At 38.0% G+C, this 576,716-nt stretch overlaps 4 protein-coding genes and 1 pseudogene across 19 annotated transcripts in view; 4 read left to right on the plus strand and 1 right to left on the minus strand.

Moving 5' to 3' along the window:
• Positions 1–794: 794 nt before the first annotated feature.
• Positions 795–273,930, minus strand: BANP (BTG3 associated nuclear protein). Of its 13 annotated transcripts, none has more exons than XM_074201473.1 (13): positions 273,825–273,928; positions 236,352–236,505; positions 230,159–230,253; positions 226,824–227,023; positions 202,860–202,982; positions 200,744–200,919; positions 172,788–173,027; positions 139,663–139,830; positions 121,312–121,442; positions 118,900–118,962; positions 116,644–116,682; positions 23,761–23,904; positions 795–1,654 (listed from the first exon to the last, which is right to left on the minus strand). In XM_074201473.1, the coding sequence occupies exons 2-13, from the start codon at positions 236,419–236,421 to the stop codon at positions 1,583–1,585; spliced, it is 1,521 nt and encodes a 506-aa protein (XP_074057574.1). In that variant the 5' UTR covers positions 236,422–236,505; positions 273,825–273,928; the 3' UTR covers positions 795–1,582. The 13 variants fall into 13 exon arrangements, with proteins under 13 accessions (XP_074057574.1, XP_074057551.1, XP_074057570.1 ...); XM_074201450.1 differs by having other exon boundaries at positions 116,641–116,682; positions 118,900–118,971; XM_074201469.1 differs by having other exon boundaries at positions 236,343–236,505.
• On the plus strand, positions 186,488–187,396 carry LOC141498390 (RNA-binding protein 38 pseudogene; annotated as a pseudogene).
• Positions 273,931–308,649: 34,719 nt separating the features above from the next.
• On the plus strand, positions 308,650–371,535 carry CA5A (carbonic anhydrase 5A). Of its 2 annotated transcripts, none has more exons than XM_074201538.1 (7): positions 308,650–308,884; positions 318,232–318,429; positions 338,376–338,494; positions 342,835–342,930; positions 343,128–343,190; positions 354,903–355,058; positions 357,928–371,535. In XM_074201538.1, exons 1-7 carry the CDS (start codon positions 308,728–308,730, stop codon positions 358,048–358,050), a joined length of 912 nt encoding a protein of 303 aa, XP_074057639.1. In that variant the 5' UTR covers positions 308,650–308,727; the 3' UTR covers positions 358,051–371,535. The 2 variants fall into 2 exon arrangements, with proteins under 2 accessions (XP_074057639.1, XP_074057644.1); XM_074201543.1 differs by lacking the exon at positions 357,928–371,535 and adding an exon at positions 355,981–357,917.
• Positions 371,536–391,773: 20,238 nt separating this feature from the next.
• On the plus strand, positions 391,774–435,294 carry SLC7A5 (solute carrier family 7 member 5). Its single transcript, XM_074201559.1, has 10 exons — positions 391,774–392,326; positions 408,607–408,732; positions 420,674–420,779; positions 422,263–422,307; positions 425,390–425,513; positions 426,223–426,326; positions 426,601–426,697; positions 427,325–427,474; positions 430,105–430,282; positions 430,602–435,294. The coding sequence occupies exons 1-10, from the start codon at positions 391,774–391,776 to the stop codon at positions 430,655–430,657; spliced, it is 1,539 nt and encodes a 512-aa protein (XP_074057660.1). The 3' UTR covers positions 430,658–435,294.
• A 128,561-nt stretch (positions 435,295–563,855) lies between these two features.
• Positions 563,856–576,716, plus strand: part of KLHDC4 (kelch domain containing 4) — a 79,641-nt gene continuing 66,780 nt past the window's right edge. The window contains exons 1-3 of one of the 3 annotated variants that reach the window (XM_074201569.1): positions 563,856–564,124; positions 568,906–568,997; positions 573,529–573,607. In XM_074201569.1, the coding sequence (XP_074057670.1) occupies positions 564,026–564,124; positions 568,906–568,997; positions 573,529–573,607 (270 nt within the window). In that variant the 5' untranslated portion in view covers positions 563,856–564,025. Of the gene's footprint in view, positions 564,125–568,905; positions 568,998–573,528; positions 573,608–576,716 lie in introns of those variants that run through there. The other 2 variants (XM_074201578.1, XM_074201585.1) reach the window with 2 other exon arrangements.

The following is a 576,716-nucleotide window of genomic DNA, read 5'->3' on the forward strand; positions in this document are numbered from 1 at the left end:
GATAGATGGATGGGAAGACCCCATGTATACTTTGGGCCACTCTCTACCCTACAACTCCACTGAGACCTGTCATTTCCAGAATTCACTTTTCAGAAAAAAATAGTTTATATTTTAAGAGAAGTTTTTTTTCCTCCAGCCCAAATACAGATGATTTCCTTGAGATGACTCGGCAGAGTAGAGGGTGAGATCTAGGAGACCCACTCCCGGGGCTGACTCCAAGGATGCTGCACTCTGATCCTGAAAGCTCCATGACAATCTCTTTTCTGCTCAGAGCCATAAACAGTTAAGAGTATAGCAGATAAACAAAATTAACCAAAAGAAAGTAAAGAAAACATCGCTACCCTCTTCACAGCCCAAGTTATGTCCACTTGGGAGATAACTATATCCCCAGAATGGAATATAAGGGCTCTGGTACAGTCTACCTGTACCTGAGGAATTCTCAGTCAAGAACACAAGTGACAAGCTCAAGTGCCCTGTGTTGTTGGGTCACACAAATCTGTGCTTCCCTAAGCAAACAGACTACTGAAAGACTCAGCTTTGTAGGACAAGTTCCTGAGAGATGCAACTACAGAGTTACATCCATTTCTAAAACCAATATATGGGAAACGATCTGAAACAGCCACATCAATTCCTTTAAGATAAAGGTACTGTGAGTACCACAAAAGACACCAGAATGACCTATTTTTAAGCAATGATTGGGACTTTGCCAAACCCCATGCCTCAAGCCAGGGGTGATGTCAAGTGATACTGAAATTGAACTCCCCTGATGTTCAATAGCATTAAAGCTACTGTGCTCATAAATACACATTTATTTCATTAGAAATGCATAATTACAATTCAATAGCATTTTCTCCTAGAAAAGTAGTTTAAGCAACAATTCCATCAAAATTGTTAGTAGTCTTTTTTCAAATACCTATTTTCGTTACACTGAACAGAAAACACTTAGCCAAAGGCCTTGGATACTTACACTCATTTTTTTTTCCAGTTTTTTTCTTTTTGTTATAAACACCATAGCAAATTAAAAAAAAGCCATTTAAACAATGAAAAATATTTTAGTTCTTGATTTTTCTATATATAGTAAAGTATCTGCTCCATGCTTGCATCCATCTTTCTCTAGACTCCCAACAGTATATGACTCAGAAGAAATGGGAAGTGCTGCTGGTGGGGGATGTTAATTTATTTTTGAACTTTTGATTTTGCAGGAGAATTTTTTTGTCCTTGGAGGAGGATTTTGCTGTCTCTAAGTGCACTCTAACAGAATATATATATATATATATATATATATATATATATACACACACACATATATACTATATATATATATATATAATATATGTGTGTGTGTATGTATATATATATATATATATATATATATATATATACATATATATATATATATATTGACCTCCCATGCATTAAACCATGAGGACAACATGGTTTCAGAACAATGATCACATACAGGGGATCATCAATCAGTAAGGCTGGTGATCATTCCCCGCCTTAGGTCTCTGGATGGAAGCCACGACCAATCGGCATAGCCAAGGTAACTGGATTCTGCAGCACCTGAGTTCCCATTTCTGCCTCACTGGATCTGGATGGCACCATGCTCAATTTGCATTTCTGGCTGGATAGTGGACTGAAGGGCATCCGTGCTCTAGAACAAATTTTTAGAAAGGAAATCTATCAGGATATAATGAAAGAAATTGAACAAATAGAACAAAACCACCTTCAGGCTCCCTCTCCCCAAACATCAAAAGGGTAATAACTCAAAGAGTTTGCATATGGCAGCTAGGACAATGGCTCTCATTTGATGGGGTCTCCCAACATTCTGTTTAGTTCTCTCTCCTTCTGCACTATTTTCTCAAGCAAAAATAACAGCAAGACATTAACAGAATACCTTACATGTTATTTCATTTTGATACTCATTCTGATATAAGTGGAAATGTTAACTCCAGTTTTTTAGATGGGAGAAATGAGAATTAGATAACTGAGGTGATTTGACTAAGGTCATACATGAGAATCAGCAAGACTTGAGATTGCTCTGGTCTTTCTACTCTACTGTACAGCTAGGTGGTGCAGTAGATGGCACCCAGTCCCAGAGCCAGGAAGACTAGTGTTCAAATCCTGCCCCAGATTTTAGCTGTGTCTTCTGTATCCATTTCCTCAACTATTTAAAAAAAAGGAAGATTAATAATACCTACCTCTCAGAGTTGTTATGAAATTCAAATGAGACAATATTAGCAAAATACCTGTCACAGAATAGGAACTAAATAAATGCTTATTCCCTTTCCTACCCCCACACTGTTTCACTTGGATGACATAATTCATTTGGTCAATTCTTCCTCTTAAAAATAGCTCTTATGTCCATCCCCACTCAATATTTTTACTCACCTGACAAATACATTTATACTTTTTAACCTACGTATTATGTCTTTAATAACACAAATAGGGCATTATTATAAAAAAATTTTAACCTGTGGAATACCTTGACAAGGGATGCCAAGGATAAACAGAGGTTCTTACACATGGTTACTTTCAAGAAATGAGACAAATTTTCTTAAATAAAAATAAAAGCAATAGTATCTGGGGGGTTTGTGAAGCGCTCTTACATATATTATCTCATCTGAAGAACAGAGGATTATACATTCACTGCTAGTAGAGACCCTGTCCAACTCCCTCAATTTATAGGTGAGAAGGGAGAAGGGAAGAAAGGGGAAGGAGATAGAAAGAAAAAAAAGAGAACTGAAGAGGGAGAGGGAGACACGAAGGAGAGAGGAAGGGAATAAAGAAGGATATTAGTGAATTGTTGTTCATGGTTAGCCAATTAGTAAATAAATCCTTGGGTACTTTTTGTTCAAAATTCAAAAGCCTCACCATCATGCTGGTGAAAATCAATCTCCTTACTTAAGAGGCACATGGAAGAGGCCAATTAAAGAATCACTGGGACAACCTAATGAACCTCTTTGGAAAAAAATCTACAGAAGGTGAAAAGGAAAAGGCAGTGAATCTGAATGGTTGCTGTACTAAGGTTATTTCCTAAAGATGGCAACCTGATCAATTGCCTGGGTTATCCACAGTTATCTGGTAACACCAAAAAGGATATGATAAGCGATATTCTAGTCCTGAACAGAAGCAGGGCATAAGACTCTGCCCTTTTTTGGCTTCCACACCTGAAGAGAATTCTAACATATTTGGATTGGGGAAGGAAGCCAGATGAGAGTTTAATCCTAAAGAGCTTGTATCATAAGGTAAAAATGTCCTAGCAGATCCTAGAACTAAAGGTTTTCACGGAAGGTTAAAAGGTAAGTGGAACAAATAAAAGATGGGTGGTGACAAATACCTTCAAAAAGACTTAAGGAAAGGACCTGGAAAGAGTCATTAGGAGAAATTAGAATGTTTTATGGGTATCATTGGTGAGTGCACATATTCCATGATGCTCCCTTCCCTTTCAGGGATAAAACACTGCTTTGAATGAACCATAGGGCTAATACAGTGAAGTTATTCTCCCATCTTTGCAATCTCTGTATCAGATTAAGGACAAGGTAAGGACCTAAAACAATGAGAGAACCGTTTCTCAAGCTAGTAACTAAGTCATAAGGCAAAAGAGAGTATGCAGGAATGAGAAGATAAATTTCAAATGGAAGAAACAGGAGCTACCATTTATGAAAGGTAGTAAAAAGCACAAGGAAAATGACAAAGGAATGTGGGGGGAGAAGAGAGGAAAAACCTGAATCTTAAGAAAAGAAAAAACAAGTTGGCATTAGAAAGACATTTTGCATACACACAAACACCCACACCCACACCCACACTCACACTGACACACACTCTTAGCCCACTGAGACAAGATGGAAGGAACAGGTGTAATGGAAGAAAATACAGATATGCCAGGACTGGACATTTTATTATATCTATCTTAGCATTCCACGGTATTTTATGAGACATATACTGCAGCCACAAAAAGAACATTGGTGTAGGATTGGAAGATGGGATTTTGAGTCAGACACTGGCTGTGTGAAGTTGAACACATTGATAAAACAGAGGGGGAGGGAACAATTCACCCAGCCTCTTTGTTGACTTGTCTTTTTCATCTGTAGAATGTTCTACCTGAATCACAAGATGGTTGTGAGAAAAGGAGCATTATTATGATCGATATAAAGGATATTAAATCTATCAATAAGGATTTATTAAATGTCCAGCCTGTGTCAGACATTTTGCTAGGCTCTGGGGATGAAAAAGACAAAAAATGAAACAGTTTATATTCTTTGGCTCAACTGCAGTGAGAAAAGTCAAAACACTGGCCTGCTTCCCTAATGCCACCAAAGGGGATGCTGAACATGATGCTCTTTAAGGAGAGGTGGAGAGCAGAGGGTAACCCTGCTAAAGAACCCTGGATCTGTGGGCAGACAGGGAGGGGGAGGGGAGGACTCTTGCTAAGGAGGCAGATACTATGGGAAAAGTCAGAAAGAGACTGGAGCCAAGGACCTCTAGTTACAACCAAGACCATAAAAAGTAGTATTACCACTGCTATTGTTCAAAGCTACATGTTGCATCAAGTTCCAATTAGCTGATATTTGCATAGCATTTGAAGGTTTGTGAAAGATATAACAAATGCTATCTTGTCATCCTTAAGAAGAAAAAGGTGCTAGTTATTATACCCAATTTTCAGATAAGAAAACTGACATAAATTGTCCAGAGGTCACACAGCTTAGGAGTGCCTGAATCAGAATTGGAACTCAGGTCTTCCTGACTGGATTCATCAGTCTATATAATATAATGTGCCTCCTACCTCCTTTCTAGGCTTGAGGACTAAAAGAAACCCCAGAATTTGTTTTTAGAATAAGAACTCCTGAGGCCCAGACAGATGAAGTGATTTGTTCATGGTTACTCATTCACACAGCATAGGAACAACCAGGATCTGAAATGAGTCTCTGATGCCAAAGCCCTTTTCACAGATTTATGAGCAATCAAGGACAGATCAATAAGCTGTCTTGGAGGGAATATTTCCCCTGCTTGTAGATGAGATAGGAGAGAGGATTGGTCAAATTTAAAAAGCAAGATAACTAGATGAGGAAAGAGGAGGGAAGGGGGTAGAAAAATGTGGAATGCAAAAGCTTGCATAATGATGAATGTCAAAAATTATCTTTGCATGTGATTGGAAAAATAAAAGCTTTGTTTAAAAAAAGAAGAAAATTAACTAGGGACTTTTCTAGGCACTCACAGCATGAGAATTGTACTTTTTTTTTTAATAAAATAAAACTTCAGAATGACATTGGCTTCTTCTAACATGTAAAAAAATCCTCAAAAGAAAATCTGGAATAATAAACATTTAAAGAAGTTAAGTAAAACAATTTCAACATCTGTTTTGAAGGATGTCTGTGCTCTTCCTTGAGTGTGAGAAAAATATGCCCCCAATATCTAGGAAGGGCCAATGGAATTAAAGATGGCTGGCCTCCCAATGACTTCACAACTCTCAGTTTCATTTCATTTTTGTAAACAAAATAACCAAGTCACTTTGCAGATTTTGAATGCAGCTATACTATTAAGAGTACAAACTATCAAAGTAAATGCCATTTGAATGCAGGGCATACTATGTACATTCATTTATCAGTGGGGTGTGGCCAACCTATAGTGAAGAAAACAAAAAGAATTCTTTTCCTTCTGAAATTACAAACTTCAGCTTTCCTATCTACAGGGTAAGTTGCCCTGAACTGACAGACTATGCAAACCAGCTGGACAAGCCAGGTACATCCTACCAAGCCCAGCTTCTTCTAACTTATATCTAACAGTACTTTATGATGTCTCAAGGCCCCTAGGTGGTATCATAGATACAATGTGGAGTCTGGAGTCAAGAAGACCTGAGTTCAAATTCAATCCCATACACTTAATAGCTTAACGATTTCTGGGGATTGTTGAGGATTAAATGAGGTAATGTTTGTAAAGTACTTTATAAGCTTTAAAACACCCTTTAGGGGCAGCTAGGTAGCACAGTGGATAAAGCACTGGACCTGGAGTCAGGTTCAAATTAGCTGTGTGACCTTGAGCAAGCCACTTAACCCCACTGCCTTGCAAAAAGCCTGTAAAGGCTATCATCTTCATACTGGATTTTAGCTGTCTTAATTTCCAAAGAAAATTGAAAAATTTCTAATATAATTGCATAATCTCTTCCTGCTTGTTTTGTGCACTACTACAACCTCTCTTCAACTATACAATGGGGTTAATGACAGCACCTACATTGTAGAATTATTCTGAGAATCACCTGAGATTTTTACAAAGTGCTTACTTAGTTCACTGCCATAAAATAAATATTTATTCATTTCTGCTCCTTCCCCTTCCCCTGATATCCCTCCTAAACCATACTATTATGGACTCTAAACATCTGTTGCTTAGTTGGATGAGAAAAATGTTTTATATGGTACCCAAAAGCTCTGTTTTCTAATAGGAAAAAAAAAGAGCATTTAATTCACTATCTGAATGAATTAAACAAAGGGCAATGAGGTAACGCAATGGATAATGTGCTAGATCAAGAGTCAGAAAGATTGTTTTCCTGAGTTCAAATCTGGCCCCAGACACTTCCTAGCTCTATGATTCTGGGTGAGCCACTTTACCCTGTATGCCTCAGTTTCCTCATCTCTAGAATGAGCTTAAGAAGGAAATGGCAAATCACTCCTGTATCTTTGCCAAGAAAACCAACTCCAAATGGGGTCACAAGTCAGACATAACTGAAAAATAACTGAAAAGGCAAATGAATTAAGATAAAGTGATAAATGCAATTGCCTCTGGAATAAAGGGATCTGGGTACTACTGACACTTCTCTATGTAACCTTGAGCAAATCATTTCCTTTCTTTGCTCAGTTTCTTCCATCTCTAAATGAAGGAGTTGGTCTAGTAGGTTCCTTACAGCTCTAAAGTCTATGAAGTTTTATGAACAATTGTATTCAGACTTCCATGGCCAAACACATGAATTTCACATTAAATCTTAATAAGCAGTGATTAAGTTGACAGTAACATAAGATTTAACAGTTGAGAGGAAATTATTTTTTTAATTTAGGAAAAAAGAGTTGAGAAGGACTTCTGAGTTTTTCTAGCTCATCTTCCTAAGTGAAAAGAATATGAGTGATAAACTCTTATCTAAATCTAATAGAAGATTTATAGGAAAAAAACGTGCTCAGTAAATTGGCAAAGTCAAAAGATGGGGTCATGGGAAGGTACACTAGTGCATTATCAGTGGAGATGTGAATCATTACAACTTTTTTGGAAAGCAATTTGGAATTATGCAAAGACAGGGACTAAAAGTTCCATAAGTAGGTATATATAACCCCCCCCCCAGGAAGTCACAATAAATTGAAACTTCCTATCTATGCCAAAATATGTAAAGTAGCCACTTTACATAATAGCAAAGACCTGGAAACAAAGTAGATGCCCATCCCTTGGGGAATGACTAAATGGAATGCAATGGAATCTAACTGTACTGTAAAAAAATGATGAATTCAGAGAAAATGGTAGGACCTCATACAAAGTGAAATAAGCACAACCAAGAAATGATAACAATAATGTAAATGGAAAGAAAAACTATGAAACAATAAAAAGTGAATGTTATAAAAGAAGACACTCTCACCCTCTCTCTTTGACAGAGGTGAGAGGTGTATATGGATGCAGAACACTACACAGGTTTTCAGACATTTTCTTTTCCCTCTATTTCTTTTAAAAAATAGCTTTCTGGGAAGGGAAGAAACTGGTGAAATAAAAAAAAAAAAATATCCATACAAAAATGTGTGTGTGATTTACATATAGACTTAGATAATAGATCCAGAAGAACTGAAAAGTGTCATAAAGATTGGCTGATTCAAGTTCTTTAATTTATAGCTGCAGAAATAAAGACCTAGAAAGACAAGGCAGCTTACTTGGTGTCCCACTGAGTTTTGAACTCAGATCTCCTTCCTCTCAGTCTGTGAACCTTCCAATAACATCAATCTGCCTCTTCTACTGGGGGAAGGGGTGGAGAGGGGTGGAGGAGAGATATTTTATATCTCTTCATATATAATTCCTATACTTAACTTTATATCAAAGAATGAGTTACAAGGAAACTGTTTTTAGCTACATGATGGATTGTTTTTCCCTTTTTCACCATTTAGTTTATTCCTCCATCATGTTTCACATTCCTTTCCAGTTTATCTTGAGTGTGTTATAAATCTTTGTGGTTAACCACACTATTAAAACCTAACACAATGTAAAGTGTCACAAGTGTCGTTAGCTATTGTTGCCAATCATGTGGGAAACAGATGCATGTGCTTAGCAATGGAGCAAAAAAAAAAAAAAACCAATAAACTACCCACTCTGTGGCACATGAGATAAGTAAAGATTAAAAGCAAACAATCCATCTTTGTAATATCCAAAGGTTCTGTCAAATTCACCATGAATTTGGTGGTGTTTTTCAGAGTTTCAAAGCAAAATGAGAGCTGGCTCTGAAATGAATTCATCACTAAGACCAGGACCGTGTTTTGTTGAATACACATGAAGTTACCAAACAATAGTATTATCTAAAACTCTATAAAATATTCATGAACTTGATAGAACTTGAAAAATAAAATTCTTAGTTTCAAACACCACAAAAATTATAAGTGAATATACTATTAAAGTGGTCCAGAATAGATGTCAAGAAATGTTATTTTGGGAAGAGTGGAGCCAAGATGGCAGCATGAAGGCAGCATTTCCCAGGAACTCCTTCAGGGAACTCCAAAAGTCGTAAAATTATGACTCTAGTCAAAATTTAGAGGGGCAGAACCCACAGAAAGACTGAGTGATACATTTCCCCAGTCCAAGATAACTTAGAAGTTCCACGGGAAAGGTGTGTGCTTCACCAGGAATGGGAGTTGGAAAAAGCCCAGGTCATAGAACAGCTTGGGAGTAGCTTGAAGGGGTGGGGAAAGAATTTGGCTAGACCAAAACAAGTATGGAGTGAGGGAGCAATGGCCACAGAACCTGCATCTAGACTCAGGAGAAACCACCCTGCACCTCCAGAGCACAGCCCACATAAGGTAAGGGGGCCGGGGGAGAAAGCAGAAATATCTCTGCCCTCCCTGGGGGGCAGGACTCTGCTGTTTGTCCACACTCAGATCCAAGATGCAGTTTGGGTTTCCATACTGAGATAGCCAAGCAGGGCCCCTCGTTACAGCTCCAGGGCAGAGGGTAGGGCTGTGGTTATCTACATATCAAAGCACAGGCAAGAGAGCATAAGCCCTTGGAGGAATAAAGGTCCCAGTGGGGTGTCCCCCCAAAAAACTCCAAATTCTTGGAAGTGCTGTAAATTAATCTTGGGCTGAGGAAATGAGTAAACAACAGAAAAAGAAGAATCTGACCATAGAGAATTACTTTAGTCCCATGGAAGATCAAAACACATACTCAGATGATAACAAAATCGAAGCTTCTGTATCCAAAACCTCCAAGAGAAATAGAAAATGGGCTCAGACTATGGATGAGCTCAAAAAATACTTTGAAAAGCAATTAAGGGAGGTGGAGGAAAAATTGGGAGGAGAAATGAGAGCAATGCAGAAAAATCATGAAAATCAAATCAACAGCTTGGTGAAAGAAATACAAAAAGAAAATACTGAAGGAAATAATATGTTAAAAACCAGTTTAGGGCAAATGGAAAAAAAAAAAGCAAACAAAAGGCAAATGAGGAGAAGAATGCCTTAAAAAGTAGAACTGGCCAGCTGGAAAAGGAGATAAAAAAACTCTCTGAAGAAAATAACTCCTTTGAATGCAGAATGGAACTAAAGAAAGCTGATAACTTTGCAAGAAATCAGGAAGAAATAAAACTCATCCCAAAAAAGCCCAAAATTAGAAGAAAATGTGAACTATCTCATTGGAAAAACAACCAGAAAACAGATCCAGAAGAAATAATTTGAAAATAATTGGGCTACCTGAAAGTCACGACCAGGAAAAGAGCCTAGATGTCATTTTGCAAGAAATAATACAACAAAATTGCCCTGAGATCCTAGAAACAAAGAGTAAAATAGAAATTGAGGGAATTCACTAGGCACCTACTGAAAGAGATCCCAAAAGAAAAACTTCCAGGAATATTATAGCCAAAGTCCAAAATTCCCAAATCAAAGAGAAAATTCTAAAAGCTTCCAGAAACAAATAATTCAACTCCTGAGGCTCCATAGTCAAGATTACACAGCATCTACATTAAGGGCTCATAGGGAATGGAATATGATATTCTAGAAGGCAAAAGATCTTGGTTTATAACTGGGAATCAACTACCCAGCAAAAATGAACATCTTCTTTCAGGGGAAAAGATGGCCTTTCAATGAAACAAGGGACTTTCCTATTGAAACAACCAGAGTTGAACAGAAAGTTTGATCTCCAAGTACAGGACTGGTGAACCATAGAGGGGGTGGATGAGAAGGACTAACTATGAAAAACTTAATGATATTGAACTATATGTATTCCTGCATGGGAGGAAGATATTGCTAAATTATATGAACTTTCTCATTCATAAGAGCTGTTAGAAGGAGCATATATGGACACGACACAGGAAGGAGTAGAATATAATGATATGATATAGTAAAAAGATGGAGTCAATGGGAAAGGAGATGAAGAAGAAGCTAATAAATTTCACATAAGAGTCAAGAAAAAGCTTTTTCAATGGAGTGTAATGGGGGAAGGCAAGGGGAATGAGTGAGCCTTCATTCTCATTAGAAATGGCTTAGAGAGGAAATAACATACACACTTAATAATGTACAGAAATCTCTTACCCTAGAAAAAAATGAGAAGAAAGGGATGAGATAAGGGGGAATGGGGGGAGGGAAGGGGGGAATAGGAGATAGAAGAAAGGGAAGATTGTGGGAGAGGATACTCAGGTACTCAGATACAACACACTCTTGGACAGGGCCAGGATGAAAGGAGAGAGGGAATAGAATAAATGAGAGTGGGGAGGAATAGAGTGCAGGGAAATACAGCTAGTAATAGCAACTGTGGGAAAAAATATTGAATCAACTTCTCTGATGGACTTATGATAAAGAAGGCAACTCACCCCAGAGACAGATCTTTTGGAATCTGAACACAGATTAAAGTACATTTTTTTTTTCCTCTCTCTCACTATTCTTAAGGTTACTCATCTTCTTGGGGGGGGGGGGTTATGTTTACTCATAACAAAATTATTGTAATAATATGAATCATAAAAAAATTTAATTAGGGGGTCAAAATGAACTACTTGCCATGGTTTTAGTATTATCAGTTAATTCCAAAACTAGGTTTCTTAAGTTTTGAAGATTTTAGAATAAAACTAGAAAGCCAAAAAAAAAAGAAAAAAAAAAGAAAATGTTATTTTTGACTCCTCAGAATCTTTGCACTCAAGTGATCCACTAACCTCAGCTTCCCTACTTACTCACCAATAGTTGGGATTACAGATGGGAACCACAATGCCAAACCTTTAGCATGTTTTTGAATGAAAAATAGATACTTGCATGGCCTAGGAGAAGCAATTGGAAGCAGATAAGTGGGTGTTTAGTTGGAACAAAAAACCTGGATGGGTTATTTCACATGTTTGAAGAAGGAAATATATAAGTAGCTTGAGCTAGGTATATGATAGTGCAGGGGTAGGTGTCCAATCTTTTAGCTTTTCTGGACTGCAACACCCAAAAAAAGAACCCCTCAAGGGCTGCATAAAGAATTCAGTAATTATTCATAAATACAGCTCAACCCACACCTCAAAACTGAGCTCAACAAAGAATTCTATTCAAACCACTGGAATGGCTCTAGTTCCCACCCATACCCCTATCCCAGCCTCTGCAGGCAGCAGATTGGACATACCTGGTCTAGTGGTTCACATGCCCCCCCCCCCCCAAGATGAGGGGGGAAATGGTAAACCCTTTGAAATGAAGAGAAGATACCGGCATCTAAGTCAGCCAGAACAATGAAAACACAATCCTGGAAACAGTTCTGAGTTTGTCATCAGAAGACCTAGAAGCCTTTACCTTTATCTCTGAGTCTCAATTTCCTAATCTTTGAAATGAAAGAGTTGGACTAGAAGATTTTTATGATCCATTCCAGCTCCAAAAATTCTATGATTGTATCATTTGTCAAACTATGAAGTATTGCCATTAATGCCAGCAAATAGGATGGTGGGCAGAAGTGAAGGCAAGAAAGGAGAGGAATCAAAGACAGATGGAGTGATGGAGAATGGGAAGAAAAAGGAGAAGTAGAAGGAAATAGGTGCTGAGTATATGACAGGAGGAAAGAACATGCTTAAAAGTTAGTTTGGAGTAGAGGGTCAACATTAGATTAAAGTTAGCAGAGAACCTGGTCGTCCAAAAAGCACATGGAAATTCAAGATTAGCCTAAAACAGTAAAAGATAGGAAGAGGGGGTGGGGTGGTGGTGGTGGTAAATAAAAGACACAGCGTACATAAGAACTGGGGTCTGGATTAGCAATGAATCATACCAGAAAGGAAGAGGAAAACAAAGTACACAGTAAAATAGATGAGTAAACAGGTCAGGTAGAAAAAGTAATTCAACTGGAACAGATTTGAGAATCCAGCACCAAGGACAAGTCCTGGAAAACTTTTTATTTAAGCCAGGAAGTTTAATAAACTCCTTTATTGGGAGGTGGGGAGGAAGAGACTGAATCTCCTTATCTCACCTTGGCCACTAGGGCTCAATCCTATGACTGAATGCCACTAAAGTTTTGACCAGCTCCATTTCTGTTCTGTTGGACCCACTTCCAGGGGATTGCCATGTTGTGGGATTGAATGAGAATGGGCTCTATGTCTGCTGCAGCTCGGTGGATACTAGCCTAATCTTCCCTCCCTATAGCCGGGAAAAAAAAGTGTGGTAACAGAATTAACAAAATACCACTAGATTTTGATGGGAATATGGGACACTTTCACAATCAAAATTGTAGAATGTAGTCTCTGTATGTTAAGTGACTGTTATCAAAGTATAATAATTTCTCAAAACCATAATTCTGGTAAAAAGATTTCTTTCTTTAGAGAGTCTTCACATATCAGTAAGAAATTAAGACTACTAGGGTATCTTGCCCTATGTTAATTAAAAACTCAGGAAGACAATGATCAGGAGGTTGGGAGACTTGTTCTGCCAGGAAGAAATGAGATAGTATTACACAAGAAAGATAGTCTTTGAGGAGCAGTTTTCGGCAGAAATATTGTGCAACTTTCAGGGTTAGGCCAAAAAGGAGTTTAAAATTCCTATTCTGTTTCTGTAAAAAAACTCAACTAGTCCAGGTGTGGTCATTTTTTCTGAAATGGCTCCCACCTTAAGGTTAGAGGAAAAATCTTAGGAAATAAAACTTAAAAATGTCTAACCTGTATTTTCTGCCATTTAATTTTAATCTTATGTTTTCTTGTTAAAAATTTTATTTATTTTGAGTTTTACAAATTTTCCCCCAATCTTATTTCCCTCCCCCCCACCCCACCCCCACAGAAATCAATTTGTCAGTCTTTACTTTATTTCCATGTTGTGTATTGATCCAAATTGAGTGTGATGAGAGAGAAATCATATCCTTAAGGAAAAAACAAAAAGTATAAATTAATCCTATATTTTTAAGGTTTTTACAGTTATTTCTGTTTAACAGTTTTTTGTAGCCTGACTCAGATGGATGGGAATTTTTTAAGGAGGGACAGGTCCTCAGGCTATACTCAGATGTGCTCCTTGGAAAGAAAGAGATCTGTAAATTTTCAAATACCATTAACTATTCCTAACTAGTGTTTTAAGTTGAAATTTGTGGGTTTAGAAAATTTTGACTATCGTTTAACAGTATTGGAAATGGTGTCCCTAAAAAAAAGGTAAGACAGATTTTGAACCTCATCAAAACTGATCATGACAAATGGTAAAGCTTCCAATTTTCAACTCAATTGCTTTATTGTGAAATTAAATATTCTCTAGATTTTTACCTCTGATTATAGGGATTATCACTTTTGGTGATAAGTGCCTAGTATTTTTTTTTAAATATATGGGTGTTGAGGACTTATCCCTAGACCTAAGTGTGACACTTTTGTTTTAGAAAGTGGTCTAGTAAATTAGGTCTTTGGCACCTTGCTTGGAGTGTCTAGGTAAGGGATTATTTTGTCTGGCACCCTGTTGTCTGCCTGTGTTGTGTTTTGGGGACCCTCTAGTGTGAGAGCAAAGGGAGTTTTCTCTGGAGTTTCTGGTACCTCTCTCATATGAGAATTTCTTTAAAGATTCTCTGACTCAGTTTACATGTTTTGTACAGTTTATTATTTTTTTTAATTGTGTGTTCTACTCAATTCTACACAACGGTACAAGCAGAATCACTTTCTCTGCCTGGTCAGACTTGTGTTCATAATTTCTGTGTCCTGATTGGTCAATCTCCTTCCCCTGCTGGGCAGCATCTCCCTGCCCTCCTCTCACTTTTCTCTGTTTCACAGAAAGGAAATAGGGGAAATTGGATCTAGTTTTTTTCCAAAAACTCATGACTAGGTGCCATAGGTCAGGTTTTTCTTGAAAATTGTGTTGCTTTTGAGGGAGAAAAAGGTTTCTGTTTTTTTTTTCCTTCCTAACTTTCATTAAGCTCTGATCTAACAGTCTTGTGACTGGCACTGGGAAAATTTCATACCTGCCTCTTTCTCATTCTGTGTCTTGGTGGCTACTTCCAGTAGCCTTTTATATTTCTGCAGTTCTATTTAACTAGCAGGGATCTCTCCCTCTCCCTCTTTCTCTCTGGCTCTCTCTCCCTCCCCTCCTTATCCCTCTCCCAAGCCTCTTCAAGCAGCAAGCTAAAGGTAAATGCTGTTGTCTGGACTAGCTGGTTGTGGCTTTTCCTGTACATGAGTCTGAAATCCCCTACCCTTTCTAGCTGGGAGAAGTGAGTCTTTAAGGAGTGGAGTTGGGAAAGTGAGTTTCCCAGCCAAGAGATTGCTCTCTCTAACCAGTTTTTTGCTCTTTATGTTTTTTTTTTCAGCTGTAAAATGGGTGGAAAATTAAAATCTCTCAGAATAAGAGTTTTGTTTTTTTCTTTTCCTAGCTTAGGTAAAAATGGTCCATACACTTCTCCTTTGATAACCTGGCTGTGCAGTTCTCCCCTTCTAACTCCCTCTACTTATCTCCCTCTTTTTTATCTTATCCCATTTCACATTGGAGGCTTTTCTCCTGGATCCTTCATCTCTGCCTGTCTGTAAATCTAAAAATCACAGGCATGCAGCTATTCTGAACTCGCCACACAGCTAGGTAATTATTAAGTGTCTGAGACCAGATTTGAACCCAGGTACTCCTGATTCCACTGCACCACCTAGCCGCTCCTGAACTCAGTTTTTATTAAGAAATAATAGAGATGTTTAGGTTTAACTGAGTATTTTAAAGTATTTTAAAGATTATAAATTAGTATTATTTTATGTGAACTGTTGATTTGAAAGGTAATTGTAGATGAAAATTACCTATGAAACAAATACATTTTTAAAATCAGCATTTTAAATTTTAAAAGAAATATCTTATTCCTCTTCATAAATTGATAAAGTAACTTGAAAGGGTTTTGCTGCTAGGTTATGAATAGTTTTGAGGATTAAAAACATTTAAGAAAATTTTGTTGATATTATTATCTTTTAAAGGAAATGTAAGCTATAACAGAAAAAAATTAGTGATATGAATATAAAAATTTAATTGCCACTTGGTTGTAAGAATAAGAACTGTTAATACCTTATTGCAAAAAAAGGCATGTTCATTAGAAAGAACACTCTGAAATATGGTTAAACAGATAGTATATTAAAAATAATAAGATGGTCTTAAGCATGTGAAGGTATGAGTAAACATTAAAAATGATATGTGTGTGAGTGTATATGTATTAGAATTATAAATCAAAAGAGAAGTTATGAAATTTTTCTGGGAGTGTAGAATTCAGATTTGAAATTCTTTAGGATGTGCTCATGTTTGAGGTAGACTGAATTCTACCATCATGAAAGAGTGATGGTTTAGTGAATTCTCATGAAATAATCAAGTGCTTGGTTTCAGAATAAAGGATGGAAGTTGAAAATCCTATTCTGATATCAACTGTTCAAGTTAGAAACTGCAGAAAGTAAAGGACTTTTTGCTTGTTTGTTCATTTAGAGGTCAATCTATGATCAGTTTAAAAGAAAAAAAAAAAGAGTGCTGTGTGTGTGTGTGTGTGTGTGTGTGTGTGTGTGTGTGTGTGGGGGGGGGGCTGATTTCCTATATAAGGTAATTTTAAAACACTAACTTAAGAAGTTTTAAACTGTTTAAAAATGATATTGTGATATTTCTAAATGTTCTAACACTAATACTTTCTCATTCTGTGTCTTGATTGGCTACTTCCAGTTGCCTTTTATATTTCTGCAGTTCTGTTTGACTAGCAGGGATCTCTCCCTCTCCCTCTTTCTCTCTGGCTCTCTCTCCCTCTTCTCCTTATCCCTCTCCCAAGCCTCTTCAAGCAGCAAGCTAAAGGCAAATGCTGTTGTCTGGACTAGCTGGTTGTGGCCTTTCCTATAGGTGAGTCTGAAATCCCCTACCCTTTCTAGCTGGGAGAAGTGAGTCTCCTAAAGGAGTGGAGTTATTATTTAAGGAAAAAATCTCTTATGTGTTATGCTTATTGTATTATGTATTGTGCTTATTTTAAATGACATATGTTATTTTGAAGATTTAATGTGGAATTATTTCTAGTGATAAAGTTAAGATATAGAGGAAGGTATTTAGTGAACTTTGTCATTGAGTATCTTCTCTCTCTCTCTTAAGCAAAGAGACCTTTCCTTTTGTAAAAGTTCTTTTAGCTTAAGGAAAATGGTATTAAGGTTTGATAAACTCCAACTTTAAAGATTTATTTTTACTTTAAAATTGAATGAGATATCTAATATTTTCTTTCTTCCTTAAGGACATTTTTTTTCTCTTCATACATTTAATTTTGATATATGCATACATGGAAACAAATGTAAAGACTATCATACTGCCTTCTGTTGGGGGGAGGGGAGGAAAATTGTAAAATTCAAAACCTGCCAGAAAATAATTGATAGAAACTACTACTGAAAATAATTGGAGGGGCAGTTAGGTGGCGCAGTGGATAGAGTACCAGGCTTGGAGTCAGGAGGACCTGAGTTCAAATCCAGCTTCAGACACTTAATAATTACCTAGCTGTGTGGCCTTGGGAAAGCCACTTAACCCCATTGCCTTACAAAAAAACCTAAAAAAAAAATTAATTTGGAAACAAAATGTTTTTATTAAAAAAATTGAATAAGAAAGATATCCATCACTTTTACAATTTCACAATTAATGTACTTCATGAAGGTTCTGATTGTCCTTTTAAAATAAGGAAAACTTATTGTGCTTTTTAACTCAGTGGGGCGGCTAGGTGGCATAGTGGATAAAACACCGGCCCTGGAGTCAGGAGTACCTGGGTTCTAATCCAGTCTCAGACACTTAATAATTACCTAGCTGTGTGGTCTTGGGCAAGCCACTTAACCCCGTTTGCCTTGCAAAAACCTAAAAAAAAAAATAATAATAACTCAGAAAAAGACTTTGGTAAAAGTTTTTCTTTTAATGTATAAATTCTACTAACTTTTCAAATCTATAAACTAATTTATTGCAACAATGTGATGATATAGCTTATAATTTTCACAGAAAATTGGAAGTTGCCATTGGGTTGATATTAAAAGCATTTACAATTACTACAGTCATTGCAAGTGGAAAAGTTCTTCTAGTTTTGATTAAATTTGTTGTGATTCCATAGTATAAATATGTGTTATATGATATGAGTATATTTGGGTAGAAGTGAATAAACTTAAACAAAATGTAAAAGCCATTAAGATAAGCTTTAAGAAAACTTCTTTGTGGCTTTGTTCTAAAAAAATAAGTTTTCTGTATGGAAAGATTATGTTTAATGGAAGGTAATAAATTCATATGTCATCTTATTTGGAATCTAATGTGTTTTATGTTATATGTTACACTTGGAATTTAAAACACCTGTAGAACTATATGCAAATTATTTGAAAGTCACCTGAAGATGTTTTAATTGCTTTTGAAAAGGATTCCGCAAGTAATGGTTTTTTGCTCATGTTTATAAGAACATGGATAAAATAATTTGTGATGCTCTTTTGTGGTGCCAATATGAGATTATAATTAGTTTGATCCTTGTGAGCTGAACTCACCTGATGGTCTGAATGTTTGGAATTTGATATTTAAGATCTTATGGGATTGCTGAATTAACTTTTATTGTGTCTGACTCCAGGTATGATCAGCAAAGGAAACGAGGTTGAACCAATGTTCTGTTGATGCCAGTAACCCCATGGGTTTTGGACACTGCAGGTGACAGGTTGAGGGTAAGAGAGGCTGTTTGGCACATTCTGAGATTGAACTCTTTTGACTTGATGTCCCAAATATGACATTTGGAAATGTATCATCTGACAGACTTAAAAGTCTGGCTTAAGGCCTTTGCTTATCCACATGACCTCTGCCTGGAAATGGACATTTAAATAAATGAAGGGATTTTTCCTTTTCTTATGTTTCTGATCCTTATGGTAAATTCCTATAAACATGTCAGGTGATCCTTATGGTAAATTCCTATAATCATGTCAGGTAATTAACATTAAAATCAAGTATAAAAATTTATACCATGTTCTAATACTCATGTTTTAAGCTAGTGTCTACCACTGGTGTCATCTGGTGTCAGTCAAATGCTATGGTAGTCTGTTTCTAAAAATATTTAAAGAGAAAATGAATTATTCAGTTAGGGATTTTTGATTCATTTTAAATATTTGCAAAAGGTTAAAATTGTTTTATTTGTAGCATTACTTATTGGACACTCTTTGTTCTAAAAGTGATTATCAAATGAATCTGCTACAAACCCAAAAGTAATTTAGTGCATCTTTAAATAACTCATTTTTGCAGTGGAATCCTCATTTTTATGAGTTTATTTTGTTAACTGGACTTACATTTTCCAAATAGGGGAAATGAATGATTTTCTTTGTTTTTGCAAAGCAATGGGGTTAAGTGACTTGTCCAAGGTCACACAGTAATCACATGTCTGAGGCTGACTTTGAACTCAGGTCCTCCTGACTCCAGGGCCAGTACTCTATCCACTGTGCCACCTATCAGTCCTGAGAATGAATGACTGAAAGGAAGGAAGATGTCAAAACAAAACTAGGTTAATTTCTATTTGTACCTGAATTTTCTGTGTATATCAACATGATGGTGGGCAAGTCAAAATGTAAATTGCCATAATCTAAGAAGTTCCAGAGTTTTATTTCCTAGTGATGAAAATATGAGTATTGATTTGTTTAAAAGTTGGATTAAGAAGTTCTTCTACTAGAAAGATCTCTACAAGTAACCTGAACAGAAGAGGACCTCTAGAACAACATCTGAAGCCACAGAACTGCATCAAAAGGACTCCAGAAGAAAGAAGAAATAGACTGGAAGTTTACATTATTGTTTACTTTCTCCCTCTTGTGTTTATTTGTATGGGTTATTTGATCAAAGGGGGCTCCCCTCTTTTGATGGTCATAACTTTCCCCTTGATTCTATAAATGTGTCATTCATCCCTATACCCCCCCATAGAAATGTTTGTTACCTGCCCATTCTTCCAGTGACCCTAGATCTCCAAGAGATGCTATCCCTCCCACCGACATGCCCCTTATTTTTTTCCTATACCTCTTTAGTTGATCTATATAGTTGACACAATGATTTCATCTATGATCAAAATGAGGGATAATGTCAAAGCATAATAATGTCTCAATCCTGGTAAAAAGATTGATTTCTTTACAGAGTACTGAGTCTTCACATATCAGTGAAGACTCCTGGGTATCTCTCCCTATGTTAATTACAAACTCAGGAGGACAGTGATCAGGATGCTGGGAGACTTGTCCAGCCAGGAAGAGACAGCAGGATCAGATAGTATCATATAAGAATGATAGTCTTTAAGGAGCAGTTTTGGGTAAAGATACTGTGCAACTTTCATGGTTATGCCACAAAGAAGGTTAATAACTTCCCAGTCTCTGTTTTCTGTATACATTCAACTCTTTCCCAGTCCAAGTGTGATCATATTTTTGAAATGGCCTCTACCTTAAGATTTAGAGGGAAAAATCTTAGAGCATAAAACTTTAAAATGTCTAACCTATTATTTTTTGTCATTTTATTTTAAACCTATATTTTTAAGGTTTTTACAGTTTTATGTGTAATACTCATATCAACATAATATTATGTTATGAATCATAAAGCAAAAACTGATTAATGTTCAAAATGTCCATGTACAAATAGACCAAACCAATGATCCAAAGGTGCTGATGGTTGTGAAGACGAATAAAATCCTTCAATTTTCTAAAAATGGCAAGAAATAAATCAGGAAAGTTCAAGACTGCTGAGCGAGCTTGCCAGTGATCCTCAGAAAAATCCTAGGTCAGAATGGGCAAATGGGGATTAAAGTGATAAATGACTTCTGAGATACCTTCTGACTCTTAGCTCAATGAGACTATGATTAAATGGATAATTTGTGAGTGCTGTGAGAAGCAGTGATTACTAGGAGTCATACCAGGTGAACCTCATTTCCTTTTCTTTGCAAGCTTTCCAGGTGACTATATTAGGGAAATGGTACTAAGACCTACATCTGGAATCAGTGAGGTATCTAAGGGAGACCTCTCACAATGTCCTCAGTGAGCAATGTAGACAAGTGCAAGCTTAGGGTGCAGATAGGTGGAGCAGACTCACAATTGGTCAAACCAAGATAATGAGTGAATGAAAAAAATATATTTATTAAGCACTTCCTATGTGACAGGCCCTGCCAAAGACAAAAGGCCCCGGGCCCTACTCTCAAGGAGCTTACACTCTAACGGGAGAGCGCTAATCAGGGAGGTCACAGGGAGAGGTGAGGGAGTCACCAAGCATTCACAGGAGAGTCTGGTTTGGGCTAGAAATTGTGAGGACTCATCATTCTGAAGCCCAGACACCCCAGGCAGGAGTTTGTTCGCTGATATGGAGGTGAAGGCAGGAACAGGGTGTGAAGATGGCTGAGATGGCAGTGAGAGGGTCTGAGTCAGGCTGGAGATGGGAAGGTCTCACCAAACAGAAGCCTCCAGCCCCCAGGCCAGAGGCACAGGTTGAAGCACAGGAGCATGACATGTCAAGGAACAGCAGCAGGGGCCTGACTCAGGCTAAACAGGGTGAAGAGTCACCAACCAGAAACCCAAGGCCCCAAGACAGGAGATGAAGCATTGGACTGAAGGTGGAGGCTGGAGCATAACTGATCCTCAGAAAAATTCTAGAATGAATTATTAAATGGATAATTGGTGAGCAGCGGGGAAGCAGGGACCACAAGGAGTTAGCCAGAGCTCACTAAGGCATGCCAGACCAACCCCCCAGCTTCCGTTCCCAAAGTTCTAGGTCAGCTATGAAGGTGTGTGTGGGTCTGGACGTCCTATGGCCACCTCTGTAGGCAAGATGGAGATATGTGAAAAACACGGTGAGCTGACCCAATCCATATGGGACACATTCAATAAAACTGTGGGAATGCCATCTACAGTCGGCACTCAATATAGGTTTTTTTCTTCTTCAGTTGTCTAGGCTGGTGTGGATGGGTTGTAGAGTGGGAATTGGTGAGGGGGTGAAGAACTTTTCTGGTTGATCCTGGAAGTGACAGGAGAGTGAGAAGAATCCCTTTGACAATTGAATGAGGAAGAACTATGGCAGGGAGAGACAGGAGGCAAGTACAAATCAATTCTGGCTGGAGTCCAGGGGAGCAGCAATGTGGGACTAGACTAGAAAGAGCTTAGTGAGTAGGAAAAAAGTGAATAAATGACAGAGGTAAGGCAAAATTCAGAGTGTCATGATTCAGCAATATCACAGGGGGAGAGGGGGAGATTGAGGAGCTGAGGTTGGAGACTCCTTGAGGGTGCATTGGAAAGGGACAGGAAAGAAAAAAGAACAAAAGCAGAGACTGAAAGGTTTGGGGGGTAGGGGAAGGCAAAAGTATGCAGAGAATTATATCAGTTTTGAACATGTTGAGTTTGATGATCTATAGGATACCAGTCTGAGATGCCCAAATAAAGAGCTATCATTGGCCCTGTTCTGTTCAACATTTTTTATCAATGACTTGGAGTAAAGATACAGATAAACTACTTATCAAATTTGTGAATCACATGAAAGTGAAAAGGAAAGCTGACATCTTGGATGACATTTCATCTCCTTGTTCCAGCCTACTAACTGGATCAAATTAAATGGTAATCATTCAATGTCAAGTCCCACAGTCATATTTAAAAACATCAACTACTTTACCAACACAGAATGGAGGAAATGGAATTACATGGTAGCTCATAAGGAAACGAACTGGCCTTAAAATTTCATCATTCCAAATTGACATGACAGATGACAAAAAAGCCAAGCTGATCTCTGGTCACATTAGCAAGAAGCAAAATGTCCAGAATAAGGGAAGTGATCATTCCATGCCAGTCAAATCAACAACAACTTCTTCCACATTGTACTAGACTCTGTCCTGGTGAGATCATCTTGGAACATCGTGTTCCTTCGGGGAACCATATCTTATTTTTTTTAGGGATTTTTGTTGTTGTTGTTGTTTGCAAGGCAAATGGGGTTAAGTGGCTTGCCCAAGGCCACACAGCTAGGTAATTATTAAGTGCCTGAGGCCGGATTTGAACTCAGGTACTACTGATTCCAGGGCTGGTGTGCCACCTAGCCGCCCCTGGGAACCATATTTTAAACCAACTAGAACACTTGTGGGAGAAGGTTGTATGGGATGATCCTGATGAGCAAACTCAAAACTATGTCAGAACTAGGAATGTTTAAGCTGAAGAAGAGACTACTTGGTGGATGTGATAATAATTAAGTGTCTTCAAATATTGGAAGGGCTGTCATGGAAAGGAGAGGGTTAGGCTTATTCTGGCTTAAGTGAGCAGAACTTGAGCTGGTGATAGAAGTTAAAATCAGAGAAATTCCTGTCAAGATAAGGAAAAATTCAATAACAGTTAAGAGTCTGCCCCAAATGAAATGAATATACTCATGAAATGGTAAGTTCACTATCACTAGCTATCCAAGGTGAAGTTGGTTGAATACTTGTTGGATAAGTCATAGAGAAGATTCATGCACAGGATAATGAATTGGATTGGATTAGTTCTCAAATCACCTCCAAGTTTAAAATTTCATTTATTTGGATCATAAGGGCAACAAGAAAGTGAGGCTCCAACACAAATCAATACTGTTCAACTGTTAGAACAAAGAACATACAATGGAAGGGACAATGGCAATAGGGGAATCCTCACCTGGATGAAGAGATAAATCACATGGCCCCAATTATGTCAAGAATAACATGGAGGTCAGTGACTAAGGCCTTAGGTTGAGTTAGAAGATAGAATAAAATTCTCATCAAAGGTAGACTAAAGGGAGAAAGAGTCTGAAGATAGAAGATCTGAAATGAGGACAAGGAGATGGAATATCAGATCAACAGAGTTGGAACTGGGAAGGACTAGGTAAGAAGATAAAAAAAAAAGGAGAGAGGAAGATAACCATGTAGCATATAAACTGTAGGCTGGTTAGAACTTGCTGGGAAACAGGCTCCTTGAAAGCCAGCAGGACTTGATAATATTAAGACTCAAATGGAAACAAAAGCCTTTATGTAATAGATTCAATGAGATTTGCCTTTTGATTTTTTGTGAAATAAGAATCTGGCTAAAAACAGAGGAATTAAGGACTTCTTTATGAAGTCTCTAGAAATCCATCTTCCCCACCATGAAATATGCCCTTTATAAAGTAGCTATTTTCAATGGGGGAGATAACATACTTGATTCGTGGCTGAGTGGTCAGTCACTGGAGCCAGTTGAACATACTGGACCTGGATATCACTTCCCTGGAGAGATGAGCCATCGACTCCTGCAGTGGCCGGATCAGCAGAAGCTAGTGCTATCAACTGAGCACCCTGTAACACCTGCAAAAACAGACCCAGAGAACAACTGTAAATAACCACCACTACTAAGGTTAATCACCACCTGCAAGTAGAAATGAGATATAAAAGGGAAGACTATTAATGATATTAAATAATTTAAGCAAAATTATTTCATTTTAATTCCAAATAAATAATTAGACTATAGCCATATTTTATTCAATGGTAGTTCAAAAGTATCAGACACCCTTCAATCACTGGTGTTCAACAAAACCTTTAAAGAAATGTCCTGTCCTAGCCATTATTCCTCTCCTACCTGGTAGCATGCCAACCCTGGTCCTCTTCTTGTCTTTGTTTCTTATTTTTATTTTTCTGAATGAAATCTTAAGTCATCTGAATTATCACTCAAAGAGTTAATATTCAGCACACCTGGAACCATTTATTTTTCTTATTGTCCCATTACATAACAGAACACAGTATTCCAAAAACAGCACTACTAAGCAATGGAATCAAATGATCCCAAGGGAAGATGCTAAATACTTTTGGGCTCAACTGCATTTCTTAAATCATTTTAAAACAATATTTGGTTGTTTTATATATATATATATATATATATATATATATATATATATATATATACACACACACACACACACACACATTTTTTAAATAAGACTCACACACACACACACACACACACACACACACACACACACACCCTAAAACATTCTGCTATACAACCTACCTCCTATCCCAGACACTTTCATTATCTTCAAAGGTATTAAATCTACATACTGTACAGGGAAAGAATAAACTCCATTTAAAACTTTTTAGAAAAAACACAAGGCCAGGACTTCCAAAAAAGACAAGCAGTAAGTCAAAAAATATCTGAGGAAAACTCACAGGCAGATGATGTAATCCTTATGTGCACTGTAACATAAAAGGGCAAGCTGGTTTTGGTTCTGAAAAGCCTCTAAACTCCACTGTCAATGATGCATGAAACATACATGTGGAGAATTCATAACATGAAGAAAAGAATTTGCTTATATTATTCTCTTTTGAAAGTTTTTACAAGGGGAAAGGTCATATTTTAAATCTATGAGAAAGGTGTGGGGGAATAAGTTTAGGTGATTATAAGAGACTTCATTAAGAGGGAGTCATCAGGGCTATTAGTGGCTCTCTGCTAGGGAAATCTGCAGCATCTTGGCACTTACAGTCTACCATTCTGTTTAGAGGGTAAAGAAGAAGAGGAGTTAAGAGAAAAGCATTGGATTTCTTTTTTGTTTGCTTCTTTGTTTGGGGGAAGGGTTGTGAGGCAATGGGGTTGAATGACTTGCCCAAGGTCACATAACTAGATAATTATTAAGTGTTTAAAGTCAAATTTGAACTCAGGCCCTCCTGACTCCAGGGCCGGTGCTCTATCCACTGCACCACCTAGCTACCTCAGTGGGTTAGATTTCAAGGAGTTCACTTAAGACCTTAAGACACAGAAAGGTGAAATAATAATGGGGAGAGACAAAGGGACTGGAAGACTAAGGAGCATTAGTGAAAATTATCCTAGAAATATCACAGATAAGTCATATAGTCAATGGATGCTGTGAATTCAAAGGAGGGAGGAGGCACTCTGTGGCCTAGAACTCTTTAGAAAACTTTAGTGGGGGGGGGGGGGGGCGCATCTATAATAAAAGATCAGAAATCTGGAACAAAACATTACCAGCTCAGTGACTAGTAGGCCATTTCAGAAATGTGTCCTTGAATGCATATACTTTGTGCTGCTGTCCTTGTTGAAGGAAACATTCTAGTCTGAATTAGTACAAATTTCATTGCTTTGAGAACTTGATGGAAAAATAGACAAATGTCTGCCCAGCAGAGATTCCATCTTGTAATACAAAATAGTGTATGTGGAAAATTGTTCTTGCTCCAAAAAGAGCTGAATGTGCCTGAATCTACAAGGGTTTTCCTTTGCTCTTGTTCTATGGCTAGTTCTTAAAAACTCTCATGAAAACAAACAAACAAAAAACAAAAACAAAATCAAACAAAAAAAATCAATTCTCTGGTTCTGTTGGGGAATCTCTTTCTAGGAGTTATGCAATGCTGTAGGAAGGTCCCTGAGGTACCAGCAAAATATGACAGAAACACAAAGTAGAGTTCTGAGATGACTACAGATGTGCACAAGTGTAATAATACAAGGCAAAGGAAGAAGACAAAATATACCACAAACAAGGATAAATGTGAGGTGGGGTGTGTCTGAGTAAATTAGGGGAAGAAAGAACTGGGGTTGTTATTTGTTCTTCCTTCTCAAAATCAGGAACATGACACCATGACTTGCAAGTGAATTGGATTTAAGGCTGGGTGGGATGTGTAGTCAACAGTCTCACTTTCTCCTCCAGAGTCATCTGGGCCCAATGGAAGAAAGGAAAGAGGAAGGGAGGGAGGAAAGGAGAGAGGAAGGGAGGGAGTGAAGGAAGGAGAAGGAACCTCATTAATCTGATTTATCATTTATCTAGCCAAAGGAAGAGTTCAAATTTCAAGGGGATGGAGGTGGTAACAGAGAAAGAAGAAAATATGAGGAGTGTTGGAAGGGCTGCTGTCAATGCATCTTATCTTTAAATGACATATATAATCATTTCCAAATTGGCACTAGTTTAAAACCTTTTCTTCCTCTGAGTTTGGCATGTTTGCAGGGTTGTTTGTCTTGTTTATTTCTTTGACTATTCAGAAGTATTAAACTGACAGTTAATTTCACTAAACTTGCTTGGAAAAAGGATGAAGGGGGGATAAGGAGGCTCATACTTAAATTATTGAATTCCTGTTTTGAAGCATATGCCCCACCCACATGTCCTTTAAAACAGGAATTCAATTCATGTTGACTCAGACTCACACATTCTGATGGGGGTATACGAGGTCACAAATATACACCTTATGTTGGCTTGTACAATTCCAGAGAATAGAGGGAAAAACTGTTTTCAGTTTCAGCTTTTTTTTTTTATATTCCAGTGTCAGGTATGTGAATACCCTGTAAATGGCCTGGAAATGACAGATTTCATCCTGCAGTCAGTCACTGCATGGCCACTCACAGCCCTTGCACTAACTTAGGGACTTCAGTTACAAAGTCAGTAATAGTGAAATATCTATAGCACCTCTGGGAAGGAGGAAAGATGCCTATCCCTGCCCTGGACTTGTTTACCATTAAAAACATATTTGAAAATGTATCTAAAAGGGAGACGAAATCCAGTGCAAACTAACAAAGACATAAATCTCTCTACAGTTGCTGAAATGGGTTTAGTAGCATAATCTAAGGTGAAGTCATTGCAACCAATCTGAAAGCCCAGGACCTTAGCCAGAGAGAAGGGCTAAAAAGCCAGCCAGGATGACAACATTTTTGTCTAACCCAGAATTGAATATAGCCACTAGGGAAGACCAGAAAGGTCCATATAACACCAGGGCCTAAGAACCTCATTTCCTGAAGCCAAAAGGAAGAAGCAACAATCAGATTGGGGCGGGGGGGGGGGGGGGGGGAAGAGGAGAGGGGAGGGAGGGAGGGAGGGAGGGAGGGAGGGAGAGAGAGAGAGAGAGAGAGAGAGAGAGAGAGAGAGAGAGGCAGGCAGCAGGAAGGGAGAGAGGAAGAAGGGAAGAAAGGAGTCTTTCAACCTCTCCTCACTCTCAAATCTCTATTGCACTAGAATGCCCACAATGTTTCAAAACAGACCATACTTTATTTGAAGACTCTCTTCTAAAAATCATTTCTACATATATTTATACACTGCCATTAAAAAGAAAATGGACACACAATTTACTTAGATGAACAAGCAGACAAACGCTGTCAGGTACTTAAACGAGTGTCTTATTAAAAACCAAATCCCTGTTTGTTTTAAAAATGTCTTTCCTTTCTTTTTTTGGCTCCACGAACTCCAGCCAGTTATCTCACTTCATAATGAGGAAGGGAGGCATCCTATGTGTCATTAGACAATTGGTGAGCTTTGCAGAGTCTAACAGCAGTAGTCTAAAGAGATGGAGTCAGAAGACCAGGGTCTAATCTTGGCTCAAATCCAAACTCTTGAATGGAGAGATATAACATAATGTCTCCGGGCTTCAGATTCTTCGTATATCAAATGGTAATAATAACCTCTGCCCTATGCAACACTCATCTCTTTGATGAGATCAATCCATCAATAAGCATTTATTTACTGTATATTATATGCTAGACAACATAGAGAGATAGAAAAGACAAACAAGACAATTCCTTTTTTGAAGGACCTAAAATGCTCTAAAGGCAGAGAAGATGCACATTTATAAGTATATGCAGAAAAATTATAGAGAATAGAGAAAAAAGTTAACTGGGAAAACCATAAAACACTGTGCAAAGGAAAAACTGCTATATAAATATAAGGAGTTATTAAGATATTCCATTCCCAGCAATTTCTTCAATAAACTAGGATATTTGTTGTGTCCTTTGTAATTATAAAAGGCAGAAAGACAGAAATCTCACATAGAAATAAAAAAAAAATGGTTTCCAAATTTAAAATCTATGGAGATTTGACTGAGGCATAATCATAATTAATAACAATAAATTTCTATATAATGTGCATCTCTAGTGATGATGTGTTCCATTGGTATCATCTTGTCTTGGAACACCTGCCCTGCTAACACTATGTTTTGAAACTAGCTAATACCAGAGTGCTGAAAACTACTCTTCAACAAGGAAGATGTGGCTCAGTTTCACCTCTTTGTAGACAAATGTATATTTTTCAATGCCCTATGATAAACCTGTATAGAAATCCAGAAGTAAAGGCTAGTCCCTTTAAAAAACGGCCAATACTTTAGATTTTTTAAAAAGAAATCACCAATAATAGTGGCCTTCTTCATTACCAAGTAATTTTTCAGAACTAAAAATGACCCAAGTGAATGGCCTGAACTTGTTTTTTGTTAATTTTGGATAAATAGGTCTGTTTAAGAACCATGCTGTTCAAGATACTTGCAATACAAAATGTTGCAGACATTGAGAAACAGTAATTTCATCCAAGAAAGTCAATGTCCATACAATACACACAAAATCCTCAGAGGAGTCCTTATGGAGTGGATTATCCTCATTAATAATAATCTTCATTCTTGAAGTTGGGATGGCAACCACCCACTTACAAGGCAAAGTGAAAGAGAGGAAAGCAACATAAACTCTCTACTTGGGATGAATTTGCCTTTGTAGGGAATTTATTCTAAGAGTGGCAGATCAGGGGCAGCTAAGTAGCTCCATGGTTAGAGTACAGGCCCTGGAGTCAGGAAGACATGAGATCAAATCTACCTCAGATACTTAATGATTGCCTAACTTTGTGACCTTTGTGCAAGTCACAACACCACTGTATTGCAAAAACTAAAACAAAACAAAAAGAGTAACAGAGTAGACAGTTTGGGGAGAAAATGCACTCAAAATAATGGGTCTTTTCCTTGGACATGCTTCTCACTGACCTCAACTAGATTTTCCTTTGAGAACACATGTATGTTGTTGGGAAATCTTACCTGAAGGATTCACACTATTTAAAATCATTGCTCAGTACCCTGCCATTAAAAAGAAAATGAGCACAGATGTTCTTAAAATGAATAACCATCAGGGCAGCTAGGTGGTGCAGTGAATAGAGCACTGGTCCTGGAGTCAGGAGTACCTGAGTTAAAATCTGGCCTCAGACACTTAATAATTACCTAGTTGTGTGGCCTTGGGCAAGCCACTTAACCCCATTGCCTCGCAAAAACTAAAAAAGAATAACCATCAAACACTGTCAGGCAAACATACAAATGAGTCTTATTAAAAATCCAAATAAACATTGCTTTTTTATATGTCCATGGGATGGTGTGGGTTGGCTGTTACACAAAGGTAAAATTAACATGATATTCACTAGAATTTAGAAAAATCACAGTGAATCCTAATCATCATGCTATGTCTTCTGTTCCTATCATTTCATCAGCAGATGAACTTAGAAGCTGTGGTAAGACTCAAATCAGTTTAATACTTGCTATCAACATTCATCCAGATTCTGGAGTAGAAAATGGCTTAACCACAGATTGCATTTATTCCAAGAATCTTCACTCAATAGTCTAAATCGATCATCTATGGACAGAGGTCTATTTCTAACAGACTCCACAGGACTATAAAAATCTTTAGTGTTTGTGCCAACCACCAACAACTTTTCATGTTTTCTAAAAGACCCAAGGAAAGGAGAGAGACTGAACCTGCTACTTTACTGGCATTGGGAAGTACCGATAAGGAAACTCCTTCTAACAATGCAGACCTCCACTTAATCTATACCTTGAGAAGTTGTTGAGGACTTGGGAACTGACTTACTCAATGTCACAAAGCCAGCCAGGATGTACACATCAGAGGCAGAAGTCAAACCCAGGTCCTCCTGATTCTCTGAAATCAGTTCTCTAACTAAAAACTCAAGCAGGAAAACTAAAGACAGTCTCAAAGAGAATATTCCTTTTTATGTGTTCCCTTCTGTATCTTCTACCAGTGCCACTATTCCCACAAGGTCCTTTTCCCAATGCACAACAACACCTCTACCTTTCTATGCAAAAAAGGATGTTGGGGGTCATATAGTCCAAACACATCTTTTTTCTAGAAAAGGGGAAAAGAGTCCCAGAATGATGATTACTCAAGGCATTAGTGAAAAAGGCACCATTAGAACTCAGGTTTCTTGACTCCTAATTCCAATCCAATTAAACAAATACTGATAAAATACCTACTGTGTGCAAAGCACTAAATCACACTTCCTCTCTAACTCAAGGTAACAGGCATTAGGCAAATACTCTAAGTGTTGGGGACCCACAGACCACCCCCCAAAAATCCTTGTCTTCAAGAAGTTCACATTTTAAAGAAGGGGAGACAACAGAGAAATATGTATGTACGAAATATAAGCAAGACAAATTAGATTGGATCACAAAGCATAAGGAGGAGAAGGAGGGCATTTAGCTAAGCCTTGAAAGAAGCCAGGGAAGTCAGAAGATAAAATGAGAAGGGAGAGAGTCCCAGACCTAGTACAGGAGTGGGACAGAGGGTGATAGGCAGATAGAGAGGATGCCTTGGGTAAGCCACAACAGGAAGACCACATCCTATTTCTATCCAACCTCTTTCAAAACTAGTATGTGAAAACTTTTTGTCCTTTATTACATATGAAGGTTGGCTATACTCAGATCATTTTCATGGTCCTTCATGCCACTGTTTTCCAGCTCTTCTATGTTCTTCCTGAGATGCAAGTAACCCAAAATGTCCAATTAACAATTAAATGGCAAACAATTAAATGGTATCTATGAGATACCATAGAATAAATGCACAATGCTTGTGAATAAATTTCTTCTCATGCCTACTGTTTCATTTTGGAATAGTTACATAAAGAAACATATTAAAAAGCTTTATTATATTTTATGACATACAATGTTACCATCAACTCTTAGTTATACACAAACACGGAAGGGACAGAGCATGAACAGTCCAAACATTACAATGGTGATAGTTTTTTGCTATCTTACTGGAAGGACTGAGAATTAGGGTTCTAAATCTTTGAGTTGACTAGTTAATGTTTTAGGTGATTTCTCTCATTCTTCTCTTATGCTTTCTCTTGAAGATCTACAGAAAATAGGAAATTAAAGGATGTTATCTAACAAAAACTCCATGAGGAAGAAATCTAACTGATCCCTCTTTTTGTCCCACTCCACCCCCCAAAAGCCCCACAGTAAGAATAATAAACTGAATAATAAAGAAGAAAAATAAACCAACTGAAGCTCCATTTCTATAGTTATTCATTTGTTAGAAGGTTGAATAACAGAGATCAGCTTACTTATTAACTTTTCTTGCAGTTCCTCAGTACAAGTCAGCAAAAAGACAGCAGTGCCAAGTTGTAGAGATGGCAGGATTAGAGCTTTGATGCAGGTAAAGCTAACATCTTGCTGGAGAAGGGAAGTACTCTCATTCCCTGAGTTCTGGTTGGTATGGTATACCCAATGTGGTTTGGCTGAATATTCCTCTCTGCTTTCTCCAACAGAAGAATCACTCCTATGCACTGGTTCCTCTAAGGAAATCTTGGGGGGGGGGGGTGTCAAGCTTTTATAAGATCAAATGAATGGATATAAATATGCCTGAAAATACAGTGAGCAAATTCTACTGCAATACAATATGGTGGTCAATTAGATTTGGCTCCATTTTTAATAATTTACCTCAAAGAGAAAGCAATGCCCTTTTTTCATTCTAACATGCTGAGTAAAGCAAAGAGAACGATTTAAGAAACTGAAATATTTTTAAACAAATTGTGGATTGATAGAAATATCAGTGAATCAATGAGCACTTCTAACTAGCCAACTCTGAGCTGAGCCCAGCACCAGCCACTGATATTCTTCTGGTAGAATGCATGTTTATAGAGAAGTAAATATAGAATAGATAACAAATAATCAGAAAAGTGAGACTGGTAAGGGGATGGTGACAGACCATATATGATTAAGAATTAAGTATTGGAGATGGTCACTTAACTGAACACAGAAAGGAATTCCATGGGGAGCATCCAGACAGAGACTGGGGACCACCTATCTAACTGGCGGAATTTGGAGTGTATAAAAGAGCAATATGCAATGGACCTTGAAAGGCAGACTAAAGAGCCAGATAAGGAAAGACTTTGATGTCAACATCTACATTTTATCCCAGATACAATGGTGAGCTTCTTAAGCAAGGAAGGGACATGATTAGACATGAATTTTAGGAATATCAGTTTGGTAACTGGGCAATGATCAATCTGGAAAAAGAAGAGATTGAGTTCAGAAGTACTAATTAGGAGGCTATTGATGAGAGGTGACAGGGTAATTATAAAAGAAGAAAAAAAAAACAAAGAAAAAGAAAAATTATTTTCCAAAAGAAAATTAAAGACTATTGTATATACTCTTTAAGACATCTGATTTATCTCTGTATCTCCCTCAGAATTCAATATAATGCAGAGAAAAGGCAATTAAAGTTGCTTTATTATTAATTGTATAACTTTTTTTCACTTATAAACAATACATTCTAAAATACATTTAAAATAGTACTAGAATACTTATAATTTGTTGCTCATAATGTAAAATAAGATATCCACACTCACAGATGAAAATAGAAAATTCTAAGATTTTATATCTTTATAGCAATTTTATTCAAGGTAATTTTAACTTTTGCCTTTATTTGACTACTCCTAGGATTTCTGGAGCAGAGGGAGAGGGGAGAAGAGGAAATCTAAGGCTAGATAATGCCAATAGAATGAATATTCTGTTACATAGCACCTGATGGGAAAGACCTCAAGAACCAGTTTAGCTGCATTGAGAACTATCAAGCGGGGCATAGGGTAATGACTTTTTTTTTTTATCAGAATCATTTTAAAAAACTTTTTAAAAAGAATTTCCATAAGGGACATAGTAGAATAGTAAACGATGATTACATATGAAATTACAAATCTATTATGTACAATTTGGAGAGTGGGATGGGAAAGGAGGGTGGAAGGAAATTATGTAACTTAAAAATATGTATATAAATTGATCATGTAATGTTTTTCTTTTCTTTCCTCCCTCCCCCTACCCTAGAGATTATTACCATTCCTGAATTCCACTCAACTTGCAGAAGGAGAATACCCAAACTGATGAAATCAGAAATCTTTGAAGTGGGTGTATGGCTTACTAAATATCTGTTAAGAGTAAGAGTTTCTTCTCTTTTTTGAAGTGGCAAAAAAATCAGGAATTGAGGGGTTGCCCATCATCTGGGGAATGGCTGAACAAATTATAGTATATGAATGTTATGGAATACTGCTGTTCAATTAGAAACCATAAATGGTCAGATTCTAGAGAAGCATGGAATGAATTACAGGGTCTGATGCTGAGTGAAGGGAGCAGAATCAAGAGAACAATGTACATGTTGTACAATGTGAGCTGATTAACCTTGATAGATGCAGTTCCCCTAGAAGTTCAGAGAGCTAGGCTATCCCTATTAGACTAGCTATGGACAATGCTATACCTAACCAGAGAAAAACAAAACAAAACCAAAAAACCTTCAGAATCTGAATGAACACTACATTTACTTTTTTAAAAAAAATTTCTCTTGTGTATTTATTTTCTATCTCATCTATCCTTCTTTTCCCTTAATCCTAAAAATGACTAATCTGTAAACTTGTTTAACACAAATGTGTATGTACAATATTCACCTGACTGTTTGCCATTGAGAAGAGTGAGGTAGGAAAGGAGGGTGGAAGGAAATTATGTAACTTAAAAATATGCATATGCTTATGGATGAATGTTGAAAAACTTTCACACCATGTAACTGGAAAAATAAAATAAAATAGCAGTTGAAAAAAAAAAAGAGTATGAACTTCTTGCATTTCTGGTCTTCTCAAATAAGACATTTAGCCCAGAGTCTCAAATACAGTAGATACTTAATAAAAGTTTAATCTCTTCCCTTCCTCCAGTCTCTTCCACTGCTGCCAAGTGTCTGAACTACAGAATATAACTTCTCTTGCAATGGACTAAATTAATTCAGACAACAAACATATTTGAGAGAAGAATCATGAAAATATTCTTCTTTTTCTTGAGAAATAAATATCATTTTTAGAGTGGTTAGACTAAACCAAACCATACTTACTGTTTGTTCAATTATAGGTCTCAGAGAAGACACATGACATGTTGATTTTCAAAATTGCTGATAGATACATAAGATCATCATAAAAGAATCTAAAGAAGGTCTTTCATATAGTCACATGCTTAGTTTGGTTTTTTGATACCAATTTGGGGTTATGCATCATAAAACTGAACTGAAAGACAATATCCCAATTCTCAAGCCATGGACTAAAATAATTATAATAATATTAATAATGATATGGTACTCTCTAAGGTTAGACAGCATCTTTTCTCAGAACTGTCTGAGGTATCCTTACAAATTCATGTTCACAACATCTTGGTAAATCAGAAAAGGAAATATGGAGATTTGGAAGGAGAAATGGAAACAGAGAGAAGTTATGAGACCAACCCATGTCACATGGTGGATTAGTGGAACCTATACCAATTCTATTAACTCTCTGCTTACTTGTCCCAAGCAAAAGAAAAATGCAGTTAAGACTGCTTTAAAAATAAAGCAAGTATTCTAAAGTGATCACTGTAAATTGCACTGGAAAGTAAACACAAGTACCATAAAGAATATAACTTTTCAACAGAGAGTATCAGTTAAAGCAATGGGTTCCCATTAAATGGGCTCTAATTCCTTGTACCCTCTCCTCAACCTTTTCTGATTCTTCATAGACTTACTCACTTAAGCATTTATTGAATGTCTGGTATATTCTGTGGATTCTGTCACTTCAGTTGTGTCCAACCCTTCATGATCCTATTTGGGATTTTCTTGGGGTTGTTTGCCATTGCCTGATGCAATGAATCCCTTTTGTCAGGTTATATGCCAGGCACCTTGATAAGTTCTGAGAATACAAATTAAAAAATTAAAGTTCCTGAACTCAAGGAGTTTACACTCTTGGGAGATAGGGGATGGGAAGTGCTTAGGAAACATGCAGCATAGTCACAATTGAATAAATAACACATAAAGTAACAAAAATTGGATTTCCCAGAATTTTCATTAGAAGAATTATTAAAATGTTATCCTTTCAAATGAAGGACTAATACATAACAAAATATAGCCAAGATTTTCCTAATGTCTTCCTCTTCTACATGTTATTGGTGAAGGGAAGGGAAGGGCTGCACGGTTTTAGAAATAACAAACAAACAAACAAACAAATAACAAACTACTAGCTGAATTTTCTTATCTTCTTATCTTCCAGAATCAAAATCTCCAGTCTTTAATCCTCACTTTGACCCCAACCCCTACAGCAGGAGAGGAAGGGGCAGGAAGCTTTAATAACTTTTTCTCTTGTATCTTCCAAAACCACTTGCATGTATATTTCCAAATTCTATACAACTCACATCATGTTCTCACTTAATTTTTTCTGAACACAGGAATGGAATTTTCTAGATAACATACTCAAAAAAACCCAACACAAATTCTATATGTTCACTACAAAAATTCTCCATGAAAAAAGTTGCTTTTTATTTGCTTTTTGTTATAGTGATTTTGAAAAGCAATGGTTAAAACAGTACTGAGTTCATTCTATCATATCTTACTTACATATGTGGTTTAGTTGATTCTGTCTTCTGATTCCATCAATGTGAATGGAAGACATCTCATCCTTTTGGAATTTAGTCTCAGAGATTTTTTTTTAATCTCTCTTTTGTGTCTTTGAAACATATTATGAGTCTATTATATCTTTAAAAAAGTGTGGAAATGGTGGCTTTGGGTCATTTTTGGCACTTAAGAGCATCCAGTCAGGGATCTCCAACAGATCAGGATGGAATACAAGATGGTGGTGCAATTAACTGCCAGTCATTGGACTCCCTTAATCCTAAACCTCTCTACTGAAGGCATAAACTGATAGAAAGTTTCCATCCTTCTGTTTATACAAAAGATAAACTCAAATGCAGAAGCACCTAGGAAATTACTAAGATTTCTGTCTCTGACTTTGGGTCTCTCTCTTCTCTTTCTGTCTCTGTCTCTCTCCTTCCGTCTCTTTCTCTCCACATGCCTCCTCCCCCCACTTCCAAAATAATATTAACAAATCTCACAACAGTCTTTGCAAAGTGACACCAGTTACTACTTAGGAATCATAAGTTGGGAAGGAGAGGAGGGAAGAATGTTTCCAATGCTAGTAAAAGGAAAAATTTCTTATTTTAAAACTTTTTTTTAAAGAGGCAATTTATGTCTGAAGACAAGAGAACAACTATCAGTTCCAATGACTCAGAATGCTGTGCTCAATCACGAGACAGATGTTTTAAAACCATCTGTCCATCATTACGAAAGAAATATGATTTTTTTTTGCAATGGAGGAAAAGTTATAAACGCACTCAAAATAACATGCTTAGTTTCTTTGAAACTAAGTAAATGAACCAAGAAACCTACTCACTGGAACAAGAGACTAAGATTTATTTTCCCAAATGAATGCATTACTTCCAGTCTATTTAAAGATCAATATCCAGAGAAGGAGAGAAGGTTAAATAAAGGAAGGAAGTTTTTTGTTTTATAGTTCAGGGGAACAACATGATTATTAGGATGGCTAAATGACTAACAAAGGAACTGAGGCTCAGAAAGACTTTGCCTATCTTCCTTAAGGGCAGGTTTGTCCATGCCACCTCCCTATTCAATAATCTCTGGTATGAAATATAAAATCCTGCTTCACCTTAAAGTGCTTTCTTCATCACCTTTCCAGTCTTTTTATACCTTGGTCCTCTCCACACACTCCATGATCCAGTGACTTAAACCACACAAAAGTTAATTAAAAAAAAAACAAAACCAAACCTCTGTCGCTGACAGAGCATATTCATATTCCTCTCTTCCTTCAAGCCCCAGGTAAAATGTCACCTTTCCTGGTGCCCCCTCTATACTATTGTTCCTCTCTCTCTTCAAGGATCCCCAAATGATCCTGTAGATGCCTTCTCTGTACACATTTAGGCACTCACCACAAGAAAGTGAGCTCCCAGAGGCAGGGAATAGTTTGACTTGTCTTTGCACATGCCTGCAATGAGTGGGGCACCTGGGACATAGTAAGTTGATGTTAGTAAGATGGCAATGAGCAAGGAGAACAAGGGATCCAAGATTGATTCAAGCTTAAGGCCTGAGGATGAACAAAGACTGTGATGCTGAAATAATAGTGATGAAATCTACTGACACCACTTCATGTTTTAAAGTTTACAAAATGCTTTCCTTTCATTATAACATTTGATATGAGTCTATAAGGCCAAGGGACCGAGCATGAACATATAATGGTGGTTCAAGATACAGCAATCTCAGGGTTGGAGGACAACATGTGCGTGCCAGGAAAAGAAGTGCATATGAGAAAGCAGTGAGGAGAGGGATTGACTGCCCCTCCCAAGTGGAGTCCCTTGGAACTGGGATGACCCCACAACGGCAGCCAAGCAGCTATTGTGGCTTGCAGGGTTGAGATATATTCTGTAAGCTGACAAGTAAGTCCTGGCTCTCCTCTGTTTATTTCAGAGCTCTCTGGCTCAGTCTATGTTTGAGGGGGTAAATGGGGATGCCAAGGCCCTCTGATACACTTCAGTGAGGTCAAGACAATCAGTCTGACCTTTACCCTCAAGAAAAGGACTATGATATTTGGGATTTGTAGTAGTATATATCTATGCTGTTACTATAACTTGAACAAACTCTGGGCTACAATATGTCTAAATGATAGATATTTTTCCTATGTAGCTACCAACTCCATCGTTTTAACAAACCTTACATAGGAAGGTTAAGGTATCTTTGCTGATATCTTTTATGAGGAAACAATAGACAAAAAAAATCAAAACTCTGTAAAGATGAATGAGTAGAGAATAAAATTGTCAGTAAACAGAATTTTAAGTACAAGTGGAGTAAAACATAAAATCATTTTGACAACATTTTAGCCATTTTGAAAACCAGAAATGGGTTTAAAGTTAGCTTACTGATTAACATTCAATGTCCATAGCATAATGGGATATGATGATACTGATGATGTTAAGACACAGGAACAACCTAGAGTTGCTTTTTTTTTTTGAATTATGAAAAACCTGAATGTGTTTGGTAGTTTTGTTCACTCATAGAAAAATATCATTATTACCTAGAATATATGTTCAATTTCGATTTTTTTTCTGTCCTCAAGAAGCTTCTAATTAAATTGGAAAGGAAGACCAAAAGAAAGACAAATCAGAATAAATTAGGTTATGTACCTAATATGAATCTGAAGGAATTCAAATTGCATCATATTCCCAGAACAAACTACAGTCTCTGGTACTTCTGAAACTCCTTCTTAGAAGTCTGACACAATTCTAGTTGTTTCAAGTGGTTCAGACAGCTGTGAATCCTAGAAGTTGTGTTACCTTTCAGTTCATATTTCTCTACTTTGTCTTCAAGGATATCACAAGATGTTCTGTCTGATGCAGGCAGAAATAAAAATGGACTATATCTGATAAGTCTCTTGATTTAACAAAAGATAGTCTCTACCAGACAGGCACAATCGTGCTTGGCAAACACTAGGAGAAGGCAGGAGGAAGGAAGGGGAGAAGGCACTTCCAAGAGGTGAAGCAGAATCCTTAAGGTAGAGGATGCACCTGGGACATTCTCCCTAAACAACACCTGAGGAGAGACCAGGATGGGGTGACAAATCTCAAAGTTAAACCAGTTTAGAATGTAACAGGCAGGATGGAGGCAGGGCAACCAGAAGGAAGGTAAAGCTAGGATGCAGCTACACCAGAAAAGAGTGACATTGCAGAGGACTGTTAGGATAGAGGACAAACTAGGCAAAATCAGCCAGACAGGTGCCAATGGTAGAGAACACTCTTGGTGGGGTCCACAGAAGACAGGGACATGCTGGGATGGGGTCTAGGGTAAGCATCTTCCCAAGACTAGTGAGAAAGTTAGCTCAACCCTAGGCATGACTGGGCTAAAAAAGTTCTAAGGGTCACAGAGCTAGGTACTAGTAGAACCCAGGCCTCCTGATGTTCACTGCTCCTTCTCCTGCAACATCAATGAAAGAATTGTCATCTAAGTATTTATTAAGCATTCACAGGCCTAGCCCTCTAATTGGCATTGGAGATATTTATACAATGAATAAACTTATACTGATTCCCAAGATTACTTTCTTAACATGTCAACAACCATACCCCAAGATGGGTGATCTTATTTTATTTGCCTTCACCAAATATACTGTCCAATTTGAGACACAATTTGTTGAGGAAATACTATTGCAAGATTACATGTAAGCCCACTTTGGAATTTAATTCTCTGTGCTGGGGAAGTACAGACAAAAATGATGATGAAACTAAGGAGGCACATTAAGGTTACTTGGGAGAACCACATAGATGAGCCTCAATCCACATACAGACCTCTAAAATGCTAGACCAAAATGCTTTGGAATATTCAAACCAAACCCATTTCTCCTACAATAAAAATAAAAATGAGAAGAATGTTTTCAGAAGGTATTATAATTGCCTGAATTATTTATTTGTAGAAATAAAAGTCATGCCTATTAAATGTTTTTGCTTCCAGCATACATTTAATCTAGGCATAGTCCATGATATCTATTTTCAGGTACCTTCAATGTTCCCAGGCTAACACGTTAAGAAACTTAGGAAATATAAACCACAGATATGTATTTAATGAGAGAAATCTAATGAAAAATGTCAACTTGGGGCTATTATGGTTGGCATGGGTAAGATAAACCATAGGCTGTTATTGTATTTAAACCATATGCCCCTTCAAAAGAATGGCAACATGGCAGAAAACTCCTGAAAGGGACTAGCCTGGCCTACTTCAATGTGCTACTGATTATACCCATCTTTCGATATACTTCAAATGCTTTATAAGTTGTTTCTCCATAACCAACATCTGTCCTATCACTGGAGTATCAAGGCATGCCTGGTTTATCAGCTGTACCACATTTAAAAGAAATTAAAGTTAACAAAGATCTAGACTGGTGACCAAAATGAAACCCAAGCTGCTAAGTGAAAAATTCATGATGTAACCATAAGAACACAACAGCAGGAATGTGACAACAATGATCACATATCTATGATATGTGCATAGAATCTCACATTTACAAATGGGGAAATGAGAAAGTCTGGTGTTTTCAGGGATGGTACAACTTTAATTACCTAGAAATCATTTGCCCCTTCAAAAGAAGAGCAGTTTGTTGAAAAATTCCTGAAAAGGATTTCCACCACCCCCAGCCCCCAACTTCCATTTCTTCCCCAAAACTACTGTTCCTGGCTTGCTATATCAGGTAGCAAGAAGTAGAAAGATGTTCTACTACATAATTGAGAGTGCTGATGTAAACTGATCATATCCAAGAGAATTGAGAGTTAGCTGTGAATACACTTAACACAAATGAAACATAAAACTGCCAAGTCTTATTTTCATAGCAAAAAATTATGAAGTAATCTTTAGAAAATCATACATCTGTTCCTTTCACATCTGTCATCAGAGTACTGGATATCATTTGTGTTTATCATTGTATCATTACATTTAGAGACAGAAGGAACATCAGAGGTGTACAATTAGCACCACACCTCATTTCCTATAGTAGACAAGAAAAGTCAAGGGACTTATCCTGGGGGTTCTAGTCAAAACTCCAAATCCAGAGCTCCTATGAATTAATCCATTTTTTGAAAGTAATAAATTTTATTTGTTTTATATTATTACAATAATCGTGTTGTGAGAGCAATCATAACCGCCCCCCCAAAAAAAGAATGAGAAACCTCAAGAATAGTGAGAGAGGGAAAAAAATGAACTTCAGTCTGTGTTCAGATTCCAACTGCTCTGTCTCTGGGGTAAGTTGCCTTCTTTATCATATGTCCACCAAAGAAGTTGCTTCAATATTTTCCCCACAGTTGCTATTACTAGCTGTACCTCCACCCTATTCCTCCCCACTCTCATTTATTCTATTCTCTCCCTCTCCTTTCACCCTGTCCCTGTTCAGAAGGGTGTTGTATCTGAGTACCCTCTCCCATGATCTTCCCTCTCTTCTATCACCTACCCCCCCCTTCCTCCCCTTGTTCCCATTATCCCATCCCTTTCTTCTCATTTTTCTCTAGGGTAGATTTCTATACCCTATTAAGTATGCATGTTATTTCCTCTCAGCCATTTCTGATGAGAATGAAGGTTCACTTATTCCCCCTCACCTTCCCCCCATTCTACTCCACTAAAAAAGCTTCCTCTTGATTCCTATGTGAAATATCAGTCCCTTCTTCTTCTCCCCTTTCCTTTCCACCTAGTGCTTTCCTTTATTGCCCGACTGACTCCATTTACTATATTATACAATCATATTCAGCTCCTTCCTGCACTGTGTCCTTCTAACTGCTCTTATGAATGAGAAAGTTCATATGAGTTCTTAGGATCTTCTTCCCCATGCAGGAATACAAGTTCAACATCATTAAGTTCCTCATAGTTAGTCCTTCTTGTCCACCCCCCTTATTGGTTCACTTGACTCCTGAACTTGGAGAACCAACTTTCTGTTCAGCTCTGCTTGTTTCAATAGGAAAGTCTGAAAAGTCCTCTGTTTCATTAAAAGTTCATCTTTTCCCCTGAAAGAGGATGTTCAGTTTTGCTGAGTGACTGATTCTTGCTTGTAAACCAAAATCTTTTGCTTTCCAGAATATCATATTCCAAGCCTTATGAGTCCTTAATGTAGATGCTGGCAGATCCTGTGTAATCCTGACTAGAGAGCTGCAGTAGTTGAACTATTTGTTTCTGGCAGTTTTTAGTATTTTCTCTTTGACTTGGGAGTTAACCAAAGGGCTGCTCTGAGGCCAGAGCTCCACTCTGCACTCACTCTGGTACAGTAGAGTTCTCTCTCTACCCCTTCTGGCTGTTCCCAACCATTAAACTGCCCCCTCTGCCACGGACCCAGGTGTTCAGCCCCTGTACTGCACTACAACTGTGGCTGTGCTGCGGCTTTTTCCAATCCCCAGTCCCAGTGGAACAGACCTGTCCTGGAGATCTTCTAAGTTGTCATGGACTGGGAAATTGTATCACTCAGTCTTTCCCATGGGTTCTGCCCCTCTAGATTTTGGCTGGAGTCATTATTTGATGGCTTTTGGAGTTTTGGGGGGAACAAGTTTCCCGAAATTCCTGCCTTCACACTGACATCTTGGCTCTGCCCCCTTATTAAGATATCTTATCAAAACGGCACACTTCTCTAATGGTGGGAGAGAGTTACCAAATTAATCTATTTTAAGAAAGTCTTAATTTATCCCTCACTCCTTCCAGAAAGCCATTCCTATAATAAAGAATTTTTATTCAACTACTTTTAAGTGGAACTATAAAACAAAAAATCTTTCATCTAGGAATTATTCAACTTTGTACATGAGAAAAGTGAACTAGCAGAGTTGAAATATAGAAGTCTCAACCACCTGACGACCTTTTATTTACTGCTGCAGGTAAGACCTCATATAGTAATGGGGTAAGGGTAGAAGAGGGAGGGAGGAAAACATAACCATTTTCAATACCAAATTAATCTTGATAAGAGTAGCTAGATTACCTAGTGGATAGAGCACCTGGCCTGTAATCAGGAACTCATTTTCCTGAGTTTAAATCTGACCTTGAACACTTTATTAGCCATATGACCCTGGGCAAGTCATGTCATCCTGTTTACCTCAGTTCCTCATCTGTAAAACTGGCTGGAGAAGAAAATGGCAAATATCCAGTATCTTTGTAAAGAAAATCCCAAATGAAGTTCCGAGTCAGATATGGTTGAAATAACTGAACAACAAACAACAAAGGTAAACTTGATGCCTATTAAAATAGCTCAAGTCAGCACTGACTATCTAGAATGTGAGATCTTTTAACCCTAATACTGGAAAATTCCCAGGAAAAAATGGGGGGAAAAAAGAACTCATTTCCTCTAGAACCAAGGCCAGAGTAAGATTCATGGCTGTTGCTCCTATAAATATTTCTCCAGACATTTTACTAAAATAGTAAGTAGGACTTAGTTGAGAAAATCCTGCATACAATTCTCAAATGACAGAACAGCAGGAACAGCAGAGTTTATTCTCAAGAAGCCATAGACTAAGTCCCTTAGGGTGGCACTTCAGAGGGCTTGATAAAAGCAACAGAAATAGAAGGAATAGCTAAAAATTAGAAGATCCCCTCCTCTCAATTCTTTGCAGAGTTGAATGTGCATTCTACACAGAGGTGTAGAATATTGCCTACAATTTTCTGATTTTTTCAATGAGTTGCTCAGTCTTGCTAGTTTTTTTTCTTAAAATAATTACTCTGTCATATAGGATGATTCCTTTGTATGGGGGACGAGGGAAGGAAAAGGGGAAATTTCTACATTATAAAAATAAGGTATTCTTAAAGGTATGAAGAATGGTCAAGTTGGCTTTATTTGCAAATATTATTGCAACATAATAATTTCCTTGATTTCCCACCAATTGGGGGAAGTTATTGTCCTCTACAAGACCAACTAATGAATGAGGTGGGAATATAATAATATGATTACAACCTGTGACATTTTATTTTCCTATGCTGGTCTTTGGGTCCAGGTAATATTTACTTAGTGGGGATCACCCAAACACCCATCCAAACAGAACATGTTGTAAATAAGGAACAGTGTATATAAGGATCACTTAGTGCCTTTGATTCTGATATAGTATAATGAAGTTGCAAATTTGGGAGCACTGGTAGTGACCAGCCCTGATCTCAGCTCTATTTTTTTGTCACCATAACTTCCTTTTAGATGAGTCACTGATATTCCCCATTCCAGTTTAAGCAAATTAGATTCTTACTCTGTCAGGATGGGAATGGACATTGAGCATGTTTCTCTTACAAGAAGAAAGTTCTAACCTTTTAAAAATTTAATCTAGGAATCACAAAAAATCTAAACATCTTTGTCACCTTGTTAACTGTCAACAACATTCAACCACTCAAAATATGAATTTTTTTCAAACTGATAGCTCCTATGCTACTGTCATTTTATTACAAGGTTAGTTAATTTATCCTGATAATTATGGTCTGAAATTAATTATTGTGATTATTTAGAGATCAAGGAATTCTGATTCCATTATTTTTTAAAAGTTCTTTAACCTTCCAAAAAAAATGATCCCTCTCTACCACACTTTTTTATTATGTTTTAAAGTATCAATGGAAATAAAGAGATTCTGCAATGTCCACCCAAATAGTGTAGAAATCAACTCAAAGAAATATTTGTAACTTTATTCATGACTGGGCAATGTAATTATAGAAGGACCCACCCAAATGAATACAAGAACAAAAACAATAGATTGAAGAAGTTAATGATAAATGTACTTTTTAAAACTGGGTACTACCTATTCATGACACTTGTATATCCATCTACTAAGTTAACTTGCATTATATTTTTCATAATATGTTGAATCTCTCTTTGCTTTCAGCACCTCTGGTCTTTAATGAGGAATTTAATGTATCTGGATCATGCAAAATGTCTCCTGAGGCATTTCCAGAGCTGAAAAAAGCCTGTTGAGCAAACCTGATCTAAGGTAGTGTACTCTAAAGTGAAATATTGCTTGGCCAGAACTGCATACCTCACCATAGCATGGTGAGATTCATAATGTATATGCTAAAAATCAGCAGCAGAAATGCACACAGCTACTTGTGTATTCACACTATCATTTAAGCTTCAGAGTTATCAATATTATGAGATCTCTAAAGGAACTGTTTCCCACAATAGTAGCCTGCCATCATTGTATCTCTGGCTAATAGCTGATGTTGCCCTCCTTGTTTAAAAAAGATGGTGCAATTATAATTCACCTTTGTAAGGTGAATTACAGCATCAAACAAAGGCAAGTTATAATGATCCCATGCCATCATCAATCAATTCTGCTTTTTTAATGTTATCTCTTTTATTACTGTTTGATATCTCAATGGGGGCTTATTCTCAGTTAGTTTGTAAATCATTTGGGAATAGACAAATTATACCTAGTGCTTCCTTGTATAATATTTTCAGGGGAAAAAACTTTCACTAAGTATTTTGTTGATTTAGTTTGATGAACGAAGGGTATGAGAGTGTGTTCTGGTCCTGGGTGATCATCTCTGATGTAGGGCTATGAAGGATGGTCTCTAGGGCACACAAGCTGAGCCTTCAGCTTTCTTTGGAGGGAGCTAACAGCACTGAGCCAATTACATTCCTGGGGACAATGTTTAGCTACTGCTTACTCTAGAAAAACATGGAGAAGGAAACACTTATTAAAAAAGATCAGGGAAAGAAAATTCTCCCTACCAGGAAGACACCCACTAGTTCAACCACTAGTTCAAGACAAGAATAATTGACTAAGATCACACTGTGCTGAAACCAAGTGATTCAAAGAAAGGTAAAAATGTGGCCTCAAGATGAAGCCTTGAAGGAAGCCAGAGGCAGAGGTGAAGAAAGAGAGTAAGGAGAGGGAAGAAGGTCAAGTAGAGGAAGCCTGAAAAGGTAGGAAGGGGCCAGGTTGTCATTGATTTGCCAGTCTGATCAAATGATACATCTGAATAGTCTATTCTGCAATTGCTTAGAATGAGGGATGCAAAGAGCTGACAGTTCTGTTCATCTAATTTTTTTTTTCTCTGTAGGGGAAGTAGGATGGGAGCTCTTTATTATAATTCCTTTAACTAGAGTCTAATGACTAATCCTGGACTGAACTCAAGAATCTTTTAGTGCTCTGAAATCTCAAAACAATATAAGAACTATACTGCAATTATATATTTTCAGCCTTTTTCTATTTTAAAAGACAATTTAATAAGGGAATTTAAGGTCAAATCTTGCAACTCTTTTTAAAATGAAACTTATGAAATAATGGAATTTATTCTGAGAAAGTTCTGCTTGTACTCTGTTGTTTTGGCCAAAATCCATCACCCCATACAAATGGACAACTTCTAAACCTAAGATTGCTCATTTTTTCCCTCCTCACATTGGCAATGAAATGATTTTCACATGATCTGTGTCACTGATTAAATCTTATGAATTACATTGTAAGAAGCATCAGAATCTGATTTTGTAGAATTATAATAGTGAATAAGTTACTAACCAGACTGATAAAAGAAAATGAAAATATAAAACCTTTTTCAATTAGAAGCTTAGTTTAAAAGTAATGACTTTTTAATTTTTCCACAGTGACTAAGCTTAGATAAATGTTTCAGAAATAAATTAAGCATGTAAGGTTTATGAGAAGAAGCAAAATTCTTTTAGAAAAATAATCATTATTCCTATCTATTCTCATATCATCAGACTTAACATAAAGAAACCTTTCATATAAATCAGAAAGCAAGGATTTGTAAAATATGATCCACTTAGGAAAAGAGGGGTTGCTCAGTGAGAAGTCAGTCAATTGCAGACTCAAGATTCAGTTGAGTTTTTCAGACTCCAAACTCAATATACCTTCTATCATAGAACATGTTATGTAAGGATTACTGTTCAATAAAGAGGGTTAAGATTTGAGCTTTAGTAGGTGCATAATCTATTTCTTCAGAGGCTTTTACTGAGAGGACAAGTTTCCATATCATCTTTAATAGTTCAAGTGTGGTCCTGTCTTCAGCTGGGATGATAGCCCTCCCAAGGGCCCCATACCCACTGAGTCACATCTCAGAACTGGAAGGGGTTCACCACATAGAGGTCAGCTAGTAAAACACTCTTAAAAAAAAAAAAAAACAGATTGTTGCCGCTCAGAACCACAGAGTTTAAATGGCAGGACAATGACCACACAATCTGCTTCCTGAACCCAAGGTTTAGAACTTAGGTTTCCTATTTATTAGCTATGTGAACTAGGAAAAGACTTCATTTCCTCAACTTAAAAGGGAGTAGACCAAAGGAGCATTATCTCCAATTGCTTTTTGAACTCTAAATCTGGGCTCTTTTCTGTCTACTATGGCATTTCTCCATATTGAGAAGTTAGTAAGTGGAAGAGCAGAGAAAAATTGCTGAGTTTAGATTTGGTATCATAATATGGAGGAGCTAGGTGGCACAGTGGTTGGAATGGATCTTCTAGCCTCAGATACTTACAAGCTGTGTGATCATAGTTAAGTCACTTCACTCTGCCTCATTTTCCTCAACTACAAAATGAACTAGAGAAGGAAATAAGCAATGTACTCTAGGATCTTTGCCAAGAAAACCTGAAATGGGGGTCTCAAAGTCAAATACAACTGAAACAACTGAACAGCAACAAAAAGATCAGAAGATCTGGGCTCAAATCTTGTTTCTAATCCTTTCTACCTGTGTCACTTTAGTTAGTCCACTCTCTGAGCTCAGTTTTCTCCTGTATAACCTGGAAGATGGAGGCAGTATGGATAAAAAGCTGCCCCCCAACTCATGCTGGCAAGCTGACACAAGGCATGTCACCTAAACTTTCAGTGTTCTAGACCAAACTCTGGCTCGGCCAGAAGCAGATTAAACCCTAACTGGGAAATAGTGAACAAAATGAATAAAAATACAACAAAATACAGACTACATCAAGGATGTTTATGCATAGATCAGTAGCCTCGATTTATAGAGTTTGACAACTGCTCTGGAAAATTCTCTAAGACCCTAAGCACAGTCCTGATACAGTTCAATTAAGACTGTTGGATGGGGTTTCCTTCTCAGGAGTTCCTCAGATCACTAATCACAGTTCCAATCAAAAAGGGAAGGGGTAGAACACCGTAACAATATAAGTTCCTTCTACTGTTAAATTCAGGTTTTTTTTTTTAAAGACCAAATGAAGTACTTCAAAATTTACCTCAACCAATGGGGTTAAAAATGCAAACACAGAACAAAGGGGGGGGGGGGGAGTTTCTACATTTTAGGAAATAGTAGATAAGGCTTGTTTGGAAACATCTTTTTTGAAGCTAAACAACTACAAAAGCTTGAGCACATATGTGCCTTGGCTCAAACTTTAATGTTACTTATATGTTCTGAAGAAATCATGGTTAAGTTAGCCTAAACTGAATTAAATTGTTTGAAAAAGAATTATCACCACCTGTAATATATTTTTCACAAAAACTTGGTAAAGAATACTTTCATTGAATTTTGTGTTTGCAGAATTGAGTCCTCATTTCCACTACAATGTACATAACCTGGAATCCTCAGCAACACTTTTATTTGACCACAGTTCATTTATAAATCACAGACTTAAGCAGCCGGACAAGGGAGTGACCCAGACTCCTTGTACTGCTCTCTGGCTGAAAGAGGTTACTCCCTGAATCATAAACGGTGAGTCACTGGCAAACTTGGCTCTGCTGGGGCATACTGTGACTATTAAAAACACGATCACTAATACTCTCAAATTGGTTTGATTTCTTTCCATTTTTATATTTTAATTTGATGATTTCTTGCCAACCTCATAAAGAAAAATACAGAGAACTGTCTGGTTCACAGGTCTCAATCTACAGTCAAATCACTTCCTACTGTGGACACTAGAAGTTCTGGACTGAGTCCAGGCATTTAATTTTTTCCCTTATTTTGAGAAACCACTGAAGACCGAATTGGGTATGTAGTTTTTAGGATTATGCTCTGATCTAGGATACAAAACCACCTAAAAGAAAGCCTGAACTCACATGCATGTTAACATCCCATGGCAGAAGTCCTTCACTTTAAAGGAAACATGAATACTAGCTATTTAATAAGTAAGGCTCATCAACAGCATTCAGTATTCTTCTTATTACAAGGAAAAATCTATGATTCTACAATACTCAACTGAATAAACAATCATTAAGCCCATGCTATATTCAAACATTGGATGGACTGTATGACTTAATGTCTTATTATCTCTTTACCATTACTCACTCTTCTCTCCTTTTTAAGTATTTCCCCTATCTCATCCTTCTTTCTGTTCTATTCCTCAAATCAATGCACTAAAGAAGTCAGATTCTAAGAAGGGCAGGAAATACAGAGTGACAGTAAATTTGGATTCTATGACATCCTTGATTATGTGGCAGTATCAGGATATGGTGAAAACAGTGATTACCAACTATTACAACCTGGGTCAGAATTCTCTCTCCTCTCCTCCTATTACCTTAGATTGCATGTGCATGTATGTACATGTCATATTATCATACTATAAAGGTTCTTAATCTGGAGCCCATAACTTGGAATTTTTAATATTTTAATAACTGCATTTCAATACAATTGGTTTCCTTCAAAATTCCTATATATTTTTAGGCATTTAAAATCCTTATTTTAAGAAGGCTTCATCAGATTGATGAATGGGTCCAGGACCCAAAAATCAATTGATCAATCAATAAGCATTTAGTAAGCACTAGTTGTGCTGAGCACAACAAAAAAAAGAGCAAAAGATGGGATATAATTAAAAGAAAGAAAGCCCTGGAATTTAGCAGTCTTCTATAGAAGGCAGGATTTTAATTGGGACATAGAGCCAGAAAGGTCAGTAATGGAAGCAGAGTAGAAAGAGTATTCCAGGCAGGAATAGAGGCTAAGAACCCATACTTTCTGAAGGCAGAGACTGTTTAATTTTTGACCTATATCTCTAATGATGTATATAGTAGATGCTTATTAAATTAGTAGGTATGCATTGAACTGAATCAATCATTATACTAGGTTTCTTTTTTTTTTATATTTCCAAAACATGAATATTGCTTTCATCTTAAACACTAGAACAGGAAACCAAACCTAATAAAATAAAGCAAAACTTATGAAGCAAGTTTGGGGGCAGAAAAATTCTCACAAGGGATAAATAAATAAATATATATATATATATATATACACACACACACATACATACATATATATATAGACACACACACACATTATGTGTGTATATCACGTATGTATATGTTTTCAAAGGAAAACAAAAGTAACCAGCAGCTTTCAAAATCAGAATCTTATTTGAAGACAGGAAAAATAATGGGATGCTTAAAAAAAGATATTTATGTTAAAAATCCCTAGTGCTATATTTCTTAACAAGCATCCCATCCAGAAGCTGGTTTATTTTTTTCTTCCTCATAATATTTATCTCAGGTGTATAAGTGGAAATAAATGTGGAAGGGAAAAGTTTGGGGATAATTTCAAGGGCAATAATATGACCTCTTTTCTACATGCTACATAATTTTATTTATATCAACCACTACATATAAATATTATGTTAGTCTAAATGCTTAAAGATTATAGTAAGAGATAAGTTGGTATTTGTGACACAGCAGACCAGTCAGCCCTCAATCTGTTATTCACTTTCTTTACGGTCCTAAGTATGAATCTTCTTCATCTCTCTAGCCCTCCAATGTCTTCTTTAAAGTGAGAGGGTTGGAAATGATCATTCTGGTCTTTTCTAGTACTGGGAACCTTGGAGTGGGTCTGGTTTGGGTGGAGCCAGAAGACCCTTATTTCTCCCCCTTTCCCTCAGACTGTAATACATGAGAGGCTCAGCATTCTGAGCAGCAATGGTCCCAAAGTGGAAAACCAGGCTGGGCTTCTTCCAAAAAGCATTTACCTGATTTTTTTTAACCCAACACCCCAGCTCAAATAGGACACTTAGGACATATAACTGCACTTCTCAAAATCTCCAGGTATTTCCCTCTATCCCCATTGGCTCAATAATTTTCGATTCTGATTACTCTGTGGAATTCCCTTCTGCTACGTCTTCAGGCAAAAGCACAGACAATAGCCCTCATCACCAACTTTGAAAATAAAATACAAACAATCTGGGATCCATTTCCAGCATCTACTTCTACCCACAGACTAGTGGGTATTATGAGATCTAGGCCATCTCCAGAACACAAAAAGCAACATGATATTCTGATGTGGTACCCAGAACACCAGCTTCTAACGATGGACACTCAGTCAGACTCCAAGGGAACAATAAGACAATGGCCTTTCCCTGAAAAACTGACCAAATACAAACTATCAGGTGCCATCTCATGCCTCTATAAACAACTTCTTAGGGAATGTTGGATCAATCAAGAAGCATTGATTAAGCACCTAATAATAAAAAAATTAGTGATATTATATACATTTTATGGTATGCAGAGCATTTTTACAGAGGACTTCTCACATGATTTCTTATATCAACCATGGTAGGTAAGTGCTACCATTCTCCCACTTTTATAGATGAGATTATTGAGGCTAAGAGAGTTTTAGTAACTTTCTCAAGGTCACTCATATGATGAGTAAGGGTCTGAGAGAGCATATGCTCCCCTCCTCCCCCTCATTTGGATTCTAGTCCAGGTCTATTAATTCATTATGTTACCAATGTTATTTTATTTTCTTCATCTGTAAAATAAAGAATTTGGAAGGTCCCTTCTCACTCTAAACATAAATAATATGCAGTTACCATTTTCCTCACAAAAAAACTACAATGAAAAAACAAACACTAAAAGATGACCAATTCTAATGCACTCTACATATTATATCATAGAACTAGGGGAAAAAAAGTTTCTACTTTGCTCTGAATATCTCTATACTTGAACTTGGATTTTCATCCTATTATATGGTGCCAGCTGCTAAGAATACAGAAAAACATCAAATAGTCCCTTGCTCCCCTCAAGAAGATTACAGTCTACTTTGGGAGACAACATATGTCTATCTAAGTAGAATTAAACAAATCCAAGGTAATTTGGGAAGCCACTAGAGGTTAGGGAGGGTGCGAAGTCAGGAAAATCACATGTAGAATAGGAAACCTTTTAGTTATAAAAACATCACTTCTACAAAAATATTCATAGCAGCCCTGTTTATGGTAGCAAAGATTGGAAATTGAGTGAATGTCCATCAATTGGGGAATGCCTAAATAAATTGTGGTATAGCTATGTTATGGAACACTATTATTCTATTAGAAACCAGAAGAGATGGGATTTCAGAGAAGCCTGGGAAGACTTTCCATGAACTGATGTTGAGCGAGATAAGCAGAACCAGAAGAACATTATACACCCTAACAGCAACATGGCAGGGTTATGATAAACCTTAATGGACTTGCTCATTGCAATGATATGGGACAATTTTAAGAGTACCTGCAATTGAAAATACCACCTCTATTCAGAGAAAAAACTGTGAAGTTTAAGCAAAGATCAAAGTCTATTACCTTCAATTTAAAAAAAAAAACTGTCTTATATACAACATAACTTTGCTATCTCTAATATTTTATTTTCTTCTCAAGGATATGATTTCTCTCTCAATACATTCAATTTTGACTAATGTATAGCATGTAAACAATGTAAAGATTATCAGACTGCCTTTTGTGGGGGGATAGGGGGATGGGGGAAGGAAGGGAGGGTGGGAAAAAATTGTAAAATTCAAAACCTTACAAAAATGATAAGTAGAAACTACCATAATCACCGCCAAGAACCACTCACAGATGAGAATGGTGACTCTCATGTATCTGGTGGTTCACACATTGCTGGATCACACACTGAAACGAGTCTTGCTGCTGCCAAGCCAGGGGCTGGAAGCAGCTAGATTGCTATATTGGGGATAAAATGAGAAAGTATATTATAAACAAGATCATGTGTTCTTCACTCCTAATTTTCTCTTTTCCGTAAGTGGTTATCACCTAACTACTTTGAAGGAGACATGACTATGAATTCTGTGACTAGTGAGCTTTTTGCCGATTTATTTTTAAATCTCATTTAACTTTATGTTATTCATTGATGATAACTCTCTATAGTGCCCAGGTTTAGAAAAAAATATTTGAAAAGTCAAACTTATCTGAAAGCAGCTTCAATTGTGCTCTTTTCATCAATAAACTTTTTTCATCAAAAATACTCAAGTGAGTTGGTATTTATTTTACCCAAAGCATAAGTCCATCCCAACTTTTCTACTATTTTTCATTTCTTCAATATCTTGCAGTCAGATCACTCAGCTAGAGGCAGACAGCAAATCATCCAAGAGAGCAGGGGAGAAGGCAATAGGGAGGTTTGAATGTGTTCTGCTCTAATGGAGGCCAGGTCCACTACACTATGTGAACTTGGACAAGTTCTTGGAACTTTCTGAGTCTCAGATTCCTCTTCTGTTAAATGAGGGAGATAAACAAGAGTGACCTCCCTTCTCATTTTATTTCTATCTCCTTCTATATGACTGAAATTCACTCAGAATTGGTACTTTATTCACATCAAGCTTCAATAAGATGAACAAAAGTATCCTAATTTAAATGATGGAAGGAATAAGAGAGCTGAAAGATAACCCAATGTAATGCATTGTTGTTTGTTGTTCAGTCTTGATCAACTCTTGTGAACCCTGTGGCCACCAGACTATCCATTGGGTTTCATGGCAAAGATCCAGGAATGGTTTGCCAGATGCTTCTTCAGTAATTGGAAAGGATAGCCTGAATTAAACCTAAGAACTATAGAAAAAAGAAATGTAACTACTTGTGAAAATGAAGGTGTCTTTTTTCTCTAAGTACTTCCTCTTTTATAAACCTCTGATGCTCCAATGATAGGATATGATTATATAAATACCCTATAGAAATTTGACATAATTTTCATAATATACACTTTCAGAACACTTTCACAATTTTCAAAACCCCTCCAGCTCCCAACCATCTCATAAGGTAAGAAATAAAAATATTCAGCCTCCCCATTTTCAAGATCAGGAAACTAAAGTCACCTCACTGGGAGATATAAAACCAAGAGTTGAACCAATGCTTCCACATCTGATGTTTCCTTCACTCTGTTCTGCAGCTTCTCCTTTAGCACAAATATAGCTCAAGAACACAAGGCATTTTGTAAAAAAGTAAATATTTTTTAAAACGTTAAAATGCTTTAAAACAAGAAAAAAAATTTTTGAAGACTAAACAGGCCTATATCTGGAACATCTTCCAGAAGCAGAGGAGGAAGGAGGGAAGAGCTACTGTACCAATAACATGAGCTTCTTTCACTTAGGTTATTTGTGATTTATCATTTTCACTTTCTGGGATCAGGTAAAATTCTCAGATTTCTCTTTCTCTCAGAGGGAAAGTTCTCAGGAAACAAGTTGAAACCTATACTAAGGCAAGTGTTTAACAGACTTATAAAAATGATTATGCTTTTAAAACTATGCTAAAGGTATATTTATACAAATAAACCTATCTATATATAAAAATATATGCACATGTGTGTATGTTTTTGTTCAAATCCCAGAGGTTCATGCATGCTATGCTGTTCTTGAAACACCCTAAGCACAGCAGAGTAGAGATCCAATGAAATCTTTGCATTTTGATGTTAAACCCAGGATATTACTGATAAGAGAAATCCATTTGTTTGAAGTCATAAGCTAAGAGCAGCAAAAGTGAGCTGAAACATGAACCTTTTGGACAGCCCTACTGCAATTCCAGAAGAAAAGCAATCAAAAAGAAACCTCAGGCTGCTTTTCCTGCAGATGGAAAAATGAACATCACTCAGTCCAAGACCCTTAGAGTGCATTCTTTGTTATAGAAAGAATGGGCCAGTTCTCCCCAATGTTTTGGTGTGGGTTATCAAAAGGTATGGGGATGTTCTGAATAATCATTTCCTCATTTCCTGCTTTGTTATAATAGCAACAGAAGCCAAATCTCTAGATATTCTCTAAAATGCCTTTTAATTTCTGAAATCTGTCACACCAGCCCAGTCAGCCTCTTGCTCCCTTCCTGGTGGCCAAGAGCATCCCTCTGGGCTTTCAGTTACAATCAGCCTGAGATTAAACTTGAACAAGGATTTCCCAAGTGGCCCCATATGGAGCTACTAGGCTGAAGGAATGCACCATTCAAAGTTCTCTTCCTTCTAAAGTGATATCCAGAAAATTTTTCTAGGTCTCTTAAAATTTTCCAACCATCATTTGGTCTTTTTAAAAAATGCACTTCTGAACAAGATTCAGTTTCTTTCAGGGGAAGGACGAATGACATAGGGTATGATTTGCAGCAGCCTTCCATGAGAATCCTGGACCTGCAAGCACGATATTTCAACTGTACACATCTGGTTTTCCCCAATATACTGCCAATTCTGAATTTCAGTTTAAAATTCAGCTTGGGTAATGTAAAACTTGTGAAGAACCTAAAATAAATGTATGAAGTATATAAGCTCAGTAGAGTGGAGAAAGCACCAGAACAAGGGTCAGGAAACCTAGTCTAATACTGCCTCAGCATTTATAAGTGGCATGATCATGGGGCAAGCATCTTGATGTAAATGAAGGACGTGGACCCCTAACCTTGTTTTCTCCTCCAATAGCTCCTAATATATAGAAGCTAATAGCGATTAAAAAGCACTTTCACCATTGAAAAGAGTTACTCATGTTATCTCATTTGATTCATACAACAACCTGGTGAAATAGATGTTATTAGTATTCTCATTTTACAAATGAAAAAAATTGAAACTGCAGAAAATCGAATGACTTGGCTAGGGTCATAAACAAGTTACTTGTGTGAAGTAGGATCTGGATTCAGATCAATCTGATTCCCAGTCAAGCACTTTATCATTGCTTCTCCTTAGCAAATGGGGTAGCTCAGTGGTGCAGTGGATAGAGCACCAACCTTGGAGTCAGAAGTACCTGAGTTCAAATCTGGCCTCTGATAAAATGTTACTTACCTAGCTGTGTGACCTTGAGCAAGTCACTTAACACCACTGGCTTAAATTAAAAATAAATAAAATAATAAAAGAAAGATGTACAAGTACTTAAAGGAATACAAGCAAGGGGGCAGCTAGGTGGCACAGTGGATAGAGCACCAGCCCGGGAGTCAGGAGTACCTGAGTTCAAATCCAGTCTCAGACACTTAATAATTACCTAGCTGTGTGGCCTTGGGCAAGCCACTTAACCCCATTGCCTTGCAAAAAAACTAAAACAACAACAACAACAACAACAACAACAACAACAACAACAAACATTGCATCATCCATGAAGAAGAAGAGACTTGAGTTGTCTTCTCATATATTTAGGGTCTCTTCTCAAGCTTGGACACACAAGGCAGACACAGAAGTTAGGCACGGAACCTGGGAAGGCAAATTTAGATTCACTGTAAGAAACACTATTTTGGGTGGTAGTGAGTTCCCTTTCCTGGAAGGTCTCAGGCAGAAACCATCTGACTCTTTATCAGGGACTGAAGAAGACATCTCTTCAGACATGGTTGGACTTCATGGTATCCCTTCTGGAGCTGAGATTCTGTGTTCACAAATTCAGAAAACATTCATGAAACTAACTCAAAACAAAAAATATGGATACAGAGGAATGATCTAAGAGAAGCCACTAAGAACAACCTTGAACCAATCTCAACTTGAAAAGCTAAACTGATTATATCATCAAATCATGAGATTTTTAAATCAGGGACAAAACTTAAAAAAATTTTTTTAATAAAAAGTTTATCAAAGATTATAAGCCTTGCCTATTTTAGTTTTATTCAGCAAGATAGAAGGAAACCTCCAATGTGCTAACTTAAAACCATTTTTACAAAACAGTTTTTGAAGGTCAAGAAACAAATTTTAATTCTTAGGCATTCAAGGAGATGAAGTTTATGAAAAATAAAGCAAGGGACTCTCCCTGAATTCCCAAAAAACGGTAGCTGTTAGATCCCTTTTAAAAACAAAGGGACTAGGGGTACCTAGGTGGCACAGTGGATAGAGTACCGGCCCTGGAGTCAGGAGTATCTGAGTTCAAGTCCGACCTCAGACACTTAATAATTACCTAGCTGTGTGACCTTGGGCACTTAACCCCATAGCCTTGCAAATAAAGGGAAAAAAAAACTATAAAATAAGAAGGGATTCCTCCTGTTGTAAATAAGTCCAACATTTACCAAAAAAAACTGCAAAAATCCTAGATCAGCCTCTTGTGAACAAATATTTTCCTAGAAGAATGCAAACTCTTTCAGGGTCTGTTTCAGTCTGTTTTTGTGTCTCCACTGCCTGCTGCAATGCCTGAGGCCTATTAGATGATTAAGAAATGTGGGTTGACTGGTTGACATTTTTACACAGTTAGAGACCATTCACAGTAACTAAGACTCCCAGGAATACAAAGTCAAGAGAGGAACTTATTCCTTGTTTATAAAATAAGTATAGCCTGTTGCAAGCTTTTAGAATTGGAAACTTGACAGTTTTTAAAGTTGAGGCAAGCATCCCTGGAGCCAGCAAAGACCTGAGCTTCTCTCCAACTACAGTATTAATGAACCAGATTCACTGCTCAAAGATGATGGCTAGGATGGTCCCAAGGAAAACAAAGTGTCAATGTGCTATTAATATAAGAATTTCATATAGCAAGCAGGAATAAAAAATTCATTTGCATGTACTGTGGCTGATTCTAGCCTCTGGGTTTTGGAGTTCAAAGGTGATCTTTGGAAAAAAAATTAGAACGAAAAAAATTTTTGGTCAAATGTGCATAGCACAAATCTGGAGATACTTGGGACTCTTCTCATTCCAAACAGGATAGCATTCCAAGCAACAAATCTTCTCCATGTGTCCTAAAGCCTTCCCAATGAAAATTCTTTGTTTATGTCTTGCTGTAAATCATGGTCAGAATCAAATATAAGGTCTCTGCAATCTGTGCTATATATTTTATGATAACCTTGGCTTCTTCCTTTTACTATGGGGCAGGGAAGAAAAAAGGTGTGAGATAATATGAAAAATATTTTTGTTCTTCACTTAAATAAAACAAATGCTCATTAGATTTATAGAAATTGCTGAAGTATTCAAGATTTCTCTAAAACTTCAAAGATCCACAATTTTGTAGATAACGTCTTCCACACAAACCCCTCATTCAACAAGCATATGTTAAATATCTACTTTGTACAAGTTCCAATGCTAAGTATTTGTAAAACAGATAAAAATGTAACTATCCCTGTCTCAAGAAAATTACTTTGCATGAACTTGGTAGAAAACCTTCAGGAGCTTTGTAGCCAAAAATATACCATCCTGTGATACATTTGGCCTATTGTTAAATGTCAAATATTATCAGTTCTTGATTGAAAGACAAAGTCCCTCATTAGGTTCAAATACAATATTTTTTTTAAATATGACTTGGAAAATAGGGTCAACACTCTTGGATTTTGGAATTCAGTTATTATATGTCGTTACTAGTAATAATCAGCATTAAACAATGAAACCCATCTCTCTACAACCCTTGTCCCCATGATAAGCATGTAATGAAATTGAGTAAATTATAAGTCAGTTTAGAGAATAAAGAAGTTAACATGGATTCTCCTCAGCTCCATCTGACACTGACAGGGCAAACTGAATGTCCCCAAAGCTTGGATTTTTCAAACTGGGCAATCTCTTTGCAAAAGTTCTTGGTTAAAAGCATTACAGTCTATATAGAATAGAGAAAAAAACTGAAATGATCAAATTCAAGACTAAAAGACTACATAAAAAGCTTTTGTTCAAATAAGAGGCAAGGAATGAAGAGCAAACAATGGGATACAAATTTGTTTTAAGGATAAAACCCATGTCATTCTTTGAAATTTTCTACCAGAGTGGCAGAGTTGAAGGAAACACACAAGAGCTAAATAGTCAATGAAGATAGCACATAGATGACCTCACAACCCAGCTGAAGACCTGCCTTCCACCTTTCCTGAAAGCAAGGAATAGAGGATTTTAAGACAGCAATTTTATTGTTTAGTTCTTTTTCAATTGAGGAGGACCCATTTGGGTTTTCTTGGCAGAGATACAGTAGTTGATCATTTCCTTCTCTAGTTCATTTATGGATGAAGACACCAAGACAAATGGGATGAGTGACTTGCCCAGGGTCATACAACTATAAGGATCTATGACCAATTTGAACTCAGGAAGATGAGTCTTTCTAACTCCAGGAGCAGCACTGTATCCTCAATTACCAAGACAGTAATAACTAATCAAAAAGAATAACAACATTCAGTTGTCAACAATTATTACCTCAGTTTATCCTCATAACTCTGGGAAGTCACTGCCATTATTATTATTATTATTATTATTATTATTATTATTATTATTATTATTATTTTACAGATGAGAAAAACAGGGCAAACAGAGGTTAAGTGACTTGCCCAAGGCCATCCAGTCAGTACATGTCTGTGGTTGGATTTGAACTCAGATCTTCCTGACTACAGATCCAGTGCTCTATCCATTAAGGGTTATACTTAAGAAACAAGGAAACTTAGTAATTAACATAGTTCATGCAAGAAAATGGTAGAAAATGGGCCCTACTTCATTATAGGCTCTGCAAATTTGGTACCTTACAGGATGCCTAGAGAAACCTGACCAGAAGGTTTACACTATACATCAAAAGTTAGTGAGTATCTTCTTTCATGGACTGAGGGTGTGCCATTTCCATACTACAAATATACACTTCAAGATCTCTAGGAGAACTTAACCAATACAGTACAACCACATCATTATCACAGACCAGTGGACTGCCCATAATCATTTGAATGTAACATTGACCCATCAAAAATCACTTAAGAGCAAGGTATGAATAGCTGTTATCATACCACATAGATTGAAAAGCTCTCAAATCAAAGACTTAGCACAGACTGGATATTTTTTCCCTATTTTCTGAATGTTCCTCAAGTTGTACCAAGAATGCTTTGAGAGAGTCTACAGAGATACTAATACTTATAACCAAGAACCTGTAAAACATTAATTTTTTTTTTTGTTTTAGCAGGGCAATGGGGTTAAGTGACTTGCCCACAGTCACACAGCTAGGTAATTATTAAGTATCTGAGGTTCAATTTGAACTCGGGTCCTCCTGACTCCAGGACAAGTGCTCTATCCACTGTGCAACCTAGCTGCTCAAAAACATTAACTATAAAACTAGGCCAATAATGATCCAAAACCTATTTCTCTCTGAATTCCATTGTAAAAGATGAGAAAAATGAGATGTAATCATTTAAAAACGTTGATATCTCATATGTGCTTCTATGTATATAATTATCTGTAATTTTCATGTCCATGTATACCACTATGTAAAAGAGTAGACCCATACAAAGTATAAAGATAAACAAAAAAATATATGTCACAGATAAATAGTTCCCCCATTAGACTGTAAGCACATTGAGGATGCAGTCCTTTTGTAGTCTCAGCACTTAGCAGAGGACTTTGCATGGAAGAAGTCTTTAACTCATTCCTGTTAAATTTTTATAAAGTTTTCTAAATCAACTACAATAAAGAATGTACAAGTTCCCATGTTTGAAGAGAATGAGGCAAAAGTCACTACAAGTTGCTTCCAAGGTAGATGAAACAATCTCACAAGCAAAGAGTATGATGGAAATAGCTGACTTTTGAGAACTGAGGAAGCAGCAGTATGATCATAGGGTGTGAGTCTGCAAGGTAAATGGAATAATGACTTCATATATGAAAGTATATAGGGCAAATGCACTTTGGAAGGCTCTTCAATGATATCTGCTGTGTTCTCACTGACATTATTTATAATGACAGTTATTTAGGGATAATTTTCTCCCTTCTACTACTAGTACTAGATGCATCTCAGAAGTCTATGCTATGCCACAGTTTCTCCAGTCTGGGCTTCAAGTTACAGTAAATTTCACGCTATAGTGAGGGGCCCTGCTCCTCTTTTTTTTTTAATTTTATGGGCAACCTAAAGTCTTACTAATAAAGTTGGACCCAAACCTTATGACATAATTGGGAGATCACAATGTTAAACGTACATTTCAAAATTGGAAGAAAAAGTAGAAAGACAAAGACATTTTAATCATATTAATGTAGATTTGTATCTTTTTTGCAACTTAGGCCTTTGACAAAATTATCTAGAGGACAATGGAGATTGCTCTAGACCCACTTTCCCTGACTCAAAAAGGTAAAGAATGGAAAGATAAAATTAGGGAAGGGTAGGCACGACAGTCTGGTTTATGAAATAAAAACTGAAAGGTGGGATGGCACTGGACTATGAAAGGTTTTAAATGGCCAGTGGGGTGGGTTATATTTTATCCTGGAGGAAATAAGACAGAATATGTCATAGGAAGGATTTGAATCCAGGAGGCTCTGGTTCCAAGGTCAGCTTTCTGTCTACTATGCTGAAAATTCTCTAATTTTCAAAAACTAAAATTTAAGATTTTTTTAAAAATGTCAACATACCTGTGCAAAAAAAAATTAAAATTGAATATTGACAAGGTCAAAGGGAAATAGATACACTCATATCTTACTGGGGGTAGTGAGGGAGGGAGGAACTGGTACAAACATATGGTTTAGAATAGAGAATTTTATGAAATAAAAATTAGGTGGTATGGAGCTAGACCATGAAGGATTTTAAATGACCAGTGGTGTAGTTTATGCTTTATCCTAGAGGAAATAAAGAGTGGCTGAAGATTCTTGAGGGGAGAAATGATATCATCAGAATTGATATTTTGCTAGCCGTGTGAGTGTGTTTGTGTTTGTGTGTGTGTGTGTGTGTGTGTGTGTGTGTGTGTGTGTGTGTGTGTGTGTGTGTCTGGGTTGGGGGGGGTGAACTGAAGAGAAGGGAAACACTATAAGCTAATACTAAAAACTAGGAGGTGATGACGCTCTGAAGTACATACAGCAGTGGCCACTTGATGCAAGAAAGGAAATGGACTCAAAATATATCAATTATAATATACTGTTATATATTATTTACTGTATTACATAGTATATGTTATTATTCTATATGAAATACATTAGATATTAACTAGTTTTAATTAATGCTAATGAGAAACAGCTTCTAATTTGAACTCTTGGAGAAAGGATATGGAGGAGAAAGACTTTATTTGACCTCTTGATGAATACTTGATATTTCAAACCTGGGTTCAAAGTTAACAGTATTAATTTTCTATGATGTAAAGTTAACTTTCATGTTATTCATATAAACTGGAGTAACTGTCTAATGACATTTACTGGATTATTTTCAATGGCTCTAGAAAACCTAGGACATGCCCATTACAAATTTTTTACAAAGAAATCCTTTGACTGTACCCCAGACTTTGCATTGAGTAAAATGTTTCTCTAAAGCCATTACAAATCTGGGGGAGTTTATTAAGGCACCATGGAGGACAATGCTTGACATGGTTCCTTGACATTAAAAGACTGGGATCGTTAACCTCTTGAGTAAGCGAAAGAGCAAAGGGGGCAGGGAGTGGGGGGGGGGGGGGTTGGGTGCAGGGAGAACATAAAGGATCTGCTCAGTGATGCAACTCCTGAAGGATGCTGATGACTCAAATGAGCGAACAAAAGAAAAAAGAAGTGCTGACTCCTTTTTCACCTTTACTCCACATGCTACATTTTCATGTGTTCTGCCTCCAGATATAAAATGCTGTCCTTGTGTATATTATTAAAACATGAGAGCTATTTTGAAACATTTATAACATTGTCTATTAAATGATCATCGTTTGTCTTCAGTGAGTTGCTTTGTTTTTAATTTATTTAAGGCAAAGAGGTTAAGTGACTTGCCCAAGATCACACAACTAGGCAATTATTAAGTGTCTGAGACCAGATTGAACAAAGGTCCTCCTGACTCAAGGGCATGTGCACTATCCACTGTGCCACTAACTGCACTGTGTTTAACATTTTTAAAAAGGGCCTTTTCTACTCTAGGCAAAGAGTAAGAAAAGTGAGGAAATTTTTTCCTTTTTTTTTACTTACAGAGAAAATGAAGATGATCAAACTTTCTAATAAACCCAAAGTTACTCAAAACAGTTACTTAAGATAAAGATATCTAGCTATTAAAACAACTTTGAAAGTTATAACCTAGCATATCTTGACCAACTTGAATGTTCTGCACAAAACAAGGAATCAAATGCTGCTGCTGATATATTTCAGAATAAAATGTGCTATTCTCTCTATATAAAGACACACCTGTATCACCTTACCAGACAGAGATCACCTATTCTTTTCCACAGGGGCATTCATTAGAATGGTGGAACAATCCTTGGTCAGGAAGTCAGAACATAGAGACTACAGTGAGGTCTGACATTTAATAAATGTGTGACCCTGAACAGTTAACTTAAAATAATCCTTAACTTCCATATTTTCTCTCTTTTTTTTAATTTTTTATTTATTTAAGGCAATAGAGTTAAGTGACTTGCCCGAGGTCACAAAGCTAGACAACTATTAAGTATCTGAGGCCAGAACTGAACTCAAGTCCTCCTGACTCCAGGGCCAGTGCTCTGTCCTCTGCGCCATCTAGCCGCACCCATATTTTCTTTAATGATGATAAAAATAAATAATATTAATAATAATAATGATACATTACCTTTCTCAGCAAATTATTGTAAGAAAAATGCTTATAACAATCAAGTACTATAAAAATGTAACTATGTTTTCTTGAATTTGATTATCCAAAGAAAAGTTAAGTCCAAAATAAATAAACATTTATGTAGCTCCTGCTACTACATTTCAAGTATGGTCCCAGGACTTGGGATACACATACAAAGGATGAAACAATCCTCACTTTTGGGACAAGGTTGAAAATGCAGTCTTTGCTGGTATGCTGAAAGGGGATTTTGAGGATAGGGTGAACCAGAAACTGAGATCTCTTCTCTAAGAGATCCCTTAAGTCAGGGATGGGGAATGTCCTGCCGCCAATTGTATAAGACCCACAGAATCATTTATTCTGGTACTGCCACATCAATCCTAGGCAGGACTTAAAATTCAATAAATCTAGATGAATTAATTAAATGTTTGCTAAAATACAGCAGGCTGCCGGCCAAGATGGCAGAGAGAAGACAGGCACCGTTCTAGAGTCTCCTGATCTCTTCCCCATCTATCACATGAAACAAATCTCTTAGAGGAAGTCGCATTACACTAAGAAGTACAAAAAACCCATGGTAATAGTGGGGAAGAAGGAAGCAGAGGAGAAACACCTGAATCTTCTTCTCATCAGACTTGGCTTAAAGTCAACCTACACATACTCAGTTAACTTATACAACATCTAACCTTTCAAGTATTAAAAGGGGAAAAGGGGAGCGGGGCACGGAGAAAGGGAAGGGGAGTGGGGGAAATAAGGGGAAATAATAATAGGAAAGGAAGGGAAAAGGGAAAAAGGGAAAGGGGAAAGAAAGGGGAGGGTGTGATATAAAAGGGCAAACACACTGAAGGGGTGGTTTTCAGAAACAAAAGACTGGGGAATATGGATAAAAGGGGGGGAAAGGGGGGAAAATACAAACAGAGGGAAGATAGCATGGAGGGCAATAAAGAATTAGTAATCATAACTTTAAATGTGAATGGGATGAACTCTCCCTTAAAACGTAAGCAAAAAGCAGAGTGGATTAAAAATCAGAATCCTACAATAATGCTGCTTACAAGAAACTCATTTGAAACAGAGAGATACATATAGAGTAAAGGTAAAAGGTTGGAGCAAAATATATTTTGCTTCAGCTGAAGTAAAAAAAGCAGGGGTAGCAAGCCTTATCTCAGACAAAGCAGCAGCAAAAATAGATAGCATTAAAAGAGATAAGGAAGGAAACTTTATCCTCCTAAAAGGTACCATAGACAATAAAGTCATTTCAATATTGAATATATATGCACCCAGTGGGACAGCATCCAAATTCTTAGAGGAGAAACTGAAAGAATTACAGGAAGACATAGACAGCAAAACTCTACTAGTGGGAGACCTCAACCTCCCACTCTCAGATCTAGATAAATCAAATCATAAAACAAACAAGAAAGAAATTAGGGAGGAAAATAGATTGTTAGAAAAATTAGATATGGTAGATTTATGGAGGAAACTGAATGGGGATAGAAAGTAATATACCTTTTTCTTTGCAGTACATGGAACTTATACAAAAATTGACCATGTACTAGGACATAAAAACATAATGATCAACTGCAGAAAGGCAGAAATAATGAATACATCTTTCTCAGATCACAATGCAATAAAAGTCATATGCAATACTGGGCCAAGGAGATACAGACCCAGAACAAATTGGAAACTGAATAACCTCATTTTAAAAAATGAGTGGACCAAAAAACAAATTATAGAAAGAATTAACCATTTTATCCTAGATAATGATAATAATGAAACAACATACCAAAACCTATGGGATTCATTCAAAGCAACTCTCAGGGGATATATTATAGCTCTAAATGCTTACATGAATAAATTGGAGAAAAAGGAAATCAATGAACTAAACATGCAACTAAAAAAATTAGAGAAAGAACAAATCAAAAATCCCCAGTTAAGTACCAAATTAGAAATTCTAAAAATTAAAGGACAAATTAATAAAATTGAAAGCAAAAAACTATTGAATTAATAAATAAAACCAAAAGTTGGTATTATGAAAAAACCAATAAAATTGATAAAGCTCTGGTCAATTTGATTTTAAAAAAGAAAGAAGAAAACCAAATAGCTAGTAACATAAATGAAAAAGGTGAACTCACCACCAATGAGGAGGAAATTAAAGTAATAATTTGAAATTATTTTGCCCAACTCTAGGCCAATAAATATGATAATCTAAGTGAAATGGATGAATATTTACAAAAATATAAATTGCCCAGATTAAATGAAGAAGAGATTAAATACCTAAACAACCCTATCTAAGAAAAAGAAATTCAACAAGCCATTACTGAACTCCCTAAAAAAAAATCTCTAGGGCCTGATGGATTCACAAGTGAATTCTACCAAACATTTAAGGAACAACTGGTTCCAATCCTATATAAACTTTTTGGAAAAATAGGGAAAGATGGAACTCTGCCTAACTCTTTCTATGAAACCAATATGGTACTGTTACCTAAACCAGGAAGAGTTAAAACAGAGAGAGAAAATTATAGACCTATGTCCCTGATGAATATAGATGCAAAAATCCTAAATAAAATCTTAGCAAAATGATTACAACAAGTCATCACTAGGATAATACATTATGATCAAGTAGGATTTATTCCAGGAATGCAGGGTTGGTTCAATATTAGGAAAACTGTTAGTATACTCAACTATATCAACAACAAACCTATCAGAAATCATATGATTACATCAATAGATGCTGAAAAAGCTTTTGACAAAATACAGCATCCATTCCTATTAAAAACACTAGAGAGTGTAGGAATAAATCGACTGTTCCTTAAAACAATTAGCAGTATCTATCTGAAACCATCAACAAGCATTATACTCAATGGGGAGAGGCTAGAGGCATTCCCAATAAGATCAGAGGTGAAACAAGGGTGCCCATTATCACCACTACTATTCAATATTGTATTAGAAATGTTAGCATCAGCAATTAGAGAAGAAAAAGAAATTAAAGGAATTATAATTGGGAAGGAAGAGACAAAACTCTCACTCTATGCAGATGACATGATGCTCTACCTAGAAAATCCCAAGAAATCATCTAAAAAACTACTGGAAACAATTAGCAATTTTAGCAGTTGCAGGTTATAAAATAAACCCTCATAAATCCTCAACTTTTCTATATATGTCTAGCAAGAAACAGCCGGAAGAGTTAGAAAGAGAAATCCCATTCAAAGTAACCTCAGACAATATAAAATATTTGGGAGTCTATTTGCCAAGACAGACTCAGAATCTTTTTTGAAAACAATTATAAAACACTTCTCACACAAATTAAATCAGATTTAAATAACTGGGCAAATATCAACTGCTCATGGATAGGTAGAGCTAATATAATAAAAATGACAATTCTACCAAAACTAAACTATCTGTCTAGTGCCCTACCAATCAAAATTCCAAAAAATTACTTTAATGAGTTAGAAAAAATTGTAAGTAAATTCATATGGAGAAATAAAAAGTCAAGAATTACCAGGAGCTTAATGAAAAAAAGTGCAAAAGAAGGTGGCTTAGCCCTACCCAATCTAAAATTATATTATAAAGCATCAGTCATGAAAACTGTTTGGTATTGGCTAAGAAATAGAGTGGTGGACCAGTGGAATAGACTAGGTGCAAAAGCAGGAGATGATTATAGTAATCTGCTGTTTGATAAACCCAAAGAGTCTGGCCATTGGGATAAAAACTCCCTCTTTGATAAAAATTGCTGGGAAAATTGGAAGTTAGTATGGAAGAAACTTAGATTAGACCAACTCCTCACACCCTGTACCAAGATAAGATCCAAATGGTTACAGGACATAGACATAAAAAAAAATACTATAAGCAAATTAGAAGATCAAGGACTAGTCTACCTGTCAGATCTATGGAAAGGGGAACAGTTTATGACGAAGGAAGAGTTGGAGAATATCACCAAAAACCAATTAGATGATTTTGATTACATTAAATTAAAAAGCTTTTGCACAGATAAAACCAATGTAACCAAGATCAAAAGAAATGTAGTAAATTGGGAAACAATCTTTACAACTAATGATTCTGACAAAGGACTCATTTCTAAAATATACAGAGAACTGAGTCATATTTTTAAAACAAAAAGCCATTCCCCAATTGACAAATGGTCAAAGGATATGCAAAGGCAATTTACAGATGAGGAGATCAAAGCAATCCATAGCCATATGAAAAAATGCTCTAAATCATTAATTATTAGAGAAATGCAAATTAAAGCTTCTCTGAGGTACCACCTCACACCTCTCAGAATGGCCAGTATGACCAGGAAGGATAATGATCATTGTTGGAAGGGATGTGGGAAATCTGGGACACTATTACACTGTTGGTGGAGCTGTGAGCTCATCCAACCCTTCTGGAGAGCTATTTGGAACTATGTCCAAAGGTCAACAAAAATGTGCATACCCAGCAATACCACTATTGGGTCTATACCCTGAAGAGATGAGGGAAAAGGGTAAAAACATTACTTGTACAAAAATATTTATAGCAGCCCTGTTTGTGGTGGCAAAGAATTGGAAATCCAATAAATGTCCTTCAATTGGGGAATGGCTTAGCAAACTGTGGTATATGTACGTCATGGAACACTATTGTTCTATTAGAAACCAGGAGGGACGGGATTTCAGGGAAACCTGGAGGGATGTGCATGAACTGATGCTGAGTGAGATGAGCAGAACCAGAAAAACACTGTACACCCTAACAGCAACATGGGAGTGATGTTCAACCTTGAAGGACTTGCTCATTCCATCAGTGCAACAATCGGGAACAATTTCGGGCTGTCTGCAAAGGAGAGTACCATCTGTATCCAGATAAGGAGCTGTGGAGTTTGAACAAAGTGCAAGGACTATTCCCTTTAATTTAGGAAAAAAAAAAACAACAGATAGCTTGTTGTCTGATCTTGTTACCTCTTAGACTTCTCTTCTCTTTAAGGATATAATTTCTCTCTCATCACACCCAATTTGGAACAAGATACAACATGGAAACAAAGTAAAGACTGACTGAGTGCTTTTTTTGGGGGGGGGAAGCAAGATTGGGGGGAAAATGTAAAACTCAAATAATATCTTTAATTAAAAATAAATTAAAAAATAAAAAACTACAAGCTTGCAAAGACATGGAGAAAAAATAGGACAGAGTTATCCTTATCAGGTGAATAAATAAACAATTTTTTGCTTTGGTAATAAGATAAAATAAAATAAAATAAAATAAAATAAAATAAAATAAAATAAAATAAAATAAAATAAAATAAAATAAAATAAAATAAAATAAAATGCTAATTTTTAAGCTGATAAGTTTGTAAGGCCCAAGAATGATGTTATAAATATCAAAATGGCCCTTGACAGAAAACAGGTTCCCCACCCTTGCATTAGATGGTCACTGAGACCCTAACTCTAAACTTCTGTGTGTTATGATTACTATTCCACAAGAAATGATGAATGTGATGATTTCAAAGAAATCTTTTAGTAATACAGAATAAAGAAAGCAGAATCCAAATAATATTTAGCTAAAACTATGAAATTAAAGGTAATAGTAAAAGCAATAACCAGAAATGGTTACAAGAATCAGAACCATGAACTAGATTAAAAGATCCAGTATAGGGAGCTGGGCTGAATAATCAAGCTAAGACCATATTTATAAGTTTATGACCATGTACAGCAATTAATAGTCTTTTTTGGTTTTAAAGTTCTTTCTTTTATTCTTGCTTTTATTGCAATACTTATAGTTAAAAACAATTTAATTTTTTAAATTATTGTTTTAATTTTTTAATTATTAATTTAAAAATAGCAAATTAGCATTCTTCTATAGTATGCCTGTCTTGTTCAAATCCGAAGCAACCCCATGGTCCACTTCACATAACTGTGCAGATCTTCTTACTCTGATTAGTAACAAGGGATTTACCTCTCACCTGAATTTGGATCAGATTAAGAGTTGGAAGAGATGTTGGATATCATTTAAACTAAGACCCTCATTTGACATTTGTAGAAACAAAGAAATCTAGAGAAGTTAGATGTCTCACCAAAGGTGACATATTAAATAGCAGTATCAGAATTCAAACCCAGAACTTCTGAACCTGAATTCAAATTCTGCTTCTTTTCACCACAGTAATGCTGCTAATTATAAACAATAATTCCAACACATAAAGAAACTTTTCCTTCTTACTTCAATTTCACATTCTACCTTGTGTTATTCTAGGTAGATGATTTATCTCTTTCACCTAACACACTAAGTTCCACGAAGATGGCAACTATTTAGTCTCTGATGTAATGGATATGGCTATTGCATAGTGGAAGGTCCAGACTGTGACACATGGGATCTGGATGAGTTAATTCACCTTAGGTTCTTCCTCTATAAAATGGGGACCATAAGACTCACAATCATCTACACAATAGGCTGCAATGTTAAAAGGGCCTACTTAATCTCTGTGCTCTATATTAAAGAATTCTTTTTCCAGTTTCCTTCCAAGCGTTCTAGAGTACTTCATGCATACTAGTCCTTTAAAATATTATATGTGTGTGTGTTGAAAGTTATTTTATCAGTCATAGAGAAAAATTTTATTTCCAACTTTCCTTCCAATACCAGTAAAACTCATTAATTCAAAACTAAATTTCAGCTTCTCATTTAGATGCATCATTTTAATTGTAATTATATCTTAATATCCCTTTGCCCCAGGTCACTGGGCACCATGCTGGTTAGGAATACACAATGACAAAGTTTTGTCTTAAAATCATTTGGGCTGATACTCTTAACTCCCATCTTTTCATGAGGATGTTATAGAACACCAGCTTTTAAAATGTGGTGTGGTGACCTGATGGGGTCAGAACAAATTTCATTACTTGGACATTTTAATTTCTGACATGGCAAATACAGATAGGGAAAAAAAAAACCATCATAAATAAATCCTGGGAAGGGGAGGGGGGGAAGGGAAGGGAGATGTTCTTCAAAATTTCTAAGACTGTAAATTGAACTGTATCCAAAGAAGCCTGAGAGCTGTTATTGTTGAATAACAAGCCAGAGGGGCAACTCTGATTGACCCAAACATAGCAGACAGGGAAGCTGCCACCCAGAAAAGTGATTTCTTATATTTGGCTAGACTCCTTGTCCTCTCTGAAGAAACAATGGAGATGATGAGTACAATTTACAGAGATGAAAACTGGTTTCTCTGAGAAGCAATGCTTTTCAAAAGCACAACACCCACCAGTTTCTTGCACTGGCTAAAATGAAGCAAAATGAAATTTACTCCTCCTACACATGATGAAATTTACTGGAAAAGAAATGGGACCACTCTGGCTTCCAATTCCTCTGATTAAAACCCTTGCCCAGACCACCAAAGTGCTGAGAGCAAGATCGAAAGTGGACCCCCCCCCCACTTTCTGAGATTCATGTGAACTGAGATGATTATTTCCTAGTTAAATTTTAATAAACAGTAATTGAAACATTTTAATAAAAATTTTTAAACATTTAAACTTACTAAAAGGCTACTGTACTTAAGGCAACAAAAGACATATCTTGCCTTACATGTACTTCAAGTCTCTGTGCATAGCAGCAACCCACCCCTCTCACTTGTTCTGGGTGAAGTGGGAGAAGAGACTACAATAAGGGGAGAATTGCTTTGACCTCTACTTAAGGACAGCATATGACAACCCAAAATCTCCCACAAAAGGATGGAAGGGAAGACAAGTGAGAGGGGAGGGAGAAACCAGGGTTGTGAGTATTACAGGAGAGGTCTAGCAATCCCTAAGTATCCCAAAACTGGGAGCAGATTGTCTTGCCTTTCCGTAATACCTAATAGAAGTTACAACCAGTGTATATAGTCTCATTTAGCTGTTCTCAACAGTGGAAGAAAAAAGAGTTGTAAAACTTGGACCAATATTATTGACAGGGGAGTGTACAACTCATATTTTTTTGGAGCACAAAGAATCTGCCTGGATGTCTCCTTTAAACTAATCATACTTTTCTCTACATTAGTTTTCTTTATATTAGCTATGCAATGCTCCCTTGTAGAATGTAAACTCTTTGAGAAGACTTAAACAAAAACATAGTTTTCATCTTTATACTCTTCACAACTAGCAAACAAGGTCATGCACAAACAATTAAACAACATTTGCTGAGCTGAACTAATTCTTTGGAAAATGCATAAGCAAACCAGAATTGGTTAAATTATCTTATGAGGCTGACCACTGGTCATGGATTTAGAAGTGTACAAAACCTCAGAAGTCACTAAGTTCCAAGCTCTCACCATTCAGATGAAAAAAAAGTAAGGTACAAAATGGTAAAATTACTTGCCCTGAGTCATCAAGATAGTAAGTATCTGAGGGAGGATTAAAACTCATGTCTTCCTGACTCCAAGTCTAGTGTTCTCCAATGTTCATCACTTAATTTAGAAGCCACTGAAATGGTTCACTAAGAGTCTGCAACAATGGTTGCCACTTTTGTTGTTCAATCGTTTTCAGTTGTGGTCAACTGATTATTTGAGACTCCAACTGGGGTTTTCTTGCAATACTGGCTTGGTTTGCCATTTCCTTCTCCTTTTCATTTTACAGATGAGGAAATTGGGGCAGACAGGATGAAGTGTCTAATATGAGGTAATAAGTGTCTGAGACCACATCTAAACACAGGAAGATGATTCCTCCTGACCACTGTTTCACCTAGCTATCCTTTAAATTCAATTACCATGTTTCAAAATACAAAGTCTTCCATTGAAATCATCTATTTAGCTGAATTCCAATGATCAGTGAAACAGGGGGAGGGGAAGGAATCTTGTAATATTTCTGGGCATTAAATGGCAAGTTTTAAACTAAGTGTGACATAGGTTTCCTGCAGAAGACATTCTTTTCTTTTCAGGAATATAAATGGTCTAAGGAAAAAAAAATTCATTTTAGAAGGAACAATTAGACTGATTTGAATTTTCAGAGCTCAGAAAAATTTCTGGTAGAAACTAAGAAGTAATGTGTTATGTATTTCCGAGAGAGAGAGAGAGAGAGAGAGAGAGAGAGAGAGAGAGAGAGATGATTGGCTAGGGTTGCTGGCAATACCTTCTTAAGATCCTACAGCCTGAACAGAACCCCTGACCTAATCTTTTTCAAAACAAGAATGAAAACAAAACATACCAGTGACTAATTCAGACAATTAAAATTTTACCACCAATATTATAGAACATTGTCCAAGGACAAAGGTACATTAGAAACTTTCTATCTAAAGGAGGGGAAGAATCAAGTTGGGTTGTTTTTGTTGCTGCTATTGTTGACTAATGTCTGGGATATATTTTATTAGTTTAGAAAAAAGTTTTCCCCTTCTCTTTGTCATTAAAGTTTTAAATAGAAATATTTGATTCTCTTATTTTAAAAGGCAGTGTGGAAAAAGCATTCAGATTCTAGGAATCAGAAAACACTGCCACTTATTGACTAGAAACCTTGGAGAAAGATGATGAATCACTTCTCTTCTCTAAACCACAGTTCTTTATACCAGTAAATGGAGATAGTAATTAAGCTAGCATTATAATATAATGTTTTAAGATCTGCATATGTCATCACACTTGGTCCACACAACAACCCTGGAGTTTCAGTGCTATTATTACCTTTATTTTACAGATGGGACAGCTAAGTCAGAGAGAGATTAAATGACTTAGCCTGGATGACACAGATAGCAAAATGATAGGCAGTTTGTGAAATCAGATCTTCCTGACTTCAAGTCCCAGACTCAGTCAAGTTACTAGTGTGGCACCTTAGTTACTTCAATGCCAACTTCATATGGTTGGGACAAGTGTTCTGAAAGACCTTGAATTTCTAAATAAGTATAAAATGTCATTATGAGTTCCTTCCCGCCCCCCCCCAAAAGACAAGAGGCCACATGCAACAGTTACAATGTGTAAATGGAATAATCAATAAGACAATAATCGAAGTTAAATGTGGGATTTTGATCTCAAAAACAAGAGATGAGATTTAATTTTTTTTAAGAGATCAGGGGCTGTGAGTGTGTAAAACTACATATAACTCCCAGAGAACTTGATTTCACATGTGTGGTACTCCACAGTCCTGCCAGATGGTGGATGCCCCATTATCCCCTACATCTATTCCTTACTTCAGTGGCACCTAATTTCATTTCCAGTCACTGCCTCCTTAGCTATGTGGGTTTCAGTATTCTCTCACACTTATTCCAAACCTGGAAACTGAAGCAAATTTATATTTGTCATTGCTCCTGGAAAGTGTAGTCAACCTATTTCCCTGGAGCTTCACTCATCATCTCTTGTCACTTTTCAAACCAAAATGTTCCCCAAGGATCATCACTCCTCTAGCTATTCTATCCACATGTTAATAAAGAAAGATCAGGGACTGATCTCACTTTTGTCCATGCCTCCCCAGCATTGTAGCATCCATCCATCCATCCATCCATCCATCCATCCATCCATTCATTCATTCACATTATTAGATTTTTGTAATGTGTTGTCTGGTTCTTCTGGGAGGGGCACAGGAAATGATAGAGTAGGAAAATATAAGTGATATAAAGTAAGATAATACCAAAAATACTTTTTTAAGGTATGAGAGGCAGCCTGGTGAAGGGGAAAGAGTATTAGATTTGGAGTTAGTGAACCTTGGCTTAAATCCTAACTATGCTGTGAACAGTAAAGGAGTTTATATGATGAAATCAGAAAGACTCAAGTTCAAATCTTACAAGTTAGTGATATAACATTGGGGAAGTCATTGAATTTCTGTTGGTCTCAGTTTCCTCATTTGTAAAAGGAGAATCATAATTTCATTTACTCAGAGTTGTTGAGAGTATTAAGTATAATAATATTCATAAAGGGTTTAAATACAGTGCCTACTTGCACAAAGAAGGTCCTTAATAGAGACTTTTTTCCCTCCTTTCATCTTGTTATAAGGATAAATTTAAGAAAACCACTTGAAGTTTGAGAAGTCAGTTACTGTTGTTGTTGAAGAACAACTACTACTACTACTTGTCTGACCCTTAATAAATTATTTTTATTCTTTTTATGGCCACTGGTTTCAAGCAGGACAAGATAACCTCCCAGACTGCTAACTAGGAATGATTCAACAAGAGGGAGGGTAAATAGGAAGAGGTTTTTGTCATCAAATAAATAAAAGTAACTATGCCCATAAAGCTTTCTAAAACAACATGAACACTCTTTAGGGAAGGAGCTGATCCCTCCCTCCCCCAAACTTTGACCCTTTAGAGCAGGGGCACAGCATATAATAATATATTTATAATATTTATTCTAGAAAGAAACTGAATATCAGTACTTTTTGTGAGAATAAACTGAAAATAAAAACAATTTTTTAATTACTTCATTTATTCTGTTATATTGTTGTTTGGTTATTTTAGTTGCGTCTGACTCTCTATGTCTACATTTGGGGTTTTCCTGACAAAGACACTAGAGTGGTTTGTAATTTTCCTTTTCCAGCTCATTTTCCAGATGAAGAATTGAGGGAGCAAACAGGGTAAAAGGAACTTTCTTATTATTTGTCTGAGCCTGGACTTGAACTCATGAAAATGAGTTTTCCTGATTCTAAAACCAGTGTGCTATCCTCTAAACCACCTGGCTGCTACTCTGACTGCTCTGAAAATAAAAGATTAAACAATATTTCTCGGTTCAAATTTCTTGATGAGCTAATCAAATTATTCTTGAAATAAGAAAATATAAAATAGATAAATATATTTTTTAAGTGTAAGCATTCAAATGAATATTCTAAGAGACGCTACAATCCAAAGACTTTACAGCTAATACCTTGGAAGGCAAGCTGGGCTGCATTAAACTTTCAAATGTGAAAATGAATTCTACTGAAGAGATGTGTTACACAACAATGGTATATGTACACAATACCAGAGAATCTCCACCAGATCCACCTTTCTATCTGGCAACAGAGTATTAAAACTCTGGATGGAAGGAAATGGATTTTGTTTTAAAAAATTTCAGATTATGAGATTCTCTTTTTTTAAAATTTAATATTCTTCCCAAATTAGACATTAAGGGGCAGCGAGGTAGCACAGTGGGTAGAGCACTGGCCCTGGAGTCAGGAGTTCAAATTATATAGTAAAACAATTTTTTTAAATTTTTAAAAAAGTTTTGAGTTCCAAATTCTATTCCCTCCCTCTCCCCTCCCTTAGACAGATAAACAAACAATCAGATATAGATTACTTATATGCAATCAAGATTGGATTCTTTAAGTTACTAATGTGCTCAGTTAGAGAATAAAATATACTTAAAAATCATAACTTCTTAGAGTAGGAAAGGATGTTGAAGGCCACACAGTAGATTTAACCTTGTCATTATCCAGGTGAGAAAATGGAGAGCAAAAAAAGATGAAGTAACTGAATCAATGTCACAAGTTAGCAGAAAAAAAGTAGAGCCAGAAGGCATTCACTTGACTCTTAGACTGCAGTTCATTCTATTACATGCAAATAAAACCTTCTCTATACTTCTATGTTTTTATCAACATGGGAAAGAATGCTGGTACAGGGGATAACATACCCATGCCTTTTCTCCTGGGTGATTCTTGTCCCTATGTTTCACTACATCCTCTAGAGAGGATACAGAAAATGTCCTCCCATCAAGTCATCTAATAAGATGTGGCATGGTTTGAATGTCTAGTGGAACATGTCTTGGGAAAAGTACTGATTTGACTCCACAGATCACAAAACAAATATAAAGTCTTTGCACAAAACCAGGAAAATTTTAAGATGATGCCTTGAAAAACACAACTAAAAAGGCAAGTTAAGACAGTGTGGCAGACACTATGTTAAGGGTTAAAAATACTAAGAGAGGCAAAAGATGATCCCTAGTCTCAAGAGGTTCACAGTCTAATGGGAGAAAACAAGCAAAAAACTGTGTAGAAACAAACCATAGACAGAACAGATTGAGGACAATGTCAGAGGGAAGGTACCAAGTTTAAGGAACACAGTGAAGTGAAGAATGTGAGCCTTTCCTTGGGTCTTAAAGGAAACTAGAGAAGCCAAGAAGCAAAGATGAGGAGGGAGAGTAGTGAAGGCAGGTGGGCGAACTAGGGAAGATGCAGAGAGATGTGAGTGAGTGTATCTGTTTATCTGTTGGTGTGACTATTGGTAAAAAGAGGCCATTGTCACAGGGCAGCAGACTACATGAAGTAAAGTATGTGAAGCCTACAAAGGTAGGAGGGGATCAAATCACAAAGGGCTTTGAAAACCAGACAGACTTTTATAATCTGATAAGCAAATGGATAGTCATCAAAGATATTTTATAGAGAGAAAAGGGAAGAGAAGAAAGAGAAAGAAGGGGAGGAAGAAGGAAGTGAGGAGGAGAAGTGGAGATGAATTACATTTGGTAAACTGGACAATATTTCTGATGATACCATTTCACTCCATGGTGCAAAGATCTAACTTTCAAAACAACTGTTAAATAAAAATCCAGTTAATCAGATAAATCTAAAATATTCAGAAATTCTCTACATAAGCCTTAATTAGCTAGATGAAAACCCTTTGGGTAAATCAATGGTGCAAGAGAACAAAGAAATAAATGAATGACAGGGATGAATAATGTTAACCAGGTGTTAGTTTAACATGTATTAATGATGTTATTGTAAATCAATACTGATTATTCTGGTGAAGTGCTTTAAAAATCTGATCAGGACTCATTTGCATTCAACAACAAATGGATGAAGCTATAGAAAGCATGTATCAAATCTGCATATGGACACAAATGGACTAGGTAAAGTAAGGATTCAAAAACTATTTTAATAGTTTAAAATGATGAGTTGAAATGGATAAAATTATATTAAATAGAAATAATGTAAAAAGTCCTAGATTAGAAAAATCAATTTTTTAAGTAAAAGAAGGCAACAGAAATAGTCCCTATGAACCTTGATATGGATTATTTTTTTTAAGTGAAATGCAAGCTCAAGAGCAATCCAGACAATTAATGTGTTCTTAAATCTAATTCAATGTCCAGAAAGTGGGAGGTTATAATGTCCCTAGGGATTGGATCACATCAAGTATGCTGTGTCATCTCATGGTCACCTCATTTCACAAAGGACATAAGCAAACTAGAGAGTGACTAGTTTGTAGGGGAAGCAGGATGGTAAAGGGGCTCTACACCATGTCATATAAGAATTAATTGTAGGAAGTACAGGAGTTTTGTCTGGAAAAGATTAGACTAAAAAGTGGGACATGATGGAAGTCTTTAAGCATGTGAAGGGTCGACATGTGGAAGAGGGATTAGATTTGTTCTGATTGGCACCAGAATTGCAGAGGAGCAGATTTTAGTTCCTACCATCAATTTTTTCTTTAGGAACACCAAAAAAAGTCTTTCCTAAGGCAAGAACCAAGTAACAAAAATTAACAACAAATGGATACATTTGTTCAAGCATTAAAACATTTCCTAGGTTCCCCTGACCAAGTCCTCATGAGGTTAGTACACTAATGCAGCCAATTATGCAAATTAATTCAATGTGCCTTAAATGTTCTTTTAAGGAAAATAAACCTGCTATTTTAAGATATAAAAGATTTGCCCAATATGAATTTCTCTCCTCTTCATCCACACCACCTAGTCACACACAAAAAAAATCCTCTTGATAAAATCCCACTGGGGCACAAAGGAATGAGGCATGAGAACAGCTAAAAAAAGGGCAATAATGGAAAATAGTAGAAGGAGGAAATACAAAATACACATTTGCATATATGTACGCATATAAGCATGTGTATACACACAAGGGGGAGGGAAGATTTACTGATCCAACAAGATGGAACAGCAAATTTTCTATTTCTGAGAAACATAAAAAGACAAACTCCACCATAGCATGTCTTCATCTGGAAGGACCTAAGAACGAATGGGTAGCATGGTAGTATGGCTGGAGAGTTGAATTCCTAGGCAATGATTCTAAGCATAAAAGTAATATAATAGCCAAAATTTTGAAAGCACTCTAAGGGTTTTAAGTTCTTTATAGTTGCCATCTCATTGCATCCTCAAAACATCTTTCAGAGGTTAGCGCTATTCTATTTTTTCATACTAGGAAACAGACTGAGAGAGGCAAAGTGATTCACCCAGAGTCACACAGCAATTAAGTGTTGGGTGCAGGATTAGAACTCAGGTCTTGCAGCAATCTAACCACTGTGTCACCTACTTGCTAACAAAATAGCAGTTCTTCATATCCCATACAACAACCAGTTTCATGATTTTATTCTTTGGGTCCCTTATCACAGTTTATCAAGTACATCAAAAGAAAAAAGTGAGTCATATGCATGTATGCATATATATAAATGTTCACATATATATGCAAATATATAAAATATACATATAAATATATTAATGCAAATACATCTATAAATACATATTTACATATACAAGCATGCATGTATACATATACACCCACTCCACCACACACACACACACACACACACACACACACACACACACAGACTCTTATGCTCAGGAAAGGAATTGAGGGGAAAATCTAGGTGTTATAAAAATAAAACATAACAATAAAATGCATTAATTTTTAAAAAATCAACAGTTCTACATTTTGGCTCCCACTTGTGATAATATGCTTAAAGTGCTTAATACAATGTCTATCATATAGCAAGCTAGCTGCTACCATCATTGTTATCATCATCATCATCATCATCATCATCATCATCATCATCATCATCATCATCATCTTTCCAAACTCTCTCCTAAAAGAAAACTTGGCAGTAAGCCCATATCTAATTATTGTCCGTTTCAATACATATGGTGATAACTAAAGTTTTTAAGGTCTTTAGTTACTGGTCCTGTTCCCCAGTAAAAAAGATACAACAAAGACCTAAAGAAAGAAATGATAGCTATTCTAGTCAGTTCACTCCAAAAGTTACCAAAGAATTTTTTCCTTCTGCAGTAAATTTTGATTCTTGACAGATCAGCAAGGTTAAATGTGATTCAAATTAGGTTTATTCATCCACACAAAGTATCTCTGTTTGCTTCAATGTTAATCTTGGTTTAATTTCAATCTGAGAGGCTTCCCTGATGACTCAGCAGTCAAAACTCTCCATTCCATTGTCTGCAGCTAAGTCAAAGCCCTACCCTTCTTCCCCCTGTTCAGACCCCCACGTCACTCACTCTCAGTGCCACTCAATTCTTTAAGACTACCCTGAGTTGGTATAACTTTAGTTAGTGTGGAATCTTTTAGTCCCCTCAGTGAGTTTTCTACATTCTTCTGAAGTCAGTTATTTTGCACAGAAAAGCAATTTCTCATATAGAACATAAGAACTAGAGTTCAAGACTATTCCAATAGGTAAACTAAGAAAAGAGTATTCTGGGGGCAGCTAGGTGGCACAGTGGATAGAGCACCGGCCTTGGAGTCAGGAGGACATGAGTTCAAATCTGGCCTCAGACACTTAATAGTGACCTAGCTGTGTGGCCTTGGGCAAGCCACTTAACCCCATTGCCTTACAAAAACAAAATAAAAGAAAAAAAAGAAAAAAAGAAAAGAGTATTCCAAATCTTATTAAATTTAGACTAGTCAGAGCTCCTGAGGGTTTTACATCATGGTAAATGGACACCAGTCAAAGGAGGAATTAAATGTTCTAATATGTATTTTCCATGTCTAACGTCTACTACTGTGAACAAGTAAAGCAACTGGACTTAACTGTTTTTTTTTAAGATCAACCCATGTTTCCAGAAATAAAACGACACTTGAATAATGGTGGTATTTTTTTCATTTCCAACTGGTGCTCATTGCTTTCCTAAAGATAAAAGTTCTTTCTCAGGGCTGAAAAAAAAATCCTTCCTAGAATCACCATATTACCCATGACACCAAGGTACTAAACTAACCAGAGTGATTAATTGTCACACTAAATAAAATAATATTACTGAAGAACTAATAGCTAGGAGGCATGGTTATGTCACTTTCATATTCAGTAAAATCTTATTTCTGAAATTCAAATCTCAAATTGGAAATAAACTGATAAATTTGTTATGATGAGGTCATTAAAAAAGGGTGAAAATTTCTTCTCTTTACAAATTTCAAGATCATGGTCTGGACTAGGATATCCCTGAAATCCATTCTATGAAAATCTTTCATTCTATGTCCTACATCAGGAACATGTTGAAGCTAAGGATCCTCAACTTCAGGGTAAGGTCAATTACTTACTAAATTCTTAAGACTTTACTATTTGTGTCCTATCTTAGTTTCTTTGTCCATTAAGTTATTATCCAACAAACAACTGAGAGGATACTATATGTGGGAGACTGCAGGAGATGTGAAGTTACAGAAGTATTATTTAGATTTATAACTTTTAAATGTTTTCTTTTAACTTATGAGTGTGTTTTTATACCTTAGCTCGTTATACTCAATATAATTTAAAATAATTCAATAAATTAGATTGCCTTCACATTCCTATTATTCAAAGTGATGCTTTTATCTGTTCTATTCCATCTTTTCTATCTATTCAGGATCTATGCATTAAATATCATTCAGTTATAAGAATTAGATATCCTGTGTACCTATGCATTTACACTAGAGGTTACTTTTGGGTTTAGCACTGGTTTTTGTTTTCTGAATAGCAACCAAATTATATCCTAATATGAAGAATGTGAACTTAAATGCAGCAGGTGTTTTCTGTATATTCTTAAAAACCATTTCTAAAAATTTTAGTTTCCTTTGAAGAAGTCCCCTTCAAAGCACACTTAGAAGCATTAAGACAAACCAGTTTCCCCCTTTTTGGTTGAGAAATAGTACATCTTTTCCAATTGTGAAAAGATTTTTCAATACTTTTTTCCCCCCTAAACCTTTTCCTTCCTTAGAATATGAACTCTCAGAGTTCAAGAACCTAAAAGGCAATAACCCAACCTATATCTGAAAAGGAACCCCTGCTAAAATGTAGCCAACAAGTAGTCATCCAATCTTTACTTGCAAATCCTTAGGGGCTGGGAGGAGTGGGGGGAATGGACTGACAGGCACACATTTACTTCAAGGCATCAAAAAATTCAAAACAGACAAGAAAGATGCCTCAGAGGCAGTTAGGTGATAGAGCAGATAAGAGTGCTGGACATAAAGCAAGGGAGATCTGAATTCAAATCCAGTTCATATATACTGCTATGTAATTCACTTAGCTTCTGCCTGCCTCAGTTGCCTCATCTGTAAAATGGTAATAATAAGAGCTCCTACCTTCTGGAGTTGTTCTGAGATAATATTTGTATACTGCTTCATAAGCTTTTAAACACTATAGAAATACTAGCTATATAACTTTAAAATAACAGGCTTTGGGTTTTAATTTCTTGACTGTACCAATTTCCTGAAAACTGAAGGCCATCCTTTCTCTGGCAAATAAAATGAAGGGAAAAGAAGGAAGTTATAGTATGGTTTAGAATAGACTCCTGAGGAGTTCTGGGCTCATTCTGCTAATCCTTAACTGATTTATTGTATGACAAATCTTCATTAGAATTAAAAAAAAAAAGGAAGTGTAATGAAAGTCTGGAGCACCCATGGTAGAGAAATGTTTGTGTCTTATTAAGCACAACCTCCGGCAGACAACATATTAAAAGAACCTGCAGAGACTCTGTCTAGGGTGGATATTTCAACATCTAAGTCACTTGGTCCTGGGCCTCTTTTGGCTCCCGTTTCTTTTGCCAGACACCAAGAGATGTTCAGTTGTTTTGGAGACTATACCAGGATGCTTTGTAGAGCTAGTCAACACCAAACTCACTCCACTTCTGACCTTTTACTACTTAAATTATATTTTCCACTAATTCTGGTAGAAAAGGGTTTTCCATGAGGGATTAATTCCCTGAGCTGCCCGACTTCTCCAAGATTTCTGTTTTTGCATTGGCATACAAAGCAGGAACATTTTTATTAGAAGTGAAGTGACACAGTGTGCTGTCTGTGGAGTTAAGATTATTCTCCCTTATGCGACAAACCATTCAAAGCTGGTCTAAGACCTCTTGGGAATAATTTGATCAGACTGTTTTTCTCCTATAGATAAAACTCTGACATCCCCTTCCCCAAGGACTTACACATGTAATGCTATTGGAAATTGCTCACCCCTCTTAATATTTTCCCCATCTGGATTTAGAAGGATTCATTTCATGGAAAAGATTCAAAATATACTGGAGCTTACTTTACAAAAAAGCCTAAGAAAGAATAAAAGGTTAAAATTTAATGATGTCACAGACATTTGTGAGGTGAGCTATCTCAAGTAGAAATAATAAATCTCTCTAGATACCATCCTGGATTAGTGACTTAAGAAACTCCACTCAAAAATTTATATTCATTTATAATCAAGGCAGATGATATCAGAAAAAGGAATCCAAGGTCTAGAAATCAAATAACTTTTAACTTAAATCTTGAACTATTAATACATAATTATATCAATCTTTGTGTGTATACTCAAGAAAGATAACAATATAAACAAATCCATATTAAATCCTACCATCATCATAATATGAATTGAAGTGAATTGATTTAGTGATATTCAGTAATGAAGTTCAAGTTATCCTTTCAACAAGCCACTTTGTGCCACTCCCAATGACCCTTGGGTCTTAGATGTTATATATGCTATCAGGAAACAAACAAGCTCAGTTAAAAATGTGGGCCAAACAGCAGTTTGTGTGCTTTTATTCTGAGGCTGGGTCCCACTTAAGTATGGAGGCTCTCATCCCCAGAAGGTCAGGTGTCATTTCCTCCAGAAAGACAAAGGAATTTGAGTTGGTAAAAGAATCACAGGATCATCTATTTAGAGGTAGAAGGGAATGGAAAGGGCTTGGAAAACCCTGTCAACTCTATATCAAAAGGGCTGCTTTCACTAGAGTGCTATCCATTACTCCTACTTTCAACCCCATCTCTTTTCTGTACTCTTCAAATTCTTATCCCCAAAACATGCCGCCAACTTGTCTGTCTGCCTTCCAAACATTCCCAACTCTTACCCTAGAATGGTTTTTACTTCTCTTGACTTTTAACAATGAAGGTCTGATTTTTAGATCCCAATTCATCAAGGAACTCACACTGCTCCCAGCCTCTGGGTTCATAAAGGACTCATTGTCTCTGCTGAGCTCTAGGTTCTGAATGTAGAGGTAGGTGATGCCTGCTAACTTGAACTGTGACATGTTCTGTGCCCATAACCAATATTCATCTCCAACTTTCAACACTCTGAATAAGTCCTCTAAAACTGGCAAACTATCTCTCAACACTTCCATCTTTTCAAGGGTCTATCTAGATCCTTTAAGGAAGAGTTCAATGTCATCTACAAGAGATTTTCCCTGATTCTCTCAAGATTCTGTGTTGATTGATTTACCTCTCTATTTATATGTAGTTTCTCTAAGTAGAAAATAAGCTTCTGTGGTCTATAATTGTAATCAAGCCTTCTTTCCTTTATAACACATGAAATCAAAGTGCTAGAATAATAACTGCCATAATGAAAGGACATAAAAGTTCACATTTATAAAAGACTGACAAGTGCTTGATATACTAGATTCTTACAATAAACCTTTAAGGTAGGAGCTACTTTACAAATGAGAAAACAGAGTCTGAGAGAAGTTAAGTGATTCTTATTTAAGATCACATAGTCAGGTAAGTGTATATGAGAATCTGAACTTTTCAGAGAATTCACATCAAGGTTATTAGAATCAATCTCCCCCCCCACACACACACACACAGATGATGTCCATTTTGTTGATGGAATGGAGAGATAGTGCTATTTCAAAGAATAACTCTAAGCAATGCCTAAGTAAAGGATAGAATCTGGGTCTCAACCCTATTTAGCACAATGTTCATTCTACCAAAGCATGTTAAATCTTGAGCATACCAAAATCCTCCTTTCTTTCCTCTAAAAAAATGAAAATAAGAAATTCTAGAAACTTATTTAAGAGAATTTCCTTGGTATAATTAAGAAAACTTAATAGTAAAAGATCTAAGTCCAGTTCTGGCATTCACTCAGTCTTTCTAAGTAAAGTCATTTAACTTCACTCAGTTTCAGTTTCCCTACAAGTAAACTAAGGTATAATAACACGGGCCCCAGCTAACCTACAAAGTTATTATGAAAATCAAATGAGACAGTGGCTATGAACATGCTTTAAAATGACCAGTAGAAGAAAGGTTTTCTGGAAAGGAAATATATAAGGAACTATTAAGGATAGGGTGAATTTCTGTCACATTCTGAAACAATTTTTGTCCCCCAAAATAAGAGAAATATACAACATTACTTCAACATTGTAAATAAGAATGTGTTAAATGATTGAGACACCTAAACACTGAATGAGTCAAAAATTACCAGGAGGAATGAGAAGTAGGAGAGAATCATATACAGAGGTCTACAGAGGCCCAGCATCATTGAGGAAGACTCAGGTGCAAGTCCCATATTTGACACACACTAGCTATGTGACCCTTGGCATGTGACTCTCCCAATGCCCAGAGAGTCACCCTCCAAGATGGCAGAGTGGCAAAAAAGAGGCTATAATCTACCTTGGGAAAAGGAGCTCCTCATTTCAGTTCCCTCTAGCAGTGAAATCAAATCTAAGAGTACAAATTATTATTTTCTGTCCTTCCTTTTACAGAGAACTAGGGATATCATGGATGATGTCCTGACTCACATGTGAATTTTCAAGTCCGGCATAGTTGCACAATGGCAGGACAAAAGTCAGATGACTAGTGATGGCTCAGGATGTAGCAGATAACCTTGGCATCTTTGATATCACTTAAGTGCTCCAGAGCACATTGCCTTCATGACCATTGGAATAAATTGTTACTGTCCACTTATTCTGAAAATTTTGCATGCCTCTGTGGACTTCCCCTAACTCACCAATGGGCTTGAGGTCTGTCTCAGCCCTCAAATTGGTTTAGCCCTTCTAACAAGATGGTAACAAGATGGTAAGAATAATTAAGTGAAATAAAAAAGGAATAAATACAAAAGAAAATGATGAAGGTTTTCTGGGAAAATTCATGGTAGTTTCAACCTTAGGGCAGTTAGAAGAATCTGGGGGATGAAAAGTTGCTTCATGAAGACGGCACTCTCCAGTCTGAGAAGTCAAGGGCTAAGAGAAGACAACTAAAATATGTACACTCGTGAAGGTTAAGGATAGGGTCGGTGTGGATTTACTCACCCAAACCCAGTCTATGAGAACTAAGGGGCATCTACACTATACAAAGTAGAAAAAGGATAAATTCTAAGAATTTATTATGAAAAATAAGATGGTTTGTTGGTTGATGCCAACTGTCAAACATTCTAATTCAAACCAAGCATCTAGAAGTCTTCTGCTATCCAACAGATTGACCATTCCTGTAGATGCAGTTTAGATAACAAAATCAGACTCCTTGTTGTCTCCTCCTCTTAATCTCAGTGCCTACCACAGCTCAGATGTGATATGCTCAGATGTTCTCTGTTTTTCTTATTCCAACAACTATCCTTAAGTCAATGAGCACCTTCTCAGGAGCCGGACCTAATCAGGGGAGACAGAAGAAGCAGAGCCTCCCCTAATATCATGAAAAGTAAATAAGAAGAATAATGACAAAATAAAATATTAATATTTGCTCACTTCTCTGTGTTATATATATATATATATATATATATATATATATATATATATATATATATATAATTTCTGTATGATTCCAATCATTTTCATAGACAAAAACAGCTGAGTTTGCATGTTTTAACCCTAAATATGGGGAAATTTGCTGGGTGAGGCAGCAGCAAGCTGGGCCTCACCTCAGATTGTGCCATCCCTCACAGACTGAGCAGGGACACTAAGTGTGTGCCTGCTGCTGCTGAGGGATAGGCGACTAACAAGTGCACTCAAAGTTACAAGGATACACCACAACGTGACCACATGACTGTGATGACAAGTCCAAGGGAGGCAGGAATGGACAAGAGGGGAGGGAAGGAAACAGCTGCCTCCAAAACAGCCTGGAGGGAGGGGGAGGGGGCCTGGGGAAGGGGCAGAGTACTTTGGAGAAATGGACCTTTGGGTAGCTAACAATCACACCATAAGAATGTATGAATGTCCCTGTCCCTGGAACTAGATTATGGTTGTGGGTAGAGACTGGACTATAAGTACTCCATTCTGGTCCCATGAGTACAAAACTTTGCTCTGGCTCATACACTAACAATGTACCACTTTTCCTATAACTGTTCCAATATATAGATAGCAGTAACCATATGCTACAAAATCTTCCCAGTGGAAAATATATCAAACGCAATCTCTTTGCAAACTAAATGCCAAAATTTTCATTTATGAAGTTAAGTTTAAAAAAAGTTGAACATCAGTGTACTAAGGAACACAGACAGGCAGACAGACAGACACACACACACACACACAAATGTAAAGTAATTAATAAATGACAAAATAAACAATACAATTAAATAGTATAAAAGTTAAAATTGATTTTAGCTCGAGCCAAGAAGAATTTTGTGGAAAAATAAAATATTGACATTCTTATATTAGTTTCAGATTTGTTTGTATTGGCACAATGGGGAAAGAGCTCCAGGCTTGGAGACAGGAAGATCCAGTTCAAATCTGACCTCAGGCATGTACTAGCTGTGTGACCTTGAGTAAGTCATTTAACGTTATTTGCCTCAATTCCTCATCTGCAAAATGATCTGGAGAAGAAAATAGCAAACCACTCTAATGTCTTTGCCAAGAAACACCCCAAATGGTTCAAAAAGAGTCAGACATGACTGAACAATTTATATAATTTTGTTTTAAAGAAAAACTACAAAATACAAATATATTACCCATTGTAGTCTAGAAGGGTATGGTATCATCTGTGGTTTTCTTTCAAGTCTGTTTTCTTTTTTAGTTGAAAATAACTCATACTTATATAGACTTTTTTATGTTTGTGCTTATTTTACAACAACTCTATGAGGTAGTTCATTTGAAACTTAAAACCACTATTTTACAGATAAGCAAATGAAGACTCAAAGTGAAGAAGGGGCTCATCTATGGTTACAAAGATAAAAAATGCCTAGGGTGAGATTTAAATAGATATCTCCTGACTTGAAAACAAGCACTCTTTTCACTTCACTTCTAATTTTTACTGCCTCTTAGATGAGTGTCTAAAATGAAAATGAATGAATCAAAGCAGACAAAAGGTCTAAAAATTAACAAAATATCATTAAAAAAATTAGAAAAAAATCAGGTCAGGTTGTCATTGCTTTAGTTAGAAAGACAGTTCTTAAACAACAAGGAGAAGCAATTGCAATAGATAAAATAGATTAATTCAATTAAACTGAAAAGATTTTTCAGAAAAAAAATCAATGAAATAAGGATAAGAGATGTTATCTGTTGAGAGGAAAAAAAAAACTTTGCATAAGGGTTTGATATCTAAAACATACCTAGAGAACTAACATATTTTCCAATGGTAAAGTAGTCAAAGAATATGAACAAACAGTTCTCAAAGAATAAATTGCAAATTATTAACAATCCTTGAAAGAATACTCCAGAGCACTAATAATGAAAATCTAAGTACCGGAGGTTTTCCTTCACACCTTGAATATAACTCAAAAAAAAAATAATAAAGTAAAATTGGCAAATGACAGAAGTTATGTCAGAGGGATTATAAAAAGAAACACGCTCCAATATACTCTCTGTGAAGTTATGTGCTGGTCCAATTATCCTGGAAATCAATTTGGAATTATACCCAAAAAGTGAAATGTTCATGTTCTCTGATAAAAAGATCCTGATGCTATTGTACCCAAAGAATGTCAAAGGCATAAAAAGAGCTCCCACATGCACCAAAATATTTATAGCAGCACTTTTTTGTGGTAGCAATGAACTGAAAACAAAGATGCCCAATGACTAGGGAATGACTAAACAAATTGCAATACATGAATGTAATGGAATATTACAGAGATTTGTGGGGAAAAAATGAATTTGATGAATACAGAAAGCTTATAGGAATCCTAGGACACCCAGCAAATTCAATGCAAAGATCAACTCAAAAACAGTTGACTGCTGCGTAATTAAAATGACCCCAAAAGATGAGAAAATGTAGGTCCTTCCCTTCTTTGCAGAGGCCTGAGTGAGTATAGAACCAGTAAGACTATGATGTGCTGACTAGTTTTTACTGAATTTTTTTTTCCTTTTCTTTATTATTTTTTGTTTTATAAGAGATAGTCTCTGATGAGAAAAAGACAGAATATGTTGAGAAATAAAATTGACACAGAAACAAAAGAAATAGAAATAGATATATAGATATAAATATAAATACAGTTTTTATCATCAGTTTTCCTCTTTTTCCCCAACAATTCACCTTAAACTTAAGGATTTCAATAAATATGTTGATGCCTCATGTCATTGTCTTCCACAGGCACAATAACCTACATCTTCAGTATATTCCAGTCACATTCAGGTCTCAGTACATCACTTAATTTCATTGTAATCACAAAGTTTTTACTTCCAAAAATATCCATTGCCAGAGAAAGACCTCTTAGCTTTCCATATCTCCCTCTACCTTTGTTCTCAGTCTCTAGTCACTCTACCCCCTGTTCACTCAAAACATCATCTCTACTCTGGTTTTCCTTTCCTCTAGTTTCAGTAAACCCCAAAGTTAGTTTGCCTGGCTATAACTGTCCACTGAATCTCTTGTTTTCTTCCCAAAAATCTTGTGAAATCTCATTCCTTGGCTACCCTAACCATGTACCTATTCCATTCTCAACCACAACTGGAAGAAGTCATCCAACCAGACTAAATGAGTCCACTATAAATTTACATTATCTAATCTCCAAAAGATCTCCACTCCTGCTTGACACCCTTTCCTTCTTTCTTAAGACTTTACCATATTCATTATAGCAGCTATTCCAAATTATCTCTCCTCAAGTTTTCCATATCAAACCTTCCCTCTCACTCTCAGAAATGCTTTCCACAGAAAATAGAGGTTAAGCAAATTAATAAAATGGAGCATTATATACAATAAGAAATAATGACCATGAAGAATTGAGAGAAACTTGGAGAAATTAGTATGAAATGATACAAAATAAAAGCATCAAAATCAGAAGAATATACGCAATACTTGTTCCTGTGCAATCGTTTCAATCATGTCAACTCTTTGTGATCCCATTTTCATTTTGACTTTACCTTTATGACCATTCTTCCCAAATTACCTTCTATTTACCTTACCTATGTATATTTGTTGTTCAGTCATTTTTCAAATATGTCCAATTCTTTTCAACTCCATTTGGAGTTTTCTTGAAGAAATATTGGAGTGGTTTGCCATTTCCTTCTCTAGCTCATTTTACAGATGAGGAAACCCTGTGAAGTGACTTGCCCAGGGTCACACAGATCATAATACCTGTTGCCCCCTACCACTGAAAAGAGAGAAAGAAAGTACTTTTTTTTCAACTTTTCTCCTAAACTTGTTTATTATCATTCCAATGCTCACTTTCTGAAAAGGCCCATTAGGCAAGACTTTTCTACTTGCTTGATTTCTGAAAATTAAGTACCATCTTCCCTTTGAAGCACAATTATTTTCAGTCTGAGAGGAAAGGTTACAGGAAAATCAAGTTAGGGGGCATTTTTTATTAAGCATCTGTGTCAGACACTGCTCTAAGTGCTAAGGATTCAGAAGAAAGTTGCTGGTCATAGGAGTTCACAATCCAATGGGGGAGAAAATATGCAAACAACTTGAACAAAGAAGTCCTGGTCTTGGGGAAAGATACTAAGATTAATGAGAGCTGAGAATGGCACCTTGCCAGGGAAACTCAGAGGCAGAAGCACCTTCCCCAAGGAGGGTCTTCATGCATCATGGAAACAGAAAATAGCAGTCACCTTCGTGTGGCTCCTGAAGGTAGATAGGTCTATTTCAGAAAGGTACTGCATAAAAAAGAACCTTCCCTTCTGTTCAATGTTTAATCTGAGTCTCGGGTTGCTATGGAGCTGAAGAATACAAAGTTATGAGCTCAATTATCAGTTTGGAGGATTAAAGAAGTACCTGTCAAAGATTCTTTAATTAACTAACACACACACACACACATATAAACATGTTATCTCATGTGAAGAACAAAAATCCCAACTCTCCAGGACAAATGACAATGTCTTCCCAATGATTCTGATGAAACCTGCTAAAACCCCTAAACACTTGCATATTCCCATTCAAATCCTTTATAAACAATCTTAGGAATCTTGAGAATGATACTGAAACTTTAAATAATAATGGTCAATACAATCTTCGGGGTATGGAAAATACTTAAAGAACGTTTCTTAACTGCCTATTGAAAAAATACAGACCATAAGGTATGGGGCAAATAAACAACAAAAGAAAGGTCTCTTGCCACATGGTCATAGTACCATGATTATGATTTCTGAGTTAATCACTGTCCACCAGACAGAACAATGTTTTTCCAGTTGTGTTATTTCAAGAGAGAATTGATTCCTATGCCAAGTTTTAATGTTGAGGCAAACTGACAATGTGCCTACCTTCCATATCAATTTTGCCTTTTCAAATTAGTCTGCAAGAAAAATTGAAATGCACATAAGAAAGAAAACCTGAATGCAATGCTTCTCACATTAACTCCAAGAACATATCTGATCCTCAAGGCCACAAACTTGTCTTTGTTTATCCTCTTGCAAAATACCATTATGTTCTGATCAGGTTTGTGGTTAGACTGAGCTTAATGAATAAAACCTGTTGGGCAAATAATTTGTTGAAAAGGATTCCTGTGGCATGGGGCAATAAGCTTCAGAAACCATGCCCTGTAAACATATCATCAGGGTACATACTATCATAGAGTGGTTGAGGACAAAAACTTTTTAAACATCCCTAATAATCATCTGAGCTTGTTAACATTTCAGTTGTGTTAATAAAATGGGCTAGTGCAAAAAACTTTCCTGGAAATAGAAATGAAGAGAAGAAATATACTTACAGGAAGGCATCTCTGATTTTTTCCCCTATTTATTCATCTTTCATTGACTAATAGATTGATTTCTAAGGAGATATTAACCTAAAGGGGGAAAACAGTAGGGGAAAAGGTCCTTAGCTAATTTTGCAACCATTGGCAAAATGACTGTAAAGTACTGGCTAGATCTGATTTAGCCACCATTGTCAACAAGGGGATATTTTATTTGTTTTGTTTTAAATAAAGTACTCACAAAATGACTGAGACACAATGTGTCTGGCCGACACAAAGATAAAGTCATTTAAAGATTTTCATTCACTTGCCTCTTCTGAATAAACAAATTAAAAGCCAGACATCCCAGTTTTTTGAAGTTCTGGAAATTGAAGAAGCAGAAGGCATTTTCAGAAGTGAACTTGCTAGTCATTGTTATCCCCAGGGCAACAAGTCTCCTCAGCCTGGAGAGTGATTATAAAGCTTCAATGGTGGTCACAAATAACACTGTTCTTTGTGTGGAGTGGGACTACTGGAACCAGGTGATTTAGGAAGGTGTCCAAAATGTCACGTGACCAAATGGAGGGAGATTTAGAAAAGAATTCTCTTGGTTGGCCATGGTCAATATATACTTCCTCAATGTGTTACTCAACTATTCTTTCCTTGTTGTTTCTCTTCCTTGTTTAATCAAGTTTGATTTATTACCTAGCAGTTCTAGCTTTAAATGGTAGGACTTAGTCCTAGTTGTCTGAATCCAATAGACATGAGAAAGGAATAGCAATAAAAAGCTTTGGAGAGGAAGGGTTCTAAAACTGAAGGAACCACTTACTTTTGAGCTCATTGCAACAATTCTAGTTTTCTAAAAATGTTTATAGTTTCTCTCTTTAAGAGTGAGATTAAAATCTAATCTTTAGATACAGAATTTTGGTCACTCTTCATTTCTTCTTAACTACAACAGTTATAACAGCTTGCATTTAAATAGTTTTAAAGATTGCAAACATATGTATGTGAGTATAGATATATATGCAATTATACCCATCTTTGACAGATGTGTTCTCACTCACACAGACATACACAGAGACAGACAGATAGACAGACAGAAAGACACACATACACACATACACACACACACACACACACACACACACACACACACACACACCTTCCTCTTCTAGGACTCAGGGTCACACATCTAGTGCAGATCAGGAACAGTTCCGATTCAAGTTTTTCTTACTCCAAATTCAGAGTAAATCAATACTTGATGCTGCCTCTCATTCCTGTTCAATTCCAAGAATTGAAAATATAACTAGTTTATGTAACAGGCCTCTTTCTATACATTACACAGTTGTGTGATTACACTTTCCAAGAGGCAATAGGAACAAAATTCATAAAATACCAGTCATTAAACATTAGTTTGCAAAACAAATTATAATCATTATCCAAACTGTTATTATTGAGATGCATATCATTGGAAAAAATACTATTTGATCATGTGTGACAAATTTTGAAAGGTTCATGAACTCTAGTTTTTTAAGTCATAAGAAATGGCAAGTGTGAAGCTGAGTTGAAGTTTGTATTCAAAGGGTGAAACTGCATTCAAAGAAAGGATAAAAATTGAGCTTTCATCTGTTAAAATGATGCCCTTTGGAAGTAAATAGTTCATAGAAAAAATTGGAAATGCTAGGAAAGGGGATCAGGCAACTAAATTACAGGAAAAAATGTCAAAAATAAAATCAAAAGTAAAAGCTATAATTACAATTCTTTATTTAAAAAATTCAGCTGTTTACATAGGCAACTTGACTTATTCCTGAAACTTTTCAAGTGCCAAGCAGATCAAGAGCAGCTACTGTCAAGGGAAGGAGCTAATCCCCTTTCTGGAGATGCCTACAGCAGGGAGGTCACAAGTCTTGGTCCCTCTCATTTACCACCACCAGTTCTATGATCCTTTAACATGAGACAAAGTCTTTAGAGTCAGAAGCATACGGCAGTACCTCCTCTCAAGCTGGGGCACTCTTCCAAAGCATGCCCTCCACAAGATGGGACAGAGTCAGAACTCATTGCAAAATGGTAGAACTAAGATGTATTTTCAACCCAAGTCATCACACTCTAAGAATCAGGAGCAACAATTAAGATTTCTCTGCTTATTTCAAGAGTTAAAATTATTGCTTAGTCATTCTAACTGATATATGTATTATATTTGAAGGTTTACAGAGCTCTCCTTAAAAGTAACCCTATGGAAGAGCCTTTTTTTCCCTTATTACAGATAAAGAAACAAAGACTCAGAGAGATTACATTATTTCTACAAGTTTACAATTCAAGCACTATTCAAAGCTAGATTTCTCCCCATTATACCAAAATCAAAGTTCTTTCCATTATACATTTCATCATACATTATATAGCAAGTGTCTGAATGACTAAAAAAATGGACATATCTGGAAAGAAATGTAATTTTTAGTGAACAGGAAAATCCTTCTACCTTCACTTTCCATTCTCCTCAGCTTATATTAGGATGACTTACCAAGCACTTTATTCCTCACTCCTAGGCTATCCCCTGGAAACCAAAATAAATGTGCATACAGCAATAAAAGAAGTCATTTCTTTATGTGAGAGAACTTAACTTGATCTCTTAAGGCCTAACTAATGTGAGAACAATTGGGGGAGATATTAAGAACAGCAATCAATGAGGTTAAATTACTTGAAGCCTAGCTGAGGATTAAAACAATGTCTAGGGAAAGTGAAGCCATATGTACTCTGCTCTTCTTTTCAAATTCTAAGGTTTCTTAATAACAAAAACAGCAGTACTTGAAATTTCCATAGCTCTATCTTCAAGGCACTGAATAAACATTAATGGTTGCCAAGAGAATGTCTGTATGAATTGTCTCCATGGGCTCCAATCCTATTTTGAAACCTTTTGACATTTTCTATCCACGCCAAATATCAATCAAAGAACCTAAAAATCTTTAAAAAGAGGCATCAAAACATTTTATTGACAACCAATAAGCTTAATGAAAGCAATTTGGAAAAGAAATGCAAAAGCTTTGTTTAACAGCTACAAAATGTTAGCACCTATAAAATGCTTGCCTTAACACCAAATTAAAATCAAAATCATGTTCTTAAAAAAATTAGTCACCATCACCCACTCAAAAAAAAAAAATCAATAAAATGAACTAGAAACAACTAGTTATGGATCTCAATAAACAAAACTTCATTGAAAACATGTTTAAATAGGATGAAAATCAAATTCATTTATTAAAGTCTTTTATATTGCACATCACTTTTATTGTTCTCAAGCATTTCCAAAGCCTGGTTTTCTCATGTTTCTGCAATTATTAAAAATGAATAAAATATCTTTATTTGAACTGAAGAAAACTTCAAAATGCATTTATTCCTCGGAGAGGAAAATTATTTGGGAAGCTAATGCTTTCAAAAATTAAACTATAACCATATTCTTTAAGAAATGAAACCTCTTGTGAGATCATCTAACTACTCTTCTGGCAAAACAATTTAAAAAAATTCTAAATCTCTGGAATAAAATATTTGTATTCCACCAAAGTTTGAAGGATATAGAAGAAGGTGCACTGCACTGAGAATAAAAAGACTATGCTGTCAAACAAAATAAACAAGTGTAGGTTTGGGGGAGTTCTCTCTCACTAGTTCCTCAATAAAGATCTAATCAAGTTGAATTTTTCTCTCTGAATTTGTAACTTAATGATAGCTTGCAAAGTAATCTAGTAGACAGACTGGCAGTATTTTATTGTATGTGAGAGGAAATAACCAGAAGTAGTTATGGAAGCAAAAAAACACTTGGGGAAAAATATTTCACTATCAAAATACTCACAAATTCCAACTAGCTGCATTTTTGTTGGTACAGTGCTTAAGTGTGCTAAAGTAGAATATTTTCCAAAATACCTGCCTTTCATAAATGTTTTTACACAGTAGTACTATGATTTTTAAAGTTATTAACTGACCATAATTTAATTCTATTCTATTTGAAATAGACCTAAAAGAAACAATCAAAATAATAAGTTACTTATTTTGTCTATTCCCACAACAAAGCAGACTAATTACAACTGCTGAACCAAAGGGCTTGGTATCCACCCTAACTCTGCACCTTAAGATTATGGGGCCTTTCCATGCATCCTATGGTAAATTTTTTTTTTAATGTGTTGCCTAGATTTTAAAGGGGCAACTAGTTGGTGCAATGGATAGAGCTGTGGGCTTAGTCAGGAAAACTCATCATCCTGAGTTCAAATTTGGCCTCAAATACTAAGTGACCCTGGGCAGTCTCTAAACTCTGTTTACCTCAGTTTCCTCATCTGTCACCTAGAAAGGTAAATGTCAAACCACATCTGCCAAGAAAACCCCAAATGGGTCATGATGTATAGAATATTACTAAAAAATAACTGAAAAAAATTTCAATGTAAGTTCCTAAGGGCAGGGTCTAACCCACTTTCTCTCTTTCTATTCCAAAAACATAGCAAAGTGCTTAGTAGCACTTAATAAGCACTTTAAAAATTGCCATTTCATTGATTTATTCATTAGGACCAGGAAACTGACAAGAAAACAGTTGCCATCTGACTTTGGCAAGCAATATTAACTTTAAAATAATGCCTCAAATGATTTCTGGTATGATCAAACCAACAAAACCTTGGCATGAAATGTTTTCATGCCCTTACGCAACTGAGGAGACTAGAAGACAACTGTGACCCCATAGGGAAAGACCTTGGAGAGAGCAATGAAATCAGCACTAGCAGCTTCATGGCTCTCAATAAGGAGATCAGAAAAGAGATTACAAGAAAGCACTGGGCAAGCACTGGACAAGGAAACATGGACCCTGAGGAGCAATATTATGAGGTCTCAAAGAATCGGGGCCCTTCCTAAGTCAGTAGTGAATAGCAGACCAGGAAGAAAGTGATCACACTTTTCCCCTGATCTCAATACCCTAAAAACTTCCAAACCCCTAGTACTAGCTCTGAAAAATAGGAGTAAAAAAAGTCTAGAGCCTGATACAGAGCTCCCCCAAACCCACCATAAAAAAGAGTTTAAATTTAAAGTCAAGAAAAACAATGAAAATAAGAAGCAAGCAAACAAACAAACAAAACAAATATTCTGACCACTAAAAGTTATGATGGTGACAGGGAAGATCAACAGACAACAGACAATCTCAGAAGACAATGATTACAAAAGAGCCAAAAACAAAGTCTCAAAGGAAAAATGTGAACTGTACACAATAGAATAGGAATTCATAGAAGAGCTTATAGGTGATGTTAAAAGTGAGAATGATAGAAGAAAAAGTGAGAAAAGCAATAAGTGTGAAGCAAAAAAATGTGAAAAAATAAAATAAGTTTGGAAAAAGAGGCAAAAAGAGATACCAAAGAAAAGAACTTAAAAAAAAAGAATTAGCGAAATGGTAAAAGTGATACAAAATAAAAACTGATAACAACTCCTTAAAAAGGAGCTTTGGACAAATGGAAAAGAAGTTACAAAAGTTCATTAAAGAAAATTCCTCAAAAATTGGAACTAGCCAGAGAGGTTAAAAAAATAATTGAAAGAATGCACCAGGGGCAACTAGGTGGCACAATAGATAGAGCACCAGTCATGATTCAGGAGAAGACAAGTTCAAATCCGGTCTCAGGTAATTAATAATAACCTAGCTGTGTGACCTTGGGTAAGTCACTTAACCCTAAGGCCTTGCAAAAAAAAGAAAGAACTGGGGGATGGCAAGGGGGAATGTGTGAGCCTTCATTCTCATCAGAAATGGCTTAGAGAGAAATAAAATGCACACTTAATAGGGGATAGAAATTTATCTTACCCTGGAGAAAAGTGAGTAGAAAGGGATGGGATAAGAGGGAATAGGAGATAGAAGAGAGGGAAGATTGTGGGAGAGGATACTCAGGTACTCAGATACAACACACTCTTGGACAGGGCCAGGATGAAAGGAGAGAGAGAGAATAGAATAAATGAGAGTGGGGAGGAATAGAGTGGAGGGAAATACAGCTAGTAATAGCAACTGTGGGAAAAAATATTGAATCAACTTCTCTGATGGACTTATGATAAAGAAGGCAACTCACCCCAGAGACAGATCTTTTGGAATCTGAACACAGACTGAAGTACATTTTTTTTCTCTCTCTCTCACTATTCTTGAGGTTCCTCATCTTCTTGGGGGGAGGGGGGTTTATGCTTACTCTTATAACAAAATTACTGTAATTATTTAAAATAAATAAACCAAAATCATACTTTAAAAAAGTCATATGCCACAAAAAAATGCACTGGGAGACAGGGGAAGAGAGTGGAAGAATGGGGGAAATTATCCCACATAAAAGAGGTGCATAAGGAAAAGCTTTTATAGGAGAAGAAAACAGCAGAGTGGGTTTGTTTGAACCTCACTCTCATCAGAACTGACGCAAAGAGGGAAGTACACACACACACAGACACACACTTTTAATTGAATATAAAAATCATTATTAACCGTCAATGAAGTAGGAGAGGAAAAGATAAACAAAAGGGAACTGAAAAAAAAAACCAAGGCAGATTAAGAAAGGCAATGTTCAAAAGCAAAACAAACTTTTGAAGTGGAATAAGGTAAAAAGACAGAAAGAAAACAGAATGAAAGGAAAGGAAATGAACATAAGGTAATCATAAATATGAATATAAATGTGATTAATTCACCCATAAAACAGAAGTAAATAAAAGAGTGTATTAGAAACCAGAATCCTTCAACATGTTGTTTAGAAGAAACACAATTGACACTGAAACACATTTAAAATAAGGGGTGAGAGCAAAAAAACTTCTTAAAATTAATTTAGAAAAAAAGTTCCAGCTTAATTTTTTGAAAAAGCAAAAGTAGCAAAAGGACAAAGCAAAAAGAAAAGTAGACCCAATTAAAACAGATAAGTAAATAAATCTATCTTTCTTAAAGGTACCAAGACAATAAAATATTATTAATACTAAATATAAATGTACCAAATGGCTTAGCACCCAAATTCTTAAATAAAAGTAAGTAAGCTACAGAAACAGTAAAACTACTGGGGAATCTCAACTATCCCTTCTCTGAACCGTAAAATAAAGTTAACGAGATTAATAGAATTTTAAGAAAGTTAGACATGATAGATCTCTGGAAAAAAACTGAATGATAATAAAGGAGTACATGTTTTTCTCATTTGTACATTGCACTTTCACAAAAACTGACCATGTATTTGTTAAGAGCATAAAAATTTCACAAATGCTAGAAAAATAAAATTAAACATACTTTATTATGACATAATATAATAAAATTATGTTCAATATAGAACTTTGGAAGCAAAGATTAAAAATTAATTGGAAATTAAATAATCTAATTCTAAAGAATGAGTGGATCAAAGAACAAATCATATAAAGAATTAATAATTTCATCCAAGAGAATGATCACAATGAGACAACATTCCAAAATTTGTGGAATGCAATTAAAACAGTACTTAGGGGAAATTTTATATCTCTAAATACTTATATCATTAAATCAGAAAAAGAACAAATCAATGAAATGACATGCAAGTAAAGAAAACCTAGAAAGGAAAAAAATTGTTAATTAATAATTAAATATCTAAATAGAAATTCTGAAAAATCATAGGAGAGATTAATAAAATTGGAAAGTTAAAAAAAACTTTTTAAATTAATAAATAAAACTGGGAGTTGGTTTTATGAAATAGAATAAAATTAATAAACTGTTGACAAATTGATTTAAAAAAAGTAACCAAATTACCAGAATCAAAAATGATAGAGGTGAATATATCCACAATGAAAAGTAAGTCTAAGTAATTATTAGACATTATTTTGTTCAACTATATGCCAATAAAACTGAGAATCTAAGGTAAATTTTGTAGTTCAATTATTTCTGTTTTGTCCAACTCTTCAAAAACTAATTTGAGGCACTCTTGAGAAAGATACTGAAATGGTTTACCATTTTCTTTCCCAGCTCATTTTACAGATGAAGAACTGAGGCAAACTGGATTAAGTGACTTGCCCAGGGTCACATAGTTAATAAGTATCAAATGAAGGAAAATGAGTTTTTCTGACACTAGGTCCATCCATTATATATCACTTAGCTACCAGGGTGCATATTTTAAAAATATAAACTGCAAAGTTTAAAAGAAGAAGAAATGGAATACTTAAATAACCCTAGTTTAGAAAAAGAAATTGAACAAGTCACAAATGAGCTCCTTAAAGGAAAAATATCTAGGATCAGAAGGATGGACAAGTGAATTCCACAAAACATTTAATCCCAAAACAAAATAAACAATTTGAAAAATAGGTAAAGAAGGAATCCTACCACATTCCTTCTAGGACATAAATATGGTGGGAGAAAAATTCAGAAAAAGAAAATTATTGGCCAATTTCCCTAATGAAAAATGATGCAAATTTAAATAAAATATGTGTGACAGAATTTCAGGAATATATCACAAAGATCATATACTATGACCAAGTGGGATTCATACTAGGAATGCAGGGATGTTACAATATTAGAAAAACTATAAGCATGACTGGCCATATATAAAAAAAAACAAAAATGAAAAATATCATGATTCTCTCAATTAATATAGAAAAGGCTTTTGGCAAATACAACACTAATTCATATTTAGAAAAAAACAGAAAACATAGGAATCATTGTAGTCTTTCTTAAATTGTTAAGTTCTTGTTCAGGAGTACACGACCTCTTGGCAAAGCTACTGGAGAGGTTTGGCATTTCCTTCTCCAGTGTGCCATCTACAGATGAAGTGAGACAAATGATGATTAAGACACAGCTAGTAATTATCCGAGTCGGGATTTGAACTTAGATCTTTCTGACTTCAAGCCTAGTGCACCTAGATCTCTAAAGCCAAGAACAAATATTACCTCTAATGGAGAAAAATTCAAAGCCTTCCTAATCAGGGGTCCATTATCACCACTATTACTCAAAATTGTAAAAGAAACACTAGTTATAGCTATAAGACAGGAAAAAGAAATTGAAGAAATAAAAATAGTCAATCTTCTGATGATACGATGGCATACTAAGAAAATCCCAGAGAATACTTCCTAATCAGGGGTTCATTATCACCACTATTACTCAAAATTGTAAAAGAAATACTAGTTATAGCTATAAGACAGGAAAAAGAAATTGAAGAAATAAAAATAGTCAATCTTCTGATGATATGATGGCATACTAAGAAAATCCCAGAGAATAAAATTAAAGAATAGGGTGAAACAATTAACAACTTTAGCAAAGTGCATGGAAAAATTTATCTTTCAGATCTATGGATAAGGGAAGAATTCATGTCCATATAAGAGATGGAAAAGAGTAAAATTTATTTCCATTACTTATGGGAAATAAAAAAATGTTATCACATGAATTTAAAAAAGAAAAATTAAAGTAAAGTAAAATTAAAATTAAAAATTAAAATTAAATTAAATTAAAAGGAAAAACATTTACAGCAACTTACAGCATTTACATTTTTAATTTACAGTTATAACAAGTTTCTCTGATAGACTTCATTTATTTAATATATAGAGAATTGACAAATTTATATAAAATGAGAGCCATTCCCCAATTGATAAATGTTCAAAGGATATAAGCAAGATGTTTTAAGAATAAATCCAAGCTTTCAGTAGTCAACATGAAGAAAATACTCTAAACCATCACTGATAAGAGAAATGAAAACTTATATAATTCTGAGGTATTATCTCATAATTACCAGATTTACTAATATGGAAAGAAAAGGGAAATGATAAATGCTGGAGGGTATGTGGAAAAATAAGTACACAACACTTAGTAGAGTTATGAACTCTTTGGAGCAATTTGGAACTATGCCCAAAGGGCTAGAAAATTGTATATCTTTTGATCCAATAATACCACTATTACATTTGTATCTGAAAGAGATCAAATAAGAGTAAAAAAGAATCTATTTGTACAAAAACATTTATAGCAGCTTTTTTCTGGTGGGAAATGAAAACAGAGAGAATAACCACCAACTGGGGAATGACTAAATAAGCTGTGATATATGACTTTGATGAAATACTATTGTGTTGTAAGAAATGACAGGTGAGGAGGTTTCAGAAAAACATAGGAAAACTTATGAGACCTGAGGCAAAGTGAACTGAGCAGATCTAAGACAGCATTGTACATAGTAATGTACAATGTAATAGAATATATTATAACCATAATCAACTCAGTAAGACTCAGTTACTTTGATCCAAGCAATGATCCAAGATAATACTAAAGGACCATGGTTTTTTCCAGAGAGAAAACTGAAGAATTCTGAGTGCAAATTGAAGCATATTTTTTCCCCATCTTTATTTTTCTTGCTTTTTTTGGTTGTTTTTGCAACATGGCTAGTAAGAAAAAATGTTTTGTATGTCTTCACATTTCCATTCTGGATGTAGAGATGTTCATTAACTAGCTAAGTTTGCAGCTGTCTTATTTTTTAGTGCTTTTTCTTTGAGGAGATATTGTGGATAATAAAGATTTGAAGGGGAGGACACAGAATTGTGAAGATTCCCTTACATCTGTGCAGTTTAACATTAATTGAATTGGTCTTTGTAACTACACTGTTAGGTCAACCAACAAATGATGTGCTGAACTGTCTAGATGTTCAAAGGGAGCATTCAGCACATTTTCAGACTGAAACTCATCTTCCTTGTTTCTCATTTGGCCTCATTGTTTCAAGCTTGGAAAGATCAAGGCTACATTCTCAATAATATCACAACTATTGAGTCTTCAATGTGCTTTCAACCACAGAAACCCCAACCATGAAACTCAGATGCCAGGAGGCAAGAATCAAAGTGGTTTTTATATACCATTTAAAAAACGGGGGGGGGGGGGGGGGGAGAGTTTAAAGTAACCATGTCACCCTCCAAAAATCAAAAAACATCAAGAAAACATCAGAATCTACCTGTAATAACAGTTAAGGTGAAGGCAACTAGGTGGCCCTAAAGTCAGGAGGACCTGAGTTCAAATTTGACTTCAGTCACTTAATAATTACCTAGTTATGTGGCCTTGGGCAAGTAACTTAAACCCAATGCCTTGCCAAACAATTAAAAAAGGTAAGGTGATAATCTCTTACAAACCTTGACTTTTTCCAACAGTAGATTCAATTAAAATGACTTCTGTATTTTGTTCCATAACTACACTAGATAGAGCATAATGCTACACATTCTAAGGATTTAAATATTCTAAAACAAAATAAAACACAGTCCCAATACTCAAGGATTTATTCAGAGTTGTCCCTAAAGACTATATACCCACAGGCATATTTTTTATGAATTTTCTCTTTTTTCTTTTTTTCCACACAAAGTGACTTCACCAAATTTCACTTGATCTTTTACTGCTCCCTTCAAATTTTAAATTCCTATCTACTCTTGTTTACTACAGTCTTAAACCTAAAGAGGTCCTTTATTATGCCTAATTAGTAAATATCATAAAGTCAGGTTCACAATAAATTCATCAAACCTATTTTAAATTTTTACAAATGATTTTTTCCCTGTGATTAAGAATTTTCCACCTATAATTTCAAATATTAAATACCAATTAAGTGTAGAACAAAACCAAAACTGAATAAAACTTCAAAAAAGTTCAAAGGACTTTTATTTAAGAGAGAGGGAGAGAGAGAGAGAGAGACAGAGACAGAGAGAGAGAGACAGAGACAGAACAAAGTAGAATGATGTGAATAAAAGATTTATAGGGTTAAGATTTCAGAGGAAGAAGAGATTTCTTTTGGTTACAGGATTTCAACTGGAAGGAACAAAGAAAAAGAGAGAGGGAAGGAAATGGAGGAGGGGGAAGAGAAATATTCAGATGAAGAGGCAGAGGAAGCAGAGACAGAGATAGAGGCAGCCAGATCAAGAAGATACAAGATTAAATTCTAGATGTTTAAAAGAACAGAAGCAGAGGCATGGGGATGGGAACATGAGGGACAGATTTGGGGATAAGAATGAACTTTATTTAGCTGAAAGCTAAGGCATGAAAAATGGGTATAATTCAAGAGAATTCACTAGGAGCAGCTGGATTTAATAGAGTCAAAAGGAAATCTTAACTAACACTTCTCCTACCCGTACCAACAGCAGAAAACTTAGAACCTCCAAAATAAAGGAAACTTTTAAAAAATAATTTATTTCCACAACTACTTTATATAGTACTGTGACCTCACTAGCTAACAAATCCACAATATTCATTCACTCATTCATTGAACAAAAACTGTTAAGCACCAGAGATGGAACATCACATACAAACTAGGAAGCCACTCAGAAGGGACTAGAATGTGAAGGGTTTAAGACAGGCATGGAAAGAGAATAGAGTCAGACTGAGCAAAGGTTCTCCTGTCAAAGAGTGGAGTTTCCATCTTACCCTTGGAGCAAGAGAAAGCCCCTGGAGAGTCTTCAATGAGAGAGTGGCATGGACTGATCTATGCTTTAGAGGATGGACTGGAGAGGGGAGAAAACCAAGGTGGGGAGACCAAGAAGGTGGTGATGACAACAGTCCCAAGAGGGAGTCTGAACAAAGGTGGTCATGGCATTAGTGGAAATAAGGGGATGAACACACAAGATTTTGGAGGCTAGAAGCAGCAAGATTTGACATAAGGAGGAGGGTAAGAGAGAGGAGGACATCAAGGCTTCAAAACTGGGTGACTAGAAGGATGGTTCAAAGGCTTTAATCCTGGGTAAAAAGGAAGGATCGATTATTGGTGATCTTTTCAGATGGAGTGAAATTAGGAAAAGGGAAAGATTTGGGGAAAATATCATAAGCTCCCATAGGCAATGGAACATCCAATTGGAAACCTAAGAAACAGCTTTGAAAGCCTTTGCTACCATGGATTATGATATACTAAAATGTATGAAAGAAAACTAGACAATATTTTCTGTCTTCTCAAATAACACAAAACATAAATATACACAAATGAAATAAGAATGTAATATAAATATACCATGTAAATTATGTACAATATAAACATTAATAATGTAATCCAAGGTGATATAAACAATCAGTACAATTGTTCTTTAGTTTCCCAATGGATTTTCATGACTTGAGTCTCTACAATCCTCTAATCCATTCACTGCTTTGCTGCCAAAGTCACATTCCTAAAGCACAAGTCTCATCAAACTATTACCTTGCTGAATAAGCTACTAAAGCTAGAATAAGGTAAAAAAAAAAAAATCACGGCCTAGCATTCAGGGTCATTCATAAACTAGCTCCAGTCCAGTATTCCCATTTTGACACAAATTCCTCCCATTCATATATTCCAGATAGAGTCCAGTCCAACTGACGTTCTTTCCAATTCTCACACACAACTTGGTATTTCCCATCTCCATGTCTTTAACTCGAAATTCCTGCTGCCTAGAAGGCACTTCTTCCCTATCAGGATTTCAAGATTCCTTCAAAATTTAGTTCAAGAATCAACTCCTAGATATTATGCCCTTAAACAATGTCTTCCCAATTCTATGGAACTTACCTTGCAGTTTACTTTACATGCACTTGGAAGGATATGTATATGGTTTACCCCAATAGAGTAAATTACTTGAGGGTAGATACTGTGTCATTTTTGGCTCTGCTTTATCAAAAGACTAGCAGAGAGGATCAATGTAAATGCTTCTGGACTGGTTGAATGAACAACATTCAACAAGAGACTTGAGTTTCTTGAATTTTGTCTGAAATGTGATGATTACAATGTATTGGAATCAGGTGGACAGATGAATAAAACAATGTGAATCAAATAAAATGTTAAGTGACTAAAATAACCATTTTGGGAAAAAATACCAAAAACAGAGCACAGGCAAGCCAATTCTTTTCTAAAAACAAGTATGTTCTTAATTTGTGAAAATATTACACTACTTTAATTAACACACACACACACACACACAAATATCCTGAACTATACATATATAACATAAATTTCAAGAAAATCATTATCTTTAGGGGAAAAAATATACAAAAAAGAACATTTTTTATCTTTTTTATACACTAAAATTAATTACAGAAGATATCTGGTTTTGATATGAAGTCATCTGGCTGAAAGCTTAATGTCACAAATTCTCAATAATCATATGACTTATGCAACCAATTCTTTATACTGTGGTACACCAGGGATGGACCACCATATCATTTATGTGAGGCTGTGAGACATTATTAAAGTTCTAAAACAACCCCTCCCCCCAAAATTAGTGACATATTTAACTCTTAATAAGAAAAATCATATGGTATACTTCCACTGCATAAATTTTCTTTATTTTCTTTTCTATTTTAATATCTCTTCTATTTTAATATCCCCTTTATGTTAAAGGTAATCACCTTATATAATGTCTGATATTTCTAGTTCCAATCCAGAATTATGATGAAATCTTCTAAAAGAAATCTATCTCATCTGCACTGTTCCCTTGATTGGTTCAAAATATGCCCAGTTACCTACAGCTGATCTGGTTTTTAGTGACACAATTCCAAACCTAAAATTTGAATCTACCTGGGCCAAATCTTAATCCATATGTAGAGAATGCCCTTCTTATGCCCATGTTTTTGAGTCTGTATCTTAATAGGTGAGAATTTAATTTCTAAGTATGCTTAATATTGTCACTGAAGTAGGAAGTATATTTCTTTTGGCATTAGCACATTTCTCTTCTTTTGAAGGGGCACCAAAAAACACTTTTGAATTTCCTATTAACACTTCTCTCTAGGGTTGATTGTTTAGGTCACTGGACAAATCCATCCTCATTTTTTTTTTAATATCTCTCATTCCTAAAAGTCTTTGCTTAACTTTCCTGGCAAGTTAAAGGCCAGTGGGAACAATGATCAAGTAAAAACATTTCCTTTATTTTCTTTCATTAGGCTTATGGAACAATGTCACTTTTATCATCTAATTAAAAAGTCCAATATACAAAGTTCTATTCTGAGCAGCGAATTCTCCCCTGTTCTTTTTCCCTGACATTTTAAAAAATATAGTCTTTGCTATAATACCATAAGTTTCCTAATTGTGGTATAGCATCAGTTAGGAAATTATAGCCTCACTGCTTCATTTCTTCACAAAGAACTGCTTGTTTACTTAGAAAAAACTTTGACAGTTAATAGACAGATAAATCATAAATATTTGATATTGTTTCAAAGTTAGAAAAGCTTCTAAGGCTTTATTTGATTAGAACCTATAGAAACTTGATGAAAACTGCAGTCCATATTAAATAGAAAAATATGGGTGACTCCAGAAATACATGCCAGAATACAGGGCTCAGGTTAGAAATTCTGAGCTGCTTGTACTAAATTTACTTAACCATGTGGTTTTTAAAAGACATATTATCCTTTCCCAGAAACTACCTTGAAGATTCTTGTTCACTACTCTCTGCTACCTCAGGATCCAAAGAACATCTCCAGATTCATAAGCCTTTCCATTTCCTAAGTTATTTGTAAATGAGGGACTGGAGAGAGCTAATGAAACAAGTGTGGAAAAATAAACACAACTCCCATGCTTTGGGAAGCATACATTCCCCCTCCTCAAAACCAAAGGCATCTCCCTATTCCCCACACAAAACAACGGGTTTCAAAATAGGAAAGCAAGAATACTTTTTTAAAAATTATTATAGCTCATTAACAAAATTGGCATGCTATTACAAATGAAAAGGATCCTGAATAGTAAGTATAAGTAGTTATATGACATAATGTCTAAAATTTATGGGTTAGGTTAGAAGTATATTTGAGTTAAAATACAGATGCCATACCTTGGAAGGGCAGCCAACTATCCCCTGGAATTTATGGTTTGCTCCCAAAACAAATCTTTACCTGCGTCATTCTTAAATGAAGCATGAAAATAGAGCCAAATTCTAATCCTGTATTATTAATTTGAAACTATTTCTTAAACAAGACTGGCCAAGATTTTTTTTAAATGGCAAAGTAACTCCAAAAATATTTTCTAGGTATAAAGGAACTGTGTGAGGAACACATAATTTGCCCAACTTGAACTTCATGCTTTTGACTTTCAAACCAAATACAAATGTTTTGAGGTATGAGTTCTATTTATGCTTGGCAAAACTCAACTTCCTGGTTCAAAGGGGAGAAAAAGGCTCATTAAAATGTATCAAAAAGCTCTGTGAGCCAGTAACTTTCATTCAAAACTGAATGTTGATGAACAAAGTGTAAACAAATTTGAAATAGCCTAATTGAATTTTCCTGAAAATTAAATTTGAAAATTGAAAACTAAAGTATTTAGCAAAATGAGATTTGAACTTGACTAAACTAAAATATCTCTTTTAAAATATTTTTAAATGTCTGTCAAGTCCCAAATACTGTCAAAATACTACTTATCTGAAGCACATATCTCTAAGTATATCTCAACATTCTTAATTTTAAATGTCATTTGTAAAAATATTTTAATTAAAAATTGTTTTATATGAATGATAAACATAATTTAGCATTTGCTATTTTAACATGCAAAGGAATGTTAATATATTTAGACCATAAACTTTAATATTTTAATCTTAATATCACATGCTATTTGTTCAAAGCAACCAAATTACAGATGCACAGAGGGAAAAAAAATTACCTGCTAAAAATACGAATTTTAGACTTGACAGGGCCCTTTAAGATCACCAAATATAAACTCCTTATCAAATTGTAATAATTATCCATATTATGAAGTACTCTGGCCAGGAGTTGAAGGCTTCATCCCTTTCACTGATGACAAAATTGAGGATCACAGTGTTAAGAAGTATGGGAGATGAAATTTAAATGTCAGTTTTTGCATTTTTTCCATTTTATTGTGCAATAGAGACTTAATCACTGACTCTATAAAATATACTTCTATTCTTTAGAATTCTAGAGAAAGCCATCTCTATGCAATCAAACCCTTTTAGAGCCTTATTTCTCAATGTGTGAATCTTCATGTAACTACAAGGATTGTCCTTGCAAACAAACCTCAAGAAAACACATAAAGCAATAAGCATCCCTTCCACAGATGAAATAAATTATGCCTGAACCATATATGAAATGGTCCAGAAGTTGTTGTGATTAATCAAATACAAATTCACCTCAATCATTACTGAATTCTCCATCAGTGAACATGAATAGTACAACTGTTATCAGATGGGGTCCACAGCATTTTTTGTTTTTGTTAAAAGGACTCTTCACACTCAGAAAGATTGAGAACATCATTTTAGATAATGTGCTATGCTATCAAACAATTAGGCATAAACATGACCAGTGCTACAGCAGGAGAGTGCTGGTCCTTCACTTCACAGAGCCCCACTCCTGCCACAGAAACACCCTGTAGCCCTATCCAGTGCTGGGCAGCCTGTGATACATAATAAACTAAGGGGACAAAATGCTATAAAGCGCCTGCCCATAAGAAGCTCTAAATGTCTATGTGAAGCTGTTGTGATTATTATCAAGTGGTCATCAGAAGGTGAAAATAACAAATGTCTAACACAATTAATGGTCATATCAATGCCTAACCATCCCAAAGCAATGTTTACATTTAATGCCACAACTTGTCTAGATAGACCTTTTTAACTTCAATGATATATGCTTATTTTGCTGGGATTCAAATAATTCAAAAAGAATACTTTCTAGTTCAAACAATCACATTTCAGTCATTGTAAGTAAATCTTTTCTTTTATGAAGATTTAATAACTGAGTTTCTTAAAGTTTTTTAAAATGCTATTATTCCCTGTTCAATATTATCTTTATTATAAACTAAAGTAATTCTATAACAGAAAAATAAATATTCAAAAAATACTATTTTTAAAAGCATCAAAGGTATTTTTTGAAGTATAAAAGCTTTCCATTTGGAGTCAGACAATTTCTAGTTGTTCTTTTTTCCTATCTCTCAGCCCTCCTTTGAAGGGGGTAGCATTCCCAAGCCTGAAATATTTTCTTTCATCCCCTCTACCTATGGCTTTCCTGGTTTCCTTCGACTTTGCCTTTCTGAATGTCACCTACCTATTCCTTTGCCTTCCCTCTGAGATTACCTTCCATCCACTCTGTGTTTTAGTGTTTTTCTATCTAGTTTATACTATTTAGAAAAACAATCCTTAGAATTATAAAAACTAATTATAAGAACTATAAGAACTTCATGTCAAAATGGGAGGAACAAACTCTATAGCCACTGTCATACACAAAATGAGCCTGTGCAATAAGAACCTGTATGCAGCAAGAAAAAGGATTGTATCCTTCCTCTTTCAGGATAAGCTTCTCCACAACTGTAAAATCAAAATGTGGCAGAAGAAATACTATGATGAATTTAACAGCATTGCCCTCTACTGTTAACAGGGACACAGTAAATGAAAAGAAACAGATCAGTAACAATGAATCTGAATCAGGCATGTAAAAATGCTTGCCTGCCCAGGTAGGATTCAAGAAAGTATCTGGGTCTCCCACATGAAAAAATATATCTTGAAAAAGAAACATTTCATCCAGAATTCCCTTAGCAACAAGTTGATGGGTTTATATAACTTTCATCTAAAAGACATAGGAAGTATTTTAACATAGCGAATTCTCCAACCCTCCATAAGATATCCAGGAAGACTTTTACTTCTGTCCCTTTATATCGGAGATATAAACATTTCACAATAACTATGGCATTTTTTAAAATGTCTTATATTGCCTCTTTAAGAAACAAGTACAATTTCACACAATTGCCACCTTATACTAAGACCTTTATTTTAGTATCAGAAATAGCAGCTAATGGAGAGAAAAACAATTCTAGTCATAAAAATATATATATCTAAGGTAATCAGAAATCAGTTTTCCCTAAAGAAATCTAGAAAAATAGGAATGAAAATAATTTAACAACAAGAAACTATGCTAGCTTCAGTCAGTGGGTACTGCCTTCAATTAATGTAAAGTAAAAAGGAAAAGAGGAAGGGACCGTGACTATGGAGTCAGAGGACCTCCTTCAGATCCTGACCATTACCTGGCCTATGTAACCTAAGATAAATGACTTAACGTCCCTGGGGTTCAGTTTCTTCAGCTATAAAATGAGGGGGCTGGGCTAGATCATCTCTGAAGTTCCTTCCGCTTTTAATCTTCAATACATGCCACCATGATGGTATTCACGAGACAGGATAACCATGAAATTCCTGTTTGGCAACAAAAATTATACCTAATGTTGATAACAATTGAAAATATAGCAAATAGCACTACTTCAGAATGAAGTCAATTAAGGATGCTCCTTTCCTATTGGCTGGGAAGACTGAGAGGCAAGAACTATTAAAGACTCTTAGATATACAAGCAGAGATGATCCTCACATTTGTGAAAAGTCTCTCACTCTAAATACTCAATCAGTTGTCAAATCTTGCCATATCTGCTTCTACACCATCTCTCAAATCTGCCTCTTCTCTACTCGCACAGCCACTATCTTGGTTTAACCTTTCAAAACTGCTCTGCTTGATTATTTCAGTGGATTATTTCTAACTGGCCAACCTGCTTCAAGTGTCTTCCCAGTCCAGTTCACCCTCCAAAACAGTGACAAAATAATTTCCTTGTACACAGATCAATAAACTTTTAAGTCACCATACTGCCTCTCCACACGCTTGCTACAACCCATCTTCCTTCCACCTTCTCACATAATGCAATCCAGCTAGACTGGTCTTCTCTCTGTTCCTTACAAAGGACCCAGCATTTCTGCTCTGCAGACTTCTTCTGTTACCATCCCTCATAACTAGAATATATTCTCTCCTGAAAAATGTCTAGAGTATCTCCTTCACCTTCAAAACAAAACTTTCCCTGATGCTCTAAACTGCTATTGCTATTTTTTGGTATATTCTTATTTAGAGACTTGTGTGGGTAGGTTGACTCATTCATCTTCTTTGTGTCTCCAGAGTCTTATATAATATCTCCCCCCGTAGCAGTCAGTTAATAAATACTTGATGATGGACTGCCTGATTGACACTGAAGACAGATGATGATGAGTTACAATAAAAAAAAATGTCATAAAATAAAGAAGTGGGGAGATATTGGATTGCAATTGGGAAACTGTACAACTCTCAAGTCTTCAGAGCAGTTTGTTGCTGCTTATTCTTTAAGAGAAAGACTTTCTCTTGAAAATCAGTATTCTCCCAGTGATGCTTTAAGGCTGTGAATCATAGAACATAAGAATCAAAAATGTAGATGACCCAAAGGGCAAGGGAAGATGTATGAGGAGAATAAATAGGCTGTTGTTAGACTCTTCAAAAAGTCTGAAATACTGCAGAGGCACAGGAATGTGGGAGAGTGATGAAGAGAGAAAAATTTAGGAGAAAAAAAACTATCAAATCAGGTGGGGGTAAAAAAATCTTACTGGTTAAAAAGCACTTAAAACACAAGTACAGAAGCCTAATTATTTCTGCAATTTGGTGTTTTTATTAAATGTGCCCTGCAACACAAAACTCCAGGGTAACAGAATCCACATTTGGGAGAAAGAAATCTTTTGGCAAGATTCACTTTGTTCCATGGCCCACCATGCCAGAAAACAAGATCTAAATTAAACCCAACAGTGCTACTAGGATCAAAAAGTCAAAAGTAAAATAAAAAACTGGCAAGCTAAGATTACCAGCCCATGCAAGGCTCAATATGACTATCAGTTTGAAAAGACTTCAAATGAACTTCCTAAAGAAAATGTATATGCTGAATAAAACCATTTTCAGTTCTAGTCCACAGAGAATCACCATAGTTCTATACTGAAAGATACAATGATTTTATTTGCTGGAAGAATAAATTTGGAATGTGGGTCTCACTATGTGATAATAACCTTGTCCTAATCTCTATCAAGATGCAATAATGATGATAATAGCAATAATAAAACTAATTTTTTTTAAATATAGAACATATTCCTCTGGCTAGACAGATCACAGAAAGAAAAGAATTCACAACAGAGAGGAGGAATTAAGGTTCTGGGCATGATGGAAATGAGAGTAACTGGCAAAGAGGGGTCAGAAAATCATCTCGAGACCATTTTATATTTTTTAAAGAAAGGGATAGAAACTCGTCCTTGATGGGAAGGCAAGGACAATCTTTCCAAGAGGGCAGGAGGGTAAACAGCTCATGAAGTTCCTCGTGTTGACTTCATGAAGTTCCTTCTAGTCCAATGAGTCTTACTTTGAATAACAACCAAAAACTGAGTCAAAGATGGAAATGCAAACAAGATTCATAATTTGAATGTCCTCATGTAAACTGTCAGTTCTCCAGGAGTTTCCTCAATGATCTAAAGCATTTATAATTATTGGAAAATTAAAAGATAAAAGTAACTAAATCATATAAGATAAATTTTTAAATCTCTTGCTTTTACAAAGAATTATCTCTTTTGAGTTTGGTTTAAAGCAGTCATTTAAATCAGCATAGTACCTTGTCAATAAAAAGATTCCATTGCACACAAATAATTAAAAATACTGTAATTCATATAAATTGTATTAAAAATAAAAACTGTCCAGCCGGAATATTCATGTCAATCATACAAGCTCCCACCAAAGGTAATTTGGAGATCAGTGACAAAGACAAGACTGTCAATTCACCTACTTCATTCAAAGAGAACAAACAAAATGATGCCTATTTCCTGCAAGAATTTACGTTCTCTAAATTTGCTTTTTCCCTGACGTTTCTCAAAAACTGCTTTTTTTTTTTGGTACAGATCTGTACAGAAGGCAAAAGGGTTAAAAAGTAGTTATATTACCTATCCAAGTACTTTGTATTTTTAAGAGTAGGAGACAAATTAATAAAAAAGCAACTATTTAAAGTTCACAGGATGAAACTTTAAGACATATATTACACATCACAAATGCCAAAACACCACTTGAATCTATGTATGCATGAACATGCATACACACAAACATTTATATACACATAAATACACATATATACACTGATTTAGGTACATAAACATATCTCTATTCATATGATGTTTTGGAATGTATGTTGTATATACTATATATTGTATCTGTTATGTGTGTGTGTTTATGTATGTGACCTTTCAGATGTAGCTCTTAAAAAAAAAGAAGATGTAAGATGAAATAGTAAGGATGAAGCAGGTCCTGGATTCAAATCTATGTCTGCCACTTATCACCTGTGTGACCTAGAAAGGAAGCAGGCCATACATGGATGGATGAGATAGCTTTAAATTAACATCAAAAAAGAAGCCAGTATTTAAGGGAGTAAATCAGATGCCACATTATCTAAACTCTCTGCATCTGAAGTTTTCTAATATACAAAATGAAGCTGAATTAAAATGTCTTCTAGAACTTCTCCATAGAAATCTATGATTTAATGTATCCCAATGTAGAAAATGTTGAAACAATAGTTTTACTTGGGGCTGAAAATGGTGATACAAATACAAAAGAAGATATTCTGTGAGGCTGCTTGAAATTAAACCAGGATTTATTCTAAATAAATTATAACTACTAAATCTGTGATTTTATTAAGGCAAATTCCCACTTGATTGGGGAAACTGAGTAGTATGAATTACTATTACAATTAATTGCAAATACAAAATATCAATCATCAAAGTATTTAAATATAATTAAATATAACTGATATAAAGTTACACAGAATACAATGTAATTTGGTCTGCAGGATTCAAAAGATGTCTCAGAATCCTAGAATGACTAATGGTCATTCCTGTGAATATTATGGGTCACTGTATAGTACTGCCGATGAAAGTGAGCAAGAGAAGAGCCTTCCAGATTCAAGCACAAATAGACATTTATAAATGACTGCCTAAAGTGGCGCACTCTGCCAGGTGCCAGTGACACACAGATGAACAGTCCTGGAACTCATGAGAACCATGGTCTGCTAGCCTGGGGAGCCCCTTAAGGGCAGGTTAAGTATCCTTATTTGCATTACTGCACCAAATACCTGACACAGTACCATGAATATGTTTAATAAATAAATTCAGTCACTTGAACAGAATTCATGTTACAATGTCTGTTGCAAAACCACTATAGTGGTTAACTTTGGAGTTTTTCTTTGTTTTAAGATAAAGATCATGGTATGTGGTTAGTTGAGTTTTCTAGTTCCAACAAAAAAAAAAAAAAGATTTTACTGTTTCTTGACCCCTAAAAAGACTGCTATAAGAATCAATATACTAGTATCCGAAAATGAATTGAAATCTTTTTTTTAACCCTTATCACATACTTGATTTGCCTTTTAACAATAAACTGGAGCTTCAACTTTTATATAATCTGTGGGAGAGTTTTCCACAGTATTTTATAACTCATCCTCATAATGAATAGAATTAAAATTAGTATTGAAAATTGAACTGTTAAAAAAAAGGAGTACTGATGACACAGTAAATAGAAAATTGTACACTGCTCTAAGTTGGAAAATAGAAGAATTTCTAAGTAAAACAATTCATTTTTTATGAGTGGGTTAAAGGAGTTCCAGTTATTGTACTATTCGGAACTATCTTTACTGGTAAGAAAAGGAAGCAAAACAATTTATAAAAGACAACCTACTCAGGGGCAGCTAGGTGGCACAGTGAATAGAGTACCAGCCCTGGAGTCAGGAGGTCCTGAGTTCAAGTAAGTATCCCCCAGATACTTACTAAGACCTAGCTGTGTGACCTTGGGCAAGTCACTTAAAACCACTGCCTTACCAAAAAAAAAAAAAGATAACCTACTCGAATACCAATTTTATACCTGGTACTCCACCCACCCAAAATGAAACAATTCTCAACTGAGTACACATAAGAACTATTCAAGAGAAATTGTTATCAAAATTTATTGTGCTTAGATCTGATAATTTGCCTTTGCTCTTAATTTAAGCCCCCCAATTTTTATATGTGATTATTGAATTTTACATTTATTTTGTTATTTAGCTCTTTAAATAGACAACTGCATGTCAAATGCTAATAGAAATTGCCTCTACTAAGTAACTCACATTAATTCCATTATTCAAAACACATGGCCTAAAGCAGCTTCTGAGACCTGCATGAACAAATACAAGTGGCTTGTTCCTTTTTGGTATGCCTGGAATTCTTCCTTCTGAAGCACCACAGACTTCTGATAGCAATAGCCCCATTTTCAAGAAAACCTGTTCCAAGATTGGCAGTTATAGCTGTGTTTTTTTTTAATATCTGATAAATGAAGCCTTTGATCTAGGTTCCAAAAGACCAAAAGGGGTATTAACCCAATATTGGATTTATTAAATCCTTTTGATCAAGACTGAACTAAATATGTAATATGCTTAACATAAGCACATGTATGAAACACATGATTGAAAATTTTAGTGTAACACATTCCAAATATGGTGTGTGTATATATGTTCACATATATGCACAGACAGATATCTGTGTACATACAAAATATAAGCTGGCATAATAATATTCTCATTTACCTAAGGAAACTGACACACAAGTATAATGATCACATGTGTCTATGTGTAATAACATATAATGTCTCTATAAATTCATGATATAAGGTGTACATGTGACTAGACATGTGCCAATGATTTTTTCTTGAAGGTTATACGTTTATGTGTGTGTGACAGACAGACGTTAAAGGTATAAGGCATTTACCTAACAGAAGAGTGGTTTAAAATATTTAGCTATGCAAATGAAAGGAAGATATTTCAAATGAAGGAATACTAGTATTTGTTATAGTACTTGCATTAATAAATACTGGTTAATACATGTAATAAACAAGTTTATACATTATATATGTAAAATTATAAATGTATACACACATATACATGCAAAATTTACTGATGGGTATATCTGTTTCAATAAAATAGCTAATTCTGAAAGATGAGTAGCTTCTAAATAAATAAATAAATAAATAATCTTTGAGTCTATTCACAGGATGTGATCGTCCTCATAAAGATTGAAGACCCCATGCAGATTGGCTTGGCCTTGTCAGGCAAAACCAATTGTGATTATTTTATGTTTTCATTTTGTACAGCTGATTCTCATCATGAGGCTTCTACTCAAGGGTGTTGTTTTACACAGATGAGAAAGAATTTAAGTTGTCTCAGATTTATAAGCCACCTACAATAATAAAGCTATCTTACTAAAATTTACTGAATTCTCAGGGGACTAGTGATCTTGAACAATATTTTTATAATTCTTACAGATGTTCTTAAATCAGCATAATTCTGGGTCTGGCAAACTAGGTTATCATGACACAGGTAGAGAAACACTACATAAAATTGAAAAAACTTACTCTTCATCCCCAGTGAAGAAGAAGAAGAAATAAAGGTCACTGAACTGCTTTTATTTCCATCAATAAATCAAGGGAAAATTCTGTTTCAATATTAAATTACTTTATGATACAAAGAATAAATGTTTCAACCCCAATATTATCCACAAGGGTAAACTCCCATGAAGACTTTACAGATTGAGAATATGCAAAATCAGCAAAATAAAGTCAGATTTTCAAGCAGTCTTAATGCAATTCACCTACATGTGACAAGCAATCAGAATAGATAGTTATTACCTGCCCATCTTGTCCAACGTGATGAATCTGTAGATTGCCCTATAAAAGAAAATACAAAAAGAAAAGAATCAGACAAGAGAATACTGATTCCAAGAGACATTCACAGTGTTTATTTTTTTAATACTTCACTTGTTTACTTAAGTAAACACATAAATTTCGGGAATTGCTCCTAGGGTCCAACCTTCTTGGCCAATAAAAACAATGAAAAGTATACTTCACTTAAAATATTTAACCACAGGGACCAAAGCTTTACGAATTAAAAAAGAAATTTACTAAAACATAATTAAATTTAGAGTCTAATCATGTAAGCTTTCATGATGCACATTTTGGAGTATCTTGTTCTTTTTCAATTCTTCCATTTTTACCAAACACACATAGATCCAATGTGAAATGCCTATTACAAGGTTCAAAATAGAAAGTTGCAGTTTGGGCCCTCTTATGAGTGAAAACATATTAATAAAAAACATTTATCAATACACACTGAGTATATGTATATCAGGTATATGAGATAGAAGTATATCAAAAGTTCTTTATTTCATATATTAAACATATAAAAATATAATTTTCGAGTACAACCATGAAAAGTAGCAGAGGAAGAAGAATTTTTATTTGTTTAATAGTCATTCTGCTATGAATTTTTTTTTCTAAAATTCTTTCTAATTGCATCAATATTCCTTACATTGAAACAATTCAATGAAAATGCCTTTTCCTTATGACACTAACAGCCATTACTTGCTATCTCCTGAATTCTCAATTCAGGCTTCAGTTTCTACTACACCCATATGAGAGAGCATTCGGAGGTAATTTTCCTACTATATAAATATAAAAACTATGTTAAAAAAAAACCCACTTAACAAAAAAGAAATTCACCATAAACTCATCGACAGAATGCTCTTTTTAAAGTTTTTTACTGACTTCCACAATATATTTCTCTTAACTTCAAAATGATTCTGAGTAATGTAAGAAATATTTTAAAGCGCTCCAGCAAACAGCCATTAGGCACCTAATTAATTTGGTCAAGTCCAAGAACTTTCCTTGTGATCCCACATCTTTCCTGGGGCCTGTTAAATGCATTCAGCATCCAAGGAAATCTAAAATATTTTTAACATGTGCATGCAGAATAAGGACAAAGCTAGTCAGATCTTCACTGCCTAAAAACAATTTAACACTTCATTCCTTGAAAAATATTAAATCTTATCAATTATAAATCATGTTTGGCTAACATGGCATACATACAATTGCTTGGAATTTCAAGAAAAAGTAGACTACATTTTCTGACTCAAGAGAATAACTATATCCAGTCAATTATTTTTCAACATAAGCCTTTAACTAATCTGAAAAAATAGTTCACTTAAATTTTAATTTTCAAATCTATTGAGGTTTGGCTCTAATCTCACCTCATCTGTGAGTCCTTCCTTCCTTCAAAGACCTCACCATTCTCTAAATTCTGAAAGTGAATAAAATCTAAACTCTATGTACTAAAACTGAGTAACTCCTAACAAGGTCCATTCTGTCAGTCTAGGATCATATGTTCTCTTCCATGGCATTGTTTACTATTCATTTAAAGGTTCTGACTGCATATTTCCAATCAAACTGGAAAATTCTGAGAAGAGTTCTCTCTCTCTCTCTCTCTCTCTCTCTCTCTCTCTCTCTCTCTCTCTCTCTCTCTCTCTCTCGTCTTCTGTCTGTCTTTGATTTCCCACTTATTAAAACTAGGGGACAAAAGATGCTTCAGAAACACCCAAAAATCTGTCATGAAAAAGAAATCTGTCCTTGGTTCCAGAATTTCCTATTTTAACTGTATTTCCCCTAATCCTTCACAAAAATCACTCCTGGGATGCCTCATCATGTTCTGGGTTCTCAAAGGATATTCCAGAGAAGTACAAGCTCTGACTGAACCTCAGAAGACTAGGCATTGAAATCCAATGGTAGGCACACAGGTTTATCACCAGAGGACCAGTTATAGAACCAGTTCAGAGGAATAATAACGGAACAACCCAGAACAGACAGATTTTTCTACAGTCTTTAAGGATCATCTACTAAGTTACAGGACTCTTAGATATATCAATGCAAGGAAGATCCACACTGAAAAAATGACAGGTCTTTGAAGTATTGACAGAGAAAGTGTTTTCCTAACACGTGTTTTATTTTCAGCTATTAAGTGTAATGAAGAAGATTCTTTCCAAAACTGAAGGAAGGAAAACAGGGTGGAATTGGAGGAATGGTTCTGGGATTTAGGGAACCATGGTCACTCACCTCACTGTCTTGTGTTATCTGGACTTGATCCCCTTGGGGCACTTGAGCTATGTGGAGATGTCCCTGTGGAATCCACAGCAAAATAAAACATCAAGAAGCATCAGAAGAAAATCAATACCAAGGGAAAAAAAGTATCTTTGGAACTTCTAATTATATGATTATGATTCAATAAGTGAGCCTCCCCCAAATAGCAAACCCAGAATGGATATTTAAGTCCTGAATAGTAATACTACAGTATACTTGATAAATAGTGTGATTCCTTTTAATTTCTTATTATCAAATAATAACAATTCCAACCTAATACAGTAAAGATGGCAAACGGCTTATATATGACACTTTGACATTGGAAAGTCATCCATATAAAAATTTTAATGAACCAATGAATCACAAATATGAGATGTCTCATTTTGCACGAAAGAAACTTATCCTTTGTTTTGGGTAAAGAGTTAGTAGAAAGAGTAGAGAAATATTTCCTTATCAAAAGTTTTCTAGATGATTGAAATAAAAGTATTTAAAATCATTTAAAATTCAAGCTAATCAAGCTAATTAAGTTTTTAAGGGAAAATTTCCACTTTTCTATGAAGGAATTCCAAATGTCTGGCTCTCAGTGGAGTCTTAGATCTTATTCTAAGACATTCCTATAAATCTCTCCAAATCACACAGCTAAAATCAGAAAAATGGGACAAAGACTTGCTATAGATTTACAGGGCTTTATTTTGAGCCATGTGGACAATGTTATATATAAACTTCAATGTTACAAATTGGCCACTGTGATATATTTTAATCAAAATAGCATGCTAAGAAAAAAGAGTAAATAGATTTGCAACTACTATAAATATGACAAATGCTGCAATAAAAAAATCCCAAACTAAGAGAATTATAATAAGTTTATTAAGGAACAAAAAAAATCAAGCTTTAGTCAAAATAATCAATATGACCTTTCAAACTTATTTTGGAAGGAAAAACTATTGCATGACAATTGACCGAAAAGAACTTAAACATTATAATTAAAATATATTTTTCATATAAATTTTTTCAGGAAAAAACCAGATTCCTAATTAGGTAACCAGTTTTAAATTTTATGTAATTTTACTTATATAAAACAAGGAATAAAAATATCTATTTTGAATTCTATGACAGGATTAAAGAAAATGTTCAATTTCAAATTATTTCTTTTCCTTCAGAGTAGGAAAAAATTAATGAAAATATTCAACTGATAGTGAGACATTGTAATACAACAGAAGAGATATCAACTATCATTTAAATCAAGACTATTCTTCCTTCTTAATATGTATGGGTTCCAAGGTTCCAAGACCCTGTAAATTAAGTAAGCATGAAAATGATGATCTTCATATTCCATGCATATGATGCTAAATACATCTCAAAATGCATACCAGTAAACGTATACCAATGGAATACATTTAAATTCTCAGCTCCTTAACAAAATTTTAAGGGGTCTCATTCTTTATAAAGGAGTACATAAAAGGAGAAAAGGCCTCCTTCATTTTATACCAAAGATATATTAAATATTGATAAAGCATTTTCACATCTGTCTTGATCTTATAGTTCTCTCTACATTCTGCTAAGTTGGGTTATTAATCTTTTTTAAGGAAGAGACAGTAACAATTTTTCATTAGTAAGAGCACTAGGAAAGATTTTGTTTTCCATCACTACTGCAGATAAATAGTTCAATGATCCTATTTTTTAAAAAAAACATTAACTAACTTGAACTTCTTGGTCTGTGAATTCTTGGGCATGAAAATTTTAGAGAAATTGTCAAATAAGGTGGTATTCAATTCAACAAACTACCTTTTCCTAAATTGCTGAATTACTCATGTAAACAAATTCCCTTCTTCTCTCTAAGTAAAACGAGGGTCAACATTATTGAAATCTGAGGTCATTTCTCCAGGATCAAAGACATTGCAAAATGTATGACAAAAACTCTAACCTGGACTTGTTTAGATTTACCAAGAGCTCCCTGTGTCCAAATACAAACCATTTTCACAGGACAAAAGGGATGGTTGACAATCGAAAAGGGACATTTAGATCAATCAATGAGAGGTATTGAACATCATCTCAGAGATGATGCCAGAAGAAGGCTTGCTGATAAAACAACCTAGCTATGTGATCTACACAACACTTCATGTTTGTGGGCATCTGTTGCTATATCCAAAAAACTCTCAGCCTGACAAGTCCAACAACCACCACCCAAATTTTGTTCCCTTTTAGGTAATACACTTTTCTTTATCACCCAAAGATGTCAATGCATTTTTATGAACATTGCTTATTAAGTATCACATGGTTTAGGTCAATATTAAATCAATTCCTCAAAGTGAAGATCATTCCACCCCAAACCTGAGCTGCTTTGATATCTGTACCTCTTAGAAAGGGCTACTAATAAAGAGTACATACTACTTGTACTTGCCCATCTTCGCCAATTTGGTGGATCTGGACCTGCTGGGCATTGGCAAGTGTGTAATGCAATGCCTGGGGCTGGGGCTGCTGAATCTCATTTGAAGCAGATGCTGTACTCTGAACACTCTCTGAAAAAAAAAAGATAAAAGTTGACCATCACTCCATTGGACCAGTGATGCTTTTTTGATAGTAAATCACCTTGCCATGCCAACAGGAGGGTAGCGACTTTCCTCTGGATTTTTATCTATCTCCTAATACAAGTTTCTATAGATTGGGGGTGGGGTGGGGAGGGGGCACAAGAGAAAGAATTACACACACACATCTATGGGGATAGGGTGTGTAGAAGGCTAGAAAGATAGAAAGGTAGAGGGAAAGAGAATTAGTCTACAAATAATGAATACTATGTATCTGAAGAGATACTTAAATGAAGACTGTAGTGAAATATTTGATAATGACAACGTGAATAAAAACCATCTACTGAAAACCGCCAAATATTTTACCTTAAGCATGCTTTACACTGTGTTACAGTATAAGAGAAAAGAATGATATAGTTTCTATATATTATTAGGGTTCTGATAAATGTTCAAAGACAGTAACAACATTAAAGATATGAAAATCTTTTCATTGACAGCTACAATAGATGAATTTGAAACATTTTATTGGTGCCTCTTATTTTCATATCATAGTTAGTGCAGGATAATTCCCTCAACTCCAACCCCTCACCAACAAGGAAATGAATCCTCCCTTATAACAAAGAAAAACAGTTAAGCAAAAACAATCAATGTAGTGATTATATCTGAAAATGTATTCAATTTTGTCCCTAGTCTCTGCAGTGAGAAGTACAGGATTTTTTTTGCTGCTATTATATATATATATATATATATATATATATATATATATATATATATATAATGTATAACAGCTTACTACAACATTTATTAAAATTACTCATAGTATTATTTGTATGGAAATATATACACACATACATATAAATATGCTTTTAGTGTTTGCTTCATTTATATTTTGTAATCCTTTTGCATATTATTCCCATTTCTACTTATTTCATTTTTCATTAGTACAAATAGAGCTTCTGAATTTCTCATGTTTTTCCAGTCCTTAATGCAAATATATTCATCTACCTTTGCATTCATATATTACATTTATTCATCCAACCTTCAGTTAATGGGCATCTACCTTGTTTCACTTCTATCCATTGCTACCACAAAAGGTGGTGTCATGAATTTTGTGAACATATTGGACCTTTATCTCCAACTCTGATTTCTTTAGAGTACATGCCCCCAGCGTGGAATTGCTGGGTCATAAGTATATGACTAGTTTAATCACTCTTCTCTAATTCTAAACTGTGTGCTAGGACAAATGGACCAAATGAAAACCACTTCGCCTGTTGACTTTTGTGCCTGCCTTGCCATGAAATCCCCCATATTCTGATATTTTTAAACATCTTTGTCAGTGTCATGCATATGAAGTGAAACCTCCAAGTTATTTTAATCAGCATATCTACTAACAGTGATTGGCAGTGTGTTTTCATATGATCCTTGATAATTACAATAATTTCTTTTAATTGTACATGAACTTAAGACTACTAACACACCAGGAAATGCTTGAGGTTACAAATTTGTGATAATTTCTATATCTTTAATATCAGATTTTTTGTCAGTAATATTTGCTATAAAGATCTTTATTCCCTACTGACAATTTCTTTTTTTATTTCATCAGCATTAGTTTGTTTGTACAAAAGCTTATGTTTATTTACTGAAATTATCTAATTTATCTTCTGTAATTATTTACATCCCTTGTTTAGAGTATATTGTATTATATGGGATAGAGTGAGAGACCAAAACTAATTTATTGCCAGACAACTTTCTTGTTTGACAAGCAATTCTTGTCAAATAAGAACTCTTGCAATGATTTAAGTGTTTGGTTTTATCAAATACCAAAACAACAGTTAAGTATGGAGATTTTTTTTTTATTGTTAATGGTTTTCTCTAATCTATTTCACTAATCTACTTTTCTCATTTTTTAACCAGAACTTAAGAGTTTTGATGATCGTTGTGTCATGAAAGAGTTTGAGAGAGGATCATTCCTGGCTCTACTCTCTTTATTATTTCTTTTATATCATTATTATTATTATTTTCTCTTCTCTGGGTTCTAGGTTTCCTCATCACATTGATTTTGTTAGGTTTTATTTGAGTTCTACTGAATATCTCTTTTTCATTCCTATGACTCAAATAATGAAACTGAACACCAATTTCCAGTCTAAAAATCAACAAGATCCATAACATGACTAGTAAAAATGTACAGGAGAAACTTTTTGATATGTGTACAAATTAACATGTCATTATTATCAATAAATAAAATCTATAACTGAACAACTGGTACACAAAACAAGTTAGGACTTGTTCTTTCAGTTTCTATCCCTAATTGTAGACTTATTTTCTTTCAGGTTCTATCCCTACTAGTGGATTTAGAGGTGGCAAGTCATACAATGAAATTGGCAGGCAGAAAAGAGCTGGCTTCCAAGCCATCCTCAGGCACTAACTAGTTCTGTGACCATCAGAATATTATTCAACCTCTAAAGACTCAATTTCCCCACTTAAAAAAAAACAACCTAACTGTTGTGAGTAAAGCATTTAGGAAAACTGAACTAAAATCTTAACTTCTACAGGAAGCCTCTCCTAATCTTAATTTTAGTGTCTCCTCTTTGTTAATTATTTCCAATTTATTGTATTTATAGTGTATTAGAGCACAATTGTTCAAATGTTGTCTCTCCCATTAAATTGTGAGATCCTTGAGAAAAAGGATTGTCTTTTGCCTTTCTTTGTATCTCCAGTACTTAGCATGGGGTCTCCTTAATAGACATTTTAGTAAACACTTAATAAACACTTTTCATTCATTCATATATTTAAATTTCCTAAAAGTATAACTTGGAACCTCCATATAGAATTCTGAAATATAAAATAGCCAAAAATAAGTTAAAAGTTCCATTAATTAATACCCATGATTTTAAAAGGTTATCTGTTCCTGTGATTCTATTAGCAGTTTTATATCTATTATTGAGAAACATCACAGCAAAGCTATATTTTCCAGCTCTGGTAGAAATTTTGATTGCACAAAAATATTTACTGGAAAGAAGCCAAAGTAGTCTTTTCAAACAGAATAAGATTAAAAATAGGTGCAATAGGAATAAAACCCTGGTGTCATTTTATGAGATATTCACAATTCCTTAATTCCCTTCTGATATCAACATAAAAACCAAATAACAAAGATCAAGTTACACTTTTGGTGATAAATAATACTTAAGAGGATACTGCTCTTGGAGGATTCACTGCTGTAAAAGACATCCAGAGTGAATCTAAGACAACATTTTAAAAGGTCCTGAAAATCTATGCCAAGATCTGACAACCAGAAACTCAAAATCACTTAATTAAATGAAAGAATCATTGATTTGGTTTTGGTACAAATAGATACAAATAGACAAATATCTATATTGGGAACAACTATATAAGTCTCTTCTTAATTCAATCACTCATTCAAATTTAATTTAAACATAATCCATTAAAGCAAATAAAAATGTTAACCAAACCTGATTTGGCAGTACAAACAAATAAGTCAATGTTTGATCCTTACTTTAAATTCTGATCCATTAAAATGTAATGTTTCTACCCTCTCTCAAAAGATCAAAGGGAAAAAAGCACGATCTCAGTTTATTAGAATTAGCACAGAACAAGAAATAAAAACTCATTTTTATTTCTTCCCAGACAAACACAACTAAATTGCCAAAGGAATATAATTAGGCTAAACTCACAAAAACAAAAAAACAAAAATAAAAACCTTTCATTCCTTGAATCTTTTCCAGGCATGGCTTTCACTCATTCTTTCTCCAAATTTTTGGGTCATAGGAAATTCAGATCAAGTGTTCAACTGAAATTTTCATTTGGTATGACAATGTTCATCTTTGGATAAATGGAAAACAGCTGATTAAACAGAGCAATATTAAACATTTTTCCTCCCTACTTAGAGAGGGAGTTTTACTGAAAAAAATAAAATAAAAACAACTGACTAATTGTATAAAGAAAGGTATATCTGACACTATTTTTCTGTCAATTATCTTTATTGTTTAAGTAGCTGACAACAAATCTAAAACATAATTGATGAATATATGAACATCACATATTTATAACATTAAAAACTTTATTTCATAATAAAATTTAGCCTAAAAGAACATGTATGCTTTATTACAATTCTAACCAAAACTACCAAATATGTTCATGATAAGGATATTTCCTGTTCCTAAATATCTAATATAAAAACACCTATGATTTAGTAAAACCTGAAACACCTTTAAAAATTTCAGAGACTAAGTACTAACATTTCTTCTGAAAGCTTTTTAAATGTTTTATTTATTTATTTATTTTTCCAGCTGAAAGTTTAAGAAAAATACATCTTCAATTTTATCAAGAGACAGAATGACATAAAGGAAAGAGTCTTAGATATGCAGTCAAAAAAGAGGGGTTTAAGTCCAAGTTATGCCAAGTAGCTCTATTAAAAAAAATTATTAAAAAAAATTAAGAAATATTTAACCTATTTGTTTAGGCATATAATCATCATAGAAACAAAAAATAGATAACTACTAATAAAAATAACTGCTAAAGGTAAAAATTTTATTTAGTGATAATTATCTTCATCATTAAACCCATGAAGGGTCTAAAATTAAACCATCTTTCTAGTATATTTGGTTTCCTCTAAGCTCCCCCCTTCCCAATTATCTGACTATGAAAAGTAACATTTTCCAATATCCATCTTAAAAATAAGAGACTCACTACCTGTGATTTTAAACAATTCTCTTCTCTCTGGGTCTCAATTTTTCTCTTCTATTAAATTAATTTTCAGATTATATTTAGGGTCCCTTTCCACTCTAAATCTTATGATTTTAATAGATCAAGTTATTAATTACTATAACAATAAACTTTTTAGATTTATAATTTTGACACTATAATGAATGCCTGGTTGACTATAGTTCTGAGCAAATGAACAATTGCACTGGTATGGTTGAAATATAGACTATTATTTACATTATTTGAAAAGTAAACTTACATTGGGAAAATTGCAATAATCTACTGTTACTACTCTATTCGGTAGCACATTCAAACATCACTACTACTATCATGACCACCACCACCACCACCACCATCATCATCATCATCATCATCATCATCATCATCATCATCATCATCATTTTACTATTATCATCAACATCATCATCATCATCATCCTTCAAGTTAATAAAAGTAGTATTCCCTTTAGACATTACTACACTAAATCAATGATACTTTTATGAAATTAGTATAACAAATGTTGTTGGCTGAATTCATAGGGCTGTCACAGATGGAAAGCCATTTGATTTCTTTCTTGGATCTTAACCATTGAGATCAGTCTCAATCTAGAGATAAACTACTTTCAGTTACAAATTAATTGATGAAGTGATATCTGCTACTTGTTTTTTAGAAATATATTTCTATAGGTCTCTTATTTATCATAATGGTATAAGAATGTCAAAGAGCAATCCTTTGGATGTGTACTCCCTCCCCTGCTTTATGAACTCTGCTTGGCCTTCATGAATTATTATTGCCAAAAAAATTTTGTCACTCTGCAGCCATATGAGTGATAAACCTTCTGAACAAAATGAGGTGGATTCTCTTCTGTAGAGTAGCACATCACTGGCCCATGCTTCAGGAGTTTCCAGTGGGGTAGGACCTACCGCATTATCATGATCCATTGACAGAACCCTCAAGAGTAACAAGAATAACAAAATGAAATCTCAAATTGAACATGAGTGGAGTTAAGTGATGCTATCTTTATAAAAAGGTACTTGAAAACAGCTAAAGCACCAGGCACAATGCTCATCTGTTATTTCAAACAAAAGGTTTAAGTGACAACTATCTCATGTGACTACTTTTTCTGATAAACCATCTTACCTCCTAGAAAGGGAAATTTCTTAAAACAGAAATAAAAATGGACACAGGACTGTTACCTAATACTAATTCACTCAATCCTGTTTGGCTCGAGTTAATCAAATTAGGAATGCAGATCTGGCTGTAAAGTCAATTTTGAGAAGATTTTATTGTGATATATACTGTCTGATTAGTAGCAATTAAATCTAATACTTATTGAGAATACTAAAGTTCTGGGCTCCTAGATTAAATGCTTGCAAATAATAAAAGCTAAAAGTAAACTTCAAAAATATCTGGGGGAAAAGATTACCCTAAGCCAACCAAGAAAATGACATAGTGATATTGCCTCTCTCCCCTCCAAAAAAGAGGGAAAAAACTACATAAGTAATTCAGATACCCTGCATGTAGTCTAAAGGGAGGAGAATGATTTTGAGATGAAAAGTGTCAAAAAATGTATAGACTATCGATATTCCTGAGAATCTAGATGGCAGAATAGGTAGAGAATTGGCCTCCAAGTCTTGACTTTACACTTAAAGAATGAGTGACCAAACCCTGGCTTAAGATCTCAGTGTCATGAGCAAATTTCAAAGACTCTTAATTCCCAAAGCAAGTACCAAGCTACACTGGTTAAAGAGTTTCCCAATCAAAAGCTCCATGTACTATACCAATGAAATCACACATTAAGACAAAAACAAAACCTTACTGAAAACATGTGAGTGTTCTGGATAGGAAGAGCATCATTAAAATATTAAGCTGAACTTCATGATCCTACTTATAAATTTGTTACTTCAATATGTTCTTAACGCATTACCATGCTAAATCAAGGTTCCCCAACCCCCCCTTAGGACTTTAGCATAATACCAATGAGATTGCTGAACATGGGGTAAGAAGTTGGTGCCATTTGTAAATTTGACTCAGCCTACTAATACTGGCCAGTGGAAATCATGGCCATGGGAGGTGTTTGGGTAAAACTATGGTGAGAAAAAAGTGTTTTAAACAAGATATTTCTCTTACTTTTTTTCCCTGTTATTAACCCTTCCAATCATCATTGTGTTCTTCTATGATTGGTATACATTAAAAACAGAAGTCAAAGGCAAATTTCTGGTAAAAGAGAACAAGTTTCTTTTCTGCAAATAAATATACAGAGTAGAGTATATTCAACTGAAGATAGTCTTTGTGTTTTATTTCCCTGCATCTCTTCCACAAGCTTTCTGATCATTATCTTTGCTTCACCCTATAAAAGTCATAAAAACTAGCTATCTTTCTATGAAAGTCCATCCTATCCCTTCAGAGAGATCACAGCTACAACTCAGTGGTGACAAGAAAGAATCATGGACTGCAAACTACTGTTCCCCAGGTGAGCTGAGAACTTCCTTAGTCATCCAGTTTCTGCACCCCCAATTCCACTTGAACTGCCTCTCCCTTCTCTGAGAAACAGCTAGACATCAAAAAGGCCAGGGACACTTCCAGCCAGAGCCATGATTAGGCTATTCTCATTACAGAGTCCCTGAGAGCCAGGGGATTCTAATGGAGAAAGTCTCCGGTTCCACCCCAGGAAGCACTTCCTACCACAATGCAGCTCAACAACAGAATTCAAGCTGCTTCTTGTGTGGCCCAGGATATTATTTCCCTATCTATAACAATCTTTGGCAACAGTTAATACTAAGCATCTGATAACTACCAAAACAACTGGGTATGAAAAACTGAAGAAAGAAACAACACTGGGACCATCCAAGTTTTATCACATACCACTTGTAATGCTACACACACACACACACACACACACACACACACTCTTTCACCAGTAGTGTTCCAAGTTAAAATGGATGCAAATTTTTAAAAATTCTTCCTGTCTCTACAATTACAAAAGCAAAATTTCCAAAGGTTTGGAACAAAGCATGCAAAGTGAAACCTACATTATGTGGTTAAATTTACCTAAAAGAGAGTCATTCACAACTTTCTTCATCTGATACTGAATGCTACAATGCATCATTGATTGCTCTGAATGAAATCATTTTAGAAGAGTGCTGCTCTCAGGAGTAGCAGATGCACTTCCCTCCTCTCTCTTCAGAACATGGGACCAGGGGCACCTAGATCTACAGTTAGCACTAGAAACTAGCACTCTGAGGTTACCAAAGCCAGTGCCAACATTTCTCACAGATGAGGAAACTTGGGGCCAAGGAAGTTAAGGGATTCTTTCTTTAGTATCTTCCTATGCTAGAGTCCTTGCCCTAGCTCTTACGATAAAATGACTAGGCTAAGTTGATTTTCCTCTGAGATATAGATGAAGACCATTTCTTCTACTGAATCTACTGAGAGAACACACTGTTGGTAATCTCTAGGTAACTATGTTAACTATCTATCTCCTGGCTTGTCTTAGTCTCTGGATATCTCCACCTTCTCATCATCAACCTTCCCAGCCACTCTCAGGATTGGTAAGGATCTCAGACAGTTATTTCATGAGGGATCCCTAGTCTTGCCAATTTACTGTCAGTTCAAGTCATCTCTATATTTCTCTGCTTTCTCACAGCACTTTTGGCTTCCATGTTGGCCCTCTCCCCCATCTAGCCTTATATATCTTGCTTTTATGTGGTATATTTCCCACCAGAAGCTCAGGAGAGTAAGGATTGACTTCTTTTAGTTGTATATCTATATATCACCAGGGTTTAGAGCATAGTGCCTAGATACAGTAAGAGTTTAATAAATCATTATCATTCTATCTATGTCTTTCCCTTCAAAGACTAAAAAAGAAGAGAAGTTGAGTGAGGGGGAAAGTAATCATAATGTGGCATTTTATTTTATCTCTGACTCTGTGATATTTCAGAAAAGGCATGGCATTTGGAGTAAACAAGAGTCATATTACCATATGTCTCTGGATCTCAGTTTCCTCAACAACAAAATGAGGGATCTGACTAGGTGATCTCAAAGGTTCCTTTTGCTGTAAATCCTATCAGATAGTTATTATACTCTCTAGAGGAAAAATCCCTTATAAAATCTCAAAAGGACTAATCACCAGTTTAAGTGTCAAAGAGTCAGAGGGGAAGCTATGCATGAGACAGTATTATGTTCTAAATTTGGCCAGGAAGAGAGAACCATTTGTTGCGAGAGTTGCTGAAGAAGAGAAACAGGCATTAAGATGAGGAAGCCAAGAGAAGAAGAATTCAAAAGGATGACTTCATAACTCTCTTGTAACTCAAGGGTCAATGATTCTGGGATGTCTATAAGGAAAGAAGTAGTAAAATGTAGTGAAGGAAGATGGAAAACTAATCCACAAAGTGAGAGAAAGCATTTGTTGCAAATAAATATAAAATATTCCCAACTAATGGAAATTTCTTTTACAGGATCATAAACATCAGGCTGGAAGGGATTGAGTCCAACTACCTCACATCATAAATGAGGAAACTGAGGTCACAAGAAGTTAAAGGTTTGCTACCAAGTACATCAAGTAAGAAGTACAAAAGAGCCAAGGTCCAAACTTGGGTCCTCTGACAGCAAGTCAAGCCCTAACCTCCACTTTAGGATGCTCAAAAAAAAAAAGGGAGACAAAACTGTCTTTTTTAAAAATTTATTTAAGGGGCAATGGAGTTAAGTGACTTGCCCAAGATCACACAGCTAGGCAATTATTAAGTGTCTGAGGCCAAATTTGAACTCAGATCCTCATGACTCAAAGGCCAGTGCTCTATCTACTGCACCACCTAGCTGCCCCAAAAACTTGTCTTTTTTTTAAATGAACCAGTAAGTAATAAGCAACATATACCTTATTTTTGCTAAAGATCCTATCAAATTTTTAAAACTGTGATTTTAAATAAACTAGTTATTTCTTATACTGTAAATTAATTTTAGTAAATTCATATCATTTCCCCCAATCAGACTGTGAGTTTCTTAACTATGGGGACTGCTTCCTATATATCTGTGTAACCTTTCCAGAGAACATTTTTCCATCTATTAGGCTAATTACCAAGTTAAAGACTAGCTGAAATATTAAAAAACTAATAAAAACAGCTATCTCAGGCACCATGCCAGAAGCCTGAGACTTCAGACAAAGGAAAGGCACCATACAAGCCCAGCCTCTGACACCAAATCTAAAACTAGAAAGATTAAGACCCAAAGCAAAACCAAGTTATTTCCTTTCAAAATGGGGCTTTGGCAAGTCAAGAAAAAATAGAGTCCTTCAAAATATTCCTGATGAGAAGACCAGAGTTGCTGGACGCTGAAGTTCAAACACAAGAGTCAAGAGAAACTTAAAAAGGTAAACATGATGAACAATTAGGAATGAAACAAGTGTAAACTACAGGGAGACAACAAGTCACCTCTAAACTCTATAAAGTCAAAGAGGAAATCTAATTAGGAGACCTAGGAGTGCGGTTCTTTTACATTATGATGATCTTTAAAGAGGAATAGAAAGGAGAAAAAGAGGAATATACTAGGGGGGAAAGAAAAGTTATGGTCTTATCTGATATCAGAATGTGTAAGCAAAAGTGGATAAAGTCAAGGAGAAAGACAGAGGAGTGGATGACACTAGGCTCTCACTCTCATCTGAAATGAACAAAGGAGATAAAAATACACATTCATAGGCACACAAGGACGAAATACATTTCATTCAACAGGGAACAGGAGGAAGGGGAAGGTGAAAAGGGAGAAAGAGATGTTAGATTAAAGGGTGAGATTATTACTAAGCAATGGAAATTTTAATTAAAGACATAAAAATATGGTCAAAATGACTCAACAACAATATTCATCCTTTTCACTTAGATTGTCAGTTTTATTGGCATGAAGTTAGGAAAAATGCCTCCAAATAATTACTTATATTTCCTCTTTATTGGTTATGATGAATAGTTGGTTTTTTAAAGGGATTTCATTTATTTAGACCAAGAATATAGCTTAATGGGACTCATTATATCAACTTGAATGGGATATTTATATTTCAGAAGGCTGAACATACAACTCCCAACAAATTAAACACCAAAGTAGGAATCAAAAATTACCTCCCAATAACTTATAATTTGGCCTTAGACATTTCCTTCTTTTTGAAATGGAAATGCTGAGCTCTTACATTTTCATTTCTTAAGCTACTCTTGAAATGGATATCCCAAAATTAACTCAAACTTGACATATTCAAAACATAATTAATCTTTTCCCTTCCCAATTTCCTTGTTACTTTCTTTTTTTTTTTTTTTTGCAAGGCAAATGGGGTTAAGTGGCTTGCTCAAGGCCACACAGCTAGGTAATTATGTGTCTGAGACCGGATTTGAACCCAGGTACTCCTGACTCCAGGGTCGGTGCTTTATCCACTATGCCACCTAGCCACCGCTCCTTGTTATTTTCAATAGCATCACCATCCTACCAGTCACCTAACCTCAGTGTCACTCTCACCTCCTCAGTTATACCATTTCACATGTCCAATTTGTTGTTAAATCTCATCCTATCTTCACACCATCTTTCCTACAAATCCCATTCCTTCTACTCAGTTAGCACCCTCAGTAGAGGTATAATATCCTTCTAATTAGTCTGCCTGCTTCAAGTCTCTCCCCTATCCAATTCAGCCCCCAAATGATTACCAAAATGATTTTCCCAAAGCCTAGGTTTGGGAAGGATACAGCACTTAGATCTCATACATTCAATAAACTGAAGGGGTCCTGAATATCTAAAGGGTTGAATAAAAAAAAAAATCATCTCCTGGGCTTTTAAAACCTTTCACAATCTGATCCCTTTTCATCTCTCCCCTCTCTGAATACTTGTCTCCCCTCTACAATCCAGCTACACTTGTTTATTTGCCATTCCTATTAGAGGAATTATCTCTCCAGACTCTAAGCATTTTAGTTGGCTATACTCCATGCTTGGAATACTTTCCCTTCTCATCTCTGACTTCTTGCAAAACACAGTTCAATTTAAAAAGAACAGAAGTACAATAAGAATTACAGATAGATAGGACAGCTTTGATGTTTGTAATTGATTATAGATTTGGAAAGAAAAGGCAAGCTGTACATAATAGAGATTTGTAGTTTTATATAAAACTCTTTTTTTCTTTAGCACTATACAGAAGCTTCAGTTTTATTTTGTTTGTTCATTCAAAATAAAAATATATTAATATTTTTAAAAGCTCATCTTAAATAATACTTTCTTGTCCCCTCCTTGGGTCTTCCTTCTGAAATTAACTTATATTATCATTTCTTTTGGTGCATAGTTATTTGTGTGTTATTTCCCTTAGGAGAATGAGCAACTTGATGGCATGGTAGGAATTGTGCTTGGTTTTTCTTTACAACCCTAGCCCTAAGCACAGAGCTGACACACAGTGGGCTCCTAATAAATCTGTGTTTACTAACTGACAATAAAATAGGAGGCAACATAGAAGGGAAGGCACATAATGATCAATTATCAGAGGAATTTGCCTGACCTGATTTATGAAAGTCATTTAATCCTTTTATGAGCAAGAAGTTTCAGGAAAAAGTGATCAATAAGACTAATCAAACTTGAAAGTATACTGCTAAGAAAGTCAATGGATATAGGAGTTCTGAAACTACACACTAGAACTATCTCTTTTGTAAAGTCTGGGCATTACCCTAATCTCATGAAACTATTAAGATATCCCATTCTTGTTCACTTTCCTAATCCAAATCTTGTCATATCTGCCACAAAGTTATGCTTCAATTTGAATATTAAATTATGAAGAATGCACAAATAAAAATATTGTAAATTTATATAAAAATACTGGACCACTAAAAGCCTAAAATTATTCAAATGAAAATTCAAGCAATAAAAACTCATGTTTATAATTAAAGTAACTAGTTTGCGTTGTGTTGATTTAAGATTTTGGAAAATTAAATGCAATTTGAGAATTGATTTTCCAATGTAAAAGTGCATTTCTTGGCATTGCCTAAGACAATGCTTAGTGTTAACACGCAACTCAAAGTTTCAGATCTTGGCTCATATCTAAAGGTCTGAGTTCAATAGGTAACATTCAAATACCCCATGATGGTACCTGTAAAGAGCCAAAATATTATTTCTGAACATTTCCTAGAGCTCCCTACATTATTACTATCATTATTACTATCTAATTTTTAAAACTATATTGAAACAATCATTTGTCTACTGGATATATCATAAAGGTCAGGAAGACTATAGTTTTTTTTAATTTAGCTCAGGGGTTCTTATCCTTTTTGTATCTGATGGGCTCCAGTGCCAGAATGATGATGCCTACTGACCCACTGTCAGAATGTTTTTAAATGTGAAAAATATAGGATTGAAAAAGAAATTACATTGTAATGCAGTTACCCAAGTAAAGAACTCTGACTAGTTTATTCCCATAATGGGATAAGCACTGGTAGTGAAAGAACCCAGTATGTGACATCAGAGAACTTGGGTTGCAAGATCCTATGAAATCATTGTTTCAGGGAAGATTACATTCCATTAGACTTGGGTCATGGGTCACTACAGAGTACAGATAGAATTTAATCTTCATGTAAAGTTTCAACATGATAGGGCTCTTGATTAGACACACTGTTAATAACTACAACCCCTCATAACCTTATGAGTTCCTCTCACAGGTTTAATTATCATTTTTACACATATAATTTACAGATCCATACTTCCAGCCCCATTCTATATCCTGACCTTCAGTCTTACATCATCAACAGTCTCCCTAACATTTCTAACTGAATTTTCTGGAGACATCTTAACCTTATCAAGATTAAAATAGAATCTGTCATCTTTTGTCCCAAATTCACCCTTTTTCCACATCTCACTCTCTTTGCCACTTTGTCTTTCACACCCCATCTCTTGTCTTTACTTCTCTGGTCTCCAGGCCTCCAGGCCTCTCCCTTGGCATCCTCCAGACTTGGAACATGCTCCTTTCTCATCTTTGTCTCCCAGAATCCTTATTCAAGCACTTTGACTCCAACAATTAGTAACCTCCCTCCCTAACTGCCTTCTAGTGATTTTTATTGAGATGGTGTAATACATATAAGCTGTCCATGCTTTTTCCCACTTCAGCATGAATGTATGTCCCTGGAGAATTAGGGGTTATTGAATTCTTTGTGCCTGTGACTCCAGCAACCAGTACAGCACCTGTCCAGGGAGCAGGCACCTAATTGTTACTTTTTGATTGATTATGTCTTCTTCCACATTCAAACAAGACAGGGAGGATGGAATCAGGAGAGGGAGTGATGTAGGGCTGCTGGAAAATAGAATTGGCTCCTGAATGCAAAAAAATAAACAAAATTGATGGGATCATGTCCCCACATAAAGGTCAGTACAGAGTCAGAAACCTCAGAGCTGATCATTAGCATACTGGCCCTGTCTTTTGTTTTGTTGTTGTTGTTTTTAATGTTTTTGCAAGGCAAACGGGGTTAAGTGGCTTGCCCAAGGCCACACAGCTCAGTAATTATTAAGTGTCTGAGGCCAGATTTGAACCCAGGTACTCCTGACTCCAGGGCCGGTGCTTTATCCACTGAGCCACCTAGCCACCCCTTGGCCCTGTCTTATTGGATGCCCATTCTAACCTAAAATTATATGCAGCAGAGGAGGGCTAAGATCATGAGGAAAAAATGAAGAAAAAGTGTTCTGTGTCAGAGAGATTCAATAAAGCAATTAAATGTCTATGGAATGCCTATTGTTAGACATGTTAAGAGACATAAAATGAATGCATATGTTCTTACCTTCAAGCAGTTTACAGTTTAGTTAGTGTTCAGAAGATAGGATACCTGCCTAGAAGGGACAGGGCATGGTCAGAGAAACTACTGATTGTGTGGCTGTAAAGAGGTGATTCCACCCTCAGCCTCTTTCCAAATGAGGTAGCTGGATGGCCTCTCAAGTCCTTTCTAGCTCCCAATCTGTGAGTTGCTTCTAACGTGACCTAACATAAATAGAATTTATCTTCACCTTCCCTGTATCTTAAAAAGACATGCATCTAAAATTAGATGTTAAAGGTATTTTTAAGATGACCTAGATGAAAGATAAATTTATGACTAGAGTGTAATTAGTTTTTAAACGCCTGCCTTAAAGCTTGTGAGCACATTGTCTTGGCTAATGATCATGTCTAAATAGATTTCTCATTTTGCTGAGAACAGGATCACCAGATGGAGAAGCACCAAAGAAGGGCTCACCACTCACTGTAGGAAACTCCAGGCCTTCTCCAAACAAAGCCTGCCAACCATATGCCTGGGAAGTGAACAACAGAAAGGAAAATGCCTGGAGAGTAGCAGTTCCATTGACTCCACATCCTAAGCTGCCCCAGGACTTGCCTGACTTGATGGGTTCAGAATCCAACTCCCTGAGCCTAGGATGGTCACAGTCAAGAACCTCAGCACCCTTGGGGCGGCTAGGTGGCACAGTGGATAAAGCACCGGCCCTTGAGTCAGGAGTACCTGGGTTCAAATCCGGCCTCAGACACTTAATAATTACCTAGCTGTGTGGCCTTGGGCAAGCCACTTAACCCCATTTGCCTTGCAAAAACCTTTAAAAAAAAAAAAAGAACCTCAGCACCCAAGTGGCCATCAGACTTATTGTGTGAGCTATAGGAGCTAACTGAAGCAGTTTCAGTGTCATGGACTCAATGGAACCTGCAGGGCACCCACTCTTTCCACTCTCACCCCTCCTCCTCCCCTCCCCATCAAGATTCAAACTCAGAATTATGAAAGACTGAAGCCTTATATGAAGAACTTTGAAGACCCTGTCAATAAAGCAGACCTCATTCAAACAAAACTCAAAGCCAGGGGCTTGAGCAACTGACTTAAACTCAAAATCTGAGCTCACACATCAAATTTTTCCATAAAAATGATCCCTATCCTTTTTAATTACAAAATAAATTCAATTCTAGTGGAGAGAATGTCTTTATCCAGGGCATTCCCCTGCAATACAATGACTAATCTGATCAGCATTTATACCTGTGAGTTCAGCCAAAGACCAGAACAATGTGGAGTCAATAATTGCCCCATTCTGTGAGGTTTTCTAATTGTTACATACACCATTGATCATTCCTGATTTTTAAAACCTACTTTGACACTTTCAGTCTGGGGTATGGATACACACCACTAAATGGAAATATGCATGAATGGAAACTACATAACATCTATATGGCTGGCTTTTTTCTCAAGACTCACTCTTTTTACACTTTTTTCTTTTGCTGTTCCTTTACATTTTAGATTCAGTCTCAGAGGAACATACCATCCATTCCAACAAATTTCGCCCATTAGTCAACATATCCTTTACATAATGCTTTATATTTTACAAAGCACTTCCCAAATATTAAGTTTGAGTCTCAACAACTCTACAAAATAGGTCCTATTATTATTACCTTCTTTTTACAGATAAGAAAACTGAGGCTATTAAAAACTCAATGATTTGTCCAGGTTGAATCAGTTAAAAAAAACAGCTAAGGAAGGATCTTAATTTATGTCTTTTTTGATTCCACATCTAGGACTCTATATCCCCTACTTGCCATTACCTGAACTCAATCTGTGTTTATAGTTTCACTTGTATACCACTACAGATAAAAATACTAAGAATTTGCTTTCTTAAAAAGAGCATAACAAGAAATATTGCCTATGAAAATATTTTCATTAGGGAAAACTCAAGTCTTATGTGAAGAACTTGGAAAACCCAAAGTAGACCTGATTCAAATAAAACTCAAGGTGGGGTGTGGGAGTTCTTTGCTTGGATGTTATTTATCATATTGCTCTCTACTCATATTCCATTATTCCTAATCTGATTGAATATCATTGTTTCATCTCTTCTGCCCATTTCAACACTGAGCCAAATAAGGAGAAACCTTAGTAGTGTGAATACTAAAATTTTAACTGATTTGTACAAAGAAATTATCAAATGTCTACTGGGAAATCTCAATTTCTGGTTGGATAGAAACGGCTTTTAGGGATGAGTTGCATAATCAGTGGCTGTGCAAATTTACAAGAACGTTGTGTTTGACACACATTCATCTTTAAAGTAAAAATAAAATTCTGTACCAATATTATACATTCCTGTACGAGTTAAAGAGGAATGAGGGAGAAGTCCTTTGAAAAACATTTAGTTCTACCTTTTTGTATAATTATAACAAAGACATACCTGGGTTTAGAGACCAAAACATGGAAATTTTTCAATCTCATTCCAAACATCATGGAAACATTTACTTTGAACTCTAAACACATGGTGCTCCATGAAAAGGAAAGGGCTATTATTTCCTTTATCCCCCAAAACATTTAATTAATTGAAATAAAATTACATTTTATGTATATGACAGTTACAGAAATTTTCTTGGAGCCATGAAGTGCATGGCCCATTTAGAATCTGCTCTTGCTTTTAAAGACCTTTAATTCCTTTGATTATGTAAACAGAAAAGGATCTTCTTTAGCAAAATACAGTTTTTATAAAATTAAAAGGAAAGAAATAGTTTAGGAAAAATTTTTCAATGACTGCATATATCATGCAAAAAATTGAGGATACCCAGAAAAGAACTAACAACTAACTACTGCTCAACAAGCAATAGTGAGCATGAACCTGCTGTCAGCACATTAAAATATTTTCAAATTCCCTAATAATCATAGGACCATAGGTTTAGAGTTTATCTAGTATAGCCCCTTCCTTGATAGACAAAGAAACTGAGGAACAGAAAGGTAAGTGACTTGTATAAGATCTCAGGAAAGAGATTCCAAATCCTCCCTGGAGGAAAGCAAAGAAAGGGAATCATAAAAGGCCACTCTCACCCACTAGAATGGCTTCAATAATCTAAAAGATGGTAGAGTTCTATATTGTGCAGCTCTTTCTATTGGCAAATAAAATTTCCAATGTACTATTTGTAAGATTACACATCAATGCAAACATTTTGGAGATCAATAAACCATTATGGCGATCATACCCTTTAGTACATCCACTCTGAAGACTCTAGACTGAAAATGTCATAAAAAAGGATTCTCTTTACAAATAGATCTGTGAATAACTGTGATTTTATTCAATCATATACACAACTGCTCTATCCCTAATTTGTCAACGGGAAAAAAAGAACCTAGAAACTTCCTATGCATCTAACAACGGGAGAACAGTTGAATAATTGAGGTATTCATTTCTACTTTATTAAGGAGCAAGTAAAATTCTGCAATTGCATTTTGCAATTTGTTTTGTACTAACATTTCATTGATGGTTTGAAAAATGTTAAAAAAAAAATAAAATGAGGAAGAATCTGAGATCTGAAAAGAGAATATCTAGGCTTTACCATTTGTCAGTTGTGTGAAAGTAGACAAGTTACTTAACCATAGGACCTCAGATCTATCAACTGGAAAATGAGGATAATAAAAGTTAATTTATCAACAAATTCAAGTAATCTGTAAACTATAAAGCATCCCATATAAATATGAATTAACAAAAGATTCAATTTCTGACAAGTTACCTGAGCCACTATAAGATGATGAAGAAGGTGTCCGTCTGGAAAAACTTTTGACTGCAAGACTCTGTCCTCTTTGTTTTCGCCGCCAAGCTGTCCTACACTTGGAGTCAATACTCTGCTTGATTCGATACCAGTCAGATTCTGTGATTCCAAATTTATAAAAAAGGTGACCTGAAAAATACATCCCAAGAAAGTCCTGAGTGAGACAAATGTTTTATGGGCACGCTTAGAAGAGCAATGCTAATGTGATGAGTGAAGTCAGAATGTGCTTCTTTGGCAGCTGAGCTCATGATCTGAAAAAAATCATTCTATAAGAGAATGCTGAGCAACAAACAGTCAACAGATCACCCCTTAAAACAAGATCAAAATATTAACAAAAATGAAAAATTTTAACTTCTAAATATATATTTAAGACAACTTAAGAGCAACTCCAACTGTGCTGATCCCAATTAAAGAAATTTTATCATAGAACCAGAAATTATAGGTTCAAATAAAAGTCTTCTTCCCATGAGACTTGGTACAAGTCATTTTATAATTCAGAGCTTACTTTCTTGATCTATAAAATAATAAGTACTAAGTGAATTTTACAGTCCCTTCCATAAAAGATCTAATATCACTCTAAAATCATAGGATCACAAATTTTAAACTTGAAAGGCCCTCAAAGCCTTTCAGAGGTCAAATGATTCATACAAAGTGATGATAGAGGTTTAAGAAGAGCTGATATTCAAACTAAAGTCTTCTGAATATAGTGTCTGGCCTCTTTCCATTTTACCTCACTTGGAATCCTAAGAGATCCTAAGTGGACAGTGTTCAAAACATGGAATAACAGTTATCATAAGTTTCAGGAATTCAGGTCAGTTATTCCTTGATTATACAATGAATAGTCATTCAAGTGAAGAAAATTGACAATAATCTTCTCAATGATCTTTTCTTGAGAATCAAAGTTCAAAATAGGGCAATATTTAAGAACACAGACTGCTACCTTCCTCCCCTCCCCCCAAAAAGTTCAAGAAGTTAATATTCAGATTCATAAATTCTAAGGCAGTGACAACTTGTAAAAAGCAACAAATAGTCAAACAACAAAAAACACCTAAATATCAAAACTTCCTCATCACATCAATAGCATCACCATTCTCTCAATTCCCTGGCTCCAAGCTCTGAAGTTTTCAACTTCCATACCTTTAATGTCCCTCACAGTCTTTAAGTCAATCAGATTTGTGGCTACTTTATTCTTATAGCTCTGAAATGGAATTCTCCTAGATTTCCAATGTCTCTACAAAGAGAAATCCTGCTCCAGTTTATTTTACCATGGTACGTCTCAAAAATTATTTTCTTCAAGTCATTCCACTATTCAAAAAGCCTCCGTGATTCTCTGATGTTTTTAAATCAAAAACCACCACCTGAATTTGATGTTAAATACCCTCAATCACAAGAACTTCCTAAAGTCTACCAATACAATTTCTCATGATCATCTTTCATCCTATATTAGAACTGAAAAAGTATTCAAAACCGATGTCATCTGAACAGTAAACCCTTCTAGGATTTCTCTAACAAATAGTCAACTAGACTCAATTTGAAGACTCCCAAGGATGGGACATGTTCTCGTGCCCGAGGTAGACTATTCCAATCAGGGAGAGATTTAACTGCTAGGAAGTTTCTCTTTACATTAAACTGAAAAGTTGATTCATTGCTCCTAATGCTGCTCCTTGGAGTTGAGCATGGAAAGTCTTATCCCTCTTCCAAATGAGAGCCCATCAATAATTAAAAACAACATTCATTCCCCCCAACAAAAAAACTGACTATACTACCAGAATGACTATCAGTGTATACCAACTTATTTTCCACCTATTCCTTTTAAATGAAGAGAGATTTCATAAAAGAATGCTCTCATAGTGAGTCTTATCAATAATGGCTTCCAGATAGTAGTAGTAGCAGTAGTAATAAAAGGAGGAGTAGTAGTAGTAGTAGTAGTAGTAGTAGTAGTAGTAGTACTTGGTGGCAGTAATAGCATTCATCATCATCATCATTGTGATAGTAATAGTAATATTAATAGTTAATAACTTTCATATAGTGTATACAATGTGCCACTCACTCTGATAAATTTTATCTAATTTATTCCTTTTAATAACCCTGGAAGATAAGAACTATTACTAGCTCCATACACAGATAAAGAAACTGAAGCAAGCCACAGTCAAGTGACTTGCCCAAGATCACACATAAGTATATGATGCTGGAACTGAAGTCTTCCTGACTCCAGGCCCAGAGTTCTATCCACTCTAAAATCTAACTAAATCTAAATCTAAAAATCTGTCTCTTGTAAGACAAATGTCTTCTACCAAAAATCACAATCAGCCTAATAGCAGCAATGCTACCTGTTCAAATGATCTCAAATCTGTCTATATCATTCATTTGGCAATTAACAACATTTGCCTTGTCTTGCTATTTGACTTTTAATGTCTTATCTGTTTTTTGGGAATTTCTCAATTAACTGCAAATTGAGAGTAGAGACCTTGCTCTATTTTTTAAATTAAAAAAAAATCTTCATAGTCATTATTTCTTACTGTTTAAACATTTTCAATTATATTTATAAAGCAATTTTTTTCATCCACTCCATAACTGCTTTGTTCCCACTTCTTTTCTAACACAAAGGATGCAATTGTGAATATTTTCAAAGCAGATAGTCAGGTGGCCCAAAAGATATAGGGTGCTGGCCTCGGAGTCAAGAAGACTGAGCATAAATCAAACCTGAAGGATGTCTTAGTCATGAAGCCCTGATCAAGTCATGAAACCACTTAGTCTTAGCTTCTTTATCTGTTAAATGAAAAAATAACAGCATCCAATTTCAACTCGTTGTGAAATCAAAATGAGAAAACACATGGAAAACATTTTGCAAAATTAAAAGAACTATAAGATGTTATTTGTTTTTCATTATCATATTTTCATATATTAGCTACTTCTTTCTTTGACTTCCTTTGGGTAGATTCACTGGGTCAAATGGTGTGTATATAGTAACTTTCCTGGATACTGAAATCCAGAATACCAGGACCAATTTACACCTGTAACCCATAAATTGTTGCATTATTATCACTATAATTTATATAACAATTTATCATTCCTATGATTTGTTTGTTGACTCACCTATTTAAGATGCCATAACTAAGCCCTATACTTAATACTAGAGTGACCCTTTCCCAGACTTCATTTGCTTTATTTGTAGAAAGAAGAGCTGAATTAGTGAAATCCTTCCTACTTTCTGGTTTCTTTTTTTTTAGGTTTTAGCAAGGCAAATGGGGCTAAGTGGTTTGCCGAAGGCCACACAGCTAGGTAATTATTAAGTGTCTGAGGGTGGATTTGAACCCAGGTACTCCTGATTCCAGGGCCGGTGCTTTATCCACTGCACCACCTAGCCGCCCCTTCCCTTCTACTTTCTAATAAATATCGTGATTTTATGACTTTAGTCTTCATTTAGGTCTGTATGATTTTTGTATGCCCTTTATTACTATTTTTATTGAATCATAGTCTTTACAGATAAATTTGTAATTGCTGTCTTCCTTCTTAAACTTGCTCATGACCCTTTTGAGGAGTAGCAAATTGCCAATTTTTGTAAAAAATACTTTAGGATCTTGAGATACATTCTTTGTTGTTCCTACTCAAGACCTCACAGGGCAGTAAAAATTATTTCCCACAATCTACTTGGCTCTGTAGTTTACTTCTCACAGCTCTTCCTATTTTACCATTTCAGAGGTGAGAGATCATCTCTCTCTTGCTACTATTATACTAATATTAATATCTTTTCAAAATTCACCAAGTTTTTCGTTTAAGAACTTCAATCCTATTTCATTTGGTGCATTTATACTTGTGGGTTGTTTGTTTTTTTCATTTTCACTGGTCATTAACATTAATCTAGTTAATATACATAGTTAATAGTAAATATAGTTAATAGAATTAACTATATAGAATTAAAAGCTGTTAATTCTATTTTAATGCAGCAGGTCATCCTGTAACCCTAGTCTTGGGGAGGAGTCCCCTATTTATTACTTCTTCCCCTCCTAAATTCTCCCTTTGAATTTGAACCTAGGATGCCCTATTCAACTCTACCCCTCCTCCTCTCTCTCTCTCTCTCTCTCTCTCTCTCTCTCTCTCTCTCTCTCTCTCTCTCACACACACACACACACACACACACACACACACACAAACTTCCATCACAAAAAGGAATTCTTCTCCTGAAGTGCCCAAACATCCATGTATCTGTACCCTGTCCAAGCCAGGAGACCGCTATAACTCCTCTGTTTCATATGATTCCCCTTTATCCAAGTTCTCTGGGATTGCTCCAAAATACTGCCTGAATGTTCCTTTGTTCAGGGAGTTTACTATTTTAGAAAATGCCTGCCTTTGATTCTAAATTGTCTAATCATGTTAAACTTATTTCTTCTTAAAAAGCTCTCATTTCTGCTTGGGGGGGGGGGTGATATATTTCTATACTTTAATTTTCACTCAATTCTGATTGCTCTTTAGAACAATTCTTGTTCCCATTGTATTTGTTGTTTGAGTTGAATCTTTTTTATTCACTATCCCCCACACTGCATCAGTGTCTACCTGTCTTTATCATTCACTTTGTTAATTTTTCTATGGTTTTCTTGCCCTTTCTATAGTTTAGCTTTACTGTGGCCTTATTTAAGCTACATCCTGCCTTTCTCTATTTTCTACAGCTCTCAAGGGATAAGTAAGATTGTCCAGTGGGACACTGCTAAAGGGAAACTCTTGGAAACTAATGTCATTAGATCTATTCTTTACCTTTTCTAGTCCTATTCTTCTGGATTTTACCAAGCCATCAGTCATTGGTCTTCACCAAGAGGCTAATGATAAAGATTCCTATGGACCCAGGCAGGTATAACTATTTGCAATTGTTTCTCTCATTCTCTTATCTGCTTTCTCCTGTTTCATATTAAACCATTAGAACTACCTCTGTATTTCTGGCCTCCTGACTCCTTCATGTTCTTCTCACCAGGGCTTTAAACCTTCTACAACCTCCCTTGTCTTCTTCTAGAGATTCAAGACTGATTTGATTCAGAGATCAACTCACCCTGGCAAAACGGTCCTTTCCTTGGAACACTACCAAGAACTTAACTCCTAGAGCTGACTTCTAAAATTTCAACAAATAAAATGTTCAATGGCTAGCCAAATCTTAGACTATAGATCAGGGGTTACCAGTACAGTGGGAGGTCCAGGACAACAGGCTAGTCAGTTGGCATTTGTACTTTTCTAAAGAATTGATTAAAAAAAACCCATTAGGTTCTTTCAATTTTCCTATACTTATCTCTACACCATTTGCAGGCATTTTTCATATACATTTGATGGGGGTGGGGTGGGGAGAGGGTTATATGCTTGCCTACCACTCACTCCATCATTTTTCAAGATCCTTATTTTTTTTTAATATTTTTACAAAGACCTCCCATTGTGCTTTGAATACAGGAAGATTTAATAAATACTCAACTGGTTTTTCTTCTAATTTCAATTATAAGTTAAATTTGGGCTTATGTCCAATTCTATGTAATTCCCTTAACACTTACTAAAGGAATAATTATGAATGTGGGAATAAGTGCTCAAGAAAACATTCTCAACCTTCTTATTGACTTTAAAGTTCAAATCACAAGAAATATGTGTCTCAGAACACTGTGACCTTATCTAGAGGACCCATGAAACTTCCCTGATTAACATAGAAAAATATGGTTGAAGTTCAGCTATTTATTAGTAAGTTTAAGCTGGAAAACTTAATGTTTTGACTACTAAAGGCAATGAAGCTGGACTGTTTACTGAGAGTTAAAATGTATTTTCACAGTATCTTCCTAGCAGGACCAAAATACTTATAATAATCAAAACAAAGGAAATGTTTGGGTTTGTTTTGATTTTTTTAAAGCACTAGATTTAAGATCAAGAGTTTCCTTTGTTTTAAGATATTACTTAGTGAAGACAGTTCTAACAGCACACCCTTGAGTCTTCCAACTGAATAAAAAAAAGAACTTCAGGGTCAGATCTTGGCAAATGAAGGGGGTAAGGAAGATCATTTATAGCATGGGACACAATTGTAATTTTATAAAAGCTAAAAAGGATACTTCAAAATCCTTCAAAACAAAGGGAAATCTTAAATAATGAATTGACTGTTGCCTTGTCCCTGATATTGAAATCTAAAGCAAAATCTATGAGCAAAATACAATTAATAAATTAATTAATAAAGATGTTGGGTAAGGTATAAAAATAACCCAACCAAAGGAGTACTTCTGGACTATATTGACAAATCTAGTCCAAAGGACATTAAACTAAAAAGAATGAGAGCAGGAGCAAAAACATTTTCAAGTTAGACAAAATTCAAGAAAGAAACAATAACCTCAAAGGCTTATAAAAAAATGTCCAAAGTTTAGACAACTCATAAATGAAGAATTAGAAATCTTAATAAGTAGGTACATTTAAGTCCACAGGCATCACTAAAATTTGATGGAATGAAACCCACATCTATTTGGGAAAAAAAAAAGAAATGACCAAAAACAACTAACATTTATATAGTATTTGAAGATTTGCAAACAGTATACCATAAAATGTTAAAAAACAAAAAGCACTTAGGCTATTCCAGCTGATTCCAACAATACCACAGGGAGATAAGTTCTTCTAATTAGAAGGAAATTTTGAACCACCTGGATCAATTCACTATATACAGTTAAGTCAACTGAGACCCAGAAAGTCAAGTCACTTGCCCAAGGTGACACATAAAGGAAATGGAAAAGATAGGTCTTCTGTTCCCAAATTTGATGCTCTGATCTATACCATGAATAGTCTTTCAGGAAAAAACTGCCCCACCCCCCCCACCCCCACCCCTGACCCAGAGACACTATTGTTAAACATATACACAAAAGAGACTAAAGATAAAGAGAAAAATTTCCTAAGTAGAGCAAAGTATTCATAACTGGACTTTTTTGCTGTAGCAAGAACACTGATGAAACAGATGCCCATTAAGGAGAGAATGGCTGATCAAACAATGGTACATGAATATAAAGAGACATTATTGTGCCATTTAAAAAAAGAGATAAACACAAAGAATTCAGAGAAGCAGGAACATTAACCTTAACATGATGTTAAAGACTGATTATTGACATAGGATGCATTTCTAAATCATCTGTCAAAACAGAGGTAGAACATGACATACAAGAACAAAGATAGAAATCAACACCAAATGAGAATAAGAGTGAGAAGTTACAGTACAATCAAAATGTCTCTAACCTGTCCTGTCTAAACAAGGTATCAATGCAAAAGACCTAGATTCAAAAGTTGGATTTGCCAAAAACTACTTGGGTGATTGTGGGATAATTAAATAAGCTCCTTAAATCTCAATAATATTGTAAGTAATAGATCAGAGTTGGGGGCAGCTAGGTGGCCCAGTGGATACAGCACCAGCCCTGGAGTCAGGAGTTACCTGGGTTCAAATCTGGCCTCAGACACTTAATAATTACCTAGCTGTGAGGCCTTGGGCAAGCCACTTAACCCCATTGCCTTGCAAAAATCTTAAAAAAAAAAAAAAGATCAGAGACTCTGAGGTCCCTAACATCCTTACCAGGTAGATAGAAATGTCAGCCAAGGCCAATATAATCTTAGAATTTATTTGAAAAATCTTGAGGAGGAAGAAAGTTTCCCATACAATAGAGAGAAAACTACTATAAGAAAAATCAGGTTCAGAGAAAACTTAGGAAAAGGTTCAATTAATCCAAATGATCCTAAGAACACTGAGGAATGAAATTAGAAGGACACAAACAGAAAAGGTTGTTGTCAAAACTTCTACAACTTTTTTTTTTCCATGACTGACAATAGTCATAACTGACCACTAATATTGAAATACCTGTTCAATGGAAATGAATAAAAAATAAAATGAGTGAAGCAGTCCAATTATACTAAAAATTTTACTCTTTTCTGTTTTCATTAATTTTTCTTGGAAATGTGATAGGACAACACCCCCCACCCACCCACCCACCCACCCAAACAAACTTCCAGCTCCATAGACAGGCAACTGAATATACACAAACAACAAATATAAAAGCATGCTTCTGAATTTTTAATCAAGCAGGACAAGAAAAGGAAGTCCATTAAAATAAATTCTTAAATCATCAACCCTTTTTCATAAAAAAATTATTTTAATGTGTATGTGTTAATCTGATAGCTCAGAATCTAGATTCTAGCAAATGAAAAAAGTGACATCTCTTTAAAGGAAAAAAAAGTAATGATATTTATAAATGACAAAAATTTCTAAGACATGTTATATAAGCCTTTTCAACAGCAACACAGAATTCCATCTGGATGGCAAATGCCATCACAAAGCCTGCCAAGAAAAACTAGCTTATGAATCCACAATGAAAATTTCTACCCTTCTGAAGGAGCTTGTGGGTTTAGAAATGATGGGTGTGACAGAAACCCAACTAGTGCACAAATGTATTTACATCTTACCAACAGCAGCACCATCATCAGCCCTCAGTTCTGAGTGAACACTTAACTCTTAATAACAAAAACTATATCTCAAAGTATGGATCAGACCCCATGTGGGCATTAAAGAAACGATCTTTCTAGAACTAAATTTGCACTGAATAAAATCACAATTTTTCCTTGATTTTCATAATGCTTTCTCTATATGAATTTTGGCAAGGTAGCTAAAAATACATGGGTTTTTTTTTAAACAAATCAGTATTTCTCTCCAATGGGATACCAAAATCATTTTATACTTATATAGTGCCTTTTTTGCCTACTCAAAGAGCTTTCTCATTTAATATTCCATTTGTTTCAGAATCCCTGAAAAGCAGATAAGAGTACAGTGATTCCCATTTTACATCTGAGTACCCAGACAAGAAGAGAACAAGTGATCAAAGATCTTTGTTCAAAATCAGTCAGTTGTAGAGAAAGTTGAAAGCATGCTCTAATATTCCTCCAACTTTGTTGTTTAGGACTGTGGCTGACTTGGGTTATTCTGCTCAAAGCTCTACTGTCACCCGGCCTCAGGATGTTTGGGCTTGAGCACCTACCTTTATCCATCCTCTCCACCGTTTCCCACACCTCTTATTTCCAGAACTGTTTTAACTAGGGCTCAACCAACCTTTTTCCAGCCAGCAATATTGCAAGCAAGTGTACATTTTGTCCTCCTCTTTTGTCTGTCTCTCTCCCTGACTGTTTGGCAGAAGTTAACCAAACCCTTCAGAAAAATTTGTTGCATGCATTGATATTGACTGACACTGATGCATAATTCCATCTTAGAAAGGAATCATTAAGGATATATATAAAAAAAAGACAACAAAGTCCTAGGAAGAAAGATTGATATTAATTCATCCATTGTGAGCTCATACAAACTAATTGATAAAAAAAAAAAAAGGAGATAAGAAAGAATGGGAAAAGGGGAAGTCCTTTGGACTATCCCCTCAAAGTTAGAGGTTAGTAGGAAAAGAGGAGGGAAGAAGGAAAAATCACGTTTTCTTATCCATTAAGGAAACAATGTATCTACTGGCATATTGTCTGTCAGACTATACAAAATCATGGTGCTGTTTCTTGCCTGTTCATTGACTCTTGGTTTCACTGTTCCAATTTTTCCAATGTGTGTAGTTCTGATAACCATGACTAGAAATTATCAATTACTTCTGCTTGCAGAAAAGTCTAAAGACCCTCCAAAATATTGTCTGCTTTTCCCATTCCTTCTTTTCTTTCAGGAACCCTATATCTAAGCCAACTCAGACTACCTGCCTTTCAATATGTCCTTTGTCTAGGATACCCCTGTGCCTAGACAGCCTCTCCCAATGCCAGCCCTAACACTGACACTTGGAAAACCTATTGCCCATTCTTTGAGGTCTAGTTGAAATACTACATCCAAAGCAAGCTATTCTTGATTTCTCCCATATGTAAGAGGTTATCTCTCCTCTGAACTCTCACAGGCTTTGTTTTATACATCACTTGGACTTACCATATTCTAATATCCTTTCAGTTATGTCTTCATGATCTTTTTATCTCCCTCAGTATTGAGAATGAAAAACTTCTATATGGTAGGCAAATAGTGAAAGTTTGCTGAATGAATACTAAAACAAAATCATATGCTTTTTGTGTGTCTCATAAGACATGGATTTTTGTTTACAATACAAACAGAAGATGAAAATAATTTTGCTTTTATCTACATTAATCTGACACAACCAAAAACCAGGAAAATTAGTATAAAATTACAAATTTCTCCTGTAATACAAGTAATTTTTAAGTTTCCAGTAGTTTACCTAGCTTGTGTAGACTATTGAGGGAAATCTAGCACCTCTGGTGTGAGGGCTCTTTTTCAGGGATGTTTACTCACTTTTAATGTCCACCTGTCGCCCAATTCGCAGCATGACTCCAAGATGCTGTAGCATGGACAGCAACCATACCTCAGTAAAATCATCTAGGTCAATGGGTTAGATCAGTTGAGAGCAACTGATGAGGGGGAGGGGGTAAAAGGCGGGAATTCCTGGAAACTCATTCCCCAAAAAACTCCAAAAGCTGTCAAATTATGACTCCAGCCAAAATTTAAAGGGGCAGAACCCACGGAAAGACTAAGTGAACCAATTTCCCAGTCCAAGACAACTTAGAGGTTCCTCAGGAAAGATCTGTTTCACTGGGACCAGGGGTTAGAAAAAGCTGCCACAAGTGCAGCCTGTACAGGTGCCTAGATCCCTGGGGACGCCTGGGTCCATGGCAAAGGGGGTGATTTCCAGACCTCCTGGCCCAAGGATCACTGGGGTGGTCAGAGAACTCTGCACACCACAGTGAGTGTGGAGTGAGCACCTGCCTCAGAACAGCCCTGAGGTGAGAACCTGCAGGGGGAATCGGTGAAGCCAGTCTACACCTCCAGAGCACAGCCCACAGATGGTAAGGGGGTTGGGGCGGGGTGGGGGGAGGTCTCTCTGCTCTCCCTGGGGCAGGACTCAGCTGTTTGCCCACACCCAAATCCAGGTTGCAGTTTGGGCTCTCACAGCAACATAGCTGAGCAGGGACCCTCCTCACAGGTCCAGGAGGTCACAAGGTCACAAGACCTTAGAGGAATTAAGGTCCCTGTGGGTTGTCCCCCAAAAAAACCCCAAAGCCTTGGAAGTACAGGAAATCAGTCACAGGCTGAAGAAATGAGCAAACAAAAGAAAAAGAAGAATATGACCATAAAAAATTACTTTGATCCCATGGAAGATTCAGAAGATTATAAAATTGAAGCTTCTGTATCTAAAACCTCCAAGAGAAATAGAAAATGGGCTCAGGATATGGATAAGCTCAAAAAAAAAAAGACTTTGAAAGGCAATTAAGGGAGGTAGAGGAAAAATTGGGAGGGAAAATGTGAGCAATGCAGATAAATCATAAAAACCAAATCAGTGGCTTGGTGAAAGAAAAAAAACAAAAAAAAAATACTGAGGGCAACTGATGGGCCTCAAAACTGTTGGTGAGTAGGGGGGTATGTCTACACAAGCATATGAAGATTTCCCCCAGAAGAATGGGAGGGTGAGAACAATTTGTTCCAAAAGTTTAAGATCTTGGCCAGGCATCAAAGAACCAAGGGCATTCTCTGACCCATCACCAGTCATCCTGACTTTTAGCACTGGCTAGGATGACTCAGAAAGAGAAAGGGTGAGAATGATGACTTTGTGCAGCTCTCCCTCATTTAGAACTCACATCCAAGTCAAGACATCCATCCATGATGTTATTGATCCTCTTCAAATATGAAAGAGGAACAACTCCCATTCCTTTCAACCTAGTGAAATTCTATAAATTCTTTAATGATTTCCACATTTATTTATTTGTGTATCCTTAAATCCCAAAACTCAGGGCAGCTAGGTGGCACAGTAGATAGAGCACCAGCCCTGTCCTGGAGTCAGGAGTCCCTGAGTTCAAATGCGGCCTCAGACACATAATAATTACCTAGCTGTGTAGCCTTGGGCAAGCCACTTAACCCCATTTGCCTTGCAAAAAAACTAAAAAAAAAAAAAATAAATCCCAAAACTCTCCTGAAGTATTCACAACCCGTACCATCAAAATGGATATATAAAGCAATTGCAAAAAAAAATAACAACAATATCCATATGCTTTTGAGGTTTGCAAAACACCCTATCAACATTATGTTTATAAGTTTTATTTTCACAATGAACCTGGAAAATAGTTATGACTATTGACAGGAAAGTGAGGCAAACAGAGACCAAGTGATGTGCTCAGGGTGATGGAGTTTACGAGGCTGAATTTGAGCTAAGTTCACAGTTCATCCCAGCAAGTTAATAAAAAATAACAATAATATATGAAAAGTATCATGGAAATCTTAAAGCACTATGAGTTAGCTCTCTTCATCATCATTTTTCTTACCAATGCGAGGATTCACTAAGAGGCTATCTGGTACATAAATATTGTCCCAGATGCTGTGGAGGATGCAAAAGAAGCAGAATCTCAGACACAAGACACACCCAGCACATGTTTCTTCTTCCTTCTATTGTTCTCCAAGTCATATCCAATCTGTTTTGTTTTGTCCAGTGTTTTTCTTATGTACTGGTGCTGGGCACATTTCATATTTTTGAACTGAAGAAAAGGTAAAGGTGAAACTCATCCAGACTATGACCTTTCCCCTTTCTAATGATGCCCCAGTGATGGCCAACAGGTTCCCTTTTAGTCACGCCTAAATGATACCTCCAACTGCCCCCCTCCAGTTCAGGAGTTCTGGGAGTTGTTCTCCAGGTACTTCTTACTCCTTATTAGAGAGGAGAGCTGATCATGGCAGCCTATGCCATCCAATGCCATTGCAGCATTGCCTATAAGCCCAGTAATTGGTAAAATTCAAGATTACAGAATCTCAAATTATAGCACTTGTAAGAAAACCTGTACATACACCAAAAGGCAAAGACACAGACTAAAGTACTAGGACCTCTAAACTTTAAAATCACTTGGGTCAAGACATGGGGAGAAACAGAATCAAGGTCATCTTTCATAAAAGAATAAAAAAACAAATTCACTATTACTGTGATCTGAAATTCAGGGAAAAATAGAAACAGCAAACTCACTGCCAATATTTTATTTCTTTAAATTACTGTCTTGATATATCACTGGCCCAGGAAAGTAAATGAAGTAAACAGGGGAAGACTGCCGAGAATAAATTATAGTATTTTGTACCCAAAAAAATGTAGAAGCAAAAAGCCAGTGCAACTCAACTAATATTCCATGTGACAATTACCCATATCCATATTTTCCCAGCCTTGAAGCCAAGTTACTCACTTTTCTCCAGTGGTAATTCATTTGTTCAACAGAAAATAAATACTCAGCTCTACCTTTTCCAAGACTGTAAAAGGAAAGCTACCTTTGTCCCCTCTTCTCCCTCCTTTTGTTTTTACTTCTCTGATGCAAAAAAATGAGTGAGTAATATCCCTTTATCTTATAAAAATAATAACCTCCTTCTTTCCCCTTGCTAAGAATCTATCTGTCTAGTTTCAAATCTGAGAAGAGGCAGACTGGTTAGCTCAGCTTGTTAGAGAACATGGCTAATGAGGCCAAAGACAATATAATCTGGATTTTGTTCACAGCCCACACTGCCTGGATCAGGGGTGCAAATGGTTGTGGTTGCTTTCCTCTAGCACAGGTCTTGCATCATGGATAAATGCCTGCTTGTATTCTTATATTGCTACATGGTGAATAGATATATGTTTGATTCTGTTTTTCTGTGAGCCCCACACACCATTCATTATTATGCCATGACCAACACTAGGCAAGGAGGGTACAGAGGCAATAGCAACACAGCCCCGAATCACAGGGAACTTACATACTACCTGAGGGGACAATCTGCACAACTATAGATTGATGTAACTTAAGCAAGACCAGATGGAGGGACCAGAGATGGCCTCCAAAAGAAGTGAGGATGCCAAGAGTTATCAATGAGGAGGGAAGATACTCCATGCAGAGAAGATGAGTTTGGGAGATGAGCTTAACACAGGGCTAGACTACAGAAGATTCGTGGGTACTGGGGGAGGAATGGGGAGATGGGGATATGGTTTAGAAGGGCTCTGAATGTCAGGCTAGATTGTATCCTAGAAGAACAGGGAGCCACCAGAGTTTGTTAAGTATGGGGAACAACACAATTGGACCTGAATTTTAGGAAAATCACTTTGGTGGCTGAATGGAAAATGGATTAAAATGGAGAAGAGACATGAGGCAAGAAGACCCTCCAGCAGGCTATTGCAAAAATCTCCTACCAGGTGGTAGGGTCAGAGGAGAGAAGAGGGTGTAACAAGAAATGATTTAATGATAAGATTAACAGGCCTTAGAACAGATTAGATATTGGGGGGTGAGAGGGAGGAGGCCAGGATGACTCCTATGTAACCCTCTACACCACAGAGATGGGGTGGTCCTCTGCAGGAACAAGTGTGGAACATGGAAGGTTTTACTGAGTTTAACATGCCTATTGGCTATCAAGTTCAAGATGTCTAAAAGGCAGTTAAAGATGTGAGAGACTTGAGGTCAGCAGAGACAGTGGGTCAGGAAAGACAGATATGAGAATTATCAGAATAGAAACAGTGAAGTAGTATATAGTGAGAAGAAAGAGGGCCTTGGATGGTACCTTGGAGGATGATTAAGAGGACATGAACTGGAGAAGGATCCAGCAAAGGAAAAAAGAGAAGGGGTAGTCAGTTAGGGAAGAGTAGCATCCCTAAAATCAGAGAGACTATATATGTTAATATTATTTTTCTACTTCCACAACATTGTTCATTCATCTCTACTTGGAATAATTTTCCCTATACTCATTTTCCTCTAGGCCAATTCAAATCCTCTTCATCCTTCAAAAGCCCACTCAAATCCTCTCTCCTCTTCCCTGACAGCTTTCTCCTCTAGACCCTTATGACTAAATCTTGTGACCCACTCATTTAGAATTGAATCCTATGAAAAAGGATAAAAACATCACTTGTTACAAAAATATTCATAGCAGCCCTATTTTGTGGTGGCAAAGAATTGGAAATCAAGTAAATGTCCTTCAATTGGGGAATGGCTTAGCAAACTGTGGAATATGTATGTCATGGAACACTATTGTTCTATCAGAAACCAGGAGGGAATTCAGAGAAGCCTAGAGGGATTTGCATGATGCTGAGTGAGATGAGCGGAACAAGAAAAACATTGTACACCCTAATAGCAATGTGGGGTGATGATCAACCTTGATGGGCTTGCTCATTCCATCAGGGCAACAATCAGGGACAATTTGGGGCTGTCTGCAATGCAGAATACCATCTGTATCCAGAGAAAGAACTTTGGAGTTTGAACAAAGACCAAGGACTACTACCTTTAATTTAGAAAAAAAAAACCTGACATCTTATTGTCTGATCTTGCTATCTCCTGTACTTTATGTTTCTTCCTTAAGGATATGATTTCTCTCTTATCATATTCAATTTGGATCAATGTATACTATGGAAACAATGTAAAGACTGACAAATTGCCTTCTGGGGGGGGGGGATGTAAGATCAGGGGGAAAATTGTAAAAACTAAAAATGAATCAAATCTTAAAAAAAAAAGACATTCCCCTTTAAAAAAAAAAAGAATTGAATCCTAGAGTTTTATATTACAACCAAGCTTTCCATAACCTCATGACTCCAGAGTCTTCTCTTGTTCTCCTGCATGGACTGACTCCATATTGAATTCCTTTGTAGCTGGACATAAACAGGTATAAGAAGAATGCACTAACGCCATACTTTACTGCACCTGAAAAGTCATGACTTAGCTGAATAAGCACGGGATTTTATAATTTGCACTAACTATGGTTCAGGCACCATTCAGATGAGTATTCCCTTGATGAAGGATGAAAAATAATAAAATGAGCAAATACCCACTTGGATATTTTAAGGACGCAGCCCAGGCCATCCATGCCTTCCTTCCTCTCTGATCAGCTCCATAGAATTGATTATAGATTCCTCTTCCTCCCCTGGAAGCTCATTCCACCCCAAGAAAACTTCTTACACTACAAGTATCCTCTGTTCCTGTGCCCTCCACCCCTACTTGGCTGGTTTCACCCGGAAGTGCCATTTTAAGAAGATGGCCCAGATCACTCATGTCTTCATTGTTGCCCTGGTTCCCACTTCTGACTCTTCTCTACAATGCCCCTGCCCCACTGAGTACCTGAGTACCTCATTCACAACTTCTCCACTCCTTTTTCAACTTCCTTTTATGGGTCATCTTTACCCTTTAGAATGGATGTTTCTTGAGGGCAGAAAACTTTCTGCTTGCACTGATACTCTGCAGTTCCTGGCACACAATAGGCACTTAATAAATGCTTCTTGACTTGACTTGAGATACAAAAGGAGACATAAAAGTCACACACACATACATATACACACAAATGCTCTATGGTTTAGGCATGAGTCAAGACTTCTTTTAATCATAATTTTATAGATTTAGAGTTGGAAAGAATTTCAAAAGTCATCTAGCCCAAAGTCCTCATTTTTATAAATAAGGAAACTAAGGTTCAGATAAGAAAGTGATCTGCCAGGGGCGGCTAGGTGGCACAGTGGATAAAGCACCGGCCCTGGAGTCAGGAGTACCTGGGTTCAAATCTGGTCTCAGACACTTACTAATTACCTAGCTGTGTGGCCTTGGGCAAGCCACTTAACCCCATTTGCCTTGCAAAGTCCTAAAAAAAAATTTTTAAAAAAAGTGATCTGCCAAAGATCACACAGTTAGAAAATAAAAGAGCTAGATTTTTAATCTATGACCTCTCACTACAAATCTAACACTCTTTCCATCTTACTATTATTACTGAGGTCACCAATCAAACAACAAAGATTTATTAAACTCTATATGCTTAACTCTAAGGCTAAAAAAATGAAAGGGTCTCCTCAAGGATTTGACAAATCAAAGAAGAAGCCAACACACATACACACACAGACACACACATACACACACACACACACACACACACACTGACACACACACAGACCACACACACACACACACACACACACAAACACACACATGCATAAAAGGATACAAAGTGGTTTTCATAGAGGGTATAACTAGGAGGTGGAGAGATTAGGAAAATTTCATGAAGAAGGTAGTGTTTAAGCAGAGTCATATATAAAAACAGGAGTTGCAAGATACAGAGGGAAGGATGCAGAGCCTTTTAAGGGAGGAGAGCTAGCAGAAAAAGACCAGCTCATTCTTTAAGAAAATACTATGGGAAGAGAAGAGCATCTTTCTTTCTTTTTAACTGCTTTGTTTTTTGTAAGGCAATAGGGTTAAGTGACTTGTCCAAGGTCACACTGAAGCTTCATTTGAACTCAGGTCCTCCATCTCCAAGATCAGTACTCTATGTACTAGGTCACCCAGGTGCCCCTTAGAAGAGCATCTTTCTATAAATAATCTGTACAAAACAGCAATACCAAATGATACAAGAAAATGCTCTTTAAAAATCCTGTTCTTGGGGTGGGGGCAGAGACAAGATGGCAACAAGAAGGGATCCTGTCTTAGGCGCTCTCTCATGACATTCATCATCTAAAGACTAACTAAATTTCTGAGAGACAGAACCCACAAAGGGACCCAGGGAGGCAGTTCTCCTACTCAAGGTAACCTGGAAAAGAGCAGAAAGGCTCTGCTCCCCAGGGTCGGAGGGGCGGCTGCCAGAGGGGTGGCGCGCTGGAGAGAAAACCCCAGGGCGCTGGGAGCTGTGGCTTACAAGGGGGGAGGGGGTCCATCTCCTGAACTACACACAGCCAGCAGTCTGGCCAGCACAGCCCAGATCCAGGAACAGAAGCAGGCAGAGCTGGTAAGCAGGAGCCCTAGGGCATGAGCCCATTGAATGAACCTAGGGAGGGGAGTGAAGAGAGACTGCCCAGCTCTGTCCTCTGCCCCTGGAACAGGACTCTGGGGCTCTGACCACATTCAGATCCTGATCGCAGTCTAGGCCCCCCGATAGAACAGCAGGGCTCCCCGACCTCAGCCCCGTGGCAGGGGGGGGCGCATATGGTCATTCACAGACCAGGAGGGAGGACAGAGCCTCACACATGGAGACCCTTGTGGGACTGTCCCAAAAGCTCAGGAAGCACCCCCAAAACAGGCTCAGCCTGGGAAAATGAGCAAGCAGAGAAAAAAGAGGAACACCATTGAGAAATATTTTGCAAATGAGCCCAAAAAGGATCAAAACACTCAGTCTGAAGATGAGGAAGCACAAGCTCCTGCATCTAAAGACTCCAAGAAAAACAGAAATTGGCATCAGGCTATGACAGAGCTCAAAAAAGACTTTGAAAATCAAATGAGGAAGTTAGAAGAAAAACTAGGAAAAGAAATGAGAGAAATGCAGGAAAAACATGAAAATGAAGTCAGCAGCCTAGTCAAGGAAATCCAAAAAAATGCTGAAGAAAATAGCATGCTAAAAACCAGCTTAGGTCAAATGGATAAAACAGTTCAAAAAGTTATGGAGGAGAAGAATGCTTTAAAAAGCAAAATTGGTCAGATGGAAAAAGAGATAAGAAAATTCTCTGAGGAGAACAAATCCTTCAGACAAAGAATAGAATTCAGGGAGATTGATGAATTTGCCAGAAATCAGGAATCAATACTTCAAAACCAAAAAAATGAAAAATTAGAAGAAAATGTGAAATATCTCATTGAAAAAACAACTGATATGGAAAACAAACTTAGGAAAGATAATTTAAAAATTATTGGAATACCTGAAAGTCATGATCAAGAAAAGAGCCTTGACATCATTTTCAAAGAATTGCTACAGGAAAATTGCCCTGATATTCTAGAAGCAGAGGGCAAAATAGTAATGGCAAGAATCCACAGATCCCCCTGACAAAGAGATCCCAAAAAACCAACCCCCAGGAATATTACAGCCAAGTTCCAGAACTCCCAAGTCAAAGAGAAAATCTCACAAGCAGCCAGAAGGACACAGTTCAAATATCATGGAGCTGCAGTCAGGATCACACAGGACTTAGCAGCAACTACATTGGAAGCTCGTAGGGCTTGGAATACAATATACCGGAAGGCAAAAGAGCTTAGAATGCAGCCAAGAATCAACTACCCAGCAAGGCTGAATGTCCTCTTCCAGGGAAAAAGATGGACTTTCAATGAACCAAGGGAATTTCAAATGTTCCTTTTGGAATGGCCAAAGCTGAACAGAAGGTTTGATCTTCAGATACAGGACTCAGGAGAAGCATAGAGATTGGAGGAGAGGGGGAAAATATGAGGGACTTAATGATGACTTAACTGCATGTATTCCTGCATAGAAAAATGACACTGATAATACTCATATGAACCTTCTCAATTAACATAACAGGTAGAAGGAGATTTTATAGATGAAGCACAGGAGAAAGCTGAATTTGAAGATAAAATATGGTGTAAAAATGGAGTCAATAGGAAAAAAAAGGGAAATTTAATGGGGAAAAAGAAAAAGGAGAGGGGGACTAGGCCAAGATATTTCATATAATAAGACTTTTCTTTATTACAATGAGCTATTGCAATGATATGGAAGGGGGGAAGGCAAGGGGGAATGAAGGAATCTTCGCTCTCATTAGAGGTGGCTAGGAGAGGAAACAGCATATATACTCAATGAGGTATATGCATCTGGAATAAAAAGGAGAGGGGGGGACAGGGGGAAGGGGTGGGGATGTGAGTGATAGAGGAGAGGATGGACCATGGGGGAGAGAGTGGTCAGATATAACACATTTTCTTTTTTACTTCTTGCAAGGGGCTGGGATTGGATGGCCGGTCCAGGACCATAGGGCCAGGTGGATGCTGGGCCTAAGGGGTGGTATGGGGGCTCGGGGCCTCTTGGCCCCAGGTCCAGGGATCTGTCTGCTGCACCACTCAGCGACCCTACAGCAGAGTCAGAGTGAAAGGAGAGAGAAAATGTAGTACATGGTAGTGGAGAAATAAGAAAGGAGGGAGTTGCGATCAGCAATGGCAACGGTGGAAAAATATGGAAGTAACTTTTGGGATGGACTTATCATAAAGAATGTGATCCACCCACGACAGAGTTGTTGGTGTTGGAACAAAGACTCAAGCACATTTTTTATTATTATTATTTGGTGGGGGGTGCAGGGCAAATGGGGCTGGGTGGCCTGCCTGGGGCCGCATAGCAGGGTGATCCTTGGGTGTCTGAGGCCAAATTTGGACCCGGGTGCTGCTGGCTCAAGGGCCAATGCTCTGTTCCCCACCCAGCCACCCCTACTATTATTACTATTTTATTTTATGTCTTTTTTTTCTTTTTTCTTTTTTTTTTTTGGTTTTGGCAGGGCAGTGGGGTTTGGGTGGCTTGCATGTCACACAGCTGGGTGATTGTTGGGTGTATGGGGCTTGGGTGCTCATGGCTCCAGGGCTGGTGCTCCGTCCATTGTGCCACCTGGCCATACCTACAATTATTACTATTATTTTTTTATTTCAATTTTTTTTCTCTCCCCTTTACTTTATCGCTCAATCAAGTCTATATCTATGGGGGAGGGGCATTTTGTTTACTCTTAACCAAGAATATTTTACTAATGTAAAAAAATTATTTGTACAAAATGAGAATAAATATTAAATTAAAAAAAAAGAAAAAAATCCTGTTCTTGGGGCAGCTAGGTGGCATAGTGGATAGAGCACAGCCCTGGAATTAGGAAGACATGAGTTCAAATCTGGCCTTAGAAACTTAATAATGGCCTAGCTGTGTAACCTTGGGCAAGTCACCTAACCCCATTGCCATAAATGAATGAATAAATACTTAGTAAATAGATAAATAAATATAACTTTTTAAAAATCCTGTTCTCACATGGTCATCATTTCCCTTTCCTAATCACCTTGTGTTCCCTAATTTATAAGGTATGGAATGTTATGGTTGCTAATTGGTTAGCTGCCTAAATCTTGCTACCCCCCACAAATAACCATATATTATCTTATATTTCAAAAGACAAATACTTGCCCTTTATGCTATGGTTTGTTCAATATAAAAAAAATTTTTTCTTTTATGTGTATATATGTTACACGCTTATCTGTACTCAATTCAAAGAGTTACAATTCAAAGAATGACTGTCAAAAAATTTGGTTGTGAGTAGGCTGCAGTGGATTAACTACATGTTGAATTGCTTAAGAAAATAAATAAATAAACAATACAACAAAGATAATGTTAATTTACGGTTTTCTAAGTCAACAAATGGCCCACAAGGAGCTGTTTCTATTTGAGTTTGGCATCACTGATATACATTATTGTTGCTATCCAATAAAAGTAAGACTATGGTAGAAATGTTTGACCAACCATTTTGAAAAGGATCTGTTTAAATATTTTTTAAATAAAAGTGTATTGTTTTGAAAATTAAGTTAATTAAATTAATTGCCAAAATTGTCAGTTGCTTTGAAATAGTTATCTTTTTAAGGTATACTGTAAGAATAAAATCAATTTACTTATTTTGCTACAGATTTTCATTACATTTCTAACAAGATACAAACTACTTTGATTTGATTTTTTAAATATAGGCTTACATCTGTCATTACAAAAAAGTAAGAAGAATAAAGTCTTTATTTTCAATTGCAGCAAAAGATTTAGCTTGATAAAGTTTTCAAATCATATTTCCCTGTAAAAGATCTGTAAAAGGATCAATTTTAAGCTAATTTAAGATATAGACTAACTTTAAGTATTCTGTTTAGTTGCCCAAATGGCACTGTCTTCTCAAGAAACCAAATAAACACCACTATGTCAAAAGACAAACTCTATCTTTTGTGGTATGGTTTGTGCAACATTCCAAATTTCTTTTGTATGTGTACATGCTGCTTTTTTTCCAAACAAATATTTTTTCATTTGGAAAAAGTGAAACAAATTCTGCCTATATTATGGTCCAAAATATTTTCAACTAAATGATTATGTTGAGTATTATTTTCCAGTCAAGGAAGGGGAGAGGAAAAAATGTTTTTATGGAAGCAAAAACAGCTTCATAATGAGATAAGTATGATCTATTTATACGTGTCAAATACCATTTAAATAAATGTAACTTCATTTCCATAGGTTTTAATTGATAAAAACAATTGAGGAGATCCCAGCTATTGGGATAAGGGTTCACTATTTAATAACACAACTAGAAAAATTGTGCAACTGCCTAGAAAGATTTGGGTTTTGACCAATACTTCCCACCATATTCCAAGGTAAGCTCTAAATGGATAAAAGATCATTTCATAAATAAATTAGATTAACAAAAAAGTTTTCTTTCCATAGAGTTCATGATCAAGTAGAAAGTAAAATGAACAATATGATTATAGAAAATTTAAGGGTTTTTGTATAAAAACCAATCTGGGGGGCTAGGTGGCGCAGTGGATAGAGCACCAGCCCTGGAGTCAGGAGGACCTGAGTTCAAATACAGCCTCAGACAATTAATAATTAATTAGCTGTGTGGCCTTGGACAAGCCACTTAACCCCATTGCCTTGCAAAAACCTAAAAAAAACTAATCTAAACAAATCTAAAGCAGCTAAATTAGGAAGAAAAACCAATTATAGGGAGCAGAGTGGGGAGAGAAGATCTCTGAATCAAGATTCTCTGATAAAGATATCATTTGTAAGATGTAAAAGGAACTAATTAAAACTTTCTAAGAATAAGATTCATTTACTATCTGATAAATGGTCAAAGAATATGAACAGGCTGGGAAGAATTCCCAGTTCAAGGGAAGAATTCCAAGCTATCTATAGTCATGAGAAAAAGATGCTCTAAATCACTAATAATAAAAGAAATTCAAATTACAATACCCTGAGGTTCTTCCTTTCATTCATCACAAAGGCAAAAATAACACAAAAGGAAAATGATAAATGATGGAGTAGCAGCTGCTTCTATGTATTATTGGAGAAGATCTGACCTGGTACAGATATTCTGAAAAGCAATTGAGAACTATGCCCCAAAAGATACTAAACTGTGCATACCCTTTGACTCTGTGTTATCACTATTAGGATGAGACATTCCCCCAAAATAGATCAAGAAAGTGAACAAGGTCTTAAATGAACCAAAAAATATTTATAGTAGCTGTTTTTTGTAGTGTCAAAGAAAAAAATAAGAGAGTACCCAGGAGGAGTGGAATGGCTGAAAAAATTATGGTATAGAAACATAATGCAATTCTACTTTGCTATAAGACATGAAGATACAGACAGTTTCAGAGAAACCTGAGAAGAGTTGGATAAAATGACACAAATTGAAGAGAACCTGGAGAACAATTATACTATACTGTCAACATTAAAGTGACCAAGAGGTCCCATAGGACAGATGCCACCACCTCCTGACAAGAAAAGCAAACTACTAGTTTAGACTGACCATGTAGTTTGCTACAAAAGTTTTGGGAGTTTTGGATTTAGGAGAAATAAAAGGAGAAAAAATAAAATGCCCAGTCAATAAAAAATAAAATAAAATTTAATTTAAATTGAATGAATATGTGATCGAGACAACTGAAAATAAATTCCTTCAGGAAAAAATTCCCAGAGCCAGAGAACTCAATGAAACATACAAAGAACAATTAATTCCAATTCTATATAAACTAAAAACTTAGTGAAGAAGGAGTTCTGCCAAATTCTTTTTATGACACCAATATGGTGCTGGTACTTAAACCGGAAGAGCCAAAACAAAGAAAATTATAACCCAATGTCCCTAAAAAAAAATTATGCAAAAAAATTAAATAAAATTTTAGAAAAGAGATATTCACAAATTATTACTATGATACCAAAAAATATATACCTCAATCTCCCTAAAAAATATTTATGCAACCCTTTAATCCAGCAATACCACTACTGGGTCTATACCTTGAAGAGATTATGAAAATTAGGGTTAAAACATCACTTGTAGGGGCAGCTAGGTGGCGCAGTGACTAGAGCACTGGCCTTGGAGTCAGGAGTAGCTGGGTTCAAATCCAAACTCAGACACTTATTACCTAGCCATGTGGCCTTGGGCAAGCCACTTAACCCCACTGCCTTGAAAAAAATCTAAAAAAAAAAACCCATCACTTGTACAAAAACATTCATAGCAGCCCTGTTTGTGGTAGCAAAGAATTGGAAATTAAGTGAATGTCCTTCAGTTGGGGAATGGCTTAACAAACTGTGGTATATGTATGTCATGGAACACTATTGTTCTATTAGAAACCAGGAGGGACGGGATTTCAGGGAAGCCTGGAAGGATTTGCATGAACTTATGCTGAGCAAGATGAGCAGAACCAGAAAAACACTGTACACCCTAACAGCAACATGGGGCAATGATCAACCTTGATAGACTCACTCATTCCATCAGTGTAACAATCAGGGATAATTTGAGGCTGTCTGCAATGGAGAATACCATCTGTATCCAGAGAAAGAACTGTGGAGTTTGAACAAGGACTATTGAACCAAGAACAATTACCTTTAATTTAGAGGGGGGAAAATACTCATATCTTATTGTCTGATCTTGCTATTTCTTAATACTTTATGTTTCTTCCTTAAGGATATGATTTCTCTCTCTTATCACATTCAATTTGGATCAGTGTATACCATGGAAACAATGTAAAGACTGGAAAGTTGGCTTCTGTGGAGGTGGGGGAAGGGAAGCAAGAATGGGGGGAAAATGTAATACTCAAAATAAATAAAATCTTTCTAAAAAATATTTATGCAAAAAATTTAAATAAAATTTTATCAAAGAAATTACAACAAATTAAGATACTACACCATGACTGGAGTTTATACCAAGTAGGCAAAGATAGTTCAATTTTAGGAAATCAAGCAATATCATTAACCATATCACTAACAACATTAACAGAAATCATGATTATCTCAATAGATAATGGAAAAGTCTTTGACAAAATACAGTACCCATTCCTATTAAAAACACTAAAGAGCACAGGTATAAATGGAGATTTCCTTAAAATGATAAGCAATATCTATCTAAAACTATCAGCAAGCATTATTTGTAATTTGGATAAAATATCAGCATTTCCAATAAGATCGTGGATGAAACAAGGATGTTCATTATCACCACTTCTATTCAAAATTGTATTAGAAATGCTACTTAAGCAAAGAAGAAAAAGAAATTGAAGGAATTAGAAAGGCAATGAGGAAAAGAATCTTTCATTCTTTGCAGACAATATGATGATAAAATAAAATCACATCTAAACAACTGGAAAAATGTCAATTGCTTATGGTTAGGTAGAGCTACCATAATAAAAATGACAACTCTATTCAAATTAAATTTCTTATTCAGTGCCATACCAATCAAACTACCAAAAAACTTTTACAGAACTAGAAAGAACAGTAACAAAATTCTTCTAGAGTAACAAAAGTTCAAAAAATAGAAAAGAAGGCAGCCTAGCTGTACCATATTTAAAACTATACTATAAAGTGGTAGTCATTAAAATTATCTTATACTAACTAAAAAATAGAGAAGTGGTTCAGTGGAACATATTAGGTACAAAAGAAACCGTAGTAAATGACTAAAGTAATCTACAGTTTGATGCTGGGAAAACTGGAAAATAATATGGCAAAAACTAGGCATAGACTCACATCTCATACCCTATATAATAGGTATAAATATAATATATAGGTATAATTACCAAAATAAGGTAAAAATTAGTATAGGATTTAGACATAAAGAGTGATAGCAAAGACCAATTAACAGATCAAGAAATATTCTGTCGAATCTATGAAGAGAGAAGTTTTTGACAAACAAGAGATACAGAGAACGTTATAAATTGCAAAATGGGTAATTGTGACTTTACTAAATTAAAAAGCTTTGGCATAAATAAAACCAATGCAGACAAGATTAGAAGGAATGCAGAAAGCTGGCAAACAATTTTCACAGTTAGTGATTCTGATAAAGAACTCATTTCTAAAATACATAAAGAACTGAATCAAATTTATAAGTCTCCAAGTCATTTTCCAATTCATAAATGGTCAAAGGATATAAAAAGGCAGTTTTCAGATAGAGAAATTAAAATTATTAAAACTATATGAAAAAATGCTCCAAATCATTATTGATTAGTGAAATGTAAATTAAAACAGCTCACACCTATCAGATTGGCTAAGATAACAAAAAAGCTGAATGATCAATGTTGGAGAGGCTGTGGGGAAAATGGGACATTAATGCACTGTTGGTGGAACTGTGAATTGATCCAACATTCTGGAGAGCAATTTGGAACCATGTCCAAAAGAGCAATAAAACTGCACAAACCCTTTGATCCAGCAATAATACTACTAAGTCTATATTCTAAAGAGATCACAAAAAAATGGAGAAAATCTCATATGTACAAAAATATTTATAGCAGCTCTTTCTGCAGTATCAAAGAACTGGAAATTGAAGGAATCCCCTTTAATTGGGGAATGTCTGAAAAAATTATGGGATATGACTATTATGGAATACTACTATTCTGTAAGAAATCATGAGAGCCCAGACTTTAGAGAAGCCTGTAAAGACTTTCATGAACAGATACTGACTTAAGTGAGTAGAACCAAGAGAACAATGTTCACAGTAACAACATTGTGAGAAGATCAACTATGATAGATGAAGCTCATCTTGGGAGTTCAGTGATCAAGGACAATCCTGAGAGATCATGGGAAGGGGGGGAGGGAAGAAAGAATAGTAGAAAAATATGCAACTCTTAAACTTACAAATAAATGAATGCTGAAATCCACCTTTGCATGTAATTGGAAAAATAAAGTCAAATTACAGTCAAAAAAATAAAAAAGACAATTGAAACTATTTTAACAAATAGCAGAAATCTCTACCTAAGGTAGTGATATGGCAGAATTTCCAAAGTACTGTAATCAAAAGGAAGAGGAAAGTAGATTATGGGTATAATAAGATACAGCAAGATTCTGTTGCCAAAATACTAAAAAAATAAAGATTGTTTAAACTTTCAAAAAGATTTCATAGAACTTCTTGGGGCTAGAATGAGAAACAGTAGACTAGGAATTGGCAAGAAAAATAACATTATTCATTATTTATCTCATCAGAAAATAAAGAAATCTTGCATGACACATTTTCAAGAGATGTTCAAAGGACCCCAGCAAAGTCAATGATAGAGCTTAAGTGTTAAGTAAGAAAAGGGTTAATGTTTTCATTTGGCAAGTGGTAAAAGCTGTCACTGAGTCTTTGGGTTCTGAGAGGTTTTTGGTTTGGGAGGATTTTAGCTCTTTAATAATGTTACATGTACAAATTTTATTCTTTCCATAGCAATTTCATACATACTCAATTTGAATGCAATGTGAGATAACCCCAAAACCAAATAGTGTAAGAATAGTCTTGGTCACATAACAGGGACCAGTATTTATCTGCTGACACCAAAGGAGTTGAATCAAATTAGACACTGGAACATAACAGATATGACGGGATTACACTACAAGAATGACAATAAAAAGACATGTTTTTGAAAGAAGACTACAACAGTCACTGATATACAGACGCCATTAAAAGAGCAGATGATGGGGGCAGCTAGGTGGTGCAGTGGATAGAGCACCAGCCCTGGGGTCAGGAGTACCTGAGTTCAAATTTGGCCTCAGATACTTAATAATTACCTAGCTGTGTAGCCTTAGGCAAGTCACTTAACCCCATTTGCCTTGCAAAAAAAAAACCCTAAAAGAGATGATATTCATCATTAAAACTATCTGAAAATTATCTTATAATCACTTTGTCTCTTTTACAAGGCAGTGGGGTTAAGTGACTTACCCAAGGTCACTCATCTAGGTAATTATTGTATGTCTGAGACTGGATTTGAACTCAGATCCTCCTGATACCAGGGCTGGTGCTCTATCCATTACAACACCTAGCTGCCCCACTTTGCCTCTTTGACTACTTCTTTTAACTTTTGCCCAAAATGAGGTATTGTTCTTATGGAATTTAGAGACAGTAGGGAGCTTATAGGGATCTCTCACTTTAAAGGGGAGAGAAATGAAGCAAGGGGCAGTGAAGGATTTGTCTGGAACACAGAGCAGAGTTTGAACCCAGATCCTGAGCTCTACTTGGAGGCTATGATAATACTGGATCTGATCAATAGGCAACACAGGTGAGCTTTATTGATTCATTTGTGAAATGTGAATAATATTATATGTAGTACCTAACCACTCAAAAGCTATGATGAATAATATGCTAAGGAATAGTTCCTGTTTTATTATTTGATCGAAATTTTCTTCCACATGATGTAAATGCTAGTACTACAACCAAATAAAAACTGATTATTCCCCATTAAATATGCTTAAAATAGTTGGATAGTATAATTTTGAATACAGTATTTTTTCAGAGTCTCTTTGGGAACTTTGATTTAACCAAAATCATGTGCCTAAGTGAACCATGAGGCAGTATATCTTTTCTTGAACAAAAGAATTTCAAGAATGTACAACCCTGTGAATTCACCAAAAATCTGTTATTCTCCTTAAAGTTTGAAGCTGACTGGAAAATAGATTAAAAACTGCCAGGCAGAAGAACAGTAATTCTTTGTATTATTATTATTACTAGTAAAACCTAGTAAACATACAGACTTGGCAAGCATGGGATTTATTTTAAATGCTACAAGGAGCCACAATTTAATTATAGGAGCTCATGCTGTTCTGGATTGCAAATAAGCCAATTTTGACTTTTTTGCTCTGAACTTCCCTAGCTTAAAGTAACTAGTGGCCAACCATTAAGAGTTTTTTTCTCTCCCTTTATAAACTGTACAAAGTGGTTAATTTGTTGGATTTTGGTTTTGTAGCGTTTTTTTTTTAAACATGAATTGAAAGCGTTCCTAGGACTTTGACATGTTTCTCAGTATAACTATTAGGAGATGTCAGATTTATTTTTAATAATGTATTTTTTTATATAAGGAAAACAGGAAATTGACATGGCTTGAGCCAAAAATTCATCTATTGAAGGGGCAGCTAAGCTGGATGGAGAACCAGTCTAGAGGACCAGAGTTCAAATCTGACCTCAGACACTTAGTTATATAACCTTGGGCAATTCATTTAACCCCACTGCCTTACAAAAAAAAAAAAAAAAAAAGAATTCATCTATTGAGAAAATTTCACATGCCTTCCCTATCTGAGGAAAGAAAATGTATGATGCCCTTTCTAAAAAGATTTTGACTACTTACTTGAAGTGCCTGTCCACTGAGCTTAGTACCAGGATACCCACACACTCTTTACCAATAGTCCTTCATATGGTAAAGTCACATTCATTTGGGAATCAGTCACACTAAGGAACAGTACAGTCACATGCAATAACCTTTCCTCTTCAAAAGAAAATATGTCATTTTGCCATTGTTTTACTAATAAAATTTATATTACTTTGCTTGGGATTTAAAAAAAATTAAAATTGTACATAATAAAATAATGTGACTGATCAAGTACCACAAGAAGTTGAGCACTTTAGCCACTTTCTAAAAGTACAAATAAGAGACATAAACCCTCTGTCACTGGTCTCTCTTTAAAACACCACAGACTGTCAGCATAGGGATGCAGCTTGGGACACTGAACAACTCCTTTGAGTGTTGGGACTGGACCAACACCAGCATCCCATCAAGAACCTTTTTCTACCACACTATAACTCTTCTAGCCAATCCACACCAAGAACAGAGGAATAGTGAACACATTTTTCTTGGTATATTAGTAACATTTTGAAAATTTAATGATATAAACTAATTAATTAGTCAGTACTGGTCAGGCTCTTGTAAAAAGATGTGGGATGGCAGCTAGGTGGTGCAGAGGACAGAGCACCAGCCATGGAGTTAAGAGGACCAGAGTTCAAATCCAGCCTGAGACAATTAATAATTACCTAGCTGTGTGAACACAAGCAAGTCATTTAACCCCATTACCTTGCAAAAAAAAAAAAAAATGATGTGGGAGTACACTGCTAGCCTTTATAACCAAAGATAATAGAATGTGGCAATTAATTATCTATGTGGAAAGATGGAAGTAAGATGGGGTAAAATAGCAAAAAGAAAGATTAGAGGTACATGTCCACTGTGCACACAAGAAAGCTATTATGGTACTAGAAGCTACAAGCAAATAACATCTGATAAATGAGGGCATCAGAACTTAGTGGCATGGGGGCGGCTAGGTGACGCAGTGGATAAAGCACCAACCCTGGAGTCAGGAGTACCTGGGTTCAAATCTGGTCTCAGACACTTAATAATTACCTAGCTGTGTGGCCTTGGGCAAGCCACTTAACCCCATTTGCCTTGCCAAAAAAACCTTTAAAAAAAAGAACTTAGTGGCATGGGGCGGCTAGGTGGTGCAGTGGATAGAGCACTGGCCCTGGGGTCAGGAGGATCTGAGTTCAAATCCGACCTCAGACACTTAATGATTACATAGCTGTGTGGCCTTGAGCAAGCCACTTAACCCCAATGCCTTGCAAAAAAAAAACCCTAAAAATAAAATGGATGCTTGAACCTCTGCCCTAAAATTCAGTGATTTGGAAAAAAAAAAAACTTAGTGGCATGGGTTGGGGGGGGGGGAGAATCTGATATTAAATAGTATGCTTCTTTATTGCCCCTTCTTGGATTCAGCTAAAGCAGAAGGTGAGATTAGGTGCTCTATATTAGTGTGACCTTGCATCCCCAACACCTGTATATTCCACCCAATGGTTAAATGGCTATTCAAGAAGACAAAGAAAGACAGGGACAGAGACAGAGAGAATGTATCCCAAAATGCCATTCAATGATTTCTAATGGAACTAGCTAGCCCTTTTTTTAAATTTTTTCAATTAATAAGCATTCATATTACTCCTTTCTTTTATCTCCCCACTGAATAAAATAAAAATTAAAACAAAATTCTTGTAATAAATATGAAGAGTCAAAAAAAAACAAATTTCTGCATTGTCCATGTCCAAAAACTTCTGTTCTCCTTCAGGGTCACAAATCCATCAAGCCTTGGAAAGAGGTGAGTTAAGCTGCTTTTTCCAGATGTGACCACTAAAGTCTTATTCTGAATCCCAGAGATAATCCTGGGTGCAGAAGGAGGTGTTAACAGAGCCCGACTCTGTAAAGTCCTACACCAAGATGGAAAAGCTCTGAGGAGAGACCAGGTTTGTGTCTGCTGAGAAAACACTAACTCAGCTAGGATATCATCCACCAAATGATGAATATTTTAGTCACAGCAACTTAAAATACTGTCTCAACATGGAGAGAAGCTGCATCTGGATGAGTAACAGGAATACTCAAGTGAATCAACACATGAATCCTTGACAACCTAATGTGTTTGATTACTACATTAGCTAATCTTACACAACAAACTATAAACAGCACTGAAGATGCAAAGAGAAATTGTCCTCAAAGATCTTATAATCTCTTAAGAAAAGAAAGAAATGGAAGAGGGGATAGGAGGGAAAGAGAGAGAAAGAGAACACATACAACTGTAAATCAAATTAGAAAATGAGTAAATACATCAGAAATCCACAATCAGGCATGAAAGATCCTCTGAAGGAAGACTCATTTTAACTCTAAGAGTTTATAAGATTATAAGGTAGGTAGATAGGTAGATGGGAATATGCCTTCTTTTCATGAAATTATTATACTGAATGCTTCCTGAGAAGCAACAAACTTAAAGATAAATTTTCTTAATATTCAGGCTTATTAAGGGATTTCTATTTATTTTTCTGATGAAGGTAAGTTCTTCATATATCAGTTTAGGAGAATAGCTTTTAAGGAACATTTTTAATAATAGCGAGTTGAGTAAACAGAGCTAGTTGAGTAAACAGAACTTAACTAACCTTACCAAGGTCACACAGATTGCAAATGTCTGAGGTTAGATTTGAACTCGGGTTAATCCTAACTGTAGGCCCAGTATTCTAATCTCTGTGCCACATAGCTAGGATAGAGCACCAGTCCTGGAGACAGAATTGACCTGAGTGAAAATCTGACCTCAGACACTTGATGCTTACTAGCTATGTGACCTTGGACAAGTCACTTAACCCTGGTTGCCTCACATCCAGGGACAACTCCATTTGATTCATATCTGGTCACTGGACTCAGATGGCTCCAGGGGAAAAAGTGAGGTGACTTAGTCCAGCCCCACTCCCCAACTCAAATCCAATTCATGTGCTTGTCATGGCACTGCCTTCCTGATGTCATGGACTTTTTCAAGAATAAAGGACAAATATCATCATCAATAAATGCTAGTTCATTTATATTGCACTTTACATATTACCTCAATAAAAGCTCACAACAATCCTGGGAGATAATTCTTTAAAATTAGAAGATCATCTAATCTTTACTGCTCATTATTCATTTGAGGAAACTGAGGTCCCAAGAGATAAAAATAAGACAATGAAAGAAGAGAGGAGAAAGGGACAAGGGAAGACAAAGAAGAGAGACATGGACAGAGACAGACTGAATAATGAAATAGAAATAGACCCATGTAAAATAATGTCAGTGAAAAGAATGCAAAAATGAAAAATTCAAATAAAACATTAAATTTTGATAATGATCCCATAGGTCAATTCACTTTTCTTTTCTTTTTATTCTAAAGTTCCAACACTCATTTTTTCTGATATTAAAACATTTTGAAGTTATTTACATGGTTCTAATTTTTTTCCAAAAGTGTTTTCCTGTTTCAGAGAAAATTCTCAACAAAATCTGCATAGAAATGTGAATAATGCTGACCAAAGTTTGATACCTGGGATTAAATAGAGAAAAGCAGAGTTGTTCCCCAAGTCTTTCAACTTTATTTCATTTCTAGATATAGAAATGGTACTTTTGGTGGGGCAGGAAAGAAGAATGGTTACATGCAATTCTATTTTTATTCATCCCTAGGGTTATCTACCCATGGCAAAAAAGAGAACTTACAACTGTCAGCACTCTAGCCTTAATTCACTTGATCCATATTAATACACCTATAGTTAAAGCATGACATCAGTCCACATCTAATTAAAAGAAAATGGTCACCTAATCACAGAACTGCCTCTATAATACCAAAATACTATTTCCTGAAATGCTACTTCTGAATTCCTTCTTCCATTCCAACACCAGAGTGTGCGCGCACACGTGTGTGTGTGTGTGTGTGTGTGTGTGTGTGTGTGTGTGTGTATGAGGGGGGGAGAGAAGAACTCAATCTCTACGAACTTCAGACATACATGAATACATGTTTGTATACATACATACATGAAGCAAATCTACCAATTAACCCTACAGGTGCTCCAAAAAGACAAAGCATGAAACATACTTACATCGAATTCCATAAATTGTGAGGGGATCAAGCTGTTTTTTCCCATGTTTTCCCTGCCCAGAGAGGTTGGAGACAGCCTGAACTTCCCGATGGAAAAGATAATCAAGTAAAGTTAGCGCCATCTTCTCTGCTGTTCGACAATTGGTACTAATGTGCAGCATGTCGGCAGGAATGATCGCACACCGAACCCTCATCTCAGGATTATTCTCATCACCAAGCCAAGTACCATTAGGGTAGTCCTCTAAAATAAAATATAGGAAAAATGGCTTAAAATAACTAAAAGTTACAAGGAAAGATTGCATACATACAAGCAAACAGAATTAGAAGTGATGAAGTAACTAATAAAATTGCCAATTTTTTAAAAAGAGTAGGTCTCTCTCATGGAAACTGGAAATGCAGGGGCCTCTCATAGATCAATAATATTCTGAAAAGCTTGGGAGTTTTGATCAGCTCTATTTCCAAACTAAGTCAGTTTACCCTTCCTTAGGCAATCAAGTGAATTTCTATTCCAGGGGCTCACCATATTAAAGCCAGTTAGAACAGGCAAAATATCAGCATAGCCCATTCTATATAAGAGGCAGAGAAGAGAATAGGGTACCTTATGGGGGATGATGGGTGAAAAGACAAGATTAGGGTTGGAATATCTCTTGGTTAAGGATAAAAATATAAGAAAAGAGAGCATAATGGCATTGATAGGTGCTGGAAGCTAGCTGTTCACCTTGGTTGGTATGGTTAAATTTTCTTGCTCTAGTTAGCAACATCCCTATCTGATAGCAAAGTAGAAATAATTTAACGCAGTCAGTCAACTTGATGAAGAAAAATACTTTTAGGATCCTTGACTCAAAGTATTAACTATGAAAGCTACTAAAGATGTTCATGCCACCGCATATGAAGAATGGTTGGAGCTGAGCCCAAATCTATTCGTTTACATTTTCTATGTTAAGATTTATTCAAATAATGCAAATAATATATTATTGAATACAATACTTTTATTATATGCAGTAAGTCAACACAAAGTCAAACTCTATGTAATGTTGAAAAATGTTAGTGAATTTTGGCTTACATTGTGAGCTATTTACATAAACCATAAGTAAACTTACTCTGAACCTAACTTTAATGGATGAGAATCTGTATCCTATCTAGTTACATGCCAACAATTCCTTCCACCCACCCCTAACCTCCCAATATCCAAACTATTTACTAGAAATAAAACTGAGACACTGAAGTATCCAGATCTAGTGGAATCTACTTTGATAGCCTGAGATCTCAAATTGGTCAAGTCTACAATTGGGAACCTTCTTGTACACTACAGTCTACTATTACCTATGTCTTTGAATAAAACTTTTTCTTTCCCCTGACATTAAAGGTCTTTCACATGCTGACACCTCACTGTGCAATCACATTTCACTCTGTTCCTTCTCATGCATTGAATAGCTAACCAAGTTGTTCTCTGCCCTTATTTTAGCCTCAACTCTCCCATCATTAAGTATTTGCCCAGGCTAGAAGACAAGGCTGAAATGTACAACTTTCTCATTTGTGCTTGCTAAAAAAAACCTCTCTCCCTTTAAGGCCCAACTCCAGTTCTACTACTTTATGAGAAATCAAGTTTCTTAAGAGAAGGAATTGTTGAGGTTTGTTTGACTGGTTGGTTTCATCTCTGTATACCTGTAATTTCCAGATAAGGGGCAGCTAATTTGATTCAATTCAATAAGAAGGAAGAGAGGGAAGAAGGAAGGAAGGAAGAGAGCATGGGAGGAAAAGATGAAGGAAGGAAGGGAGGGAGGAGCAAAAGACAGACAGAGAACAAGTTTCCATAAAGACTCACTGTTCCATCTAGGGATATTTGTCCACTTGTCCCCAGTGTTCTGCCCACATTAGTTCAGAATGCATCAATGACTGGAGACAAAGTCCATTATAAAAATCGAGTCAGTAAATAAGTAGATAAATAGGTAGTTATCAGGACAGCTAGTTGGTGCAGTGAAGAGAGCACCGGCCCTGGAGTTGGGCTCAGACACACAATAATTACCTAGCTGTGTGACCTTGGGCAAGTCACTTAACCCAATTGCATTACCCCCCCCCAAAAAAAGGGTAGTTATCAAATCCCTACAATGTTCCAGGTACCAGGTACACAAAGAAAGGTAAAGAGGAATTCTGCCCTCAAGAGTCTCCAAATTTAACAGAAGAGCTGTTGATGCTTGACATTTGTCATGCCTGACCCTCCAAGACTCCATGTGGAGTTTTCTTGGAAAAGATACTGGAGTGGTTTGCTATTTCCTTCTCTACCTCATTTTACAGATGAAGAAAATGAGGCAAACATGGTGAAGTGACTGGTCCAGTCACATAGCTAGGAATTGTCTGAGGCTGGATTTGAACTCGGGTCCTCCTGCCTCCAGGCCCAGTACTCTATGCATGATGGTGCCATCTAGCTGCCACTAATTGGGGAGACAAAAGCAAATAATGGTATACAAGCAAGCTATATACAGGGAAAAGAGTAAATGCCAGAAGGACAAGAGAATTAAGAAGGGTTGTGAAAGGATTCCTGTAGAAGGTGGAATAATAAGCTAGGAAACAAAGCAAAGGGGAAGAAGGGTTGTAAAGTATAGGAAACGCAGAAGGTGAGAGGGAAGGAGGGAGAGAAGAAGGGAGAGAGGGAGAGAGAGAGGGGTGAACAGGTGATAAAGGGCCTTGCAAACCAACTGGAGAATGTCAATTTGATCCTAGAGGTGAGAAGGAGCTGCTGGAGTTTATTGATTAAGAGTCGGTAGGTGCATTTCAAGATAAGCAACCCTCATGAGTAAGTGACACCTAGCCAGATGGCCCATAAAGCCAATGGGGACCAAGGAATATCTGGGGATATGGTTCAGCCCTTCAGCAGGTTGGCAGCAAGTCGGGGAAGGCCACAACTGCTCACAACAGCCCTCAGGTCAGGACAGCAGACCCTTCCACTGGCTGTGGCCTGAAATACAACCACATCCTGCAGCTACAACTTTCCTGACTGCCAGTCTTCTGAAAGTCTTTCCTTCTTTCTGAGAATTAATCAAATTATTTCAAAGCAATAGTTTGTCAATTCCTGGCATTGTGGTTTGGTTCTGTTTTTTGTTTGGGGGATGGAAATTTGCTTCGTTTTATTTTGGTAGGAATGAGCTTTTTTCAAATGTGGGCTTGAATGACCAGATACTTGACTTCCCCACACTTACTGCTGCAGCAACATAACAGTCATTCAAGTACGCTCTTTAAGAGATATGACTTTTGCATTTATATAGAGTAACCTCCATTCTCACAACCCAGAGAATTAAAAATACAACAAAATCACAAGGGATATATCTATGGAAGAAAATCTAGCAACCAGCTGACAAAGAACTCTCTAAAGATGAAGTAAACAACGAATTTCGGCGTCATTTGATGAACGTCAGATTTCTGAATCAGTCTAGAACTATATAGAAGCACATGGGTATAAATACTCATTATAAAGTGAATTTAAATCAAAATTCTTTGTCCAAAGTATTCCACACATCTCCATAGATACTTGATACACTCATACCAAACACACATATCCATACTTTGTCTTTCTCTTTTCCCCTTACACTTCTCTCTCCTCCTCCCCTCTTTCCTCTCCTCCCTTCCCCTCCCCCTCCCTCCCCCCCCCCCCAATAATCTCAGTACGTGAATGTGTTCTCCAATGATGCAGAGTACCCACCATCTATTAAGGCCTGACCATCCCTTGTAAATTCTTGTCCATGTTGTCCTCCTGAATGACTGCTCAGGAGGACAGTTTAATATGCTAAAGGCCTTAAGGCCTTCTTTGCTTTCTCCTGACATCACCCGATGTTCTCACTGGGATCACTTTTTTTTTTGACTATCATACAATTTTTTTGATAATATCTTTCACTGCCCCTCTTTCAAGAAGCACTTAGCTGCCACCTACCCCAACTCACTGAGTCCCTTTTGGGTAATAATATATGTTTTTATCTACAAAAGACTGTATTATAAAACAAGTAATAACGAGATAAGTGCACCATGAAGTATAAATAAATCATTATTACATTATTAACAAGTTAGTGATTCAAAAATCACTACAAAATGTGTTTCAAAAATATTTAAATTTAGTCTAAAGAAAAAGTAAGAGTGAATTATAAAGAGAAATATTTTACCTTGCAAAGGGAAAAATTGCCCCATATGACATATAGATTTAATCCATTTTTTCAGTCCCATTTCTCAAAATGAAAACTGTTTGAAGACATATCATATAATTTTGGTTAGTGTGTAATTTCTCTTTCAAAAGATCAAAACAGGGCAAGTTCTAAGATACCTTTTAGCTTTAAAACTATGAAGTCTTTGTATCCAAGAAAAAGGATTTCTGGGTGATTTCTTTCCATATAAATAGTAGCTATTTAAGCTGCTTATAATTTGTGTGCCAAGCTCTCTACTAATTTTCCAGAGAGGTAGAAAGAAGAAAATAAAAGGAAAATTAGTTGCAACATTACTTTTTTTTTTCCCTTCACTGAAACATCGGGCTAGTTAAACCCCCCTCATCTTTCATCACCTAGAACAGTTTGCTTCCATTTCCAGATGTCTCTATTTGGGAGGAAGGATTTCATTTCAAAGCCAATATTATAATAAAGAGCAATACTGTGGTATGACACATAAAAACTGTCTTAGAACTGAATTAAGGAATAGTTAAAATAGTTCACAGAAAATAACCATCAATATAAAATCATATAATAGCCCAAACTTTCTGGAAATCAGTTGGGAATTAAGCAAATAAAGTCACTATACATGTCCATGGATTGTGCTATCCTGATAGAACACCTGTTTACACCCAAATATTCATAACACTTTTCTTTTCATAATAACAAAAAACTGGAGACAAAGCAAGTACCCATCAACATAAGAATGGTTCAACAAATTGTGATATATATAAATGTGATAGAATACACTACAAATCAAAGAATATGAGGAATTCTGAACAACACAGGGAACTTTGTATAAATTGATTTAGAAGGTAAACAGAACAAGGAAATAATAAACAAATTAATATGTGATTGTTTCTCAACTTTCAGTCATGCACAACTCTTCATACCCCCTTGGGCCATATTGTACTCATTGACCTCAAATTTGTCAGAGCACTTTGCCTAAATAGCTCCTTGGATCACAGTTATCATCAGGTACTTATCATCTCTCTCATTAATCAGTGTGTTTAAAGTGCATTTTTATTACTGAAGCCTGGTAGAGAGCCCTACACATAAGAACATTTAACATGTTGGTTAAAATTAATTACTACTAATTAAACTTGGTACATTGAAGGAAGAAACTGAATCTTCTACTGATAATATTTTTATTCCATTTGAGACCATGTTGACTCTTCAGTAAAGGACACTCACTTTTACTGAATTATCTTGAAAATATTGGCATGTCAGGAAAGAATTCATTTACTCTTGCTTTTATGTTTTTAGCTCTCTTATCTTTCCAGTTGTGAAGTCTGCCCTCAGGGCCTTAGGAATAGATATTATCCTTTATTCTGATCATTGCTGGTTTAATTTTGTTCACCTTAGGTAACTAAGGAGCTACACTAAACAGGTAGAGGTACCACTGTTGTGAACATTAGGAAGGCTTGGAAGTCATCTTGTCAGAGTCTTGTTCAGATATGCTTTTAAGGGAGGTAAGCTACTAATTAAAACACTATGAACAACATTGGCATCTCTATTAAAACAGAAATAAAGGATGCATCAAAAAGAAATTGCAGCAATTTATTGTGAGTCACACAGAACGATTTCTATTCATATGTGGTTTATTGCCTTGGCTGAGACTATCTCCCATATTCCTTTGTACATAAAACAACATTAATCACAATAAACCAAACATCTTTGCTCTCAGGCAGGATCACAGGATTTAGGGTTGTCAAAGACCTTGGAAACCATCTGGTCCAACCTCCTCATTTTAAAAATAGGAAGAACATGATTTAACCACAGTCACCCAGATAGCATGAGGCATAGCTGAGATCCAAACCCACACTCCACAACTTCTGAAGCACTTTCTGACAATGCTTTTTGGTTAGCTCCTTTCCCCCAAGACAAAATGTATCAGACAATACAGCCTCACATCTTTCCTCTGACATGACAGTTACTTTTCCAAGCTACAAGTCTAAACATGTAAGGGCTGTTTTACAATTCTTTCACATCTATCACTCAAACAGTCCAAAATCTGTTTACCTCCAAAATCAAATTCTTAGTTTCAGGCCTCCACATGATGGATGTATCATGAGCTGTGTTGTCATCCCTCATATCAGGTGGATAAGGGAGGAAGAAAAACAAAAGCCACTGTCTGTCTGCAGATAGCCCATGGAAGCCCCAGGAAGAAGGGCAGAGAAACTATTCATAATATGGTCAATCCCTACTTCAATTCAATATAGCATTGTGCAAGACATTAAAATGAAGTGCAGAAGGTAAAGAGACAAAAAGGAAGCAGTCTTGGTTCTTAAGGAGCTTACAGTCTATGACTCATTAAGGAAACTAGCTTCAAGAAGGAAAGGGCAGTAGAGCCGGGGAACTGGAAAGACCTCACAGAGGAAGTAGAACAGGAACTATATTTTTTAATCATTGATGAGTAGAAGGTGCACTAGAAACTAAAAAGTGCTTTCTAGATGACGTTTTAAAAAAATCACCTTTAAGGCCTCACTTTCCATTCAAAGCTACAATAGACCTTAACCAGTTACTCATTCTGAATATCCATTCCACTAGAATAGACTGAGCCAAAGTTTGATGATTGTGATGACTATTTGGGGCTCCAATTTATTACTAACTTCTATGAATCATCTTTTTAATATGGAAAGTAAGCTGTAACACCTGCCCACATAAATATTTGAGAAATTAGCTTGCTCTACCATTCAGAATAGATATATCTGTTTTTAATCAAATAACTTGAGTTGACCTCTTGGAACTTAAATCAATGGAAAGCTGCATTACACAATTACAAATCTTTATACTATAAAAAATAAATAGGTATTGACTTGAGTAATTTAATCTCTGGAACTATTCAGTTATATGCTGGAAGATCTGTAAATAAACCCTCATCAAGAAGTTTGAATTTTTATAACTAGAACATGCCTACTACAAAGTCTTTCCTTGAGAATTAAGATGATGCAGATTTTCAGTTTTAATACTTTCTAAGCTAGCTTTCATGTTGAACAGAGATGAAAATAAATGCAGAGTTATATCTTCAAAGTATATCACATCTAAAAAAGATGTTTCAAACTTATACCTGTAACTTGGGCACAGATCCTTCTCATACTTATTGGTGTCACCAATATAAATGACCAATGTCATTGACCTTTAAAACTAAGATTGTGGTAAATATCCAGTTTGAACCAATTAACTTTGTTCCACAAATACTGCGGATAACACATGGGGTTCTAGTAAAGAGGTCTAGTAAAGAGGATTCTAACATCCCCAGTCACTGCCCAGATTTCTTTTTGGTATGAAACCCCAGAGAAGGGGAGAAAAATTGATGAGGCATCACACTCTATTTTAATAGAAATTCTTAGCTCTACTATTGTTTCTCTGATCCAAGATCTATAAGATAAAGAAAACATGATCTCTATAGACCTTTACAAGTCTAAATTCTAAGACTTTTATGGTCATCTGGTGATGGTTCAGTTAAACAATTTGATATTTTTTAATGAAAAGTACTTTTCTAACAAGTATTTTGGACCACAAGCAAAATTCAAACTAAAATTTAAAAAAACATTAAAATGTTCTGTGTAGGGGCGGCTAGGTGGCGTAGTGGATAAAGCACTGGCCTTGGAGTCAGGAGTACCTGGGTTCAAATCCGGTCTCAGACAGACACTTAATAATTACCTAGCTGTGGGGCCCTGGGCAAGCCACTTAACCCTGTTTGCCTTGCAAAAAAAAAAAAAAAAATGTTCTGTGTAATGCAATACAGATACAAAAACAATGAAGAAACAATCCCGGATATCAAAGAGCTTAGATGCACAGTATAGCTCAAAAGTAATAATCATTTCAAAAAGGAGACGATGCTAAACAAGCAGATAGTCAGCAAAGGTCTCCTGCTGGAAGAGGTACCTGAACCACCATCATGCAGGGCATTTAGGCATCCTATGAGGTGGGGGCTAGAAGCAATTAAGGTCCAGATCTGGGCAACCACTTTCACAAAGGCAGGACAGAAAAGAGAGCAGCTAGCAGTCTGATTCAAATGATGCAAGAAAGTGGAGTAGTATTAAAGACAGCAAGGAGAGATTGGAGCCAGACTGTAAAGGAATTTAAATGGAAGACTGAGCGTTTTCTATTTTATCCTAGAAGAAAAAAAGGAAGCCACTAGAGATTTTTGGGTAGGGAATGACAAAGTAAGATTACTGATTAAGGATTATCAATGTGGTAGTCATGTGCAGCAATACATTAGAGAAGATGAAGAGCAGAAGCAGAGAGATCAATTGGCAAGCTATTACAGTAGATCAAACCAGAGGTAATGAGGACCTGGGGCTGGATAAGTAGGGACATAGTGATTAATAAGAAATCCAAATAATTATTAAAAATGGGGTTCTGTGGCAAAATGGCTGTTAGACAAAGTGGTAAATAGCTAATAGTTATAAAGATTTAAGATGTGTAGTTGAATAAGAGTTATCCCCAGGGTTTGAAATATATCACACTTCCCCTAGAAAAATGTAAAATTTGCCATTATTTGTAAGAATCATATTAAAGACAACCAAATCAAATCAAACACTTTAAAGACGATACAATTTAGGATATCAATCGGGTATTATGCAGTATCATGATTTTACAAATATCCCTTTTCTGTCCTTTGGATATTGCTTCTACATCTCATTAGGGAGTCAGATAAAGGATACTGCAGGATAAAAACAAAGGCTACTCAGAGTCAAGATAATGGGTATATCCATGAAAAGAAAACATAACTTAAGGAAGGAAAACCAGTAATGGTACATATAAGATTGTGTATAAGCAAATGGTCTTTAAAACTTAAAACAAACACTCATATCTGAATATGGTGAAAAAAAGGAGAGAGATTAAAAGATAATTCTAACCAAGCTACAGGGAAGCAACAAATGGGATTAGAAGCCAGAGAGAAAGACTAGATCTATAAATCAAATCATTTTATGAGATGCTATTAATATTTTGTTAAAATTTAGAAACCCAGGACCAATGCTAATAAAACAAAACAACAAAATGCTCTTGGCAGAAAAGTGAGGACTACAAATGTAGAACATAGATTATCCTGACCAATATGGTTACTGACTTTGCTTATATACTAATACAAGAAAGAATTCTGTCTGTGTGTGTGTGTGTCTGTATATGTGGGGGAGGGGAGAGGCAAGGGGGCCCTAAAGTGGGGAGAGAAGGGTAGGAAAACAATAACAGTACAATAACAATAATAGTCAATATGCTTCTTATATATAAACACACACATACACACACACGTTTAGTGTGCTCCTGGTTTGAATTGAGTCTCACTGTTTCATCCCCATTTTACAGATAAGGAAACTGAGGCCAATAAGGGTTAAGTAATTTACCCAGCTTGTAAATGTCTGAAGCTGAGTTTAAACTCCACTCCAGATCTGGCACCACTTAGTTGCCAAAATAACTAGTCTAAAAACAAAAGACAACAATAAAGTTTTTAATTTAAAAAAAAAAGCTGGGTGATAACAGTGGTAATGTCTTGGTTGATAAAAAGCACTTGCCATCTCTGCCACCTCACCATCCATTCCACTATGTTCTCTGGGGCCAACAGGAAGTGAACCTGGACAGTAAAGGTAATTCACTTTGACTAAATGATTTGTCAACTATTCAAATGATGGTTTACCTAACCCAGCTCTTCATTCTAACCATTGTGCTGTTTCTTAGAGGATAAAGATAAATGAACTATAAAAGAAAACTCGAAATAATTTTCTTTTGCTCATTGTCAGAAGTTCTGATGAGAGGACAGATTAAAAGGCTAACACTTATGAATGTGTGATTTATAGATGAGGCTTAATTATCCAATTTCATCTCTGTTTACCTTTTCTATCATCTATTTGAGAGTTAGCATTAACTTACATATTTTCTGTTCATTATTACTGAAATTGTACTCTGAACTTTAAAACCAATTAAGTTACTTAACAAAGAATCTCTAGGGATGGGAAATGAGCAAAGAATGACTTTTTAGTTTCTATGATTAATGAAAAGAATAAACCATAAAGGAAGCTTTCAGATCCCTAGGCTGCATGCTGACCTTTGCAAAAGCTATTTAAATTTAAAAAAAAAAAAGCACATTATGTCACACAATTTCTGAAGCCCAACCATCACAACATTTTTATCAAAGTTACTCTAGTTTCACAAGCATCATCACCACCAGAGAATACTAAGTGGTTGCTTTCCTCCATTATCCATGAGAACTGCTGAAATTAAAGATTATGTTGGTGCGGATACTCCCTACCTCTGTACTCCCTACCTCTGTATAGATCACCCAAGAAGTTGGTGATGAGCCTCTTCCAACTCAATTAATGGCCCAATCTCAAAGTTTCCTGAACTTGGCAAAATCATATATTGTACATTAGTGTACATTTATGGAATTGCTTGTGTAAGTTATTTTATTTATTTTGGGGGGGAGGGGGGTTGTAAGCCAGTGGGGTTAAATGACTTGCCCAAGATCACACAGCTAGGTAATTATTAAGTGTCTGAGGCTGAATTTGAACCCTGACTCCAGGGCTGGTGCTCTATCCACTGCACCACCTAGCTGCCCCTGTAAGTTACTTTGAATAAAAATTTTATTTATTTTTGATAAGGATTTATTCAAAATAAAGGGCATAGAAAGCTAAAAGAGAAACCTTGATTTGATAACCAAATAACATTTAGAAAGCACTTGGCAAAGTAAACACTCCACAAATTTTAGCTGCTGCTGTAAAGAAGTAATCCAAGATCATCATGATGAGTAAGACATCAAAATAGGAAATTTAGAAGTTTCCAATTTATAACAAAAATAAACTTTTTTTTTATTTGTAAATAATTTGTTCAAGGTCTTTTCTGAGTGTTAAAAGCTCCTTACACAGAAAGCAGGAAAAGTAATCCCAACAAAACATTAAAAGCCAAAGCAAAGAAGTCTGTAAACATCATATATTGCCTTAAAAAATTATAGAATGGGAAATCAAAAGGTCAGGTATACTGAGTACTACAATTCATGGTGCATCACTGAGACCTTTCATCATAGTTCAAAATGTTTCCCAAAGCCAAGAGATAAATTAACAATAAATACAAGTGGAAAAATTAATTTCTTTTACCCAAAGCAGTAAACAATCATTTTAACACAGAAAATTTTTGTGAACATTGACACATGTCAAACAGTTAGTTACTTAAAAACTTTTGTCCCATGAACAAGATGGTGCAATAGCATCATTTAAGGATCCCAAGTATCAGGAATATATGTTAAAAAATAATATTTATCACAACTTACTAAGGCAGCCTAAATGATGGCAGATCATAGACCTGCTGTCAGAGAAAGAAGTGGGATGCCCTTCTTGTCAAGCACACAATAGGAACTTCATAAGGATATGGTGAATAAAAATGAAATAGGAGTTTACCTACCATCATGAATGACTTAAAAAATCTTGCCAAAAGAATATAGGTTAAACTGGATGATCTCCTTCAAGATTCCTTCTAGCTAAAAGAGTCTATATTTCAGAAGTTTAGAGTTCTTCCATAATCAATTTCAACTCAAAAAAAATATATTTTATTGTACATAAGGAATTTCTGATATAAGTTATTTTAAATAAAATTACTTTATTTTTAATGTAAGGATTTATTAAAATTAAGGAAATATAAAAAAGTACAAGACAAATTCTTGGATTTTTGGTTATTTGGTAATCAAATGAGACATATTTGTAAAGTGCATAGCACAGTGCTGGCAGAATGTAAGCAATTATAGAAACACTAGTTATGGGCAACAGCAGCAGCAGCAGCAGTATCATTGTTGTCCTTCTTGTTTGTTAATCTCTCCTTAGTTTGCGAGTAACAAAATCATCCCTAATGTACTAAAGACACCCAACACCTATTCTCAGTGTCTCATTTCACCAAGAGAACTGTAACTTTTGTTTCATGTCTGTACACATGTGTGCATATGTGTTGTATGTTTAAAAATATATAAATCAAGGATTTATATTACATGCAATTATATTGTAGAATATGTTGATTTATATCAATTTATATGGCTATATATATATTTATTATACATAAAATATTTATATTTGTTTCTATTTATATAATCTCTACATGTGTAATCATATATAATTTCATGGTGTGTAGTTATATGTTTTACATTAAAATTATGTTATAATTATATATAATATTATATTGCCACATATATTACAGTCTAAAAATTAAGATTCTAAAGGTCCATTCACTTTATTCTCATTGGCATCCATTCTTCCCTACTTCACTCTGGATTTAAGGCATGCATTGTCTATCACTCTATTCTCCCCTAAATGCCATGCCAAAGTCGTGATTATACTTCAATAACTGCAGCTTCCTATTTCTCTGAATTATTCTATCCAGTAGAAATGCTTAGAAACACAAAAATGACCCAAAACTTGGGACTCATTCACACTAAGGCTAACTTTCTAGTAACATTTTATTACTTGCAAAGCATTTAACCCTGCAATATAAGAAACACAAATACCATCTTCTCTGTTTTACAAATAAGAAAACAGATTCCAAGAAGATAACCAGACTGGGGAAGCAGCTGGGTATTTTAAATCCAACTCAAAGGCCCTCTCCATGACATCACATTCCTTCACTAATAAAATGATCTCCACATTACCAAGCTGACTCAATAAAATTGACAAGCATGATTTATCAGTTTTCTGCCAAGTCATATCTCAACAAATGAATTACTAAGAGACAGCAAAATATTGTTTGCAAGAGTAGACCAAAATACTACTGTCACAGCACATTTAATAAGGGGGAAACATCTCTAACAAAAGTGTACTTTATGACCCAAGTGTCTCAGGCATTATTTTTAAAATCAAGGATAAAAATTTTAAGAGAAAGAACAGTGGGATAAGGAAAAAAAAGAGAGAAATTATGAGCATAATTCCCATCTACAGATGAATTCAAACATTTGAAAATAATAACTTCATTCCCTGATGATTTCAGGAAATTAATCTATATGAGAAGAGGTGGTAGGAGGGGAGAATTTTCTTTTTTAAAAATGACTCAATAAAGAGCTCCCCCTGCAGTATAAAATTATTTTTAAGTTTAAAAAGATGTCACAAATATGGAATGTTTTATTTAAAAATTTCTTTTTCAATCAGTTGTCTGAGCACTTAGAACATGTTTAACAAAAAAAAAACTGGAATAAACATGGCAGTAAATTTCAGAGATCACTCTTGAATATAAACAGTTAATATAAGTTAACTAGCATTACCATAGGAAAGAGGTTAATATAACAGGGTGGATAGCTTGAAATCAGAAGATGTGAGTTCAAACCCTGCCTCAAAAACTAACTTGTTGGAGTCCGCGGGCGGCACCGGTGCCGGGCTTCTCGCCTCCCGCATGCCCTGGACCAGGAGCCGAGGGCCGGACTTTGCTGCGTCTCGAGCAGGCCGGAGGGGCGCTCCGGGGCCACACGAGCGCGGTCCCTGGGGCCCAGGGCCCGGGGCCCGGGGCTGGGTCCGGCCGCTGCCCCGGCTTGGAGCTCCTCCAGCAGGCGCCGTGCTCGCTGGGTGGCGGGCGCCATGCCCACCCTGCAGAAGGGCACCACCTTCACCAAGATCTTCGTCGGGGGCCTCCCCTACCACACCACCGACTCCTCCCTGAGGAAGTACTTCAAGGGCTTCAGGGACATCGAGGAGGCCATGGTCATCACAGACCGCCAGACGGGTCACAATGGCAGACCGGGCTGCAGCAGAGAGAGCTTGCAAAGACCCCAACCCCATCATAGTGGCCGGAAAGCAAACGTGAATTTGGCCTACCTGGGAGCCAAGCCAAGGAGCATTCACACTGGTTTTACAATTGGTGTTCAGCAGTTACACCCGGCTTTTATCCAGAGGTCTCATGGGCTCACCCCACACTATATTTACCCACAAGCGATTGCCCAGCCCAGTGTGGTGATTCCCACTCCTGTCCAGTCCATCGTCCCCCTACATAGACTACACTCCAGCGAGCCAGGCCTATACCCAGTATACCACAGCTGCCTATGACCAGTATCCTTATGCCTCCTCTCCTGCCGCTAGTTTCATGGGATACGGTGCGGTGCTGTGCAAGCTCCCCTCGCCACTGCCAACCCTGCAGCTGCAACCACCACCTTTGTGCAGTATCAGCCTCCCCAGCTGCAGCCTGACCGAATGCAATGAGGAGACCCAAGGAAGGGCGGTCTGACCTCTGGAGGAAAAAATAAGATGCACAAACCAGTGATGCTACAGAACAAAACCAAAACACAAAAAAACCAGCAAAAAACAAAACAAAAAACAATTCACCATAAAATAGACAAAAAAGCCCCAACAAAACACCAGAAAAACTTATTAGGTGCATATGAATACCTAAGCTATTTATATAGTATTAAGGGTAGGCAAAAACCCTTTCAATTCTTTACTATGCTCATGAAAGAAGAGAGAATTCTGGGTTTTTTTGTGATTTTTTTTTTAATCAAGACAAGTAACATCTTGATGATGACCTATAAATGATGGAGAAATCTAACTGAAAAACTATTCAATTACTTGCACAATTTCATGGCCTGCTTCCAACTTCCAACTTCCAACATCTCTCTTCCTTCCCATTACTCCTCTCTTGTCAACTTGCAAGCCTACTCTTTACCATGAGTTTCAAAGAGATACTCGTCCAACCAGCGTAACAATCTTTACTCCCCATCCCTCCCCCCCCCTTTCTGGTTGTACCAAAACTTTGTAATAATACTCAGATGCCTTACTGAAAAAAAAAATTATTTTTTGAATATTTATTGCGATTTTGATCGCATGAGCTGTGAATTGCAGACAGAAGGTTGGTAGTAAGTATCTGCCTCGTTTAATTCTCATTTACTAAATTATTGTATGTAGGTAAGTTTATAAGAAAATGACTGAATCGCTTCAACATGCAAAAGGGAATATTGTCCTTGGAGAAAGTGAAATATTCCTACAATCAACAATGCACTGTAATATTTTCTTATTTTAATTGTTACATTGTTCAGATCTCAAAATTTAACTATATTTTTTAAATGGGGGAAAAAAAACGCTACTTGCTCCTCCCTATCACCCCAGGAATACAAAACATATTATATACTTTAGAAACTCTTTTGTAATTGCTGCAACCTATGGAGAGAAAATGAAGACAGTATTTATGTAAAATAAAAGAAGTCTGTAGGATGGGAGCTAGAAGAACCAAGGGAAATGTTGTTAAACCTATCTGAACAAAAGGAAAAAGGACATTTTTTTGCCTGTGGTACGACAGCTGTCTAAATAAAGAAAACAGTCAATATAAGTTAAGTGGATTTTTACCAAGAAAGCAATAAACTATTTAAGACTGTTAAAAAAAAAACCAACTAACTTGTTATATGGACAAATCACTTAAGCTCACTATGCATCAGTTTCCTCCTCTGTTACAGGAGAGTTTAGACTCAGTACTGCATTAAAAGACTCTTTCTAGCACTAAATTTATGATCCTGTTATCCTATGAATTTTAGGCCTAGAACACATCCTAGAAAGCATCTAGTCCTGCTCCATAATTCCACAAATAAGAAAACTGGAAGCGGGAGCTAGCATAGAAAAAACAACACTGAATCAAATCTAGCATCTGTTGACTGCAAGGGTGAATGTATCAATCTCCTCCTCTGGGCCTATTTTCTCATCTAGAAAATAAGAAATGAAGTAGGCAATAGCTATGGTTCCTGCTTATTCTAAATCTAAGATGTTATTAAGTTCAAAGGGCCAACTGCCATCCCTGAGGTCATGCAGCTTCTGGTAGCAAAACAGGGCAATCACAGGATTTCTCATACTACCTCATCTCCCCAAGAAGAGACTATCTTCAGTAAATGTCTTTACACTGTATTAGCCAATTCCTCAACTAAATCTACATATTAGACAATTTTTGAATAACATGCATTACATATACTATCCATAAACCTTGCTAATTTATTAAAAATCAAGTTGGCGATCTCTTTTTGACAGAAAGAAGGTCCAGTAATTTTTTTTTCTGAGTTCATTTAAACGACATCACCAGGACCTCTTTCACTGGCATTGATATGTCATGCTACAAAGTGAGAAAATATTTAACATTCAACAAATACTTCTTGACCACAAGAACTATTGCTGAGGACTGTAAGGGCTACAAAGCATCAAAGAACATGATCCCTAACTTGTCAAACACCACATTCTTTTCCCTTTCATGTAAGTATTTGTTGAGATGTAACTACATTCATTGCCTAAAGCCCTAAAGACTTGTTCTACCAATAATTTATTTACACATTCTCAAAGAGATGCCACACAGCTGTGAATGTCCAAGAAGGATCAGGCAGTCTAAGTATGGGCACCTGAGAAATATAACTGAAAGACTCATGTGGAGTCAAAGATGGGTGAGCAAACTATTGGCGAAGGCTTACACCTGAAAGATCCCAACAAAGAGATCTCTGAGAACGAGTCAAGATTAGAAAGGATTATAAATCAGTTGTGCAGAGAGAATGAGAAGAAACACCCTGACAGAGTCTGGCAGAACAGAGAACTGATGGCACAAGCAGGCTGTCACTGAGATGCACATTGTGCAGATCCTCCAGGAAGGATCTAGAAGAGGACATGGACAAGAACAGGTGGGATGAGAAGACACAGAGTGGCCTCTCCGTACAATACCAACTCTGGGATCACTTCCCTATCTAAGTGTTGGAGGAAGAAACATCCAAATTTCAAGTGAACTATAGGCTCAAAGTAAATTAGCTTTAAAAAAACAACTTTGAGCAACCTAAATAGTTCTGCATCTCTGTGAGTTTGTCATTTTGTGTATACATGGTCCAGTGGTGCATACTATAACCTAATCATCTCATTCTGTGAAATCCAGAGCTATGACCTGGAGAGTATAGGGTCATGAAGTTTCAGACATAACTGAAATGATTGAAGAACAACAAATGTACTCCCAAAAGGGTCTACTGGTGAAGGGAAGCCAAGATGGCAGAGTAGCAAGAAGTTCATCTATCACATATCTCCAAATAGGTTAGAAAATGCACTAGACTGAGTACTGATTAGGAAATCCAAATAAGTTATTTTGTTACATGCTTTGCCAACCTTTAAAGCAGTCCATAAATGATGACTCTTATTGTGTCAATAATAATGCAGATCTGATCATCTTATAACTGTTATATTGCTTGGCATTTCTGAATAACAGTCTGTAAGGAATTGCAATTATGACTCATGGTGAACACAAGATGACTGCCATGTATGACCAACAGCATCTTATGCTGAAGACGTAGGATAAAAGCTATTCAGGATAAGTAGGTTTGGAAAAGGACTAGATGTATATCAAGAACATTAGATGGCAGATGAATATTAAGTAAGTTATTTTTCCAACCCAAGACAGGGCAGATAGAGAAAGAGGTCTGCAAGAATCAGTCTGGCGTAATAGACCAGCACAGAAGTCTAATTCCATCACAATCTCATTGAACCATAAGTTCTTTGTGGGCAGGGACTGTCAATTGCCTCTTTTTTATATCCCTAAGGCTTAGGACAGTGTCTGGCAATTAATAAATTAATAATTTTTTTCAGCTGACTGATCAAGTTTGTGCAAATTGAGACATAATATTTTAGATATGACCAAAGCAGGAATTTATTTTGATTGACTATGTGTTTGTGTAAGAGGGGTTTTGTTGTTCTTTCATTATAAATTGAGGGAAGAAAAAGATAACTGAGGATAACTGAAACAAATTAAATTTAAAATCTTTTGAAAAGATCTACCCAACATTTACCCCAAGACCCTCATTATAATACAGTCCAGTGACTCACTGCAATATTCATTTTCAAATTCATTGTTAAGCAATCAGGTGACAGTCACCCTCAAGAACGCCTACTTTTCGAAGGGCATATAAACTGTTTTTTTTATTTTATTTATTTAAGGCAATGGGGTTAAGTGACTTGTCCAAGGTCACACAGTTGGGCAATTATTAAGTGTCTAAGACCAAATTTGAGCTCTGGTCCTCCTAACTCCAGGGCAGGTACTCTATCCATTGCACCACCCAGCTGCCCCAATCACATAAACTGTGAGCCCACCACCATGAGAGGTTTTTCAGTCTAAAAGAGATGTTGTTAATAAAAATAAAAATAAGTTACTAATAAACATGTTGGGCTTATTAATAAAATGATTCAATTACCTAGGAAAAAAAATATGTACCCAATAAGGTAAAAGCTTTCATGTGAATATTTTCAGTGTAAGCCTCAAGTTAGTACACAAAGTACTAACTTGTTCTTGCTAGTACTTTTCCAATTCTACTTCTCCTGAATAGCTTTCATCTTATGTCTTCAGTGTAAGATGCTGCTTGTAATATTTCACCATGAATCATAATTGCAGTTCTTTAAAGATTGTGTTGTTCAATATTCAAAAGAATATAATAGTTATAAGATGGTCAAATCTAGCTTATTATTGACATTATAAGAGTCATCATTTGTGGAGTGCTTTAAAGGTTGGCAAAGCACATAACAAATATTTCATTTTGTCCTCACCACAATCCTGGGAGGTAATTATTGTTATCCCCATTTTACATATGAGGAAACTGAGGCAGACAGCAATTAATCAACTTTCACATAGATAGCAAGGTGTCAGAGGCTAAATTCGAGCACAGGTCTTCAGGATTCCAGGTTCAGTGTTTTGTCCATAGAGCACCTACCTCCCTGCTTCTAAAACAGCAAAGTTCCTCTACTCAAGGATCACTAACTACTCTAGTTAGTCTTCAATTAAAAATGTACAGAAGTTCTAAGAGTATCACAAATATATCCAATTCAACTTATGCTGATTTAACAAAGGACAATTACAAAAAGTTAAGAGAGTAATATATTAAAAGTTAATGAGTATTATAGCTCTAAACTTAAGGAATATGAGGGAGAGGGAGAGGGAGAGGGGGAGGGAGAGGGGGAGGGGGAGAGGGGGAGGGGGAGGTGGGAGAAAAAAGGGAAGGGGGGAGAAAAGAAGGGGAAGAAAACTTTTCCTGCTGAGCTTTGGCTTACAGATGGAATATGCTGTGAGGTCAGTATACATTCAACCACTGAATCTAATCACTTACACTTGCTTCATCTCTACTTCAGAGCAATCATAGTTCACATTCCTAAGCATGACCTTAGTGACATTGCTAGTACTGAAGGTATATAGCATTAATTTATGCCTATTGTCCACTTCAGTTATTTGAGTGGTAGTCCATTTTCTAAAAGAATTAAAAAGAATGGGGGCGGCTAGGTGGCGCAGTGGATAGAGCGCCGGCCCCAGAGTCAGGAGTACTTGGGTTCAAATCTGGCCTCAGACACTTAATAATTACCTAACTGTGTGGCCTTGGGCAAGCCACTTAACCCCATTTCCCTTGGGAAAAAAAAACAACAAAAAAAAAAGAATTAAATAGAGGGGAGAATTGTCTTAACCCTTTAAGTAGAAAATTAACTAAAGCAGAACTCATAAATTTTCCAAGAAGCCCAATTAAAGAAAGCCCCCCTCCCCATAGGGGAAAACTTGATAGCCCTTTTGTTCCATGACAGAAGTCAGCAACACATTACACAATGAGGTAACAAGTGACAGGGCTTCTAGAAACCATGGAATCAATTCCAAATTTGCTTTATAGCCTATACAGCAATTAATATAGACCACATGAATTTGATAGAGCACAGTCACTGGGAGATCTGGGTTACTACAAAGTCAACTCTAGGCATTTAAGTTCTCTCTTATAAGAAGATAAGAGCAAGCTGCCTGGCTGCAATTTTTGGCTCTTATCAACAAATAAAATGACTACATCAAGAGGACAAGCCTATCATTATTCTTTAGCAGTTTAATGTTGGTAGTACAATTTCTCTGAAATCAAGTAGCCTACTTAACATTCCCTAAAGCTGAGCAAAGTTGTTTCCAGTCATTGGGGGGGGGGGGGGGGGTGTAAGGACACCAATCCAATTCCCACAACATAAATCTCACTGAAAAATTTTTAATGGATGATTCTAAAAAAGGTCCACCGTAAATCTGATCCAAGGGACATTAATGGATTAGTTGTTTTTTCAACATTTACATATACAACAATCACATTAAAAAAAAAAGACTACATCTGTCTTAATATAATCTGTGCCAAGCAATCATATCTAAAAGAAAAAAACTCCAGCAGATGCTTTCACAGAATTAGAAATTTTCCTGGGGTAAATATATTTCCTCAAGGACATAGTTTTATGAAGCATAACATATGAACACTAAGAAGGACTATATTAAAATAATTCCAAAATATAATTCCAGTACTTCAAGTGTAACATCAAAATTAAAATTCTGACATTTTCACTGAAAGCCCCTTGCAAAAAATTTACCTTCCTAAGGCAACTTTCTTCCCAGATTAAACTTTTTTCCCAAGAAGTTCAGAGGCTCAACTTCATATGCTACACACAGACAGAGATATACCACTCTGAATTAATCTTTTATGGCAAGATCTATCATTTACAAATCCCAAAATGGAATTTGCTTACATTAGCATGGTCTAAAAATATTTTAGAAAATTTTTCATTTGTTTATGTTTTCTAAATAAAATGTATATTACTCTGGACCACATTCATCTTTAAATGTAAGCGATGTAGGTCATATTAAGAAAAAACAATTTCCATGATGCTCTCTGTAACAGGAGACACACACACACACACACACACACACACACACACACACACACACACCAGATAGTCTAAGTTACGCTGATTTCCTTTTAGGGGACAAGGATATCATTCTTGAGATCATCAGTAGTTTGGCTTTCTTACTATAAGTATTAAATGACCAGTCTATAGTGAAATCATATTTGAGTTTTTAATCAGAGATCTCCCTACTGTTCTGCTAGGAATATTTTCCTGACTTCAACTGACCAATGAACGCCAAGGCTTAGGGGAATAACGTGTTTTATCTGCCTTTATATGTTCTTAAAATTTTTATCGTTTTAAAACTTTTTATCATTAACCATTAATAAAGCGGTTTTTATTGAATTATCTAGCTCATGAGTGTTTTATTGCATTTGAACCCTAGCTTGAAATAATTAGACTCTCTCCTGACCATCTCCAACTACCCACTGGACATCTCAAAGAAGAGAATCAACAGAAATCTTAAACTCAGCTTGTCCAAAACTGAACTCATCTTTTCCCTTAAAACCTCCCTAATTCTGTCAAAGGCATCACATCCTTCCAGTCACCTAGGCTCTAAACCTAGGTGCCATTCTCAGCTACTCACTCTCACCTTCTCCCCTGTCTCATCATGGGGCAGGACCCTATTCATCTCACAACTAGACTACCTTAATGGTCTGTTGGCCACTATTCCTGCCTTGAGTCTCTCTCCACTCCAATCCATCTTCCATTCAGTTGTCAAACTGATCTTCCTTCATCTTCCTATCACCCTCAGGATCAAGTATAAAAATTCTATTTGGTTTTAAAGCCCTTCTCCATCTGGCTCCTCCCTAGCCTTTCAGCTCAGACACTTCATTCTTCTACACAGCCTCTGTAATCCAGGGACCCTGGAGCCCTTGCTGTATCTCACATACTCCCTGGAGATCCCTATCTCTCCTATAGCCTATAATACCCTATAAAAAGAGTGCTCTCCAACTAAATGCTGCTAGTATCTTCTCAGACCCAAACTTCTGCACTTTCCCTCAATAAACAGCTTTGTATTCACTTCCATTTGTGGTCTGTGCTCTTTATATCACAGATTCCCCCTTTTAACCTTTCACTTGATGCTGAAACCTGGAAACTGAAGAATTCCAATGGTGAGGACAAGCCTTAGCAAAATTCACATTTGACCTGGGGCACCCTGATCTCTGATCAGTTCTGGGACCAATTCCACCACTTATTAGCTATGAAACTTTGGTAAAGTCATTTGACTCTCAACTTTCTCAACTATGAAGGGGCTCATGTCACCTCCTGCGACACTGCCAACTTGAAAATGCTGCAAAAATCAAACAAAACAAGGGAGAAAAGACTGTGAGAGTTACCATACCAATAACCAACAAAAGAAACTAGTAGTAAGGCTACTGGAGTTCCAGAGAGATCATTTCGAGGAAAATAACCATTCCAGTTACCAAAACAGGAAGATTCAATTACACAAAGACAACACAAATAAGGGCAAGTAAATAAAAATCTATGCTGGACAAAGTAGTAAGTTTAAGTAAAGATGTTAAAAATCTTCTTTTACATCATGAGTTTTTCCTTAAACTATCATATTTATAGTTGGGGGAAGGGGGACTGTTTCTTTTTACAGCTTCATCTCTTTAAAATGTTTTTTTTTTAATTATCCTTATCTCCCCCTGGCTCTGGAAAACAATTTTAGTCACCCAGGCTTGCCTGTGTTCAAAGTGTCAAGCAACTCTCTAAGTAGTAGACAAAACAAACAGAAGGCTCAGTGGAAGATGGAAATGCACAACTTCAGTTTGGATGAGAGAATACAGGTGATTCCCAACAACCAGCTGCCACTAGTTCTCCTTGGAGCACAGAAGATGGAAATGCACAACTTCAGTTTGGATGAGAGAATACAGGTGATTCCCAACAACCAGCTGCCACTAGTTTTCCTTGGAGCACAGAGCAGAACGCCCCTTTCTTCGCCCATTTCCACTGCTCCCTTCTACCTCTCTGGCTATGGCTAGAACTGGACCCTCAACTCCTCCCTTTCTTTCTTCTCATTCTTTTATCTGATGTTTTCATTTATTAATACTTTATTCAATACTACTTTAGAATTAAATGAGATAGTGCTGTGATCATAACTCAATTATTACATATATATTTTGCATGTACTTCTAGATCTCTAAATCATCTGCCTGTTAGTTGCTTGGTGGGTTCACATCCTTCGTTATCAAAGAGACCAAAAATGACATCACTATGTTAAGAGAAAATTCACAGTGTGTCCGACTGTGGTTGATCAGACCAACACAAGCCCAGAATGCTCTGCCACAGATTGGGCACAAATAGGTCATGTGAACACCTCTCTAAACTTGCCCATCTCATGTCTCGTTTGAGCTGATTTTGCTCAGAGACCAAAAGGGAAAATGCTCTCTAAGGACAAGAGTTTGCCATTCATGTATCCATGCCTAGGTCAGTGTGAAGCACAGACAGATTCTAACCCTGTGCGTGGAGAATGGGGAGAGGTGATTTGAGCAAAATTAACTTTAGTGAGAAGGAACAGAAGGAGAATAAATACCCAAGACCATTGGATCCTGACCACTGCAGGCTCAGTGCTGACCCCATAAGTTGTATCCCAAAGCCAGAGGCTCCACCAACCCCAATACCCAGGTTCCACTGACTCTTCACTCCTGACCCCTGCTCCAAATCTTATGATGAATGTTTGGCCCCTTTAAAATGTATATCAATCTTAATTCTTGAATGCATCCTTTCTAGCACATGTGAACATCAATCATTATCAGCCCCTCTGTGGTCAGCACTAAGGGGAAAATCTAGGGGAAAATCTAGAAAAAAAGGGGGGAACTGAAAGAAACCTTTTTTATACCCCCCCCATTATTCTCCCCTTCATTTTCTACTGCTGTTGTCAATAAAAGTCATTTGAAAAACTTAAAAGGGCAGTATGCATGGTTAAAGCATGAGAGTAGGCCAGCTGGACAAGAAACAGAGGAAACTAGTGATAGGAACCAAAGTAAGTAGGTAGACCCCAAGTCTCTCAGGAGAAAGAATTCAACCAAAGCAGTGTCCCACACCAAGAAGCCATCATGGAGGAATGGTGGAGCACAACTCTGCAGTCCCCACAGGACCTTCCCCCTCAAATCCCTGTTCCAGCTCCTAGTATCCATTTCTACCAGAGTTCTCACATTTATCCTCTCTCTCATGAAGCTCCATAATCAACCTCACAATTAATAGGAAGATGCGATCTTAGAATCCTAAATTGGATTTCAGAAGGTATTTTCCCATAGAATCATAGAATCAATATATGCTGATTAGGTTCTACAGTAGTAACAATAACTCACGTTCATTTAATGCTTTCCTATTTATAAAGCACCTTGTGAATAGCCCTGGTCCAAAGGATGACATATGTTTCTGTGATGCAGTCCAGGAACCACTCGGAAAAATGTGCTCAGTTCCAAATGATTTAAAAAGAAATTTTCAGGAACACACAGCATCATAAGCTGGGGTTGGCCTGTGACTTGACTATTCTAGAAATAAGGTGCCTGAACACATGTGAAGTCATATCACACTTATCTGTCTGCATAAAATTATTATGTCCAAAACATAAAGAAAAGCATATTTAGGGCTGGCATACTGTTTTATTTTTCTAAAGAATTCCATTTAGTCCATTTAGAGGCTTTACAAGGCTCTAAACAGAATCAGTGATGAAGGCTTGTACAACTTTATCAATAATAGTCACTAAAAATGCAGAAATGAAGATACAGTACCCAAGATTATAATCATTTACTACAGAAAAGTAGAAAATGGTGATGGTTAAAGGAATACAATTAATGTTATCATCACAGGTGATTACTTAATGCAACTCTATAACTAGCCATGAAGCATTAAGAAGCACAGTGGGCTTGTCCACTTATATGGTTTCATCAGTGGAGGGAACTTCCATGGGAAACCCATCTACCAGGGAAGACCTGCAATTTCTACACTAGGCAGCTATCTGGGTATGGTGGATAGAACATTCACTTTAGGGGGCGGGAGGACCTGAGTTCAAACTCTGCCAGAAGGTGTAGCAGCTGTGTGACACTGGGCAAGCACCACCTTCCTGTATTACCTTCAGTTTCTTCACTGATAAAATAAGGATCACAATAATCTGTTATTATTTAGAATAATCATCTGTTGGAAGGGTTCAATGAGATTTTAAGACACTACATACTGGCTAGTATAATTTGAATGGGATTCCTAGAGAATATCTACCATACAACATTTATGTACTCTTTTTTCATGCTCTTAATATGTTACCCATGTGTGTTATTTATTAGCCCTAAGAAGATGACATTTAATACAGATGAAATGAAAATCATTATTCTCCAGTACAAAAAGACATTCTCACAAGTTCAGGGAGACCACTCTGGAAAAACATAAACTCCTTAAAGACAACAACTGTCTCATTTCTGGCTTTGTATTTCAAGACTGAACACAAGACCTGAAGACCAGTAGGCACTTAATAAATGCACACAGCATTTTGGGAGAGAGGGATGTGGCCACCAAGAACACCACCCCTGTGACATCAAGGCAACCAGAAGACAGCCCTGGTGTGTAAGAACTGGAGAAGAAATCCCAGGTGACCATAGTCCTATCTGCTGTAGAGAGAGAATTCAAGTACGAGCTGAAAAGGAAGGCCTGGCAGACCTCGTTCAACTTTTTGAAATGCTGGAATTCTATATTTAAATCATCTATCGCTGATGCTTTCATGCTTTCACTTTCTTGTCTAATGAAATTCAATAAGTTATCTTAATGCTGCATATACTAAAAACAAAAATGATGAAATTAAATGTTCAAAATCTAACTCCATCTGATATTACCTATTAGTTGAAATTTATAGACATGTTTGTGCTTAAAATAAAGTTTCTCTACATCCCTGAAAGTACTGACAAGATAAATGAATGGCCTATTCCTACTAGAAATCTTTTTTTTAGATTTTTGTAAGGCAATGGAATCAAGTGACTTGCCCAAGGTCACACAGATAAGTGTGTAAGTATTAAGTGTCTGAGACTGGAGTTGAACTCAGTTCCTCCTGACTCTAGGGCCAGTGCACAGCTGGGAATCTTACATAAAGAAAAGCATATTTACAGCTAGTATACTGTTTATTTTTTTAAAAATTCCATATTCACGAAATAGGTTATTTAATTACAGTAACTAATAAACATTTTTGCTCCTCCTCATCAAAGGTAATGATATTCAAAGATTTGTAGAGTAAAGGACAAAGGAGTAAAAGAGGCCTTCAATCATGAAGCACATACACATGACAGGCACATTCTACAGAAACAAAGAAAAAAACAGTAATGGCATTTGTCCTCAAGGAACTCACATTTAAGGAGGATTAGAAGGGAAGGGGGAGCATGTAACAAAGAAGAAAACCCTAGAAAGGAGATATTTGAACTGCAGCCTTGAAAGAAGTCAGAGATCAGGGCAGCTAGATGGCACAGTGGATATAGCACTGGCCCTGGAGTCAGGAGTACCCGAGTTCAGATCCATCCTCAGACACTTAATATACCTAGCTATGTGGCCTTGGGCAAGCCACTTAACCCCATTTGCCTTGCAAAAAACTAAAAAAAAAAAAAAAAAAAAAAAGTCATAGATTCTAAAACCTTAAAAATATTGATCTACTAAAACTTAATATGAATAATTTTGAAGTTGATGCTTGAATTCAAAAAGTCAACTGTCAGGAAACAAAGGAGGGGTAGAGGTATTCAGTCATTCATGCAAAAAAACATTTGGATATCACATGCACAACAAATTCAAAAGGAATCCACAGTGTGAAGAGTACATTCCATCTCAGGCTACACCAAAGGAAGTAGAATGTCAGTTCTAGGAGCAGAGTCCCACTGCACATTGCCCTGTAGAATAGTCTACTGAGTCATGAGTACTCCATTTTAGGAGGAACACTGGTAAACTGGAGAGAGAAAGTCTGGTCTCAAAGGGTAATAACCAGGATGGTGATGGGCCTTGATTCCAAGTCACTGAAGAATAGGTTAAAGAAACTAGAGGAGAGAAGAGGGGAAGCACATGGCAACTGTTTTCTAGGATTTTCAAGGATTTCAATGAAAAGGAATCAAAGCTACATAAAATTATTATGGCCAAGTTTAGCCCCAAAGGAACCACATGGGAAGACATTTCCCTTCTCTCAAACTCAAAATGTTTCATTGCAGACATAAGGGACCAGGAGAATAGAACACTTCTTAAAATTCAGACTTTTTCTTTTACATTAGTTAAGAACTTTTTTTGGTCTTCCTTCTTTAACTCTTTATTCTAAGGCATGGCTCCTTGGGAAGGGGCAAGGAATTTTGTGAAGACATTACTATTTTTATTTTTAAAGAGGTTAGAGTTATCCTGCTTGACCCCAGAAGATAGAATTAAGAGCAGTATATATTTATAACAAAGAGGAAAATTGAGGCTTGATGGAAATTTTTAAAAAATCCTCCTAATAGGGGCGGCTAGGTGGTGTAGTGGATAAAGCACTGGCCCTGGAGTCAGGAGTACCTGGATTCAAATCTGGTCTCAGACAGTTAATAATTACCTAGCTGTGTGGCCTTGGGCAAGCCACTTAACCCTGTTTGCCTTGCAAAAACCTAAAAAAAAAAAAAAATCCTCCTAATTAAAGCTACTCATAAAATAGAATGGGCTCCCCTGCTGTATGTAAGGCTCTGAATAATTACTGCAAAAAAAGACTAGATGAAGATCTCTCAGTTACACTGTGGAGGGAATTCTTGTCCAGGTCCAAGGTGGAGTAGATATAGTCTCTGAGAATCTTATGAACTGGAGAATCTATGATTCCCTCTTCTAAGGAAAAAACACAATGTAGAGAATTCCATTTCCAAAATTTTATCTCTACTAGAAACAATATAATTTTGAAAAGATAATTCAACAAATGAAATGATGTAAAAACTTTCAATACCCTGATCTGGATTGTATTTTCCGTGTATCATAAAAGCTCTATTTTTTAATGCCACAGGAAACTAGGTAACACTGTCTTGAAAATCACTCCAAAAGGGAATCAAAGGAAATAAAATTCACTTAAAGTTAGTATAGTCTGAACTCAACACAATGATTTTCATTTGTTTTCTTTACCCCTTTGACACCCACTAGGTATGACATACCTTCCGAATTCAACGTAATCAAAGTAACATTGTTTCCAATGTTCTGGCTTCCTGACTGTCCACTATTGGAAACAGAGTCACTGGCCTCTGATCCACTCTCCCCGTCTTCATTGTGACTATCTTCATGGCCTGGAACCTTCACCACTATGGTGTTTTGCCTACGTGCAGGAACAGCACTGAAACAGAAACAAAAGCAGACCCACATCTTGTCAATTTATGGAATAAGGGGGAGGGGTGGGGGGGGAGTCTAACATTGAATCACGGGACAGACTTTTTTTTCCTTTAAAGAATAGTTTTTATACTTCAAAGCATTTTCCTATGTGGTACATTATGATCAATAACAAGAAGGGATAAGTAACCAGTTGAAATGTTAAAAGGCAATTCCATGATACTAAGTCAGAATCAAACAAGAGCCCATCCATCTGAAATTCTAAGGATATCAATCACATTTTAAGGAAAAAAAAAGTAATGCCTGTATTCTTTGACTTATTTTAAGTTCTAGTTTCATTACCAAATAAGACAGGTAAATTAATTCTATGACAAAACATAGAACAGTGGCTTCTGATCCCCAAGGGCAGCCCATAAAGTATTAACAAGTTAAAGAGTTCAATGATGTTTTTTAACTTTCTTTCTCTTTCTAAAAAGATTGGGGGGGGGGGTGAAGTGAAGTGATTTTAGAGAATTCCACTGAGTCGAGATGTCAACCTCTCTAAGAGCTGCTGCAGCATGTGAAATCCTGATGATCCCAAGACAATCAAAGAGAGCAGAAAGCAGATAATAAAATAGCAGATAATCCACTAGAAGACGGTTTTCTCGAGCACTTGAGCCATCTCAGCATCACAGAGAGCAGGGGTTTAGAGAGACAAAGAACTAGGAGAAACCAGATGACAGCTGGGAGGGATCTGACATCTTCACCCTCTCTTAATGCCAGACTTTCTAATCCCTTAACTGTCACTGGTGAATAACAATGCAATATCTGGAGAGGAAGATAATATTTGGGGTCACTTTAAGTGACTAAAAATGGAGGGGCTGGTTGCTGGGTCTAGACTGCCTCTGTACCACTCTCTTGGCAATGCTGACTCTCCAAGGTGGGGCTCCTCTTAGAGGTAGGGCAGCAGATTTCCTAATCCATCTCAGTAATACTCAGTGAGAAGAATCAGCCCTTCCTGGTTCAAGACATTAATAAAGCAGACTGAGAGGAAAGTTTCGGGAAATCGTCAACTTCTTTCCTATTCTGGCCATTCTCAGTTCTCCACAGACTCAGCTGGTTTCCCAAAGTATTAGGCCAAGACAATACAGATAAACTAAAAGTGGGAGAGGAAGCAGTTTGCTAACAGAAAAAGTTTGGTAGAAAAAGCAACCCAAGGCTTTATAAGGAAATAGATAGGAAACAAGTGGCTGAAAAGTATCTTTGGGAAAAAGATGGAGGAAGCATGTTTATCATAGTTGGGGTGGTCAAAATTAATATAACAGTAACAACTATATGCTTTTTCCTATCCTAAGAATTCTGAAATTTATGGTTTTTAATTAAACAAGTTATTATTTGAAAAAGTCAGAAAATTGAAATGCTCATAGAATTCACTGAAAAGAAAAACAGATGGTATAAATATCTTAATATTGCTGCCATTAGTTCAGAAAATGGTTAGCATTTAAGTATCTCTGATATGGGCCAATTTTCTCAACAAACTAATAAGAAAAAAAAATTCCTGTGAACAAGATAAGTAATCTCGTCCTATTATTTAGGAAATGTTCAAGCAATTTTCTGAATATTTTGTAAGAATTCAATGTCTGAGCTAAATTCAGAACTTAAGTTTCAAAATTCCATATCAACCTATACCACATCACCCACTTTCTAATAGTGTCACTCAGGACAATGGCACTCAAAATAATTTAACCACATCCTAATTTCACAAGTAGTCCCATAAAAAGTCTGTGTGGTTTCTTTCTTTAGACAGTTTCAATGCTCACTGCAATATAAATACATTTTGATTTTTTCCTTAGCATAACAAAAATAGAAATAATCTTGATTTTGGTCTTTTTTGAATATCAAGGGGAAAAGACTGATAAAAGTGTCAAATGGAAACAGAGAAGTGGGATTGATGCTGTAGCTACTGACTTGCTAAGGATATTTTCCAGGGAATCCGTTGCCCTGCTCAAAGGTTCTTCTTGCCCAACCATCTTGGCTACAATGGAGTTCTGTCGATCATTGTTCAGTATTACTGTAGTCTGGGGGACGACGCTATGAAACAAAAATCACAAAGAAAAAATAACTTAAAGAAACAACATGTTAATTGTACATTAGATTAATCTAAATAAGGTCAACTCTCTATTATCTATATTAACCGAGCTGAATCAAGGAATAGGAAATACAAATCTGTCACTAACCTTAAAAAAACCCTCTCTCCCCACCTCCACCTCCAAAGAACCCCCACAAGTACTATTCTGAGTGGCAAAGAAAAGATATTCCAGGACCAAAAATATTCTCTGTATCGTTGCTAAGATAAACAAGACTTGACACTACCTTCATTCAATAAGGTCTTTGAAATAGTTTCAAAATTTTACTGTAATCTTTACCCATTCTATCCCAACTATCTCCTTTAATCCAAAGCCTAAAGTTCTAATTGAGTAAAATTTTTATCTAAGTCATTTCAAGTATTACCCATTTTTTTGCAATAAGATTTAATTTTATTAGAATTATATGAACTGATAGGTGAATACTAGTAGAACAACATAGGTATTTTAAACTGATAAATTCTATGGAAATGTCTCTAAACCATAAAGTCAAAAAATTTCAATTTTTCTTCTCTGAAGAGAAGCATTATATATAGTAATTTTATTGGATAAAATAGACTGTATTTCAAGAATAATTAATTTTTGAAACTTCCGTAAAGAAATTATGCTGAAAATATTTCTAAAACTAGATATAATTTTAAATTTGAGGAAATGATTATTTATTTGCTGGGAGGATGCTATGATGTGTAGGAGGATGCTGGGTTCTGAAAGACTTTAATCACTGGAAGGCAAACTTTTAAATTTGTACCCAAACTAGAAAGGTTTTCAAATGAAGGCATTATAAGGAATTCTTTAATACCTGCCTTTTAAAGTCTGGAGAGACTTATTACCAAAAGATTAGCAACCAGATGAAATTTTATTAGACACAACTTCTCTCAATGACTACTAACTACAAGATTTGTAATTTACATTGATAGAAGGAATACTCCCACCAATTAAACCATTGATCCTTGAAGTATAGGATTAATTAGGATTACAAAGTAAAATTCACCACCACCTTTTTAGTATATACTTTGTCACAAAGGTCATTTCACAGATGGCATCACTTGACATCTGAAAAAAAATCTCCAAATTATGAGTTAATTCTAGGTGGAAAAAAAATCTTAATCTTAATTAAATGGGTTCTTATAACTTTACTATTTCTGTGGTGATATCTTTTTAAGGTCCTTATAGCAAATGATGTAATATTTCCAAAGCTCTTGCACAGTGACTGCCACAAAGTAAACTCTTTACAAATGTTTCTTCCCTTCTCTTTCCTTCTATTTTCACCACTCTCACTCTCCTTGTGTGAGCTTGGGACAAGCCATCACCTTCCTGAGCCTCAGTTTCCTTACCTGTAAAATGACAGAAAAGGAATGAAGTCCCTTCTAGACCTAAATTTATGATCCTATAATGTCATGACCATTTCAGTCTCCTTTGCATATACCCATCATTCCCGGTCAAGCTGGGGTGTCCCATAAGGGTCTATCTTGGACTCTAATCTTTGACCTCTATAATTTCTTCCTTGATGAGCTCAACTTCCAAGGGCTCAATGATTGTTTTTTGCACATGCCTCCCAAATCTATAATTCCAGGGCATCTAGGTGGCACAGTAGATAGAGCACCAGCCCTGGAGTCAGGAGTACTTTAGCTCAAATCCAGCCTAGACACTTAATAATTGCCTAGCTGTGTGATCTTGGGCAAGTCACTTAACCCCATTGCCTTTCTAAAAAGAAATTTTTTTAAAAAAAATCTACATTTCCAGCCCTCCTCTCGCTTGAGATCCAATCCCAATCAATATCCCTGCCTAACAAGGAGGCCAGTTCCACTAGATATGCCCCAGAGGGATCAGATGCAACCTGTAGCTCCAAAGCAGAACTTATCCCTTCTCTTGAAGTTGCCGGTTCTTTAACCTTTTCCATTTCTGTTGAGGGGATCACTATCCTCCTAGTCTCACAAGTTTTATCACACTAGGAGAACTCTCACAACAATTTGAGATGGAGATAATTATAGCATTCCTGAGGAGTCACCCAGTTCTCAGGGGTCAAAAGCAGCATTCACCTCCAGGCCCTCCACACTGCTGCTATACACAGCTTCTGCAGGACTCCCTGGCACTGCCACCTAACTGCATTCTCACTGCAGTTCAGACCCTCAAAACTGCAATGGTTCTTTTTGGGCCTACCTGCTCCCAAACTCCTTCCTCTCCAGGCAATTGACAAACTAAAATTTCTAAAGTATCATTCTCCTGTTCCAAAACCCACTGTGTTCCTTGTCACCTAAGTACAAACACAAACATCCCTCCCTGGCACTCAAGGCACAATTTAACCTGGACCCAAAATACCTTCACCACCAATTTGACTGTAATGTCCCTGGTAGAAGTGAAAGGGGACACCAGATGGACCTCCCTGCCCACCTCTCCTCTGGCCTGATATCCACTCTTCCCTCTCCATGCATCTCTAACCAGCTGTGGTCCTTCTGCCTGAAATGTCCTCCCTCCCTATTCTAAATACCCAAGAAACAGCAGGTACTAAATAAATGCTTGTAAACTGCTCTTAAGGTTTATCTCAGGTACCACCTCTTCTTGGAAGCCTTTTCAAGTCCCCAAGAGTTTGAGGGTTAAGGTTCTCTTTCCTTCCCAAATTACTTTCTAGTTACCTTCTCTATAAGTATGTGTTGTTTAGTCATTTTTCAGTTGTGTCCAATAGCCCTTGTCCCCTTTTGAGATTTTTTTTGGTAAAAATACTGGAGTGGTTTGTCATTTTCTTTTCCAGGTCATTTTACAGATTAGGAATCTAAGGCAAACATGATGAAGTGATTGGTTCAGGGTCACACAGCTAGAAAGTGTCTGAGGCCAGATTTGAACTCAGAAAGATGAGTCTTCCTGACTCCAGGCCTAGAATTCTACCCACTGTGCTACACAACTGCCTATCTATGTATATGTTATATCCTAAAAGTAAAGATAAGCTCTTTGATGGGAAGAAATTGGGGAAAGGGCAAACTTTCCCATCCCTCAGTACAGTACATCCATTCTATATAGTTTTGAACACACTGAATTGGTCAGCTAACACTTGATGACATAGTCAAAAAGCATATTATGTCTTATTTTATTTTTCAATATTTTATTTCTCCCCAATTACCTGCAAAAACAACTTTTAATATTCTTTAAGTCCAAAAAAATATTTTGATAGCAAAATTGCCTGAATATAGAATTACCTACTGGGTGACTAAAGGCAAATAATTTACTTTTACTACTCTTCTACTGATCAACCCACTCAAAACTTTAAAAATAAATATGCATTATTAAAGTACATTTTATCTCTGTACATTAGACTGAAGAATCAAAGTGAAGAAAAGATTTCATAGTATAAAATAATAATAATTGATAAAGCTACTAAAGACCTAGAAAAGAAAAATTTTTGCTTAGCACTGTCAAACAGTTCAGGATCAGAAACAGATTACAGTTTTATCAGCTATACCCTAAGGACCAGAAGAGGTTTCCATTTTCATGGGAGGAAGAGGAGAGAAGAGGAGGAAAAAATAAGTAAATAATTATCCTTTCACAGACAGGGCAAGAAGAAAGATCCCTTTTCTTCCCAAAATCATTAAGTGGTTGATGTTTCGATGGTCATTAAGTAAACCAAGGAAAAATTTATAAATTCGTTTTATCAATTCATTAAGAACTGGATTGGCAGAAGTGACTTTCTGAAGCAAAAGAGTCAAATTAGCCTTAAATATATAGGCTTCTAAAATACATCCAGAGAGCCAGCAGAGATAGCCCTATACAACTTTTCATTGATGACTGCCTATATTTAGGAATTAAAGGCACTGAATTGAAAGTGCTCCCCCTAAGAAGAACCTACTGTTAAGACACAGTTGTTAACTGTTAAATAATAGTTGACTAAATTATTATCAACCAACATCTGCTATGAATTTTTAAGTGTGTAACAACATATTGGTCACCAGAACTTTTAAAGTTTCTAGTTTATTTTACTGTGCCTGTGGGCTACCAGAACTTCCAATTCTACAGAAATATTCATGAAGCTTTTATTATTATCCTAAAAAAACAGTAAGTGCACTTTAAAAATACATTACTAATATGTGGTAGAAAACATGGTAAGAAATAGAACATAGGCAACTTACAATCAATCAAATATTTTTCACCATAGGTATGTGCTTAATAGTCAAACTGAAAACTAGCACACATATTACTCATTCATTTAACGTTTTTTATGTACCTACCGTGCACATAGTAATCAATGAGGTTAAAAGTCTAGATAAGACCAATCCCTGCCTTGGAGAAGCTGTAAGTCTAGCATTAGGATGACCTAAAGAAAAGTCACTATAGGGGCAGCTAGGTGGTGCAGTGGATAGAGCACTGGCCCTTCAGGAGTACCTGGGTTCAAATCCGGTCTCAGACACTTAATAATTACCTAGCTGTGTGGCCTTAGGCAAGCTACTTAACCCCATTTGCCTTAAAAAAAAAAAAAAACTAACTAAAAAAAAAGTCACTATTATACAAACACTTTAGGAGAAGCATCAGAGAATTAGATCTTAGATGAAGGCTATTAAAGAAAAACATAAATGAGGGCTTCAGAGATGGCTTCATTTAAAAGGTGCCATTTAAATAAAGGATTTAAAAACTAGTCCTCAAGTTCAAACACCTATCAACCTTTTTTCTATGTCTTTAAAATTCAAGATTCACATAAATAGAAGCATAAGAATGTAATACCCCAGTTAAACTGAACTAATACAATAATAACCATTTAGAACATCAGGTAATATAATTATTAAATTGTCTTGTCCAAATCAAGTAAAACTGTTTGACAGGAGTACATAGGAGAAATAGAACTGATTAGATTAACCTTTATATTAAAAATCACAGAATTTTAGTAATTTAAGAGAACATCTCGTTTTACAGATGAGAAAACTGAGGCATTAAATGGCTTGCCAATAGTCACCCAGCTAATTTCTTTAAGAAAAGGGAGATCAAGAGCAGGAATTCAAGTCTCATGCTCCAATTCCAACTTTCTCTTCCATTTTCTTTAGTTTCTAAAACTTGTGATTTGGGGCAAGAGTCCAATTAATTTGAAATTGAACTTAAGGGTTGGCAACAAATGTGAAAAGGCTGACAACTTAGAGCATCCTTTCCCTCAGCTAACTCAATTTCTAGATATGTCCTTAAAGAACCCTGTGTTCTTTACGCTTACTCTTTGAGAGTTTTAGGATTGGAATTTTAAAAACATAACATGGAAATCTTCAAAGCCCACCAAAAATCTAGTTATGATCCCTCCTAGAAAAATGAATGACAAATTATGTGCATGCTACAGGGCAGCCAAGTCTAAATGGGAATAACTCAAAAGGACCTAAAACCAAATCAGCAAGAAGTCACACCCTGTAAATTAATCAGGGATAGGCCAGGAATAGTGTACTCATGGATAAGTCTTTGCCACCACAACTTTCTGGGGTTTTTTTTCAGCTCTTCATAGAAATTCCCACTGAAAAGAAAAACAGGCTGAGAGGGTTCCAAAAGGACAATTTAAAGACAAAAGGTTCTCTTTTTTTCCTAAAGGTCTCCAACAGAGTAAGTAATACTTAAGCATCAGCTCTAAATATAAAGCACTCAAATAAAAAAATTACCTAACCATTGATTCTAAATTCTTCCAGGTAAACCGTGAAGATAGAAATGTCATGGTCACGATACAGAGGTTCTCACAGTTTCTAATCATTTATTTGTCAAATCATCACCTTCCTGGTCTTCCTAAACTTTACTTCTGAAAACATGGATTCAATAAAAAAAATGAATACTAGAAAATCACTTTGTATGGGAGGGGGCAAGGGGAAAAGGGAGTAGTGCAGAATAGGGTAAAGGACAGAGTACTGAAGCTGGACCTTGAAGGAAAATTGTTTCCAAAAAGCAAAGGTGAAAAGGGAGAGCCTTCCAAGCATGGGGAATGTATTATCTGTACAAAGTCATGAAAGTGGGAGATGGAAACTCATGTCTGGAGATCATCCGAATAAGTCAATTTGGTTGGTATATAGAATGTATAAAGAGAAGTAATATGTAATCAGAAGTAATGTTGCTAACAAGTAGCCTGGAGTCAGAATTTTTGAAAGACTTAAATGACATACAAAAATGGTTGCAAGCAACAGAAAGTCACTGTGGCTTCTTGAGTAAAAAAAGGATGTATTCAGAACTGTATTTTAGGAAGTTCAATTTGATAACCATGTGTAAGAAGGATTACAGAGGAGACAGTAGATTCAGAAATTCAATTAGGAAATCATTTAAATAATCCAAATAAAAGGAAGGTGAAGAGAGCTTGAACTAAGATGATTTAAGATAGAACTACAAAGAAGTACATAGATACAAGAAAAGCAACTAAGGAGGTAGAATTTTCAAGTCATGACAACTGATGGAAATGGTTTGTCATCAACAGAGAAGATTAAAAGTTTCAAAGAGTGATGGATTTAAAGTTGTGAAAAGGAGATTGTAATAATGTCTAGTGACAGGCATAGACAAGGGGGAGAGAATATGAAACTTGAAAATAATATTTAAGTGAATATTACAAATAAATGAATGAATAAAAAAAGGAGGAAAAAAATTAATTTCACCAGTGAAGAAAGGATTGGTAGCCAGGCATTCTTCTGAGTGAATTATTGCAGGGGAGGAACTTGACCAAAATATGGAATAATTAGGCTGATAAGCTAAGGAGATAGTTACTTCTTTAGGAGTGTATGTATTAGATGATGGAGGTTATCAGAGATCTCACCCTAGAGAAGTTCCTGTAAACTTAAAAAGCAAAGAGCAGGACTTAATTTGTTCTTTTTATCACCATAGCCAAAGTCCCATATTCTACTGACTATAACCAATAAACACAATAGAAAGACCAACATACAAATATACATATGGTCCTAGTGGGTAAATAACCAACAGTGTTTGAAAATTCCAATTCATAAAGTGGCTAAGGGTCAACCCAAGAGACGAATCTAGGCTTGAAACTAGTCTGTAAAAACATTGTCCATTAAATTTCCAAAACAGACTAAATGCTAGAAAAATTCATATAATTATGACACTTTTTAACAAAGCAAAAGCTTCATTTATTAAAATTAAATTCTAGAACCATAATTCCCCAATCACCCTCACCCAAAAATTCCTGCTAATTCAGTTTATAATTCTTGATCTAGAAATATCACTGCAGGGGTAGCTAGGTGGCGCAGTGGATAGAGCACCGGCCCTGGAGTCAGGAGTACCTGAGTTCAAATCTGGCCTCAGACACTTAATAATTACCTAGCTGTGTGGCCTTGGGCAACTCACTCAACCCCACTGCCCTGCAAAAACCAAAAAAAAGAAAGAAAGAAAGAAATATCACTGCAAATACAGTAATTCTGAATATTGCTAATAATCACTTGGGGGAACAGGGGAATGTACTGGTTTTAGGTAAAGTTTTCCAACCAATAAGGAAAATTCTTCCAAAGCTCTACTGCAAAGTTTTGAAACATAGTTGCATATCTTTTAGAATGAATGTTTATAAGATGCAGTTTCTTTTTTTTTTCCAAGGTTTTTTTGCAAGGCAAATAGGGTTAAGTGGCTTGCCCAAGGCCACACAGTTAGGTAAATATAAAGTGTCTGAGGCCAGATTTGAACTCCGACTCCTGACTCCAGGTCCGGTGCTCTATCCACTGCGCCACCTAGCGGCCCCTAAGATGCAGTTTCTACTACAGTGATCAGCTAAAAGACACAAAAGTTCCACCACAATGATCACCTACTATATAGATAGCATTTCACCTATTAAAATATTCACACTGCAGGAAACTTCCCCAATCTAATATTTATTGTCAGTATGCAAAATGTGAGAATTTCATCTGACAACCAAGGTGCAAAAATATAAAGGACCTCACTATGAACAAAAAGCAAAAGGTATAAATAAGCTGAAATAAAATGAAAAGATGATTCCCAGATACTTTTAGTACAGAAAAAGAAAAAAGGAAGAATGGGCTTCATCACCTGTCTAAAAGCAATGAGAATCATCATTTCAAGGGACATTTTGTCTACTGCTCTTGAAGGACATAAGCAAAAAGATTATCATAAAGATAACTGACTGAAATGATTTAATTTCTTTTCTTTTGGATTATTTTTGGAAATTTTTTCCAAAAGGTTTTAAGTCTCTGTGCTTAAAATGCCTAAGACAAGATTATCTATAAGCTAACTGGAGATATGCCAAAAGTTTCCATAACTATGAATTTTTTCATCCTCTCAACACAAATATTAAACTATGATGCCTTTTGAATTGTTCTATTTATATCCCCATACCAAAAGCACAGAATTCATTTACATACAAATACCTATAAAAATCCAGGGAAAAGATTATAAATAATTTCTAGGAAGGATAGAATGAATTACAGTAATTGTTGCTGAGTAAAGGGAGCAGAACCAAGAAAACACTGTACACATTGATGACAACATTATGAGTTGATCAACCTTAATGGATGCAGCTCCTCTAACAGTTCAGAAAGCTAGGAAAAAACCTAGGAAACCAACTATAGACAAAGCTATCCCCATTCAGATAAAGAAAAACAGAACAAAACAAAACCAAAAAAACCCTTCAGAATATGAATGAACATTACATTCATTTTTTAAAAATTTCTCGAGGGTGGAGCCAAGATGGTGGTGTGAAGGCAGTAATTCTGAGAAACTCATTCCCAAAAAAATTCCAATAGCCCTCAAATTATGATTCTAGCCAAAATTTAGAAGGGCAGAACCCACAGAAAGACTAACTGATAGAATTTCCCAGTCCAAGGCAACTTAGAAGTTCCACAGGAAAGGTCTGTTTCACTGGGACTGGGCGTTGGAAAAATCTGCAGCCACAGCACTGCGCTGCCAAGCCTGACACCTGGGTCTGTGGCAGAGGGGGTGGTTTCTAGACCTCTTGTCCCAGGGCTCTTAGGGAACAGCTTGAAGAGGTGGTGAGAGAACTCTGCAGCACCAGAGTGAGTGTAAAGCAAGTGCTGACCTCAGAGCAGCCCTGCAATGAAAACCTGCAGTGGGAGTCAGCAGAGTCACCCAGCACATCCAGAGCTCTCAGCCCATAGACAGGGTCAGGAGGGACTGTAAAGGTCTCTCTGGCCTCCCTGGGGCAGGACCCAGCTGTTTGCCCACACTCAAATCCAGATTGTAGTTTGGATTTCCATAACACCATGGTTGAGCAGGGACCCTCCTCACAGCTCCAGGGCAGAGGGAAGGGCCTGTGATCATCCACCTATGAAAGTCAGGCAAGAAAGCAGTCAGAGACTCTCGTAAGAGCTTGGAAGAATTAAAGTCTCAGTGGGGTGTTCCCAAAAAAACCCCAAAACTTTGGAAATGTGGTAAATCAGTCATAGGTTGAAAAAATGAGCAAACAAAAGAAAAAGAAGAATTTAACCATAGAAAATTACTTTGGTTCCATGGAAGATTCAGAAGATGAGAAAATCAAAGCTTCTGTATACAAAACCTCCAAGAGGAAAATGGGCTCAGGCTATGGATAAACTCAAAAAAAGACTTTAAAAAGCAATTAAGGGAGGTAGAAGAAAAATTGGGATGAGAAATGAAAGCAATGAAGATAAATTATGAAAACCAAATCAGCAGCTTGGGAAAGAAATACCAAAAAAAAAAAAAAAACCCGAAGAAAATATGTTAAAAAACAATTTAGGCCCAATGGAAAAGGCAAAACAAAGGGCAAATGAGGAGAAAAATGCCTTAAAAAGCAGAATTGGGCAACTGGAAAAGGAGATAAAAAAAAGTCCTCTGAAGAAAATAACTCCTTCAAATGCAGAATGGAACTAAAAGAAGCTGATGACTTTGCAAGAAATCAGGAAGAAATAAAACTATTTAAAAAACAAAAATTAGAAGAAAATGTGAAATATCTCATTGGAAAAACAACCAAACTCAAAAACAAATCCAGAAGAGATAATTTAAAAATTATTGGGCTACCTGAAAGTCATGACCAGGAAAAGAGCCTAGCAAAATTGCCCTGAGGTCTCAGAAGCAGAGGGTAAAATAGAAACTGAGGGAATTCACCTCCTGAAAGAGATCCCAAAAGAAAAACTTCCAGGAATGTTATAGCCAAACTCCAGAACTCCCAAGTCAAAGAGAAAATACTAAAAGCTTCCAGGAACCAACAATTCAACTACCATGGCTCTATAGTCAGGATTACACAAAATCTGGCAGCATCTACATAGGGATTGGAATATGCTATTCTGGAAGGCAAAAGATCTTGGTTTACAACCGAGAATCAACTCCCCAGGAAAATTGAAGATCCTCCTTCAGGGGAAAAGATAGACTTTCAATCTTTTCTACTGAAACAACCAGAGCTGAACAGAAAGTTTGATCTCCAAGTTCAGGACTCAGGTTAACCATAGAGGGGGTGGACAAGAAGTACTATGAGGAACTTAATGATGTTGAACTGTTTGTATTCCTGAAAGGGAAGAAGATACTGATAACTCATGCCCTTTCTCATTTATAAGAGCAGTTAGAAGGAGCATATATAAACAAGGCACAGGAAGGAGCTGAATGTAATATAATATATTATAATATAGTATAAAGATGGAGTCGATGGGTGACAAAGGAAAGTACTGGAAAGAAGAGAAAAGAGAGGAAGAAAGGGCTAAGATATTTCACAAAAAGAGTCAAGAAAAAGTTTATTCAATGGAGTGGAACAGGGGAAGGCAAGGGGGGGAATGAGTGAGCTTCATTATCATCAGAAATGGCTCAGAGAGGAAATAACATACACACTTAATAGGATTTAGAAATCTATCTTACCCTACAGGAAAATAAGAAAAGGATGGGATGAGGGGGAATGGGGGAGGGAAGGAGGGAATAGATGATGGAATACAGGGAAGATTATGGGAGAAGGTACTCAAATACAACACACTTTTTGGACAGGGACAGGGTGAAAGGAGAGAGAGAATAGAATAAATGAGTGGGAAGGAATAGTGTGGAGGGAAATACAGCTAGTAACAGCAACTGTGAGAAAAATATTGAAGCAACTTCTTTGGTGGACTTATGATAAAGAAGGCAACACATCCCAAAGACAGAATCATTGGAATCTGAACACAGACTGAAGAACATTTTTTTTCTCTCTCACTAGTCTTGAGGTTTCTCATCTTCTTGGGGGGGGTGGGGTATGTTTACTCTCATAACAAGATTATATTGTAATAATATAAAATAAATAAACCAAAAAAAAAATAAAGTTTAAAAAGGATAATTCCAGAATTCTGAAAATAAATAAAGCAATATAAATTTTACATATAAAAAAAAATTTCATATATGTATTTCCTATCAAATGGTTTTCTTTCTTTTCCCTTAATTCTAATTCCTTATACCAAAAGTGACTAATCTGTAAACATGTTAAACACTGTTCCCTGTTGAGGGGAAGAGGGTAGGAAGGGAGGGTGGAAGGAAATTATGCAACTTAAAAATATACATATGTATGTGGATAAAGGTTAAAAAAACTTTCATAACTTTGTAAGAGGAAAAATAAAAGAAATTTCAATTGGAAAAAATACTGTCTAGATTTGCACAGTTAATCTAAGTAGATTAAATAAATACTTCTCCTTGAATACAATCCATGGTAAAGGATAAGAAGTAACATTGGTCAGTGACCTAATTTGTAGTACACAATAATATTCCAACAATTCCTGAATTAAAAATTATTCAGGAGGAGTTAACTATTACTAGCAGAAATAATAAATGAGATAAATGTAAAAAAACTGATGCCTCATTGACTAAGTAACATTCTGATATTTCAAGATTCTGGGTACGTGATCTATAGACTGGTCTGAACAGTTCTCTATGTTCTATAGTTTATCTTAAAATAAGAACATATATATATTTTTTTAATTTCTTGCCACACCTGTGATTGCATCTGGATGATGCACAAATTCAAAGTCAAATGCATATACAATGTATTCTGCTCTAGCAATGGCTACTCAGGATAAAAAAGTCAAAAAAACCTCAATGACTTTACTATCTATCAGTATAAAACATTTGTACAGAGAGGTAAATGCAAAATACATTTGAAGAAAATATAAAGTATTGGAAAAGAATAGAGAAGCAATAAAAGGGGATGTAACTTGCCCAGAGTCACCAAAAGGGTTTCTACTTCCAACCCTGACCCTTCATCAGATCTGTCAATCTGCCTCTCGGAAAGGATGTATTAACCAATCAGCAATTAGAGGCAAGGCCTATGAGCCTGCAAAACAGTTTATGAAAATTAATCATAAACTATTGTACATCTATCTCAAACCCTTTCTTTGCAAAGAAGTAGTGATTAGAAGATGACTTGGATGTCTATGAATTTTAGAGATTCATTACATATGTATTGAAAATAATGATTTTAGAAATGTTAGCTTTATATGACATTCATTATATAAAATACATAATTTTGCACAAATTATATAATCCTTCACCAACTAGACATAATTTTTCCTTAATGAACACGTCAAGCTATACAAAATAGAATCTACTTATTTAGTTCTAAAATTAATTTAACAACATTCCCCTTAAGATGAAATAAAATAGGAGAGAAAAAAAATCCCTTTTATTTAAACATATCCTGCTCCAAAAAACAAAGCAATGAAAATATCCCTATCTGTCCAAGACTAATCACAACACAGTGACTCTTTCTTAAATTTCCAAATACCAGGTGAGCAAAGTCTCTGGAGGGTCTTTCCTCAACATTCATTTGTAAACATTCTAGGCTCCAGCTGACCTACCCATAAGGCAGAAGGGCCATGGATACAATTCACTGGAATTGCCAATCTAGTAATGAATGAAACAACAAGGTCATTTTCTTTAAGAAATAACTATCATATTTTTACCAGTGCAACCGAAAAAAATCATCCTGATTAACTTTAAATTGATAACGGTTTAGAACATCAAAAGAGCTCTCACCATTCCTGAATATGCTAGAAACGGCAATGATAAAAGTCCAAGAGCACACTGACAGAAAACTGCCTGCAGTGGTCTCATCTGCTGAGACCCACCAAAGAAATCAAGGTCAAGGCATGAACAATATAAATAATGTTATAATTGCATGACTTTCCAGGCTGTGAGGCCCAGCAAAATCACTGATTTCCAAAACCAGAATAACACTGTATCAAAGACAGCAAAACCTGTTAGTTTTCAATCTTTTAACTGTAACCCAAGAAAAGAAAAAGACCTCTCAAAAAAAAAAGGAAAAGGAAAAAACCCATGAGATTAAATAATATTAAAACATGTTTTTGTAGTATTTTGAAATTACAAAGTACTATCACCACAATAACTTTCAAGAGAAGATAGCCAAAATATTATCCCAAATTGAAGAAAGGGAGGCTGACAGCTGAGGCAACTGACTAGAATTATGTGGCTATTATTCAAATCAGGTATTTTGATTTCTGAATAATCTCTACTCTACTAAAATCCCATTTTAAACTTTCATGAAAACTAACAAAGATAATGTAAGCTGCTAAATACAAAAGTAACCTAAAATTTGAGATGCAGCTACCTTTTAATTAAAATTAATTAGTAGGGCAGCTAGGTGGCATAGTGGATAGAACACCAGCACTGGAGTCAGAAGGACCTGGGTTCAAATTCAACCTCAGACACTAAATGTGACCTTGGGCAAGACACTTAACACCCCACCGCCTTGCAAAAAAAAAAAAAATTAATCAGGACAAACACTGATTGGTCCAACCACTCTAGCTATTGTTTCACTGTAATAAACACTTCAGGGCCAGGAGTCCAAGAGCCCTGGGAACTGAAGAGGCTCCCAGATCACTGGACCTGTTTCCAGCATTATCAGGGGAGCCCCTATCCCCACAACCATCAACACTATCTGCCAACCAAGCATCCCAGAAGCTCAGGTTTTGCCAAGAATTTCATGATCAGGTTACCCCTACCTGGTACCAGTGGAATCCTACTGCCACTATTCAGGATGATGTGTTAAATGTCTCTGTAAAAGCTGTAACCCATGTCCCTTCTCAGCCTACACAGGAAAGTCTGTTTTCACCCAAGTCACAGGAGCCATATGGATACATATATTCTATATTTACCTTAAAATAAGAATATTTATATACATATATACTATTACAAATTTTTGCCACACCTGTGATTGCATCAGTATGATGCACAAACTCAAAGTCACAAGTATGTACAATGTGTTCTGCAACATCAGAAACACACAGCTGAAGCGTCCTATGTGAATTCTTCCCTATTATCATGTGAGTTTTCTCAAATGAAATTCAAATCTAGACCTCCTGAAACAGGGCAACAGAGGGGGCCAGTACTTAACATAACTTTCCACATATAATAAGCATTTAATAAATGCTTTTTCATTCATTTATTTGAACAAGAAAACAAAGAACATTTTTCTAGCAAATTAAGGCTTACAGAAATACTTCACATATATTATCTCCTTTGATCCTCCCAACTGCTATTATTCTGATTTTTACAGATGAGGAACCTGGGAAAGAGAGGGGTGTAATTGACTTGCCTATGGTCACAGAGCTCATAGGCATTTGGAACATTCTCTCCACTCTTATACTTCTAAAATGTTCACTTGACCTCTGTCTGAGCATATGTGTACCACAAGGAGGTAAAGAACAGAAACAAGATACTTATAAAAGTATTCCTTATGGTAACAAAGAATTGGAAATAAAGTGTTTGCCCATCAACTGAGGAAGAGCTAAAGAACTCTGATCATGGGAAGGCAAGAGATTATTATTATTATGAGGCAAGAAATGACCCAGGGAGGATTCCAAACCAAGGCAAGATCTGTCTAAATAGACTCAAAAGACCAATGTACACAATTACTACAACAATGGAAGGAAAAGATCACAAAAATAAGTTGAACAATGAGTAATTAGGAAGCCACAAAGGTCTTAGAGGTATCTAGAGTTAGCTTGGAACAACTCAGGAGACCTGATGAGCATTTACACCTGGAAAATTATCAAGGCTACAAACCAGAGCTTGATTTGGTGGTTGTCTAGATTTACCAAACAATTAGAGAAAATGTGAATAATGCATATCAAACTTTACAAGTGTGGCATATGACTTCCCCCATCTCCCCTTCCCCCCAGAGTCAGCCTGTTAGGTAGTAGAGTGGATAGAAGGCCAGGCTTAGGATCAAGTGTTCAAATCTAGCCTCAGACACTTACTAGCTGGTGAACCTGGGCAAGTAAATTAACCGTGCTTATCTCGGTTTTCTCATCTATTAAAACAAAAGCTGGAGAAGGAAATAACAAATCACTCCCCAAGAAAATATCAAATAGACACAAATGAAACCACTGAATAACAGTTGTTAAATATTTACCCACATACCATTAATGAGACAAAGTAAAAATGAAACACATCACCTTCTTTTTCAGAGCAGAAGACTACTAGACAAAATGTCATATACTTTGTTAAACAGTCATTGTTTCTGCAATTTTTTTTGAAAAGAAAAAAATCTTTTTTATAAAAGATGTGATTTAAAAGGGAAAGAAGGGGTCATTTTTATTTTTCCTCCCTGAACTATTAAGACAACAGATACTGATAAATGGCATTACCAAACTAAAGAAACTGAATTATGATATATTTACCGCTAAAGAACAAAAATATATTGGTCCTTTTTATTGATTTTTTTATCAATTAGATGAGCACCCACCTATGCACTTTTGGGCAAAAATGAATGTAACACCATAACTTGGCTAACTTCATCTTTATCTCTTCTGAGATGCCTTTACAAGGGGCAGTGCCCCATTCACTAAGCAATCTGGAATGATTCAGTTCACATTAACTTTAAGGAAAAATGGCAGGCTGCTTATCAGGACCGTTATTCATCTATTACTTCAACTGAAGTTGTAAAACACTTCTTGGAAAGTTCCCCAAATGAAGAAAAGACCATCTAAGAAAAGAAACTTCAGTATCTTTCATATGTCTCACTGGGTATAAGCACTCAGGGAGATACTGTACCTTGGTATCCCCTACCAAAGCCCAACTAACATGAAGACTACATCACAAAGGTAAGGTATTTCTAGGCTAAATGCTTGCCCTAGCACTTGGCTTCTTTGCTTTTGTAGAGAATCTAAACGATAGTGAAAGGTGATGAAGCAACTAAAACCGCCAGCTGGAAACATGAACAAGAAAGACTAAATGTATTAAAGTCAACTACTGCAAAATTGTATTTATATGGCATCCAAAGTCTGTTTCACTAGAGATGTAATTCTTTATGCACAAACTTGAATTCTTTTTGTATTTACATATTTCATTCTAAAGTTCAAAAGGGCATTTTGTTTTATCTGTTTGCAACATTTATTTTTAGTCTGTATCTAATATTAAGGGTTTTTTTTTAAAAGGACAGAATACAAATAACTTCAAAAATAATCTGGAGTCTTCTTGATAAAATTCAAATCCACACCTCCTGAAACAAGGAAATAGAGGGCTAAAGCATTCCAGAAATTGAAATCAGAACAAAAATTGGTTAATTTCTAATATAACCTATTCAAGAATACTGGTATCATTGAAAGTCCTCTTATCAGTAGAGGCCAGTGGCGGCTAGGTGGCACAGTGGATAGAGCAAGGGCCCTAGAGTCAGCAATACCTGAGTTCAAATCCAGCCTCAAACAATCAATAATTACCTAGTTGTGTGGCCTTGGGCCAGCCAATTAACCCCACTGACTTGCAAAAAAAAAAAATCAGTAGAGGCCAGCACCTTCTCAATAATTGGCAGTCTTAGTGTAGAGCACTGAGAGGTCATTGTCCTGGGTCACACAGCCAAGCTGTAGTACTTGAATCCACTTCCTTCACAGTTCCAGGGCTAGCTTTCTATCCAAGATACTATAGCTCTCTGTGCTAACAAAACAAAAATGCTAGTAAAGATCATAAACACAAATTAAAGTCAAAAAGAAACGACATTAGCCTACTAGTTTTAAAGTCCCAGGTTCCTTCTAGACTAGAATTTAATAATTAGGTCTTGTGGGGCAATGCAGAGAGCACTAGGTGAGGACCCTGGCAGAGTGGATCTAAGAAGCTCATAACCTGGATTGACCTACAAGCAGCATACCCAGAGCTCCTTGGTCAAGGGATCTCTCTGCATACAACCACAAAATTAGAAATGACAAAGTCCAAGGTCATGTAAATAAACCCACAAGTGGAAAAGAAATCCCACAAGAGCCCTGAGTGGCCTCAATGTTCCTTTTACAGTGTTCTAATCATTAGGAATTGTTCCCTCACATCAATGCTCAACTCACCTCTGTGTGGCTCTGTAACACATCACTCATTGTCATTGAAAACAGACTCCTTTTCTGATAGAAGACATTGAGCCTTCCAGTGAGTGCAATTCTTAGACTGTAACATCACACTAACTGGAATAAATTCAGGAAACATTTAATGAGCATCTAAACTCCACTAAGCATGGGAAGACAGGTATGATGAGGGCGGCTAGGTGGCTCAGTGCATAGAGCACCAGCCCTGGAGTCAGGAGTACCTGAGTTCAAATCCAGCCTCAGACACTTAATAATCACCTAGTGGTGTGGCCTTGGGAAAGCCACTTTAACCCCATTGCCTTGCAAAAAAAAAAAAAAGATAGGCATGATGAAAGAGCATCAAGGAAATGCTACTGGGCACCTGGCTGTATATATTTTATAGAGAGAAATAAATATAGAGATGTAGAAATAAATATTAATAGAGGTTTCCAGTGTAAGAAAGGACACTTTAGTCCCCTGAATGCTCAAAACTCCTTACACAGGAAGAAGAAAAACCATCTATTTATGGTATCATACTGCTAAATTTTATGATGGCAATCTAAACCCTGTCTATGTATACAAAACCTGATTGATAATGAACAATTTTATTATGGCTATTTCAGTATACTGTTAAATAATTTTATTTAGTTTTTGTATCTATAATCAATAGGAATATGGGGCAGTTGGGTGGCAGTGGATGGTGTACCAGATCTGGAGTCAGGAAGACTCATCTTTCTGAGTTCAAATCTGATTGCAGCACTTACAGCAGTGTGATTCTGGTCAATTCACTTGAGCCTGTTTGTCTCAGTTTCCTCTTCTGTAAAATGAGTTGGAGAAGGAAATGACAAACCTCTATAATATTTTAGGCAAGAAAAGCCCAAATGGGGGTCATAAAGAATTAAACACTCATATATGGTACCTCTGTAACAGAGGGGAAGCTCAAATTATTAACTTGGAACTTTATCATTTTACATGATCTTCAGGGATTTAGACCTGGAATGGATCTTAGAGATCATCTAATTTAACCTGTCCATTTTATGAATGAGAAAGCTGAGATCCACAATCACACAGCTGAAATATAGCAGACCCAGGATTCAAGCACAGATGCTCTGATTCTAACACAGTAGTCTGCCCTCTAAGCTATACCACCCTCATGTCTTTAGGAAATGTCTAACATTAATTTAGCACAAATTTATAATTTCATAGTAATAATTTCATTGGGTTGTCACATCCCAGAAGATCTGTATTATATGTTTCACTGATTCTTTGCTTCTTAGGTTTGTCAGGCACTTCAGAAGAAAGTTGCTCAACAATTTCATCAAAGTTACTTGATTGGTCAAGGCCCCTTCTTATAACTAGAGTATCAGAAGCTGGTCTCCTGATTTCATATGTAGAATGTTTTGAATTAAAACATATTGCCTCACATAAAAAAAACAACTAAATATTCTTCTCATATAATCCAAGTTATATGGAATAGAATTTTCAAAATAATATAAAATGTGCTACAATTTACAAGATGGAAATAACCATTTTTAGGAAAAAAGAGAACTAATTAAATTGATTTTTTCCCTGACAATGATATATCAGAGTGAAAGAGTAATTAACTGAGTCACTATTTTTATTTTTATTTTTTTGCAAGGCAATGGGGTTAAGTGGCTTGCCCAAGGCCACACAGCTAGGTAATATAATGTGTCTGAGTCCGGATTTGAACTCAGTAACTCCTGACTCCAGGGCTGGTGTTCTATCCACTGCGCCACCTAGCTGCCGCCTGAGTCACTATTTTTAAAAGACAATTAGCTCCTTTTTTTTACAAATCTACCTCATCTACCAGTGTAGTGGAGAAGCCACACGATTTCCAACAAGTCACATCCTATAGAAACCTTTTATTCCTCTCTTGGTGTATCACCAATATTATTCCATTGCAAAGACTGGCTGAACATTCATCTAGGAATAATAAGTTTACTATACATGGTTTTAATGATGAAACAGGATCTTTGATCAAAAAATATTTTTTTACAACCGAAAACTAAATGTGTATACATGTATTATGCATATGTGCTTGAATATATAATCACTTTTTTGAAAAATAAAATGTACATATTCAGAGACACCATCACACCCAAGCAACAAGTTTAATCATTTGATTGTAAAAAGACATTATATTATGAATTTCTACCATTTGCCACAGTATGGTATCAAAAGTCCACTATTTTTATATCTTTAAGAAGTCAAATTTACATCTTACTGAAATTTTAAGAAAAAACTCTCAACACTGACTACAATTCATAATCTACCATTTATTTTCTGAAAGAAAATTTATCTGATACAAAGAGGTAACCACGATTAATTTTTCTTGTCTGAACTAAGACATTACTAGGAAGTGAATCTCCTTGACATGGTCAGTCTCTCAGGGAATTGTGTCCTCTCTATTCATCCTACCTGAAGTCAGCCATTTTCAACCTGTTCTAGGTCTCTTTTCCAAATGAAAAAGTCTTTGGCATTGACACTAACAACTCTTCATCTAATTCTGAAAGTATTATTAAAATTGAGAGACTTTAGAGAACTTATATTTGTCTTCTAAGATGAAGTTGCTTCTTTTTCGGGAACCTTCTTTTCTATCAGTTTTCAACAAAAGTACCCATGCCCCTAGAAGACCTTCTCTGAGCTCTCCTCCTATCTCCCTCAACTGTTCTCCTGAGAAGAACATGTAGGCTTGTTGTATCCTCCAGAAGAAAGAGGGGAAGAGGAAGGACTGTTCTGACTTGTTCTACATCTACTTAACTGTCCAACACAATTGCTGCAAATAGTTTACTGAATTGAATTTTTATCAGCTGGATCATGAGTAATGTTTTGGGGAATTTAAAATTTACTCATTAAAATGAATTACATGGATATTCAAGAAGTTACTATTTTTATGGGTTTCCACCTGTTCCAAAAAGATTCCCATAAGTTTTAGAACTGAAACAAAAACAATTAGAAGTACCTAGTTATTTTGGGTATATTGTAAAATGTCAATAATATTTAGTCCACTGCTTCAAGACGTAAAATTTTAAATCCTTCATTTCTTTGGATCAGAGCTCCCAGGCAATAAGCAATCAAGTATCTGACCTGTTCCATGTCGGACACCATGTGAAAAAATCCATGCTGTGCACTGAGAGCCAGAGGTCACTGACACAGAAGCCACCATAGTAAGGCATTAATTACTCCTCAGTCAATATCAACAAATATTTGGCTCATTTTCACTATCCTGCATTGTGCACTGCCTTTAGGTTTTTTTAATGTCCATTTTTCCACTTAATCCAAACATTTTCTTCATAGGGGCTGAGTCCTTCTGTATTTCTCCTCCAAATTTTTTCTTCATAGTTTTTGATTAATTGTTTACAGTTTGTGTTTCTCACTTATAGAACTTGAGCAGATGGGAATGTCAGGTCTGGCATTTGGGTACTTTGGTATGGCTTTGGTTTTTTTAGATTTTTTAAATTTTGTTCAAATCATTCAAGTACAGATTATTTTTTCAACCTTGACTTAGACAAAAGGAATGAATCATTTTTATTTCTACTAACTCAACCCTGATTTTAATTGTAGAACTGAGATACAACTATCTATCTACATCTATGTCTATATCTGTTTCTATAAACACATACACACAGAAGCTAGTGCCAGAGGGTGGAGGACTGACAGCCTCCTGGAGGTCACAAGGATCAAAGAGGGTTTCCTGGAATGTTTGAATATTCTGCCTAGCTCTAATTGGTTTTTCTAGCAGTTAATTGCATCTACCTCAGTGTCAGTGGTGTGAGTATAGACAGACCCTCTCTACTTCCCTGGCTTGATTCTAAGCCTGGTAGGAAATTAATATTACTCTCTGGGAGACACTGAGCAAGTCACATAGCCCTTGGATGCCTCAATTCCATCGCTGTAAAATGATAGCCCCTTCCTTCCCGGGTTGTTGGGAAGATCAAACAGTATCATTACTCAAAGTACCTGGTCTATCGTTGGCACTGTATAAACATCTGCTATTAATCCAGGCACTCAGATACCTCTAGGTCTATCTACACACTGCTTTAGACACAGACATAGAACAGGCTGTGCTGATTGGTGTGGCTGAATTGACTTTATAAAAAAATCATTATTATAAGGGATCACTACAAGGGGAGAGGCTGAGCACAAGGAAGCTACAGAAGTTATAAACAGCTCCTTTAAGCACAGAAAGTCCCTAAGAGGTGGGACATGGAGACCTGGCCTCAAGCCCCATTTCTGGTCCACAGTGGCTGCAGGACCCTGGTCAAGTCACATAACTGCTCGCCTCTCCCTCTAATCCATCAATTGCAGCCTATCTCCAAGATACGAAGCACAAAACATTCATGACCAAGTAAAGGGGTCTTAGGATGGTTGGGGATTGCTTTCCACTATAGCTGAGTACCTAACGTACCTTACAAAATCCAAATTGTCTTCTCTAATTTATAGTAAAATAAGTCATAAAATAATACTTTATAAATTCCAGCATTCCTGCGATGAAGATGGAAAATACCATCTGTATCCAGAGTTTAAACAAAGACCAAAGTCTATTACCTCCAGTTATTTTTTTTAAAGTATCTTATGTAGTACATAATTTTGCTATCTCTAACATTTTATTTTTTCCCCAAGGATATGATTTCTCTCAATACATTCAATTTTGATCAATTTATAGCATGGAAACAATGTAGTTATCAGATTGCCTTCTGTGAGTGGGTGGGAGGAAGGAAGGGAGGATAGGGGAAAATTGTAAAATTCAAAACCTTCCAAAAAATGATAGGTAGTAACTACTATTGTACATAATTGGAAAACAAATAAAATAGTAATAAAAAAAAAAAGAAACTTAGGGTGACAGAATTAACCTCCAAGTTGCCCAGGGCTGCATAGCCAAAAAAAAAACAAAAAAAAATCCACTTCACTCAATACCGTTATACAGAGTAAGTCCTCAATAAATACTGGATGGATCAATCAATCAATCAATCAAAACTAGCCAGAGGCCCCTCGGTAACAAGTGCTACCATGGTGTCATTGTATCTGCCTCAATAAATGAATGAACTCCTTATAATTAGGCTTACTTTGCAAATGGCCAGGGAGATGTAAACAATTTTCAGGAATTAAAAATTAGAACTGTAGTCTCCTTTACATCATCAATATGCTTCACATACGGTCTTTTTAAACCACAGGTAATACAACACAAATAAGAGTTTCATCAGACAAAGCTTATCTGATCACAAATTAGATTTATTGGAGTCTGAATTGTTATTTATTGTATTATCACCTCACCCAGGAAGCCAGGATTATCCTACTTCAAACAACGTTTTGTGATCTAGCCCTGTGATTTCAAAGGCAGAATAACAATCCATACTCACATCTTAGAGACCAGACTCACAGTGCCTGCAAGGCTTTCAATGCAGCCATATGCACATCAAGACATCATGGAAGCCTCTGAGACAATGCTGCAGTTCCTCTTGCCCTAGTCTCTCCCCTCTCACCCTGACCATCTTTTCTCAGGCAGGCACTAAAGCTACCTTGCAGTTCCTTACCAGTGCTGCCATTACCACCAAAGCAGAAATGGGCTACCCTATGTTGGTGGCGATGGTCTCCCTGTGCCCTCTGGGTCTGCAGTGATTGCCATGTTCTGCCCCTCTCTGGTGAGGCTGAGGGAGGAGGAATACACCAGGCATTGCTGTCCAACCAAGACCCAGAACAAGGAGGGTCTTGGCCAGATGGGATCTCCAGCAGAACCCTATAAAGGAGCTCTCCCAATCAGGAGAAGAGGAGAAATGAGCCCAGCATTACCTTCTGGAAGGCAGAGGAGAGGCTCATAGAAGATGGACAAAACAAAAGGGGGAGAAGGAGCCACCCTAGCCCAGAGGTGAGATTCCAAGCCTTTTCCCCAGCCCAGAGGTGAGATACCAAGTCGCCTTAATGCCCTGACCAAAGTCCATCAATGTCATGGATTTTCAGGAGTCTTAGTAGGTCAAAGACTTTACATGAAATCTTTTCATTTGCATGGCTTATGTTGCTGTTGCAAAGTTAAAGGTTTAATTTATACACAACCATTCCTTCCACCTGTCATCATTCCTCATGCCCTGATTAAATCAGTTCCATATTTCCTTTTTTAAAAAAGATATGAAAATAAGAGGTTCTGAAAAATTGGAAACTTCATTGCAATTTTGATAAAATGAGATGAAAAAGATGCAATCTACGCAGGGGGGGAAATACATAAGAACAAAGTTGGCTGTACTCTCACTGAAAAATTGCAGAAAAGAACAAATACCTGTCTCTGAGGCTTGGCATGTCTTTTACAAAGTAAAGATTTATCAGAATATTTAGACCAAAAGGAAATATGGATGAAGATGATCTCAGGCAGGTGGATTGGTCTTGATATGACTCAAATCAACAGCACAAAGCTGCTAAGGTGAGGTCCTTCCAGAACAATCTACAGGGACTACAGGTCAGACTCTACAAAGGAGATTAAAGTACTCCAAAGAGAGAGACATAAAATGCTTTTCCAGGAGATGTAGAAAAAGACCCATAAAGTCCAATTATCAGCTCCTTACCATCGTACTTTATTGCATGTCTGGGTGGCACCTAGGGGAGAGCCGGCCACCATGGGCACCTGGATAGGGCTATGCTGCTTGTTCATGACCAGATCCAGCTTCTCTTCCAAAGACTTGCATGTGGCTTCCAGGGCTTGCAGTTTGGCCTCAATGCTATCCAATCGTAAGCATATTGTCTGATTAATGGAATACAGAAATGACTGAAAGAAAAGAAAGACAAAAACAGTAAAGATTCTTTAAATGGTGAATTGTAGAAAGACATACAATGTGTATTAAAGTCTTTCTGTACAAAGAGAGGCTAGCGCAACTCATGTCAGAGGGCCCCCGAGAATCCACCTTCCTCATGTCCCACTCCCCAGGCTTACTCTGATCGTACACAATCTGGAAGCAACCAAGCAAAGCTCCTCAAGCCCTCACCTGTCTCTGAAATGAGGACACCTTTATATACACATGCTCTAATATATTACTACATTAATCAGCATAATCTTATGGCCAAAGAATTGTATGATGACAGACAAAGCTCACTGGCAATGGCCTGCCGCCTGCGTTCAATCACCAATAAGAACAGCTCAGAAACTGGCCACAGACCCCGGGTCTATAGGCCCCTGGGTCTACAGGTCCCTGGGTCCACAGGCCCAGGGGCCTCTCTACAGGGCGCTGCACCTGCCTGATCTTCTGGGGACCAGCACCTTGGTAGTTTTAATGACAAGTCTGACATCTAGTGGCTGGTGGAAAAACTGCTTTTTCCTACCTTAACTAGCAGTTACTCCAGTTTCAGGCTCCAATCTCAGAAACCAAAATCAATGGGACAAGAAAGTATAAAATAAATTGTGATCTTTGACCAAATTTCCACTTAGGGTACTGCTCAGTTTTACTGAATTAGTAAGTGTAACTCGTGAATACAAATGCACTTAAAACTTAGCAAAACAAAATATAATTGCTATTTGGTAATCCCTGAAAGGAATTACAGTGCTATACATATTGATAAAAGGAAAACTTCAGAGGGAATAAAAGAAAATACACAATAGGATGCTTTCCAAATACCAAAGGCTAGTCTCAGAAAGTCACAGGGAGGATGAACCTCTTCCTGTCCATTATTTAAAATAGGCTGTGTGAAATCAATATCATATAAAATTCTCAGTTATGTAAGGCTGATCAGGGCAGCTAGGTGGCATAATGGACACAACACTGGGCCTGGAAGCAAGGAAAACTCATCTTCGTGAGTTCTAATCTGGCCTCAGACACACCCTGTGTGACCCTGAACAAATCCTTTTACCCTGTTTGCCTCAGTTTCCTCCATCTATAAAATGAGCTAGAGAAGATTATATCAAGAAAACCATTTCCAAGAAAACCCAAAATGGGGTCACATAAAGAGTCAGACATAAGTGAACAAGAAAGTGTAGCTTATTAGCTTTAATATCTGAATATTCAATAGGAAAGGGTTCAAGAAGATAAAATATAAATTGATCATTTTCACTGATTCTTTTATCATGTATCCAAATTAAAGTGTCTGGATGCTTTGCTGTTACTGCAAACAGTTTGATGTTGGGGCAGCTAGGTGGTGCAATGGATGGGGCACCATTCCTGGAGTCAGGAGGACCTGAGTTCAAATCCAGCCTCAGACACTTAAGTTTCTAGCTGTGTGACCTTGGGAAAGTCATTTAACCCATTGCCTCAAATAAATAAAATTTTTTAAAAAACATTTCCATCTGCCAGGGACAAGCTTAGAGCAATGTCATTGTCCCTCCCATCTTGATCTTTTGTAGAGCCTCTTGTACATAGACCCATAGACTATGGTACAGTCTATGAACATGTCTCCCACTGCCTTTTGGGTGACCAGAGGCAGTGGGGAGGTTCAGGGGATCGAGTCTAGACTCTGAGGTCAAGAATGTGGCACACAGCGCAACCCTGGGCAGGTCACTTCCTCTCTGTCTGCCTCGACATCCAGTTCTGTATGATGGACATAACAATAGCCCCTACACCCAGTCTTGTCAGGAAGATAAAATGAGGCAATATTGGTAAAGCATTTTGACAACCTTCACATGCTATTAGGAAAAGTTTACCTGAAAGTTTGATTTTTCAGAAGTTTCAAGATTCACAACCTTAAAGCTCCACCAGAAGAATATTGGTATTAAAAGTGAGGCTCCCCCCAACCAGGGGAAACCTTGAGGTAGTGGAAACTGCCATGGAATCCAGACTACCAGCCTCCTCCTGTCCCATCCTGTGCCCAAATTAGAGTCTACTTGCTTCACTGGCTGATGGGCTGTCTAGTCAACCATATGCCAGGGTGGACCCTAAGAAGTCTCCAGTCACCTGCTGTTTTTTTTTCGAAGCCAGGGGCGCTGTTGGACTGAACTTTTCAGAACAGCAATGGTTCTTATATAGGAGGTTTGGAAACGGCCAAAGCACAATGTCACCTGAAACCAGGAGCATCTAAGGTCCCAGCATTTAGAGATGTACAAGTCTTCTTTAGGCTCCAAAAGAAGGGGCAGGCAGTAATATCCAACCATCTCTCCTCTTCAAAAGAGATACAATGTGTAACATTAGGAGGAAATCTTAGCTAATCCAAACCAGAAGCATAAAGAGACACAAATAAATATCTGAACCCAAAAATAATCCTAACTCTGAAAAGTTAAATACTTTAAAACTAAATCTCTAGGCTAGATCAGACAGATATCCTTCTGTCTTCCCCCTTCAACTACTAGGGAAACCTTAGGCCATAGGATTTAGTCCTAGAAGTGACTATCAAAATAATCTCATCCAACTAACTTATCTCAAGTTTGGGAAACTGAGGTCCAAGAAAGAGAATCAGTTCATTCAAATACACTAAGGCAGTAAGCAGAAGAATTGGAACCCAGATTTCCTGCCTATAGAGCCACCATGATTTCCACACTTCTTCCTTCAGATGTCTACTAATATGAAAACTACATATGGCAACTGCTTCAAATGCTACACAACATGTTGCTTTGTTTTGTTTAAACCACCATGGAGGGGATGCATCAGACTCTACAACCAGAGAGTCAAACAAGCAGCTAAGGGTCAGAAATGAATCACCACTGTAATAAGAATATGAAGAGTTAGCAGGCCTGACTGTGAGGGCAAGGAAATCTGTCAGCAAGGAGACTCAGACTTCAATTGGTCTTCAGGCTAAAATGGTAACTCAACCAACTCTGCACATTGAGCTGAGTGAACTAGAGGGCAGGTGGAAGGAGGAAGTCAAATCAGCAGTCTTAATGGTCCAAAAGATATCTCTTGAGGCTTATTTTCATTCATTTTCTGAAAGAAATGTTTTCTATTAAACTGAATTGGAAATAAGCATATTTCTAAAAGTTTACCTTTATTGAGGGATCCTGGCAGTTGATTTCTATTCGCTGGCGTTTCAAAGGAGGTTCTACTTCTTCATCTGTGACTTCATGATTCTCTAACACAACTGCAAATCAAAAAAGGTAAGAACAAATTAATTCTATTTCATCCTAGAGAGAGGGATGTGTGTGTGTGTCTGTGTGTCTGTGTATGTAGTATATGTGTGTATGTTATAAATTTGTACTCAATATATAAATACAAAGACACAAGGAGACATGTGGATAGATGCAAGAAACAAAGTCCTGTCATGTGAAAGAAAGAGACAAAGTGAGAGAGAACAGAAAGAGACAGACAAAGGGACAGAAAGAGAGGGACAAAAAAAGAGAGAGACAGAGATGGAGAGAGACTGAAAAAGAAAGAGAGAAATTTGACCCCTTATATTTATTCTTAAAAAGTTCCTAGGACATTTTAAGGAAAAATTTACATACTAGTTAAATGATTTGCCATGGGTGGCAATGACTAAATCATAGAAGATAGAATCAAATTCCTACCATCTTGACTCCTAGTTCATCATTCTAGTTATCAAATTACTCTAGTAATCAAATTGCAAAGCAAAATAATAATAATGCCGTTGCCTTTCCTGATAGAAAAAAAATTTAATTCCATCTGACAACTCTTTCTATCATTAAAAAAAGTAATTCAGAGGGAATGTGGCCCAGTGGTTGGATTGCCCTCCTGGCATGGGACTTGACTGCACCTCAGACATACATTGGTCGACTCCAACCCTGAGCACGGGACCATCTCCTGGTGCCCCAGGAAACTCCAGAAGGGAGAGAGCAGGTGAAGAACTGCATTGATTGAGTGTGATATCTCACTGAGGGTTCCTGATGAAAACTTTTCAATGTTAAATTTTGTTCGCAATCACTGCTGTATGCTCTAATATCAAGATGTGATAAAGAGGGAACTACCATGTTCAGAGCTATTAACTTATAAATTATGATTTATAACTTTGAGTTTTTAGAAATTCTCTGTTTCAATGGACAGTTTAATAGTCAAAAAAGAATGCATTCAGAAAAAAAGCAATAACATTTGAAAGTTTAAGTGGTAAGAGCACCAGGGATTTGGGTTCAAATTCTCCCTCTGATACTCACTTGTTGGTGTGACTTTGGGAAAGTCACTCAATTCCTCTATGAAATAAGAATATCACTACCTATAGACCATAGTCTTCAGAGTCTGGTTTTTCAAAACAAATGAGAAAACTTACTTAGTAAGCTTCAGAGACATCTCAAGATAGATACTATAAATCATCAGCAAACTACATCATTTTTAGAAAAGGTTTGCAAAAAAACAAAAACCAAAGAACTACTGATTCCCAGGATTTTCAACCCACCTGGTTCCAAGCTGAGGCAGTTTTGTGGCTGTCATAGACAAAATAACTTCTGTGGCACTTCAAGATGTCCTGTGCCTGTCACACTCAGTAAGGTTGAAACAAAAGCACCATCATCAGATCTACTTTTTATAAATGGTGATGGTGAGCAAGTATTGTCATTGAGGTTAGCACACTTTCCCTAGGGCACACTAAACTATAGTAAGAGCTGAAGAGCTGGTCAATGAGAATTGTCAGATCCGGCCAATGCTGTACTACTCATTTATTACAAAGGGACCACTGTCTTAAGATGCAGAGGAGTCAGTGGGGAAAGGCCAGTAATGGGATACATGAAAAAGCATCAATCAATATACTCTAAATCCAAAGGGACCATCATCTCATCAACTCAAGAACTCCCTCCAACATCAACCCCAGTCATGACTACTCATTTGGGGGACAACGCCTGTCCATGTTCTCCCCACAATCATCCCAGAGGTCCAACTAACATCTTGGGCATGCTGGCTGTGCCTTTGTCACCTGTCCCTCTTGCCATGGAGCCAGTCCATCTCCTTGTTACGTCACACAGTTCACTGATGGATTTGAAGTTCCTTATTGGTTATATGGAGCAGCCTACTCACAAATTTGTCCTTTTGGGTTTTTCTTGACTCTTTTGTAAGCATTTCAAAGTTCCTTCTCTGATCTTTTCAGCATAAATGTGTGAAAGTCCCCAATTCTCTTTGTCCAAGGTTTTTAGGGCACTGTTCTCTCCTGGTTTTTTCCCTACCTGATTGATCTTTGTGGGTCCCTTTTGCCAGATCTTCATTCAAGTAATGCCCATTAAGTGTGGGTGTCCTCCAAGGTTCTATCCTAGGTCCTGTTCTCTTCTCCCTCTATACTATTTCTCTAGGTGATCTCATCAGCTCCCATGGGTTTAACTATCATCTCTTTGTAGATGATGAATAAGATTTATCCAACTGTAACCTCTTTCCTGACCTTCTGAGTCTCACATCTCCAGCTACTATAGGACAATTCAAACTGGATATACTAGAGATATCTTAAATTCAACATGTCCAAAAACTTTCCTCCCCAAATCCTCCCCACTTCCTAGCTTCCCTATTACTATGGAGAGTACCACTATCCTCCCAGGTACCTCACCTCCTCAAACTTTCTCCTCACCCATTTCCAATCTATTAACAAAGCTTCCATTTCTACTTTCATAACATAATCCATGTATGTGCGCTCCTCTCCTCTGATACAACTTCCATCCTTCTGCAGACTTTGTCACTTTTTATCTGGACCATAGTACAAAGTGAGTCTCCCTACCTCATTTCTCTCTCCACTATAGTCTATGTTCCACTCAGCTGTCTAACTAATCTTTCTTAAGACTAATGTCAATAAATCAATATATCACTTTAATAAATTCCAGTGGCTTCCCAAGGTCAATTTTTTTAGGTTGTTTTTTTTTTTTTGCTAGGCAATGGGGTTAAGTGGCTTGTGCAAGGCTACACAGCTAGGTAAGTATTAAGTGTCTGAGGTCAAATTTGAACTCAGGTCCTCCTGACTCCAGGGCTGGTGCTCTATCCACTGCGCCACCTAGCTGCCCCCCAAGGTCATTCTTGTGTTCCATGTTGAAGGAAGGGAGTATATGCCAGACAGGAGATACAGTCAGGGCAAAGGCATAGGAAATAAATGTGTGTGAGGAAGAGAGAAAGCCAGTTTGCCTGGATTACAGATCACTGGAAAATAATGTACAATCAGTATAGAAAGATAGGTTTAGATTAGGGAAAGAAGGGAGGGAGGGAGGGAGTAGAGGAGGGGTGGGGAGGGGAGAGATGGGGAGGGGCTGAAGGGAAGGAGAGGGAGGGAGAGGTGTAGCTAGTAATGTCTGAGACTGGATTTGAACTCAGGTCTTCCTGACCCAGTACTCTTATCCACTTAAACAGAAAAAGGTAATATTTAATCCTAAAAGCAATAGAAAATTACTGAAGTTAGTTTAGTAACAGAGAGGAATAGTCAGATCTAGGCTTCAGGAAAATTCCCCTGGCATTGTATAGATGACGGACAAGGCAGAGACAGACCTGAGTAAGGGAAATCAATGAGAAGTGATTAAGGGTGAAAGGCACTGAGAGCCTTTGTTAAGTGTGCCTGTGTAAAAATAGGGAGAAAAGATTTGATGAGAGGTAGAGAGGTAAAAACAGCAAGATACAACAAAGGAAAAGATATGAATGAGAAGTTTAAAATAACATCCAGATTACAAACCTGAGAGACTGGGGGATAGGAGGGGCCCTGGACAGAAAGAGAATTTTGGAAGATGAAATAGGTGGTAAAAGAAGAGTTCTGTTTGTGATATGCTCAATGTGACATAACACTAATAATAAAAAAAATTTTAAAGGTTATGCAAAGGTCAATATCCCTAACACATCTCAACAATACAGAATGATAACTGATATTCTTAATGATCCTTATTCATTAAGAAAACACTATTATAACTTCTCTGCTCAGAAAAGCAAGGGAAAAAAATCTAATTTAAAAAGGTTTCCTTCCATTAATGATTAAATTACAGAATCACAACTCTCTATCCAAACTCAAGCCAAATCTTGAATCCTGTCCCTTAGAAATGATCCTCTGGACTTTATTTCTATCAGCATGTGCAATATGAACCCTATACTGCCATCTTCCACCCGGTGGGGACTACATCCTACCAACTCTGAAGCACCATAATAAATTGATTCTCCTGAATTCAGCCTACAAGGTAAGTTGGAAGTGTAGTAGGTAAGTGAACAAATGTTTTTTGAGTACTTTCTGTATGAGGACCCTGAAGGACCTCCTCCTGAGGTTTGGCAGTCAAGACAAACAAAACACCCACTGGCCACAGAATGAGCAGTCACACAAAGGATCAGATTCACTGGCAGGTGAACTGAACAGGAAATAATTTCTATAGGAAGGCCCAGGAAGAAGAGATTGAGTGGAAGGAGCACTGGCCTGGAGCCTGGAGACTAAGATGCAAATCCCACCTCATACAACCCTGGGGCTGGGACTAAGTGTCCTCATGTGTAAAACAGGGAAATAGGACTGGATGGTCCCCAAGGTCCCTCCCAGCTCTCAATCTAGAACCCTAAGGACATTGTTATTTTGTGTTAAAGGAGAATTGGACCTTTTTGGGTTTTGTTTTTTTTTTTTACTGACTGCAAGGTTAGACTTTTGAAACTCCACCCAGATGATTTTTCAGAACTGAGGGCCTGATTGTTCCAAGTTTCAAGTCACATCAAAAACAGGACCTGGAGCCACATCATTCTTTATGAGATGGGTTTTATACACAGATACTTGGGTTCGAATACCACAAATACCATGCAAAACAAAATAAAAAAAGCTAAAAACATACTAAGCAAGATTGAGTGCCTGCCTGGGACTCCCCTCTCATATAGCTCCAACACTTCCTTCTCTTTCTCTCTCTCTCTCTCTCTCTCTCTCTCTCTCTCTCTCTCTCTCTCTCTCCCTCCCTCCCTCCTCCCTCCCTCCCTCTCTTTGTTAAGTGTGACCCCTGCCTCACCCAGCAGTCTCCCTTCCTCCTGCCATGGAGCCCTTTCTGGCTGGCAGGTCCTACAGGACACCCCAGCTCCTTTCTCTCTACCCCATCCACCAGATGCTCCCCCCACGGCCATCCCATGCCCATGCCACCACAGCTACCTGTCTTGTGGAGAAGTGCCCTTATGGAATTTACAGCTAGATTACAAGCTCCCTGCAAGCCAGCCCTGTTTCTTTCCTTCTTACAAGCAATAAACTCAACAGCTTGCTTAGAGTCCTGAGCATCTCACCACAGGATTGGCAGTGTGCATCCTATTTGAAATGAAATTCGAATCCATATCTGGGACTCTCAGGGAAATGACAATGTTGGAAAAACTGAGGCTGAAAATTAATGCTGGGGGCAATTAGGTGGCACAGTGGATAGAGCACGGCCCTGGAGTCAGGAGTACCTGAGTTCAGATTCGGCCTCAGACATTTAATAATTATCTAGCTGTGTGGCCTTGGGCAAGTCACTTAACCCTATTGCCTTGCAAAAAAAAAAAACCCTAAAAAGAAAAAAAGAAAATTAATGCTGAAAAGTCTCCTCATGGTATTATGACCTGCTGATAAAATCATTTTGATGAGGACCCTATTAGAATGGAGATTGTTATATAAATGCTCAGAATTTAAAACTCACCTGTAGTGTCTCACATTGCATGCTTTTGTAACAAAGTGACTATTCACTTTCTAAAATTTTTAAAAATTCACATTAAGATACTTTAAGATTTTGTTTTGGTTGTTTTCTATAAAAAGGTATCTGAAACAAAAGATCAATGCATTAAGGAATTTAATTCTACAAAGGCTAACAATTTCATACAGAGAGATAAATAACACAGTCAATTTATAACTCCTAGAATTTAGTATTTGTTCTGTATCTCCTACTTAAAAGAACCACCTAATTAAATATTAAAAGCAAATTTATGTTATTGAGCATCACTACCATTAGAGTCCTAGTCAGATGCCTCAGGTGGATTCTTAAGAGACCACGCCAGAAAAGTACAAGATCTGGGGAAGATTTATCAAGTTGGAAACATTGTAAATGTTCACCCTATTAATGTTGAACTTAATTCAGACATCTTATCTGCAGAGCCCACTGCCACTCAGAATTGCCAGATTCCAAAGATCCAACACAGCCTCAACCTCCCCAAGTATGTACTACCTCACCCAGGAGTACAGTTGTGGTCAAACAATTTGGGGAGGTAAGGATGGATTTTTTTTAAACTTAATAAGACTAACAATTTTCCCATACATTGTAATTTTAAACATTTCACTTTCTGCTCCCATACCTACTGTACCTGGGTGATCAGGGTTCAAGTCTTCCACGGCAATCTGGACCACATCGGCCAAATCCTGTTCTGACATCATCCAGAATCATGCACAGTAAGGTTCAATTATCACAGCTGCCAAGTATAAATTCCAACTAGGAAGGGCTGGTCAGCTTTTAATAACCTATTAAAATATATAAACAAAGGAGAAAATTTTAAATTTTGTCACACAAAAGAATAATAAAGCCTATATAAAAACTATTTGATAATAACACTAATATTAATAATTATATCTTTCAGCATCTAAAGTATGTCAATAGATTAGGAGAGTAGAAAGTATATATTTGCTCAGTGTCCTAATTCAAATAATTGAGAGGTTTGGATAACAAAGTCACTAACTCCTAAGCCTTTGATAAAATCCACTTCTCCTTTTTGCTGTTGAATGGTTGAATTGTTTCACTCATGTCCAATTCTTTGTGACCCAAATTTTGGGTTTCTATGGAAGGACCCTGGAGTAGTTTTGCCATTTCCTTCTTCAGCTCATTTTAGATGAGGAAACTAAGGCAAACAAGGTTAAGTGACTTGCCCAGGGTCACACAGCTAGTGAGTGAGGTCAGATTTGAACTCAGGAAGAGAAGTCTTTCTGACTTAAGACACAATGCTATATCCAATGCACCATTTAGTTGTCCCATTAATACATATACTAACTTACATCCATATTAAGTTAAAAAGTTCCTCAAAAAATTAAAGATGATTAATAACTTTATCTCTACCTCCTTGGGCAATCATTTAACCTCTCTGGGCCTCAATGCCTCAACTGTAAAGTGAGTGAGTTATACTATATTATCTTTAAGGATCCTCCCAATTCTAAATTTATGATCTTTCCTCCCTAGCACCAACTCAAATGTAATTTACAATAAATTTCTCAGAATTCCCAATGAAGACTTAGCCAAGGGCTGTCCAATTCTGAAGTCCAGCTTTCTTTTACACTATTAGTGGAGTTCTACATTAACCCTATATTTATTAGTCTTAATTTATTTAACCTTTAGAATTATTCTGGAAAACAATAAAGGAGCTCTTCATTACCACTTAATTTAGGAGACCCTTAGCAGTACTTACGGCTACCTCTCAGACTCCCTTTGTTTCCTCCAAAGTTCAGGTCAAATGCTACCTTTTACATGAAGCCTTTCTCAATCCCCCAAATGTTAATAGCATTTCCTCAAAAAAACTTTGTATTTAATGTGTTTATACTTATCTATATACTTAATGCTTCATTAGATAAATTCCAGGAGAGTATGGACTATTTTTTGATTTTTGCATTTCCCTGAGCTTCGTACAATGGCTGGCCCACTGAGTGAAATTGTTAGAAAATCCCCCTCCAAAAAAAGTTTTCTGAAGATTGTCCTTTAGAATGTAAAGAATGTCAATTTTCAAATCAAAAACAGCAAATGAATAAACTGAGTGATGCTTTTCTAAAGATGATACCTGAAGCAAAGATTACTGGAAGTTTACATTGAGGTTTCCCAACATGAGAATCATCACTCAACAAAAACATTAAAACCAACTCAAGATGGTTAAGTGAAGTTGTTTTCCTACCTCATTTTACTGTCTAAAGAGGAAAATAAATTAGTGACAGGTGGAAAACAATTAGAAATGTACAATACAATGTTTGGATGGTTACTAATAGCTCCGAGCTTGGCCTTAGAAGGCATTATACTTCATAAAAGCCTGAATCATGTAATCTCTTCCAAACCAGAACACCACACAATATCCAAGTTGTTTACACAAAATGATTCTTTTGCCAACATAAAGAGTCATTTAAAATTCTGCTCATGGTGAAACTTTTCGGAGAGCAAAGACTATGGCAAACAGCCCAAGAAAACTGGCAATAGAGTTACACATGTGGTTGCCATTTTGGCAAATTGAATTTGCCATTTCTCAGAAGTCCTGGGGACTATCCAGTCTTAACATAATAAAACATCTGTGCTAGGATTAATGTTTCATAATGCCACTATCTGCAATTACTATTTAGAACCCTGCCCTGTCCTTGAAGAGGTACATCTTCTCATGTGCACATGAAAAGGGAATAAATGTAGCAAAATCTTATTAAATATGAGAGGCCTTCTATAATTTTATAGTGTGTTCTGAATATATTTGTGTTTTGGAAAAAACACTGATCCAAAGGCTGAGAACTTTTTCCAAAACTAAATTCTGCACCTATGTTTTGAACTATAGAATTTCAGTTAGCAGGGACTTTGGTAAGTTATTGTCGAATAGACCCTTTAAATGAACCACAAATCCCACAGCAGCCCTAATAAATGGCTACCCAACCTATGCTTAAATATCTCCAGTGATGAGTAACTCACTCCCCATAAAGACAACCCATTTCATTTCTGGACCATTCTGATCATTATTTGGTTTTTCCTTGTACTGAATCAAAATCAACCTTGCTTTAACTTCTTCTATACTTTGGTCCTATTTGTCTGCATTGGGGCCATGCAGAACTGGTACACTCTTCCATATGACAGTAAAATATTTGAAGACAGCTATCATGAGAAGAGATCAATAATATTTTCTTTTCCAAAATAACAAGTAACATGAGTGGAAATTATATGATAGCACAAATCTTCCCAATAACACAGGTTTCCCAACTAGGTAAGAAATAATGATATGGCATGTTATCAAATTATAACCTATATCAAATTACTTGTATTATTTGTAAGGGGGAGGAAAGACAAGTAGGAAAGAACAAGACAAGAAATAAAGACAAGGAAAGAATATAGTACTTCGATTGTTAAAAAATGAATGCCAAAGACTTTTTACATATAACTGGAGAAAATACTATATTAAAGAATTAAAAAATACTAATGGTGCAAATGGATGAAAATCAATCACGTCTTTTAAATCAAAATAGAAGACATGTATAAAAGCCATTAAACCCTAATTTGTTGTTTTCAACTAACAGAAATAAATTTTGAAAATATCCCCTCAGGCTCAAATTTTACATTGAAAAATATAAAATCTTACTAAAATCCACCCAAAGTCAGTATATTAAAAGACTATATCCAAAGGTTACACCCAATGTTTATGTTCTCAAACTAATTATCTGTTTAATTGATAACTATGGCAACTTTTAGAACTTGTCTAGCCAAAAAAAGGCTAAAAATCAACTTTAAACAACAAACAGCAACATGCAAATAAATATCTACAATGCATGCTATACACAAACTAAATAAGAAATAATTAGTAAAGAAAAATCACTAACTAGAATTAAAAAGGGATGAAGAGGTTTTTAGTTGAGATTTAAAGAATCCAGAGAAGGCAGAGATGAGGAAGGAGAACATTCCAGTCAGGATAACAGAAAATTCCCAAGGACCAAGCTAGGAAGGCAGTATCACTGGATCAGAGTCCATGTTGGGGAATAAGGTATTAAAAAAAGTCTGGAAAAGTAGGAAGGGGGGTAGGCTATGAAAGGCTTTGAAGGCCAAGAAGGGCATTTTGTATTTGTCTTGGAGACAGTTGGAGCTGACATGATCAGATCTATATTTTTTAGGAGAATCCCTTTAGTGACTGGACAGAAGTGAATTGGAGCAAAGAGTCTTGAGGCTGGAAGACCAAATGGATGGCAAGTAATTCAGGGTTGATCTCTTGAGTTTTCTTTAAATTTAAACTAAAATACCTCCTTTTGCTGGAAGTTTCCCCTTTCCCTCTGAATTCTTCTTCCTCCCCTTTGTTCATTATTTCCTACTTATCCTATACAAAGCTTACTTTGTATTTATGTGTCTACCTATTTATTGTCTCTCCCCATTAGACTGACAGTTCCTTTAAGACAAAAACTCTCTTTTGCCTCCTTTTGTACTCCCAGCTTTAGCACAGTAAGTGATTAATGAATGCTGAATGACTGATAACTGGATTCTTTTAAATCCATTCCAGGAAAGGTTAAGTGTATGTTTTCCACTCCCCACCAGCATTGTCTTTTTTTAAAAAAGCATCTGCTTGTTCCTATTCCTTTTTAAGTCAATACTCTGTCCCTAGAATTAGTTTTGTTTCATTCACTTTGATGCAATCCTATCCTTTTCCAGTCCCACCCCGATCTTGTTTCAAAAGAGTGTCTTACTGGAAAACCGAACCCCATGTTCTGTTGGTTATAAGAAAGCATGTAAAAAGCAAAGCTATATATAGAATCAAAATGAGAGAGTAAAATAAAATTCCCTATACATCAAGGGAAGCCAAAAGCACTGACAGGACTTGTCAACAGACTGGCTTGGAGGGAAGAGTGTAAGAGGTTGTGAACCTAACTGATAGGATAGTGATGACCTCAACAGTAATGGGAAAGCTAGAAAGCTATGGTTGGGGGAGGGAGGGGGTAATGAAGATAATGAGTCCAGATGTGGGCATCTCTACAAAAGATGTGAGATATGGTCTGAGATAGATGCCCAATAAGTTCAACTGGACTCATGTTCAACTCTTCATGACCTCATTTGAGATTTTCTTAGCAAAGAGTGGAAGTGGTTTTGCCATTCCCTTCTCCAGCTCATTTGACTGATGAGGAAACCGAGGCAAACAAGGTTAAGTGACTTCTCCAGGGTCACATAATTGGTAAGTGGCTGAAGCTAGATTTGAAATCAGGAAGATAAATCTTCCTGCCTCCAGGCCCAGTGCTCTATCCACTGAATCATCTCGTTGACCTTAAGATAGGCAACAGGCAGCTGGGGATGTGGGACTGGGAATCACATGTTTAGAGAAGATAACCAAATCCATGGGAGCTGATGAGATCACTAAACAAAATAGTAGAGAGAAAAGAAAAGAGGGCCCAGTAGTAAGATTGCAGATGAATCTATTAAGATGGTAATTTAATTATTTTCAAAGCTAAAAGAAATCTTTATAATCATAGAATAAGCACTGACCGTGAAAAGAAACAATTTCTAGCTTAATAAGGAACACTTCAGGCACAATTTTTCTAAGAATGTATAAAATTCTTATAAATGCTAAGATGAATTTCAAATAACCTTTGACTCAAAATATAAGATATCAGTCTAATTATGATTAACTTGAACTCAACTGATTTGTGGACCACTGTAATAACCATAAAATACACAATGTTAAGTTACATACTTAGTGGCCCAGTAGATAAAGTCCTGAACCTGTATTCATAGACCCAAGTTCCAATCCAGCCTCAAATACAAGGCAGACCACCTAGATTCTGCCATCTAGTTGTGAGACCATCTCATCACACACAAACCCAAAGGGATAACTGCTTCAAGAGTCACAAATGTTAGGGATCACATTCAGTGGTGGGGAGAGGCCCAGAGACAAGATCATGACCACTTAGCTAAGTATTCATCTCTCCAGAAACATGTTCCATCCCTTTAACTCATTTGATATGTCTTCTTTCTCAGATGACTGTACCAATTATATTCATGCTTCAAAAATTGAATTTTCTTTCCAAAATCTCAGTAAATCAAAGGAAAAATACTTCTTCCTTTTGTCAATTTCCCTTACATATTGATCTTTTTCAAAGTTGAAGAAATGACACATTTTATTGCTAAATTTAGCTGACAGGCATTGCCCTCATAACATCAATGGCCCCACAAGCCTCCCAGAAAGGTGACTGCTCCCTAGGATCCTAGGCTCACCATGGATACATTTCCCTTTAAGTCAGGAGATTCAATTGGCTTTTCTGAAAAGGCATTTAACCAAAGTGAATAGCCAAAAAATGGTACTTGCAAAGCATTTCACCCCAAAACCTGGGGCGCACACTCCTACAAGTTGACAGAGCACCCAGATGAAAGAGTGGGTGTGAATTTAAAATATAATATTAAGGAAAATAAATAGCCAAAGCTGCTCATGGATGTGGAAGGCAGAGTCTCAAGATCTTCTTTCTCTGGAGAGTCCTCCAGAAGTTCAAAATAGGGAAGAACATCCGTGATGGATGACTGATCCTCTGGCAGGCAGGACTGCCCCTCTCAGGGACCTTCTCCACAGTCTGGCCAGCTCAGAAGGATTCCAGATATCCCAATTGAACAGTTCAAATCTCTAGAGGGATGGGTCAAGCAGGTTACTCAGCTGTTGAGCTGGCTCCTCATTCAGCTTGGCTCCTACCCAGGCCAGGCTGGGTTAGCGAGGGCAGATCACTCCACTTCAGGGGGTTTTCAGGGGGCATAGCATCTCTCTTGGCTCTACAGATGGACTTTTTGGGGGAACTCTTATCTGGCTCAGGTTGCTCTTACAGCTGAAGTGATAAAGGTCCTCCTTTCAGCCAAGGACTTGAGAAGACACAATCTCTTAACTCAGAACCTTGAATCTGAGGCTGGATGACTCGAGGCTGAAGGTAGGAACAAGGGTCTCCAGTTTGTCTCATATCAGGGTCCCTGGCAAGGAACTCCCCTTTTCTTTTAAGATGATGCACATGCACCCCTCCCTCTACAATTTTAGGCTTCTTTAATTAATCACATCAAGGGGCGGCTAGGTGGTACAGTGGATAGAGCACTGGCCCTGGAGTCAGGAGTACCTGAGTTCAAATCTGGTCTCAGACACACTTAATAATTGCCTAGCAGTGTGGCCTTGGGCAAGCCACTTAACCCCATTGCCTAGCCAAAAAAACTAAAAAAAAAAAAATTAATCACATCAGCTAAATGGTTACAGACAGGTAGAAAGGCAGAACTTAGAGAAGGTCCTGATCCTGGAAGGTCATTTTCTAAGCAGGTAAAATTATTCCAGCCTCAGACCTTTTCTAATATATGTAGGGTGGTACTGGTACAGTTGATGGGATTTCTCTTTCACATTTCAATCTGCCCACTTTTGAGCCTACTAATTTATAGTTTTGTTTTATTTTCAAAATTATAATTTAAGTTCATAAGCATAATTAAATACTGGGATTTGTTTTACTATTCTTGATTTGGTTCAGGGAAGCAAAACAATTTATTTCAATGCATTTAGAAAATCAATGGTTCAGAAAAAAATAATAAAATCTACTTTACAACCTAACCACTAAATGACTTGATCTGACAGGTCCCCCCCCCCCCAAAAAAAACCACACAGGCTCCAATACTATTTATCTGGAAATTCCAGTATCATGTACAATTGCAAAAACAGTGTCAAATTTTTCTAAACTTCTAAAGTATTGATTTCCTATGAAGAATAAATTAAAGTCAATCATGGCAGCAAACAATTTAATAGCTCACTACTCTTTCCATGTTGATTTCTTTCCATAATGATGCATCCCAGGGACAGAGGATGAGGGAGTAGGAATGAAGTGGAAGATCCAGTCTAGGTAATTTCCAGATTTATTCTAATCATCCCCTTCTCATGAGCTTTGGGAAGCCCAGTGTCTATAAGGCTCTTCTGTAAATCACAAGGTTGAAGGGACACTCACAATCTTGATGGAGGCTAGTCCTACCCATCAGCCAGGATCCAGGCTCAGAGATTTAGAGTTTAATGAGCCATTTAGCCCAATCCCACATTTTACAGATAAGGAAATAGAATCCCAGGAGAATGACTTGTCCAAGGTCACTCAGGTAGCAAATGGCAGGATCAGCATTTGAGTCAAGGTCCTCATTTACACTTAGTTGCAGTTTTACATTTCTAATCCCCCCAGGTGCTAGAAAAACTTACTAAATCCTATAGGCTATTTCAAAGAAAAGGGAGATCAAACAGGCCCAAGACGTTGAGTTTGTAACTGAGTCCCAGCTCACAACACACCAAGAGGCATGAACTTGTCTGTACACTCTTTCCCAGGGCACCTACAACTTCAGCCTCATGTATCTAAAACTCTGAGAACACAGAGGAAAACAAAAAGGGAAGTCAAAAAATTATATAAGCAGTCACAAAATGAGGGAGTGTTTTGGGAAGAGGGGAAAGATGAAGAAGAGAGGGCCCAGCAGTGTCCAGAACTGTGACTCTATACAGAGGGAGCTCCCAGTGCTCCTGTTTAGACAGGTCAGCGACCCATTTAAATGTGTTGTCATGGACCCATTTGGCAGGATGGTGAAATCTATAGGCCCCTTCCCAGAAGAATATGTGATAGGGTGTTTCATCTCTAATTCATAAATGAAAGAAATGCTCAATTTCAGTTATAACTTAGTAAAAATAGACATGTCAGGGTTTTAGGGACTCCTTTGAATCAATCCATGTTCCACAGAACCCTAATCCCATATGTCAGAGACATGCTGTGAGTCTGATTTTCCTAACCTCTAATTGCTATGGGAAAAAAAACCTGACAGCTTTCTAAAAGTGGTCCCACCCAAGAAAACAGTCCTTCAATGATTCTTGGATGTTTGCAGAGCACTCTAATACACTAAATCCCATCTGAGCTTCACAATAACACTCTGAAAGTAGAGTTGGTGGAGAAGGCAGGTTCCATTCTATGGGTCTCTTTTTTTCCCTTTACACCATCATAATCAGCCTGCTGCTGACCTCAGCAGCTGCCTCATTCTCAATCCACTCAGATCCAGCTTCCAAACATCTGGCAAAGGGATCTTCCTAACATTCAGGACAGACTATATTAATCCTCCACTCAATAACGCCAGTGGCTTGAGGATTTTGAGGAGCAACCTTAAACCCCTCTGTTGAGTGTTCAAATTTCTTCACAGGGGCAGCTAGGTAATGTAGTGGATAGAGCACTGGCCCTGGACTCAGGAGGACCTGAGTTCAAAACCAACCTCAGACACTTAATAACTGCCTAGTTGCGTGACCTTGGGCAAGTCACTTAAGCCTAATACCTTAAATAATTTTTTTTAAATGTTCTTCACAAAGTCTCCCCAAATCCCTTTTGTGAAATTAAGAATGGCTCCACTTCATGTGCTTTGCAGTCCCATTCAAACTGATCTACTCACTGCTCCTCATAGGTAATAAGCCCCTGCCATTTCTTGACTTCCACATCTGGAATGCATTCCTTCTTCATCTCTCCCTCTAGACTAGATTCCTAACCCTGCAAAGCTCTTGGCTCAGGGTTAGCTCTTACATGACAGGCCCCCTACCCCTCAGCAGCTAACACCAACTACAGGTTTCCTTTTTATTTACTCACATGTACAAAGGTTGTTTCTCCCAATAGTTCATAAACTTCTTGAGGGCAAGACCTTTTCTGTTTCCATCTCTTTTTCTCCATGGAGAGATGCATCATGCTATAGTAGCCACAGAGTCAATATGGCCTGACTTCAAGTCTTGTCTTGGTTACATCCTGGAAGGTGATTCTGAACAAATCCCTGAACCTTTCAGTGTCCCAAAATGTTTTTAAATTGTCCAGCAACTGAGGATCAGTATTTATACCAGGAGTGTCTTAACTGGGAGCCTCCTTCCCTTAGTGAAATCATAACTCCATATTAAAAAAAAAATTACACAGTAAGTCACTTTTAATAAATGCTTTTTGACTAAGTCATCCTCATATGATAGGACATCACCAACACTCACAGAATTTATGTGACTTGTCCATGATCAAGAGATTAAATAGGGGCAGCTAGGTGGTGTAGTGGATAAAGCACCAGCCCTGGAGTCAGGAGTACCTGGGTTCAAATCTGGTCTCAGACACTTAATAGTGACCTAGCTGTGTGGCCTTGGGCAAGCCACTTAACCCTGTTTGCCTTACAAAAACCTAAAAAAAAAAAGAGAGAGAGAGAGATTAAATGATCACCCAGTTATCAAGTATCAGAATCCTCTCAGGTCTTCTTAATAAACTTCAAGTCCAGCAGTGAGTCTTTTACACCAAGCTGCCTCAAGATCCACAATCTACCCACTAAAGCTCTTACACTTTACTCATAAACTATCCTTCTTCTCAAGCCTTCACTTTTAAGTCCATTCAGTCTTACTCTGAGTACAATTATGTTAAGTTTGGTGATTTAACTCTGTATCCCACAGTACTTTAGAAATCAAAAAATAAGGGGGAGGGGGCAAGCCAAGATGGGGACAAGAGCGGATCATGTCTTAACTTAGGTGCTCTCTCAAAAACCTTCGAAACTAAGGACTTTCTAAATTTTCGAGAGACAGAACCCACAGAGGGACCCAGTGAGGCACTTCTCCTACTCAAGGTAACCTGGAAAAGAGCAGAAAGGCTCTGCTCCCCAGGGGTCAGAGGGGTGGCCCACCAGAGGGGTGGCCCACCAGAGCAAAAGAACTTCAGCCTCACAGAGGCAGCCCCAAGGCGCTGAGTGCCACAGCTCACAGCAGTGGGGGAGTTTCCTGACCTACGCCCCGAGAGCACCAGGCACAAATTAGGGGAATGGGGGGGACCCCCTGCCAGGGGGGAACCTCTGCCAGAGTGAACACGTTAAGTCCAGCCCTCAGGGCACACAGCAAGCAGCATGTCCAAGGCAGTCCAGATCCAGGAAACAGAAGCAGGTGGAGCTGGTAATCAGGAGCCCCCAGGGCATGTGCCCATTGAACATAGGGAGGGGAGTGAAGAGAGAGAGACTGCCGAGCTCTGTCCTCTGCCCCGGAACAGGATTCTGGGGATCTGACCACATTCAGATCCTGATCACAGTCTAGGCCCCCCCATAGAACAACAGGGCCCCGCCACCTCAGCCCCGTGGCAGAGGGAGGTGCTTATGGTCATTCACAGACCAGGGAGGACAGAGCCTCACACACTGAGACCCTTGTGAGTGTCCCAAAAGCTCAGGAAGCACCCCAAAACCAGGCTTAGTCTGGGAAAATGAGCAAGCAGAGAAAAAAGAGGAACACCATTGAGAAATATTTTGCAAATGAGCCCAAGAAGGATCAATATACTCAGTCTGAAGATGAGGAAACACAAGCTCCTGCATCTAAAGACTCCAAGAAAAACAGAAATTGGGATCAGGCTATGACAGAGCTCAAAAAAGACTTTGAAAATCAAATGAGGGAGTTAGAAGAAAAACTGGGAAAAGAAATGAGAGAGATGCAGGAAAAACATGAAAATGAAGTCAGCAGCCTAGTCAAGGAAATCCAAAAAAATGCTTTAAAAAATAGCATGCTAAAAACCAGCTTAGGTCAAATGGATAAAACAGTTCAAAAAGTTACTGAGGAGAAGAATGCTTTAAAAAGCAGAATTGGCCAGATGGAAAAAGAGATAAGAAAGCTCTCTGAGGAAAACAAATCCTTCAGACAAAGAACAGAACTCAGGGAGATTGATGAATTTACGAGAAATCAGGACTCATTACTTCAAAACCAAAAAAATGAAAAATTAGAAGAAAATGTGAAACATCTCACTGAAAAAACAACTGATATGGAAAACAGACTTAGGAAAGATAATTTAAAAATTATTGGAATACTTGAAAGTCATAATCAGGAAAAGAGCCTTGACATCATTTTCAAAGAATTACTACAGGAAAATTGCCCGGATATCCTAGAAGCAGAGGGCAAAATAGAAATGGAGAGAATCCATAGATCCCCCTGAGAAAGAGATCCCAAAAAACCAACCCCCAGGAATATTATAGCCAAGTTCCAGAACTCCCAAGTCAAAGAGAAAATCTTACAAGCAGCCAGAAGGACACAATTCAAATATCATGGAGCTGTAGTCAGGATCACACAGGACTTAGCAGCAACTACATTAAAAGCTCATAGGGCTTGGAATATAATATACCGGAAGGCAAAAGAACTTGGAATGCAACTGAGAACCAACTACCCAGCAAGGCTGAATGTCCTCTTCCAGGGAAAAAGATGGACTTTCAATGAACAAGGGGAATTTCAAATATTCCTGTTGGAATGGCCAGAGCTGAACAGAAGGTTTGATCTTCAGATACAGGACTCAGGGGAAGCATAGAGATTGGAGAAGGGGAAAAATATGAGGGACTGAATGACGATGAACTGCATGTATTCCTGCATAGAAAAATGACACTGATAATACTCATATGAACCTTCTCAGTTAATAGAGCAGGTAGAGGGAGCTTTTATAGTTGAAGCACAGGAGAAAGCTGAATTTGAAGATAAAATATGGTGTAAAATTGGAGTCAATAGAAAAAAGGGAAATGTAATGGGAGAAAGAAAAAGGAGAGGGGGAATAGGCCAAGATATTTCATATAATAAGATTTTTCTTTATTACAATGAGCTATTGCAATGATATGGAAGGGGAGAAGGCAAGGGGGAATGAGGGAATCTTCACTCTCATGAGAGGTGGCTAGGAGAGGAAACAGCATATAGATTTAATGGGGTATAGACATCTGGAGTAAGAAGGAGAGGGGGGACAGAGGAAGGGGCGTGATGTGAGTGATGGAGGAGAGGATGGACCATGGGGGAGAATGGTTAGATATAACACATTTTCTTTTTTTACTTCTTGCAAGGGGCTGGGATTGGATGGCCTGTCCAGGACCATAGGGCCAGGTGGATGCTGGCCCTAAGGGGTGGTAGGGGTGGCTCAGGGCCTCTTGGCCCCAGTGCCAAGGATCTGTCTGCTGTGCCACTCAGCTTCCCTACAGTCGAGTCAGTGAAAGGAGAGAGAAAATATAGTACATGGTAGTAGAGAAATACAAAAGGAGGGAGTTGCGATCAGCAATGGCAACAGAAAAATATGGAAGTAACTTTTGCGAGGGATTTATCATAAAGAATGTGATCCACCCATGACAGAGCTGTTGGTGTTGGAACAAAGACTGAAGCACATTTATTATTATTATTATTATTATTATTATTATTATTATTATCATTATTATTATTATTTGGGGGGTTGCAGGGCAAATGGGGCTGGGTGGCCTGCCTGGGGCCACATAGCAGGGTGATCCTTGGGTATCTGAGGCCGGATTTGGACCCAGGTGCTCCTGGCTCAAGGGCCAATGCTCTGTCCACCACCCAGCCACCCCTACTGTTATTACTATTTTATTTTATTTTGGGGTTTTTTTTCTTTTTTCTTTTTTGGTTTTTGCAGGGCAGTGGGGTTGGGGTGGCTTGCATGTCACACGGCTGGGTGATTGTTAGGTGTATCGGGCCAGACATGAGCTCAGGTGCTCCTGGCTCCAGAGCTGGTGCTCCGTCCATTGCTCCACCTGGCCATACCTACGATTACTATTTTTTTTAATTTTAATTTTTTTCTCTCCCCTTTATCACTCAAGCGAGTCTATATTTTTTGGGGGGAGTGGGTATTTTGTTTACTTTTAAACAAGAATACTTTATTAATGTATAAAAAATATTATTTGTACAAAATGAGAATAAATAAATAATATTAAAAAATAGGGGCAGCTAGGTGACGCAGTGGATAAGAGCACCGGCCCTGGAGTCAGGAGTACATGAGTTCAAATCCGGCCTAAGACACTTAATAATTACCTAGCTGTGTGGCCTTGGGCAAGCCACTTAACCCTGTTTGCCTTGCAAAAACCTAAAATAAATAAATTAATAAATGAATGAATGAATAATGTGACTAAATAAATAAATAAGTAGATAGCTAGATGATAGATAGATAGATAGATAGATAGATAGACAGACAGATAGATAGATAAAATGTGGAGAAGGACTGAGCACAGGCAAGTCTTCACCAGGAAAGAACAATTATTTTTCTAACTATAGAAGAATCCAAGAATCAAGGGACTCCCTTGAAGGGGTAAACAGCCTTAGATAAATCAGGGGGTTGTGAAGAATCACAATGTTACAACACAGTACAATAACAAATGTCTACCATGAAAATTCCATCATCAAGAAAAGAAGCTTCAAATACTGAAAAGAAAAAAAATATATATATATGTATACATATATATGTAAATTTAGATTTTTGCAAGGCAAATAGGGTTAAGTGGCTTGCCAAAGGCCACACAGCTAGGTAATTATTAAGTGCCTGAGGCCACATTTGAACTCAGGCCCTCCTGACTCCAGGACCAGTGCTCTATCCACTGCACACCTAGCCGCCCCTGAAAATATATTTTGAATGTCTTAATGTTTTGAACATTTCCATTTGCTACAATTAAAATAGGAAAAAGCTATGACACTTAAAGGGAGGGAAACCTCAGTTAATCTGAAATTTTATTTATCAATAATAAATATCAATAAAAATCCATTGTCCAAGGCTTACAGTCTTGGATTTTATTACAATACAATGCTTTTCCATAGTCTGTACCAGAGCAAGCAATCCTCTTAGCCCTGGAAGTTATCATCTAAGTCAGAAAAGAAGTAAAACTTGGATGGAAACAGAAAGGACAAGAGAGTAAAAACTGAAGCAGAAAGAAGAAAGGAAGGGCAATGAGGAAAAAAGCACATCTGGGAGGAAAGAGAAGAGCATTAATGTTAGATGAGAATATGAAGGGTCATCCAATTCACTAACTTCCATCTTCAGACAGGGCAATACAAAAACCATCTCTCATAAATAATAGCAGCAGAGGGGCAGCTAGGTGGCACACTGGCGCTGAAATCAGGAGGACCCTGAGTGCAAATCCAACCCCAGACATTTAATAATTACCTAGCTGTGTGACCTTGGGCAAGTCACTTAACCCTATTGTCCTACAAAAACAACAACAAAAAAAAAAGATAATGGCAGCAGTAGCATCATCATCATCATCAACAACAACAACAATATTATTACATCAACTGCCAAAGATTCAATTGTCACCTCTATCCTGACTAGTCTTAATCTCTGTGCTGACCTCATATCTCAAAGCAGATGTCCGATAGTCATTTTAAAATAGAGTCCAGAACAGAACTCATTTTCTTTACACCCAAACCCTCCCCTTTCTTGTTGTCTAGGGAACTACCATCTTCCCAGTTATCCAGGTTCAAAGTCTAGATATCACACCCAGAACCTCACTCACTCTCCTTCACCATATCCAAGGCCTGTCGATTTTCCCTTGATAATATTTCCCCCAAATTTGTCTCTCCTCTGACACCACAACCCTGGAGCAGACCTTCCTTTCCTCATGCCTAGACCATTATAATAAATCACCAGTATTTCCCAATCCATCTTAATTCCACAAGCTTCGCTCTGTTGATTATTTCCAATTTATCCTGAAAGTGGCTAGTTTGCTGATATTCATTTGCATGCGGTCTTCCTTGTTAGACTGCAAGCTCCATTTTTCCATTTCTTTGTATCCCCAGAACCTGGTACAGCTCTTAATAAATGTTCACTGACTATAATAAAGACAGGCCAAACATTTATCAAAGTATGGTGAAATGCAGATAAAGAAAGTAAGACTGAGGGAATTACATGCCACACAGGCAGGAGGCAATGACTGAGGCAGAATGAGAAGCTAGGTCTGTCTTCTTGACTCTAGGCCTATCTCTAAATCCACTACATACTATTTCAAAGATTATAGAAAAATTAACTTTTAATAATATAAATACAGAGGATGAAATTGAGGCTGAGGTCATACAACTGGATAATAGGAAACTCAGAATTAGAATACAGGTCTGTGGATTCCCGGCCCAGGATTCCCTACTATTATATCAGTCTCAATAGCAAAAATGTCAATGGGATGAATTCCATTTTGGAGTGTCAAACTCCTGGCCTCTTTTTTTTAAGAGTCTTACATCCCAGAAAGATAAGCTACTGATTATTCAGTTATTTTCTCAGTCTGAACCTCATTTATGCAGCGTAAGATAATTGCCAAGTCTGGACAGATGGTAGGAGGGGTGGACAAATAACCCCCTAGATCCAAAAAGTTTAGGAGGCTATTGCCAGAATTTTTTTTTCCTTTTAGTCTTCTTGGGAGCAAGAGCTAATGACCCAAACCTAATTCTAGAAGGCAGTATGGTATAACAAAAAGAATATCAACTCTGCAATAAAAGAACCAAGCTCAAATTCCACCTCCAATGCTGATGACCTGTTTGACCTTCAATTACTCTACTCTCTTTAGTCAGGGAACTGGACCAGGTAGTCACTGAAATCTCTTCCAGCATTATGCATTTTGAATAAGAAGGTTTTGTTTTGTTTTATTTCAAATGACTTTAAAGAAAAATACAAACAGCAAAGACATTTTACAGTATAAAAAATGTTTTTGATCCTATGCTTACTTTGTGGGAGAAGGGAAGTAGTCCTCATTTACTAATAATCGACATTTATAAAATGTTTTAAGGTTTGCAAAGTCCTTTATTGACATTATCTAGCTTGATTCACACAACCCTAGAAAAGAGGTAAGGTAGCAATTGTTAGTCTAATCTTATAGGTGGGGAAACAGGCAAAGAAAGGTTTCATGACTTATCACAAAGAGAATATATCCTAGGTAGGATTCATATTTTGGGCTCTCCTTTCTACTATAGCAAAATGATTATAAGGAAGAGAGAATACAGGATAACTAGGTGGCACAGTGGATAGAGCACCAACCCTGGAGTCAGGAGGACCTAAGTTCAAAACCAACCTCAGACACTTAATAACTGCCTAGTTGCGTGACCTTGGGCAAGTCACTCTTAAGCCCATTGTCTTAAATAAAATTGAAAAAAGAAGAAAAAAAAAAAGATAGAATACTATTAATTTTCCAACTCTTATCTTCCTTTCTCCTTTCTTAATTCTAACCTAAACTTAATCATCCTCCAAGAATGAGCTAACATTTTATCTCCTCTGTGAAGACATTTGTAACCATGCAAACCTTTGAGGATTTCTTGTTTCTAAAAGTCTACAAAGAATATTGTGAATGGGTTTTTTAAAGTTGTACACATTGATTAGAGGAAGAAATTTGTGGCAGTAAGACTTCATGGTGGCTTGTTAATCAAACTATTTTCATTTGACTTTTGCAAATTTTTTTATATTGCACTGTATATCAAATTGGCAAAGATGATGAAAAAGGATAATGACAAATGTGGGAGGATTTCTAGGAAACATCACATTAATTCACTATTACTTGAGTTATGAATTGATCCAGCCATTATCAAAAGCAATTTGGAACTATGCCAAAAAAAAGTCACTGAATCATTGCATACCTTTTAACCCAATGATAACATGAAAAAAATGATTATCTGAATGTAATACAATCCCAACAGGAAAGAACAAAATGGAATGTTTTGAGAAACTTGGGAAGACTTTTATGAACTAATATAAAGTGAAATAAGCAGAATAAGGAAACAATTTATAAAAGAACAGAAACATTATAAAAGATAAAAAACTCTGAAAGACTTCAGATCGTTGTTCATTCAATTAAAGGATCAACTATGATTCCAGAGGGATAAAGAACTATGCCTCTTAACAGAAATGATGGATTCAAGCTACACAAGGAAACAGTTTTGGACATGACATTATAGGGTGTGTTTTTTTTTCTGCTAGACTATGTATATTTGGTATGAAGATTTTGTTTTCCTTTCTTTTTTAATTGAAAAAGGTAGGGAGATGGGGCGGCTAGGTGGCATAGTGGATAGAGCACTGGCCTTGGAGTCAGGAGTACCTGAGTTCAAATCCGGCCTCAGACACTAAATAATTACCTAGCTGTGTGGCCTTGGGCAAGCCACTTAACCCCCTTGCCTTGCAAAAACTAAAAAAAAGAAAAAAAGAAAAAGGTAGGGAGAGAAAATAAACACTCATTAGCTAATTTTTTTTTTAAATATGGACAGAGAACTACTTTTTCCCTCTTTTGCATCCATGGGCTCTGAGCCAGTATGCAGCTCATAATTTGCTCATAATTGGTCAGTTGTGTCTGACTCCTCTCCATGACCCCATGTGAGATCTTCTTGGCAGAGATACTAGAGTGGTTTGCATTTCTTTCTCCAGATCATTTGGCAGATGAGAACACCAAGGCATCCAGGGGAAGTGACTTGCTCAGGACTCACCCAGTCTCAAGACTAGATTAAAACTCATGAAGATGAATCTTTCTGATTCCACTGCCCTGGGCTCTATCCACTGCACCACCAAACCGCCCTTTGACACACAGCAGGAACTTAATAAATGTTTCCTGATTGACTGAAGAAAAAAGAAAGAAATATCATTGTATTTCAAGAAAGAAAATAGTGGTAACCCAGAGACTCCTAGAGAAGCAAGGAATTTACTGTAAAGATTCCACAAATCCATCTGGCCCACCTTGTATTCAACTCCAGCAAAAATACACAGCTCAGCTCATAACAATAAACAAGTACACCTGTCTACAGTAGAAGGAACAGATAGCATTCTCACATGTCTATGTGTCAATATTTTTCAAATATATAAGAACATGCATAAGTCTAGTTTCTCAACACTTAATCATTTCCTAGAGACTCTCTGACTTGATTATCTTAAAGAATATTAGGAGTACAACTACTATCTTTTAAAAAGGACCCTTAAACTCAAAGAGGATGACCACTACTGGAGAAGAGGAAAAGCTGTGAGTAGATCTGACATGAAAGATTCATGGAAGGATATGAACAAGAATGACATGGGATGAAAAGAAATGGTTCCCTCTATTTCAGACTCCAGCCAGAGAGGCCTACTGAACAGACTACTGAACTTTGAATATTCCCAAGAATGCACAAGACTTTAAACCAATTTGAGTGAACTTATAATTCCAAATCTTAACATAACCATTTCCCATTTACAGACAATGCAATATCAATCAAAATACTACATTACAGAATTAAAGAAAAGAACAAATTAAAATAAATAAAGGAAAAAACAAACAGGCAAAAACATCAAAAGAAATGGAAAGGTTATCTCTGTGACAAATTTTGAAACTTTTCTGAAGCAATAATTATGAAAATTCAATTGAACAGAAGAGAGCAACCAGAAATAGAATCAACTATACCTTAAAAGATTACTCTTCTACAAACTCAAAAATACAGAACAGCAAAAAGGAATCATTATTCAATAAAAATTTGGGGAAAAGTGGATAGCTGCCTGGGGGTAAAAAAAGTTCAGATCTACATTTCACACAATTCACCATAATAATTCCAATTAGATCAAGCACCTAAACATTTCTTAAATCACTTTGTGATTTTTTTTATTAATGAGAAAAATAATTACTTGAAAGAAATTATGAACGAATGTTAACATATAAAAATCAAGATTTTTTTCATACAAAAATGGATCCAAAATAAAAATGAAATATTAATATACTACCAAGAACATTACATCTGTCATTAACTGATTAATAATGTAATGTAAATACTATTTAGAAAGATAACAAAACCCTAGTTAGAAGCAGGAGGGAAAAAAAGGGAAGTAAAAATCTTAATAATTTGATTCTAGACCTCAGAGAAAATGAAAGAGCATAAAAAGAGGCCAAAAGGGGCAATCCTCATATTCCTTTCCAATCTATAAGGGTATAAGTAGAAAGCAGAATTTTGGAAAAACACAGAATAGCAGAAAATGTGGGGATTTTGTCATATATATGGTAGAACTGTGTGTGTGTGTGTGTGTGTGTGTGTGTGTGTGTGTGTGTGTGTGTGTCTGTGTGTTGCTGTCAGGACAGAATTAATATGAGTAAAATAAAAAAAAAGTAATGCATTTATTTCAGTTAAGTGGGCAGTGAAGAGTCCTAGGTCTGAAGTTGGAAAGATCCTGGTACAGTTTAAGCCTCAAATACAATAGCTGTGTGATCCTGCCTCAGTTTTCTCAATTATAAAATAAGGAGAATAGACATTAATTAGTTCAGTTGAAGTTAAGTAGTTCAAGTTCTATAGCTTTATTTGGGATTTATTCCTCAGTTTTATCTATAATTATTAAGATTATTTTTCTATTTTTAAATAAAATATACTTTGGGGTTTATAAACAAAAATTTTAAGAAGGAACTCTTATTATTTTGAATAATGTAATTGCACATTAAACAAATGGTTGAAGTCACTACAATGTGTTCTTGTTATGTCACTTCCAATTGTATCTGATTCTGTGACCTATTTGGGGTGCTCTTGGTAGAAATATTGGAGTGGTTTGCTATTTCCTTCTCCAGTTCATTTTACATATGAGGAAACCAAAGCAAACAGAGTAAAGTGACTTACCCAGGGTCACTCAGCTAAAGGATCTTAGGTCCCATTTGAACTCATGATGATGCATCTTCCTGACTCCAGACCCAGTGCTCTTTGCACTATGGCACCCCCTAGCTGTACTGTAACTGGAACCTAAGAAGATTAGAAGGAGGCAGTGAGAAGGCCTTCACGAGGAATCTTTCCAGTGATTACTTCTCCTTTACTGCCTTTTTTAATCTTTTCCCAATAAAGATCCCAACTACAAATAAGAAAAATGACTGATCTTTAATATTTCCTCTAAGTTGAACATTTAAGTAGAGTGCATCATGATTGATATAAAAGATTGCCTGAAAGATTTTACAAACCCCTTCTTCTGACTTCCAGATTTTTTCATATTTGAAGGGCTGGTTAGAATGTTGGCTGCACCTATATTTCAAACATAAGTCTATCCAGAAGGCTTGATTTAAGAAGCAAATGCTTGTCATGTTCCCCAATTCCGTGGACTTGCTCTCCCTGAAGAAGAGAGTTTTTAGCCTCACTTGTAAAATTTAATATGTCCAGCATATTATCAACTAGAATGATGGGGGAATAAACAGGCATTTTTAACTGACAAGACCACTATGAGTATATAGATAAGTAAATGCACTAATTCAATAAATCTATGACTTTATAATTTATTGGGACCAATTGCATCACTCCAATTTGAAAATAAGATTTTTTTCCTACAAAATTAAAGAATTGAGGGATTTCCTCACTTTAAAACCAGAGAAAATTCCATACATTTCTTAGAGCTACATTAATAGTTCTCTATCCATGCTTTCCCTGACTGTGGTGGCTGCCTTGGGACTTCTGAATGGCTGAATCAATTCTCAGCTTGGCCAACAGTCTATTAGCATTTTCCAGTACAGGTGACATGAAGAACAGTAGAGAAACCCAGATCTCCCATATAAACCATTGCAATTCACTAAAAAAACAAAGACCTTTAAAAAGGATCAATGAGGAAACAAACTGAAAAGAAGTGGTCTCAGGCATCAAGTCAAGAACTACAGGAAAAGACTAGTATTTTGGGGAGAGGAGATGCTACAAAGAAATTAGACTACCTAAAAATGAGTATAAGCCTATAGGGATTAAGTGGAACTTTCAGAAAACAGAGAACTTTCAAGTACTTCTGATAGAGCACCGGCCCTGGAGTCAGGAGTACCTGAGTTCAAATCCAGCCTCAGACACTTAATAATCATCTAGCTGTGTGGCCTTGAGCAAGCTACTTAACCCCATTGCCTTGCAAAAAGAAAATGTAAACTGTAAAAAAAAAAATCAGACACTTAAGGGATTGTATCCTCTCTGGTCCACATAATTAATATGAGAACAGCAAGGTCAAAGAAGTGATAGACACAGAAGTGCAGGGAAGGCAGGTGATCTCTCCTGAGGAGGCAATGGGCAAATAAACTATCACATCACTGAGAATAAGACATCATTGAGCTAGGACAAAACCCAGGTCTGAACCCAAGGACAGCCTGGCAGAATGAAATGACCAAGCCCAGGTTATGAAAACTCCTTTGATCTCCCTTATTTGATCTCTCTCTGTGAGACAGACCCGTTGCAACTCAAAGAGAACATGAGAGATTGTCATCAGAAATGGATGAAAGATCAAGCTTAAGGCCAGACTAACAAAACAATGGCTGCATTGAAAAACTCTTCCCTGCCTAGTCTGAGGAGCAGTGATCTCATGGCCTCCCCAGGGATGTTGGCAGCACCCTGAATATGGGCTCTAAAATGCCAACGATGAGATCCACTCCTCCTTCAGCATGGAGCAGGGGATAAGATTGCGGGAGCTGGTTTTATTACTGTAGCCCATCCTCAAACCATCCCATGAACCAGTCATGCACCATGAGTCCTAAAGGCTGCTCCATCCCAAATTAAGATAGCGGCTTGTGTGACATCCTCTGCCCACCCAGCTAAGCACTCCATTCTGAAATAAACTTGAGGTCAAGGCATCTTGGAGCCTGAGGTCAAAGGCTGCAGTTCACATTTTCACCATTCGTGTCTCTCTAATAAACTACGTTGATTTAAAAAAAAAAATCAAATATTACATAAGAATGTTTATTTATATATATAATACATCTTATATATTAAAACATGTATATATGAGAGAAAGAGAATGTGCTCACTATGTACTACAGAATAAGCCACGATGACAACATGGGAAATACTTCCAATATTATTCAATAAGACAAATCAGTGGAAGATAGAACAGAGTATGCTTATGAAGATATGCCACTGTATTCAGGTCTGTATCTTGAAGTTAAATGCTAATTTGGGAAGACAACCTTGCATATTAGCATTTTAGAGAAAGATCCAAGTAATGCCACATAAGGGTACAAGAAACATCTTGAAATAAACCTACCTCTGCTGAGCCTGAATAACTCAGTTCTGATTTCACTCATTCCGCAGACCCAGCAAGCAAAATTCCTGTGGGATTATTTGGCAAAGTGTTCAGCAAGCCATTTTTAAGAGAATATAAGTCAGCTTGTCAGAGTGAAAGGCAATTAATTAATTCTTTCTGGTATGCCTACCCATTATTTCTCTAGGATTAAAAATAAAGCCCCAACTATATATGGCAGACTAGGTCTAGCCTGGGAAGCATCTAAGAAGTGTTTGCTGATTCATTGGTTAAGGTAAAACAGGAGAAGCAATTGCAGGGGGCAAGAAAGGAAATGGACATCTCTGCAGATGTTATTATGACTATAATTTAGTTGGATCACACTTTTCCTTTGTTCTAGGTTAAATCCTATTCTGGTACAAAAATATTCCACAAGAACTTGATTGACAGTCAATACTTAATTGCTATTTATATACATAAATATACTCAGCCCTTCTTCCCAACCACCAAAGAAAAGGGGAAACAAGATAGTCTGAACCTTGGTGATAAAGGAACTCTGCTCAGTGAACTTCCCAAAGTAAGAACATCAATAGAGCAAAACCAAACCAAATCATTCCTCTGCAGTTACAAGGCATAACTTTCTGTGAGTTACATCATAAAAAGAAAAAATAATTAACAACCATGACAAAATGCGTGCTAACAACTAAAGCCCAAAGCAGTCAGTTATGATAAGGCAATGACATAACAATTTCTTGCCATCAAAATCTGATCTGACTGTAACAAGTTCAAAAAAAAATAAAACTTTTAAAGAATATCTAACATTTCCAATCAAATAAAGGATGTCTCATGTTTTCCAGAATGACCATTTAAATACCTGGAACAATTTGTACAGCAATCAAAAATCTGTTACGGCAAATCACTTTTACTCTGATTTTTCCACTTTTTCCACATTTGGAACCTGTGAACTTTCTCTTTCTTTGAACATAATTAGTCTACTGTTTTGTCCAATAAGAGTAAATACATTAAAATCTTAAGGAAAAAAAATTTTTTTCAATAAAATCTCAGAGCTTTCAGAAACAGTGTTTTACTTTGGCAAACTTCTAATAAGCCATTAACAATCTAGCCTAAAGGGAGTTAAAATGTGGCTTAATACTTTACTTCAAATTTCATTACTATGGCATCATCAAAACATCTCCACAATACTATGCTGATGCTGAAAGAAGTTACTCTAGGCCTGCTCCTTTCTCCATTACTCACAAGACAAGTACACATTTCTTTCCTTTACAGAGAAGATTGAGTTCATCCAGTGTGAGCTCCCACAGGCACCTTCTCCTTCAGCTCCACAATCTCTTACATTTATCCATCATCCTTCCCCAGCAGTATCAAAGAAAAAATATACCTCTTCTCTAGCAGGAGCCCTTCCACCTATACCCTAGATCCCATTTCTTCTTGCCTCCCCTGAGGCCTCTCTATCTCAATGATCTCTTTCCTCTAAGCAACTTAAATATTTCACACTTGCCGTTTCCTTCCTTATTGCCTTCAGACAAGAAACCAGTTTTCCCTTTATTAAAAAACCAAACCTACACATGACCTAATGTCCCCATTCAATTTCATCTCTTCTACCTTTGGAATCCCAAACCCCTAGAATGTGGGATTCCTATATACCCCTTCTATCTATTACATGACAATTATAGGATTTTAGATCTGAGAGAAACACCAGAGGTCATCTGGTCCAAGATTTTTTTTTTGTTTCATGGTAGTCTGGTGAAACCCATTGCCCCCTTTTCAGAATCATGTTTTTTAAATCCATAAAATAAAATATATACAGTTACAAAGGAGATGAATTAAATTGAAATTGTCATTAAAATATTTTTAAAATAAGTTCATGGACCCCAGGTTAAAACCCCTTCCATTTTAGAGATGAAGAAATTGAGGCCCAAGAAAGCTGAATGATTTAAGATGAAGTTATGTGGTGAAACGAATAATGTCCCCCTGTGACTTTTCTCCAGTGCCTTTCAGATTCGCCCACTACTGGCTTCCACTGCCAGTACTTACTAAAATTGCTGTCTCCACAGGAATTCCAACAACTATCTTTCTCAGAACTCAGCCTCCTTGACTCTTTCCTTTGGCATTTCCAGATAGTGCTAAACATCCTCTTTATTTCTGAAAACTCTCCCAGTTTCTGGTTTCTATGCTCCTCCTATCCTTCAAACCACTCCTGTGCATTACTGACAGCTTTTTGTAGTGCCTACTGCTCCTTGAGGATCTTCCCCAAGGATTTATCCCAAATCCTGACTTTTCTCTTCTTCTTCTTCTTCTTAACTCTAAGCAAGGCACTCCCAAAGTTATATCTCCTGCCTTGGTTTCACATTTGTGCTCTAGTTTCATATATTTCCCACCACTTAATTATCCCACTAATCATCTCAAATTCAAAACTGACCAAAGAAATCAGTCACCTAGTCTCTCCTCTTCCCCCTCACCATCAAAATACTTTCTTCTAGATTCCTGCAAACAGCACAAACATTCCCTCACCTTACAAACCATAAACTCTTGGCACCATCCTTGATTCTTTCCTCTATAATAGCAGTAAGTAATGAAGGCATGAAGCAAGAAACAGAGAATAGTAGATTCCTTGATAGTGTTCCTTGGTTAATTTTGTTGTTTTTTTTTTTAATCAGCAAGCATATTTCTTTTCTCTTCCTCCCACCCCTAATTTAAAGGAAATAAACTAAACTACTGTTTAAATATGCAGTCAAAATTCTAAAAGTCTGGTGATGGAACAGGCAATCCACATCCCAAGAACTATGCAGATGAAAGCATACTATTTTCACTTGTCCTTGTCTTTTTTTCTTTCCTCATGGTTTTTCTCTTTTGTTCTGATTCCTCTTTCAAAACATGACTAAGATGGGAATATATTTAACATGATTATGTATGTAAAACCTATATCAGATCCCTTGCTGTTTTGGAATGAGGGAAAGGGAAAGCGGGAGACAGTTTTAGAAAAATCAGTGTTGAAAACTATCTCCTCATGAAGTTGGAAAAAATAAAATACTATATTAATAAAAATATTTTTTTTAAAAATATGCAGTCAAGCAAATCAAGAGGTGGATATAGAAAGTATAGACCCTCCTATATCTGGCAGTTCAACAGAGAGGGTGCATTTTCTTAGAAGTTTCTCTCACCTGAGAAATCTGATACATACAGTGACAAACCACAATTCCAGTGGCCCAGTGCTGAGGCATTCTGCTACCCACCTTCTCCTACCAGAGGAGATAGACTCAAAACATAGCATGAGATACATTTTTGGTCATAGTCAATGTGGGAATTTGATTTGTTTGACTATACACATGTTAAAAAGTTTTAATTTTTCTTTCCTTTTTTTAATTCTCAATTGGGGGGAGAAGAGAGTGGTAGGAGGAGAGGAAGAAAAAATGCTAGTAAATAGAAAACACAAAATAATGTTTACAAAAACCATCTCTATCAAGGAAACTACTATTCTTCTCTGTTTCTAGTATCATTACTTTGCTTCAGACTTTCATCACCCACTACTATGCTTGTCTTCTAAACCTGTCTTCTTGCTGATTTTCTTTTTTTTATATCAATCTTGCATATCAATGCTACAAGGACTAGCAGGAGAGATCCCTGCTGGAGCCTCCACCATTTTGAGTTCAATGAGGGAACAGTTCTCAAGGTATCAGAAAGGTGGTCCGGTCAAGAGAACACTGGGCAGTCAGAAAGACCTGGAGTTAAAATTGGACTTAGATGCTTCCTTGCTGTGTGAACCTGGGCACGTCACTTAACCCCTGCCAGCCTCAGTTTTCTCAACTATAAAATGGGGAGAATAACAGCACCTACCTCATGTATGGATAAAATTTAGATAATAATTGTGAAATGCTTCATACACCTCAAAGTGCTGGATCAATGAGAGCTGCAACTACTACAACCTACTACTACTACTACTATTATTATTAATAATAATAATAATAATCACTAGACTTGATTAATGTCAAACAGCAAATAGTTTCCTCTATTAAAAGGTCAGGGCCTGCTTTGTGTATCTGCATCCACCATCTCTTAATGTTTCACCAAACTTGATACATTATAAGCACTTAAAGGTTTTTTCATTCATTTCACACCCATCTCAAGGGCCTGCTTGAAAATGGTTGAGAAAAGAAAGAAGCCAAGTTTTTGCGGACAGTGTTCTATAACAGATTACATATTGACAGGCACATAGTTGAAGTACAGGATGTAGAGTACAGTATAAGCAGCTACCTTGTGCTTGTTGATTGACAATAAAATACATGTGACAGAGTGAAGCAAATATGGCTCTAAAGACTCTTCTCAGGGGTAGATGTCAACAGTCATTCCAGAGTCCTCAGGGACTGGAGGGGATTGCAGAGCTGTCCTCTGGAAGAACAAGACCACTTCATCATTCTGGATACTTCCAGATCCGGTATCACTCTTACCTGTGAGTCAGCTGCTAATATGGCAGCACCCACACAGCTTCTTGGAAGTCTAACTGGCTCCAGAGCACAGCACAAGGAAGAATCCAGGAGAACATCAGGAGACCTTCCTGATTAATTACTTCCTTTCACACTCCATTCACCTAAGGTTCTCTGGATACAAAAGCTCTAGTGAACCTGACTGTCATCCCCCAGCAGCTCTTTGTGATCTACAAATAGGATAAACAGGTCATCTGTGCCTGACTCACAGAAGGAGAGACTTCTCGATGAAAACCAGTCAGTCATTTGGATCTGCAGCAACAATGTCTGATGTCCACAACGCTTTATTTTAGCCACAAAAATAAGCTCAGAGACTTGGATCAAACAATGGCACACTTATCAAATGTTCAGATTACACAAAGCTGAATATTTAACATGCAGTTGTCTACTAACACCCAGGGGTGGCTAAGTGGCGCAGGGAATGGAGCACCAGCCCTGGAGTCAGGAGGACCTGAGTTCAAATTCGGCCTCAGACACTTAACAATTACCTAGCTGTGTGACCTTGGGCAAGACACTTAACCCCACTAACTTGCAAAAAAAAAAAACCCTAAAAAAAAACACCCAAAATACTATCTCAAAAATATAGTCAAGCATAGTTTGGTGCCTTCTTTGGTCAGGAAGCCATTCCATCTCAGTTTCTTTATTTGTAAAATTTGAGGTCCAAATTAGATCAACAAATATTTATTAAGTTTCTACTCCAAGCATACAACATAAAGACTGAAATAATTCCCACTTATGATGACCTCTTAAGACACTTTTTGCTGTTGTTTAGTCATTTTTCAGTCATGTCTTACTCTTTGTGACCTCATTTGAGGTTTTCTTGGCAGAACTACTGAGTGGTTTGCCATTTCCTCCTCAAACTCATTTTTACAAAGGAGTTAACTGAGGTAAACAGGGTAAAGTGACTTGCCCAAGGGCACACTGCTGGACTTGAACTAGCTTCCTGACTTCAGGCCCAGCACTCTAACACACTACTTTGCTACCCAAAATCATTTACCTGCTCAAAATTATTTAATCATTCTCCACTAACTACAAGATGAAATCTAACTTCAGTCCTTTCCAACCTTCTATCTTATTTCTCCCAGATTCAAACCCTCTACTTCAGTCCCCCGTCTTGCCTTCACTATTGCCCGAAAAAGATAGGTCCTTTGCTTTACCTTTTTTCCAATTCTCCTACCTAGACTGCTTTCTGCCCTTCTCTCTATGTTACTTTGATCCTACCACTATCACTCAAACTCTTGTGATGGTCCTCAGGCGTATGGGCTGTGAAAGTTGGAATTGTGGGTGCCAATCCTACTTCCTAGTTAACTCATCTGACTTGCCTGGCTTAGGGTCTTCTCTCCCACATCCCACTGTGAGCTATCATGTCTTTGAGCTACTAGAAAGCATGTGCTGCTCTTTAGTTCCCAATTTTTTGCTATCCCCTTTCACAGGGCAAATCAAAAAACATTTATTATCAACTATTTCTTTTGATACAGTATTTAAAACTCCACTATGGCAAGAATTCCTAACCTAGAGTCCATGGACTTCTGGAAGTAGGTAGATTTCAAGAAGTCCATAAATTGAGTTAAGAAGTTAAGACACTGCAGAAACTCTGAGAATGACAGCATCTCCAGATCACTATTGCCTCATAACAAATGATATTTGTTATAAGGAGAGAAAAAAGCAGATAAGAGAAAGGGAACCAGGCCCAAGACATGGCTTCAGAAGAACAAGCTTTGCTGGAATTTGAGGGGAGAATAATGAAAGGGCAGCACAAAAGGAAAAGACAGGGGGGAAATGATTAGCATAGAAGAAGGGAGGGAATAACTTCACTTACACATTTTCATTGAACTATTTCTCCCTTTATTCCCCAGGATTTTAAAACGTTTTCTCAGAAGACTCCAGTCGTAATATGGCTCTCTGCTGTCCCAAACCTTTACATTCCAACAAACACAATATTACATTATTTTCTCCCAACTTTTCCAAAGGTTTCTCCAGCAAGTCAATGAGCATTTTTATTACATATCTACTATGTGGTAGTAATTACAATAAGTCCTGGGAATTAAAAAAAAAAGACAAAACCAGTCTCTGTTCACAAAGAGCTCACAATCTAATGGGAAGACAGCAATGCAAACAGCTCTGTACAAACAAACAAGCTATAGCCAGAATAAGGAGAACTCATCAGGGGGAAAGCACCAGGATTAAAAGAGGACTTGGAAGGGTGGAGGTTGACTTTTAGTTAGACTTTAAATAAGTGAGCATACTTTTTTCCCTTTATTTTTCTTTTCTGTGTATTTTTACAATAGGGTTTATATAAGAAACATGTTTTGCAGGACTTTGTCTGCAGAATCAAAACATATCATATTCCTTGCATTATCAGTGGTTTGGGGAGAAGAGGATGGGGTAGGTGAGAATTTAGTTCAAAATTTTAAAAAATAAATGTTAAAAAAGAATTTTAAATGTAATTGGGAAATATTTAATGAAGTGAATGAAAAAAATTAAAAGAAGTTAATATTCACATACATGTAAACTTAACAGTTTACAAAATATCTAGAGTATATTCCCTTAATATTCCAGAGGGTGGTAAACTCTTCAAGTACTGAGAAATTGGCATCATCTTAGCATTTCAAAATATTGGCACTTTTAGTCAATACTCCATGAGTCTTAAAGTGTTGTTCCCAAAATGGTCACATTCCTCAGGGGGATTCATGATTGCTGTAAGTGATTGCCCAGATGATAAGTTAAATTGTCATTTACAATGGAAGAGACTGCCTTTTAACTTCTTTTTTTTTATGTACAGTTTTATTTGCAGATTTATTCTCTAGGAACAACTATACGAAAAAGGCAGAGAAAAGGATGATCTTTCTTGGATACAGAAGCATCCCATGTGTCTCTAAACTCATATGGACACTAAAGGTGAATCTAGAAATAGTATACATTAGAGGTTTTCTGGGAAGTAAAATCTCACTGTGCACACTAAAAAATAAAAAAAATAAAGATGTGACATTTCTACCATTTACCTGTTCCTCTCTTCTCTCTCAACTTGCTACAAAAAGTTCTTTTTTTGGTCTATAATCAGCATCTACCTTTAACCCTATCAGTATTCTAATTTCCTTCCCCTCTATTTGAGAAAAATCAAATAAAGTAGATCTAAAATCCTAAATGGTAATTGCTAAATTTGTAAATGGAACTTTAAGCAATCAACCAGGCCAGTTAACAATATAATTAGTCCTCAAATTTGAAGAAACCATCAATAAAAACAAGAAAGCCTTGTTCCCCACCCCTCTTCACTGCTTTCCCTTAGGTGCAGTATTTTCTGTCTACAACAGTAGTCTCCAGACCTGAGCCTCTCACTTTCTTCCCAGCTGTGCTTTTGTACTAACCAATACTCTTAATACTACTCATCTAGGGCTTTCCACTTTCCTGTGCTTCTTGCTATAGTTGAAACCTTAAATAAGATTGGGTCAGGAAAAACCAACTGGGGACATTTATTCAATAAAATTGCTTATTCGATGACTTTTTTTAACCTTCAAAATGTATCAGTAAACTGTGTCAAGATCCTGTGGGTGTGGGGCGGCTAGGTGGCACAGTGGATAGAACACTGGCTCTGGAGTCAGGAATACCTGAGTTCAAATCCAGCCTCAGACACTTAATAATTACCTAGCTGTGTGACCTTGGGTAAGCCACTGAACCCCACTGCCTTGCAAAAAAAAAAAAGACAAAAAGAAGAAGCTGTGGGTGCCCAAGTAGACCCATTTCTGCTCCTCTACACAACCCAGTTATTATGGTATATTCAGGTATTGGGAGATGCCAGGTGGAGCTCATCCCTAGGGTAATGGAACAGGTACACTGCTGATGCTCGCTCCTCTCCAAAGACCTGCAGCCAGTCAGTGATTCACTACATGCTCTACGCTAAGCACTGGCGATATAAAAATAGGCTAAAAAGAATCCTGTTGTTGTTGTTGTTGTTGATTTATTGTCTAGAAACTATACATGAGGTTTCCGAGTCCAGTCCCACAGAAAGCCAACAGTATGGACACACAAGATCTATATGGAGCAAACTGGGGAAGGAGAGGGAAAAAGCAATGACAGAACTCCTTTGTAGTACTGTGCTAAGTGTGTTTTAGCAACGATGATCTCATTGGATCCTCACAAGAGGTGTTGCTATTATTCCTATTTTGTTGTTAAGGCGATCAGAGAACAGGGTCACACAGCTAGTAAATGTCTGAAGCCAGATTTGAATAGAGTTCAAATCAGAAGTCATCACAGATGGCAGGCTTTGGGGGTTTTCAAGAATGTGAATCTCCATTTTATGACATTTGGCTAAAAGGATGCTTTTAACCTTTTAAAAATTCTGGTAATGCACTGTTTTCTCCAAGAGGATATAAACTTCTTAAAGGCAAGAGGTTTTCTTTGTAGCCTTAGCCTCGAGGGAACTTCCTGGGCACATGGCAGATGCTTAATAAAGGCTTGTTGATTGATTGAACTATAAATCTTAAAATAACATATAAATACTCCCTTTTCACTATTTTTCTATTCTTTTTTATTTCTGACTAAAACATCAATAAATTGCTTCTTACAGCCATTATGAACTCATTCTCATTTTCACATTGATGATTGTTCTCTTCAGCAAATGCTTAGTAAGCGCCTAATTTTGGTGAGGCATCTAGATACTGGAAATACAAAGGCAGAGGAAAAAAGGACACAAGCTTACAAACCATGAGGAGGATGTGACATTAGGAAAAAAACTAATCAACACAAAATGTAATAGGGGCAAAAGAAATAAAAAGTTTTAAATTTGAAAAGGACAAATTTTTACCTGAAACTTCCTATATTCAAGAAACAGGGTAAGTCCAATATGTACAAAAATTTTCTAGCAGGTTTTAGTAGTGGTTGAGCACTGAATGTTAAGGGAAAGCTTATCCACTGCCTGGGGAATGAATGATATGAAGGGAACAAATACTAATTGTGCTTTAAGAAATGAAGGGGATGGCTTCAGAGACTCCTGGAGAAATTGGTATGAACTGGTGCAGAGTGAAGCAAGCAGAATTCATTTATACTATAATTTCACCATTGTAAAAAAAAAATAGCTTTGGAAGCCTTAAGCACTCTGAGCAATGCAGTAATCAACAGCAATAACTAAAGAATGCTAGCTATCCCACCCCATGACAGGGTATAAAACCTGCTTCTTTGGGCATAGCCAACTGGGAATTTCTTTTGTTTGCTATTCTTATTTGTTACAAGGGCTTTGTTTAATCTTTTTTTTTCCTCCGGGGCTGGGGGAGAAGTCCAAGTTCAACACAGATCCAAGAACAAATTATAAGTTGACAACCAGTCTTTGCGGAAAGGTTCATCCCATTGCAAGATGAATTTTCAAAGGACTAACTTTCAGAAATACCTACTTATCACTGGATTGTATTAAATCCTAGGTCAGCATTAGATCCTTTATTAAGCACTTGAATTTCTATTTCCTAAAGCTAGCGCAAGGCTCACTGCACATAGTAGGAGTTTAAATGCTTTGTTAAATTCTAAGAAGCAAGATTGGGATTCAAAAGTAGCCCCTCTGGCATTCAATACCTGTTTCATCAGTTCAATGTCAAAATTCTATATAATGAATTTTATCAAAAAGAAATACCAGTAGCATTCACGGGTAATAATAAACTTCAATTTTAGTGGAGAAAATGTTTAATAATATTCTGTCTTAAATATGACTATGTGAATACTTTTTTTGACTATGGCAAAATATATTATCATAAAAGAAAAATAAATTTAGCATGGGTTTAGCATGAGAGCCAATTCTCACCTTTCTATACTGCCTTCTACAATTCTACAAATGTTTTCTTTGTGCCTTTTTTTAATTGAAATGTATTTCTTTCTAGACAACTTGATTTCTCTACAAAGAAAACAGCGGAGGTAAGCTTTTCTTAAAAATGGGAGAGGGTTGTGCTTAGTTATAGAATATCTTATAAATTTTACCATCCTGTTAATGGATGTGGATGAATTAATGTTTATTTAATTCCAGGGTAACTAATGTTCCAACTAACCAAGGCGAGGTATAGATGTCAATGTGTTCTATCAAAATCATTAGTTCAGTCCAATCATCATGCTAAGTAGTATAACTGATCATGGGTTCAGTACCTTAAGTGAACTGTTTCCTTGTATTCTGCAATTATAGTTTATATCCCTGATGTTCAACTGACTTGTAAATCCATATTGTCTATTTGTTGGGGGAGGAGAGGGAAAGACATAGGTGAATGGAATAATCCAATAGAAATCATAATCCTAGAAAAACTTAAAAATAACTATAATACCAAGGAGGTCCACATCATCATTGTGGAGATAAAATAAAAGTAATCTTTTGGAAAATACTTCTTGTACCCCCTAGCATCATCACTACCATCGGGTCCACCATCATGGTCCTACCATAGAAATACAACAAAGCAGTTTTCCACCTAGAAGGTAGTGAAAGAATAAAAAAATGGATGGTGGAGTCAATAGATGTGAGTTTACAAATGGACTGAAGGTGCATTCCTTATTTTAATCCTATTAGGTCAACACTAATATTATTCAGAAACAATGCCTTAAACAATGACTCCCAGAATCTTTCAATTTGATCTTAAATACTTCTCATCCATTGCCAGTATTTCTGGTGCGCACACCTGTTTGTTTCTACTCTAGGTTTTAATCAAATTGCCTGATAATTGTGGTGCCCACTACTGCTCCTAGTTTTCCTACTGCTCTTCACTTTTCCTAATAAAATTCCCTAAGAAAAATGTTAAGGGATTAAGTTCATTTATTCTTACTGTTGTGATCTTATATGAATACAACACATTTGAAATGGAAATCCAAAACAGATTTTTATTGACTATACACACATTATAGTATAGCTTTTTAAATTGTGCTAAGATAATTACTAACCACAAATGTGTTTTCTTTTATATTGTCATGCTTTGGATCCAAACATACTTATGTAAATACAAAGGGGCAAGGGGGAAGAATGAATTTATTAAAAAAAAATCTGATATATAAAACCTGGGAGTAAGCAGCTTTTAGAAACACTATTTTTTATTTAAACAGAAATTTTAAATGGGTCATAGTCACAAATAAGCGGTTTATTCAGTTCCAAATCTTGTTTATCCTGCATTTTCCACAGATTAACTTGAAGACACAATTCAAAAAAAAATATTTATTAGGCACCTGCTCTGTATACTAGGCACTTGGGATACAAAGGCAAAAAATATATAGAAAAGTCCTTGCCCTCAAGGAGCTTACATTCTATTGGGAAATATGAAGAATGAAGTAGACTGTAGAACTCAGAAAGCTAAGTATCAATAGATTTCTGAATCCATGATAGAATAGTTTAATTAGAACCTGCAAGTGCTCCCACTTCTTGCTAGTTTATCTATATCTATCACTTTGAACATTTATTCCTAAAACACAACCCATACACAACAGCCACAATCCTGAAATGAGGCAACTTTCCCACTTGTAACTTACTACATATGGCCCTTAGTGATCAGTTCTAAATAAGAGTCAGCATTAACTACAATGACATACTGGTTGACAAGAGTTATTTCAAATGTTTTAAGAATCACCTGTGTCTAACAGACTATTAGATGCTTTTTAATCATTTATTGGCTGTGTGGCAATGGTCTATGCTAGGCTTTCTTTAGGAACCATGTCTGACAAAGAACCAACACTTGGGCACTTAAAATAATGCCTCCTCAGTCAAGTCCTGTATAACTGTGGGTCTCTCCAAACATAAAAAGCTAAGAATCAAATCAGTGCCTGAAAATTCTGCTTTGAGACATTTTGTCAACAAATAATTTTGTTAATCGTTTGGTAAAATTTTAATGAACTTATAACTTAGTGGATGGCAGTTATACAATCAGCAAAGTGGTTTACAACTAACTACTTATTGCTCAGACCATCTAGCCATCATGTCTACTTAATGGTGCAGAGATTATCAGGACAATGATTTTTCAAGAACCCATCAAGAATGCCACCAAGCCCCCTTTATATTGGAGTTAAAAAAGCAAAGGAGCTTGCCATTTAGAATCTAGTTCCAAACTTAAATCTCTAGACTTACTTCATATTAACTTCCTTAACATTATATATTCCAACAAAATTAGACTCCTTGTTGTTTCCCAAATATCTGACACCTCCCACATCTGCACAGTACCACAGGTTGGTCTATGTTCTGGTCTATGACCTCTGTGGCCAAAATACACTGACTCAACTACCTCCTAAAAAATCTACATGTCCTTACAAAGTTGACATTAAGGAGTCTCCTCTTCATAAAGTTCTCTCTTCTTTGTCTCACCCTTCCTCCTCCAAATGAAAATGCTCTCCTTTCTCAGCTTTCTGATACTTTGTATTCCCTTTGCACCTTTCTAGTTATTTATGTATCTCCAAAGGTTAAACTCACCCAGGACAGAAATAACTGTAATCTTTGTATCCCCACCCTCTCACCCAGTACCTTCCAGTTAAGCATGTGATACATTTTATTCAATTAAAACTTATTTCAATTTGACTTTTGTTGGAATGCATCTATTGTGCAGGTCTAGGGATAGCTAAACTATAGATACTATATATCTATTGCTACACCTTCACTATACAAATAAATACTTAAGACTGGTTAGGTTACAATGCACAATTTTTGTTGCTTATCCTATTTGGCAATTATGCATAACTTTGAGGTGAGTCAAATGAAAGGTAACTTATCTCATTTCACCTGTCTTCTAATCACCAAGCTGTTCAAGTTTACCTTGAGTTTTCCAACTACCTGCCCATCCTAAACCCTATTTCAGTCCCTTGGAGGCCCCTTGTTTGACTTAATCTAGTTGTTCCCAGGGCAACTGGCTTGGCAGAGTCAAAGTTCTGCCATAGTGAGTTAGATAATTGGGCTAAAGTCATTCAGACCACTTCTCATCTAAAAGAAAAAAATTTTCACAGGTTGAGAACTGCAAACCTAATTTTACCAGCATCCCACAAATATCTCTATGACTGTAAACAATCAAAATTTTGGAAATGCCACTCTCCTTAGAGGTCTTATTTAAGCCTCTGTTTCAGAGGAGGGTAATAAACATTAAAAGACTAAAGTTATCATTCTAGGTCACGTAGACTGCTTCCATATTCCTCCAGTCAGCTTCTTTTCCCTGAGCAATGCTTTCCCCATCATATTTGGCAGCATAATTATCAAATGAGATATTTATAAAGTGTCCAACACATGGGAGGCACTGAATAAATGCTCCTTCCCTCCTCTACCCACCACCTTCCCACTCTCTTTCAGGCATTTGTGTTTTCCTTTCAGGTTCCCCTCCCCTTCACAAGCTAGAAGTTATGTTCAGAAGTATTCATCGAGAGACCAGCTGAGACATCATTAAAGCTTAGATGTGACCAGGGTCTTCGATCCTTCCAAAGGGTCAACTCTGGCACCAGGATACAAAGCCTCTGAGGATGAATCCAGTGCAGATGTTATGTGTCCGTCACAATATTAGCCAAAGTGGAGAAATCTCCCAAGTTGGCAAACAGTGATGTTTTAGCTATAGCAACAACTGAAAACTAAGATGGAAAGAAACTGCAATTCACATTTGTGGAGATATCCAAAATACTCAAAGTATCAGTATTAAAATCTATTTCAAGAATTCTCTCATATTACAAGTGTATATTTGTTTTGATTTTGACCCAATCAGAGCAATTTTAACCCGATCAGAACAAAAACAAAAGCTGAGACTCAAGAGTCAAATCAGTATCCCTAAAAATAACAGGGAGTCAAGCCCCCCCCCCCCAGTTAAATCACTGAAGGAACTGGACTCGGCTCCCTACACAGATCCTTCCACTTCTAAAATTCTTGCTTTCCTAAAATCCAAAGAAGGTTGCATCTGAAATAAACATATATAATCCAAGTTCTATGTGTGTCCTTTATGGAACACTAAGTCTAAGTTTTGTTGCATTTTAGATCAATAGTATTCCAATTCTAAAAAAAAAAAAACCCCACCAACATAACTTCTAGAATTTAAGGCCCGGTGTAAGACTATGAATGAGCTAAGCCTTTACACCCATCAGAGAAGTGAGCATGACCAGAAAAACCTAGTGATCCGGTACCGCCACCTTTGAACGCCACGGCTAATATTCGCCTCGGAGGGGAAGGTGAGGCGTCCCTTCCCCCAGTACTGGAGTGGAGAACTGCACGCGCCTCGGGCGCTCTGGGCGGCCGGCACCAACCACCTCCTCAACAAAAGGCCCGCAGCGTAATGAGCCAGGCTGGCACGTCCCGCTCCAGCCTCGCCATGCCTGGCCTCGTCCCGACGCGTCACAACGCCTTTTCTAGCACAAAGGCTGCAAAGCGGGTGGTGGGCAAGGGGAGGGGCCGTCGCGGGCAGGAAGGTCTGGTTGGCACAGGCCCAAGCGCGGAGCCGGGCGCCGGGCACAGGCGCCCGGGCGGCTGCCAGGCACGTGGGCTGGGTACGGGCGGTCGGGTGAGCCGGAGGAGCGCCGCGGCCGGGGGGGGGCGTCCCCCGTGCCACCTCCCGGGCACCTGCGGGCGGGCGGGGCGGGGGAGGGGCGCCTCCGGCTTCCCGCCCGATCCCGGCTCCAGGCCTCAGTTTCCTCGGGGGCCCTTCTCCCCGGAGCGGGCGCCCCTCCCCCTCCCGGGCCTCCGCCGCCCCCGGCCCGGCTTCGTGGGCCGCCGGAGCGGCGGGAGGGGCGCGGGCTGCGGGGCGGCCGGCCCCCCGGGCGGCCCGGGCCGAGCGGGGCCGCCGTTGGCGCCGGCCGCTGCGGCTGGGCCCGGCCCGGGGGGGAGCAGAGCCGGGCAGAGGCGGGGGAGGGGAGATCTCGCTCTCGCTCTCGCCCCGCGGGAAGGGGGGAGGTGGAGACGCGACCGGCTGCGGGAGCTGCAATTACCGTGTGGGCTGCGGAATTCTCGTGGTGTTTGTCGGGGAGATGCGATAATGGCGTCCGTCCTCGCGAGAGGAGCCGCGGCACTGCGCAGGCGCCGCGACGCCCTGCCCCCGCGGCCGCCGTCCGCCCCGGGCCGCGCAGGCGCACCGCTCCCCGCCGCGCGCGCGCCGGCCTCGGTCCTTCTCGCCGTGCGCGCGCTTCCCCCTTCCCCCGATGCCGCGGCTCCAGGCGGGGCGCATGCGCGCCACCTCCCAGGCGCAACCTATTTGGCTTTTCCAGCCCACGCTCCAGCGTGCGCTCTCGGACTCATCGGCCCACCGGAGGAAGGCGGGGCCGTTGCGAAGGATCCATAAAAGAAACTGATTGATTGGCTTTGGGGGTTGGCCTATTGTTGTCGATTCCCGCTCCGCCCCCCCCTCCCGAAAGAATCAGCCAGGGGAATACTACAAGTCCCAGAAGGCGCTGCTGTCGCCGCAAGGTGCACTCTGGGAGTTGCAGTCCGTTCTGGACTGTAGTTATAGAGCACGCTGGGACTTGTAGTCTGCCCAACCGGTCTCCATTCCAACTCTTCCCCGACTGCGTGGAATGCTGGGACTTGTAGTTAAATTAATTTAATTATTAGAGCCCTCTAAGATGTTTTGCAGTGTTTCCCCCCGCTTTCCCTCCTTCCTGCCCTGTATGGAGTCCTTTTGGAGGCCTTGTCTGGAAGCAGATTGGCACTGAGACGACCTCGGTCCCTCCATGGACATTTCTCTAATGGGTGAATTGATCTGCCAGGCTGTGCCTCCCTGGAACTGATAGCCGGTCAGGCATGTCAGCATTTAGGCCGATCCCAGCTGGGCATCACAGTCCCTTCCTTCCTTCCTTTTTCTCCCATCCTCTCTGCTTCCTTCCTTTCTCCATGTGAGGAATGAAGGGCGTGCTTGGTCTTCACAGGGGTGCAGGGGGGGGGCCCTTTGGGGTCCATTACAAAGGGGGAATGGCCCCAGTCCATCACAAAACTGGGAGAGTTCCAATCCCATTCCAAAGATGACAAACTAGACTAGAAGAAACTAGTCCTTAACTGGTCAAGAGTAACCTAGTCTTGACCTTCTCCTTGGCACATGCTCAAAGACATCTGTTGTTGCTCATTAGTGGGGAGACATATAGGAACCGATGTATCAGTTAGAGTTGTGACCCCAGCTCACGCTTGGCATGAGGGGTCAGGAGCAAAGTCTTCCAAAGTGCATAAAAGACCTTGTATGTTGGGATTTCCCTCTCTCCCACCATGAGAAAGGTGTGCCATTTTAAGATTATCTTTTTTTTTTTTTTTTTTTTTTAGTTTTTGCAAGTCAAATGGGATTAAGTGGCTTGCCCAAGGCCACACAGCTAGGTAATTATTATTAAGTGTCTGAGATCAAATTTGAACTCAGGTTCTCCTGACTCCAGGGTTGGTGCTCTATCTACTGCACCACCTAGCCACCCCTGTTAAGATATCTTAATAAAAAACCATTTTAATCATTTTAGACTAAATATTCTCGAGTCATTTATAACAATTTGGGGACTCATCTTGAGATAATGTAATGTAAATCTCTTTTCCTGGTATTTTCCAGGAAGAACACAAGAAAATAATGCACGCAAATGGTTTGATTTCAAGCCCACTTTCCTGGTGTTCTTTGCTGGGGAAATATCTCAGAGATTCCTGGGAAGATTGGCCTGGGTTTGGAGCCAAGAGTGATAAAAAATGTCTGGGAGGAGAACTGTGGTAAAGGGTGGCATAGATGGCCAGAACCACGCTGGACTGGCTGGTCCTCCATGTGGGAGAGCTATCCCAAAGGAGAGGCCAGAGGATGATAGGGTGCCCCAAAGGAGGGGAATTTGGGTTCCCTCTCCAGGAATTTCCCAAAAATCTTAAAGAGGGAAGGTTTGGGGAGCAAGGGAGCCACATGGCTGCTAGCTGGCAACCAAGGAAGCAAGATCCAGGGGTTAAGAGACTCATTTATTGAAAGGAAATCACGTTTAATGAATATCTGGAGCCATGTGGCCTGAGCCATGACCCTCATTGCTTTTAAAGTTTCTGAACTAGAATTTTGGAAAGCATGCTGAGGGTTTTAAAAGAGGGATACTAGTGTTGGAACACTCTGACAAAATTTGTACAGAATGGGAGGAATTAAATAACCTAAATTGGTAAATTAATTTGGGATTATAAACTATTTTAACACTATTGTAACTGTTGCAAGGAGTGATGTGGTTTGGGATTTTAAAAACTCTATTGTAACATCTTTGGGTTAAAGAAAAGTGGTATTGTGTTATTAAGAAGAGAAATACCTAGGTTATCAGAGATGTTTATTGATTTATTTTGGGAAAAAACTCTAATTGGTTTTAATATTAAGCCTAATACTGCTAACAATTGTATTTTTATTTTGGATAGAGCTTTTGGAATGTGAGTGCTGGATTCTCTGTATAAGGTAAGTTTTTATCAAACTACATGTTTAATTTAGTTGTAATTGCATTGGTTTAAACGTGCCATGTATGGAATTGGATTCTGAGAATTTGGGTAAAGAGACAAAAGTGTAAAGATCATGGAATATTCATTTTGCTCTTGTTCTAAGGGAAATGAGATGTTTAAATAGGAATCTTATGATTAATGTATGTTTAATTTTAAAGAAGTAAAGTATGTGGACTTCTTTCTTGGTAACTGCAGGCAGCTGATGGGGGGCTCTGAACAAATTGCAATTGTGGGTCCTATTGTAAGGTAACTTATTGATGAATAAGATGTTTTTATCAGTTATGTGATATTCTTTTGTAACTGCAAAGAGATTATATTTGCAATATTTAGTTATCTCTTGTGAATGTTATTTAAATACTGTATTTTTAAAGCCTGGGATTAATGTGTGATTGCTTTGAAGGGCAATAAGGAAAATATGAAAAAGTATGACCCTTTCTAGGATAGATCTGTAGGTTCATGAATAATGTAAGAATGGAAGGATTGCTTTGTACAATCTAGTAATTTGTGTGTTACTCTGATACTCTTATTACTGTTCTGTTATATTGAAATTAATAACACATGTTGGAAATTTAAAGCCACCTAAGGTATTCTAATGGTTTAAAGAATTCTGAAAATTTGTATGCTAGGAGGCAGCTAGGTGATGCGATGGATAGAGCACCAGCCCTGGAGTCAGGAGACTTGAGTTCAAATCAGGCCTCACTTAATGATTATCTAGCTGTGTGACCTTGGCCAAGTCACTTAACCCCAACTGCCTTGCCAAAACAAAAATAACCACTTGTATGTTGAGGATGTCTAGTAGGTAAACAAGTTTATATATAGACGTTTCTAACTATATATGTGAATTGGAAATATTTTAGATCTATATGTATTTTCCAAAGCAGTGGTTGTTTGCTTTAAAGCAAAAGCATGTATATGAGAAAGATAAACACAAGATAATTTGAGATTTTTCTGTGCAATCTCCTGGACAAAGGAGGCATACAAAAGCATGTATATGAGAAAGATAAACACAAGATAATTTGAGATTTTTCTGTGCAATCTCCTGGACAAAGGAGGCATTTATTTGTTGTAAGATACAACAGACTAAAAGGAGGTTTCTCTAGCCAAGGGGAATCTGATATACCATCTTTATATACAGATAAAGTAGATATGATCTCAGACAAAAGGATGTTTCTAATAAGAGGTAGGAGACAGGCCTGTAGGGCCAGTCATAGTTAGAATACTGGATTTTAGGCAAAGACCCAGGAAGGATAATCTGAGCTTTAGGTAGGGGTTTCATTAATTGGGAGTCCATTCAGATTATAATTGGAAATTACTGAATTGTATTCACTGGGAAGTTCTAACTAGGTAAAAACAACCATTTTTAGATCATGGGACTTTTAATTGATTTTGTCTTATATCAGATACCAGGATGGTCAACAAAAAGAAATGCTACTGGGCAAATGTCATGTTCTTGGAGCCAAGGAAGCCAATAGTCCAAGGATGTCAGGTGACAGGGATGGGCAGCCTAAAGGGCAGCTTCTCAGTATGTCTGAGGTTGGACCCCTTTGACTTGATTTCCCCAAAACAACATTTGGATAATGTCTCATCTAGAAGAATAAATCTGGGCTAAGACATTTGACTAACCCACATGACCTCTGCCTGGACACTGACATTCAATATTTATATCTATAAACAAATTTTCCTTTAATGTCCTGGATCTTTATAGTTAGTTACTAAGCAAATGAGAAAAAGGAGTTTTAGGTGAGTTGGATCTAATAACCAGAGATAGGTTAGCTGTGTTAGGTGTCTGGTTCTGATACCTGCTATCAGCTACATGCTAAGATAGGAGTTAAGTTTCCTTAGTTTTTGTGTTAGAGGGGAGGGGATATTTAGGTAAGAAGAATGGGAAATTCTTAGGATAATTACAGTTTCAAGTTCTAGTTTAAGGAAAGGAGTGTGAGTTAAATAAGTACACCAGGAAAAGGAAAATATGGGAATATTTGGGGAAAAAATCATTTTGGTTAAGGATGTTTGAGTCATTGTAATGAGAGCAAAGGTTAAGATGCTGGGTACTCTTAGAAGAAAGACAAGCTTGAGTCAGTGTGATCATCTCATTGGGAGTTTGCTCTTGTAATAAAATATTAATGGAAGTTTGTGTTCAAAGTGAAGTATGTGTGTCAATTGGCAATAAGGTAAAATGTAAATTGTAATAAGCTCCAGAATTTCATTGTTTTGTGATAGAAACATGTGTTTTGATCTGAATAAGATGTTAAGCAGTTTCTCTACCATAAGACAAGTTCTCAACTAGCCACCAGAGCTGGAGTGGACTTTTTGGAACAGATTCAGAAGATGCTAAAGGACATTGGATGCCTCCAAGGAAGAAGAGAAGAAAAGGAGAAGAGAGACACTGGACCAGTTATCTCCACCATCTCTCCCCTATGTGTACATTGTTTATCTGTAACTTCCCCTTGAATCTGTAAGTGTGACACCCCTACTTATGCCCTTCTCCTTATGGAAAGGAGGAGGGGGGGAGGCAGGGTGAAAATGTTCTCCATTGAGAGAGAAAGAGGGAGATTATTGGGTGGCATTATTATATCTACTTGAGTCTGTATAGCCTATCTAGGGAGTGAGTCCTCTCTCTGATTTAGACAAGGGGGCATTAGTAAAGGTGGGAGGAGAATCTGGCTGACAGAAGTCAATGCCCAGTTGTCTGTTGTGGCTAACTGTTGGATTTGCTTTAGTTCACAGTGGTTTGAGAATTGGTCTTCAGTGACGGTACCCCTGGGTCTGGCCTAGATTCTCAGTCCCTGGTCAGAGGTGCATTGTGGCACAGAATTCTGATCCAGAGGAGAGAGACAGTGGCATGTACCTGAGTCAGTTTAGGGTGACTAGTGTTTATAACTGACTGGCCAGGATATTTGCCTGGGGAGTAGCAAATGTCTAGACGTGTCCAGAAGCAGGGCACATATTCAAAACTGTAAAACTTAAAGAGATAGGTCTCCTCAGACTCATGTGAAATTAATGATGGTAACTGGATCCCTTGAAAAATTCGCAAACTGGGGCATTTGTTAAGGGAAGTGTCAAGAAAAGTGCTGAAATGGCCATTTGCAAGAAAAATAATTTAAGGAACATCACTAGATACATTAGCTATTCTTGGGGTTGATCCAATGGCACAAAAATCAGGAATTTAGTTTGGATTTTGGAGCCAGGAAGACCTTTCTAAAGACATTGGTATAAAAACTTGCAGTGGAAGGAGGTACAGTAACTTTGGAAATGTACCTATTATCATGATGATTATATGGCCTATTTAAGAGGGCCCCTTGGAAGTAAAGAGGAACAGTATTAACCATTTGTTGGATACTTTATTCTTGGAAGACCAACTAGCACTAGAGGGACATTATTGGATTTGTAGGACTACTGCCTACACCCAGTTGTCCAAAGAGTTGGTCGAGGAGTTGTTATCTAGAGTTAAGGGCCTACTACCTGGGCACAGGATAGGAGGTGGGGCTATGGAACCCCATTTTATATCCTGAATAGACTAATAAGACTCCAAGCAGTGGTGGAAAAATTACCAATCACACAGCTAAGGCCTTGGACTCACTGACTGATCAAGCCTTGCTAACAAAAGAGGAAATTATTCAACATAGATTGGTATTAGACTACCTTTTGTGGTAAACTGAACTTATCAAATTGTTGTCAAAAGATAGATGACAATGGGAAGGTGGTAAAGGAGATAACCAGGGATATCAGAGAGTTGGTACGTATGCCAATTCAAACCTAGACAAGCCCCTTTAGTACCTCTTTGGATGAATGGGTTTACTGGTGGAAACAGTTACTGGGTATCTTACTATTGACCCTAAGTGGGATATCCTATTAGCCATGTGTGTCTCCATGAATGAGCAAGTTAATAACTCAAATAGTACAAAATTCTATCAGCAAATTAGGATAGGTATATGGCTCTAATAATGAAGAGGTAAAGATATTGATAGAAAAGGTCAGCAGTGCTATCGAAGATGAGGATTATGAATTAATTTGAGGAAGACATTGCTGGTAAAGTGTGAAGACCAAGTAGTTATTTAAAAGAAAAGGGGGGGAGTTGTGGGGAATGAAGGTCGTGGTTGGTCTTCACAGGGGTGCAGGGGGCCCCCTTTGAAATCCATTACAAAGGGGAAATGTCCCCAGTAAATCACAAAACTGGGAGAGTTCTAATCCCATTCCAAAGATGACAAACTAGACTAGAAGAAACTAGTCTTTAACTGGTCAAGAGTAACCTAGTCTTGACCTTCTCCTTTGCACATGCTCAAAGACATCTGTTGTTGCTCATTAGTAGAATGAGCAGGGTGGGGAAATGTATAGGAACCAATGTATCAGAGTTGTGACCCCAGCCTATGGTTGGCATGAGGGGTCAGGAGCAAAGTCTTTCAAAGTGCATAAAAGACCTTGTATGTTGGGATTTCCCTGCCCCTCTCTCCCACCATGAGAAAGGTGTGCCATTCTGTTAAGATATCTTAATAAAAAACCATTGTAATCACTCTGCACTAAGTATTCTTGAGCCATTTATAACACTCCACTTCCCCATCCTTTTTTTTCCTTCCTTCCTTCCTCCTTCTTCCTCTCATCCTCCCTCCCTTCCTTCCTCCTCTCCTTCCATTCCTTCTTTCTTTCCTTTCTTCCCTCCTCCCTCCCTTCCTTTGTTCACTTGGGAAAACAAACATTTAGATATGGTGCTCTGCCCAAAAGAACATGGATTTCTGGAAACAGAATTTTGGAAAAATCAGCCTTTGGTAAAGCTCAATGAAAATTCAAATAGAGCTATTTTGGCCTGAAACCCAAATTCCTGGGGAGAAGAGAGTGAGGCTGAATTCATTTGCAAGACTTCACCTCCCTGAAATTGATAACCATGTCAGTATTTGAAGCCAGAAAGTCCTTTAGAAACCAGAGACCAAAGTACTAATTTGATGGAGGCATAGAAGTTTTAGAGTAGATTACAACATTATATAGATTAGATGACCTCACATAAGATTTTAGCCACAAAATTTGCACACTCTATACTTTTCAAAGGCATCATTACAAAATCACTCCCCCCCCCAAAAAAAATTCTTCTTTCTGATGAGTTTTTAACATTAATTTTTTAAAGTCCTGAAAAAGCAGTTCTTTCCTGGCTTGTTTTATGGTTAAACTCTACCTGGTAGAGCTTGCTTTGCATATAAATTTGTAAATCATCTCCCTTATTAGACTGTAAATGCCTTGAGGGCAAGTCTTGTCTTTTGCCTCTTTTTTATCTCTTGGCACTTAGCACAGTGACTGACACCTAGTGGATGATAAATAAGTGCTAATTGATTGGTGTTGAATAGATTTCATACTGTTTATCTCATTCTCTCTATGCAAACCAACATATTGTCTCTGCCACCTTTTCCAAATATTTAAAGACCTGTCAGTATACAAAAGGGAGCAGATTTTCTGCATTGCCCTTCAATGGACAGAAAAAAAAAGTCACATTTGAAGTCATCAGTTTTTCTTCAGCACCCAATCCAAGTGTCCCTTTCTACAAAAGGCCCCACCAAATCCTTGCCAGTTGTTAATGCTCTTTCCAAATTGATGACAAAGATTTTTGACTTTGCAGGAAGTTTTACACATAATAAGCATTTCATAGATGAATGCTTGTTCAATGGAATTGTAGAGGAGTGTTTTTTATTCCAATTTCTGCTGAGTTACAAGATGTAGAATGAGCCACATATTTTCAGATACTGTCGAATGTGGGAGTTTGTCTTGTTGAACTAGGTTATTGTTTCAAGGGCTTTATTTTTTTTAAATTCCAGTGGGAATGGAAGGATGAGGATGAGGATGGAGGGATAGTTAAAGAGGTAAAGAAGAAGGAAGGGGAGGAGAAGGAGAAGGAAAAAAAGAATGTTGGTTAGGGCATTTCTTTTAAATAATGGAATGAATAGAACATAAACCAAGCAAGCAGGACAAACCTTAAAAACTACAGGTTACTTTTTTTCCTATAACATAAAAATTGTCCCCAAAAATCTTAATGAAGATTTTTGAGATCCCCTGTATACACAAATGCCCATTCTATTTGATGTTCATTAAAATCAGAATAAAAATAAGAACTAATTTTTAACATCAACTGAAATTCTAGATGACCATTCCTCTACCCCTGATTTATGTCCTAACTTTGGATCTTGGTAGCCATAAGGACTCCTAGCATACAGACTTGGCATCTTAACCCCTGACCCATGCCCTACTCCAACCATTCTTTGAATAGCTACCCCTCAAGCCCTGCAAGTTCCTTGAGGAACCTAGAACCCAAAAAATTCATCTTAGAAACACAGTCAAGAGAAATTGTGTCTCATTCAATACATTTATGTTATCTTTAGAGAGACTACTAAAGCTCTTCTATCCTCATTAGGTTTTAAGATCCTTAAGAAGAGGGAATGTTATTTTTTTTAAATCCCCTAGCACCTAGAACAGTGTCTTATGCATAGAAGGCTTTTGATGAATATTTCCTGAATTTAATTAAGCTATTTCCTGGGCAAATTTAGATTACTTACTTTCCTTCTCTGGTCTTCCTTTACTCCAACAGTTAAATGAAATATTTTCTCTAACTACACATTATAAGCTGCCAATGGAACATTTCCAGTGGGGTATTCTGCAGTCATCCCAAACTCAATATGTCCATAACACAACACGTTATCTTCCCAAAACTACCATTTTCCAAATCTCCCTCTTTCTATCTAGGATTCTACCACCACCTTTCCATTCACTCAGAAGAAAATGGCAAAAACCACTCTAATAACATTGCCAAGAAAAGCCCAGATGGGGTCAGGAAGAATCAGACACAAATGAAACAGCTGAACAACAAAAGTCCCAACCAACCACATCACTCCCCTTCATGGATGTCACTGCTAAGAACAACTATAACCTCCTGAGGCAATTAAGATCCTTACTTACCTCTCCAGCTCCACAAGTATTTTCCAGAAAAATGTCTTGAAGGAAGGGATTGTATTGCTCTTCTCTCCTTATATACTCAGCCCCTACTGGTGCATAGTGGGTGTTTAATAAATGCTGTTTATTGGTTAATTAGATTATTTCTATAACTGAGCCTATAAATTGTCAAATACTGCAATTATACACAATACCAGTTCAGCTCAACTCTAAATTGTCAACTTTTTACTTTCTGATTTTTAACCAGTCACTTTCTTGAGACTGGGCTCTGTCTAGTCTCTGTGGGAAAATTTCAATGAATGCTAGCATTGATTAATACTAACTAAATGAATGAATTATTTAAAATGTGTACTATGTAGTGATTACTATGTGATAAGTACTGTGCTAAGAACTTAGAATACAAATACTGCAGAAGCAAAAAGTGTAAAAAAGAATGCTGTACCTGAGAATGGAAAATAACCAAGAAAGTCAATTTGACTTGAAGTGTCCTTGCAATGTTGAATTGAATTAAATTTCCACAATCTGGTTCTGCTACTTTTCCGCCTTGTTTTTAGTGTCCTATACAGGCTCTTTTTTTTTTTTTTTTTTTTTTTAGGTTTTTGGTAGGCAATGGGGTTAAGTGGCTTGCCCAAGGCCACACAGTTAGGTAATTATTAAGTGTCTGAGGCTGGATTTGAACTCAGGTCCTCCTGACTCCAGGGCTGGTGCTCTATCCACTGCACCACCTAGCCACCCCTCCTATGCAGATTCTTAACTAGGATTCAGCAGCCAAGGCTTTCTGGAGCAACACACAAATACAAACCAGCTTCTCCTTCATCATATTAGAAGACAGTAGTTGTGAATAATTCCCTCCCCGATTCAACTAAATTTATCTCAATGACATCTTGTAATTATTTTTGTTTTTTTTATTAAAAGTTACAAGATCAATCAAGGGATGCAGGGACAGCTACATTATGATAGTGTTGCTCAGTAGTGCTCTCACTGGAGAGGTCATTAGCCAATCAGGAACTTAATCCAAGCTCTAACATGATTAATTAAGAAATCTGTTCTGGAGTTCTGATGACTAACATTGCACATTGAACAATGCCAAGCATCAGCAGATAAGTATGTGACATGATGAGATCAAATGTGCCTGTGCAGTTACAATTGGTCACTCAGCAGGTCTGTTTCTCAGCTTTGTATACAATCACTAGTACCATGCTACAAATGTTGATGTAAATAACACTAGATATTTCAAGTTCAGTTTATGTGTGACATTACTTGAAACTTTAAGAAATAATCACATGATATCATGGGAAGGAAAAATCTTCATTCGAGATCTCATCTTATTAATGAGGCAAAATTCAGGACAAAGCAAATGAAAAGGAGGTTATTATATCACTCTAATCACTGGAGATCAGTGAGGGTTTCATGGTGAGGCCAACTTTTATTGGTAGTATTCATGATGAGATAAAGACAATTCAGGAACACAATCAGCAGAAAAGGTTGAGCCCTTGCATCTCTGTTCCTCCCCAAGGAGGAACAATTTCTATGTGCAGATAAGGAAAGGGTGACATGACTGCATGAAAAAAATCAGGGGATTTGCTTTCAGACAGAGAGAAGCAATGAGGCCTTGAGTTCATTTGTCACATGGCCTCTGTTATACAAATCTTAATCCTTGCTTCATCATCTGAACAAAGCCAGTCGGGACTCACTCTTTAGCAAGTTAGTTGTTCTTGATTGAGCCCCAGTTTAGGCTAAGCAACTAATCAACAGTCAGTTTCTTCATTGTGGAAGCCAATTGGAATCAGTTTATGTTTGACCCAAAGTAGAAAAGTGGATATCATTGCATTCATTATGCCTTTTCTTCATTGGGATTCTTTCCTGTTAATCAGTTAAATAATGCAGCTTTAGAAAGAGCAACAGATTTTGATTCAAAAGGCCAATGTTTAAATCTTGGCTCTTCCATTTACTACCCTGTATGACCTTGGAAAAAACCACAACTTCTGTAGGGTCCAGTTTCCTAATTTATATCTTGCAGGGATGAGAAGTTTCTTCCTTTTCTTAGTGTCTCAGCATTGGGAAGAACTGGTGCTGCTTCTAGAAGCAACCTTAAATAACGTGAATATTCTAGTCCAGCTGCCTCCAATCTTTAGAGAAACAATTCAGGAGAAAGCAAGCATGTCCCTTGCCAAATTGTGAGACATTTGTGGGAGACACACCACCCAGAAACAGAGGAAGAAAAGAAGCAAATGGTACTGACTCATCGAAAAACCTGTGTTGAATTGAAAACAAAAATTTACTTGTGTGTTGAAAGACCCTTGATTGAGTCCCTCTCTGCCTCAAAAAAAATCTACTATCAGAAGTTTGGAGCTTTGGGCACCATGTGCAAAAAAGTTTTCAGACTGGCAGAAGAATAAAAAAAATGAAATTTAAAATGGCTGCCACAACTGAAATTAAGACAATGAACGAGAGGCAACAAAACTCAGGTCAAATGGTTTACTGGTACCCTTCTGTTAAGCAGCTAGGTCTATGCTTGGAGTCAGGAAGACATTAGTTCAAATCTGACTTTAGATATTTACTGGCTGTGTGACCCTGGGAAAGTCATTTAGCCCTATTTGCCTCAGTTTCTCATCTGTAAAATATCTGGATAAGGAGAAGGCAAAACACTCCAGTATCGTTGCCAAGAAAATCACAAAAAAAGATTTATTAAGAGTTCGGACTTAATGCCTGAACGGTAACCATTCTACTAAAGAACACATTGTCCTTTTCATCAATATTAATCACACTATAAAAGTGGAAAGTAAAGTCTATCATTAGTCATAATCATATTAGGCAACTTTTGTGAAACTATTTAGAGATGATTTATTTCATAGAGTGATTTACCTTCATGGTTGAAAATAGACAAAACAAAATTTATCAATAAAAATGAAATAAAATAAGATGCTTCCTGAGACTTGATTCATATGGATCTTGCTAAAGAAATGTTCTCCTGGGAGAGGAGACAAGTGCTGCCTTCTGAAGTAAAAGTAACATTTGGAATCAGAAGAAAGTAGTTATGGGATCATCTCAGAGAGAGGAGCCAAAAGAAATTGAGAAACGAGATCAATGAGTAGTGACGAGGATCATATGCTAAAATAGAGCTTGCCTACAGAAAGCAGTAAAGCGAAGAGAGGTGAGTGGGAAGCAGTGGCAAGTGGTGGTAGAAGCCAGAGATGGAGATAAGAGGATTATCATTTGTTAAAATATATAATTGGAGTAGGTCAGCAGTTGAGTTTAAGGAGAGAACAACAACTAGAAATACCAGCCAGGAGTATAGGAGAATTAGGAGTTATTCTCAGAAAAAAAAATGTTATATAGACAGAAGAGTTGTAGAGTAGCAGCCTTATTAGGGAGGAACAAGCCCCAAACATGAAGCCTCACCTAAACTAGGACTATAACAGTTTTTATGAGTCTTTAAGGAGGAAGGACATTATTGCTTTCTATGGGCTCAGATTCTGGTTTTAACTTGCTTCTGTTAACTAATTAATATAAATTGATCATATTTTAAGCCGTGTCAGCTTATTTGCTTGTAAAGGGAGTTGGTGGCTATACTGATGTCAAGTGGGAAGCAAGCCAGAAGATTGAGAGATCCTCAAAGTATATCTAGACCTTTGACATGAGTCATATGTAAAATCAATGGACCTAAAGTACTTCTAAATTGCTCTGAATAATCAGGAGTCCAAATTTACTACAGAGAACAAGTTTTTGTGGGAAGTTCAAAAGACAGCAAGGCCATTGTAGATTACTTAAAATAAAGAGAAAGAAAAAATAAGGAGCAACAATATTGTTTGGTATTCTAGAGTTGTTTGATTTTTTTTAAGAGAACTGGTAAAGTTCTTGACTTCCAAATAAATTGAACTTAAGTAAGGTAGACCTACACAAAGTTGACAGTCAGCCTCACTCTCCCTTCCAGTCACCAAAGTCCAATGTCAAGATGGAAGTCAACACTACCCGAAATGGCTTGAAATGAAGTGGATGACTTTGGTTCCTTCGATAATTGACCAAGCCCTCATCATTTCACAGCATCTGCCCCAGGCACCTCATAGCCATTGAACAACTTGTTCTCATCAGTCCTTTCTGCCAGGGGAGTCTTCACATACTTGGGATAGACATTCCCCTAACTCACCTACAGGTCTAAGGGATGGCCATGTTGTAGCACCTTTCTCAGATTCAACCTCCAGATGAATCATTGTTTCTTGGATTTGACATCACCACCAGGAAGCTCAAAACATTTAGGTAATCAGTACCCTGAGGGGGGGGAGAAACAAAGAACTTCTCCCTGTCCCCATTGAAAGAGGGTTCATAACTCCACCCCACTATGTGTGTGTGTGTGTGTACATATATATATATATATATATATATATATACATATCAATATCAAAGACCAAAACAACATGATTATAGTAGAGACAAATTACAGGTTGTTCAACTGTGGCTGATCAGACCAATACAAGCTCAGAATGCTCTTCCACAGATTAGGCACAAATAGTCCATGTGAACCTCTGGGGGTGGATTCTCTAAACACACACATTTATATGTGTATATTAGTAGACTAGAACCAGTTAGACAAAATGTATGCCTGTTCCAAATTTTTTCCAAGGCACTGACATTGCAACTCTAAAAAAAAAAAAAACAGTCTTGGGGGCAACTAAGACCTGAAATCAAATCCAGACACTTAATTATGACCTAGCTGTGTGATCTTGGGCAAGTCACTTAACCCCATTGCCTTAAATAAAATTTTTTTAAAAGCCAGTCTTCCAGCTACTCCTACATGAGGAGCTGGTTTCAACAATGCATAGATAAATTATTTTTTTAAATTTATATCAATATGAAATATCTATAGAAGCATTTTTTATGGTGGCAAAGCACCATAAACAAAGTAGATGTTCATCATTGGGAAATGGCCAAATCAATTTAGGACATTTAGGCAATGGAAAGTCACTGTGATGTAAGAAATAAAGAATAAGAAGAATATAGAGAAACATTGAAAGATTTACTTGAAGCAGCATAAGAGTGAAGTTAGCATATCCAGGAAACAATTTATGCAATAGTTGCAACAATGGAAATAGAAAGAACAACAGAATAATTGAAAATAAATGCATAAGCATAGTTTGTCCCCAGGGAAGAGCAATGATAAGATACTTCCTCCCACCCCTTTATAGAGGATAGGAATATACAAAGGTGAAAGCACACTTCCCGCCAAGATGGTGGAGAGAAGACAGGCACAGTTCTAAAGCCTCCTGATCTCTTCCCCATCTATCACATGAAACAAACCTCTTAAAAGAAATCCGACCCACAAAACCCAGAAAGAAAAGCCAGGAGAAAGAACATCTACCTCAGGATTTGTCTCTGGAAGCAGCTTTGGCCAAATTCAGGCAGGTGAGTCTGGGCTCACAGGGAGGATCAGCCCCGATCAGCCAGATTAACAGCTGAATTGGAGCTGGGAGTCTGAGGGCCTGGGAGCCAGACCTGCTGGATCAGAGGTGGAGATGGACAACAGGGGCTTGGCTTGGCGGTGCAGCAGAGGCGCTGGTGTTGGAGCTGTCCCCTGGGAGCTTGCGGACAGGGCTGGGGGAGAGTTCTGGTGCAGGAGAGCTGTGGACAACATCCCTGGGCTCTGGTCTGAGGAACTCTGAGTCCCATTACAGCTCAGACCTCTTCCCAGAGCAAACAAATGCAAACTACTTCTGCTTCAAGCCCAGGTGTGTGAGCAGAAGAACCAGCCCAGCTGAGGAATGACCTCAGGCCAGGGTAAAGCCCACCATTGATTTAAGGCAAAAGAATTCAAGAGCTCCAACTCCTCCCTTCAAGCAAAGGGAGGCCTCAGCCAAGGTCACAGACACTCCAGAGAAAGCAACCAACACCTCCTACTGGCCAGCCAGAGAAACTGCACTCAGTGAGTAAAGCCTTTAGCGATCCCAAGCCCAGGTGAACCAGCCCCCCCCCCAAGTCAAGGTCTTAGCAAAATGAAGAAGGGTCAGAGGAAAGGTGGATCCATAGAAAAATTCCTGGAAGGGAAAGACCCTAACTCAGAGAGACCTGGAACCTCTGAGGAGAATACAATCTGGTCTCCAGCACAGAAAGACTTCCTTGAAGAAATAAGGAAGGAGCTTAAAAATTTGGGAGACACAATTAATACCTTGCAACAAGAAAACAAAACCTTTAGAAAGTACAATTGGACAAATACAAAAGGAGAATAAATCTCTCAGATCATCAATTGAACAATTACAAAATGAGAATAAATCTCTCAGATCCTCAATTGGACAAATACGAAATGAGAATAATTCTCTCAGATCCTCAAATGGGCAAATGCAAAAAGAAATTAGTTCTCTCAAACCCTCAATTGGTCAAATGGAAAGCTCTTTCAAAAGTAGAATTGACCAATTGGAAAAGGAGTTGCAAAAGGTTAATGAAGAAAACTCCTCCCCCCCAAAAAAGAATGGAGTCTACAGAAACTGACTCCATGAGACAGCAAGAGTCAGTTAAACAAAATCAAAAAATAGAAAAAATAGAAGCAAATGTAAAATACCTCATCAACAAAACCACTGACCTCGAGAATAGATTGAGGAGGGGCAGCCTGAAAAGTATAGGACTTCCTGAAAACAATGAAGAGAAAAAAAGCCTGGACTTAATATTACAGGATCTAGTGATGGAAAACTGCTCTGATACCATGGAATCGGAAGGCAAAGTAGTTATTGAAAGAGTACATCGATCCCCACCAGAAAAAGATCCTAAAATGAAAACACCAAGGAATGTTGAGGCCAAACTCCAGAACTATCAGATAAAAGAGAAAATCCTTCAAGCAGCCAGAAAGAAACAATTTAAATATCAAGGAGCCACAGTAAGGATCACGCAGGACCTGGCTGCATCAACATTAAGGGATCGAAGGGTCTGGAATGAGATATTTCAAAGAACAAGGGAGCTTGGAATGCAGCCAAGAATCTACTTTCCTGCAAAGTTGAGCCTTCTCTTCCAGGGAAAAAGATGGACATTTAATGAACTGGAAGAATTCCAAAAATTTCTGATGAAAAGACTAGAGCTAAACAGAAAATTTGGATATCAAACAGGAGGTTCAAGAGACACATGAAAAGGTAAAAAAAGGGGGGGGGGCGGTAAAAGGAAAAAAATGCAATTCAGTAAGTTGAAATTGGCTATATCCCAGCATAGGGGGAAAAAGATTCTCATAAATCTTGAGAATTGTAACTCTAACAGAGACAATACACCTAGCCAGAAATGATGGACATTCATGACCTATCCATGAGACTGCTATCTAATGGGATGTAACTGGCTTTAACCCCACTTGGGAGAAAGACTCTAATAACTCTCAGGAATTTTGACTTTATTCAATAGAATATACTGAACTAGAAGGGACAGACACTCAGAATTTTCTATGACTTAGAATGATCTAAAAAAACACTACCTCCTTTAAAAGGGTGACAGGAAAGAGACTGGAGGAGGGAGGGGATTGAATGGGGTAAATCTCATTACACTAAGAGGTACAAAAAACCTATGGTAATAGAGGGGAAGAAGGGAGCAGAGGAGAAACACCTGAATCTTCTTCTCATCAGACTTGGCTTAAAGTCAACCTACACATACTCAGTTAACTTATAAAACATCTAACCTTTCAAGTATTAAAAGGGGGAAAGGGGAAAAGGGGAGGGGGATGGAGAAAGGGAAGGGGAGTGGGGGGAAAAGGGGAAATAACAAAAGGAAGGGAAGGGGAAAAGGGAAAGGGGAAAGGGGAGGGTATGATATAGGAGGGCAAACACACTGAAGGGGGTGGTATTCAGAAACAAAATACTGGGGAATATGGATAAGGGGGGAAAGGAGGAAAAATACAAACAGAGGGAAGATAGCACAGAGGGCAATAAAGAATTGGTAATCATAACCTTGAATGTGAATGGAGTGAACTCTCCCTTAAAACGTAATCAAATAGCAGAGTGGATTAAAAACCAGAATCCTACAATAATGCTGCTTACAAGAAACTCATTTGAAGCAGAGAGATACATATAGAGTAAAGGTAAAAGGTTGGAGCAAAATATATTTTGCTTCAGCTGAAGTAAAAAAAGCAGGGGTAGCAATCCTTATCTCAGACAAAGCAGCAGCAAAAATAGATAGCGTTAAAAGAGATAAGGAAGGAAACTTTATCCTCCTAAAAGGTATCATAGACAATAAAGTCATTTCAATATTGAATATATATGCACCCAGTGGAACAGCACCCAAATTCTTAGAGGAGAAGCTGAAAGAACTACAAGAAGACATAGACAGCAAAACTCTACTACTGGGAGACCTCAACCTCCCACTCTCAGATCTAGATAAATCAAATCATAAAATAAACAAGAAAGAAGTTAAAGAGGTAAATAGATTGTTAGAAAAATTAGATATGGTAGCCTTATGGAGGAAACTGAATGGGGACAGAAAGGAATATACCTTTTTCTCTGCAGTACATGGAACTTATACAAAAATTGACCATGTACTAGGACATAAAAACCTAATGATCAGCTGCAGAAAGGCAGAAATAGTGAATACATCTTTCTCAGATCACAATGCAATAAAAGTCATATGCAATACTGGGCCAAGGAGATATAGACCCAGAACAAATTGGAAACTGAATAACCTCATTTTAAAAAAATCACTGGACCAAAAAACAAATTATAGAAAGAATTAACCATTTTATCCTAGATAATGATAATAATGAAACAACATACCAAAACCTATGGGATTCATTCAAAGCGACTCTCAGGGGGTATATTATAGCTCTAAATGATTACATGAATAAATTGGAGAAAGAGGAAATCAATGAACTAAACCTGCAACTAAAAAAATTAGAGAAAGAACAAATCAAAAATCCCCAATTAAATACAAAATTAGAAATTCTAAAAATTAAAGGAGAAATTAATAAAAGCAAAAGCAAAAAAATATTGAATTAATAAATAAAACCAAAAGTTGGTATTATGAAAAAACCAATAAAATTGATAAACCTCTGGTCAATTTGATTAAAAAAAAAGAAGAAAACCAAATTGCTAGTATCATAAATGAAAAAGGTGAACTCACCACCCAAATTGCTAGTCTCATAAATGAAAAATGTGCACTCACCACCAATGAGGAGGAAATTAAAGTAATAATTTGAAATTATTTTGCCCAACTCTATGCCAATAAATTTGATAATCTAAGTGAAATGGATGAATATTTACAAAAATATAAGTTGCCCAGGTTAAAATGAAGAAGAGATTAAATACCTAAACAACCCTATCTCAGAAAAAGAAATTTAACAAGCCATTAATTGAACTCCCTAAAAAAAAAAATCTCCAGGGCCTGATGGATTCACAAGTGAATTCAATCCTATATGAACAAAGGTGAGAGCACACTGATATATTCGGTTCCTTATTTCACAAGCAAACACATACATAGACATACACACCACTGTAAGGATTATGCAATTCAGTGGCGTACACACTTTTATTATTCCACATTACAGATGTGGAAACCAAGAGGCTGTGATCTCTTCATGTTCTAATAGCTACAGTAATTACTGTTAATTATTATAGTGAGATTCAAAACCAGGACATATGGCAGGATAGAGATTTGAACTCTGGGAAGAAATGATGCTTTGTCAGTAAAAGAGCTGAATATAAATGACCATGGAGTCATGAAAATCCTGAAGAATCAAGAGGCTTTGGAGGCCATCTAGTCCAATTTCCTTATTTTGCAGATAAGGAAACTGAGGTAAATGGAAGTTAAGTGACTTGCCCAATACCAAGGTTGCTTATACCTATGGATACTTAGACATAAAATTTAGTAATAGTTGAAAGAGTCATCCTCCCTGCTCATTGAACTAAATATGCCCATTGCTCTTAAATTTACTCAAAATATAGTGGGGAAAAGTGCTAGTTTGATGTTTTAATCATCTCCACATGGGATGGGGGAAAGGGAAAAGCTGACCTAAACAATTATAAAGTAAATCCACTTTCATCTTCCTTTTGATTTCTCCCCTTCCCATTCCCTTGCTTTCCTCCCCCATTTTGTCCCACCCTACCCCAAACCCTTCATAGAAGGTTCTTAGAACAAGGTCAACTCCACAACTCCAATGAACAGGGCACTTCTTGGCATTGGTCCCAATGAAATGCAGTGAGACTGGATGCTGCTTCTTGATTTTGTAAATGAAGTCTGGGGATTTTTCACCATCATATCCTTATGGCGGCAGGGGCTCCCTTTGAAAGTGAGGTTAACTCTCCTGTCCAGTAGCAGCCTCTCTCCCTTCAAAAAGACCTTGGTCTTTGCTTTCCTAGCCAATTGAGCAACATCTCCCTTCTATGCAACCTGAGCCCTGGTGGGTACATTATGAAGCCCCAGACTAGAAATCAATCCCCTTCTTTAAGTAAGCACCCCCATTGCTATTGTTTCAGCCATGATGCCCCCCCATTTTCTTAGAAGAGATACTGAAGTGGTTTGCCATTTCCTTCTCCAACTTATTTTGTAGATGAGCACACTGAGGTAGATAAGGTTAAATGACTTGCCTAAGATCAAATAAGTATCTGAGGCCAGATGTGAACTCAGGAACATGGGTCTCCAGGCTCTGCACTATCTTACCACCACTTTACCAGCACCCAATAAGCCCATCCCATGAAGATTTTTCTTAAAAGTGTCATTGCATAGCTGACTGATTTGCAATTCATTCATTTCTTTTGTTGATCTGTGAACCTACCTCCCTTTCCTTGGAACAATCTTAGGGAATAACTTCTAGTAAAAACTTAAAATTCATAAACCCATGAAAAGTGCTACAGGTTGATCATTATTTTGATCACCTGTCAGGGATGTGCCATTGTAATAAGTGGGCTCTTCCCTGATTTCCAAATTTCAGCAAATTAAAAGCACTGACTCAAGGATGGGGGTGGTGCAGTTCTGGAGAAAGAGTCTATCTCCTCTCCAGAAATATCCTAGCTCTGTTTCTTTTTCCTAAGTATAAATCATTGAGTTGTTAGGGAAATAAACCAGTTATTCCAGCCAAACTGGCCAACTGACTATTTATTGGCTGTTCCATATTAGAATTCTCCCTGAGGTCAAAGACATGTTTTTGCCTCACTCTGTATCACTAAAGATTAAACAGATCGTGATACATAGTAAACAATAAATAAATGTTTGTTGACTTGATTCTATGCATTCATGAAGATGATAGACCATACCTGGAAACATAGTCAGCCAATCAACATTTATTAAGAGCCTACTGTGTGCATGCACTATGCTGGAATCATCTCTGCCTTTCAAAATCTTTGGGTTCCTCCAGGTTTCCACTCAGGAGCCATGTAGTCAGAGCAGTTAGGTGGAGCAGTTCATGGAGCACTGGCCCTGGAGTCAGGAGTATTTGAATTCAAATTTGTCCTCAGACAGTTAATAATTACCTAGTTGTGTGGTTTTGGGCAAACCACCTAATCCCATTTGCCTTGCAAAAACCTAAAAAAAATAAAATAAAAATAAAATAAAATAGGAAAAAAAAGAGCCATGTAGTTAATGAAAGCTATTCCCAAGTTCTTCCATGTTCCTCTCATGCCCAGCAAAAGCCCATTTCTTTCAGTTAGGTCCAAGTCTTTGCTGATCCCATTTGAAGTTTTCTTGGCAAAGATATTGAAGTGGTTTGCAATTTCCTTCTTCAGCTCATTTGACAGTTGAGAAAACTGAGGCAAACACAGTTAAGTAATTTCCCCAAGGTCACATAGCTAGTCTTGAGATTGGATTTGAAAGGCTCTATCCCCTGCTTATAGTTCTAATTTACTGTGAACACTTAGTCTAATCTTCTGACAATTGATTTGATCTCCCCAGCTTCACTTCAATTCCTCCCAGGAGGGTGTTAACTCCTTAAGGACATAGAAAGTGACCATTTTTATCATGTAGTCACAACTTTCAGCAGTCTTGCACATTGTAGTTTTTAGGAAATATTTGATGAATTAATGTATTAACCTATCATTTTAAATTCAAAGTAAGATGCAGAGGGAAGTTAGAAGAACCAGGTGAACAATCATTAACATTGGGTTAGAACCTTAGCAGAGCCAATCACATTTAATCTCACCACAATCTTGAGAAGGAGGTGCCTCTTTATAGATGAGGAAAGGAGGCAGACATAAGATCATAGAACTACAAAAAAATTAAAATAACAAACAAAATGGGCACCAAAAGGAAACAAACCTTTGAAGAACCAATCTTGATCCCCAGAACAAAATGAGGAATGAGTTAGTAGAAAGTAGAAAGAGCACCAGTCTAGACTCAGAAAGACCTGAATTTCAAATTTAGCCTGCTATCAGCTATGTGACTCTGGGCAAATCACTTAACCTTGTTTGCCTCAGTTTCTTCATCTATCCAATGAACTGGGAAAGGAAATGATAAAACCACTCCAGTATCTTTGTCAATAAAACCCCAAATGAGTTTGTGAAGAGTCAGTCACAACTGAACAACAACAAACAAATCTGGAAATATACCACCTTCCTCCTCTCTCTGGAGAGGGGTGGGTGGGTGGGTGATTATGAGTCTAAAATGTTTCATACATTATGGGGGAGAGGGGTAGTGTTACTGTGCCAACAGATTTTGTTTAACTGTTTTCATTTATCAATGTGTATATGTGTTCAATACATGTATATTTGGAAATGGCTATGATGTAAATACAAAAGGTATCAATAAAACTTACTTTTAAAAATGTATAAATAAATTCAAAGGGCAAATAGGCAGATAATTTAGTGGGACCTCAGATACATTTTCTTATTTTGAGAAGATCAATAAGACAGAATAGAGTTTGGACTAGCAGAGAAGGAAAACTACTCTACTGATGAATGATTGAAAAATACAATAAATTATATGTTGCCCCTAAAATCTTATCATGAAAATCTGCCAGCTTAACTCCTGGGGGGGGGGGGGGCATTAAGAAGTGGAAGCCTTCCTCATTGGGTCCATAATAAGTTATAAACTTTTCTGTACACAGCAAGGCATTGGAAAGATTTCTCATCTGCTTTTTTAAATAGTCAGATTGTTTAATAAAGATCCTTAAATTATGTAAAACAAAGAGGAGAGTGTTTTTGCATCAAAGATGTTTTTCTTTTTTCCATGGGTTTGGTTACTTGGTTTGATATCTGGCAACGGAGTGCTTCTTAAAGCCAGAAGACCTCAGTCAGTTCTGCTTTGCTCCATTTCAGAAGGAAGAGCCCAGATTAAAAAAGACAAAAGAATAAAGTTGTAACTTGGTTAGTCCTGTTGCCTCTCCAGCTCAGAAGGATTAGTTGAAAAATTCCAGGATGACTCAAATATGGGAGGGTGGAGGAGAAAGACAGAAAGAGAATAGTCACCATGGGGTAAGAAAAGTCTGTTAGACTTTTCTTGACTTGCAATTAGCCTGGTTTTTGCAATGGCCAAACCACTGAAGAAGACGACTTTCCAAAAAGCCAAAGTTTTAAAACTCATCTTTAGTGGCCTCATTGTTATTAGAGTAGGCCCTGTGGGGTGAATTCCAAAGTAGAGTCTAGAGGCAGCTATTTAAGGAAAGCCCTCATTCCTCATTATATTCAAAATCAAAGGATATGAACAGTTTACAAAAGGAAAAAAAAGAATCCAGTATATTTTTAAAAGTCATTTCTGCTTTCATAAGTCTAGACTTCCCTGTGAGGCTAGGAGAGATCAAATTACTTGCCCACGGTTTTACAATTAGTGTGAAGTTGAAAGAAAATTTTAATCCAAGTCTTGACCTAGCACAGTTAGGTGACTCAGTGGATAGAGCAGGCTGAAGTCAAGAAGACTAGAGTTCAAATTTGACCTCAGACACTAGTTATATAACCCTGGGAAAGTCAATTAACCCCATTTGCCTCAGTTTCTTCATCAGTAAACTGAACTGGAGAAGGAAAAGGCAAACCATTCCAGTCTCTTTGCCAAGAAAACCCCAAATGATCTGGAGAAAAACAAAAATACAAAAAAACAAAACAAATAAGATCACAACTAAAAATGACTGATAACAACAACAAAATTAAAAACATGATTCTTATAATAGATTTCATGAGATTGTCAAAATGGTCAGTTATGCAGAAAAAGTTTAAGAAAGCCTGGCTTGGTAGCATACCCACTGAGCAGTCAACCAGCCTTCACCTAAAAGGCCTGGAGGAGAAACCACAGCCACTGGAGTTTCAGAAAGAACACATTGTGAGGAAGTTGCCTCTTCTCTCAATTCTGCAGCTTCTCTCCATCTTCATTCTAACTGCTACAGCGTGCCTCTCTTTTTCCTCATGACTCCCTTCTGAATACTTGAAGAGAGCTGTCTTGCTCCCAGTATGTACAGTCCTTTTCAAACTAAATATCCCATATGTTTAGTCTTTGTATTCATATGACACCTGGGGTCAAGGACCATCCATCCTGTTTACCCTCTTCACCACTCTGAGACTTCAGTCTGGGTACCACAATAGGATGAGGTAAAATGAGAGGGAAGATAAACATTGTGCCTATTAATTCTGAATTGCTGGCAGGTGGAGGCAACTATAAGAAAAGGGGAGATATAGGACTAGAATAAAAAAAAACACTTTAAAGATTGTTTAAAAATGAAGGGGCAGGTAGGTGGCATAGTGGATAAAGCACTGGCCCTGGAGTCAGGAGTACCTGGCTTCAAATCCGGTCTCAGACACTTAAATTACCTAGCTGTGTGGCCTTGGGCAAGCCACTTAACCCCGTTTGCCTTGCAAAAAAAAAACAAAAACAAAAACCTAAAAAACAAAAACAACAAAAAAAGATTGTTTAAAAATGGAAAACTTGACTTCAAATTCTCCCAACTGACAAAAATGGCCCAGTGACAAAATAGTATTAGTAGAATTGTGGAGAAACTGATGGACACCTACCTTCATGGTTGATGAAACTTATAAATGATAAACTCTGAGAAAGTTGGAAGTTTCTTTGAAGAATTAAATCATTTTGCACCTGAAATGTAGCTTAAGATTATAATCAAAATGACATTTCTTAATAGCCATTAATAACCACTTAAGAGCCATTTATTGAAGCACATAGGTGGAGCAGTAGTTAGACCACTGGCCCAGAAGTTGGACCTGAGTTCCAATCCAGACACAGATATTTACTAGCTGTGTGACCTGGACAAGGCACTTAACCCTAATTTCCTCAAAAAAAAAAGAGCTATTTATTAACAACTAACTTGTTGTTCAGACATGTCCATCACTCCATTTGGGTAGAGAATCTGAAGGGTTTTGCCATTTCCTTCTCAAGCTCTTTTTGGTTGGTTGATGCCTTAAACTTCATTATCCAAGAAGACCAAAACGACATCACTGAGACAAATTGCACTATGTCCAACTGTGGTTGATCAGAGCAACATGAGCTTGGAATGCTCTACCACACGTTGGGTGGCTACTCTAAATTTGCATTTGTCACATTTCCTTTGAGCGGTTTCAATTCTGCCCACCTCATAGAGTGCAGCACCTTCTCTGATGAGGGCACACTATGCTGGGCGGTCCAATGTCAGTGTCTCCCAGGCTGGACAACCAATTCTGTAGTTCTTTAGAGAGGTTTCAGGGTGTCCCCATATCAGTTCTTCTAACCCCCTTATGAGATCTTACCTTGTGTGAGTTCTTCTGTTACAGATTAGGAAACTGAGAACAAGGTTAAATGACTTGCCCAAGGTCAAACAGTTAGTAAGTATTGAATTCAGGAAAGTGAACTCTTTCTGATTCCAGGGATCTTTCCACTGTGCTACCTCAACAATTAGGTGCATTTCCAAGATAATAAATTTTAATTAGTTGCTGGCTATTTGTAGTACAATAACTTAAAATGATATACTCTGCCCTTAAGGAGTCTCTTATCCAATAGGGTAATGGCCAAGGAAGAATAGTTAACAGTCAAAAGAGAGAGCCAGGACAAAACCTCTGGGAAAATTGGGGGGGGGGGGGGGGAGAGAATATTATTAGAGAAATCAGGGAAGTCTTCAAAACTGAGTCTTGAAAAGGAGATAAGGGGGCAGCTAGGTGACACAATGGATAGAGTATGAACCCTGTAGTTGGGTGGACTTGAGTTCAAATCCAACCTCAGGCACTTAATATTTACTAATTGTGTGACCTTGGGCAAGTCACTTAACCCCACTGTTTCACAAAAACAAAAGCTCAAAATAATGTAGTGCATTTAAGGAATGAGAGAGGGGTCTGTAAGGATTCAAGGAGGCAGGAAATGGTAATTGGAAATTTTAGGGAGCAGTTAATAATCCAGCTTAACTGAAATATAAGTATGTGCTATAGCTGGAAAAGTAGAGTTGGAGAAAGATAGTGGGGTGCCTTCAATGCTAGGCTAAAGGATTTGAATTTTATTTCATAGGCAATAGGAAGATGAATACTCCAGGAAAGGATGTAATCTCATACTTATGCCTTTGGAAGATTATTTTTGCATCTTTATGAAGGAAGAATGGTTTGCAAATGGAGTGGGAAGAAAAGAGCTAATTGTGTGCCTGAACTTTATAGCAACACATTTGAAAAATACAGAAAAATAACTTCAATTGGCAAGCATTTATTAAGTACCTTCATTATGTAGCCAATGGCTACTTGAGTTTGCTTCTGCCTATGAGGAATCATTATTCACACTCGGGAAAGCATGGGTGGAAATAAAACAAAAAAATTATTGTAAAGGTTACAAGACATAGGAAGGACTAGGAAGAGAGAGAGAGAGAGAGAGAGAGAGAGAGAGAGAGAGAGAGAGAGAGAAAAGCACAGCCAAGCAGCATTAACTGGGCCATGGTCAGAGAAGACTTCCACCCTGAGCCAGGGTCCAACTCAGGTTTTTATGTCTTGCCTCTCATCCAGAGGGCAAAAGGTGAACTCCCTTCCCCTATACTGGACCCAGAATTAGGTAAAGGGTAAAGCCTGAGAAGATCAGGATACAAATTTTACATTCAAGAATGAGCAGGGTCTCTACCCAAGTAGCTTTTAAGATTGCATTTGTTTCTGTTACAATCATAATTCTCCACTCCTAGTCAATTTACATCTCCACCTAATTTCCACATTCACAATTCTCTTCATCTCCCCTGCATCATTTGCACACTCCATTGGTACCTACATGTCATTGTAGATTAGAGTTGGAAAAAATCTTAAAGTTCACAGAATCTGATTCCCTCATTTCTTCCTCAAATGAGGAAACTGAGGCACAGAGAAGTTATGATTCACTCCAAGTCATACAATTAGTATCTGAGGTAAAATTTGAGCCCAGGTCTTCTTTGATTTTATGTCCCACACTCTTCCTATTCCACCCTGCCTCCATGTCAAAAGACCCAAAGAAAGAGTTGAGTGGCTCTTTCCTTCTCCAACCTCATGAAAAATTTACTAGAAAACATGGACAAGAGTTCTACCTGATGAGCAGATACAACTGAACTGCCATATGTACTGTTGGAGGGGATACTTGCATGGGTGCTGAACTCATCATCTTTATCCTTAAACCCTCTCTTCTCCTACCTCTTTATTCTTTTTTTTTTTAAAAAAAATTGCTTGTTTGTAAGACAATGGGGTTAAGTGACTTGCCTGAGGTCACATAGCTAGGCAATTAGTAACTATCTGAAATCATATTTGAACTCAGGTCCTCCTGACTCCAGGGCTGGTGCTCTTTCCACTGTGCCACCTAGCTGCTCTTGCTGTCCTTATTCTTGCAAAGGGCAATACCATTCTCCCAGACTCACAATTCTGTTGATCTCACTTTTGCAATATCTCCTCATTATGCCCCCTTCTCTCCTCTGACATTGCCAAGCCCCTCTGATGCAGATCCTCATCATTTCACACTTGGACTATTGCAGTAACTCAGCCTGCCTCTGTCAAGTCTCTGTTGATCCACCCCCCCATTCACTCACCAAAGTGATTTTTTTAAAATGCAATTTTGATTATATCACTTTATTACTTAAAAACATCAGTGGCTCCCTATTGCCTCCAGGAACAAGTACAGAATCCTTTGCTTGGCATTCAAAGCTCTTCATAACCTCACCCCATCCTGACTTTCCAATCTTTTTACAACTTATTCCTCAGTCCATCTATTGGGTCTATCCACACCCAATTAACATTTTTAGGTGCTAAGCACTATTTCTCTATAGGTTTTTAGGACACCAGTCTCTCCTGACTTTCCTTCTACCTATAAGATGGCTACTTCCGGATCCTCCTTCAGATCATACCCTCCAGGTTCCTTTGTCCATTTGGTGATCTCATTTAATTACCATTTCTATGCTGATGATTCTCAAATTTACCTGTCCTGCCCCAATAAATCTGCTGACTTCCAAACTTACATCTCCAACTGCCTTTCAGAAATCTTGAACCAAATGTCCAGTAGATGTCTTAAATTCAAATTGTCCAAAATGGAAACTCATCTTTTCCCTTTAAACTCCTTACCTCTTACCTATCAAGTCTCAGCTAAAATTTCATGTTCTACAGGACGCCTTTCTTTCTCTCTCTCTTTTTAAAATTCTACTTTAGGGAATAGCTAGATGGGATAGAGGACTGGCCCTAGACTCAGGAGGACTTCAGTTCAAGTCCAGAATCAGACACTTAATAATTACCTAGCTGTGTGACCTTGCAATGGGGTTAAGTGGCTTGCCCAAGGCCACACGGCTAGGTAATTAGGTGTCTGAGGCTGGATTTGAACCCAGGTACTCCTGACTCCAGGGCCAGTGCTTTATCCACTACTCCACCTAGCCGCCCCTCTAGTTCTTTAATTCTAAGTGTATCTCTCATTTATAATTATGCTTTTTATAAACAACATATTGGTTGACTAATTTTTATTATATTCTGCTTCCTTTTGGGGGTTTTTTATTTTAAAAAAATTTTCTCTCTTAATTTCTCTTAAATCTAATACCTTCTCTCTTTTAATTATTTCCTATTTATCCTGAATAAAGTGTTGTTAGTACATCTTTGTTTGCTTGTTGCCTCCTGCTGTGTTTGCTGAGCTCCTCAAGGGAAGAAACTGTCTTTGACCTCTTTTTGTAGTCTCAATAATTAGTACAGTTCATAGCATAAAGTAGGTGCTTGATAAATGCTTATTGATTAACTGACATCATATAGGTTGAAATTCATCTTTAAAAATATTTTATTTTTCCACAATTACATGAAAGAAAGAAAAAGGAAAAAAGGGAAGAAGGAAGAAGGAAAGAAAAAAAGGAAGGAAGGAAGGAAGGAAGGAAGGAAGGAAGGAAGGAAGGAAAGCAAGGAAAGCAAGAAAGCAAGAAAGCAAGAAAGCAAGAAAGCAAGAAAACAAGAAAGCAAGAAAGCAAGAAAGCAAGAAAGCAAGAAAGAAAGAAAGAAAGAAAGAAAGAAAAGACACTTTGCTCTATAATAAAAATTCCATTAGTTCTAGCAATTCTTTCTTTGGAGGCAGATACTATTTTTTCATCATGAGTCCTTTGGGATTGTCTTATATCATTGTATTGCTAAGAAGAACTAAGTCAATCATTGTTGATCATTGCACAATGTTGCTGATACTGTATACATTGTTCTTTTGTTCACTGTTACATCAGTTCATATAAGTCTTTCCAGGTTTTTCTGAAATTATCCTGCTTGTCATTTCTTATAGCACAATAATATTCCATTATAATCATATATCATAATTTGCTTGGTCATTCTACAATTGATGAGCAACCCTTCAATTTCCAATTCTTAGCCACCACAAAATGTTGCTATAAGTATTTTTGCACAAATGGGTTCTTTTTGCAATAGAGACCTATTAAAAATATTGCAGGATCAAAGGGTATGCCTGGGTTTACAACACTTTGGGCATATTTCCAAATTTCCAGAATGGTTGGGTCAATCCAGAAATCCCACATTGCCTCCATTTTCCTTTTCTGTCATATTACCCAAACTGATAAGTATGAGATGGTACATAAGAGTTGCTTTAACTTTCATTTCTCTAATCAGTTATTTAAAGCATTTTTATATGACTATAGATGTCTTTAATGACTTCTGAAAACTGGCCTGTGTACATTTTTTGACCATTTATCAAGTGAGAAATGACTTGCTTCCTCCATAAATCTGAGTCAGTTCTCTATGTATTTGAGAAATGAGACCTTTATTAGAGAAACAATGTTAAAAAAAATTCCCCAGCTTTCTGCTTTTTTCTAATTTGGTTGTATTAGTTTTGTTTGTTTTATATAATCAAAATTATCCATTTTACATGTCATAATGCTCTCAATATCTTATTTGGTACTGAATTCTTTTCTTTTCCATAGATCAGACAGGTAAATTATTACTTGCTCTCCTAAATTACATATAGTATCATCTATTGCATTTAAATCACGTACCCATTTGGTAAATGATCTTAGAATAAAGTATGACATATACCTAATTTCTGCTATGCTGTCTTCTAGTTTTTTCAATAGTTTTTGCCAAATAATGAGTTTTTGTCCAAAAGTTTGACCTTTGGATTCATCAAACCTAGACTACCATGGTCATTTACTACTTTATCTTGTATACCTTATCTTCACTGGTCTAGCACTCTATTTCTTAGGCTGTACCAGATAGTTTTAGTGATTACCATTTTATAATATAGTTTGAAATATGGTACAGTTAGGCCATATTTGTACTTTTGTACTTTTTATCATTAATTACCTTGATATTCTTGATCTTTTGTTCTTCCAGATGAATTTTGTTATTATTTTTCCTGGCTCTATAAAATAGGTTTTGGTGGTTTGATTGGTATTCCATTGAATAAATAAATTAATCTAAGTAGAATTGTCATTTTTATTGTTGAATTGGTCTTCATACAAACAATTAATTTTTTCTAATTGTTTAGATCTGGCTTTATTTGTATGAAAAGTATTTTATAATTGTGTTCATATAGTTCCTGGGTTTATCTTGGCAGACAGACACCCAAGTATTTTATATTGTCTACAGGTCTTTTAACAAGATTTTTTTCTATCTCTTGCTACTAGAATTTGTTGGTAATAAATAGAAATGCTGATGATTCATGTAGGTTTATGTTCTATATTGCAACTTTGCTAAATTTTTTAATTATTTCAACTAGTATTTTTGTTGATTCTCTAGGAGTCTCTAAGTATACCATTATATTATCTGCAGACTGATACTTTTGTTTCTTCATGACCTAGTCTAGTCATTTTAATTTCTTATTCTTTTATTTCTAAAGCTAGCATATAGCTCTTTCAAAAAGTAATTTGTGGATTCTTTCTATTTCAATTTCTATTTCTATTTCTATTTTGCCCTCTAGATCTCCTTAAAGCACTTTTCCTTTATTCCACCTTAGAATTTGATATGAATGTTGTTGGGGTTTTCTTTTATCATGGCTTTCAGGTAGTTCAACAATTCTTAAATTATCTTTCCTGAATATTTTCCAGATCAGTTGTTTTTATGATAAAATATTTCACATTCTCTTCTGTTTTTCCATTCTTTTGACTTTTGATTGTTTCTTGATTTCTCATGGAGTCATTAGTTTCCACTTGACCAATTGTAATTATTCAGAAATTAGCTTGTTTGTTTTTTTCTATGAGCTTTTGTAACTCTGCCTTTTAAGGAACTTTTTCTTCATTGAATTTTTGTGCCTCTTTTTACCATTAGACCAATTCTATTTTTCAGGTGTTATTTTCTTTTGTTTTTAGATTTTTCAAGGCAATGAGGTTAAGTGGCTTGCCCAAGGCCACACAGCTAGGTAATTATTAAGTGTCTGAGCTCAGATTTGAACCCAGGTACTACTGACTCCAAGGCTGGTGCTCTATTCACTGTGCCACCTAGCCGCCCCTCAGGTGTTATTTTCTTCAGTACTTTTTTGTGCCTCTTTTGTGAATGTTTATTTTCTTTTCATAATTTTCTTGCATCACTCTCATTTCTTGACTAATATTTCCTCTAGCATTCATATCTCTTTAACTCTTTCAGGAATTCTTTCTTAATTTTTAGGTTTTTGCAAGGCAAATGGGGTTAAGTGGCTTGCCTAAGGCCACACAATTAGGTAATTAAGTGTCTGAGGTCTGAGTTGAACTCTGGTACTCCTGAGTGCTCTATCCACTGTACCACCTAGCCACCCACTTTCAGGAATTCTTAATGGGCTTGGACTTAATTAAGTATTTTTGTTTGAGACTTTGCTTCTAGATATTTCACGTTGTTGTTTTCTTGAGTCTATGTCTTAGTTTTCTCTATCATCATATTACTTTGGATGTTCAAATTCTTTGTTTCTTTGTTCATTTTCCAGTCTATTTGAACTTCATATTAAAGTTTGGCTCTGCTCATCTGAAGGTAGAGAACACTGTTCCAAGCTTCAGAATTTTTTGTCCTACTGTTTTTAGAGTTAGTCCTAGGGTTCTGTAAGTTTGCAAGATGTGATCTGAGGAGTAGTATCTGATCACTATCCTTCTGGTCTGCACTCTGATCTTTACCCCAAAAGGCCCCTGCTTCCTTGCATTTACAAGTGCTTGCACTCCTCCAGGCCCTGGAACTGTGACCAGGTGTCCTGCTCTCCTGCACAACTATAAGTACTAGTCCTTCTTTCTGCCTTGGAACTGTGACCAGGACTCCAGCTCCCTTGTGACTGACCATAAACATTTTTCATCACCATGGAAATGTGACCTACAACTGCTCATGGATCACAGAGTTGCAGTCAGCACCAGCTATGGACAACATTCTTTCCTAGCACTATTTTGGATCTAGGTTTTTTTCTTTAAACACAGAAACAATATGGATTAGAGGAGAAAAATAAGTCTAACCAAAATACTATTAGCTTAGAATTTTGAAAGTTTCTCTTCCTTTCTTCTTTCCTTCCTTCCTTTTTTCTTTCTTTTTCCCATTCTTTGTTTCTTCCTTTTTTGCTTCTTTCTTCCTTTCCTTTCTTCCTCCCTCCCTCCTTTTTTCTTCCCTCCCTCCCTCCTTCCATTCCTTCCTTCCTTCTTTCCTTCTTTCCTTCCTTTCTACCAAAGCTGAAAGATTCCAAAGAAACAGAGGCTAACCTTGGCAACCTTCTAGTCTCATAGTTAGGAATAATTAAAACAATAAGAATAATGACAGCACAAAAGAACTTGTTCACATAAATTCATATAACATGACCCTGTTAACATAAATTAGATATCTCTGTATTTGTTGTTTGTGTGTTTTAATGACCCAAGTGTTAGAGCTTTGTGGTGAGGAACAGAATACACAAGATCATTGAGTGAGAGCTTGAAGAGGCCTTGAAAGACACCTACACTAAAAGAGTAAAAAATCCAGTCAATAGGCCACATGGGACCCCTAACATTCCTGAGTCATGAATGAACCAGCTTAAAATATAGTTCCTATCTGATTTTAAGGTGCTGCTAAATTAACAAAAATAGAAATATAAAAATATATGTGCTTTTACTAAGTCAATAGACAGCCAGCAGAATTCCTTTTGTACAGCTTAGAGACCCCTGTTTTGATTTGAGCTTGGCACAATTGAGCTAGACCACCTACTCTCATTTTACAGATAAGGAAACTGAAGCCCATCAAGATTAGATGTCCTCAAGCTTTGAGGGTAGGGGAGAGTAGGATCTATTCTTTTAAGATCTACCTTTTAGATGGATAAATTCTAACAAGTCCTTCATTTTTCCCATGCAAATTATTGAAAGCCAATGTTTTTCATGAGCTTTTAAGATAAACATTGCTTAAATATTTGCTTGACCTGTATTTTGCTCAAATGAATTAATTTGGAAAGTCTGACAATGATTGGAAAAAATACCTGGAAAAGTCTAATTGAGTAATTTTCAAGCATGGTATCCCTTTCATTTGCTCATTCATTCACTCACAAGTATTTACTAGGTCCTTTTCTGCAGTAGACATTGATAATAAGCTTTTAGATATAGAGTCAAAAGGGGCCTTAGAGATTGCTAGATTCAATTCCCTTACTTTTTAAAGAGATAAGGAAACTGAGTCAGTTGGAAATTAAGTAATTTGCCCAAGGTCACAGAACTAGTAAGGTCTGAGGCAAGATTTGAATTAAAATCTTTCTGACTCCAAGTTCAGAATCTCTTAAGACCACAACTTAAATGACCAGTTCTTTGGAAATATTGTCAAGTATTCTTTGGAGCTGGAAGGGACCCCCAAAATCATATAGTTCAATCTCCTCCTTTTATAGATGAAGAAAGGGAAGTGCAGAGAGAGATGCTGTAACTTGATCATGATAACACATACAATAACTATCAGTTTGAATCCAGGTCCTCTGACTTCAAATCTAAAGCTCTTTTCTCTTTCCAGAGGAAACAAATTTCCTACCTACACACACACACACACACACACACACACACACACACACACACACACACACACACAAACAAAACACCTCTCCCATCTATTGGAACTGTTTAAACTTCCTTAACCAGAGATAAAAGTTTTTATTCCTTTCCTCCCCTGCTTCAGAGATGCCTTAAAATTCATATTCTTTTTGGGAAAGCTAACACCTAGATTTAAATTCACACTCAGGTTAAAATGACTGACAAGTTATCTTTCCATAAAAAGAAGTTTTGATAGAGGTAAAGAAGTAGAAGAGCTTGGCCAGAGAAGCAGATTAATAACAGTAGAAAGTGAGATGAACTTAGAGTGTTGAATTTTGAGTTACAAGAAAAGTTCACATTTCAATTCTGCTATTAAAAACCTGTGTGACCTTGGACTTTGGGGGTCTCAGTTTCTTTATTTGTTAATCAAGGAGATTAGCCTACATGACTACTAAGATCTCTTTCATCTTGGGATCCAAAATTATGTTATCTTGGATATCTGAAAAAAGTTGGAAGCCTTGGACATTTAAAGAAGAGAAAGGAGAAGAACACAAACAGAATTTAGAACCTGTGATTTTTGCTTCAGTCTGAATCTGTGTTAAGAAGGTAATTTCTTGGGGTGGCTAAGCGGTGCAGTGGATAGAGCACTGGCCCTGGAGTCAGGAGTACCTGAGTTCAAATCCAGCCTCAAACACTTAATAATGACCTAGCTGTGTGGCCTTGGGCAAGTCATTTAACCCCATTGCCTTGCAAAAAGCCTAAAAACAAAAAAAAAGTGATTTGAGTGTCAAATTATTGATTTTTTCATTCTTTTTTGTGCTTGTTTTAGACCATTTTATCTCCTCAAGCTATAGTGTAATTTCACTAAGAGCCAGAATTACATATCCTATCATTTATCTTATATTCTTCCTTAAATCTCCTCTTCTGAGAATAATCCACCCCATCATGTTGGCCAGCTAACCTATATTGACAAAACCAAAGGACAAAGATATCAGTCCTATATAGCCAATCCCAGTTGTCCCACTTCATCTTCAAACAAAATTCAGCATTGGCCTGGGGTGAAGGGTCAGGACAGGAATAGTTTGAAGATTAACTATTTGGCTCTGAGATTTGTGTGTCTTTCTGTGGTATAGGAGGCACAGTCCAGCTTGGACATAATATTCAAGGGAGATTTAGCATCTATCCAACAGTATACCATTCTGGATACAAACCCAAGTGTTCACTGGAGTGCTATGAAATATTGAGATTTAAGAGTTCATCAACACAGGATGTCCAGAGCCAATATGTTGGTTTTCAACAACCTCAAAGGTTTGAATTCCCTGTTTTTTGGCAAGCAGGTGAGAGAAAATCCCAGGCAACACCAGATGATACCAGAAAGAGCATGCACCGGGGGTTCCTGTATTCTAAGAAATAGGAATAAATCCTGTAAGTCAATACATGGTTGTTCTTGAATGAAGTATAGTGAGTATACATGAGAATCCTCTCAACAATGTGCTGGCAAATGGCATCCTTCTATCCACTTAATGACCTCAAGTGAAGGGGAATTTACTTCTTTCTGAGGCAACCTATTCCACTTTGGAACAATTTTAATGGTTTAAAAGCAGATTTTTTTTCCTTCTGTTGTGCCAAAATTTGCTTCCCTGTAGCTTTTAACATTTATTCTTTGTTCTAAGCTCTGGGATCCATCAGGACAAGTGTAATATCTCTTCTAAATGACAAACCTTCAAATATTCATGGATGGCAGTCATATTCCTTTTAAGTCCCTTTCCCTGAGTTTTGGCTAATTCTTATATTGCTAATCTTCAGTCCACCTGCCATCTTTGTTACGCTCCTTAGAACATGTTTGACCATTTCCTTCCTAAGATGTGATTCCTAGAAATACTCCAGTTGTGTCCAACCAGGGCATTTATAACCTCTCTCATGTGGGATACAATGCTTCTATTAATGTGTAGGATTAGATTTTTCCAAGAATATTTCCTCTGCCGTAGAACTATAATATTTATACCATTAAGGATACAAAGTTGTTATAAGGATTATATGAAACCATAAGGTGAAATTACATTATGACTCTAGGCCTTCCGTGAATATGCCCTGATCCATCTTTCTAGGGTTATTCTTCTTTCAATTCTTCTATAGGAATCTTCTGCTCTATCTAACCTAGGCTATTCCTTGTTTCCCCAAGCACATCTTTTATTTTCTTGACTCACTCCTTATGATCATATCATTTCATCTGCAAGACTAAGATGCATCAACTTTTTGGATTATTTTGTGACCCTAAGCTTCTGTTCTTTTCTCCTTAGTAGCTACCATCTCGACTATGGCAGGGTTTTACTTCCATCCTGATGATGCTATCACACTACCTAACTGAAATCATGTTGAGGAAATGTAACTTTGATTTGTACTTGGAAAGATGGAGATAAATGGCTGCTTTAGGCATGGTTTATGGGTTCTGCCATATGCCATATAAAATGGGCATATTATCTATTCAATGAATACAATGCATGGGTTGCTAGAGATGAAAAGAAAATATAGTGCCTTGATCAATAGAATATGGACTGTAAACTCAAGAGGCTTATAATCAATTGGGGTGGGGGATAGGTAAAAACATGCCCACAAATAACTTTGATTTGAGGATGATGAACCCAAGTAAAATATAATGAAATGTTTGAGACAAGAAATAATGCTTTCCCTGTGGGGTATAGTAAGGAGGTTCGGGAATAATTTCATGGAGGAGAAAGTCCCTAAGTTGTATCTTAAAATGAGGAATAGTTTTCCATTGATAGAAATGGTTTATGATAGAGGACAAAGGAATGCAATGAAGATTTGTATGATGGCATAAGCAAAATGATGGACGCAAGAACGTACAGGAGTCCAGCTCCATTTGGCTGGATGGTAGAATATATATATAAAGAGGAATTATATGAAATGAGTCTTGGGAAAATAGATTAGATCCAAATTGGAAAACCTTAAAAGGAGTTTATTCCATGTTTGGTAGACAATGGGAATCTCACAGAAAGCTTGTAATTTGAACATCTTAATAACAATGTAAATGGGACTCAGGTCTTAAATTAGCAAGTTTATCACCTTGTTGATGTTTGTGAATGATGCACAAGGGAGGTACTGCACAACAGGGAGTCACTTTGTTGGGGGATTTTTCTATATGTTTCATGGGTCACCATGGCCAAAAAGCCCATCATCTAATGTCAGCCTTTTAGTAATGAGTCCCTCCTCCCCTAATTGAACAGGTCCCTTGACAGTTTTTCAGGTTAAGATATATCCAAACTTGTATTTCACTGGCATAGCTTTGAGTCACCCAGACATCCCCATGACAGTCATTAGAGGATTTCTGTGCATAAATAAATTGAATTGGTGCAAATTAATATTTCTCATCGACTTGATGGACACATCTTCCAGTAAAATCTATGCCATTTATTGCTATATTAATTATAACATCTTATCTAGTTCCTCACCTAATCCAGAAGTTAATATCAGAGCTAAGTATACCCCTAACTTCCTCTCTTTCACAATCTCTAACTTCTTTCTTCTTATCAATGACTTAATAAACTAGCTTCCCCTGAGGTCTTATGAGTCTTCCTTTCTAACTTCCCTCCTTGGCCAATTTTTTCCACTGCCTTTGTTCATGCTGACCTTTTCATATCCCTTGCCTTTCCCTAAAGCCCTAAGACTAAAGAAAGGGACAATAGAGAAAGATGAAGGAAGGAATGGAAACCATTTTGGCAATAAGACCAGAAGTCATCTTGGGGAAGAAATAAGTATCATGAGCTCCTGCAACTTTGTGTAGGCATCATTCCAATTTTCTTTCACAATTTACATGATTTTATGCAAATTGCCTTAGTGAAAATGTTTTGTTGGTCTGGCTGAAAAGACTTTTTGGTCTAGATTATTAAAAAAGATATCTATTGCAAGACCATTTCAGTTCCTTGTTCAAAGTAAGAATAAGGATAAGGATAAGTCCTTGAAAGTTTATTAAGGGCTTGCTCTGCATGTGCTATTAGCTCCATTTTACACATAAGGAAAATTGAGACTCAGAGAGACTAAATAATTTGATCTAAGTCATAATTTTAAGTTAAATCTGGAATGTGAACCCAGGTCCTTTCCTGATGGCAAATTCAGTATTCTATCCACTTTTACAGTACTGCTAATAATTGAAGCTAAAATTTGAGGAAATTCTTTAATTAATTAGCTTTAAAGGTCAGTTTACCCAACAATTAGCTCTGTTTTCCATTTTGTTTTGAGAATGGAGACATAGTCCAACCAAGCTAATCTTTTTAAATGTAGGGATATTAAGAGGTAACAGTTGTAGTGGATGGAGCCCAAGAAGTCATCTGTTCAAATCCTGATTTAGATATTTCCTATTTGTATAACCCTGGATAAGCAGGTAGCACAGTGTATAGATTTCTGGATCTAGAGTCAGGAAGACTCATCTTCATGAGTTCAAATCTGGTCTTTGACACTTATTAGCTGTGTGACCCTGGGCAAGACACTTAATCCTGTTTGCCTCAGTTTTCTCATCTGTAAAATGAGCTGGAGAAGGAAATGGCAAAGCACTTCAGTATCTTTGCCAAGAAAACTCCAGATGGGGTCACAAAGAGTAGGTCATGTCTGAATGACAACAATAAGTAACCCTAGGCAAATCAATTAACTTCTCTGTGCCTCAGTTTCTTTAGTTATAAAATGAGATTGAACTCAATGGCTTCCAAAATCCCTTCCAGCTCTATGATCTTTTAGTTTTTGATATTATTAGAAATATACTTTTAGGCTGCACATTGAAAATGGCCCAGAGAAAATTGTAAAGGAGGGAAAAGTTTGGTTTTTTTGGTTTTCTGTGCCTGCTTTCTCAATGTCTTATATCTTCTAAGCTCCAAAACCCAAGTCTCATCCCTTACCCTTCACTACCTGAATCCCTTTTTAGTACCACCACTTTCTGTTTCTCCAGTTGAGCATACTTTCTCTTTAGAGTGTTTAGCAGATGACAGGAAGAGAACTCCATCAGGTCTGCTAATTTCAAGTCTTGTCTCTTGGTATCAAATCCTATTGCCTTCCTAACCATTGGTTTATAATTGAATGATCTGGAATTCTGTAGGAGTTTTCCCTTCACCTCCTAGTAGAAGTATTACCTTAGGAGCATTTTTAGTAAAAGAATGTGAATTGTTGCTATAGTCAAAAGATTCATACCCAGCTACCAACTTGGTGATGATCTTCTCTGAACTTAGCTAGGATGGTTCCCAGAGGAAGCAGTCAATGACTGGCCTTGTCCTGGAAACTTTTCCAACCTGGTAGGACCTGTCAGAGCTTAATCATTGCTAGCAAATCCTTCAAGGACCTAGTGTTAACTCCATACCATTCATTTATTGGAAAAGTTAAAGAGTACAATTTTAGAATAAACATATTTGAATTGATTTTATTCTGCTAAAGAGCTTCTTTGCCAGAGACAATGAGACATTTCCTGAAAGTTCCACAAGCTGGGGGGTGGAACCAAGATAGCAGTGTAAAGGCAGCATTTCCCAGGAACTCCTTCCCCCCACCCCCAAGCTCCAAAAGCCTACAGATTATGACTCTAGCCAAAATTTAGAGGGGCAGAACTCACAGAAAGACTGAGTGATACATTTTCCTGGTCCAAGATAACTTAGAAGTTCCACGGGAAAGGTGTGTATTTCACCAGGAATGGGAGTTGGAAAAAGCCCCAGTTACAGTACATCTTGGGAACAGCTTGAAGGGGTGGAGAGAGAATTCTGCTACACCAGAATGAGTATAGAGTGAGGGAGCATAAGCTGCAGAATCTGCAGCTAGAATCTGGAGAAAGCAGCCTGCCCCCCCAGAGCACAGTCCAGAGACAGTAAGGGGGTCAGGGAAGACTGCAGAAATTTCTCTGCTTTTCCTCAGGGTAGGATTCTGCTGTTTGCTCACATTCAGATCCAGGTTGCAGTTTGGGCTTCCATATTAAGATAGCCAAGCAGGACTCTTCCTTATAGCCAGGGCAGAGGAAAGTGCCGTGGTCATCTACATATCAAAGCACAAGCAAGAGAGCATGAGACCTTGGAGGAATAAAGGTCCCAGTGGGGTGGGAAAAACCCAAAGCCTTGGAAGTGCTGTGAATTAGTCTTGGACTGAGGAAATGAGTAAACAACAGAAAAAGAAACTGACCATAGAGAATTACTTTAGTCCCATGGAATATCAAAACATTTACTTAGATGATGAAAAAATCGAAGCTTCCATATCCAAAACCTCCAAGATAAATAGAAAATAGGTTCAGACTATGGATGAGCTCAAAAAAGACTTTGAAAAGCAATTAAGGGAGGTGGAGGAAAAATTGGGAGGAGAAATGAGTGCAATACACAAAAATCAAGAAAACCAAATCAACAGCTTGGTGGAAGAAATTTTTTAAAATACTGAAGAAAATATGTTAAAAAACCAGTTTAGGCCTAATAAAAAAAAACAAAAGGCAAATGAGAAGAAAGCCTTAAAAAGCAGAATTGACCAGCTGGAAAAGTAGATTAAAAAGCTCTCTGAAGAAAATAATTCCTTCAAATGAAGAATGAAACTAAAGGAAGCTGATGACTTTGCAAGAAATCAAGAAGAAATAAAACTCTTCCCCAAAAAAGCCAAAAATTAGAAGAAAATGTGAAATATCTCATTGGAAAAACAACCAACCTTGAAAACAGAGCCAGAAGAAATAATTTAAAAATTACTGGGCTATCTGAAAGCCACGATCAGGAAAAGAACCTAGACTTCATTTTTCAAGAAATAATACAGCAAAATTGCCCTGAGATCCTAGAAGCAGAGAGTAAAATAGAAATTGAGGGAATTCATGGGTCACCTCCTGAAAGAGATCCCCCCCCAAAAACTTCCAGGAATATTATAGCCAAATTCCAAAACTCCCAAATCAAAGAGAAAATTCTAAAAGCTGCCTGAAACAAACAATTCAACTACTAAGGCTCTGTAGTTAGAATTACACAGGATCTGGCAGCATCTACATTAAGAGCTTGTAGGGATTGGACTATGATATTCCAGAAGGCAAAAGATCTTGGTTTACAACCGAGAATCATCTACCCAGCAAAGCTGACCATCCTTTTTCAGGGAAAAAGATGGATTTTCAATGAAACAGGGGACTTTTAAACTTTCCTACTGAAACAACCAGAGCTGAACAGAAAATTTGATCTCCAAGTACAGGACTCTGGTGAACATAGAGGGGGTAGAAGAGAAGGATTAACTATGAGGAACTTAATGATATTAAACTGTTTGTATTCCTGCATGCGAAGAAGATATTGATAACTCATATGAACTTTTTTCATTTATAAGAGCTGTTAGAAGGAGCATGTGTGTGTATATATATATATGCATATATATATATATGTATATATATATATATACATATATATATATATATATATATATATAGAGAGAGAGAGAGAGAGAGAGAGAGAACACAGGAAGGAGTGGAATATACTGGTATAATATAGTAAAAAGATGGAGTCAATGGGTTTTAAAGGAATGTACTGGGAGGAAGGGAAATGAGATGAAAAAGAAGCTAAGAAATTTCACATAAGAATCAAGAGAAAGCCTTTTCAATGGAGTGGAAAGAGGGAAGGCAAGGGGGAATGAATGAAGCTTCATTCTTATCAGAAATGGCTCAGAGAGGAAATAACATACACACTTAAGAAAAATGAGAAGAAATGGATAGGATAAGGGGGAATGGGGGGAGAGAAGGGGGGAATAGGTGATAGAAGAAAGGGAAGATTGAGGGAGAGGGTACTCAGATACAACACACTTTTGGACAGGGCCAGGATGAAAGGAGAGAGAGAGAATAGAATAAATGAGAGTGGGGAGGAATAGAGTGGAGGTACAGCTAGTAATAGCAACTGTGGTAAAAATATTGAAGCAACTTCTCTGGTGGACTTAGGATAAAGAAAGAAACTCACCCCAGAGACAGAGTCATTGGAATCTGAACACAGACTGAAGTACCTCTCTCTCTCTCTCTCTCTCTCTCTCTCTCTCTCTCTCTCTCTCTCTCTATTCTTGAGGTTTCTCATCTTCTGGGGGGGTATGTTTACTTTTACAACAAAATTATTGTGATAATACTAATAATAAATTAAAGTTTATCAAAATAAAGTAAGATTAGATTAATAAAAACAAAATAAACAAAAAAAGTTCCATAAGCTTAAGTCTTAACCTCTTATTTTCTATACAATAAGAGTCTTCCCTAGTATCACTAACCTATGCTCACTACCTTTAATTGACTTCACAAAAGAATGACAAGGATACTTTTCGGTTCTTTGCCAATAAGCAATAGTGGTAGCCATGTACTTCGTCATCTTGGATCTGATATGATTCAGGGATATCAGGCACCAGGAAAGTCCACTCATTATGATCTGTGAAATTAACAGCAAAATAAACCAAAATTATGCCTGAGATTTTAACAATGGATGACAAGTAAAAAGTTTAGCAAATAGATAAAATAATTTTTAAGTGAAAACCACAGGGAGAAGGCAATAAGTTCTCATTTTAAGTTAAAATGTCTTTCTAGTCTTGTTTCATTTATTCATCCATACACCACTTATTAAGGACTTACCAGTGTGCTAAGGATCGATGATATAGAGAAAGTAAACTGGGGAGTTTATCTTCTATTAGAAGGAAACAACATGTACACAGAAAAAGAAATACAAACTTTACACATACATTGCTTAATCACTGGTTGCCTCAGTTTTCTCACTGTAAAATGGGAACAAAAATAGCATCCACCTTGCATGGTTGCATTTGAAACTCAGATGAAAAACTATTTGTAAAGCACTAAGCAGATTGTCTGGTAGATAATAGGTATTTAATAAATGCTCAGTCTCATTTCTTTCTCCCATATATGTATGAACATATAAATATGTATATGAATATTTACATGCACAAAGCTTGTGCAAAGTAATTTGGGGGAGGGGAGGTTGTTAGCAACTAGGGGATCAGACCTTATAGCTGAGTTTTGTAAAAAAAAAAAAGATTCTGATACAGAGGCAAGGCTAGAGTGCATTTCAGGGATGGGGTGTGTATGTATGGAGTGGGTGGTGGGGGCAGGTTTATCAGCTTCTGCAAAGTCTTTGAGACAAGAGATAGAAAGTCAGAAATGAAGAACAGCAAGTAAACTCATTTTGACGAAATTGTAGAATGTGTGAAGCAGACTGGAGTCACTGCATGAAAGCTTTGAAAAAGTCAAACAAAGGAATTTGTATTTTTTAACCTTAGAGGAAAAAGGCCACCTCAGAAGCTTCAGAACTGTGCTTTAGGGATACCTATTTCTCATTTGGTATCCTTCCCCTCCAAATACTTCTCTAGGCAAGACCAGTTAGTCCCTTCCCTCTTCCTCTTCTCCATAGATGACCCTCATCTCTCACTTCCATGGCTTTGCAAAGGTATCCCAAGGTTTCCCCAGGTTTCCTACTTCTAAGCTCCCAACTTTCCTTCAAACTCTATCTCAGGCACCATCTTCTAAGAGAGGCATCATCTCTTGATACCCCCAACACTTTTCTTTTTGAGGTTGTTTTCATATAACTTCATTTTTACCTTGTATTTGCTTCTCTCATTATATGTAGTATCTTAGTAGAAAATATAGGCTCTTGGAGAACAAGGACTTGGCAATTATTTTTTTTTTGTATTCCTTAGCACACAGTATATAATGGGTACTATTTCTCTTAATTTTATTGAACTAATGAAGTTATATAAAACCCCTGAAAGTTGGGAAAACATGTTTATATATAATATATATATTTATGTATGTATGTATATATATATATATATGTACATATGTATCTATCTATCCATCCATCCATCCATCCTTTCATCCATCATCTATTCATCCAAGCATCTATTATCTATCCATCTATCTATTATCTACCTACCTATCTTTCTTCCAGTCAGCCAGTCATCTACCTATTCAACTATCTCTCAATCTGTCTATGTATCCATCATCCATCTATGTCTATCCTTCACCTATCTATCTATCTATCTATCTATCTATCTATCTATCTATCTATCTATCTACCTATCTATTTATTTATCTATGTAATATTATACTTGAGCTTCACAGTCATTGTGAGAGGCAGGTATTGCTAGGCTATCCCCATTTTTAAATGGAGAAACAGACCTAAAGAAATTAAGAAATTTGCCCCCTATCCCACAGCTAGTAGGCGCCAGAAGCAGGATTTGAACTGAAATCTTGACTCTATGTTATTATTTAGTTATTTAGTCATGTCCAATTTTTCATGACAGAGATCCTGGAGTGGTTTGCCATTTCCTTCTCCAGATGAGGAAACTGAGGCAAATGGTGTTAACTAACTTACCAGGGTCCACATTTAATCTTTGAGGTCAAATTTGAAGTTATGAAGATGTGTAAGGGGCACTCAGGGAGCAGAGAGTGGGTGGTGCTGTTCAATGTTTAACCACTGGATCTCTAAAACAACTATGTAAACTTGACCCACTTTTAAGTTTAATCTGCACTCTATTATTTTCTAAATCTACAAATCAACATAACAAAAAACCAAGCCCTGATTTGTAGTGTTTGCTATTTTGCAAGGTATAAATGGTCACAATGAAAATCTAACAAATATTTCTCAAGGCAAGTTTACTGTCCAATTTCTGTTTTTATTTTACAGAATCAAAATTCAAATAGCAACTTGGTTTGCCCAATATTCTAATGCTTCAGGCAGGGTTGGGGGGGGGGGTTGGCAGAATTGCTTCATCAACATAGTCTACTTTTTTCTGAATTATAGTACATCCACTTTGGACAAGTCCCATATCTGTACCAGGAGGCACTCAGCAATCTCCTATCAATATCCAGTGGAGAGACAGTGTCTATGATCCTCACTTGAAACCCTTGAAAATCAACTATGACCCATCATGTTGTCTTCATGTATGGAACACAGGATACTTGTTCCAAGTTGAATTTGATGACTCTACCAATGGATCAGGTAATTAGCAACTTGCATCTAATTAATGACCTTAATCAACAGTACCCAGTTTTCCTTCCAGGTCTACTCCTCTTTGTTTCTTTATGTTCTTCCTGATTTGTAGATGGCAGGAGATTGGGAAGAAACTCTGAGATTGAAGTGCTATACTTGGAGATGCTAAGAGGTCTGAAGAGCATCTTCTAATAAAGAGGAGCCTTGGCTTTGGTCTAAGTTGTCATGTATCTTGGGCAGTAATCTTCAAACTTTTCTGATCAAACACCATCTGATCAGTAAAAACATTTTGAGCATTTTGGGTATATTTTGGGTATATATAAATACATATACAGAGAAGCTAGGTGGTACGGTGGATGATGTTAGACTTGGAATCAGAAAAACACAACTTCAGAAGTTCAAATCTGACCTCAAAAATTTATTAATTATGTGACCTATCAATTAACCCATTTGACTGTTTACTCATCTGGAGAAGGAAATAGCAAACTACACCAGGATTTTTGTCATGAAAAGTTGGACATTAGTAAATTAACTTAGTAACAAATATATTTACTTATTTATTAATATCTGTGACCATATTACTAATTAGGTATATCATAAGATTTACACAAAAATAGGTATTTTAGAAGGATGGGATAAAGAATAATTGACCTTAGTATCTCTAAAGTTTATTGAGGGGAATGACTTTGTCAGACATATATTTAAGAAAAATCTATTTGGCACTGGATTGGAGTGAGAAAGACTTCAGGGAGGTAGACTAAGTAGGAAACTACTGCTGTTGTCTTTCCAGATGGATAGAGATGAGGACCTGTACTATGGTGGTTAACTGTGAATATAGAGAAGGAGACAGTTTTGAGTTGTTAAGGAAATGGAAACGATAAGACTTGACACCTGATTGAATAGGTAGGATGACTGAAAGTCAAGAATGGTAGATGATGCAGAGATAGTGAACCTGTGATTGGAAATATTCTGGTGCCCTCAAGAGTGGGAAGAAAGGAGGGATTGTGGAGAAAGGTAATATAATCAGATTTGTGATGAAAATCATAACCCATTCTTGACTGCTCATCCTTTGTCATTCACACTGTCCCACCATATCAAAAAATGACCTTGGGCAAGTCACTTAATCTCATTGCCTCACAAAAACAAAACAATTAAGCTATAATTGTCCTGAGGAGAAACCCAAGTTTAGATAAGGGAGGTTAGTAGTTTATAGAGTGGAAAAAGGAAGCAGAGTAGGAGAGTATAGAGTGATATGTTTAATAAGGATTGTTTTTGGAGATGAGTTCATCATTGGCTATTAAAGGGAAGGATGAAATGGGATCTAGCCCAGTGGGCTAGTAAATTTTTAACAACCCATTGAGATACATTTTTTAAGTTTAATTTCCTTATTAATGTTTTCTTCATTACATTCTTAAGTCTAGAAATTACATTCTTAAGTCTAGAAATCAACAAAACAAAACAAATCAAGCTCTAATCTGTATCAATTTCTAAGGTATAAATACTAAATTAAAATCCACAGAAATTTTGACAACTGACTCTATGGGTTCATCACACCCTTGGATGTAATGCATTTTCTTGTCTTCCAATTAGTTGATCACATACCTCTTGGGTTTAGACCACAATCCTTTTGGAATCAGCCATTCCCTTAGCTTTAGAGATCACTGATCTAGAGGATTCCTAGCTTTGGGTCCAATCCCAGGAGTTAGTTAGTCATTCAAGCTGAATTCAAGCTGAAGAATAAAAGTCAGAAGAATCACTGGAGAGGTAGTTCTATGTATGGAATATGATGCTATAGGTAAGTTTGAGAATATCATTGTCATATGTCATGGATTCAAAGTGAAAAGATACTTCACAGGTCATAGTTCTCATTTATTTATTTTTAATTTTTATTTTTTGCAAGGTCACACAGTCAGGCAATTATTAAGTGTCTGAGACTAGATTTGAATTCAGGTCCTTCTGACTCTGGGGTTGGTGCTCTACCCACTGCACCACCTAGTTACCTCTTTAAAAAAAAAGAAAAACACTGAATAACTAAGGCAATATGGGCATCTATTTTCACATATAGTCTCCCACCTCTTCAATGAAGGGAAGTATATTTACTAATCTCTTCAAAGAGACAAGATTGTTCATTGCAATTACATAGATATCAAACTTGTTTTTATCATTCTTTTTATTTGCATCAAGGTTTCAATTTTCTTTTATAGACAAAGCAAATACCAGTGAGTGACATTTCTAAGGTTTAACAGTTCTGAGTTCCCTCCCTTATTTAATAATCTCTTCTTCATCTTACAGAATTTTCCATTCCTCTCATGCTCTTATATTCCAATTTAAATTCTATTTATCTATGTAGAGATTTAATCTTGTGCTTAACACTGTGTCTGGCACATAGAAAGCACTTAATAAATGTTTGTTGATTGATTGAGTGATCCTTTTTACTAGATTGTAAATCCTTTGGGGCAGGGTCTATACAATAGAATTTGGGGGTAGAGTGTGGCAGCACTGCTTTAGTCCTCCTTCTGGACACAGTTCCTCTCAATGCAGTCCAAGACCATCTTAATTATTTTGACTGCCATACCCCATAAAAAGATTGACTCATATTAAGCTTAGAGCCCACTAAAACCCCAGATCTTTTCCAGATGAATTTCTTTGTATCCTACCTTGAACCTGTGAAGTTGATTTTTTTTAATCCAAGCAGAAAATTTTACATTTCTATTTAAATGTATCTTCTTAGACTAACTTGTCAAGATCTCTTTAAACCGAAAGGACAACTACCACAAACCAAAATTGAATGTTGTTAAGACCTCTTTTGGTCATACTTGGTCATATCATGGTAATAATCAGAGCTGGTATTTTAAAAGCACTTTCTGGTTTATAAAGCACTTGATATACATGATCTCATCTGTAGGCAGAATTCAAGCCTAGGTTTTTCCTGTCTCCAAGTCCAATGCTATTTCCACTAGATAATAGCCATTCCACCTACCTTTGTGTCATTTGCAAATATGCTAAGCGTATTATTTGTGCCTTTATCCAGTTGGTTGATACATTAACCAGCCCAGGACAAAATATATTCCTGGAGCAACCAACCAGTGTTTTCCTTCCAAATTGACCTTCAGCCATTAATGATTATAGTATGAATCAAGCCATTCAATTACTTCTTTTAAAAAATATTCTCTTTTTAAATTGATCTTCTGTTTTCCTTTTTTATTTAATCACCAAAAATTTCCACAGTATCCTTCCCTCTTCCCTTCTCAGAGAGTCATCTCATATAACAAAAAAATATTTTTAAAGATATAAAAGAAGAGGAAAAAATAAGTCAAACTGACCAATCCTTTACAAAAGTAATATATCATACATGTGGGTCTTAATAAAGTAGGTTGGGGGCATCTTTTCACATCTCTTATTTGTAATCATACTTTGCAATTTTACAATACTCATTTTTTTATTTTGGGGGAAAGAGGGGATTGTCCTTTCCACTCAAATTATTGTAGTCAATGTGTATGTTGTTTTTCCTTGCTTAATTTACTCCACATATAGATCTACCCTATTTCATTTATTCATCATAGTTGTCATTTCTTATATTTTTCCCCAAACATTTACCAATTGATAGGTATCTATTTTGTTTTTGATTCTTTACTATCGAAACAAGTGCTGCTATAAATATTTTGATGCATAGAGTGACTCTTATCAAGTGGTTCCCTTGGAGTATAAGCTTAGTAGTGGATTAGGGTTTGAACATTTTAGATACTTTACGTAATTCCAAGTTACTTTTCAAAATGGTTGTACTGATATCCAACCTCCTCAGCAATAGCCTAACTGTACTATTGCCTCATCCACATCTCTCCATTTTGTTCACAAGAATAAGAAAAGTTTTATCAAATATTTGCTAAAATCCAGGCAAATGCTGTTGCTTGCTTTGCCAACCATAGGTTAGGAAACTATGAACTGGGTGGGGTTTAAAAAAGTTTTATTGATGCTTTCTAAAATATAGTTACTTTCTGAATATATCTTCTTATTTTTGCCATTGAATCCTTCTTGAAATATGGGGGGGGGGGACAGTTAAGCAAAACTAGTCAACATAGTGACTATATTTGACATCTTATGCAATGCTACTTGTCTAGGTTGTTGTGCAGTCATGTCCAATTCTGCATGGTCCCATTTGTGGTTTTCTTGGTAAAAATTCTGAAGTAATTTGCTGTTTCCTTCACCAGCTCATTTGACAGATGTGGAAACTAAGGGAAACAGGATGAAGTGACTTGCCCAGGGTCACATCTAATAAGTGTCTGAGGTCAGATTTGAACCCATGAAGATAAGTCTTCCTCTCTCCAGGCCTGGCACTCTATCCACAATGGTGCCTCCTAGTTGTCCTAAAACTTGTCTATAAACTGCCCTAATGAGGGGGGGGGAAGTGTTTTTATCATCTAATCTCTGAGTCAAGGGAGGCCGCTATAATTAATCATGGTTCAATTGCTTTTGATATTTTCATTTATATTAGTAAAGGTATTTGATTTTCTGTTTCTAACTCTTCAATAGCTTTTCTTTTAATAATGCTTCTTGGAATTTTGCTAGGGATCAAATTAAAGCTCTCCAAGTTGGAACTTCAAGACAAAACTCTCTTTTTCATCTTTCTGGCATCTTGTGACACTTTTCATCTTTTCCATTATATTTCAAAGATGACTGACCATGATTAAACAATCTTACACAATGATTCTTTCAGTGACCTGAGATATAGTTAAGTCAGACATACAAGTATTTATTAACTACTTTCTATGAGCCAGGCACTATGCTAAGGGTTTGAGAAACACACAGAAAGAGAGACAATCTTTGCCCTTATGTTCTAATGGAAGAGACAATAACAAATGGAAACTAGAAAAGGATGCTACAGTCCTTGGAAGCTTTGAGCTTATCAAGGTCAATTAGACTCTCTTTTATAATCTTAGGAATGCTTACTGTTATTTTTGTTCAATTCTTTCTAGTTCAAAGATGGTATACTTTGGCAGAAAGATAAAACTAAAGAAATAACTAATTTTTTTTGTTACGAGAGAGAGTTTTAGGAGGGGAGAGATTTTTCAAAGAGACAATCTTATAAAACTTATTCCTCAAGGGGACTGAGTTTGGAAAGAGAAGAAAGTGTACCCCTAGCAGGGAAGATGGCCTTGGCTGAGACAGGGAAGGACTGGAGAGCATGAGGACAGAGAAGAGGATCAGGAAGAGTAAGGCAGGGCAGCTGGTGGCACAGTGGATAGAGTGCCCTGGAGTCAGGAGGACTTGAGTTCAAATTTGGCCTTAGATACACTCAATAATTGCCTAGTTGTGTGACCTTGGTCGAGTCACTTAACCTCATTGCCTTAAATAAATTTCAAAAAAGGAAGAATAAGGCATAAGGAAAAATGGAATGATCACAAAAAAGGAGTAGCTAGGTGGCACAGTGGGTAGAACACTGGCCCTGGAGTCAGGAGGACTCAAGTTCAAACCCAGCCTCAGACACATATTTTCCTAGCTGTGTGACCTTAGGCAAGTCACTCAACCCCATTTATTGCCTTACAAAAATAGAGAAAGAAATAATCACAAAAAATTCTATTTTTTGTAAATTTATTTATTTTTCCAACTATATGCAAAAGTAATTTTCAACATTCTTTTTAAAAATGATTTTGAGTTTCACATTTTTTCTCTCCCTCCCTTCCCTCCTCTTTCCTTTGACAGTGAGTAATCTGATATAGATTATGCATGTTTATCTATGTGAAACATATTTCCTTAATAGTCATGTTGTAAAGGAAGAATCAGAACAAAAGGGGAAAAATCCATGAGAAGAGAGTAAAAGCATAAACCATAGAACAAATTTTTTAAATGGAAAATAATATGCTTTGTTCTGCATTCAGACTCTATAGTTCATTCTCTGGTTGTGGATGGTATTTTCCATCACAAATCCTAAATAGAGGAATTTCAATGCTCTCTCCAGCTTAGAAATAGAGTTTTGAGGGTGACCATAAAGTCCACGGTATGAGCACCTGTGTGCAGTTGATTTGTAAGGAATAGATCGTAGGAGTGGACTCGATTCAGGAACTGAAAAAAATTAGAGTATTTGAGGGAACATCAGCAGACATATTGGAATCCTCAAGAATAGAAGCAGAGGGGCGGCAAGGTGGGGCAGTGGATAGAGCACCAGTCCTGGAGTCAGGAGTAACTGAGTTCAAATCCAACCTCAGACACTTAATAATTACCTAGCTGTGAGGCTTTGGGCAAGCCACTTAAGCCCATTGCCTTGTAAAAAAAAAAAAACTAAACTAAAAAAAAGAATGGAAGCAGAAAGTATAATAAGGAGATTGAGCAAGCCATGGAACAATTGGGAAAGTGAGCAAAATCCCTAGAAGGTGGGAGGATAATGGCCATGGGAATGTATATTGACTAGTAAATTTGGAGAAAGTCTACCTTCAAAAAGAGGTTCCTAAGTGACAGCACCAGAGTGTAGAAGTAGCAATAAGGAGCAAAGAGAATATAAAAGCAAGACAATGCCTTTTGATTGGCATCAGCTGATCGTAGCCAGCAACTCGGTGGATAGAGCACTGAACTCAGCATCAGAAGAGACTTCTGTTCAAATTCAGTCTCAGATACTTTCTAGATGAGTAACCCTGGGCAAGTCAGCCTCAGTTTCCTTAGTACTTAATACAGTGTCTGGTACATAGTATGTGTTTGACAAATAAATGCTTGTTTCTTCAATTATATCACTTCTTGAATATTATTGTCAGGCAGCTAGGTGGCACAATGAATACAGTGAAACCTGGAGAATGGAAGACCTGAGTTCAAATTCAACCTTGGACACTTACTAGCTGAGCAACATTGTGCAAGTCACTTTACCCTGTTTGCCTCAACTTCCTCATCAGTCAAAAGAAGTGGAGAAAGAAATGGCAAACCACTCCCATATCTTTGCTAAGAAAATTTCAAATGAGATCTTGGAGTTGGAAACAACTGAACAAAAATATAATTATTATAAGTCACAGTACTAGGACTTAAGCCTGGACTTTTCTGGCTTCCTCTCCACTGAGTCATATAGAAGGCTTAATAAATGTTTGTTGAATGAATGAGCAACTTTCTCTTTCTATATTTTAGAAATTTACCTAGGGAAATCCCTAACCAACAGCTTGGCAGACCTATTATTTCTACTTGTGGCTTTTGATCAGTGTTGATTGTGAACTCCCTCTGAGTATCTCCATTGACATCATACCCCATTAGAGATTTAGGTCAATGTGTCTTTTCCTCTGTAGTTCCTGGCTTGCATAAACAGTTATTTTTGGGGTGGTGACCATTATCCCTTTTTCAAATCAAAAGAAAGGCGAGATGAGGGGCAATACATCCATGTGCTTCTCATTTACTTTTTTAAGACCCTTCATGTGCCAAGAGAAGTAGACCTGTCCAAGGTAATTAGCCAAATGTATTCATCTAGGTCTCCTTCCACTGCTGCTTCTGCCATTATGATTTGAATGTCTCTGGTTGAGTCATTATGCTCAGGTCCTGGCAGAACATTTGGACTCACACCGCCTCCATTAATAGTTGAAGTCCCCTAAGAATTTCATTCCCCTAAACATCAGGGAACAACTATGTTCCAAGAGCCATGTGCTGAATTCTAGTAAGTGGGGTCCTCTGTGCTCTGCAGAAGTTTGAGGTCCCTAATCAAGAAAACCAAACCAAACCAAACAAAAATCTACTTTGGTCCAAGAACCCAAAGTTCCAAATAGAGCCCGGGGAGTGATGGGTAAGATTGGGGTTTGATTCCAAATGCTAGTATTCTGTTTCTTCAGGGAGGGAAACATTGGCCCACGTGTCCTAAAGAGATCCAAGGTCATGGGTTCGAAATCCACATGAGCCAGTTTGCTCTGCTCTGTTGCAAATATCCAGACTATACTCTTGATCCTTGACAGAGTAATTAGCTATGGACTTCCTGGTCATGAAGGAGTTTTGGCCCTGCAGTATGCATGGTTCACCACAAATCTACCTCCCTTTGGGAAAGGCAGCTTGGAGAAGGGTAATTTGTTCTAAATTTGAAGTCAAAAGACCCAGGTTTCCTTTATCAGCTTTGTGGATTTGTCCAAGTCACTTAACTTTGACAGTTCTAGACCATTGATTCTAATAGCCATTCAAAGCTTTTTAATCATACTGATAATGGGCAAATGATATCTTCTTCAAATCCCAAGGACAATGTGGTTATCTATGATGTGTATTTATTGAATACATATTTTGTTTTAGAATTCACGTCAGCTTGTTTTCCTCAGAGAACTAAGAAGGAAATTCTCCAATGTCAGTTCAAATGGAGATAGAGATCTCATATGTACCAGAGCACTGGCATTTTGGCAATGCTGTTGAAAGGGTCAAATGAGATCATGTTTGCAAGGTGCTTTGGGAACATTCAATCGCTATATAAATGTCATTTATTATTATCACTATTATTACTCAAATATTCAAGTGGCTTTATGATCTCATCAATGTGGATTTTTCTTTCAATAATCCCCTCTACTTCAATAACTTCTACTCCAACCTTTCATTATGCACAGGACTCTGACCCAAGATCTCAATCCATCCATGTCTGCCCATGTCCTCCCACAACCAGGATCCACAGGCAGTTCAGCCAACAGTTCAGAAGGAGCCTTTCTCATTCTCTCTTGACAGTTAAGGACGCCAGTGAAGGACTCAGGCTCCATGCCTGTTAACGCTCACTCTTGCCATGGGAACAGACCATTTTCTTTTGTAATCATATGCTTCCTAGTTGACAACTATGATAGGAGCAATATCTCAATCCCATGCAAGTTTTTTGGCCAATTTGCCTTAAATGGTATTGAAATCATCTTCAGGTCTTTCCTGGCTCTTGGGACTAAATGGGAAGGTTGTTGAGGCAGTTAGATGGTCCAGTGGAAAGGGTGCTTGGGTCTGAGGTCAGGATGATCTAGTTCAAATCCTACTTTAGTTATTTAGTAGATATGTAACCTTTAAGTCATTTAACTGATGTCGGCCTCAGTTTTCTCAACTGTAAAATGGAGGTAATAATAACATCCAGTAATAACATCCACCTTCCAAGATTGTTTTGAGAATAAAATGAGCTAAATTTGAAAAGTACTTTGTAAACCTTATAGAACTTTGTAAATTCTAGCTATTTTTGATATCACATTTCTGGTCACCCAAGTCCATAATAGCCATAAGGAGCTCCTAGCCCTGTCTGATGCTTGACTGGTGAAAAATAATGGATGATTCAAAGAAACTTCCCCCAGTTAGACCAACTCTAAGTTTATTCAATATCTAACCTTGTTGAATATCTTCCTATTACTAAGTTTAAGAAAATCTCCTTTTCTTAACTGTTTAATGACCTACAATTATGTCATTTGGTGCCAATATCAAACAAAACTACAAAATAGCTGATCTGAATCAGGTCCAGGACAGAATAAAAATCTTTATTCAATTTCTTCTTCTGTAAAGTTCCTAATGGATACTCACAGGCCCCATACACCTTTCTGTTGTTCTCTGGATAATAAAAAATTTTAATCCTTTGGAAAATTTAGTGTTTATGACTCACTGCCATAAAATAAATGCCAGTTGAATATTAATATTTAAGAGATGAGTCTTTCATTTGGAATCAAATTTCAGGGCATTAAAGGAGTATTATATTTTTTCTGAAAGCTAGACTTCTCTCACCCCCTATGATTTACTTGTTCATTTTTACTGTCTAAGGTATCTTTACTGATTTAAAAGTTGCAAAGGTTGTTCAAGTTGCCACAGATATTCTTCATCCACATAGTGATACCTATGTGAATAGTAAAGTTTTTCTTTTGAGTAGACATAGATCTCTCCAAAGGAGGTTCTTTAGCATTCTTGGGCTTGTTATATCCAATACTTTATCACATAAAGGAATATAAGAGGTACTGTAGGACCTTTTCATTCATAGGGAATCTCTCTTTAGCAATGAGTCATTTCTTGTCTATTAAATATAGACAAGAACCAATATATATGGATGATATTTATGAGTAATCTTCATGTCTTTGTCCTCACTCATTTCTTATTTCTGATATATATTTTCCACTGTGTCCCTTATTAATTCTCACTCTTGTATTTAAGTCATTGAGTTTCAAAGTATATTTCAGTCAACGGTATTTATTAAGCATTTAATAGGTGCCAAACTTTGTGCTACACATTGGGGTAACCAAAAAAAAAAAAAAGACAAAAACAAAATCAAGCCAACCAAAAAACCCAACCCAGTTCCTGCCTTCTAGGAGCCTCCATTCTAATGGAAAGGACAATGTAAAAACCAAATATACACAAGATATATATGTAGTGAATATGGATTTAATTTGAAAAGACTTCCTAAATTCTTCATATGATTTCTCAAACTCTTTATTCTTTGTAATGGATATTGGTACATAAGTTGCAATTATGATTATTTTCTTAGTTGCCTGAGTTTTTTTGTTTTTGTCAAATATGCAACATGAGATGACCAAAATGTTTCACAAAATTATCATTTTTGTTGCCTTTGGGCATGCAGTAAATAAAATTCCACTAAATCCTTTATATGTTTCTCCAGAAAGGCCCTTTGAGTCCTCCTTTTACTCCACTGTGATCTCCTTTATTCCTTCTGGTTTCATTTATTGTGAGAAAGTCAACATTAATATAACTCAATTATTCTGCCAATATGTTCATTCACTGTCTTTTGGATAAGGATCTTAAATATAGATACTAATTGCTATGTTAACATTTGTAGACAGTCTAAAAACAATGTGATTCTTAGTCCTCTCTGTCTTCTTTCCTAACACAATCTTTGTCACTGTGGAAAGAGACTAAGACTGAGACTAATTTATTTTTTGTATTTTTCTTTATTTCAAGAATTTCCATGGCCAAAACATTCATCTCTAAGTTAGCAGGCTATTGATGATGAGACTCTTTACTGACATAGGTCAGACTTCAGGATGCAGATTAAATCTGTTTTTAGAACCATATCAAAACCGTTCCATCCTGGCAGATCCTATCAGAATTTTCAGTCCAGTGGCATGGAACCCAAAGTTATCTCCACACCATAACTAGTATTGTAGTAGGATTTTGTGCAGGGTTATTATTATTATTTATATTATAAGGATAGTATGTTAATAATAATAGCAATGTTATCTAAGGGAAATACATTCTTTGAACTAGTTTCTGTCACACTTTTTTTTATTTGGATGCTCCAAAGAAACTCTACTTAGTCATCTGAAGTATTCTTTTCATTAAAGATTATCTTCTTTATTATGCAGGCAGCAAGGTATAGTGGAAAGATTTATGTATTTTAATTCTAGACGACCTGGGTTTGACTTCCATTGTATAACCATGGAAAAACCAACCTCTCTAAAACTTAGTCAACTCATCTGAAAAACAGGGGTAAAAACTATCCCCCTGCCATATAAGGATCTTGTGAGCTCTAAATGAAGCAAAGTATACAAAGTATACTTTGGATTCCATGCCACTGGAAATTTTGGAAATTTCCAAGTGTTATATAAATGTTAGCACACTATTATTACTGCTTTACTTTCTGAGGAAAGGGCTAATGATCAGAATTATCCTGGCAAAAATATAGAGACAGGATGAGAGACTTATTTTCCTCTTAAATTCCTTGTCAAATTCAAGAAACTTGGGTTGCCTATAAAAGAGTTCACATAGGAAAGGGTTCCAGATCTGAAGTCTGGCAGATGTGGGTTCAAAGCCTATTTCTGCCACTTGCTACTTTTGTGACATTGGACTAGTTATCACCCTTGTCTCAACTCTACTTGATTCTGTGTCCTATGAGCGAGTTAGACTACCTCTGATCTTCTAGGTAGCTTTGAGCTCTGAATTTATGATCTTATGGCTCATATTCTTTTTTTCTTTCTAGCCTATCTCATTTCCTATGTGTCTTTTATCTGTCCATCTCTGTGGTCCAGTCCTGGTCCCTCCTCCTCTGCTAGTGATTGCCTAGAGTCTACTTCCCATCTAAGATTATCTCTATTTGTGTCCAACCTGTGCTAGAGTATTTTAAGTTCACAGTGGTCTGAGCAACCAGTCAGGTTGCTCAGACAGTCGGACTTCTCCCTAACCCAGTGATGTTATTTTGGTCTTCTTTGATAACAAAGCCAACCAGTCAATCAATCTCTCACCTATACTATATTGATCTTCTATGTACATAGATACTTTCATGATAACTTCCCATTCCAATATGACTTCCTGAGAGTAGAAACCTTTTGTTTTAGCTATTCTTGTTTTATCCAACACTTACTGACATTGACATTGGTTTCTCTTTCTAATTCTTTCCTCTTGTCCTCTTCCATGTACCTCTTCTTGATTTATGCAATCAGACTCAAAATTGGTAGATTTCTATAGGATGTCTGACACAAACACAGAGTGCCTGGGATGGCATCACATTTACTCATGGTAATGAGTAAGGAAAATGCTTTAGAGCATGCATAGACATTCCGTGGTTCTGGTTGACTAATTAGATGTTGAAGGGGAGGCTCTTTGATTAGCTGCCAAGGCATTCAAAAAGATCTATCAACTTCAGCTGGCACATGGCCTATACTTAAAATATATTGCTTCATTCTCTTTTGTCATTTGGTGACCCCTGGTTCATGATTTAGTGAGAGATCACACTAACCATGAACATTTCAAAACACTGAGAGAGCAAGCTATAGGAATCTGGGAGTCAGAGTTCAGGATGGGTTTTGTACATAGTACAGCATCCATGCTCCAAGGAACAAAGAGAAACCTTTGGAAATGACTTTCAGGACCTCATCCCAATGATTTCTCATCCAAAAGATGTGCTAAATTGGACATAAACTTGTTGGAACTAATGCTTTATAGAAATGAACTAAATTTGACCCTATTCTTCCAAGATGTATTTGGAAAAGGGAGAGGGGAGGTAAGGAACAATTTTCTTGCTATATCTTTAAAGTAAGGATCCCCTTGTAAGAGTTAATCAACATTAAATAGTTAAGTAGAAACAGAGTGCTAGTAACTGACCCCTAACAATGGAGAAAAATCACCAATGCGGGCTGGAACCAATGGCAGCAGAGGAACAAAGTGACTCCAAACCCCTCAAATTTGTAGCAGGCTTGACTCTGGGAGAGAAGGAGAGAGTGTACATGTTAGAAATGAAAAGAAGAAAACGTAAAATGTAGTGTCTGAGAAATAAAATGTTACTTGAAACATTTTTTTAAAAAAAAGGAAATTAGTAAAAACAAGCTAGAGTACAAGAAAAACAGGAATACTTTGAGAATATAGTAAGGAGAAAAGATTTTGAATTGAAAAGATATGTGGTATATGAATTACTATATGTAAACCCATAACTATTTAAATGTTGGGGCATTACCAACTGGGTGAGGGCCTAAGATGTGAGGCCAACCATTACTGAATATCTGTGCAGATTTTCCTTCGGCTCCTGGGAGCCCAAGAAAGCTAAATGAAGGCAAAGATTCCGCACCCAAGGCCTGGCCAGCAGTAGGCTCAGGGAACTGTGAATTCAGTCTCTGGAATGTTAGCAGCACTGGAAGCCAAGGTGAAAAAAAGGAGGGAAATGATTTTTATAGGAATGAGGGAAGCCAGAGGAAAGACTGAGGTAATGCAGAATACAAATCCATGCCCAGATAGACTCCCACTGTCAAATTCCATAAACCAACTACCTGACCTCATGCAAACTTCTGGTTATAGACCTATAATGAGTGACTCTTTTTTGGTGAGCAGAGAAAAAGGTTCCTCTCCATGAGTGGTATCAACATTCATGCAAAAGGGCCATAATGTAATATCAATATTCGTGGACTTAAAATATAAGCAACTCCCTCTTAAACTTATCCATAAACTAGCTCATGAAAGAATGAAATTTTGGTTTGGCTACTTCTCCCCACTTTAAGATAAAATCCCATGGGGGAATCTAGAAACTTGTTGATCTATGCAAATAGTTCCTTGAATTTTTATTTCCTTCAGAGATAGAGTTACCACCAAAAAAAATTAAATTTCATATCAGGACCCAGTAATAAGAAATGAAGAGATTCTGGGATAAAATATAACCCAAGCCCATCAAAACTGACCATTACAGAAGCATAGTATTATAGCTAAAAAACAAATCATAGAAGTTATTTAGTCAACTCATTTTATTTTACACTTGGGATAATGGGGGCCTAGGGGAGCCAAGTGTCTGTTCAAGGTCACACAGGTAGCAAATTGGGGGATTTGAACTCAGGTCAGGTCCTCAGATTCCAAATCAAGGACTTTTTCAAATGTTCCGTGTGACTAAAAACCTGTCCTGTTGCGAGCATAGAATATCTATTTGTTACATTTTCTGTGTATTTTGCTGTGTATTTGTGATGATGCATTATGAAATGCTCTAAGTAAGAACAAAGTAGTTCCAATAATTTGAGGACAATTCCCTTCCAAGGGAGCATTTCCGAAGAGTATACTGGATGTTAGACATTCTGCTAAGCCCTTGGAATACAAAAAAGCCAAAAACTTCCTTGGCTTCAAGGAACTCCCATTCTATAGGAGAGACAACTTGCAAATAATTACAATTACATGAAAGATGCATACAGGATAAATGAAAGATAATCAAAAGACTGAAAATACTAACTTAACTCCTAGGATGAGATTTCCCATTCTTTCAGTTCAGAGAGGGGGAAATGAGAATAACCTGTTGAGAATTCCAAGTGATGGGTGGAAGTTATAATGGGGCAAATTTTGACCCCACAGAAGGGGTCTTGGTGAGTGGGATAATGAATCAGGAAGGTATAAAAGAATTGCCTAACTAACCCAAACTACAATAATATAATTATATAACATAAACTTATAGTGGGTCTGCTAACAAGTTTTCTTATTTTCTCCAGTTTCTCCAGAGCAAGCCACTTATTAGGAACCCACTTCCTAATCGAGCTGTCTAAAGTGTAATAAATCACCTTGGCAAGGAGTGGATTATCCCTCTTTAGAGGTTGGACAATCACCTGTCCATGAAAAGGCAATACATGCTCAGTAATATGTTGACCTAAAAGCCTGAAATCAGTTTCCCTTCTAAGGGGAACTCTAAAAGTTTGAATTTCTATTTCATGCTTTGGTCATACCGCAATTTGCTCTTTAGTCCACTAGATGGCAGGAAAGAGAAACAAGAGAAGAAGTTATTCTGTAATCCTGGAATAAATGGAAAATTCATTCTTGTCTGTGAAATAGATGGATAGAGAGGGATGAATGGATGGATGGATGGATGGATGGATGGATGGATGGATGGATGGATGCTTGGAAACAGTGGTATTTGTTTTGTAAATTGTTGTTTTCCCTATTCTTATTTACTTCCCCTTTCCCCCCCTCCATTTCTCACACACCTTTGGTCCATATATTATCTCATTTGATCCCCATAATAATACTGTGAGGTAGATATTACTATTATCTCCCCCATTTTACAGCTGAAGAAAATTTATCTAATAGAAGTTAATACAAATAACTTATCTTGAGACAGTCTAGCAGGATTCAAATCCAGGACCTCCTGACTCCAAATTTCATGAACTCTTCAGTCTGCCTTGAATATTGTCAGTTAGGTGGATTAAGAGCATCTGGAGTCAGGAAGACCTGAGTTCAGATTTGACCTCACATACTTGTTTTGGGTGACTCTGAGTAAGTCATTCAATCTCTGCCTGCCTCAATTTTCTCATATGTAAAATGGGGATCAATAATAATATCTATTCCCAGGATTATAGTGAGGATCAAATGAGACAATATTTGTAAAGGGCTTAGCACATAGTAGGAATTATATAAACATTAGAAGTTATTAAGAATTTTCAAAAGTATTTAATGCTCTTAATTCTATTAAGTAGTAATTTTTAACAGTAAAAAATACTTAACTAATTTTTTTGAATATGTTATATTGCCTCTCAAGGAAGTTATACCTTTGAATCCTTTTCATGTTATGTATCATTTATATATGTATTTATATCTATACTTATCTCACATGATGTACTGTTATCTTTCTCCCTATAGAATGGTATATTTTCATTTTTGCCTTTGTCTCTTCAGTGCCTACGTCTGTTTTTAATTTAAAGTAGAAGCTTAATAAGTGCTTGTTGTCCAACTAAATATAAGCCATAGTATTGGCAGCTAAGTGATACAGTGTATGGAGCATGAAGACCTGAGTTCAAATTAGGATTCAGTCATGTACTAGCTGTGTGACTTTGGGCAAGTCATTTAACCCCATTTGCCTCAGTTCCTCATCTGTACAATGAACTGGAGAAGGAAATGACAAACCACTCCAGAATCTTTCCCAAAGAAACTCCCAAATGGGGTCATGAAGAATCAGATATAATTGAACAACAGCCACAGCAAAGCTATAATATTAATTAATTCTCTATTGAGACCCAATAAGAAAAAATTCTTTATCTTCAATCTGATAAAACATAGCATAACATTTAAATCTTTACTCTTTATACTCTTTATACTCCTATCCCTCAAACCCTCAGTTGTTTCGAAGCCTATCATCCTTATACAGACTGAACTTTACTCATTCCCCATTTTAATACAAATGAATCAATTCAATTTTACACTTTCCTTATCTTTTGAATTCTTTGCCCTTTTTTCCCCCAGACTGTAGAAAATCTTTTACTTCTCAAAGTCTAAAGAAGAAAGACAAACTTCTAAACCTCAACCTTGGATCATTCCCATCATCCACTACTGCTTTCATTGCTACTCATGTACTGTTAAGTGAAACTGGAGAAAATAACAAAACTTGTTAGTGGACCCACTATAAATTTATGTTATATAATTAAATTATTGTAGTTGGGTCCTCATTGCAGCTAGGCAATTCTTTTGTACCTTCCTGATTCATTATCCCACTCACCATACTTTTTCCAAGGTTTTTCATCACTCTTCAAATTTCCTGTGGCTCCCCCTCATACTCCTCTCAGCTGAGAATCTTGCCTCATATCTCACCAAAAAAGAAAAATTGAAGTTCATTCATGAAAAGTCCCTTTCTCCTTTTCTCCCCTCTTCCTCATCTTAAATCACCTGACTGCCTCTGGAAAAGCAACCAATGTTAAATGGAAGTGAGTTAAAGCTAGATGTTGTGACTTCTAATCCAGTATTCTTTCCACTACATCAGAAGAACACTATAGAATGTAATGATACAAAGTCCAAGATTCCAAGTTCTAAGATCTGAAATCTACTCCAAACTGGCTATGACCATAAACAAGTCTCTCCTCCTTTCTGGGTCTCCATTAGCATCATCCTCAAAGGAAGCCCTCTAAATCCTTTTCCCTCTAACCTTCTATAATTCAATTGATAATTGTCTTCCTGTCTTTCTTGGTTCTTTCGTAATTCTGTAAAGTCTGAGAGTAACCAAAGAGGGACTGACTATATATCTAAATCTTGTTCAAATGATTCTTCAGAGCAACCATTTTCTATTCTCCCATTCATTTCTTTGATAAATTGAACAAAGATATTTTGAGAAAATTGGAAATTTCACAATGTAGTTTCTTTTTTCTGGTCAGATGAAGGTCTTTTCCAGCTTCTCCTAGGCCATTACTAGGGGTTCTTTCTCCTATGTACCTCTTATCTGTTTGTATCAATAGTTGACTAACATTGAATAGGTATCCATATGTGCCAGTCACCAAGCTAAGCTATGGGCATATAAAAAAACAAAAGTTAGTCCCTACTCTTGAGGTCACAGTCCAATGGGAGAGATAGCTTGCAAGCAATTATGTGCAAAAAAGATAAATATATGGTTGATTGTTTTCTTCCTTCTCTCCTTTGTAGCTTCTTACTCTTTCTCCCTCCTCGTTTCCTCAATTTCTTCATCCTTTCATTCCTCCCTTCCTACCTTGCCCTCTTTCCTCCATCCCTCCTTTCCTTCTCCTCTCCTTCCTTCCCTTCCTTTCATCCTTTATATTCAATACAATTTTAATATTGTAAAGGAAAATGAAGACAAAATTTGAGTGAATATAATTACCAATCTTGTCCCTAGACAACAGATGATAAAAATGTACCTTTCTCCTTTTGACAGACTATGTTCCCTCCACTAACATTCCCTATTGGTTTTGTCTAATAGTTTTTCTTGTTATAGGGGAATTGTTCTTTCATTGTGGATAGAGAGGAAGTATATAGGGAAATGATTGTGATATAAAATAAAAAAGGTAACATTTTGGGTTTTTTTTAAAAAAAGGTAAAATATTAGTTTCTTATTTGTCATTTTTCTCTTTTGGGCAAAGGAAGGTTTCAAGATTCTATGGGTCCTTCAAAGTAAGAACAAAAGAAAGGAAAGACCATGTCTCACCCAGCCCTCTCTCGGTCTCTGAGGCTGCTCTTCTCTAGGTCAAACTTGTGACCATCATTATGAGAAACTGTTGCAAAGAATCCTTGGGGGCAGCTGGGTGGTACTGCGGATAAGATAGAGCGCTAGCCCTGGAGTCAGGAGAGTCTGAGTTCAAATGTGGCCTCACACTTACTAGGTTTATGACCTTGGGCGAATCACTTAACTCCATTGCCTTGCAAAAAAAACAAAAAGAAAGAAAAAGAAAGAAAGAAAGAAAGAAAATTTAACCAAGAAAATGTAGCCAAGAGGTTCCATAGTATTTGTCTTTAGATAATTAATCCCCCTCATTTTGTGGATGGGAATACTGAACCCCACAGAGTAGCAGAACTGGGAAGGGAACCCAAACCTCCTGATTCCCAGTCCAGTGCCGACTGTACTTTGATACCTCTCTAGGAAGGGGTGTCGAAATATGATATCCTTCATTGATTTGTGTGCAACATTGGAAGGACCTGGCTCATGCCTTTATTTTTATAATCAAATGAATCAGATCATTTTATTCTGTCTTGGCAAGGTTTGTTTGCTTTCCTTACTCAAATGCTGAATGCTCAGAACTGATTTTCTTTGCTGATTCTATGAGGATCAGCTTTGGACTGTATCTTTTGTATCTGATTTACTTAGGTGAAGATCTCAATGTTCCACAACAGCCTTGAAGAACAGCAGGACAGGAGACTTGATAGGCAGTATTGGGTCAGATTAAGAAAAGCCTTGAAGGTATGTCCTAGGAATTTAGGTGGATAGGATTCAGAAATCATTTAGTCCTTATTTTTTTTTAATAGATGAGAAAACTGAAGTCATAGAATTTCAGACTTATTTTTCATTAACTCTAGTTTTTAGGAAGGTTTTTTCCTGGCATCAAGCCTCCATTGATTCTTGTGACTTTTAACCCTGGCTCCTAGTTCAGCACATGAAGGTCAAGAAGAGAAAGTCTATGGGGCAGCTAGGTGGTGCAGTGGGGTAGAGCACTGTCCCTGGAATCCAGAGGACCTGAGTTCAAATTTGACCTCAGACACCTTACTCAGCTGTGTGACCTTGAGCAAATCATTTAACCCCATTGCCTTGTAAAACATCAACAAATAACCAAAAAAAAAAAAACTCAAGAAGAGCAAGTCTAATGATCTTTCTTTCATGGGACTGCTTTTCAAATATTTGACAAGGTGATCACTTCAATTCTCTCCTTCCTCCCCACAGTCTTCTTTTCTTCTAGGCTAAAAATCCCCATTATCTTCAACCAATCCTCATAAAACATGGTCTTGGGATCTTAGATTGTTCTGCTCCCCACTTTTCAGTTTCTTAATGTCCTCTCTCAAGAGCAAAACTCAAAATTGAACCCAAGCTCTACATGTGGCCAGTCTAAAATCAAGGACAGTAAGACCAACGACCCCTCCTTGATCAGAAAAGGAAAGACAATGGCCTGAGATAATATAAATGTGAAATAGCAGGACTAGAATTTGAAATTCTGTCTTCAGAAATTCCCACTTTCCATTTCCAAAGTAGAGATTTTTTCTGAGGGGTGAATAAGCTCTGCAGAGTAGAATCTATAGTCTGGAACATCTACAAGTCAACTAGTCAAACCTAGAATTCAGTAAAATAGGGCAAGGGGGTGGTAATTTGCTCTAAAAATTTCTCTGGTTTTCTTTTCTAGGAATAAGTGGTGGACCCTTGGAAAATCATTACAGACTCAAGCAATTCCACTTCCACTGGGGAGAAATGAATGATTGGGGTTCAGAACATACAGTGGACAATCGAGTTTACCCAGCTGAGGTTTGCACATGTGACCAAGAGATTATTGAAATAGTAGATTTAAAGATGCCTCTCTCACTGACAAAAAAAACATGAGCCCAGAGAACTTTAAAAACACCAAATATTTGGAGGAAAAATCATACTAGTAGGAGAAGCAACAGGTTTCAAAAGTAAAGCATCATTTGATTTCACATATAGGAGTGGCCTTATAATATAAAAGGAGTAGCTAGATGGTGTACTGGATAAGATTGTTGGGACTGGAGTGAGGAAGAACTGAATTCAAATCTGACCTTAGACATTTATTGGCTCTGTGATTTTGGGCAAGTCACTTAATCCTCTTTGCCTCATTCCCCTAATCTCAGTCTCCATCCTAGGGAAATGATTTTAGTATCTTTACCAAGAAAATCTCAGCTTTTCACAGAGATTCAAACATCACTAAAATGATTCAACAACAAAAATTTTCACTACCTACCCATGGTAAAGAGCTTTGAGAACCTTAAACCACTATGAAAATTTGAGTTATTTATTCTTTTTTTACAAAGATGATTTTATTACAGGGGTTAGAGTAGAGGGAATGAAGTGTTGCAAGGCCCTGATGCAACTTAATGAGACTGAATCTGGGGCAAACAGTGCTAGGTATCACAAAGAACAGTCCCATCATAGGTATGAGGACCTCCAAACCTCTGTGTTTGTATATGTGTGTGTGTGTGTGTGTGTGTATGTGTGTGTGTGTGTGAAAATATACTTTTCCTGGATATTGGCACCCTGGAGTAAAGCTAGGGAGAGTGTCCCACTCAGTTACATTTCTGCAGAGAAATCTCTCAACCATGTTGCTAGTATAGAATGTTCTAGAAATATAACAAAATAGAGCTACTAATTTGGAGGAGATAAAAATGCATTTGCTATTCAATTTGACCAGTACTGTTTCTTAATAATAATAATAATAGAATCTAACTTTATATAGTATTTTAAGGTTTTCTAAGTACTTTATTAATGTTATATCATTTGACTTCACAACAACTCTGAGATGTAGGTACTCTTTATTATGTCCATTTTACAGACGGAGAAAGTGGGGCTGAGAATGATTAAGTGTCTTGTCTACTGTCACATGGCTAGCAAGTGTCTAAAGGCAGGATTGGAATTAAATTCTTCTCGATTGCAAATCTAACACTGAATCCACTGTGCTACCCCATCTGCCTCCCTGCCCAGAAGTAATGGGATGGAAAGGATAGGGGAAGAAAGGGCCCAGTGACTTGATTATGTCCCTAGGCAGAGGTCATTGTGGACAGACAGAACCTGCCTGGTTAACAATTTACAATGTAATTTGGAGGCTCAAGGATATATCCAATGTTTATATCCTTGAAAGGGAGGCCAGGATTAAGATAATGACCCCCCAGGATGAAGGAATCCTAAAGCCGAGGACAGAGAGGAAAGAAGGGAAGGGGAGTAGCAGGAGAAAGCAGGAGGGAAAGAAAGGGGGGGGGGGAACAAAATATCTTAGGATTCAAAGGCCCAGAAATGAAACACAGCAATAGCAGTGGCATCTAAAAAGTAGCAATAAATAAAATGAGGGAAAAGACACATTTATTTATAAGACAAAGAACATTTGTTTAGTACCTAATTTGTAGGGAACTCCATGCTGGGCCCTGGAAGAGACAGGAAGTTCCAATAAGACATGGTCAGCCTACTAGAAGTCACAGACTGTGAAGTACTTTGAAAATTTTTAGAAATTTAAAGGTATTATCTATATAACCTTGGACAATCACGTCCTGCCTTATGACTTTTGTTTCCTCCTCTGAGATCAAGGGATTGAACTGTTTTTACTCTCAGATCCCATCTAGCTCAAAATCATCTACACATTTATTAAAAATGATTAAGTAGAAACATGATTAATAGGAAAATATGTTTAACATACCTATAAATGTATAACCGATATTAGATACTCACTATCAAGGGGTGGGGGAAGGGAAGAAAGGGAGGGAGGAAAATGTGGAACTCAAAACCTTGTCAAATAATGAATGTTGAAAACTACCTTTGCTCATAGTTATAAACAAATTTATTAATAAAATTGAAGTGGGAAAATATGATTTTTGATATAAATTGCTGGAAGTCATTTATTCAAGCACCAGCCTGGGCAGTTGTTGGAAAGACCCATCATCACAATGATTTAAGAATCAGAACTCTTTTACCCATGGCAGCAATTTTCTGAGACCAAATTGCATAGAGAGTCCCTTAAGTCTTAGTGCTGTTTTGGCATTACCATAACCAGGATTATATATCTAGAGTAGGAAGGAACCTTGGCGGCCATCTGGTCCAGCAAACTTCCCTACCTCTATTTTGTAAATGAAGAGGCTGACTTAATCATGACTCAGGTCATAAGCATTAGTTAGGATTTGAACCCAGGGTCTCTTACTACAAAGTCAATGTACAAGTACCTATGTGGTTGAAGGAAGTATCAATATCAAGAAATAAATTTTTGATTATTTGAATTATTATACTGAATTATTGAAGTGTTTAAAAATAGTTTCTATTACATTAGACAATTTGAGAAGATGAAAAAGAATAAAAAGATGATTATAGCACAATCCCTGCCCTTGAGGCACTTCCAGTTTAGTTGAGAAGTTTATAGCCTATTTTTAGCATTACCAAAATACTCCTCTTCCTCAAGTTTGTAGTTTCAAAGTCAGACAATCCTGTAAAGTTTTTAATCTGTCTGAAAGGGGAGCTCATAACTTCTGAACTTTTATAGTCTGAATAGACTTTCAGAAAATTTAACTTAATTGAATATATAAATATTTCTAGAGTGGGTTTTCTTCAATTTGGCCAATGCAGATTATAATTCAGTTTTTTTCTGAGTAGATGGACTACAGGTAGCTCAGACATTTGATTATCTGGTAACTAACCTTTGGGGACTGAGATTTAATACACTGAAGGAAAAATAAACAAAATGTCTTCAGTTAACAATACACTGGGAATTCTGCTACAATGGCTTAGAGGAGAAATTGACCCTATGAAGAAGGCCTTGAGCCCTTTCAGGACATAAACCTCTGAAGTCCGAATGAGTCTGCCATGTATAGAGTTCAGATCTATATTGAGTAATGTTATCTTTCTAATGGTCCTTCCAGTTTTGAGATCTGAAGATTTCATCACACCAATATAATAATGGTCCTCTTGTCGCTAGATGGAATAAGTATTTATCAAGCATGTATTATCTGCCAGAGAATACCTAGATGATACAGTAGATAGAGCACTGGTTTTGGAATTAGGAAGACTTATGTTCATGAGTTCAAATCTGCCTTCACCGTTGCTTGCTGTATGACCCTAGGGAAGTTGTTTAACCCTGCTTGCCTCAGTTTCCTTATCTGCAAAATGAGCTGGAGAAGGAAATGGTAAATCACTTCAGTATCTTTGCTGAAAAAACCCTAAATAGGTCCACAGAGACTCAGTTCCAAAACATCTCAATGACACGTTCTAGGGACTGTGCTTTGCAAACATTTTCTCATTTGATAATTTCTTGTCCTTATAGAAGCTCAACAATTTAATAGGGAGATAAGTGATTACACAATATTTCATGATTAAGTCAACAAACATTTATAAAGCTCTGTCATTGTGTTAAACACTGGGAATACAGAAATAAATATCTAAACAAGTAAATGAATGAATGAATGAATGAATGAAGTTGACCAAAGTCCTTAATCTTAATGTGCTTATTGTCTAGTGCAGATTGGAGCCAATCATGGATATAAAGTACTAACATGAAGGGCAAATAGAAAAGGCTCTTGAAGAAGGTGAAATTTTAACTGAGACCTGAAAGAAGTCAGTGAAACCAACAGGGAATAGATAAGAAGGATGAGAATTCAAGTTTGAGCCAGGGGAAATGATGCTCCAAGACTAGAGATGGAAGGTCTTGGGTGAAAAAGAGCAAAAAACGCTAGTGTCACTGGACTGTAGAATCTATTGGGGGTTGAGTGAGGGAATAAGGTATAAGAAGACTGAAAAGGTAAGAAGAGGCTAAGTTTTGAAGGATTTTAAAGGCAAAGAGAAGGCTTTATATGTGTCATCCTAGAGCTAGTAGTTTATGGAATGGCCTGGAGAAGAGTGAGAATTAAGGCATCCTATTTCCAACTTCCCTTCAAATTTGCACAGCATTTCAGGAAATTTAATTTAATTGAATGTATAAATATTTCTAGATTGGGTGCTTTCTTCATTCTGGCCATAGTTACTGTCTCCACTAAACCTCAGCTTGCCCAATATGAAGGTTGAAGGAGAGATCAAAGAAGAGTCATAGCTTTCATATCAAGTCTGGTCTTAATATTTGTTCTGTCTCAGGAAATTTAAATTATCTTTGAATTTCATTTCAGCTTCACTTAGTACACTGGAATTCTGCCAAATATCAAAGTTACAAAGAAGCAGTAATGGGAGAAAGTGGTTTGGCTGTAATAGGAGTATTTTTGAAGGTAATTCCTTATAATTGTATAGTTCTTCCACTCAGGAAATCAACGTGGGCAAAAAAAATTATACATTGATTTTATTTTTTAATTAAGTATGATGGCTGTGTATTTATCATCTTGTCTTGCTAAGTACTCTTACCTCTCTGGATAAAAACAACAACAGCATTTTTAACTCAAATTTTTCATGGATTTACATCTGATAGCTGGGAGCAGAGCACAAGGAGCTTCAGAAGTTGGTCAACGTCTTACCAGAAATTAAGCATAAGGTAAGATGGTTTTTCTGAAATCAGCATAATTTAGAAAGCAAAAATCACAGTTTTTGGAGTAGAGGAGATATTTATGAAATGCTAGTTGAACAACTTAGTCATATTTTGGTGTCAAAAGAATGCTTTGCTGTCACTTTCATAATTTTCTGTTACCATACAAATATGTTGTAGCAAAGTCAAAAGTCTGGCATTCTGTTGATAACTAGTGATGTGACTGTAGGTAAATCACTTTCTGTCTCCAGGCTTCAGTTTCTACCTCCAGAAATTGAAGGGGTTAGATGAGATTAGCTTTAACTCCCCGATTCAAATTTCTTATCAAATGAGATAATATTTTTAAGGCACTTAGCAATTAGAAGGAGCTTATAAATGTGTATTCCCTTCCCTCTTACTTCTAGGATTTTGAATACTAAATGCATTGATTTAATCAGCACAATAGAGGCCACTACTTCCACCACTGGTGTGGTGGAAAGAGACTGGGTCATTTTTTTTAAAAGAACTGGAAACAAAGTGGGCACCCAACAAATGGCAGATGGCCAAGCAATCATAGTCCATGAATGCAATGAATTATGATGATACCATAATAAATGATGATTATGGAGAGTTCAGAGAACTCTGGGAAGATATTGATGAACCTATACAGAGTAAAATTAGCAAAGTCAGATGAGCAATTTATACAATGATCCCAGTAACATAAAATGTAAAATGGAAGTGTGCTGCCTCAGGAGTCAGAATCTGAGTTCAAATTCTGTTGTGTGTGTGTGTTTTTAATTATCTGATTACATGTATGGCCTTGGGCAGACAATTTCTCTTCCTGGTATTTCAGTTTTCTCATCTGTAAAATGAAATTATTAAACTAAATGAATACTAAGGTCCCTTTCAGCTTGAAATTTATGATCCGATGATCCAAGTGAACTATGCCAAAGATGAGAATGTAATTTTGCTCCAATTTTATTTGGAAAGGGGATTTCTAATTGTTAGATGAATATGGAATGGAAATTTCAAGTAATGTTTATTTATTCAAGGTCAAACAAGAAATGAAATGTATAAGCATTCTGAAGGAATCCTAGATGTTGGGAATAAAAAGTAATATTTAGATGTGATCCCAGGGAAAACTATAAAGCTTGCCTAACAATGATGCTGGCAACCCCTGAATTAAAGTTTTGGAAAGCATGAATTTTCCTCAGAGCCACTGTTTGATCTTTGCATTGGCCTTCCTTTTGACCCCCCTCACCCTAAAGGAGGCTTAGATCAAGTCAGTCCCACCCTCGCCATACACATCTTAGTTTCCTTCAGCAAACTACAGAACTTTACAAGTTCAAGGTGAATCCCAAGTCTTTTCTTTGTCAAACTAAACCTGGGATGTTTTCCAACAAGGAGACAGCACAATGCCTTTTGATAGGAAAGAAAAGATCTGGCAGTGAAGAACCAATTCTTACAACGTTGTTTACTCAGGGTTCCCTCTTTTTCTTCTTTGAAAATTCTGGGAAACTTTTCCCCAGGGAGGATGACTACTAACTCTGTTTAGCTTGGGTAAGTCACACTGAAACCTCATCTTCTTCATCTATGAAATAAAGATGAGCTCTAATGTCCCTTTCAGCTCAAAACCCATGATCTCATGATCCTTTCTAAGATCAACATTCAGGGAAACAGGATTTTCCTGGAGAACTTAGAATTCTGGAAAATGTCTAAGAGTTTGGGGTCCATGAATAGACTTCCAGGAGTTTATGACTTGGATGAGAAAAAAAAATTACATCTTTATTTTCATTAACCTTTGGGTTCCATTGGGATCCTATGCACTTTATTTTCTGCCTTAGATTTCACTTAACTGCCCAAGGTGTCCAGGAAACAAAAAAGTTTAGATAATCCCTTAAACCTTATCATCTTCTAGATGAGGAGACTGAAGCTTAGAGAGGGGAATTGGCTTAGATACTACTTCCAAATTATCTTGTATATCTATTCTTTGTACAGTCATTTACGTGTGGTCTCCTCCATTAGACCATACAAGACTTGAGAACAGGAACTGGCTGGAGCCTTTCTTTGTATATCCAGTGCTTAGAATAGCCTTTGGTGCTAGTTGGCTGACTGACTTAACCTAACAACTAGTTATTGGCAGAATTGAGACTGGAATCTATACCTCCAATAGTGCCTTGCCTTTTGTCTCAATATAATCTCCCCACCCATTATAAATTTTTATTTTTAATTTTATCTTTAATCAATTACATATAAACACAACTTTTGAACATTCTATTAAAAACTTTTTTGAATTCCATATTTTCTTCCTCCATTCCTTCTCTACCCCTCTTTGAGAAAGCAATTTTATATAGATTATATGTGTATAGTGATGCAAAATATTTCCATATTACTAGCCAACCTCCCCATATTGCCCCAACCTCCCCCCAAAAACTTAAGGATAATAAAGAAAATATTTTAAAAGTATAATTCAATCTGCATTCAGACTCCATCATTTCTTTTTCTGGAGGTAAATTGTTTTGGAGCATTGTAGTGATGAAAAGAGCTATCATTCCCAGCTGACCAGGGTTAAATATTACAATCACTATGCACAATGTTCTCCTGGTTCTACTCATAAGCATACTTGGCATCAGTTCGTATAAATCTTTCCAGGTTTTCCTGAAACCAACCCCTTAATAATTTCTTATAACAACCATATACCATATACCATAACTTGTTCAGTCCTTCCCCAATTGATGAGTACCCCTTCAATTTCCAATTCTTTCTCACAACAAAGAGCTGCTATGAATATTTTTGTACATATTGTTCCTTTCCTTATTTATTTGATCTTTTTGAAATATAAATCTAGTTGTTGTATTATTGGATCAAAGGGTATGCACAGTTTTGTGGTCTTTTAGACATATTTTCAACCAGAATGGTTGAATAAATTCATAACTCCACCAACTGTGCATTAGTTCCTATATTTCCACATCTCCTCCATCATTTTCCTTTTCTTTCATATTTGTCAATCTGAAAGGTGTGACTTGGTATTTCAGATTTGTTTTAATTTGCATTTTTCTAATCAATAGTGATTCAGAATATTGTCCTAGACAATAAACAACTTTGATTTCTTCTTCTGAAAACTGCCTCTTCAGATCTTTTGACCATCTATCATTAGGAAATGAATTGTATTTTTAGAAATTTGACTCAATTCTCTATATATTTGAGAAAAAAGGCCTTTATAAGAAATTTTGAAATCCCCCCCCCCCCCCAGTTTCCTGCTTTCCTTTTAATCTTGTCTGCATTGGGTTTGTTTGTGCAAAACCTTTTAGTTTGATGTAATCAAAATGACTTATTTTACATTCCATAATTCTCTTTATCTCTTGTTTGTTCATAAAGTTTTTCCATAAATCTGATAGATAAACTACTCCATGCTCCCTTAGTTTATTTATAACATTTCGCTTTATTTCTAAATCATGTACTCATTTTGACCCTATCTTAGTATATGGTGTAAGATGTTCATCTATGCTTAGTCTCTACCAGACTGCTTTCTAGTTTTCCCAACAATTTTTATCAAATAGAGAGACTTGTACCACAATCTTGGATATTTGACTTCGTCAAACACTTCATCTCTATGGTCATTTACTACTATATATTGTGTACCTAATCTAATCTACTGGCCCATCACTCTATTTCTTCTCCAGTGCCAGATTGTTTTGATAATGACTGCTTTGCAATAAAGTTTGAGATCTGACACTGCTAAACCTTTACATCTTTTTTCATTGATTATTTTAAAATTCTTTATCTTTTGTTCTTCCAGATAAATTTTGTTTTTATTTTTTCTAGCTCTATAAAATAATTTTTGCATAATTTGATTGGTATGGCACTGGATAAGTAAATTAAGTTAGAATTGTCATTTTCATTTTATTGACTTGGCCCACCTATGAGCAATTAATATTTCTCTGTTTAGATCTGACTTTATTCATGGAAAAAAGTGTTTTGTGATTGTGTTTCTCTAATTCTTAAGCAAGTAGACTCCCAAGTATTTTTATTGTCTGCTATTATTGTACAGGGAATTTCTCTAACTCTTCCTTCTAGACTTTGTTGGTTATAAGAAAGTGCTGATGATTTTAAATGGTTTTATTTTATATTCTGTAACTTTGCTAAAGTTGTTAAGAATTTCAACTGTAGTTGATTGTCTAAGATTCTATAATTTTGGATAATTCACATTAACAACAGTGAGTGAATTTTGTTTCCTCATTGCCTATTCTAATTCCTTCAGTTTCTTTTTCTTCTAATAGCTATAACTAGCATTTTAAGAAAATATTGAATAAGAGTGGTAATAATGGTAATCCTTGCTTCACCCCAATCTTACTGAAAAGGCTTTTAGTGTATCCATATTCTGGATAATCCCTATTAATGGTTTTAGATAAATATTATTAATCATTTTAAGGAAAGCTGTAATTATTCAGTTACTTTCCAATGTTTTTAATACCAATGAGTGTGGTATTTTGTCAAAGGTTTTTTATGCTTCTATTGAGATAATTATCTGATTTGTTATTGATGTGGTTAATTATGCTGACATTTTTCCTTATATTGAGCCACTCTTGCATTCCTGGCATAAATTCCACCTAGTCAAATTGTATGATCCTTATTATATATTACTATAATCTCCTTGAAAGTAGCTTATTTAAAATTTTTGCATCAATATTCATTAGGGAAATTATTCCATTACTTTCTCAGGATTTGCTTTTCCTGACTTAGCTATCAAGACCTGTTTGTGTCAAAAGGAATTTGGCAAGATTTTTCTTTACCTAATTTTCCAAATAATTTATATAGTATAGGAATTAATTGTTCTCTAAATGTTTGGTAGAATTCACTTGTAAATCTATCTGGTGTTGGGGATTTTTTTTCTTAGTCAACCCTTTAATCCAGTATTAGGTTTCTTTTTCTGAGATACAATTCCTTTTTTTTAAATTTATTTTTATTAAAGATATTGAGTTTTACAATTTTCCCCTCAATCTTACTTCCCTCCCCCCATGAGATAGGATTACTTAAATATTCTGTTAATCTGGGAAATTCATATTTATGTAAATATCCCTCCATTTCACTTAGATTGTCAGATTTACTAGCATGGAATTGGGAAAAATAACTTCTAATAATTGTTTTAATTTCACCTTTATTGGTGGTAAATCTATCCTTTTCATTTTTGATAATAACTTGTTTTACTTCTTTCCTTTTTTTTAAATCAAATTAACCAATGGCCTATTTTATTGAGTTTTTTGTAAAGCCAGTTCCTAGTTTTATTAGTAAGTTTTTATTTTATTTTACTCAACTGTCTGTTGATTTTCAGAATTTCCTGAAATTTAATGGGAAATTTTAAATTTGTTTTTTTCCCAGTTTTTTTTAGTTGTTATTCATTGATCTAGTCTTTCTCTACTTTATTTATATAAGCATTTAAAGGAAAAAACATTTCCCTAAGTTCTGCTTTGTTTGCAACCCATAAATTTTGGTGTGTTGTTTTATTGCTCTCATTTTTCTTAATGAAATTATTTATTGCTTCCATGATTTGTTCTTTAACTCCACTCATTTTTTAGGATTATTTGGTTTCCAATTAATTTTTAATCTGCTTTCGTGACTCTTTGTTGGGTATAATTTTCATTGCATAATGGTCTAAAAAGGATGCATTTAATATTTCTACTTTTTTGCTCTTGGTTGTGAGGTTTACATGTCTTAATACTTGGTAATAATAATGATGATGATGATGATGATGATGATGATGATGATGATGATGGTGTTTGTCCTTCATTCTCAAAGAAGGTCATTACATCAGGGAGGTGATGTCATGATAAGCACATGAATTGGATTTGTATGAGGAGGTGCTATGCTAAGTTACCAGCCTCACTTTCTCCTCCAGAGCTATCGGAGTCCAGTGGCCAGATATAAGTAGTGCAGTGGATAGAACACTGGCTTTGGATTCAGGAGGATGGGAGTTCGAATTCAGCCTCAGACACTTGCCACTTAGCAGTATAACCTTGGGCAAGTCACTTAACCCTGATTGCCCTGCATCCAGGGTCATCCCCAGTCATTCTGATTCATTTCTGGTCACTGGACTAAGATATTCTGGAGGAAAAAGTGAGGCTAGTGACTTAGCACTGCCCCCCCTCACTCAAATCCAATTTATAATACATGGTAAATTGCTGTGAAGGTGCCATGTACCACTTAGAAAAAAAATATACTGGGGTGGCTAGGTGGCACAGTGGATAGAGCACCAGCCCTGGAGTCAGGAATACCTGAGTTCAAATGTGACCTCAGACACTTAATAATTATCTAGTTGTGTGGCCTTGGGCAAGCCACTTAACCCCATTCCCTTGCAAAAAAAAAAAACAACTAACTAAAATTAAAAAAAAGAAAAAAGTACTCCTTTCTAGTCCCATTCAATTTTCTCCAAACATCTATCATAGCTAACTTTTAAAAATTCTACTCATCTTCTTAACTTCTTTCTTATTTATTTTATGGTTAGATTTATCTAGCTCTGAGGTGAAGTTATCTATAGTAGTTTTACTATATATTTCCTTCTGTAACTCATTAACTTATCTTTTTTTTTAGGTACTTTTTTTAGGTACTTTTTTCCAATTACATGCAAGGTAGTTTTCAACATTCATCCATTTGCAAGTTTATGAGTTCCACATTATTCTACTACTCTCCTTCACCCCCCCCCCCTTCCCCCATGGCAGTGAGCAATCTGGTAAATAATAATTATTTAGTTTGTCCTTCATTCTCAAAGAAGACCATGACATCAGGGAGGTGATGCCATAACAAGCACATGATTTGGTTTTGAGTGAGGAAAGTGCTGTGCTAAGTCACCAGCCTCACTTTCTCTTCCAGAATGTCTGGGTCCAGTGGCCAGATATGAATCAGGATGACTGGAGGTGGCCCTGGATGTGAGGCAGAGTTAAATGACTTGCCCAAGGTCACACAGCTAGTAAGTGGAAAGTATCTGAGGTCAGATTTGAACTCCCATCCTCCTAAATCCAAGATCAGTGCTCTATCCACTGTGCCACCTAGCTGCCCTATGATCTGGTAGAAGTTGCACACATACAATCACGTTTAATATATTTCTGTATCAATCATTCATTCAACTTCTCTGTCAAAAATTTAAATGTTATATCATTTGGTGCAGGAGTGTTCAACCTTTTAGTTGTCCTGGGTAACATCACCCAATAAAAAACAAGGTTTGAATACAGAATTCAGTATCCATTCATGAGTACAATGAACCCATCAAAAAAGGCAATGTAGGGGCGGCTAGGTGGCCTAGTGGATAAAGCACCGGCCTTGGAGTCAGGAGTACCTGGGTTCAAATCTGGTCTCAGACACTTAATAATGACCTAGTTGTGTGGCCTTGGGCAAGCCACTTAACCCCATTTGCCTTGCAAAAAAAAAAAAACCTAAAAAAAATGCAATGTAGGCTGCCTGAATGGTCCCCAAGAGCTAGTGCATCCTGCAAGCCTCAGGTTGGACTACCTGATTCAATGAATATATAATATTACTTCATTGTTTATGGTATCTTTTATAAATGGCTCATGAATACTTAGTCCAGAGTGATTAAAATGGTTTTTTTTATTAAGATATCTTAACAAAATGGCACACCTCTCAACATGGGAGAGAGGGATGGGGAAATCCCAAAATGCATGGTCTTTTATGTACTTTGAAAGACTTTGTTCCTGCCCCCTCATGCCAATCACAGTCTAGGGTCACAATCTAAGTGATACATTGGTCCCTATACATTTCCCCCACCCTGCTCATTATACTAATAAGCAAGAATAATAATAAGCTAGATCTCTGAACATTTATATAGGAGAAGGTCGAGATCCTAGGTTAACTTAAAAACAGGTGGGGCAGCTTTGGATCAAATGGAGACTAAATCTTTTATCATAACTCAGTACCTGCCCATAGGCAACAATATAGGCAGACCCTAATCTTTTTAATGTAAACTAACATTCCTCCTTCCCATTCTTGTGGAACACAAACACCCACATATTCCTCACAGTATCTTTTAGCAAAATATAGTTTCCCTACATATCATTTTAAATTAGATCTGTTTTTGCTTCTGCTTTGTCTTAGATCATGATTACTACATTGCTTTTATCCCCTTCAGTTGAAGCATAATAGATTCTGCATCAGTTCCTTAGTTTTAATCTATGTGTGTCTCCCTGTTTCCAGTATATTTCATGCAAACAACATATTGTTAGATTCTGGTTTTTAATCCACTCTGCTATCAGATTCCATTTCATGAGTGAGTTCATCTCATTCATTCATTATTACAGTTATGATTATTAATTGTGCATTTCCCTCCATTCTATTTTCCCCCTGTATGCCCTTCTCTCTCTGTCTCTCTCTCTCTCTCTCTCTCTCTGTCTCTCTCTCTCTCTCTCTCTCATTATCATAGTCTTTCTTAAAAATCACTTTTGTTTCTGACCACTTCCTTCTATCAGTCTCCCTCAGAGTCTTTTATTCCCTACCCCTTCTATTTCCCTGTAGAATAAGATAAATTCTTATGCTCAACTAAATGTATGATCTTCCCAATTTGAAACAATTCCAATGAGAGTTCAGGTATTGTCCACCACTTCCATTCCAATCTTGGCCTTCACTGAAAATCCCTTACTTTCACATCTTTTATTTTTTAGGTTTTTTTTTGGTAAGGCAAACGAGATTAAGTGGCTTGCCCAAGGCCACACAGCTAGGTCATTATTAAGTGTCTGAGACCAGATTTGAACCCAGGTACTCCTGACTCCAAGGTCGGTGCTTTATCCACTAGGCCACCTAGCCGCCCCACTTTCACATCTTTTTAAAGTGAGATAATTTCCTCCATTCTTCCTCTCCCTTCCCCCTTCTCCCAGTGCATCCCTCTTTCTCATCCTAATTTTATTTTGTTGAAATCCTCCCATCATAGTCAAGAATGCTTGAAAGCTTTTTTTTTGGGGGGGGGGTTGTTTGTTTTTTGTTTTTTTGCAAGGCAATGGAGTTAAGTGGCTTGCCCAAGGCCACACAGCTAGGTAATTATTAAATGTCTGAGGCTGGATTTGAACTCAGGTCCTCCTGACTCCAGGGCCTATGCTCTATCCACTGTGTCACCTAGCCTCCCCGAAAGCTTTTTAAATATCCATTTCCCTCTGTTTTCCTGAAGGATTATATCAAGTTTTTCTGAGTAGATGATTGTTTGTAATCCTAGTTGCTTTCCTTCGGAAATATCTTATTCTAACCTTCTGATCTCATAATATAAAAGCTGCTAAATCTTATGTGATCCTGAATGTGTCTCCATGATATTTGTATTGTTTTTTTCTGGATGCTTGATTTTTTTTTCTCTATGACCTGTGATCTCTGAAATTTGGTTATAATATTCTTGGGAGTTTTCATTTTGGGATCTCTTTTAGGAGGTGATTGGTGAATTCTTTCCATTTCTATTTTACCCTCTGGTTGTAAGATATATCCCGGAAATTTCCCTTGATAATTTTTTGAAAGATAATGTCTAGACTTTTTAAAAATTATTATTATTATTATTATTATTATTATTATTATTATTATGACTTTCAGGTAGTCCAATAATTCTTGTTAGCTTCTTCTGGATTGGTTTTCCTGGTTGGTTGTTTTTTCATTGAGATATTTTACTTCTTATTCTATTTTTTCATTTTTTAAATTTTATTTTATGGTTTCTTGGTGTTTCATGGAGTCATCAATTTCCAGTTGCCCATCTCTAATTTTTAAGGAATTATTTTCTTCAGTGAACTTTTGTACCTCTTTTTCCATTTGGAAAAATCTGCTTTTTAATGAGTTCTCTTCAGGGGATTTTTGTGTCTTTTTTCCCATTTGAGCAATTCTGTTTTTTAAGATATTATTATCTTCAGTATTTTTGTACATCCTTTACCAAGCTGTTGACTCTTTTCATATCACTCCAGTATTTGAGCTCTTCCAGGAATTCTTTTTAAGTCTATAACTCATTCAAATTTTTCTTTGAGGCTTTGCCTATTGCTATTTTGACTTCATTTCTTCTTCTGAATTGCACCCTGATCTTCCCTGTCACTATAATAACCCTCTATGATCAAGTTCATTTCTTGTTATTTGATCATTTTTCCAATCTATTTTTTGACTTTTAACTCTATGTTAAAGTTGGGCTTAGTTCCAGGGGAGGAGAGAGTACTGTCCCAAACTTCAGGCTTTACTTACTATTGTTTTTAGATCTAACTTTGGGGTCTGTAGGTTTTCAATGCTTCTAAGGTGCTCTCTTAGATTAGAAGCATTGAAAACTAGAGAGAACCTTAGAAGCTTTGGAAACCTACAGATCCCAAAATCTTTACCTAGGAAGGACCTTGTTCTCCTGCAGCTACCAATGGTAGCATTCCATCTAACCTTGAGACTGTGACTTGTCCCACATTATCCTGAAGTCACAATTACTAGTGCTCCTCTCTGTCTTGGAATTGAGACCATGATTCCTATCCCCTGTGAATGATCACATGCAGTCCTCTACCCAGGAACCACAATTGGGACCCCTGACCTCCTGGTGCTACAAGTATTATTACTCCTTTTGACCCTGGGACTGGAACCCAGAACTGCTCATTGTAATATTGTACTGAATCCAACACTAATCCCTTCCAATCTCCTTCTAATCACACCAACATCAACGTACTGAAAGTTCCTAAAGCTGCCCTGGTGCTAATGAAGTTACTTCCAAGACTAGCCGATGGGTCTTCAGTATGGTCTGTGCTGCCCATTCTGCACTACACATCAAACCTGCCCACCACTGAATGAGACAAACCTTTCTTGCCAGTTTCCTAAATGGCCTTGGATTGGAAGATAATTTCATTTGGACTTTCATTGGTTTTACCTATCCAGAATTTAATATAAGGAATTATTTTAGAATTATTTGGAGGAGATTTGAGAGAGCTCAGCTGATCATTTCTCTACTCTGCCACCTTGGTTCCACCTCTCTCTTTGTGAATGGAGTGGGAATGTTTCCATGATTTTCCTTATGTTTGATATATAGACACAGTGCCTGATACATAATGGGAAGCCTGCTTATTGATCTATTGATTGATTATAAGTATAGACACACAGGATCAGAGTTAGAAGGAATTTTAGAAATGTTGCTGTACAAACCCAATATCTTTGTTATAAAGAAAGAGAGATCCAGAGATATCCCAGGTAGTAAGTGGCAGAGCCACAATTCAAAAGCACATCCTCTAAGTCTGGAGCTAATGTTTTCAGTTCTCTTTGGATACACCCCTGCATCTTTCTCAATGAAGTTATCAAAAAAAAGGGCAGTTCAAAGATTAGGTGATGATATATTTGTCCTTCATTCTCAAAGAAAACCATGAAATCAGGGAGATGATTGGATAGAGAGTCAACTGTTTGGTTTGATAAGTAGTGAATGGAGAACCACTGAAAAATTTTGAGCAGTGGAAGAACTAGGAAAATTGATTGGCAACATCTTTAATTTCTCTTTGCAACTAAGGCATCCTCAAATGAGTAATTTTAAGGTAACAGATTTTCTTGTGAAATTCCATGCTTCTTTATAGAATAGAAACACACATTGAGCCTAATAAGAAGCAGAATTAGAAGAACATGTTGAATGTTTTCTCTTATCTATTTGATTATTACATTTCAGAGATTCGAGTTGTAAATTGCTATCCATTTAAATGGCTCCCAAAAATTCTTGTTATTAGAATATGAATTAAATCTAATCTATTGATTTTATTGCTATGTTAGGATACTCGTGTGGCCTTTGATAGATTTGATCCTTCATGTCTTCTGCCCTCCTGTCAAGATTATTGGACCTATGCTGGATCTTTGACTACACCACCACTTACAGAATCTGTCACTTGGATCATTAAGAAAAACCCTATTGAAGTTGGTCATAATCAGGTGAGTCATATGCAATCAACTTCGTAAAATTCTTGGCCCAGATAGGATTTCCTGGATAAATCTAAGAAATCCCAAAATAGCAGAAGATACACTTTTGTATTTTAAATCGACATAATATATACGAATCAAAAAGGAAGTAAGCCAATCTTGTGCTGAACAATGTTGACAACTCAAGTTCTGTGATGATGCATATAAGAGGATCTACACAAGAATTATACAAGAAGAGAAGACATCAATGAGTTGTGACTTTAATGGGAGGAGGGGATATCTCAACCTGGGTCCTAGAGAGACATAGAGATTCTCACCAGGCACTGGACAAAACTGGAAGTCAGATAGAAAGAGTAGCCAGACCAAAAAGAAAATAATTTTTTTCATGACCTAAGAAAGCTTACTTTCCAGTATTAGTTTTAATTTCCTAAGGTTTGGATCTTGGCTGATAAAGCTTTTCCCAGATTACTCAAAGTACCCAACTATTTTTTTTTCAGGGTAGACAGCTAATCAACAACATTCTATAACATATGAATGGATCTATTGCTATAAGAAAGTAGGATCAGAACTTTCTACTTGTAGAGATACCACTACTTGTGTACACCTGTACATATAGATTGTGACCCATTTAAAGTTTCCTATATTGTGAGATTCTTGTTCAAATTCTTCCATAACTACCCTATATTCATATATAGATACTCCATATTATATATATGCCCTAGATAAATGTTTAATATACCATGTACTATGCCTATATAAACATAAATTTCTGTAGAACTATAAAAATGCCCCATGAAAATCTATAAATGCCTCATATAAACCTATAACTGACTCATATACATTTTAAATAACCCCATATAAATATATAAATCATATGTGCAAATGCTTATATATTTATTCCCCACCTAATATGGAAACACTCTGTCTACTTTAGGTGTTGCATCCTCTATATCACAGTCTGAATTTTGCCAATCCAAGTCATTCTGTCCTGCTCTGGAAGTCTTTCATGTTCATGCTCCTGGCAAATCCCTGACTGTATTCTTTACCGTGCTTCTATCTGACCACTTTGAAATGATGACTGTTGACAGAGGTTTGAGAAAGACTTTTCATTTTGTTCTGTGCTGTGGGAAGAACAACTTGATTACTCAGATCAAGGTCCTAGATATTAGCCCAAGAGTCCCGGTCCAAAGCCTAATCATCTGGACACTGAGATCATAGCTTTTCTAGATAAGGCCTTGTGTTGTGCTTACACTGGATTGACACTCATGGATACAATATGACATCTTGCCAAAAATCAATTTTTAATGAGTAATTCCAAGATTCTGTAATGTCAATATTCAAGAGAATAAGTGATATGTTGTTCCCTTTCCCCAAATCACATTCAATCAATTCCTATTGCCTCCAGGATCAAATATAGGACCCTGTGCTGGATGTTCAAAGTTTTTCATTCTTCAGATTCTTCCTATCTTTCCCTTCTCACACTTTACTGCTCTCCAGGCACAGGAAGATCCAATGACACTAGTCTCCTTTGCAATAGACACTCTTATCTCCCAACTGTGCATTCCCCCACAAGTGATCCCCATGCCTTGAATAATCTCCCTCTTCATCTTCCTCTCCTAGTCTCACAGGCTGCCTTTATGTCCCAGATTAATAAATGTTGGTTGATTGACTGACAAATGAATGAAGGAATGTATGCATGCATACATGCATGCAGAAGTCCTTCTGTTTCTACACAGACTCCTTTCATTGCCTTGTGGTTTGTTGTGGTGCTGAACTAGATGAAGATTGGTAGAGGGTGGTAGGTGGTTTTTAGAGCTCTCCAGGAAGAAGCTGACTCCTCCAAGTGGAATTTCTTCAATTCATTTTATATCATAACTAAAGAGGGTTGACTGGACTCAGGCTGTGATATAGAGGATGCATCATCTAGAGTAGAAGGAGCATTTATATATCTATGAGGGGAATAAATATATAAATATTTGCATATTTTAGCACAGAAATTTTCCCCCAAAGAAAAAAAACTAATAGAGAAAAAAATAGTGGAACCAAGTGCCTTTGTTTTGGAGGCCTTGATGGGGCCCATGGAAGGATAGGGACATATTTAGCTTTGAAATATAATGTGGCAATGTGGATTAGGAACTGGGAAAACTTCAGCTTGGACCCTCAATTAGTGTTTAACAGTGGGCAGGTCCCATCTTCTTTGGATCTTATTTTTCCCATCTGCAAAATGGACATTAAAATATTTGCATTCCTTGCTATGAGGAAAGTGGCTAGCAAAAATTGAAATATTAAAGAAATGAATTGTTATTATAAAAAGTTTGGGGTCATAGGAGGATGAAGGGAAGAAAGAAGGGAAAACCAGAGGCATGAAAGGGTCTCTAAAAATGACAAAGAAGTAAATTTGGTATAAGTCATGATTATTGTTCAGTTATTCTATCATGTTCTACTCTTCTTGACCCTATGGGATTTTCATGACAAAGATACTGCAGTGGTGTGTGCCATTTCCTTCCCCAGGGAATTAAGGCAAACAGAGGGGAAGTGACTTGCCCAGGGTCAAACAGCTAGTTAAGTATCTGATTTGAACTCATCTTCTTTCAGCACTTCAGTCATGAAGCTAAACTTGAAGGTTGTAAAACCCCTGGTCTCTGGGAAAAAACTCTTCATTACTATAATAATGATAATCTATTAAATTTGGGACTGAAGAATCTGATCTCCACACTGACAAAGTATTTCTCGAAAATGTTCTAAAAGTTGTTTCTGGCTTGTTCGGTAGTCAGAACATCCTGCGGTTTCTGAAGTATGGATATTCAAGTCTAAAACCCTTGGCATCCATGTTGTATGCAGATACCCTAATCCTGATGTTTATTTGCTCTTTTTTTCCCAGCTAGCTGAGTTTCGAAGGCTATTGTTTTCTGCCCTTGGGGAGAAAGAGAAGAAGATGGTGAACAACTTTCGCCCACTTCAGCCCCTTATGAATAGGATTGTCCGGTCATCCTTCCAAGCCTAGTACTTTTGAAACATAGGACTCATCTCCAAACAGAATCCCCCTCTCACACCCACCCATCCCAAATCAATCTGTGTCTAGCTATCTTTAAGAAAGAGCCAGTGTGATATTTCAGCATTCTAATTTGCTAAAAAAAAAAAAAAGGCAGGATAAAAAGTGATTTGAGAAAAATAATTAGGTGATTCATCTTATAGCTTTGACTTGCCGATGCCACAATAAACTAAGAAAAACTGATCTATATCATCCATCCATTTGGTCCATTTAATCCATCCATTGGGTGACTCAAATGAATGATCAAACATTTCAACATGCATTTATTAAGTACCCACTGTTTGTAGAGCACTGTTTTAGGCAAGGGGGGAAATCAGAGCTTAGATGATACTGTCTTTGCTTTCATGAAACTCATAGGTCACCAAGATGATAAGACACAAACATGTAGATGGGTATGGTATGCAATATTCCACGATAATGTAATAATGTAATGTAATAATCTGAGATGTGAACATGTTTTTTGGAAGAGGTGGCATCTGAGATGAGCTTTAAAAGATGGCTAAGAATTCAAACACCTTGGCATTGACCTAATTTTAAGAGAAAGATTCTGAAAGTTTGTGAAAACAAAAAATGCAAGAATAGTTGCATTTGACTTGGAGAGTCTTTACTGAATTCCTGCCCTCTGTCTCAAATGCTGAAGCCCACGATAATTCTGACAGCTCTGGGAAATCTTAGGGTTAGCTTGAGGTTTTGGTTAGTATCTAGAGAGCAGCATGATAGAGTTGAAAAATAAACATTTACAAAGGGCTTTGTACCTCATTTGATTCTCACAATGAAACTGAGAGGTAGATACTATAATTTTTCAATTTTGCAGATAAGGAAATGGAGGTAGATAGAGGTGTAAGTGACTCTAAACCAGCTCTCTGTCCCCATGCCACCTAACTGCCTAGGGAAAAAAGAGCCGTGGATGGTAAATTTGGATAGTTGATTGTTCTAGTTTTGCCGCAAACTCACTCACTAGGTGTAGGATTTTAGATAAATCACTTCCCCACCTTGGACCTTCATTTCCTCTGAAAGATTTCCTCATTGTAAAATCAAGTGGTTAGATGACATGATTTCCAGGGTGGATTTCAACTCTGATGTTCTACAGTCCCTTCCAACTTCGACAGTATGTCCTTCTTGTGACATTCAAAAAAATTGAAAGATGAGACCAAAACTGTTGAAGACAGGTTTGAATTGTTTCTCTGGCTTGAGGCCCAAGTTAAATCCAAAGAATGAAAAGGAAGGGTCTAATTTACTCAGGGGATAGCTCTAAAGCTTAGGGTTGGAGGAGGGGAAGAGAAGGCAAGCAGAAATGGGATACTTCACAGCTGAGAATTAGTCTCCACGTGCTGAGCAGGCTTGCAGCTGACCACCAGATACCAAAGGGATTTGTGTGGCTATTGAAGATGTGATTAACTGGCACAGAAACATTATCAGGTCACTGGCTGACTCGACTGAGATGTATTAATGTTCATTCCTTGAAGTTCAGTAGGATTTTCAGACTTCAGCAGGGCTTTAGACCCAGAACCTGGGCTGCAATTCCTCTTGAACTGTCAATAAGTCCAATGGCTCAGGGCCAACAGGCTCCCGGGAGATAATATGGCTTATAATCTTGCATGTCATTAATATCTTTAACCTTTATTTAGCATTAATTTGGAAAGGGGAATCAAGTTGCTGCCTGAGCAGATTATAAGGGCCAGTCATGCTCTGTTTAAAAACAAACCAGGGGCAGCTAGGTGGTGGCACAGCAGATAGAACACTGGTCCTGGAGTCAGGAGGACCTGAATTCAAATCTGACCCTCAGACACTTAATAATTATCTAGCTGTGTAGCCTTGGGCAAGTCACTTTAACCCACTGCCTTGCAAAAACCTAAAAAATAAAAACAAACAAAACAAAACTGGGCTTTCTCTTAAGGTAATGCCACCAGGGTTCTCAAGCAGTCCCCAAGGTTCTAACCCTGTAAAACTCTTCTTCACTCAATTTGGTTCAATTCAGTGTAACTCAATGAATATTGATTAAATACCTACTCTATGGAAAGTATGCCATTGGGCATTAGGATTCCCCGAAGACCTCACATTCTAATGGGCATGTACACATTCCTAATAATAATATATAATATTAATGATTAATTAATGATATTATTAGAATAAGTATAACATAAGGCAGAATATTAAGGTAAAGCAGAAGCTTAGAATTCTTTAAGAGATTTTCAGGATAAGAGAATACTCTTAGCCAGGAAAACTTCATAGAGGAAGGAGGACCCTCTCCAGTCATTTCAGTAGGCACCTTTTTGGACCTGCTATAGCTCCATGCCAGTTGCCTCAACTTCACCAAGATCCACTTGTTTTCTCTCATTGGTGAGTTCTTCCTAGAATCTCCATTTTGTGAAGAAACCCAGGCCAGGCTGCCTTTGTTCTCCTTGTTTTTGACTTTCTTTGGATTTCAACATTTATTGAGCATCTACTAGATGATATGAAACATGCTGAGCAACGAGTATATACAGAGACAAAAGACAGTCCCTACCCACAAGGGGTTTACAATGTAAAGGGGGAGACGAATGCAAATAAATATATACAAAGCAAACTATATAGAGGTTAAATAGAAAATAATGAATTGAAGGAAGGCACTGGAATTGAGGGGTTGGGGAAAGTTTCCAATAAAAAACAGGATTTTTGTTGGGGCTGAGAACTTTGCCTTACCTAACCAACTGAGGTCATTTGCTAATAGCTCCCTCTTCTCCCCTCCTCAGCATTTCCTTTTTCCTTTTTTTAAAGTTTATTTATTGTTTTTTGCAAGGCAATGGGGTTAAGTGACCTGACCAAGGTTACCCAGCTAGGTAATTATTAAGTGTCTGACATCTGATTTGAACTCAGATCATCCTGACTACAAAGCCAGTGCTCTATCCACTGTGCCATCTAGCTGCCCCTCCTTCTCAGCATTTCATATCACTCAGCTCCTTCCGCTTTCTACCACTAGCTCCTTCTTCATCCTATCAAAGTCTAAATTTTATTTCTGGTAATAGAGGCTGATTTTTTGGCAGTACTTAGCCTTTATATTTCAGTCATCTTTACCACTAGATGAGAAGTCAATACTTGGGGGTATTGGCCCCTTTTGCTAATTTCAAATTCAGAAAGACAATGACCAGGATTCTAGATAATTTATCCTGTCCTCAGGATGCTTACAATCCAGGAACAGATAACAATTTATCAGATATATAAGGATGACAGTCTCTGAGGAGCAATTAGGCAACTTAACATTGCACAACCTTCATAATCAGACCACCCTCTATCCTTTGTTTTTGGATAAATATCCCCCTTTCTCTCAGTTTGGAATAGTCATATTGGACAGATGATCTCCACCTAGAGGTAAATCTCAGAGAATAAAACTTCATGTCTAATCTATATTTTCTGTCATTTTATTTTAACCTTATATTTTTAAGCTTTACAGTTTTAGGGTATACAACCCCATCTCACATGAAACCATGGCCTTTCTCCTGGCCAAAGTAAACCATTCTACATGTACAATTGATATTCCATCCTGTTTTTCATCCCTTCCTTATTCATCTTTAATCTCTTCCTGTCTAATGATTGCCCATGAATCTCCCATCCTTTAGTCCCTACTGCTTCTCCCTTTCATGGCAAAACTCTTTGAAAAGGCTTTCTACTTTCAGAATACCTCTCATCTGACCCAACTATCACTCATCACCTCAAACCTGGACTATTGGATAGCCTTCCATCTGTCTCCCTTTCTCTATTGCCCTCCCACTTTAGCCCATCCTCCACTCAGCAAATGAAGTGATCTTAAAGTTCACATTCAAATAGGTTAATAACAAAGTTCACATCCTCTCCTTCAATAAAATCCAGTGCCTCCCCATGAACTACAGGATGAAATGTGAAAATCCTTTTTTGGTTTTTAAGACTCTTCCTAACCCAGTCCTCTCTTACCTCTTTAGTCTTCTAGAATATAGTTGACCTCCTGGATTTTTCAAAACAAGGTTACATCCACCAGCTCCAGGTCTTTTTATTGACTATTTTCCCTACCTTGAATTCTCTCCTTCCTCCTTTCTGCCTCTTCAAATACTAGCCAAAATAATGTCTTTGGAAAAAAAGCCTTTCTTGGTCTCTCCCTTGAAGCTAGTTCCTTGTCTCTGTAATTGATCTCTTTTTTATCTGGTATGTACCTTGGTTGTATATAACTGTTTACATATTTACATATTGCTTCTCTATTAGCTTCTTGAGGGCAGGGACTGGTTTTGCTTTTCTTTGGATCCTCATTGATGGGTTCAGTGGTTGGCATGGTGGTAGGTTCTTTTTTTTTTTTGCAAGGCAAATGGGGTTAAGTGGCTTGCCCAAGGCCACACAGCTAGGTAATTATTAAGTGTCTGAGGTCGAATTTGAACACAGGTGCTCCTGACTCCAAGGCCAGTGCTCTATCCACTGCACCACCTAGCTGCCCTTAAGTGAATTCTTTCACATTCACTGGAATCCCTGAAGTCTATCAGCGGGCAAAATTTTCTGGATATAAGTTCACAGTTCCATCAGTAGTGAAGCAACGTCTGACTTTATATACCTTTAAAAATATGTAATTGATATTGATATCTTTTGTTTTTTTAAATACTTTCATTTCCTATGTTTAACATGGTGATTACGCTCTGTCTAGGGGAGAGGGAAGGAAAGGAAGGGAGGAAGAAAAATGTGGAACTCAAAGCCTTACCAAAAAAAAAAAACCTGATTGCTCAAAGCTATCTTTACATGTAGCTGGAAAAATAAATAAATAAATTAATTAAAATTTATATTTATATTTTTTTAAAATACTTTCATTTCCAAATATACTCTTTTCCTGTCTCCTCTCCATCTAATCATTTCTGTAATGAAGAATAAAAAGTACAGCAAAAATAAAGTCAAATAGCAAATGAATCTGACATAATATGCAGTATTCCATAATTATCTGTAGTCCCCCACTTCTTCAAAAAAAGGTTCCTATAATTACAAAACATTTACTTTATTTTTGTATTGCTATTTTCCAATTACATTGCTATAAGCATGATGCTATTGTTTTTCTGGATCTGTTTACTTTGTATCAGTTCATAGAAATCTTCTCCCTCTTGGCATTCTTCATCTTCATCATTTCTTACTGTACCCTAATATTTCATTTTAGTCCTGTGCTATAATTTATTTAGCTAGTCCCCAATCAATGGACAGTTATTTTGTTCCCAGTTCTGAATCATCACAAAAAATGATTATATTATGATTATATTATTAATTGTATTGTTATATAATATATTATATTCTGTTATGATTATTATGAAATTTTTATGCATATGGAATTTTATTTTTGTTTTTGATCTTAGCATTAGTGAATAAGTTTTAAACCTTAATATTTCTATGACTGGAAATTACCCTATTTCAGAAAGCCACCTTTTCATCCCATCAGAGAGCAGGGGTTTAGTGAGGTTCCTTAGATAATTAATCAAATAAATTAGCATTTGAAAAGGATGCTTGGAGAGACTCCCTTAATTGTAAAACAAAACAAAAGACTCACCTTCCTATCTTATCAATAGGCTCTCCAGTTATACTTATGCCTAGGTTTTTAGAATTTCTTTTTGTTGGAAAGCTTCCTTATGCCCTCAGGTCCAGGATTCCTTCCACCTCTTCCAAACTTTGACCAGTCCTATCCTTCCTATTTTGGGTGGGGACTGTTCCCTTCTTTGATTGGACAAGTCAGAGGTGACATTTCGGCTCACACTTCCCAAAGGACAAGACTAGTTAAATAAAGAGCAGCCATCCATTTGAGAACATGCTAGCTGAAGTTTTTAGAATTAAGAGAAATATCATTAAATATATTTGTTAACCTAAATTCTGTTTTGCTCTTTCTTAAAGCCCAAATCTTTGTTAAATTTTGTTCTCGATGAGGATAAACTCTGGGAAGGTAAATTTATCCAAAAGGTCAAAACTTAATAAGGCTCTCTTCTCATTTGGGGAACTCTCTCTTTCACATTCTCCTTGAAATTGTAAGTAGTGATATTTTTGTTTATATACTTTCCAGAATATTTGAATTAATTCACAACTCAACCAACACTACATTTGTATGGTGTCTGTCCCATCTTTTATCATCTTTTTGTTAAGTACAAAGGGAAACTTCAAACTTCCTTTGGTTTCTGTTCAACTTACTTTAAGCAATTTAGAGACATCTTTGATAAAGTTGCTTATGGTTTGTAATTCTTTTGAGAACACTTTGTTTTCCTCTCCTTTGGATAGGGTACTTATCCATTGTAGAATAACTCCTGATCTTACAGATTTGTGCTAGTTCCCTAAATATCTTTAATACCCTACTAGGGTTGTATATCCTACTGGTCACACCAATCTTGCAAACTCTGATCACTGTTAGTTTTAGGCATTGCACATCTCAGAGGGCAAGCATAGACTTCAGAGTATCAGGATACATAATTTCTTCAAGGGCAGAGACGATTTAAATTTAATTTTTGCATCTCTAGACCATAGTATTATGTTTTACATAAAGTAGGCACCTAGTATATACTTATTGAATCACATTGAAATGGAAAGTAGTGACAAGCTGGCAGCCCTAGAAGGAGGGGTAGTAGGAATTCTAGACTTGCAGAGATAGACCCAATGAAAGACTGAAAAGAAATTAAATTAGAGATCCCATTAACTGGGTGAGAAAAGGGGTGATATGTTTTCTGAATTGCAGGAGAAACTGTTGATATTGTTGTTGCTGCTTGACTTTTGTTCTTCAAAAAGACCATGACATCAGGGAAGTGATACCACAACATGGAGTACTGTGCAAAATCAGCAGCCTCACCTTCTCCTCCAAAGCCATCCAGGTTCTGTGGCAAGATATGGATCAGGATGACTGGAGATGGTCCCCAAGAACTGAGAGACCTCTTTCTTAGTTGGTCTGAAGCAATGCCCATTCAGTGATTAAAGCTAAGTAAGAAAAGAGGCAAAGAATGGATTCTTTTATCCTCAAAAACTCCCAAACAAACAAAAAACCAACCCAACCCAACAGAAACAATTACTAGGGTTTATGTTATAGTAGAAAGACTGGATTTTGAATGAAAGGACCTATGTTTGGGTTCTGGCTTAGTCACAATGACTCTGGGCAAATTGATTTGCTTCTCTGGGCTTCACTTTCTTTATCTGTAAAAGGAGAAGGTTAGACCCCCTAGATTCCTAAGACCTTTTCTGATAATAAATCTATGATCCTATTTATCTAATTTGAGGGGGAGGATCTTGAGGTTTTCCCTTCTTTCCCTTGCTAGGTATTGTCTCTCATAATTAGAATATTTCCTTGAGCAACAGAATTGTCCTCCCTTTTATATTTTTAACTTAGGCGATCTCTAAAGTGCCTGGTACATAATATAATAAGTGCCTAACTAATGCTTATTTCACTCCTTGCCTGGTTAGGAGGTGAAAAAAACCATTTCCACCACTAATGATCCTATATTCCTAATAGACCCTTCAGGGTTCTTCTACTTCTGTCTCCTACATTCCAGAGAATTCATACTTGCCTTAAAGACTGGTGGGTATTCTCTTTGACTTTCACTTAATGAGAGACTTTTACCAGAATAGGGCTTGGTTAAGCCCAACAAAACAAAGTAGGTCTGATTCCTGCCTCCCTCCTCACTTTTCCCTCTTGCCTCCAAAACATCTTCTCTCTGTTGAATTCTTTGATTAGATTAAACCAAAATGTATTTTGTTCAGATTTATGTATTATTATCACTAAGAGGTACTGAGTCTGGAGCCAAGAAGACTTGAATTCAAATTTGACCTCAGACACTGAATAATTACCTAGTTGTGTGACCTTGGGCAAGTCACTTAACCCCATTTACCTTGCAAAAAATAAAACAAAACCAATGTATTTCTAGGATTTCCTGGAAGTATGGCAGATTTGTTGGGGATAGTGGAACTACCATCTTTGAGAATCAAAGAAAGATGGACTGAAAGTAGCTTTAGACAAAAACTTGTACAGACCCAGTTTTCGGATATTTGTTCTGGGTCCCTGGGCAAGTCTTGAATATACATGTATGTGTATGTGTGTGTGTGTGTGTGTATAATATATAAAAACACATGTAGAAAAAAAGAATCAGTGAATATATTTTATTATTTGTCAGGCACAAGACATACAAGGGATGATAAAAGATAGTCCCTGATCTCAAGTAGCTCACAATCTAATGGGAAACCACATGGGTTTCTAATGGAAAATAACTATGTCCAAAAATCTCTAGGATAAATTGGAAATAATCAACAGAGGGAAGTCTCTAGAAATAGGGAGATTCAGGAACACTTTCATGTAGAAGGTGGGATTTTCCCTATGCCTTGAAAGAAGCCAGGAATTTATAAAAGATTTATAAAATATATTAATTTTGTTCAAGATAAAACATGCATTTCTAAAAATCTATAGATTTTAAGTTTATGTTATTTGTCATAGTTATTACTGATAATCTTTTTATTCATTTATTCAGAAATAAATTTCTTATGGGAATCATTGTGATGTGGTTAGGGATGCATATTTGTTTTAAAACATTGAATTGAATACAATTAATTGAATGAATTAAATAAATTTGAAAAAGTAGATTGTTAAGGGGATCAAATGGGGTGAAGCCGAGTTTATGTCTTTTTCAGAACACAAAGAATATAGTTGAAGAGTTCTTGAGTGAATAAGTGATATGATGAATGTTGTGTTAGGAAGATTGCTTAGATGGCCGTGTGAAAGATTAGAGACAGGAGATACTGGAGGCCAGGTGACCAGTTTGGAGGCTATTTGGTGGCTATAAAAATAATCTAGGTAAGAGGAGAGTTTGAACCAGATTGGGCTCAGTTGGAATCCAGCATAAGAGTGACACTGTGAAAGTACCATTAATTGGTCTTGGGAACTTTTAGGATGGTGGGGAGTGAGAGAAAGGGAAAAAAAAGATAAGTTGGAGATTTCTTGCTCACATGACTTAGAATATCATGAACAGAAATAATTAAATTGGGGGGGAAAGGCAGCTTTTTGAGGAGAAACTGTTCCTTTAGCTTTGGGATATAATGAATTTGAGATGCTATAGAGACTTCTAGGTAGAAGTCTCAGGAGATTGTACAGAAGAGTCTTGAATTCTGGGAAAAGGTTAGAGGTCATCTGCATAGCCAGCATCATTGATGTCTTTTGTTCCCTGCTTATGGCACTCTTTCCATTCTATTTGTAGGCTGACTGTGAGTTCCTGAAGATCAGGAACCATGTCTAATTCATCACAGTGCCTTTCTCATAGTAGATACTCAAGACATCTTTGTTCGTTTTAATATGTTTTTATTTATTTTATTGAATGTTTCCCAATTACATGAAAAAATGTTTTAATATTCATTTTTTAAAAATTTGAATTCTAAATTGAAAGGGTAAGAAATATGATGTACATTACACATGTGAAGTCATGCAGGACATATTGCTATATAGGCATGTTACAAAAGAAAAAACATACACACCAAAAAAACCCCAAGAAAAATAAAGAAAAAGAGAATTTTTCAATTTGCACTCAAAGCTCATCAGCTCTCTCTGGAGGTGGATAATGTTGTTCATCATGGCTATTTTGGAATTGTCTTGGATTATTGTCTTGATCAGAGTTGCCAAGTCTTCCCTAGTTGATCATACACTCAAGATATTTTTTCTATATAAAAAGTATTTTATTTTTTTCAATTATAAAGATAGCTTTCCACATTAATTTTTTTTAGTTTTTTTGCAAGGCAGATGGGGTTAAGTGGCTTGCCCAAGGCCACACAGCTAGGTAATTATTAAGTGTCTGAGTCCGGATTCAAACCCAGGTACTCCTGACTCCAAGGCTGGTGCTTTATCCACTACGCCACCTAGCTGCCCCACATTCATTTTTAAAATAAGATTTTGACTCCTAAGTTTTTCTCTCTCCTCCTCCTCAAAATGACAAGCAATCTGATATGAGTTACACATGAGCAATCATATTAAACAAATTTTCATTTTAGTCAGACATTTTTAATGAACCCTAGCACCTAGATTAGCCATTGGATCATAGACTCAGAGTTTGAAGGAAACTTAGAAACCAAATGTTCTAACCCACTTCATGTTACAGATAAACAAACTGAGGTTTGGGGAAATTAAGTTACCTCAATAGCATCAGAGACAGAAAGTACAAAAGAATTCATAAGGAAGCCTTAAACAATCAAACCAATGGGAGCTAGGTGGAGTAGAAGATAGAGTGCTTAGCCTGGAGTCAGAAAGACCTAGTTCAAATCCAACCTTAGATACCAGCTGTGTGAAAGTGGACAAGCCACTTAGCATTTGTCTGCCTCAGTTTCCTCAACTATAAAATAGAAATAATAACACCTCCCTCACAGAGTTGTTGTGAGGATTAAATGAGATAATATTTGTAAAGTACTTTGCAACTCTTAAAGCATGAGATAAACTTTGCAAAACTTACAGTACTATATAAACTAGCGATTATTCATTACTATGACTATTACCACAGAGATAGCAAGTGACTGGTATTAGGGATATGAACATTTTCTGCTTCCAGGTCCATTGATCTCTCTACTACCCCACACTATCTCCTTGTCACTCTTCAAAATGACCAATTAGATATATTTTTAAGTTCAGCCATAGCTGAATTCACTCAAAGATTTCTCTTTCCCCAGTACCATTTTGTTTGAGTCAAATAGAGCCTGCATAGTTATCTGCCAATCAATTAAATATTGTGAACCCTACTGTGGTCTTTTGTACATAGCAGGCACTTAATAAATCCATATGACATTAAAGGAAATGAAATTAAATTTCTCATATATCTTTACCTGAGACAAACTGCCTGGCAAGTAAAAATAGCATTACATCTCTTTTATACACAGACATTAAAGCCTTGTTATTTTACACTTGGGTTAAACACCACAACATTCTCAGTCATTGTAATTTTTTTCCAGCAAAGAAACATAAGGAAGTTATGTATGTCTTTGTCTGTAGTACCTGCCAGGACATTGTATGGCTTGAAGTAGTTAGTCCTGTAAATTGCTGATAGCAGAATGAAGGAAATCTGTTAGGGACAATATCAACAAATAATAGGATGCACATTTCGGCCAAAATAAACGACATTCAAAAGATAATTTCTCTTCTTTGATTTACAATATCGTTTTAAGACTCTAACAGACATTTGTCCTTTTAACACTGGGTGTACAAGATTAGGTTCACATTCTGTTATTCTTTCATGCTACTTGAGACGCATTTTCAATATAGCAATTTGCATGTGTATACACACATTATTTATATTTAGGTACATATATTTGTTGTTGCTGTTGGGTAGTTACAGTTGTGTCCGATTCTTCGTGACCCCATTTGGAGCTTTCTTGTCAAAGATACTGGAGGGGTTTGCCATTTCTTTTTCCAGCTCTTTTTACAGATGAGGAAACTGAGGTAAATAGGGTTAAGCGCCTGACCCTGGATTTGAAATCAGGAAGAGTAGTCTCCCAAATTTCCTAACTTAATGATCCAGAATGAGGAAGTTAGAAATTGGCTTATGGGTTTCCATATGTCTGGCACCTAGAATGAGCAACATAATCAACATGTCTGGAAAGGAAATTTTCAGTGTAATGGTGGTTAAAGTCCAGCTTTAAATTCAAACAAAAGAGTTCATATATCTTATCCTAGAGATTTGGAAGCCAGGGAATAACACGGTCAGATGTCTTTTAGGAACACAGGTCTTTCAAAGCAATGCAGCAACACAACAAATACTTAAGATCAAAAAAGTAAATGGATGCCATTTTGTCTTATCAGTTTCCTCCTAAAAGCAGAGAAATGGGCAAAACGAAGCAAGGCAAGGTTAGGAGGGTCAAAGAAGACATTAAAGGTTTGAGGGACATTTCTAAGGGTTGCTTCCTATACAAATTCCCCACTTGCTCTTCCTTTCTGGCTGAACTGAAAAGTGGGAAATCAGGTTATAGAATAATTCTTAGAGATCATGGTCACTGCTGCCCTTGCTAAGTATCTCATGAAGATTGGAAATCCCAGAAATATGATGTGTGGGGGGAGTGAAAATAGTGAGAGCCACTTCTGTGCCTCTTCTGTCCTCCATCCCTATTCAACACTCAATGTAGTTGAGATCAGTCCTCAGAAAAGGAATTAATTTAGGTTTTGGCATTATAATGGGATTCTAAACTGAAAGAAATTTCAGAGATAATTTGTGACAATTCTCTTATTTTACTGATGAGAAAGTAGGCTCAGAGAGGTTATTACTCTTGCCTAAGTTCACACAGCTAGTCAACAGTAGAGCTGAGATTTAAATTTCTATCTTCTGATTTAAGAGTTAGCAGTTGTCTTTCCTATTAGTCCAGGGGTTCTTAAACTTGTTCATGTCCTGGATACCTTTGATAGTCTGGAGAAATTCATGGACCCTTTATTAGTCTTTCAATTGTTCAGCTTGTAATAAGCTGCTATTCATGCTAGAGATATAAAGAAAAGCTAAAGTCTATGGAACTCTCCATGAAATCTCAATGAAGGAGGAGGGAGCTATTATCTTGTGAATGTGGGAGAGTTAGGGTAGTATTGAAGGTTTGAAAAAAGAAAACAAGGTTTGAGAGAGACATTGTGGAGAATGAGTGATATTTTAAAATGCACAAAACAAAACAGTAGTATTACAAAGAGAAAACAATTACATGGAAATACGCCTATCCAAATAGTAACCCTAACCTCAATATTAACCCAGGGCTTAGTACAATGTTTACCTGGCAACCAGTAGACACTTAATTGATTGACTAATAAAAAGTCTGTGGACCCCATGTTAAGATCCCAGTACCTACACAATGATTTTCACTTGGTAGGAGTGAGTTAAAAAGATCAGAGTAGAGGGAATAGGATATGATGAAAGTGGGAATGATACCAGGGAATCTGAGTTCTACCAATTGGTTGTTGATGCCTAGACAACAGATAAATTAATTTACCTCTCTGTGCCTCAGTTTATTCATTTTCTAATGAGGCTGATAGAAAGGGCACTGGATTTAGAAACAGAAGCACCCCTTCATTTGATCTCAATTTATTGTTCCAGTCATATTTGGTACTATCCTCCTTAATGCACTCTATATTCCCTCAAACTGAAATATAGTTCTTCCTCAAATTTGATATCTTATTGTCTGACTCTATGTACTTAATATACCTGAAATGTTTTACCCAGTCATCTCTATCAGATTCCTTCATGATTCATCTCCTATTAGAAGCCTTCCCTGATTCTCTCTCCTTTTAATCATTTCCTATTTATTTGTATACATAGTATACAACCTTGGTAGGGTGTAAGTTCTTTGAAAGGAAAGATGGCTTCATTTATCTTACTCTTTCTAAGATCTTAACTGCACAGAATAGGTACTAAATGTTTGTTAAATTATTGAATTTAATTTTTATTAATCTGTTAGGATATATTTATCCCAGATGCTTTAAAAGATGGTAATATATATGTAAACATGTATCAGAATATAATATGTATTTTATATACATAACATATGTCATATATAATATACATGTATGTATATATATATATATATATATGTATATATATATACCAGAAAGAATATTACTGTTAGAGTTAGAAGATGTAGGTCAGAATCTCAGATCTGCTACTTGCTACTTAAGTGACTTTAGATAAATTACAACCTCTGGTCTTCATTTTCTCATCAGTAAATAATGAATTGGATTCAGTGAGCTCTAAGGTCCATTTAGCTCTAAGTCCTATAAAGTTTTGGTTCTTAATGTGGATGACCTCATTCAGGTCAAATGAAGCAGGGACTAGATCTATAATTTCATTGACATTTGCTTCATTATCACACTCCATTCAGTCATTAAACAAAGACATTTCTCTGCTCATCTGCTCCTGCCCACCTGCACTCAGGCCTGTACCCCCATATATGGGTCTTTCAGAATCCAGACTTTAGTTTCTTAGGGTAAATTAATCCATTAATCTATGGACTTCTAGCCCCAGGGTTCAACTCCAACATCAGCTAACTGTTCAAACAAATCCTTTTAGTACATCTTCTGGTTGGTCCTGGACTCTAGATCATATTTCAGCTTCACATCCCATTCAGACCATTTCACCATCTGCCTGATGGAGTTTTCCTCTCATCCTCCCACCCACAACTCTATTTTCCATCCTCCTAAAACAAATTACCCTTAATCCCTACTCCCTTTCATGTGTAGTCTTCTTCTATTCAAATGTTAGTTCTCTGGGGACAAGAATGATCTCTTTTAAAATATTTGTATTCAACTGAACTGGTAGCACAGGCCTGCAATTTTTGCTACCAGGGAGGGAGAGGCTGGAAGGGCTCTTAAACTAAAATTTTCTGGGGTCCACAGTAAGCTTGACCTCAGTATGGTGGGCCCTTGGAAGTTCCAGGTTGTCTGAGTAGGGGTGAACTGGACCAGGTCAGAAACAGACAAATTCAAGCTTCCATTCTGATCAGAATGAACTCTATGAGAAGCTCCTGTATTTTTAGTCCAGGAGAGAGAGAGATGCCTAATCTTTAAATAAACAAACATATTTGCATATCCAGTGCTTAGAACAATATTAAGAATTAAATAAAAGCCTTTGTTCATTCATTCATTTCTATACAGAATTCCTAGCTAAGAGCACCCCACTTGAAATTCAAGTTGGTATTTCCTCTGAAACCTATAATCTTAGAGAATGACTAAGAACCCAGAGACAATCACTTTTTCAAGGTGAAATTTCCAGAAATCTGCAATCAATCCATAAAGATATGCTTTCCATGAGATGGAGAAACTCTACAACATTTTCTGTGAGTGTCCCTCCCATTTTTATTATTACATAAAGAGAAAAATGGCATCAAGTCAAACAGAGGAAGCCTAGACCTTTAAAAGTAAAGCCAGAGACCTTGCCACATCTGGCAATCACTGTAGAAAGAAGACAATAGGTATTCATGACTAGTACTTTCTGGTTAGGCTCTTTGATTTATTCTTCTCAATATACCTTGGATCAAGGGTCTGTGAATTTGGCTTCCAAAATATTTTTATAACTATTTCAATGTGATTTGTTTCCATTGTTTTCAATGTATTTTATTTTATGCACTTAAAAACACAATTCTGAAAAAGGTTCCATGAGCTTCATCAGACTGATTATGGGGTCCAGGACATAGAAAAGGTGAAGAATCCCTGGCCTGAGAAGATAAAAAAGAAATTGAATTTTTCTAAAAAAAAAAATCACTATAATATTTGCCAGTTCATTGGAGCCAACTGAATTGACTCCTGAACGACTATTAACTTTTTTGACTGTGAGTGATAATACTTTCAAAATCAGCAAAACTATAAATAAGGGCTTGTTTTATGTCTTGTTTTTGGCTTAGATTTAGGAAAGTGTTAGTGTAGATTAAATTTAAAAGTGTGTCTTGAATAATCTGACCTTGACTATTTTCTTCTGATATTATCATTCATCAAGCATTTTACAAGTCTTAAGTGTTCCCTTTTCCATGAGTATCAAAAGATACCGGGGAGATGAGATATAGTGGGGAGGGGGAAAGAGAAAATATCTTCTTGTTAGTGTGTTAAAATAAATGCTGAAAATATTTTCCAATAATTTTCCCTTGCAACAAAAAAGGCCAGAGGCTTTGTTCTGCTCTGGACATAGGAATCATGAGTTACCACATGCTATCCCTAGATTCTGATCTTTAATAGAGAGACCAGATGGAAGATTTTCTTAGTTGAGAGTCATCTGCTTAAGCCAGGGACTAGAGAAGACAGATGAGATGTGTAAACTATCCCCATGCCTGGAATTCCCTCCCTTCTCATATTCCCCATGCCTGAAATTCTCTCTCACTCTTCTCTGTCTCCCAGTCTCCTTGGCATCCTTCAAGCCTCAGCTAAAATTTCACTATCTACAAGAAGTCTTTCTGGATTCCCCTTAATGCTAATGCCTTCCCTCTGTGGATTATTTCCAATTTATTCTCTGTATGTGTGTATATATTTTAAAAAACATTTATTTACATACATTTGTATATATATGTATGTATGTATGTATGTATGTATGTATGTATATATATGGTTGCTTTTCTGTTGTTTCCCCTTGAGTGAGCTCCTTAAGTATAGGCAGAGACTTATTTTTCCCTTTCTTTGTAACCCTAGGGCTGAGCACAGGGTAGGTGCTGACTGAGGAAGACCTGCTCCTCAGAAGAGAGATTAGATTTGTTCTGCTTCATCTCAGAAACTAGACCTAGGAAGAATAGGGTGGATTAACCGAGAAGTTTTTTGCTCAGTGAAAAGACACTTTTTAGTAGCAACGTCCAAAAGCAGATGTGCTGCTTCCATTATGATTTTTGTATTTTTGACTTTCTTTCATCTGAGATTTGATGATCATTTTATAAAAGATAAAGTAGAGGAAATTCTTGTTGAGGAAGGGGATGGAGCAGAGACTGGTCAGGGGACTCTTTTGATCCAACTCAATTCAATAAGCTTTTATTAATGTGCAAGGTAGGCTCTGGGGCTACAAAGACCAAAATAATAGCCCTCGTCCCCAAAGAGCAACAGAAGTCAACAAATAAATATAATAGGAAGAAGAAGAGAGAATGGATAGCTGGGGAGATCAGACTTGAGTAGTGATGACCTATGAGTTCAGTACTGAAAGAAGTTAGTGAGTTTAAGAGGCAGAGAGAGGTAAGGAGAGACTATATCAGGACTTGGGATGTTTATAACAGCAAGTAATCCAGTGTGGTTGAAATGTAGGGTAGGCCCAGGTGGAGAAATATGAAAAACTCTGAGATGTTCTGACTCTGGTTCTTCCCAATACAATATTCCCTTTGAGATTTAAATGACTACTGTATGAAAATTAGGGAACACAGTATTGCCAATCAGTTAAATCAGTAGATAAGTGTTAAAGTATCTCTTGTGTACCAAGCACTTTTCTGGGTGCTGTAGATACGAAGATAAAAGCTGAAACAGTCCCTGAGTCCAAGGAGGCAAGATCTAATGATGGACTAAAACATAAAACATAAGCATAAGGAAAAATAAATTTGTCTTTTCTTCTGGAAGAAGACCATGACAACAGGGAGGTGATGTCATGACAAGTACATGAATTTGAGTGGGGGGAGGGGGACCTGTGCTAAGTCATCAGCCTCACTTTCTCCTGGGTCCAGTGTCCAGACATGAATCAAAATGACTGGGATGACCCTGGATGGCAGGCAATCAGGGTTAGTGACTTGGCCAAGGTCACACAACTAGTAAGTGTCTGAGGCTGGATCTGAACTCAGGTACTTCTGACTTCAAGACCAGTGCTCTATCTATTACACCATCTAGCTGCTCCTCCACAGGATACCTCAATGAGAATATAAAAAATAAAGACAAAGTGATTTGAGGGAAGGGAACTAGGAGCTATTGGAAAGAGGAAAGACTCATGTCATTTGGGTCAAGCTTTGAAGAAAACTAGAGATTGTGAGGGACAAGGAGTACATTGGAGACATCCAGTGCAAAGGAATCTAGGTGGGAGGTAAAATTCTATATCTGAGAAATAATAGGGAGACTACTTTGACTAGTATGAGTACCTTGACCTAGAGGCAGAATATGTGTCTGTCATTAAATGACAAGTATAAAGGACCAATGAGGATGTTCACAACCACATGGTTGGTCATAGGTGACTTTTTTTCGGCACATTAATTTAATAATCTGGTCTACTAAATTGTAGATGGATTGGGATTTATATTGGTGGGGCAGTACCCATAATGTTGGAAAGCAGAGACCAATTACAGTAGTACAGACTGGAGGAGATGAGGGCCTGGAAAAGGGTGGAGTCCCTGTGAGCAGAGAGGAGGGGAGAGATGTGAGTAATTATAGAAGTCCTGATGTAGATTGATAGAGTGCCTTTTCTGAGAATAGATAAATGTCTTTGTCCCTTGTCAGGATTTTTTAGCAGTTATTTTTAAAAACCTATGTGAACCTTAAGAAATCAGAATACCCCTGGGAGCTCAACAATGCCTGGGCAGATATGTGATGAATTCACAAACAAACTGAGGAAAGGACATTGATTTCTACCCTCAAAGCAATAGTACAAAAAATAAACAGAGAAGGCCTTCACTCCTGCCATTGAACTAGAGCCAATAACAGATGTGCAAGGGACGGCTGTTTCTGAGGATGAGATTTTCTTTGTAATGTGATTGCAGGTGACGGTACTGTGAGATTTCTGGCTGAACTTTTAAGGTTCCACGCTTCCTCTCTTTGCTTTGATGGTCTTTACTCTATGAAATAACAAAAATGGGAGAGGCATTGGAGTGTGGGAAAATGGTAAAAATTCAAGTCAACTCAGTGACAATAATTGGTCTTAAATCAAGTGAGAGTACAATCATACCTCTATTAACAGAGAAGATGTTGTCGTTTTTAACTCTTCTCTCTCCTTTACCTTGTGAAGGCCCATTATTTCTATTTCCAAAACTCCCCTTTTGCTCGTTCCCTTTCTCTCCATTCATTCTCCACCCCATCTGTCTGAAACTTCTAACTGATCTTTCCCACCTCCTGCTTTTTCCTTCTCTAATCAATTTTTCAATTCAATTCAATTTTCAATTTCAATTCAAATTTTAATTGATCCCTTTTGTATCCTTGCTTCTCCAGGCTTCACCAAGTCTCAGGAAGGATAAGATTCCCTCACTCTCTGCTTTTCAATTCCCTTTTATATTTTACTTCCATTAGATTGAAAGTTCCTTGAGAGCAGGAACTGCCTTATTTTTACTTGTATTTTGTATACCTAATAGTGCTGCAAACTATAAAACTACAAAAACGAATGTTTAAAATTATTTTTATATAACATTAGATAAATAAATAAACAATAAAAGCTTATCAACTTCTTTACTTACTTTCCCCTTTGAGTCTTCCCTTGTAGAAAAGAAAAGAAATAGTTCAACATAGTCAAACTAAAGTCACAAATAGCAAATGCAAATTCTTTGGCTATAGGCCTCCCCTCTCTATGGAGAGACTATATAATCTATTCTTGACACAATTTCTAAAGTAACAAGGTAATACTGCACTGTTGTAATTCTATTAATTCTCTTGGTTGAAAACCCAACAGTTCAGTGGCATAGTGGATAAAGCACCAGGTCCAGAGTCAGGAAGACCAGAAAACAAATCCAACTTCAGACACTTACTAGCTGTGTGACCCTGGGCAAGTTACTTAACTCTTACTTAACTAGAGATTATGAAGGACAAGGATTACATTGGAGACATCCAATGCAAAGGTATCTAGGTGGGAGGTGAAATTCTATATCTGAGAAACAACAGGAAGACCACTTTGACTACTATGAGTCAAGTCCTTAACTCTGTTTGCCTCAGTTTCTCAAATAACCTGGAGAGGGAAATGGCAAAGCACTACAGTATCTTTCCAAAGAAAATTTCAAGTAAGGTCATGAAAAGTTGGACAGGATTGAAAAATAGACTAAACAAAAGCAAATAACTCACTTATTACTACAGGATAAAAATTGTATCTAAGACTCTCTACATACTTACTTCAGCTTTTTAGACCTTGAGGAAGGGCTTGATCATATTAACTGAAAGTGTTTCTCCTTTAATTTTCCTGTGATATTTTATCTGAATCTTTTCTATGTAATTCCATTCTCCCTTGTATTACACTGATCTGAGTATGTCTTAATTTTTTTAATTTAAATTTTGTTTTTTCCCATTTACATGCAAAGTTTTCAACATTCATCTATTTGTAGATTTATGAGCTCCACATGTTTCTACTACTCTCCCTTCCCTTACCCCGCCCCACCATGGCAGCAAACAATCTCCTAAAAACTATCCATGTGAAAATGGGACAAAATGGGCTTTAGGGAAAGGGGGTTTAAGGATCTATGTGGGTTCATTTTGTGAAAAACTCACCAATTCTCTAATTCCAGGAATTTAATTCAGAGATAAATGCAAAAGTTCACAGGTTACCACAAAAAGTCCACAAACTACTACACAAGTTCACAAGTTAGGTCCTTTGGAAAAACAACTAGATAGTGGATTTCTTCAAGGAGACAGAAGTTTCGAAGGGGATAGTAACTTTCAGGAAGGTAATAAAGTTAAACAGAAAGAGATGTTAAGAGAGACTGAGTAGAAAAAGGGAAAGTTATAGAGATAGTTGCAAGCTGGGGAAGGAGGTAGTAAAGTTAAGCAGAAAGAGATGGTTGAGAGAAACTAGCAAAGGGGATAGTCAAGTGAAAAAGAAAAAAGGGAAAGAAAGGAAACTTAGGTCAACACAGATCCAGGCATAGCGAGCTAGGGCCATACTGGTCCCGCAGCATGGGGTGGTTTCTGACCTGAATGCAGCTTAGAGAAGGGAACAGAAAAGAAACCAAGTAGATCTGGCAGGAATCAAGTAGAAAAAGAAGCCCACCTAGGCAGATCCTTGCTCAAATACATTTCCATGGCGGGCAGAACAAAGGTGGTGCCTGAGGAGTGGCCTAGCACCTGTCTTCAGGTGTTCTCCAATGTTCATGCCACAGGGGTGGTCCACAAGGAGTGGCTAAGATAGCACTCACTGAGCATGAGTAGTGTTACTAAGTAAGCATGCTCCTGCCGCAAGGTATGTGACCAAAGTCAGGCTTACTGTTAAAGTCCAAAGGGGCTTAGGAAATGCAGTTCACAAAGAGCCAACGCACAGTGGAAGACACCCCCACAGTAAAGAAAACTCAAAAAGATTACAACATTTTTCTGTTCCCAGAGCTCCCCTGCTTCATATGTGCAATCTTGTTCAGCATATTTCCATATTAGTCATATTGTGAAAGATGAATTAAAACTAAGAGGGGAAAAAACATTAGAAAGAAAAAAATAAAAGAAGTTTTTAAAAAGTGAACATGTTTGTTTTGAATTCAGACTTCATAGTGTTTGTGCTTTTGTTTGTTTTTCTGGATGTGGATGGCATTATCCAGAACAGTCTCTCAGGGTTGTCTTTGATTATTGAATCATTGAGAGGAACTGTATCCATCACGGTTGATCCATTGCATAATGTTACCATTATTGTGTATAACATTCTCCTGGTTCTGCTCACTTCACTTAGCATCAGCTCTTGCAAGTTTTCTTTTTTCTTTTTCTTTTTTACTTTTTTCTGCAAGGCAATGGGGTTAAGTGACTTGCCCAAAGTCACATTGCTAGGTAATTTTTCTATGTCTGAGGTCAAATTTGAATTCAGATCCTCCTGACTCCAGGGCCAGTGCTCTTTTCACTGTACCAAATAGCTACTCTTTTTCCCAGGTTTTTCTAAAATGGGGCTGCTCATGATTTCTTTCTTTCATTTTGTTTTTTGGTGAAGTAATGGGGTTAAACCACTTGCCCAGGTCATACAGCTAGTAAGTATCAAGTTTCTAAGGTTAGATTTGAACTCAGAACTTCTAGGGCCAGTGCTCTGTCCATTACATGCCCCGAATTTTCAGAACAATATTACTCCATCACATTCATAGTTTGTAAGAATATGAGTCATTCTCCAATTGATAAATGACCAAAGGATTTTAATGGGCAGTTTTTCAGATGAAGAAATTAAAACTAACTATAGTCAAATGAAACAAAAATACTCCAAGGCGTTATTGAATAGAGAAATACAAATTAAAATAACACTGAGGTTCCACTTTACTCCTATCAAATTGACTAAAATGGCAAAAAGGGAAAATGATCACCGTTGAAGAGGATGTGGGAAAGCTGGGACACATCCACTGTTGGTGTGAACTGAACCAACCATTCTGGGGAGCAATGGAACTCTGTCCAAAGGGCAATAAAAAACTATGCCTACACTCTAATCCATCAATATCACAACTAGGTCTGTATCCCAAAGAGATCACAAAAAGGGGAAAAGACCCACATGTACAAAAATATTTATATCAGTTCTTCTTTGTAGTGGTAAAGAATTGAAAATTGAGAGGATGCCCATCAATTGGGGAATGGCTGAACAAGTTATGGTAAATGAATATTATGGAATACCATTGTTCTGTATGCAATTTACTTGCCTTATTTTGAATGACAAGTGACATTTTGGACTCCATGGTTTACAAAGTGCTCTATAAATATTAGCTCATTTGATCCTCAGAACAATCCTGTCAGGTAAATGGGACTGGTGTTTCCATTTTACAGAGAATGAAACAGAGACTAAGGTCAAGCAATTTGCTCATAGTCAAACAAAGATCTGAAAACAGATCTTCCTGATTCTGACTCCTCTGTGTTTTCCACTAAAAGTATACCCTCATAGAATATAAGCTCCATGAGAGCAGACTGTGATAGTTATTTATTTTGCTGTTGCTGTTTATTCGTTTTTGCAAAGCCATGGGGTTAAGTGACTTGCCCAAGATCACGCAGCTATAGGTTATTAAGTGTGAGACTGGGTTTAAACTCAGGTCCTCCAGACTTCAGGGTGGGTGCTCTATCCACTGCGCTAACTAGCTGCCCCAACTGTGATATTTAAAAAAGATCAATGTATCCACAATCCCCAAAAGAGAGCTTTATTCACAGGAGAGAATTTAGGATTGCCAATTAAAGTGATCTAAGTCATAAGAAGATATGCTCTTGGGGCCTAGAGATTGTCCTTGAAAAACAGGTACCCAAAATGACTTTCATCACAGTAGTCCTTGATTAAGCATCTACTAGGCACAAGTTATTGATTAATTATTATTAGATTAGATTGCAAGCTTCTTGAGAGCAGGATTATCTTTTGCTTCTTTTTGCAGTGTCTGAAATATAAAAGGGGCTTAATTCGTGTTCACTTTTTTCTAAAAGAAAGATTTTATTTCTTTTTAATTTTACAGTTCCCCCAACTTTGCTTCCCACCCCATGTTTACTGTTTAATAAGTGTTTATTGATTGATTAGTTGATTGATTACTCTTTTGCTTTGGCTCCTGCTTTTTCAGCCTCTTGTCTTTTGCTCAATTGGTCCTTTGGCCATTGCTTTCTTCCCTGCATCAGATCACAGGCCTCTGCAGCTGTCACTATCAACTAGAACCTGGTCTCCATAAACCATGGGTATTTTTTCTCCTTTGCCTAGCAACCCAGTTGTTGTTTCATGAGCTAATAAGGAAGAGTTCATTCAACAGAGCTGTTCTTTTTAAACTCAGTGGGAAGAGATCAAATGTGCAATGGAATGTGTGGGAAAGCTTGATTTCACATGCAGCAGAATGGAAGCTCTCTGCAGGCTGTTTCCTACATTTTTGTTCGTTTGCTTGCTTTTCTTTTCCTAGGATTTAGCACTTATGCCTTGTAACCTAATAAAAACCTGCTAAATCTTTGTTGAATCTGTTGAATTTAATGGGGCATAATTTCCCCCTGAATTACTGGTATGATGGATGATTGTCTGTAATAGTGATCAGAAGAGGAAGGTGAGATGAGCTTCTCATAGACTTTGTGAGTCTTTTGTCTCTTTTTGTTTCCCTGTCACTTACCACACTGGCTCCATGATAGGTGATTGCTGTAGGTTTATTCAATGAAATGAAAAAAAAAAATAGCTTAAAATACAACATGAGACCTGAATCACTTGAGGAGTGACCATGTAGAATATAGGGTTTATAACTTCAGTGCTATGGTTGTCAGACCCCAGGTAGGCAGGATAATAGCTTTATCTTTTCTCTTACTCTGACCTGTCCAGGATCTAGATATATTTTAAAGCACTACATTTGGGGGGGGGGGGGGCGTAGCAGTGGGAGTGGGGGGGGTCTTGGGGAGTTGAGCAGCTAGATGGCACAGTGGATATACCTCTGGACCTGCTGTCAGGAAGACCTCCGTTCAAATTCAACCTCAGATACTTACTAGCTGTGTGACCCCAGGCAAGTGAGCAGAATGCCTTTCAAAATGAGCAGAAATGGCAAAGTACTCCAGATTCTTTGCCAAGAAATCAGTCAGATCTGACTGAAAAATGACTTAACACATCAAAAACTCTGGGTTTTTGCCACTCTGAGAAAAGAATTCTTAAAAAAGCTTCTACTTAGCAGATTATAAACCATCAAGACCTTTCCTAGCACACTTTCCTAGCTCTTATGGGCACTGGTAGATTGGGTCCTCATAGAGTCTTCTGCTGACTACTTTTGGAGGTAACCCTGAGACCTTACAGTCTGTAGTACTCTAAAGCTCACCAGCAGCTGGTCAGTAAACTCTTCTTCAGCAATCAAAATCAATAGGTTTCTAAGTACCCGAGAACAGGAGTTAGAAAATACTCTTCCCTTGAAGATACAAGGTCCTCAGGTATAATGGGCTTAAACTTAAAAGTACAATGGTGGTTAGCTAATAATAATAAAGCTAACACTGAAATAGAACTCACTATCAGACCCTATATTATGCCCTTTGCAAAGTTTATTCCATTTGATCCTCAAATGATCTTGAGAGGTGGGAAACAGAGGCAAACAGAGATTAAGTGACCTGCCTAAAGTCACAGAGCCAGTGACTGAGGCCAGGTTTGAACTGTGTGACCAAGGGGGTATTCCCTGACTCTAGGTCCTAGAAGTTCTTTTCTCTTCTTGTGGATTTCTCATGAAGTTGGGGGCCTAATGTTTATAATTCTTTTAGGCATAAGTGTTCATGACCTCTGAAGTTGTAGCCCTATTTTCAGGTGATTGCCTTTCCACATTGATTTTCAAACCTTAAAGTTTTATTTCAATATCATTATTACTGTTTTTAACAATAAATGATGCTGATGCTCATGTTTAAGCCTGAAGTCTTTCTCATTTTCTTTTTTTTCTTCCTCCTTTTTTCCTTCCTTTTTTTTTTGCTCTACTTGTTGGGACTTCAGGATCAAATGTTACTGGAAGTTTTGTTACTTATAATTATTAAGTAATATAATTAGTAAGTGGATAATTAATTAGAACCCAAATCTAAGAATGTCTATTACTCAAAGAACTTCATTTTTTTTTCCTAACAAAAGTTCTTACTTTTATGTGGCCTCTAAGTTTTATAACTAGAGGCCACATAAGAAGACCACTCTTTTCAGTGAAAGAATTATTATCTCCCTTGACCTATCAGGAAAAGGAATCTACATTTACATGTTGCTTTCAATTCTTCTGGGGGGTAGCACTCTGGGGTCTGTGAGTTGCTATGGTTCCCTGGCAGAGAAGGGTCATAGACGGAATTTAAATCCAATTCTTCCATACTCCCAGGCCCCACTCTTACCACCAGACCAAGTTTTCTTCAGAATGTTCCTACTCTTGAAATTCTGCTACTTACTGGAACAAACTGAAATTTTATTTTCAAGGATGCCAACTGCAGGATTAAGTCTTCTAAGACCAGTGTACTCTTCCCACAGTTCAAAGCTACATTTTTATCTCTTTCTTCTCCCTTCTTGCTGGTTATCTAAGGACTAAATAATCTGCAAATTGAACAATAGAGAGGAATTGAGAGTTCTTTGTTATCTCATAATCTAGACCTGTTTTTTGGGAGGGGGGATTATTGCTGCTATTTGGTATGTGTGTGTAGGGGAGACTAGGGTTATAGATTATATCAATTCAAATAAAAATGTTTTTAAAGAAAGATGTTATTTTGAATTTTACAATTTTCCCCCATTCTTGTTTCCCTCCTCCCACCCCACAGAAGGCAATCTGTTAGTCTTTACATTGTTTCCATGCTATACATTTGATCTAAGTTGAATGTGATGAAAAACAATTCTTGATTCCCTTGAAAATACTTTCTTTACAACCCAGTTTTCTGCTTTTCTGCTCTTTGAAGCTCATTATGGTGCTCTCTTCAATTGGAATGTGAAAATTTAGTCCTGTTCATTATAACTTTGCTCCTAGGATCACAGAACTTGGAGTAGAAGGAGAATTCTTAGATTCCTAGATCCTGAAATACTGGAAATTCTTGGGGAGCCCTTAAAATCCTGGAACTAGAGCTAGAAGGGATTTTGGAGGCCACATAGTCCAACTTTTCATTTTATAAATGGGGAAACTGAAGCAGAGAGAAGTTAAGAGATCTTGTATCCTCATTTTTGGGCCAAGCAAAATTTGAACCCAGGTCCTCTGACTCCAGGTGATGCAGCGGATAGACTGCCAGACTAGAGTCAGGAAGACAAGTTCAACTTGGCCTCAGATACTTACTAGATGTGTGATCCAAGGTTAGTCACTTCACCCTGTTTGCCTCAGTTTCCTTGTCTGTAAAATGAGCTGGAGAAAGAAATGGAAAAACCACTCCTTTCTCTTTGCCCAAAAAACCGTAAGGGGGTCACAGAGAATCAGACATGACTGAAACAAATGATCCAACAACAGTGAAAACTTCTGGTTCCAGAAATACTGCTTTATCCACTATACCATTTTGAGACCTTAGAGGTGATAAGACCTAAGGCCTTTATTTTACAGATTAGGACACTGAGGTCTGGAGGGGTGAAAAAATTTATTCATAGTCGCAAAGTCAGTATTTGGACCCTGGTCCTCTGACCACTTTTTAAAACTTCTTTTATGTTTTACTTTGTTTCTTTACTTCTTAGTTCTAATTCTTTCACAACATGACCAATATATCAAATTGCTCACTGCTATAGAGAGGAGGGAGGGGAAGGAGGGTGGTAGGAAAATGTGAAATTCAAAAACTTGCAAAGGAATAAATGTTGACAACTATCTTTGCATGTAAGTGATTAAAAAAAAATTTAAAGGAAAAAAACCCCAAACAAACAATATACTGTATTAGCAAACATTCTTCAAAAGTATGATTTTTTATTCTCTCTATATATAATATATATTTTAAATTCTATGATGTATATATATTTTGATCATTTTATTTCCATTTATTGGTTTCCTTTGTAATTCTATTTAATTTTATTCATTTAAGAACATAAATCTGAGAAAGACTTCACTCAACTGCAAAAGGGATCAGAACACACAAAAAGGGTAAGAGTTCACGTTCTAAAAGCTCGCTAAAGCTTTGTTTAACTATAGTAAAAGATAAGAGAATTATAACTGTTGAAAAAGCAAAACTCAGGAAGTAGAACTCAACTTTGGGAAAGCATTTCCTAACTTTTTCAAATACATAGAAAGGAAATACTATAGACCTGAACAGAATGGGACTCTAATAGCTCCTATCTTTAAGTATAGATCAATAGAAAGAAAATGTTATGTTACTAGTTTAACATATGCATATATATCTAGCAGACTTTTGATCTAGATAGTCTTCTTGTTACAGAAATAATTTCAAGAGTCATGTAGAAGACTTATAAACAGCACTGTAGATTTTAAAGGAGGAAGTGGTACCACCTGAACTTTGAAGGAATGATAGGCCTTCAACATGTGGGAATGTGGGGGCAAGGCATTTCATGCAAAGAGAACAGTGCGAGCAAAAACAGGAGGTGGGCATTCATATCCCATACTCCTCAAATTGAGATTTGACTGTATTCAATCAATAAAAAGGAATTTTGGAGTACTCCCTCTTCCTTTTTGGCCTATGGATCAAACACTAAGCATTCTCCAGTCAAGAAAAGTTCAACCCCCAACAAACCAGTTGATCAAAAACCAAACTTGCAAAAAGGTCAGTAGATGGTTGTCACTTATAAATAATTTAAGAACAAATATGTGTATGATGAAGATATTCATGGCTAATAAACTTTTGGGCAAATATTCACATTCAAATCAGTACTTTTATCCATAAACCAGTAGAATCAGGAATTCCAAATTTTTGCTGTTTCTATCTTTGTTCAAATAGCTGGACAATGGAGGTTGCCATTTCATTTTCAGCTTTTTGGTCAGTTGACTTTGGTTGTATGACATATATGTTGGTGAGGGTAAGGATGGGGGTCCATTCTAAATAGGGACTCCTTCTTTACCATCCCAAACAAAGGGGCATCCAATCTCTGTTCAGAGACCGTCAGAGATAAGGAGTTAAGTGAAATAAAGGAGGAATGATGCCCATTCTCTCTTATTAGCCATTTTAACTTTTTAATTTGGGGGCTTAAAATTATACATCCCAAGACATTTTTTAAAAGGACATTTTCTAAGGGAAGCAAGATTGGGGGGGGGGATGTAAAATTCAAAGTAAATAAAATCTTTCAAAAAAATGAAGAACATTTTCTGAGAAATTAAGAACACTGGAATTGGAGACAGAGGATCCAGGAGCAGAAGAGCCATGAAAATAATATCTCCTCTTCCTATTATCTCACTATTCCTGTTTTCAATGTGGCCCCCAAAGACAGCATGAAAGAGAGCAAAACCTGTAGAGAAAGGGCACTCCCATCCTCAACACTAACCTTTGACTCACCACTGTTGATTATCAGTAATTCTGAGTCCCATCAAATAGAAACATGTCTTTCCTTTCCCTCTGGACTACCAGCCCTATTTCTAGCCCAAGCTTTATAGCCATCATCCACATTTGTGGTGGTAAGACTTGGGAAGTACTTCTATTGAAAGGTAGCCCTTACCTCCCTAGCAGCCACTACTATGGCTTGGAAAAGAAGGTTTTTGCCATCAGACTCCTTGGCACTGTCAGATAGTTCCACATCAGAAACAGATGTGATTTTGTTAGTGAAAAAATGTTATTAAGGAAGATGCATTACCATACCCTTCAAATGTTATGCCCTAAGGATCATGGGCTTTTCATCTGAATACTCTAGCAGCTATTACCCCCCCACCCACCCCGGTAGACTATGAGTTCATTGAAAGCAGGGACAAGTAGTAAGTCAATTATTATAAGCATCTACTGTGGAGATTATTGAGGCAGTGCAGTGAATAGAAAGCTAAAGATTCATCTTCCTGAGTTCAAATTCAGCCTTAGACACTTCCTAGCTGTGTGACCCCAGGCAAGTCACTTAACCCTGTTTGCCTCAGTTTCCTCATCTGTAAAATGAACTGAAGGAATGGAAGAACCACTTCAACATCTTTGCCAAGAAAACCCCAAAATGGGGCCACAAAGAGTTAGACATGCCTGAAATGACTTAGCAACAACAACCATGGCAGGCACAAAGAAAATAAAACAAATGAACCAACAACAAAAACACCACTTTCATGAAGCTCACAGTTTAATGGGAGAAGACAATCTATAAACAACTATGTACAAACAAGCTATAGAAAGGACATTGGAAATAATTAACAGAGGGAAAGCACTAGAATTAAAGGGATGGGAAAGGCTTCCTGTAGGAGATGTTGAACTGCTAAGGATATAAAGAAAGCTAAAAACAATACTGTTATTGACATCTGTATGTTCTATTGGAGGAGTCAACAGCCAAATAAATAAAGGGGAAGTTAGTAAATGTTTAACAATTAACTCTCTGAAAATCTCAGCACACTTTTAAGTTTAACCTGCATTATTAACATTTTCCCCATCACTTTAAAATATAATCAAAAGTACAACAAACTAAACTTTGATGTACAATTTGACAATTTCTGAAGTATAAATTCTCATGCTGAAAATGTAACAATTAGTTCAAAGAGTTGGCTCCATTGTATAATACAAAGTAAATTGGAAGTAATACCAGAGGGAAGATACTTTTCTATTTTTATCTGCAACAATTAGTATAGTGCTTTGCACATTTAAATAAATGCCTTTTCATTCATTCATTCATGATTGAATTAAGCTAGATGAAACCTATCTCCCAAACAAGCTCTAACTTATTGAGCTGCTGTTCAGGCAATGCAGAGCCAAAGTGAAATATAAAATGTCTAATTAGCAGCCCTTTGAACTGTTTGACGTAATTTAAGTATCAGCCTTCCAGCAAATTTTAACAGGAATTATAATTTCTTAAATACTGTTTTAAGTTTCTTTTTATCACATGTGAAAACCCTGTGGTTGGCATTTTATGGGTTTTCTTGGCAAAGATGCTGAAGTGGTCCTTCCATTCCTTCTCCAGCTCATTTTACAGAAGAGGAAAATGAGGCAAACAGGGTTAAGTGACTTGCCTGGGTCACACAGCTAGGAAATGTCTAAGGCTGAATTTGAAGTCAGGAAAATGAATCTTCTTGACTCCAGGTTCATCTCTCTATTTTATCAAATGTGAAAACCATTTCTTTTGTGTGTAGGAATAAATTACACGTCTGATATCTGATTTATATTGTACACAAGCACCCTTTACTTTCTACTTTTGGGGGAAACCTGAAATAACCAGAGGTAGAAATGAAACCATCCCAGGACTCCAGAGTAGATAGGGGTTTAACCAGATCATTAGAAGACAGACTCCTCAAGACTAAACTTAGGTACAATATAGGCAATGGGCTCTGTATCCCAGTCCCTACCCTTATCACTACGGTCCCAGCAGAAGTCCCTCAAGGTTAGACTATCAATAAATGATCTTACTACGTTTCTTTAAAAAAAAAAAATCACAAAAATTATTTTACCACTAGGTGGCAGACTTTGCTAGCATTGATTAAAATGGGTTTTAGATAAATTTATGTTATGGATCCCAGAGATTTAAAATATAAATATTGGGACAGATCATCAGCTGTGATAACCTCGGGAGAACTGAATGGAATATGGCATTATTGCACTATGAAAAAGGCACAGAATTTGGAGTCAGATAACCTGTTAGCTTTGCTCCTTAGTATCAGTAAGGGAGGGCAAATAACGTCCTCTAGGGATCTCAATTTCCTCAGCTGTCAGATGCAGGAGTTGGACTCAGTGACTTTTAAGGTCCCATCCATCCAGCTCTATATCTCTGATCCAATGAACAAATGAAATCATTTTCATGGCACTGTTCCTTCTCTTACTAAATAGATTTAATACATGGATAGAGTCTACTTTCAGAGGGTAGTAAATTGATTGGATTATTCATGCTGTCATTAGACAAAAGAATAAAATGGGGAATTTAACTTCCAGTTTTAATTCCAGTTACTTATCATTTAATCAGAGAAACAAATATTATGTGTAAAGCACAGAACAGTTTTAAATGCAATTTGTTGTTGCTTAGCTTTCATTCTAGAAGGGGACTTATAATGAGCTACATCAAGAACTTGGTAGAGAAGATTCTCCCTAACATCATCTACATTGGTCTTGATATCATTCATTTCAAATTTTTAATCCTGTAGCACTTATGAATTTGCCCACTTGTGAATTTAACTGGAGTGGCCAGATCATTTCCTGGAATCAACCCCGTCTCTCTTCCTTGCTCCTAACCTTTACTAATCCTCTTACCAGACAGGAAACGCCTACATCATTTTTGTTTTATATTTATTAATGGGGATTCATTATGACAGAATATGGTAACGGAAGTCACATTCAAATAAGTTTCTATCAATCAGTCAACTCATTTTTATTAAATATCTATGATGTGCCATGAACTACGGCCAAGCAAAAGGAATACAATAAAAGGGTGAGGGAGTCCAAACAACTTCAGGCTCTCTGTTCCTCAGTGATGTGGCTGTGCATTAGTCACTTAAACTCTGTAGAAAAATGAAGTGAAATATGATTTATCCCTCTTTGATTCTTCAGTTAGCCTTTCAGTTTCATTGTTTATAAAATGGAATAGGACTTTTTGCTTATACTTTTTTCATAAAATCATTATGAAGAAAGCACTTTGAGAAAGTACTATATAAATGAGCTATCTCAGAAATGAAGTTCATGAAAGCAGAAACATTAGCTCATAGTATAAACTTTGTAAAGGTCCCTAGGAAAAGTAGATGTTTGCTCAGTTCAGACCTTTTCAGATAAATGCCATATAAAAAGATGTTATTGAGAAGTTTCTCCCTCCTGATCATGAATTTGTCCTTTGTTTTCGAAGATCATAACATCAGGGAGGTATGTCATATGTACTGTGGTAGCTGACTCTTGCTTGTCCTCCTGAGGATGCCTTGATCCTAGAATCGTTTCTTCCTCTTTGAGAGTGCTTATAGTGGGGGGAATCTTGGATTCTGTATCAGACAGGACGTTTCCAGACTCCTTCCCCTTTCCTTCCTAACTCCCCTGTGTTTCTAGCTTCCTCTTAAATCTTTCCCTTAATGATTGGGACTGCTTGGTTTGCCTGTGCAGGACTATAATAAGTGTTTAATGCGTTATCATTCATTCTTGTTTCTAGTTCACCTCATTGTCCCAGCCAAGTATCCTCTCTAAAGCACATGTTTGGACTCTGAGACTCCCTAGGAAATCCTTCAACAAAAACTTTTCTAGAGGACACGCCCTCCATCTTTATGCAAATTTTTGTCCTCCCTTTCAGATAGGTAATATTGTGAATGTTGATCTTATCAAAGTCACACCGTTCATCTCTGGGTACGCCTTCAGCTTTATTCAAATACCACTCCACCCAGGTTGTATCTTCAAGGTGTCCTTCTGTGGATTTTTTTTTTGGTGGAAACGAGCCCATGCTTAATGCTTTAATGGGAAAAGAACTTCTCAGAACTGGTGTCTCTGATCTCCAGGGATCAAAGGGACCCCTGGCTGGGCTGCAGACCCGGGACCTTTTAGAATTGTACATCCTCTTTAGAAACAGCAGCGAGTGACCCATGGGCAGAGGGGAGGGGGGAGAGAGGGGGTGGAGGGTCTCAGAGAAGTGCCTGGGACTGGAGAAATTCTCACGGAGCTTGGGGTCCCACCGAGATTGGGTGTGTGCCAGTGGGCAAGTTGTTCACCGCTGAGTCTGTTTCCTCCTTGGTAAAATGAGGGCTGGGGTGGGCCCTATTTGGAAATTCTGAGAATTTGGATCAGGAGAACGGAGCGTTTTATATATTTTGTCTTTGCTGACAAAGTGATGAATGACAAGTGTTTGATAAATGTATCTTGAATGAATTTAAGTGACTTGAAGCATTTATTAAAAACTTAAACTCTTAAGTGCGAGAGGCAGAAGGTCTCAGATCTCTCTGACCAGTCTCAAGGAGTTTTCATTGCAATATTCATTCGAGTATGAATCCATTTTCCCCATGATTGGTAGCACCCCCCCCCCCCTGGAGCGCTCCTCACAGGCCCTTTGCTTCTTAGGGTTAATACTATCCCCCCAACCTCACCCCTCATCCAAATTCTTTTCTCATAAACATCCATCCTAGGGGACCCCCGAGCGCTCCTCGTTAATTCCCACCCCCTCACCCAAGCTCCTCACTTACCTCCTCCGCTCCCACCCACTAAGTTTCCTCCTTCGTAGCACTATTGGGGGCCCCTCATAGCGCTCCGCCTTTACCCCCCCACCCCTCACCTAAGTCCTTTCCCTGCCAACACCAACGGATCCCTTTATAAGGCCCCTCACTTTCTTCCCGCCCCCCTCCGAGCCCTTTTCTCTTTGACTTCAATACTAGGGGACCCCTGCGGAGCTCCCCGCTTCTCCCCCCGCCCCGCGCCTAGGCCCTTTTCTTCCTTCCCTGCCATTTCTGAGGGATCCCCTCCGGCCGCTGCTCACTTAGCTCCCCGCACCCCCGCTTCTCATTAACGTCAGTTCTAGGGGTCCCCGTGGGCCCCCCCTTCTCATCTCCCACCCCTCAGAGAAGTTCAAGGCCTGCTCGCGGCGGGGCGCCGGGGCAAGTTCGGAGAACAAAGCCTCCACGCGGCCGGGGGGGGGGGGGAGGGTCCCCGGGGGGCGGGGGAGTGTCGCCACGTGCTTCCCCGCACGGAGCGGCGGCGAGGCCCCGCCCCGGCCCCGCCCCCGGCCGGCCCGGCCCCGCCCCCGGCCCCGATTGGCGGAGGCGCCGCGCCTGCACCTGTAGGCCGCGCCCCGCCCCTCCCCCCGCCCCCGGCCCCGCGCCCCGCTCCGGCCACAAAAGCGCGGGCGCCCCGGAGCCGCCGCCGCTGCCGCGCCCGGGCCCCTGCCCTCCCTCCGCGGCTCCCGCCCGCGCCCGCCGCCCGCTCCCGCCCGCGCCGCTCCGCTCCGCTCCGGCCGCCGCATGGCCCCCTCGCCGCAGCAGCGCCGCGCCCCCGCCGCCGCGCCCGCCGCCCCCGGCCCGGGGCCCCGCGGGGACTCGGCGGCCCGGGAGAAGATGCTGCGGGGGCAGAACGGCGGCGGCGGGGACGCGGGCGCGGCCGAGGGCGTGACGCTGCAGCGCTCCATCACGCTGCTCAACGGCGTGGCCATCATCCTGGGCACCATCATCGGCTCGGGCATCTTCGTGGCGCCCACCGGCGTGCTCAAGGAGGCCGGCTCGCCCGGCCTGTCGCTGGTGGTGTGGGCCGCCTGCGGCGCCTTCTCCATCGCGGGCGCGCTGTGCTACGCCGAGCTGGGCACCACCATCACCAAGTCCGGCGGCGACTACGCCTACGTGCTGGAGGTCTACGGGCCGCTGCCCGCCTTCCTCAAGCTCTGGGTGGAGCTGCTCATCATCCGGCCCTCGTCGCAGTACATCGTGGCGCTCGTCTTCGCCACCTACCTGCTCAAGCCGCTCTTCCCCAGCTGCCCGGTGCCCGAGGCCGCCGCCAAGCTGCTGGCCTGCCTCTGCGTGCGTGAGTGCGGGGCGCCGGGCCGGGCCGGGCTGGGCTGGGGCTGCGGGGCTCGGGGGCCAGGCCGGGCCGGGCTGGGACTGTGGGGCTCGGGGGCCAGGCCGGGCCGGGCTGGGACTGTGGGGCTCGGGGGCCAGGCCGGGCCGGGCTGGGGCTGCGGGGCTCGGGGGCCGGGCCGGGCTGGGACTGTGGGGGCTGGGACTGTGGGGCTCGGAGGCCAGGCCGAGCCGGGCCGGGACTGCGGGGGCCGGGCCGGGATGTATGAATGAATGAATGAATGACTCACCCCTTCCACTTCCTCGGGCCGCACGTGGCTCCGAACCCCACGCAGTAGAGGTCCCCCTTCCTAACGGATGCCTTCCCAATTGACCCCGTGGCACCATCTGATGGACTCCCTACCCTCCCTGCTTCCTAGACCCCCATGGGCTGGTCCCCGCCCCCCACTAGTGCTGCTGCTTATCTGGACTGGGGATCGGCCTGTGCACGAGGGCTAGGGAGGCAGCGACAGTGGAGTCTGCAGTATCTGGGTCCAAATCCCATCTCAGACACTTAATAATGACCTAGTTGTGTGGCCTTGGGCAAGCCATTTAACCCCATTTGCCTGCAAAAACCTAAAAAAAGAAAAAAAAGAATGTTTGAGGGCATCTAGGTGACGCAATGGATAGATCACCAGCCTTGGAGTCAGAAGGACCTGAGTTCAAATGTGCCTCAGACACTTAATAATGACCTAGCTGTGTAGCCTTGTGCAAGCAACTTAACCCACATTGCCTTGCAAAAAAACCCTTAAAGACACATAGGAAGCTTCTGCTCCTCTAAACCTCCGAGATTGCTCCATGGATTTTTCTTTTTTTTCCTCCATGACCCAAGCCAATCACCTCAACTGTATCTTATGAAGAATGAGGATCTATACAACCTGGTTTTCTTTTCCCTTGCTAATGGCTGGTATTTCTCTCCTTTTCTGAAAGAAACTGGCAGTCTTGGTGGGATTCTTACCATGTGATGTTTGAGGTTTGTAAAGATGTTATAAAAGGAAAGGAGGAAATGGTTTTCCTAGGGAGCTTTTGAGCCACAGAATTTTCTGTTCTGATTTAGAGGTAGATGGATGTGGAGGAGGGAAGTACTGACTCAGCTGGAAGAGAAGATCCAATGATAGTGAGTTTGTTCATTCATCTTTCTACCTGTTCTTTCTGCCATACAGAATCAAAGGGCTCTAAACCAGCTCATCTAGTATTGTAACTTGGATTTTAAGGATAAAAAAAGATAATCCATGTGGTTGTTTGAGTCTTAGAAATTATTCTAAATTAAACTAAGACATACATTCTAATATTTTGCTTGGGAAGGAGAGGGCAGGAAAAGAATACATGCTCTCTTCCTGAGAAGGAAAAAGAACAAATTCAGGCAGAATGGACTTATTTCTAAGGAAAGGAAACTGAGATTTAAACCTAGGATGTTTGTCCAGTGCAGGTTTCCTCAGCTGCAGTGTTGCCTGTCTGGGTGGAATAGTTACATTCACTCTGCCATGTCCAGTGTCAGGGCTTGACCATTTAGGATGCCTCTCAAAAGAGTCCAGTGTTTTCATTTCTGGAAACACAAAAGCTGGAAATTTCACTATCCATGCCTTCGAGGTAGTATATCATTGATCTAACACAGGCACAGGTATGTGCTGGAAGATGGTACTGAAGGTCTTAGAGCCCATAACCTTTCATCTGGCAAATTCTAAAGACTTAGGAACTGTGACTTGGTATTTAAAACTATTACAAATGTTTTACTGTCCCTTTCCAATAATTCCTCACCCCCCTCCCCTCCCCCAAGAGATTAGTATAGTCAAGCAACACTAATGGAGCCATTTGGCCTGACTTCTGTCACGTAGAACACCTGTTTCTGGGAGGGTCCAGAAGCATGTTGCCTGACCAAAAAAGACTATTCTTTTTCAAGTTGTAAGAAAACTTCTTATTGTAATGCAATGGAAGCATTTGATGTCAGAGCCAAACTAGGAAGGAAGTAGTCATCAAGATCAGAATTTTAGTCCCCTGGGGTGATGGCATAGAGATACATTTGGGTGCTCCGCAATGTAGAGTAACTGGGAGGAGGGGAAAAAAGGGGACCTGCAAGGACAAGTAGAACAAGACAAAGTATTAGAGTAGAATAAGGGGGGGACATGGAGGAAGGGAAGCTGGAGAACAGGAGCTGAGATTGAGAGCTTCCAGGACCTTGGAGGCGATGGGGAATGACTGTTTAGGGTCACACAGCTAGTATCTGAGGTAGGATTTGAATCTTAGTTCTTGTCCACTCCAATGTTACCACCACAGCATTCTCCTGTTCCATTGTATTCCTTCTAAAGTGGGTTAGCTGGAGGACCATGACAGAGGATGCTAGGAAGGGGAGGGGGCCCTGTTGTGGGGGGCTGGCGTGGTCTGGGAATAGTATTGACATTCACGTTCACATACCATGGTTTCTTAGCTCTTGCCCCATCTGGAGGCCTCTGCTTTGTTTCCCAGGGAATTCTAGCAATCACAAAAGGGCCTGGTCTATCTCTTGATGAATGCGGAGCCTCTCTGGCCAGTCTCCTTGGATTATATGCTTGGGTGGCTTCAGGAGCCTCTGGTTGTTAGTCTACCTCCTTGGCCCGTCCTGTCAGTGTCTGAGCAAGGCCATCATGGGCAACCTGAGAGCTGGCCCAGGGGCTCTGCTGTGTGGGTGGCTTTGGAGAGACATTTCTCACTGGGAGTTCTTTATATTACAGTTCTGGATCCATTTCTTAAAAATCAGGAATAATCACATTTCCTTGATAGAACTATTATAATAAAATGAAATATTGTTATAGCATTTTAAAACTTTGAAAAACATTAGAATTGCAGGCTTTTGATCTTGCATTATCTTCTTACTACTCCTTATTTTCTTTCTCTGTTAGTTCCTTTCTTCCTTCATTCCTTCCATCCTTACTTCCTTCCTTTTTTCCAAGGATTGCAAATTACAGTTGAGCCAAAGCCTCTGGGGCATTGCAGATTCACTTCACATCACATGTGAGGCCTGAAAGGACCCAAGATCACCACATGAATTAAATTTGAGAATGGAAAATGAATCCCTGCCACTCCTGTGCCTAATCCTAACCCAAAGCTTTCAATACCAGTTGATGGTTCCACAAATGCTCTGCATTCCCACTCCCAGAGACTCTGCCTTCTGGTTTATGTGCCAGATTGGCACCTCTTTGGAAGCTATTTTGTAGCCTTAACAGGATTGTTTCTTGTTTCTGACATTCTGGGCATGTCCCACCAAGGACAGCTTTCTTTTACTGCTCTCTTGAAAAATTACATCGGCTTGGCTTTGTGGTAATCAGATAAATAATGTTCCTATAAAGCACTTTGAAAAACCTTATAGCTGGGGCCAAGATAAAGGACCTGTTATAGGGTTTCAGCCCATCCGTTCTGCTAACTCTACTCCTGTATTGTCCCCTCTTCTATTCATTAAAAAGCCCTTTCTCCTGCAGGCTTGGCAGGGCCAATTAGCTATCAGAATATTGGGAGAATTGTTCTGTGGGTGTTGTATGGAAGCTAGGGAGAGGACACCTTTAACTCACACGGACAGTGTATGGGTTAAACAGGTTTAATGAATACCTCTGTCCTGTGGATTCACATTGTGCAAAAATACAGACATCTTATTAGGGACAGTCATTAGTAAATGTGGGCCCCAAAATTAACTGGCCAAAAAGCAGGCTTTATTGGGCTGAAGCTGAGACCTGTAGCTGTCTGTTGAATTGGATGGAGGTCAGGTCTCCTTGACCGCACCTTTCACATCCTGTGAGTAGAACACAACCCACTCTGAGCATCCGGCTAGCTCACCTTGTCCAGTTCCACCTTTTAGCAGTAAAGAATTAGTGTCACTCTGAGACCCATCTACACCACAGTCCCCCAGTGCCACTCATTTTGAGATTGTTCTTTTCCCAGGGGCTGACTGTATTATGGCACTTTTACCTGGACTCAATTTCTCAATTTGTTAAAAACATGGAATGGAACTTGCCTCTATAGGTATAGATAGAATATCAGGGTTTGATTGGAGAGAACCGTCCAGAGTTCCCTTTCCATTCTCCACAGACTTAACTCTTGGTGGCGCTTCTGCAGTGAGTGATGTCTGCCCAGTGAAGGGAGAAGCTGTGAATAAAAGAAGCCAAGTGATGAACCCAATTTAATTGTAACTAACTCTTCTACTGAGGTAAAGCAGGTGATATGAGGCAGCATGTCTTGTTGGGGGCCCCACCTCAATGTGTTCATAGCCCTGAGGTTGCACCTGGACCCCAAGGCCTTACCTGAACAGACTTGGCCCTTTAACAAAGAGATGCCAAGGCTTACCTGGCTTATACTGATTTCTCTCTCCAGGTTGAGTATTTGAAGCTTTTTAAGATTAGGCAACTACTTTTCTAACATTAGGGTAGACAGGACTCAGCTAATCCTCAGGGACTCAGATCTCCTGGAGCCAGTACTTGAAGGTGGCTGTCCCTGCTCCCATCCTTTATACCCTTCCTGCCTAGAATGTTTCAAAGGAAGCTTAGAAGTAGAAGGAACCTGAAAAAATCTAGTTCAACCCCTTTGAATGATGTCTTCTCCAAGTTCCAGCTTGCTTTCTCACCCTTGAATTCACAGGTCTTCCCCCCTCCCTTTTTTTAACTCCCCCATGCTGTATATTTGGGGCTCAGGGATGAAGGGGCTTTTAGTGTCTCTACATTTAGCATCCCATCTTTGAAAACAGTTCGGATTCTTCTTATTTTTTTTTTTAAGTTTTTTGCAAGGCAAATGGGTTTAAGTGGCTTGCCCAAGGCCACACAGCTAGGTAATTATTAAGTGTCTGAGACCAGACCAGACTTTATTAATTAGCTTGTAGATTCATTTTTATGTGTATCCAAGGTTCCATAATCTGGAGGGTGAGATGATAAAGAATTTGAAAGTTTGAATTTTTGTTTTGGTCTCTGTAGATTGGTTTGAGGGGAAAGCCCATAGAAGGAATGAGTATTTGTTGTCTAAGAGATTTGGAGGTGTCTACCCTCATCACTCATAAGACTTTCCTTCTGCCAAAGAGAGATTTGTTTTTTTGATTAGCTTTAATAGTTGCAAGGCTCAGGTATTTTTTAAAATGCCATTAGCTTTTAAGAGCAAACCCTGGGGACAGTATTCACATAATCCTCATTTGGGGCATGATGTGTAGAATAAATAGAGCTCAGCAGGCTACAGGATGGGGAGGCACTTCACAATCGTTTGTAGACCCAAATGCTTTAGATGGTGACTGATGTTGATGATCCAAAGCTTTCATGTCCTACAGGGGTAGCTGACTCTGGGAACATATATATATGTAAATATGAAAATAAGGTCCTTGGCAATATAAAAAAATCCCATTCCAACCCAGGGATCAGTGAAGGAAACACAGTTGGACCCAGTCTCTTTGAGATGTGGGATTATAGGCTTTTTGCCTCTAGTGCTTTGGGGCATTATGAGAATCTTGGGGTGGGGTGTGAATAGTGTGTGAATGTGGTAGAGGGAGAATGATCAGAAGGGAAATCAGCTTCCATCAGTCAGCGCGTGAACATTGTTGCCTGCTTCCAGGTAAGTCAAGCAAAAATAATAGGATTGAAGTTTGGATTGATGAAAAGCATTTCATCAGATGACCTATCCTACAAGGTAACAGGAATGGGAGAGAGTGTAGGTCAAGGCCTTGATGGGAGAAATGCCCCAGCTCTGTCCACCACCATATCGGGAGTCTTGTGTTTGTGGTTGTCAGGAACTTGCTACGAAGGTGGGATCAGCCCTACAGCCAGTCCAGTCCTTCTGAACTGACATGGGCTTCTTTAATTGAGTTTCTCCCAGAATTCCTTTTCCAGAGTGATTTCTACAGAACCCAACCCCTCTTGGCATGCATCAGGAAGCCACTTGTCTCTTCTTCTTGTTTGGATGTCTTTTCATGCCTCCACTTTAACCTCTAGGACCTCTGTTGACCTCCAGCCTTCCTCTCTTGAGTCCTGCCAGGTGCTGAGGACTGTGGAAACTGTACAGGTACCTGCAGTAGCCTTCATGTGGCAGCTCCCCAGAGTGTAACATTTCAGTGCTATTGAGGCACAGGGCAAGCTGACTCTTTGGGGATACTTTACTCCCTGGCAGTTTCCACCTCCTTGGACCCAAGCAAGAGAGGTCAGATAGCTGATAGCCCTTCCTAAGACCCATCCTTTCTGTCTCATCTTCTCCAGGCCCCAGGTTCTACAGGTGACCCTTGAGCATGGTCTTAGGCCTCCTCGCCATCTTGGCTACTCTGGAGTGTCACTATACCTCAGAACTGTGCCTAGAACTGTCCACTATTCCAGACAAGTCTGTTCAGGGCATAGTCCAGTGGGACCAATAATTCCCATATTCTAGGTACAATGATTTCCTTGCCATTTATGGATTTACTTATCATTTGCAGAGGAAATGTTGTCTTTACCTGTCTTCTGATTCATATGATGTCATATGCAAACCTAAAGTAAAGTTATTGTATTTGGTTTTATTCAGCCTGCCAGGTTCCTTCTGTTTCTGGAATCAGAAGTTTTTTTGAAGTCAGAAACTGTCTTTTTTGGTTTTTGTGGCCCCAAGATGTTTGTTCCATTGGTGTATTGTCTTTCTTAAGCCTCCTGTATTTTTGCTATCTGTAACTGCTCCCTTACTGTCATTTACATTTATTGATGGAAATGTTACATGGCAGCTCTTTGTTGATTCAAGTTATTCTTTGTATTTTTGTTTCTTTGTTAAATATTCCCCAGTTACATTTGTTTGATTTGGTCATGCTTGAGAGAATTGTGGGCTACATGTGACCTATGAGCCCTTTACTGGCATCTAGCTAAACTGTCTATCACACTCCCATGCCCTACCGCTAATCTGGTCAGCAAAGAAATGAGATTAATCAGTCTTGACAATGCATGGCATTTCACTTCAGGATAGAACCGTTCTTTGATGTCCACATTTTTCATTTAACCCCATGACTGAGATGGTTTTGAAAATGTGGTCCTTTGTGTAGTATTTGTCAGGTTTTTTTTTTATCTTCAACTTTTAGCAGTTGAATACCAGTAAAGCTCTTGTTGGGTTCCTGAACCAAACGCATTTCCTCCCCAGCAGTTACAAAATCTGGTATTTATGAGCCTGTTATTATTACACACTGATGTTTCCCTGTTGCTTGGGGCTGTCCTTACCCGGTTTTGATTTTGGTTTGAGTCACTCCTAAATTCAGAATTTTGTTAAAAGCACCAAAGCCCCAGCAGTGACACAATGTCGAAAATTGCCTACATTCACATAGGGTAAACCACCATGGTGGGGGCAAAACTGATTCCCTCTTTAAGGTGTATCTATCCCCCCAGGCCATGGCTATCTGAAAGGTTTGCCCTATACCTCTTTAGAATAGGGTGCTCCTTTTGAGTAGAGTGTTTATTTTATGTGTTTATCTCTCCAGCACCCCTCTTCTTTTGTAATAATGGTCTGCTGTTATGAATCTCTTAACCATGAATCTGTCTGCATTTTGGGAGATTCTACTTCATGTTTTTAGACTTTTCTCTCTCAAATCCCTAAAACAGTGAGAAGAGGACTGCAATCCTAGGACCACTGCTTCAAATCCCACTTGTTGACTTCTTTCTCTCTCTGCCACTCCAGTCACTTAACTTCCTGGGGATTCAGTTTGGGAACATCTCTTCCACCTCTGAATCCTGTGTTTTCTTATGTCCCTTTTCATCTCCCAACTAGATTCTGTGATGGAATAGAAAAGCCCCCCTCTTCCAAGGGATTCCTGTCGACCCCTTTTTGTTTGTTGGCAGTTGAGGGGCTACTTAAAACACACTGTGCATAGAATTTAATCCAACTCCTGCTATACACGTAATGTGACCTCTGGGCCTTTTCCTTCATTTGCCAGCACAGGCCTTGGGAGGCCCCTCCGAGCTCTCGGTCCTGCCAGGCTGCCCGAGGCACCTCTTCCTCTTGTCACCTTCCCTGTAGCATTCTCAGCCTGGGGCCTTGGTGCCAGCTTATTTTGACCCTGGGTATTGCCTGCTTCTTAGAAATGAGCACACCTGGCCAGAGTTTGGGCGGCAGGGTGGGAGGTGAGCCGGTTCTCCGCTGCACCCTCCTCACCCATCATGTGTTAGCATGACCTTTCCTGTGCTTTGACGTCAGTTCCTGGTGAGATAACCCTTCAGTTAGAGAATCTGATACTGAACAGCTAAGTCTTCCTGGGCCTCCTACCAAGGACTTTGTCAATCTGTATTCTTGGGAGGCAACACCCCACACACACCCCCACCACCCCCGAGAGGTTGGGAGCTTCTTTTGGGATTCTTGGTTGGCACAGCCTCGTGGGGCTGAATGCAAGCTCATTCCATCATGTGCTTTTCTTGAGATTTGACAGTCAGCTCTGTAGCTGTCAGATCAGCTAGTCCAGACTAGGACAGCTGCCACCTCGGTGGCCAAGAGTTGACCTGATTTGAGTTCAAGTCTGGCCTCAGATGCCAGTGCCCCATAAATGCTTATTCTCCCTTCCTCTAGCCCACACTCCCCTTTAGAGTTAGTGAAAGGGTCAGAACTGAACCCAGGACATCTACATCACAGGGTAGCAGCACAGATGCAAAAGCTGAGACAGACTACAAAAGTTGTAGGACCCAGGATCTGACCAACCTCCTCCCCTTGTGTGTTGGCTGATGGCGAGGGTCCCCACTGTGAGGCACCATGGGAGAGGTGGCAGCCTGCAGGGTGGCCAGCCGAGGGCTTGGGATCTGACTGGAGTCTGCCCTACCCCAGCCTGCTGCCAAACCTGATTATTGAGGGAGCAGAGGGCACAGCCAGACTCCTGGGTTAGATCCTGTTAGTCAACTCTTGTTTAAATAAGTCATTGTTCAGAGTCTAAGAAAGAGGAGGAAAAAGTCAGGGAAAGAACAAGTTCAAAACTGAGTGTTCATCATATGGAGAATCCTGCTTGGCCATGGGATTGGAAAGAAAAGATACTACAAACCTGAGGAACGATGCCTTCCCAGGGAAAAAAACATAAACAAAAGCAAGCTTTGGAGAAGTCCTTGGAACATCAGGAAGAGAGATCCAAGGCCCTGTAAGGATTTCAGGTGTGGAGTGAGGCCAGAAGTCTGGCTGGGCACCAGATAGTAGGCACTGGGCAGTCCTAGGATCCCATCTCTTAACATCTGCACTCACTTGTAGGTTTGTCAATTGGGAGCAAGCACCTGCCTTGTAGGCAGAGCCAGGGATGGACCATTCTTTAGAATGTGGGTGTGTGTTCATGCTCCTGGGTGTGTCTGTATATTGGGAGGGGGGTGGTTGGCTTTCTCTCCAATTCCCACCATCACAACTCGAATCAGGATCTTTGCATGGTCTGGGCTGACTTCTCCCTTCTCCCTTCTCCCATTTAAGAAACCATTTTCAGTGACCTGGGGATCAGCCCCCGGTGTTGATTTTGGACCTCAGTTACCATATCTGTAAAATGAGGCATTTGGATCAGCAGGATTCTTTTCCTCTTCGCAAACATCCTTGAACACTCTGAAATTGTTTTGAAATAGCAGATGTGCCAATCTAATTCTTGTGAAGAGTTCACTATTTCCTAAACCTCTCTGGTAAAAGGGAAATGTGGGAGGCACATTTTAGCTACCACCTTTAGGGTGACTATTTGATAGATTTATTTTAAAATGTAGCCCAAGTGCTGTAGTTACAGTGACAGTGAACTGTTTTGAAATAAAAAAAGTCTCAACCTTATTCCCTCCATTTACCTCCCTTCTTGGTAAAATGGGCATTATTTTATTTTAAGGTTAAATCATAATGACCAGGAATTTACAAAATACAGGCCATCCCAGAAGTCTTAGGGCATATTCCAGCTTGTTAAATTTGCCAGACCAATAAGCCAGTCACAGGGTAGCCACAATAAGATCTTTGAACCACAGAAACAGACTCTGGCGACAAATGAAGCCCAAAAGAAAGCCAGGCCCTGCCTTCATAGGGCTTCTATTCTTCTGGAAGGGAACATAGATGTAAATGCAGGATAGTCAGGGAGGGAGTTTTGAGAACTAGAAAGATCAGGAAAGAATGGAGCCTTGAGATGGAAGCTGAGCCTTTAAGTGGTGGCAATGAGAAGGGGGTGTGATAGCCCTGGGTAACCAGCTTCTTCAGGGTCCAGCCCAGGAGATCAGTTTGGCAGAGGGAAGTCAAACTGGGGGAGGCATTCAAATGTCAAACTGCGGCAATAAAGTTTTTCTTTTAGTCCTTTCCAAAGACATAAAACAGCAAACCCTGTTCTCCTCTCCTCCAGCATCCTTGTGAAGTAGGAGGAAATTGTCCCCCAAATTTCAGGAGGAAAAAACCAAGTCCTGACTGAAGATCCCATCTGCAAGGTAGAAGATAGAGCTCCAGGCCTAGGTCTTTGCTCCAGACAGCACCTTTTATTGAAGAGAAATGACTGAAACACTCAGACCTTTCACTCTTCCTTGGAACCCTTTTAGGAACTGGGGTACTTTTCTTTTTTGATCTGAACTCCCTTCCTTTAAACTGCATTCTCAGTTGCAAGGGCCTCTTCTTGTTAGGATCACAAAGTCAACCTTCGTGCAGATGACTGGAAACAAGGGGGAAATAATATTCAATCTGAATCATTTGAGTAATTCCTTGGGAGCAGAGATTTGACTTGGTATAATAGAAAGATAGCTTGAGAGAGATTCAAATTCTGACTCTTAGTAACTGTGTCCTCTTTAAATTGGGGTTAACCAAACTTCTCAGGGCTGTGGGCATTTTGCCTTTTCTTGCACATTTCATCTTCAGCCCCAAGCACCCCCAGTGTGCTAGGGATTCACAGGGATGGAAACTAAAGTGAAGGGGTTCACCTCCATTGCTGGGTCTCCCAGCTATGGAAATTGTGGGAAGTGAGGCATACCCTAAATTCCCTGCTTCTGCTCATCCTGCAGAGATGTGGATTTGCAGTCCACCCCACCAAAAACCAAACTGGAAAAAACAGAGTATCCCAAGACTGAGTCTGGTCTCCTTATAGTCTCTTTACAGTTTCTGTTTTGAAAAAGGTACCCTGCCCTGTATTTAAAAAAGTGGAGCCTTTGAATGGCAGGTCTGTGTTTGATGTGCCCTAAAAATAACCAGACAGTTCCCCACTAGGGCTGATGACTTGGAACATTTAGGAGTAACCTTCACTTCTCCCTTCCTCCATCTCACTCCAACTTTTTAAGCTACCTTACTACTTTAATAATTCTCCATATCATAGGAAGGAAAAAAGGGTTTCCTAATGGAAATCCTGCCATCCTTCAAAGGGTCTGGTGTTGGCCTTTTTTTTTTGTCTCATGTGCTCCCAGAGAGCACTCTGGGGCCTCGAATGTGCTGGTGAGCCATGTGGAGCCATTTGACTGTTTTTTGCCTCTTGCTTTGGTGTGGAATGGAGCTTAAATCAGAGTAGTGAAACGACTCCCTTATTCCCCAAATTGACTGCTGGCCCCTGTGGACAGGAGGCCTGGTCTCTAATTATCTCCACCTCTAAAACTGGATGTGGTTCTTCCCACACCATTTTGTGGGCTGAGTTTTCTTAGCAATGGAAGAGATGAAATGGCAGAAGAGAGAGGGATCCATTCATTAATGTGAGAGACCTTCATTCACAACAGGCCAAGGATTGCAGGCTCTGAGAATTGCCCTGGAACAGGAGGAATCCCCTGGTTTGGGTCTCAACTTGATCAGAAGTGGTACCTGAGATGATGATAACACGAGGGTTAGAAGATTTAGAGCTAGAATGCATCTTTTTTAAAAAATCATCTATGTCATACTCTGGTCCTATAACAAGTTTGGAACACCCAGCATATGCATCTTTGAATGGATCAAATTCCTCAACTCTCAATAACCAATTGCAGTTTTTAAAATCAGACGTTCAGCAGCAACTAGGTGACGCAGTGTTCAGAGCACTGACCCTGGAGTCAGGAGGATCTGAGTTCCAATCTAGCCTCAGACACAGTAATTACCTAGCTGTGTGACCTTGGACAAGTCACTTAACCCCACTGTCTTACCAAAAAAAATCAGAGTTTCATCTGCATTATCTTGTATATTAGTCAAACTCTGATCATTCCTCTTTAGTGAAAGTGAGCTGTGGCTCCAGGAATTGGAAATGTGAAAGGATGACTCTGCTCTCTGCTGTGGGGTGATTGGCGGAGCTGGTGCTGGAGCAGTGGTACAGGGGCCAGGCTCTCTTTGGCCATGTTGACCTTGAAAAGCCAAGTCAGTGACTGAATTTTCTCAATTAGTTTTGTTATCTACTGCAACTGTATATTTATTGTAAAGTAAAGGGAAGGGATAAAGAAAGTCCTTCTAGTTTGATTCTCAGTGGGGTCTCCCCTCCTGCCATATATACTATATTTACATTTGTGTTAGTGAAGACTGCTAAAAGTATGGCAAGGTGCACCCTCACTGGGGAGACAGAACATGGCACTCAGCTAAGGGAGGTAACAGAATAGAGGAGGTATCACAAGACCCCATCTAAGCCCCAGGAGATCATTATGTTGGGTGACCCAGCCTAGACTTTCACCCTGGCAAATTAGTGGAAAACCTTCCTTTGGGGGAATCTCTCCCTTCTGAAATCACAGCCTTGGGCAGGACTAAGCCAGACAGTTTAAGCTGGCCAGAGCTCTGCTTTTCAGGGAGGTCACCGAGGCCCTGGATCACTGGTACCTGAGGAGGAGGAGGAGTAAGTCCTTTACAGGTCTTAAGTCTGAAATCCCACCCCAACACACCCAAGGATGAGGAGCTCATGGGAGCTCATCTCTGGTCTCCTGATTGTCCCAGACTTGTAGCTCTCCTTGGTGAGTTGGCATAAGCTCCTGTGGAGAGGTCTGGCTTGCCCCAGCTCTGCTTTGGGCTTCATTCTGGTCATTTGCTTGCAAAAAATGTGTCCAACCTTCCACCCCTGGTCATCTCAGTGACTCACTCCAGTCTCCCCCTGCCTTTTCAAACCAAAACAGCCCCCTCCCAGGACATTGTTTCCTCCTTAAAATGTAAGCTCCTTGAGGTCAGGGACTGTCCAGATTGGCTTACAGGGAACAATTACATGGTTTTTTTTTATCATTTATTCATTTGCAGCAGCACAATATCATTGCATTAGCTGGGAAATAAACCTCAGCATAGAACATTGAGAAGCAATTTTTACCAGGGGTCACTAGTGAAATACAAGAGAAACCCATTCATACAGTAAAAAGGAAATGGTTCCAACTAAGATTTTTTTGCATTCTTTGGGGCAGGGACAAGAATTCATTGGGCCAAGGAAGACCCAGGACCAGTGCTTCAGTTATTTCTGGATGCTCAGAAAAGCAGGAGATTTATGATTGATATTTTGGATAATCTAGTTCAGAAATGTTCTGTTGATTAGGGAAAACAAAGAGTTGTGACTGTTTGGAGAGATTATTCTCAGGAGACTTCTCATTGGATTGGTGAGACAGCTTGAGTGGGGGTGACGTAGGGTACATACCCCCTCCCATGGTTCCAGACCACCATGATTGCCAGTTCCTTTAAGGTCAGGGTGGCTGCTTCCTTGGGGTACAGAACTAGGGATCAGATGGTTTTTGTTTTTTATGAGTAGAAGGTTGAATGTCCATCCCAGCAGGGGCCTTTCAAGGATAACTCCTAGAAATCAGGTAGACAGACCCTTGTGAAGGATGATTGAGCAAAAGCCTCTGCTCCTGCCTGGGTATGATAAATCTTTTGACTCTGGCTGAAGTGATGGTGTGGGCCTTGACAGATAAAACTGAGGCACTTTCTATCTATCTTCATGAAACAGGATGTGGATGAGGAGTTTTTTATTTAATAAAATAAGTTACAGCATTTATCTCAGGCTCCAGCTGTCAGAATTGATAGCCACTTTTTTTATCTAGAAGTCTGGGCTTGGGGGATGACGTATCCTTAGAGAGCAGCCCTTCACTGGATCTGTGGCCCTGGTGCACTGCATTCTGGGACTTGTTTTTAGGGCGCCAGAGTAGTGGAGAGGCAGGATGAATGAATGAATGCATGATGCAATATTCCTGCTGTATTGCCGACTGAGTCACAAAGAGAGCTTTTCCTGAGCAGACCGCTCAGCCGGGGAAATTTTGAGACGGTTTCTAGGGGAACCCACCCAGCACACGCCCTCAGATAGAAAAAAAGGGTTCCATTTCCTCAGAACCTTCGCGTCTGGCAGTGTCGCTGAAGTCATCCTTGCCCCCCTGGCTGAGGGGGAAATGAGGATCTCAGAAGAAAGGCCCAGCAAAACACTGTAGGGAGGGTTTCTCCTCTCCATCCTTTCCTTCCTTCTCATGTTTCTTCTCTGTTGCTGGCTACTAGCACAGCCCAGCAGTTTCCACCCAAGTGAAAAAACTTCATTTCCTGGAATGTGCTTTGGTTACAGGTGATAGACTCTGAATGAGCAGAGGGAGCCCAGGAAGGGTAGAGTCCTCCTGTTCTGCAGATCAGGTTCTGACCCAGAGGTGTGGACTATCCTTGACAAGCCACAGATCCACACTGTGACAGGAAGGTGTTCAAACGTTCTATCATGTTTGTAGAACTGGAATACCTTCTGGTTTGAAGGGAACACCCTCCATCCCATATTGTGGGAAGAGCATTGAATTTGAAGCAGTAACTTCCCAAAAGTGCATCTGAGAGAAGAAGGGTCTCTTGTGTTGCTCAGACTGTCCAAAAGAGACTCCATTACTTACTGCCTGGTGACTGAGTCATTTTTAACAAGCATTGATTTCAAAATCACCATGAACTGTGTTCATTCTTTGTGGGACATGGTAGTTCTATGTTCAGGGGAATGCAGAAGGAACTTTCTTTTTGGGGATCCATAAAGACTTCTGAATGGAACAGAGCACTACTATAGAGCAGAGGTGGGGTAAAGATGATGTGGGGCCAGCACAGAACTTGGGGCACCTGAGCCGAGACCCAGACAATAGGATTTTTGAGGCAGAGAGCTGTGCTGTGGGGAGCTGTGAGTGGGTGGGTGGGGGGATTGAGTACTCTCTGCAGTTTCTGGAGGGGGAAGATGGAATGTTCCAGTTAACGGAATGTAGAGTGGGTGAAATTTAGTATAATGATGTGGATGGAAGCCTGAGTTTACCCTTAAGTAAAAAAATATAGCTAGTGAGGGTAAAGGGAGACATTAGATGATTTGAGGAGATGACAGAGTCAAGTCAATTTAAAAATAATTTTTAAAATCTTTATTTCACCTAAACTTCTACCTTTATCCCTCTTTTACATCCTCTATTAGAGTCATCACATAGAACATATATATATATAAACAAAAGAAAAAGGATAAACTTTTTGCCTGCTATATCATATTCTTAGAATATATTAAATTTACATTTCTCTGTAGTGAATTTCATACTAAATTTCACTTTTTCTTTGGGGCCCTTTTGAAATAAGGTTCTGTTATCCAGAATCATAATATTCTCTGTCTCCCTTTCTCTTGCATTCTCTGTCTGTCTGTCTGTCTGTCTGTCTGTCTGTCTCTCTCTCTCTCGCTCTCTCTCTCTCTCTCTCTCTCCCTCCCCCCCACCCCCAGCTTCAGATTTGATAACTGTTTGCTCTGTATATATTTAGCTGAATAATTATCCCAGAAATGGAGAGTGAGGTTAGTTTGAGATAATTCCTTCCTTCACTCAATGTTAGCTAACTCTTTTTCTTAATAGTTCTAGAATTTGACCACACAGTAGAACCAAGCTCCTGATGGCACTGTCAGGTGCCCTTCTTTCCCCTTTCTGACAGTTGGGTTGTTTCTCCCTTCCCAATCCTATAGGGCTATCTCTGATCTTCCCGAGGTCACAGGCAGGGCCTTTCAGTACCTGTAGGATTCCTCAGGGCTGGGACAGCATGCTATGTTCCCTTTCTATCTCTCCATTTATCTTGGATTTCAGCTCTCAAGTGACCATGTCTTCTGTCCAAATCATCTTTGAGGTTGAACAGTTTGGCCTTCTCTCTGCTGTCCTTGTCTTGAGGTCTCTCCCCCCGCGCCCCACTCCTCCTGTGCACTATGATCTGCTCTCTTCCCTCCAACTCCAGTACCTGGACTGAGCTTTACTTCATTAGCCCTTTAGCCTTGGCCACACTTGGGGCCTGGGAGGGCAGCTGGCTTTTTGGCATGGCCACATCAGGCTGGTGGGTGCACGGTAGAGAACCTGGGGTGAGGCCAGATTGGGGGGTGTGCTTGTGCTGGGTGCCAGTAGCGGGGGGGGGGCAGCCTGTTCTTAATGAAATAGAAACTAACCTTTTTTGTTTCTCTCTTCTCCCCAGTGTTTCTCACAGCAGTGAATTGTTACAGTGTGAAGGCCGCCACACGGGTCCAGGATGCATTTGCTGCAGCAAAACTACTGGCTTTGGCTTTAATCATTCTCCTTGGCTTCATTCAAATTGGGAAAGGTAAGTGAAGCCCCACTTTTACTTATTGATCTTTTCTGATTCTTCAATCACCACAATTCATATATGCCCCTCCCTGAGAGCCATCTCATAGGACAGGAAATATTTACAGCCCCTATTTAAAAAATGAAGATCACCTTTCATGAGTAGATGTCTGCAGTGCCACCCTTCCTCTGGCTTCTTGTGAAGTCTAGGTAGGGATCCATTCCATTCAAATTCAAACAAATATAAAGAGACCATGTCCTGAGCTTTGCTTTGCTTCCGATGGGGGTGGAATGGGGGTTAGATGACCTGATTTGTGCTAGCTTCTAAAGAGGAACAACATAGCACATACACAGATAAGTCTGATAAGAGTTGATGGTGGGGTTGGGCCTCCATATGGGTGCCTTCAGCTTCTTCATAGAATAAGAGGAGGAGGGCTTGTTGGAGATAGTGACCCAGTGCATGAATGGCCATGCTGGGAAATGAGAGTGGGAGCCTGGGTAGCAGGTTACTGTGATTTGATTGAAGACAGGCCATGGGGCGGCTAGGTGGCGCAGTGGATAAAGCACCGGCAGCGGAGTCAGGAATACCTGGGTTCAAATCCGGTCTCAGATGCCTAGCTGTGTGGCCTTGGGCAAGCCACTTAACCCCATTTGCCTTGCAAAAAGACAGGCCAGACAACTCTCTAAGCAGCCTATGTGGGCAGGGGGATCTTATAAGAGAGCAGAATCCCTGGGCTGGTCGCAGAGAACTTCTTGGAGATGTATGATAGAGGTTACAATAGCTTTCCTTTAATTTTAACTTGATACTATTTAAGCTTTAAGGTTGACAAACCATTTTTGTCCAAATATGTTGTGTGAGGAAGGTGGATATTTCCGCATAACATGGGATCCTGAGAAAGGGACTGTAGGGGCTAGAGCTCCGATCCTGGAGGACTGGAGTTCAGCCTCCAACACTTAACTAGCCATGTGACCCCATTTCGCCCCAGTTGCTTCCCCCAAAAATCACTCAGAGTCCAACCAACCTCTTCTTTTCCAGAGAGAAGTTGGGAGATTTGTAGGAAGTCATAGCTAGTGGTAGTGATTTGTACTCATGACATCATTATAGATACAATGCACAAGAAAAGTCCATTGGTCTAACCCAACTGGTTACACTTGTGAAAATGTGGGCTTGAAGAGTCATGTGATGGTCAATTTGCATTGCCTCCTTATCATCTGTTGTGATCAGATCAACACCAGGTGGAAATTTCAATGGAAAAGAATTTTATTCAATTTGAATGCATAATATAGTTTTGTCAAAGACTGCCATTCTCCTTTCCTCCCCCATCTTAATTCTTGCCAACCTTTTAGAAAAATTGCTGTTTCTGTAGAATTCCTCCCTCAAAGATTTCTGAAATACCTTCTTGTCCTAGTTTTTGAAAGTTCTGTACCCCTTTCCCCTTGTATTTTGATCAGATGTGATTTGTTAACTATACCTTGCATGTAGAAGAATTTGACCTATAGTATTATCCACTCTGAGTCTGAACCTTCCCATTCCCCTTGGCCTTCTTCCTTTAAGTCCAAATTGAAAAGAACCTATCCCTGGACTCTGGAGAGCTCCCTGCTTCCCCCAAGCACAGTCCTCAGGCCAGACTGAGCCAGAGTTTTCCTGGGGGATACTGACCTTCAGGTCACCTTTCTTCCTTATGGCATATTTAGACAAGCATAAATTGAATGCATCTGAATTAATCCCTTAGTGGTTGTGTAGTGGGAAACACAACAGGTCTCCCAGTGCCCATGTGGAGGTGGGTACAAGTTCCAATGAACCAGATAGTTTGGAAACTTAGCCTAGGGACAGACATTCCTCTCTGTGTGGGATTCCAGTCCTTCCAGATAAGTAATGGACTGACTGTTCAGCCTGGTTTGTTTTAAAAAAAAATCAACTAACCTGTTTGTGAAATTGTTTTACATAGTTACAAAAAAAAGGAATAACAACCAAAAGCAGCTACTCTCTTTCCCACCCCAGAGACCTTTCCTTTCTTCTGTGAAAGAATATATGAAGAATAGACTAGTTTGCCTAGAACAGAGAGTTCAGTATGGGGAAATAGGAAATTCTGGAGAATCTCACTCCTTGGTTGGATTTTATTCCAAGGGATCATCTTTCTTTATACTTATAATATGTGGATAGCAGAAGGATCCATGAACTCAGCCAGGACCTGAGATCCTCAGCTTCAACATGAAAGTTGTTCTCTTCAAGTTCCTTCTCCATAGGAATACAACACCAGCCATTCTGACTTCCCTTGGAATAACTGAAGAAACTAATGCCAGATGCTATGGCACCGTTTTCACTCCCATCTTAAGTTAATGGGAAATGACTGCTCTGGGCCTCCTTTTTAAACCTTTTTCTGTGAACATCATAGAGCCTCCTCCTGTTCATCAGCTCTGGGTCTTGGCCGATTTTTTTTTTCCTAGTTTACCCTTGAGTCTTTGCAGTCAAGAGTGCCCCATGGATGCCCTCCTCCTTCAGCCCTGGGACAGTGTCCCAGCTGGGCCCTTTGCCAGCCTTTCTGTAACTGATATCCAGGACTGCTGAGCTAGCGGACAAGGGGGGGGGGGACGCTTGTCCAGGAGCTCTTTTTTGCCCTCTAAGCATGTGGGTGAGAGTTCCCATGCTGGGGAGGCTCAGGACCTGGTTGGTTGTAGTTTTTTTTTGTGTTTGTGTGTTGTTCAGTCCTGGTTCGATTTTTAGGACAAAGGGGCCTATCACAAGAGGAGCAATCATGGCCCTGGGCTTACTGAACCTGACCATCAACTAAGAACCATTGTTGTAGGAAACCATGTGCCAAGTTGAACATACTTCTCCAATAATTTGGCCAGCCTCGAACTCCAAGGGAGGTGGGAGGGCTGCTTAGTTCCCATGACATTTTGTTTCGTGGGTGAGTGAAGTTAAATAGCTTTTCTTGGTATTGGTCTTCTCATTTCTTGTTTCTGCCCTCTCTTTCTGAGTTAGTGCCCCAGCTGCCCAAGTTTGTATTTACATGAACCATAAACAGAACTAAGATTTCCATTGACTTCATTGTTGAGAAGGCTTCCTTTTCAAGCCTGCTTTCTTTGAGACCCAAACGCAGTAGAAATTTGTTATTAATGAATCAAATCTTCTGTTTAGTCCATACTATTAAAAGCTCGATGTCAGCTCTTTCCATCCTTGGGAATGAATTTCTAGACTCATACCCAGATATTTGAGAATTGTGCAAATGTGCATCTTCCATCACTGAGAAGAGGGATTGCTGTGTTTCAGTTCATCACTAAGTTTCCTTCCAGCTTTAAACCAGTGATCTCTTGGTCTTTTCTTTTTTTTTTTTTTTTTTTTCATAAAAAAGCAGATATGAGATTTTATTGGAAATTCTTTAACTTTCTTTTCAAATTGTATTTCAAAATACATTGTCTTCTAGTTGGAACAGGGTATTACATTTCTATAACAAAATAATGAAAGAATGAAGGCACATTTGGTATAAGATTACTTAAAAGTCACACAGCTACTGGCATAAAAAATACTTTGGTTAGTTCTTCAGGAGACTTTTTTCTAAATAAATGGTCTCAGTGAACATTTCTGATCATTTTTACAGCTGCAATATAATAATTACATGACAAAACTGTGTGGTGATGTACATGCTTTAGGAGGCTTGTTTATCTGGCAGAAAATATTTTCATCTCAATTATGCCTCTTTTTTTTAAGGAAAATTTTGAGGTTTTACCATAAAAGAAGATCTTTATCCATAATATCTATCCTCAACTGATTATAAAAATTCTTGGAATTTAGAGTAGAAAGACCTTGGAGATGTATAGTCTAGAGAGTGGGAAATAAAGATTTGTAGTACCATAACTGTCTTATAGAATTTGGGGGTTTAGAGCTGCAGTCCAGAGATGAAGTAACCTAACATCATATAATTTATCAGGATCAGGGAAACAGGAATATTTCTGGACTATTTGGTGTTACTTTACAGGCCTTCTTCCCTGACCTTCTGAGAAACTAGATGGTTCTTCCCAAATATTTCCAGTGGAACAGAAATAATTTTTAAGTATAGCATGGGTAGTTACAAGCGGCACTGGAACTAGAAACCAAGGACCCCTTCTTTCTAGCAACAACTCTAGGCTAGGAAGGTGGGCAGGCTTCAACCTCAAAACAGAACTACTGAGTTCCTTCAGAAACAATGGCAGCTTCTCAGTATTTGTTATCTTGGGATTATTGAATCCAGTCAGCTTCCTGAGGTTCCACAAAAGGAACTAGCCCAAGTTCTCCTACAGACTCAAGGCCAAGGCTTTCTGTAGAATTGCCCTCTGCTCCTCTCCTATTGTCTCCTCTTAACTGACACATCTTAGGGATAGTGAGTTTTCGGAAGGCAAGCTCTTCTAACAAGCATTCTCTTTAGAAAGTCCCTAGCCTGGAGGAGCTGGTATCATCTGGGAGGGAGTAACTAATTAGAGGGGACAGTATGTGATGAAGGGTCACATTCAAGAGAACCTGGTATTCCAGTCTCTAGTGTAGCAGGGGACTATGAAGCCAATGGAGTTAAGAGAATTCCATCCCCATCCTGGTGGGGAGAAACAGAAAGCTTCATGTCTGACTAGGAAAGCTTCTTAGGGCATAGGATCTGAGTCTTAAGAAGGATTTCATTGTCAAAGGAAGTAGTTCATGCCAGTTTCTCCTGTGGCAGTGCTGCTGAAGGGTTCTCTGCAGGGACTTAGGATGGGGTGGCAGTGAAAACCACAGGACTTGTTTAAATTGGGGTTGGGGGGGTGGAGATTGTGACTTCCAACTGCCAAGGAAAGTTTATAATTAAAACTACCAGGCCCTGGCATCTTCCCATGGTGTCTGGCTCTGGGAGCAGTATGTGCCATCTTGGAGGTGAATCACAGCAGGGTCAGACCAGGCCAGTGGCAAGCTTGAGCCGGGAGGATTTTCAGTTCAAGACATCTGCTTACCCTGAGTTAAGATAGCTATTGTACTGAATTATACATACCATAGAATCCATAGCAAGAGGTAGAGGAGGGTCTGAAAATAAACCTGGACTGTAAACTGTATGTCACATGCCCCCCCCCCCCAATGGAAGGCTTGTGGTTGAGCTTTAGGGTTGGGGGCTGCACATGTATTAACTGGTTCCTTTTTGATCTGCCATATTTTGCATTAATACAGCATCTGATACAGCATTTTCAGAAAATCACATGCTTTGCTTGTGTGGAATCCCTAGGTTAGATCAAAGAGATGGAAAGTTGGGCTGTTGCCTCACCCATTTTCTGGCCTACAAGGGCCCTGTGGCTATCAGATGCCCCGCGAGAAACTGGAGTAATGAGGCAGCAGTCTGGGGGCTGCTAGTGGGAAAGCTAGGAGAGGATGGAGACAGGATGCAGGAAAGCATGATGTTCTGGTCCTGGAGAAGTCTGGGACTTGTAATGAAGGTTAAACAAAGCCACCAGCAAGTAGAGGCAGGAACAAGTGGAGTCATTGTCTGGTCTTGCTCTCAGCCTCAGACACACAGATGGTCTTTTGTCTTCTCAGCCCCACTTCTCTTAGTCTTAGCTCTTCAAGAGATCCATCTACTTCAGACAGGACCATCCTGGATGGTCACGGACTTAAGCAGTATTCCTGAGGATGTGGGGCCTGAGGGTTGCCATCAGAATTGGGAAATCCTATTTCTCTAGGGAAGCCTGAGCCTTAAAAGATGCCCCTCAGTTTTCCTCAGAGGTAAAAGGAAAGGGGCCACTAGATCCCAGGGGATCAGAAACAGCCTTTTGTATCAGTTTCATTCCTCCACTGGTTTTCTCACCCACAGCCCCTGAAAGATGGAAGAAGGGAGGAGAATTCTTGAGAATCCTCCTGGTGGAAACTGTTGGGGTTGGGTCTCAAAAGCCTGCTCCAAGGGAGTCAGAAGAAGAAAAGTTTTCACCAGATATTTTATTAGGGTGTCCCAAGATGGATTGGGAAAGTTCTTAAAGCAGCTCCAGAATGGGGTTGGGGGTCTTTGGTAATTTTCCCTCAGTCTATCAGATTTCATTGTTCAGAGACTCACCCTGAGAAAAATGATTACAAATAAGGAAAAGCATGGTCCCTAAGTCATTGCTGCCTTTGTAGATCTGGCATTGGGCTCCTTTGGGGTGACCCCTGTTTAATCATTAGTGGCACTTAAACATTGAGGAAAAGACCAAAGATGATTCATTATTAGGTAGATGTGAGCTGAGCAGCAAACAAGCCTGTCAAGAGTTTTTAATTAGTAAATTAGATAGAAGTAACTCTGGCTACTTAGGAGAGGCAAATCTGACTGCAAAGAAGCTCCCTTTTAATCTTTGTTTATTTTTAGATCATCTTGCTGAAGGGAAACTGCCTAGCTTGCTCCTTGCCTTTCTAAGCCCCTGTGCCTGGAGGGAGCCCACCACAGACTGCAGGGCCAGGGAGGAGCGGCCTCAGGGACAGATGTCCACTGTTTTTGTGGACAAAATATTTTTGTATAAACAGTGGACTAGGTACCATGCAAAAAAAAAATCCTTGGGAATGAAAGAAGCAGGATAAGAAGAAAACTAGGCTTTTGGTCAGGTAGCTGGTGCAGAGGGCAGAGCATGGGGCCAGGAGCTCAGATTCCCTTGGGTATTTCCTAGCTCTGCCACCCTAGGGCAAGTCCCTTAACCTGTTTGCCTCAGTTTTCTCAATTGTAAAATGAGATAACACCTATCTCCCAAGGTTGTTGTGAAAATAAAATGAGATATTTGTCAAGTATTTGGTAAACCTTAAAGCTCTCTAAATACTGCTTATTATTCTAAATCTCTCAAGGGCAGAGCCTGTCTTAGGAGTCCTAAGAGCTCTCAGTCTATGATTAAAACTGGAAACAGGCAGGGGGAGGCTCTCACCATGCCTTGTTTCACTCCTTGGAATTGCAGAATTTCAATTTGAACTCTTTGTAGATATAGAGAAGCACCTCTCTGCTGATTAGAGGCTGGCTTCACATGGAGTCATCAATAATAGTATTTGAGTTTAATTGTGATGACCCAAGCTTGCTCCTCCCTTCCCTCCCTCTCTCTCTCCAAGGTTCAATAACCCTTATGTAAGGCCTTATCTACCTGAGATCCGCCAGCTTTTTTGCTAACTTGCTTTTATCCACACTGCCCAAATTTGAGAATAGTCATTCAATTTATGAAAGGGTTCCTTATGTTTGAATTCCTTCCTTAGGATTTGGGGGGGATCAATTTCTAGCTCGCCAACTCCTGCTCATCAAGGCCCCTGTCAGCTTTTTGGACAGGGCTGGTCCTGATCAAAGGGCCTCACTTAGTAGCATTTACTGGCACTTCAGTATTTGTCAGAAATACAGCAAAACCCCCTTTGCAGTCCAAGTGGGAAGCTTTGTTCTAGTCCACACCGTGGTGCCAGCCCCTCCTCCAACTACCCCAGGAATTAGGGAAGGGGCCAGCCCCTACTGGGCATGAGACCTTGGCATGGAGCCTTCAGGGGATTAACCCGTACAGCTAGCCTCTGTTGTCAGCAGCTGGCACCCAGATAGCCACGTTCTGTCTGCTGTGGCCAAAAGAACCAGAGTTCTGGGGGGCCGGGGGAGGGGGAGGAGTCTGGTATTGGGGTCTACCCAGCCTTCATGCTGAACAGTAGCTTGCATTGCAGGATCTCAAAGCCTGTTAGTAATTAAGGAAACCATTCCAGCTCCTGGAGGAAGATGGAATCTTTGTCATTATGAACCATGACCACTGGAAAGAGGGGGTCCTGACTGCCTCTTGAGTGGCTTCTGAACCAAGCTCTCAACACCAGAAATCCAGTTCTCTTTCTGATAAATAACCTGAATACTTGATAGTAAAATGTTAGTTCATTCTTTAAATTTCATCAACACAGAGTGTGGGGGGGAATTGAAGAGGAAGGCATTTTTGTTACATTTGAGTTAGTGCCCATGAAGATGGAGACGGAAAAGGTCATCCTCTCCTGCCCTTCCCCATTGTGCAGGGTGGGGAAGGGTCTCCTCCAGGGTCATGTGCTATATCCTGTCCTCTTAAATCTCTTAAATCAGAGGTTACTCTTCCATAAGTATAAAAGAGCCCAGAAGCTGAAGGCTCTCCACTGCCTGGCCTTTCTGGGCTGAGACATTGAAGCTGCAGCGAAGGAGCCGTCCTCTCTGAGTCTCTGGTTGGGAAGGGAAGGGCAGGGCTGTAGGTGAAGCACCCTGGCTCCTCTCCTGAGGGAACCCCACTCGCCACTCCCAGCCCTGTTGAGGACATTGTCTTGATATGGCTTCCTCGCCATTGATCAGAAGACAATGTGACGCCTTTCCAGAGGGAAGAGGACCTCATAGCAAAGTAGGGGCGGGAGAAGCAACCCAAAGGGAAGAACAGCCTTGTTGAGCTGATGGTGATGGGTCCAGGCTGCCAGCTACTACAGGAGCCACATGGGAGGCATACTGTCTGTAACCTTTCCTTGGCGGGGAGGGAGTTCAAATGATGCGGATGGAAGATTCGAGGGCAGCAGAGCTTGCCTTCCTCCTCTCCTCTCCCCCCAGTTCTGCTGATTGCCCTGTGACTCTGTGGTTTGACAGGCTCTGCCTTCTCAGTGGTTGATCCCTGGGGGCTGGCAGCCAAACCTTAACGGAGCCTGGTCTTCCTCCTCTTCAAAGGAGATCACTGTCTCATCCAGTAGAATGATAATGGGGGTGTCTGCTCTTCCTCAATCTCTTCCCTTACCTTTGGTCTGAATTTTAGGCTATAGATCAAAAGACTAGAGACCAAATAACTTCTAAGCCTCTAAGAAAAATAAACAAACTGGAGCAGTGGATAATACCCCGGCACTTGAGGAGTCCCTTCCCTTCCTACTCCTTTGGAGCCTGCAGCGTTTGTGTGTGCATTTACCTGTAGGAAATCCTGTGCTTTTCTTGGATGCCTGCTCAGGCTTTATGTTAGGAGAGAGGAAAATAGTTTACTGTAAATAAAACCATTCTGTAGCCCTTTTCATTTTAAAGCTGTCCCCATAATCCCGCACTTCTGTGGCCACCTAGGGTCATCTGTGACCATGGACAGAGCCACACTGGCAACTCAAATAGGTGGTCATCCAGTCCAGACTTAGCCTAGGATAGTTCCAATTAAGAAAAAAGATTACCCACGTCTTTGTTTTCGCATCACCTCTCTTTTCCAATGCATCCTTTTCCTGTCTCTCCCAACCCTCGCCCTTATAAGAGAATAAAAATGAGAGGGAGAAGAATCTGTTTAGGAAAGTTCACCAATCTCTGGGGAAAAGTCTGATGCCCAGAATCTTTCCCTTTGGCAGAGAAGGGAGTGGGAGGTGTTCTCTTAGGATAACTTAGGTTATTATTCTTGGCAGAACCAGAATCCACGACTCTTCTTCGTGACTGCCCTCCTCCATGAGGGGACTTTAAGCTTAGACTAGATGCCCTTTTGAGGAGGCCCTTTCTGGCCCTAGAACTGCTAGCATGCCCCAGGAATTTTCAACACCCTGGGTCACGGTCTTACCTGGGGTTGCATGGCTTGTGAATAAAATTCAAAGCTGGGGCTATTGACTCCAGATCTAGTAGTTTTTCTGTTGCAGACGATGAGGTGATGGTAGGTAGCTCTTAGTTTAGGATCACAGAGGAAAGTGACCCGTTTTCACCTTTGGGTCCAGGCTGACCACCATACTCACTCAGCCCTGGGCTAGTGTGCCCAAGCTGTCCAAGGAGCCAGGTCTCCCCCAGGGGCTTCTCCCTATTCCCTGAGGCTGATGTCCTGATCCAGAACAGTCTGTGCAGCAGCTTGCATTGCCCTGAGAGTCAGCCCAGGACAGCTGGAAGTAGTCAGGATGAATCACTCTGCCCAGCCCTCTGTCCTCCTAGGACCTTTGGCTTTCATCGAAACACATTCTTGTCCTCTTGTCTTTTGCTCCCCCTGATACTGAAGGCAGCGTCCACTCTGCCAGTTGAGCCCCTCTTCTTCCTCCAACACCCCGTGGAGAAAAATCGAATTGTGTCCAGCCCCCACAACACTTCAAGAGCAGGGTCATCCCCAGACTCCCGGGCTTGGGTTCTGGCTGGGGCAGTGTGGTCAGGGACACTCCTCTTCTCTCTAGTGTTTCTTTTGTTGATAGAATAAAGGAAAAATATCTGTTGTTGAATATCCTGGCCTGTGAGTAGTTTGCTTTTGTTATAAGAAGGAATGAGAGGTGAAGGTGTCCTTTTACTTGGGAAAGGAGTGAGATCAGGAGGACCTGAGTTCAAATCCAGCCCCAACACTTACTAGCTGTGTGACCCAGAGCAAGTCACTTACCATATTTCCCCATGTACAAGATACACCTTAATTTTGGGGCCCAAAATTTGAAAAAAAAAACGTATTACATTAAGTTATTGAACTCAAGTTTTATTCATCATAAAATTCATACAACTCATTAGTCCCATCCATGAGCTTGTCTTCATCTGTGTTGGATGACAAATCCCTGTCTTAGGAGCTACCTGCTCTCGTGTTGGTGCTCAGGTCTGGTTTTGACCATAAACTCCCTGGGCAAGGCTGGTGTGTGGCACATGCTTAGTCCATTCAGTTTCATGAACCTGAAGCACTGATCGTGTCCTTCTAGGAAATCAGAACTTCTTTTTCATCACCAATTCCTCTTGCCTCCTGCTGAACATCATTGTGGACTCAGGAATTCCACTTGACCTTTGTTCTTCAATCCATCTCTTCACTTCCCTCTCTAACTCAAACAGACACTTAATAATTACCTAGCTGTGTGGCCTTGGCCAAGCCACTTAACCCCGTTTGCCTTACAAAAAAAAAACCTACAAAAAAGTCTCGCCTCCCCAGACTGGAAATAAAGGATAGCACCAGTTTGAACATGCAGGGTTCTTCCCCCAGACCCCCATCTCAGCAGAAGGGGAGGAGTCATGTCAATAAGATCCCGGGTTCCTAGATGTAGAGCTGTGAGCTGCAATCGGCCACAGAACCAGTGCCCTCTCTGTTTTTGAGGGAACACCTAGAGGGCTGAAAGCACAGACCTCCATGTGGCTTACCCCAAAGCCATATTCTCTCAGGTAAGGGGCAGGTAGATGGCACAGTGTATGGAGTCCTTGAAGTCAAGAGGACAGAAGTTTGACTCCAGCCTCAGATACTCTAGCTGTGTGACCTTGGGCAAATCACTTAACCCTGATTTCCTCTTATCCAGGACCATCTCCTATCATCCTGGTTCATAACTGACCACTGGACCCAGATGGCTCTGGAGGAGAAAGTGAGGCTGATGACATAGCACAGCCCCTCCCCGCCAATCCAATTCATGTGCTTGACATTGCATCCACCTCCCTGATGTTGTGGTCTTCTTCGAAAATGAAGGACAAACAATATTATTATTATTATCATTCTCAGGTTCCATCTGGCTCTTTTCCATGATTTCTCAGCATGTGAGGTCATCAGTGGACAGAAAGTGGCTTATGTCCTCCAGGCCATACACTTTCTCACAGGGGAATATCAGTTCAGTGGATACTGTTTGATAACTTTTCTCTGAAATAGTATTTAGAGAATACTTTATTACAAATACTTTATCATTTATCTTCACAACCCTCTGGGGTGGCCAATACTATTATTATATCCATTTTACAGATGAGGAAATTGAGGCAGAAAGAAGTTGTGACTTGTCCAGGGGTCACATGACTAGAAAGTGTCTAAGGCTAGATTTGAACTCTTAAGGTCAATTTTTTTTTCCACTGCTCTCTTTATGTGCATCTTTGATCTGTGGGATCCATCTGACCTTCCCATTGGGAATAAAGATGACACTGAAAGAGAGTGGATGGGGTAGCTAGCAATAAAATGTATATTTATAAAAGAGTTAGCTGGACTACCTATTCCCACCTGACTCTAACCTTTACTGCTCCTGACTAAAATGAACAAACCAACTTGAGTTTGGTACTATGATTTCTGAGGATGTCTTAATGAATTTGTTCCCTTTCCTTCACTGTTTTATTTTGCAGGTGAGGTCTCCAATTTGAGTCCCCAGTTCTCATTTGAAGGCACCAACTTAGATGTTGGGAATATAGTGTTGGCGTTATACAGCGGCCTCTTTGCCTACGGTGGCTGGTAAGAGTCTGCAGCATCTTCATGTGTTTCATATAGAAAGGTGGAGCTCAGTTTACAGTCAGACTGTCCTCTGACCATTCGGCCATTCCTTGAAGTGACTACTCTGTGATCATGTCCCATAGAAACAAGTGCTGTGCTAGTACACCCGACTGGGCTGCCCCTCTTCCCCTAGTTATCTGAATCAGGTTGAGCAGTGGGTACATGCATGTTTTTAAGAGTCTACAGGAGGGAAGAATGAACACTGAGGCAAAGCTACCTTGGGGTTGTTCATAGTCCACCAGGTCAGGGAAGTCCCTTCTCAGATAGGGTGCGAAGCTATTTCCCATCAAATAGAAACCTAAGTGTCTGAAAGGCAGCAGAACCAGGGTCACTTAAGGGGTGGGAGCCAGGAGCTCTTCTGGGGACATACCTTCCAGATGGAAGAGGTCATTGGTGGCTTTGGAGTCAGGCATGGATTATCCAGGCCAACCACATCACCTTTCAGATTTCACTTTCCATTAACTTCTTTCACAGTCATTGAATTATCACTATAATAGGATTGGTACCTGATGCTCTTTTTTTTACAGGTAATTCCTCCCTTATTAAGACTAAACTTCTATTTAATTTTTTTCTCATTACATGTAATGATAGTTTTCTACATTTGCCCTTTGGCTAGATTTTTAAGTTCCATGTCTTTCTACCCTCTTCCCTTCCCTTCCTCTTTCCCATGGCAGTGAGTGATCTGATATAGACAGTACATATACAATCTCCAACTCATTTTACAGATGAAGAAACTGAGGCAAATAGGGTGAAGTGGCTTGCCCATGGTCACACAGATATAATACGTGTCTGAGGTGACCCACATGCTATGCATTTGCCACCTCACTGCCTCTCTCTCTCTAGCAGGCTAGATAATGGAGAATTCAGTTCAATAGAAAAAGATTTGTCATCTTGTAGCTGACTGGACTGTTACCAGGCCTGGGAGATCCCCTGCGGAGCATCTGCTGGGTGACTGCTCCCGAGGAAGCTGGCCAGGTCAGGGGCAAACATCAGCCACTTTGGTTGGGTATAAAGGTGTAGGGAAGGTTTCTAGTGCTTTCCCTCCATTTTTGCCCTTGTTCAACTTCCTGTCGCCACCTTGGGCTTGCATCTGAGCAGACACCCACTACCACCATTCACTATGGCCCTAGGACTTCTTGGAGCACTTAGGTTTCTATTTGGTGGAAAAGAGCTTGGCACCCTATCCGAGAAGAGACTTCCCTGATCTAGATGACTGTTGCCTAATTTTGAAGAGAATGGGACTTAACCTAAAAGGGAATCATATCTAGTGTGTTTATTTTCTGCCCTTGAGCCCATTTTCTTAACAAACTTGAACTGCAGAGGTAGTGGGAGGGGCATCTTCTTTGGCAGTTACTTCTATCCCATTCTCCCATCTCTTGATTTCATTGTTGGTTTTCTGAAGGCCCCAGTGAGAAATATTTAAACCCTATCTTTTACATTTCAGGAATTATTTGAATTTTGTCACAGAGGAGATGGTAAACCCTTACAGGTATGTTTAATGAATGGAGACATTATGATTATAACTTTAATGACTTGCAGAATAATCTGGGATTTTCTGAAAATTAGTCCAAGGTTCACATATTGGGGCTGTTGTATGTGATAGGACTTTTGTAGCTTCTTTCTCCAGTTAAATAAAAACCCAGGCTTGAAACACTTCAGTTCTATTCTCATAAAATCAGGTGCCCTCCTCTTGGAAGTTGAGGTGTTGGGACTTATGATCAGGGGTTAGCAGAAAGATCTTTGGATTCTTGTCCCCACTCTGCCAAGAACGAGCTTGGTGTGCCATAGCATCTGACAAGTGTTTGAGCCTCAAACCACCCTGGGGAATGGGTGTGGTTCCTCCTTCCACCTTAGAGAGCCATCTGTAAGTCAGACAGAGGTTCAAGGTCTTAGCCCCAGTCACCCAGCTTAGTTAGTAAATGTCTGTGACCAGATTGGAACTTGGGTCTGCCTGACTCCAGGCACCATCAGAGCTTGGACCAGATAGCCCTCGATTTGTGATTCCTCCAATCACTCCTGAGCAGACAGTGCCCAGTCATCAACCCTGTTAACATTTGGTGTTCAAGAACACAAGTGTCCACAGCCAGGACAGGCTCCACAAACCAGTTGGAAGACTCACAGATGTCTCTGGCAGGGTGTCCTCAGAGGGCCAGATGGGGTTTGCCCCCAGACTGACTGAAGGGGTGCAGTCAAGGCCGTGTGGAGACACTATTGATCTGAAGGCAGGGGAGAGTGGAGCTCTCACAGGGGTGGCAGGAAGAATCACTTGTTAGAAGATGTTTGAAATAGAGAAACTTTTGTGTGTTTGCTAAAAGGCTAGCTCTCACCCTGCCCCCTACCCCCCACCCCTTCTGGAAGAAAGGAAAGCAAAATAAAAACTGGGAGAAAAGGGAAGCAGGCGACTCTCCAGGACCAACTGGAGACACCTTTAAGGAGTGCAAAGGAAGCCTGAGGCCTAGCACAAGTCACTGCCCAGTCAGGCAAGGCTGTGATCCAGAGTGGGTCTGGGGGGGATTCCTGAGGGCCCTTCCAGCTGGGCCAGTCACTGGGGAGCTTCCTGCAAGAGGGTCCCCATTATCAGCCAGTCGACCTTCCCTGATCTCCCACCCCCAAACACTCCAGTATATTCTTGGAGATCTTAGAGGCCCACCATTTCCTTTCATAGAGAAAAAAAGTATAAAGGAGCAGGTACTAGGTCCAGGATTGATCCATGTGCAGCAAGTTGGAATTGCAGCCAAGGTTTTTGACCCATTTCTGTGCTGTGGGAATGGTCAGAGGAGTTTAGACAGGATGGGGGCCCCTGCCTGCAAAGAGCCACTACTTGTTGAGGTAAATGGAAAAGTGCACAAAGCCAGGCAGAGAATGATCTGGGCCAGAGGAAGTGTCATCGTCAAGGGGCTGAATTTAGCCAGGAGGATGGCCGGACTGCGCCACTGTAGCTGCTGGAGTGGGTGGACCAGTACCAATCTCAGGCCCAGGGTGAAGGTCAGCCCTAAGGAGTTCCTCAAGGAGACAGGGTTGATTTGGGGTTCCCTCCATCTGGTAACAGGTTGCTTTGGGCAAGCCCCAGGAGTTGATAGCTGGGATTAAGGGAAAGCGAGTAGGTGGACCCTGGCAGGACTGGAGCTGGGGAGCTGGCAAGGCTGAAGACGTGGGATGGGCAGACTCGCCTCACTCTCAGGAGCCGTCTAAGAGTCCATGAGATCTACAGGTTCCCAGGCAGGGTTTGGTGGGCCTTCGTGTTCTGTCCCCAGCCTTTGGGCCTGGGATGGCCCAAGTCCTCTCTTGCCCAGGATTCTGAGGGTCAGTAGGGCAGTGGCTTGGCCACCAGTTCTGTTCTCCCCCAAGCAGTTGGCTCATCCCTCGGGCTGTCCAGAGTTCTTTGTGCATTCTGGGGCCCAGACAGGGCCAGTCGTCCCAGTACCTGCCCTTCAGAAGCTGCTGTAGCACTTTAGGGTTTACAAGCACTTCACAAGTATCATTTGAGCCTCATGAGAATGCTAAGGGAAGGACCATCATCATCTTCCTCATTTTACAGATGAGGAAATTGAGGCCCAGAGATGATCAGACTTCTGGTTTCTTGTCTTTCTCCTGACCCTTCCCTTTTGTGGAGCATGCAGCCCCTTTCCAGTCAGCTCTGTTAGCTTCAGTGGCAGCTTGTGGGGAAACTAGTCTTTACCCCATGGAGCTGAGCATCCAGCTTCAAAGGTGACCCTTCCACTTTCAGAACCTCAGGTCCCATCTTTGTAAGACCCATTACTCTCAAGATAAGTAGGACCCCACTTAGAGACTCTGTCTCCTCCCCTCTGCCACTAATTTGGTGTCAGAGATGAGGAGACCAAGGCCTGAAGGTCAGAGGACTTAAGCAGGAGAGAGGGTTAGGGGTTTGAGACACTAAAGTTAGATTTGTTTCTTGTCCAGTGTCTTTGATTCTGTAATTGGACCAAATTTTAATGGTGAGGCAATGTACTAAAATCTCTTGGAGCTTTAGGGTTTATGTGTCCTTATTCAGGATCATCATCGTTAACATCATATCGTAAAGCTGGCTAGGTCTTTATGCTTAGTTAGTGTAGCCAGTGAATGTAGATAGTACCCGTCATCCCCATCTGCATTAGGGGATACTGAGCTTCAGAGGATTTGTCTCTATCCCATTGAAGTGTAGTGTGCTTCTGATTTCCCAGGAGTTTGAAGCCTCTGGGCCCAAATTTTGATCCACCTGTTGACAAGAACCTCTTGGCCCGTGCAGCTGGCTTTTCCTGGCTGGGTCCTGTCATGGGGTCTGACAGCAAGCTCAATTTCTTTATTGGTACCAGGGAGTTGGTGGGCACAATGTCCACATGTGCACATGTCTAGGTTTCCACCAGGTGGATATCAGGGTCTCCAAGTTCTCTCTGATACACACGGGATCAGTTCCACCTCTGCCATTTTCTCACCATGGAGAATGGGGGCAGCCAAAGACTCTCTGGAGCCCTTGAACAGAAAGAGTTTAGAAGCATACCCAGGATTTGTCAGGAGAGATCTCTGGGCTCCTCCTGCCTGAGCCTCACCTGACTCTCTTGTTCTTATTTCAGAAATTTGCCTCTGGCTATCATCATTTCGCTTCCCCTGGTCACACTAGTGTACGTCCTGACAAACCTGGCCTACTTCACCACCTTGTCCACCGAGCAGATGCTGAGTTCAGAAGCTGTGGCTGTGGTGCGTCACTTGGGTCTTTTCCCTGATGGTTCTGATGGACAGGCTGTCCTCGGGAAGATGGAGCAACTGGCACAGCTGGTGCAGGGGCTTTGCTTAAGAAGCATTATCTTTGGAGAGCAGTGACCTAGCAACAGTCTGGTCATTGGAGTCACGGGAGGGCAGTCATTTGGACCTGCCTAGCTTCCACTTTCTGAGTTGCTGTCACACTGCCCCCCTCCTCCCTGCCAACTTAGGCAGTGTCTTCCAAGGCCTTCATCTGCCTTCATTGGATGACCTTCCCCTTGTAAGCAGATTTAAACAAGTCCTCCTGTTGTCTTAGGTAACTTGGAGATGTCCCTTCAGTGGGGTCACAGGAGGAAGAGGAGGAGCTCTGACTGCAGTGCCCTCCCTGCCGAGCAGCTCATTTATAATGAGTTGTTCTTACCTAGTTTTCCTACATGCTGGTGACTATGATTGTAGCCTTAGAGCTAAAAGAGGGCTTGAGTAATGCATAATTATAATAATGCATAATAATAATTTGGTACAAAATATAACACATGATTTTACACATCTCACAGATGGAGATCCTGAGAACCTGCAGGTACCTAGCCCCAGGGGGGAGGAGGGAATAATCTGCCTAATCCAATGCTTTTTCTCCCCTTAGTCACTTGCTTGTGTGTCCCAGAGCCCCAGTGGAAAGTAGCTGCCTAATTGCAAATTCTGTTTGTAGGACTTTGGAAACTATCACTTGGGTGTCATGTCCTGGATCATCCCCGTCTTCGTGGGCTTGTCGTGCTTCGGATCAGTCAACGGCTCCCTTTTCACCTCCTCCAGGTAATCTTCCAGGCTAGAGGTTTTCCACTTTCCCAGAGTTTCAGAGATTCAGATGTAGGGAATGTGTGAAGGAGGATGGGGACTGGTCAAAGCTTTGGGGCAGGGGGAGCTCGCCCAGTGGGGCAGCCTCTTCTGCCCTATGGTCTTGGGACTGCCTTTACATCCTTGTACCTGGAGGGGTTTGAATATATAAATACCCAGGGGATGTCTGAAACATCCAAGGAGGAGCCCCACCAGAATGGGAGCACAAGCTTGACTCTGCTCTCTCCTACAGGTTGTTCTTTGTAGGCTCCAGGGAGGGCCACCTTCCTTCTATTCTTTCCATGATCCACCCCAAGAACCTGACCCCTGTGCCATCCCTCGTATTCACGGTAAGCTCACCAGATCCTGCTCTGCCAGCTCTGGGGTGGAGAATCACAATAGCCTGCCTGCCATTGTGAGCTGGGAAGTTCAAGGGCTTCCCCAGTCTAGACTGGGCCCAAAAGAGATTTGAATCCAGCTCTTCTGACTTGTCATTGCTTCTCATGGATGGACATCATGTGAGAGAAGAATGAGTCACAGAGCCCTCTGGGTGCTCTGGGATATACATAAGGGCAAACAGGAGCCCCTATCCCAGACAGCTGGGACAAGGAGAGATGTGGGGGGGGGGGTCAGAAGAAACTTCTGGCAGATAGGGGGTCTAGCTGAGGAAACCGAGTAAGAATATGAACTCTATGAAACTCTATGAAAGTTTCTTCAGTGAAGGACAAACTAAAAGTTTTCTCTTCTGGGGGTGTTCTTTTCCCTTGCTGGACCACCACAGATGGATCAGTTAGAGCAGCTCCCGTCCTGGGATATGCCGCTCCTCTTTACATGGACAAAAGATGCACACACACATACATACCTTGGTTCTAATGTATTTTTGTTTCTCCCTAAAAATGATGCATCTTTACAACAAAGCTCAGTCTAATAAGTCGTGGTGGCCACAGGTTCATCCCCATTCTGTCTCCTCCTTGTAGTGCGCCATGACCCTGCTCTATGCCTTCTCCAACGACATCTTCTCCGTCATCAACTTCTTTGGTTTCTTCAACTGGCTTTGTGTAGCCTTGGCCATCATCGGGATGATGTGGCTCCGCTTTAAGAAGCCAGAATTGCACAGGCCCATAAAGGTGAGAGATGTGGTTCAGTTTCTTGGGACTGTTTTTCCTTCCTCACAGAGGTCCTAGAGGTCTTTCCAACTCCATCCACTCGGGTTTCTGATTTTTCTGCCCCTGAATGTCCTTTTTTGCTAAGGCAAAAGCCAAGCTGACCTGTCCCCACTGTGGGTCTCCAATGTAGTAGCCTAGACTGAATAATAGTTTTCTATCTCCTTGGGAACTGACTTGCTTTCTATTAATTTGCTTGAGTTGTTGTTTCAAGGGAAAGATGATGTTTTATACTTATCTGGTCTCATGCAAAAGGCTGAGCTGCATGGTGAGGTTACCACAACACCTGGAGCCCTGGGTGCGCTGGGTGGGAAGGAAACAGGCTTATACTGCTCTTGTCTGGGCATTTCTTCATTGGCAGGTGCCTACCTCCCAGTTGGCATTCATTATCTTCCCCCACTTTTTGGCAGGCTTAACAAAGAAGTTAGAGAGCAACACAGACCATTTACCTTTGTATATCTTCCTTCTAAGTCAAGGCTGAGGCCTGTTTTTGTAGAACACAGAGACTAATTCTCTTTGACCATTCTGCTCCTGGCTTCTTGGAAAGGATAAGTCTTCTCCCTCCCATCCACCCTTTTGTTTTCTTTCTATTTTGCCACTGGAAACTAGAACTCCAAGAAGAAAAGTCTAATCTGCTGGCCAGACCCCAAGGCCTGTACTGTGTCTTTGGGGAGATGCCCAGTTAATGTCAAAGGTGGTTCTCGTTGGCTTCCTTTTAAGGGAACAACTTAACTGTCATCTTGATGTTTGCCCTATTTCCCTTAGAAAAGATCTGGTTGGGGTGGCTAGGTGGTTCGGTGGATAAAGCACCAGCCTGCAGTCAGGAGTACCTGGGTTCAAATCCAGTCTTAGGCACTTAATAATGACCTAGCTGTGTGGCCTTGGGCAAGCCACTTAACCCCATTTGTCTCGCAAAAAAAAAAAGCTGGTCATTTCCCATCAGCCTTCTTGGGTTATTACCAGGTCCTTCCAACCATAGGTTTTAGTCCCAGATCTTCTCTCCATTGTGGTAGGACTTCCTCACCAAAAAAAAAAAATGGAGAGGGGAAGAGAAAACCTATAAAATGAGCTGTAAGGGAGTGTCCTTCCTTGGTAGGACTCCTACCCTGGTGTCCATCTGCTGTTTACCTAGACCACGAAACTAAGACGGGAAGAGAAATTGTCTCAGTTTGGAGGGCTGAATTCCACAGGCTGTGCTAGGCCACAGAGCAGAGAAAGAGGAAGCCAAATAAGGGAAGCCTGGTGAGGTATTTAGCATCGACCCCTCCTCTTGTGGAGCTCCTGGAAAGTGCCAGCCCAGCTGGGGAGACTCATCAGAACGGGCATGGTGTGGTGCTTGTTGATTGAAGAAGACAGAATTGATCCTGCCTTAGATTGTCCTGCTGCTCTCTGTTCTAATTGTTTAAGTTGGATATCCAAGTTCTACAAACATTGCCTGTGTGCTTAGGAAGCCTCTCCATTCACCCTGGAAGCAAATATGGATTTGTTTGGATTTCAACTCCCCCTGCTGGGAATGAGCCTTAAGACTTTAGGAGAACCCAGCTCCCCACCCAGATCCTCCTTAGGATCATCTTCTGGTCTCAAACAGTTGAATCTTTGGCGGTTTTCCATAATGGCAGGCTGACCCACCCCTGCCCTGCTTTCCTTGAGGACACCCCAGAATCATGTTTCTAGCTTATGATAGGATAACCAAATGAATTCTCAATAGTTTTGGGGCTGCTCATAGGAGCCTCTATGTGAATGGCTTTGATTTGGAGCTTGGAGCCCCAAGGAGAGGGCAGAGATCCCACCCGATATCCCCTTTCAGGGAGCCCCAGGTGCTGTGAAAACTAGGCATGTGCACATTCTGCTCTGCTGATATTTGAAAGGGGCCAGGGAGCTGAGCCAAGTTGTACCTGGGCAGGAGTCCCCCTTGAAGATAATCTGGTGGGACTTGATGAAAAGCCTCAGGCACCAGTCAAATTGGAGCCACAGAGCCTGCCCGGCCTTAACGGAGGGCTCTGCAGGGCTCTACACTGCCCTGATCTTGGAGAAGGGTCTGAGGAGCTTCCATAGTGTCCTAGCAGCCCCTCCTCTCTGGGGCAACAGCAAATTAGAAATGGAGAGAAAGCAGGGTCTGCAAAGGCTCTGCTAAAGCTGGGCTTGGCTGCCCCTGGCACTATTCTACCTTCTGCCAGCACTGGGGCAGTTGGGTGGCTCAGGGGATAGAGTCTTGGATCTGGATTCAGGAAGCCTTGAGTTAAAATCTGACTCCAGACACCCCCTCATTGAGTGGCACTAGGCAAGTCACTTCCCTGCTACTGGCCTGTTTCCCCATCAGTAAAATGGGAATTATAATAACCCCACCTTCTGGGGTTAGGATCAAATGAAATGCCAAATGTAAAAAGCATTTTAAAGTGTAGTGGGGGGCAAGTTGAAGGTGGGAGTCTGTAGATAATTTTGTGATAGTTAACTTGTGGGTCTCCCTAGGGTGGTGGGAAGTTCAGTGGCAACTGAGTGCCATGGTCCACTCTGTCTGTTCTGGGTTGCCCTTTTCTCTCGCTCTTTCTGCCAGACTGCCTTACTGGTCTTTCAACTTTAACTCTTGCCCCCAGGTGAACCTCATGTTGCCCATATTTTTCATCATGGCCTGCCTGTTCCTGATAGTCGTCTCTTTCTGGAAAACTCCAGTGGAGTGTGCAATTGGCTTTGTCATCATCCTCACAGGAATTCCTATTTACTTCATTGGTGTCTGGTGGCAAAACAAACCCAAGTGGCTGCTTCAGGGCATCCGTGAGTAGCCAGCCTTGGAGCTGTCTGGTCCTGGGCAAGTCCCTCCCCTGCTGCTGCTGCAGCAGATCCCTCCTGAAGTATGGGGAGAATAATCACTGTGACCTTGTAGGATCTTTGTGAAGATCAAATGAGAATATATTTATAGACAGTGGCCCAAAGTAGATGCCGTACCCTCCCTTATCTCCTTCCCCATGCCCCTTCCTTCTTCCCCATCAGATTGTAAAGCCTTTGGGTGTGCCATGTGGCCATGTACTCTGACTAGCAGGTGCCCCCACCTGCCTCCTTCCAATCACCTGCTTGTCTTTTCTTCCCGATATAGTCTGCACGACAGTCCTGTTCCAGAAGCTAATGGAGGTGGTTCCACAAGAGTCCTGAAAGGTAGTGACCCTAGGAGAGAGAACCCCCAATATTCCTTGGAAAGAACACACCACCCTTCCAGAAGACATCGAAGCAGGCAGCTGAGGGTCTTTGACAGTTAAATCTGCGGTACAACCAACCTCTCCTGCCTCCCTCCTCAGGACTCCAGGAGTGACCAGGGAACATGCTGAATTTGTCATTAAGACTTTGGATTTGTGAATGCAAGCTAGATGTTTTGAGGAAATTATTTTGCTTCATTTTATTTTATTTTAACTTAAGGTTCAGTCTAGTAGATGCCGGCGATACGATTTCTTTTTTACAAGTGAGAATATTATTTTTTCAATGCTGCCAACTGTACCCATGTACCTCTGGATGGTTCCAACACACTGATCCCAGTTCAAGCCGCACTCTTTTGTCAACCCTTCTCCAATGGTCTTGTAGATCTTGGAGAAGGGGGCTAACTTGCACTCCAGGGCACAAGGGGACAGAACTACTGAGACTTGATACAATGTTGATTTTAAATGGGGACTTGCACTGATTCCCCTCTGAGGGTCTGCTTCTGTCCTCATATGTTTTCGCACAATGATATTGGGTTGTTGGTTTGTATGTTTTTTAAGTTCTCATAAAGGAAGCTAGATCAAACTGAACCTCTGGATTTTTATTTTTACCTTAAATACTGGAGGTAGTTTCTATTCACTGGCTTCCCTCCCCAAAGAGCAAAAATAAATAAATAGCCACCCATAGTAAGCTGGGTGAAAGTGGGTGCTTCAGGAAATTTCAGTGAGTTTAACCCACATACCCAGAGAGCTCCTATTTTACTGTTGAATGTTCCAGATAATGGAAAGAAGCTCCCAGGACCCTGGGACCAGAGAGGCTCAGGATCAGGCTCAACTCAGCAGCCCTTGTTGCACCATTGTCCATCATTCCTGTTCTCTCTAGGGCTTAGGCCGTTCTTGCAGCCTGGTCCTGTACATTCACACATACAAGTTGATGTAAATGCCAGTCCAACAAGGAAGCATCTGAGGGTCGGAATCAGTACAAGAGGTCAGTTGTCCCTCCACTGTGTCATGGTTCTGACTTTGTCCAAGAACAGTGGACAGAATAAAGAGCTGCACATGTGCTGGAGTGGACACAGGCAAGGTGACTGACTAGGGCATTTTCAGGCCAGGTTGATCTGAAAGGTGTGAAAGGTAGGGCTGAAGGGTGTTCACTCCAGAGCCAAGGCTAAGAGGCCTGAAAAAAGTAGGTTTCTGAGAGTGCCTACTTCAGAGTACCTCTTCCTGCTCAGGGAGGGCTTCCATCTTAGGCCTGTCATTTGCTATTTATCCACACCCACTGGATATCTGTTACAAGTCATACTGCCATTTCCCTTCAGTGGAAAAAGCTCCCTTCAAACCCACCTCATGTGGAAGGACAGTTGTCCCATTGCCCGTGACCATATTCATCTTGATTATATGAAGGAAATGGTTATCATACATTTCTCTGACCTCAGAGGGTCTCCTCCCTTGATCAAATCTTTTTTAACCTTTCCCTGAAACTTGTCTGCTGAATCCTTTTGGGAACTCACAAAATGAGAAAACTGACATTTATAATTAAATTGCTCTCTTTTCATGAGTGTGGATAGAGGATGGTCCTGGGGCTGAGGAAGGGGTCTTGTTCTAGAACTTAACTTTTTCAGAGAGCTTAGCTGAAAAGGGTTGGCTTAGAAGCATCCCAGGCACATTGAATCAGCTTTGACTTGAGCTACAAGCTATGTGTGGAAGAAATTCTTGTCCAGTTGTGACTAGGAAGAAGGTTTGGGGGGGGGGTGTTAATGGATGGGAAAACATCAGTCCCAGGCAGCCACCTGGTAGAGAACCTGCCAAGGTCCTGGAAGAGGCAAGTGGCTAACAGATAATATCTGGCATTGCTTCTAATTGGACTTGGGCCTCAAGGCAAGCCTGCCTTGATATGTCTTATTTTTAGTTGAGCAATCCAGAGGATGAGGTGAGTGCACAGGAGAATAGGTGGAATCTACTAATTGGATTGGATTTTATTGGAAAGAAACTGCCTCCAGGCCACAGATAACACCTCCTCAGCAACATATGGTACCTGGTCAGGTAGAACCAATTCATGGCCCTCAGACATGTGCTTTTTGGCATGGGCATTAGAAACAAAATGTCAAATAAATTAGAGACTAAAGTCCCAAAGACAAAAGCTCTATCCTATATTACATTCCACACAGTGAAGCTTTTGCTGTGATTAATTTTCTATGGTATAATGACTAAAGATTTGGAATCAGGAACCATGGATTCAAATCTCACATCACTCTCTAGTGACCTTGGACAGCTTATATATAAAACCTCTATAAGCCTTAGTTTCCTCATCTACAAAATGGGGATTATAATACAGGATTATTAGGATCAGATGAATGAATGAAAGTGTTATTTTGCAAAGCTAAAAGTGCTTTCTGTCTGTCCTCATCATTTATCATCAGTGTATATCATCTGTCCATCACATCTCTTGCTATCATTTATCTATCACTGTGTTTATCATCTGTCTGTTTATATCTATCATTTTATTGTTTATCTAGCTATCTAATTGATCCATCCCTTCTGACTAACCATTAAAGGAACTGAGGAACATTCACATCTCAGGGAAAGAGCCAAGTGTGAGGAAAGATACAGGGTGTAGATCACATTTTAGGCTGTGGAAGAAAAGCTGGGGGAAGGCAAGGCTAAGAGACTTTCCTAGAAAAGTACCTTTGAGTCTGAGTTAAAAGCTGGGTATTCACTTCGAAGTGGTTTGAAGGGGCATTATAAAAACCCAGAGACTGGAAAGTGGACAATAGGCCAAAGTTCATCCTGTCTAGGACAATAGAATGAGCCTTCTGAGACTTATGAATTTGAATTCTGATGCATTTATATTATCTCAGGGGAAAAGTACTTTCTCTGGGCCTTTTTCCTTCTCTGTAAAGTTAGGTCCTTTCCAGCATATGGTGATTGCAAACTTAAAATTAAAAATTGCCTATTGGCAGCTAAACAGTTTCTTGGATGAAAAGCTCCCACCATATTATGCAATATTTCTTAACATCCATTCCTGTGTCTTGGTCGGGAATGAGGAGAGGCCACAGGTGGGTTGCTCTCTCCTGGATTTACCAGTGAGTGGATCCATCCTAACCTCTACTGCTCAACCCCTGCACATTCCATACTAATGGGCATCAATGTAGAGATTGTGACTATGAAGTCTTCATGAGCCAGATCAAGCTCTAAGGGAGGTATGGAGTAAGGGTGTTTCTCTGAGGTAAATGAATAGCCAAATTTGAGCTGTATCCCAAACTAAAGTGGCCTGGGAACCCCTTCAGTGTGGAAACAGATGGGAGCTGGATGTTGACCTTGGCTCCTGGAAGTTCTAGTAGGACTTGGGACAGAGGGAAATTAGCTATAGTTCTTGGGTACTCTTGTCTTGAGCAAGACCTCATTACTGACTGATTCTTTTTCCCTTAAATACTCCCAACAAGATGGTGTTGACATGTACATACAATTCCATTTATATCTTAAGATTCTGTCCATAAAATTTTCAGTTCATGAAGCACAATATTGTGAACATTGTGGTTTTGATTCATTATTTTCAACTATAAACAGGAAACAGTGGGGGGGGTAGAGTTTCAGAGTCCCAATTTTATTAGTTTTTTGTTGTGATCCTAGATGCCTAAATTTTTCAGATCTTATTTCCATCATCTCACATGTAGAATTTGTTTCAATGACCTCAGGAGACTCATCTAAGTCTCACTTGATTCACAGTGGGGTGGGAAGGAACTTTAGAGACCAGTTAATTTAGTCTTTACAATTTGGGGAAATAAGGCCTAGAGCAATGAAATGATTTGTCTGAGATCACATAGTCAAAAATGCTGCAATTTTTAATGATTAGAAATGAAGAATGACCATATGGAGTTGAAAATTACTCTTTAATAGGTCTCTGCTCATGGGTTTTGCCTACTCACGGGTAGAGAGCTCCCCACCATTTTTGCACTCCTCCACCAATGGGATAGCCTCTCCAAATTTAGAGGCTCAGCCACCTTGTTTGTTAGCCAAAGTGACTGTTTTAGCTTATTGAAAATGGAATAGCTGAAACTTTAGTTCCAGGGTAGATTCCTTCCCTGGGGATACCAAACTATCCTGGTGTTTTGAAAGATACCTCTTGATTTAAGGTCCCTCACTCCCTGACCTCACACCTGGATCTGGACCATGTCCTCATGGCTTCATGGGAATATGGAATCAGAAGACAGAGGTCCAGAAAGCTTTCACATAGTGTTCTTTCAGTGGCCATCCCCTGAGAGACTCCATTCTGAAATGGTCATCTCCCAAGAAATCCCCAAGACCCTTGAAAAAGCCTTTCTTCCTTGGTTCTTACTACTGTTAAATATAATTTTTAATGGGCAATTTGGGGAGGGGAGAAGGGATGATGTTTGCCTGAGAAGTAATCTATTTTTGAATGTTTCCTTTTTTTAAAAAAAGCACTGTTAAAAAGGACTTGTTTTATGGCAATCTGATTTTGAAAAATTGAAAGGGGGAAAAACTCAATCTAAATATAGCTATTATGCATTTTGCTAAGCCTGTCAGTTTTTCTGTTTTCCTAATTTAAGGATGCCATAAAAGTCTGTTTTTAAAGAATAAGTCTGTTAACCTTGATTTTCCTAAGTATTACTTTAATATATTTGCATTTCTGTCCACTTGAACTTTCCTTAAGGTTCTTAATGCAACCAATAATAACTTAATAATTTCTACTTTGAAATCATGGTTTTTTATTTATTTTTTTAAAAAAAATTCTCTTATTAACCAGTCTGTTATGTGAATGGTTTTGTTTCTCCTTTGTTTTTAACAAAAAAATAACAAAGGAACCTGTCTACATTTCTAATGCCACTGCTGTCTGCCTTCTCTTTTCTTTGTCCTTGTGTTCTTTTCTTTTCTGGGAGGGGAGGGGAGGGGACATGGGTGGGTTCCCCACTTCTACTCCCACTGAACTACAGAGGAGCTGAAGAGCCTGTGACCTCTATGATCTCCCTCTCTTGAAAATGCCCTCCAAATTCACCATGACTATATGACTTGATCAGCAAAGTGATACTAGGGTTAGCTCATGAATTTATGAAGTACAAGAAAATGAAACTATCCCTTCCCTCAAGGAGCTTATGTTCTATCAACAAGATCCCATGATTAATATCCAGGAACCAACACAAACTAATAATCTGTCATAGACCATCTCCAAATAGGCAAATGTTAATTAGACCACATGACTCAGGGGGCTGATCTGTAGGATTGAGGATTGGATAGGTATACTGGGGAGATTGCCAACCCTGAGCATGTGTCTACTCCCCTGGAGTATCCCTGCCTTTGCCCAAATTTCCCTCATTCCATCAGTTCCCAATCTCATGACCTTCATGAGTAGGCTTCTCTGTTGGATACTTTCATGTTTGTTCCCCAGCTTTCGGATTCTACAGCTTTGGAATCAACATTTCTTGAACTGAAACCAGAGGACATTGCCTTGAATCTTGATCATAGTAAGCCTCAGTTTTTCCAATGGTAAAACAGAAGGGTTGGAATAGATCAGCTCTTGAGATCTCTTCTAGCTCTTAAACCTTATGACCCTATGAAGAGACCTTAGTATTTACCTATTAACATTCATGTTGCCCTCACTCTGCAACCTTGCTGCTTATTATCATCTAGAGGTGGTCTTGGGTGGACCTCAGCCTCCCTGGGTCTCAGTTTCCTTGTCTGAAAAATGTGGGGATTAGATTAGATAATCTCAGAACTCTCTTCCAGGGGCAGTTAGATGGTGCAATGGATAGAGCACCAGCCCTGGAGTCAGGAGAATCTGAGTTCAAATCCAGCCTCAGACACTTAATAATTATCTAGCTGTGTGACCTTGGACAAATCACTTAACCCCATTGCCATAAATAAATGTTTAAAAAAAGAAGTCTCTTCCAAATCTAGATAGAGGATTCTAAAAATTCCCCCACTCCATTAACCCATATACAATCAGGGACAAATTTCAAATCCAGTCATTAGGGTTTTCTCTTGATAACAGAGACTGGAGACACCATATTTCCCACCATTACACTCTATTTTTTAAATTCAGACTCATATATTTATCCACTTAGCACCTCCCCCATACATTTCCATCCAGCTATAGGAAAGAATTTGAAGAGCATGGGGAGTGAGAAAGAGGAAGGAACTCTTTAAAGGGAGAATTAATGACACACTGGTCTTTGCACATAGTCTAATTTAAGAAACAACATAGAAGTCAGTCCTACACTCTGACTGTCCTGTATTTGAAGCTTGTCCATCTATGCCAACCTTGTGTAAAGAACACAGACTTCAAAGATTACAGGTTTACAAAAGCTCAAGTCTGACAAGAAAATTGGGAGCTTCAGAGCACCATGCCTTTCCTTGAACTGGTAGTTCTCACCATCTCTTCTACCAGAATGATTTTAATTAAAGACCCATACTAACAACTGGAATGAAGTGATGAAGCCAGTTGGAAAAAAATTTGAGAAACCAATCAAGGTGAAGAAACAAGAAAATCCCATACCACAACACCAATAATCCCTTTTAGCTTCTAACATTTTGTTATTTGGATGTTTTTGAACAAGTCACTCTTAGACTTGTATTCAATATGGTACCAATTGTGCTTTGCCCCAGGGTGCCTACTTGGAATGGATTTCTTTAACTTCCTTCCCTAGATCTAGCACCATTCTCCTATGTTTTACTGGTAATCTGGAGACAGGGGCTGCATTCTGAGGATACTACTGCTCCCTCCTGCCCCCCCCCCCCAGCCCACCAGATAGACTTCTCTCCTGCTCAGCTCTATCCCCATCTCCAGTTAATCATCCTATTTCTTATCACAACTCCCAAATGAATTTGCCCAGACTATAATTTGGGTTACTTATGCCTTGATTCACTCTCTTATCTTATTAGTTTCTTGTTCTGTAAAATGAAGAGAGGATGGATTTCCAAGGGACTTGCTGCTTATAAATCTCTATTCCTGTAGGAATTAAAGCCTGAATTCAATGTAGCTGAAATTTCAAATTCCATAATTACTTTCCCACTTTTTGTTCCATTTACTTTTCTTCGAGGCAATTTGAACAGTTAATTCTCATAGTATTATTTATTCAGAGTCCATATCCTCTTTATTTTATATAATTTGGGTACATGGAGGAGTGGATCAGAACAACTCTTAACTTAGAAGATAAAGGGCAAGTAATAGAGACATTAAGAGGCTGTGCTTTAAAATATAAAAAAGGTCTTACATTTTGTTACTCCTTTACAAGATGTGAAGAATTTCTCTGATCAAAACTGAGAAGCATTTTACATGTTCTTAATGAACAGGGAAAATTTTTAAAAGTTGGGTATTCTCCCTAAAAAGGACCTGAGGCATGAGGCAGCTCTAGCAAGTGGCTTCCGAAGGAAGAGAGCCAGTTATAGATGAAGAACCCAAGTCCTGAAAAAGAATCTTTCCTCATTTCCTCATTCCAAGTTTTGACCATTGTAGGAGAGACCACACACAGTAGGGAATGGAAGGAACCAAGCAGACAATAGGCAAAAGATCGTTCTGAGGATTATAGTCCTGATGAGTTAAGAAAAGAGGCAGCTGCCACTGATGGGTGTTGAGCTGCAGAGATGAATAGAAACCTGAACAGAGCAACTGATCATGAGGACATCGCAAGAGAGTACATACAACACATGTTTGAGGAGGAATGTTTTTATTTTTATACTTTGAGCTAATTGTGGTACATTGGTGAGAGCTCATATATAGTCTTGGTTACCTTGAATCTGGGGAAGTTGTACCCCTAAGAATGTGAATTTAGAGAGTAACCCAGTAACTGAGACCCAGAGAGAATTTGTGATTTGCCTGAAATCTCACAGAGCCAGAATTATTGCAACTCCAAATTTAGTACTCTCACTTTTTGTTTTCCACATTCCCTTCTTTTTTTGTTTGATAGTAATGGGCTTGAAATTCTATACCTGAGCTAAATTATGGTTAAATGAATATGGAAAGGACTAGTTTTATATATATTAGGGATATCAGGACTGAAATGATAGTCAGTTTGAGAAAACTATTAGGAAACCAGTCACGCGTTATTCGACTGACACAAGAGTGAATCTGACTCTTGGAATCCTATCTTAACCCTTTGAATGACTGCTCAGGAAAAAAAGAAAACTGCATTATTTCAACTAACTTAATATGAATCAATAGTTTTGTGGCTTCTTGTGTTTGTTCCCCACTTATCTTCCCCAGATCCTCAGAAAGGTTCTGTATTGTCCTTCCCACCCTACCATGCTGGCCCTCATATAATTCCTGAATTCTTGGGAAATACAAATGAATTATAATTATAATCTTCCTAATTAGGAAGATAATTAGCAACAAGAATCTGGACTGGCTCTCTGATTTTGTCAGCATCAGTGCTCCCTAAGTGAGGAAACACCTTCTGCCAATACAGGTCAGCACCTTCTCTGTAGACAATTGCCTAGAGTGTTGAGAGTTATACGATTTACACAGGGTCATACAGCACTTACCTTCCAGAAATTGTAGCCCTTGAAAACCTGCCTATCCTATGTCAATCTTGTTCACATCCTCCCATAAGTTGTTGTTTTTTTTTATAGAGAGTTCATCTAATGTTCTGAGGGCCTTCTTTCCATTCTCTTGCTATCATGATGGTACCAGGGAATTCATTGATTTTCTATATTTTTTTAATTATTCATTTCTTTGATACTAGTCTTTATTATGGTTCTTTTGATTAGGGTTTTTTTGCAAGGAAATTGGGTTAAGTGATTTGCCCAATGTCATACAGCTAGGTAATTATTAAGAGTCTAAGGTCACATTTGAATTCAGGTCCTGACACCAGGGCCAGTACTCTATGCACTTCATCACTGAGCTGCCCCCTGACCAGTTCTTTACTTATTATATATTGCAACCTACTGTAACTGGAAGGTTAGGTCCCCAGAGGGGCATCTGCTTCCTTAACTTCTTTTTTTGGGGGGCAGGCAATAGGGTTAAGTGACTTGCCCAAGGTCACACAGCTAGCTAATTATTAAATGTCTGTGGCTGGATTTGAACTCAGGTCCTCTTGACTCCAGGACTGGTGCTCTATCCACCCTGCCACCTCACTGCCCCTGCTCCCTTAACTTCTAGGGATAGCATTCTAAGTGACTCTGACTAACAATATAGTCACAAGCCCCCATTGTTGCACTTTCCATGAACAACTGGTCAGTTGATTCAATGAGTTCTTAGAAAAGGCTTTTGGCATAGCAAGAATAGTAATTATTAACGCTTCCTGAATTTGGGTCACACCTCCTTCAATAATTTCCATAAGGGGATGGAATGGGTACAAACTTGTATAATGGTAATGAAACATAGACAAAGGAAACATGTGTGTCAAAAGCACTTATAACCTTATAACCTCAAAAATATGGAGCCTTAATAACTTATTTCTTCAAAATCCTCACAGTTAACTATGGGGTATGGAGTCATGGTACTGGTGATGGATGAATCACTGTACTGATCAAATGGGTTCATTCAATTAAAGTGTATGAGATCTTTATAAGATGGGTTTGTCTACTGTTGAGCTAAGCCAAATAGTTTGGCTATTTGAATGACTCCTCATGAGGTAGTATCTCAACTCGAAGAATAGATCTGTTATATAAGTTCAGTATTCCCTCTCTCCCTTTCTCCTGCCTTCCCTTCTCTCTCACTTTCTTCCTCCCTCTCTCCTTTCCTTCCTTCCTTTCCTCCTCCCTTCCTTTCTTCATTCCTTTCCCCTCTTCCTTCTTCCTTTCCTTTCTTCCTTTTTTCCCTCTTTCCTCCTTTGTCCCTCCCTCCCTCCTTCCTTCTTTCCTTCCTTTCTTCTCTTCCTTACTTTTTTTTTTTAGATTTTTTCAAGGCAATGGGGTTCAGTGGCTTGCCCAAGGCCACACAGCTAGGTAATTATTAAGTGTCTGAGACAAGATTCGAACCCAGGTACTCCTGACTCCAAGGCCAGTGCTCTATCCACTGCGCCACCTAGCCACCACCTCTTCCCTCATTTCCTCTATCTCCCTCCTCCCTTCCTCCTTTCCTTCCTTCCTTTCTATTAACTTACTCCCTACCCCTCACCCACTTCCTTTTAATTTCTACCTTGCAACAAATAAGTATAGTCAAACATCCATCCAATTTTTCCAGTCCAGTTTGCCTTCACTACTAACCACAGGGAGGCTTCTTCAACCCTACCCTTTTTCTCCAATGGGCTAAATTCAGACAGCTGGTCCCAATCCAAGCATGTGGCAGATAGGGAATCCTTTCTGGTTGTTGGTTTTTAAGCTTCAATCCCCTGTGGGGCTGGGATGACAGTTGTCCTGGTATATCTGGTGACAAGATTATCTTATATTAATTAACAATGACTCTCAGAAAAAAAATATATATGGGGGATCAAGGAGCTCAAGTGGCCAATGTGGGAACCTGTAGCTTGTACTCATGTTTCCGAATCTCAAACAGTCAAAGCATTAATGAAAGTTTGCTAAGTAATGGGGGGGAAATAGACCCTTTTTTAAAGGAGTTCACAGAATAATATGGTGGAGAAAAGACTCAAACAACTATGGACAAGCAAAATAGAGGATAAAGTGTAAGAAGCCTCAGAGAGAAGACACTTGGTTAGTTGGTTGGTTGGTTGATTGGTTGTTGGATTTCACTCTCAAAGAAGACCAAAATGACATCACTATGGTTAGTCTTGCAGTGTGTCCAGTTGTGGCTGATCAGAACAATATGAACTCAGAAGGTTCTACCATAGGTTGGACACAAATAATCCATATGAACACTTGGGGGGGTTACTCTAAACATATGTATCTCACATTTCTTTTAAGCTACTCCAATTCTTCTTTGCTCCTACAGCACAGCCAGCTCTCTGATGAGGGTATGTCCTTGTATTGCTTTCTCTGACCCCTCATGACTGCTTGCCCTATATGAGTTCATCATAAAATAGTTTTTTTGGCAAGAGTATGTTTGGCATTGGAACAACGTGTCCAGCCCATCATAATTGCACTCTCTGTAGTAACATTGGAATGCTATGCAGTTTAGTTCAAGAAAGGATCTCAGTGTCTGGTATCTTCTCCGGCCAGGTGATATTCAGAATCTTCCCAAGACAATTAAAATGGAAGCAATTCAGTTTCCTGCCATGGCACTGGAAGACTGTCTAGGTTTCACAGACATACTACAATGTTTAAGGAGGACTAAAAGGCTTCTGAGTTTGCTTCCTCCCATCTTAGGAAAGGCAAGTACTTATGGGGGTCATTGAATTATGATGTCATTAAACAGCCCAAGGTCTGTGAACTGACCAGAAAGCAGAGAGGTTATCTTGGCAATCTGTAGGCATTTCATGAGCAAATGACCTAGCCTCTCAGGCCTCTAGGAAACTTTCTAAGATTATAAGTTGGAGAGAAGGTACTGACCTTTACTAGTAGAGTTTCCTCAGTTAGGAATTCTGATACCAATGAAATCACTGATCCATCCCTTATACTGTTCTTGTTAAAAAAAAAACCCCACATATAACAACTCTGTGATCTAGGTGGTACAAGCTCCTCCATTGTACAGATGGGAAAACTGAAACTTGGACAAATGGCCTGACTTGTTCACATAGTTATTAAGTTTGAGAACCAGAATTTGAACTCAGATCTCTGGACTATTATACATGGATCAAAAGTACTCTGGGCTCATCAAGGGGAAAAAAAAAAAGATGATTCCTCTAGGATCATATGTATGCAAATGCAACTCTTCAACCTATGTCTCTCCACTGAACATTTGTCAACTGGACTCCTCTGTATATCTCAAACTCAGTCTATCCAAAATGGAAATTATTTCATTTCTCTTACCCTCAGTTTTCTCATCACTAAAATGGGGATATTCGTATCACCTAGCTCATAGGATTGTTATAAGGAAAGTGTTACCTTGTCCCCAAAACTCACTCCTCCTCTGAACTTTCCTAATTCTGTTGAGGATACCATTATCTGACCAACCACACAGTTCTGAAATCTGTCTCATCTTTGATTCTCTCCATCCCGTATCCAATCAGATGCTGAACCTTGGTCATTCACCTCCCCAGCATCTCTCCCATCTTTCCCCTTCTGTCTGCTCACAGAGCCAGTGCCCTAGCCCAAACCTGCATCACCTCTTGCCTCTTGTGTGGTCTCTTTGTTTCTAGACTCTCCTCCCTTTGATCCATCATCCACACAAACACTAAATTAATCTTCCTAAATCATGGGTCTGACTGTGTAATTCCCTGACTCAAAAATTTTCTTGCTTTAAGGATAAACTATAACCTCTCAAGATGAGCAGTTAAAGCATCCTGCCATCTAGCTCCCAGCTTCAAGTACTTTGTGTTTAAACCAAACAAGCCAGATAGCTGTTCCCCAAAAGCCCCACTCTATCTTCCAGCTTCAAACTTTTCTATCAGCAGTTTTTGATGTCCATATTGCATTTCCTCCTTGGTTTCACCATTTCTAATTCCTATCTTCCCAATACATTTCAGTCAGGGATCAAAGGTCTCCCTGTATGAATTCTTTCCTCATTATCCTCTCTTTTCCCTCATTTACCTCAAATTCTTTTGTAGTTACCTCTTTGCACTTTCTGAACTCTCTTGTGGAATCTAAGTTCATTGAGGGCAGAGCCTGTGAAAACTCAGAATGATCTGAGTCTGATGATAGATGTGAAGGGCTTGGTCAGGTTTGTTTTGTTTCTTAGTGACACCCAGGGGGGAAGAGGAGAAAAAAAGGAATAGGTCATGGGCTTGGAGTGACTGGCATGTTGATCACAACAGAGAAAATGACAGAGCCTCTCAATTCTAATTTTATTTTTTTCTTTTTCAAGAAGAATGACCTTTAAATTGGCAGTAACAGTGATTTGCTGTCCAAGATAATTCCCAAGAGAATTTGGTTGGTTGATACTTGCCCTTCATTCTCAAAGAGGTCCAAAATGGCATCACGATGTTGGGTCAAGGTACAGTGTGTTTGATTGTGGCTGAGCAAACCAACAGAAGGCTAGGCAAAAATGGTGTCCACAAACATTAGGGGTGAAGATTTCTCTAAATTTGAGCATCTCACATTTCTTTGGAGCTACTGCCATTCTGCTTTGCTCATAGAATACAGCACCCTATTTAATGTGGGCATGCCTTTCTGGACAATTCTGTGTCAGTGTCTCCCATGTTTCCCAATCAATACTAATGTTCTTCAGAGAAACCTTGAGAAGGTTCTTGTATTTCTTCTGACCACCATGTGAACTCTTGCCTTGTGTGAATTCTCCATAAAACAATCTTTTAGGCAATCATGGGTTTGGTATCTGAACAATGTGACCAGCCCATTGAAGTTGTTTGAGGGTTGAAACTCAAGAAAGGACTAAGTTTCTGGTCCGTTATCTTGCCAGATGATCTTCAGATTCTTCCTAAGACAGTTCAAATGGATATGTTTCTCTTCCCTGCCTGGTGCTGTTTTACTGTGCAGGTTTCTCAGTGATACAACAATGAGGCAGGGGCTTTTTTGTTTTTGTTTTCTTTTATTTTTGCTGCAAGCAAAGAGCTATTATAAATGCTATTATACACAAAAGATTTATTTTTTTTCTTTGATATCTTTTGAGTATAGACCTAGCCTTGGTATAGCTGGGTCAAAGGGTATAGACATAATTCCAAAACTCCTTTCCAGAATGGTTGCACCCATCCACAGGTCCACCAACAGCATATCAATGTGCCTGTTTCCCCACAGTTCCTCCAACATTTGTTATTTCACTTTTTGGTTATCTTTAGTGTATTTGAGAAAGTGAAGAATTGCTTTAATTTGTACTTTTCTAATTAGTGGTAATTTGGAGCATTTTTTTAAATGTGGTTATACATCACCTAGATTTCTTCCCTTGAGAACTGCCTGATCATATCCTTTCACCATCTGTCAATTGAAGAATGGTTCCTTTTCTAATAAATTTGATTTATCAAATTAATCAAAATCTATATTTTGGAAAAGAGACCAAAGTTTCCCCTCCTTGGGTAATTATTTTCTTTTTTAAAATTTTTATTTAAGGCAATGGCATTAAGAGGCTAGCCCAAGGTCACACAGCTAGGCAATCATTAAGTGACTGTTTGAAGTTAAGTCCTCCTGACTCCAGGGTTGGCGCTCTATCCACTGCACCATCTAGCTGCCCCAATTGTTTCCTTTTTAATCTTAACTTTACTGGATTTTATTTTATTCAAAATCTTTTAAATTTTATGTAATCAGAATTATTCATTTTATCTTCTATGGGCCTTTTTTTTCTTGTTTCTATTTGGATTCAGGGGTCAAACCTAGAGTCAAGAAAACTCATCTTCCTAGGTTCAGATCTGACTTCAGACACTTACAAGCTGTGTGACCCTGGGCAAGTCGCTTTATCCTGTTAGCCTCAATTTCCTCATCTGCAAATGACCTGGTAAAAGAAATGGCAAGTCACTCCAGTATCTCTGCCAAGAAAATCCCAAATGGGGTCATGAAGAATCAGCCACGACTGAAATGACTGAACAAAAACAATTGGGTCTCAGAGGGCAAAACCAGGAGCTATGAATGGAAATCACAAATAATGGGTAAATTTTGATTTGTTGTCCGGAAAAACATCCTATTAATTAGGCTTCTTCAAAAGTGGAATGGGCTGCCTGCAAAGGTGAGGGTTCCCCCATCCTAGGAGTAAAGACTGAACAGTCACCAAGTTGTCAGTATGTGATATAACTGGGGTATGATTAGACTGAGGATTTCTTGTTGTGTGTGAGTTGTATTAGCCTGTCACTGTGTCCCTGTCCAACTCTTAATAACGTGATTGTCTCATGACTCTAAGCCCTGTGTCCATTCCCTCTAATATTATTATAGCTTAAGTCTAAGACCTCCTAAGCATATCCCTGCTGCCAGGATTTGAAGAGACAGATGCCTTCTGAACAATTTATTTCACAAGCCTAAACTGAATTCTTTCTACTGAAGCCTAAAGCCATGGTCTTTGGCTCTAACTCCTGGAAAACCTTGTATCTAGAAAGAATTGTTCTCCATTCCCAGACCCCTTTTGGGTTCCCAGCAGCTCTCCTGTCTGCCCCTAAGCACCATTCCTCAGCCAGAAAAAGCCTTATAAATCTAACTTGGGCATGGAATCTTGACAAACATGCTGCATAATTCTTCCTTAACTTCCTTTGCACCAGTTCTAACAAGACACCCTCTATTCCACCCCAGCTAAAGGATGATTCAGTTTTGCAAGTAGAAACACAGATGCTGAAAAAAAAAAGAGTATTTCAAAGGTCTGGATGACTATATTTCTCCTAAAACTTGCTTTTGCACATCCAAGGTGAAACAAGAAGACATCCTTGAACTATTGCTAAGCAAAATGGGTTGAGACAGGTAAAGAATTCACTTTCTTTCTTATCTGACAGACTCACTGCAGAGTCTCTGGCCAGGGACAGTTCATATTTAAGGAACGTCAGTTTGGTGTAAGAGGCAGTTGAGTATAATGTAATAAAGAGAGGTGACTTTTGACCCATGAAGACTCAAGTTCAGGCCCTGCCTCTGGTTGTGTGACCTTAGACCAGCAGGTGTCAAACCCAAATAAAATTGGGAGAACAGGAACAGTTAGGTGGTGCAAGTGGATAGAGCATTGACCCTGGAGTCAGGAGGACCTGAGTTCAAATCTGACCTCAGACACTTAATAATTATTTAGCTTTGTGACCTTCGGTAAGTCACTTATCCATTACCTAGCAAAACAAAAAAAAAACCATCTAAAATTGGGATAACACTAATCTGTATGGCTAAGTGATACAGGGAATAGAGTGCCAAAACTTGAGTCAGAAAGACCTGAGTTTAAATAGGCTCTCAGATACTTACTACCTGATGACCATGAGCAAGACACTTAATCCTGTTTGCCTTGGTTTCTTTATCTGTATATGTCAAATGAGCTGGAAAAGAAAATGATAAACCACTTTCTTTTCTTTGCCAAGAGAATTTCAAATGGGGCCAGACAAGATTAAAAAGAAAATAAACAACAGCATAGCACTTAGAATAAATTTGTTTTTCCCCCTCCAGGCCAGCTGCCCTCCCTGGCCTAGTCAGCTCTCCCTGACTTTCTCTGTTTCTCTCCTTATCTCTCTCTGTCTGTCTTTGTCTCCCAAGCAATCTCATCTAGCTTTTTGTTATGCACTTCTGTCATCAAAGGTCCTATCCCTTCTTGCTGAGAGAAAAAGTTTTTAATCTGTCTACTTTGAGCAGTTTTTAAAAAAAAGAATAAACTTGTTTTGTATAATTACAGAGAATTAGAAGTTAGAGTGAACCAGGTTTTGGATAAATGTTGAGAAGGATTTTCTAACTACAGTTGCCTAAATGACAAAAGTTGACATTGAAAATTATCTGTTACTGAAAGCATTTAGATAGAGCTTAGATTGGGAGCATCATGGTAGTGCAGAGGTTCTTAAACTGAGTCTGTGGAGTTTTATTGTTATTTATTTATTTTTGGTCTGTTAACTTAAAAAGGATAATGAATTTAATATATAGTTAAAATTAATAATTAATTAATATTTTCTATACAGTTGACTTCCTTTGTAATCCTAAATATTTTATACATCCAAAAAGTATTGTTGTCCTGATCCAAAATTCTGGAGAGCAATCTGGAACTACACCAAAAGGGTAATCAAGCTATGCATACATACCCTTTGATTCAGCAATACCACTATGAGGATTGTATCTCAAAGAGGTCATGAAAAAAGGGGAAAGACCCATGTGTGCAAAAATATTTATAGGAGCTCTTGTAGTAGTGGCAAAGAATTGGAAATTGAGGGATGTATATCAATTAGGGAATGACTGAACAAATTACAGTATATGAATATTATAGAGTACTATTGTTATGTAAGAAATCATGAATGGACAGACTTCAGAAAAGCTTGGAAAGACTTGCATGAACTAATACTGAGAGAAGTGAACAGAATCAGGAGAATATTGTGATAATCAGATATGATGGACTTAGCTTTCCTCAATAGTACAATAATCAAAGATAATTCTAAAGGACTTGTGATAGGAAATATCATCCAAATCTAGAGAAAGAATTATGGAGTTCAAATGCAGACCTGGCTTACTATTTTGCATTTTAAAACATCATTTTATTCTTTATGGGTTTTTTTGTCCTCTGTTGTTCTGGTTCATCTTTCACAAAATGCCTAATATAGAAATAAGTTTAGTACAGTTATACTGCATAACCTATATCAGATTACTCATTGTCAAGGGAAGGGGGAAGGAAAAGGAGGGACAGAGAAAAACGTGGAACTCAAAATCTTACCAAAAAAATGAATGTGGAAAACTATCTTTGCATGTAGTTGAAATGATAAATATATATATATATATATATATATGTATATATATATATATATATATAAATTCAAATTTTTAAAAATTATTCTTAGAAGGGGGACCATGGGCTTCACCAGACTCCCCAAAGAACTTATGACACACATAAGTTTAAAAATTCTTGTGATGGTGAACAGAGCCCAGCCAGCCAAAATTAGATATATTTATGAGTAGTAGATTAAATGAGATGGTCACTGAAATTCAGTTCTAAAATTCTGTGACTCAATGTCACAGTCGCCTTTCTGAACCTCAATTTCTTCATTGGGAAAAGGCTGATAATATTAATTTAATTACTTACCATATAAGATTGTTGTAAGCAGAGTGCTTTGGACCTTAAAATGTAATAGAGCTGGGAAATTTTGTTTTATTATACAGTTCTAAAGATGTTAAGAAGGGAATCCTTATATTGGGTATAACAGAATGAGATGGCTCTGGTGATCCAATGATACCTCAGATACTGGACTGGTCCAACAATCTATCTTTCAAGACCATTTTATAGGAATTTGTCAAGCCTATACTGTGTCAGAACATATGCTAGGCAATGAAGATGCTGAGAAATGATCAAAAAAAAGTCCCCGCTCTCAAAAAACTAACATTCTTGTTCCCAAATAAATACCCCAAAGAATGGGTTTGAGGTCTAGACCTGAGATTTTATTGGTAAAAGAACTTTTGGAGAGTTAGCTCCCTCCAGGAGTACAGATCAGACTCTTCATGAAGTTGCCTGATGGGGCAGCTAAGTGGTTCAGTGGACAGAGCACCAGCCCTGGAATCAGGAGGACCTGAATTCAAATCTGGTCTCAGATACTTAATAGTTACCTAGCTGTGTGACCCTGGGCAGGTCACTTAATCCTATTGCCTTGCAAAAAAAATTACCTGAAGCACCAAAAACTTAAGGTTCTTGACCAAGGAGCCTACAACCATAGGTTGTAGATGAATTTCGGTCTTACTGACTCCAAGATGGAGTCTCACTCCCCGTATTATTTTCCAAGTAAAAATACATAAGAATAATAGCTAATACCTGTCATTTATACTAGTACTTTCTATGGACCAAGCCCTGTGCTTTACAATTTTTAATCTCATTTTATTCTCACAATAAGCCTGGGAGGGAGGTGCTATTATTATTCCCATTTTGCAGATGAAGAAACTGAGGCAAGCAGGCTAAATGACCTGCCCAGTGTCACACACCTAATATAAATTTGAGGCTGAAATAAATTCAGGAGGCAATTTGGGTTCAAGACGGATTTGCTAAATGGAGGAGCTAAAAATGGTCTTTTATGGAGGTAGCCTTTGAGCTGGGGCTTCCAAGAGCTAAAAGTGAAGAGGAAGAGTATTTCAGGCAGGCGTGGGTCATAGGTCTAGGAAAAGACATAAAGGTGAGGAATGTAACACTGGGTAGTGGACAGGTAATCTGAGTCTCTCATCTTAGCATAATTGCAGGTCTTTCCTGGTTTTGTGGAAGACTAACAAAAGGGGAAAAGTGCATCTAGTCTTTCATACATTTAGACTGGGACAGGATCAAGATTTATTTGTTTAAAATTCCTTCCATGTAGCCCATATTTGGTGGACTCAGAGGTTATTTCCCAGTTTCCAAAAAATGTATGAGATTAAGTGTATTTCTTAAGGAGGATTTCAGATGGGTAGAAATGTGGGTGGATAGAGAGAGAGAGAGAGAGAGAGAGAGAGAGAGAGAGAGAGAGAGAGTAAATTCCTCATCCTTAACTTGAATATTTTCTTCCATCATCCATACATCCATGAGAGTCAGTCTCCCAAAGACCTTAGTTCCATGTCATCTCAAATTTGGTCATTTGTAGATAAGGCTCTTGACTGCCCTACCCTGAACTCTGCAGATCATGACCATTCTGCTGTGGACACTGAGGGCTGGAGGCACTATTAGTTACCACATTCAATTCAAAATTCCTGGCAATCTTCCACAGCCTCTCCCACAGTAATTAGCCATTCTGAAACACTCAACCCGACAGGACTTGTCATAAAGACATTGATAATCACTGGGATTTACTTTTATATTGCAAAAATTTCCTGAGTCAAACTGCTCTATGGTCATGACTGACTGGAGATGCCAGGTCAAAAAGAGTTTAGATTTGGGAAGCACCTGAGAAGTTATAAGGTCCAACTCTTTCATCTTCCAGGTTACACAATTGAGGCTCAGAAGTGGGAAGGGACTTGGCCAATGTTCAATAGGCAATATCTAATCTAAGACCTGAAGCCAGTGGCCCCAAATCCAGGGAACTTTGCATTACACTGTATTGATTCTCAGAGAATCTTAACTTTTTGAAATTAGAGATGACCTTAGAATTCAACTAATAATGCTAGTGGATAGAGTTCTGGGCCAGGAATCAGGAAAATCCAAGTTCAAATGTAACCTCAAGTCACTGACTAGATGTGTAATTCTGGGCAAGTCATTTAACTGCTGTTTGCCTCATTTTCTTCATCTGCAAAAATGGGGATAATAATAATAGCCACCTTCCAGAACTGTTGTAAAAGTCAAATGAGATAAGAATTGTAAAGAATTGTAAATTGTACTAGATATTGCCTAGCACATAGTCAACATTATATAAATTTTATATAAATATTATTATTGCTACCTAGTAACACATTTTTATAGTTGAGAGAATTAAGCACAGATAGACTTACTCAAGGTCATCTGTTATTCTGCTGTCATTTGTTGAGTGAAAATCTATAATTCTATTCCATCATTTACACTGGAATCCCTTGGATTCAGTCCATTAATATGTATTGAGCTCCTGTCAGGTTAGAGCACTGTGCTAGACCCATAGGGGATACAAAGAAGTATAAGAAGTGGCTCCTACCCTCATTGGACTTACAAGTTTATTGGAGAGAAAAGACATAAACATATGGAAAGACATATGGACAGTTTTAAAGAAATGTGAAAAGATTCATATAAACTCAAATAGAATCAGGAGAGCAAAGTCTAGAGTGACAAAAAATGGTCTAAAGATAAATAACCCTGAAAGTCTTGAGACTTCTTTTCCTGAAGAATGCTACCTAGTTCCTGAGAGACAGGTGATGGTTTCAAGGTGCAGAATAAATCATACTCTTTGTATATGACCAAAGAGGAAATTCATTTTGCTTGACCAGGAATATTTTCTTTTTCTTTTTTTTTCCCCTGTGGCAGGGGTAGGGGAGGAAGAATGAGAAGAAGAGAAAATAGAATTTTGTTAAGTCTTAAAAAAGATAGATTCCTAAATGGCATAAGGTAGTTACTAGCAACTACCCATCAACTGGTTTAGGAAGCAGATACCATAGGAATTCAGAGAGAAAGAGATACTTATAAAAGGATATAATAAATAACAAGCTGATTTGGCTTTCTCTGAAGCCTTTATGTTACTTTGTGGCTAGATGATTTAGTGGATAGAGTGTAGGACCTGGAGACAGAAGGATATGAGTTCAAATTTGACTTCATACTAGCTGTGAGCTTTCCTATTGTTCTTAGCTCTTTATTTCTCATAGGAGTTGAAGAAAAACTGGTAAACACAACTCTACTATCTTTGCCAAGAAAGTCCCAAACAGGGTATCAAAGTGTAAAACATGACTGAAATAACTGAATGACAACATAGTAAAGATTTGATCAAAGTCATCTGATCAACTGAGTCTCCTGTACTACTTGATGAAATTAAAGTAGGTGAACTTTTGTCAAAAAGGGACATTTCCATGGTCTCTGGGAGGAGTGGAGAAAGAGAAATTTCTAAAACCATACTAAAGAATGGTTTATGTCTAGAGCCTCCTTAATATGTAGCTAACAAGGTCTAGGGAAAATGCTCATTGAATAAAATGTTCGAAGAAATAAACCGCTAACACAGAGAGTGTTTTAACACAAAAGACTCATAAATCTGTATTTAAAAGCAGAGACATAAAACAATAACCTATTACACTCATCTGAGAATAGACAGTTTTGTAAGATCAATAAACATTTCAACATTCAGTCAATCATTTCACCATCTGAGCGGCCCATAAGGTATCTTCTCACAGGTCCCAGAAGAAATAACAGTTACCAATGCCAGTCTTGGAGATGCATTTGTTGCTTTTTTCTCTGAACCCAGGAAATGGAAACGTGTTTTTTCAGCATGGGTGATTCTTAGTCTGTGCTCAGGATAGAAAACAGAAGAGAAGAAGGTAGTCAGGGCTTCAAGTTCACAAGGCAAGAGTATATTTTCCTGATTATAGGCTTTTAGCTTTCACTGTTACTGCTTCTGAGCTAAAAATTCCCCTTCCACTTGAAGTCCAAGCAGAAAAAGCACCGGATGAGCCCTGAAGAAGCCCAAAGATCGAGAGTTTATTTCTTTTATAGCAGAAAGAAGGAAAAGAGGAAGAAAGGGAGAGAAGGAGGAAGAGGAAAAGGAAGAGGAAAAAGAAATAGGAGGTTGATGTTTGTCCTTCATTCTCAAAGAAGACCATGACAACAGGAGGTGATGCCATGATAAGCATATGAACTGGATTTGAGTGAGGGGGGTTGTGCCAAGTCACCAGCCTCACTTTCTCCTCCAGAACCATCTGGGTCCAGGGACCAGATAAGAATCAGGATGACTGGCAATGGTCCTAGATATGAGGAAATCAGGATTAAGTGACTTGCCCAAGGTCACACAGCTAATAAGCATCAAGTGTCTGAGGCTTGATTTGAACAGTTCTCTATCCACTGAGTCACATAGTTGCCCCCTGAATGGAGGAAAGAAGAAAATAAAGTGGGAGAGAGAGAAAAAAGTTCAGGAGGAAGAAAGGAAGGAAGGAAAGAAAGAAGGAATGAAGGAAGAAGGGACAAAAGGAAAGAGGAAGGGAAGGAGGAAAGAAATAAGGAAGAGCAAGAATGAAAGGAAGAAAAAAACAAGAGGGAGTGGGGAAGAAAGAAGGAAGAGAGAAAGGAAAGAAGGAAGGAAGGAGGAAAAGAGGATAGGAAGGAGAATAAGAAGGGTGGAGAAAGAGAGGGAGAAAGGATCTATTATAATCTGATACAAAGAATGCCTCTTTGATTGAATTACATAATTAAATGTGTGCACTAGAGTTTACAAGGGGCCCTGCAGAAGTTTACTCCACACTTAAGAACTTCTTGAGAACCTCACAAAAGAGAAAAGACTTCCCAATCAGGAATTGATTCAATCTTTCGCCTCAAGTGCTTTCTAAGTATGGATGCAATTATTTTTTTTGGACTGTTTGAATAGGGAAGACATGTCCCTGGTTCTGGAGAATTGTCTTATGCCATCTGAAAGTAGGGGAAATATTGGACAGAGAAATATGTTTTATAATTTATACCGTTCATGTATCTCCCAAGTCGACAATCAGTTCTAATGTTCTTCAATGATGCTTTCAGGCTGTCCTGGTATCCTTCTTCTGACTCCCTTGTGAACTCTTAACCCTGTGTGAATTCTCCATAGAATAGTTTTTTGGGTAAGTGTATGTCTGACATTCGAACAATGTGTCCAGTCCATAAGTTACACTCTGTGGTATTGTTGGAATGGCAGACAGTTTAGCTGAGAAAGGACCTCATTGTCTCATATCTTCTCCTGCCAGGTGATCTTCAGAATCTTTTAATAAAGTACCATGCCCCACCCCAAACCTTATCGACAAGAAAGTGGGCCCTGCCCTAGTCTGAAAGGATTGTCTTTGAGCTGCTGCCCTTCATCAACTTATCTCTTATGACCTCAGCTCTGCCCTCTGAGATACCTACCTAACATACAGCTCCCTACATCTCCCTTAAAAGTTCACTCTCTTCTGTGTTAGTGAACTGAATTCTTTCCTTGATTTAAGGAGGGTCAGACAAAATTCCCTTTTCAAATTATAAAGGGATTAAGAAGTCTTCCTTTCAAAGTCTAAAGAGGACATATTCTAATCCTCACAATAGCTTAAGAAAATCAACTTTTGACCAGGAAAAGAGTTTTATAAAAACTTAAATTATTACATTTAATATTCCCCCATTTTGATCAAAGATGATGAGATTACATCAGGAAAAGATCAAACTAAGAAGATGAAGGTCATCTTGTAAGGGAAAATAGCATCTCTAAGTGACCTAGGGTTGCTGGAAGAATAGTCAGGGGACAGCTAGGTGGCACAGTGGATAGAGCACTGGCCCTGGAGTCAGGAGTACCTGAGTTCAAATGCAGACTCAGACGCTTAATAATTGCTTAACTGTGTGGCTGTGGGCAAGCCACTTAACCCCATTGCCTTGCCAAAAAAAAAACCCTAAAAAAAAACCAGTCAGGCAACAAACATAATGTCTGCCTAAGAGGGGAGGGGTGGCACATTTATAGAATCGAGGATAATTTACAAAGTTCAAAAGGAGGCAGACTCTGATAAAATTACTGGTAGAATCAAGTAGTGCAAGGGGAAGAAAAAGTAAATACAAATATAGACTTCTGATTCATTTCTTCTTTCTTCTGGACCCCTTGGATATCTTGTGTATCTCCAGGAGCACATCAATGACCAGTTTTTCTCCAAGTACATTCAGGTACCTTCCTTTCCTATAAAATAATTTCTCAACACAAATTTCAGATCAAAACCTGTGACCAATAGATCTTGGTTTACAAATAATTAAAAAAAAACAAATTGTATTTAATCCAGTGTTGAAATTAAAGTTCTTGGAATTGTTTTATTTTCTCCCATTTGGAAGATGTTTTGCCACAAAAAAAAAATTTCCATAAGAATAATCACTGCATCAAGAATAAATCAATTTTAATCTTTTGCCCATGATTCATAAAGAATCAGAAAGAGAAAAAACAATAAAAACAAAAAAGTTTTTAAAAATAGAGTTTTTATAAAAATTTATAAAATTAAGTTTTTATAAAGGATGACCTTCTATGTATGTATTTTAGTTAATTTGTTTAAATCTCCCCTCAGCATTTTGAAAAGCTAAAAGAGCTTAATTCTCATGGATGCATGAAGCTGACAACAATTGCCAATGTTACCTATCTGGCTATTAGAATTAGTTGTACCACAAGGACCAAAGACAGATTTAACTCTAGGCTTTATAGTCTAATGGATCAGAATGTGCCACATGGTGATTATGATCTTTCAGTGGCAACTATAATATATTAATACAGAAGAATCTCACAACTCAATTCTATTATTGCACATAAGGACTGTGGTTAAAAATAATAAACTTGGGGTAAAAATAAACCCAATAATCCAAGCCTCTTGAAACAGATTTTATAAAAATTTATGGTAGAATGTTTAGTTATTAGTCATGTTTACAAATATTGCTTTTAGAATTATTTTAAATAATTAGAAACTAATTTCAAATACAGTCATAAGAACAATCAGATTTCCAAGTAGGGTAACACTGTTTTCATGTTTTCATATTCAAATCTTATTTCTTAAAACAGTCATAGCAGCATAGAGCTTTAATTTTATAACTTTACATCTCGTTATATTAATTTACTTCTACTCAAATATACTCATTCTCCAAAGAAAATGGGAATCTTCAGGAATTTAATTTTATGCATGATCATTTCAAATACAACTTTTGCTTAGGCCAAGGGCTGGCCACAAATTTAGATCAAAAGAGCAACACAATAAAAATATACTAGTTTCCCTGTCTCTGATTTCATTAATCAAAGTTGGACTCAGCTTTTATCATTACTTACAATGAATTAATTTACAGATGAAAGGGACTCTTTACAAATTTTATCACAATGTTAACTCATTCTACATAGGTGGTTCTCTAATATACTTTAATCTTTATTTAAATAAACAGTTGAAACAAGCTTGACCATTACAATTAAACAATTATACTCCCATTTTGTTCAAGGATGGCCAGAATTCTCCAATATAGAGATTCTTGCAATCAGGATTAGATTTTCTATTACAATTCTCCATTTTAAAACACCCAAAATAACCCCAAATACCTAGTTTAGGGATGATGTGATTAAGGATAAATGGATGGGGGCCAGTAGTTCAAAGATTTAATCCTTTCAAGCTAGCCCAGGGGTCCATTGTTTTATTAAAAGGGTCAGCCTCCTTCCAGGGGAAATTCTTATCAAGGAGGGGCACCAAAAGTTCATTGACCTCATCTCAAGAGTTTGAAAATTGGAATGGGGGTGATGCAGAGAATTGTGAATATAGCAGAAACAAATTCTGTAATTTTTCAGTGCTATTAAAATTTTCTTAATACAAGTACAAGACCACTCCCTAAGCACCACTTGCTGTCCAACCCACCACAGAAGGGTATTTAACAGGAAGCACTGCTGCTTCTTATTTCTTCTTGCTTTTTTTCTTTGACTCTAACTTCCATTTGACAGGATGGGTTTTTCTTATGCTCTTTCTTAGGCCACCTGGAGCATCATGGGCCTCCCCCCATTCCATGTGGCCAGACTAAAACCAAGCCTCAAGTATGCCAGCCCCACCCTCTGTCTTTTCTCTCTTCTCTCTCCTCTCTTCAATTACCATAGACTGCTTGAATTCATTTGTCTTTCAGTGACCTTTGTTCCTCTGTTACCCCAAATCCCAGCAGCTACAGGTGTAAGGCCTATTTGCAGAAGAAATAATTTCCCTGTCTAAATTGTTTGATCATTCCCCAATAATTCAAATTACAAATTCAGTTTTTCCTAAAATTAATCCATATATAATTATCTAATTAAAAAGTGATTCATATGGCTTTAATACATTTCTTAACTTTAGTAGTTCTGTTCCTTTTCCTTAAGAACTAAAGTTTGTTTTGTTTTTTAGGTTTTTTCAAGGCAATGGTTAAGTGGCTTGCCCAAGGCCAAACAGCTAGGTAATTATTAAATGTCTGAGGTCGAATTTGAGCTCAGGCACTACTGACTCCAGGGCCAGTGCTCTAGCCACTGCGCCACCTAGCCACCCCTAAGAACTAAACTTTGGATTAAATCACACACATTTTTATACAGAAAAATTTCAAAAAAAGAATAAAGAGTGTTTGTTGAACTTTTAAGGGCTCCAAAAATTCAAGATAAGCCCTTTGAACTCTTTTCAAATCTTGGGACCAGTAGAGACTAAAGAACCACTAAAGGAAACAATCAAAGATCTCTGCTTTACAATGTTATTGTTTTTTTTATGTTAATTACACCGACCAGAAAGTCATTTTAGGGCCAAATATAATTTTCTTCAGGGACCTCATAAATTGAATTTTTAAATAGCCAATCAATAAATAAAACCTTGTCAGTCAGTCAGACCAGATTAGGAAGAGAAAAATAGAATCCTTTTTGTTCCCCAAAACAACATGATTTTCAGGAAAATCTGTCCTGTGGTGCCAAATTATGAGTTTTTGGAAAGGAAAAATATTGGTGCCGGAATAGGGACAATTGAAGGCGTAGTTATCTGAGTAAGATCCAGTATAAGGACATAGCAGATACAAACAAGAGAACCATCCCAGAGCAGAGGAATTTGGAGAAAGTAACAAGTTTTTACCATGGGGCTGATGTTATGGAAGTTGGAGCAAGGAAGTGTGGAGGAAAGCAAAGGTAAAATGAAAGTGAATTTGTCTCCATGGCCTAAGGAAGAAGAAATAAAAGAGTATCATCAAGAAAAGCCTAGGATCAGCCCTACAGCATCTAGGGAAGAGATTTCAGCAGTACAAAAGCTCATCGAAAAAGCAAAAGATCAGGGAGACGGTTTGATGGATCTAGGAGCTGAGTTTCAGTCATATCCTGTTATTGAGGAGCCAGATCCTTTCAATCCAGGAAACCTTAGGCAAAGACATAAACCACTAGATATAAAAGCAGTCAGAGATTTAAAGAAGGCAGTGGGGGAATACAGGGCAAGATCACCTTTTGTCCAGTTACAATTGGATACTCTTGCATAATCCATAATAACACCTAATGATTGGAAGCAGAGCATGTTTGTCACAGGACAATCTGTTTTTTGGATGAGTTTATGAACAATGTAGACAGATGCTGTTGAGGCATGCACAAGGTCCCAATGCCACCACATATTATGAAGAATTAAGTGGCACAGGTCAATTTTTCAACAATGCAGACTAACTATATTATGGGTTAGAGACATATGAAAGAATTGCTATCTGTATAAAGAATGCTTGGGGACGTATTCCAATACAAAATGATAAGAAAGAACCATTTGCACTTATTAGACAAAGAAAAGATGAGGCTTTTGCAGATTTCTTTGCCTGGTTACAGGAGGCAGTGGGAAGAATTTTAGGAGATGTATTAATAAAACAATTAGCATGGGTTAATGCAAATGGTGATTGTCAGAAAGCAATGATTGGCCTAAGAAGGGATGCCACTATTGAGGAAATGATTCAAAGATGTGCCAGAGTAGGGTCTCAGGTGTATAATACAGAATTAATGACAGAGGCATTTGCTGATATGCACATTGAAAATAAAGAGAAACGGACTTGCTTTGTGGAAAAACTGGCATTTACTAGGGGTTAGAATTAGCACAGATTCTCTGATTGCAGCTGCTGTTGAGTTGAGAAGTGGAGTCTCCAAGGCAGCACCATAGAGGGATGGAGTTTCCTCAAACAGCAGTCTGCCACCGAGCGTCAGCACCATAGCCAGAAAAAGTAATAAGAATTCAACATTGAGGAATCAGCGGGAGTGGAATCTCTGAGACAGTGCTACAGAGGATGAAGCTTCTTGCTCAGCAGTTCGTACTAGGGCCATGAACGGGATGCAGAGGACTTGTTGCTCCTTTTGGCCCCAGCTGTGGGCCTGATTGTGCTAAGCAAGTTAAGCGCAATCCAAACCCCTAAACCTATGGCAACTATAGAGACTTCTCATAGTTGTCCAAGACCCTCACGCAGAGCCTCACATTGGCAGACTTCGATGCAGACCCTGACGCCTACAACAAATACAGCTAGTTTCACTTTCCAGCCTACAGCCGGGGCATTGAGATCCTTGCTCCAGCAGCAGAGGGCTGTGAATTGTTAGCTTCCTGTGTTGACAGCAAGTGTTATGGTTTGTTATGGTGATAGCTACTGTTCACAAGGTGAACTGGTGTAACCCCTTAGGTGATTTCAAATGCTCTCTCTCATTTTCTGCCCTTCCCACCCTCTGTAGAGTGAAGGGAGAGGGAGAAGGGAAACCTTCCTTTTTGGAACTTCAAAACTCAAGCTTATGTCTCAGATGGAATGCAGGCTTTGCTACAAGACAACTTATTTTAGAAATCAAGGGACTCCCCCATGCCTTCTTCCTCATTTGGGAAGGAGGAGGGGGTGTTGGGAAAAAGACTATGTTTTTCAATAGGTTATTGATTGAGAAGCTTTGTGGTTCAATTAGTTAAGAAAAAAGGAAGAAGACTTTTTTCTGGGATTGGGAAATAGATTTCATCTGTTAATGAAGCTGTGCTTATGGCTAATATTTTGTGTATATGTGTATTTAAATATCTATAGGACATTTTACATCTCTCCCTACTGGCCTGGAGAGGTGGGAAAATGTTTCTATATTCTGAGATCTGGTACTGGCCAGAGTATCAGTCTCAGCTTGGTAAATGTGATACAAGAGAGTAGTTTCTGTGTTCATGTTAGTGTCTAAACTTGTGTGTGTGTGTGTGTGTGTGTGTGTGTGATTCATATCTGAAATAGTTAAATGTTACCTGAGTTAAAAGTTACTCCTTTTAGTTTGGGTTTTGAATTTGATTGATCTGAAAGGGGTTTTTTTTGTTGGTAAAAGAAAAACTTTGTAATCTTTGTGAGATAAAAGGTATTTCAAGGAATTTGGGAATATTTGAAATTTATGTATACTACTTTTGAACTTTTGTTTACAACTTATGTGACATTCATTATGTGATAATTTTGTTTCAAAAAAAAGGAGATATGTTGGGAACCCTTGTGTATGGGAGCATTGTGAATTATCTTCACCTGGTGTCCTTGAACACACCACAGTCTTATCTTACTAAGTGCCACAGGAGTGGGAGTGGATTAGAAACTGGAAAGGTATTTAGGCACTGGTGTTTTGGTGAATAAATGGAGCACTTGGAGATCTTGATGGAGTACTTGTCTCCTCTGTCACTCTTGTTTCCCACCCCTCCAATGCTCTCTTGGGGAGATTGAGGGAGTCCAGAATAGGGACTCAACAGAAAAAGATCTGATTTGAAAAGGTAGATTTAAAAGGAAAATTGGCCAATAAGAACACAAGAGACATGACAGCAAACCTGATCAGGCAGAGATAGCAGAGAGCTTCATTCTTCCTGCATCACATAGAACACCCACTTTAAAACAAATGCCTATAAAACCAAGTTAGAGCACCTCAAATCAGAGACCTCTAAACTGCAGGGTAAAATCCCATTCTCTCACACTAGAGTCCCCCCCCAAAAACCCAAAGACAACAGGGTGACAGACAAGCCTGCCCATTTTTGGGACAAGTCTCCAGCACCTACCCCACTGGAAAACAAAAACAATCACCACCTCTTTCCCATGGCCTGAATTTATACTGTGGGATAGTATAAAGTTTAACATCTGATGTCACCTGTCCTTCTCCATCTGTAGATGGAATGACCGAAGGACATGGTCTATCTACTACCTTGAAGGGATAGATGCCAATAGGGTCAAGCTTTGAGGTTTTTCCTGGAGTTGGGGGAACTTCACTAGAAACAGAAGGAAGAGGGTTAGCAGAGTCAAAGAGAGGAATTGGAGTAAAAGAGCACAATGAAGGGACTATGGGATACAGTGGAGAATAGGCTGAGGAAACAGAAGATGGGATAGGAGGGTATGGAGAATGAGAGGGCTGAAATTTCAAAGAATAAGCAGAACTATAAGAGGGAGGGGGAAATTGTAGGATAAAAAGAAGAGGGAACAAAATAATAAGTGAAGTGATTGGAGGACTTAGAGAGATCACCTTGGGAGTAATATTTGGGGAAGAATTTCGAGGCTAAGTAGAAGAGGTTACAATGGGAGAAGAAATTGGAGGAGGATAAGGGAGGCTAGGAGGAACTGGAACAGTCAAGGAAGGGGGAAGGTTTACAGAAACAAGTTACAGTGGGAGAAGAAATTGGAGGAGACACATTAGGATAAAGGGCGATAGGAGGGAGAGTTGGAATAGGAGAAAGGGGAGGAGATAGGAGGGCAGAGGGAAGAGGTTTCAGAGAGATGAGATGTGACAGAAAAGGAAAGGGAGGAAATTTGAGAACAAAAAGAAGTAATGGAGGGATTAATGTTGGGGAGACAGTAGGGAAGAAGTTGGAGAACAAAGAGAAGAGGGAAAGAGTGGAAATAAAAGGAAGAGAAAAGAGGGATTAAGACAAGGTGGAGGAGAAGGCAAATGAGAAAAGAAAGGAGAAACAGAAGAACAAGGAGGAGAAGGAATTAAATGAGAGAGGAAAGGAGAAAGAGAGGGAGGAAGCAAAGTGAATGGTGTAGGGGGGAAGACACAGAGAGATAGAAGTTTTCTTAAAATTAGGTAGGGTAGGACAAATGGGAACAGATGGATTATAATAGAGGTTTGCAGTAAGGATGGGTCCTTCCAAACCAGAGTTTTGGGTGGGTAAAGAAGGCAAGGAATAAGGAGGAGGAACAGTAGCCGAGAAAGGGTTTTGAAGAGGGAAGAAGAGATTGTTTTGAAGGCACCAAGGATTCCATAGAGGGAGGGGCTGAAGCTGAGTAAGGTAAAAGGTTTGGAGAAAGAGTCTACTTGTACTGGGAAGAGAAGATGCTTTTCTTCGAGACTTAAATGAAGAGATTTGAGCCTTGTGCTCTTTTCCCAGCATTTCACTATACCAATGATGAAAAATTTCCCATTCCTCCTTAGACATTTAATTCATTTTTAAGATTAATTTTGCCTTAAGTTAATTCATTTTAGGTCTTTCAAAAGATCCCCATTGTGACCAATATAATTTCAGGTCATTAGTCATATAAAACCAGGAATTTTCTCTACTGGATCTCTGATCTTAGATTTTTTATTTGATCCATGGTCAGATACAACAATTAAATAGAAAAACATAAAATCAAAACAATAAAAGCCATAAAAAGACATTAAGCAAACAACCAAATAAAGAACACATATTAGATGCTGGACATATGACAGGGTTGCTGGACAAAATCCTTACTCTTTGTCAAACAAAACAGCCAGATCTAAACATTAGGTCACTCCAAAGAATGCCCCACTTAGATCTAGAAATAAGTTCTCAACACCCACCTGGCCACTTCACCCAAAACCATTCTCACCAACCTGTGAGAAATCCCTAAACAAAAAGTAAAATTCGCAGAGAAACTTTAACTTCAAGAAACAGAACTAGAACCAAAACCAATAGTTCAGACTAGAGTAGCTAAGTTTGAAACATAAAAAAAAAACTTTACCTTCAGAAAAGACCACTGTCTGTTTCCTTCAAAAATACTGGTTCTTTTCTTCCATGGAGCACCTCTTGACTAATCTGTTTTATAGCCTCTTTCCCTCCATGGAGCATGTCTGAGTCCAGAGGCCTGTCCCTTTTCAAAATTCCATCTGAGTCCACACTGGCATCATTAATGTTAACCTAAAATTAGAACCTTAAAACAGAAGTCAAAATAACAACCACAATAAAAAAAAAGCTAGATTAGACACAAGTTTATTTCTCTGGGATTTTACCACCATTGGGTAATGGAGATCATTAATGGTGGTGGGCAAAATCCCAGAGAAATAAACTTTGTTCTAATCTAGTTTTTATTGTGGTTATTATTTTGACTTCTGTTTTAAGGTTCTAATTTTAGGTTAACATTAATGACCTTATTGCTTATCCTCTCACGGAGGCTTAGATTACTAAAATTTTTGAGGTTACTTAGGGATCAGTGATTTCCTGCTTTTAGTCTTGCACTTAGATTATGCTAATCACAGCCATACTTTAAAAAATACCCTTTTTAATCCCTAAAATATCTTCTGGGTCAGAGTCAGTCTTTTACAAGAATTCTTTCATGTTCCACTGGAAACTCTCATCAGTTACATCCCCCCCCCCACAATCTGCTCTTGTTTACTAAAGTAAATATCAGTATCTAGAACTAAACTGTCCATTGATATCAATTGATAATCAATAAAGGAACCTGCCAATATAGTACTAGTTCTCAGTTTTCAGTTCTCAGGGTTAATCAATCAACAGCACTCTTACCCCACAACCTGTAGTTAGTCTCTGAGTAAGAAAGTAAACTGAGTCTTCCCCATTTCATCAAGCAGGCTGGGGGATGTGGGGTGGGATGGGAGAGCTCAGTTAAGAAGTCTCCTAATTAATCCCCCTAGCACATTATCTGTGTCATCCTTCTAACATCATGAGGTTAGGGACTATGCCAAAAACAAAAAAAGAAAGAAACAGTTCCTTCCCTCTAGAAGTTTATTTTATAATGTGTACACAGTACACATAAGAGAATTTGAAGAAGGAGGGGTTACTAATATTTGGGTGAGCAGGGAGAGATCTGAAAAGACATGGAGGAAGTAAGATATTTTAAGAAACAGATCTAGAATTCTGACAAGGGAGATATTCTAAAGAACCGAGATGTCTAGTTCTAAGGAAATGAGATATTCTAAGAAGCAAAAGGGAGGAGGAGAGGGAAGAGAGAAGGAAGAGGTTACATCCCAGTCATGGTGATAATCTGTTCAAAGGTACAGAGACAGAAGAGAATGGGTTAGTAATCCAGCCTGACTGGGAAATTGTGTTAATGATAATCTAAAACAATTAAATGCCTTCCTTCTAAAAATTAAACTTAACCTAAACCCATAAATACTTTTCAAAAATCACCAGTCTGCTAAAATTCCACTCAGGGGTCTAATCTTTGTTAGTTCTATACCCCACTTCTAATTCTGAGCATCTTCTCCCTACTTCCCTCTCTTCTCTGCATTCTAATAGAAAGCTCTAGAAAGAAATGACCACAAATCAAACCAAGAAGGGATGGATAAGAAAGAGGGACAGACAGAGAAATTACTTTAAAAGAGGTTGACTTACTGCCCTTGATCTCTGAATGTGGGCATCTTCAAAAACAATTTGGCTAATATCACTTGCTATGGAAGACTATGTCAACAGTTAGAGTGGTTGAATCAGAGAACTTTCATATCTACCTCATAAAGTAGAAAAAAAATGTTGAGAAATATATTCTATAACTAATCTGCTCCTTCTGCTTCTTACATTTAACACTGACCTCTATTCCATTACTCAGAACCCTACTTCCATACTATTGTTCAAGCTATGGAGATGAAGTCAATGAATTCATTTTTTTTTTTATTTTTGCAAGGCAATGGGGGTGAAGTGACTTTCCCAAGGCCACACAGCTAGGTAATTATTAAGTGTCTGAGACCAGATTTGAACTCAGGTACTCCTGACTCCAGGGCCAGTTCTCTATTCACTGCACCATCTAGCTGCCCCAGTCAATGAATTTTTAATAAAGTTTAGTAAAGCAAGCACTCCTGATAAATCCCTGCCCCCCCACAAGACAAACTGTATCAATAAATCAATCGAACCCTGCTCTTGCCTGAAAGAATTAAGATTTTGAACTACTACCCCCTCATCTTATTTACCTATCCCTTTAAAAGCTCATCCTCTCCTCAGCTGACTTGTGCTGTCTCCCTTTGGGAAGCCAGTTTTCTCTTGGGAAGCCTGTTCCCGAAAATAAACTCTCTTGCCCCTAAACCCTTTCTTACTTCCTACACCCTGATGGTGACTCATGCTCCTGCTGCCAATACTGCAGATTCCCTATTCTCTCTTTCTGCTAACCACAGTAATATGTAATAAATCTGTGAAATTGTTGACAATGTATATTCTTTTGCCTTCTACAACTCACAAAGCAACCCTTTACGATCTGATGGTTAAGGACTAAATCATTAGATGAAATCTCAATTCATTCATTCATTCTATTTGCTAACAACAACACAATTTTAAATTCCCAAAAGTTTAGTTTGAATCTGTCCTTGTACAGAAGCTTTAGATTATCTTGTACAGAGAATTATTATAACAGACCACTCACATTCCCAAACTACATCCAAGATAATATTCAAAGTCTCAGTTTCATTAATTAAAACAAATTACTCACAGATGAGAATATTTCACAAAGGTATTATCACAAAGCTTCTAAATTATACATAAGTACCCATATTTTCAAATGTAGACAAGTCAGAAAGTCAAGAATAACTCATTTTTTTTAATTTTGTTTTTTAGGGGTTTTTTTGCAAGGCAAACGGGGTTAAGTGGCTTGCCCAAGGCCACACAGCTAGGTAATTATTAAGTGAGTGAGGTCAGATTTGAACCCAGGTACTCCTGACTCCAGTTTATCCACTGTGCCACATAACTCACTTTTTTTAAGGAAAGATTTTATTTATTTTGAATTTAACAATTTCCCCCCCTCTTATTCTTGCTTCCCTCCCCCCACCCCCCACAGAAGGCAGTCTGTTAGTCTTGACATTGTTTCCATGCTATACATTGATCTAGGTTGAATGAATGAGAGACAAATCATATCTTTAAGGAAGAAACATAAAATATAAGAGATAGCAAAATTACCTAATAACGGGGTTTTTTTTTCTAAATTGAAGGTAATAGTCTTTGGTCTTTGTTCAAATGCCACAGTTCCTTCTCTGGATACAGATGGTATTCTCCATCACAGAGAGCCCCAAATTGTCCCTGATTGTTGCACTGATAGAATGAGCAAGTCCATCAAGGTTGATCATCACCCCCGTGTTGCTGTTAGGGTGTACAATATTTAAGAATAACTCATTTGGATGATTAATCTGAGTTTATTTTATTCTTTTCTAGTTTAAACCTGATTAGCTGTCTTGATTTAAAGGAAGATGCTGTCTTTGAAATTTCTTACTGAGGTATTAAGGAGGTAGGCTCAGATCCTAACTCAGTTACTGATTACTTACTTTTAAATTAGTCTTTTAAAAAGTTAAATTCAAAACCCAAAATAAAAGGAATAAATGCTTTAGAACTTTCATTTCATTTTGACTGGAAAATAAATGATCTTGGTCTAACAATCAGGAACTATTTCAAATCTGAATTAACCATTAGAGGTAGCCACATGTACACATACACAGACACAAAGATTACCCACTGATTCATTTGTATAGTGAGATCTTAGGAGCTCTGGCCAGCTCACTTAAATCTCAAGTCTAGCCATCTTTTCTAAAACCTTCCAGGTCAACGGATAGAAGTAAAAAGATTCACTGAAAGCTACACAGAGATCTCTAATTTAAAATATATTTTTAAATATGCACACACATACACACATTTATATTATTATTTTTGAATCATACCAATGAAGGCTGGTCAGAAAAATAATTTTAGGATCAATTAGAATTTCTTGAGGAACCTTAAAATGTATATTAAGATTTTAAAACAGTCAATAAGAAATTAAAATTCCTTGATATATTTGAATGCATTCTTAAGGTACCTGGGACAGATCAAACCTAATTACCCAACTGCAGAGATCTTGACTTATTAATAGAGGGCTTAATGAAAATGGAATTTGGATTTCCCAGTCCTAGCAAGAGTTTTTAAGTTAGGTTTGGGATTATCAGTTCCCATGTAGAACATAACTCTTCATTTGCCCCCTTCCCTCCCAAAGGTGGGGTCCTCCGCAACCTGAACTACCAGACACATCATCAATCTGGAATTAAAGCCTGAACCGGATGGGGGATGGGATTGAGCAATCACCTGTAGGTCTAGGGAAGAGGTTCTACCCCATCCACAGCCAGCAAGAAGGTTTGGGCCATGGGGCTAGAGCAGGTCTTGGAAACTTACCCTATGGTAATGTAGAAATGCATTGCTGATGGGGCAAGGATCAGACCCCACCCACCCATCCTGGACCCTAGGAGTCCAAGGACTCTTCCCCTCCCTCCTCCCCACAGTCATCCCCAAGGAGGGGGGCTGCAAAGAAGAAGAGGTTTTACTCTATTCCCTTCGCAGAGAGAGAGAGACAGACAGAGAGAGAGAAAGAGAGAGAGAGAGACAGAGAGGGAGAGAAAGAAAGAGAGGGGAGGCGAGAGACAGAGACAGAGACAGAGACAGAGACAGAGACAGAGACAGAGGAGAGACAGGATGAGACTTGAGTGAATCTGGCCATGAGTGGAGTTCAGGCCATCCTTTTATAGTCTTGCCCACTTCCTGGGCAGAATTTGGGCAAAGGGGGATATCTGTCCCCCTCTACATGTCTGAAACCAGATAAAAGGCTCCAGCCTGGTGGGCGAGGGGTGGAAATGAGGAGAGGTTATGAATTTACATTTAACATTGGAACAATAGGAGCCACTGTACATCACAGGCACAGATAGCATTCCCTTATTAGACAAAATTTAACAGTATAAAAGATTACCAAATTTGTTTCCAATTACATCATCACTATGTCCATAACTCCCTGCATCACCTAGACCACTGAAACATTTCCTAAATGGTCTTCCTACCTCCAGGCTCTTCCTTTTCCAAATCATCCTGGACTCTACCATCAGATGAATTTTTCTAGAGAATCTCTTTGCATGCATGTATCCTTGTTCCTTTGCATCAAAAGCTGACAATGAAAGACCATTTTCTTTGAAAGAAGATGGGACTTTCTTCAATATTCAAAGAATTCATGATTTCATCAGTATGAGTCTTCTTAATCTCTCCACACATTATGAGTTCTTAATTTGTTTTTGAGTGTCATGGTAATAATAACTGAGAGTTAGCATTTATTATGAACCAGGATGACTTTGAGGGTCTACCCTATTCACCCAATTGTCACAACAGACACACACTGGCAGACTGTCCTCACAAAGAGGTTAAACTAAGCTCAAACCTGTTGATGAGTTAGGGGGATGTTCACCCTAAACATGTGAAAACTTTTCCCCATGGAATGGGAAGCTGAGAATAATTTGTTCCAATGGCCATGAAGGCAGTTGAACATTGTAGAGTGTTTAGAATTTATTCAGTTATCAAAGACACCAAGATCATCCATTTCATACCAGGACTTTGCTGATTGTTCTGACTTTTGTCTTGTCACTGGACTTCAGAGACTCTGGATGAGAGAATGAGACTGATACTTTGCACTATTCTACCTCACTGGCATCCAATTCACAAATAAGTCAAAACATCATTCCCCATCCTCTTCAAAAAGGAAGGATAAGCAACACTGTGCTATGCATTTTACAATTATTATCTCAATTGGTCTTCACAACAACACTAGAATCTGCATTTTATAGGTTAAGAAACTGAGGCAGACAGATGGTAAAGAGCTTATTGTAAAGTCCCACTGCTACTAAGTCTGAGGCTGGATTTGAATTCAGATTTTCCTGACTAGATCAGATCCTTCACCCACTGTGACTTATAGTTTCAGTCTGTGAAGTCAATTGACATCTCAGAATGTTTTTAAATACTTAAAATACTTAGGATTACAAACATTAGATATTGAAATGTAGTTATCAAAATTAAGAATTAAGAATTAAATTAAGATTCCTGTCTCAGATAGTTTGAAGATGTGCTTTGGACATAACCACTCATCATTGCCTGGTGGCCTACCTTTTGGCACAGTGGGAAGTGCTGGCCCTAAAGTCAGGAGGACTTGAGTTCAAATGCGACTTCAGACATTTACTAGCTGTATGTCTTTGGGTAAGTCACTTAACCCTGATTTTCTCACATTCAGGGTCATCTCCAGTTGTCCTGATTCATATCTGACCACTGGACTCAGATGACTCTGGAAGAGAAAGTGAGGCTGGTGACTTAGCACAGTCCCCTCTCACTCAAATCCAATTCATGTGTTTGTCATCACTTCCCTACTGTCATGGTCTTCTTCAAGAGTGAAGGACAAATATCACTTTCTGGTGATGAGAAACTCTGAACCTATCAGGACTAAGCCTTAAATTACAGCTGATCTTTTGGTATTACACTTAAATCTTTTTATGGTATTCAAATACAATGTGGTATTTTTGTGGTATTTCTCTGTAAGACATGATGAATGTTAGGAAAGAGAAATATGGGAAGGCTCAGATACATTGCACAGAAAATAAAAGCAGAAAATGACAATGTGCACAACACTCTTGGGATGAACTAGTCTTGGTCTCAGAGAGGACGGATGATAAAACAATCTTCTCTGCTTTCAGTAGGAGGTAATTACAAAATGTACTGACATATTGTCACTGTCCATTTTGTTTAACTGTTTTCCTTTGTTAGAAGGGAGACTTCTGTGGATAAGGGGAGTTATTGGGAGGTAATAGTATTTTAAAAATAAAATACTTTAAAATTAACAACTAAAACTAGATGCTAAGATAATATAAATTAATAAGTAAAAAGAGAGATTGTAGATTTAAAGACAGAATAGGAGGACTTGAATATCACTTCTCCTGAGCAAGTCAACTCTTCACTGAATCTGTTTCCTCCTTTGAGGGGGATGAATTTGACTATCTCCAAGACCCTTTCCATGACTTTACTGCTTTATAGGAATTCTATTCTCTAACTAAATTGGTCTTACTCCCAATTTCCCTAGGACTTCTTTCTACCTTCAATTACCTGTTCTCAGGATTCCACTGCCATAAAATGTCTTCTTCCTTTTTGGTTGTTCAAATCTAATCATTCCTTCAAGATCCCATTCAGGGGTGGCTAGGTGGTGCAGTGGATAGAGCACCAGCCCTGGAGTCAGGAGTACCTGGGTTTAAATCCAGACTCAGACACTTAATAATTACCTAGCTGTGTGGCCTTGGGCAAGCCACTTAACCCCACTGCCTTGCAAAAAAATAAAAATAAAATAAAAACAAAAACAAACCTAAAAAAAAGATCTCTTTCAATTTTCTCTGAACATCTGAAATCAAAATGGTATGTCTCTTTAATATCTACTTGAATTCTTCTGAGGGGTTGCTAAATGAAAGTAGATAGAACCACTGGGCCTAGTGGAGATTCATCATCCTGAGTTCAAATCTGACCTCAGAGAGGGGCAGCTAGGTAGTGCAGTGGATAGAGCACCGGTCCTAGTATCACAAGGACCTGAGTTCAAACAGATTTGACAATTATTCCCTAGCTATGTGACCTTAGGTATAGTGACTTAACCTCACTGCCTTGCAAAACCCAAAATACATATATTAATCTGGCCTCAGCCCTTTACTAGTTGGCTCACTTATCCCTATTTGCCTCAGTTTCCTTATCTGTAAAATGAGTAGGAGAAGGAAATGGCAAACTAAACCAGTATCTTTGCTAAGAAAATTCAAGGGTGGGGTCACAAAGAATCAGGCAACAATGAAAAATAACAATTTTTTTGAGGTTATAGTATTTTATGACCCATAGCCACAGAACCTTCTTGGGAAAATATTGTGCTCATTTTCTATTGAACTCTGTCCTAGCCCCCACCCCCATCCTGGAATGATTTCATTATTTGGAGCTGTTTTGTATTTCTCTGAGTACATATTGTTATCCTCCCCACTCCCTTGAACTCAGGGATGGTTTTGAGTTGGTTCATTGTATTCCCACCCACACAGTGGATATTTATTAAACTTTTGCTAAATTAAATTGTGGTATGGTGCTGTGGCAAATTGAAGTCATGAGAACTGAGTTTAACTCTCAGCCCCCTTACTATGATACCTATGTGACCTTGATTAAGTCATTTGACTTTTCAGAATTCCAGTTTCCTCATTGGCAAAATGAAGAAGGGAATTGACAGAGATGACCTCAAAGGTACCTTCCAGATCTAGATCTAGCATCCTGTGAATTCAAGTAATTTGACTTTTCAGGAGTTTGCATCTTATCTCCCTAATTTGCCAGTGTTAGTTGGGAGAGAACTGCTCTTAAGTCTCTCTATCTCACTAGACCCTGGTACAAAGGGTCAAAGGATGATGAGTTTAGAGATGGAGTGACTGCATTGGTTCCCTTCCACTTTACAGATGAGAAATGACCGGTCCATCTATACCTTTGACAAAGTCAAGCTACCATTAGACCTACATCCCCCAAAGAACAAAGATCAATAAGTCCATGAATATTTATTCAGAACCTACTATTTGCTAAGCATTGTTCAAAGCTCTGGAAAGAGAAAAATAGTATCTCTCTTCATGAGGGGCCAAAAATGAGAAACTGAGTGAATGTCCTCTTTTTTGAATGCTGGATAAAGAAGCTGGAATATGGAAATATAGTGGAATAGTATTGTACCATAAGAAATGGTGAAATGGACAATTTAACAAGAAACTGGAAAGAGATCTTTGAACTGATGCAGAATAAGATGAGCATAGACACTTAATAATTACCTAGCTGTGTGGTCTTGGGCAAGCCACTTAACCCCATTTGCCTTGCAAAAATCTAAAAAAACAAACAAACAAAAAAAAAAAGAATAAGATGAGCAGAACCAGGAGAAAAATGTATACATGACAACATGAAGGAGAAAGACAACTTTGAAAGACTTTAGAATTCTGAGCAATGCAGTGAGAAACCATGAATCCAGAAATCTGAAGATGAAAAAAAAACACCACTACTCACCTCCTGTCTCAGTGAATGAAGACCTGAAAATGCAGAGAATGATGTATATTTTAAGCTATGGACAACACAGGAGTTTGTTTTTCAGGACCACATCATTTATGATGAGGGCTTTCTTCTACTTTTGTTCAGTGATAGAGAAAGGGAGTCGGGGTGGTGGGAGGGGATAGATTATCAGTGCATATAAAACTAAATAAATATATTTTTTTGAATATAACAGATGAAGAAATGAAAGCTCTGAGAAGTTAATAACTTGTTGGAGTGCCATAGATTGGATTTCTTCTCACCTCCAATTCAATACTTTATAGCTTAAAATAAGTTTGTAAAAAATAATTAGTAGTCAGGAAAGACCAAAACAAAATAAAAAAGGTTGAGGGAAAATAAAAGAAGCCTGAGGGATGACTGTGACGAAGAGGGAGACCAATTTCAAGCACTTTGCCTTGGTGATGCTGAGGATATTCAAAAGATACACAGATCCATAGGTGTGTATGTAAATGTATGTAGATGTATATAAAAATATATATGTGTATGTAAATCTATAAAATATATATATATATTTAAAGCAGCTCTTCCTAAAGCTTCCAACTCAAGGGAAGGTAGGATGATGGCATAGACGTACAGCCATAGGTATTGAAAATTAAAAAAGAAATTTCTAACCACCAGAGTCCTTGGTTCAAATAGTTCAAAATCAGAAATGAATTTTTTTATTAGTTACACTAAAGACAGACATTAACACCTACTCTACCCATATACCTTAAGAATCATTGGACTTTTTCATCTAACTTACAGATGAAAACACTCTTATGGGTTGTCTCCCTCATTAGAATGGGAGCTCTTTGAAAGCAAGTATTGTCTAATTTTTCTATTTGTATGGCTGTCTCTTAACCCAATGCTCTGCATTAAAAAAAAAATTCATTCACTCATTCATTCATTTGTCCATCTGTCCATCCATCCATCCATCCATTCATGTTATAAAATTAAAAGCCTAACAGATCTGGAAGAGACTTGAGGTTGAGACCTTCAAAATCATTCAGTCCAACTTCCCTTATTTTATAGATTGGGGAAAAAGTCTCTCAGGTGGAACTGGATTTACCAAAAGTGATATGGAAAGTAAGACTCTGAACTTGGACCCCACTTCTTCTCCAAGGGACTTTCACTATTTAAATGGATTTCTTTCAATAGTCATTTGTATAATGCTCAGTTATCTCTCCATTCTTTAAGGCCAGTAGCAAATATCTGCATTTATTTGTTTATTTTTAAATAAAAATAGGTAATGCATTCCCTTTAAAAAGGAACTAAACCAATTATATTTGCCATTATAGCCAATCAAACAGAAAGACCTTGAGGAAATACGAACTTTGCTTCTTTTCTATTCGAATTGTACTTATCAAGTGTTTTTATCTTTTGACATTTCGAGGAAATCATCTTGTGGTTAGGCCCTCCACTGATGGAGATCACTTACCTCCCCTCTGGTCCCTTCAGTCCTAGATAGACTCCAAAGTCTGAGCCAGTTCTGGGACTCTTATCCTGTGACCCATCTATACATTCTCATTCGGTTCCATTCTTGTATTTCCTCCATAAGACATTCATGTCGGATTTATCCAGTGTTCGAGAGGCTCTTCACTAGGATCCTTGCTATTTTTTATATTCCACAGTTGCATTTTAGCCATCCATTTATTATCACCTGAAGAACCACGAACAGAGTGGAATTTTTTTTCTCAGTTGCAGATATCTGGAGTGAGGTGGGGTGCTCTCTCCCCACTGTCATTCCTGCAGGTACCAGTTCTTTGCCTACCCATGCCCTCAAAGGAGTTGGAAAAGGAAGACTTGTCAGAGGAGAGAGAGGGAGCAGAAGTTTAGGAGGAAGCTGGCCACCGTTTTTCTTGCCACCACTTTAGCAATAATCTTAATTTGACTCAGATGCCATAATTCTGAGCAATATTTCTGCCCCTCACTTAACTTAGTTGCACGATCAATCTGTCTCTGTCTCTTTCTCTCACTGTTTCTCTGTCTTTCTCTGTCTCTGGGTCTGTCTCTGTGTCTGTGTCTGTGTCTGTCTGCTTCTCTCTCTCTCTCTCTCTCTCTCTCTCTCTCTCTCAGCAGCTAGGTGGGACAGTGGATTGAATTGAAATCTAGTCTCAGACACTTGACACTAGCTGTGTGACCTTGGGTAAGTCACTTTAACCTGCTTGCCTCACATCCAGAGCCATCTGCAGTCATCCTGATTCTTAACTGGCCAATGCACCCAGATGGCTCTGGAGGAGAAAGTGAGACTGGTTACTCAGCACAGCAACCCCTCACTCAAATCCCATTCATCCCACTTCCCTGATGTCATGGTCTTCTTCAAGAACAAAGGGCAAAATATCATCAACTCTGTTTTTCTCCATCTCTTTCCCTTTTTTCCAATCTCCTATCTATCTTCTTTCCCTTCTTTTTCACTTTTCCTCTCTTTTTTACTATCAAATTCTGTCTAAATAATAACCAAACCATTGAATTATTTTTTTATTAAAAAAAGACCTTGAGCTTACAAAGATCACTATTTTTTCTCCACATTCTATCCTATTTTTTTTATCATCTACTTTGGAATGTGTTACTTTAAATTTTTAGTTATCTTTGAATATTTCTGTGTGTGACCCTAAGAACAAGGATCACTTGTTATCAGTCCTTGAATCCCCAGAACATTTAGTACAGTGCCTTTGTGGTTACCAAAATTAAAAAAAAAAGGTCTTCCTGAAACTCATCAGGAACAAGCACCTGTTTCTGTGATAAAATATCAACCCAACTAGTCAAACACTACGTGGTTGGATCCCTGTGAATTCTTTTTACATAGTAACCACTCGACAAATATTTATTACTTAATGGATTAATTTATAAGAAGAAAGTTTCATGATTTACAATGACAGAGATAGCACTGCAGAGACTGACATGGGTATATTAGAGCTCTGAGTTTAGAACCTGTCTACTAGTTATTTATACATGAAATGTTTACACTTCTCTGTGTTGTTAGAATATTGCAAGGACCACAAATCATTTCCTCTCTTATATGATCAATTGTTTTTGTTCTTTGTTCTCGAAGAAGACCATGACATCAGGGAGGTGATGCCATGACAAGCACGTGAACTGGAGTGGGGGGGGGGGCTGGGCTAAGTCACCAGTCTCACTTTCTTCTCCAGAGTCATCTAGGTCCAGTGGCCAGATATGAATCAGTATGACCCTGGATGTGAGACAATCCGGGTTAAGTGACTTGCCCAAGGTCACACAGATAGTAAGTGGTAAGTGTCTGAGGCCAGATTTGAACTCCCATTCTCTTGAACCCAAGACCGGGGCTCTATCCACTGGGCCACTTAGCGAACACCTGAGCAAGCACCAAGGTTCCTCCCTTCCTCTCCTCTCCCTTCTCTTGTCCCCTTCTCCCTGTCTTCTCTTGGATATTTCAAGAAGCAGTCCTGGGTAATTTGAATGATGCTTTTCCAGGTGCTCGGTGGGAACTCAAACTGATGTTTCTATTCCCCTGGGTAGTGATGACGTCTTCAAGAAAGAAGTGCATCATCAGTCTGTTGGAGAAGATGGGAGCATCAGCTGTTAGGATGTCATAACATAACGTAAGTGATAGGAGGAGAGGATTCTTGTAGTCCCTGTGTATGTTGGGCAGTTAAACACACTGTCAAAACTGGAAATCTGATGTATTTCTATTTCTCCCTTAAACTCTGGAATCTCCAGTAAGAGAGCAGGTTGGTACCAATCGGTAAAGGTTCCTGGCGCCATCTCCTGGATGTTCAAAGAACGGCAGACAACATGATGGGACAACAATGGGGGTCTGGTATAAATTGTGAGATGGGTGGGAACTGAGAAAACCAAAGGATGGTGATGTAGGTAATGACTTACAAGGAAGAAGCAATGCTATGAGGAGTCACATAGGAGAATGCTGATATGGGGGAGCAATCCTTAGAAGCCCCTGCTAGACCCTGGAAATGATTAAAACAGGATGGAGGATGGTGCAGGGAGAAGGTTGCTCCCAGGTGAATAGTCTTCTTTTCTACAGGCCTTAATCTGAGTTATGGTTTCCATTAAATCCTAAATAGGCCTATTAATGTATTGAGTTTTGTGAGTCTGTGAGTTTTAAAAGGGAAGTTGGGGATTACCATAGCTCAGCCTAGCAATTTTTTTTTTGCCTGAGAGTAGATTGAGGTGAGAAAGGAGGAAGTCAGAGGAAAATCAACCAATCAATAAATATTTATCAAGATCTTACTATAAGTCAACCACTTAGCCATCACGAAGTGTTAGAGATACAAAGAAAAAGGGGAAAATATGGAGTTTACAATCTGATGGGACATGTTTATATATAAATAGAAGGTAATCTTAGAGGAGAAGGCAATAGCAGTTGGGGAAACAGGAAAAGGCTTCCTACAGATGGTACCTCAAAGAGACTCAAAGAAAAGAAGAGAGAGTGTAAGAGGAAGAGTTGAAAAAATGACTTTTTAGACATAAGGAATACTTGAGACAAAGGTAAAGGGAGGTAGGAGATTGAGCATCCTTTGTGAGAAACAGTAAATAACCCAATAAGGCTATAATGTGCAGTGTGTGGGAGAGAATAATGGTTAAAAATACTGTAAAGATAGGAAGGATCAGATAAATAAAGACATGATAGGTCATAGAGGTAATAGGGTCTATTAAAGGGAAAGGGGGTGCAGTGGATAGGGCACCCTGGAGTCAGGAGAATCTGAGTTCAAATCCAACCTCAGATACTTAATTACCTAGCTATGTGACCTTGGGCAAGTCACTTAGCCCCAATGCCTTAAATAAAAAATTTTTTAAAAAAGGGAAAAGGGACCACATGGTCAGACAGAAAATAGATATCTATACTGCTGAAAGGAGAGAATATCTCTCTATATATAGATAGATATAGATATATATCTATATCTATCTAGCTATATATGTATGTATGTATACAGGACAAGATTAGTTCTACCATTACCATCTCCATAAGTGGTGGCATGAACAGGAGAGGAAGCAGGCTCTGGAATGGTGTGTTGATGACCATTAATTTTTCTGCCCTGGTCAAACTCCTGATTGGTTTCATTATAACTGTGGTTCTAATGTTACCACAACAGACAGAAATTCCCAGATCTTTTCTGTGGGGATAATTAATCAGATGAATGAGAAGTCACCAAAAATATAACTTCTACATTTAAGAGACTTGCTGTTTAAGTGTTACAAGAACATAGAGAATTTTAGAGTTGGAAGGGACACTGGGAATGAACCCCTTTCATTTGGCAATTGAGGTCCACAGCTGAGGTCCACAGATTTACCCATGCTTACATAGAGAGCTATTGGTCCAGCTGTGGTTTGACACAGGTCCCTTGATTCTTAGTCTTGTATCTTCTACAAGACTATAAGCTTTTGTGGAAGGTGATCTATCATGTGCCCCTTTATATAGCCTATGTACTTACATATTTTGATGATTTGATTCATTTAAAAAAAATTTAGTTATTTATTTTGATCCATATGTATATGCATATTTCCAAGTTACAAAATTTCCCTCCCTTCCCACCCCCCTCCCATCAGTGGGAAACAGGTTAGCATTTTACATACATATTTTGATTACTGTATTTACAAATTAGTAATTTTCAGCATGAGGAATTAGGATTAAGGGAAAGAGATACAAAAGAGATAATTTTTTATAAGGTGTTCATCAGATTTGGAAGGGTGTTTGTGTGTGTGTGTGCTTTGTTTTGTTTTGTTTTTCTTCCTCTGGATGGAGATTTGATTCATTTTGTTGGTTAAAGACAGCAAAATGCATCCTAGACATTTTGACATTTTTCTCCTCCAGGACTAATAAAAACCATATGTGTAACAAAAGAATCTTGCTTGCCTATTTTTGGTCACTCCTAACAATACAAAGACTCTTCCTTAGGGTGGATCATCCAGTCAGCTTTCCTTAGGTTGGGAGATACCACATGTCCCCATCCATGACAGTATGGGCCTTTCCTTCCTTACGTTTGTAGTGTCATGGAAGACAAATGTTAATATTTTAAAAGTGTCCAAGCCAAGAATTTCCCAAGCATTAGTAAAATTCTTGGTAAAATTAGTAATTATTCATGCAAAAAGTGGTATCCATTTATTCAAAAGCAATCATTCTTCCAAATAATACTTATTAAAGCACTCCTATATGCAGTACACAGTGAATCTACAGAAATATAGTGACTGGATATGGATGTGTGAGCGAATGAAAGGTCAACACCTAAGTTGTAAACCTGAGTCACTTGGAGAATGGTGTGATCTCTGGCACATAGTATGTTCTTTAAAAATGTCTATGGACTGACTGAATTAATTCTTCTAATTTTGCTGCCCTTGAAGAAAATAGCATTGGAAGGGGCCTTAGAAATTACCCCCCCCCCCCATTTTACAGATGATGAAACAGCTCCAAGGAGGGGGAAAATGACTCATTCAGAGTTATACTGATAAGAATGCCTTCAAATTCAGGGCACTTTTCAAAATATAAACAGAGTGGAACAAGTTACTTTCAATATTCCCTTCCTCCTAAGATGCCCAATACCCCCATGTTTTCTGTTCATGTTATCAAAACCTGTTCTTATAGTAACTTAACATTTTAATGATAGGTTTATAGGATTTTGAACTGGGAGTTATGTTAGAAATCACTCAGTTGAAACCTGTCATTTTAAAAATAAGAAAACTGAGAACTAGAGGAAGGCAATTATCTAAGGCAGATATTCTCACAGTGTGATTTACACACCTCTAGGGGATCCACAGACCCTTTTTGGGATTCTTCAAAGTCAAAACTATTTTCATAAGAATTTTGTTATTGTTGTTCAGTCATTTCAGTCATGTCTGACTCTTCACAAATCCTGGAGTTTTCTTGGCAAAGATACTGGGGGGGTTTGCTATTTCCATCTCCAGCTCATTTGACAGATAAGGAAACTGAGGCAAACAGAGTGAAATGACTTACCCAGGGTCACAGAGCTAGTAAGTGTCTGAGGCTGGAATTGAACTCATGAAAATGAGTTTTCCTAACTCCAAGCCCAGGGATCTATCTGTTATGGCCCCACCTAGTTGCCCCCTTCATAAATTTCTTAATACTAAGACATTATTTGCTTTTAAAAAAAAAAAACTTTTCTTCTCTCATGAGTATATAATGAGTTTTCCAGAGGCTTCAAGATCTGAGTACAAGATATAGGGACAAGTATGAATCCTGAGTTAGTATCTTATCAATTGAATGGACAAACCTAGAGATAAGAGGACTTGTCTAGATTTGCTGTTTTGTTTATATTCAGTAATCATCAGCACCTACTAATCATAAAAGAGCTATGTGACTGCTTGACAGTCAACATAAGTGCTCTTCAAATAGGCAAAGTGTTGACTAATTTTTTCAACTCTCACCCTCCCCCCAAAACTGTGTGGGTATTTATACTCCATGAAAAAAATCAAGGTAGGCAAAACTAGTGCTTTATTATAAATCAGTGCGTTTGGCATCAAACTGGACTAACAACCCTATACTTCCCCACCTTGTGCTTGTAATACAATAAATGAATGACTCAGTTTATTGAAGTCTATCTTTGATGAAGAAACAAAAATTTCAAATTTTATTAAATCTTGACCCTTGAGTCCAAGGAAAAGTCCAAGTACCGCTGCGTTGCAAGCTAAACAAGTCACTTTTCTGCATGGAATATCTTTTTTATTTGAAAGAATGACTCATTAAATATGGCTCAAATATGATTATTTGCAGAGTCTTTCTTGAGCCCATAACTTCAAGAAAAATGACTGAGGATATTTGTAACTTAAACAAGAATCTTGATAAAAATCTTGATAAAATTCAGGATTTCAAGTGACAATTAGAATTTTGGAAAATTTGTATCTAGCACTGTGACTTAGTAGCTACTCAATAGTTGAGACTTTTCTGATTACATTGTTGGTAATATTAATGAATGTGTTTTTCAAAAAAAAATATATATATATATATTAAAATGTGTCATCACTTAGAAGATCTGCATAACTCAATGAGTCAGTATTTTCCAAATGACCCTTGTGTGATATTTCAAAATCATACATTGGAAGGAAGGCAACAAGTTTTTATTTAAAAGTTCTGACTATGTACATTATGAACTTTACTAATATTATCTTATTTTTAATGTATTTTAGTTATCCTCATTTTGTAGTTTTCCTCAACTTACAGGGGAAACCGAGGCAAATGGAAGTTGAATTATTTGCATTCATATAGCTTAGTAAGTATCTGATGTTAGATTTGATCTCGGTCTTTCTGACTCCAGGTCCAGCTCTTGATCTGCCACTGCCAAGTTCTAATATAATATCAACGAATATCTACAATTATCTAAATTGCTATTAAAGCACTCCGCTCTTTTTTTCAACTATATTTTTTTGTGAAACTGGATTTCCTCCATGGATAAGCAGAAGGTGAAGGCATGCCCAAATCACTTAACATGGAGGAAATCACATAGTTAATGGCAAAGACTTCCATCTAGGAAAAGACATTCTGTGTTTTCTTACTTTGTGGGTGGGAGGAGTGTCTTTCCATCCAAGGGCAGCATAACTAGAACAGACTGCTATCTTTAAAATTACTACATTGGAACACTATTTGTCTCTTTCCAAGGCAATGAGAAGATGCAAATGTTCTCTGTTCACCTACAGGACATTGTGAATTGAAACACCAATTCCTTTTTACTCTATGACCCAAGAAACAGGCTTGGGTTTCCTTTAACCTTTTTAGAATTCCTAGAACCCAAAGAATAGTTTGGTGATTTTGGAGGATTGCAAACTAGAATGTTGTAGTCAGCCCCAGAAAGGAAACCTTGAGAAGCTAGGGTGCCCAAAGTCCAAGGGAGACTTTGAATTGGGAAGTTTATAAAATTGTACTGTATTAGAAATGACTTAAATGGTGAATGTAATTTTTTCCTCCTTGAAAACTGAGATACAAAAGGTAGGGGACATATTTTTTATCTTTGAAATAAGTATTCCTTTGTATAAGTATATTCTACTGGTAAGTGGTTCAATGAAAATGAGTTTCAGGGGAACACACTGGTGTTCAGAGGGAGCACATTGGTGGGGGCTAGAACTAATTACAAAGAGACTAGACACCCCTCAGACTCCTTAAATTTATCAGAAGGAAAGAAGAAATGTATCATATCACCTGGTCTTCAGGTAGTTGGGGGTCAAGGTAATCACAATCACAATCTACTCAATGTAAACAGTGTATTGCAGCAAATTGAATGCAGAAACTGCCTTCTTTTAAGTCAGATTTTTTTGTTTTAGTTTTTTCCAAGGCAATAGGGTTAAATGGCTTGCCCAAGGCCACACAGCTAAGTGTCTGAGACCGGATTTGAACCCAGGAACTCCTGACTTCAGGGCCGGTGCTTTATCCACTGTGCCCCCAGCTAGGTAATTATTAAGTGTCTGAGGGCAGATCTGAACTCAGGTACTTCTGACTCCAGGGCTGGTGCTCTATCCACTGCGCCACCTAGCCGCCCCTTAAGACAGATCTTAAAGATATTTGCAACAATGTAAAATGATACTACTCTTCTCACTAATTTTTTTTTTTTTTTGGAAAATGTAGTTATTTTTCATTAACATGTTATTTATGTTAAATTGCACTGGGTTTATTATTGGTTCATTTATAAATGAATAACCATTCAAAAACTCATCAGTTTTCATTTTTAATACAGTAAATATAGATACATATAAGCCCACTTAAAATAAAACTCTTTGGAGTTAGTTCTTAATTATTTTGATGAGTGTAAAGGAATTCGGAGACCAAAAACTTTGAGAGGTGCTGACCTAAGGTTGTAAGTGATTAGTGTCAGAACTAGGATCCAGACCCAGCTATGCAACCTCAAAGGCATTTCCATTTCAACAATGAGCAATTTCCTAATGCCCCAGGTATAATTTTTAATGGTAGAAATAAAAGATAATAAGCCATCAGGGCCAATCCTTTTAATACACATTACATAGGCAGCCAATCTTGGAGGCGGCAACCATATGGAAAGAGTGCATAGGAAGCCAAAGGTTTGGGGTTCAAATCCTGACTCTTGACTTTATGCAAATGAGATGCCTTCTCTAAACTTCAATTTCCCCATTTATAAAATGAAAAGGTTGATTTAGATTATTTTTAATTCTTAGAATCTGATTTTTTGATGAATTTTTGTATTTTATTTTATTTATCAATTACATGGAAAAACATTTTTTAGCATTCACTTTTTTAGGTTTTTTTTATTTTTTTTTTTATGCAAGGCAATGGGGTTAAGTGCCTTGCCCAAGGCCACACAGCTAGGTAATTATTAAGTGTCTGAGGCTGGATTTGAACTCAGGGACTCCTGACTCCAGGGCTAGTGCTCTATCCACTGCACCACCTAGCCTCCCCTAGCATTCATTTTTTAAAAAATTTGAGTTCCAAATTCTCTCTCTTTCTTCCTCTCTTACCCCCCTCTTTGAGAAAGCAATTTGATATAGATTATACATGTACAGTTGTGCAAAACATATTTCATATTAGCCATGTTGCCAAAGAAAATGCAAATCAAAAAATAAAACCAAGAAAAATAAGTAAATAAAATATGCTTCAATCTACATTCAGATTCCATCAATTTTTTTCTCTAAAAAATATGAATTTTTTGATTAACTTTTGCTTAAGGCCAGACCCACTGAAGTAATCCCACTAAGATTAGTGGACCTAATGAAGATTTTGTTCAGGGAATCACTTCTCAGTTTTGCTAGATAGCTAGTCACCATTCCTATTTTATTGTCAGTTCTCTTTTTTTTTTGCAAGGCAGTGGGGTTAAGTGGCTTGCCCAAGGTCACACAGCTAGGTAATTATTAAATGTCTGAGGTTAGATTTGAACTCAGGGACTCCTGACTTCAGGCCAGTGCTCTATCTACTGCACCACCTAGCCGCCTACAGTGCCACTTAGCAGCCCCTCATCCCTATTCTTTTAATGCACCTGTATCTAACAAAGATCCAGCTACAAGGTTTTAGTAAGGAACCATACATTTCATGGCTCTGAGTCCTAGGCTAAGTATTGTATGTTCCTAGGTCTTCCAAGTTGTTCCAATACTGGTTAAATGAAGTTTTGTTTTTTGTTTTTTTGTTTTTGTGTCAGACTTGAAGAATGCACCAAAGAAACATTTTTGAATCTTAGTGATGTTACTTAAGAGCCTGCTTTTCAAATGTATAGATCTATTTCCCCAAGTCTTGGCTCCTGATGGAGGGAACTGGGAATGTTCTCAGAGCATACTTTGCTGAGACACGTTGGACATTGAATCACTTGCTGAGAGATGTCATAGGACATTTGTGTGAAAATGTAAATATTTAGGATTTATAAGGGCTTTAACAATAGATGATAGTTATTGTAAAATGCTTAAATGATCCCCTTTAGTAGATGGGGACATATTAATAATTCTTGTATGATAATCTGTAATGTGTGTGGGTGTCTGTGGGTGTCTGTGTGTTGGGAAGATTCAGATATCTCTGAGTCTAGAATTTTCTTTTTTTCAATTGATATTTTATTTTATTTTTCCAATTACTTGTTATAAAAATTTAGAATTTTCTGCTCTAAAGGAGAATCTGACGTGTTTTGCCTAAATATGGTAGTAATAGTTTGGAATAGTGAATGGAGTATTAAATTTGGACTCAGAGGATATAAGTTTGAATCTCAGCTCTGTTACTCACTTACTTGCATATCTTCGACAAGTCCTCTAATCATTCTGGATCTCAATTTCCTCATTTTTAAAATTCAGTGGTATAAATTAGCTGATCCTTCTTTAAAGACTACCATCTGACTCTGAGAACATTAGGAGATCTTATCATTTCTGAAACCCATTCAAGGTTGGACTTGGGAATGGAATTTACCTTGTAGTAGAGAAAGTGCTGGAGATAGTTAGGCAATGTAGTGGAAAATGCCTAATGTGGATTTAGAAAGTTGAGTTCAAATCCTGCTTCAGTCACTTATGAGCTATATGACCCTGCACAAATTATTTAACTTCTCAGACTCAGTTTCCTTAATCTGTAAAAAGGGGATAATAATAGGATAATAAGGATTACATAAAATAATATATGCAAAGTACTTTATAAACCTAAAACTACTGCTATATAAATGGAAACTATTATTATTTTCAATGTTGTTTTTTAAATTTTTATTTATTTATTTTGGTTTTCCCAAGGCAATGGGGTTAAGTGACTTGCCTAAAGGTCACACAGCTAGGTAATTATTAAGTGTCTGAGGGCACATTTGAACTCAGGTCCTCCTGACTCCAGGGCCAGTGCTCTATCCACTGCTGCTCCCACTGTTGTTTTTTAATATTGATATCTAGAGACAGAGAGTCATGGTTCAATCCTATCTCTATTACTCATTTCCTATCTGAATTTAGGATTAAACTTTCTAGGACTTTTTTTTAAACTATAAAATAAAAAGGTTGGATTCAGAGGTCCCTTTTAGTTTTAAATTCTTATCCTGTGTAGTTTTTCTGCCTAGGCTAATTTTTTCAATTCTTACTCAAATTGGCAGGCAAAGTCCCCAGAAGGCCATGATTCCTAAATCTTCTATGGACAAATCTAAGGAACTGAAGGTTTCTATTACTGTCATTCATGAGCCCCCATTTGGTATGTTATTCATTTATTATCAGCCAGTTTATTAATTTTTAGAAAATATATTTACTAAAGCAGACAAAGCAAGGCCAGTTATTATGAAATATCACATGAAAACTATGCCATACCCTCCCTTTTGCCTGAGGATAGTGGATTTAAACTCAGAATGCAAATGTAGCTAAAGTTTAATCCCATAACTCTTGATTATTGTGAAACTCTTTTTCCTTCATGGAACAAAGTTGCCTTTAGTTGTGATCTTCAAAAATCAATGTTTTTAACATTCCTGAAGCTGCCATTCTTTGGTGTGTCTCTCAGCTCCCTATTCAGACACTGCATTCAATCACTCTGAAGTTCGGACTATGGCTTCCCAGTCATCAATGGGACCTTTGAGGGTTTGAATAGAACTTGTGAACTGATGAGTTTGCTAAGTACTTCCCTGTCAGGGGCCTGGCCAGAATTGCTCCATCACAAAATTGTCCTGCTGACAGAATGCATAATTCTGAAATGGGTTGCTCTGCTATACATAGGTCTATAGGTATATCTGATTCTTTCATCCAATAATCCCAAGATATTTCCTGTATAGTTTCATTCTATTCTACTACCACATCAAAGCACTTCACTCCTCCCAAATTAAGGCCTTGCTTGCCCCTAGATAATCCTTTTGATTGATTGATTGGTTTATTCTAGAAGTCTGGACCTTTTGTGTCTATCTTAATTGGTGCTTACACTTAAAAATGCAAAATATGAATTAAGGAACCAAGACCTACCCAGAAAAACTGAGTATAATCCATCTGGAGGAAAAATAGAGATTCAATGAAATAGAGGATTTATTATTATTATTATTATTATTATTATGTTTTTCAAGGCAAATGGGGTTAAGTGGCTTGCCCAAGGCCACACCACTAGGTAATTATTATTAAGTGTCTGAAGCCAGATTTGAACCCAAGTATGCCTAACTCCAAGGCTAGTGCTCTATCCACTGCACCACCTAGCCACCCCTTTTAATTATTCTTGATGAAAAGACCAGAGCTGAATAGAAATCTTGACCTTCAAATATGTCTCAAATACAAATACAAGAGAAGCATAAAAAAAGGTAAACAGGAAAGGGAAATCAAAAGAGACTTTATAAGATTAAACTATTTATAATTCCCACAAAGGAAGATAATACTTGTAATTCATGAAATCTTCACATTATTAGGGCAGTTAGGAGTTTAAATATAGATATAGGATACAAGTATAAGGTTAATATAAATGGATGATATCTAAAAAAAAATTAATGGATGGAAAAGAGGAATGTCCTGGGAGAAAAGGAAAGGGGAAGGTAGAATGAGGTAAATTAACTCATCTAAAAGGAGCAAAAAATAATTTTTTTATACTGGACAGGGCAATGGAGGAGGGGAAGGTAGAATGAGGGAACCTTATTCTTTTTTTGTTTGTTTGTTTTTGCATGACAATGGGGTTAAGTGATTTGCCCAAGATCACACAGCTAGGTAATTATTAAGTGTTTGAGGCTGCATTTGAACTCAGCTCCTCTTGACTCTAGGGTTAGTACTCTATCCACTACTCCACCTAGCTACCTGGGAACCTTATTTTAATCAGAATTGGCTCAAAGAGGGAATAACACAAATATTCAATTAGGAAATTTATCTCATCCTACAGGAAAGTAGCAAGAGAAGGGGAGAAGAGGGGATGATAGAAGAGAGGGCAGATTGGGGAAGTCAGCAGTCAGAAAGAAAACACTTTTAGGAGGGACAGGGTGAAAGAAGAAAGAATATAAAATAAATGGAGGGGGGGAAGGAAGAGTATGGAGAGAAATACATTTAGCAATCAACTGTGAAAAAAACTTTTGAAGCAAGTTTCTCTGATAGAGGCCTCAATTCTCAAATATATAGAGAATGAGTCAAATTTATAACAATAGGAGCCATTCCACAACTGATAAATGATCAAGAGATATGAGTTATCAGATGAAATCATTAAAGTTATTGATAGCCATATGAGAAAATGCTCTAAATCGCTATAGCTTGGGAGAATATGAACTGAAAAAATATTGAGATCCTATATCATCCCCATTAGACTAACTAGTAGGACAGAAAAGGACAATCATAAATGTTGGAGGGGATGTGGGAAAAATAAAACATTAATGCACAGTTGGTGGAGTTGTGAACTGATTCAACTGTTTTAGATTTTTTTTTTTTAGGTTTTTTCCAGGCAAATGGGGTTAAGTGGCTTGCCCAAGGCCACACAGCTAGGTAATTATTAAGTGTCTGAGACCTGATTTGAATCCAGGTACTCCTGACTCCAGGGCTGGTGCTTTATCCACTGCGCCACCTAGCCACCCCCTGTTTTAGATTCTAAAGAGTCTATGTCCAAATTGCTATAAAACCAGGCATACCTTTTGACTGAGCAATGCCACTACTAAGCTGTATCTAAAATAGGATTAAAAAAATAAAAAGGGGAAGCACACACACACACACACACACACACATATTTATAGCATCTCTTTTCTGGAGGTAGGGAAATGGAAATCAGGAGAATGCTCATCAGTTAGGGAAATAACTCGTGATGTGTGATTGTGATGGAATACTATTGTGCTGTGAAAAACAAAGAGCAGGAAGCTCTCAGAAAAGCCTGAAAAGACTTACATGAGCTGATGCAAAGTAAATTGTAATATTGTAAGCTGATCAGGTGTGAATGACTTAGCTATCTCAGCAATATAATGATCCAGAACAACTCTAAAGGACTTATGATGAAAAATGCTATCTACTTCCAGACAGATAATGGATGGTATCTGAATACAGAATGAAGCATACTTTTTCTACTTTCTTTATTTTTCTTGAATTTTTTTGGTATGTTTCTTTCACAACATAACTAATATGGAAATATGCCCTGCATGTCCACATATGTATAACCTATTTTAAATTGCTTGCTTTCTCAATGAGAAGAATGGGGATGGAGGGAGGGAGAAAGGGAGAAAATTTGGAATTCAAAGTTTTAAAAACAAACATTAAAAATTGTTTTTACATATAATTGAGAGAAAATATAATACTAAATAAATTTTTAAAATTGAAGAAATGCGAAAGTTAGTGAAAATAAAGCTGTAAAATTCCCCCTAAGTATACAAACTACCCCCCAAATATCCATGAACCACCTTGAGGGTGGGGAGCTGATCCCAGTTTAAGTACCTGTGCTCTCCAGCAATAGTGCCAAACCCAAATAAAAACACATTCCTGAAGGTCACATATTGATTTAGAAAACCACAAGTTAACATTTCCCAGATTCTGCAGCACTGAAAAGTTCTGTAACCTAATCTGCTCCAGAAGGTTGTCCAGGGACCATTAAAAACTTGCTTCTCTTCCTGCAACTAGAATGTATCACAGGCAGAACTTGAACCCAGGTCTTCCTTACTCCAAGACTGACACTCTATATATGATGCCATATTGCTCCTCTTGAGCAGGTGGTAAAGAGTGTTAAAATGAGTGTCAGAAGACCTAGGTTAAAATATTGGCATTGCCTCAGTTTAGTCATTAGTAAAATGAGACAGTTGAACTAACTGACCTCTAAACAACCTTTTTGGCTATAAAACTTTTGATCTTTTCATTCTGTGGTTTGCTGTAAGTATCATATGACAGCTTTTTTTCCTGGACTAGTTTCAAAAACTTTTGGGCATATGACCAGTCTTCATACACACACACACACACACACACACACACACACACACACACACACAAACACACATTTGAACACAACCACTCCTTTTCTCTTATTTCACTCAAGTTTTTTTTTCTGCTTATATAGTCTTGGGCAAAACATCTAAACCCTTTTTCATCAGTGAAATGAGGGAGTTGGATCAGATATTCTCTAAAATTTCATGAGCCTTCCATTGCTTTATTTCTTGTTCACTTTTCCTATCTTCAATCAAGTCAACCAGTCTCTCCTGCAACTGTCTGATTCCATGGAGTCTTGGCATCAATGGAACTCATTGCCAAGAAGCTAATCTTTGGACTTCAGGACCTTGGATAGATAGTCCTCCCTCAAGGTCATCATACTCAGAGTTTTTCAAGAGTGGTGGAGCCCATAGTTTTCTATTTTTTCCAGGAGGCTTCAACTGGGGATGGCAAGAATTAGAGTGTATTTTATAATTGCAAAAATGGATGATTTTGACAATATTAGATTAAAACATTTTTGCACTAATAAAACTTGTGCTGACAAGATTAGAAGGAAAACAGAAAGCTGGGAAACAACTTTCACAGCTAGGTGTTCTGATAAAGGTCTTATTCCTAAAATATATAGAGAATTGGGTCAAATTTATAAGGTTACAAGTCATTCCTCAGTTGATAAAAGGTCAAAGGATATAAACAGACAGTTTTCAAATGAAGAAATTAAGTCTGTACATTATCATATGACAAAATGCTCCAAATCATTACTGATTATAAAAATGCAAATTCAAACATCTATGAGGTACCATCTCATACTTATCAGACTGGCTAAGATGACAAAAAGGGAAAACAATCAATGTTGGAGAGATTGTGGGAGGATTAGGACATTAATGCATTATTGATGGAGTTGTGAACTAATCCAACTATTCTGGAGAGCAATATAGAACTATGTCCAAAGAGCAATAAAAATTGATTTGACCTTTGACCCAGCAATACCAATACTAGGCCTATTACCAGAAGAAATCATAAAAAATGGGAAAAGTCCCACATGTTCTAAAATATTCATAACAGTTCTTTTTGTAGTAGCAAAGAATTGGAAATTGAGGGGATGCCCATCATGGGAGAATGACTGAACAAGTTATGGTACATGACTGCTATGGAATACTATTGTTCCATAAGAAATCATGAATAGGGTTGGACTCTAGAAAAGCATAGAATGAATAACAGGAACAGATGCTGAGTGAAGGGAGCAGAACCAAGAGAACATTGAACACATTAGCAACAACATTATGAGTTGATCAACCTTGATGGATACAGTTCCTCTCAGCAGTTCAGAGACCTAGAACACCTTTGGGATAACTGTTACAGACAATGCTATCCACATTCAGAGGAAGAAAAACAAAGCAAAGAAAAACCTACAGAATCTGAATGAACACTACATTCACTTTTTAAAAATTTCTCTTATGTTTTTCTTTCCTATCTCATGCTTTCCTTTCTTTTTCCTTAGTCCTAATTCCTCATACAGAAAATGACTATTTTGTAAACATGTTAAATATAAATGTACATGTATAATGTTCACCAGACTGTTGAGGGGAGGGGGGTGGTAAGGGAGGGTGGAAGGAAATTATGTAACTTATAAATATGCACATGCATGTGGATGAATGTTTGAAAAACTTTTATAACATGCAATTAGAAAAACAAAATGAAATATCAATTGTGAAAAAAATTGGGGATGGCAGTGGCATCCTTGTGGCAAATGACCAGAATGAAATAAAAATATTAGTAATATTTTTAGGGTGTTGGCAAATGTCATGAAGAAACTGGGGTCATGTCAAGGCCATTATGAGTCATTGGAGGAGGCCCCGACTTCCCGTTCAAAAATAGATGCTACTTACTGCATTCTCATGTCAGATTATTGGAATTCAGGCTCAGGGACTTATTTCCCCAGGGTCTACTACACTCATAGGCCCTGCTTAATTCTACTCTGCATTGATTAAATTTTTTATTCAAATGGTCTCCTGGAAGCCATGTTAACAGATTTCAGTTCCTCTTAAAACCAAGGTGCCAGCAAACCTCAAAAGGATCATTTCCCCAGTTGTTTATTGCATTGGCAACCTTGCCTCAAAAGCTTAGGCCAGAGAACTGATTACCTACTCAGGGTCTGTTAGGTCACATAACTGAGCTCTCTGAGAGCTTGGAGGGAGGCTTACTTCTTGTAATCTTAATGACCCCCGATCAACATGGGGTTATGGTTGTATCACATCATCACAGCTAAGGATAGCCAACTGATCTAGACTGTTTTCTGGTCACCTTATAGGAGAGGGCCAATACCAGCCTGAGCCAGAGAATCCTAGATTTGTTAAGGTCAAAGACTTGGATTTAAATCCCAGTTCTACAAACCTACTACCTATGTGTCCTTGGACAAGTCACTAGTTCTCGTGAGATTTAATCAGAATGATCGATGCACAAAAAAGCATTTATTACAGGCTAAGCAATGGGGATAAAAATCCTTTCTATCAAGAAACTACAGCTCTAACTCAGGTAGATGGCATGGATAGGAGATCATTAGGGGCAGGACAAATGGAAATGTCACAGTAAAAAGAGGGGGTTAGATGAAATCAAGCATTCTTAATCTTTTTGTGTGTCCTGAGTCATTGGACAGACTTGTGAAACTTATGAACCCCCTCTCAGAATCATGTTATTAAATGCATAAAATACACAGAATTCCAAAGGAAACCAATGATATCAAAATAGTTATCAATTATTTTTAACGTTCATGGATGCCAAGGTCTAGAGCCCATGGGACTGGATAATCATTGAATATCAGAGGATATGATGGACATTTTGAAATCTAGCCCAAGTTGGACTTTGGTGTTGGAGCTGTCTCTTTCCCAGTCTATGAGATGTACTCAAGCTCTGGAACTGTGAAACACTTGAGATGTGGGGTTGGCAGCTGCCAAACTGAAGGCAGTATTTTTAGTTGTGGTCAAGAAAGGGAAGTGGTTTATGAGGAAGATGTGGTACATAAATTTACGAATAACTGTAGAAAGTAGATTATAACACAAGAATCTACTTCAGGGTTTCAAGACATAGTTCCTGAGATCAGACCTTCATATAACCCTCATCTTATAGTTTGTTATTGGTGATATATGTTCATGTGTATAATGTGGAATATCCACACATGTAAATACACATCTATATAGATTTAAATATATATATATATATAAATATCTCTATATATGCAGTATATCTACATGCATATACTTACACATATATACATATATATCTATAGACACACACACACACACCTTTGATGGTAAGTCACTGAGAGTGTAGCTGTATTACCCTATGAGATCATGGAAGTGAGAAGGAATAAAATACATTCAGTCTTGATTTGAACCAGCTAGGTTTTGAGGCATTCATGTGATTCTGCAAAGGGTGTCCTTCCAAATGTCAGACTCTACATCTCCTCCATCATTCATTGCTCTCTTATCTTATTTCCCACTGTATCTGTAACACAGACTTCAGATCAGGTAGGAATCCCATAGATTATACAGTATGCTAAGACTCTCTTTTGACCCCTAATGAAGATTTAAAAATTTTCTCCCTCTCTCATGTAGTAAAGCTAGGGGTGAGTAGGAAAGGTTTGGCTCCTCCTCAGATACTTCTTGACATATTTCAAGCAAGAATTTTAGAAAATTGAAATTCCCTAGCTGAGATATCCATAGTAAATTACAATGAATTGTGAGACAATTGAGGAGAGAGAGGACTCTCTAACTTGTCCCTTCAATTTTTACAATCTTCTTATACTTTACTCCCAAGGTCTTTTTTTTTAAAGTTTTTGCAAGGCAAATGGGGTTAAGTGGCTTGCCCAAGGCCACACAACTAGGTAATTATTAAGTGTCGGAGGCTGGATTTGAACTCAGGTACTCATGACTCCAGGGCTGGTGCTCTATCCACTGTACCTGTCACCTAGCCACCCCTACTCCCAAGTTCTGTGTGATCTAATGTCACCAGCCTCCAAGCTAGTCTCTGAATTTCATCTCCAGAGTGAGCATTTTCAATGGATTTCTAGAAGGAGCTAGGTGGCACAGTGGATAGATCACTAGACTTGGAGTTTCTTCAACTGTAGAATAGAGATCATAATCAATAACCCACCACAGCATTGTTGTAAAGATCAAATGAGACTGTAAAGTACTTAGGAGTGTCTGGCCTACAGAGGTTTTTGGTTTTTTTTACTTCAGCTGAAGCAAAATATATTTTGCTCCAACCTTTTACCTTTACTCTATATGTATCTCTCTGCTTCAAATGAGTTTCTTATAAGCAGCATATTGTAGGATTCTGGTTTTTAATCCACATTGCTATTTGCTTACGTTTTAAGGGAGAGTTCATCCCATTCACATTCAAGGTTATGATTACTAATTCTTTATTGCCCTCCATGCTATCTTCCTCTGTTTGTATTTTCCCCCTCCCCCCCTTAGCCATGTTCCCCAGTATCAGAGGTTTTTAATAAATGCTTATTTCCTACCTTCTTGTCTCCCATGCCTGGAATTCTCTCCTTCCTCATGTCCACCTCTGTGTTCTGACTTCTTTGAAATCTTTTCTTGAAACTTTTCTCAGTTTCCCTTAATTTTAGAATTTTTTCCAATTTATCCTGATTATGGCTAGTTTGTATATGGTGGTTTGCATATTATCTTCCCCATTAGACTGGAACTTTCTTGTAAAGAAATAGGGTTTATCTTTGCCTCCCAATGTATCTCTACCACTTAGTCTGGCACAGGAAAGGGGTTTATTGACTAACTTTTGGACAAGTACTTTTTAACTTGGGATCTATAGACAGCTTTCAGTCTTGAATGGGGAAATATTACATCTTTATTCACCAAACTCCAAATGAAATTTGGTATTTCCTTCAATTGCTTAAAAACATTATTCTTATAAGGGGCTGATAAGCTTTTGCAGATTGCCAAAGTGATTCCAGGCCAAAAAAAAAAAAGATTAAGAATTTATGTTCCTCTATCATGAAGAATACTGATGTGAATCATCAGGTTCTAGGGATAGTCTTAAGTCATTATACATGAGTCAATGTGGCCAACTCTGATCTGAAGGAACATTTAAAGTAATAAATCAGGGTGGCTAGGTGGTGCAGTGGATAGAGCACCAGCCCTAGAGTCAGGAGTACCTGAGTTCAAATCTGGCCTCAGAAACTTACTAATTCCCTAGCTGTGTGGCCTTGGGCAAGCCATTTAACACCATTTTCCTTACCAAAAAAAAAAACCCTAAAAAAAAATAAAGTAATAAATCCATCTCCTGTGAAGCAAAAGATACTGCAATATCCTTCTTTGGTCTTTGATAATGACCTAGTCCCCTGAGAAAAAGAATTGAGATCTGATAGGAGTTGCAAAGACTGATAGTTCTGGGGAGATCAGGAGAATGACCAAATAGAGAGAAAGGGAGGCCACATTTGCCACCATCTTCCAGGTGTGTCAGAGCCTCAGGTAGAGCAGCAGAGCGCTGGGAAAGGCTCTTTGAGTTAAGGAGCCATGACCCACAACATTTTTGTAGAGCAGTTAGAATGGAAAGTTTCAAGAAAAAAGTGTGATACTCCAGAGAACTGTGAAGAGAAGCAATAAATCTTCCCACATTCCATCTGGAGACTTTTCCAGGGCATGTTCAGTGTAACAGGTACAGATATTATACAGGTCTGGGGGAGAAAGAGAGTGGGGATGAAGGGAAGGGGAGAAGGTTTGTTATTTTTGTGAGCTCTGCCTTGGGTCCTACCAGTTTCTCTTAATAGCTGAATAAATCCATTTATATGCTTAGCCTTATAAAGCTGTGGGCTAATAAGGGTTGTAGGTGACAATGTCAAGGGAATTGCTGACATGGCAGTTTCCACTTCCTTTTTTTTTCCAATTTTGAAAAATTTTTGTCTTTTTATTTTAGCACTTAAAATACATTGTCTGGTACCCTGTAGATTTTTGTTGATTGACTGGTTGATCGATCTTAGTGCGTTAATGAGACAGAACGATGAGGTGGTTTCCAAAGTATAACTGGGCCCTAATTATCAGGAGGGAGTTTCCTAAGAGACTGAACAGAGGGCAAGAGAGGTCCTATAACTAAATGTAGGACATGAAGCCACATGCTTTGATTGCAGATCAAGAGCAGATGATTTCATTTCACAACATTTTTTTTGAAGGGGTCCAAACTTGTCATTTCATTAGCATGGAGAATTCCCTGGGGGGAAACTCATTTCCTTGAAGCAGAGGGATTAAGTGGAAGGGGAAACACCTATTAAGTGACAGGTGTTAAGGGCTTCACAATTATCTTACAATAACACTGGAAGGTAGGTAACATCTTATCCCCAATTTATAGATGAGGAAACTGAGGCAGACAAAGGTGAAAAGACTAGCCCAGGGTCACATACCTAGTTGGCATCTGAGGCTTGATTTGAACCCAGACCTTTCTGAGTCCAAGACCGACCTTTTCTCTACTCTGTGCCATGCTTTTTCTGGAGTAACAATGGGAACAAAGCAAATTCTATGGTATAAACTAGATACAGGTGGGCTAAGTCAGAAGTACAATCTACATGTTACTCAATTCTCTCAAAGTTAAGCAAGAATCCATCTTGGGGGTGGCTAGGTGGCATAGTGGATAAAGCACTTGGCCTTGGAGTCAGGAGTACCTGGGTTCAAAATCAGGTCTCAGACACTTAAAAATTACCTAGCTGTGTGGCCTTGGGCAAGCCACTTAACCCTACTGCCTTGCAAAAAAACCTAAAAGAAAAAAGAATCTATCTTGGGGGGCCAGTTAGATGACACAGTGAATAGAGAACTAGCCCTGGAGTTAGGAGGACCTGAGTTCAAATTTGACCTCAGATATTTAATAATTATCTAGCTTGTGTGACCTTGAGCAAGTCACTTACCCCATTGCCTTAAATAAATAAAAAAGAATCTATCTTGGTCCTTGAGGTATCTCATGTTATAACTATGGGGTCCTAATGTCTTTTAACCTTTCTCAAACTCATTTTTTCTTATGTAAAATGGGAATAATACAGCATCCAGCTTCCATAACTGTGAGGATTAAATGAAATAATATTTGTAAAACATTTTGTACTCAAAGTACTAAAAAAAAGCTTGCTAGTATTATTTGAATCATTAACATTATTAATAATATGACATGCAATATTATATTCAACATCATTAGTTGGTAATGGCAAGGATAATGAATAGCATTACATATTATATTATTAATTATATCAGTCCTTAATTTCAATTACAATGGATAATATTACATGTTATTATATTATTGGTACAGCCTGGTGGCTCAGTGGAAAGAGCCCTGGACCTAGAGTCAGCAAGACAGAGTTCAAATTTGACCTCAGAACTCATGTGACTCTGGGAAAGTTTTTTAATCCCATTTGGCTCATCTATCAAATGAGCTGGAGAAGGACATGGCAAACCATTCTAGTATCTTTGCCAAGAAAACCCCAAATGGGGTCATGGAGAGTCAAACATAACAGAAAATGACTGAACAACAAATTATAGTACTAGTAACATGAATTAACAAAATCGACTGTATTTGCTGTTGCTATTGTTTGTCCTTTATTCTCAACAATCATTAGTAATAGTGATTATGACATAGAATATATGACATTACTTTTTGTTATTAATTCTCTTTGACCTAAGATGAATTGCGGAATCATAGAATTTTTCAGCTTGAAGGGATTTTTAGAACTCTCCTAGACCAACACTTTTATTTTATAAAGGGAAGCGACATGCTGTAGTCACATAGATGATCTGGGAATTAGGACTAGAACGGGGCTGAGTGGGGGCCTAATTTTTTGCCTTTGTCCACCTCACTCCCATTACTCAACCTAGGAGAGGGCATTCATTCACACAGTTAGGCAGATCTTGAGTCTTCACGTCAGGAAGAGCCAACAAGGTTGTCCTGGGATGAGGCAGGAGGGAACACTGTCAGTCTGAGCTCTTCCACTGGATAGAAATTCATCCCTTTGAAAAAAGAAAAAGAAAAAAAAAAAGAAATATATCCCTTTGGCCATCATTCCTGCTTTTGTTTGGGTCCTGAGTTCCTTATTTGTCACAATACAGAATTGTACTTTGAGGCAGCAGAGGAGGTTGAAGTTACAGGGCTCCAGAGAGAGAAGGAGGAACATATAGAAACATAAAGCAAAATTACCCATTATAATTGATATGCTTTCTTTGGATTATTTGGGATAATTTAATGCTTTCGTATTTGTTAATGATGCTTATCAGTATTTTGTATCTTATTCCTATGGTGAAGGAAATAAAATAGCTGTCCTCTACCTTATGTCCAGTTTCTATACTGAATACCTTTCCTAGAAGGGCATTCACATTTCTGGGAAACTAGAGAAATGAACCATACCTAGGCTTAGCTTCAGAGATTTTCCTGGACTTATTCCACTATGCAGAGCCACAGTGGGAAACCTGACCTCTCTTTGGGCCCAAGGTTGAATGCAACTCTGTGTGATCCCAGACTCTCTTCTTCAGGTCTCCCTTAGTTATATCACAACATAAAAATTAAGGATAGTTTTACTAAGGCATTTTAGAAATTGTAGTCAATAAGATTCAAAACTGAAAAGTACCTTAAAAGTCATGCCACCTTATTGTAGAGTTTTACAGATGAGGAAACTGAGGCACGGAGAGAGGAAACACAGAGCAGATGCTTAAAGAGCCAGGACATCTGTCACCCAATCCTGGTTATCTCCACTTCTATTTTTCTCCCCAAATGATGAAAAAAGCTAGATATAGTGGAAAGAGACATGAATCACAGGTCAGAAGTCCTGTTCCCAAGTTCTGGCTCTGCTCCCTGTGGACTTGGCCAAATCACTTCTCCCTTCTTAGTTTCCCACCCTCATGAAACAACTGACAGTGTAGAACTCTAGAATCAAAGGCTCCTTGCATTTCTAAATCTTGTGATCCTAATTGAAGCCGGTGTGGTGTGGTGGTGTGTAAACTCTAATAGGGTCTTCCCATCTCTAATTGGGCCTCTTGTCGGTCTAGTTTACTGGCATCAGAGACATCATCCCATGCTCTCCAAGTATCAATCTGCCTTCAATCTGAAAAGCCAGATGTTTGCTGGCCTCGTTTGTCCCTTATGCCAGTATTTTTGCACACACAAATGTGGCAGAGCAAGGTTTCTTCCAAGAAAGGTGAGCCTAAAGGAGAGTATTCATTACCTTTCTCCAAATGAACCCAAGCAGTTAAGTCTCTAACCTTTAGCCCAGGACACTATATTATTTCCTCTAGATCTGAGATCAGGCCCCACCCAGGTAAGTAGGGACTGGGTGGCTGATGCAAGATGCTTTCAAATTGCTCCCTTTTTGCTGCCAGCTTGTTTAGGGAGGGGAGCAAGGATGTCAGTGCTGCCACAGGAGATTATTTTGGCTGCCAAGCTGCCTCAGAACCAACTGCCAAGGCTTTACATTGTAATTAGAGAGTCAAGACTCTTACATGTTGGAGCTTAGGGAGAAAAACCAGAAAAAGGGACCACATTCTCCTGGTGGAGGGGGGAGGGATAGGTGTTTGAGGACAAAAGGACTCTGTCTGTATTTGTGTGTGTGTGTGTGTGTGTGTGTGTGTGTGGTGATCAAGGGCAACAACAAAGGTGGTTCATTCAGAGGCTGGAGAGGTAGAATCTGGCAATATAGTGATTTCAAGAAATACCTAAAACAGAAAGATTCACACAGAATTAAAGTAAAGCAAAAAAACCTAGTATGAAGCCAAGTCTATTTTGCTTCCCCTGAACTCAAGAGTCAGGACCGGGGGCTCCTTCATTAGTCTAGGTAAAACAAGGCCTTCGGTCAATGCAGTTCTTTAACATAGTTTCAGAGAGGGTTCCAGAGCTCAGAAAGGTTAAGTGACTTGCCCTAATTCTTTTTTATTACAAAAGTAAGGCAGTAGAGTTAAATGACTTGCCCAAGGTCACATAGTTAGGTAATTATTAAGTGTCTGAGATCTGATTTGAATTCAGGTCCTCCTGGCTCCAGTGCTGGTGCTCCATCCTCTGTGCCACCTAGCTGCTCTACTACTTGCCAGACTACAACAGATACAGGATTTTGCACCTGGGTCTGACTGGTTTTGAGCCCAACCCATTATTATTATGCAGTTCAGCTTGTAAGGAAAAGAAGAAATGACAAGAAATCTTGGCCTTCCAGGACTGATGAAGGCACCTCAACTAGCAGGGTTTGATTTTGAAAATCACAGAGGCTAAAAAAAAAAAAAAGAAAAAAGAAAGAAAGAAAAAGAAAGAAAGAAAGAAAGAAAGAAAGAAAGAAAGAAAGAAAGAAAGAAAGAAAGAAAGAAAGAAGAAAAGAGAGGTGCCTCTCACTCACTGGATATATAAGACTTTTTTTTTTTACTGTTTCCCTCTTCCCTCATTTTTCTTGCTGTTCTTTCCCTTTGACCTAAAGATCCAAATCTACCCTAATTTCTCTCCTTGCCTCTGTCTGAGTTAATCTTCAGAACTTTCCTATCAGGATATATATAAAATTAAGTAAAATACAATTTGAGAAATGATCTGTTCTCTCCTCACCTTTCTCAGTAAAAGATAAAGAAGGAGAATTCAATAAAATGACTATATTTTAAAATCCTCTTCATGGTAAAGTTTTTAATCATCCCCCTTTCTGTTACAATCCCACCAGACCTCATCAATGTGGTTGTACAATAAATAATCCATCTGATGACAAGTCTGTATGGGGCAGTTAGTTCAGGGAGATAAGTATTTTGAGCTGTGGTTGTAAGCTTCTCTATGTTGCTAGCCTAGTTCAAACTTAAACCTTAAAAATTCACCCTCCAATGTAATTCTATAGACCTTTTATACAGTCTGATTTCCAAGTCACAATAAAATTGTTGTAGATTGGAAAAACAAACAAACAAAAAACAAAAAAAGAAAAGAAATGACAAGAGGGTCACAGAAGTAGGGGAACTCTGTCTTCAACTTAGAAAAAGTTGGCTCCCAGAAAAGGCTGAAGAATGGGATTAAATCATAAATTAGGTTCTTACTTTAAGGAGCAGGCAGTCTAGTTAAGTTACAGACTGTACAAGAGGGCTGAGCTACAGAAGACTGAATAATGGTGCTATCCAAGTCTCAGAAGAATTGACTTCTGATCCTGGTTCTGCAGATCTTACATAGACATTTCTTCCCTAGAGGCTTCAGCTTCCTCTTTGTAAAATCCACTTCACCAAATGTGCAATTAATGTTTACCATGTGTTCTCCAGAGAAAGAACTGAAAATAGAACTATGTGTAGAACAATTTTCCATATTTATGCAGATATACGTGTGTGTGTGTGTGTGTGTGTGTGTGTGTGTGTGTGTGTGTGTGTGTGTGTGTCTAATGATAACCATCTCTAGGCTGGGAGTTTGGGGAAAGGAAGAAAAAAGGAAATTTGCCTGATAATTTTGTTGTATATTTGAAAGCTATATCAAGTTGTGCGTAGTAGATTGGCTGTTTCATGTGCAATCATCTTTTTTTTATAGTATTATGTTTTGGAAATACTTGTTTTATTCCTTTAATTAAAAATAAAATCAAGTGTAATAAAGATTTACCTTGTGCTCAAAAGATACAACATAAAAAATGAAATAGATGTTGACTAAAAAAAGAACTTATGTTTCTGGAGGAGAGAAAAGGAATGGGAACAAATAACTGGTACACTGAAAAATATATAGGAAGTCGTTTGAAGAAGGAGAGATGGATTGAGGGAAGACTTTACAAGGAGAGTGGCACCTTAGAGGGAGAGGCAGATTCTGTAATACAGAGGGCAGGATATTCCAAGCTTGGGGACTGGTTTGTGCAAATATAGTTCTCCAAGGCAGGAGACTGCATGTCAGAGATCAACTCAACAGTCCAGTTTGGATGGAATGTAAAGGGTGTGGAGGAACATCACGTACACGAGGCCAGAAAAATCCATTAGCGTCAAATTGGGAAAGAACTCATTCAATTTATCTCAGAGACAATAGAGAGCTAGGAAAGGTTTTTAAATAGAGGGCTAACATGTTTAGATTGATGGCTTAAAGAAATTCTTTTCCCAGCTGTGTGGAGGCTGGAATGGAGATTCAAGAGAAGGGAAGAAAAGAGCCTAGTGGAATTATATTAGCATGAAGGAGTGAGAGTATCCTGTGTGACCAGTCTGAGGAGAGAGAGGGGCACTGGGGAGATTCTACCACAGGAGAATTGGCAAAATTATGCATATATCTCCTATATACTTAAATATTGTTGCTTCCCCTATTAGAATATGAGCTTTTGAAAGGCAGGATCTGTCTTTAGCCTGTCTTTGTATTCCCCGGTTTATCATGGTGACTGGCACAGATTAAGGGCTTGTCATCATTGTTGATGGATATGGCACACGAGAGAGAGGAAAAATTCACGGATGACTCAAATGCAAGAGAGTGGTGCCCTCAGGAGGACAAAGATAATGAATTCTATATTGGTCATAATGAATGTAGAGATGCCTGGGGTACATCCAGGTAGGCCTGCTTAGCTGGCAGTTAGTCAGATAGGAGTAGAGTTCAGTAAACAGATTTCGGTGGGATGTATCAATTTGGGAATCATCTATATATTGAGAGACAAAGGGAACCCAGGGGAGATGACCCTGATTTTCTCTTTAAAGTAGGAAGTAAAGTCAGTGATGGCTGAGGGTGGGGTTGGGGGCTTGAGAAAAAAGAAGAAAGTTGGAAAAGCTGCTGAAAAGAGCTTGAGAGTGAGCTGATCAGGGAAGAATGAAAGGATTGATTGTGGCCATCAAGGTTGGGATTGAATAATAGGAATCTGAGGTGGAATCAGTGAGCACATCCAAATGATTTCTTCCATTGACAAGTAAGCACAGGAGTAGGAATAGAAAAGTTGGGGGGGCGGATAACTGGGGGTTGAGGATTAACAAAATGCAAACATCTTGGGATAAATCTTGGGATTTAAGAATGGAAGACAGGACAGAGCTGAATGGATTGACTCCTGGGTAAAGACTGTGAAGGGAGAAAAAAAGAGAGTCCAAATCTGAGGTGATAGATTGGAAAACAAAGAGGGTCCTAGAGGGAATGGAGATTCCATTGAGAATGATGAAAAGGTTTAAAAATCTTAAACCAAAAAGCCGAGATAGAAGGACAGAGTTTTAGGATCAGAGAGAGGAATCTGTGAATTCAGGATCATGGAAAGGGTTAGATTAGACAATCTAAGATTCCTTTCAACTAAATCCTATGGTTTTATAAATAAAAGACAGACTGAAGTGAAGGTGGATTTTTTTTTATTCATTAAATTGAAATTTTAGTTTGTAAAAATTGTAAAATACACGGTGTTGCAAACAGTGATGTGTCCAAGTGATCTCAAGATATGAACCATCATCCATTTCTCCTGTCTTCTAGTTCACAGGTCTTTCTAATATCCTGCATTGTCTCTTATTGGTCTGTTGGATGGAGAAAACAAAACAGTTGAACATTTTCATAGAGTGGTTTTAGGCAACTATCACTGAGAGTGATAAAACTATAAGAAATGGGGGATTTCCCCAGTCCATCTCTCAGTCATATCTGGGGAAACCTCATGGCTAAATTGGCTTATTAGGGAAATTCTTCAAATCACAAAAGGTTTTTTAGTTCACAAAATACTTTCATTTCAGACAGTCTGCCATGCTGGATTTGTATTTAGTAGAGATCTTTGTTCAAATGGAGCCCCTGCCCTTTAGATGAGCCTAGACAAGTTGTTTCCCTTCCCCATATCTCAGTTTTTTCTTCTGTAAAATAGGGGAAATAATGTTTCTGTTCTTATCTTTCATGATTATTTTGGGGAAAATGCTGCCTTGAACACCTATATAGAATAAATCTGTACTATACATTGGTAAAGGACTGAGAATTGAAGGTCAGAAGTGAGGTGAATGGACAGTGCTTTGCCTTCATTGACATTTTTTGGGCACTATTCGGGGAAACAAGGATCGGGGAGAGGGGATTGGGTGGGGGAGTTATCTAAAATAGCTGTAAATTATTCCGCTTAGTTCTAGAAAGGACCCAGATCAGATAATAACTGTAGGGGCAGAATATTTTCCTTCTCATCTATATATGTGCCTAATACATGTCACCTCCTGCAAAGAACCTTTGAGGGCAAAAAGTCAAAAAAAATTAAATCTTACAAGACCATGAGAATGCCTATATAGCTAATATCTAGACTTTAACAGCTCAGATAAATTGCAGTCATCTTTAGGAGACTGATGGAAGAAGAATTGAGGCCTCAAGGTTTGCATTGATTTAGAGAAATCACTTACTCAGGTGTGTCTGATGTCTTGTACTTAATAGCTTAGATGCTAGGTTAAGAGATGACTGATCATTTCATCTTTTATTTGAGTGTGAGGTTTAGGATAAAGACACATATTCTGCATGTCCCAGACATCCCTTACTTTCCATCAGCATCTATTAAACCCCCTCTCTGAACATCTATTTAATGAACTCTATGAGCAGAGCTCCAAGCTAGGACTGAAGGAAATACAAAGCAGATACAACATCTCAGCTGTCAAGGAGTCTATAATCCAAGATGGGTATGTAGGACATACACTTCAATTATGAAACATTGTGGTAAGTACCACAGAGGGTTATGAGCTATGTAGAAAGGAACACAGATATTTTTCATTAATTTAGTTTTTCCTCAACTACATTATCAGACCAAATTCATGAAGCTCACTGAAGAGGCACTGTGATTTTCTGTTATTTTTTTAATGTTCAGAACTATGTAATCTGCAAACCAAAATATCCAGAAGACCCACTGTCTTTAGGGAATCCTTTTCAGCCCATTTATATGACCTGTATGATCTTGAACAAATTATCCAGCCTTTCTAGACCTCAGTTTTCTTATTTGTGAAATGAAGGAATTAAACTTGTTGACTTCCCTGGCCCCTTTCAGCACTAACTCTATGATCCTCTTCAACATCCTGTTAAGAATAATTATTAGGAATATTTTTTAAATTTCTTTTAATAAAGATTAACAAAAAAAAGAAAGAGAAAGAGAAAAAAATTTAAATGAGCTTGTCAATAATAACCTAGCTTATGATCTTGGGCAAGTCATTTAACCCAATTGTCTTGCAAAAAAAAAATTAAAAAATAAATGAGCTAGTCAATGCTTCATCATTTTGAGAGAAGAGGAGATCTGTCTGGTAGGAAAGCAGTGGGGATTAAAAAGAGGGCAGTTGGCATGGGAAAGGTTTTATGTAGTACAGATATTCCTGAATGGACCAATGATAACAAGGCCTACAATTCAGAGTTATGAGTTACCTCCAAATACATAGACTTTTCTCATTCATGTGATTCATGTGTCTTTCTGTTAGGCTTATATGTGTGCCATCTCTCCTCACAATGTTAAATGCATTGTGGAAGAGAATGACCTAATTATGTTTGGACTATGATATATTGAGTATTCCTATATTTGCTATGAGTTCCTCTATTGTATTATTAATGTGTTTGTTATTGCTATCATTAAGTAAATAATTATATTTAAGACTGAAGACATTATTAATGTGACTTGTTTATCTTTTTTGCTTACGTTTGTTTTTCTAGAGTCTGGTACATAGTAAATGATAAATGAATGTTTATTGACTTAACCTGATGGTTTTGTGTTCATGGAAGCACACTGGTGGGGGCTCAAGAGTTATATTGGTATGTATTGGGGGTAGGGCAACCTTTAGGACTTTGAGAGAGTATGACTGCTTGGTCCAGGAGCCCAGACTTGCTAATGTGAGGGTAGGTTGAGATGATCAAACCAGCCCAGAGAATTAGTGGGTAGCCTATCTCCTCTGGGATGGGCAACATTGGTGGGCATTGATTTTCACAAGAGAACTTCATGTTTCAATTATACTTATATGGTACCATATTCAGTCTTGCCCTTTTCTGCATGTTCTCTAGATTACTCATACTCTTTCTAAAATTTGGTAAACTTCATCGTATTCCTCCCTTATTATTTTATCCCCTGACAAATGTTAAGTCACACTTAGCTATTAATGGAGACCTGAAAACAGCATCCTTTTAAAAGTAGTATGTCATGGCAACTCTTGTTCTCCTTTTGGAAAATGCAAAGGTCTATGACCCTGAGTCTTTATTTTCTCTTTTGAAAAATGGGATAATAATACTAATCCCACCTCCTTCCCAAAGTTATGAGGAAAGTTCATTGCAAACCCTATATTCTAGAGAAATGGTTTACAATTATTATACATATTTATTCTAATTGTAGATGACCTCAAGCGTTGTAGATGGTGGCATCTTCTTGAATAGTGTAGTTGCTTTCCCTGAAATAAATTCTTGATTTGACTTGACTTAACTAGTGAAGATGTTATAAAGAAGTTCATTCAGTTTATTAAACACATAGTTTACTTGGGAGATCCTCTGTTAACTTCTCTTTTCTGTCTTTCTGACTTTTCTCGCCCTATTCCATAACACTCAAGGATTCTCAATTGTCTTCTTCCATCTTGAGTTACCCATGTGAGGTATCCTTCCTCCTGGAATGCTTGGGTTTTCACATCCCCTGAATTTCCTATAATTTGTCCCTAAGGAAGGCTGGACTAGCCAAGCCACCTGGTTCTGACTTTACAGTATGGGATGAGGCCTTGGGCTTAGAAAAGTAACACTACTAATACTACTAATAGTAATCATAATAATAATAAGCATTCATATAATGCCCTATCAATGCTATATTTAAGGTCTCTAAAGTATTTTATATATGAACAATCATAACACAGGAAGTGGTGGATTGTCATAGCATCCCTGGAAGGAAGTGTTTTTTTTTCCATTTTACAGATGAAGAATCAGAGGCACAGAGGAGTTATGTGCCTTACCCAAATTCATATAATTAGTAATTCAGAATTTGAATTCATGTCTTCCTAACTCCAAGTCCAGAGTTCTATCCCCCCATTCCACTTAACTTTTCTACATTTAGATTTATAAAAATCCCTGAGTCCAGTGAGTTCAGTTTGTAGATGCCTCTGCATTACCAGGAGGTTAGAAGCAGTGAATATCCAATGAATCCTGGGCATCTCAGATGCTTTTTTCCAAAGGTCCTCTCCAATTTTGGCTTTGTTTCATTAGAGTACAGTAAGACAGAGCCTATCCTAGGTCTTCTAAGTAGGTGCCTCCCATATCTCTTGATGTCATAGCTGTCAAGGTAACTCAACCCATTCTGAAACCTCAAAGGAAATTCATTTCCCAACCATTAGAAAGATAATGTGGGCAAACTCTGCATCGCATTTATGTTTGATCAAAGGACAGCACAAAGTCCAGAGCCTTGGGTTCTTTTCAGTTGAAGCAGGTGTATTTAATGAGAAGCCAATCATAAACAGGGGATATCAAAGACATACATTTGGGTACTTGCTCAGGCCCATGCTTCTATTAACCAAAGAGGACCTGGGCCAGAGAAAGGAGATAAAGAGGATATTTTTTTTTTCCTAGGGGAGGAGGGGAAAACAAGTTGTCTACCTGGGTTGACAGGGAAAGCTGCAAATAATGATAATAAATTTTAAGGGGAAGGGGGCTGAACTTTCGTTATGATTTCATTGGAGAAGGGAAAGACGAGGTGTCCTCTATAAAATCACACAGTTATTATTGAGTTCAAGGAAGAACTTTAATTCAGGACTTCCTGATTCTGGACCCGTGCTCTAATGCCATACTACCTTGGATTATTAGTCATCATCATCATCTGTGGAATAGTAAATATAAAAGTAGAAAGAACAATGGCAGAATGGTGTTGTACTAACTCATCCTGACAGAAGATTTGAGCCCCCCCTCCTTTGATCCCTAATACCAATGTTCTTTTAACAGGCTACTCTAGGATGTTTCATGGGGTCATGATAATGGAAAAGACAGTAGAAATCACCTATCTACCCCTTGATTTTACACTGTGGGCCAGACATATGACTTGTCCAAGGTCATCAAAGGAGTAAGTACCAGAGCTAGATTCAAATCTAGGTCCTCTGACTTCAAATCCGGTGTTTTTTCTTTTTTTTTTTCTTTTTTTTTTGTTACAAAATGTCTCTGTGACCTATATCAATCCCAACTTTCTTCTGTTGAGAAATTTTTTAACATTTTCCCTAAGGTTTTATGATTTGGGGGGCAATGGCCATGGCTAATTGTTGTTCTCTAGGGGAAATCCTTCAAGTTGTAAGAAGGGTGCAATATAGTGGGGAAGAGGGAATACTAGCTGTAACTGCTAGCACAGAGACTTTTCCCTTCTCTTGTCTATTAAAGAAATGGCTCAGGGGCTTCAAATGGCCAAAACAGAGGGATTGTGACTGGATTAAGTCAACAGGGGCTAAGGAAGAACACAAATTCACCCATTCAAAATCCCTTAGAAGCTGATTTAAAAAGATGGAGGACAGGCAGAAGAAGAAGAAGAAACCAAGACAGAGATGCAAGAAAGTGGAATGAGTAGACAACAATGGAGATCACAAGTGAACAATTGAGGCACAAAATGAATAACACACCAGACCTAGAATTTGTAGTAATATGGGCTCACAGGTCTATATCTGGAAGGAGCCATCTAGTGTAAACCTTTGATTTTACTGTTAAGGAAACTGAGATTGGGGGTGGCTAGGTGGTACAGTGGATAGAGCACCAGCCCTAGAGTCAGGAGTACCTGAATTCAAATCCAGCCTCAGACACTTAATAATTACCTCAATGTGTGGCCTTAGGCAAGCCACTTAACCCCATTGCCTTGCAAAAACCTAAAAAAAAGAAAAAGAAAACTGAGGTCCAAGGAAGTTACATGACCTATCCAAGATAGTAAACATTAGAGGTAAGACTTGGGTGCGAATTTTAGTCTTGCTGTTTATTACCCATATGAACATTGGAAAATTATTTTACTTCTCTGGACCTTGATTTTCTTCTTGGTAAGACGAGGATGTGGGAACAAATGATAAAAGTCTCTTCTGGCCCTAGATTTTATGATCAGACTTCCATTGGTGGACACTGGTTTAGATTCATTGCTTTTCATTCTTTCCATTCAATTTCCTCCAGGACTGGAAAATTCTACTCTTTTGCTCTTTGAAAAAAGAAGTTGATCATAGCAGTGATCTGACCACATCCCAGTTGAGGAAAGCACAATCTTCCTTCACATGTTTTCCTCAAAGACCAGTTGGAAATGGGTTCTTTTGCTTTTGACTTTCATCTAAAGCAGTAGAAAAAAATAGAAAGTCCAAATTGTCATTGGACCATCACTTTTCCAGATGAATTGCCAGAGAAATAAGTTATGGACAAGTTGGAAGAATGGGGCTCTTTGGATACTATGTCTGATGGTCACATACAATGGGCCATGTGTGGAAAAAGAGAGATATCTTGCCTCACTAATTCTCAAATGCTTTCTAATCCATAAAATTTGAATTGCTGACCTTTGATTTCAGGTATTTCTTTTATGGGTGTGTGTACAGTAGGGAGGAGTTGGGTTTTGTTTGTTTTTTTTCTGAGAACTGGCTTTTCCTCAAAGACACGTGTTAATATACAAAAATTGTTAGGACCAGTCTAGCCTTAGGAAATTTGAATAGTAGGGAAAACATTCAAAGTGGGGTCTCCTAGGATCCCTTAACTTCATCTACACTTTTTGCCTTCACTTTCATTCACTCTTCTCAGCCCTCCTCCCTACTCCTACTCTAATCCACTCAGAGGAAGGGATCTGACATCAGTCATTTATACTTTACTGAGAATAAATGTCAAGAGACTTTGTGAGGTAGAAAGTTTTAAAATCTGGTCTTTATCTCCAAAGACTTAGATTTGAATACCATCTTTAACAAATGCTAGCTGTGTGACCTTGGGGAAATCACAACTTCTATGAGTTACTGGCTAACACAAAATCTTGCTATCTACTTGCATGACACTGGTGCTGTTAGGAAAAGTATCTTGTAAACCTGAAGTGCTTTATTCTCAACCTGGGTCCCAGGGTGCTACAGAGGGTCTATGTATCCAAAGGTTCACCTAGGTCTGTCGTTTTGGTCTTTTTTTTTAGTGCTAACAAAATATGTGGTACGATTCGGTTTAATACACAAGGAAAGTGATGTCTTGTGAGTTGAATTAAATAATGCCTCACATATACGAATTGCTATTTTTCAAATGTATCATAAGAACTGTTATAAACACATGACAAATTTGTTTTAAACTGTTACTGACTTCAGAATAGCATTCTTTTCTAAATTCTTGTATAGTCGTGGTTCAGGAGGTAGAGCACTAGCCTTGGGAATCAGGAAGCTTCAACTTTGTGAATTCAGATACTTATCAGCTGTGGGACCCTGGGCAAGTCATTTAACCTTAATTGCTTCAGTTTCCTCATTTGTTAAATGAGCTAAAGGAGAAATGGCAAACTGTTCCAGAATCTCTGCCAACAAAACTCAAAATGGAATCAGGGAGGATCAGACATGACTGAACAGCTTCAAGAAGGGTTGTGTTTAAGTTGAGACAATTTTTAGTCTCTCTGGAATGGAAATTATATTCTCTATTATTGAGTGTTTTTAAATAAATCCTCACTTATCATTTTTGTTTTCAATTCTATGAGTGTGTACTCCCATCATATGTGTGATACCTATCCCAGTCCTACAGCTGAGACAACTCCAGGAATTGAGGAGGAACTCCATGGTGGAGAGAGTTTCCTTACCAGGAATTCCTTGTACCTATAATACCTCACATCTGCCAGAAATGGTTAGAAAAACAGAAGATGCTATCTAGGAGCTCTCCTACTAATACAGAATTTTATATCTATTTTCATGAGAAAGAGGAGAACAGAGAGAGAAAGTAGAAAGTAGATGAGACTAGAGAGAGGTAAGGCAGTTAGATGGGGACATAGTGCATAGAGGGAAGCCAGACTTGGACTTAGGTAACTCTAAATTCAACTCCAGCCTCAGATGTTTACTAGCTGTGTGATCTTAGTTAAGTCACTTAACCTCTGGCAGAATCAATTTCATCAACTATAAAATTGATATAATAAAAGCACCAACCCCTTCAGGATTGTTATGAGGATCAAAAATAACTTGAAGAGTTAGGAATTGAAGACCAGACCTTTGATTTTAGTTCCAGAGCTCTTTCCACTATTTTATATTTCCTTACCTCAAAGGCGGAACTAGTACCAAAGTGAGGGATCAAAGGAAGCCTTAAGTGACTCCAGAACCATTTCAATGAACAAGTTGTGGTATATGAATGTAGTGAAATACTATTATCTTACAAGAAATGACAAGCAGGCAGATTTCAAAAAACAATCGTGGAAAGGTTTATATGAACTGATGCAAAGTGATGTAAGCAGAACCAGGAGAGCAGTGTATGAAGAACAAAGGTGAATAATTTAGCTAGGCTCAGCAGTACGGTGATCCAAAAAAATTCTGAAGGAATTGTGAAGAAAGATGCAGTCCACCTCTAGAGAAAGAACTGGTGGAATCTGAATGTTGATTGAAGCATACTTTTTCATTATTTTTCTTTATTTTTTTGGCCGATATTTTTCTTTCACAACATGATTTAAATGGAAATGTTTTACTTCACTACATATGTAAACCTATTTTAAATTATTTGCCTTCTTAATAAGCAGGGAAGAAAGGGAGGGAAGGAAAGTGTGGAACTCAAAATTTGAAAGAAAAAAGTTAAAATTTTTTCCCCATGTAATTGCATGTAAATACAATCTACCTCCAGAGAAAGAACTGATGGAATCTGAATGCAGATTGAAGTCTACTATTTTCACTTTCTTTGTTTTTTAATGGTTTGACTTTTGCGGGGAGATAGGGAGTGGAATCTATTTCTTGTTTCACTGCTTGACTAATTTAGAAATATATTTTACATGATTGCACAAATATAACCTATATTAAATTGTTTACCATCCTAGGGAGGAGTTGAGAGAGAAAGGGAGAAAACTTGAAATTCAATTTTTTTTAAAAGAATGTTAAAATTTGTCTTTATGTGTAATTGGAAAAAAAATAAAATAACATTTTTAAAAAGGAACCATTTCAAGAAGAACATCAAAGTAAGATGTCCCAATTTGTGTACATGAATATCATTACCACCAATCCTACCATCTCTATCAATGACTAAAGAGTCAGGACACTTGTTATTCAAAGTTTCTCCAGTTTTTTGTTTGCCTGTTTGTTTTTAAAGACTATCTCATTAAACACAGAAGGTTATCCATTAGTCTATCTCTTTTCCTTTTCCTTGGAGGAGATTTTCTTAAAAGAAGCCTTCAGAATTAAATGCACAATTTAAATTATCTATTGCTATGGGGGTGGGACCACCTCCTTTTCCAAATAATAAAATTATAGGGTTTATGTTTTGCATTCTATGGGGTACCTAAAATTCTTTTAATCTATCTGTAATTCTCTATTGCCATCTCTAAATGAGGTTAATATGCTGACCCAGCCACCTACCTAATATATTTTAGAGAAGTGCCTAGAAGATAACAAATCTTAGAAAAACCCTTGTAGGGCCCTATTAAGTAAAACTCGTTCCCAACACATCAATTATTCTAAACAACCCATACATTTTCTTCCATCAATATGTCTATGCATTATATGTTTTCAACATAAGTGTATTTTAAGACCCACATGTAAAAAATATGTCCTAATTATAGTCCATGGGATCAAAGGAGCATAGATTTAAAACTGAAGAGCACCAGGGAGGCTCTCAAGGGCAACTCCCTAATTTTTTTAGATGAGGAAACTGGGGCACAGTAACTTATACAGGATCACCATCATCCCACCCCCCAAATTATAGGGCTTTTTGTTTTTTAGGTGTTTTGCTGATACAGAAGTATTGCTTTGTAATGGGAAATGAGTTAGAGTAGAGTTAGCCTAGAAATGAATGATTTTGGTTCTTAAAGTTCCCATGATTCCTAAGAAGTGATGAAACAGCAGTATGAGAAAAAGATATACCTTTTTTCCATCAACCCCTTTGCTAGTCTTGACCCCCAATAACAAATATCATTGTATCAAGAGTCACTGGATATACTGACATCCTGGAGTGAGAAGATTCATATGGCTTTGTGGAGGTCTTTACCATAATTGATAAGGCCCTATTTTTAATGGAATGTCTGATACTTAGCTCTTCTATTGTATCCTGAGTTGCTGTCCCTCCTCCCCCATCCTAAATTGAGGGCTGCTCCTTTCCCAGAGGGATAGAACCAAAATTTAGCATTTCAGATCCTGCCTTTTGTTAGTGGGATATATAAGAATTCAGTTTCAAGATTCCAAAAATTCCAAAAATCAATAGCTCCCCCCATGTCTACTCAATCACAGCAAGCTTAGAGAAATATTAATAAATGTGCATATTAATCTAATTGTTTTGCTCTTTCCTGATGCCAAATCTAGAGGTTAACAGTTGTCAGTTGTCCCTGATTAGGACTCTCTCTCTCTCTCTCTCTCTCTCTCTCTCTCTCTCTCTCTCTCTCTCTCTCTCTCTCTCTCTGTCTCACACACACACACACACACACACACACAGAAAATCTCAAAATAGTTTTATTCTCAGAACTTGTATATTCTGCTAGTTCATTTTCTTGCCAGCCCAAGTCTTCTCAGATTACTGGGGAGCATCACATGATGAGTTCTTTGCTGAAAGAATGATTTCAGGGCAACTAGATGGAGCAGTGGATAGAGCACCCACCCTGGAGTCAGGAGGACTTGAGTTCAAATTCAGTCTCAGACACTTAATAATTGCCTAGCTGTGTGACCTTGGGAAAGTCACTCAACCTCATTGCCTTAAATTTAAAAAAAGTATGAAAGAGTGATTTCTGTATTAAAGACAAGAAATTTAATTAGGCAGAGAGTAGCACTAAAATGTCATTGAATTCTGGTATGAAGGTGGAGGGGAGAAAAGAGTAGGAAGGGCAAACAAAAGTTTCCAAAGTGAAGGGATCCCAGGGATTGGTTCTAGTCCCTCATTATCAAAGACCAAAATGATATCACTATGTTTGAGACAAATCACAACATGTCTGACTGTGGTTAATCAGACCAATTCAAAGTTAGAATGCTCTACCACAGACTGGGCACAAATAGTCCATGTGAACCCCTGGAGTGGGCACTCTAAATTTATGTATGTCATTTTCCTTTTTTTTTTAATTTATTTAAGGCAATAGGGTTAAGTGACTTGCCCAAGGTCACACAGCTAGGCAATTATTTAGTGTCTGAGGATGGATTTGAATTCAGGTCCTCCTGACTCCAAGGCTGCCACTATCTCCCATGATGTACAATCAATTCTAAAGTTATTCAATGAGACCTTCAGGGGGTCCTAGTATCACTTCTTCTGACCCCCTTGTGAGCACTTGCCCTTTGTGAGTTCTCCATCAAATAAATTTTTGGCATGCCTACTTCTGGATGCTAACAAGGTGATCAGTCCATCACAGCTGAGCTCTCTGTAGTGATGCTGGAATGCCAGGCAGTTTAGTTCTCAAAAGGACCTCAGTGTCTGGAATCTCCTCCTGCCAGGTAATCTTCAGAATCTTCCTAAGTCAATTTAAATAGAAACGATTCAGTTTCCTGTGCTGGTAGTCTGTCCAGATTTCACAGGCATATACTAATGAGATTAACTCAATGGCTCTACTGCAGGCCTTCAGTTTGGTGGTCAGTCTAATACCTCTTCTCTCCCACACTTTTTTTCAGAGTCTCCTAAACACTGAGCTAGCTCTGGCAAGGCCAGTGTCAACCTCATTGTCAATGTGTACCTCCCTGAAGAGGAAATTGCCAAGGTGAATGAACTTGTCCACAGTACTCAAAACTTCCCCATTTGCTGTAATAGATAATTCTACATGTAGATGATGTGGTGCTGGCTGCTGGAACACCTGTGTTTTATTGCTGTTAATTCTTAGACCAATGTTAGCACAAGCAACAGAGAATTGATCTATACTTTGTTGCATCTGAGCTTCAGAGGCTGCATTGAAGGCACAATTATCTGCAAACAGAAGTTCATGCACTAACACTCCCTTCACTTTGGTCTTGGCTTGCGAACTTTTCAAGTTGAAGAATTAGCCATCACTGTGGAAGCTGTCCTTGATTCTGTATTCATCCTCAGTGAAGGCAGTTGAAAACAAGACTGAGGACATCATGCTAAAAAAAATATGACTGAGAACATCATGCTAAAAAATATGGGAGCATGGACAAAGGTTTGTTTCACTCCTCTAGTGGCTGGGAAATCTCAAAAGCATTATCCACTTTCCAGAACCTAGGGCAAGCTCTCCATCATGAGACTGAAGTACAATACTGACGATCTTCTCCAGGCAACCAAATTTTGACATAATTTTCCATAAACCCCTAAGTTTGATGGTATCAGAGGCCTTGGTCAGACCTCTGTTCTGTTCCTGGCATTTTTCCTGGAGTTGTTGGGCAGTAAACACCATAACGACTGTTTCTTGACCCTTTCTGAAACCACACTGGCTCTCAGAGAGGTGACTACTTTCCAGGTCAAATATCAATCTGTCAGAGGGACTCTAGCAGTGACTTAGCAGCAATGACTAAAAGAGAAATATCCCTGTGATTGTCACAGGACAATCTATTCCCTTTACCTTTATAGAGATGGACAATAGAGGCATCCTTGAATTCCTGGGGGATAAACTCTTCAACTTTTGGATGAGTAATGGACCCCTCATCTGTAGATCTCAGATGGAATAGAATCAGTACCCAGGTGCTTTACAACTTGGAAGGAGCCTAATACTATTTAAAACCTCTTCTGCTGAATCTTCAGCTAGGGACAGTTTGACTTCAAATTGAGGTAAATGGTCAGCGAATTCTGCATTGATTGGTGGTAGACTATTAGGAACACTAATGTAAGTGTTCAGTTCATCTCTATAAGATCATGTCCCTATCATTAATCAAAGTGATTCCATCAGCATTGAGTAGTTGAGATACACTATGGGTCTTTGACCCATAATTAACCTTTAAGATTTCATAAAAGCACTTTGGATTGTTACTATCTGCATAAAACTGAATTTTCATCTGCCTTCTTATTGAGTCCTGCATCTCTCTAATAGCTTAGCTTGTACTTTACTTTTGATGGAATTAAATGCTGCTTTCTAATAAATGGATGAACTATCCTGCTGGTAAAACCTGTGGAGTTCTCATTTTTCGTTTAGCAGCTTTTGGTTTCTCAATTATTTTCATCAAACCAGTCTTGGTGTTTTCAAGTGTTCTGACACAGATGAGCAAATGTTCACCAAATTTCCGAAAACTGCCAACTCCTTTTCTGCTCCCCTGTTGCCAACTCTGTGTTGACTCAGTTTCCCCTATAAGTTAGCAACAAGTTCTTCCCCTCAGAGAGATACTCTAATCTTTTGACATTAGTTCTTCTAGTAGTCATTTTGCCTTGGGGATGCTGCTTTGGTTGAATATGAATATTTAGCTTGGAGAGGATGAGTCTGTGATCAGTCCAGCACTCTGCACCACACACTGCCTTTGTCACTCTTACATCCTGTCTGACTCTTCTCCTTATGATCACATAGTCTAATAGATACTAATGTGTTTGCTACAAGGGTGCATTAAGGAAGTTTTTTAAATTGCATTTAGATAAACAGAAGACAGTGTTTGTGATGAGAAGGTCATGAGATGTACATGTCTAGTAGGAAGTGATCATTGCTGTTCTTGTTTCCAACTCCATTCCTCCCAAGGACTCCCTGCCATGTCTGGTAATCTGAGCCTACTCTAGCATTAAAGTCACCCAGAATTATAAGCTGGTCTTCTTTTGATGATAAGGTCTTTAGGTCTTCATAAAATTTTTCTTTGACTTCATCAATGTTCATCATGGTGGGAGCACTGATGATGGTGGCATGGAGTTTTCCTGGGAAGTGGCAATCTCCTTGTCATGAGCCTGTCATTCACTCCTTTTTGGTAGGTATTCAAGAATGTCGACTAGATTAGTATTGATTGCAAAACCTACCCCAGCTTCATGGCGGTGTTCCCCTTCACTGTGTCCACTCCAGAAAAAACATGTATCCAACTCCAACTTCAGTAAGCTGGCCTTCATTTGCCAGGCTTGGTTCATTCAGGGCTGCTACTTGGATATGATACCTGACAAATTCATTTGCAACAAGAGCTATTAGTCTTTCAGATCTATTGGATCTTGTTTTGTCTGAGTGTGTACACATTCCATGCTCTGATAGTGAGTGAAATCTTCTTTGAAGAAGTTTTTGTGGATATTTTTGTGACTCGACAGCCTTGTAGGATCCCCACCTGCCACTCTAATCAGGTCAGGGTTGGGTAAGCAGACAATTTTTAGGGCACCTTTTCTAGTCCCATCCTCATTCCAGGAGGTGATCAGTATGATCTTTAAAAGGACTGCTCTGTCATCTAGGGACTGCCGAATCCCAGTGCTGCATTCAGTAAAGAAACAACCCTATGACCTAGGCCGCCTATGCAGGACTGTGCCTACACCTCCCGGTGTATTCACACCGTTTCATCATCACTTGTCTGTCACCACAGGACCTGGAGATTTACTAGGAATAGTAAAGTGGTATGGGTGATGTCTTTTGGTTCATGTGTTAATTGAATTTAAATGAGGCAGAAATGCATGAAGTTGTAGACTTCATTCTCTCTTCCAAAGTCATTATTGTTCAATGGCAAAACAACTGGTGATAACTGTAGATGCAGAGAATGACCTTGGCATCTTTGATGCCTAACCAGGCTTTAAGAGCTCCACAGCACCTTCTTCAGCTGGCTTCATGGCCATTGGAATGAAGTGTTCTCATTTGCCCATTCCACCAGTGGAAGACTTATGCTTGGAGTAGACATCCCCTGCAACTCATCACTGAGTTTGAGACTCTCTCAAACTGGTTTAGCCAGCCTGCCAAAATGGTTTACTGGGGAATGGCTACTATGCATGCTACAGCTTCTTGGAGCCACAGGTGACAGGTGGCTCAGGTGGACAGCAAAGGTGGAAAGCAGTCTGAAAAGGGTTCAAGAGCCCTCACACCAGAGGTAAGGATCCCAGTGATAAACTTTCTTTGAAAAATCTGATTATTGGAGAATCTAACTTATTTTTTAAATTAATTTTTATTAAAGATATTATTTGAGTTTTACAATTTTCCCCCCATCTTACTTCCCTCCCCCCACCCCCCATGGAAAGCAATCTGTCAGTCTTTACTTTGTTTCCATGTTATATCTTGATGCAAATTGGATGTGATGAGGGAGAAATCATATCCTTAAAGAAGAAACAAGAAGTCTAAGAGGTAACAAGATCAGACAATAGGATATGTTTTTTCCTAAATTAAAGGGAATAGTCCTTGAACTTTGTTCAAACTCCACAGCTCCTTGTCTGGATACAGATGGTATTCTCCATTGCAGACAGCCCCAAATTGTTCCCGATTGTTGCACTGATGGAATGAGCGAGTCCTTCAAGGTTGATCATCACTCCAATGTTGCTGTTAGGGTGTACAGTGTTTTTCTGGTTCTGCTCATCTCACTCAGCATCAGTTCATGCAAATCCCTCCAGGCTTCCCTGAAATCCCATCCCTCCTGGTTTCCAATAGAACAATAGTGTTCCATGACATACATATACCACAGTTTGCTAAACCATTCCCCAATTGAAGGACATTTACTTGAGAATCTAACTTATTATCATAGAGACATTTTTTTCCCTCTGGGTGAACTTGGGAATTCTAGGAGTCTCTAAAACCCCAGTTAACTTAAAAAGATATTTGAACTGCTAAATTTCATTTAATTCACTAAGCCTTTCTTTCCATAAATCTGACATTGAGTCATAGAATCTCAGAGCAAAAAAGGTTTTAGAATGTCCATAGCTGTGTTGTTAAGAGTAAGAGAATCCCAGAGCAGAAAGAACTAGAACTTTGTTGAAGACTGAGCTCATGTCACCTCCCACAGAGAACCTCCTTGTTCCCCCTGTACCAAAGGTTTTAGGAATGGGGGAAAATGCATCTTTATTTTCACTTCCCTCTAAATGAACTTTAGCATGGTGTTTGATCTCTAATTATTCTTTTAAGAGATTCATAAATCAAAGGAGTCTATGACCCCCCCCAAACCTCTCATCTAGATGTCAGTGCCATCTCCTTCCTTGAATTATTGGATTTACCTTTTTTCTATTCTGCATTCTCCCCCTCCTCCTCTCCTTAGCCTACTTCTAAGTAAACTCCTTTAAAAATTAGAATTATTTTTCATTTTTATCTTAGTACTCTCAGTTTCTAACATTGTACTTTCCATAAAAGAATGGGGGATTGGCCAACAAAACCCAGTCCTTCCAAATATGTGAAGCTTGTTCTTCTCAGGTAATTCTCAAGTGAATTTTGGAACATGCTCCATTATGACTATTTTCCAATCTACTAACCACATGAGGAAGAAATGAACTTTTAAAACTGATGATTGAATTAGAATGAAGGATGGATTCAAAAAGCACTAACTAACCAAAGTGTTTATTCTTTTCTGTGTGATTGGTTTTGAAGTAAAGTGTGGTTGGTGTTGGAGCAAAGTAGAGAACAAGTTACTATGTACTCTGGGGTGGCGAGGATAGAATTTGGAGCTGAAATAGGGTTCAAACTCAACTTTAGAAACTTACTAGTGGTGTTACCTTAGGAAAATCACCTAACCTTTGCCTCAATTTCTTCAACTATCAAATGGTAGCACCAGAGTTGTTATGAGAATCAGAAGTAGTATTTGTAAAGCATTTATGTTTATTCCCTCCCTTATTTCTAATCCTGACTGACATGTGACAACATGTATATAACCCCTCTTTTTCTTTGTGCTTTCCTTTCCTTTTTGTTTATTATTTCCATCTTTAAGGTGGAATATTGGAGTAGATTAAAAACTTGTGAGCTTTGAAAGGTCAGAAAAGTGAGTACCAGCAATACAGTAGCCAAGTTGTATGGCAAGAAAGGTCAGTGGTAGCTGAGACAGAACTCATCTATCCAGTGATGATTCTGTATTAGAAAATGAACTTTGCTTGGAGGGAGTTTTATAGAAGCTGCTTTCGGGGTGATTCCACTCTTCCCAGGGATGAAGAAGATGAGGGAAAGAGTATGATTCTTTTTCTACCCTAAACAAATGCTTTGTAATTTCTGTTTTTGCTAAATCTTTGTAAGACATATCTTTTTGTAAAAACTTATATTTTATTCTTTATTATCACTCAGAAAGATGTTAGTTTTCCTTCCTTCCTTCCTTCCTTCCTTCCTTCCTTCCTTCCTTCCTTCCTTCCTTCCTTCCTTCCTCCCTCCCTTCCTCCCTTCCTCTCTTCCTTCCTTTCTCTCTCTTACTCTCACTCTTTCTTTCTTTTCTTTTCTTTTCTTCTCTTTTCTTTCTTTCTTTCTTTCTTTCTTTCTTTCTTTCTTTCTTTCTTTCTTTCTTTCTTTCTTTCTTTCTTTCTTTCTTTCTTTCTTTCTTTCTTTCTTCCTTCCTTCCTTCCTTTCTTTCTTTCTCTCTCTCTCCTTCCTTCCCTTCCTTTCTCTTTCCTTCTTTCACTCAGTCCCCAAACAAAGGATGAGGTCATCACACACACCACACACACACACACACACACACACACACACACACACACACACACACACATACACAGAGACATAGACACAATTTGGCACTTTATCTTATACTATATTGATTACTATTGTTTCATGGACCTGTCTTTTTTTTTTCCACATTATTAGCCCTCAAGCACTCAGAATATGAGCCATCAGCTGGCCCTGCATCTCATCCTGCCTTCTCAGTTATCGGTGCATTATTATAGACTGACTTTCATGTCTAAAATTCATTCTTTGTTTTCTTCCTCTGGGCTTGACTCTCCTCAATTGAACTTTTCTTTTCTCTCCCAGCTCAAAGAAATTTATCCTCAAATTTTTCTAAAGAAAAAAAATTCTGGAAATTTATTTTCATAAACTGTTAATTGTTTTAAAACTAAAGAAGAAATAAAAAAAGTTGCATCAATGGGATAATTTGGTGATTTTACTTACATTATACTTTTTACAGATGTATTAATTTTGTTAAATTCACTTGTGAAATGGAATTTGCTTTTATCAATCTCTGTCAAACATTATTACCCTTACTCTTCCTAATGTTTTATATAATCTGTTTTTTCATGTGAAAGAAACTTTTCAGAATTAAAATGAATAAAATCTCCAATAATATCTCCTTTAATCAACCATGAGCAAAGAGACTTAGAGAGATCCAGAATTTAGCATAGTGCTGAGCAAGTAACAGACACTTAAATGTTTATTGATTTACAAATCTAACCAAACTGAATTTGAATATGAAGATCAGTTTTTATAAATTCATTGGCAAATTTGCAGAAGATTGAAAAACAGAAAAGGTAAACTTCAATAGATCATTTTGTTGGTATGTTTCCCCTTATTTTTTTCAAAAATACATTCATGTAATTAAAATGTATTCATCATTGTTTTCCATTTTACCTACTGTGATATTTTATTTAAAAAATTTTTACTGGAATGATTATCCAATCAAAGTTCAAATGAAATTTTCATTGTCTCATTTCTTTTCTGACCTTCATTATTCTTTTCATTTTATGATTATTACTGAAAATATTTATAGAATAGGAGTTAAATAATGATGTGCTCTGGGAGGTGCTGAATAGACTAATTATGCCACTGTTCTTGGGTTGCCTGCTCAGGGGGGTGTAGCTGTACTGTGGTCATGCTTCCATCCATAGTTATAGGTGACTATGTCTATTCCCTCAGTTTCTGATGCCAGGAAAGGATTCCTCTCCATTCTCTTATTGAAATCCTTTCCTTGCTTCAAGGCCCAACTCAGGTGTCTCATCTTCTATGAAGCCTTCCCCACTCTCTCCTCTACACCTTCCCCTCCCCCAAAAGAAGGTGATCACCCCTTCCTCATATTAGTAGCAGTATTTTAACCTTTTCACTGCAATTATTTCACTCTCCTTTTTACTGTAATTATTACATGCTGTCTCATTAGATTGTTAGTTCATAGGTGAGATTCTTATCACATTAATCCCCCAGGATCTAGTTCAGTGTTTTGCACTGATTCTTCAACACTATAGTGAATCTTTAATCTCATTGATGTGACCACTTCCTTTATAGATGCAAATTTAAATCCATCCAATGTTCCCTTATACTGGATAATTCTTGTCCTTGTCTTTCCATAATCTTCTAAAGGAATCTACCCAACAATCAGCAGGCCTTCCATGGATTCTTTCGTGGATACACACAAATGAAACTCACTGGATTGACCATTTTATTAGTCCTAACTTTCAAGGCATAATGGGCTCATATTATTTTCTAGTCACAAGTAGCCTATTTTTTTAATCCCTTTAGCAAAGTCTTCTTTTCATTTTAATGCCTTTCTTCTAAGATTTCTCCTTTTTCTCCAATTTATTCTTTCTAAATATTCTAAATCTATGATTCCATCATCCTAGGCCATTTCTTAAGCCCAAGTTACCATTGATAACATCTGTAGACCCACACTATGTTTTCCCATTACTCTTTGAGTCCAACTGACAATTGCAATTATGATTCTCTGAAGATTGTGATGTTCCATGATACATAAGTGAACAGCATTGCTAGAATAACAGTAGTATTAGAAAGGTGGACATTTCTAGTATTATACCTAATAAATGTTTACCTACAACTCAACCCAAAGTAAAGATCTCATAAAAGTTTACTGAAGAGTTATATGAAGCTGTGGATAGATCATTGGAAGTCTCTATGACTGGGTTAGAAATCTGCATGAAATAATAGCTTGTGTGACCCTGGATGATTCACTCAAACTCTCTGAGCCTCCATTGCTTTATCTGTAAAATAAGAGGGTTAGGTTCACTTCTTCTAGCCCTTTAAATTATAAATCAACTGTACTACAATCTTATTAATTAAATTGCATTAGACATGCAGTGATGTCATATGGGAAATTAAAGATCATTTATTCTCCTTTCCATTTAAAGATTCTCCCACCAGTCAGAAGGAAGTCCTCTTTATTTTACTTTGCACCCTCAAATTCTCTTGAGAGAAATTCCAGTGACAGACCTTGATTGGCGTAAGTTTGAGTACTGCTCTAATGTTCCCTGACACCCTCCCCCTACTTTTTTTGTACTAGGACTGGTTACCATCCATCAGACATATGCATGTCACAGCAAGAGAATATGGTAACTGCAGATAAGCATGAAAGTGTTGGATCAACACTTGGAGACAATTGTTTATGTAATTGTTTATGAAGCAATAAACAAAACCAAGTCTCAGCAGATTCAACATTCCAGCTTGGAGTCATCAAAGAGTCTTAATCAGTTTTGGGGGTGGTTGTTAATTATAGTGAAATAGAACAATTATCATAAGAAAGTGTGGATGTGGTATCAAGTAAGCTTTGCCCAGAGCTAAAGAGATGAATAAAAGGGCTAAGGAGGGAGGGATGCTTAAGAAGCAATTTCCACATCTGGGCTAATTAAGGTCGTGGTCTGAGATGCTTCAATGTAGTTTGACCTCCACTTGAGTGAGGTCAGCTATGCTCTGAAATACAGGAGAGATACCTGGCAGAAGACTAGGGAAGAGAAAACTGCTTTCTTTTTCACTGAGGAAAGTTCAGATTGATTAATAGAATCTTTAAAAGAGTTGACAGTGCGAATGTATATGTGTGCATGTTAGAAAGGTGCAAAGCTAGGAGAGATAACTGACATAATGGATGACCAAATCAATTGGAATGAAAGTTGATAGCTATAAGTCTAAACCTCCCTCAAGTAACCAAAAGTGACTTCAGGTCCAAGATGGGCAAGAAGATACTGGGCGAGATTATATCTGAAAAAAGACCTGGAAGTTTTGGAAGACTAAAAACTCTAGGAATCAATAATGTGGTATCAATCAGCATTTATTAAGTGCCTACTGGGTTAAAAGCTGGAGATAAAAATAAAAAGCAACAATCCTTCCTTTTAAAGAGCTTACATTTAAATGGAGGAGAAAATTTATACACACACATACATATATATATATGCCATATATATATATACATACATATATATATATATATATATATATATATGTATATATACCAGAGATACAGAGTGGCTTAAAGGTTACTTTAGAAGGGAAGGTTCAATCATCTGATTGGGAAAGACCCCCTATAGAATGTGGAATTTGAAGAAGGCCAAGTGAGGAAGGACAGTACTCCTGAGATGTGAGAAAGATAAGGCAAGGAGATGAAAATAGGAGATGGAAGATCCTGTAACATGTTCAGTGTGGTTGGAAGGTAGTGTATGGAATAGAATGATGTATAAGAATAAGGACCAAGAGAACCTTTGGATTCCCCATCAACAGAAATTGAGATGGAGGCTCATCCAGTAGAGATGTCACCAATGGAAGTGAACTTGGCAGAATCAATGCTATTTAAGAGTTGAACTAAGTAAGGTTCAAAGTCTACTCCTCTAGAGACTAAGGTAGTGTATATTTCTGAGTATATTTTTGAGGTGTTGGGGGAAGAGTTTAGAGGTAGAAAAAAATCTGTTGTCTCTTTGATGTAAATGTCTTTTTATAAAAGATACCTGATGTTAAGAGATTAAATGGTGTTAGTAATTAGATATTTAATAAGGAGAAGAATAATCAGTCGGGGACTGAGCTAATAGCAGCACCAACAGACTGAGAGTAAATGTAGTTTGTCTGGTTCTCTAGGAGAGAGAACCAGAACATTCGTGCTACATAAAATAACTGAAAAAGCGGGAAGAGGAAACCAAATTGTAAAGGGTTTTCAATGTCAAACAGAGGAGTTTACACTTTATTCTAGAGATAATAGCAGTCATTTGTGTTTATTGAGTAAGGGGAGGTGGTGATGGTAAAGACATATTCATATCTTCAGATGGAAGAGAAGGAAACCTGGGAAACTGGAATTCTGTTCTTTTTAAATGAATTACCAATTTTCCCACTGGATCTTCACGTAAAATGTTATCTTATATCTTTCTGATTCATTTTTCAAGTAATGTTCATACATCTCTCTATATTGTATGTTATGTTGTATCCTTCATAAGAAGAGTGTTCTTTTAGAAAAAAATATTTTTTTCCCTAGTTTATCGTCAACAATAGCCCTCTTGTGGGGAAAAACCATTCGCTTCCTTCCTCACTTTTATGAAATGTCCTTTCTCTTCCTTTCTAGTCTCCTATGTGGGAGATTTTTTATCTACAACAGCAGGTTTTTTGCCAGAAGTGACAAAATGATTTGGACATAGAATGGAGTCCCACTAGGTAGCTCTGTCCTGGGACAGAGCTTATGATTGGTATCTTATATACCTTTCAATTGCAATCCTTGAAGGCTAGACTGCCAAATTCCTATAAGGGCTATTTGTCCTTTAGCAGCCAAACAAGAATGATAATTATGGGTAGTCTAGCCCTCAAAAATGAAAACTTGGAGCTATTCAGAATGTCCATTATAAACAAGAGTGAGGTTGCTTGAGCAGAATATTCTGAGTCCAGGGTTCCCCAGTTTTTAAAAATCTGGACCTCTCCCACTAATTCATGTAAATGGATGGATAGGAAAGAGCACAAAGTTAAGTTCAGGGAGCAAGGTCATTGCCTCTTCTTCCTACCAAGATACACTCTTGGCCAGCCAAAACTTAGAGGTACTTTGAGATAATTCTGATAAAAAAATTTAAATAAGAGGTGATCAAAATAAGTAAACAAACAAACAACTGACTAAATAAAACGTGGTCTTTGACTTTATGATGCTTACAATCTAGTAGGCAGTTAAGGAACAGCTAGGGAGTGCAGGATAGAGCACCAGCCCTGGAATCAGGAGGGCCTGAGTTCAAATTTGACTTCAGACACTTAGTAATTACCTAGCTGTGTGAACTTGGGCAAGTCACTTAACCCCATTGCCTTGCAAAAAAAAAAAACCCCAAATCCACAAACAGATGATTATAATAAACAATATTAAATGATAAGTGCATTGGGAAAAGTCTATATGAGATTCTAGTGGAAAGATAAACAATTCATTCATCATGAATACAGTTCTCTTTTTTCAATTTTCTAGCTCCTTTTACTCTCATCAGAAATTCATTAATTTATAAAAACATAAAATCCCAAATATGAAAGGATCAAATGAGAAAGAATCTCAGAATTAGATTAGTTCAACTCTATTGAATATATATTTTACTTATAACATCCTTGACAATTGATTAACCAGCTTCTTGTGGAAAATTTCCAGTCTGGGGTGGCTAGGTGGTGCAGTGGATAGAGCACCGGCCTTGGAGTCAGGAGTACCTGGGTTCAAATCCGACCTCAGACACTTAATAATTACCTAGCTGTGTGGCCTTGGGCAAGCCACTTAACCCCATTGCCTTGAAAAATCTAAAAAAAAAAAATCTCCAGTCACAGGGAGCTGACTACTTACCAATACTATTTGGAGGCAACTCAAATTACCAAGAAGTTTTCCCTTAAATTGATAACTGCCCTCAAGAGCCAAGCAGGATAAATTTTAGTTCACCTTTTACAGAACCAATCCTTCAGATAGGAGATATATATCTAAAGATAAAATAGGTATCATGTTCCCTTGCTTCTTCAGCCTAAACATCCCTGTTCTTTGTATTGCAAAGATTTGAGCCCCTCTCATTATTTTGGTTGTCCTCTTCTGGATCTTGTACATCCTAAATGGGGTGCCCAGATCAGGACATGGTCATTCTAGAAATTAGCACAGCACCCCCTCACTTAAATACAATTCACATGCATGTTGTGGTATCACCTCCCTGATGTTATGGTCTTCAAGAACGAAGGATAAACAACATCAATCCCAGGGCAGAGTGTGGATTATCACTTTTGTCTTTCTTAACACTGAGCTTCTATTAATGTAGGCATTTGACTTTTTTGGCTGCTCCTTCATATTGCTGACTCATATTGATCTTGCCAGAAGGCCAGGTGGTAGATGTCAGAGATACTGGGCTAGGTGTCAAAACCCCTTGCCCATGAGCTAGTGCCCAAAATTCTACTTTAGAGCTCAATCCCATTAAAAGGCTTAAAGATTTACCAACCCTTGGTAAAATGTTCCAAAAAAAGGAATAAAACTTCTAGGCTAATCCTACATAAAGGACATGGGAGCAAGATGTGATTAGCGCTGAAGAATGAATGAGGCCACTTTGTTGGGGAGGGTGTGTGGACGTACACGTAACATGAGGAGAGGGGAAATGGAATGAATCTGACCTCCTATGGAATTCTGTCTAAGGCCAGTCCTGCCTCAGATCACTGAGAAGAATCTTATTCTTTCCTGGAGCTCCAGGACCCCTGGAAATAGGAGAATAAAAGAAGGTTGCTCTTATCCAGTTTGTCAGGAGAAAAGAAGATGCTGGAATAGGAATAGTGCATAGTTTAGGGTTGGGAGAAGATAAAGAAATGAATTTATGCCTGCTCTCTGAGTGACCTTGAGTGAGTCATCTTGCTTTTGTGAACTTCATTAAGGTTAAAAATATTAATCCACCTCACAGATTTGCTGCAGCTCATAAAAACTTTGTAACTGGCTGAGCACAGAAGGCTTGGACTGACTTCACCCTCAATAGATTTATTATTATACAAACCATTGCCAGGCTATATACTCTTCTATTTTGACCTTGTTTATTCTCCATCTCATTCTTCCTATTACAAAAATCTTCTATTTTTTTTCTTCCCCTTTCACCATATTTGCATTAATTGACATAGATTCTTTCATATAGAGAAGACTTGGATTGAATTTCTGAAGTTTCCTGCTTCCTGAAGGCTTTACATTCATCCTTGTCCACATTCTTCTTCTCCTCCCTGGTAACAGAAGAGGGATCCATACTCTATAATATTGCTAGTCTCTTCACCAAATCCTTCACTCTCATTTTTTATCTTCCCATATGCTTAGATATATATTTAAATCTTCTCAATGCTAAACAAAAGCTTTGTCTTCACTCTGCTGTCCTATTCAGCTAATTTCCCATCTCTCTATCTCTGCCTCTGGTTGTCTGTCTCTGTCTCTCTCTATCTCTATTTCTATCTCTGTCTGTCTGTCTCTCTCTCTCTCTCTGCCAATCTCCCTGAAAAAGTAACTCTTATACCTCTTCCTCTTCATGACCTACTTTCTCTGCCAAAAAATCCCCACTTCCACCTCATCACTATACTGACACTATTCCTTCAGTGGTTGCCACAGAAGCAGCCCGGTGTCAGTAGATAGACAGATTGTTGGACTTTGACTCAGGATCCAGTCTCAGATGCTCACTAGCTAGCTGTGTGACTCTGGGGAAGTCACTTAACTTCTATCTACTTCAGTTTCCTCAACTGTAAAATGGATTTTATTGTAGCCTATCTCTCAAGGGGTTTTGAGGCAAAGTGACCATATTAGTATGCCCTTAGTACAGGGTCAGGACTTAATAAATGTTTGTTCCTTTTTCTTACTACCATTATTTTCTTTTTTATTTTTGTTGAGTCATTTCAGTTATTTCTGACTCTCTGTGGCCCCATTTGGGATTTTCCTGGCAAAGATAAGAGTGGTCTAAACCACCATTTCATTCTCTTGCTGATTTTTATAGATGAGAAAATTGAGGCATACAGGATGAAGTGATTTGTTCAGGGTCACACAGGTAGTAAATATCTGATCCTGGATTTAGAATCAAGTCTTCCTAACTCTAGGACCAGTGCTCTACTCACTATGCCACCTCTGCCCATTATCTTCTTTACTGTCAAATGGTCTTTATCCTCCTTCACCTATCTGAAATTTCTAATACTATTAATCATTCCGTTCTCTGACTGTTCTTCATGCCTGGAATGACTTCCCTCCTCTGCTCCAATTAGTGACCTCCCTGACTTCCTTTAAGTTGCAATTAAAATTCCATCTTCCCCAACCCCTCTTACTTCCATTGCCTGCTCTCTGTTAATTATTTCCTGGTTGGTTGGTTCTTGTCCTTCCTTATCGAAGAAAACTAAAATGACACCACCTTGTTTGAGACAAATTACATTGTGTACTGTGGTTGATAAAACCAACATGAGGCCAAAATGCTCTACCACAGGTTGGGCACAAATAGTCCATGTGAACACCTGAAGTGGATACTGCAAACCTACATATGACACATTTCCTTTGAGCTGCTTCCATTCTGCCTTCCTCATAGAATGCAGCTCCCTCACTGATGAGGGCACGCCATGCTGGGCAGTCCTGTGCCAATGTCTCTCATGCTGTACAGTCAATTCTAATGTTCTTCATTGAGACCTTCTAGGTGTCTCAGTATCTCTTCTTCTGACCCCCTTGTGAGCACTTGCCCTGTGTGAGTTCTCCATAAAAATAGTTTTTTTGGCAAACGTAATCTGGCATTCTAATAGTATGTCTAGCCCATCCTAGTTGTGCTCTCTGTAGTAATGTTGGAATTCCAGGCAGTTTAGCTCAAGAAAGGACCTCAGTGTCTGGTATCTTCCCCTGCCAGGTGATCTTCAGAAACTCCCTAAGACAAGTTAAATTGAAGCGATTCAGTTTCCTGACATGGTACTGGTAGCCTGTGCAGGTTTCACAGGCATATAGCAATGAGGTCATCACAAAGGTTCTGTGGACCTTCAGTTTCCTATTTATCTTGCATATAGCTTGCTTTGTATATACAAACATACATACATACATACATTATATGTTGGTGTGTCATCTCCTCAATTAGATTTCAAGTTGCTTGGAGACAGGGACTGTCTTTTTTATTTTTTTTTATTTTTTTGGTATCCTCAGTGCTTAGCACAATGGTATATGGTAGGCATTTAATAAATCTTTATTGAATATGCAGCTCGCTTGCTTCAAAGACATCCCAGCTCTTGGTTCCTGTCCTATCTCTTGAATCATTTCTTCCTTGACTCCACTGCCTTGTTATCTACGTCTCAAGCCCTTAATATGGTCTCTCCTTGGCCCCCTTCTCTCTCCCTTGATCACAACATCCTTTTCCCCAGGTTCAATGATTATCACTTATGCAAATAATTTCTGACTCTATACTATCTCTATATCTATTTGGGACCTTTCTTCTTAGCAGAGCCTCATCTGCATGCAGAGTGAGTGTGACCCAAGACACCCATGTCACCATAGAGTTTTGACTCCATCACTTACTTCCCCTATGATCTTGGTCTTAAACTTCTCCAGTCTTCAGTTTCCAAAGATGATTTCCAAAGTCTACACCAGCTATACATCTGTGATATTATGTTATCTGATTGCCTAATAGGTATGTATCTATCTGAGTATCCTATAAATACTTTAAATGCATCATGAATAAAAACAAACTTACCTTTCTCCCTAAACCTGCTTCTCCTTTGTGTTGATGGCCTAACATTGATTCCTATGTTTGGAATCTCTGGGTTATTTTTGATTCTCATGTCTTCTCTCTCATTTCCCATATGTGATCAATTACCAAATTACCTATTGATTAATCTTTAGAATTTCTCTTGAATTTGTTTCTCTTCCCACTGCCACCTGTATTATTGAACTGGGTGCAATAATCCACCAAGTCTGGGCAGAACCAAGATGGCAGAGTAAAGTCAGGTTCTCCCACAAGCTCTCCCCTAAACTACTCCAAATACTTTCAATAATGATTCTAACCAAATTCAAGAATGACAGAACCTACAAAAAAGACTGAGTAAAGCAATTTTCTAACCCAAGACAATTTGGAAGATCCATGGGAATAGTCTGTTATACCGGGATTCTAAAGAGTCTGTAGCACAACCTGGGCTGTACCAGGGTGAAACCTAGGGGATCAGGAGCAGGTCTGGGGAACCACTCATCAAGGAGTCACCTGGCAGTTGCTTCCAGAGTGCTCTCAGTCCACAGATGGTAAGGAGGTCAGGGGAGATTGCAGAGATCTCTTTGCCATCCCTCTTTGCTATCACTATTACTCTGTTGCTTTGCCCATACTTAGATCTGGGTCCCAATCTGTGGCCCAGTCACAGGAAGAGGAACAGGAGCATAACAGAGCTATAGAAATAGTTTTCCAAAGTCATGTCACTCAAAACAACAATAAAACAAAAACAAAAGAATGAAAAATTGGGAAAAAAATGTGAAATATCTCATTGGGGAAAAAAACTGACCTGAAAACAGATCCAGAAGAGATAATTTAAAAATTATTAGACTACCCGAAAGCCATGACTAAAAAAAGTACCTAGACATCATTTTTCAAGAAATTATCCAGGAAAACTATCCTGATATCCTAGAAGAAGAGGGTAAAATAGAAATTGAAAGACTCCACAGATCACCTCCTGAAAGAGATGAAATGAAAATTGCCAGGAATATTATAGTCAAATTTCAGAACTCCCAAGTCAAGGATGAAATATTACAAGAAGCTAGAATGAAGCAAGTCAAATATCATGGAGCTACAGTCAGGGTAATACAAAATTTAGCAGTTTCTATATTAAGGGATCATAGGGCTTGGAATATGATATTCCAAAAGGCAAAAGAGCTTAAATTATAACCAACAATCAACCACCCAGAAAACTGAACATACTTTTTCAGGGGAAAAGATGGACATTCTATGAAATAGGGGACAATGAAGTTGACTTATTCATTTTCCAGTGTGGGAAGATAATACGGTTAACTCATATGAACTTTCTCATTCACTGGGGCAGTTAGAAAGACTGTTTATAGACAAGGCACAGGAAAGACCTGAATTTGAAGGTATAATATATTAAATAGATGAAGTTAATGGAGGAGAAAGGGAAAGGAACAGTAAAATGGGGTAAGTTATTTTATATAAGAGGCAAGAAAAAGCTTTTGCAGTGGAGTAGAAGAGGGGAAAGGGGAGGGGGAGTGAGTGAACGTTACTCTCATCATAATTGACTCAGAGAGGGAATAGCATACACACTCAATTAGGTATAGAAATCTTTCTTACCTAGATGAAAATAGGAGAGGAAAGGAATGGGAGAAAGGAGATGGGGGTGGGGAAGTGGTCCACTTTTCTTATCACTCCATACAACCAATCATTACCAATGGTCAGATAGTCACAGGAGCCTTGGGAGTGATATCATTTTCCATTGGTCTTGCTTCCAGCCAAGCCCTCACAGTCATCATTGAGGGGAGAAACCACTATGGAGATGGGGTTCACTTTTTTCATTACCCCAAGCAGTCAATCATTACTAATGGTCAGATAGTCACAGGTGCCTTGGGGGTGATGTCACTGCTTCCAACTCAGAGCTCACAGCCACCAGGCAAGATTTGGGGAGGGAACTCCAATGGAAAGAGACCAGTCATCCTTAGCAAACAACAGACCACAAATAGACTCAGATACTTTTGGAGACATCCCAGGACACTGAATCCAACAGTCTTGGGAATAGCCATGTTTGCAGACTAATGGCCTCAAATACCATAATGGGAATCACACCCTGTGGAGATGCAGCCTAGCAACTGCTGCTGCAGGTACAATAGCTGCATTTATTAAAGACCCAGAAAAGCAAGTTCTTGTCACCAAAGTCTTTGGCACTGTGGTTCAGCATCAGAAACAGATATGATTTTATCAGTAGAAATAGCATGAAAGAGGAAATGTTGCTATTCTCTGGCAGAGAAAGAACCAATGGAGTCTCAATGCAGATCAGAGTTGACTTCTTTAGTCTGCATTTTCTTTGGCAACAGGGTTAATATGAAAAGGTTTTGTATGACTGCTCATGTATAATCTATATAAAATTTATTGCCTTCTCAAAAAGTGGAGAGAGGAAAGAGAAAAGTTGGAACTCAAAATTTTAAAAATGAATGCTAAGTTTTTTTGTTTACAATTAATTGAGAAAAAATTAAAAAGAAAAAGATAAAATCACAAGTAAAACCTGGAGAGCAATTCTTTTCTTAATAAATATTTTTATTTATAAAAAGAAGCAGTATTAATATCTGCTTTGTCATTGTATCTAAGGACTATGGAACCTTCCAGATGATTCATAACTGAAATCTTTCATAGGCATTATCTCTCTCATTAAGGATATAAGCTCCTTAGAGGGCAGGGCTGTTTGATCTATTTGTACCCCCAACTTTGATGATGTTCATCTTTCATTCTCAAAGAAGAATATGGTATCAGGGGAGGTGATGCCAGGATAAGTACAAAAAGTGGATTTGAGTGAGGGGGTGCTCTGCTGAGTCATCATTTTATGTTTTTACTTTTCTTTTTTGTTTGTTGGTTGCAAGGCAAAGGGGGTGAAGTGACTTGCCTAAAATCACACAGCTAGGTAATGTGTCTGAGGTCACATTTGAACTCAATCCTCCTGACTCCAGGGTTGGTGCTCTATAAACTGTGCCACCTGGCTGCCCCTAAGTCATCACTTTCTATCTGGAGTCATCTGAGTCCAGTGGCCAGATATAAATCAAGACAAATGAAGATAAGCCCAGGATAGGAGGCGATCAGGGTTAATGTGTGGGCAAATTACTTAAGGAAAATTGAATCATATTAACCTTAAATTTCTCAACATCAAGAAATCAAAAGACAAAAGTACATTGTAGCTAAATGTAATCACAGGTTCTTTTTAGAAAAACAACTGAAAGAGTTGGAAGAATTGTTTTTTATTGTACATTCAAAGGAAATAAGAAACTTTATTTCATGGGGGTACAGATGCAAAGGAATTTAGAGGCAAGAAAAAGATAGAAGATGAGAGCATGAATAAATTGGAAATTGTATTGTTGAAAGGTCAAACTTTACTAAGTATGAAGTAATATTTGGGGCTGCAGAAACTGCTCTAAACACTACTGAAGATTGAGGCCAGGTGATAAGGAGCTTTAAAAGCTAAACAGAGACAATAGGAAACCATTGGACCTAAGGGAGTCATAAGGTCATATTTGTACTTGAAAATCACTTTGGCAGCAGTGTGGAGGTTGAACTTTGGTGATAAAGACTTGAAATTTCACTAAACTTTACCACTGAAATCCCCAGTCTTAGCATGCTTAAGTTGCTCAATACATTCATGCCTAGTGGAGGAGACAAAATGCAAACTATGGACACATAGTTGCTGGCATTTTGTCCCCTCCATTTGAATGTGAGCTTTTCAAGTGCAGAGAAAGTAGGATTGTTTGTTTGTTTGTGTTATTGCTGTTTAGTCTTTTTTCATGTCCCCATTTGGAATTTTCTTGGCAAAGATACTAGAATGAAAAAGAATAAGATACTAGAATGGTTGCCATTTCTTTCTTCCACTCATTTGACAGACTAGGAAACTGAGGTTAGGGTTAAGTGACTTGCCAATGTCACACAGTTTGTCTGAGACTAGATTTGAACTCAGGTCTTCCAGACTCCAAGTCCAGGGTTCTATCCACTGAGTCACTGAGTCACCCTAACTTTATAATTTTATTACTTGGCAGGGTATCTAGTACATTGTATGTGCTAAGCAAAATCTTTAGAGATTTTAAAGCTTTGGCCCTTCTCTCTCTCTCTCTCTCTCTCTCTCTCTCTCTCTCTCTCTCTCTCTCTCTCTCTTTCTCTTATAATCACATTAAAACTCAAATTATTGAAGTTACTGGAACAATTTTCTAACAAAGAACCCCAGAGACTTTTTGATTAAGTCTCTAAGGTCTGGGGCACTGGCTCTTCCCCATCATGAAGCCAGCCATGTAGGTTTATGGTTTGTTCCTTGCTGAGAAAGGCTGCCTCTATTTAGAGGGGGTCCCTTCCCTCTCATACACTGCCTTATGACAAACTGGGGATTATGCTAGTTACAGCTCACTAGTCGATGATTCTGCCAAGACGGAAGAGTAGCAAATGTAGCCAATGTACATAAAAATTAAATATGGTTCAGGGGTTTATTTCTACATAGAAGGAAGAATTCTAGCGTGTGTCAACAAAGTGAGCCGGATTAACTGGATTCAGTCTTTTAAAGTAGAATAAAAGTTATAGTCATCCAGGAAGTTAATACTTTTCTAGTGCCTCTCAGATTCTGGAAACAATATCTTCACTATGAAAAGGAGTCAATGCAAAGGGGGAAAAAGGCCAAAAATCTGGACTTGTAGTCCGAAGACTTGGATTCCTGTACTTATTACTTGGGTGACCTTAAGTAATCACTTTAACTTTCTTCACCTGTTTCTGCTTCTACAAAATAAAGGGGAGTTGAACTAATTATCTTCTAAGGTCCCTTCTGGTCTTAACATTGTGGTCCTATGGGGTAAAATCTGAAACTCACTTTATAGGAGCATAGATTGCCAGAATTAGAAGGGACCATGGAGATCAACAAAAAGTTCAACTCTTTCATCTTATAGAGGCAGGAATAGATGCTCCAGTAGGTAATGCCAATAAGACATTATGAAAAAGTGAAAGAAATGAGGCATTTTACATCCCCCTTTGGTTCTGCTCTGTTGCTTCAACCATCAGCTACTCCTGTATCTGTTACCGCTCTACTGGTGACCCCAATGGTTGCTGCCACTGATTCAAGCAAAAATTCCTAGATCTTCCAAAGTCATATTGTCTTCAACTCATAAGAGGACAGATGTAGTGGAAAAGGCTGACAGAGACTCCAGGGTAGGAAAAAAGAGCCCAGCCATTCCCATACTACTTTTCATAGGAAGTCTAGGTCAGAACTCAAAATATTTACTATATAGAAAGTATCCAAGGGATCAACTTAGAAAATATCTCTTCTTTTAACAAATGCAGCTTCTCACCCCCTGATACTTTCATCAGGCCAGGAGAGAACCCAAGGACCAGTCAGGATTCATCCTAATAGTCCTAGTCCTTTTGCTATTGGGCTAACACATAGCCAGAGAAACTGGGAAATTTTTCATTCCCCAAAGGTTCAAGAAATGAGTCAAAGTCTTTTGGAGTCTCTAGAAATTTCCATGGGAGTCCTGGATGCTTTTTCCTTGCAATGACCCCTTGCTATACAAGGAATCATTGATTTCTACATCTAGTAAGATGTGAAGGTTAACAGTCTAATGGAAAAAGCCATAGACTTGACATCTGACTTACTACTGGAATGTTGAATCTTTCATAGGTCACTTCTGGTAGTATTTTGTTTGGGGAGGGTAAAACTGGAAAAATGGATAGCTGGGTTATTAGACAAATTGATACTAACACAATGAAACTGAGGGCTGCCAAAAGGTAAATACTGGAGGAAATGATTTATCTCTGTGGGCTTGCAAAACTCACACTAAGCTTTGCATGTCTTCAAATCCCTGAGTTTCTTCAAAGGTAAAGACTTAAAGGGCACTGGACAGAAAACTGAAGAAACCTGAATTCCAAGTCTAGTTGTGTGTGACAATCAAATAAGATAATATTTGAAAAGTGCTTAGAACAATTGTTGACCCACAATAGGGGTTGTATAAATGCCTTTTTTGTTAAATCATTTTAGTTGTGTCTGACTCTTTGTGATCCCATTTGAGGCTTTCTTGCTAGAGATACTAGAATGGTTTGCTATTTTCTACTCCAAATCATTTTACAAAAGAGGAAACTGAGACAAACAGGGTTAAGCCCAAGGTTAGGTCTGTAGTGAATGTCTTGGATGATATTTGAATTCGAATCTTGATTTTAGATCCAGACCTGCTCCTTTGTAAATGGTAGTTATTTTTATTGTTGTCATGATGATGAAGATGATTGAAGACTATGAATATGATGATGATGAGTTTGTCATTTCCCAAGTCAATTTCCCTTTTGGGGCATCAATTTGATAAAAGGGTTAGATTTTTAGATGAGTTCTAACTCTGGCAATCTATGCTCCTATAAAGTGAGTTTCAGTTTTTAATTCATAGGACCACAGGGTTAAGGCCAGATGGGACCTTAGAAGATCATTAGTTCAACTCCCCTTCATTTTATAGATGAAGAAATAGGTGGAGAAAGTTGAAGTGATTGCTCAAGGTCACCCAAGTAGTAAGTACAGGATGTCCTCTTTTATCCCCCACTGCACCAACTCCATGTCTACAGTGAAGGTCTTGTTTCCAGGGAAAAAAAAGAGCATTAGAAAAAATCTGCCAAATAAATGCACATGCCAAAATCTCAAGCTAATTTCTGTCCTTTGTCTTGTCTTCAACCTCTCACATCCATGTTCTATTCTGTATTCTCACTGTAGTTGCCCTAGTCTGGGTGCTTTTCTATTCTTACCCAAAATATCAAAGTAGCCTCTTTGGTCTCCTTGTCCCAAGACTGTTAATTCTCCAAACCATATTTCTTGTGAATAACCAAATCAACTTCCTAAGGTATTGCTATGATCAAACTAGGGCAGCTAGATGGCACCATAGTACAGAATGTACTAGACCCGTTTGCCTCGATTTCTTCATCAGTAAAATGAGCCGGAAAAGGAAATGGCAAATCACTTCATTATCTTTGTCAAGAAAACTCCAAAATAGGTCAGGGAGAAAAAATTGACTTAACATGATCATATTATTTCTTTCATCATGAAACTTTGATGGCTCCCCATTGACTATTGATTCTGAAATCATACCCACCTGCCCTGCCTTTGTGTCATACTGTAGTCTACTTGTACATAGTAGGTGTTTCAAAACACATATTATATGATTCTTATAACAACCTTAAGATAGGTGCTATGATGTCTTGATTTTATAAATGGGGAAACTGAGTCTTTGAGAAGTTAAGTGACTTGCCTAGAATCACACAGATAGTATCTCTTTTCCTGATTCCAAATGCAACACCATAACAACTAGGCTGCTATGTCCATTATGGTCTAGATAAAAAAAAAAAAAAAAAAAAGATGGTTCCTCTTGAAGTCTTCTAAGAAGACTGCAAGTTCTTCGACTTGGGATCTAGAATTGGAAGGAAACTTGGAGGCCATTTATTACAACACCCTCATTTTTATAGATGAGGAAACTGAGGTCCAGAAAGTTTATGTGGTTTTGCTGAGTTTACACATTTATTATTTTCTAGAGACAGGATTTGAATCCAGGTACTCCAAATCCAGATCTTTCTATTATTTCAAAGATCTGGAGATTCTTCTCTTTACCTTTTCCCTTGATGCTCTTGGAAAGTGAAAAGGGGATCACATAGGGGAGGGGCAGACTTCTTTTTCCCCTCCCATACCCACAGATCTTGGATTCATGAAAGAAAAGTACATTGTTCAATGGAATGGAGTCCAAATTCAGAGATGATTCAAAGAGTAGATAGTCTAAGCTTCCAGAGTTAAGATCCTGTTTGGGAGATAAAAAGCTCTAAATGTGAGACTTGTGTCTTAGAAGGTTGACTGATTATTTTTTTCCTTTGATTGTTTTCAAATTTCTTTAGTGGTATCCCCTAGGCTGTCAAATTAGTCCTAAACTGGGGAACATGATATCTACAGACAAGGAGTGAAGCAATATCCATCATGATTCTATGAAGCAACACCTATTAGAGATGAGATCAGAATTAAGGGGAAAAGTATGAGGACATCAGTGGCCTTGTAGCATGAGGGAATTTGCTAATGCTCCTTGCCTGGGTGTGTACCTCTAGGCTTGTAAATTCTCTATGTGTCTACTTTGCCTGCTGACTCTGTATATCTGTGAGATGGTGGGACCTTAGTTTATGGGAGAGATTTTTTTTTTGGTAGAAGGGTATGAGATAATACTATTTATACCATTTCATTATAAACTTTTGCTTTGGGTTAACTATATCCTCTGACTGATAAGAAAAAGGTAAACCCACCAGTGGGGGCTTGTAACTTATAGGTTTAGGAGTATGGTAGACCCAAAGTATATACTGATCCTGGGGAATTTATCCTCCAGGGAACCTAACCTGGGAGTATGACTTAGGGAAGATTACAATAATTTCTCCTATGGTAACTAACAGAATACTCAGCACTCTGTTGTTCTCAGAGTCCTAGCTTAGAATATTTTTACTCATGACAAAAACAATGTTGTGAAATATATATTTAAATTTATATAATTTATATAATATTTACACATAATATGTATATATATATTTATACACTTATATACATATATTTCCTAAATATATAAATACATACATACCCATATATACATATAAATTATATGTATATAGAGTAAATGTAAGTATGTTATATATTTGCATATATTTGTGCATCTGTGTATATAAAATCTTATTTGATTTGATCCTCGCAACCACTATGTGAGAGGTGTATACTATTATTATTATTATTATTATTATCTGCATTTTACAGTTAAGAAAACCAAAGCCAAGCAATGTTAACTCTTGCTGGCATAAGAAGGTTCAGTCTTCCCCCTCTACTGGTTCCTGGGGCTCCTACTCACTATTACCATAGTGAAAGGATGCTAGAGAAGGTTGGAGAGAGAGGTGGGATGGCACAGGTGTTGTTCATCCTCAATTTCAAAGAGGTCTGATGACATCAGGAAGACAATATCTTGACTTGCAAGAGAGTTGGATTTAAGTGAGTCAGAACTGTGCAGTCACCAACCTCACTCTCTCCTCCAATGTCATCTGAGTCACATAGGTCAGGATGATTGGTGATGATACATTGGAAGGTGGGGTCAAGGGAAAGTGAGTACCATGTCAAGAAAGTTTGCCTTTCCCAGGAAAGAAAGCATCACTGGTTGGAAGATATCCTGTTCTGGCTCTGATAATAAGAATATTATTTGTACCTACCTCACAGACTGGTAGTAAAAGAAGCACTTACTCTTATAACTGTCAAGTACAATATAAAAGTGAGTTAGGTGATTCAATGAATAGAATGCTAAACTAGGAGTCAGGAAGACCTGAATTAAACATTTAATAACTGTGTGACCCTAGGCAAATCATTTAACCTTTGTCTGCCTTCTTGTCTCATCTGTACAATGGAGTTAATAATAGCATCTAATTCATAAGGTTGTTGTGTGATTGGCCCAGAGTCAGGAAGACCCAAGATCAAACTCAGTCTCAGACATGATATCTGCCTCAATTTCTTCATCTGTAAAAAGGTCATCATAATAATAGTACCTGGTTCCTATGTTAGGAGGATCAATGAGATAATATTGCTTATGATATTGTTTGGCACATGATTGGTACTTAATAATTTTTTTGGGAGGGGTAAGGGTCAAACAAGGACTCCAATGAGGATCACAAACATAAGGAATCTATTTTGCAAACTTTAACTTACTATCTAAAGGTTATTTGTCACCATCATCACCATTGTGAATTGTAGAGGTGACACCAACAGCAGCCGTTACAGGACCATGAGGTCCCAGGTCATACAAATACAAGTCACTGAAGGGACTTGGGAAGGAGGGCATTAGCTTCCAGTTCCTTTCTATTCATTTTATCTTTTCCTGTTGATCAGAAGGCTCCAGGATTTCATTATGCAGATCAAGATCACTGACACTGAGGCTCACTCTTCATTCCTCTATTCTCTATGAGGTCCCTTTTCTCTTCCCTCTTCCCTCACTAGCTTAAAAACAAATGCTTCTGGACTAGATTGACTCTGTCCTGGATGGAGCAAGGTGACTATTGTTGTGATTTCAGAGACTTTGGGAAGAACTTCTTGTTCTAGGGAAAAAAAAATGATTGTCCTCAGTTGCTAGAACATCTCTACAACTCTTTTAACAAGAGATGTCTTCTGTATTAGTGGATAAAATTTAAAATGCAAATAATCATGGGTATACTAAAGCATACATTAATCACTTCCTTTTTAGAAATAATGTATTAAGGAGAGCAAAGGTTATACAGGAGGGCCTCTGTAGCCCAAAGGGATTAGAAAGATACCTCAGAACTAAAAAGCTAGGGCAGCAGTGTTTCCCAAGGGCACTGTTTCCCAAGGGCACCTCAGTTTATGGCAGTTCTAGCAGGCTGCCCTTCTATAATTCCTCCAACCAAGTTATGAAGTTGTATAAGGAACCACTCACAGGGATGATTCAAGGCCTAAAAAAAAATGTTCATTTCATGAATTTCTTTAGTCTGTATTCTTCAAAGGATTACAAGAGAGCAAGACACTGAGTAAAGACTTTTAGAGTCTCGACTATGAAATTTTAAAAAATTAATTAAAAAAATTGGGGCAGCTTGGTGGCATGGTGAATAGAGTACTTGCCTTGGAGTCAGCAGGAACTGAGTTCAAATTTGATCTCAAACACATAATAATTATCTAATTGGGTGAGCTTGGAAAAGTCTATTAACCCCATTGCCTTGCAAAAAGCCAAAAAAATAAAAAAAATAAAAAATTTAAGTTTTAGAAATAAAAATTTTAAATATACTTATAAGGCCTGGTTATAATTATTAATAAGAACAAAAACCGTACACAAACTCCATCAACTTCTAGTTAACAACTACTATAATTCTTCTAGATAACACAGATTTCATCAGGCAATTTTTCTGTGGGAAATTCCCCCTACCGAGCAGATGAATCCCAGGGACTTGTCCACATGCACATCTAGTAAACGTATGTACTTTTTTCTCAGAATTTGAATTCAGGTTTCTGGAATCCAAATTCAGAATAATTTCTTTTCTATCAAGCTGATTCTTTGTACAGGGTTAGCACAGATTGCAGTAATTGCTCAGTTGTTTCTGACTTCATGTCCCCTTTTGAGGTTTATTTGACAAAGATCCTAGAATGGTTTACCATTTCCTTCTGCAGCTCACTTTACAGTAGAGGAAACTGATGCACACAGGGTTAAGAGACTTATCCAGGGTCACACAGCTAATAAGTATCTGAGGCCAGATTTGAACTCAAGAAGATGAGTCTTCCTGACTCCAGGCCTGGCATTCTATCCATTACATCTGTGCCCCTGGCATAGATAAGGAGATCTTAAATCATATTATTTTCTGATAGTAATAATCATAAAAGTTTTGATTGCTTAGGAAAAGAAGAAAGAAGAGTAGCTACCCCATGTGTCTATGGTTGCTAAACAATTACTTATCTAACTTTCTTTTAAAATGATGACAAATAAAAATGATGATTGAATTGGATAGGGTACAGATAAGAGCATTTTCCTCTCTCTATCAGGAAGGGTGGATAGATTCAGGTGAATCTATGAAACCAGTTCATACAAGCTCATTCATTGTGAGCATTTACATTTCAGAAACTGGCAAATCTGAACTTGATTTATGATGGTTTTTATGATTTTGATGACTCTCTAGATTTAAAACAGTGATAGAGAAATGTTAATGTGCAGATTCAACTTAAAAGTATAGCCTTCTTTTGAGAGCTGATTATTAAACATTTACAGAACACCTCTGGAGAGATTCCATTTCAACTTTTTTTACAAAATTGTTTATATGTGTGACAACTTGCCCTGACTTCAATAGTATGTGCATCAATGAGTTGTGACTCCTTGTATGGGATAATAGGTAGGTGGGTAATTTTATGGATGTTCTAGAGTCATTTATGTCATCTCATGTTTCTTAGAAATCAAAGAATGGATATTGCGTTTAGGACAATTCAACAAAGGCTGCCCACAGGACCATACACTTAAAGCAAAAAGGGAATTTAGAGATTGTCCAATCTAGTTGTTTCAGTTTGCAAAGAATGAAAACAGATCCAGAAATGTTGTTCCCTGGATGGGGAACTGGGTTAAAAACCTATCATTTTTCAGTGTAAATTCATTTCCAGTGTGTCCTGTAGCTCTTTCTAGGATTCCCAGACACCAGAATTTCCACAAACTGACTTTTTTTTTTAGGTTTTTGCAAGGCAAATGGGGTTAAGTGTCTTTCCCAAGACCACACAGCTAGGTAATTATTAAGTATCTGAGACTGGATTTGAACCCAGGTACTCCTGACTCCAGGGCCGGTGCTTTATCCACTGCACCACCTAGCCACACCTAAGAGTACACAAACTGACTTTTAAGGAGGCAAAAATGAACTTGTCTATGTATCCTTCTGTTAAATGTGCTGAAATTGTTGATCACTGATTTTTTAAAAAATATTAAAACCATATTTTAAAATTAATTTTAAAATATTATTACTTTCAAGTAGTCTTGCTTAAAAGCAACATTGAAAAAAAAAGAAATTAATGGCTCCCATGCATTATCTTCTGGGCTGTAGCCATTGATTCTGAAAAATTACTTTTCTGAGAAAATCCCTGTAGTTTAGGCATTATTACTCCAACCTTCAGAAAGATGTCTTTTGTCTTTTGTTTCTCTGTAAAGATTAGCAGTTACCCTGACCTTTGGCATCAGAGCTTAAAACAAAAATAGCCTGATTGAGTCTCTTGGTAAGTTCAGGGAAACCTTGAAGAGCAAAGTTCTCCAGTAACAATAGCTCGAAATTGAGACATTTATTGAAGTGTGGTTTCCTCTCCCTGAGTGTTAGGTTTCAGATGTTTTGTCTTTGTGAGTGTTTTGTATATGCATCATAGAGAAACTAGACTGGGAAGCTGATGCAATGTACCAGGCTTCATTGCAGCATGGAGAGCTTAGTGGAGAGGAGGATGTGGTTAGAGCTTTCATTTTGTTTTAAAAGTCTGATCCCTAATGATTGATGTTGACCACTGCAATTCTCCTTAATTCTTACATCAGCTAATGCATGCTTTTGGATAGTTTCCCAAACAACATGTGGCTTTAGTCCTAGGAGATTTGGGGACCTGCATCTCTGGAGCTTCCATGTTGAAGAGCTGAGGGATGCAGAGGGGAAAGGAGGGAGGAGGAAGGGAAAAAGAGAACCTCAAATCTATAAATTTTTTTCCTTTTTTGTTAATTTGCTAATTTCATTATACAAAGAATAAAAATGAAGATGGTGTGTAAACTATTCACCTCTGTTATGAACAATTTGTTACTTTAAAAATGAGTATTAAATTTAACAAGAAATTAACACAATTGGTCTGTTTGTGTCCCCTACAGATTTTTTCTTCTGTATCCTTTGCAAGTTTCATTGATGCTTTTAAATTAATGTATAAGTAATGTATATATAGGTACATGTATATACCTATTTATCTATCATCTATCTATCATCTATCTATTCATCCATCTATCTATCCATCTATCATCTATCTATCTATCTATCTATCTATCTATCTATCTATCATCTGTCTATCCATCTATCTATCCATCCATCCATCCATCCATCTATTCATCTAGCTATCATCTATCTATTCATCTATCTATCATCTATCTATCTATCTATTCATCTATCTATCTATCATCTATCTATCTATCTACAGTTATCCCTTCCATATCATGGGGGATAAGGACAACAGTGTCCCACAATCTGCAAAATCCATGTAAAATGTTTGCCCTCCCTTCATGCCAGAGAAAATGTTTGAATTTTTTTCTTTATTTTGTCTGTGGCCTTTCAGTGTAATTTTGGCTTCTAAAAACTTCCCCAAATTTCCCATTAATTCCTAATGCTGACCCACATTTTCTTGAAACTGCAAAATGTCTCTTAAATGAAATTTCTCTTAAATGTCTCTTAAATGAAAACTGCAAAATGTCTCTTAAATTGCCTAAATGAAAACTGCAAAATGTCTCTTAAATGAAATTTCCACAAACCTTCAATGACTCCTGAATCATCACAGAAAAATGAAATTACATTTAATCTAATTTAAAAGTTAAATGTATTGGGCAGCTCCTAACTTTTAAAATGGATATTTCACATATGGCACATTACCCTATCAATCCATCAACAAACACTTATTGAATATCTACTCCTTGCTTGGAGTTGTGATGTGATAGGCACATGGCTTACAAAGATAAAAGCCAGAATATTTGATCTACCATATTGTCCTGTCTCTTGACCCTCACTGATAAAAAATATATATATATATATATATATATATATGTATATATATATATATATATAATCATGTGAGGCATTGAACAGAAATTTGTATTTGTCTATTGAGGATGAAGGAATAATGAATTATTTCTCTAAAACAACATTCAACAAGAATGACAAACGTTTTCACTAGAAGGGGAGCTAGTTTAAGTTCTTCTTGTCTCCTTTTGCAATTATGATCCAGTTTACTATGATGAAATAATATTTTTCTGTTGACATTTCTCTCCAGTAGTATTCAGTTCTATAGAAGAAAGGAAGAATGTTCCTCCATTAGATGTTTACCTCAAGAAATCTATTAAAGTGAGGATATGGTTAGCTAGACTACAGTAGAGTTTCTCTTTGATCTGAGAGACTTGGTTTTGAAAAGTTCCATTTATTCTATTACTCAATGATATATATATATATATATATATATATGTATTGAAATACAAAATATTAGCAAATGTATACATTTATACCTAGATACACATACATACATATACATGCATACACCACAGAAAAAGATATAATGATATTATTATTTAAAATATATTATTAAAACTTCTCACCTGGGCAAACAGGGTTAGTTCAGTGTCTTTACTTTGAATTCTAATTAAAATTAAATGTAGCTATGATGTTTGTATATTTTTCCTCATGCAAAAAAGGTCAGGCCTATTTGGAGGAATTTCTTGACTCATTATCCCCACACACCCAGATGATCTGATAACTCTGGTAGTTTGATACCCCACCCCTTCACTGAGGTGTGAAGTTACAAGTTTCTATTATAAGCATGAAGGCTCCCAAGAATTGAGATATGAACAGTTTTGTTCACACATTGGGGTGGGGATTTTTTGTTTGGGTTAGTCTGAACCTATGATTTCATCAGGATAGGAAGCTGTGGGTCAGGGAATTCTATTTATCAATGAAACTTCCTTTTTAGAGAGATCTCCTGAGTTGTTAATGACTGACTAGGTTATGCAACCAACAAGACTGATATGGGATTTGGGCCTAGTTCTTCCTGAATCTCAGGTCTATTCTGGGATGCTGTCAGCCTGCCTTTTATTAATAGTTAAAGTAAATAGAATTTCAACTGGAGGCTGTAGAAAACATTGATCCTCATCAGTGAGAGTTCTTTTCCTGGAGAGTTCCACTGGTTGCAGCCCCTCATGGTGTTGTCCTGAACAGGACTTGGCCAAGGATGCTTGGGGTGTTGCTTCTCCACTTGGATGGTCTTCCCCATGGTTTCTCTTTCTGTGCACACTGTTTTGTGTTTTCTTGTAATTCTTAACTCCAAGCTTCTCCCAGAAGATATTAGCAGTAGATGGTCCCCACTGCCATCTTCCTCTCCATGTTTTCTTTTTTTTCTGCACAATTTCTTAACACAATTTTCCTTGACCTCCAGTAGTTGGGTTCCAGTTGCTTCTCATCCCAAGGAATTTTTTTAAAATTTATTTTTATTAAAGATATTATTTGAGTTTTACAATTTTCCGCCAATCTTGCTTCCCCCCACCACAGAAAGCACTCTGTCAGTCTTTACTTTGTTTCCATGTTGTACCTTGATCCAAATTGGGTGTGATGAGAGAGAAATCATATCCTTAAAGAGAAGAGAAGTCTAAGAGGTAACCAGATCAGACAATAAGATATCTGGTTTTTTTTTTCTAAATTAAAGGGAATAGTCCTTGCACTTTGTTCAAACTCCACAGCTCCTTATCTGGATACAGATGGCACTCTCCTTTCCCGATTGTTGCACTGATGGAATGAGCAAGTCCTTCAAGTTTGAACATCACCCCCATGTTGCTGTTAGGGTGCGCAGTGTTTTTCTGGTTCTGCTCATCTCACTCAACATCAGTTCATGCAAATCCCTCCAGGCTTCCCTGAAATCCCATCCCTCCTGGTTTCTAATAGAACAATAGTGTTCCATGACATACATACACCACAGTTTGCTAAGCCATTCCCCAACTGAAGGACATTTACTGGATTTCCAATTCTTTGCCACCACAAACAGGGCTGCTATAAATATTTTTGTACAAGTAATGTTTTTACCCTTTTTCCTCATCTCTTCAGGGTATAGACCCAGTATTGGTATTGCTGGGTCAAAGGGTATGCACATTTTTGTTGCCCTTTGGGCCAAGGACTTCTTGCAGCCCTTCTTGGTAGTCTCCTTTTTGCCAGATTACATTTCTACTCAACTTCTGAATCAGGATGTCTCAGTTTCTGATGCCTTCTTTTGCACTGTTGCTTCTAAGCCTATGCCTCATACACACATAAAGTATGTCAAGGACTAGAGACTCCATATTCCTTTGTACCTACTAAACAAATTTTTCTCTCTGATTTCATGTTGCCTTCATTCATTTTTCCTGTTATCTGTGCCAGAGCTTTACTCTATCCTCCCATTATGGCACCTCCCTCTCTGGTCTCTTGTTTGTAAAATTCTTGGACATCTGGGAGGGATTGTTTAAATTGCTCTGGGTCTTCTTCCAAAAACACCTAGTGAAGTGCTGGAAAAAATCACATAATTAGGGAGTTGAAAAGGACCTCAGTGGCCAACTGGTCTAGACCATACCCCAAAGAAAGACATCTCATTCAACCTAGACTTGGAGTCCTTCATGGAGGGGGAAGCCACCATCTCTTGAAGTAACTTGTTACACTTTGGGTCAGTGCACACTATTTATTCCTGAAATCAAGTTAATATTAGCCTCTTTGCCCTTTCCCCTTTTTTGCTCCTACTTCAACCTCTGGGGCCAAAAAAAAAAACAAGTCTAATGGCTTCTCTACATGATTTAAAGATAGCTACCATGGGCAAGCAAATGGTATAGTGGATGGAGTTGCTGAACAGACACTTGCTAGTTGTGTGATCCTGGGCAAGACACTTACCTCAAGACATTTGCCTCAGTTTCCTCATATGTCGAATAAGCTGGAGGAGGAAATGGCAAACCATTACAGTATCCTTGCCTAGAAAACCACAAATGGAGTTATGATGGGTCAAATGCAACTGAAAAAAATGACTCAACAACAAACAAATCATGTCCCCATGAAGGCTTCCTTTCTTCAGGTAAAAATGCCCAGTTTCTTCAACCAACTCCCTCATATATCATGGATTTAAGACCTTTCATCAACCTTCCTCTGAATAATCTTCAATTCATCAGTGCCCAGAACTGAACTCAAGACTCCAAAAGATGTCTGATGAGTGCAGGGGAACCATTACCTCCCTGTTTCTGGAAACCATACCCCTCTTAATTCAGCCCCAAGGTACATTTGATTTTCCTGGATTCCACATCACATTACTCCATATTGAACTTGCAGTGCACTATCTTAGATCTTTTTTTCCTTCAGAATAACTGCTGTTCTAACTGTACCTCTCCTTCATCTTGTACCAGTGAGGAATTTACATTTATACTCATTGAATTCCCTCTTATTCAATTATTCAGTCCAATGTTCTAGCCTGTATAGAATCTTTCAGTCCCTAACTCTGCCATTTGCTGTGGCAGCTATGCATTTCAGTTTGATGTCATCTGCAAATCTGATGACCATATCATTTGGGCCTTTATCCAAAACAATGATTAAGAATGGACCAAACACAGATTGCTAGGGTACTATCATGTTGACACTGATCTTTTTTTTTTTGGAAAGATTTTATTTATTTTGAGTTTTACAATTTTTCCCCCCTAATCTCGCTTCCCACTCCCCAGCCCCACAGAAGGCAATCTGTTAGTCTTTACATTGTTTCCATGGTATACATTGATCTCAGTTGAATGTGATGAGAGAGAAATCATATCCTTAAGGAAGAAAAATAAAGTATAAGAGATAGCAAAATTACATAATAAGATTTTTTTTATTTAAAGGTAATAGTCTTTGGTCTTTGTTCAAACTCCACAGTTTTTTCTCTGCATACAGATGGTATTCTCCATTGAAGATATCCCCAAATTGTGCCTGATTCTTGCACTGATGGAATGAGCAAGTCCATTAAGGTTGATCATCACCCCCATGTTGCTGTTAGGATGTACAATGTTTTTCTGGTTCTGCTCATCTTGCTCAGCATCAGTTCATGCAAGTCCTTCCAGGCTTCCCTGAATTCCCATCCCTCCTGGTTTCTAATAGAACAATAGTGTTCCATGACATACATACACCACAGTTTGTTAAGCCATTCCCCAAATGAAGGACATTCACTTAAATTCCAATTCTTTGCCACTACAAACAGGGCTGCTATGAATATTTTTGTACAAGTGATGTTTTTACCCTTTTTCATAATCTCTGCAGGGTATAGACCCCCCAGTAGTGGTATTGTTGGATCAAAGAAAGCCCTTTGGGTGTAATTCCAAATTGCTCTCCAGAAAGGCTGGATGAGTTCACAGCTCCACCAACAATGTATTCCTGTCCCAGATTTCTCATATCCCTTCCAACATTGATCATAGTCCTTTCTGGTCATAATGAGGTGGTATTTCAGAGATGCTTTAATTTTCACTTCTCTAATCAGTAATGATTTAGAGCAATTTTTCATATGACTATGGATCGCTTTGATTTCCTCATCTATAAACTGCCTTTGCATATCCTTTGACCATTTGTCAATTGGGGAATGGCTTGTCTTTTTAAAAATTTGACTCACTTCTCTATATAATTTAGAAATGAGTCCTTTGTCAGAAATACTAGTTGTAAGTATCATTTCCCAATTTACTACATCTCTTTTGATTTTGGTTACAGTGACTTTATCTGTGCAAAGACTTTTTAATTTAATGTAATCAAAATTATCTAGTTTGTTTTTAATGATGTTCTCCATCTCTTCCTTGGTCATAAACTGCTCCCCTTTCCATAGATCTGACAGGTAAACTACTCCTTAATCTTCTAGTTTGCTTAAAATATTGTTTTTTATGTCTAAATCCTGTATCCATTTTGATCTTATCTTGGTATAGGGTAGTCGAATCTAAGTTTCTTCCATACTACCAATTTTCCTAGCTGTTTTCATCGAAGAGGCAGTTTTTATCCCAATAGCTGGATTCTTTGGGTTTATCAAACAGCAGATTACTATAATTGTTTCCTGCTATTGCACCTAGTCTATCCCACTGGTCCACCACTCTAGTTCTTAGCTGATATCAGACAGTTCTGATGACTGATGCTTTATAATATAATTTTAGATCTGGTAGGATCTTCTTTTGCACTTTTTTCATTGAATCTCTGGAAATTTTTGACTTTTTATTTCTCCATATGAATTTATTTACAATTTTTTCTAACTCATTAAAGTAATTTTTTGGAATTTTGATTGGTAGGGCACTAAACAAGTAGTTTAATTTTGGTAGAATTGTCATTTTTATTATATTAGCTCTACCTATCCATGAGCAGTTGATGTTTGCCCGGTTATTTAAATCTGATTTTATTTGTGTGAGAAGTGTTTTGTAATTGTTTTCAAAAAGTTTTTGAGTCTGCCTTGGCAGGTAAACTACCAGGTATTTTATATTGTCTGAAGTTACTTTGAATGGGATTTCTCTTTCTAGCTGACACTGATCTTTTAACAACTATGCTTTGAGTTTTTTTTGGGGGGGGTTTCAAGGCAGTGGGATTAGATGACTTGCCCAAAGTCGAACAGCTAGGCAATTATTAAGTGTCTGAGGTCTGATTTGAACCAAGGTCCTCCTGACTCCAGGGCTGGTGCTCTATCCACTGCACCACATAGCCACCCCAACAACTGTTCTTTGAGTTTGTCCATCTTAACATGTATCAATTCATCAAATTTTCCCTAATTATTTTCCCTAATCCATTTCCCACAATTATGTCACAGTAACATGAAACACTTTATCAAAAGCTTTGCTAAAATATAGAAAAACTTTATGTACGACATTCCCCTCATTTACTAGCTTAGTCATCTTGTTCATCTCTTGCCTTGTTTGATCTCTTCTTGATGGCTAGCTGCCCTTTCTAGGTGTTCAATAGCTATCTCTTTAATGATGTATTCTAGAATTTCCACAGGAATCAAAGACAAACTCCTATTCAGACTTTATTCCCTTTTCTTGTTTGAAACTCAGCACATTGGCTCATCTCCAATCTTGTGGTAGCTATTTTTATGTTTTCTTCATGTTCTTTCCAATATCACTGCCAGTGGTTCAGTCATCACACCCACTGGTTCTTTCAGGACATAAGGCTGTAGTTCATCTGGGCCAGGTGACTTGCATTTATCCAGGGCAGCTGGTGTTCTCTTATTATCTTCTTACTTATCTTGGACATTAAATCTTTCTTAGTCATTTTTGTTCTGAAATTTCCAGTATAAATGAAGGTCATTCTATTTGGCAAAGAAAAACAGAAAGGACAAAAAAAAAGAGCAGTTCTTCCTTTTTGTGTGTGTGTGTGTTATCAGTTAAAATCATATTCTCCACCCCAAACACAGGCCCTTTCTTTGAACTCTATTTTTATCTCAGGACAACTTTAAAAAAATCATTTTTGTTATATTTCTCTTTCTTTGCCACTTCAATTCATTTGTGAGCTTTAGAATTCCTGATGTTATTTTTGTGGGATTATGTATATTTTCTTATATTCACTTTCTGTTGCTGGGATTTGTTTTCATTTATTATACTTTATTTTTTCTTTTTTGCTCTAAGAATGTTGGTGAACTACCTGTGCATCTACAACAGTCTCTTTATACAAATCCAGTTTTTGTCTCCTCAATTGAATTATTTCCCTTTATAATGCCAGAGTTTCATTCTTCTTCGCTGACCTTATTCTGAGGCATGTTAGTCCCCAATATTTCCTTAGAACTTTTCAAAATCCATGTTTCCCAAAATCTTGGGTACAGGTCAGAATATCCCCAGATTTCCTCCCTATCACAAAAACTAGAACACAGAGACCACTTCTCCCTAGGGTTCCCAAAATTTTCAACCCAAACACCAGGACTTCCCTCCCAGTTAGTGAAAATCAGATCCAGGCTAGAATTTCATTTTGATAATTCCTAAAATTATCATCAAGTGGGGCAGCTAGGTGGTGCAGTGGATAAAGTACCATCCCTGGAGTCAGAAGTACCTGGGTTCAAATCTGGTCTCAGACACTTAATAATTACCTAGCTGTGTGGCCTTGGGCAAGCCACTTAACCCCGTTTGCCTTGCAAAAACCTAAAAAAAAATTATCATCAAGCAAATCAAGATGCTATCAGCTGCTCTGCTTTTGGGAAGTGGGGAAGAAGGAAAAGACAAGAGAGGGAAGGAGAGAAAGGAGAAGAAAGTAGAAGAGAGGAGGGAAAAAGAGGAGAAAGGAAAAGAGAGAACAGGAGAGAGCCACTCACATCACCCCTCTCCTCCCCTCCAGTTCCCTGTCTTCTCCTCCCCTGACCTTCCCTTTCCTTCCCTTCCCAGTCCTTCTCTTCCTTTCTTCCCTTTCTTTTCTTATCCCCTCCACCTCCATCAACCGAAAAAAGATTCAGGGGTTCACTTTGGAATCAACATGGATATGAGAGTTTCTTCCCCAGAATCTACAAGCAATTACATTGTGGAATTGGAGGATTGTGTGACTGTTTCCCCTCTAACCCCCCCAACCCCACCTCACTCCCTGCAAAGAATTCCAAGAGAAAGACACCAGAAAGAAGAGAGGAAGGGAGTAAGTATGGAGTTTTATGACATCCCTCATCTTAGTGCTATATTGGGAAATCCTAAGACTTAAGGCATTTATTCTCCTAGCCTTTTCCTTCAAAAAAGACTATGACCTCTCACATCCTTTACCAAAATAAAATCAAAATGGGTACAGAATTTAGGTGACACCATAGATAATAGATCTTAATAGATCAAGAAATACTCTTTCAGACCTATAGAAAGGGGAAAAATTTATGACCAAATGCAAATTAGAGTACATTATAAACTGCAAAATGAATGATTTGGGCTGGATTAAATTAAAAGGTTTCTGCACTAATATAATCAGTGTTGCCAAAATTATACAGAAAGCCGAAAACTGGGAAACAATCTTCACAACTAGTAATTCTGATAAAGGTCTCATTTTTAAAATAGAGAATTGCATCAAAATTATTCAGGTCATTCCCCAATTGATAAATGGTCAAAGGATATGAATAGATAGTTTTCAAATGAAGAAATTAAAGCTATATATAATCATATGATAGATCCAACCATTCTGAAGAGCAATATGGAACTATGCCCAAAGAGCAATAAAACTATGCATTCCCTTTGACCCAGCAATTCCAATTCTAGGTCTATATCCAGAAGAAATCATAAAAAATGGGGAAAATCCCACATGTTCCAAAATATTCATAGAGGCTCTTTTTTTTGTAGAGGCAAAAAATTAGAAATTGAGGGGATGCCCATCAATTGGGGAATGGCTAAAAAGTTATGGTACATGAATGCTATGGAATATTATTGTTCTACAAGAAATAATAAATGGTCAAACTCTAGAGAAGCATGAAATGATGATGAGTGAAGGGAGCAGAACTAAGAGAACATTATACACATTAACAACATTGCGAAATGATCAACCTTGATGGATGCAGCTCCTCTCTTCAGTTCAAAGAGCTGGCACAATCATAGGAGACTGACTATGGACAATAGTATCTCCATCCAGAAGAAGGAAAACAAACAACAAAACAAAACAAAACAAAACAAAAACAACCCTCAGAATCTGATGAACACTTTATAAAAATTATTTCATGTATCTCTTTCTTAATCCTAATGACTAATTTGTAAACGTTTATCAAAAATAAAAAAAGATTATAACTGCTGTAAAATTCAGCCTCTAAACCTCTAAGTTTTTTGTACTAAAAAGGATAATGATTTTAGGATAAAGTTCCCCTTAGAGACATTACCCTTCTCCTCTTTTTCTGATTTCTAAAGTTTTCTTCTTTCTTTCAGAGAAAGGAACCTAAACAGAAAAAAAATTATTTTCTGCTACTTCAATTAGAGGAGTGTTCAATAATCTTTTTGTCTTTCCCTTCATTATGGTATTTAAACATCCCCCTTTATATAAAATAAATCATTAGTTACTAACCAGGGATGTGCTGGTAAAAGTTTAACAATCAGCTCTCTCACTTTTAAGTTTTATTTGCTTTATTTATAGTTCTCTCTCACTTTCATAAGTCTTAACAATCAACAAAAATCAAGATTTTACCTGTAGCATTTGTCCATTTCCAAAGTATAGATGTTCACTGGCTCCAGCACCTTCAACCACTAACTCTTGTTGCATAATCGGTGCTAGTATCAAAGAAAAGAGGCTGAGCAATATAGTCAGTCTGGGAAAAGTAAGGAATATATCTAGTAGGAAATGTGTAGGTAGATGGACAAATAATAATCCTTCCCCTACCCTCAGATCACAAACTTTCTAGTCATTCTGTAATTATATTAATGAGCCAGTTCAAAATTGATTTATAGGAGAAAATATGAACAAGATGAGAGATTAATAAAATGAAATGAATTCTCAAAATCCTCTAAGCAATTGAAGACAAGACTATAGAAATATATACATTTAATGTGAGATGAAGGGGAGAGCTGCTTTTTAGTGGGAATCTTCAGTTTGGTAGGTAGTCTAATACCTCTTCTCTTCCACATTTTTCTTCAGTCTCCCAAATACCAAACTAGTCCTGGCAACATGTGTGTCAACCTCATTGTCAATGTGTACCTCCTTGGAAAGGATACTGCCAAGGTAAGTGAACTTGTCCACCAGAACAACTTCTCTATTTGAGAGGCTCTAAAGAAAAGTGTGGGAGAGAAGAGGTATTAGATTGGCTAACCAACTGAAGATCTACAGAGTTGTTGTGCTGACCTGATTGCTGTATGCCTGTGAAACCTGTACAGTCTACCATCATCACGTCAGGAAACTGAATCATTTCCATTTAAATTGTCTTAGGAAGATTCTGAAGGTCACGTGGCAAGAGATGCCAGACATTTAGGTCCTTTCTCAAGCTAAACTGCCAAGCATTCCAACTTTACTACAGAGAATGCACTACAATAGATTGACCACATTGTTCAAATGCCAAACATATGCTTGTCAAAAAGACTATTTTATGGAAAACTCATATAGGACATGTACTCCCTGGGGGGGGGGGAGCTCAGAAAAAGCAATATAAGGCACTCTCAAAGTCTTTCTGAAGAACTTTGGAATTGATTGTGCAGCATGGAGACACTGGCACAGGATCACCCGGCATGGTGTGCCCTCGTCAGAGGGGGGCTATACTCTATGAGCAAGCAGAATACAAGTAGTACAAAAGAAACATGAGATACGTAAATTTAGAGTTACCACCCCAGGAGTATTTGTGCCCAATCTGTGATAAGGCATTCTGAACTCATATTGGTCTCATCAGCCACACTGCAACTTGACTCTAACATAGCCATGTCATTTTTGTCCTCTTTGAGAATGAAGAACAACAACCAACCAGTTAATGTTTTGGGGTTTTCTTGGCAGAGATATTGGACTCAATGACATTTTCTTCTACAGGAAACTGAGGACAAATGGTATTAAGTGACTTGCCCAAGGTCACACAGTAAGTATCTGGAACCAGATTTGAATTGAGAAAGATTACTCTTTTTGACTTCAGGCCCACCATGCCACCTAGCTGTTCCATTATTAATGAATTGTTGGGGGATTTTTTAATATAAAGAAGATGCTATTGATCTGTCAATTTTGGGTCATAGATTTCTAATTTCTTTTCAATAGTTAGGATGGGCTTCCACTAAACCACATGTATTCTCTTGCCTGGTGTACTTTGTTTTTGGTTTTTGTTTTTTTGCAGGGCAATGGGGTAAAGTGACTTACCCAAGGTCACACAGCTAGGCAATTATTACGTGTCTGAGGCCAGATTTGAACTCAGGTACTCCTGACTACAGAGCTGGTGTTCTATCCACTGTACCACCTAGCCACCCCTTGCCTGATGTACTTTGGAACAGGAATTAGGTAAAAATTTCATCCCAGATTAGGGTTGAGGAGAGGAATATCATTTTTTAGTCAAGAGATAAATCAATACTAAGACTCACCTTATGAATTATAGAATGTTAAAACTGAAAGAACATTAAGAGATCATATAGTCCAACTTTACAAATGGGGAAACTGACAGCTAGAGAGAAGTCCCTTGCTTGAGGTCACAGTAGTGGCCCAGCTAAGAGTCAGAAAAGCTTGCTGAACTGAATACTAATACCAAGTCTGGTGCTTTTCCTATGAAATCACACAATGCTTTATAGTAATTAAATGTACATTCTTTATATGATATTATAGGTTGTTTCCTCCTTTGTTGTATATGGAATGGATTAATAAGAAATGTTTTTGGCAGTATCTTCCTTAGCTTTCTAGATCTTGAGGTTTCTCTATCTTTGCTGATGTAAAGAGGTAAAGTGTTTACTAACAGAGGAAAACAACTTGTATCCCTCTCTCCCACTATTACTAATGTATTCTTCTTTTTAAAAAATCTCATTAATTTTTTACTTTTTATGTAAATAGTATTTTATTTTTTCCAACTGCATGTAAAAACAATTTTCAGCATTCATTTCATAAGAGACTTTGAGTTCCAAGTTTTTCTCCCTTCCCTACCCTATCCCCAAGAAGGCAAGCAATCTAATCTAGGTTAAACATGTGCAATCATATAAAACACATTACCATATTAGTCATGTTGTAAAACAAGAAACAGAACAAAGGAAAACTATCACCCCCCCACAAAAACAAAGAACATAAAAATAGCATGCTTTAATCTGCATTCAGACTCCATGATTATTTCTCTGGATGAGATGAAATTTTGCATCACAAGTCTTTTAGAATTGTCTTTGATCCAGGTTTTGCTATCTATCATAGGTGAACATCATACAATGTTACTGTTACTGTGTACAATGTTCTCCAAGTGCTGCTTATTTCACTCTGCATCAATTCATGGAAGTCCTTCCAGGTTTTTTTTGAAATTTCAGTTCTTTGCCACCACAAAGAGACATGCTATAAATATTGATCTTTTGGGATACAAACCTAGTAGTGGTATTGTAGGATCAAAGTTTGATTGCCCTTTGGGCATGGCTCCAACTTCCTCTACAGAATGATTGGATAAATCCAGTTCACAACTCCACCAACAAGGCAGTTCTTAATATATTCATAAGGCTTACCAAAGCTCAATTTAGAACAATTAGTGGATAAAAGTTACTAGGGATATTGATTGATTTTGTCCTTTGTTCTAGAAGACTATGACATCAGGGAAGTAAGCCCATCAAAAAGTGAATTGGATTTAGGGGTGGGGTGGGACTGTGCTCCTCTGGAACCATGTGGATCCAATAGCTAGATGTGAATCAGGATGCTTGAAGATGGCCCTAGATAGGATGCAATCAGGGTTAAGTGACTTGCCTCAGGTCACACAGCTAGTAAGTATCAAATGTCTGAGGCTGGTTTTGAACTCAGATCCTCATGACTCCAGGTTAGTTCTATATCCACTGCATTGCCTAGCTGCACCTAGGTTTTTTCCTTTTGCAAGGCAGAGGGGTTAAGTGACTTGCCCAAGGCCACACAGCTAGGTACTCCTGACTCCAGGGCCAGTGCTGGATCCACTGCACCACCTAGCCGCCCCTACTCCTAGAGTCTTAGTGGTAGGTACAAGAACAAAAGGAAAGGATATATTTGTCCCCAGTCTAAGAAAGATTCATGGAGTGTGTGTGTGTGTGTGTGTGTGTGTGTGTGTGTGTGTGTAACATGCTATCTGTACTCAAAGATGAAGAAGAGATAAAAGGAATTCACTCCATCCAACTCAGCAGACTGGGGCTTCCAGTCATTCCATGTCTTTCCTTCAAGATGATTCCCACTTTACCCTGGATATATCTTGTATATATATCTGGGTGCATGATGCCTCTCCCATTAGAATGTGAGCTTTTCATGGACAGCATTTCTTTGTAGTACTTAGATCAGGTCCTGGAACATATCAAGCCTTTAATAAAAAGCTTGTTGGCAGCATCAGTTGTAAGATAAATGTTACCAGAGGGAGGGAGCTTTAGCAAATGACACCTATGGCCACAGGCCATGGCTATAGTCATGAGCTTCCTTGAACTATGGCAACAGATGCAGTGTTGAGGTTGAGGTATGAGGGTGTGTAGTGATCCAATCAGATCTAGCGGCAGCTGGGTGGAGCCATGAATGGAGTCATGGCCTTGGATTCCAGAAATTCAATCTTTTTTTTTTTCAGTACAATTGTCTGACTCTTCATGATGTCATTTGGAGTTTTCTTGGCAATGATACTAAAGTGCTTTGCCATTTCTTTTTCCAGTTCATTTTACAGATAAGGAAACTGAGGCAGAGTTAAGTGACTTGCCCAGGGTCACACAGCCAGTACGGATCTAAGACTGAATTTGAATACAGGTTTTCCTGACTCCATTGTGCCTCTTAGCTGCCTAAGGATACTATTGGTCAAATACCAGTGTTTGATGGCCTGTTTGAAGGTCCAAGATTTTGCTTGACAGAGTCTTATCACCTTTGGAGTGCCCCTGTTGAGATGATCTCTTTAGTTGAAATTTAGTTGCTTCCATTTAAACTGTTTTAGGAAGATTTTGAAGACCACCTAGACAGATAAGGTACTGGATACAAGACCTTTCTCGAGTTGAATTGCCAAACCTTCAAACTCTGCTGCAGAGAGCACAACTCCAATGGTTTGGACATATTGTTCAAATTTCAATTATATATTTGCCTAAAAGATTCTTTTTTTAGAAAGATTTTATTTATTTTGAGTTTTACAATTCCCCCCCCATTCTTGCTTCCCTCCCCCACTCCCTACTGAAGGCATTCTGTTAGTCTTTACCTTGTTTCCATAGTATACTTTGATCTCAGTTGAATGTGATGAGAGAAATCATATCCTTAAGGAAGTATGAGACAGCAAATAAAGTATGAGATAGCAAAATTACATAATAAGATAACAGGTTATTTTTCCCAAATTGAAGGAAATAGTCTTTGAACTTTGTTCAGACTCCACAATTGTTTCTCTGGATACAGATGGTATTCTCCATCACAGATTCCCCAAAATTGTCCCTTGTTGCACTGATGAAATGAGCAGGTCCATCAAGGTTGATCATCACCCCCGTGTTGTTGTTAGGGTGTACAATATTTTTCTGGTTCTGTTCATCTCACTCAGCTAAAAGATTCTTTTACAGAGAACTCACCCAAGGAAGATCTTCACATGGAGGTCAGAAGAAATGCAACAAGGACTTTCTCAAGGTATCAAGGTCTCAGTTATAAGACATGGTAGACACTGGCACAAGCCCATCTAGCATGGCTGCCAACATCAAAGAAGGAACTATGCTCTATTCACACAAGATTTTTGAAGGTCCAAGTGGAGAAAGGTTCCTTTTGAATAGTAGTTCTGTTTCCTTTCATTCAGGCCATGGAAAGATATGATTCTAGTAAAGGCAAGAGAGAGGGAAAATGTGCACAAACTACTCACTATAATAAATATAATTGTACAACTCACCGCCTCCAATCATTTGGTGGGTTGATGGTCCTCTTTAATGAAGGACTAACAGTAGTAGCTCTATGAGAAAAGCAGAATTTGAATAACTCAAAAAAAAAAACCCAGATGTGCAAATTTAAATAAATCTCCATTCCAAATGTTCATATGGGCTATTTGTATCCAACCAGCTGTTGAATTGTCTAAATTTGTATTGGTCTGATCAGCTACAGTCAGATACACTATACCTTGATCACAACATAGTGATGTCATTTTGGTCTTCTTTGAGCACAGACCAAACAGCTAGTAAAAATCTGATTCCACTCAGAAGATACTGGTTCTATACCTCTCTCTCTCTATTACTGGTTAATACTTTTCTCCTGTCCTGTGACACATTGGCCCAGGAGGAGGAGGAGATCTCCTTTTTTCTCTTCACTGCATTCCCATACCATTTCTCTTTGACTATCCTTCAATTCCCTCTTTTCTCTAGTGGTTCACTCTACCCAGATTTGTTACTCTTTCCAAATCCTGGTATCAGGTTTCATATCAGAACCCAGTTAATTATCTCCTGTTCACAAAGAGGTAACAGCCCAATCTCTGCTTTTATACATTGAGATTTCCATAAACATGTTGATATTCCCCTCAGAACCCCCCAGTTCATTCTCCCCTTTAATTTCCATGACCTATACCTTCATGCTACCTTAGCTAAGAATACTCCTTCCTTTGATCTCCTCACTCACAATTATTCAGCCTCTATTATTCATAAGACTGACAAAGAGAAAGACATTTACTAAGGATCCCACCAACTACTAACATTTTGAAACTAGAGATGGGGAGTTGTTTTAGGTGTATTCTCAAGGAACTGGGGAATGGCAGATTGCCCTTAGGGGTCATCCTTATCTTGACACTGTAGACTGTAGAGTCAAGCATTTGTGATTTTTGGAGGCAACAGGTGAAGAAGGAGGCAAGGTCCCTGCAGGCCTGAGATCCAATGGCAGACAGATGACTGGGTGAGATGAACTACAGCCTTCCCTCCCTGCCTCCCAAGTAAGAAGAATGCTGACCCTTTAATTGAACTAGTCAGTCATCCTCTCTATGAGAGGGAAAGAGACTGGGCTGAGTAAGCTGCTTTCCTTGCTATAACAACAACTAGAAATTATATGGTCCTTTAAATTTTGCAGAATATAAATATTATCTCATTTTTTTCATAATCTTGGAAGGTAGGTATTATTATGGTTCTCATTTTACAGGTGAGGGAAATGAGGCAGACAGAGATGAAATAACTTGCCCAGGGTCACACAACTAGTTTCTGAAGTAGGATTTAAACTCAGGGCTCAAGATTCTCACTTTAGAGCTGTATTCACTGCACCACCTAGAGGATTCAGTCATAAAAGACTGTATCAGCTGCTTTTATTACCAACAAAACATTCTACTCAGTCCTTTTGCACAAGACAAACCTCCCCTCTCCTTTTTTAACTGGGTTGCCTGTTTCTCCTTGAATAACTTGAAATTAGTGATATAAATTGTATATACATATATGTGTATATACAATAATTCTTATTGTCAGTTAACCTCTTTATTATCAGTACACATAGTGGGCCTAGGGCATCTGGATGAAAATGGAAGATTCATCTAGTACCTAAATGGGGCACTGAGTAGAGAAGAATAATGATGATGATGATGATGATGATGATGATGATGATGATGGTGATGATAATAATATTGATTATTATGACATAGCAATTTGAAGTTTGTGAAGCACTCTCTATATTAGGGTTACAAGTCTATCTGTAAAGTATTTCCATTTTGTATGTGAGAAAACACAACTATTAGCATTTGAAGCAGGATTTGAACTCAGGTCTCCCTTAATCCATACCCAACACTCTACACTCTGAGTCTCTCAGTTGTCCAAGAATTTGTAGGAAAGTGCTTTCCAGGGAAATTCCAAACCCTGTGCTCCTATAATAATCTTTCTGGACAGCTCAGACTGATAAGCAGAAGAAGGAACAGACAGGGAGATATCAAGAAACCAAGGAGAAACCAAGGTGTGAGGAGAAACATTACACAATAGCTTTCTTAGACTATTCCAGCAAGATGGGGGAAGAGTACCATGCTGATAGGAAAACACATGAAGAAACTGCAGCAGGTGTCTTTTTCCAGGGAGGCTAGGCAGAGGGCACTGGGTGGGAGAGTCTATCTAGGAAGGTCTAGGCAGAAACCTTCCAGTTTAGAGATTGAGGCTAGCATCTGCAATCCTAATGCACAGTGCAGGAGTAAGCCCATAGCTCTCTCACTCTTACTCAGACCAAGGTGGTAGAGCCTTCTTGGACTTTTACCAAATAGATAACTGGGTCCTGGGGAGTGAGCACAGACCAGGAACCAACCTGATACCAAGAGCTCCTACCTCCCAGGGTAGTTGTGATGATTGTATGAGATAAGGGAATCAGGGGACATCATAGTATATAGAGTGTTAGGTCTGGGGTCAATAAGACTCAGCTTTGTGAGTTCAAATCCAGCCTCAGACAGTTCCTGTGAGACCCTGAGCAAGTCACTTAACCTTGTTTGCCTCAGTTTCCTTATCTGCCAAATAAGCTAGAGAAGGAAATGGCAAACTACTCAAATCTCTGCCAAGAAAACACCAAAATAGGGTCAGGAAGAGTCAGAAACAATTGAAATGCTGTGTTATTAATGCAAGCTCTCAGAGGTAGTGAGATAGAGTGGTGGACCTAAAGTCAAGAAGACTGAGTTCAGATTCAGCTTCAGCACTATATGAACGCTAGCCATTATTGTTATTGCCCAACTGCTTCCATTCTTCCTTGCTCATAGAGCATTGTACCCTCTCTGATGAGGCACTTCATTCTCCCATGCTGAACAATCAATTCCAACTTTTGTAAGAGACCTTCAGGGTGTCCTTGAACCGCATTTTCTGATCACCACCCCCACCCCCAATACACATGCCTGTGTGAGTTCTCCAAATAATAGTCTTTTTGACAATCCTATGTTTGGCATTCAAACAATGTGCCCACCCATTAGATTTGCACTTTCTATTAACCATAGTCTCTTATCCAAATATGTTCAAAAACTTTCTGACCTTTTGGCCAAACAAGTAATAGCAATAAATGGACTTGATTATATTGATTAGACTATAGTTCCAGTGAGGTCAAGGCCATTGCTTGATGCTTAAAAGTGCAAAAGTACATACAATTTGAGCTACTGTTACAAGCTTCAAGACCTAAAGGGCTTGTCATGTTCTGTAAGATGTAACTTGAACAAGATAAGAATGATGATAATGTGGATGATGACTGGGTATATTGTAAAACAAATTGAAAATAAATAAATACATGATAGACAAAGAAGAGAACAATGAGAAAAGAATATAGAACAGAAGAGGAGAGGAGGTAGAAGGAAAAGTGAGCAAAATAGAGAAGAAGAGAATACAGAGGATAAAGAACCAACCTCAATGTCAGAATAAACCAGATTCAGTTACTGATTTTGACCCATATCAGTTTTGTGACCCTGGGAAAATCACTAATTTCTCAGTATCTTGGACAACTCTCTAAAATGATAAATTGTAAAATACTTTCAAATTAATCAAGTGTTTTTCAAGAATTACTAAGTCAATAGTTTATCCATGTGACTGCACAGTATTATCTGAGTTCTTCATCCACTTTAGTTTTCCTGAAAGAACTGCCAGACTTTTTTCATTGATATGGAAGCCCTATAGTGTTCCAAAACTCAATGTGATCAGGAGAATATCACCTATAAACAGTGGTTTCTGAAAAAATTCATCAGCTTTATCAAGACTCATCAATGAAATCATAGGTTTGGATTAGGTAGGCTGACAGATGGACAGTCAGAATACATCCACATATATATATATATATATATGTATACATGTGTATACATGCCTACAAACACATTCATACATAGATACAAATACATAGCTTGATAAGATAGTGACTATAGGTAGCCTATTGCATTGATCAGCATGGTAGAGTGTAAAATTTCTAGATTTAGAATCAGAGTCCCTGGATTCAAATGACAACTGTCATTTGCTACTCTTTTGAGCTCAACCTTTGTTGCTTAACCTTTCTAGGCTTCACTTTCTCATTCTATAAAATAAGGGAGTTTGATTTGAAGACCTTTAAGATCCCTTCCAGTTCTAAAATTCTCAATGACACGCTATAGGGCCTTTACTCATATTCTGCTTATAAAATGTGTCAACTGCCTTCAGAATTTGCCTGGGTCACCTATGTGCAGGATTGTGACAATAGCTCCAGGTGTGCTGCTTAGTCACTTGCCTGTTGCTACAGGACTTTGAGATAGGAATGGCAAAATGGTATGGGTGATGTCTTTTGATTGGTGTGGAAACTGGATTTAAGTGAGGAAGAAGTGTGCAGAGTCATCATAGTTCCAGCGACAAGATACAGCCAAAACAGCTGGTGATGCCTTTGGAGTCTTTGATGTATAAACAAGTTCTAAAAGCACCTTTCCTTCATGACTATTGAAATGAATTGATCCCATTTGCCAATCCATCAGGGGGAGTCTTTATATGCTTGGGGTAGAAACCCCCTAACTCACTGATGGGTTGGAGCCCCCCCCCCATCTTCAATCTAGTTTAGCCCATCTGATGAAACAGTTTACTGGGGTGTGGCCATTGTGCATACTATAGCTTCTTGGAACCACAAGTGAGAGTTTGGTGGACATCAAAGATGGGAAGCAACTCCAAAAAGGGCTCAGCACTAGAGATACTAGTCTTCCTTGAACACACCCTACACCATTTGCTATATTTACTCTATTATTAACAATAATAATGTTGATAAGATGAAAGTCTTACTTCACACCTATTAAAAACACTTCACAAATATCTCATTTCACCTTCACAAAATCTCTAGAAATATTATTGTTATTCCCATTTTACAGTTGAGAAAACTGAAGGAGAAGCTAAGTGACTTTCCTCTGATTTCTTATATATTGTGTTAAAGCTAGCTTTATTTCTTTTTGCTTGTTGACTCTTCCACTACATTGTTCTCCTTGAAGACAAGGACTGTCTTTAACCTCTTTTTGTATCCCAGACACTTAGGACAGAATCTAGCTCATTATAGGCACTTAGTACTGTTTATTGATTGATTGGTTGATTGATTGACTGACTTGCCCAGTCACACAGTTTGTAAATGTCTGAGGCTGGATTATAATTTCAGGTCTTCCTGTCTCTGGCTATGGCTTTCTTTACAACACACTGTGTAGCTGTCTCTAAATTCAGAGAAGTTCATGGCCAGGTTCATGTTATGTTGTCTTTAGGGTGATGGATTCTTCCATTACAGCAAGTTTTGGAGATGGTCTAAATTACAGAGAGCTTACTATCTTCATTAAAATTAACATTCAAATTTTAAAATTAACATTAACAATCAAATCTGTTCAGTTTGTTGAGTCTATGATATTAATAAAATATGATATATATATAATTATAATAAACACCTTACACTATAATAGCAGTAATAATAATAATGCTAGTGCTTTGAGAAAGAAAGTTTTCTCCCTGGGTTTTCCATATAGTAGCAAAATCACAAGGTGGGTATCTAAAAAATAATGGTCCTCCCCATCTTGCTGTCCTCCATGTACAGCATGTATCTAAATATGATTATTAATCAACATGTTAACTATTTCATTGAAGGGGAACATCAATTATCAAATCAGCACCAAGGACCAACTTGCCAGGATAAGAGTATCTCTGAATTGAGAAAGTACATTTTGCTTTTCAAAGTGACTTTTTATCCACATTTGAAGAGATCAGAAAGTACAGCAATCAATTAGGTCTCACTTCAAATCTGACTTTAGATATTAGATGCATGATTAGGTCTCACTTCAAATCTGACTTTAGACATTAGATGCATGACCTCGGGCAAGCCACTTAACTTCCCCATCTGTCAAATAGGGATAATTATAGCACCTGACTCCAAGGTTTTTTGTGATGATAAAATGAGATACTATTCGTAACACGGTTTGTAAACCTTAAAATACTACATAAATGTTAGTTATTCTAATTTGATCTGCATAATCCTTTTTGGCAGGTTAGAAAATTTTTTTTTTATGGAAAGGAGGTTGTTTAGCACTGTTTAAGCTGAAAAGGAACTGGGGTTAGCTCCTATTTACACAGCAGATTTGCATGAGGTTAATAACCTCGCTGACAATCCACTTCCTTCCAATTCCAGTAATTAGCAACAGATTCCTCCCCCCCTCCCCCCACTTTGGTTCAGATGTGATAGAGAGTATCTGGACATGAAAATGTACACACACTAGGGCAGTGATAGATTAGAACTAAGATAATTAACTAGATTTTAAAATGTACGTTTCACCAAAATAGAAATTGGTAGTTAATCTTTCTTCTATTTTTGGTTTCTGGTCTCATTTTTAATCTTCTATTCTTTCTTTCTGGTAATGAGAATCACACTCCTGCGTAAATCACTATGACATTCATCGCGGCCTTTCCGATCTAATTCTGAGAGTCCTTCAGAGAGAGAAGTATGGATATTACATCCTCTGTCTTCAGAGTCCTTTGGGAGTTTGAGTATGGAAGAAAGTAAACTCCTTATCAAAGTTCTGAATTTTTCCCAAGTAAGAGGGAAGCATCAATGAGAAGCTGCAATGAAGAACATAGGTAGTTTTCTCAAAAAAAAAAATGTGAAGTTATCTGGATGGTCTGAATTAGATCAATTTAAATAGCCTATGGGGGGGAAGAGGGGGGAGGGGAGAGAGAGAGAGCTGTTTTCTCCCCTTTTTAAAGAGGGCACAGTGAATGGAAGTATAAATTAGGACCCCCCCCCCCATTCATTGAGTGATGGGCCGGCAAGTCTTTCTGTAACTCCCCAATGATTCTAGGAGGATTTTTTAAACATTTGGGGCCTGATCTCATAATCTTTCTCTTTTTTTTTAATTCCTGAAGGGCTGGAGGGGGATGTGGGGGGGCTGGTCATTTTAGGGTCTACACTGCGCGTTCTCCACAGAGATCCGAGTTGTTTCCCCTCCCGCGCCCCAAGGCAGCTGGCTGGGGCCCGTGCCGGGAGAGCCGGGTTCAGATCCCGCCCCGAAGCGGAGGCGCTGATTGGGCGGCGCTGCGCTTCCCGCTTCTGAATGACAGCGGCCGCGACCTGTCAGGGCCGAGGCCGGGCTCAAGGGCCTCGGGATTGGTGGGGCCTCCCGGGCGCTGACCGTCGTGCTGAACTGCCGGACGGCGAGGCCTCGGCTGCCCGCCCGCAAGGAGCCCCCGGTAACGGCCGGACGCGCCCTGGCTCCTGTCACCCCGGGGGACTGGCTCTGGGCAGCCGCGGGCCGCCGCGGGCCGCCGCGCCTTCCTCCCGAAGCCCTGGGATGGAGAGCGGCCCTCGCGCCGGCCGAAGCCCCTCCCCGCCCCCAGGGGGCGCTCGCCCCGCCTCTCCCGAGCAGCGGCCTTGCCGAGTCGCTCTGCTCCTGGGGCCCTTCCGAGGCGGAAGTGACGTCCCTCAGGGCGCGCCGACGGGAAGTGACGCCAGCGCCGCGCGGCCGCGTGAGCTTCTGGGTCTCCCTTCCCGGGGGCTCCGCGTGGAGGCAGCGCGGCGGGGGCGTGGCCTCGGCTTTTCACACTCACGCGCGGCCGCTTGCGAGGGCAGCGAGATGGGCAAGAAGAACAAGAAAGAGAAGAAGGGCAAGGGGGCCGAGAAGACCGCCGCCAAGATGGAGAGGAAAGTCTCCAAGCGCTCCAAGAAAGAGGAGGTAGCGGGGGCCCGGGCCCAGGGATGGGGGGGGGGGGGGGGGCCTCCGACTCCTCCTCCCCGCGCCGCCCCGGCCCGGGAGCAGGCCCCGGCGCGCGGGCTGGAGCCCGGAGGATGCTGGGAAGGAGGGGAGGGGGGAGGAGCCCCCCACCAGAGTGCCCGCTGGAGTAACGGTGACGTCATAAAGCAGAGTCTGGAGCAGTAGTGATGAGGATGAGGATAATAGTAATAATAATAATAATAATAATGAAGATGTCACCCAGGTTGGCTGGAATAGTAATAATGATAATAATGCCACTTTGCTCCCCAGCATTGGCTGAAATAGGAATCATAATGATGCAGCTTCACAGAGCGGCTGACTGTAGTAATAATAATAATGATGATATTAGCTTTGAATTTCCCAGAGTAGCTAACGGTAACCACACCAACACCGTTCCACTTCACTGGAATGATAATGATACAAGCGCTGCCGCCGCTACCGCTACCCCTACCCCTAAACAACAACAGGAAGAGCAACTCTAATACTTCGATTCATTCCCCAGAATGCAATATTAACAGCAACATCATTAATAATGATTCAACTGCCCAGAGCAGCAGGCTTGAAAAGTAATGATTATTATAACTCTGATAATAACAATTGGAGCAACAGTAATCATTACAGCCTCTTAAGAGCAGAAATCATGATGGTCGGCTGGAATAATAGCAATCATAGTAGTAGTAGTAGTAATAATAACTTTCCACTCTCTAAACTGTTGGCTAGAATAACAACAGTAACTACAACATTAAACTTCCCAGGGCTGCTGGTTGGAATAATGAAGGTAACAACGACAACATTCAGCTTCCCAGAGTGACTGGCTGGAATAATGATAATAAAAATAAAAAAAACATTTGTAAAGAACTCTCAGGTTTGCAGAAAGATAATCTTTTTTATCAGCTTCACTATAGGCCCATGGGGTGCAGGTTATTATTATTATACCCATTGTACAGAGGGAAAACAGACCTAGAAAATGACAGAATGTGCCCAATGTCACTTGATGTTGGAGGCTGATATTTGAATCTGAGGCTTCTTGACCCCAAGTCATTCATGTCATCCAACTGCCTTAGTATTGAGAAGGTAGTCCTGGAAGCCCAAACACTAGGTTGTTCTCATGGTCATCAGGGCAGGACCCTTAAAAAACATATTTATTTATTTTAGGCAATGGGGTTAAGTAACTTACCCAAGGTTACACTTGCTAGGTAATTATTAAGTGTCTGAGGTCACATCTGAATTCAGGTCCTCCTGACTCCAGGGCCAGTGCTCTATCCACTGCACTACCTATTTGCCTGAGCAGAACCCCTTCTTTTCTTTGAAGGGTCTTAGCTGCTTCACCTATGAATTAGGGGAAGTGAAATCCCCTTGTAACTATCTCCCTTGATGAGGAAAGCACTCTGTAAATCTGAAAATCCTCCATATATGAGAATTGTTATTGTTGGAGAAAGAATCTAACCTTACAGATCCAGGAAGATCTGGGATCAAGACCTGTCAGTGACACATGGTGGCTGTGTGACCCTGGGCAAGTCATTTAGCTTCTTAGTAATAATAGCTTTTGGTTTTATCACCTCTCTCCTAGACAAGTTTTAAATGTCTCTTAATTGTTTTCCAGCTTCCCCTCCACAGCTTCATGTCAATTAGTTCAATAAATAATTGAGGATACAAAAAGAAGTAAAAGATAGCCCTTACCCTCAAGGAACTTTCAGTAGAGAACTTGGCGAACAAAGCATTTTATATACAGGACTAATAGGAGATAATACAAGGAAGTCACTTAGCCTCTGTCTGCCTCAGTTTCCTCAACTGTACAAAGGGAATGACAATATGGGCCTTGGGACACTGTGTTGAGAAGTCAAGGTAAGGTCAAACAAAAAAAGCCAAAAGTAGTCACTGCCCTCAAGGTGTTTACATTTTAATGATGGAGAGATAACATGCAAATGTCGATATGCAAACCACATCTTTACATACATGCATGTGTACACATGCAGAACTACATACAATACACATGTCTATGTGGTTATATACTTGTGTTTATGTGTTTATACATACATGTACATACACACATCAAGTATGTGTTGGAGAATAAGAAAGAAAGGGGCCAGGTTAGGAAGGGCTTTGAATACCAAATAGGGGCTTTTCTATTTGATCCTAGAAGTCATATGAAACCAGTAGAGTTTATTGTATAGATGGCTTGACAGAGGCAGACCTGCACTTTAAGAAGATTAATTTGCTATCTAAGAGGACGATAGACTTGCAGGGAGGCCAAGCAGCAGCTCTGTTGGTGTACCAGGGTCTGTGCTAGGGTGGTGGTTGTATCAGAGGCAAGGAGGGAGTAGATAGGAGAGAAGTCAGGAAGGTGGAACTGGAAGGACTCGGAGGCTGATTGGGTCTGGGTTGGGAGAAAGAATGAAGACTTAAGGAGGACCCCTCGATTGTGATCGAGGTTGTGACTGGGAGAAGTTAGGAAGAGGGGAGGGTTTAGGGCAGGATGACAGTGAATTCTGTTTTGAACATGTTTTGTTTAAGACGTCTCCATTTAGTTAGAGATGACCACTGGGCAGCTGGAGGTGGGAGACCAGAGGTCAGAGCTAGATGAATAGATTTGAGAATCATCATCATCATAGAGATGATATCCCTATGGGATCTAGCAAAAATAAAAATCAGAAGTGCCAGGTCTTGGGGGTTGCCCAAGAAGGTTAGCAGGTGTGACCTGGCTGAGGATTCATCCAAGGAAACTGTGGGGGGTAAAAGCAGGCTCATCAAACCCAGGGAGAAGAAGGTCATCCACTGCATCAAAGTGGCAGAGCTATCTAGAAGGATGGGGGGTGAGAAAAGACTTCTGAATCTAGAGTTCAGTGAGAGTTGGATGCCAGAGGCAGAGTGAAGAGAGTGAGGAGAAGGAGATGGACAACCAAGTATAGATAGACCAGGGACACTCTGAAGAGTACTGGGGATGCAAAAAGAGGCCATAGACAGCCTCTGCCCTCCAGGAGCTCCCTTTCCTGGACAGTACTGGCCTCTAGCCCAGCCCTCTACTCTGTTTGCTCCTATCCCCATTATCACCTCACCTCCAGCTCCTGCACTGGCTTCTGCCAGACCTTCCCCCAATCCAATGTGGCCCCTTATCTGGCCAGTGACCAGTGGAGAGGGACTTCATAAGTGCTATTGACTGACTGCTTGAACACAGGGGTTTCTTTTTTGGGGAATGGGGGCAGTCTTTGTGTCCCCATCACCTAGTAGAAACCCTGGCATTTAATAAATATTTGCTGACAGATTATTGGTTGAACAGCAGTGAACATCCAGAGGAAGTTTTTGTGCCATAAATTTGTAGCCAATAAAATTTGTTTGATTGGGAGCTTGAACTGAGCCCAGAGTGGCCAATGACTGAGGCAAGGGCCCGAGAGCTTATGAAGGCCAGATTGGGCAAGTGGCAAGTGATTCTAAGCGAAACTCAGGGGTCAGGGCCACTGATGGAGTGAGTGGAGAGGAAATTGCAAGTCACAGGAAGGGCCAAGAGCACCTGGGGGAGGCCAGGTGGGGTGTGGCAGAAGAGGAGTCAGGTCCAGACTTGGAACTTTCAAGTGGGGCTAGAGGTTGGAGGTGCAGAGAGACTTTGCTTCTGGATTCACAGCCCAGAATGCAGTTAGACTGATTGTCTACTGGAGAGTCTCTTGACTGTCTCCCCTGCATGTATCTGGGGAAGGACTCAGAAAATAGGACATTTATGTTGAATAATTGAGGTATATAAACTATGTAGACAAACAGGCAGCATTTTATCAGAATAGATTATAGACTTGGAAAAAAATGTTCTACTTGTTTAAGGATTTTGATGAGCTCATTCACCTATATTGTTGTTGTTAATTATTATTATTATTATTTTAGTTTTTGCAAGGCAATGGGGTTAGTTAAGTGGCTTGCCCAAGGCCACACAGCTAGGTGATCATTATGTGTCTGAGGTCAAATTTGAACTCAGGTACTCCTGACTCCAGGGCCGGTGGGTGCTCTATCCACTGCACCACCTAACCGCCCCAGCAGCTATTTTATTTTTTGAGAAATTAAGTAGTTTTTTAAAAAAATAAATTCTTATTAATATCTTTTGTTTGTACTTTACTTAAATTTCCCCGTCTCTCTCCTTCCTCCTCCCTGAGAGCTATCCCATGTAATAATTTCTTTTAAAGATGAAGAGAAAAAAAATCAGAACCAATGAGAACATTGAATAATCTGACTTTCAATGCAGTGTTCCACACTCATGGACTCTCTAACAGCTTAGCAGGAATTTATTAAGAGCCTACTATGTTTCACTAAATAATAGGCTTATCTAGTGGTTGTTCCTTCTTTTTTTCCGAATGTCTTTTACAGAATTTCAGTGTTCTAAATGGATGAAAAATGTGATCATTTACGTGAATGTTTATGTGCCTCTCCCAGTCAAGGGATAGGGACAATTGACTTGTCCCAGTGATCTCATTTATATGGATATGTTGAAAATGAGGAAATTTTATCTGGTTAGGTTAGAATCTGATCTGCAGCTGATATTTGGGCACCCAAGAGGCACCCGGGCTCCCACAGCCAGGACGTAACTGAGGCAGGGCCAAGGTCTTCTTGGCCTCAAGGCTACCAGTCTGAAGAACTTTGCTGCTTATCATGTCTTTCTTAATAAAGTCACACCTCAATGAAATCAGAAAGAGGGTACAAAAGGGTGAATAACCTCTTATGATTAAGGGAAAAATCCTCACCTTTGACTTCTTACTTCTCAGGAGGACCTGGAAGCTCTGATTGCCCAATTTCAGTTAATTGATGCCAAAAAGACCCAGATTGTGGAGACGCCATGTTCTCCACCTTCTCCTAGGTAAGAAAAAGGGGCAGTTCTTGTCTTCAGAGTGCTCAGCAATATATCGACCATTGATGTAACATTCTCCTAAATGATCAAACCATTTAGATTTTACAGTCAGAGAAACTGCTGTACAGAATCACCTACAATGGGCTTAATTCTACTCCCTTCTGCACCACCACAGAGAGGGGGGGGGATTTATTTATATTGGCCATGTAGTTAGATGGAAATACTGAGTCTCCTAGTACAAGTGCTTAACATGAGGGGGATTGGCCAAAGCTCAAAAGCACCTGTCTCATTTTCCAACTGTTAACATTTGGAGGAAAGAATGATGGAGCCAGGTCCTCCTCTCACCCCATCAGAGGCATTTTAAAGACATACAATCATGTGGAACATTGAAAATCAAGGTGTAATTTTTCCTCCACATGTTAAAAAATGTTTTAAAGGTGAAAGGGCCAATTACAATTAAAAAATGCATTGTGTGTAAGCTGTCTTAAAATGGGTGTGTCTGCTAGCTGGTGACAATCCAAAACCTTTTATGTTTTGAGAGCATGGAGTATTGAACAGACTGGGTCTTAGCACTGCTGATTTCTGACTCCTGGGTTATTTTGGGTAATTTTCTTTGTAAATGAGTTGAGGAAGACTGAAGACTTTGATTTACCACCATCAGATTAGAAAGCAAGATGTTTGGCCATGGCATAATAAAACTCATACTTCCACAGGACTTGAAAGTTTACAGAGTAGGGGGGGAATGGGAGCATTTTTGTCCCTATGTTGCAGGTGAGAAAACTGAGGCGAAGCCCACAGTCACTCAGCTCATGTTGACATCAGGCCTTGAGGCTGCCACTCTCCTGACTTGGGGAGTGCATGCTCACTGAGCTGGACCCCCTTTGTTCTCTCTCTCTCTCTCTCTCTCTCTCTGTTGGGGGTCACAGGAAACCCCTTGGTTAACATACAAGAACTAGTTTTTCCCTCTGTTGTTTTCCTCTAAAGAAGGCTGAGGAAGACTTCAGAGTCACCAGATAATGCCGGTCACAAATTGACTGCTAAGCTAGGACTGGAACCCTTGAGGCCTTCAGGGGAGGAGCGGTTCCCTCTTGTTTCTGTCCCACAAGTCTCAGGTCGAGCGGATTTGTCACCTAATCAGAGGCTCAGGAGAGAGGTGATAGCTCTGAAGCTGAGCACAGGACCCTCCAAAGCTCCACTAAGGAAGGAACTAGCTGGGAGGCCTTCGTTCTGCCTTTTAGAATCTGACTTAGGGCATCACATGGATACTGACTTCATGTTCCCTTTGCAGTGCCGGGAGGGCTGCACAGCCACGTGATCCCTTGTCTGACTGATGACAGTGGAGGACAAGTAGGGCCATGGTGGTGGAGTGGAGGCAGGTTCTCGCCCTGCCTATTCAGACCCCTGCCAAGGGTGGAGTCCCCACCGAGGTAGCTGTGTGACTGTACTTGGTCTTGGGATACCAGTGAAGATTAGAGGCAACCCTTGGTCAGCCTGCCCACAGACAGCCAGGTCCTTGCATGGGAGAGCCATCGAGGGCAAAGGGGAATATGGCTCTCGGGGAGGTCATGTGATATTTGTCCCCCAGCTTGTTGAGGGGGGAGTGCATTGCAGCCTGTGCATAGGAAGTCACAGAAGCATTTGTGAAATGCCAAAGACCAGGTAGAAATCCAGGCAGAGAGAAGGACAGTCCTTAGAGTCTCTTAGGATAAAGGTTCTTATTGCTTCAAAGTTCTTATAGTCTATTAGAATAAAAACAAACCACCCAATTCTGTGATACATTGGGACAGAGTGGTTTCTGGCAATTGGGAGGAAGACAGTAGAAGTTGGGTGAAGCAGGACAGGCTCTGTAACCTGAGAGAAATTGAATTTAGGTACTCTAGGAAGGTGGGTGGGTCAGGAGAGCATTCCAGACTTGAGGGGCGGTCCACCAAGGTCCCAAGGTGGAAGAGGGCACAGCAGGAAGGCTGGTGGGGCTAAGACTGTGTCAATACTAGAGAATCAAAGCCCTTGGCACCATCAAGTGGCTCAGGATCAGGAGCGGATATGATTTTATCAGTGGAAATGACAGGAAAGAGGCATGAACAGCTGCTTGCAGGGTTAAGAGAACCTTCCATCAGTTTTACAGCTGAAACCACCCCCTCTGTGGGCTCTCTTTCCCATTAGAGTCTGTGCTCCTTGGGACCAGTCCTGGCTTGGCTTTGGTCTCTGTCTCCCTAGCCCTTAACTCAGTGTTCTGTTCATGGCTAGTTCTTAATAAATGCTTTTATTTCTGTGTGATAATCTAGCAGATGATACTGAGCAGGGACCAGATAGGAAAGCACAGAGCCAGGAGATAGCAGTGTTATCAAAATCCAGGAAGAAAGAGATAAAGACCATGGCAGTCTTCCTTTCCTGTGATTCGTTGACATAGAAGTGATCTTCTCTTCCCTAGTTATGACCACAGGTTTAATCATGTCGAAATACTAAAAGAGAAGGTAACACAGCATTACATCAAAGAAAATTCTGATTAAACTCCCACCTGATGGAGAATGTACCCATCTTAATGAACGTATGCCTGCACCTCAGTTCAGTTTCTGCTAAAATAGGTCCTTTGGACCAGTCACTTCTTGACCAACTTTGGTTTCTCTTCTGGTAGTAGTGAAATGAGATTCTTTTATTTCTCACTCTTTATTGACTTTTTAAAAGAAGTCATCCTCTGCCAGGACAGCATTTGTCATCCATCCATCCTGTGTACTAGGTCCACTTCATGCTCACAGTTTGTTGGGGAGGAGTGAAAGGCACAAAATGACCAAGGACACCTTTGATGAGAGTCTCATGAAAGTCGTTTGAGGTGAGAATCAGTAGGGGTGGGAGAGCCAGGGCCTAAGACCACTCCCAACTAGCTAGATAATGATGAGTTAGTCAGGTCACCATCATGGTCTCCATGTTCCTCATCCATCCATCCAGTGTCCTAGGTAAAACTTGTGATCTCTAAAGCCATTTAAAAACTGCAGAATATTTACACTCATCCAAGCAGCCCTTTTCTTACAATTCACAGGTGGTATTTTTTTTTTAATCCTTTTTCTGGTCCTATATTCCAGTTAAAAGTATGGTTTCTTAGGCTTACTTGGCAGTTTACAGACAATTCTCAACTATACTTTCAGTTCCAGTATACACCTTCATTTTACAAATAATTAAGTTTTTGGTGAGGGGAAGGACAGACTGATGGCCCCTTATAGTTACTGATCTGCTCATCTCCTTCCTTACTCTGACCACTGGCTGATCCTAGGAACACCAGACCAGGTAGTGCAGTGGGACTTTAGAAGGCAACCTTGGGGAAAAGGTCATGAAGTCTCCTGGGCCATTTGATGATGGAGAGGAAATGGTGCTCCCTTTCCCTTCTCCTATCCAGTGTAACTGCCTGAGCCATAGGCTGATTGCCCCATGATGATGATGATGGTGATAATGATAATGTGGTGGCGATAATGAAAATAACCACACTGAGCCTGCTGTGGACCAGGCTCTGGGCTAAGCACTTTACAGATATTGCTTTGATCCTCACAAACTCTGGGAGGTGGGTGCTGTTGTTCTCCCCATTTTATCCCTAGATGAGAAAACTGAGGCAAACAGAAGTTGAGTGATTCATCTAGGGTCACGGAACTAGTTGAGTGTCTGAGGTTGGGGTTTTTTCCCAAGTCTTCCTCACACCAGGTCACCAGGTGCTCTGCCCTCCAAGATGCCCTGCTAGCTGCACCTCAGAGCCCCTTTTTCTGGCCCACATGGGCCAGGGTTTGATTACTAGGAGAGCTGACCTGGCTGCCTCCTTCAGGAGGAGCCCTGTGGTTTCCTGTAGTCCTCTGCCTTCAGTATTAATGACTGTATACTGTGTTCTCTGGATGTGTGCTTCATGACTTATAGACACTGAAAAGGTGGGATGGGGACCCTTGGAGTAAATGTCATTTTTTGGTCAAATATCTTGGGTTCTAGGGTAGATTTTTTCCTACTGTTAACTTTAATTTTTCTCTAATAATTATCTACATGGTTTCTCTTCCATTAGACTGTGAGCCTCTTGAAGGCAGGGACCATACTTTGTCTTGATGTCCCCCTTGCTTACACATTGCCTGGCATGTAGTAGATATTTAATAAAGACCTATTGACTGAGCAATAGGAAGGAATGAATAATATATCTATATTAAGCTACCTTTTGGGAGGTGGGGGGGAAATTCATCAGTAAATGTTGAGCACCTTCTATGTCCTTAGCACCATTTGTGAATTAAACTCAGATGCTTTTCAGTAGACTACCTAAGTAACTGGTAGTGACTTTTGGCTGTGGTGGTTGAGATGTTTCACATCCAATCTTTTTTTTTTTTCTCCTACCTGAGTTTAAAAGTGTTGGCATTCGTTGGTGGTTATGGTCTAAGCTTGTGCCAAAAAAGGGAAAGCAGCAGAAGGGCAAGTGTTGAAGTCAGCATTGGTACCACATTCAAGCCAAGTTCCCATGTTGAGGTGTTAGCGGTTTGGGTCTTTCTCTTGAGTTGATGCTTATTTTTGTCTCTTTCAGGTTAAATGCTTCCCTGTCTCCTCATCCCGAGAAAGATGAATTAATCCTTTTTGGAGGTGAATATTACAATGGCCAAAAAGTAAAGTATACTTTTTTTCATCTTTTTCTTACTGTCATTTTCATGGGTCTCATTTTAGTAAAAATGAATCTCTGATACAGTGATCATAAAATATGCATTTGTCCTAGAATGAGAACAAAATAAGCTTTTCATTCTCTTCTCATATTGTCTTGCCATCTGAGCCATCAGAAGAAATGTGAACCACTGTCCTTGACAAGTCGAACTGGTCTCCATTAAAGGAATGGAGTGACTGTGTTGGCATCAATATTGTAGGAGTTCATCATTTCGTTTGACTGTCACAGACTCTGACTGTCCTTTGTCTTCATCTTGCCTGGCACCAGTTTTCTCCCTGCCCAGCTGTGTCACAACTTTTTGTTTCTGTTACCCAAAGGGACTAGTATGAATCTTCATCCATAGCTGATGTGTGTTCTCCCTGAAGATGAAGAGTGTTTTTGTTTTTTAAAGGAAACTTCATTGACAGTGCTGGACCTCCAGTTTCTAGGAATAAGGATATTTCTAGTAAACCATGACACCTCTCCCCCCTTTTTCTTAATTTTGAAATGCTAAATTGTTTTTTGAGTGTTGCAGTTAAAGCAACATGCCTCCCACTCACCCAAAATCTGACTTTTGGACTCAGTGACTTCCCATTCTTCTGGCTGTCAGACAAAGTGAACCAGGGAACTGAGGCTGCCCCATATCTCCCTGGGCTTCTGAGGGAGGTCATTAGTAAAGTCACCCTTTTTCCCCTAACCATTTCTAATGCATTTGAAATCAAATTGAGTTCAAAAGAGATGGGTCCAACTCTTCTGTCAATCTTTCTTAGTGTAGGAAAATGTGGTTTCTTCTTTTGATGTAACCTTGTATCTAATAGAGTATTGGATTTGTTTTTTTAATAGCTGATCTGAGGATAAATTTTGTTTCACACTATCATGCTGTTGCTTGCCCTTGCCCACTTTGATTGACTCATCATAGAGTGATTTTGACCCATTAGGTGCTGTTCAGACTAGAAGCAGTCCCCTGGGGGCTCCCTTGGACACCTTCTAGGTGTAACAGCATCAGCACCATGATTCCCACCTGTTACTGTTCTTTGGAGTCAGACTGTACAAATTTATTTTCTTTAATCTCTCCTTTGGACCTTGGTTCTACTTCTTGATGGCTGGCCCTCCACTATTTGAGTTGACAACTACACTGTTGCAACTTGGACAACATTCCTGCTATTGCTAGTGCTAGCGGCCTGGTGGAGAATGAACCAGGAGACCCTGGATTTAGTTCTCCTTGCATACATCACTGACTGGGTGGGTGACCCTGGGCAAGTAACTGCACCCTCAGTGTTCTAGGTAGTCAGTCCTCCAAGAAGATTAGGTGTGATGTTTCCTTCTTGGGGAATTCTCTGTATCATTGACTTAGCTGTTAGCCAGAATCCATATGATGCTGTAAGATTTGTCAAGCACTATATATTCTCTCATGTTCTTGCCTTAAATGGCTGTTGTTCCATCAGTTTTATCCCTTAATTTTTTTTGAGAGGCAGCATGGTCTAGGACTTAGAGGTGGGAAGGGCATAGCTTCAAACCCCCCCCCCCCTTCCAGACTCTCTGACTCTTATTTTCTGCATTGTAAAATGGTTTTAGTGAGCTTCTAACCCTTATTTTTGACCATTTCATAAGCATTAATCAAACTAGGAGCTCTTATGGGGATTTGGAGGGAGATCAACATTCGTATGTGTAAGAAGGGCAGAAGAAATTATTCCAATATAATTTTTGAGGGGAGATAGTAGCCATTAGGTAAGGTCTTTTGTAAGAGGTAATGTTTGTCTTCAAAGAAAGCAAGGGACTCCAAGAGGATACAGTGAGGGGTGCATGCCCTTCCACAAGGACAGGGTTGTTGGGACAATCAAATGAGGGGATATTGGTAAAGCACTTTGCGAATCTCAGATCATTCTTGTTATTATTGTTGGCCTTTGTAATTTTGCAGCGTCCTTTTAAAAATAATTTTATCATTGTTCTTTCCATTGATGCCATCATAGTCTTTCTGTTTCTTAACTTTTCTTCCTATGTAGTTTTGCTAAAGAGAGGCGTTTGGCACCTTCCTGTAGTCCCCTAGTTTGATGAGCAGGAGAATGCTGTAATTATCCTTGGCTCAGATGAGCCAGTGCAGAGTCCTGTGTCAGGCTTAGATTGTCCTCCCAATGCCAGCTATTGCTGTTGTCCTAAGGACTGATAGTACAGTGTCTTTAAGTGGAAAGGAAACTTCTATAGCATGGTCGTATAGATGTCCTGTCATCGGTCTTCCATTTATTTCTGAGACATACCATGACGTTGACTGTAGTCGCTTTCTTTTGCTGTGGGCTTCCATTTTTCATCTTTTTTGATGGTCTTGGCCATTGATAAAGCTTTCTGCCACCCTGGCACATGAGGAAGTGAGCCATTATTGCCCGGGACTGGCCTAAAATACTTATGATGGAGCCTTTGGGGTGGGGGACACTATAGAAAAAGTATCTTGACCCTAGTTTTGTTATTGTTAAGAAGCATTTTCATAATCCTATGTACTCAGAGCAGAATTTTAAATGGTAAAGGGCTTAAATTTCTTCTCCTGTGTAGGGAGATTCTGTAGAGAAAGAGGGTTCTAGGATAATGATTTTAGGGAAGCTATCCTTATTTCTGTTAATGCCTTCCTTTTTTAAAAGATAAATTAAAAAATACTTTAGTGTTACAGCTTTCACAGTATTTTGCTATATTCAGAATGGCACCTGTCGCTTCTAAGGTCCTGAATTTGATTTCTTTAGATAATATAAAGTAATAGGGAGCAGGCCAAACCATTGTGGAAGCAAAAGTTCCCAATTTATCAATCCCAGTTCCACTGCTGGCTTGATGGGTGACCTTGAGCAAGTGACTTGACATTGAGGCTTTATTTTTCCTAACTGTAAAATGGTCCCTGGAGATCCTTTTAATCTAAAGGGTCCAAAACATCTGGCCTGTATTAGTAAGAGAATCTCAGAGGGCCTTTGAGAGTGGATAGAAAGAATTGGTGTGCCTCCAAAACAATAAAATTTTAGTGCTAACTGAATATTTTTTCTGTTTTAGATTTGTAAAGTATGCTTTGTGCTCTGTTGAAAGACTGATTTTTATTGACC

This window comes from Macrotis lagotis, chromosome 1 (genome assembly GCF_037893015.1).
Source record: "Macrotis lagotis isolate mMagLag1 chromosome 1, bilby.v1.9.chrom.fasta, whole genome shotgun sequence".
Classification (NCBI taxonomy): Eukaryota; Metazoa; Chordata; class Mammalia; order Peramelemorphia; family Peramelidae; genus Macrotis; species Macrotis lagotis.

Coding starts and splice junctions, on each gene's coding strand:
- BANP (XM_074201426.1), bottom strand. CDS start 236,421: ATGATGTCAGAACAGGATTTGGCCGATGTGGTCCAGATTGCCGTGGAA. Junction 230,254..236,342: donor TGATCACCCAGGTACAGTAG/GTATGGGAGCAG, acceptor TTTGATTTGCAG/TTGTGTTAGAGAATCATGAA. Junction 23,905..116,640: donor TTGGACAAGATGGGCAGGTA/ATAACTATCTAT, acceptor CTGTTTTTGCAG/GTGTTACAGGGTGCTCAGTT.
- CA5A (XM_074201538.1), top strand. CDS start 308,728: ATGTCCAGAGCCAATATGTTGGTTTTCAACAACCTCAAAGGTTTGAAT. Junction 343,191..354,902: donor TACCAGAAATTAAGCATAAG/GTAAGATGGTTT, acceptor TTGCTATGTTAG/GATACTCGTGTGGCCTTTGA. Junction 355,059..357,927: donor TTGAAGTTGGTCATAATCAG/GTGAGTCATATG, acceptor TTTTTTTCCCAG/CTAGCTGAGTTTCGAAGGCT.
- SLC7A5 (XM_074201559.1), top strand. CDS start 391,774: ATGGCCCCCTCGCCGCAGCAGCGCCGCGCCCCCGCCGCCGCGCCCGCC. Junction 408,733..420,673: donor CTTCATTCAAATTGGGAAAG/GTAAGTGAAGCC, acceptor TTTATTTTGCAG/GTGAGGTCTCCAATTTGAGT. Junction 420,780..422,262: donor CTCTTTGCCTACGGTGGCTG/GTAAGAGTCTGC, acceptor TTTACATTTCAG/GAATTATTTGAATTTTGTCA.